Source organism: Camelus bactrianus, chromosome 10 (genome assembly GCF_048773025.1).
Source record: "Camelus bactrianus isolate YW-2024 breed Bactrian camel chromosome 10, ASM4877302v1, whole genome shotgun sequence".
In the NCBI taxonomy this organism is placed as follows: Eukaryota; Metazoa; Chordata; class Mammalia; order Artiodactyla; family Camelidae; genus Camelus; species Camelus bactrianus.
Window position 1 is genome coordinate 12882311 of NC_133548.1, and position 551816 is coordinate 13434126.

General features: G+C 36.6%; 45 protein-coding genes and 6 pseudogenes across 47 annotated transcripts; 27 read left to right on the plus strand and 24 right to left on the minus strand.

Annotated features, from left to right (window-relative positions):
* Window positions 1-1452: 1452 nt before the first annotated feature.
* LOC105081045 (olfactory receptor 5AS1) lies at window positions 1453-2391 on the minus strand. Its single transcript, XM_010970166.2, has one exon. It carries the CDS (start codon window positions 2389-2391, stop codon window positions 1453-1455), a length of 939 nt encoding a protein of 312 aa, XP_010968468.2.
* Window positions 2392-13870: 11479 nt separating this feature from the next.
* LOC105081046 (olfactory receptor 5F1) lies at window positions 13871-14815 on the plus strand. The gene has a single exon (XM_010970167.2). It carries the CDS (start codon window positions 13871-13873, stop codon window positions 14813-14815), a length of 945 nt encoding a protein of 314 aa, XP_010968469.2.
* An 11089-nt stretch (window positions 14816-25904) lies between these two features.
* LOC105081047 (olfactory receptor 10AG1-like) lies at window positions 25905-26861 on the plus strand. Its single transcript, XM_074373041.1, has one exon. It carries the CDS (start codon window positions 25905-25907, stop codon window positions 26859-26861), a length of 957 nt encoding a protein of 318 aa, XP_074229142.1.
* Window positions 26862-34430: 7569 nt separating this feature from the next.
* LOC105081048 (olfactory receptor 10AG1-like) lies at window positions 34431-35420 on the plus strand (annotated as a pseudogene).
* A 9211-nt stretch (window positions 35421-44631) lies between these two features.
* Window positions 44632-45588, plus strand: LOC105081049 (olfactory receptor 5F1-like). Its single transcript, XM_010970170.2, has one exon. The coding sequence runs from the start codon at window positions 44632-44634 to the stop codon at window positions 45586-45588; it is 957 nt and encodes a 318-aa protein (XP_010968472.2).
* A 10668-nt stretch (window positions 45589-56256) lies between these two features.
* On the plus strand, window positions 56257-57237 carry LOC105081050 (olfactory receptor 10AG1-like). The gene is given in 1 exon segment (XM_010970171.3): window positions 56257-57237. A coding segment is annotated over 1 exon segment (981 nt).
* A 2148-nt stretch (window positions 57238-59385) lies between these two features.
* LOC105081017 (olfactory receptor 5T9-like) lies at window positions 59386-60360 on the minus strand. The gene has a single exon (XM_010970138.3). It carries the CDS (start codon window positions 60358-60360, stop codon window positions 59386-59388), a length of 975 nt encoding a protein of 324 aa, XP_010968440.3.
* A 6894-nt stretch (window positions 60361-67254) lies between these two features.
* Window positions 67255-68151, minus strand: LOC105081051 (olfactory receptor 5T3-like). Its single transcript, XM_010970172.2, has one exon. It carries the CDS (start codon window positions 68149-68151, stop codon window positions 67255-67257), a length of 897 nt encoding a protein of 298 aa, XP_010968474.2.
* Window positions 68152-78597: 10446 nt separating this feature from the next.
* On the plus strand, window positions 78598-79548 carry LOC105081018 (olfactory receptor 10AG1-like). The gene has a single exon (XM_010970139.3). The coding sequence runs from the start codon at window positions 78610-78612 to the stop codon at window positions 79546-79548; it is 939 nt and encodes a 312-aa protein (XP_010968441.2). The 5' UTR covers window positions 78598-78609.
* An 8003-nt stretch (window positions 79549-87551) lies between these two features.
* LOC105081052 (olfactory receptor 10AG1-like) lies at window positions 87552-88511 on the minus strand. Its single transcript, XM_010970173.2, has one exon. The coding sequence runs from the start codon at window positions 88509-88511 to the stop codon at window positions 87552-87554; it is 960 nt and encodes a 319-aa protein (XP_010968475.2).
* Window positions 88512-97142: 8631 nt separating this feature from the next.
* LOC105081053 (olfactory receptor 10AG1-like) lies at window positions 97143-98090 on the plus strand. Its single transcript, XM_010970174.1, has one exon. It carries the CDS (start codon window positions 97143-97145, stop codon window positions 98088-98090), a length of 948 nt encoding a protein of 315 aa, XP_010968476.1.
* A 12738-nt stretch (window positions 98091-110828) lies between these two features.
* On the plus strand, window positions 110829-111773 carry OR5I1 (olfactory receptor family 5 subfamily I member 1). The gene has a single exon (XM_010970140.1). It carries the CDS (start codon window positions 110829-110831, stop codon window positions 111771-111773), a length of 945 nt encoding a protein of 314 aa, XP_010968442.1.
* A 5010-nt stretch (window positions 111774-116783) lies between these two features.
* Window positions 116784-117716, plus strand: LOC105081054 (olfactory receptor 5W2-like). Its single transcript, XM_010970176.2, has one exon. The coding sequence runs from the start codon at window positions 116784-116786 to the stop codon at window positions 117714-117716; it is 933 nt and encodes a 310-aa protein (XP_010968478.2).
* Window positions 117717-124403: 6687 nt separating this feature from the next.
* LOC141578958 (olfactory receptor 5W2-like) lies at window positions 124404-125333 on the plus strand. The gene has a single exon (XM_074373043.1). It carries the CDS (start codon window positions 124404-124406, stop codon window positions 125331-125333), a length of 930 nt encoding a protein of 309 aa, XP_074229144.1.
* Window positions 125334-134110: 8777 nt separating this feature from the next.
* LOC105081675 (olfactory receptor 5W2-like) lies at window positions 134111-135043 on the plus strand. The gene has a single exon (XM_010970952.3). The coding sequence runs from the start codon at window positions 134111-134113 to the stop codon at window positions 135041-135043; it is 933 nt and encodes a 310-aa protein (XP_010969254.3).
* Window positions 135044-149223: 14180 nt separating this feature from the next.
* On the plus strand, window positions 149224-150162 carry LOC105076721 (olfactory receptor-like protein OLF2). The gene has a single exon (XM_010964984.2). It carries the CDS (start codon window positions 149224-149226, stop codon window positions 150160-150162), a length of 939 nt encoding a protein of 312 aa, XP_010963286.2.
* Window positions 150163-153687: 3525 nt separating this feature from the next.
* Window positions 153688-154623, plus strand: LOC105076397 (olfactory receptor-like protein OLF2). Its single transcript, XM_010964496.2, has one exon. The coding sequence runs from the start codon at window positions 153688-153690 to the stop codon at window positions 154621-154623; it is 936 nt and encodes a 311-aa protein (XP_010962798.2).
* Window positions 154624-161624: 7001 nt separating this feature from the next.
* LOC105076723 (olfactory receptor 5W2-like) lies at window positions 161625-162654 on the plus strand. The gene has a single exon (XM_010964985.2). It carries the CDS (start codon window positions 161716-161718, stop codon window positions 162652-162654), a length of 939 nt encoding a protein of 312 aa, XP_010963287.2. The 5' UTR covers window positions 161625-161715.
* A 4584-nt stretch (window positions 162655-167238) lies between these two features.
* Window positions 167239-168192, minus strand: LOC105076724 (olfactory receptor 5I1-like). The gene has a single exon (XM_010964986.3). The coding sequence runs from the start codon at window positions 168169-168171 to the stop codon at window positions 167239-167241; it is 933 nt and encodes a 310-aa protein (XP_010963288.3). The 5' UTR covers window positions 168172-168192.
* A 10719-nt stretch (window positions 168193-178911) lies between these two features.
* On the minus strand, window positions 178912-179856 carry LOC105076725 (olfactory receptor 5D16). Its single transcript, XM_010964987.2, has one exon. The coding sequence runs from the start codon at window positions 179854-179856 to the stop codon at window positions 178912-178914; it is 945 nt and encodes a 314-aa protein (XP_010963289.2).
* Window positions 179857-186196: 6340 nt separating this feature from the next.
* On the minus strand, window positions 186197-187162 carry LOC105076726 (olfactory receptor 5L1-like). Its single transcript, XM_010964989.2, has one exon. It carries the CDS (start codon window positions 187130-187132, stop codon window positions 186197-186199), a length of 936 nt encoding a protein of 311 aa, XP_010963291.2. The 5' UTR covers window positions 187133-187162.
* Window positions 187163-191491: 4329 nt separating this feature from the next.
* LOC105076398 (olfactory receptor 5D18) lies at window positions 191492-192433 on the minus strand. Its single transcript, XM_010964497.2, has one exon. It carries the CDS (start codon window positions 192431-192433, stop codon window positions 191492-191494), a length of 942 nt encoding a protein of 313 aa, XP_010962799.1.
* Window positions 192434-195164: 2731 nt separating this feature from the next.
* On the minus strand, window positions 195165-199353 carry LOC105076727 (olfactory receptor 5L2-like). Of its 2 annotated transcripts, XM_074373046.1 has the most exons (2): window positions 198445-199353; window positions 195165-196961 (listed from the first exon to the last, which is right to left on the minus strand). In XM_074373046.1, the coding sequence occupies exons 1-2, from the start codon at window positions 199351-199353 to the stop codon at window positions 196890-196892; spliced, it is 981 nt and encodes a 326-aa protein (XP_074229147.1). In that variant the 3' UTR covers window positions 195165-196889. The 2 variants fall into 2 exon arrangements, with proteins under 2 accessions (XP_074229147.1, XP_010963292.2); XM_010964990.2 differs by lacking the exon at window positions 195165-196961 and having other exon boundaries at window positions 198418-199353.
* Window positions 199354-207027: 7674 nt separating this feature from the next.
* OR5D14 (olfactory receptor family 5 subfamily D member 14) lies at window positions 207028-208086 on the minus strand. The gene has a single exon (XM_010964991.2). The coding sequence runs from the start codon at window positions 208054-208056 to the stop codon at window positions 207028-207030; it is 1029 nt and encodes a 342-aa protein (XP_010963293.2). The 5' UTR covers window positions 208057-208086.
* Window positions 208087-220683: 12597 nt separating this feature from the next.
* On the minus strand, window positions 220684-222703 carry LOC105076729 (olfactory receptor 5D13-like). Its single transcript, XM_010964992.3, has 2 exons — window positions 221788-222703; window positions 220684-220748 (listed from the first exon to the last, which is right to left on the minus strand). The coding sequence occupies exons 1-2, from the start codon at window positions 222701-222703 to the stop codon at window positions 220684-220686; spliced, it is 981 nt and encodes a 326-aa protein (XP_010963294.3).
* Window positions 222704-228519: 5816 nt separating this feature from the next.
* On the minus strand, window positions 228520-229470 carry LOC105076731 (olfactory receptor 5D13-like). The gene has a single exon (XM_010964993.3). It carries the CDS (start codon window positions 229468-229470, stop codon window positions 228520-228522), a length of 951 nt encoding a protein of 316 aa, XP_010963295.3.
* Window positions 229471-236250: 6780 nt separating this feature from the next.
* On the minus strand, window positions 236251-237733 carry LOC105076399 (olfactory receptor 1165-like). Its single transcript, XM_010964498.2, is given in 2 exon segments — window positions 236251-237699; window positions 237701-237733. Coding segments are annotated over 2 exon segments (981 nt in total). The 3' UTR covers window positions 236251-236751.
* Window positions 237734-243788: 6055 nt separating this feature from the next.
* Window positions 243789-404859, minus strand: LOC105076732 (olfactory receptor 1165-like). Of its 2 annotated transcripts, XR_012509589.1 has the most exons (4): window positions 404689-404859; window positions 311627-311746; window positions 247019-247084; window positions 245977-246115 (listed from the first exon to the last, which is right to left on the minus strand). XR_012509589.1 is itself a non-coding variant. In XM_045523930.2 (3 exons), the coding sequence occupies exon 3, from the start codon at window positions 246783-246785 to the stop codon at window positions 245826-245828; it is 960 nt and encodes a 319-aa protein (XP_045379886.2). In that variant the 5' UTR covers window positions 246786-247084; window positions 311627-311746; window positions 404689-404859; the 3' UTR covers window positions 243789-245825. The 2 variants fall into 2 exon arrangements, 1 of the variants encoding a protein (XP_045379886.2); XM_045523930.2 differs by having other exon boundaries at window positions 243789-247084.
* On the minus strand, window positions 252847-254246 carry LOC105076733 (olfactory receptor 5D13-like). The gene has a single exon (XM_010964995.3). The coding sequence runs from the start codon at window positions 254195-254197 to the stop codon at window positions 253220-253222; it is 978 nt and encodes a 325-aa protein (XP_010963297.3). The 5' UTR covers window positions 254198-254246; the 3' UTR covers window positions 252847-253219.
* LOC105076734 (olfactory receptor 4P4-like) lies at window positions 254170-267618 on the plus strand. Its single transcript, XM_010964996.3, is given in 3 exon segments — window positions 254170-254261; window positions 266484-267409; window positions 267412-267618. Coding segments are annotated over 2 exon segments (987 nt in total). The 5' UTR covers window positions 254170-254261; window positions 266484-266506; the 3' UTR covers window positions 267496-267618.
* On the minus strand, window positions 316469-317415 carry LOC105076738 (olfactory receptor 4P4-like). Its single transcript, XM_010965000.3, has one exon. It carries the CDS (start codon window positions 317413-317415, stop codon window positions 316480-316482), a length of 936 nt encoding a protein of 311 aa, XP_010963302.3. The 3' UTR covers window positions 316469-316479.
* Window positions 326158-333614, minus strand: LOC105076739 (olfactory receptor 4P4). The gene is made up of 2 exons (XM_010965001.3): window positions 329113-333614; window positions 326158-326791 (listed from the first exon to the last, which is right to left on the minus strand). Exons 1-2 carry the CDS (start codon window positions 329590-329592, stop codon window positions 326768-326770), a joined length of 504 nt encoding a protein of 167 aa, XP_010963303.2. The 5' UTR covers window positions 329593-333614; the 3' UTR covers window positions 326158-326767.
* On the minus strand, window positions 351578-353904 carry LOC105076401 (olfactory receptor 4C16-like; annotated as a pseudogene).
* Window positions 362670-363643, plus strand: LOC105076741 (olfactory receptor 4C13-like). Its single transcript, XM_010965003.3, has one exon. It carries the CDS (start codon window positions 362670-362672, stop codon window positions 363618-363620), a length of 951 nt encoding a protein of 316 aa, XP_010963305.3. The 3' UTR covers window positions 363621-363643.
* Window positions 371820-372752, plus strand: LOC141578959 (olfactory receptor 4C11). The gene has a single exon (XM_074373048.1). It carries the CDS (start codon window positions 371820-371822, stop codon window positions 372750-372752), a length of 933 nt encoding a protein of 310 aa, XP_074229149.1.
* Window positions 383683-384612, plus strand: LOC105076403 (olfactory receptor 4C16-like; annotated as a pseudogene).
* On the plus strand, window positions 396083-397015 carry LOC105076405 (olfactory receptor 4C16-like). The gene has a single exon (XM_010964502.2). It carries the CDS (start codon window positions 396083-396085, stop codon window positions 397013-397015), a length of 933 nt encoding a protein of 310 aa, XP_010962804.2.
* A 6121-nt stretch (window positions 404860-410980) lies between the features above and the next one.
* LOC105076406 (olfactory receptor 4S2) lies at window positions 410981-411922 on the plus strand. Its single transcript, XM_010964503.3, has one exon. The coding sequence runs from the start codon at window positions 410987-410989 to the stop codon at window positions 411920-411922; it is 936 nt and encodes a 311-aa protein (XP_010962805.1). The 5' UTR covers window positions 410981-410986.
* A 4747-nt stretch (window positions 411923-416669) lies between these two features.
* LOC105076742 (olfactory receptor 4P4-like) lies at window positions 416670-417596 on the minus strand. Its single transcript, XM_010965004.1, has one exon. It carries the CDS (start codon window positions 417594-417596, stop codon window positions 416670-416672), a length of 927 nt encoding a protein of 308 aa, XP_010963306.1.
* A 9469-nt stretch (window positions 417597-427065) lies between these two features.
* On the minus strand, window positions 427066-427998 carry LOC141578960 (olfactory receptor 4C16-like). Its single transcript, XM_074373049.1, has one exon. The coding sequence runs from the start codon at window positions 427996-427998 to the stop codon at window positions 427066-427068; it is 933 nt and encodes a 310-aa protein (XP_074229150.1).
* Window positions 427999-446813: 18815 nt separating this feature from the next.
* LOC105076743 (olfactory receptor 4C6-like) lies at window positions 446814-447749 on the plus strand. The gene has a single exon (XM_010965005.3). The coding sequence runs from the start codon at window positions 446817-446819 to the stop codon at window positions 447747-447749; it is 933 nt and encodes a 310-aa protein (XP_010963307.2). The 5' UTR covers window positions 446814-446816.
* Window positions 447750-450622: 2873 nt separating this feature from the next.
* On the minus strand, window positions 450623-451549 carry LOC105076745 (olfactory receptor 4C3D-like). The gene has a single exon (XM_010965006.2). The coding sequence runs from the start codon at window positions 451547-451549 to the stop codon at window positions 450623-450625; it is 927 nt and encodes a 308-aa protein (XP_010963308.2).
* A 12067-nt stretch (window positions 451550-463616) lies between these two features.
* LOC141578961 (olfactory receptor 4A15-like) lies at window positions 463617-464610 on the minus strand (annotated as a pseudogene).
* Window positions 464611-475784: 11174 nt separating this feature from the next.
* On the minus strand, window positions 475785-476713 carry LOC105076746 (olfactory receptor 4A47-like; annotated as a pseudogene).
* A 5827-nt stretch (window positions 476714-482540) lies between these two features.
* Window positions 482541-483455, minus strand: LOC105076409 (olfactory receptor 4A47-like). The gene has a single exon (XM_010964506.3). The coding sequence runs from the start codon at window positions 483450-483452 to the stop codon at window positions 482541-482543; it is 912 nt and encodes a 303-aa protein (XP_010962808.2). The 5' UTR covers window positions 483453-483455.
* Window positions 483456-494487: 11032 nt separating this feature from the next.
* On the plus strand, window positions 494488-495411 carry LOC105076748 (olfactory receptor 4A15-like). Its single transcript, XM_010965008.3, has one exon. It carries the CDS (start codon window positions 494494-494496, stop codon window positions 495409-495411), a length of 918 nt encoding a protein of 305 aa, XP_010963310.1. The 5' UTR covers window positions 494488-494493.
* Window positions 495412-502516: 7105 nt separating this feature from the next.
* LOC105076749 (olfactory receptor 4C3D-like) lies at window positions 502517-503443 on the plus strand. Its single transcript, XM_010965009.2, has one exon. It carries the CDS (start codon window positions 502517-502519, stop codon window positions 503441-503443), a length of 927 nt encoding a protein of 308 aa, XP_010963311.2.
* A 15933-nt stretch (window positions 503444-519376) lies between these two features.
* On the plus strand, window positions 519377-520303 carry LOC105076410 (olfactory receptor 4C3D-like). The gene has a single exon (XM_010964507.2). The coding sequence runs from the start codon at window positions 519377-519379 to the stop codon at window positions 520301-520303; it is 927 nt and encodes a 308-aa protein (XP_010962809.2).
* A 7387-nt stretch (window positions 520304-527690) lies between these two features.
* Window positions 527691-528617, plus strand: LOC141578962 (olfactory receptor 4C3D-like). The gene has a single exon (XM_074373051.1). It carries the CDS (start codon window positions 527691-527693, stop codon window positions 528615-528617), a length of 927 nt encoding a protein of 308 aa, XP_074229152.1.
* Window positions 528618-536352: 7735 nt separating this feature from the next.
* Window positions 536353-537273, plus strand: LOC105076750 (olfactory receptor 4C3D-like). The gene has a single exon (XM_010965010.3). It carries the CDS (start codon window positions 536359-536361, stop codon window positions 537271-537273), a length of 915 nt encoding a protein of 304 aa, XP_010963312.2. The 5' UTR covers window positions 536353-536358.
* Window positions 537274-548280: 11007 nt separating this feature from the next.
* On the plus strand, window positions 548281-549210 carry LOC141578963 (olfactory receptor 4C6-like; annotated as a pseudogene).
* Window positions 549211-551816: the final 2606 nt, after the last annotated feature.

Consider the following 551816-nt stretch of genomic DNA (forward strand, 5'->3'; position numbering starts at 1 on the left):
CAAAGTTAAATGTTAGGTTCCATTTTTTTGGTCTCTGGCAGTATCTCAGAACATTTGGAATGGTTCACAGACATTTTTAAAATTCCTAATTTCTTATAGTAAACCAAACCCTAATTGTTGTCTTAAAATCAAATAGTAATATAATATTGGTAAAGTAATGAGCAATCATATGTCATTACATTGTGACAGACACAAAAAGTTTTACACATATTCTAGGAGATTTATACATATCTGATCATTTAATTCTCAAATTATGCATCTACTAGTAGCTTTACATATATTAATTCATCTACTCTTCAAAAAACAACCAATTTCAATGGGTAATTATTTTACCATTTTCATTTACAAGATTACACCCAGTATAAACGAATTCAGGAATTTATATTTTTATAATTAGTACAAAATGCACAACATTATGTATTCACCTGTATGCATCTTCACCTTTGACAAAATAAAATGAAAATCAAATTGAGACTCAAGTATCCAAAGCAACCACAGAAAATGTCTAATTTAGTCATTGCAATTGATCTCAGAGAAAGGAGTGTTCATGCTCCAATTGGTTTGCATTGTCAGTTTACAGAATAAAATAATCAGAGCAATCATTCACTTCTTCTTGACGATAGAGCCTCAAAGATTATGTCAGTAACATCTGGGCAAAAAATTAGTAATGGGCACAGCTTATAGTCTCCAGGAGCTTTGCAAATGTGTTTGCTTTTCATACATACTTGCTGTGAATGCAATAGCAGAAGATCTATTAGAACAATCAGTCCAGCCCAAAGAGAAGGAGTGTGCTATAGCCCCACTCTGCTCTAATATTAAAGAGACTATTGTTATGTACCTTCTGTCTCATTTCCTGAGAGTCAGTGAAACCACCATCACCTGTGAAAAATATGAGGAATATCAAATTTCCCTGATGGTAAATGTTCCGTAAGTGCAGAGTCTAGATTTATTTTCCCAAACACCAAAAGTTAGATTTACTCACTCATCCAGCCATCCGTCCATCTATTCTATCCATTTGTTCATTCATTCATTCATTAAGTAGACATGTAATGAGGAAATACCACATACCAGGTGACACATAGGTTTTGGAAAAATCAACCAAGATACATATTACCAGCTGCCAAGAAGTTTCTAATATGGGTGAGTTCAGACAGACCAACAGATACCTTCAATGAAACATGATAAAGAATATAATAAATCAATGTACAACATAGTTTAAGAACACTAAATAGAGAGAAATTACTATCATTTATTTTAATTCAGGATTGTTTCACAGAGCAGAATTTTGTAAGAGGACAAAAGCGTTTTAAAGTATGAAAGATGAAAACTTATCTTTATGTCTGGAAAGTGGAAAGTGGTCAACACTTAAAATAGTTGACACATGGCATAATATTGATGAGACTGAAGGGTTAGGCTAAGCCTTGAAAATTACTAAAGGATTCAAATTCTTATTCAACCGAAAGTCCGGTTTCTGTCTAACAGCTTTTTGAGGGCATTTTTTACATCCTTGTTTCTGAAGCTGTAGATTATTGGGTTAACCATGGGGAAGACAACAGTATAAAACACTGCAACTACTTTATCAGTGCCTAGGGAATAGCTGGTGGTGGGACGTAAGTACATGAACAGGAGTGTTCCATAGAATAAGGTGACGGCTATGAGATGGGAAGCACAGGTGGAGAACGTTTTGCTTCTGCCACCTGAGGACTTGATGCCCAAAACAGTGATGAGGATCCAGAAGTAAGAGAGAAATATGACCACAAAAGTGCTGGTCTGGATGAAGCCACACAAGGTAAAGAGCAGAAGCTCATTGACATGCGTGTCTGCACAGGATAAAGCCAGCAGAGGTGGGATATCACAGAAAAAATGATTGATGATATTGGAGCCACAGAATGGCATCCTGAACGTAAGGCAGACGTGTACCATCGAAGTCATACTTCCGCTGACGTAAACCAGCACAACGCAGCAGAGACAGACTCTCCGAGACATAAGTGTTGAATAGAGCAGTGGATTGCAGATGGCGGCATAGCGGTCGAAGGCCATTGCTGCCAGGAGAAGGCACTCAGCATCAGCAAAACAGCCGAAGAAAAACATCTGCAGTGCACAGCCGTAGGGGGAGATGCTTTTCTTGGATGCTAAGAAATCCACCAGCATTTTAGGCGTGATGGCTGTGGAATAGCTGAAGTCTAAGAAAGACAAGTTGCTGAGGAAATAATACATGGGGGTTTGAAGGCTCGAGTCGATGTTAACTAGAATTATTAAGCCTATGTTTCCCATGACCGTGAGTGTGTATACTATGAGAAATACCAAGAATAGTGTGACCCTGAGAGGTAGGTAATCTGTGAATCCAACAAGCAGAAATTCAATTGGCATGGTATAATTACTCTCCAACATCTTCTTGGCTTTCTTGTTTTTCTCATCCGATGTGGATGGTATCAGAACACATGAGTTGGCTTGAGTGATGGATGAACCAAGAATATCTTTATTCTTCCTTTTAAGGAAGCAAAATACAAGGATAATAAAACCACAGTTAGGGCATTTTCTGTGACGCATTTGGCTTGTTTTCTTTTTTGTCACTTCCTTTAAAATAGATAATTAAAAATCTTCACTGATTCCAGATAATGTTATTCAGTGCAGGTGTTTTAAGATGCAGTGATTCTTATGTTATTTACTTTTTTTTACAGTAAGACCTTATTGTTCATTTTACTTTATTTTATTTATACCAGAAATTGACATGTTGTTAACTGACTGTACTTCAATTAAATGTTTTTTAAAGATGCAGTGATTCTTTAAAAGATGTGCACATTAAGAGATGATACTAACTCCTTTCAGGATGAAAGGGAATAAATGTGGCTCAGCTGATAAGGCCTGGAAGAAGTCGGAGAACTAGCGAGATCCTTATTGGCAAAGCTCTATATTTCCAATCCTAAAATTACACTCTTCCACGTAAATAAACATATAGCTGAGAAAAACTCTAGGGGGGAAGTGCTCACAGGTAAACTAGGTAAATCTACAGAAGAGTATCTGTGATCTTGGGAGGTAGCTTAACATGACAGTTAAGAGCACAGCAGGTACGCGAGAGATGACTGGGTTCAAATCTTAGCTTTGTTACTTACTGCTTGCATGACCTTGATAAAGTTATTTAATCGCTCTTTGATGGTTAGAAGGATAAACAAATAGATATTTGTAAAATATTTATGTAACTCTTACATAATAAACACTAATATGAATATTTATTAAATAAAATTTATAAAACAAATGAATATATCCTCTTATTTCTTTTTAATTATTTACTCAATAGCTTGAAATACCCAGACAGTTGCCTCAAAATTCATCTTATCTTTGGCATCATGGGCACTTGCAAATGAATTGTTTGGCAGCAGTAAATTGTTTACACAGCTCTATAGTGATTGCTTTCCTTTCTCTAGGTTTTTGTCTCTTTCTTATGTCTGGGGTATGGATATGAAAATGTCTGGTGTGAGGTCACAGGGACATTGTTTTGAAGGACAACTGTATCTCTGCACTTACTAATGAACTTCTAAACTGAGGCTATATGGGAAAAATACAGAGACAGAAAAATCACCAAGGAAAAAAATTATGACAGGTGCCAATGGAAAATTAATTATAGTTGATGGAATATTCAGCAGGAAGTTAAAGATATGTACTTAAAGATATGTATCTTTGGAAGTGGCTTAAGTGTGTAACACTGTAGTGAGTAATAAGGCAAACGAATAACGGAGATCTATTCTTCCCGCCGTGCATGGGGACTTGAGAATTTCCCCTCTCCCAATAATACGACCTGCAATCTTCTAGGTGCAAGGAGAAGAGAAGTCAGTCAGACTCATAGAAACTGATGAAGTTTAGCTTACTTAATGTAGCTTAATTAGACTGTTGGATTTCTTAAAATTCCCAAATAGGCACAGTCACCTTCCCCATCATGGAAATAAGGAGCACCATGAATCAGGCAGTGACTTTTGGAAAATGGCATGAGTAAGCTAAGGTCAGATTTCTGTTCCATAAACCCCAGTCACTCCTCCAGCCGCCCCACCACCTCTCCCCACAACACAAAGGTGGAAAAACCCTACAGAGTCAGTAAAGATGCATTTTATCTAAGGCAACATTATCTTTGCTACATTCACACCAGACATTTTGTTGAGGCTTTAGGGAATCAGTCACTTACCTTAGCACCATCTAGAAGTTTGAATTGCAGAATTTATTTTGTGCAAGAAGCTGACAACGTTTCTCTCCAGGTTTCATACGTAAGTCTTACAAGAGATGAGTATTTATAGTCTGGTCCGTGGCAAGTGGGATATTATCCCAAGATACTTCCCAGCCCCAGCAGATTTTGGATTGGCAATGACCTTCTTTCCAGTGGTGTGGCTTGAATGATTTTAATGGAGAAAAATGAAGAAGGAAAATGAACATAATTGACTACTGTGTAGGCTGTTTCATCACTGCATGTGTCCCACACTGAAAGATCTAAGATGAAAAACAACAACAAAATTCCTTGTATTCTACCAGCCAATTAAAATCTGTACATTTTATGATCTCTATCAGATACTTAAAGATACTTTAAAACACTTAGTTGTATGAGGGAATTCTGAAGTGCAAGGTCAGCACTATTGAGAGGAATCCCAGGCACCCTAATTTTAGTTTATTTCTCAATTTTCTGCGGGACTAGAAGGAAATATGCCTCCAGTGATAAGATGTCTTAGTTTTCTTTTGTATATTAGTATTTACAGCAATATTTATTAATACTTTAAAAAGCAGTTCTAGATTTTAATTTTCTTCAAGTTATTGGCAATGGTGTAGAGCCTGTATCTTAAGACTCCTAAGATAGACAGCATGGAGAATGGATAAATACAGGATGCCAGGCTTACTGCAAACCATTGGCCTCTTTCCCAGTTCTGGTGGGAAAACTGAAATGAGTTTTGTTCCTGTTAGAAGACTGTCTTATTTAACAGATGAAAGATTAGTGCCTTTAGAAAGAAGGACCATCTCTCTTCAACTAAAATAGCGATGTGTGTGAAAAACTAGAAGCTGGAAAAATACAGCTTACACATTTTTGGAGTGAGGAAAGCTGTCAAAATTATTTTTCTTTCTTTCTTTTTTTTTCTTTTTCATATAATAAACCCACATGTCTGCCAAAAGGAAATAGCAAAAAGAAAAAATAGGAAAGAATAGTAATTTCTTAATTAATTTAAAAATGTAATTGCCAAATTTTTTCCTTTTTCTTCCTTTTTTTTTTTTAATAAGGAATGTGTGTGCCATTAAAACACAAAGATTATCTTTCACTTTAAGGGTTCCAATCATGTTTTACACACAGTGATATTGGCAAAGACAGCAGTAAAACAGCTTTGCTTACTTAAAGCACAAAATGAGTTTGCTTAAAGATATTGAATAACTCACAGACTGGATAGAAACCTGGAGAACTCACCAAGAAAACTAGCAGGAAGCAAAGGAAATAAGACAAGAGTGAGGAGGCCACCACAGGAAGAGTTTGCCTCACCTGTGACAATGGCCAGCCACTCGCACTGCCAGGTGTTGGGAATAATTTCTCACTTCTGCTGCCCTCAAAGTCAGGAACAAAATTTTGGACTAGCTTAGAGTAGTGTGCATGCCCAAGTTTTAGTTTCTAGGGAGGTGGAAGAAGAAATATGTTTCCTTAGCCTCAGTCTTGGGGGCTGAGAAGACCCTGGGACGTCACCCAATTCCGCGGAGCCATGATTGCTAACTTAGAAGGAAGTCTGTCCCACATATGAAAGGCTCTAAAGTGACCGAGCCAAGAGCTACAGAGGACGGATGCAACAACTTCACAAGAATGTTGTAGATGGAGCACTGAGCCTGTACCAGGAAGTCCATCTACATACCGTCTCCTTGGACTTCCCCTTCCCTGCCCAAAGTTCCTATTCCTGAAGTCTCCAAGACTAGTCCTTGACTGGCTCCTGGGGGATCTCCTCTAAAACCCTGGAATATCCTGTCTGATAAAAGCATTTCTGTATCCTGGGGTCCACATCAAACAGTTGGTGCCACTGATGTAATTAATGGTGAATGCCTGCGGGAGGGTGTAGCTCAGTGGTAGAGTGAGTACTTAGCATACATGAGGTCCTGGGTTCAATCCCTAGTATCACCGTTAAAATAAATAAATAAACCTAATTACCTCAAAAAACTTGATGACTGCTTTGTTTCTTTGCTTGTTTAGGTTTTGTTTTTGTTTTGTACACCTGGGGCTTTGGGCTACCCTGAATTGTAATCAGCTTTAACTGTGGGGTGGGGCAGCTTGAGAAAAGATGGTTTTGTGGGCTATCCATGCCTGTGAATAAACCCCTAATAAAACTCTGGACATGGAGACTTGTCTAAATTCTTCCTGTTGACAATACTTCCTAAGAGTTGTCAGACAACACTGCCGGGAGAATTCAATTGTCCCACCAACTGAGTGACTCCACCAGGAGAGGATGGTGGAAGCTCATGCCTGGTCCTCCTTCACGCTGTTCTAGCCACATTTTTCTCTTGCTGATTTCAGTCTGTACCTGTAGCTGTGGTAAACCATGACCACGTGTGCGATGGCTTTCCTGGGTTGTGCGAGGCCGTCTAGTGAGTCACCAGGCCTGACGGTCCTGGGCACCTCTGACAAAAGTGCTCAATTTGGAAAATGTTCCTCAAGCATTTTTCTTTCCTTTTTTTTTAACTTAAGGTTTTAAACTTTTAATTTTTATATGATACTAAATATGAAACTTTATTTTAAAAATAAAATATGCAAATCTGGAAACAAAATAAATGAATACATATAAACTTACCTCCTGAGTTAAATTAAAAAAAAAAAAGCTTTTTGAGTATCGCCAAAATCAGTTCTCTGTGATCACCCAGTTCTTGCTTCCTTGACAATAACAATCACAATATGATATCACCTCTTACCTGTCAGAATGGCTGTCATCAAAAAGACCAGCAAATGTTGAGGAAGTGGAAAAAAGGGAACCCTTATACACCGTTGGTGTGAATGTAAATTGGTGCAGCCTCTATGGAAAACAGTATGCAGATTCCTCAAAAAAACTAAAAAATAGAATTACCCTATGATCCAGCAATTCCACTCCTGGGTATATATCTGAAAAAAACAAAAAACACTGATTCAAAAGGATACATGCACACCAATATTCATATCAGCTCTATTTACTGTAGCCAAGATGTGGAAGCAACCCAAGTGTCCATCAGCAGACAAATGGATAGAGGAGATGTGGTATATACACAATTGAATACTGCTCAGCCATAGACAGGAATGAAGTGTTGCCATTTGCAGCAACATGGATGGACCTGCAGGGTATTATGCTTTGTGAAATAAGTCAGACAGGGAAAGACAAATACTGTATGTTATCACTTATATGTGGAACCTAAAAAATAAAACAGACAAATGAATATGACAAAATACAAACAGAATCACAGATACAGAGAACAAACTTGTGGTTACCAATGGGAAGAAGGAAGGAGGAAGGAGCAAGATAGAGGTAGGGGATTAAAAGGTAGAAACTAAATGAGCTACAAGGCTACATTGTACAGCACACGGAATACAGCCAATATTTTATATAAAACTTAAGTGGGGTATAATCTATAAAAATTTTGAGTCACTATGTTGCACACCTGAAACTAATGTAATACTGTAAACTAAATACACCTCAAAAATGATAATAAAGCATTCTTCTGTATTTTTTATGATTCCCTAGCTTTCAATTTTAAAAATAAATTCATCTATATCTTTGAAACTATATTTTACTAATTTGATTTTTATTTTTCAATATTATAAATGCAAGTTATAGTTAGTCTCCTATATTGCTTGTGTTTTTCTTCGATATTATGTTTCTAAAATTTGCCCATGTTCATAGGTATCCTTGTACTCTAAATTTTGAAATGTTGTAGCATTATTTTCCTTGATGTGTCATAATTGAATTGTGAATTTTATTTTATCAGGACCAGCGCTGATGTGAGTGTTACTTTAGACGTCACTCAGTGCACGCGTGCAAGCGTTTGTCTAGGTCCACCCCTAGATGTGACACTGAATAGATACAGGGTATACATAGGTTCAACTTTAAAATACAACAAAATGTTTTCTAAATTTCTGTTTCATATTTATATTCTCAAGAACAGCACATCATACCTTAGATTCTGTATCATTGCTAATGCTTGTTAGGCATGTAACATATTTTGCCAACATAATGGAGGTGACAAATATTTAAATCTTTAACACAGCTGGGATGATTTTTTTGTCTATTGTATTAGGGAGGGAATCTTTTCTTTTTGAATACAGATAGAACGTTTTCCCCACTGTTTTTGAAAAAATATGTTCTCCATTTATTTTCAGTGATACCCTAGAATGTATTACATTTTTATTTAAGTGTAGATGTGTTTCTGGACCGTCTAGTCTGATCAGCAGTCTGTTGCTAAGCTTTCCTTCATATAATGGCAATGAAATCTCCTAGATACTTCTATAGGAGTGGCTTGATCTTTTTGTTCTGGGTTATTCCATCAAAATTTTACAACTAGCTTGTCACTTTTAGAATATTTTTGAAATTTGGTTGGGAATTGCGTTGTATTTACAGACCAATTTTGCCAAACTTACATCTTTAAAATACTGAATCATTCTCATAAACATAGTGTCACTGTTTATACAGTTTACATAAAATCTTTTAATGATATTTTATAATTTTCTTGATAAAAGTTTTGAGTAGTTATTGTTGGAGCTATTTTTCCAGGATCTTGTATAATATAAATGTTATTCTTAAAAAAATTACATTCTCAATATTTTCTGCAGTGATGAGAAAATGCATCAGGCCAGATATTGATCTTATATTTAACAACTCACACAAACTATTTTATTAATTTTTATAATTTGTCATTTTACCCCTTTACATGAGTCTATTCCTTATACACTTAAAAATTTATTTATTTTTTGGAGGGTTCCTTCATCCGCTGGCTGCACCCACCAGTGAATTGTTACCTGGAATTGGCAACATTGGACATCATTTTATTTTACATAATTTTAAAGTGACAATCACTAAACTTCTGCTTATTAGCATTGATGATAAGATGTCAATTCAGTTGTAAGTACTAATTAAAATTATATTTGAACCTCCAAATGCAATTTAGCTAGCTTGCTGTGCATCATTACTGACATAAAAGAAGACGAGGAAAAACTCATTTGCAATGGTAAATCTTTTGGAAAGATTTCAAGCAAATAAAGTATAAACATTTAACCACTAAATTGCGAAAGAAGATATGACTTTAAAGGTAACTGTCCACTCTTTTTGAAAGCATTTTCATTTCACCACCAATTTGGAGTGCTAATGCTGCCACCTTTTGAGACAGACTAACACTAACCATGCAAAGTGAATGCCCAACGAGTCTCATTAACAATAATCTTTGGTGTATTTTTTAGCTCAAATTTCAAGAGTACACAGAGAAATTACTACTGAAGGGATAAGTACTGTAAACAATGGTTATCCTGAGAGATAATTAATAGGGATGAGGACTCCTTCCTAGCTTTTTTTTTTCACTTTAGTGTAATAAATCCCTTTGAAAATTGTGAATTACTACATTTTTGCATTGGGGAAGCTATAGGGCTCAAACTCAGAACGTTTCCTAACTATGTCATTTCTTATTGAATCTCAAGAGAAATCAGTAGATATCACAGCTATTTAATGAATCAACATATTTTCATTCTTTTCTATTAAAATAAAAACACATGCATTTTAGCAACAGAAATGAAAAAAGGCCCTGTTTGTCCTACATTCTTAAATTACAACTTATTACATATATTTATCTTATTAAATTGAATATACTTATTAGAGTAAAATATTAGCATCTTGAGATTAACCCTTAGATAAAGGACATGCATAAAAATATTCACAATCTAAGAAGTGATGAATCATTAATCTAATCATTTATAAAACTGACTTAAAGATTTTAAAAGTTACATTTTAAAATATAATCAAGCCTATTCATTAATTTATTCCTTTACCTACAAATATTTATTGAATGTCTACCATATAACAGACACTGTTCTATTAACCTGGCCAATAATTATAAAGATTTGTGCTCTAAAAAAGTTTATTAGAAAATTATGAAAGAGAAAAATATAAACGAGTAACTGAAGATGATACATTCTGTTATTAATGTGTTTTGTGAATACAGTTGTGTAGATTTTTGTGATTAAGGATTTCATTCTATTTTTGATGTCAAAATCTTTGAAATCTTTGAAAAATGTTGGATTAGAGAGGATACAACATTCTTATTTAATTAAATCAAGATATGTGGAAAGTTGAATTGACAAAAAATAGTATTATCGTTATCGGATAACTCAATGATTAACAAAGATGGTTAGTTCATTTAAAGTGAACTTTCAGACTCCTTTTTCGCAGAGTATTTTTTTGGTAATAGATGAGTTACTGACACATGATAATATAGAACTAACTCTGCATCTCATAAAATGTAACATCCTTTTGATGAGCACCTGATTTATACATCCTCAAAAGATATAATTATCAAATATGAGAGTTTATCTTTTTTGTGAATTAATATAAAATTTCTATACTGCCTCATAAGTTAATCAGAAGAAAAATAAATATGTATATAAATACACAGAATGAAGATGTGTAAACTTCTTGAGCCATTATTAAGTTAAAAAACAAACAAATCCATTAAGTTTATCAAGAAGCAAGTCAGTAATGGAACTGAAGAGAAAGCTGTCAGTAGGAAAGACACCGTACAGAATGTAAGGGGCTCAAACTTGGTTACGTCTTTATCCCAAGATGTATTTCATGGTCCCTCCCTCCGTGGAAAATAATTCTAAAAAGCTCCATAGTCATCCCTTAAAATATTAATTTTTACATAATGAGAATGAATACATTATAAAAGAAACACCAAGAGCAGCAGTTATTGTCAAGGCAAACTTCCAGCTGGATTTAAAGCCTGTGAGACCATTTAGAAATTTTCCATTACTGTAGCAGCTTCGGCTGTTTCCCATTCTTCCTGTATTTTCACAAGAGGAGTCATTGGTGGCAGGACAGTAATGTTTGCACTTGAGAACCTCATACTCTCATTAAGAAAGTGACCCCATAAGACGTTCTCCCAAGCCTGACAAAGTCATAGGAATCAACTTATGCACTTATGGTCAAACTGTGACAAAGGAGGCAAAAATATACAGTGGAGAAAAGACAGTCTTCTCAAAAAGTGGTGCTGGGAAAATTGGACAGCTACATGTAAAACAGTAAGATTTGAACATTTCCTCACAAAAATAAACTCAAAACGTATTAAAGACCTAAATGTAAGACCAGAAACCATAAAACTGCTAGAAGAGAACATAAACAGAACACACTTGGACATTTTTATAGCAATATATTTTTGGATCTGTCTCTGAAGGCAAAATAAATAAGAGCAAAAATAAATAAATGAGACCTAATTAAACTTAAAAGCTTTTGCACAGCAAACGAAACCATCAGCAAAACAAAAGACAACCTATGGAATGGGAGGAAATATTTTCAAATGATATGACTGGCAAGATGTTAATGTGCAAAATATATAAATACCTCATGCTTCTCAATATCAAAATAAACAAACAACCCAATCAAAATAAATGGGCAGAAGACCTAAACAGAGAGTTTTCCAAAGAAGACACACAGTTGGCTAACAGGCACATGAAAATTATTATAGAAATGCAAATCAAAATGACAATTAGATATCACCTCACATCTGTCTGAATGGCTGACAGTAAAAAGTCTTTAAGAAACAAAGGTTAGAGAGGACATGGAGAAAAGGGAACCTTCGTACACAGTTGGGGGAAATGTAAATTGGTGCAGCTACTATAGAAAACAGTATAAAAACTAAAAATAGACTACCGTATGGTCCAGCAATTCATCTCCTGGGAAATACCAAAATAACAAAAACACTAATTCAAAAAGATAAATTACACACCCACCAATATTCATAGCAGCACTATTGACAGCAGCTAAGATATGGAAGCAACCCAAATGCCCATCAATGGATAAAGATGTGATATACACATATGTGCACACACACGCACGCACACACACACTGAAATATTACTCAGCCATAAAAAAGAATTAAATTCTGTCATTTGCAGCAATATGAATGGACCTAGAAACTATTATGCTTAGTGAAATAAGTCAGAGCAAGAAAGAAAAATACTATATGATAGATAGCTCTTACATGTGGAATCTAAAAAATAATACAAATGAATGTATATGCAAAACATAAACAGACTCACAGACACAGGAAGCAAAGCCGTGGTTACCAAAAGGAAGAGGGAAATGGGGGGGCGTGCAGTTAGGGGTAAGTGTTTAAGAGTTACAAACTGCCATGTTTAAAAATAGATCAGCAACAAGGACATATTGTAAAGCACAGGAAATTATAGCCGTTCTCTTGTAATCATTTTTAATGGTTTATAATCTACAGAAATACTGAATCATTATTCTGTACCTTTGAAACGAATGCAATACTGTAAATCAACTATACTTCAATTTAAAAAGTTAGGTTTTCTTAATCCATTGTCTTAATTGCTGAGGTTACAGCGTTTTTTTAAACAACAGATTTAGTTAGTATCCCTTTCCCATTTATTTCACTTAAGAACAGAGTTGGAATGGAGGTTAAACTTAGCCAGATAAGGGGGGGTACACACACATGTACACACACACACACACACACACACAAAGGGGAGAATAATAATTTGGCTGTGGGCTGTGTAGTCTTTTTGGATAAGCTAAAACTTCAAATAAAGAAGCAATTACATAGCCAATTATTATCATTATTTTTTTTTACTTTGACAAAAAACTTCCAAGTAGCATGGAGGTCAGGAACCAGTTTATGATTAAAGAGCCATGTGATCATATTTTATTTCCTTTTGAGACTAGAGTTTCTGCCTTTAGAGGATTGACTCCAGCATTAAAACCTATAACCTAGTCTCCATGGTGACCTGATCCTCCTTAAGGAGAAGCCAGATAAAAGGGCAGCAATCTGTATACACTCAAAAGTTGTCTCCAAATTGTACAGGTAATTCCAATCATCACTACATTGCATGTCATTTGAAAAATGAAAATGTTTTTCTTTCTGTTTGTAAGCTTCAGGACTTACTCAGGACTCTGATAAAAAAGAAAATAATGGACCAGACAAGGAAGACACTGGGAAGGAAGCTGTAAGTGTCTGGGGCTGTCATTCACAGCCGTGGGCAGGAGCAGTGCCTACTACTGCACGGCACTGATTTGACAGTGCAGTTTGTAATGAGAACAGCGGTTTGGTTCACTTTAAAAACACCACGAAAACATTCTTAAGACTATATAGATGTCAAAATATTGGTTATTTGAAATGGGCTACTTTTACTGCTTGGAGAACAAAAGAGCAAATTCTGGGTGGCAATGCATGGATTTTAGAGTTGAAGAATACACAGAGTGGTCTTGAGGAGAAAAAAAAATGCATTTGAGTCAAACTCGTACCTGTTCAGAGAATGGGAGAGACTTCAGCCTGGGCATTTCTATACTTTGCAATTTGGATGTGGGCCAGTAGAGAAAGAATAGCGTATATATGTTGCATTTTCAGAAGCTGAAATGGATCATGTGGACTTAGTGATTTGAGACTCTTACAGCTGAGATTCATTCAATACTCTCAATTGTTTAATAAATTCCAATGTTTTCATTTGTCCGTTAAGTTTCCTTTTATGATAGTCACTCTGTTTACTATGCTCTATTATCGCAGGGGTTTTATTTTTCCCATGTGTTACTAACTTCAGTAACATTTCTATTATTTCCTGGAAACTTTGGGAGTAGGGGGGGATACTGACAGGTAATACAAGTTTAGGCACACTATATCTGTAATAATGGCCAGAAAAAATTACACTTTGCTGACTGAGTTCCTCCTGTTGGGATTAGCAGACACGCCAGGGCTACAGATTCTCCTCTTTCTGCTTTTTGCTGTGATTTACACACTTACAGTTCTGGGGAATGTTGGGATGATCTTATTAATCAGGATGGAGTCCCGACTTCACACTCCCATGTATTTCCTCCTGGCTCACCTGTCTTTTATGGACGTTTGTTATTCATCCACCATCACTCCAAAGATGCTGGCAGATTTATTGTCGGAGAAGAAAACCATCTCCTTTGCTGGCTGCTTCCTGCAGATGTACTTCTTCATAGCCTTTGCCACAACTGAATGCATCACTTTTGGGTTAATGGCCTATGACCGGTATGTGGCCATCTGCAACCCTCTGCGTTACTCCTTGATCATGTCCAGAACAGTCTGCCTAAAAATGGCAGCTGGGTCTTTCACAGCAGGGCTGTTGAACTCCATGGTTCACACAGGTTATGTAAGCAGCTTGCCATTCTGCGGGTCCAGGGTCATCCATCACTTCTTCTGTGACAACCCTCCAATTTTTAAGCTCTCGTGTTCTGACACTCACCTGTATGAAGTCATTTTGTCCACTTTTGCTGGTGTGAATATGGTCGGGACTCTGCTGGTGATCCTCGCCTCCTACGGCTGCATTCTCTTCTCCATCTTTCGGATGCATTCCGGGGAGGGCAGGCGCAAAGCCTTCTCCACGTGTGCCTCTCACCTGACAGCCATCATTCTGTTCTGTTCCACCTCCACCTACACTTACCTGAGACCTAGTTCCAGCTACTCCCTGAGTCAAGACAAAGTGGCTTCCGTGTTCTACACGGTGGTCATCCCCATGTTGAACCCTCTGATCTACAGCCTCAGGAATAAGGAAGTGAAGAAGGCTCTATGGAATGCAGTTCCTAGGACAAGGATCCCTTCATGTCTGTGATTGTTGGGTTAATGTTCTGAACCCAATAGGATATTTAATACATTTTCAAATGCTGGTACAAGCTTATGATTTTTCATCAGATTATTTTCTAAGTAATCACGTTCTATTAATACTCAAGTACATATTTCCAACTGGGTTTAAACTAACTTACCAAACTTATATAAAACTATGGAACTGTCTTCTAATCATTCTCTATTTCCATCAGGTTCTCAAAAATAGAACTTATCTGTAATGGAAACTTGGTTAAAGAAGAAAAGGATTAAGTATTTAGAGATAAAATCACAGCATCACATGGCTGGAGCCATACGAAGGATCTGTAATTGTCCATATATTTTTTCTCTATGCCTTCTTTTTCACGACTCACGATTTAAGAGATAGAGCTAGATCACCTATGTCTAGAATGTTTTAAAGTTAATATAGTTTTCCATTTTAATTTATTGACTTGTTTCCTGGGGAGATATGTGAATCACATTTCAGGAACATACTTTTAATTGCAACTGTAAACACCATACCTTTTGTTTTCTTTATCTGCCCTTCCTACCCATGTAAATTTATTAAATAATACGTGTGAATTTGTACAAACATAAGCTGTCAAGAAAACCGCTGTCTGGTTAGAATGCACCAATTACAATAGCCCTCCTTCCCCTCTCTTCTTTTCTTCTGGAAAATTCCCCATTCTTCTCTCACCTTATGTTGCCCAGACTCACACAGCCGCACAAAGCCACATGCACAGACATTCAGCTCCTGCAGAGTTGAATCAGTGCGTAGTTCCAAAGCAGATGGATCAATGTTTAATGGATGAATCTGACACATATTCTTCACAATAGACTCATGGATTTACTGCTTACAGAAATCTTATCAATTGACAATAATAATCGATTAATGTGTATCTTAATGTTAAAGCTAAGCATTAATGTGGAGGTAGATAGGGGGCTGGCTTAGTAGAACCCTGGAGGAAACTTGAGTGGGGACCAGGGCTTGCCAAAGAGACAGCGCACACTTAGTTTTTGGGAAGAACTGCCCCATGGTCCTTCCCTTGCACTTGCTGCTCAAGTTGCACATGCAAGAAGCTGTGATGTTTGGGTCATCTGTGCTGTTGCAAAGCAGAGCTTCCTTATGACCTGTCACAAGAAGTCATCTAGCCCTATCATCCATTGCCCTCAGTGTTCCATGTAGTTGACCCTGGGCAGAGGAATGGTCATGAAGTCATCCGTGTTACCTGTGTGCCCCTGGGCCATGCTCTCAGCCCACAGGTCCAGTTGGCTATCTGGCCCTGGAGGCCCTGCGGCAGACTGATCAGGCTGTTCTCAGAGATGATTTACCTGCCTTCCCCCCCACCAGCAAGCGGGCTGCTCGTTGGCTGGACTCTTTCTGCTTTCCCTGTCCTGGGTATTTAGTGGAATCAAGTACAAAACCAAGATATTTCAGTAGTAAGTATTAATATTCTATTCCTTCCATTGTGTGCTTTAACTTCTAGTAACACTTAGGAACAGAAACAATGTTTGGGAGATTAAATCCAATTATTCTGAGATTCGGGTTTTAGACAACCATTTTTTGAGCCCTGTTATCTGATCTCTAATTCTACTCTCGTACGTTTAATTACTCACATTTACAAAGCCTACAAATATTTCCAACTTTGTGAACTATATCACTTAATGAACTTGGTTAATTTCAATCCATTGTATATGTACTTATGTAATAGAGATTATTTAACCTATAATTGCTTATAAATGTATTTTTAAATAATCATATTTCCTTGTTATTTTTCAAAGTGTTTATGTAAAAACATGTTCAAAATATTCTTTATTTCCTTTAAATCAAAAAATTTAAGTTGCAAAAGCATTGAGATTTCTAGTTGTTGTACTGACTTTGATTTTATCATTCTCTTCTTTCTTTAGAATCTGACAGTATTTATTACACCCTTCCTTATGAATGTCATGTTCCTTTTGCCTCTTTGCTACCTGAATTGCTTTCTTTTTTCCTAATGTTCCTAGTCTTTTATTTCAGCTAAATGTTTAATGTTACCACCTTCCACAAATATACAGTTATCAGTCAACGCTTTGCCTAGTCAAGGTTTTTTGAACAGTTTATTTATTAAAACTAATTAAGGAAGTTTGAAATACCTGCCTTTATGCTCTGTTTTTGTCAATATCCATCAGCGATTTGGTGAGATCAGAGACTGACTTACAAAATCTGTGCATGTCAAAAAGTTGGAAAAGTAGCAAACAAGTTGGAAGAATGAAAGAGTCAATATTCAAGAATCACAAGGATCCAAATCAACTACGAAACATGGTATATTACTAATATATAGAGCTCTGCATTTAGGTCTAATGAGGAAACAGTTTTATGTTAATGTATAAACATCTTTATTTAGTTAGTTAAATAGAAACTAACATGCACAAAAATAATTCTGTCTATTAAAGTGGGAAGTTTTACATTTTGTAAACAAAGTTAGGTAAAAGGTAGCTGTGAGATTAAGTGAGCAATAATACCATTTTACTTCACACTGCTCAAATAAATCAAACTTAGTGTATTAACTCATAATGATGTCTCAGTGGACAGAGCTAAACAATATTATGTCAAGAAAGTAAAACCCAAACAGTCAGGTGTATGGGAAAAACTCAAATATAAAGTAGTTGATTAAAGAATACACAATCTGTAGAAAAGGAACATACAGAGAACAAAATATATAAATTTATTGAAACACATAGGTTTATAGAAATAATTTCAAGATAATTTTATAGAAAATGTATGAAACGTATCTCATAGAATGTATGGCTTCAGAAAGCAAAAATGTGGTCATTTGCTGCTAAACTTATATATAATTTACTGCTTTGGCTGAGAAATTGATATGAACTATCTTTTAGGATCCCTTTAAGTTTTGTGATTTTTCATCCTACTGTGAAAACTTTGCATATACCTATGTTTCATCCTTAAATCTCAGAATGGTCTTTGGAATGTTTCAGTCACTTAATAAAAATTATTACCCCTACATGTGTTACTAAAGAGGGAGGTGATGAACCTTGGCCACAGAATTCCAAGGTTTTGCAACAGGAGGTCACACTGTTGAAGATCTACATCAAACTCCAACTTTCAGAATTCGGTTCCAAGTCCTCAACCTCTTGAAATTGCATGATCATTTTAACCTTGTGCTGTAAAACAAATAAACTTATAAAATATAATTCATGAGCCATGTTTGTGTTGAGTGTGTGTCTGATTCATTAACACACTAGTAAGAGAAAACAGCATGATGAAAACAACATACATGCTTGGAGAGAGTACGGAAGCACAAAGTTTACTAAGCTGCAAAATAGAATAAGCATCACTGAAAACATGTGCAGTACAAGCTGAGGTTTTATTTTACATGTCATAGACTATGGTGCCCAAATCACATGTTACAGAGGAGGGCTTGGTGAGAGTTAGTCAAAAGGAAGAAACAAAACATTTAAAGAGCAAATGCTGAAGACATTTCTATGGCTGTGAGTAGTGACATAACTTTATCCTCCAATCGTAGAGCCCAACAGACAACTAACTTAGGCTCATAGAACAGTGCTACCAGAGTCAGAAGCAGAGTGACAAGAAGCAAGTTTTAATTTTAAATTGGTCCATTGCCAGTGATTTTTTCCCCAAAGTAAAACTACTACTGTGTTGTTTTCCTATTTCTTAATTTTAACCTTTTCCTTGAAAAATGCATACTTACTACATTTTCCCCAATGAGAAGGCCAATAACTTCAAATGAAACTCATATGAAGTAACTATTTACTGTTGTTCTGTTCAAAGAAGCATGGTAAATTTGATGTGAGGAATAAAATCAAACATGGGATTTTAAAGACACTGACCTGCAGGAGAGAGCCTTATTACTAATGTGTGAGTCACTGAGATCAGATTTTGTACCACAGATTGTTTCCTGCACACATCTCTCAGACATCTTGGGGTCTGTCCCTTCCTCAATTTCACTTTCTTTTATTTAAAGTGTAGTTTGTGATTCCCTTCTCTTCATCTTCTTTGTCAATGACAGCATTGCCCCTGTCAGGGATCTTTATGGGCTGACTAAACCCACCCCTTGTTGGATGCAGATTGAGTTTTGACGTTGCACAGATGGATCTGCAAAGAGAGAAACAGCCCACCACCAGCAAGGGTGTGCTGCATGACGCTGCTTATTTTGAGAGCTGTAACTTACAAGCTGTGCAGTAATTTACATCCAACTACATTGGGCTTAATTCTGCATTAAGCAATGTAAAACACCATTACAGCTAAGAAATTTCAAGCAAGAAGAGCAAATCTGGAGGCATCACACTTCTTGATTTTGATCTATATTGCAAAGCTACAATGATTGATACAGTATGGTACTCACATACACATCAGCATATAGACAAACGGAACTGATTCGAGAGCCCAGAAATAAACATACACACATGCCATCAACTAATATTTGACAAGGGAGCCAAGAACACTCAATGGGGAAAGGACAGCTTTTTAATAAATAGGACTGGGAAAATTGTATATCCACATACAAAAGAATGAAATCAGACACCGATCTTACAGCATACACAAAAATCAACTTAAATTAATTAAGTACACTGCCTGAAACCATTAAACACTTAGAAGTAATTATAAGGGGAGAATTTCTTGGCACTGGTCTTGGCAATGATTTATTGGAACTGAACCAAAAATACAAGCAAAAAAGCACAAGTAAACAACTGCAACTGCATCAAAGTAAAAATCTTCTGCACAACAAAGGAAAAAATCAAAAAAATTAAAAGGCTACCTATAAATGGGAAATATATATTCTCAAACCATAAATCCTATAAGTAGCTAATATCCAAAGTATGTCATAAAACTCAATAGCAAAAAAATAAATTAAAAAAGATTAAAATTTGGCAAGACTTGAATAGACATTTTTTCCAAAGAAAGCAAACTAAGTGTCCATCAACATATGAATGGATAAAAATAAATGGTAAAATATACACACATATATATAATGGAATATTATTCAGCTATAAAAGACAATGAAATTTTGCCATTTGCAATGACATAGATGGACCTGGGGCAGATATTATACTTAATGAAATAAATCAGCCAGAGAAAGAGAAACGTTATGTGTTTTGTTTTACATCTGAAATCTAAAAATTCAAACAAATGAACAAATACAACAAAACAGAAATAGACTCAGAGATACAGAGAACAAATGAGTGGTTACAAGATGGGGAAAGGGGTGTGGAGTGGGGCAAGCTAGGGGTATGGGATTAAGAGGATCAAACTAATAGTTACAAAATTTCAAAAGTGACAAAGATGTAATGTACAGCACTGGGAATGTAGTCAATATTTTATAAAAACTTTGTATGGAGTGTAATCTATAAAAGTATCAAATTATTATGTTGTATACATAAAATTAATATAAAATTATAAATCTACTACATTTAAAATTAACAAAAAAGAATATATTTGGGCACAATCTCTACTGAAATCCTGTGACCACAACCACATGCTAGCTGGTCTCCCTACTTTCAAGCTCTCTGCCTTGCATTTAAGTGTATCGTGTTCTTATTTCATACCATCTTTCAGACATTTTATTCATTATCAGCAGTAGAAGATAACGCAGTAGATAAGGCTACTGATTTGGAAAGATTCAATGACACAGGTGTAATCTCCTGAGTCCCTAAAAAGCCCCAAAGTGTTCTACATAGATGGCGCCATGCTTGGAGCCGAATATGCATAAGTAAATAAGACAAACGCACTAGAGTCAAGTAATTTATGACGAGAGAGAAAGTCAGATTACGGAATATATTGTAAAACATGACATAATGAAAGTCAAGCTAGAAGTTAAATACAAGAGCGTTATAGCAAAAAAAAAAAAAAAAAAATCCACATTGACTTTGCTGGCAGGATAATGGGTTATGGGCTCCTTCTCATAGAATGTGACTTACCAGCCCCAGCTAAGAGGTGAACAGGTGCTTGGCAGTCACGCATTGTGACCGATTCATAGGATACAAAGTTTTCTGTGCTCCCTGAAGAGCACGTCACAGCACTTGATGTGGCCAGATTTACTGAATATTTCAGTAAATAAATTGAGAAAGACTGAATGCATTAATTAATTACATAGCTCACCAAAGATTCATAGCAACAATAAAAATTTGCACTATATTCTCTAATTAGCTTTAACGCCCGGATGTCACTTTTCCATCCTGACCTACTTGATATAGAAAACTTCAAACTTAGTGTACTGTCTCGTCTTGTTCAAATTCATTTTCTTCTTATGTATGTACCTATAACTAAAGGTAAATTCTAGACATGGTGTGAACAGAGGACTTTAACTCATAAACAAGCTAGAGGAAGCAGGAACACCAGATAGATAATTTTCAAGTTACATTCTTTGAGGTTAAAGATAGTATTTTAATCATTTCAAATGCAGTAGCCATTGTTGGCATATGTAGTTATGCATCAACTTTAAGACTGTGAGTGTCGTGTGCAGCCCTTCCCAGTAAGAGAATTGCTCTGGTCTCCAGAGGTGGAGAGGATGGGGAGACTGGTGAAGAGGAGTGGCCAGGGGGCCAGCGCTCCTCAGACCATATTCCACAGAGGGAGAAACTTCAGTGCAGCACTAACCCAGCCAGGGACAGCCGGGGCTATTTTCTGAGTTCCCACTTGATAGACATTTTGTTGAGTTTAAAAGTACAGCATGTCAGGGAGAGACGATGTCTCTACAATGAATATGGGGTATTTTCTACGTAAGGTGCACTGATTCATTTAAGTTAAGTATGGGTGTCAAGGAAAAATAAGAATGACTGAATATGTCACTTGAATAATTAAAACCAGACATTTACATTATAAAATATATTATATATATTTTCTGTCAAAGAGCAGCACATAGTGATTTCTCCATAAAAGAAAAAGGTAAGCAGTTATAATTTTACCCCAGTTATTTTATTATAGTGTGTTAACTCAAAAATCAAAAGACATAAAAATGACTTTCTTCTAATATGATTCTTTTATGAGATACATCTTCTGAACTTGAAATATACAAACTATAACTATACGTAATCAGTCATTCACTTTTATAACAGTAAATAAAATATTCAATGGGCATGAAATCAACTTGCTGTTGTGAAAAGTTTTATAATACTTGGTTTTATTTCTATTATTCAGAACATTAAGTTCAAAATAATAATTCCAATTAAATGTTCTATGAAGCCCACTGAGTTTTGATTAAGAACATGGACGCTGGCATTACACTGCTGAGTCTGAAGTCACCAAAGTCACATACTACCTTCTTGACACTGGGCAGATTACTTAACCTCTCTATGCCTCTGGTTCTTTATGAAAATGTGAATGATAACAGTACCTACTTCATTCGGAATGCAATGAATGTGACCATATGGGTAAAATCATTTACACAGGTAGCACATAATATGTTTAAACATTGTTAACAATAAAAAAGCAGTTTCAAATAATCAGAACTCTTTTATTCTCCGTAGCTACGCTAGTTTCTGCTAAAAAAGAGAAATTGCAAAAGGAGAAACTTAAGTTCTCATGTTGGAACAGCGAAAGTCCCATTACTTGTTAATGGTGGAAGTAGAGCAACCAGAAACGAAAATAATCTAAAAAGGTCATCTCCGGGGAAACTGTCAGACATTAAACAGGCTTTCGTTTCGCTTGCATTTCTATCATAGAGTCTATTTGTCTTATGTGTTCAAAGTACAACTATAAGAGACTGGCACAAATGAGACAGAAAAAAAAGAAAATTGAAAACTAAAAGCCCAGTAACTTAAAGCGTTTCCCCCCTAGATTTTGCTGCTGGTTGAGACCCACCAGCATAAAGAGGTCTCCTAAATTTAACTCAGCATTCTGACCAAATGCTACCCTCTACGTTCTTCCCTCTCCTAGATTAATAAAAGGCTACTTCAGAACAGGATAAAAGACAGCAAAGTTCCAAAAGAGAAAAAAAAAAGATATCTGTTAAAACACTATCAGTAGGATAATGATCATAATGAGAACGCCTTATAGAGCTACAAGATCTGTTTTTTTTTTCTTTTTTAAATTTATTTTTTAAATTGAAGTATAGTCAGTTTACAATGTTGTGTCAATTTCTGGAATACAGCATAATGTTTCACTCATACATATACATACATATATTTGTTTTCATATTCTTTGTCATTATAGGTTACTGCAAGATACTGAATATAGTTCCTTGTGCTATATAGAAGAAACTTCTTGTTTATCTATTTTATATGTAGTAGCTAGTATCTGCAAATCTCAGACCCCAATTCATCTCTTCCCACCCCCTTCCCCCACCACCGTAACCATTTTCTATGTCTGTGAGTCTGTTTCTTTTCTGTAAATAAGTTCATGAGTGTCTTTTTTTTTTTTTTTTGATTCCACATGTGAGTGATTTCATATGGCAATTTTCTTTCTCTTTCTGGTTTTCTTCACTTAGAATGACAATCTCCAGGTCCATCCATGACGCTGTAAAATGGCGAGATTTTACTCTTACTTTATGGCTCAGTAGTGCTGACTGGATAAAGAAGTTGGGGTGTATTTATACAACCACCTATTTTAAATCAAGCAGTTAACATAGATGGTGCTACTTCTCAAAACAGCTCCCTGCGTTACATCTTGTTACTGCATATATTTTCAAATAAGCAAAATTAAGCTCTGATAATTTAAATAAGGACATATCTAGTTTTCATTTTAAGTCACTCAGTGTCAAGATTTTTGGTCAGTGAGTACTTGAATCAAGTTAAATGGAACATAATTGTTGAGATTAGTGGAAAATCTACCTTGATGAAGTGACCTGTCAGGAAATACTCATAAGCCACGCCCCCATGTAAGCACCTGGCTAGTCTTTGGTATATAAAACTGAGTAAGTATATGAGGGTATTTTTTTTTCCTAGAAAACGTTGTATTATCTTTTCTAAAAAGAAGTAAAAATAACAGAGTAATTCTGTGGTACCCTTAGATTAATTACCACTTCCTTGAGTAATTATCTGCCACTCCGATAGCACTTTATGGTTCTCTCTGCATAGACGCTGCACATTCTAGGCTACGACCTGACTCACCTGTCTGAAGTCATCACCCGTCACCACTTATCTCTGAGCTCTGTAATCATGGAAACCGACTCATTTATTTATCATTAATGTCCATAGTATTTAGTACACTTTTTATTTAACACACATGTAGTATTTATCCATCATAAACTACAAAATATATGATAGAATATACATTGATTTACTGCCTGATATGTGCATTCAAACTTCTGTCACTGAACATTGAATTCCCCTTTTCTCCAGTTGGTTTTCATAACATGTAAGTTCTGAAGAAAAATAAAGCATATACACATATATAGATATAGATATAGACATAGCATCTTAAAATTGAGAAGATATAAAATGCAAAGGTAACTACCAAAATGTGAAAAGAAGAGGAAAAAAAAGAGAGAGAGAAGAGACCAGAATACACAAGGATCTCTAGAGATCACCAGAGAAGACTTAGAGGCGCACACCACGTCTGTGTTGGAGCCACGTATTATTTGAACCCAAACGTCTCAGGTCCTTGGTCCCTTCTCTTGACATTTCTGAGCTGCAAGCGGGGGTGGGTCAGGAGGGAGTTTTTGCCTTTAGCGTGTGCTGTGAAAATTTAGACAGTGAATTAAAGAGAATTCACTGAAAGAAGAAGGGAGGAGTTTGAGATCAGTGAGAGCTAGGAAACTTAAAGTAGAAATTAAGTGTTTCAGCTGTTTCGTTTTTGTGAGAAGGAAGGGGAACTGGGGGGGCTTCAAAGAAGAGAGGGGAGTTGTATTCTGCAGGACGTGAAGGATGTGGGAAATGAAGGACAAAGTAGGACATTTATGACAATGTGGGTTTAGGAATACGTGGCAATCTGTTAAAAAGGTCATAGTTTACCGTTAATGGCTGGATGGAAATCACAGTAAGTGATGTCTAGGAACCAGTATGGTGGAAGAAAGACTAAACTTGTTTGGTCCAAAAATGCTTAATTATTGAAGGAACTGATGTGATTAAGGCTACACTGCATTTAACACTGCGCTTTCGGATAGTTATTCACATACAGATGTTTAGAATATATATATCACACATTCACAATGTATTATATATGCCTAATATAACATATACTCAGAAATTCATGTTTAAAGGTAAAAAACCTATGGAAATGTAAGTCTTACATTTTATCTGGTGTCAGTTGTGTGAACTCTGAGATCACATTCTCTTACACATTTTTATTTCCCTTTTTCTTATTTAATTACCCCGTAAAGTCTGTAAACTCATTTAAATACTCCTAAAGTCCTAAAATTTGATAAATAAGTGTATAGCTTCTTAAGATTATTGAGGGCCATGGTAGGGGTGAGAAATATTATGATAATTCTTATTCAAATTATTTCCTATTCGAAATTTCTAAATATATGACTTGCTTAGGTGTTTTATTTCTAATGTAAATTTCTATATATGCTACATGGAACATTTTTCTATGATGGAGGCAGGGAAGCCCTTTTTATTTTTCTGATCGGTGTCTAAGTCTCTTCCACACAGTGAGTGGTCCAGGTTGTCCTGAGCTTGGCCTGGCAGCTGAATCTTACTGACCACCCTGCCCTTTGGTTCCCTGAGATGCAGCTTCCAGGGGAGACGTCAAATCAAGGGTGAAAGGATCACATAGAGATGATAAATTAGAAGGTGCTAAGCAGAAAAAAATACAAATAAAAAGCAAATAGAGACTGAATTTATCAGGAATGAGAAACATTGAGAACGTCTTGTTACCCAGATTAGTTCTCATCCTCACAGTAAGCTACCTCCTGTGTTTTGCTCTTATTTTACTGTTGTTTGTTCTGCTGTGTTCATTTAAACATCCATCACCTTTAATATGAGCAGAATAAATAGAGCTTAAGATTACATTCTGCTTTTATGGTGTGGAATTTTAGAGAATTGGGTTTCAAATATATTACCAAAAATACAAAACAAAAAAATGAAAAAAATGTGGATATCTATCTTATCTCAATGGATTGGAAACCATTGATTTATTATGTCCCATTTTGCTGCTGGGCGCAGCAAGTTGAAGTGACTTCTAAATCTTTTATGCATAGATGGGATCCAGAGGACAAAGTCCCCCACAGCGGAACCACACGACACTGGTGGAGTTCACCCTGCTGGGCTTCTCTGATGTTCCCGACCTCCAAGGATTTCTTTTTGGGCTGTTTTTGATCATCTACCTGATTATTCTGATGGGAAATAGCCTCATTATCGTCATAATCAAGATTGACCCTTCCCTTCAGACCCCCATGTATTTTTTCCTTGGGAACTTCTCCTCCTTGGAAATATGCTATGTATCAGTCACTGTCCCCAGATTATTAGTAGATCTCTGTAAGCAAAATAGAAGTATATCCTTCCTGGCCTGTGCTACCCAAATGTATTTCTTTCTGGTGTTTGGAGCCACGGAGTGCTTTATTCTGACTGCGATGGCTTATGACAGGTACGTTGCCATCTGCCACCCGTTACTCTACCCCTTGGTCATGAACAGCAGGCTGTGTGTGCGACTGGCAGCTGGCTGCTGGGTGAGCGGGATCCCTGTTCACGTAGGGTTTACCTCCCAGGTCTTCTCTCTGCCCTTCTGCGCGTCTAACCAGCTGAACCACTTCTTCTGTGACATACCTCCAGTGCTCAAGCTTGCCTGTGGGGACACGTTTACGACTGAGATGCTGGTTTATGTGGTTGCCATTCTAGTGGTCACTGTTCCGTTCATGCTGATTCTTGGATCTTACGTGAACATAATCTCCACCATCCTGAGGCTGCCTTCAGCAACTGGGCGAGCCAAGGCCTTTTCTACCTGTTCTTCCCACCTCATGGTTGTGGCTTTATTCTTCGGTTCAGGCATCATTACGTACATGAGACCAAAGTCCAGTCATTCCATAGGAATGGACAAATTTCTCTCTCTCTTTTACACCATCGTCACCCCAATGTTCAACCCCATAATATATTGTCTGAGAAACAAAGAAGTTATGGTGGCACTGAGAAAACTCCTACTGAAATGGTCTGTGCTATGACTCAAAAACATAACTTCATACATTTTTTCTTCTTATTTATCAAAGACTCCACACACCAATTCCAGAGGCCATGTTTCAGCAACCCTATCACTCTTCTTCTCTGGAGTCTAAGTAAACACCGTAAGGAAAGCAACGTTTTGCTGATATTTTCAGTGCTTCACCTCAGTCCTCAAAAAACATCTACTGCATAGTAAAGTTTCAAAAATTATTTTTTAAATATATAACAACATGACTAAAACTGGATTTAGAGAGAGAAAAATGTTTATGTCAAAATAAAGGTAAAGACTTAAACCATAGTTTTCCCCTTATTTCTTGGGGGTGGTGGTTATTTTAATAGATATGCTTTAACAATTGAACAGAAAGATTCATAAATTTCATAAAATCTATGTCTTGTTATTGAAAAAGCACTTATCTTTTACACATCTTTATGTGTATAAATATGTAATATATAATATCTGACTTTATTGGTAAGAAAAAATGAAATAAGATGAAAATAATGCATGTATATGAAGTCCTATATAACGCAAGCACACAATTATTACCACTAATGGCATTAATGACAATAAGAGTTCATTTTTAATTAAACCCATCTAAAAAAATAAAGAAGGAAAACATGTAGTAGATGAAAACTTGGAAAGTATAACTGTATCCAAATGAGACAGATGAGAAATAGCCAAGCTTGTTCTAAAGAAACAGCATATGAATAATGAATCTGGGATATCAAAAGGAAATTAAGCAATATGTTCCTGAAGTAACTCCAGATTCAGGACATAGAGTGCAGCATTCCTGTCCAAAAAGAATTAATCAGTGAGTGTTGGATGCACACATAATATAATCACACATAACTAAGATCTGGAAGAACAGAGCCTAACATGATTCTCTGAATATATTTTCAATGAAAAAATTCATTAAGAAGAGAAAAAGATTTTATGTGTTGCAAATTAATTTCCTAAAAGTATCAGCACTCCAACCCTGTTTCCTGTAAAAGTCTACAACTTGATCCAAGAAGGCAATGTGAGTGAATAATAGAGAGCTCCTCACAGGTGTCTGTGTTGCTACTTCTTGTAGACCAGTAGGGAGCTCACTAGCAGTTACGTTATTTCTCCAAAATGTTAGTTCCAATGAAAAACATTACAATGCTTGTTTCCAGTTGCCATTTCTACATCAATGACAATGTTTCCTATTTATCCGATCATGGATTCATTACTTGATATTTTATCAAGATAATGGTTATCAAGTAACAACAGAAGAAAATATTTTGTAGTTTGCTTAAATTCTAGCTTAACTTCTCTATATTTTTTTTTCTGAAAAGATAAACTGATTAAAATTATCTTGTGCCATAAATCAATTCACTTAGCACAAATTCAATCTTATATTAGTACTTACCTATGGTGCTCCAGTGGGCAAAAAGAATAACATATCAAAAATCCCTGGACAAAATCACACACACACACACACACAAACACATGCACAAACACAATATTACATGACAAAGAATGTTCAGATGATAAGTGTTGTTATTTTGGACAGAGATCATCAGGCTGTTAAAATACTTGATATAGGCTTCAACAAGCAGGGGGGGGTCTGCATGGTTATACTTAAAGTGGACAGTAGGAAATATTTTAGACTTTTGTGATAATGTTACACAGGTACTTATAGACCAATGTGAATTATAATCTTTTAAAATTATAACTGCTGTAAAACAATCCATAGTTGGCTGAGGCTCCATCAAAAAAAAAAAAAAAAAAGAAAAAAGGAAAAAACACCTAGCAGGCAAACAAATGGGAAAAGCAATATGAACAGTAGTCTGTATTTTGTATCCTCAAAAAGGTAAATAGTCCACGTAGGTGAGGTAATAGAGATAACGACAAAAATGAAGTAACTAAGTAATGACTGAGAAATACATTAGCCATGTATGTATAGACATGTGAAATGGTGAAATGGACAACATTCTTCCCATGAATATGCTGGCTCTATGCCTGAGACAATGTCCTGGTCAAAGTGCAGATAACTGGAAACAAAGAAGAGCACAGATGTATCGCTGGGCTGAAGAGGCAGCGATCAGCATTCGAGACAACCAGGAGCCCAGGATCTGTCACAGGGCACGGAGGTTGAGGGACTAGATGGTGCTGGGGAAAGACAGACCTGAATCAAGTGTTCCTGGGAGGCTCTGGAAGACAATGGGATATGGATGGGCTGGAGGAGGCTACAGAAGGCTTTCAGGAAAGTGACTGCCGTGTAGTTGGGGGAGAAATGGAGATACTAGGGATAAAGCTTAGCTTAGAGACACTGGAGTTGCATCCCAGCCAGAACTTTTAACACCTGAATGTATTTCAAGCAGCATTTAAGATACAGAACTGCTAGCGCTTTGGAGTAAGACCTGTTCCCCAAAGTCAGGTCTTTAGTCATCTTAAGATTCACTGTAGAAAAGTCCAAACCTAAGTCTCAACAACACTTATACAGAAGATAGATACAGATGTAAAATTTCCCAAGTTTTTAGATCTGGGAAATGTCTTGGTCTTTTGACAACTTTCCGCTAACAAAATATAAGACCTAGACATTACAAATACAAGTGATCATCCAATAATGATAGCTTGATAGGGAAAAAAAAACTATAACAATCTTCATAGGAATTTATGAAAATCTAGATTCTCTACAGTGTATCATAGACAATTTAAAATATACAGTAAAAATTACAGGATATGAAAAACTCAGGAAAACTAAATAGACAAGACAAAATGAATCAACTGAAAATGACTGCAAAATGTCTCAGGTGATGTTTATTGGCGACTTCTAACCATCCCTTATAAACATGGCCAAGGACTCGAGAGAGGGTATGACCAAATTTGCAGAAAATTGAGTAAACTGATAATTCCCACAGATCATTAAAATTTTGAAAAGAACCCCATTAAAATTCTAGGGTGAGAGTTAAAATGAAAGGAAGTGGAATTTAAGGGAAATATAAGTGAAATGAATACTTGATGTAATTAGATTGATAGCATTTGGACATGTCCAGTGAAATACCAGTGCATTTGAATTTAAATTGTTGGAAACATTACAATCCTAAAATTATTTGTTTAATAATTTAAAAAATACCATCTCCTCAAGAACAAGTAGAGTGATATCAAATTGTCTAAAATTTGCATAACTGAAGGCCAACCGCAAGAAAATGATAATGATGGTAGAGAATTTTTCAGATTTGTTGGAAAACATCAGTATACATATCTCAGTGAACCTCATGGGAATTAATCAGAAGAAAATCCTGTATATTCATCTATATTCATTATAGTGAGTCAACTGTTTAAAGCTAAAATAATGGCATAGTAAGTTTGGGATTATAATATAGACATGAGCAAAATATGTGATATCAGTAACACAATAAAATTTGAAAAACATCAAATTATACTGTTATAAGATTATGACATTTTTGGAGTGAGATGTGAAGTGGGTGATGTGAGACATGAAGGATGAAGGGGGACATGGAAAGTGGAAGCATCTGTCGTAAAGGATGGGGATTAAAATGGAACAATTTTAACTGTATGTCATCTCTGATAAGTTAAGGATGCACATTTTAATGATTAGCCCTGAGGCAATCCCTGAAATGATAATAAAAATGTGGTGTATATATCAAAAGGCAGATCTAGACATAAAATAACTTGATTAACCGCCAAATTAGCAGAAGAAAACAGGGCAGCCAAATGAAAGAAAAAATGGAAACAAATAGAAAATGGTAGTATATCATAATTGCATTAAAGGTGCATGGACTAAGCAGTCCAAGCACAAGATAAATATGAAGAAAAAAGGCAGAAACCAACTATATGCTGCCAAATTGAGCAGTGCTTTAAATACATAGACATATATAGACAAGATGGGGTTGAAAGTAAAAGAAATGAAAGAGCTGTATGTTTTACACGTAGTAGGTTGTCAATAAATGTTTTTTTGAAGAAGAAAAAAAATGAAAGAAAAAAGACTAAGAAAAAATATATACAGTAAATTATAAGGAGCTGGTCCTGAAATTATGTGTAGAGTATAAAGCATGTATCTATCAAAAATAAAATTAGAAGCAAAGAGAACTGTGAAAGGAAACTTGAAAGCGGGAATATACATATAAGTAGCAGTAATGATACAGGAAAATAAATGTGGAGTGAGGATGACCATGTCCCAGGTCTCTGTTGAGTCCCTGGGATGTGCCCTGCCCAGTGTGGGTCCTTGACTCCGCACGGGAAAGAATTCAAGAGTGAATCACAGTTGAGTAAAGGTAGATTTATTTAGAGAGAGACATACTCAATAGAGTGTAGGCTGTTTCAGAAGGCAAGAGAAAGGCCATAACGTGTGAGGGTTGGGTGCTCAGTAGATATGCGCTCCATAGACAGAGTGCAGTCTGTCTCCCTCAGAAGGGAGAGTGCCATAAGGTTTGTTAGTTCTTATGGACTCAGTAGCTTCTTATGCTAACAAGTGGGAGGATTATTCCAATTACTTTTGGGGAAGGGGCTGGGATTCCAGGAACTGGGCCACTGCTCACTTTTAGACCTTCAATGGTTAGCCTTAGAACTGTCATGGTGCCTGTAGGCATATCATTTAGCATGCTAATATATTACAATGAGCGAATAATGAAGCTCAAGGTCTACTAGAAGTCAAATCTCTCGCCATCTTGAGCCTCAAGGCACTGGGAGTTGAATCTTCCACCATTTTGGTGTTAATTGCTGAGTCATTCCTTGAATGGCTGTGCCCTGCCCCCTTCCTTCCTGTCTCAGTATGGGACTGGAGATGTTAGACTCATGCTTGAAGTGTTCTCCCCATGAAATGCACAGAAGAGGGTTGAAACTGAGAAATGTTAAATTACTAAATGTTGCAATGAGAAAGAGGAGTTTTTAGTTAGAAAAAAGTTTTATTGATAATAGTTGTTCTTAATTCTTGTTTACAGGGTTTATTAATAAGATGAGTGAGTCTATTCAGGGATTCACATAGTGTCTGAGAAAATCATAATTTGAATAAAGTAATCTTAGTTTCTATAATACAGAATTGCCTTTGTGTTCACAAATTTTAACCAACAAATGTCTGCCTCTTAAAATTATTACCCCTTAAAGGTAAGTAAACAAGTAAAACATGGCCAGATGATGTTAACACAGCATGATTTGCTGTAAGTTCTATTCAGAGGAATTATAGAAAATAAAATAACACAAGTAAGAAATCAATTGATAAAGAATATGAACAGTTTCCTGCAGGTAATATTGAACCATTAAGAGTGCTTGTTCTTCTAGGACATCCATGTCTTCTGACAGTATTTAATAAATGGAGAGTGCATGAAATTGTATTCTGTGGAGAGCCTGCAGGGAAGTCTGGCCTACCATGAAAGATTTGTTTGCAGAGACACCAAATTAATTGCAAACAAGAGCGTTTAACTAGCAATTTAGATGTAAAGAGGGAAAAGGGGCATTCCCTGGGGGAGGAAGGGACTATTTCCTCTGTAAGGAGCCTTGCTCTTTAAAAGCAAGTTACGTTCTTGTTTAAACATCTATGGATTGTAAACAATGTAACATTTTAAAATATAGACATTTATCAATGAGAAGGAAGCAACTTCAGCAAAACTGAAAAAGGTAAATATGTTGATATGCTATTTTAATTCAAGATAATGTTACCAATTTCATGATCAAGAGTCAATAAATAATATCAAACAACTAAAATCATGAGTGTATGTGGGTAGAAATGATATTTATTATTTAGGATAGCATTATGTAAGGTAGGCTTCTGACTTTCTGAAGTTATAAGTTAAATTATGTGCGTGAAGCATTTGAAGTATACAAATTTCTAATTTGTCTCTTAACTATATAATATTGTAAAATCTATTCATTTTAAGAAATAATCTATTAAGAAAACTATAGTCAAAAAGTGATAATTTCATTCAAATTAATTAAACATATTTTGCTATACTGTTAATAAAGTAAATGTTGCCATTATAGGTAAAATAATTTCTATGACAAGGAATCACCTTGTTAGAGCAGGTAGATAGCTAGATATGAGCAGAGAAAGGGGATGCAGACCAAATTTCAGGAATTAGGCAAAAAGGGCGTGGGCCAAATACAAGAAACCATACATCATGTAAACAACAGGGGTGCCTGGGCAGACAAAGAAAAGCGGGAACCTCTGGGTTAAAAAGCAGTCACACATTTTGGGGTGACACGTGTCCTGGAGGCTGACAAAGAAAGGTGGGAAAAGGCAGGAATCTCCAGTGTCCCCATGTAACCTTTTGCTCATTATGTCCTCGTTTCAATAAAATTAGCCTTGCAGTTTAGAAGTACCCATCACGCACCAACACCATGACACTTCCAAACCAGACTAAATAAGGACAAAAATTTCTCCTTCCTGTAGGAAAGTGGAGTTGGGATGAAAATCAGGGACTACAACCACAAGTCCTTCCCTCCCCGATGAATATTCTGCCCATTCATTTTTACACTCAATGTAACCAACTTGCCAAAGAAACTAAGGCAGCTGCCCACCTGAGCCTGCCCCGCTCTCCCCTTGAGAATGTACTATCCAGCCCCTAATAAATCCTCTGTTTTCTTTCTTAACCGCCACGTCCTGTCTCTGAATTCTTCCTGCAAGGAGACAAGAACCTAATTACCTGCAACAACTTGTATTAGTGAATATTCTTCTGTTGGGGGATATATTAAGCATTTATTTTTATACAAAATACAATTTCCTGCAAAAGAATATTTGTTTCAACTTTGGGGGCCCGTGTTCTATTATTGTTTATGTTGTCTAACAGACCGCAAACAGGGAAGGAGTTGGCACAAGATCACTACATTTGCTAATGTTTTAAAATTGATTTTATTTTTCTCTAGGAACATTTTGTTTGGGTTTAAATTTTTTTAAATATCTAATATTTGGGGGATTAAAAATAGCTGAATACCAAAAACTTGTGTCTCTTAAGCAATAAGATCTATTGTAATTCAAAAAATTAGGATGAGTATTGCTGGCACATTATGATGTTTAAAATAAAAGATTTGGCATTTATATTTTTGTAGTTTTAATCATCCTTTCTCACTTCTTGGAAAATAACCAATTTAACAGTAATTTCTACTTTTAATTTAATTCAGAAGCATCTATGTAGTAACATATTAGGGCAGAGCCTTGCGCTCTGTTCTTTATAGAATGAATTATTGGATATAATAGCAAAGGTAGAAAAGACATGTAAATAGTTGGAGGAACATGTTGCTAAATGTTATAGATCAGATATTATATACAAACTGGACTGACTGGAAAAAAAATTTATGGTTGTTAGACAACTAATAATTAAGCTGAGGTTTTGACTCGAAAAAAATAGCTAATCTGCATTCTCCCTTTTCACACCATAATTAAAAAAAAAACATGTCTAAGCATAGGATTCTTATTGGTATAATTAGAATGCAGATCTACAATTATAAACCTTTTTTTTTTCCCCTACAGATGCATTTATAACTCCTGGTTTCACATCAAATCTGCCAGAATCACAGAACACAAGTGTCAGAAAGTAACTAAGAACATGTTAAGACCAAAGCCCATGTCCCAATCCAATTATAAAAGAGGAGAATGTAGCAAAGAAATGTAAATCCACAGAGAGAAAATAATTGGAAAATGACGGAAACAAATCTCACTGTAAGGATGGACTTCGTCCTCCTGGGCTTCTCTGACATTCCCAGGTTCCACTGGCTGCTTTTTGGGGTATTCTCAGTCATCTACTTGGCTATCCTGCTGGGGAACGGCATCATAGTTCTGGTAACAAGAGCAGATGTCGCTCTTCAGACGCCCATGGATTTTTTCCTCAGCAATCTTTCCTTCCTAGAGATCTGTTATGTGTCTGTCACTCTTCCTAGGATGCTCATGGACCTTTGGACCCAGAAAGGAAGTATTTCTTTTTTCAGCTGTGCCACACAAATGTGCTTCTTCCTTATGCTGGGAGCCACGGAGTGTTTCCTGCTGGCTGTGATGGCCTATGACCGCTACGTGGCCATTTGTAACCCTCTGCACTATCCCCTCGTCATGAACCACAGGGTCTGTGTCCAGCTGGTGGTGGCCTCCTGGATCAGTGGAGCTCCAGTCCAGATAGGACAAACATGGCAGATATTCTCTGTGTCCTTTTGTGGTTCTAATCAAATCAGTCACTTCTTCTGTGACATCCCCCCATTACTGAAGCTGGCCTGTGGGGACATCTTTGTGAATGAGATCGTGGTCTATCTATTTGCTGTGTTGCTTGTCACTGTTCCCTTTTTGTTGATACTTAGTTTCTATATGAGAATTATCTCCACCATCATGAAGCTGCCATCAAACACAGGGCGGACCAAAGCCTTTTCCACGTGCTCTTCCCACATCACGGTGGTAGTTTTGTTCTATGGATCAGCCACTGTCACCTATTTAAAACCTAAATCCGATCAGTATGTAGGAATAGACAAACTGCTCTCTCTTTTCTACACCGTTTTGACTCCATTGTTCAATCCTATGATATATAGTCTGCGGAACAAAGATGTCAGAAAGGCAATGAGGAAATTTCTTCCCAAATTATCAGCATTACGAGGCATTTGAAATAACATAGAAATTATTCTTTTATGGATTCAATTTGTATGTAGACTTAATTGAAATCTACCTTTCATTTTTTTTCTTTATTTTTAATAATGTAATGGTGTAATTTCCTTTTAATATACCATTCTGTTCCCAGATTTATGGTAATTATGTTCTATTTCTAACAGTGTTGTACTTTTAAAGATAGGTTTCCTTCTCACCGTGAAGTAGTAAATAGAGATGTGTAACTAAACAACGTGATGTAATATGTAGTTTGCACTATAATTAAAATTATTCTGTTCTCTTTTTTTGGGTGCCTTTCTAGACACTACTTTAACATTCTCTATTGAAGAAACAAAATATCCTTAGATGCTACAGAAACATTACTAAGTGATTCCCTCACAGAAATAAAAGCTTAAATGTATATAGATATAAGTTTAAAAGGGACTAACATAAATAATTAATATGTAATATAATGCATATTGCAGCACTATTTTTCTAAGCAAAAAAAGGAAAAATGAATGCTCATATTGAGAAATATTTTAATGAACATTGTGCATAGTTATAACAAATTTATGGAGTCATTAAAAAGCCCATGTTTCACCTAAACGGTAATGATCCCCGATAATTCATTTCTCCTTGTATACGTGCTTTTTGATCTTCCCTTCCCACCCTGACTTGATTTAGCTCTATTATTACTTCTGGCGAATGGAACATTAGTCAACATGAACAGTACTTAGACATTAAGACTTGTCCTCTCTAACAGTGTGAATCTTTTTATCACTATGTCAAAAAGCCCAGACTAGACTCCTGGACAATGAGAGAGCTCAAAGAAAGAAGCCACAGATGATACACAAATCACATAATGTGAAACCAAATTTAAACATACTTACAATATGCTAATTTAAGAGTTTGGAAACTATTATTCAATATGCTCTACTAATTCTTTAAAGCATGTGTTATTCATAGACTTTTTAAAATCTGTCAATCCCCTTCCATATTTGAATGCACTTTTCATTTGTCATTTTGGAATGCCCACACCTGGTAGGTTTGTTAATTCCTTGCATATCTAAAAATTTCTTTCACAAAGTGAAATTCTCTGTTTTGAAATAAAAGTCTGTGTTGAGTCCTGCAGATCAAAATTTAAAAGATCACTGGTAATAACCCAAAGGGAAAAGCACAAAAGTATCAGATATTGAAACTGTGGCTGAAAATGCATGGCCTAAGTGTTTTTATCTGCAATATCCCACACAATAGCATACGCATTTTTTAAAGGAATATATTCGCCAAGATAGATCAAAAGTTGTACTACTTAAAAATCAAGTCCCAGTACTTGAAGCAAATGCAGAATATATTCTGACCACAAAGGGATTAATTTTCAATTTGGTTTGTGTCTGTGTGTTACTGGAATGAAAAAAGGGAGCATGAGAAAATTCAAGGTGCGATAGATAAATCCCTTATCTTGATTGTGGATGTAGCCACAGCAAAATGTAGCAAATTATAAACTGCTGATATGGGCTTTTGGTTATGCTTCAATTAAACTTTAAAAAAGCTATTTAAATACTTTAAAAAATGATTGAAATTGAAACATGAAATTTCAGTGGAAGAAAATAAAGAGAATCTATTACTATCAGACTTGATTTACCAGAAATGCCAATCAAATCCTTTAACCAGTAGTAACATGATATCAGAGGAAAATGCAGTTCTCAGAAAGAAAGAAAAGGCACGGAACATGATAAATATACAGGCAAAGATTAAATAGTACACTTCTATTTTCATTTCATTTAAATACATCTGTGTCTTTAAAGCAAACATTTTACCATTTTCATCATATAGCACCTGATTCGTAATGGTAACTTGCTGGCTTACAGTTAAGAGTTTGGTTTCTATTAAGATCCAGTGGCAGGCAAAGAGTTCTCACCCAAAAAAATCTATCTGCAGAGGATGACAGGGCCTTGATCCAAAATCCTACAGGCTTGATCTATATATCACCTTTAGGGTTTGCCAGAGGCTTCTAACAGCATCTCTCTCTGTCACAGACACTTTGGGCACTGCTGGGTCCACTAGAATGTATGGACCAAGTGGAGGGCAGCTTCCTCAGCAGCCTGGATCTGATGCAGGGCCTTCTCTTGCTCTGGGCTCCACTCAAACCCAGAAGCTTTTGGGGTCCTTTGGTAAATGGGTCATAGGAACACACTCAGATAAGGAATCTGCTGCCTCCAAAATTCAAAAAGGCCTTTTAGGCATCATGCTTCTTTCTTTGTTGTAAGAGACACCAGATGCAGCAACTCATCCTTCACTTTAAAAACTTTTTTTTTTTAATTGAAGTATAGTCAGTTTACAATGTGTCAATTTCTGGTGTACAGCATAATCATTCCGTCACACATATACATACATATAGTTGTTTTCATTCTTCACTTTTAAAGAAATATCTTGACATTTCCCCCATCACTGGATGACTAGAAATTTCCCAGAGATAGAAAGTCCCTGAAATTTAGTCAGATTTGTGGATTTATCTCCTACTCTGTGCTAGGAAAATCTTTACTGATAAACTAGAGTAGTTGCTACTTCTTGGTCACTGGGCCAATCAGCATAATGCCGTTAGTGTAATGGACCAGCGGTACCTTTTTAGGAAGGGAAACTGATGGAGAGCTCTGCAAACTACATTACGACATAGAGCTTGGGAGTTTATACAGCCCTGAGGGGAGAGAGTGAAGGTGTGCTGCTGGTCTTGCGGAAGGAAAGGAAACTGTTTCTGGGGGACCTTATGGACAAGCATGAAGAAAAAAAAAATCAGTAGTTCCACACCAGGTTCCAGGGTATGTGGTCATCTGGTTCACCAGCTGCAGCTGACGTCGCCACTTGGTTAAGCTGACAGTAATCACTGGTGCTCTTCCACATCCTTCTGCACAAGTCAAATAGGAGAGCTGAACGGGAATGTGGTGAGTTACCACTCCGGCGTATTCTAAATTCTTGCAGGTGGCACTCACCTCTGTAACCCCTCCAGGAATGTGGTAAGGCTTATGATACACCATTTTCCTAGGGATGGTCAGTTCCCGTGGCTTCTATTTGGACTTTCCCACCATGAAACTCCTCACTGCACAGCTCAGGGAATCAATGCCAACTGATAAATAAATCTACTGCAATTTTGCATTCTGGAGCTGGGAAAATAAACACAGGATGCTTTCAAGGACTACACTGGACTCACTCTGAGATGGATCTGGGCTAAAACACTATTCATCACTTGATATCAGCAAGGCTCCACTCTGACCAGATGGCCACAGTGATGTTTTGGGTCTCAGTGTCCAGCAATTCTGGAAAATTCTGATTCTTTTCTTTTCTCCACTGTAGTTATACTGGTAAAAGTCCATAAGTCCCTTTGGGGAGGGCTGGGAGAAAGATTAAAATGACACATTTTGGGTATTATACTGACCTTCCTTAAAGGGACCCAACCTACCGCTCACTGAAAGGGTCCTGGATCTGTAAATTGGCTCAAGTCTGGGAACTGAGTCATCACTTTCTACTTTAATGATTTTAGTTAGACTTTGTTTCCCTTGATCTGAATCTTTTCTGCTTATACATATCAAGTGAAAATTTGATGAGCTTTCTTTTTCACATCTAGGAAAACCCTGATTAACTAGCCAATTCCGTACGTCTGTGTGAATCAGACTATTCTGACTCTACCGCCCATTACAGTAACTATGATCACCTTAATTTTGAAAGGTGAGTTCTGCCAGTTGGACAATTCATATTATTGCTTGTGAATTTCTGAATTCAATGTCTACAGTTCCCATGGTAAGACTTGGCCTAGAGAGAAGACCAATCCTGGATATCTTCAAGAATTTTGGACTCACTTCGTGAATGCATTTCTTGCCATGCTGGTAAAAGGTGTGTCTTTTGCACACTCCCAGTGTGAGCGAATAGATCTTAAATGACAAGTCCACTCTAGCATTCCAATCTCCCTAAGACTTTACCTCACTTTCCCTACATTAAACCAAGGCAGGTTGGCCATTACCAATTTGTTCACCATTGGCCACCATTTGCTCTATGTTTCAGCCAAGTTAACCAATCAAAATGTTAGAGTCTTTTTTTAACTCCCTGATCCTCAACATGGAATGAGAATCTCTGCTTAGTAGGCCCTCAGCAATGAGTTCAGCGTGATCTATCATCATATTCCTTCCACCATTATCCCCCACCTTTAAGATCCACACATGTTCCCCATATTACTAACTGTGTAGAGTACTCAGTTCTTTCTTTTGGAGTGTAGTCTTCCTCCACATGGGTCACACTTCATGAGCCACTCCATGTGGATCTCACCTCTAAGGGCCTGTGGCTGGGGTGGGAGCGGATAAGAGTCAGCACGGAGCTGCACAGTGCCTGCCTCAGAAGAGACCATAACACTTCCCTCAGGCAGTGCAGCATTACTTGCATCATTTGCAGCTTCTCTCCAAGGACACCAGAGTGGTAGCACTGCTTCTCTTGGCCTTGTTGTCTTCTCAGAATTTACAGGATGATGTCCCTAGCCTCATCAGGGACTTCTCAGATGGACTTCAGGATCCTTTCTTTTTCCCCATCAGTGCCCTCACTCTGACAGCAGATACCCCAACATGGCCAGGAGATGCTGGGTTGTGCTTCCAGCCATCTCACCTCTGCAGCTACAGGAGATGAAGGCAAGCGCAGAAGCTCTGAAGTCATGTATGTGGCACTTGAGTTTGGAATTTGAATCCCTGAGCTTCTCCTTTTCTTTCCTTAATTTGCCCAAAGACATTAGGAACAAGTCAACCTCCTTAGACTTGTTAGCTAGATAAAAATGTGTGAAGGCTTCATCCACATAGCCACCCAGACCCTTGCTCCTGTCAGCACTTTAGTAGAGTGTCCATGGTGCTATTTGTGTGTCTTGATTGTCGGATCACACCACAGACTATCACTGTTTTCTTTACTACTGGAAATAGTTATCAGTGTTTTAAAATGACACTAATGCTCAATCATCTCTGACCATTAATTGCAGAAATGCCAGAGCCCGTTTAGAAAATGCATCTTTACAATTCTGATTCCCTAGGGCTATTCTCAGTAGTAAAGTCCTCACTAGTCAGCTTCTCCAGAAAGACAGAACCAATAAGATATGTACATACATATGGATAGATTTATTAAAATAATTGTCCCACAGGATTACAGAGGCTGGCAAATCTGACATTTATAGGGTGAGCTTGAAGATGTGAGACCCAGGGGAGCCAATGTTCCAGTTAGGGTCTAAAGCACTTTGCTGCCAAAGTTGCAGTGGTATCTGAAGGCAGTACCCCCAGGAGTTCTCTCCAGCACAGGAGAGGCTGTTTCTTCTGTTCTATTCAGGCCTTAAGCTTATTGCAAATGGCTCACCCACATTATAGAGGGAAACCTGTTTCATACAAAGTTTCCTAATATGAATGTTATTCTCATCAAAACCATCATCCCAGAATCACACAGAATCAGGACTGACCATATCTGGGATCTCCAAGGCCCATGCAAGTTGACTTACGAAATTAACCATCACAGATAAATGCAAACATGCAACCTGCCAACCATCAAAATGACCCTAGATTCATCAGAGTCAGTGAAAGAAGACAAAACATAAGTATTAAAATATCAAGGTATTTAGGAAGTCCTATTATGTCATATCCTGAATTAAAAGCATAAATATTATAGCAGACACCAGAAGAAAAGATGTATACCAAAAGATAATGAAGAGATATATTTAAAGTAGTAAAAGATAGTGTCAAACGAAAACTTCATAGCGACAGAAATATTTGTAATATCTTTCCAGTATATAGACAAAATACAGATTTTTGTGAGGAAAATGAAAATTCAGGAATGGACACACCGTTATACTGTTGAGGAGTTACTCAACAGTAACTCCTGTTGAGTAACTGGAGTTACTGTTGAGTAACACCAGTTTAGAGAATTTTTAATATAAGTTTTCACTCTACTATTGTATTTTCTAAGGCGATTTTGCAGTTGGACTTTTCATGCAATAATAATAATAGTCGTGGGAAGAAAGGAAAATTTATACTTCTTATAGTTAACTTTGAAGGAGACCCATCTTTGCAATGCACACGAGTCTGCTGAAAGCAAGCCTATCACGTGCATGGTAGACCCTCTTCTGCACCTTGGTTCCTGGGCCTGAACATGAGGAGTGGTGTCTTCTGCAAAGTCATCACAGGGCCATAGGGTGTCAAAGTGTGACAGCCCAAGCTAAGCTGAGGCCAGGGCTGTAAAGAAACCCACAAAGATGGGCTGGGCTTAGCTGTGGGAGAGGCAGTAGTTGCTAGGCACTTGTACCTTATTCTCTGAAGCATGCTTGCCCTTGGGCATTCTTTAATTTACGTATGATCTTCATAATGCAAAAGGTTAATCTCTGTATTCTGTGAAGTAATGAAGTCATTGCTCTGGATGAAATAATATAAGCACCCTCACAAACAGCATGGCAGTGACACCAGGGATTTGAACACATCATCTGTGGACCTGAATTAATGGCTGGGATTAGTTTGCTGCCAACGCTATCAATCTAAGAAGAACAAAGTTGGAAGTATCACCATTGCCAACTTGAGAGTATACTACAAAGCTACATTAATAAAGCAGTATGGTACTAGAGTGCGTGCGCGCGCGCACACACCCACACACACACCCCAGACACACAGATCAAAGGAACAGAATAGAGAGCACAGAAATAAATCTACAGTTTTATGGGCAGTTAATCCACGATGAAGAAGGCAAAAAGGCACAATGGGGAAAAGACAGCCTCTTCAATAAGTGGTGTTGGCAAGGCTAGACAGCTACTTGCAAAAGAATCAAGCTGAGTTAATTTATCATGTGCAGAAACAAATTTCAAATGGATTAAAGGCTTATATGTAAGATATGAAGCCATAACATCTCTAGAAGAAAATGCACAGTACCCTCCTTGACATTGGTCTTGGCATCTTTCATCAGATGCAGAACTGCTCTCCCTCTTCTGACAAGTGGAAGATTGCATTTACTAGAAGAAACACACAAACACACACACACAAATATGTGTTAGTATATATATATGCACATTGATAATCTAAGTCACTAAGATAAAATGGAACTTGGCAAGAAAATTAGGCAGCTCAGTATTCTTTCAAGTATTGTTTTCAAGTTGTAATAAATCAAAAAACAGAAATCTCAATTAAATAGAGCTGGAAGACCAGAAGGGGGCCCTCATGGCCTGTGACTATAGCAGAGCCCAACAGGAAGAAGAAAGACCCGCCATTCCTGGCAAGGACTCCCCCAATGAAAAGCCACAGACCATTTACTACAGCCCTCCCAAATTCCTTTTCCTCCCTGTAAAAGAGTTCTCCTTCCCTTGCCTAGTGAGAGTTTCCACATGGCTCACCATGGTTACAGATCCTGAATTGCAATTCTCTGTAGATCCCAAATAAACTCACCTTTGCTGGAGAACTGTTTGACAGTCTCTTAATTTCAGTTCAACAAAGTCTGTTCTATCATTTCTTAACTATTTTTTTAATTGGAGACTCACTTAATAGCTTTAAGTTTTGCTTTTCTCACTTGAAAAATATGTAAAATAATAATGTCAACCTCAAAGACTGGTATGGAAGATTAACTGAGAATTTAAATGGGAAAGTATAATATACTGCTTGACGCATTATGAGTTCTCTATGCAAGTAGATTCTCTATGCATATGGACACTCCATGGGATTTATTCCACCTCGTTTACTTATGTATTTAGTTCTGCGAAATCTGTAGTTTTATCCCCTTCTAAAATCAGAATCTTAGACAATTGCAACAAGCCAATGCAATTCTGAAACCATAAAAAAAAAAGATATATATTGTCCTATTTGCTCAGGGTACAGTATTTCTTTAAACAAGGCAAGTAATCAGTGTCCCTTTCTCATTAATTACAGTCAAGAACAGACCTGGAGTGGAGATTAAAGTTACCAAGACAAGGGAGGAGTACACACGCACAAAAACACAAAGGGAAGAAGAATAATTTGGTAGTGGGCTACACGCCCACTTGAAATAAGTTAAAACTACAAACAAAGAAGCAGTTAAACAACCAATTGAAATAACTTTTTTTTTTTAAGTTGGCAAAAAGCTTTAACTAGCACAGAGAACAGGAAACACTTCATGACGCTAGTCCCATGTGATGATTAATCCCATTTTTCTGCATGGGATCATGTGTTATTTCCTTTTGAGACTGTAGTTTCTGCCTTCAGAGGATTGACTCCATAATTAAAACCGATTTTCTAGTCCCCATGGTTACCTGGTCCTCTTTAAGGAAAACAAAATGAAAGGGCAGCAACATGTACATACTCAGAAGATGTCTCACATTTTTACAAAGAGGTAATGCAAATATTCACTGCTTTTCACTACATTTTAAAAAATGAAATTTCTTTTCTTTTTAAGCCTCAACTGAACAAATAAGGGACTCCAATAAAAAAGAAAATAATGGACAAGACAATTAAGATGCTGTGATGGAAGCTATAAGTATTTGGTGCTTTCATTCACAGCCATGGACAGGTACCGTGTCTGCTCCTACAGGGCACTGATTTGACAGTGTACTTTGTAATGAGAACTGTTGTTGGTTCATTTTTAAAACATTACAGAAGCATTCTTAAGAATATCGTATTCTTCTATATATACTCTATATATGCCATACTGCTATATCATTCTGTAAGAATATTATCTTCATCCATTTATATTATAGATGTCAAAATATTGGTTATTTGAAATGGCCATTTTTGTTGCTTGAACACATGAGAGAATTTGGGTGGTGATGCATGAGTTTTGGAGTTGAACAATGCACAGACTGATCTTGATGAGGGAAAAAAGTGCATTTGAGTTAAACTCATGTACCTGTTCAGAGAATGAGAAAGACTTCTGCAAGACTGAGTTCTTGCATTTTGGATGCGGGCTAGGAGAAAAAAAATAGAACATATATGTTGCGTTTGCAGAAACTGAAGTGGAATATGTGGACCTAGACCAGTGATTTGAGAGCCCTTAAGCCCAGATTCAACACAGACAACTGCTGAATAAATTCCAGTGCTTATTCATCTGTCCAATAGTTTTCTTCTCACTTCATTCTATTTACTATGATCTATTATTCTAGGTATTTTTTTTCTGTATGTGATTAACCTCATTAACATTTTTACTATTTCCTGTCAACTTTATAAAGTGAAATATTTATACTTAAGGCAAGTTTAGGCACACTGTATCTGTAATAATGGCCAGAAAAAATTACACTTTGCTGACTGAGTTCCTCCTGTTGGGATTAGCAGACACGCCGGAGCTACAGATCCTCCTCTTTCTGCTTTTTGCTGTGATTTACACACTTACAGTTCTGGGGAATGTTGGGATGATCTTATTAATCAGGATGGAGTCCCGACTTCACACTCCCATGTATTTCCTCCTGGCTCACCTGTCTTTTATGGACGTTTGTTATTCATCCACCATCACTCCAAAGATGCTGGCAGATTTATTGTCGGAGAAGAAAACCATCTCCTTTGCTGGCTGCTTCCTGCAGATGTACTTCTTCATAGCCTTTGCCACAACTGAATGCATCACTTTTGGATTAATGGCCTATGACCGGTATGTGGCCATCTGCAACCCTCTGCGTTACTCCTTGATCATGTCCACCACAGTCTGCCTAAAAATGGCAGCTGGGTCTTTCACAGCAGGGCTGTTGAACTCCATGGTTCACACAGGTTATGTAAGCAGCTTGCCATTCTGCAGGTCCAGGGTCATCCATCACTTCTTCTGTGACAGCCCACCGCTGTTTAAGCTCTCGTGTTCTGACACTCACCTGTATGAAGTCATTTTGTCCACTTTTGCTGGTGTGAATATGGTCGGGACTCTGCTGGTGATCCTCGCCTCCTACGGCTGCATTCTCTTCTCCATCTTTCGGATGCATTCCGGGGAGGGCAGGCGCAAAGCCTTCTCCACGTGTGCCTCTCACCTGACAGCCATCATTCTGTTCTATTCCACCTCCACCTACACTTACCTGAGACCTAGTTCCAGCTACTCCCTGAGTCAAGACAAAGTGGCTTCCGTGTTCTACACGGTGGTCATCCCCATGTTGAACCCTCTGATCTACAGCCTCAGGAATAAGGAAGTGAAGAAGGCTCTATGGAATGCAGTTCCTAGGACAAGGATCCCTTCACGTCTGCGATTGTTGTGTTAATGTTCTGAACCCAATAGTATACTTACTGACTTTTCAAAGGCTAGATCAAGTTCACAGTTTTCTTTAGAATATTTTCTGTGTAATCATGATCTATGAACACTCAAGAACATCTGTCCGATTAGGTATAATTTTCCTCTGTAAGACCGTGGAAACTTCACCCAATCATTGCAATTTCCACTGGGGCCCTATAAATAGGTTTTTTTTTTTTTTTTAAAGAAATGTCGGTTAGGGAAATCAATGGGTTAAGTATTTAGAGGCAGAAGTCAGAAAAATCACATGAATCTAGCCATGTAGAATACTTGTACTTGTCAGTTTATTTTTTTCTGATGCATTTTTCATCATTTGTGGTTTGGAAGGATTGTTATGTATCACGTATGTCAAAATGCTTTAAATTTAAAATAGATTCTCAGTTTATTTTATTTGATTATTTCCTGGATCGGATGCTTATATCAAAATTCAAGAATAGAGTTTTAATTGCAGTATTAAATTCCTCAGTTTTTATTTTGTTTATCTCCCCCAAACACAGTCAGTAAAGAATAAATATGGATCTGTGTAAATGTTTACTATTTAGAAAATTGCTATCTGATCTGAATGCACCAGTCACAATAGTTCTCCTTCAATTCCCTCTTTTACTTTTCAAAAATGTCCTATTCTTTTCTCACTTCTTTATCCCAGACTGATACGTACGCTCAAAGTCACATGCACACATGTTCAGCTACTGCGGCGTTGAATCGGTGCGTAGTTCCAAACAGGTAGATTCATGCTTAATGGATAAATCTGACACATATTCTTTACAACAGACTCAAGGGTTTCCTGCTTATAGAAATAGTCTATCAATGAGCAATAAAAATCAATTAAAGTTAACCTTAAGACCAAAGCCAAGCACTAATATGGAGGTAGATGGGGAGTCGGCTTAGTAGAACCCTGGAGGAAGCTGAGTGCGGGCCAGGGCTTGCTGAGGAGACAGCCCACACTTACATTTTTGGAGAGCAGTTCTCCACAGTCCTTCCCTCGCACTTGACCCTGAAGTTGCTCTTGACAGCAGCTGTGATGTTCAGGTCATCCGGGATGTGGCAAAGCAGATGACTTGTCACAGAAGATCATCCGGTTTTACTATCCAGTGCCATCTATGGTCCAAGAGATTGGCCTTGAACGGATGGATGTTCATGAAGGCATCGTGTTGTCTGTGCACCCCTGGGCCATGCTTCCACCTCACAGGCCCAACTGGTTATCTGGCCTTGAGGCCTTGCAGCAGGCTTACTGGGCTGTTCTCAGAGAAGGTCCGCTCTGTCAATGGGTGGCTCACCTGCATTCTTCTCGATCAGCTGGCCGCATGTTGGATGAACTTCTTCTACTTTCCCTGTCCTATGTGTTTAGTGGAACCATTTATGGGACCCAGATATTTCACTAGTAAATATTAATATTCTATTCCTCCCATTAAACAGTTCAATTCCTAGTAAACCTTAGGAATAGAAACATTTTGTGTGGGATGATATCCAATTATTCTGAGATTCAGGTTTTTAGACAAAATTTGAGCCATGTTTTCTCCTCTCTAAGTTAGCTTTCTTTACTTAATTGATCTCAATTACAAAGTCTGCAAATATTTCCAACTTTGGGAGCTATTAGCTCTTAATGATACCGGCTACTTTTTACTTAATTGAATACATGCTTCTTATGTAAATTTAGATTGTTTTTAACCTGTAATGGCTTGGAAAAAGTATTTTCAAAATTATCTTAGTTTTTTGCTTATTTTTCAAAGCACTTATGTAAAACATGTTCATAACATTTTTGATTTCTTTAACTCAAAAGAAATTTAAATTACAAATCATTAAGAGACTTCTAATTGTGTGTAATTTCTTTCTTTCACAATCTGACAATATTTATTAAGCCCTCCCTTATGAACATAGTATCTTTGATTCTTTGCTGTACTATCTCCATTGCTTCCTGTTTCTCTAATTTTCCTAGTCTTTTATTTCGTTTAAATGTATGTTACCACCTTCCCCAAGTATACAGTTATCAATCCATGTTTTGCCTTATTCAATGGTTTTTGACTAATTCACTTGCTAAAATTAAAAAAGGAAGTTTGAAATGTATGCCTTAGGCTTTGTTTTGCTTGGTATAAATAATGATTAGTTCAGATAAAAGCAGACTTACTTACAAAACCTGGGAATTTCAGATTTTGGAAATGTTGGAAAAGTAAGTAAACAAGTTGGAAGGAACAAAGTAATCAATATTCAAGAAATATATGGGTCTAAATAAATAATCAAAAAGATGAGATTACTAAGAGATAGAGTCCTGCATTTATGCAAAAATATATGCAGAAATAGCTTGATATTAGTATATAAAAATAATTTTTGACTTAGTTTGTTAAACTAACAAACACAACATGATTTTCATGAGTCTATTAAAAAAATGAGAAGTTACACATTGTGTAAACAATAATTAGGTAAAGGCTAGTACTGAGATTAAGTGAAGCAATAATCTCATTTTACTTCACACTGCTCAAGTAAAATCCAAACATAGTATATTAATTCAATCACATTTCAAAGGACACAGAGATAAATAATATTATGTCCAAAGGCAAAACCCAAATGGTCAGTTGTATGGGGAAAAAAGTCAAATATAAAGTAGTTGAACTGATATAAGAATGTGTAATTTGTAGAAAGGAAATATACAAGGAACTTTATTGAAAATACATAGCTTTACTGTAATATTTAGTTATATAGAAACAATTTTAAAACAAGTAGTTTTATTGAAGCTATATGGAACATATGTCAAATAGAATGTGTGGCATCAGACAGCTGGGGTGTAGTCATTTGTTGTTAAACTTAAATATAATTTACTGCTTTAGGTGGGAAAAAGGTATGTAATATCATTAGCATTCTCTTTAAATTTTGTGATCTTAATCCTACTGTGAAAACATTGCATGTAACCATGGACCATAAGAACAGTTTTGGGGATATTTCAATCACTTAAAAATTATTATCCTTCCATTTGTTACTCAAGGGATTTCAAGGTTTTACAAATGGGAGATCAGTCTGGTAAGAGCTGTGTCAAAACCTCTGAGTTTGTGAATTAGGCTTGAAATGTTGAACTTCGTGACACCGTATGATCATTTTCACCTTGTGTGGGGAAACAATACCATTTAAGCATATAATTTATGAGCCATGTTTGTGTTGAGTGTGTGTCGGGTTCATTAACACACTGGTAAGAGAAAGCAGAAAGATGAAAAGAATGCAGAGACTTGTTCATACGTCTGCTTGATTCTCCTCTCTGTCCCTGATGTTGGAGTTCAAACTTTTCTCCAATCAATACGGAGAGAGGTACAGCCAACAACTGCCAAGTTTAAAAAATTACAACTACAGACACACAGAGAGGAAGACTTTCTCTTGGCTCTTATTCCAACAGTTGCAGGAAATGGTTCTGGTTGAACCATGTTTGGTGTAGCATGTACTGTTGAACGAATGAACTGTGACCAGGGCAGTGCAGTCATGTGGTATATATTGACCAAGAGAAATGTGGGGGATGAAACGGAAGAACACTTTTAGATAATTTATATAGGGAGTGAGTAGAAAAAAAATGCATCTCTACTAATTTGGTTAAACCAAGCTGAAGATAGGAAACTCCTAAAATTCTAAGATCTGAGGGCTCTAAAGCAGAATAATCGAGGACCAGATCCCAGGAGTAAGGTAAGTATTATCTCTACACAGTCGTTCAGGGGCAGGTGGCCTTGATATTTTCCACTGATGACTCCCATGGCTTCTGGGGCCCTTCCTTGGCTTTCCAGCCAAAATTGGGAGAAGTGGAATTCTGGGAGACCTCCTCTTAAGTAAGTCAGTCCCCACATACTGTTTTCTCTCCTATTTCTTTGCCAAAAACCGAGTCACTTGGTCACACAGGCTGCAAGGGAGACTGGAAACACATATCAGCTACTATGGAAAGAATAAAAAAATGAAGGGGAATTGAATTTGCTAGTCACATTTCAGTCCCTAGCATAATGCAGAACACAACTGTGAGGACCAAGGAGAGCCAGTGAAGGGAATTAAGGAGGAAAATGACATGATTTGACTTACTTCATGGAAAAAAATATCCATGGATTAAGACAGAGAAGACTGATGAAGGTGAGAAAGTAGTAAAAATAAAGAAAAATTTTAAGAGTATTTCAATATAAAAGGAGTACAAAGATATAAACTGAAAAAGTGCTATGAAAACAGAGGGAAATGAGTGACATTAATCAATCTTTAGAGGAGACAGTTGGCATAATTTGATGACTGACTAAATATTATGGGTAGAAGAGATGGAGAAGATTTTCAAATGTGGTTGATGCTGTGTACGGTAGAACCAGGAATCAAAACAGAAGAATAGGTTTGGAAATATAACCTGTACATAAAGCCTGCGACCACTTATCACAGTATGTACCCTATTCAAGCCCTGATCCTGGTCACTATCACTTGTTACATTTGTTGTTGCAACCACATCCTAACTGGTCTCCCTGCTTCCACTCTCTGCCCTGCACTAAAGTATATCATGTTCTTGTTTCATACCATCTCTCAGAGATTTTACTCACTATCAACAATAGAAGAGAACACTGATATGAGTACTGATTTGGAAAGATTCAATGATACAGCTGTAAATTATGGAGTCCCTAAAAAGCCCCAGAGTGTTCTATGTAGATGGCACCATACTTGGAGCTGAACATGCCTCAGTAAACAAGACAAACACCCTAGAATCAAGGAATTATGACAGGAGAGAAAGTCAAATTAGGGAATAAGCATTAAAACATAATTGAATAAAGGTCAAAGTAGAAGTTATATATGAAAGCATTACACTAGAACTATTTGACTTTGCCTGCAGGAATAATGCTTTGCTTTTCGTAGAACATGACATGCCAGCTCCACCTAAGAGATGAACAGGTGTGTGGAAGTCAGACATTGTAACTGATTTATAAAACACAAAGTCTTCTGAGCTTCCTGAAGAGCTTAAAGCAGCACTTCATGTGCCTAGATATTTATTGACTGCTTCAATACGTAAAGGCTGAATGCATGAATTGGGTATTTTACATAGCTTACCAAAGATTCATAGCAACAATAAAAATTTACACTACATTCTTTCTCCTATTAAATTTAAAGCCCCTATAATGTCATTTTCCCATTCTGACCTGTGTGATATGGAAACTTAGTGTACTATATCCTCTTGCTCAAATTCATCTTATTTTTTCTTATGTGTGTACCTCTAACTAATTCAATTCTTTGCAGTTGTTAGACTGAAGGGTTCATTTCTTGCTATATATAAGCTAGAAGCAAATATCACCTCCTAGAAGTTGTGCTCGGTTCCTTGCCACATGGGCATCAACATAAGCAGCCAACAGTATGAAAGTTTGCTTCTTTAAGCAAACATTGGCATTAAGAGCCACCTACCAAGACGGGTGTTACAGGATTATTAACGGATTCATGTACACACAAACACATGCATCCTATCACACTTGCTATGCACTTAGACTATTAGCAACTCACATGACAACCTACAGTCAATTGGATGGCACTGAACAAAGCTGTAACTATCAGGAGGCAGGGACCATGGGGCCCATTTTATAAGCCTGTACACCATAGAAGGGAAATTGACAATGTTAGTCCCCTGACCATGCTGGCTTTATGCCTGGAGACAATTTCCTGATCAAGGTACAGATAACTGGAACAAATGAAGAGCAGAGATGCCCACTGAGCTGAGGAGGCAGAGATCAGCATTTAAGACACCTAAAGAGGCTAGGATTTGTTCCAGGGCAGAGAAGATGAGGGAGCTATATAATGACTAAGGGACAGATAGACCTGAATGAAATTTTTTTGAGAGTCTCTGGAAAAATGATGGGATATACATACGCTAGAGGAGGCTATAGAATGCTTCTAAGAAAATGACTGATATGTAATTGAGGAAAGAATAAAGATACTAGGAATAAAGCACAGCTCAGAGACATTGGGGATGCATCCCAGCCAGCACTCTCCACACTGGAATAATATCTTAAGCAGCATCTGAGACACAGGAAGTGCTGGGGCTGTAGAGTAAGACTTATTTCCTAAAGTCAGGTCATTAGCTCTCTCAAGATTCACTCTAGAAAAAGTTCCAACCTAAGTCTCAGTGATATCTGTAGGGAAGATAGAATTTGGATGTTGAATTCCCCAAGTTATTTCGATGTGGGAAACACCTTGATCTCTGGACAACTTTTCACTAACAAAACATAAAACCCAGATTTTACAAGTCAAAATGGCCATCCCATAATAATGGTTTGTTAGAATAAAAATTAGCACTCTTCATAGGAAGATATGAGATTCCAAAAACTCTACTACATATCATAAGCTATTTAAAATATGAAGGAAAAAATACAGGATATGAAAAACTTAGGAAAACTAAACCATAGTCTAGAAAAAAGTAATCAGTTAAAAATGACTGCAAGATGTCTCAGATGACAGATTTAACAGAGACTTTTAATAATCTCTTAAAATTATCGCCAAACACTTGAAATAAAATGTAACTACATACAATTTGAGTAGGTTGTTCCCATAGATATATAACAACTCTCAAAAAAAAATTAATTAAAATTCTACAGTGAAGCGTACAATGAAAGGAAGTGAAATGTAAGTGAAGGGCAAGTGAAATGAAAGGCTGATGGGATTTGATGTCGTTTGGACATGTGCAAAGAAATGTCAGTGAATTTAAATTCAAATTACTATAAATAATACAACCTAGAAAGAGTATTTTTTTAAAATTATTTTAAAAAATTAGAGCCTCAATAACAGGTGGATTTATATCACATTGTCTAAAATAGGCATAACTGAAGGACAAGTGTAGGAAAATAATTACAGTAGCTGACAATTTTTCAAATTTTTTTTACAGTTTTTCAAATTGGATGGAAGACATGGGTATACATACCATAATGAGCCCCATTAGAATGAACCAAATAAACTCTGTTACATCACAGTGAGACAAGTGACTATTTAAAGCTAAAATAATGGCATTGCAAATTGGGGTTCATAATATAGATACAAGCAAAATGTATGACATCAGTAACACAGAGCACATCATCTGAGGAAAAGGAGTTATTCTAGGATTATGACATTTGTGGAGTGAGATGTGACGTGGGTGGTGTGAGACATGAAGGATGAAGGGGGACGTGGAAAAGTGGAAGCATCCGTGGTAAAGGATGAAGATTAAAATGGAACAATTTTAACCGTAGGTAAACTTTGATACATTAAAGATGCACATTTTTAATTGTTAACCCTGAAGCAATCCCTGAAATGATAATTTTAAAAAAGTGGTATATACAAAAAGACAGCGCAAATAATTTAATTAACCCTTAAATTGGCAGAAGGAAACTGAACAGCCAAAAGAAAGAAAGAAGGAAAAAATGCAAACAAATAAAAAATGGTAACGTAGTAACACTAAATACACGTGGACTAAACAGCCCAAGTGAAAGGCAGACATTAAAGCAAAAGGCAGAACCCAGCTACCACATCAAGCTACACCTTAAATACGCAGACGCGCATTGACAAAATGGGATGGAAAGTAAAAGAAATGAAGAGCTGCATATTTTACACAAGGCAGGTTGTTAATGATATTTTTGAATGTACAAAAATGGAAAGAAGAAAACATGAAATACGAAGGAATAAGAAAACTGAATACAAGAGATACTGAGGTCTTCATGAAGGTTTGTGTAGCATATAAAGCAAATACTCAGCAACAATCAAATCAGAAGCACAGGCAACTCTCAAAGGAAACTTGAAAGTAGGAATCGATGTGTAAACAGCAGCAAGTTGAGAGAAGAAAGTATCAGGCAGTTGCATGAATATGTATAGTTTATCTTGTTTCCCTGCCTCAGCCATAAACAAACATGGCTTCAGTTGATGATTAGAACATTTTCCAGCTTCAGCAAGAAGTCTTGTAAGAATTTCTCCTACTGATGGAGTGTTACGTGGAGGAAATAAAATGAAAAAAAGAAAATGAATCTTCTCATTTCTGGCTATAAGGATCTTGTGTCAACTCCTAGTCCTCAAATTCCCACTATGTGTAAACTGAGCATTTAAGGGTCCTTTCCACAGGAAGAACACGTGATTTAATTCCCAGACTTACTGGCTAAAACTCGGGTTCCTGCTGGTGCCTGCTCTGCGACAAGTGTTAGCTCTGAAACCAGTGGGGACACCAGGGGCACATTATTTAGAGTCGGAAAACACAGTCTTTATTCTTTTATGTAGAGTTTAATTCTACTTCCTTGGCAGTGGGCCTTGGGATCCAGTTGTGGTCTTGGGGTCCAGTGGACTTGGGGTCTAGCTGGTAGAGGGCAGACATTTGAAAGTGCCGAACATCTCCAAATACAAGTGCAATGAAAGATGTGACAGGGAGTATAACCTCCCGATAAAGGAAAAACGCTGAGGAACAAGTTGAAAGAAATATTCTCCCGACGTGAAGATGAACAGAAGCCCGGGGGTGGAAAATGACGCTGTTGCAGGCAGCAAAACACAGTCAAATGTGAAGCTGGGCTGGGCTGGAGATGCCAGGTCAGGCTTAATGTGGTTTTCCCCACGAAATGCATGGATGGTTGAAACTGAGAAATGCTAAATCATTAAATGTTGCAATAAGAATGAAGGATATTTAATTTTCAAACTTTTATAGATAATAATTATTCTTGATCCTTGTTTACAGGGTTTATTAATGAGCTGGGTGTGTCTATTCAGGGATTCCCACAGAGTCTGAGAGGAAATCATAATTTGCATAAAGTAATTTTAGTTTCAGTAGTACAGAATTGCCTTTGTCTTCACAAACTTAACCCACAACCACAAAAGTCTACCTCTTAAACCTAGTACCCCTTAAAAATAAGTGGAACATGTCCAGATAATGTTAACAATACATGATTTGCTGAAAAGGTCTATTCAAAGGAATTATGGAAAATAAAATAACACAGATAAGATATCATTGGATAAAGAATTTGAACATTTTTTGCTGGTAATGTGGGACTATTAAGAGTGTTTTGTTCTTCTAAGACATTCAAGCCCACCAACTGTATTTAAGAAATGGAGAATGCATGAAATTATACTCTGTAGAGAGCCTGCAGGAAACTCTGGTCCACCATGGAAAAGCTGTTTGCAAAAACACTCCAAATTAATTGCAACCAAGAGCATTAACTAGCAATTTAGACATAGAGGGAAAAGAGATATTCCCATGGGGGAGAAGTGATCACTTCCTCCGTAAAAAGCCAAGCTCTTTAAAAGCAGGTTAAGTTCTTGATCAAAAACCTTATAGATCCTTAGCAATTTAACATTTTAAAATATAAAAATTTCATCAATGAAAAAGAATCATCTTCAGAAAAATTGAGAAAGGTAAATATAAACTATCAATATGTTGATATTCTCATTCAAGTTTTTTTTAAAAAAATTCAGGATCAAGATTTAATAATTTCGAACAACTAAAATCATAAATAACTATGGGTTGAAATGATACTTATTATTTAAGATAGCATTATTTCAGCTAGATTTCTGATGTTCTGAATTAAAAAGTTAATGTGTTTGAAGCATTTGAAATATATAAATTTCTAATTTGCCCCATGTTAACAATAATAATAATAATGTTAAAACATTTTTCATTTTAAGAAATAACCTATTAAGAAATCTATGATGAAAGAATGGTTTATTACATTCAAATTAATTAAACATATTTTGCTATACTGATAATAAAGTAAATGTTGCCATTTTAAATAAAAGTATTTCTGTGAGAAGGAATCACCTTTTATTAGGGAAACTTCTTCTACTGGGGAATATGTGAAGCATTTATTTATTCCAAATTATATTTTACTGCAGAACAATATTTGGTTCAACTTTTTTGGCCCAAATGGACCACAAACAGGGAAGGATTTGGACACAGTATCTGACTACATTTGCTAAACTTTTTTTTTTTAAATTGATTTTATTTTCCCTAGGAACATTTGCTTTTGGCTTAAAATAATGAAACATGCCCAAATATTTTTAGAATTAAAAATAGTTAAATATCAAAAATGTGTGTTTTTTAAAGCAATAAGATTTATTTTAATTCAATAAATTAGAATGGGTATTGATAGAACATTATGACATTGAAAATAAAAGATTTGGCTTTTATATTCTTGTAGGTTTCATTATCTTTCTCACTTCCGTTCCACTTTTTCAAAAACATCTATGGAGTAACATACTAGGGCAGAGCCTTGTGCTCTATACTTTACAGCATGAATAATGAATCATTAAAGACAAGGGCAGAAAAGACAAGTATATAGTCAGTGGAACATTATGTGTGATGTTAGAGGTCAGATATTATATTATAGCTTGATTAGACAAAAAATTCACAGAAGTGGTCAACTAGTAGCTGAGTTGAGGTTTTGAATGGCAGAAATCGCTTATCTGCGTTCTTTTTTCTCACACCATAATTTAAACAAAATATGTAGGCATACAGATCTTACTGGTATAATTAAAAGATCTAGCATAAATCATTTAAGCATTTTATTTACTGAGTTGCTTTTTTTTTTTCCTGCAGATGAGTTTATAGCTCCTGGTTTCACAACAGATCTGCCAGAATCACAGAACACAAGTGTCAGAAAGTAACTAAGAACATGTTAAGACCAAAGCCCATGTCCCAATCCAATTATAAAAGAGGAGAATGTAGCAAAGAAATGTAAATCCACAGAGAGAAAATAATTGGAAAATGACGGAAACAAATCTCACTGTAAGGATGGACTTCGTCCTCCTGGGCTTCTCTGACATTCCCAGGTTCCACTGGCTGCTTTTTGGGGTATTCTCAGTCATCTACTTGGCTATCCTGCTGGGGAACGGCATCATAGTTCTGGTAACAAGAGCAGATGTCGCTCTTCAGACGCCCATGTATTTTTTCCTCAGCAATCTTTCCTTCCTAGAGATCTGTTATGTGTCTGTCACTCTTCCTAGGATGCTCATGGACCTTTGGACCCAGAAAGGAAGTATTTCTTTTTTCAGCTGTGCCACACAAATGTGCTTCTTCCTTATGCTGGGAGCCACGGAGTGTTTCCTGCTGGCTGTGATGGCCTATGACCGCTACGTGGCCATTTGTAACCCTCTGCACTATCCCCTCGTCATGAACCACAGGGTCTGTGTCCAGCTGGTGGTGGCCTCCTGGATCAGTGGAGCTCCAGTCCAGATAGGACAAACATGGCAGATTTTCTCTGTGTCCTTTTGTGGTTCTAATCAAATCAGTCACTTCTTCTGTGACATCCCCCCATTACTGAAGCTGGCCTGTGGGGACATCTTTGTGAATGAGATGGTGGTCTATCTATTTGCTGTGTTGCTTGTCACTGTTCCCTTTTTGTTGATACTTAGTTTCTATATGAGAATTATCTCCACCATCATGAAGCTGCCATCAAACACAGGGCAGACCAAAGCCTTTTCCACGTGCTCTTCCCACATCACGGTGGTAGTTTTGTTCTATGGATCAGCCACTGTCACCTATTTAAAACCTAAATCCGATCAGTATGTAGGAATAGACAAACTGCTCTCTCTTTTCTACACCGTTTTGACTCCATTGTTCAATCCTATGATATATAGTCTGCGGAACAAAGATGTCAGAAAGGCAATGAGGAAATTTCTTCCCAAATTATCAGCATTATGAGGCATTTGAAATAACATAGAAATTATTCTTTTATGAATTTAATTTGTATGTAGACTTAATTGAAATCTGCTTTTCTGTATTGTCCTCAATTTTTAAATAAGCTAATGATGTGATTTCCTTTTTAGCAGAGCCTCATGTCCTCACATTTATGTCAATTGTGTTCATTTATTTAGCAATGTTTTGCTTTTAAAGATCAGTTTCCACCTCACTGTAAACTAGTAAATTGAGATGTATAACTAACAAGATGATGTTTTATACAGTATGTGCTATAATTGAAATTATTCCATTTTTCTCTTTTTTTGGATGCCTTTCTAGACACTACCTGAACACCTGCTATTACAAAAACCAAAATATTCTTTGATGCTGCAGAGTCATTTTTTGATTTCTTTATAGAAATAAAAGCCTAAATGCCTAAGGAAATAAGTATAAGAAGGACAAATATAAATGACTAATGTGTAATATAATGTATATTGCAGCACTATTTTTCTAAGCAAAAAAATGAAAAAATGAATGGACATATTAAGAAATATTTTAATAAAAATTGTACATAAATACAATAGAAAATTATGGAATCATTAAAAAAAATCATGCTGCACCTATATGATAATGGCCCCCAATACACTATTTCTTCTTTTACCCATGGTTTTTTGTTATTCCTTCCCACAGGGACTCTTTTTTGAGGGGGGTAATTAGTTTAATTAATTAATCAATGGCAGTACTGGGGATTGAACCTAGGACTTTGCACATGATAAGCACGCACTCTACCACTGAGCTCTACCCTCCCTCCTTTCCACCCTGATTCTTGGCTGAGCCAACCTTTGGCCGATGGAACATGAGTGGTCCTTAGATGTAATCTTGATAAATGCTAATACTTAGGCTCTGTTTTCTGAGGCAATAAATAATGGATTTAAAGTCCATGCTCTGGATAAAATAAAAAATTGGAAGGTCCAGGAGAAATTCACCCTCTCAAATGGCATGGTAATGACGCCAGGAATTTGGACACAGATCTGTGGTCACTGAGCCAAAGACAGATTAATTTGCTGCAAATGTATTGATCCAGGGATGAAGCAGAGTTCTTTGATCTGAAGTCAGGTAACTACATGGAGTGTGGATTGAGGTTATGCAAGCTATGGTTTAGCTATGGATGAGGTGTGTTTGTTCAAGCCAGTAAAATATAATTATAATGCTACTTACAATTGTTAAGTATGGGAGCCTATCCAGTTTTAGTTATATGGGGATGAAAAATAACACTGTACATTTTAATATAAAAAGTTACATGGCTATATGCCCATGTGTTTGCGTTTAAATAAATCCAATATTTGTATATTGGAGTCCTAATCCCCTTACCTGAGAATGTAACTATTTGGAGAGAGGGTTTTTGAGGAGGTAATTAAATAAAAATTATATCTTTAAGCAACTATTAAATACTATATATAAAAATAGATTAAAAAACAAATGTCTTCTGTTTAGTATCTGGAACTATATTCAATATCTTGTAATAACCTTTACTGAAAAAATATGAAAATGAATATATGTATGTATATGCATGACTGGGACATTGTGCTGCACACCAGAGATTGACACATTGTAACTGATGGCATGTCAATTAAATTATTTTTTTTAATTTTATCTTTAGGGTGGGTCTTAATTCAATTTGGCTGTCAATCTTATAAGAAGAGGAGATTAGGATACAGATGCCCAGAGAGAAAAGATCACGGGGAAACAGAAAAAGAAGACGACCATTTGCAAGCTGAGGAGAGAGGGCCCAGAAGAAATCAAGCCGGGACACACCTTGATTTCAAATGCTTAGCATCCAGAACAGTGAAAAAAATAGATTTCTGTTGTTTAGCAATACAGTCTTATGTACTCGGTTGTGGTAATCCAGACAAAATAATATAAGCAGTATCAGCAGGCACGTAGGTGCATGTGTGTGTGTGAACTTAGTAAGAAGCGGATGGATGATTATTTTCTGCATGTGTACACACTGCATAGGTGGTGTGTTGACTATGATCTTTATTTATGAAACATCTGAGAAGAAACAAAAGGCACTAATATACCAAAAAAAATCTTGTATTATAATTTTTAATATGAAGACAATAATAACAGTCTTAATTTCTTTCAATTTAGCATTTGGTGTGAAAATATACCTTAGTGACAAACGATTTTTCCTCCAAACACTCTCTTCATCACCTCTTTGACATCTTTGTTCCTTAAACTATAAATGATGGGATTCAGCATGGGAATTACAATGGTATAAAAAGTCGATGCTATCATGTCATGGTCCAAGGAGTAGCTGGAACTCGGTCTCACGTACATGAAGAGGATGGTTCCATGGTAAATGGACACTCCAGTTAGGTGAGAGCCACACGTAGAAAAGGCTTTCCTTCTCCCTTCGGCAGAATGCATCCTCAGGATGGCCAGCAGAATGAAGCCATAGGAGATCAGGACAATCAGGATAGTGACTGTCTCAATAGAGCCCACGAAGTAGAAGAGTAGAAGCTGGTTTGAGTGAGTGTCAGAGCAAGAAAGAGCGAGGAGAGGAGGGATGTCACAAAAGACATGTTTAATTTGATTGGACTCACAGAAGGACAGGCTAAATGTGGCCACTGTGTGCACAGAAGCATGCAAGATGCCACCAACATAGGAAGCAGTGATGAGTGGCACATAGACCCTGGGTGCCATGCGCACTGAATACAGGAGGGGGTTGTAGATTGCTACGTAGCGATCATATGCCATTGCGGCCAAGAGGAAGCATTCTGTGGTCCCAAAAGTAACAAAGAGAAACATCTGGGCTGCACATCCAAGATACGAAATGGTTTTATCCTCTGACAAGAAACTGACTAACATTTTTGGGGTGACAACTGAGGAATAGCAGGCATCCAAGAACGATAACACACTCAGAAAATAGTACATAGGGTTGTGGAGCCGAGAATCCACAATAACCAACATAACCAGTCCCAAATTTCCTATCAGAGTAAAAAGATAGATTGCTAGAAATAGTAAAAATAGGAAAACCTGCAGCTCACAATCATCTGTGAAGCCCACCAGTATAAACATGGAGACTTCAGTCATATTTTTTATCGGAATCTTAAATAAATCTAAATCTGATGGCAACTCTGGCATATTAGTTTTCATTTTTAAGTTCTAAAGGCAATCTGTGGTGAAAATAGGGTCGTCACACTAACATCTCCTTAGATGTAATTCTTAGAAAGACACAGTGAAATCCTTTGCAGTGAGGGAATAGACGGTGATGAGGAAGTTTTGAGTCCACACGGATGCATTACCCTGTAAAAAAAATTAAAGAAATTATTTCATTCCATTGTTGGTTAGATTTGTCATGTTAACAATAACACTAATTTATATGGTTAAAATTCCAGTTTATTTTCTGTTAAATTTATGGCCTACTGTTTTCCTATTATATCATTTCAAAAATCACAAAGGGAAATGAATATAGGAATTTTTTAATCAGAAAATAATGGGTTAGAAATTATACATCTGAGTGCTAATCCTAGATTTTCTATAGTTTATGCCTTAATGTTCACAAATGGTAAAATGGACACAAACACACTTACATCACAAGATGGTGTTGAATTTAAATGGTAAGTGTCAGTGTGGAAATTCGTAAATTTTAAAGTACTTCCAGATGACTAAATGGGATAAGTTAGACTCACTTTTCAACTTGTCATACAAGGCAGGCTTTTCCAACCAAACCATCTGATATCCTCTCTTCTGACTATTTTCCCATCTCGTTAGTATTTCTAAAACAGTGGTGAACAGAACAGCAGTTACTTTGCAGGTAAATGCAGCTTGTTCGCCAAGAAAAACAGAATTTTGTTGTTGCGGTGGTTTTGTGGTTTGTTTTTCTGCTTCATTTCTTTGAAAGACATACCATTAAGTTTGTCCATTTTGTCTTCCACAATTCATTATACTGATCATGTTTGTCAGATTTTAACTACATGCCAATGTAAAACCTTTTTCAATGCACACAGTCTTTATCCCTGCAAAGTCCTTGGGTGTATTTTTGAGACATATTTCTGTCAAAAATAAATTATGGCCATTCATTTCATATATTAGAGTTGCATCTCGAGTCTCTATAATTACTGTAAAATAAATATCACCTGATAATATATAATACGCTTTCAGAACATATTGCTAAAAGAATTACAGCTTTATGAAGCCACACAGCGGTGTTTTATTACTGCTGTATTTCCCTACATTGTCAGAGTGCTGCTTATTCCCTGGAGTCTGAAGAAAGGAAAATGCATAACAAATACACAGCTTGTTCAAGAGTCACCAGTATCTGGACTTAAGCCCCCCTCTTTGAAACATAATTTAATATTGCACCTATCATATTTAGGGGCATAATTTCAGCCTGGTGACTCGTTTTTCCTCTGAGTGTCACAGACCAAAATGCAATAAAGGAGTGAAAACCTGCCCTGCTTAGGACAGAGTTGAATTCAGTGACCTACAAATGATTTAGATTCCTAACATGAAACTATATTTTGCTTTATTGAGGCTCCCATATATCAAGAAGAGAAGAAGCAAACAACTATTAGAGTAAAAATAAAATTGTATGTCTTTATTTTCATGGAAACATCTTTCCAGATTTACACAGAAAATTTTCCTAGCGCAATAATAATTAGCTTTATAAGTGTGGGGTTCTAATAAAAACGAACAAAGAACATGACTTAATCCTCACAGATTTCTAGAGTAAAATAACATCATTAACTTAAATAGTGATTTCTGTGTTAATTGAGACAACTCACACATTACTTACGAGAAATCACATACATGAAATTTTAGTTTAGTTTGAATGATTATGTTAATAAAATAACTTATAAAACCATCAATTAATAACATGCAAATGTGTGAATGTATAGTTTAGGTATCATGAATAATACATTTATGTTTTAAAATTTTCTTGTTTTCTCTCTTTCACCTCTGTCTATCTATCTATCTTTGTTTTTCTCTCTCTTTCTCTTTTGCTCTTTTTCAAGAATGCATGTATAGTATACAAAACTATTTACTAAAGAAAGTCAGAGGCAAAACAGGAATTAGGCAGATACCTAAAAGCACAGTGGAAAGAAAGATATTACGCAAGCACATTTTGAAAACTGCACCAATAGTTGGTCTGCAAAAATTACCCATTAAAAAATACAGTAGATCATTGACCAACACAGGTTTGAACTACATGGACACACTTATGTGTGGATTTTTTTTTAACAAATATGTTGGAAAATTTTTTGAAGATTTGGAACAATTTGAAGAAAAAAGCTTGCAGGAAAATTGTGCAGCCTAGAAATATTGAAAAATTAAGGATTAGTTAGGTATGTCATGAATGCATAAAATATACATAGATACCAGGCTATCTTTACATAGGCCTAAGGTGAGTGATCTTAACAATAAAATTAACAATGTGTTACTGTTTTATAACTTGCTTTCGAAGAATTACATTGCCTTACAGGATGCCTCTCCTTTTGTAAATGAAGATATTGCACACACCGTATCATCACAGGTGTGTTTTTTAATGTAACAATGTTTTCAATACTTTATGATAAATATGACTGTAATATTCTATGCCATAAATATTTTATCATGATTCATATCTTACTGTATAGACTAGGCTACCAGGAAGCAATCATATCGATGCCAGGAGGCTACCACAAAGCAATTGTATTGCTGGTTCTTCATTATCAATACATGAGTCATTTTGCCTGTAAATAAATATTAATTTATTTTTCACATTATCTTAAATTTTTGACGTCTAATGTTATTAATAGATATAACATCTAGTTTTGTATCATATAAGGCACTATTGATGTAGGTATTGACAAATGAGTCTTATTGTAAACAGACAATGTAAACTTACAGTATTGATAAATGCAGTACAGTTCAGTAAATGAGTTTTCTCTACCTTATGACTTTCTTAACATTTTCTTTTCTCTAGCTTACTTTATTGTAGGAATACAGTATACAATACATATAACTTATAAAAGATATGTGTTAATCCAATTTTTATGTTATCATCTGGTCAACAGTGGGCTATTAGTCATTAAGTATTGGGGGAGTCAAAAATTATATGTGGATTTTTGACTGCATGGGAGTCAGCACCTCCAACTTCAGCATTGCTTAAAGGTTGACCATACATATTAATTGACATACACAGGAAAAATTTCAGCTGGATTACACATTTAACCTTTATTTAAATTATGTGTCCAAGATCCAACAATTGTGGAAGATTAAGAACATTATAGTTGAAATCTAAAATAATATTAAAATCTCAGATTTAGTACATAGTGACAATGTGACCTTGAAAAAGTAAACTTATCCTTTCAAACTAAGACTAAATAAGATGGTGCAAATTTCCAGACATATCTTTTACAACTACATAAACATGGCATAGTCACAGAGGGCTTACTTATGAGATGTATTGAATATATTTTATTAAATCAAAGCATTAATTATGTGTGAAGAATGCATATATATGAAATATGGCTTCCAAATTTGACTTAACTACAACAGATAAACAGGGAGCCATAAAAATCAAATTTTCATCAAAGCATTGGACAAAGAATGGGCCCAAACCAGAAGCTAAGTATTACTTCTTTCAGTCACACATGTCTGCTATACAACACTTAATATATATTAAAATGCCATTTTAATGAGATTAAGCCCATAAATACCAGTATTTAGTGGTATCAGACATCTTAAAAATGCATCTATCTCAACGCATTCTGACTTTAGGCATGTCAGTAAAATATCAGTATATTTACTTAAATCTCACTGATAATTTTGCCCAAAATAACTTTCTTATAACCCTCAGTATCTCCCCATTTGAGCAATTATCAACTTCATTGCAGGGAGCTGGAGGAATGATAAACAAGATGTGTGGAGTTTATCTCCTGCATCCAAGATGCTCCATTACAGACATTTCTGTCAACTAATATTTAAGGTAATTAGAACTGATTGTGTTTTTACCTAGCTGGTACCATTCTGAGAGTTAGAGTCTACCAAAACAAAGATATGGATCCCATATTTCTAACAAAATACCATTCTGGAAAACCAAAATCAAATAAGTTTCTCCCTTCTCAAACAATCGGAAAACATACAGTCTAAACATCCATGCGAAAAGTATTGCAAACGCTAATCTTGAGAAGAGTGAAAGCTGGTGTAGCAGCTACTGTGTGTTACTAAGTGGATACTAGATGTTAGAAATGCTGGGAACTTTATCTTGCATAATCTACATAGCAACCTGCAAAATAACTAATTCAGCATCCTTTCATAGACAAGAAAACAAAGGACAGGTTAGACATGTAAGCTAATCAAGTTCACATCAAAAGTTACTAGCAGAACCAAGATGCAGATTCAAGATCTGCTGTTGCCACACATTAAGCTCTTTCCATTTGACCATATTGCAGACTCACTGGGACATGCCATAATTTGGAAATGTTATCCCCTAGAAATAAGGCCAAATAACATCTTCTAGTATTTGATATCATGGATAAAGCCACCAAGGTTAAGGACCAGGATATTAAAACCAACCAAATCAAACAAAAACCAGAATTGACTTCTAGATCAGTCAGCTTTCTAATAAAATAAATTTAAAACATATTTGTTTTCTTCTAGGAGAAAAAAAAATCATGATTCCAAAATGGCATATATCCAATGGCTGGTTGATAGTTAATTTTCTCTCCATTTAATAATTTTCCTAATTTAAATTAGACTTTTATTTCTACCACCCTCATTCTAACTATTATCTTCCATCAAGGAAAATTAAACCAATTTTCTAATTTATATCTTTATTTATCTAAATATATTGAGAGTGTCTCTTATTTGCTCTGCTATGTTCCATGGTGTTTCTGATTCAACTTTTAATTCAATTTGAGTTAACTAGAAATTTCTACTCAGATATAAATATTAAAGAATAGAATCTAGTTTGGAAAAGATTATGGTTTCTAGATTATTTTATAAGTGATGAAAAACCTTTCCTCTTACCTGTGGAAATAAACTACACACTCAGTGAAAGTGTGCTCTGAATATTAGGCATTTGGACCCTTATACTAGGTTCCTGAGATCTTCTTGAGGTCTCCAGGGATGTCTCCAGGAGAAAACACACTAAGTCTCCTCTGGGACAGAAAAGTACCGAGCTGTTTTTACTTTTTTCCCATACTAAATGAGCAAATGGCTCTGGAACAATAAACTCTTGTATCAAAATCATTACATAAATACACCAAGACCTCTGGTATAAAATAATCCTTCAGTGGAAAATGAATATGTACAGAGCTGGAAAATAAACCTGTGATAGAGGACAGGACATAATCCCGGCTCTGACCCTAAATAGCTAGGTGCCATGAAACATAACCTGTCACTTCCTGGTAATACAACCTGTTACTTCTCTCAAAATCCTTTATACATGTGCACAATGAAATTACATGAAAGCATGAGCTATGACAGAATTCATTATCATTTGATAAAGATTACTATAGTTACTTAAATTTTAAAGGGCTACATTTCTAAGTGGTTTGAGAAATAAACTGCTTAACTATGCCATCTAAATATATGAAACTGCAGTGGGAAGTTTAAAAGAAGAGACGAACATACACAAGATCTTACGGTAGCTCACAGAGAAAAGAATGTGACAATGAATGTATATATGTTCATGTATAACTGAAAAATTGTGCTCTACACAGGAATTTGACACAACATTGTAAAATGATTATAAATCAATAAAAATGTTAAAAAAATAAAAGAAGAGACGAGATATAAATGCATGACTTGGAAGTTGACAGGAGAGACTGTATGGTACACAGGTGACTTTATATTCTATGTAACAGAACACCTGACATTAGAGATTTGGTAGAGACAGATGCCAAACTTTTTGAGTTGCCCAGAACTTTATCTTTTCTTAGGGTTCCATATATACTCTATAGATTAGTACCTGGCAAAGTGCTTAAGACATTTTCAAAAGATTGTGAAAAAGGCATAGATGCCTCCAGTCTACATCCAGAGATTCTAAATTAGTAATTAGGAAATGTTGGTCATAGACTCTGAGTGTTAAAGAAAAGAAAGGATTCAAGGTGGGAAGGAAAGGAAAGGAAAGGAGAGGAGAGGAAAGGAGGGGAGAGGAAGGAGAGGAGAGAAAGAAAGGAAGAAAGAAAGAAGAAAAAAGATAAAGAAGAAAAGAAAGAAAGAAAGAAAAAAGAAAGAGAGAGAGAAAGAAAGAGAGAAAAAAGACAGAAAGAAAGACAGAAAGACAGAAAGAAAGACAGAAAGAAAGAAAGAAAGAAAGAAAGAAAGAAAGAAAAGATTTCTGTAGCCTGCCCAATTGTAAACAAAGGCTCTACTAATTAAATGCAGTCCCAAATGTAGCCCCAATTAAACGTAAACAAGCAGTTTTACGGAAACAGAAAATGTAACTATATTTCTTTTTTTTTTTTGAAAATGCAAAAGAACTAAGGAACTCAAAACAATTTTGAAAGTAAAGAATAGTATTGGAGGACTCCCATAATTGAACTTCAAGATTTAACACATAGCTAAGAAATCAAGATATTACATCATTCTAAGTGAAGTCGGGAAAAATTGTAGCTTGCGCTTTTCATACCAAAATCTGCTATTACCTCTTTAGCATTCTAGATTTGTAATGATTATTACATTTTACTTATTAATTATTCACTTATAAAGCATTTCAAAAAGATACTATGACACTGGTGAGAAGATAGACATTTAAATCAATGAAACCAAATATTTGTAGTCTTCATATATATAATCACAGATATATACACATATCCACATTATGTGGAGATAGACACACAGATAGTCACAGTTTCCTGCTTGTGTAAAAGGCACATAGGTGGTGGGTTGAATATAATCTTCATTTTAAAATATCCAAGAATGACAGAAAGGCAATAATAAACTAAAAAAGTTTAAATATAACTTTTTTGATATAACAACAATAAACATTAGGCTTAAATTCTTTCCATTTAATATTTAGTGTGAAAAATATACTTTATTAACAAGTCAATTTTTCCCAAACACTCTTTTCATGGCCTCTTTGACATCTTTGTTCCTCAGACTGCAGATGATGGGATTCAGCACGGGAATCATGATGCTGTAAAACACAGACACTATCACGTCATGGTCCAAGGTGTAGTTGGAACTCAGTCTCATGTACATGAAGAGAACTGTACTGTGAAAAATGGGCACTGCAGTTAGGTGAGAGGCACACATAGAAGAGGCTTTCCTTCTCCCTTCGGCAGAATGCATCCTCAGGATGGCCAGCAGAATGAAGCCACAGGAGATCAGGACAATCAGGATAGTGACTGTCTCAATAGAGCCCATGAAGTAGAAGAGTAGAAGCTGGTTTGAGTGAGTGTCAGAGCAAGAAAGAGCGAGGAGAGGAGGGATGTCACAAAAGACGTGTGTAATTTGATTGGACGCACAGAAGGACAGGCTAAATGTGGCCACTGTGTGCACAGAAGCATGCAAGATGCCACCAACATAGGAAGCAGTGATGAGTGGCACATAGACTCTGTGCGCCATGCTCACTGAATACAGGAAGGGATTGTAGATTGCTACGTAGCGATCATATGCCATTGCGGCCAAGAGGAAGCATTCTGTGGTCCCAAAAGTAACAAAGAGAAAATTCCGTGCTGTGCATCCAAGATATGAAATGATTTTATTCTCTGACAGGAAATTGACCAAAATTTTGGGGGTGATAACTGAAGAATAGCAGGCATCCAAGAATGATAACACACTCAGAAAACAGTACATAGGGTTGTGGAGCCGAGAATCCACAATAACCAACATAACCAGTCCCAAATTTCCTATCAGAGTAAAAAGATAGATTGCTAGAAATAGTAAAAATAGGAAAGCTTGCAGCTCACAATCATCTGTGAAGCCCACCGATATAAACATGGTGTCTTCACTCACATTTTTCAACTGAATCCTGTGAAAATCTAAATCTGACAGTGACCCTGACAGTTTAGTTGTTATTTTTAAGTTCTAAAGGCAATGGATAATGAAAATTAAGTTCCCCCCCATCATATCCTTTTAGGTATAATTCTTAGAAGAACATACTGAAATCCTTTGCAGTGAGGGAATAGGCAGTGATGAAGAAGTTGAATCCAAGTGGATGCATTACCCTGTACAGGTAAATTAAAGAATTTAATTCATTCAGTTGTTGGTTAAATTTGTCACGTTAAAAATAGTGCTGATTTCTGTGGTTTGATTTCCAGTTTATTCTCTTTTAAGTTTACTACCTCCTGTTTTCATATCACATCATCTTAACATTCATAAAGACAGGTGAATATAGGAATTTATAATCCGAAAATATTGTGGTAGAAAGTACACACTTGAGTGCTAATTCTAGATTTTTCTACAGCATGCCTGAAGTCCACAACCAGTAAAATGGAAACAAATACACTCACCTCACAAGACTGTGCTGAATTTAAATGATAAAAATCAATGTGAAAATTATTCAACTGTAAAATATCCACAGATTACTAAGAAATAGGGTAAATTAGACTTACTTTTCAACTTGTCATTTGAGGCAGCCTTTTCCAACCAACCTTTTTATGTTCTCTTTATGGTTATGACCTCATTTTTTGGTACTTCTGGGTGTGGTAAACAGATTTTATTCTGGAAATAAATGCACTTAGTTTGCAAACAAATTCATAGCATTGCTCTCTTGTTTCTTTCTTTTTTTGTATTACAGTTCTGTTTCTTGAAACACATAAAAATAAGTTATCAATGTTTGGCCACTGTAGTTTATTTCATTGTTACTGATTTTCAAATTTTAACTTAACACCATTCAAGTTTTTGCCCTATACATATACTCATTATTTCTGCAAAATCCTTCAGTATATTTTGAGACAAATTTCTGTCAAAAATATTTAATGGCTATTTATTTAATATATTATAGTTGCTTATGAAGTTACTTTAATTACTATAAAAAATAGCTGTCCCTTTGTGTGGGGGGGCATATAACCAATGGCTGGTTGATAAATTCTCCATTTAATAATTTTTCTAAAAATTTAATAAAGACATTTAGTTATACTACCCTTATTCTGATTGTTATATTCCACCAAGGTAATGAAAACAATTTCTAATTTGTAGCTCTACTGAGCTAAGTATGCAGTGAGTCTTTCCTACTTCCTCTACTATGTTCCATTAAAATTCCGCATCCAATCCTTAATTCAATTCTGAATTAACTAGAAATTTCTATCTCAGGGTTAAATGTTAAAGAATAGAATCTAGTTTGAGATTCAAGATTATACGTTCTAAAATATTTTCTAAGTAATGAAAAACCTTCCCACTTACCTGTGAAAATAATCTGCTCACTCAATTAAAGGATGCTATGAGTATTAAGCATTTGGACTCATACCAGGTCCTCTGCCTCTTCTTGAAGTCCATAGGGATGCATCAAGGACAAAACACACTAATTCTCTTATGGGATAGAAAAGTAACAAGACAATATCTTTTTCCTTTTTATTTTTCTTTTATTTGATGAGAAAATGCATGATTCTGGAGCAATGCCCTTTAGCCTCTGGTATAAAATGATCTCTCAGTGGAAGAAGAATATGCATAGGACTGGAAAAGATATCCAATTAATGATAGAAAACATAGACCCAGCTCTGATACCTACATGCCATAGGGCTGATGGTTTTATTTCTCTGAAATCCAGTTCCCCTCCTTGGGAATATAACTTGCTTACTTCTCTCAAAATTTTGTAAACATTTAAATAATGAAATAATATGAAAACATGAATTTTGACAGACTTCATTATCATTAAATAAAGATTACTGTAGATACTCAAATTTTAAAGTGCTACACTTCTAATATTCATTGAGATCTTCATAGAGGAGATACATAAACACATTAATAAGAAGTATTGACAGGAGAGATGGTACAGTATGCAAATATCTGTACTATTTTATGTAGTAAACTTTAGACTATTAGAGATCTGGCAGAGATAAAGATCAAATTTCTGTTGTGTGGGGTCTTGTGTTTTCTTGGGAATTCCACATACTAATTTATGGATCAGTACTTGGTTATGTAAGAATTCTGAAACGTACATAGACGTTGAAGTTCTTTACCCAGATAGTCTAAATTAGTAGTTAAGGAATGTTGACCTTCTAGTCTGAGTGAGGGAAGGAAGAAAGAGAGAGAGAGAGAGAAAAGGAAGGGAAGAAGGAAGGAAGGGAGGGAGAAAAAAAGAAAGAAAAAGACAAAAAAAGGAAAAGAAAAAAGATACTGGGCTGAAAATAATCCGGTGTCCAGCAGCTACTGAGCAGATTAACTGAGTACGTCCATCACCTTCACTCACTCCCCACCATGCTGTTCTATGCTGGGCTTCCCTACATGTCCTCAGTGGTTGTGGCACCAACAAGAAGCTAATTTTTCATCAGATCTCATGCTCAGCAGATAGTCTACCATCCCCAACAAATTCGCTGGTGATTAGGACTTGTTTTACTGAAAAATAAGTATATCTTATTTAATAATTGATGTCACAGTGAGTATCTTGTTTCTTTCCCTCTATACTTAGCTATTATGTACTTTTTCTTCTTTTCAAAAAGATATCAGCTAAAAAAAATCACTGTCTGGTACGCCTTTTGAGAGTCATTTCTGAATGACCTTGGCTAATATTTGTAGAAGTATTAACCATTCAACGCCCAATGATGTTACCTTTTCTGATTCAAAAACTAACATAATTAACCTAAGGGCAAATTAACAATAGAACTTTTACAAAGAGATATTGTAGATGCTTTTGGATGTGGTAATGAATAATGTAAGTGTTTCCTCCCTCCAAATTCTAAAGTAGCAGAGATGAATATGGCCCTTAGGAGGATTGGAGTCTGAAAAAGTTAGGGTTATTTTTGGGTTTTTTTTTGTTTTTTTTTGCATCTCTCTGTTCTGTTTCTCTTCCTTTCAGCCCAATTCTCTGTTTGTAGAAAAGCCTTAACTATATGGTAGAATCATACTAGTGACACCCTTATAGTTTTATATCTTATTCTTTACTATTGCAAAGCATCTGAATGCATTTTTGCTTTTTCAAAGACATAATATGATCTGGATTTAACTATTTTGCCCCAATATAGAATCAGCTCTTTTCCAAGATTTCTAGACTTAACCATTCATTCTTTTGGTGAAGAATAGAGACTAAGACCAATGTATGAGGTAAATTTGTTGCATTTTTCTGAGTCCTCCTGGTTGAGAAAGATGACATTTGAAACAAGAGAAACATTTCAGTCCTAAGCAAATAAATAGCAAGAAGTTACTGTTAAGAAAGCCAAGCTTTTTTTTTTTTTTCCTTCAGATGTTTTCCATTAAAATACTGTCAACTCATTTGGATTCATTTTCAATCAAGCTGGACTGGTAAATGATGAGTGGGGCTCTTTTTTTTTTTTAATCTATCTCTCCTTTAATATTATACTTGCAAAAAGTATTTATTTTTGACATAACCTAAGTTTATTCAGCTAGTTCTTTTTTTGTCTAGGCGGATATCAAGGCATCAGCAATATGATCTAAAAATACAAAGATACAAACACATTAATGCAATAATTTCTGAGGAAAGAATATTAAATGAGAGTGACTAATGATCAGATGGCTATACATGGTGCCCATGGAGAGGAATGACAGAAGAAAACTTACAAAGAAAGTTGGCATTGTAACAGTTATGGAAGGTCTCTGTTTCAGTTTTCTGTTGCATAAAAAATTAGCTTGGAATAATATCATTTTACTCTATCTCATAAATGTGTGGGTCAAGAATCTAGGCGCAGCATAGCTGAAGGATTATTTTGTTTCATGCGGCGTTGACTGTGGTCACTCAAGGGTATTCAGATGGTGACTGGTCTAACCTGGAACATATAAAATGACTTCACATTTCTAAATGATATGGTTACAGTGGTGTGTTAGAGACAAAACTTCAGTTTTGTGTCAAGTTTTATCTTATTGGGAAAAATATAAAAATGTATTATTAGGTAATTTAATTTAAGCTAATAAAATAAATCAAGTCCAAACATGCGAATGACATTGTATTTGCAATATTTGGGTGGTGATTAATTAGTTTGGACCGTCAGTGATTAAAGGATATTTTCCCACCATGACTGGAAATAAATGCACCTCATTTATCCCACCAATGACTCTCATCTAGAAAACAGATTTTATTTACCATTAAGTTAACAAAATAAAGAAAAAGAAAAGAACAGAAGAAAAAATTAAAAATATATATTATATAATAAATAATTGCAGATCAAGAAGCGGGGAATTAAGAGAGAGTAAAAATTTCTATACTTCCTATTATTGTCAGATGATACAATGTATTTATATATAAAGAGAAAGTGTATCACAGAATCTAAAAGTCTACTAAGTAGAATTATTTTTGTGTGCATTTTTTCAACTTTTGTTGAAAACTTCTGCATTCTGATGTTGATCCAAAGCTAGATCGTCTTTCTTTGCTTCAAAGTTATAAAAATGTGTATTCTGAACTCTTTCGTTATTTCACTTTCTGAAATATGTCAATGTGTGTATCATTAGAAGATGTTCCTATTGTAATATGAGGTGTGAATACAAATCTGTATTTCTTTCTCAGAGTTTTCCCAGCTGTCCCAATTACACGTTTTCAAAATGCCCATATTTTGCCAATTTGGTATGTACTTTCTATTATATGCTAAATTTTCAATTCTATTAGAGTTTTCTTCTCAACATTTCTCTATTCTCAGATTTCTCTATTCATGCGTGATGCTGCGCCTGTTAATTACACGGCTGCAGAACTCCTCCTCAGCGTGGCTACTTCTTGGATAAGCACCTGCTGGCCTCCCACTCCCGTGCTGTGCTCTGTCACGTCTGTGACGCCTCTCTCACCACCCACTCCTCATGCACCTCCCACGATCTCCTCCACACGGTTCCTGATGTTTTGCGATTACGTTCTCAGTCACTCTCTGTTATCACAATACTATAGGAGTTCCATTGGCTGGAAATAGTTTCTCTTTGTAATCATAAAACCTTAGAAATCATTATTTACTGAAGAACAGGAAGCGAATCCTATTTTTGCCATGAGAAACTGACACCAAGCCAAGATGCTTAAATAATCTAAACATTGGAAATAATGTTTTTCCCCCAGAGTTGAAGCACAGAAGGCACAGATGATTTTTATAGCATCTTTCCCACTATCTCAGTTGGGAAATTCAAATATTTTATTTCATCCTATATGGAATTTGGTGTTATTTCCACTTCAAAGTGTTTTCACACTGGAAATGAAATTGAGGAAGGATGACAAAATGCTGCATTAAAAAGAAGAATCTCCCCCCTATTAACATTAACAGGGGCTCCAAAGTTAAGTTTTAAACTGGATATAATAACCCAACAGCTATCTCTCGGGTTTCCCTGGTGCACATGTAGAAATCAATAAAATATAAGATTTATAGACCAAAATATTATTTGTCATCAGGGCATTTACAGCTATTACACAGACATAGTCTTGAATTTTGATTAAGGAATCAACTACAGAAGAGAATATTAAAAAAAAAGTTCAGGAAAGTGAGACACGGGCTTAGTTTAATAGAACAGAGGATCGATAAGGAGTGTTCACAACAGAGTATGAATTGGACGTGTGTCAGTTTTGGATGGACTCCCATTACACTGCTCAGCAACCTGCTCACGTCCAAGAAGTAAAATGTGCTGAGCTCTCTGTTCCATGGAGAGGCTGACGATGAAGTACTCTGGGTGGAGCGAGTGCTATCTGGGAGAGATAAAATAAGCCAAATCACAGAGAGCCAAATGATGATTTTAATTGGAGACATAATGCGTCTGGTCAAAGAGATCCCATGGGGTAGATGTAACTATTTATTAAGAAGCCCTTTATTTTTGGAAAGAACAGAATATTTTAATGGTAAGCTGGATGTCTGATTAAATAAGTAATTTCTCCTAAAGTTATATAAATGTTTAAACCTTCTACAGTGATTAAATAAATCAGCGTTATCTCAAATAAGAATGGTAAATATGAACTACTTTATACTTTTACTAGTTTTAGTTCATGATTTTTTAAAACATTTACTATTTAATGGATACAGCAAATGTGTCATATTAGAGGAGCTTCTATATATTTTTGATTCAATTAAGTATAATTTATATTTAAAACAAAAATATTAAATAATGATATTAAATTATTTTAAAATACTAAGAACTGGAATAACATATATTTTTTGTAAGCATGATAAATAATGGAGAAAAACTTGATTTTGAGCTGAGATACAGTAACAAGCATTTTTTAATTAATTTTAATCTTGATGATGTTTTAATGTGATTTAATATAAAATAATCCAGTTACTATAATTACATCTTTTGGGACTACCAGGAACATTTAGTTTAAAGAAAACAAAAATAAATGTTTTAAATGAAAAATGTATAGCATAATGAAAGAATTTTCAGTTCAATACTGCTTTTTAAATTAATTTTCAGAGTTTAACTTGCTAATTAATATTCAATGACAAATGTAAGTGAAGTAGGTAGAGTAGAGATACTGATATGACCAACATAAAAGTAACTTTTTATTGTCACATCTCCCCTTAATCATTTGGATTTTTCCAGGGAACAGAGATTGGAGTTTAAAAATAGCAGTCTTAGAACATTCAGATTTATCTTCCATGATTAATAAGGATTAAGAAACATTTACAAGATAGAGGTATAATATAGATAATTTTGTGAGGGCACACAGAATAAATATTTACTTTTTCTACTTTGCTCACTATTGAGAATAAGATATGCATATCTTACGTGTTTCAGAGTATACGTGAATAATTTAACTATCAGAAAGTCGGACTTGTACAGAAAGAAATTATGTTTCCAAGTCGGTATATGCACGTAATAAGAGAGAAATTATGTAAATTAAATCCTGTTGTTCTTAAAAGTGATAAATATGACTGGATTAATTCTCATGTATTCTCTTCTCCTTTTTAAAAGGGGTGATTTCATTTAAATAGTGCCTACTTCTTCAGTTCATTGCTGGATCGAATACTGTTTAGCTATGCTGTAATTTTAATAGACCTATACTGATCCATAGTGGAAAGCAGTCACAGCCCTTACCATGACATTATACCTGTGCTAAACTGGTGGACAATGTTCAGTCCCACCAAGATGGAGAGATAAAGACAGACTGGGGCAAACGTGAGCCAAAAGATTTGTAGGGGATCCAAGAGATGCCTTGGTGAAATAAGGAAGGGGACACTCACACTAAGATCTCTGAAAGTGCAGGGTCAGCCCTGAGCATGACTAGGGGCCTCTTAAATTTTGATGTTCTAGGAACCTCACTCCCCTCACTCTAGACCTGGCCCTGTTGAAAGGGAAGAATGGAAAAAAGTGATTACCAACAGGAGACTCAATGGTCCTTTAAATACAATTGTATTAGTTAATGTGCTTTAACACTGATGACTACAAAGAATATATTATAACCGTAATTTTACTATACAACTCTAAATAATGTATAATTAGTTTTATTTGATAGGTGATGATTTTATCAATATTACCCCATGCAATTCTCACAAAAGAGGAAGCAACATTTGGAAAGTCTATGTAACTGCTTAATGTCACATGTATAATAAATCAAAGAAATCGGGCACCTGTTGTTTCTAAAACAAGAAAAGGCACTGACTTCCCATCACAAACCTGTGCGCAATTGGTCAGATTATCCAACTTTAGCAATTTTCAGTATCCTTATCTTTAAAGAACAGTAAGGTTAGAAAAGGTTACTAGACACTAATGAACTCACCTACAAAGCAGAAACAGACTCACAGGCATAGTAAACAATCTTATGGTTTCCAGGGGAAAAGGGATGGGAAGGTATAAATTTGGGAGTTTGAAATTTACAGATGTTGATCACTTTATATAAAAATAGACAAAAAACAAATTTCTTCTGTATAGCACAGGGAACTATATTCAATATCTTGCAATAACCTTTAATGAAAAAGAATGTCAAAATGAATATATGTAAGTGTATGCAAACTGGGACATTATGCTCTGCACCAGAGATTGACACATTGCAACTGACTATACTTTAATTAAAGAAAAATGTTACTAAGGAATTGTTTTTTGAGGATCAACAAAGATAGTGGTGGTGCACAGAGCACAAAGGGTAAAACTAAAAGCTGGCATCTTTTGTCCTTCTGCACCGCCACCCCCCATACACACAGAGGAAATGAACACCCTCCAGTCTGTCCCTATTTTCCCAGGGTTGACCCAGTTTAATTTTTCTATCTTCGTTAATGTTCTCAAGTTTATTTTTCTGAATAAAACCCTCTTATGCTTTCCACTTAGTGTCCTACCAAAAGATATTTAATTCTCATGGACAATAACCTTTCTAAAAAATATTTTAACTATCTAATAGTATGAACTGAAAAATAGATACATTTGTGTTTAAGATCAACTGATGAGAGAGGAATGAGGATTGAAAAAGGAAGCTGAATATGAGTGAGAAAAGACATTTTCTGATACAGGGCTGCTGAATGGGAAATGCACAGAGAAGCACAACAGGATTGCCAAGAAGTTCACTAAATGCAAGATCATAGGGCAAAGCTCTGGGTCTTCTTCACAGCTGCCGATGACGTTCCAGTGGCTGTGCTGAGTAGAGTATACTTTGTTTATCATGAACTTTATTCAAAAAGTATGTGGGATGGCTCTAAAGGAACCTAAAATGGAGCTTTTACACTGATAATCAGTAGGGTCTAAACTGGGAAAGTGAGAAATACATAAATGGAATCATTCTTAAACTAGAAACAATTGCAGTGGTCATGAAAGCCAGTCTGGACATCTGTGATAATCCGAAGAATGAGCAATGTCGGGAAGGAACAGTGAAAAGCGCATGGTGCATTTCATCTTTCCACAGATGCAACACCAGGGAAAAGCACCAGCAGAAAATCTAACACATGGACTGAACTTCTTTTCTTGGAGTTTTGCTGACGCTCCTCATCTCCAGTGTTTTCTATTGGGGTTGTTCTTAGTCATCTGTATCATTACCCTAACAGGCAATAGCACCATAATTCTAATGACAAAGTGGGTCCTGATGGCCAGATCCCCATGGAGTCTTTCCTTGGCAGTTTTCCTTCTTTAAAATGGCTATGGATTCCATTACACTTGTCACAATGCTCGTGAATCTTAGGGGTCAAAGGGATCTTTTTTTTTTTTTTTTTTTTTTTTTTTTTAGTTTAGTCATGTAAAGCTCTGAGCCATGGTGTCTTCATCTGTGACATAAAATAAGGACATTAACAGAATTCAAGAATATGTTATTGCAAACACTTTACTAACAAAATGGTAGCTCAGTTAAAATCATTTTTCTTTTCCATTTTCCCAGATACTATTTAAAGCCATAATATGCTAGTCACCTTTTTAAAAAAAAATCCTGTATTGTCTAAGTATATCTCAATATAGGAGAAAGTTGGGTCTCTGTAGTTTTCAGTAATTAATCACCTAAAATATATTTGCTCACATACACTCTAGTTAAAATAATATATCCTCTGCTTTTGATATGTTTGACAATTGTCTATTTCCCACCTTTTAAATAAGTTATAGTTTTCAACTTTGATTTTCATGTATTTTAGCTTAGATGTAATATTAAAATGATAATTTTGAAATAAAAATGATCAATGACACATAGCAAGAGATTTGAGAATAGATTTACCAAGCAGTATTTCAGAAATGATACCATCAATGTAATTCGTTCAATTGCGTCGTTGTTAATTAAACAGCCAACAGATCAAAAGCATTTTTCAAATCTCTGCTGCATGTTTGGATAAGACAAATAAAGATCTTGCATTATGATGATTCATGGTCACGATATTTACTTTGATGGGTAAATGCAACCAGAATGGTCTCAAATAAAGTGTATGCAGAAACAGTAAGAGCTGCAGCTGCACATGGGGAAGGGAGGGCGTGCCATATTCTTATTCCTTTTCCTTGGAAAGGATCTAGTTGAAGAGTGGGAAAATCCCTAAAAAATACGATACAAAATTTGGTGGTGTCCTACCCCTGAGAAAAATGGGATGCAAATCCTTCTGTCTCAGGATTCCGTTTGTTAATACGAGGAATAAAATGGACTAATTTTGTTCCACACACAAATACATGAAACATAAGAATACATAATTCTCAAACATATCATTTTCATTTAAAATCAAACCTAGAAGTAAATATTAACTATGTGGATATATTTATATTTTAGCATAAGTTCTTTATTAGATTTCAGTTGTATACTTTGCGTCCAGAATATAAAATACTAAACATGAATGGGAAATAGAAATCTTATGTACTAATTCCCCTAAATCCCTTTAGTTTATAGAATTATAAAACAGGTTAAAAATATAAAAGACTAATTTTCTATTTTCACAGATGGAACACCTAAAAGACCCAGTGGAAGAAAATTTCACTTCAATGATGGAATTTGTTCTTTTGGGATTTTCTGATATTCCCAATCTGCAAGTATTTCTTTTTGGGATGTTTTTGCTTGTCTATGTGGTAACTCTGTTGGGAAATGGCATCATTATTCTCATAACCAAGTCTGACCAGGCTCTCCAGACTCCCATGTATTTTTTCCTCAGTAATTTTTCCTTCTTGGAAATCTGTTATGTATCAGTCACTCTTCCTAGAATGCTCCTAAACCTCTGGACTCAGAGAAGACACATTTCTTTGTTTGCCTGCGCAACACAAATGAGTTTTGTCCTTATGTTTGGAAACATAGAGTGCCTACTTCTTACCGTGATGGCCTATGACCACTACGTGGCCATTTGTAACCCCCTGCACTGTCCCCTTGTCATGAACCCCAGGGCCTGTGTCCAGCTGGTGGCGGCCTGCTGGATCACTGGGGTTCCGGTTGAGATAGGGCAGACATGCCAGATTTTCTCTCTGCCCTTTTGTGGATCCAACCAAATCAATCACTTCTTCTGTGACATCCCCCCAATACTCAGGCTGGCCTGTGGGGACACTTTTCTGAATGAGATATTGGTCTTCATAGTCGCGGTCCTGTTTGTTATGACCCCTTTCCTGTTGATACTTGGTTCCTACAGTAAAATCACCTCCACCATCCTGAGGTTGCCATCGGCAATGGGGAGAGCAAAGGCCTTCTCCACCTGCTCGTCTCATGTCACGGTTGTGACTTTATTCTTTGGATCTGCAGTCATTGCATATTTACGACCCAAATCCAGAAATTCTTCCAATACAGACAAGTTTCTCTCTCTTTTCTATACCATTGTGACCCCGATGTTTAACCCCCTGATATACACTCTGAGAAATAAGGATGTCTTGATGGCTTTGAGAAAATTGCTTCCTTAATGTTGAATGCATTAGCTGTCTGACTTGAACTCATTTTCTGGTTTCCTATTTAATTCTGCCATTTGTATAATCAGAAATTAAGGTCTAGTTTGCTTTTTCTACATTACTGTAGATTTCTTATTTTTATTCATTTCAGACCTTATTGTTTTATGCTGCACTTTCTGATATCGGGATTATATCCACAAGGTGTTTTGCTGATAAGAAAGTACGTATTTAGCCCATCTCATATTCAGTTCACAAATTTACTGGTGATTTGTGACTTTTTATGGGAAAATGTTGTATTTCATACCTAGGAGTTGATGTCATAAACCTTTTCTCCCCCAACACAATAATGAATATTTATGATACATTCCTCTCTATATTACTGTCTTTCTCTTTTTTATTTTTATAATGTTTTTAGATAATAGAGATTGTAAAACTTTAAGAACATTTGCTAAATATTTATATGCTTATAATTTTAGACATTTAAGCTTTCAGCAAATTCAATTTAATTCTTTATGATTTACAGAACACCTAAGTAAAGATTAAAAATAGGAAGTCCACATAGTGATAATTAAAAGTTTTGGATGCAGCAATCAATTTTTTACCCTGTGCTTCTCTCTGAATTCTTCTTTGTAGATATGCTTTGTCGATAGAGCTAAATCATGGTCCTTACATCTCAATAATTTTTACCTTAAAATTTATTAATGCAAAAAATGTGAATGTATATTTGCTTTTCAGAGATATAATGTGTATGAGATTGAACTGTTTTGTCCCCATATAGATTCATCCATTCCCTAAATTTTCTTCATTTATTTTTTATTCTTTTGATGGAGTATATAATTTGAATTAAAATAGAAATGCTTAAGATATACAGTGCATTATTTTCCCAAGTTTCCTAGTATTCATATTTATTTATTAATATAGTTATAATAAATATTTTAACACAGTATCTTTAAAAATTGATATCTGGTATAAAAGTAAGAGATTTTACACACAAACACACACACATCTGTGCTCCACACACCTGCACACATACATGAACACACGTATTGAAAATGATAAATACAAGTCTGATCAATGATATTATTATGGATATCCCAGAGTAAGTTTTTCTGTTATTTTTGTCTTTGTTTAACTGAAATTGTCTGTTCAGTACTATGAACCTGTGTTCTCCATGGTTCTCCCATTTATAGTGAATAAAGAACTCCTCCATTTTCAGCATCACATGCTTATCTAATAAATTCTTCTCATATGCAAGAAACGCATCTCTTAGGAACCGTCATATGTCACCAGGACTTATGGTTAAAAAAGAACACGGCAGAACAGTCACCTTTGGTAATTCATTAGATCAGAAGCAGAGGTAGCTCTGCTCACCTGCCTAAAGACACACCTTTTTCCAAGCTGGTAGGGAAGTGCATGGCCACTGTCTACCTGGAAAAGAGAGCAAGAATGTGTATTAACAACCCTGATGACAAACCTAAGTAGAAAAATCTATTCTGGTCAAGAGTACAGAAAAGAATAAATTAATCACCAAGATTTTTAGGTAATACGCCATTGGACATTTCAAAAAATTAATGGATATGATTGGATACAGGGGAAGACTAGCAGAAGGAGAAAGATACCAACAGAAATAATTGCAGGAACATTTTCTGCAGAAAATATTGAACACAGACCAGCCAATGAGTGAAATGCAGAGGAAATCACAGTGGGACAGAATCATGAGCAGATAAATTGTGAATATTTTAAGCCAGTAATTTTGAGGATGGTTTTTAAGCACAGCACTGGATGACTGATGCAGAGGCTAGCTCTGAGAAGTGGGGTGCTGTCAAAATAAAAATCTAAAACTCGTGGCCTTGTGACCTGATTGCAGGAAGAGATGAGAAGAGCTGAAGGTAAACTGTTGGAGGCTAAATAAATCACGAACAAGCTGTTAAGTGATGGTGGAAAAGTGGAGACTTTTTCTGCTAAAAGAAGCTGCGTAAATGACTAAGCATTGCTTTATAGTAGCCAAAAGCATACAGACAAACAAAACATGCACATTGATGCCTGCAGGAACCTGGAAGAGATTACATGTTCCTAATGAATTTGTGAATCTGGCTAAGAAAAATTCCAGGAGAAATTTTTAAGTGTTAATTTAATTATTTTAGAGGGCTCTGACCAGGAATGAAAACAAAATAGATAAACTAAATAGAGGACAGTTTAACTGACCAGCAGAATTTAGAGAAAATATAGAAAAGCCCAGACTTGCTGGGTTATCAATAAAAATGTTGCATATCCCCACTCTTTAGGAAAAGGATTAAATCAAGTGTGATTCTGTGCTGACTCCTCTGAAATCCTTAAGGTAGTGCTATCTCAGATTTAAAAAAAAAAAAAAAAAGGCTGTCTACCAATTTCCAATATATTGTCCTACAGCTGCCTCATATGTGCAAAGTAAAGAGAATTACATGTTGAAATGATGTATGGAAGTGGCTGTCAGATGTACTAAACCCAAATAAGAATCAGAGGAACCCACAAAGAAAGTTTAATTCATGGAAGCACCACCACGTGAACTGAAAGAGACTAAGACCATTCAAACCGAGAAGAGGTTTTTTTCAAAACCCCAAGTGTCTTCAAAACAATCTTAAAACAAAGAAAACAAAATCCATACACAAAACAGCATAATAACTGCAATGATCCATACCCATTAAAAAATGACTAGATATGCCACAAAGCAGGAAAACATGATCCACAGCAAGAAAAGAATTCAGTCAATAGAAACAAAACCACCAATAAAAAGGAATAATGGGATTAGTACCCAAGGGCATATATGAAATATTTGTAACTCTGAACAATTTCTTAAAGAGAAACATAAGCTCAATAAACAAAGAAATACAAGAAAAAAGAATTTTAATTTTTTGGCGATGATGTATCTAAAACTAAATCTCTAAGTTTATCTAATATATCTAAAATGTATCTAAAATACCTGAAATCAACATTTTACAGTGAGATTAATATTACAGTAAACACTGCAGGGGAAAGTTTTAGTACACTTGAAAATAGAAATGGAATCCATTTAAAATAAAGGGAAACATTTAATAACATAAACAGAACTCTGGAAACTTTCAGGACAGTATCATAAGAGTTGATGTACACATTATTGGTATCTCAGAAGAAAGGATATGGGGCAGGCTTGAAAAGTATTTGAATCATAACAACCAAACATTAAAAAAAATGATGAAATAAATCATTTGGGCAGCTAGAAATAAAGAAATGTGACTTACATGGAAAAGAAAAAAAAAGCTAATGAAACTATAAACCCCCAAATTCAATAAAGTCAACAATCTGCAAGAAACATAACCATGCAATAGTGTCAATAAAATATATTATAAACAAGTACTAAAAAACAGTGATAAAAAATAGAAATAGCCAGATGAAAAATATATTATGACAGTGGAATGGATTTGATTAATGCAGCTTTCAATTTAGAAACTGTTTAGGACAGAGAGAATGGATTACATCTTCAAAGAGCTGGACAAAATAACTATCAGTCTAGAATGATTTATCTAATGAGATGATTCTGCAAAACAGAAAGTGAAATTAAAAACTAGAAACTTTTTCACACAAACTGAAGGGAAAGAATATATCAGTAGCAGATTTACAAACAAGAAATATTAAAGGAGTTTTTCAAGTGGAAGAAAACACAGGTGAAAATCAACACAAAGAATGAATCAATCTCAAAATGAAAATAAGAGAGTTGACATGCACACCATTTTTCATATATTTAAATATTCTTTAAACAATAAATAGCAATCGAAAGCAAAAAGCAGTGTATCATGGTATTTATAAATGAATAACAATAAATTGTAAGGCAATAATATAAAACAAAAGATAGGATTGTAGATATAGGAGTATTTCCTTTTCAGGATGTTACATTTTTCATAATATGGTATAATTTCTTTAATGATAGTCTGTGGTGGGCAGGGCTTTATATTGTAAACTTTATACCTTCAGCTAAGAAATTAACAAGGAATATTAGATAAAAACAAATGGCAGAGGTACAGAAAATGCTAAAAACATGCAAATCATAAAAAAGGCATAATAAGAAGGAAAAACAATGAACAAAAAATGTGTGAGGAAAAAAACACAAATAACAAGGCATTAAATTTAAATCCAGCCATAGTTATAATACCACTATTGAAATATATAGCAACCCACTTAGTGTACAGCACGGTGACTATAGGTAATAATATAGTTAATAATACTGTACTGAATGTTTAAAAGCCCCTAACAGAGATCTTAAAAGTTCTCATTACAAGAAAAAATTATGTAAGTTTGGATGGTGATGGATGTTAACTAAACACCTAAAAGTAATACAATTCTCTATGTCAAATATATCTCAATTCAAAAAGACAGATATTGACAGTGTGAAAAATCGTCATTTTTTGATCTCCAATACCAAGCAACAAAAGAATATGCATCCTTTCAAAGGAAACATTTACCAAGATAGACCAACCGCTGGTCCACAGAGATCTCAGTACTTAGAAATAATATACAGGGTATGTTCTCTGGCTACAATTGAGTTAAATACCAATTTCACTTTCTGGTGTTATATGTGATGAGGATGGAAAGACAAATGTATTTCTGCGTGTGATGGACATGTTCTCAATCTTGATAGCGTGATGATTTCACTGCTGTGCAAATATGCAAAATTTACTGTAAATACATACTTTTATTATGTTTCAATACGTATCAATGAAGTTGTTTAAATCTGTATCAAATTATTGAAATTGAAATACAAAATCTTTTAGTAAATAAAACTAAGAGAATCTATTACTAGCAGACTTGCACTACAAGACATAAAAAAAATTCATTTTGAATTAACATGATATCAGAGGAAAATTCATATTTTCCACAAAGAATAAAAAGAAATGATGGTAAAAGTACCGTAAACATTAAATACTATGTTCGCCTTTCAATTTCTTTAAAATACATGTCAGTCTTTAAAGCAAGTTTTTTAGCTATGTTTTAAATTTGTAGCTATGGGTTCTTTGCTGGAAAGCAGTATGTAGGGTATAATGGTAGACAATCTTCCTTCTCCTTTTTCTTTTTTTTAAAGGTACATATATATTCACACTTATGTATGTATGTATATGCATCACATGTGTAATTGTTTCTTGGAATAGTGTTGTGCTCTATGTAACTTTTATGTTGATAAAATGTTTCTTTAGCTGTAACATTAAAACACTGAAGTTAAGCTTATTTCACTAAGTTATATAATTAGTACAGAGAACACATATGGAAATGGAATAATAGATTTAGAAGATAAAAGGAAGGTGAATGCATGGTCAAAGGATAAAGTAGAGTTGGGCAAAATATAAATTGTGAAACAAATAAACTTTTAGAATGATGATGCAGAAAGTTCAAAGAGAAGGATTGTTGCATTTTGCCTTAAGAAATCTTACACACAAAAGGTACACATACTTGTGTGTATGTCTACATTTTGTGTGTAAGGTGTTTAGGTAGACGGTAACAGGTACATAGAGTTTGTGTGCTTGTGATGACACATGAACTTTATTTCTAGATGGTTTCACTGAATTAATTATATAATTATTCACTGAACAGTTATACCTAGGAAGATTATGGTTGCCATATATGTTTATGATGTGCCTTTGAAGGTCATTTTATATATGTATATATATAAATATAACTTCACTATATATGTGTGTGTGTACATATATATGATATGCCTTTGAGGGTCATTATTCTGTGACAGCCAAGAGATTTGACAAAACAGTGAGTCAATTAATTACTAACTGCCTCATATGTTGCATTTCCATTCTGGAAGTGCACATAAACACTAGCAAACTGTTTCATATCCTAAATCAAGTAAAAAGAAATGTGCCTCGGGGAAATCTCTGTCCTGTTCTACGCGAGGTCACATTTACAATTTTAAGTAAAATCAGATGACTAACTTAATAAGCTACCTGCTTCCCTTCAGTGTGGTAAGGAATGATAGATAACAATGGAAACAATCTTAGGAAAAAAATAAAATCAGCTCACTAATTAGAAACTGTTTCTAGAGGTTAGAACATCAATTAATGAGAAACAAAAAGAGAAAAAAGATAGAAGGAAACAAGCGTTCTATGGAGATTCGGTGTAAAGCTAACCGTCCCGTGTCTGCAGTGGCAGCGGGCTCTGGAAGCCCAGGGCAGTAGCAGGTATTTATGAACGCTTATCTTGAGAAGCCAAGGCAGGGAAATAAGAACGTTGTTATAGAAACTTTCGCATTAATATTGTTTAAGTAAAAATAATTTCAATATTAAAATGAGTAGCCTTCATTCTATGAGAACCTGGATTTAGCCAAATGTCCCCCTCTCCAACATTCTTAAATTTTTCAACAAGACTCCTTGGATCCAAGATCATGATTATATGTTTCTTATATTCCTGTGTCATAATTAATGAAGGTAGGCATTATTACTACTTTATAGACAGAGAAATTGATACAAAAGAACAGCTGAGATACTCAAGAATGCACAGATTATAATAAATTAGAAGCAAAAACTAGTTATCTTAATTCCTCAACTAATTCTGTTTCATTACACTGCCATGAGCTTGCCCAAGAGTTAAGGGACAGGACAGCACTCCCACAACTATTGTATCTTCAACACTACTGTCATTGTCACCATGGGGAATGTATTTAACTCTTGATACACACAAAGTAATACAGAGGGTAGATTCATATATTTACTATGCATAAAAACAAAGATGACACAGACATCATGCTAACCAAGTGTAATGTTAAAATATAAGCCCTTGGAAATAAAAATTCAAACTCATAAACAAAATGTTACAATTCAAATGTAACCTCTTACAAAGAGACACTAATCTGAAGGGAAAAAATACCTACAAATATAGTTAAACCTATAAAGTGACATAATTGTTAGATAAATGATATTGTCCACAGGTATTAATGAAAATTTTAAGAAATAGAGGCTGAGTATCAAACCAAAACAGAATAGTGAGTGTTTAGTGCAGTGTTGATAAATCCCCCAAGACATTTTTCCTATTAGGGTATTTATGATGAATTAGTTCTTGATTTTATCCATACTATCTGGTAAATTTTCTTATAAATAAGAGAAAGACAAAATCTGCAAGATTAGTTACATTTATACTGATCTGACTACAGCTTGTAGGCAGGCAGTAGTAGGTTTTCAATGTGTATGTATTACGATTCGGGATGTCAATAACTGAGTGTGAATCTTTGCTTTAGCTTTTCTTCTTTCCCCTTCTAAATTTCCAATGCATTTCTTTAAGTGTAAAAAAAAAAGTCATAGTTTTTTTCACTGCAACTTTGTTAATTCAGGTAAGCACTAGACTCTAGGTAGGACTTGCATTTTGGGAATCGGTATGAAACACAGTAATGAACTTTATTTAAAGCAGGATGAGAGGGCTATGTCACATGTTTGATGTTCCATTTTCCTAGACTCTGGGAAGAAGTGGAAAGAAAAGATACAAAAGTTCAGCTTCCCTTGGATACACAGGGGAACATTTTCTTCATTCATACTGAGAAAGTGGGTGCAATCAAAGGTTTTCATTCTGTTTTTTAAGTTATTTTCACAATTAAACACATGATTTATAAGTTAGTCTTGGGTTCACTCCCTCAGCACATATCTAGTATAAATCTACCATTAAAAGTGAATATTTCACAAATACAAATGAAAATGCCAGTGTAATATTTGCAAATAATTTACCAGTTGTAAAGACAAACTATTTTCTTTACATTTTAAAACAAAATTCAAGCAGTTAAAATTGTCTAAAAATTTTAAAGCTGGATAAATTTGTAATGTGCTGTGAAAAGGAGGATTTTTCATAAAGAATACAAAGTTAATTTTTTTCATTAAAGATGCAGCCACAAATGACTTCAGGCAAGGAACCTAAAATCATAATAATTGTGAATAATCACAGTCTCAGTAAATATGGGTAGAGTGAAATTAAATTATATTTTGTGATAGCTTTGAGACAGATTTATTAAAAAGTGACATTTAAGATGCCCACACTGGCTTCTTAAGTAATAATTTTTTCAAAGCTGCAGTCACATCCTTGTTCCTAAGGCTGTATATCATGGGGTTCAACACTGGAGTCACAATAGTGTAGAAAACAGACAGCGTTTTGTTGCTTCCTGCAGAATGATTTGACTTGGGCCGTAAGTAGGTGATGGTCACAGAGCCAAAGAATAAAAGCACAACTATGAGATGGGAGGAGCAGGTGGAGAAGGCTTTGGACCGACCCGTGGCTGAGGGCAACTTGAGGATGGTAGAAATTATTTTGACATAAGACCCAATAATCAGTAGAAAAGGAATCATGGCAAATAATACAGCAGCTACATAGACACACATCTCATTGAGTGACGTGTCCCCACAGGCCAGCGTGATCAGCGGGGGGATGTCACAGAAAAAGTGGTTGATTTGGTTTGAACCACAGAAAGGCAGTGAGAACACCTGGCATGTCTGCCCTATCTGGACCGGAACTCCACTGAGCCAGACACCCACAGCCAACTGGACGCACATCTTGTGGTTCATGACCAGAGGATAGTGCAGAGGGCTGCAAATGGACATGTAGCGGTCATAAGCCATCACAGCCAGAAGAAATGCCTCTGTGGCCCCCAGAACAAGGAAGAAGCACATTTGGGTGGTGCAGCTCAGCAAAGAAATGCTTCTGTCTTGAGTCCAAAGGTTCACTAGAATCCTGGGAAGAGTGACAGACACATAGCAGATTTCTAGAGAGGAAAAATTGGCCAGAAAAAAATACATAGGTGTCTGGAGAACAGAGTCCACCCTCGTGATTATGATGATAAGACCATTTCCTGTTAAGATGAATATGTAGACGAGAAAGAAAAGACCAAATAGAAGCCCCTGGAGGTTTGGAAGGTTAGAAAATCCCAAGAAAACAAACACCATGACTGAAGAGAAATTGCCTTCTGCTGTTTGGTCTCTGGGCAGCATCTGTGAAAATAAAGAATTTAATATGTAAAGTCACTTTATCTGCCTGAGTTGCAGTTTGCTAAATGATGAAAAGTGTACCCTGTGCTTTTGAAAGTCGCAAAGTCACTAAGAATGAATCCTATAGAAACATCTAAACTTGATGTTAAGCTGTGTCTTAAAAAACTGTTCATTCTTTCGCTAAAAATTATCCCTCAGAAAGCATTCCTATAAGGAATTACGTCTGCTGAGAGATGGCTATGTTTTCTTGCTACTGATAATGAAATAAGTGATGTTAGGTTTTGTTATTCAGATTTGTGACAGGAATTTCAGAGTCTAACTGGAATGGTGTTAATGAAAATAAAGGGAAAATAAAAATCATGAAAATGTTAATTATAGCAATAAGTTTGACACTTTTGTTTGGAAGGACATTTTCCATCAATTATCCTTTTTATGTTATTTTAAAAAACCATTGCATTTATTCACATTTTGATTTAAGCTGTCTCAAATATTTTTTGAGGCATCATGTAATTACAATAAAAATAAGCTGGAAAAAGTGATTTTAGGGGGTGATCTTTGTGACTTTTTTGTGTTCTGATAGTTGTTATAGTGAGTTTATTTCAGTTGAAAGAAGTCATAAAGTAACTCAGTCATGAGGATAGTTATCAGATCTCAGATACTGGTTTTGCATTTGAGTGTTAATTCCTGTAATAAATAGACAAGTTTTTGATTCAAGACATAGTGTCAAAGGAAGAGAAATTGCAAAGAGTTTTGGAGTCCTCTTGATAGGATTATCCGTATGGTGCTGAATAAAGCACGTACACAAATTCCAGGATCTGAGGATTCCATTTAAACATGCAGCTTCTTGCAGGCAGCTTTATGTGGAGGAAAACAGGGAGACACTATTTGAAATCAGCTTGCAAACCATCAGTGCACGTGGTAAAAATGGGACACTGATGAGTGACTGCAGTGATTCATTGTATTAGGAGAATCCACAGACACTATTTTATTTAATCCTCAAGATGGTGCAGAAGCAATTCTGTCGCCCTTTTACTTAGACATAAACTTCAACTTAAAAATGTTACATAAATCAACGAAGATCACAGCATGTAAATGTGATTCAGATTATGTTTCGGGCTCAAAATCCAAGTTACTTTTATTCCAACGGGTAATATCAATAGACTGTAGAATGTAACATTTGCATATATTATATAAATCACTCAACAAGCATTTGATCTACGAATGGAGAGCAATTTCCATTATTAACCAGATGTATTGTCTACCCCAGTGATGACTGGCGTGCGAAATGCTATTCTCATTATTGTATTTTGTGTTCGCCTCTGTCTCTCCACTCACACCTTTAAGTCCTGCTTTAATTTTTCTCCAATAGGTGAAGATTTTGGAAAAACACAACAGAACGAAGTAAAATTTGAAAGTAATTTAAAAATAAATTAGAAATTAATAATCTACAACTGACTGAGGCACTAATTCGCTCAAACAGGATTTAAGTCAAGTTTCAAATAAGAAGTAATGATTTTTTTTAATTTCCACATGTATTGTGAATAATAAATAGTAATTGCATGGTAAAGTCTTTGAAATCTAAGAAGTGGAATCATTAAGTAATCTCTCTCCAGTTTCTATTTACCTCCTTAAATATTATAGTTGTATGAAATATTTCCTTAAAATAAAAATACTGAGAATTTTCTCTAGGAATTTGGAGTTTTTTTCATTGTACAAAGAAGTGATTCTTCCCCACTCTAAACTTGCTATTATTCACAGTCCTCTTTCTCAGAAGTCCTTCAGTGTAAACAGTAAGCAGAGACTTGATTCCCATGTCCTTTTAATGGAGGCTTGTTTTCTGCAGTTGGACGCTTTTCTCAGGGACACAGGACGGTTTCTCTCTTACTTAGCTAATGACTTCAGGGCTCTAAACCCCCTTGGCTGAGGACAAAGACAGTTAGTTATATTTGTAGTCTGATTTTGTTGTATTTCATTAGCCAGAGAAGAATAATGTCAAAGGATTTTTCAGTGCCCTAAACTTTTAGATTCCTTTTCAAGATAATGTCTCTTTAGGAATAATGATTTTATAGATGGTAGTGTGCAAACTCATTTTTTAAAATAGCTAATTACTGCTTTCTTCAGTAAATTTTCTTGTATTAAAATATTTTTCAAAACTGTCTCAATTATTTTAATAAATTTTGCTACATTATAATTAACAATACATCTTAAAATTGTTTTAATCATTTATTTCAGGGATTTTCTACAGGAAAATGTAGATGTTGCCTGAAATATAGTTTAACATACCCGGTTAATATATTTATTCCATTAATAGCCTGTAAATATTTGGACTCTTTGAACTTTGATGTTTAAAATATAATTAGCTAAGAAAACTAATCTAAAATGTAAATAATGACTAAAAAGTTCATGCTTACCTTCATGGACTGGAATGGAATGATCTCTTTCTTTGATACAGAGTCTTTTAAATGTTGTTCTTTTTTTATTCTTATTTGTTATTGAAGTATGGTTGATTTACAGTGTCAGTTTCATGTGTACAGCAAAGCGATTCAGCCATACACACACACACGTGCATGCACACACACACACATATATACACACATAATGCTGTTCTGTTGAAATTTAGTTTTAAACTAGTTGAATACCAGGAGTTGCAAATACCTTTCTAAACAATGTTCTCCTTCAAAGCAAATAGTGCTCTGTAAGTAAAAGTATATGTCTTTCTGTCTTGTGGGAATTAGTTCTCTCTGTTAATCACTTTTTAATTGGACCAAGTCATTATACTTGCCACGCAGATATTTTGGAAAGCGACCAAAATTGTCTCTGGCCATGGCATTCCTTTTCAGGGATGCCTTACTCTACCACTCACTCAGGCATTTCGTCTTTCATGTGCTTTGTTCTTTTCCCTTATAGGTGTCACCAGTAAATAATCAAACGTCTTCAGCTAGTTAGATATTCTGTAGAGCTTTTAATAATTTCTTTCACAACTAGAAATGAAGAAATGGAAATGGAAATTTTTAAGTAAGATTATTTATAACTCCAATAAAAATTAAAATTTTATTAATATATCCAACAAAACATGTTATTTTAATTTGTAGGCTGAAGACCACCTATAATGATAAAAGAATTTAAACAAGACCTAAATCATGGACATAAGTATTTTGTTCATAGACCAAAAGACTTAACACAGTAAAAATGTCAATACTCATGGAATTAGTATGTACATTTAATTCAATTTCAAATAAAGTCTTAGCAAAATTATTTATAGATACAGAAAGTCTGATTCAAAAGTGTACATATAATGACAATGTAACTAAAATAACCAAATAATGTTTTGTAATTTTGGAGGAATCACACAATTAAATTTTAAGATCATGCACAACTACAGCACCAAAGAGAGTGTGGTTTTGGTAAAGGTTGACAAATAAATTAATGTAACAGGAAGTTCCAGTAACAGACCCACACGAGTATCAATTGAATTCACTCATAGACTTATGAAGGTATAATTTACATAGCATAAAATTTACTTGTTTTTTCTGTAAAATTCAGTAACTGTTGTGTAAACATAGCAAGTTGTACACCCATCATTAAAATATAATTTAGAACATTTTCGTCACTCCAGAAGGAAGCCTAGAGTTGGCATAAAATCGATTCTCTTTTCTGTCCCCAGCACTGGGCAAGCACTAATCTCTTTCTATCTACATATTTGCATTTTGTGGACATTTCGTGTAAAGTGAATTATACCGTATTTATTGTTTTGCATCTGATTTCTTTCATTTGCATAGCATGTCTGAGGTTCCTTCATGTACAGTTAAGTGTCTGTAGTTTATTAGTTTTTTTGTTGTTGTTGTTTGTTTTTTAATTGAGGTATAGTCAGTTACAATGTATCAATTTCTGATGTACAGCATGATGTTTCAATCATACATATACATACATATATTTGTTTTCCTATTCTTTTTCATTATAGGTTACTACAAGATATTGAAATATAATTCCCTGTGCTATACAGAAGAAATTTGTTTTTTTATCTATTTTATATATAGTATTTAGTATTTGCAATTTTCAAACTCCCAGTTTATCCCTTCCCACCTCCTTTCCCGATAACCATTTTTTTTTACTATATCTGTGAGTCTGTTTCTGTTTTATAGATAAGTTCATTACTGTGTTCTTTTTTTTTTTTTTTGATTCTACATGTGAATGATATGATATTTTTCTTTCTCTTTCTGGCTTACTTCACTTAGAATGACAATCCCCAGATTCATTCCTATTGCTGCAAATGGCATTATTTTATTCTTTTTTATGGCAGAGTAGTATTCCATTGTAGTTCATTAGTTTTTACTGGTGAATGGTATTCTACAGTATGGATATAGGATATAGCAATGAATTTATTTATTTGTCACTTGAGGGACATTTGGATCATTTCCAGTTTGGGGCTATTATTAGCAATGTTTTTATGAGTTTTCATTTACAAATTTTTAGTGGATGTAGGTCCTCATTCCCATCAGTAATGCATAAGAGTTCCTATTTCTCCACAGCTTCTCAACTCTTGCTATTTTGTCTTTTTTATTATGGCCATGCTAGTGGGTGTGAAGATCATCGTGGTTTTAATTTGATTTTCCATAATGAGCTAACATTTTGATTATTTTTGTATATGCTTATGATATTTTGGTGTAATAGCTATACAAAATGCAAATAGCTATGTTTGCATATTTTGATGGGGTTATTTGTCCTTTACTATAGAGTTTAAAGGGTTCTTTACATGTGCATTCAAGACCTTTACCAAACATAATGATATGCAAATATATTCTCTGTCTGTGGCTTGTATTTCATTTTCTGAATGGTTTTGTTTAGAATGCAACAGTCTTAAGTTTTGATGAAGTCCAATTTAATGTTTATTTTATTTTATGGATTGTGCTTTTGGTGTATATCTGAAATTCTTTGCTTTAAACCATGACCAGAAAGTTTCTCTCAATGTTTTCTTTTAAAAGTTTTATAATTTTAACTATTACATTTAGGTCTGTGATTAATGTTGTATTAATTGTATTGTATTAATTTTCTGTATTTCATGAGATGTGGTTTAAAAAATTACATTTTGCATATATATTACTTATCACCCCAGCACTGCTTGCTTGTTGACAATTTTTTTCTGTGTTAAATTGCCTTGGTAACTTTGTTAAAAATAAATTCACTGATAACATTTGCATCTTTTTCAGAACATCTTCATTTTATATCTTAAATAATATATAATTATAAATTTTGGATTGTACATGCTTATATATCTTAATAATCACAAAATACAAAAAGAGATGGAGAGAATTTAGAGAAGGAGTGGTATGTCCATTGGGTTGTTGTACCAAACTCCCAGAGAGGCAGTCAGAAAGGTTAGTTCAATTAGTGACCTGGGGAAGGAGCTGATCCCGAGGGTAAGGACTGTTCCTTATTGAAGAGCACTAACTGTTATGACAATAGAACATATTTTAGAGGGCAGTTACCCTCTGTTTCAAATAAAAGTGAATTCACTGTCAAAAAAAAAAAAAATAGCCAACAACAACTTTCTCATTTTCTGTCTGTCTTTTAACTCAATCAGTAAAGGTAAGCATTATATTTAATTTCAATCCAAACAAGTAAGCATAACTTTTTTATCCAATACCAAATTTAGTTTCACATATGTCTGTATATATTTAGCACCAGCAAAAGGACACTCATTACAGAAAATTTTTAAAAGAATCCTTTGTTTTTATGATTGGTTAATTTCAAAACATGGTTCAGATAGTCTTTTTATTTTTCTGATTACTAGCATTATATTATCAAATGAGACATTTCAAAATACTTTGTAGTATAATGGACCAGTATACTAAAGATAACCAGCCTCTTCATCATCATCGTAATCATCTTAGGTGATTACTATGTGTTAAGCATATATTTGAGTAGTTTGCGTGTATTAAATCTGGGGATATCCCATAAAAATTAATTGTATGTAACTAAGGAGTAAGATAGTGAATGGACTTTATTAAAAAGGATTTGCCTTCTCCTAATATCAAAGAGATCCTTTGTTAAAATAAAGTTCTATGGTAAATGAATCAGAATATATTAAAGAGATATTGATATATTTTCATTTTCATCTTTAGAGAATTCTCCTAAGGGAAAATGGCTTCTGGACTGCATTCACCAATTTTAGATTCCTCTTTATTATCTTCAACTTGATTTTATAAACTTGCTCTAAAGAGTATTAAACACATTGTGATGTAGATGCTATACTTGATATCATATCATAATCCCCACACCAAAGAAAATCATTATTTTCATCAAAAAATTCAGAAAAATAATCACAAATTATATGAGTAAAAACAAAAGTGGCTATGTTTAGCTAAATTATTTAGTGTTCTCCTTTCTGAGTTGTATACATAGAAGCTTCTGAATGATTCCAGAAGTCAGGGAGAGCAACGGATATGTTGCAAGATTTGAGGAAATTTTTGTAGGTAAGATTGAGTTTGGAAGATAAGTACAATTTGGATAGAATTTGAAAAGCTGTATTTATTACTTTGCACATGGTTTTACACTGATAATTCCATTTAATATTCATAAAACATTTTTCCATTTGACAAACAAAAAGGGGGAAAATCAAATTTTAGTAAATGTAGAACACTGCAGTCTTGATATCAGGTTCTCTTTTCTTACTTTTTCTGGCTGTTTTTTGGCACCTTGCTTTTAGTATGACTTTCAAATGTACTTCCCCATAGTAAGGAATATATAGAAAGAATCAAAGATTGAGAGAAAACTTTACCTGAAAAGCCCACACAATAAAGAGAATGAAGGAGATGGCAGTTTCTGAAGGTAATAGATCATCAGATGTAGGTGAATCACTCATGCCAGTCTAAAAAGATTGGAGATTCACTCAACAAACAATTTTAATCAGTGCCCAAGTACTACACTCTACATTGAATTAAACAGGTGACCAAAACATAGTTAATGTGTCAGGATGAGATGTTAAAAAAATAAGAAAAGAAGACATGATTGTGTATTCTACACATGATATCATGTCTTGGTAATGTCACCTATCAGCCAGTAGTTTCTGACCATTTTAAAGACTAAGTTATAGCATTTTTACATTTCTTACGATCCCATTTTCATTGAAAAAATTATATAATAAAAGGGACAAGGTTCAAATGCCTTTAGTACCTTAATACACAGTCAGGAATGCTGTAGATGGTAAAGGAAACTATTATTTAATTTATTTTTCTTAATCACAGAGAATCCTCAGGATGTCCAGGTTTTGCATGAACTGTTGATTGTGCCCCACATGTGTCTACATTTTTGTAGCTGAAACATTGACCATTGTCCTCACTTAACACCCCTAGAATATGGTGCTAGATGTGTCTCTTCCTTGCAGGGGCTAGTCTCTATTGACTTCCAAATTAGTTAACACATAACTTGAAAGTTATGTACATCACACTGCAAACAATGAAGTAGTTTGCTACTTCCAAAAGAATGAGTGAAAAGAGTATAAATTCTACACACACAAACACACACACACAACACAAAAGGCATGCTTGATACATATGACGAAGAAGCGGGAGAGGAGATTTAAATTTTGGTAGGAACCCTCTTTTACACCTTGGGGGCTATTTCAAAGAAGCAATCAAGTTGATTCACTTGTAATTTATTCAAGAAGTTAGTAAATCCCATTTTGTGAAACAAATATATTACACAGTGCATAGAAAGATGGCTAGAGTCGCAAAAGAAGCATATAATTTATTTATAACAAAAAGTATATAGTGAAGATGGGCAATCTTACCCCAACACATTCACATGCCTGAACTCAAACACACATGTGCTAGAAAAAAGAATGAATGAATTAAATGGGTTTAGAAGAACAATAGCAATTACTGAGGATATTGGTAATTAAGAAAGCTCTCAGAGATGAGTTGCAATTGATGTGTTTCATACAATAAGTGGGTGAGGAGTGAACATGCTAGTTAGAATTGCTTTCTTGATCATAACTGCTTGATGAACATGCCTCTTACTTCTTGAGTGTTTCTGGACAGGAAGGCTACCTTAGAGTTTCTTTCTTCCTCCCCAAAAAAATCTGAGTAAAAATTCTGAGTGCAGATTTTATATGGAGAATGTCAAAGCTAAATAGGACTTTGGAAATACCACAGTTAAACCATAACTTTTAGAAATTAACTTTATCTCCCCTAAAACTACTTTAGATGGCTTACAAAATATTTGCTTGTGAAGTCAAATTAATTAGTTTTGAATTAATCATTGTAAAAAGAGAATTGAGAGGTAAGGAGAAACACTTAGCTGAAAGAATGAAATGATTGTTATAATTTAACATAGACTCAGATACTGCAGTTGGAGCGTTCAAATGAATAGCACATTACAACCACATGTCTTCAGAAACAAAGAAATACTATAATCTGTAGCAGAAGTAAAAGATTAAAGGGATTGTTTTTCTTACAGATAGATTTAATAATAATGAAAAATACACTTCACCACACTTTCAGAGGACCTGGAAGTATAGATTTGGTTTTTAGAGGGAGTTGAAAAATCAGAAGGCATCCCATCCTGTTTACAGATAGAAAAAGAAGAGCCAATGAAAGTGAAATAATGGTGCCTCTGATTAAATCATCCCCACAGATGAGGTGTGAAGAAATGGAAGCAGAAGACAACATTTCCACAGTGACACAGTTTGTACTCGTGGGATTTTCTGACCTTCCCAACCTCCAAGGGCTACTGTTTGGGGTGTTCTCCATCATTTACACCATTGTCTTAGTTGGAAATGGCCTCATCGTAGTAATAACTAGGATTGACACTGCGCTACAGAAACCCATGTATTTTTTCCTGGCAAATTTTTCCTCCTTGGAAATCTGTTACGTGTCCGTCACTCTCCCTAGGATGCTGGTGAACCTTTGGACTCAGGATAGAGGCATTTCTGTGCTGGACTGTGCCACGCAAATGTGCTTCTTCCTTATACTGGGAACCACTGAGTGTCTCCTGCTGGCCGTGATGGCCTATGACCGCTACGTGGCTGTTTGTAACCCTCTGCACTATCCCCTGGTCATGAACCAGAAGGTGTGCATCCAGCTGGCTGTTGGCTCCTGGATCAGTGGAGTCCCGGTGCAGATAGGGCAAACATGTCAGATTTTCTCTCTGCGTTTCTGTCATTCTAACCGCACTGACCACTTCTTCTGTGACATACCCCCCGTTCTGAAGCTGGCCTGCGGAGACACTTCTGCGTACGAGCTATTCCTCTGTGTAGTGGTTCTGTTGGATGCTGCCGTCCCGTTTGTGTTGATACTTGGCTCTTACGGCAAAATCATTTCCACCCTTCTGAGGTTGCCAACAGCCAGAGGTCGGGCCAAAGCCTTCTCCACGTGTTCTTCCCACCTGCTGGTTGTGCTTTTATTTTTTGGATCTGCAACCATAACCTACTTCAGGCCAAAATCAAGTCATTCTCCAGGAACTGACAAACTGCTCTCTCTCTTCTACACCATAGTGACCCCGATGTTTAATCCCATGATTTACACCCTGAGGAACAAGGATGTGATTGCAGCACTGAGAAAACTGTTCCTTAAAAAATTCTGAGATGAGTTTAATTGTATATGTTTTAGCTCCTTGCCAAAAGGTTATCAGAGAAATGTTTTCAGTCTCTACCTTCCTCCAGTAAGTTAGCCTCTTCCAGTTTATAACGTACTTGTAGACGCTTTAAAATACTAACCCACAATTTACTGTGCTTAGATACATGTTAGGTACATGAATCTCTCTTCAGTGCTCCATTTCTAAAGAATAATCTTGCTCTATAAATAAAAGAGCAATGCACATCACTTGTTTTATATAAAAACTAAAACCACAATTCAGTCTGTTGAGATTTTGGGGACTTAAAGATACTGGTAAATACGTGGCATCATTCATCTAAATAATTGCTTAAATCTTCACACTTGTATTCGTCAACATTCTTTGATTCTACAGCATAGAACCTGGCCAATAAAAGTTGAAAAATAAATGTTTGAAGGAGGGATTGAATGAGAGAATGGACAGCTGAACACTGCTGTGCCCTACATCAGACTCCTGGAAAAATCCAGACACTTCAGAGGACCTGCAAACATTGGAAGCAGATTTATTTAACCCACTGTACACTCGTGTGGAATTGCTCCAGTCGTAACACCAGAGGGAAAGCGTCCACGCATTTAGTTCTCTTCCTAAGTGCATGATAGTAGGGGGCTTTCTTATTTTTCTCAACCTGTTTTGCACACATTTCTACTTTGCACACATTTCTACATTCTACTTAGTAATTTTGGCCCCAGAATAATTTGCTTTGAATTATTTCTCCTCTTTCATCATTGCACTTCAAACAGCTAATGTTATGCCAATTTATAATTTTTAAAAAAATATGTTAACGTAAAGCATAGAAACTTGTTAAAAGCTATTTTCTGAATTTTCCGAAGTCCACACAATTGCACTCCAGTAGTGTGCCTTCCCTAATCGATTCCTCGTGTTTTTAATCCTCTTTAAGGGGTTTGAAACTGTTAAACCTTTTAACTGATGTTATCAAGGACAGTGAACGTCTGTCAATATAATCATTAATGCCTGTCCTCTCAATTTCATTCTTAAATCAGCAACTGACATGTAGAGATTATTTGGTGCATCTTTTCCTGAGAACTTCTGCCGGCATTTCTTCTGACAGTTACGCCACTCGGTAGTTTTAGTTGTAATTGTACACACGTGCATGTCGACGTTAGCTGTGTCATTTTGTCATAGGAAATGCTCCTGGTGCGTGCAAGTTTTCATACTTTTTATGAGTGTGGCATCACTGAACACTTTGGGAGTTCCCAGGGTGCTTTTCTTTGCCATGCGTGTATACAACACACCTTCATTGGATGTATGAACTCTTGTGGGTATAAACAGCTGTGAAGACAGACACCTTTCATTAGGATTGTGCAGGAATTTAATATACTCTGAGTGGCAATGACAGAGTAATAAGCAATGTCTTAGGATGACCTGTTGATATTTCAAAAAAAAGAGTTGCATATTTCTGAAGTTTTGGCTTTCAGATATTTGTCCTGCAGTCAGATATTTGAGAGCAGTTTTTGTACAAATCTATTATATTTTAAAAAAAAGCCATTTTGCTGCTCCCATGTGATTTTGACATCATAACGCACTGGTACATCTGCAGGCTCCGTAGGTTTTCTTTACAACTTGGCTCACAAAGCCTGTGATCCTGCAGCGTTGTTTGCAACAGCATCCCAAAGTGGGGAGAGCGACTTCAAGAGCTTGTGAGTAATGATACCCCTACGAGCACTGATCTGTGGTTACGTCCCAACCATCTTCCCTTGAAGATTCATGCAATTGTGATAACCAGTTCTTATAACTAAAATTTTATCGTTAAAATAAAGTCAGCTAAATATTTACAAATGGCCTCATCAGGAAGAATGAGCTGGCCCCTCGTCTTGACAGGTTTCAGTTTACTGTTTTTCAAATGTAGCCCAAGTTTAACAGTATTGTGCAAATATCATCATAACATTGGTGACATAAACTACATTTATTTTGTTTTAACATCATTTAGCATCATCGTCCACGTGTCCCTCTCTCTGATCTGTGTTAGCCACACGCATGAAAGTGTCTGTACCCAGCAAGTGACTCTGGTGGGGCCACAAAGACCCCCTGCCAATATTTAACTGAGATTATTTCCGAACATCCAGGCTGGCCTTGGAGGTAAAGTTGTCAAGGGAGCTTGGCTGGTGAATGAGGATAAAATGTATTCTTTAACCTGGGTCAGGAATAACATCACATTGATGCTTCCATTAATTGACAATACTTTAAATTTCATTGTAAGTTACATATAGTAAATTTTAAATTTACATACCAATTAAAATGCACTTTTTTTGCAGCAACATGGATGGACCTGGAGATGGTCATTCTAAGTGAAGTAAGCCAGGAAGAGAAAGAAAAATACCATATGAGATCACTTATATGTGGAATCTAAAAAATAGCAGACAAACAAACTTATTCACAAAACAGAAACAGACTCACAGACATAGAAAACAAACTTATGGTTACCAGGAGGGAAAGGGGATGGGAAGGGATAAACTGGGAGTTTGAAATTTACAGCTATAACTAATATATATGAAATAGATAAACAACAGGTTTATACTGTATGGCACAGGGAACTATGTTCAATATCTTGTAGTAACTTATGGTTAAAAAGAACATGAAAATGAATATATGTATGTTCCTATATGACTGAAGTATTGTGCTGTTTGCCAGAAATTGACACAACATTGTAAACTGACTATACTTCAATGAAAAAATTTAAAAAGATGTATCATCAAAACTACAATCAAGATACAGAACAGTTCAATCAGCCATCAAAATTCTCATTTTTTGTCTCCGTAGTTAACGAGTCCCACCAACTTTACCAGCAGAGGGCCTGCCCTCTGTCCATGTGGTTTTGCCTTTTCCAGAATGTCGTATAAATGGAATCACTTGGTAAAGGCTTCTAAGCCTGGATTTTCACTTGGGCACAAAGCATTCAGCATTTGCCGTGTTCACTCGGCACAGCACATGGCGGTAGAGTCTGTTTGTTTACATTGCTTAGTGATATCCCACTGCACCAGGTACCCCAGCTCATTTGCCCATTCCTCGGATGAAGGACATTTGAGCTGTTTCCAGAATTTCACTGTCATGAGCATAGATGCCCTGAATATTTGGTAATCAATTTTTGTGTAAATACAAGTTTTTCTGTCTCTATAAAGTAGACTTCTGGGTAAATGTGTATGTTAAGAGTGTAATTAACTTCATAATGAACTGCCAACTCATTTTCCAGAGGGGCTGCCCCTCCCAGACAGTTTGCATTCTTACCAGGAAGGCATATGTGTTCCACCTGCTCTGAGTCCTCCCCAGCACTAAGCATTATCAGGGTGGGGTTGCTTCACTGTTCTGTTTTTGTTAGCTTTGTGTGTGTGTGTGTGTGTGTGTGTGTGTGTGTATGGGGGGGGTGGTTTGCCAATTCTGAAGTATCTAGTGACTTTTCATTTTCTTTCAATTTTCCTTTTCCTAATCAAATGTGACGTGACCATCTCTTCATGGCCTTATTTGTCATCTCTATATCTTCTTCGATGAAGTATTCAAATTGCTTGTCAACTTCTTACTTGGGTTGTTGGTTTCATTATTATTGAGTTTATATGTGTATAATATATATATGTGTGTGTGTGTAAAATACACAGTGCTCTGTTAGATATGACATGTGCAAATATTCTATCCCAGGCTACGCCTTGTCTTTTGATACCTTCATGTCTTTAACAGAGAATGGAGAGAAACTCCCAGACAACAGACTCAAAGAAATAAATTATCCCCAAAAAACTTGAGTGTACATGACAGCAGGTTTGTCCCCATCAGACATTCAGATGAGACCACAGCCCCTCTGATGCTTTGATTGGTGTCTTGCAAAGCAGCCAGAATCCTAATCCATTGAAAATATAAAGAAATAAAGATGTGTTATCTTAGGTCACCGAGCTTGCTACAGGTGATTACGCAGGAATGTATCAATAACACAAATACTGTTACTTGTTAGGGAAACACTGCTGGGATAAAAACCTAAAAAGGCAGGGGTGTCTTTGTAAGTGGGATTTGGGGGAAGGCAAGTAGAATTTTGAGGAGCTGGATAGGGAAAGTCTAAATCACCTGGAATGGACAGTGAGGGCTCGAAAGAATGAGAGGAATTTGTTACTGGAAACTGGAGGGAGGGACAGTCTTGTTACACAGACGCAGCTTCATAAAATTCTCTCTTGCAGTTTTATGGAAAGCAGAACTTGTGATAAAGTTGATTATAGTGATAAGATTTCCCAGCAAAATGTTGAAAGGGTGCCTAGAATCTTCTTACTGCTTAAGGTAAAATGTAACAGGAGAAAAATTAAGGAAAGAACCAATAAACAAGGTTCCAGTGTTTGAAAAATTTGAAAATTTTCTGAAGCCATCAGAAGGTAAAAGCAAACAAAAAATCCTAAATTTTAAAAATGGCTTCTGAGCACAGGGCATGGAACTAAAGACTTGTACAATTTGTTGTTAAAACCTGAGCCATTTCAAGGGACCACAGACGTGCTCTCTCACACAATTAGCGCTTTCAGGACATTAAGGATGTGGCTCGCAGACCATCTGAGTCAGTCCACGGAGCCCCTAGGAAACGTCCGTGGGCTGCCCTTCCGTATCTCAGCAGGGACCTCAGTAGAGCAGTTCTTACTTTGAAAGAAACCTGCGAGTGTAGCTTTGTCAAAGGGAGTGAAACACTGTGACATCCACGGGCGGTCACAAAGTATTCGAGAAAGTCCTTTCAACAAAAGCGTTGCCAGCTTAGGCTGCAGAGGGCAGGGAGATTACAAAACGGAAGAGACCATCACCCCAATATTCTCCTGGGAGGAAGTACGACTGATCAGCCACCAACGTGTCCTCCCTTTTATGTACAAGAAAGTGTAATAAAATCTGTCTCTATGTTGATATTCAACTGCAGACAGCCTTTTTTGGCTCTATAACAGGATATAAGCTTTATGTATACAATATTGTATTTTGACACCTGAATGCTGTGCAGTGTGCTCACCACAAAACTTAAGCTTGCGTCTGTCACCAGAGTTCACCCGCTTGACCCACCGTCCCCTCCTGATACCTCATCTTCTCTGGTAACGACTACTCTGTTCTCGCAGCCATGTGTTTGCTTTGGTTTGTTCATTTTGATTGATTGATTGATTGATTTAATGTTGTGGGTCACAATGCAGCGGGCTGGTAACGTGGGTTGGTAAAGAATTACCAGAAACTGAGAGGAGTTTAGGAAAGTTTAATAGTTACACTGATGTGGGTGACACTGGGCCACACAGGGGAGAGGTGCCTGTGTGAGTGCCGCGGGTGGGCGTGCAGGGTCTTTTACTAGGGGGAGGGCGCTGTGCACACAAGGAGTAGGGGCTGCATGATCAGTTCGTGCACAGCTGGTTGTAAGATCTGTCAGGGACTTCTCTGAACAACAGTTTTTAGCAGTTTGATAAGGGGAGGTTGTGAGACCTGTCCGCGGGAGGGGCTGTCTCCTGGCGCGATGGGTTTTATTAGAGTAAACACACATCAAGAAGTTTTATATCCTGCAGAGATGCAGGTATGCAAAAAGCCCTGCAGTGGGGAGTGGGGTTAAGGTTTCCCTAGGCTCCAGGCACCCAGAGAGCCCAGGGGTGGGGGTTTATGACTCTACAGGGTGGCAGCTGGCTCTGCAGTTAATATTCCACATATGAGTGAAATCATAAGTATTTGTCTTTCTCTATCCAACTTATTTCACGTAACATAACATCCTCAAGGTCCATCCTCCCTGCTCCCATTCCCCCCACATCTGAACAAGCTGCTCAGAAAGCCTGGCGCTTCCTACTCTAGTGTCAGTGGGAAGTTCAAACCACATGATCCCTGACCCACACGCAGGAACCTTCAACCCACCCTGGTACCGTAACCGCCATAAAAACACCGAGCCACTCTCCTTTCCTTGTTCTCTGGAAGCATTTGTGGACCCGCTTTGGAGCTGCCCTACTGTCTCCAGAAAACCTTGTTATATGAGTAATACGGATTTTCACCGTTTCTTGGTGTGTGGGGGGTAGATTGTAACCGAGCAGGACCCTGTGGGGGACTTCCCAGGACAGCCTGCTCCCCCACATCCTCTGCTGTAGCTCATCTCTGAAGTACCCAGGTAATAGTATCTCATGTGTATTCCCTGAGTTTTTCAGATGCTAAAAACCACCACCAAAGGGAAGAAATTAACTACTTGATGGTCAAGGGCACGTGGCCCCAGACATTCTGGTACCCAGGGGTCGATAGTGTGGACCACCCTCTTACCTCTACATCAACCCATCAGAGGATTGTGCACAAGCTGATCCTGTACCCTGCAAACTCTCTCCCTTATCTGGCCTTTAAATGTGCTTTGTTGAAACTCTTTGGGTATTTGGCTTTTTATTTTTTGTTTTTTTTTTTTGATCATGAGACACTGGGTCCTATTTGCTTCTCTCTGCAATAAACCTTTCTCTGTGCCAAACTCTGACATTTCACAACAAAAAGTCAGAGGAAAGGTGGATTTCTCTCCCTTTACTTGAGCTGGGACATTCGTCTTTCCTTCCCTCAGTGACTGATGCTCCTTGGACTATCTGCTTGGCCGCCATAATCTCACAATCTGATTCCTGTAATAAATCTCTCTCCAGACAGATAGATATCCATCTTTGTATTCATCTATCTGTTTATTCTGTTTCTCTGGAGAACTGTCATATACTTCCCAAATGTCGCATCTCCACACACCATCACACTGTGGATTAGGGTTTCAACATAAGAATTTTGGAAAGACAATTCATTCCATTTCACCCACATGGTTAAAACAGTTAAAATGGCCCAAAGTAAAATAAAACAGAGATTTCAAGGGTTTAAACCCATCATGTAATACCTGTTTAGAGAAGGTGTGATGATCCCCACTGCTTCTCCATTTTGCAGCCCAATTTGTTCAGCTCTTAAGGTTGAAAATAATGAATGACACTATACTGCCACGATCTTAAGGCCATGGTTCCACCCGCAGGGTCTCCATGGGCAGTGTTACTGACATTACCCACCATTCAGTGAGCAACTGTTAAATATGTTGCAGCTATAGATTAACCTAATATGTTCTCTTCAGTGCCTATTCCAGCAGCATCTCAGAGGCAGTTTGCCTTCCCCTCTGAAGGACTATAACGCATCTTTACTTGGCTGCTCATGGGGAATCTCAATAGCCCGGCCAGTGAAGGGCTTTATATACACTTTAAAGGTCCTAGTGGGTGGGTACTGAGATCTACCTGTCTTGTGGCCGTGCAAGACAAGCCTCATATGTAAGTTATTACAAATTATTAAACCTGTCACCACCCAACCTGGAGTGATCTGCTTCTTTCTTCAGCCTGTCCTTGCCCTCCATGTATGAGGGCCACTTTTAAATTCTGCTGGGGAAATTCTCAAGTTTGCAAGCCAACTGGGTCTGATCAGGCCCCCCAAGATGGCTGTTGTCTCGCTCTCTGTACATGCCCTGCTCACCAGCCCCTGTTTCTCCTACACCTACTCACCTGGCTGACCTTCCCTCTTAATCCTAGAGCCTAATCAGTGAACGCCTACATACTAGCGCCCCAGCCCTAACTAGTGATTGTTCTAATCTTTAGCTAGTTTATCAAAGGGCAGTGAGGGGCGTGCCCCTTGCTGGTTTCCCTGGTAACCAGGGAGCCAACCTGACCTCAGTTCCGTCTCTAACTGGTGACCTCCTCTCCCCCGGTAGGGAAGGTGCTGCCATGTCCTGCCTGCCTTCTGCCATCCATAGAGGGTGTCGTTCCAGGACACCTTTGCCTGGGATGTGTAAGATCCCCTGTCCAATAAACCACTGATGTCTCTGTCAGCGTCAGTGGCTCTTTCTTCGGTCTTCAGGCTGGGCATTTACAAGCCTAGCAGGCCTGTGGGGTGCAGCCCAGTGAACAAGAACACACATGGACAAAGAAGATCATGAAAGGGGTTGGGCCGTGATCCTGACTACAGTCAGGCTCCACCGGCTCAGTTACATTCCTGAAGACTCTTTGGCAAACTCAAAGTTGTCCCATCCTTACAACTACAAGGAAACAATTATCGATCTTCTTCATACCCATAATATTAAAACGAAGATGACGTCTTACAGATATTCTGAGATCTGGAAGCAATGCATTTTGAGGGGAAGGGTAATTAGGTTTGTTTGTTTGTTTGTTTATTATTTTTATTATTTTAAATAGAGGTATGGGACCGAACCTGGGACAACTTCATGCATGCTAAGCATCCATTCGACCACTAAGCTCTACCCTTCCCCCTTAGAAGCAACGCATTCTTGATTTACAACTTTTACCTAAGCTAATCTATGCTGGTTCTCACAAATGTTCTTTCATTTAATTGGGTCTCCTAAAAGCAGCTTCTGAAATCTGTCCGAATTACAATACACTTGGCACTCCTGTTAGTGCCTCCCAGAGGAGGCCTCTTTATTCTAGAAGCTTTAGCAACCTTCCCTCCTGTGTGCTGGAGTCTTTGGATCACCTATGATGGTTGTAAGTTGCCCCAGGGCTTCTGGTGCAAGAAATTGCCCTCCTCTGCTGCGTGCTACACATGATTGGGGTGACAATCGCTGGATGCATAAAAGAATCTCCTGGAAACAGAGGCTCTCACTAACTAGATGATTACACAGTTGTCTCTGGTGCCATCTCGTGTCTGGAGGATGTAAGAACTCTAGGCAAACAGAAAGCATTCATTCATTCTCAAGCAATCCCAATGCCAAAGAGCATTTCCTTAAGGCTGCTTCACGGTGAGTGTTGTAGGTTTTTGGGGGAAAGCAGCATATATTTTCCTGATGGCCCTCTGTATCACACAGGTTAACTTTGGGGGCTGACAATTTCTGCTCTATATGATGTTTGTAATTGATCTTTTGTCTCTTAGAAGTTCTCAATTGGAGCCAAAAACTAATGTGAAATATCACAACAATCTGTCAACTAAAACAAAATCACACACGTGCGAACTGTGAGTTAAGTTTTATTTGGGTCAGAATGAGGATCCAGCCTGGGAGACAGCATCTCAGCTCTGAGGAACTGCTCTGAAGAGGGAGAGGGAACTCAATACTACATATGATTTCAGTGAAGGGGGGCACGTGCAGTCAGACATACACTTAGGCAGAAGCTTGCTGCTCGTTATGGGGAGCAGGTGTCACTGTTAATGATTTTAGTGCTTTTCTAGATATGAGGCAAGAATTTGGGCTGATAAAATCTCCTCCTGAAAATATCTATCTGAAGGCCTGTTCAGCAGTCTTCCCAGAGCACAGAGCACCTCATTCCTGACCTGGATCCTGAACTCCTTTCAGGGTGTGTTGGAGGTCAGCGGCTGCAGGGCCTCGCGATTTAATCCAAGCAGAGCCAGATGCTCTCAGGCATATTTAAAGTCCTCCCATCTTTTCAGAAGATGCTTATCTAAAGTCCTTCCATTTTCTTAAGACAGCACTTGCTGATACCAAACTCTGCAGAATCTTCCACTGGGCTTACCCCTCAAAACCACCAAGAATATCAGCTTTCAGTACTACTAATAACAGGTAACAGCTTTGAGCTTCCAAGTGGTTTTTAAAATAATTTAAATAATAATAGTTACATTTTTAAATATCTGAACTATTTACAAAGAACCTCCATAACAAAGGGGGTCTTTTGTAGAATTCCACATATCATTAAAAACAACCACAATATTAATGACCGTGAAAATTGCGCATTCAAACTAGTACTAACAGAGTTGCTATTATAATCATCAAAGTATTTTAAAAAGTAAATTACAATAGCAATAACCTGCTAATTGTTCCCTAGGAGTCCCTTGGAAAAGCGTATGTTTAGAATCCTTCAATTATTAGGTCCCTAATGACATAAGAATGTATGTAAAAGTCCTTGGTTCTATTGGTGAAATTATTCATCGGGGTAATCTGGGTAATTGGAAAACAGCGCCTTCCTTGGTAAGTAGCTTCTGTGGTTACCAGACTGGCTTTAAGGTGCAAAGATAGGCTTTTGTGGATCTGGGAGAAAGAACCACTGATTTACGTCTAAATAATTAAGAAATCACATTTATCAGTTTCATATGCACAAAGAAATCTATCTCGTGTCACTGTTTCTTACATGGCTTATGCAGGGATCAGAAACACTTTTTGTTTAAATAAGCTATTTTGCTACAGATGAGAAAACTGAAGCATGGCTGACTTCCTGATATTTGGAATTAATTTATTTTCTATTTTAACATTATTTTGGTCTATATTTGGGAAGAATTTAGTGAATCAAAGCATTTTGATGGGATCTTTTTGTTCGGTCTCTTCTAAAGCAAGAATGCAAGATTTGCTATCTTCTGTTTTTACCCTCAGGCTTCTCTTCCCACTCACATTTCTCTACATAGAATTCTCAGGCTCTCAGTGGATGCTCCGTGTACATCCCTGAGAGTCATGCTCTATGTTTTCAGTAAATATGTGAGTCATTCCTTTCTTCCTTCAGCGACTCACAGTCTCACAGTCGCCACATTATTAAGGCTCCAACCAATCTCCTATTACTGTCATGAGCTTTGACCTGAGACACACCTGAATTTGAATTACATCTGTCCACTACCAGCTGAATGACTTGGAGTGTCACTCTAAGCTTCCATGTTCTTATGCAAAATATGGAATTAACAGGAATCTAGCTTATGGTAGAGCAAATGCATCAGAAAGCTTTGGAGTCAGGAGCTTGGGTCCAATCCTGTTTTCAACACATCTTGGCTCTCAAACTCTCTGTGCCTTAGTTCCTTCATCAGTAAACAAAAAATGATAGTGACACTACCTGAATCATAATTTTGTTAGTTTGTGACCATTAAATGAATTATATGTAAAGTGTTTAGAATATTGCATTCCACATCATAATTATTATACAAATAGGAGCTGTTATTAATAAATCCTTACCATGTGGTGCTAGGCATAAGCTAAGAATAAAAGAGGAGTGGAGCAATTGAAACTGAACTTTGCTGTTTGTCAATTATGTGTCAGTCTGTCTTAAGTGTGACAGCTTGGAAGGATAGATAGATAGACAGACAGACAGCTAGATAGACAACTTCTCTAATTTGACCCATAGAGCAATTATGTGAGATATTTATTTTCATTATTATAGTACAGATTATAATACATACATATATTATATATGTTTTATATATCTTATAATACTGACATGGTATGTATGGTCCAGTATAGTATAATACTATATATTATGGTACAGGATATATATAATGTTACATATAATATGCATAATATATATGTTATATATATATATAATTGTGCAAGGTCACACAGCCCACAGGTAGCCAATGTAAGATTCTCTCCAAATTTTTATTGACTCTAAAATCAGATCTTATCTTTTTGAAATACCCTGATTGCTTTGAAAACAGATAAAATAGGAATAAATTAACTACTCTCCCAGCGTAGGGCTGCATCTCACTCGTGCTCTCTGGGGCACTAACGTAAGACGGCACACTAGCCCTTCTGATTCTCTTAGGCTTCTCTGTGCCTCTGTCAGAGGGTGGTTCTAATGACTGGATAATATGCCAACCGTGGGGTTCTCAGCACTATCACTGTCGTAATAATATTTACATAAAGGAGAGGAGGACCCCACACCATTTTACTCTGGCCCACTGGGGCAACACCAGCATGGCTCATTGGATGTTTTGCATGTTTGATTTATCTATTTTCAAGCCCATCCTTCCAGGTTAAGTGTAAAATTTCTTGTACTTCAAGTCAGATTCAAATTCCTCCTACTCTCAGGAAAATTCTGAGACCCCAGAAGCAGGAATGGACAGAATTCTTGGACCCAACACCGTGAATCATATTAACGTACAAATAACTGGCGGCTAAATATTTGTGTTTACTCACACATGTAATCAGTGAGAAGGCTATGTTGAGAATTTTTTTTTTGATTAGAAGTTAACTGGTAACTAATTTTTACCCACATTACTCAATCAACTAATATTCACTGAGTGTGTACTAGAAGCCAAGAATTATAATAACTGCCAAGGAGAAAAACAGTTAATGACTTTAATTACCTTGACTTAGTATCTTGACAGGATTTATGGAATGACCCTAAACTCTATACGCAGCTGATGCCTACTGACATTTATTTTTATTTTATTCATTTCCCTTTTATTCAGCATTTATAAAAAAAAAAGAGCTGTAGTATATTTCATTATGCCATTCCAACCACTCTGTCAAGAGTACAACACACACCACCATCTATTAAATCTTAGACCGAAGGAGCAAATTGTTCTATAGTTATCATTCCAAGGTGTATTGTATAAGTCAATTTATTTTAATTTTATAAATATATATACTCTTTTATTTTATTATATACATATATATATATATATGTATATATATATATATATATATATACTCGTCACACCATCAGTTCATTCATTAATTTATTACTTCCTTTAATCTTTTGGGCCAGCTATTGTGCCATATTTGGGGTACAAAAAGGTAAGAAAAAAATCAGATGTGACCTTTACATCTCTGTCCAATAGAAGATATAGTCATTAAACAAACAAATAAAATGAGATACAGCTACTAAATTATGAAATATAGTTCCCAAAGTCTATATTTGGAAGGAAATCTGGGCTGGGGGATTCTTTATTTGATTGCCTGTTTGTTTACTTAAATAATAAAACAACCTTATAACTACAATTGTTTTTTCTTTCCATCAATATAACATTTTAGGATGTTAGACCCCTCATAAAAAGGAAACAACAGAGAATATGGAACTTATAGATGGAAACTATACCTTGGTGACTGAGTATATTCTCTTAGGCTTTCCAGCTCTCCCTGAACTACAGATCGCGCTGTTTCTCCTGTTTCTGACTTTGTACTGCATGATTTTAATGGGGAACATTGGATTGATGACGTTAATCAGGATCGATCCGCACCTTCAAACCCCCATGTATTTTTTCCTTAGTAACCTCTCCTTTGCAGACCTTTGTTATTCCTCAGTCATTGTTCCCAAAATGCTGGTCAATTTCCTCTCCGAGAACAAATCAATTTCCTATCATGGCTGCGCACTGCAGTTTTATTTTTTCTGTGCTTTTGCGGATACAGAATCCTTTATCATGGCTGCCATGGCGTATGATCGTTACGTCGCCATCTGTAACCCTTTACTGTACATGGTTGTGATGTCTCGGGGCATCTGTATACGGCTGATTGTCTTGTCATACTTCGGAGGCAGCGTGAGTTCCCTGGTTCACACATCCTTTGCGTTTATTCTGAAATACTGTGATAAAAATGTCATTAATCATTTTTTCTGTGACCTCCCTCCCCTGCTGAAGTTATCCTGCACAGACACATCAGTTAATGAGTTGCTTCTCTCCACATATGGCAGCTCAGTGGAAATTATCTGTTTCATCATCATTGTCATCTCCTACTTTTTCATTCTTCTCTCCATCTTAAAGATCCGTTCTTCCAGTGGGAGGAAGAAAACCTTCTCCACCTGTGCCTCTCACCTGACTTCAGTGACCATTTACCAGGGGACTCTCCTCTTCATTTACTCACGACCCAGCTACCTGTATTCCCCCAACACTGATAAAATTATCTCAGTGTTCTACACTATCATCATCCCAGTGCTGAATCCCTTGATTTATAGTTTGAGAAATAAAGATGTAAAAGACGCTGCTAAAAAAGTCATCAGATCAAAGATAGATTCTTCGTGACAGAAAGTGTTCCAAGATTCACCCAAATCTCCAATTACAAACTCTAGGAACCTGCAAAACCTTGGCAGCACGTACATAACTTTTCACACAAGGCATTTTATCAAACACTTGTTTTTCACACTGCCGAATGTGTTCCATAGCCCCAAGAAAACATTTAAAAGTTTCAAGATTGTTTCAAAATAATAGTTGGACCACGGTCCAACTATTAGGAGCTTGGAGTTAATGTTAAAATTGGTTGTATTGTTTTGTCTTAAGGGATATAGTACATACCTCAGAAGTGTGTGTGTGTATGTGTGTGTGTGTGTGCGTGTGAGTGTGTGTGTGTGTTCATGTGTAAACTATGTCATTTACAAGGGTATATTACTGGATTAGGGAGGAAGCCAGATTCCTTTGGTTCATATGCTAGCCTTGTACCTAACTAGTGAGTTGTACTTTGAACAAGTTACTTAATTTTTCTCTGCCTCAATTAACTGATCTGTAAAATGGGGAGAATATAGTGTCTTCATCATGGATTTCTGCATGTTTAAATGCTAGAATAGTACCTTAACCATTTCAAGCACTTGATAGATGTTAAATATATATGTGCATATATTAAAGTGCATATAGCACAGTAAGATGGTGGGAGGCAGGGACGTTAGGAAAGCTATAATACAAAATCAAATACATTTTCTTAAGTGCAGTTTGAGAATATATTGGAAATCTCGTATACCCAATCTACTCCAAAGTAATTTGGAAGCATTTCCTAAGTAGCAGCTTGAAAAATATAGGTTAATTGCAAGGCAAAATATTTGTGTTCTTCCCTATCTTTTATTTTTAATATATTAAAATTATTGAAAGTGCAGCACATCCTTCTCTGACATCTCAGAAATATGATCAGCTACCTAATATGTAACCTGTGTCTTCAGGGACAAATCAACTCACATGACACTGGGAGGCACCACACGGAGAACGTGCATTTGAAGACTGAACTTAGAGGACATATGTCATCACAAAACATATTTCCATAGCTGATGCTTTTGCTGTATATTGTGTATTAAATTATTTAATTTCCATTTGTATATCTTTTATGGTGAGGTACCTGTTCAAGTCATTTCCCCATTTTTAGTTCCATTGTGTTTTTATTATTTATGAGAATGCTTTGTATATTCTGGCTGCAAATTCTTTGTCAGGTATATGGTTTGCAAATAGTTTCTTCAGTTTAGCTAGCTAGCTAGCATCTATCTATACTACACAATAGTACATAGTAGTAATAATGATTTTATAAAATCATATAATGGTAATAAATGATTAGGGAAAACATTTCTCTCTGATTATCTTTTATTCATACTGCTTCAGTTATCTTTTGTGATACAAACACTATCCCAAAATGTCTTGGTTTAAAATAATAAACACTGGGCTATAGTCTACCTTTCTCACGTTGACTGAGGAGGTCATGTGGTATGCAGGAGAGGCTGTGGTGTGCTGGACAGTCTCTACAATAGCACAAGCATAAAAACAACTAGAAGAGTTGGTTCAACTGGTCCCCTTTCTCTGTCCATTTAGTCTCGTGGCCGTTCACATGGTCTACCCAGAAGATTAGTTGAAATTCTTACGTGGCAGCTCATGGCTTTCAGAAACTGTCTTCATAAAAGCTAGACTCAATATACAATTTTCATACAAACTTCTGTGGTTATAGCCACTAAAGGCCAGTAAAAGTTCAAAGAAGGTATAAGTAGTCACTATCTAAGGAAAATGTGTTAAAAAAAAAAAAAAAGTACCACCATCTTTATCAGCCCAAACTATCATCAGCCTGTTGCAGAACTCTATTTTATATATCCCAGGTTTTTTAATGTATAGCTTCTTAATTAATAGTTTAGGTAAATTAATGACTGTGTGTGTGTGATCTGTTGTTTTTTGTTGTGCACGTACTTAGCAAACCCACTGAAGGAAGCAGAATTTGAACGGTGTGCATACAGTAAGGAGAGTGAAGACACACTTAGCATCCAGGTCACTAGGTCCAGGACCTTCGGAAGTACGCAAATGAGACCAGATACTAAGATAATACCAAGGTTCGAGAAGTATGGAAAATGTATTGCCACCTCTTGGGAAGGATTTGGAGAGGGTATGGAAGTAAAACTTCCAGTATTTCTCAGTTTTGCAAAGAACTAATATAGATAACAGCAAGTTAAAATTATTTTTAGGAAAAAAAAACAGCAGAACTCTGATTTTTTTAGAAAAAGTAATATCCATGCCAAAAATCATAAATGAATCATCCTTGCACATATGAGCTATCCTATTAGGGAAAAAAAAATCCCTCATTCCAGTGTATTTCCATCCTTTTCCCATCAGCCTCCATTTCTAGTAGCTTTAAATGCTTAACAATAAATATTTAGCAAGAATTATCTTTGTAAATCTTTTGTGCTAGGGACCTTGGGGAATACCAAAAATAGACATTGATACTCCTAAAGCCTTAAATGTTGTAGAGATATTCTTTTATGAATAAAATAAACATAAGTCAAGAAAAAGCGCATGAAGTGTAGAGAATGTGATAGAATCATAAAGTCAGTGACATGTCCCTGGATGGGATGTGGCTGGAGGACGGGAATAAGACAATGTTTGGTGGTGAAAATGGCATTGAAAAAAGAATAGTTACAGCATCATTATTTATCACATCCCAAAAGTGGAAACAACCCAAATGTTCATCCAATTGATGAATAGATCAAAAAAAGTTCATAAATAAAATATGTTTTCAGCCCTAAAATGAAAAAATTTTGACACATGGAACAATATGGATGAAACTTGAAAATATTATGCTGAGTCAAAGAAAGATGACACACACGAAACCACACATGCTTTATGATTTTGCATGTATGAGACGTCTGGGATAGGGAAACACATAAAGTAAGAATGTAAATTAGTGGTGACCAGGGGCTGAGAGAGGGGAGAAACAGGAGTGATTGCTAACCAGTATGGGTCCCTAACTGGAGTGATGAAAATGTTCTGGAATTGGATAGCCCTGATGGCTGTAAAACCTTGAAAACATACTAAAAAAAAAAAAAAGTATACATGTTCAAAGGATGAATTTTATAGCATATCTATTATATTAAAAAATAATAATACTGAAGGGTAATAATACTGATAAATATGGTGATGAAGGAGAATGTTTCAAAAACAGAAGGAACAAAATAAATACTATTAAAGTGCTGGAAATGACGGAGCAAGGTTCTACTGGAATTTCATTCGATTTCTGCTTTGACCAGAGAAGGAGATAACTGTGAAGCGTATTATAAAAATCATTTGCAGTTTCCCTTCCCTGTGATCATAATGGTTACCAGAGTAACCATTTAGGAAAAGCACAGCTTTTCCTAAAGATGTCTCTGTAATCCTGGGGGAATATACAGAACCCGAAATATAATTAACGACATGTTTGTATAACAACAAACCACAAAGGCAGTACCTTCAGGGACTGAAGTCCCAAAAGTAGCCGGTAAAATAAAATGCCACCCGCCCGCTGTTCAGCGACCCAGACCTCCTCATCTCAGGTAGGTTCCTGAGTCTCCAGATTTAAATACTATAGGAGGGGAAAAAAAAAGCTTACCTTTTTAGAAAAAAAAAAAAGTGAGAGATTTATAAATGAATCATTGATGCCTGCTTACTCCAGTTAACAAACACTGCAGTTGGAGAGTCACAAAGGACACCGTCTACTCAGAGCTGAAAGACTTCGATTTATTAGTATCTGCAAAATTACATTGAAATAATTATTCTCATCTAGTTTACTGTGAAGACTTTACTCCTGTTCTCACTGGGTAAGTATCAGTGCAAGTTTAAGGGGTCTTGCTGTTGTTGATTTAATTCAAAAGTTGTTGAGGTTCCACATTACAAGTAACAATGTGTGAAAATCAGACCATCATGGGAACCATAGGCCCTGTTTGTTTAAGTACAAAAATATATCTGTCACCTAATATTCCAATTCTTGTACATCCGCAGAGACATACACACGTGTAAGCATATAGCACACACATAAATACACAAAACCACAAGCGTGAGAAGCCTATCTACTTCTTTTGTTTTTTAAATTTTATTATTGGGGGTAATTAGGCTTATTTATTTATTTTAATGGAGGTACCAGAGATTGAACCCAGGATCTCCTGCACGCTAAACACATGCTGTACCACTGAGCTAGACCCTCCCGTTATTTCAGAAGCATTTACTATCCATCATCCCATTTTCATTTAATAGCATAAAAGTGCTTTTAAAATCCAAAGACATGTAAACTTATGTGCTAAACAAGGTTGTTTTCTCTTCTATTTAGCGTTTTCCTTCAACAAGTCAAGAGATTCATCTTTTGGCATCAGACAGTTCGTGCAAATAGATAATGGGTATTGTGGCAAAACAGTAATAAATGTCTAGAGAAAAGGTTGGTAATTCTTATTTAATGTTTCACCAAATGCTGAACACAACATAAACCAAAACCAGGAAAGATCATTACTTTCATTATGATTAGTCAATGATACGCACATTGTCTCTGCATCTAATACCGGCACTCAAACCAATTACATTTTTGAGAGACAAGACTATTGTGATCACTTTCTGTATGCATCTGAATATTTTCAAGCACAGAAAATGCTCAGAGCAGCGTCTTACAGCCTGATAGGTCTCATGCTGGTGTCTCTTCCCTATTGTTTTGAAGAGAAGAAGAGAAACAAATTTATCCAAACCTACTCCATGAAATAAGGAAATTAAGACTCCGAGAAGGGCTTGTAGAAAGTAACACACCTCATGAATGACATGCAGATTTAGATCTCAGTTTCCCTACTGTCTACCCGGGACAGTTTTAATTAGCATTGACTAGACAGCAATGCCTCTTTAACTCACGGGTGCAGGGCTGGGTAATTTCCTGTGTACGAAAAGACAATTACACAAAGAACTCATGTTCTGCTTCACGATATTGTGCAGATGTCTGGAAATGTTACACATACATGTATCATTTTCTTAGAATTTTCTCAAATGCTTGGACAAGAACCTTGAAGAATGGATAGAGGGAATTGCTCCTCCTTGACTGAATTCATTTTCTTGGGAGTCACTGACAACACTAAAAACAAAGTGACCCTATTCACCATGTTTCTACTTGTTTATCTCATTAGTCTCCTGGCCAATCTTGGAATGATCATCCTAATTAGACTGGATTCCCAGCTGCACACACCCATGTACTTTTTCCTCAGCCACCTCTCTTTCTGTGACCTCGGCTATTCCACAGCAATTGGCCCCAAGATGCTGGTGGACCTATTTGCCAAGAACAGATCAATCCCCTTCCTTGGCTGTGCCCTGCAGTTCTTGGTCTTCTGCATCTTTGCAGATTGTGAGTGCCTCCTGCTGGCAGTGATGGCCTATGACCGGTACAAGGCCATCAGCAACCCCCTGCTCTACACAGTCAGCATGTCCAGCAGAGTGTGCTCCCTGCTCGTGGCGGGGGTGTACCTGGTGGGGATGGCGGATGCTTTGATGCACACGACATTAGCCTTCCGCTTATGTTTCTGTGGCTCAAATGAGATTAACCATTTCTTCTGTGATTTACCTCCTCTCTTCCTCCTTTCCTGTTCAGATGCACAGGTCAATGAGTTAGTGATATTCACCGTTTTTGGCTTCATTGAACTGAGCACCATTTCAGGAGTCCTTGCCTCTTACTGTCATATTATCCTATCAGTGGTGAAGATCCACTCAGCTGAGGGGAGGCGCAAAGCTTTCTCCACCTGCACCTCCCACCTAACTGCTGTGGCCATTTTCCAGGGGACTCTGCTCTTCACGTATTTCCGGCCGAGCTCTTCCTACTCTCTGGATCAAGACAAAATTATCTCACTGTTTTACACCCTTGTGATTCCCATGTTAAACCCTCTGATTTACAGCCTACGGAACAAAGATGTGATAGAGGCCCTGAAAAAACTGAAACTTAAAAGATGGTTTTGAATATATTACACTCACAAATACACACACACAATGTAGTTTTTGTATTTGTAAAATTGCTTTGTATAATACAAGAGAAACGATCTTGTCTAAAATATTCTAACTGATAAAGTGAATATTTATTCTAAAGCCTGATCTTAAGAAATGTTGCAGTTCCCCAAATATGTCATACTTTATTATGTGTCTAGAATTTATAAATGGCACTCCCTCTTTGTAGAAAACTTTTTTGACTTTTATAATTTTGTCCAATGTTTTGTTCATTTTTTCCATTCAAACATTAATTTGTTATACTTAAATTGACTGTGTATTTACTAAGTGAAATTTGAGCATTTAAGTGCATTTTATTCCCTGGTACATCAAGTAGTTTCCTTACTAATGAATCTTACTACCTTTTTGAAGGAACTGATGTTAATTAAACAGGCACCAAATAATTCATACTAATCCCAACATCATCATGAAGTAAAAACGAGGGGCATTGAATCCAAAGACAACGTCCAAACCTAGTGTGAAAGAAAGGCTTTATTGGGTGGGGATTTTGAGTTTCAAATATAAAAAAAAGATGCATATTTGGAGAGGAAACAAGGGTAAGGAGAAGAGCTGACAATTAAAGACGTATTGAGGTGATGAAGCCCATAACTATAGAAGTAAAGAAGCTTTGGGGAAGAAAAACTTTTACTTCTGCCCTTCAGGTTTCTTCTGGATGGTCTAAAAATTAAATTGATATTAAACAGATTAACCAGAGGAAGAAATCCAAATTTAATTATATCCATAAGGAGAATCCACATAACATGAGAGATTCCAAAGACAGGTAAAATGGTGTATATATGTTATTGTAAACAAAAGAGAAAGGGCTGTGGGTCTGGAATTAAAAGGGAAGGAAAGCAGTTCACAAAAAGATAAAAAGAACAAATGTTTGGTGAACAAACGTGTCCTTGGCTGTACCGAATCAATGAGACACAGACATTGTAACAGGCTGTTTTTAGGTTCCTCCCTGTCTACAACACATAGTTCACATTACACTGTCGTTATCTGTGGTAATAGTCCGCTTCCTGAAACAGGTCCTTTCTCTAAATTTTTTTAGGCAGTTAAGGTGGGGGTAAAAACTAAGAACTTTCTGGGTCTTCTGTTTCTTCTTTTATTCTTTTTTTTTTTTACAGTTCGACTGCACATACACATTATATTGCATGTAAAAACATATATACAGTACACTGCACATTTTTTTAGTTTACAGATACGTACTTGAGTCTTCTGTTTCTTAAAAATATTCAGCCTAAAATAATCCTCATGTCAAAGAGACATTTTGGGGTGGCACATTTTGATCCTCTACAAAATCATATTCACCAAAACATGGGTGAACCTTGAGAGCATTATGCTAAGTGAAGTAAGTCAGACAGAGAAAGACAAATGCTGTATGTTCTTTATATGCAGAATCTAAAAAAGTTGAACTCAGAGAAACAGAGTAGAAAAGTAGCTACCAGGTGATGGAGGAGTGGGAAGAAGTGGATGGTGATGTTGATCAAATGATACAAACTTTCTGTTGTAACATAAATAGTTTCTGGGGATCTAATGTACAACACGGTGAATCTAGTTGACAACACCATACTGTATACTTGAAATTTGCTAAGGAAGTAGATCTGAGTCTTTTCAACACAACAGAAAAATGGTAACTATGTAAGATAACAGATCTATTTATTAACCTTATAGTGGTAATCTTTGATAAATTATACGTATACCAAAGTATGCATTGTGCACCTTAAAGAAACCCAGTGTTGCCAATTATATCTCAATAAAGATGGGGGAAAAAAAGACGAAAAAGTGTCCAGTTGGTTAGGTTATAAAGAACAATGGAAAGTGCCTTGGAAAAACATATCATTGTGCTTTAATAATCAGCAATCAACTTCTCTAAAAGGTATATAAGTTTTTGTATATAAATTTACCATCTTTCCACTAAAGTAATGTTTAAAAAAGCAAAGGAGGTATGAATAGTTGTATATAAACTAGAAGATTAATAAAATAAATGAATACACATCAATGGAAAGAAATGCAATGCCTCTGTTAAGAACATTTTTATATGTAAATGTGTTTATTGCGGTATCGTTTTATTTAAAAATCTGATAGTATATCCAAGAAAATGTTGTCATTTCTATATTGCTATATATAGGCAGTGTGATTTGAGTTGGATATCCCTATCTTTATGTAGAATCTTTAATTGTCATGAGAAGTTTAGTGGGTGTATGTGTGTTGTGAAAATGTGTGTATGTACTGTCTGTTATGGAATTAAAACAGTGTACCTACACTGGGATTAGTAAAGCATAAATAATAAATGTTGGTTGGGTGGTAATCATAGACTATTTTTAACCAGGTGTAAGACTGGGCATTGAGGAAGACAGGAACAAAAGAATAATGGGGAAAAATCTATATTTCTATCTCAATAACCCTACTTATTTGAAATATCTGATCATAAACCATATGATTAAACTTGTCACTTATTTCTGAGTACCAAATGTTGAAAAACCCAGGGACCAGACACAGACATCAATATAAATTCTAAGTAATTCTGGAGACAACATTGCCTGGGTAGATAGAACCACATCCAGGAAAAACATCACAAGTTTAGTCACAGGTACTAGTAATTTTGGGTGTGATTTTCTCATTTTTTATTTTATTTTTCCTTAGTTATTTTCTTCTTTTCATGAGCATAATAAATTTCACCTTTAGTAAACAAAATTGTATCATGTGTTGTGGAGAAAATCTTAAATAATTACACATTTTTAGCACAGAGTGTATCTGGGTAGACTTTAGAGATGTAAGCGCTAAGTGCCACTGAGCCAAAATGATACATCCTCTTCTGATTTAGAATCAAAAAGAAAGAACACTGTCTTGGTTATTTTCTATGCAAATACATTTTATCCAGTTAAAAATGGATATGTATTATTTTTTTATAATAAAGGCATAAAGTCAAAATAAGGGTTTCACAGTGTTACTATACTTAATGCATTTTTACAAAGTTTAAAAGCAATCACCATAGGTTAAATTATAATTATAAATGACATTTGATTTTAATTCAGAATTTATTTATTTGTTTGTCTATTTCCTGAAGAGTGTCCTTGTGGTATGGACAATATAGGAATAGCTATAAAAATTCCCCCTGCCAATTAAGAAAAATTTTTTTTAACTTTTTTTATTGAATTACAGTCATTTTACAATGTTGTATCAAACCTGCCAATTATTAAGCAGAATTAAAATAATACTGCAATAGTTATGTACACAAGTCACATACCAATGAATACATGCATTCAACTCAGTTTCTCCACCTCAATCCAACATATGTGTCCATGCATGTTGGAACACACATTCCAACGAATGTACATAAGATAAATGAATATATGCACTTGCATTCATATTGTTCCTGGCAAGCAAAGGACAAGGCTTACTGACATTATTTATCTCCCAATACCAAATGATAAAATTGCCAAGCTGTATACACATCCTTGTAGCAGAAGTAATTTTCTCTTCAGCCTTTCCTCAAGCTGTTAGTTTACTACTTGAATATAAGGTATCTGAGCAGCTCTTGTGGTATCACCATTAGCTATAGAGAGTTCATAAAGTAATTGTTTTTTTTTAAACATTTTTTATTGAGTTATAGTCATTTTACAATGTTGTGTCAAATTCCAGTGTAGAGCACAATTTTTCAGTTATACATGAACATACATATATTCATTGTCACATTTTTTTCCTCTGTGAGCTACCACAAAATATTGTGTATATTTCCCTGTGCTATACAGTATAATCTTATTTATCTATTCTACATATGCTTGTCAGTATCTACAAATTTTGAACTCCCAATCTGTCCCTTCCAAACCCCTCCCCCTTGGCAACCACAAGTTTGTATTCTATGTCGATGAGTATGTTTCTGTTTTGTATTTATGTTCTTTTTTTTAGATTCCACATATGAGTGATGTCATATGGCATTTTCTTTCTCTTTCTGGCTTACTTCACTTAGAATGACATTCTCCAGGAACATCCATGGTGCTGCAAATGGCATTACGTAGTCGGTTTTTATGGCTGAATAGTATTCCATTGTATAAATATACCACTTGTTCTTTATCCAGTCATCTGTCGATGGACATTTAGGCTGTTTCCATGTCTTGGCATCGTAAATAGTGCTGCTATGAACATTGGGGCACATGTGTCATTTTGAAGTAGGGTTCCTTCTGGATATATGCCCAGGAGCGGGATGACTGGGTCATATGGTAAGTCTATTCCTAGTCTTTTTGAGGACTCTCCATACTGTTTTCCGCAGTGGCTGCACCAAACTGCATTCCCACCAGCAGTGCAGGATGGTTCCCTTTTCCCCACAGCCTCTCCCGCATTTGTCATTTGTGGACTTTTGAATGATGGCCATTCTGACTGGTGTGAGGTGATACCTCATTGTAGTTTTGATTTGCATTTCTCTGATAATTAGTGATATGGAGCATTTTTTCATGTGCCTATTGGTCATTCATATGTCTTCATTGGAGACTTGCTTGTTTAGGTCTAGGAAACTTATAAGCATCATCAATTCTTATTTATAAAAATATCTTCTTTTTGCTTTGCTAAACAGAGAGAAAACTATAAGACGAATCAGCATCAGTTTCAATACACGTGAATCAAAAATTGTTCTAAAAGTGAAGATACAGTGCAGGTATAAAATCAGCACATTTTTCTCTCTAAAGATTGTTAATGGAATTGCGATACTCTCGCAAACTACATCTGTGTTCACTATTAATGCAGTTTAAGAATTGATTTTAGATACTGATTTTTGAATCTGTTGGCCTTTCATGCATTACTTTTGATGTTCCTTCACAGCCTTTTAGTTCAGGGAATATTACTAAATGACGTGGTGAAAATGAAAGTTGCAAAAATAAACAAAACGAAGAGTAAGAAAAAGACGTAAATTACTTAGTGCAGTGGCAGGAGGGGTCTTTTTGTATTTCACTGGGCTTCTGCTTTGACTAGATACCAAAGGTGTAGATTCAGTGTAACTGCACTTAAAATAAAAAATAATTTGTGATCTTCTTCCTGTTAAATCCATGTGTTAACCATAGTGAAAAAATATAGCTCAGTTTTTGCTAAAGTTGTCGCTATATTCATTGGGGAAAATACAGAACAGAAAATATAATTAATCATATGTTAGCATCCATTGAGCCAGAGGGCAGAAGCCTCAGAGATTTAAATCCCAAATGCTACCTGGTGAAATAAAATGCCATCTGCTTATTGTTTAGCCACCAGTAGCAAGGATAGAAAGAACTGCTCATCTCAGGTACGTCCCTGATAATCCAAATTTAAGAATATAGGAGAAATATTTTACATTAAAAAAAATGAGAGACTTGTAAATTAATCATATGATGTCTGCTTATTCAGTTTAATAAACTCATCAATTTAATGGTCAAAAAATAATATTTTCTTCTCAGAACTCGAAGAATCTATCCCAACTTATTTATAGCCATGAAATATTGTTTTAATTATTTTCTTTTGATGTAGATTCACAGGAGAGTCTGTACTCTTTTCTCATTGGGGAAGTATTTATATGAGTTTATACAAATTTTTTTTTCAAATATAATTTAGGTACCACTTTATAAATAACCATATGTGCAAACTTAACTGTCTCTAAACTACACGCCAGATATACTTAAATGAAAAAAAGATCATCACCTCCATTCTTATTCTTACATATCAACAGAGACACACATTCACACAAACATGACTTACGCAAATACACACACACACACACACACACACACACACAAGGAGGAGACTATATACATCAGAAGCATTTACTGTCCCTCATCCCGTTTTCGTATTTTTAACATAACAGTCCACTTAAAATCAAAGAGATGCGGCTGTGTGCATTAAATTCTGTTGTTCTCACTTCTTTTTATCACTTTTCTTTGACTACTCAAGAGATTCATTCTCTGGCCCTAGATTTTACTCCCCAAATAGGTAATGAGAATTGTGTCAAAGCAAGAATGTTTCTAGAGTAAAGGCCAATAAATCTGTTTCATCTTTCACCAAATAATGAAGATAACTTAGACCAGGACCAGTAATACATTATCCTTTATTGTTATTATTATTATTATTTATTTATTCAGTATTACTATTAGTCAGTGATATGCTCACGGTTTCTAGAACCAAGAGAAAAGCATTTTAAACCATTGTTTATGTGAGCTGTGTCTTTTGAGAAACATAACAATGCAAAACATTTTTTTTGTGTCCATGTGAATATTTTCAAACATAGAAAATGTTTAGTCCTGTACCTTACAGCCTGGTCTCTCTAACATTGGTGTTTTTACCATGGTATTTTTGAATACAGAAAAAGACATTAATTTATTGAATTATACTTACAGAGATAAAAAAGCTAAAACCCAGAAAAAAAAACTGATAGAAAATTATATACATCATGATGGCATGCAGATTTAGATTAAAAGTTTTTTTTTAATGTCAATCACAATTTTTGCTCGTTTTAATTGTCAAGCAGACAGCAATGCTCCTTCAAAGAGTGAGCACTTGGCTGGGTAATTTTCTGAGTATAAAAAGATAGTTACAGAAAGAAATTGTGTTCTACTTTACAGATATTTTGCAGATGTCCAGATACTCCTCTATCCTTTTCCTGATTATTTTGTCAAAAACTCAGACAAGAAAAAAGGAAGAATGAGAAAAGAAAATTGCTCCGTGACTGAATTCATCTTCTTGGGAATCACTCATAACACTGAGAACAAAGTGACCCTATTCTCCTTGCTTCTACTTGTTTATCTCATTAATCTTGGGGCCAATCTTGGAATGATTGTCCTAATTAGACTGGATTCCCAGCTGCACACACCCATGTACTTTTTCCTCAGCCACCTCTCTTTCTGTGACCTCGGCTATTCCACAGCAATTGGCCCCAAGATGCTGGCGGACCTATTTGCCAAGAACAAATCAATCCCCTTCCTTGGCTGTGCTCTGCAGTTCTTGGTCTCCTGTACCTTTGCAGATTCTGAGTGTCTCCTGCTGGCAGTGATGGCCTATGACCGGTACAAGGCCATCAGCAACCCCCTGCTCTACACAGTCAGCATGTCCAGCAGAGTGTGCTCCCTGCTCGTGGCGGGGGTGTACCTGGTGGGGATGGAGGATGCTTTGATACACACGACGTTAGCCTTCCGCTTATGTTTCTGTGGCTCAAATGAGATTAACCATTTCTTCTGTGATTTACCTCCTCTCTTCCTCCTTTCCTGCTCTGATATACAGGTTAATGAATTGGTATTATTCACCATTTTTGGCTTCATTGAACTGAGCACCATTTCAGGAGTCCTTGCCTCTTACTGTCATATTATCCTATCAGTGGTGAAGATCCACTCAGCTGAGGGGAGGCGCAAAGCTTTCTCCACCTGCACCTCCCACCTAACTGCTGTGGCCATTTTCCAGGGGACTCTGCTCTTCACGTATTTCCGGCCGAGCTCTTCCTACTCTTTAGATCAAGACAAAATTATCTCATTGTTTTACACCCTTGTGATTCCCATGTTAAACCCTCTGATTTACAGCCTACGGAACAAGGATGTAAGAGAGGCCTTAGAAAAATTGAAAAATAAAATATGGCTTTAAATATTCATATTAGGCATTTTTTTTACACACGTACACGCACACACACATAGTGGTTTCTGTTTCATTAAAATTATACAATATGCTAATGAGAAATATACTTTTCTCAAATTCTTAAATATAGTAGTATTTGCATTAAATTCCCATCTTAAGTATACTGCTGTTCCCCACAAATGTCCTACTTCATTATGTGTCCAGAATTTACAGATGGCACTTCTAAGTGAAAACATTTCTAAGTTTTTTATTATGCTCATTTTTTTCAGTTTTTACTCAAATGTTTTTTCAATTACACTAAGATTTATTGTGTATTTTTGAGTGACCTTTGAGCATTTAGGTCCTTTATGTACCACAATGCATCTTGTAGTTTCTATACTAATGAATAAAAGCTAGTATTAGTAATGTATTAACCAGACATTCAAGTAATTCATAACAAGCCTCAAATTCATCGTGTAATAAACAATTGAGGGCTATACATCCAAAACAAAATACCCAAAACTAGTGTAAAAGGAAGGCATATTTGGATAGAGAATTTCAATCTCAAATCTAAAAGAGATTCAAGTAGAGAGAAGAAAGGATACCAGGCAGAAGGTCTGACAACTAGACAAGACTTGAGTTGGACAAGACCATGTCTTAAAGGTAAAGATGTCCTGTTTGCCATGACAAGGAAGAACTGTGAGGGCAATATGTTAAGTGAACTAATTCATACAGAGAAAGACAAGTGCTGTATTCTCACATATTTGTAGAATCCAAAAAGGTCAAACTCACAGAAACAAAGAGTAGATTGGTGGTTGCTAGGGGCTTAACTATGGGGGAAATGGGTGATTTTGATCAAAGTGTACAAGCTTTCTCTCATTTTATGAGTAAGTTATGAGGACCTAATATACATCCGTGCCTCTAGTTAACAATGCTGTATTCTACACTTGAAATTTGCTGAGAGAGTAGATCTCAACTGTCCACACCATGCACACATTAAAAGTGCTACCTCTGTGAGGTGATGAATGTATTAACTAACCTTATTGGGGTAATCATTTCACTATATAAACATATATAACATCATCGCATTGTATACTTTATAATTTTACATGCTACTTGCCAATTATATTTGAATAAAGCTAGACAAAAAAGAAGAAGAAAAGAAGTCTAAAGGTTAGATTATACAGAACAATGAAACGAGCCTTGGTAAATTACAGCATTGTGCTGTCATCATCAACTATCAGTTCTTCTGTCATTTTCTTCAAGATAATTTTCTTCCCTTCTTCCTCATCCTCAGCCCTGGTAAAATCCTCCTCTTTGTCTCTTTGTGGCTCACAAATACTCATCTACATAAAGCACTATTTTATATCACCCTGTTTGTGAGAATTCTTTGCTAAAGGGTTGAGCTTTCCATCCTTTTATCCAAAGCATTGCATGTTGTCTGGGATACAATGGGAAGATAAACAAATGCATAATAAACTAAAAATACCAGATAATATTTTTGAGTGTTAATTTTTTTGAGTGTTAATCTTAGTAACTTAAAATTAACTGAGCATTTGGTAAGTACCTTAAGATATATATATATATGTGTGTATATATATATATATATATATATATACACACACACACACACACACATACATATATATATACACATATATATATACCACAATACATATTGCATTCACTTACACAACAGTTTCTTGGAAGGCACATAAAATTGTTATGGACACTAAGATAGTGGATCTATAAAGACATGCATATTAATTACTCTAAAAGTAAAAGCTATAAATTCTTGATATCTATTTCATCTGCCTTTGATCTTGTTCCCTGAAGGCTAAAGCATTGAATCAGTTTGCTGAGAAAGTGTGGTATGGCCATATATTTGAAATACCATTAAGGATTGAAGGATACTCTTAATTAAAAATTAAGAGCCACTGATGGTCTTAAGTGTTCTAGCTACCATTATAAGATGCCCTTATGTGAAAATATTTCAGAATGGAAGTAAACCTACAAACTTCCTCTGTTATTCAAGATGGTACTTGTGAAGCATTGTAGCATGTTAGGAAAAGTTCTCACAGTAGAGAAAAAAAAAAACTTGCAGAGAATTCTTGTTTTAGATAACAGGTTTAAAGATTTCTACTCCTATTCTATTCCTAGAATTTTTTATCAATTCACCCAGACTTTGTATTGTTGCATATGATCAGCAGAAAACAGTGGCTAAAATATATTAAAGTTAGGCAAGAGAGGGTGTCAGTGGATTGCCATGAATTAAGAGATTAATAAGCACATTGTCTAATTAATCCATTGATGTGTGTATGATAGATACTTATTTCAACATCTAAAGACTGAGTTGATAAAAATATTGGCTCATTTTATTGGATCTGGTGGATGTGCTATAACAAAAGGAAATTTAATCTCATTAAATTGAAGACCAAAAATCAAACTGACTGATTTAGTTAATTGTAGGCTTCCTCTCATAGAATGGGAGAGGTTTAATGAGAAATTATGGAATTTTTTATGGAATTCATAACTTAGAAGTTTGGGCAATGTTGCAATGTTGCATAATGACTATTCTTTCTTGACATTCTACAGAAAAGGGGAACACTACATCAAAGGACTTCAGTGTATTTTAGCCTGTCTACTTCAATCTTCTTCATTCTTTTCCCTTTTAGTCTCTTCATATCACATCCCTCTCACATATCCACCAGTAATGGATGGAAAACTTCCTTGTCCAAATACAGATTTATCAATGACAGTGTGTAGTGAGTTAACACTATAGTCAAATTCCTATATCTTGACCTCCTCCTTCATCCCTGCCACTGAGATACTTAAGCATAAATATGGCAAAACAATGTTAGATTTGGGTACATGTCCAACACAGAGGACAGACAGATATATACTGGTCATAGGCTGTGTAAGTGCATTCGTTATAGATAGAACAGTAATGGTATTCAATAACCCAGTAAATAGGAAGTTCTGTGTTAAAGCCAGCAGCAGCGTTTTTTCATCTCCCTGGACATCTGTCTCTTTAGAACCATGCTGTGAACCAGGTAGCACGGCCACTCTAAATTTAACTCAGCACTCTTCCTTTCTATCCCTCAGACCCCACTATGTGAACAGGACTCCAATTAGATAACTCTAATCTAGTTCCTTCTAGCTGATACACTCTCTCCCTATAAAATATGACAGCTGGCATGTAAATCCATCCCTAGTGTTGGACAGGATTATGACTCATCTACAGAATGGTGAAATATAAACAATTTAAATATCAACTAATGGTGAAGATGTGGAACAATTGTGGCTTTTACATTGACAGTAGAATGAAAATTGGTGAAACTCCATGGCTCAGTCTACTATAGCTGGACATATAAATGCCCTTTGATCCCAAAATACCATTCTGGCTAGAGCCGGGTTCTGACTAAACAAAATGTAACCCAAGCCCAGAGGATGTCTGCATCCCAGAAGACAGGCTGCTCCCCAAGGCCACATAGACTAACATCCCTTCAATCTACCTCCACCCAAAAGTTTGAACCTGTCGTGTATATGGATTTAAGATTTCAAATAGTTTCTTCACATATATATATTTGTGTTTCTATTTATAAACACAAATATATGTGTAAATATTTCTCTCCTGATATATTTACATGGTAGCTCATGGCTTTCAGAGACTCTCTTCTTAAAGAAAAGACTCAGAAGTGATATTTTGCCAATTTCATTTGATCAAGCAATTTAAGTACTACAAAAATTCAAAGGGAAGATGTATAGGTACTTTATTTCTAAGGAAAATATGTAAAAACCTGTATAGCCATCTTTAATCTGCCCAAACTATCATCAGTCCATTAGAAAACTCTGTAATTTCTAATTCCAGATTATTTTATTAGTAATTTTAAAATATTTTAACTAAATATATGAGTTGTGTTGTAATCTCGTTTTATTTTTGGTGTAGTTATACCTACCAAAGCAATCAAATTAAGCAGGACTTAAGCAACACACATGGGAACGGAGAGTAACAGACATTTTAATCCTTCAGGTTATTGTGAAAGTAGAGTTTGTTCTGGGACCTTGGGAAATGGGCCAATCACATCAGATGCTAAGATGGTAGACCAAAGTTCAAAGAGTGTGGAGAATTCCATTGCTATCTGTTGGGGAGGATTTAGGGAGGACATGAAATCTAATGGTACAGCCACCAAGGAAAACAGTATGGAGTTTCCTCAAAAAATTAAAAATACAACTACTATATGGTCCAGCAATTCTACTCCTTGATATATACCTGAAGCATATGAAAACAATAATTCCAAAAGATATACGCACTCCAATGCTCATAGAGCATTATTTGCAATAGCTGAAATATGGAATCAACCTATGTGTTCATAACAGATGAATAGATAAAGAAGAGGTGGTATATGTATGCAATGGAATGTTACTCAGCCCTACAAAAGATTGAAGTTTGCCATTTACAATGACATGAATGGCCCTGGAGAGTATTATGCTTAGTGAAATAAGTTACACTGAGAAAGACAAATACTTTATACTTTCACCTATATGTGGAATCTAAGAAATAACACAAATGAATAAATATAAAGGAACAAAAATAGCCTCACAGATAGAACAAACTAGTGGTTGCCAGTGATGGGGATGGTGGGGGAGAGGCAAGACTAAAGGGGACTAAGGGGTACAAAATAATAAGTATAAACTAAGTAAGATGCAAGGATGTAATACATGACACAGGGTTATAGCCAATATTTTATAGTAAGTTTATACTGAGTATAATCTCTAAAAATATAGAATCATTAATCTGTACACCTGTAACTAGTATAATACTGTAATTCAATTATACTTCAATGAAAAAAGAAGCTTCTGGTATTTCTCAATGTACAAATTTTGTGCTGATAATAGCAAACACATTATTTTAAGAAAATAAAAATCAAACTCTGCTTATTTAGAAAAATCATCAAAAATACAAAAAATTTTAAATGAAGCATCCTTGCACATATGAACAATAGCATTAGGAAAATTCCCAAACCCAGTGCATTTCTATTCTTTGTACATCATTCCCCACTTTAATAGACAGAAATACTTAGTAACTATCTAGAAAGTGATTATCTTTGCAAATTCTTCTATTAGCAATTTTAGGAAATACAAAAAAAGGTACAGAACTTTTTCCTAAAGTCTTAAATGTAGTAGACACATTCTTAGAGAAATAAAATAAACATAATGGAGAAACAGTGCACTGTGTAAAGAATGTGGTGAAGTCACAATTTCAGTGAAATGTCTTTGGCTGATACATGGACGGGGAACGAGAACAAGACAATGCTTGGTGATGAAGGCTGCCCTGGAAGGTAGCATTAACGGGAATGTTACAGCATCATTATTCACAACAGCTAGAAAGTAGAAACAACCCAGTGTTCATCCAAATGAAGAGTGGATCCACAAAATGTGCTATATCCACAAAATAAAATATTATTCAGCCATATAATGAAACAGAATTCTAACACATGCAACAACATGGATGAACCTTTAACACATTTTACTGAAGAAAAAAAGCCTGGCAGGAAAAACTCATATTGCATGGTTCTGTTTATATGAGATGTCCAGAAGAGGAAATCACACAGAATCCAGAAGCAAATTAGTGGTTGCCAGGGCTGGATGGGGGGGAGGAGGTTGGGCGTTGGAGGGAGAGCTGACAGGCAGTAAGTATGGGTTTCTTACTGGAGTGATAAAAATGTTCTGGAATTAGACAGTGGTAATGGCTGAACAACCTTGAAAATACATTAAAATCCAAAGTAATGTATACATTAAAAGGGTGAGTTTTATGGTATATGTATTGTATTTCAATAAAAAAGAAAATATGATCAAAAGGATACTAATGTTCCTAAATAAGGGAGTGAAGGAGAATGTTTCAAAGACACAATGAACAAGGGGTAGGAGTGGGAAATTGTTCCCCCAACAGGTAAAGAGCAAAGACTCCAATTCTTGTCATACCTGAAAGATAAAATTACAATCGGGTGACAATGTGTTGTGTAGCAGAAGATTTTAAAAGATTTATTTAGGAAAGAAAAAAGTGCACCTCCAAGAATGGGAGGCGGGCTGTCTCAAGGGAGGAAGAGCGGAGGGTTTTGTCTCCCCTTCCTCTTATACCCTCGGTTAGAGGTGGTCTTTTGATTGGTTGATGGCTTTTGTCCCTGGAGTGCTTAGTCATGTTTGGCCCCCTTTGCACACGTCCTTACTCATGGTGCACACAGAAGACCCCATGGTGGGGGGGATGCTAAACTGCAGTGTTAATTGAAATACACTGAGCATTGGGTCAAGTCTAGTTAAGTCCTTTCTGCTACTGCACAGTCATGGCTGTCAGATTCTAACCAATTCCTTGCTGGCACTCATTTAGAAGAAGTAAAGTCCATTTATGCTGGAGATGGGCATAATGTCATCTTCTGGACCCTCTTCCCTCTCCTCCACTTGTACACCCAGTGCCCCCACTTATCTAACTACCTAAAAAAATGATTAAAGAGGGATCTATTTGAGTTTCATTAGATTTCCTCTGACTTGGGCAGAGAGTTTCAAGGTCACTGTGAAACATACCATTAAAATAATCTGCAGTTTTCTTCCCACTGGAGATCAATTTGGTGATAATAATGAAGCCATGTAAGCTCACCCCTTCCTAAAGTTGCTTCTCAATTCACAGGGGAAGATAGAAAAGCAGAAACATAATTAATGATGTTTTGCATAACATGAATGCCTATGAGCAGTAGCAGAGATTTAAACCCCAATGTACCTGGTAAAATAAAAGACCATCCGCTATTGCTCAGCTACCCAAGACTTTCTCATCTCAGGTAGGCTTCAAGGTCCTAATTTAAAGAATATAAGTCAAATAGAATACTAACCTGTGGTTGCCAAGGGGGAGGGGGGTGGGAAGGGACAGACTGGGAGTTCAAAATTTGTAGATACTGACAGGCATATGTAGAGTAGATAAACAAGATTATACTGTAGAGCACAGGGAAATATATACAAGATCTTGTGGTAGCTTACAGTGAAAAAGAATGTGACAATGAATATATATGTATATTCAAGTAAAACCGAAAAATTGTGCTCTACACTGGAAATTGGCACAACATTGTAAACTGACTATAACTCAATTAAAAAAAAAACTGTCAAAGTCACTAAAAACAAGGAAAGTTTGAGAAACTGTCACAGTGAACAGGAGCCTAAGGAGGCATGATTCCTAAGTGTAATGTGGTGTCCTGGATGAGATCTTGGACTAAAAAAGAGAAAAGGTAAAAACTAACGAAATCTAAATTAAGTATGGGCTTTAGTTAATGATAATGAGTTAATATTAGTTCATTAATTGCAATAATATGTCATACTAATGTAAGAGGTTAATAATAGGAGACACTGGGTATGGGGTATATGTCAACCTCTGTAATATTCTTCTATATTTTTTGCAAATCTAAAACTGTTCTAATAAATAAAGTTTATTTTAAAATATCACACACACACAAAAATTATAAGTCAAAAAAACTTACCTTTTTGGGGAAAAAAGAAATTTGTAAATAAAATATTTTATGTCTGTTTATTTAGTTAAATAAGCTCTGTAATTTCATGCCCAGAAATAATATTTTCTTCTCAGAACTGGAAGAACCTGTCTGCCCTTGGTGGTATCCATGACACAACTTTTACGTTCATTTATTTTGATGTTGGTTCACAGGAAAGACTTCACTCCTTTGATCATTAGAGAAGTAGACATGCAAATTTAAGGGGTTTCCTTGTTTGGTTTTATTTAAAAGATAATGTAGGTACCACATTAAAAATTAAAATGTGCAAATTCATCTTCATGGTCACGTTTACTTGCAAAGAAAAAGTTTCTTAACCACATTCTATTCTCATGTACACCTGAAACATATTGTAAATATGCAGACACATGACACACACACGACACACACATGCACAAGGGAGAGAGACCACGTATGTCAGAAGCACTCGTTCCTCTTCATCCTGCTCCAGTTTTTTAATATAAAACTCCATTTAAAATCCAAAGAGATGCAGACACATGTATTAAATCCTGTTGTTTTCACTTCCTTTTAGTATTTTGCTCTGGCTGTTCGAGACCCCTCCTTTGGCACCAGATACTCTACAAACAGGTAATGAATAGTGTGGCAAAGCCATAATAAATTTCTAGAGAAAGGTCGATGTTACTTATTCCATGTCTCACTAAATCCTAAACAGCAGGATCGATAACATAATTGTTTTCATTGTTATTAGTGTGTGATATGCCAATAGATTCTAAGACTAATACACAAATATTTCAAATCATGTTTTTTTGAGGAACACAATAATTGGCATCATTTTTTTCTGTACCCATGGAATTTTTTCAAGCGTAGAAAATATTTGGTCCTATATCTTACGTAGCCTGGTGTCTCTAACACTGATGTTTCTTGCACACTGTTCTGAAGATGTAATGAGATGTCAATTTACCCACGTGTCTTTCTTGACACAAGAAAGGTAAAGCTCAGGTAAGTCAAAGAGCTTGTAGAAAGTAACACAGCTCATGAAGAGCATCTGGATTTAGACGGAAGTCTAAAGTCTCGCACGATCCATCCCAAATAGTTTTTATTACCTTTGTGTAGATAGCAATGCTTCTTGCAGAAGTGATTATTGACCAAGTACTTTTCTGAGTTTAAAAAGAAAATGGCAGAAGTGAACCGTGTTCTTCCTTACAGGTGCTGCATGGATGTACAGACATGTTATACGTGTGTGTGCCATTGTCTTGATCATTTCCTCAAAAGTTGAGACAGGAACACTTTAGAAGAATGGAAAGAGGAAACTGCTCCTCCTTCACTGAATTCATATTTTTGGGAATTACTGACAACCCTGGGATTAAAACGACCCTTTGTGTCACGTTCTTTGCTGTGTATCTCATTAGTCTCCTGGCCAATCTTGGAATGATCACCCTAATTAGACTGGATTCCCAGCTGCACACACCCATGTACTTTTTCCTCAGCCACCTCTCTTTCTGTGACCTCGGCTATTCCACAGCAATTGGCCCCAAGATGCTGGTAGATCTTTTAGCCAAGAACAAATCCATCCCCTTCCTTGGCTGTGCTCTGCAGTTCTTGGTCTCCTGTACCTTTGCAGATTCTGAGTGTCTCCTGCTGGCAGTGATGGCCTATGACCGGTACAAGGCCATCAGCAACCCCCTGCTCTACACAGTCAGCATGTCCAGCAGAGTGTGCTCCCTGCTCGTGGCGGGGGTGTACCTGGTGGGGATGGCGGATGCTTTGATACACACGACATTAGCCTTCCGCTTATGTTTCTGTGGGTCCAATGAGATTAACCATTTCTTCTGTGATGTTCCTCCTCTCCTATTGCTATCTTGCTCAGATACACACGTCAATGAGTTAGTGATATTCACCATTTTTGGCTTCATTGAACTGAGCACCATTTCAGGAGTCCTTGCCTCTTACTGTTATATTATCCTATCAGTGTTGAAGATCCACTCTGCTGAGGGGAGGCGCAAAGCTTTCTGCACCTGCACCTCCCACCTAACTGCTGTGGCCATTTTCCAGGGGACTCTGCTCTTCACGTATTTCCGGCCGAGCTCTTCCTACTCTCTGGATCAAGACAAAATGACCTCACTCTTTTACACCCTTGTGATTCCCATGTTAAACCCTCTGATTTACAGCCTACGGAACAAGGATGTGAAAAAGGCCCTTGAAAAATTGAAAATTAAATTGAGAAATTGAAAAATGAACGATGGTTTTTAATATTTATGTTATACATATACACATATATAACAATTTTTATAAAATTATATAATACATGAGAAACATGATTTTCTCAGTAGCAATACTAAAGCTCCGTCATAAGAAAATGTTTCAGTTTCTCAAACTTATGCTTCATTATGTGCCTTGAACTTATCTATGAAACTCCCTCTTCCTGTACAACTTCCTGACTCTTCTAATTTTGTCATATTTTATTTGTTAATGTGTTCATTCAAACATTATCATTTCACATATATTAAGGTTTGTGAGTGTTCACTTTTTTTTTTGCATTTAAGTGCTTTGCATTTCATGAAGAATCCAGTAGTTTGTGCACTAGTGAATCCTAAAGCCTAGAGGAATAAACAAACATTGATTAGGCAGACAAATAATTCCTAATAAGAAAAAAAAAACAGAAATACAAAACAGGAACAGACTCATAGACATAGAATACAAACTTGTGGTTGCCAAGGGGGCGGGAGGTGGGTAGCGACAGACTGAGATTTCAAAATGCAAAATAGAGAAACAAGATTATACTGTATAGTACAGGGAAATATATACAAGATCTTGTGGTAGCTCACAGCAAAAAAGAATGTGACAATGAATATATGCGTGTTCATGTATAACTGAAAAATTGTGCTCTTCACTGGAATTTGACACAACATTGTAAAATGACTATAACTCAATAAAAAATGTAAACAAAAAAAGTCCTAATGAGGTTCAAAACTCCCATTTAGTGAAAAAGGACTTCAGGTTAAAAATCTAGAAACAAATGTCAAAATCTAGTGTGCAGAAAAAAAGGCTTTTTTGGATAGAAGTATTTACTCTCAGATCTAAGAAGTGTTAAGATGGGGAAGTAAAGGATTCTAGGCAGATGGTCTGACAGTTACAGAGGTCTTGAGGGGAACAGTTTTATACCTTTTTAGAATTAAGAAATTCAACATGGATAGGTGATAGTAACATAAAGTGCCTTGGCAAATTACATCATTTGCTGGAATTATTAGCTATCAATGCCTCCCTCTTCTCAGCTCTGATTAAATGTCCCTGTTTTGGGCTCACATAGAACCATCTTCTTCAGTCATTCTTTTTCATGTAACCTTGTTTATTACATCATTGCCTACAATATGAGACTGTGAGCAATCTTTGCTCAAGGACTGAAAATTCCATTCCTATTATCCCAAACACTTACGTAGTCTGGGACAAAAAATGGAAAAAAAGAAAGATGAAAGGAAGGAAAGAAGGAAGGAAGGAAGGATGGAAGGAAGGAAGGAAGGAAGGAAGGAAGGAAGGAAGGAAGGAAGGAAAGAAAGAAGGAAAGAAAGAAAGAAAAAGAAAGAAGGAAAGAAAGAAAGAAAGAAAGAAAGAAAGAAAGAAAGAAAGAAAGAAAGAAAGAAAGAAAGAAAGAAAGAAAGAAAGAAAGAAAGAAAGAAAGAAAGAAAAAGAAAGAGAGAAAGAGAGAAAGAGAGAAAGGAAGGAAGGAATGAAGGAAGGAAGAGAAAGAAAGAAGGAAAGAAGGAAGGAAAGAAAGAAAAAGAGATAGAAAGAAAGAGACAGAAAGAAAAAGAAGAAAGAAAGGGAGGGAGGGAGGAAAACAGTAGACAACATTTTTGAGGTTTTTAGACATCAGTCACTAACAAAAATTAACTGAAGGTATGGTATGTGGCTTGAATATATATACTTTATAAATTTTAAGAAAGAACATAAAATTGTTGTGGCTAGTAAGATATTGATCTACAAAGACATACGTATTACTCTAGAGTAAAGAGCACTGATCTGTATACATTCTTAATATTTACCTATTTCATGTGTCTCTGCTCTGGATTCTGCTGTCTAAACCACTGGACCAGCGTGCCGAGACAACACAGATATGGCCATATATTTTAAAGACCGTGTAAAACTTGTATAATTACTCATTACAATCATAGAAGTTAAAAGCCACTACATATAGATTTTCTGGCTGTCATTGTAAAATGCCTTTGTGCAAAAACATTTCAGGATAGAATTAAAGCCCAAGAAGATTCTCTGGCTTTCAATGGGGCATTTGTGGGACACTGTGACCTCACACATAGTATCACGTTGGAAAAAGACCTATGAAGTATTTTTTTAATAAAAGGTTTTAGAGGTTTTCACTTGTGCTGTTTTCTCACTTCACACAGGGTAACGTGGTGGAAACATTGCAGAAAATATTTTTTTTTTTAAATACGTTGTCCAAGAAAAATGGGGGATCAGCAGATTGCTGCTAGTTCAGAGGATATAAACACGTAATCTGATTACATCTCTCCTCCTTTTGATCGCTATATATTATAGCATCTAAAAACTGACTTGATCTACATGTTGGCTGTGTTATGAAATCTAGTAGATGTGAACTAAAGGCAAGGAAATTTTAAACCCTATAAATAAAATTTCAAAAATAGAATTGACTGATTCAGTTTATTTTGGGCCTCCCACCCCGATTCACCAAGCACCCCCTGAAAGGAGCTGATAAACATAGACGCACCCCAGCTTTTGAGGCTGCCCTGAGGGATGTGTCCCCAGATCATCTGACTCTGATAGCCAGCGGGTCTTCCACTCAGGAACGCCACAGAAGGTTGAAAGCATGTCAAGCCCCTTTTCCAACCACAATGGAATAAACTAGAAAACAGAGGAGTAAACTGGAAAAATTCACAAATATGTGGAGGTTAAACAACATGTCCCTGATTAACCAATAGGTCAGAGAACAAATCAGAAGAGAATTCAAAAGCGATCTTGAGGCAAATAAAAGTAGAATCATGGCGTACCAAACAACAGGGGATGGAACAAAAGCAGCTCTAAGAAGGTTTACAGTGAGAAACGCTTACATAATGGGAAAAAAATCAGATAACTTTATACTTCAAGGGACTAGAAAATACTAGTCCAGCATGTAAATAATAATTATGTGGTAAAGCAGTTATATATCCCTAGAAAAAATGTGTATATATATTTACTGAAGTGTGGCCAGTCCACAATGCTGTGTCAAGTTCTGGTGTATGGCACAATGCTTCAGTCATGTAGGAACATACATATATTCATTTTCATATTTATTTTTCACTGTAAGTTACTACAAGACACTGAATATAGTTCCCCGTGCTATACAGTATAAACTTGTTGTTTATCTATCTTATGTATATTAGTTAGTATCTGCAAATCTCGAGCTCTCAATTTATCCCTAGAAAAAAATTTATTGAAATGTATCTCATGTCACAAAAAATACTAAAAAAGATGCAGACCAAGAATAGTGATATCATACTGTTCATTATTTTTAAATCTGAGAAATGTTCATTGTTTCTGAATTTAATACAGTGTCTTAAACAAATCATGATTCTTAAAGAACTCAGCAAGTGTAATCATTTTCATGCCCAACTGGGTATTTATTTTATGAGGGTAAGACTATGTACATATTCCAGCTTTGTCTTTAGGTTAAGTGTTGCTTTCATACCATATTGACCTGCAGTGATCTTTTGGTTCATGACTGATTACTGAGATAAAGCGGTGAAGGTTCACACAATCCACAGTCCTCATGGATAACATCCAAATTTAGAGCCAAGCTTACTCAAACTCCTGTTCCAGGCACTTTAACTTTTGTCAACAACGTAACAATGAAACTTGTCTGGGCTATTTTATGAGGATAAATCACACAAAAATATAATGTACTGTAATAAATGCTTTCTGATTTACAGATTATATTTTTCTGAATCTCAAGAGGTGTTAAAACTTTCACATTTTCTTGATCATTTCTGTAGCATGTTAGAAGAATGAAGAATATGTTGAGAAAATGAATCTTCTTTAAGTGAATTCCTTCTCTTGGGAATTAGTAATAACCCTGGGATCAAAGTGACGCTATTTACATTTCTAGTTGCCTGTGTCATTATTGTTAGTGAAAAATACAATGTCCAAGTAAGACATCATCAGTGTCTACATGTAATATCCACGTATAATGCAGTATTACACGTCAGTTCCTTCATCCTAGTTCTGTCCACCTGCCCAGGCAACGGCCTCCCTAAACACGAGCATAGCCAGTGGTGACACATTAGGGTATATGTGCAATTAGCCACATACAAAAAAAAAAAACTACTATTCTTCACTCTTTTAATAAGCATGTGACTCTTTCTTAAGAGGCAGCAAATATAATCTAGCTTGATATCTTCTTTAGAAACATGCTATGACCTAGAAAAACAATGACAACAATACAGTGTTGGAATGTTCCTTCAACTCACCATAACTGTGGCTTGCAACACATCATTTTTACTTTTTTGGCTTCAGTTTCCACTCTGTCCCAAGAGGGATTTGAACTGGATAATCTTTATTGTACATTGTAGCTACCACATACTGTATCTATGTTGATTTGATTTTATCAATGAATAATGCACAAACCTACATTTGGGGAGATAAAAGAGAATAACAGATGGGTGGGAATTTATTTATACCAAAGGACTGCATTACATTTCTAGGCCAATTTGACCCAAAATGGAAGTGGTAATGATGATAGAAAAAAATAGCTTAGGCTGCATGAGCCTTAATGCTATCAAGATGTATCTGTTCTGCATTTTGATTTTAAGAGACACTTCGTAAAAATGGATATCCACATTTTTCAGTCATCAGGGAAATCGTGTAATCTACACAATGGCTGAAATTAAAATGACAGACAACATGGAGCACTGGTTAGGATGTGAAATAGCCAGAACACTCACTCACTGAAAATGTGATAGTGGAAGCATGCGTTTCTATAATTCTTTGGAAAACAGTATGGTGATATTTACTAAATTTAAACTTCATACACACACGGGTGCACACACATTTGAATCCTAGTTTTATACACAAGATAAATGTCTGCATCTCTAACAAAAGACAAGTACAAGAATATTCACACTAACATTATTAGTAATACAAAAAAGGGGGGAATATCCTCAACTGCCTATCAACATTAAAGTAGATAAATAAATAATGATATATTTGTACAAAGTTTTACTATTCAACAAGAAGCATGAATGTCCTGAAATTCAAGCAACAGCAGGGATGGTTTGCACAGGTATGTTGTTGAGTGAAACGGTACATTCTATAAGCATCCACTTTTGTGTGGTTCAAAAAAATACAAAACTAATCAATCATAATAAAAGTCAAGAAAGTGTCTACTTCTTGGCGATAAGAGATCAGCAATTTAGGGAGGGACATATAGAAGGCTTTGTTGATTCTGGAAATTTTATATTTTTTGGTCTGGGTCCTGACTACAAGGCTAATTTTTTTTGAAAATGTATGTGTGTTAATTTAAGGATTCTCTGCAAGTACATTACACATCAGAAACATTTTCCAAAAGCAAATATTCACCATTAGATTACAAGTGACTTCAGAATTTTGTTAATATAAACTATTATCTTTAGATATTCTTTATACATAAAAGTGTATATTTTTAGAAAATGAACAGTGTGACTTTCATATTTAGTTAGTGAATAATGATCTCTTTTGTTATTGAAAATGCAAAAATATCTTATTTGACTCATGAGCACTCAATATTTTTTCCAGCAACACGGAGTCTTAATGAACTTGTTTGCCTTGGTACCAATTATCAGGCCCAGAACTCAGGGCCACACAATTATTTTCCAAAGGTCGGTGTTCAGAAGTAGACAGTTACCTATAAAGTGTTCCATGTAGAGGCACAGTGGCACAGGGGAAATCATACAGACACAGATTTTTTTCTCCCTTGCTTGTCTCTGATGTATTAAATTCCAACTATGTGATTCTCTCCTGTGATGTAAGAAAGCCAACTTCAAGTCAAACTAAAACCCTTTAAGAAGTTAATTATCCATTTTTTTAAAAAAAATAATAATACAGCTACTGCAGCTCATTCCCCCATAATGGAGGAAAGTCACCCTAAATGGTCTGCAGGGGCAGTCATGTTTAGGAAGCTAAATTTAGGTGCTGTCTCAGCAGAGTGAAACCCAAAGAGATTTGTCATCCCTGGAGACAGAGAAGCACCTGATGCAAAAATGAGTTTGAAAAGGAGTCAGAATAAAACTACCAAGGAAACCCCATCCTTCAAACATGCAGCCAGAGAAGCAGTTAACGGCAGGAAAGCCCTTGGGTGACACAAACATATCAGCACCTTCAGTTCAATACGTGTCAAAGTATTATAATTACTTAGTTTGAGTTAGGTCTCAACAATGTCACTTATAACAGTCAATTAAATATATTTGTAAAGAAATTGTCACTCAAATAATTACTCTAATTAGTCATCACTCTAATTAACTGCAATTAGGCAACAATTAATATATCACGAAGGTACCCTTTACCACATATCAAGAAGACTTTATTTTAATGATTTTGGCCAACAGTGTGTTCTACCTTTATAAGATCTCGAAAAAAATCTAGGTCCCTGTATAGCTCCCAGTGAGGTTTCAGAAGAAACAAATTCCCTGGAGTATTTGTAAACACACTCTAGCTTAATACTCATCCCTTCATCAATTACTTTGTGCACATTCAAAATTTCACTTTACCTCTTTTTCTGGTAAAGAAATTAATTAACTGCAGTAAGGCAGAACCCATAGTAGGAACACATTATTGTGTGTTTCATTCAGGAGTAGAAATTAACAGATACATAGAAAGTTGTGCTTCTCAGCATCCTGAAATGATTCATGTATTTTAAAGTATCACTCAGAATGTGGCCAAAAAAATAGTGTATCCCCTAAGGCTGCCATGTTGCACAACTTCAGGGGCAACATTTTACTTATTTCCTTGTCCTCCCTGGATTTGGGCGGTACAGTGTTTACTTGATACATTTATACATTGGAATTTAATTACCACCATATCTTTAGTTAACACCCACATCAGTCACATAATTATTGTCCATTTCTTGTGATGAGAACATTTAAGATCTAGTCTGTTAGCAACTTTAAGGTATATAATAACAGTATTGTAACTAATCACAACGCTGTGTGTTAGATCTCCAGAGCTAAATTCATCTTACAACTGCAAGTTTGTACACTTTAACCAATAGCTCCTCAATTCCTCCACCCCCAGCCCCTGGCAACCACCATGCTATACTCCGTTTCTATGAGATTGTCACACAGAAGTTTTTTCCGAAACAAAGGAACCTTGGCTTTTTTTTTTTTAAACCGTATCCCAACACATTTTTTATAGACCATCCTTGTACTTACCAACTATATTAGTAAAGAGCCTTCAAAGGCTATTTATTTCAATTTTTTTTTGGAACTTCTACCAGTATTATCACCAGAGATAAGGGACATCCCCTATCCAAACAACATTATCAAGTATTAATGTTAAAATACTTAATAACACTCATTTACTGAGTTGTTACTCATGGAAATCTTATGCTAAGGATGGCTGAAATGTACCAAGACACGGACAGTCATACCTTGGAGATACCGCAGGTTGAGTTCACCTGATAAAGTGAATATTCCAACAAAGAGAAGCAGGCAATTTCTGGTTTCCAAGTACATACGAAAGTTACATTTACACCATACTGCAGTCTATTCAGTATGCAATAACACTAGCTCTAAAAAAAAAAAAGGTAATAGTATAATTAAAAAAAACTTTATTGATAAAAAAAAAAGCATTTGAGCTTTCAATGAGTGGTAGTAATAACATCAAAAATCACCAATCACAGATCACCATTACAAATATATTAATGATGAAACAGTTTGGAAATTGTGACAATTAGGAAAATGTGACACATTGCCATGAAGTGAGCAAATTCTGCTGGACACGCAGTGCTAACAGACTTGCCTGACATAGGGCTGCCACAAGCCTGCAATTTGTAAAAAACCACAATTATCTGCAAAGCACGATAAAATGAGGTATGCCTGTGAATGAATGAAGTACATTGTTCAATAAAGAGTGTGCTGTGTGTGATGGATGTTTTACAGTTGAAGGAGAACAGATTACGCCCCTCCAAAATATGCCACTTTGGCTTAATAATTATTTTTAATTCACAATCTTTAAGAAACAGCTGGTGGAAAAGGGACCCCCTGACCCTCCTCCATGTCTCTGAAGGCAGGAAATCAATGTCCTGTGTGAAGTTTCCCCTCCTTGTGCCAGAAAGGTAGAAAGCATTCATAGCACCAGAAACAGGGAATTAAGGGCCAAGAAGGCTGCATAACCAAACCTTGTTACTACTTTACTGGTAGTAACCAGCGTAATCCCCTTTGTCCCATCAATTCATCACAACTTTAATGTTTTCTTGTCTAAAAGAAATAAAAGCTGCCTGCTTTGGGCACTTTGCATGTCATTCTTTTTATGAGACCCCTATATGTAGAAAATTAAACTCATTTTTCTCCTGTCACTTTGTCTTATGTCAATGTAATTATTAGGCTAGTGAGAGAACTAGAAGGAAAGAAGGGAATGTCTTCTGTACCTACATAACCAAAAAAATCATTGAAATAAGGGTGATTGACATGTACTCAGGGGAAAGACTCAGACAATGACTAATGGTCAAATCAGTATGTAAGATGATCAAATCTCGGAATGAGAACTGAAGTTTCAGAAATGGAGGAAGTTGGATGACAAATGAAAAGGAGAAGAAAGTCATTAGCACAGAATCTAGCTTCACTGGAGGAGAGATTTACGGTAGCCATGAAGCATGACATTAAACTCTGGTAAATTTCTGACATCGATTTGGTGAAAAGAATAAAGAATTAAAAGGTCAGCCTTTGCTCAAGTCACTGCAGCAGTCACAAGAGAAAATACAGAAACAGAAACCTAATTCCTCATGTTCTCATAACACAAAAACGCAAGGATGGAGGCTCTAGAGATTTAAGTCCCAACAGTCCCTAGACAGAAATAAAATGCGATCTGCCTACTGTATACGGACCGGAGAAAAAAGGACAGAAAGCCTCGCTCATTTCAGGTAGGTTTCTAAACAGCTAAATTTAAAGCATATGGGAAAGGAGGTAAAACTCACTTTTATGGAAAAGTGAGGAATCAAGTATTGGGGATGTGTAAACGAATCATTTTATACGTGCATACTCAGTTAATTAAAAACCGCAATCTAGTAACCAAATACAATGGCAACTTCTGAAATTCCTCTCCAGAAATTTGCTTATGAACCAGACACCCAGTGCCACTCTGAGTCACTGTAGCATTTAACAACTCACTCTTCCCTGCTAGACTTCAGCCCCTTCTCTGTAAAAGAAAACCTGTCTCTACGTATCTGTGATCTACTCCTGTGCAAACCTACCCCCACAATCGGAGGTATTAAACACATAAAACTTTTAAAAACACCGAAAATAGACCTGTTTCATCACCACACAAAAGAATTGCTTAGTATCTCAAGGCTGATTTGACTTGAAATGGCAATAATAATGGTATTATATGTAATAATAATCATGATAATAATGTATGTTATAATATGTAATAATACGTGATAAGAATAATTATAATAACAATAATATAATATATATGTTATTATAATAATGCTATAAATGAGGAAATGAGCTGTAGAAGACCAAATACTCTTAAACCCAACACCTTTTTTTAAAAACATTTTTTTTTATTGAGTTATAGCCATTTTACTCAACACCTTTAACTGGGCCCCAATTTGACACCCAGACTTTAGTAGACTTATCATAGAAATGTGTGTACAACTTTTTTCTGTATGCAGGTAAATAAAACTGTAAAACTCAGTCAGATTGTAGACAATGGCAGCATTTCATTCTTTTTCACTCTTTAGCAGATCCTGGTACGCAGTGTTTTTCAATACATTCTTGTAAAATTAGTAAAGCATATAATTTTCATAGATTTATGAGTTTCAAATAGCAATGAGTATGCTTTATGTTACTGAAAAGCACTGTTTTACTTATAGAACAGAGATGTTTAGCAAGCCAAGCAATGTTGTCTTGTTTTAGGCAACAGGGACCTAGTAAACCTAGGTTTTCTGGGTTCCATTATTACGCACTGAATTTATAGGATAATGGTCCATGCCTCTGGGCCAGACAACCATTTTCTGGAAGAAGGTGAGCAAAAGCAAACCTTTGCCTGCTTAGTGTTAGGTTTAGGAGCACCAATGAGACCAGAACAAAACACATAGACACAGATTTATTTCTAGTGTCTTAACTGCTACCTTATGTCTTCCCCTGAGCTATTCTCTGTTAACATACCAGCTTTGGGGAAGTAATTTATAATCTGATTTTTCAGCAATACATTACTACCCACACTCCAGATTGAATGGCGAGTGGGAGATGAACTATGTGGTTCATGAGATTGCAGCCTGCGCCCTGCTAACAAGGACAGCCTGGGGGACTTAGCGCCCCTTGGGATGCGTAAGCACCTGAGGGAAACGTGATTGTGGGAAGGCACCGGAAGGCAGTCACCAAGGATGACTCTGTCTCCTTCAAATATGCACCAGAGAAGAAGGGAATGACAGTACAGTTCTGGGCATCACAAGTCTATCATGGGGTTATGATTTCCTGATGGAAAATGACCAGCAATTTCTTAGGTAATTTCAGAGTTGCCACAACAATTTCTCCCACAGGAGGACATTAGGTATTTTACTATTGGGAACATCACTCAAAAAATAACAATGCGTTAGAAAAAGACGTTAAAACTGGTACTAGAATCATTTTTCCAAAAATTAAAAATATACTAATTTCATCAAATTTTGCCTGAAGAGTATTCTGACTTTATAGAAAGCAGAAAGAAAGTCCATAACAGCAAACAATACAAATTAGTATACAGAAGCAGCTGCAAACCTGCGTTTCTGTCTACTCAAAGCTAATCTTTGGGGGAAAAAAATGAAACTACCTGACATATTACAATACATAAACTGCATGCCCTGCACACTTTTTCTTGTGTGTTTTTTTTTTTTACACAAATTTTAAATTTACAGGTCTGTGGCAGTTAAATTAACTGCAGTAAGATTAAAGATGCTCAGCTAATGTACATGGTTATTGTACATTTCGGGGAACATTTATCCACTGTGTTCATTTAAAGAACACACAGCAACCTATGCTTGTACGTGTAGTGCAATGATTTATATATAATAAAACATTTTCAATAAATGGTCAATACAGTGATTATCCCCCTAACATCAAGGGATTCCAGCTTGTTCAGTTTCTATCTGATTCCTGAGACTTTCCAGTGAAGCCAGCCCCCCACAGCATCTTCACTTCACACTGACATTTACTGTGTTCCAGTGTCCAGGTGATATGAATAGAGCAGATCACCTCCCAACGTGAACATCTTTCCTATTTGCTCCCCTCTGCCATCAGCCAGTCAAAGCTGGGATCCCACCTTGGTTTAGAAGTGGGACTTGAATGGTCTCTCAGTTCTCTAAGAAATCTCAGAGTCTATGGGTTATTAATTTTATGAGTTTTCAAAGTCACTTTAACATAAACATACCGCAACAGTCTATGAGGCTTTTTAGGAGAGTTGTATTGTAAGACAGATTTGTTTACTGCACTGTATTCAGGAATCCGTTTTGAGTAATTTTGATGCGTCAGAGAAACAATGTCTACAGGACTACAGAAGTTTAGTTATCATCTCTGGGTTTCAGTTTCTCTATCATAGACTGAGGTTGTCAGAAACAACTCAGGACATATGTGATAACATAAAATACATGATGTATGAGGTGATAATTAAATATGAGTTGGTAAAAAGGCCCAAATTGCCTCTATTTAAAATCAAATCTCTTTGCATTTAAAAGCCATTGCTTAGAGTTATTTTAAAGAAAGACCAGATAAATTGTGTATGTATAATTTTACTCATATCAGGAGTTTTATGATATAAAAATTGTATATTAATCAGATGCTCATTAGCAAAGGACAGAATGAATAAATGCATGTACATCAGTAGAAAGACTACATCGGCTATGTTCATAATATCTATATGTATAAAATATGTTTGTTTTGATGTCAATTTTGTTTAAAATGTTAAAATGTCATAATATAGAAAATAAAACTAGTTATCCCTAAGAGCTGTATGTTTATGATTATTTTCTTGCTGTGTTTACAAAAAAATGTTTTACCTGTAAATGTGTTTAATGGGCTAGAGTTTGTGCATGTGTGTCCACGGAAGTGTGAGTGTGAGTGACCGTGGCTTTGTTTTTTAAATTATGGAATTAAAACAAAATGTCTGTATAGAGATTTTTGAGCTGAAAATAAGGACCACTCATTGACCGGACTCATTTTACTATTGTTAAATAAATATAATTGGGCAGGAAGGTAGAGAGGACAAAAGTAATATTTTCTGAGTTCTGGTTTTTTTTTTTTTCTCAGTCACCCCGCCTGTAAGAGATAACAGATGATAGACATACTATTATATTTGTCACTTATTCCCCAGAGACCAAGTGCTCGACACCAGGGAGCAGATGCAGAGGTGGTTATATACGGTCCAGCTCAGTCAGGAGAAGACGCTGGATCTTCCTGCAGAGAGAGCTGCTTGCAGCAAACAAGTCATGGGTTCTGGTTCAGTTACTATCATCTCTTTCTTGTTTTTCAGACTCAAATTTTAGTTTCCTTTACCTCTCATTCTTTTTTTTTTTTAACTGAAAGCATGTTACAAAGCCAAAGTAGGATATGAAATATTATACAAACTTTTATTTCAATTACATTTTTCAAGCTATTTAATTAAAATACATATATACACAGATAGCAGGGGCTACAAACAAGAGCGACTATGTGGTGGTCAGACATTTTATTTTCTTTTAAATGTCTTACCTGTACTTTTATACATTTTTTAAGTTTTCATTTTTAAAGGAAAACTTTTTTTTAAAATAATGTATCTACATAGATTTTTAGGGGGGGCATGGCATTTTTTTTTATGGAGTTATAGTCAGTTTACAATGTGTCAGTTTCGTACAGCACAGTTCTTCAGTCTTACATGAATATACACATATTCATTTTCATATTACTTTTCACTGTGAGCTACTATAAGATATTGAATATAGTTCCCTGTGTTGTACAGTGTAAACTTGTTTATCTATTTTATATACACCAGTCAGTATCTGCAAATCTCAAACTCCCAGTTTATCCCTTCCCACTCCCTCCCCCTCGGATGGACAGATATTTAAATGAATTTAAGCCAAGGGTTTGGAGACCCGCACTTTGAACTCTAGACCATTATTTGGATACTCATTTTCAGCTCTTCATCTGTCTTCAGCTTCACTTGAATATTCTCAAAGAACAGAGGAGGACATGAATGACATTAATAACATCATTGGTTGGGGAGAGTATAACAGTGGGGCAAAGAATTCAAGAAACACCAACTTATTTAAGCTAGGAGGAGGCAGATTTCAGCAACATTCACGAGAAATCGTGATCAAAAGAAACAATAAAACAACGTTCAGTTTCTGGGGAATGGGGATGGGGTGGGGTTCAGATGTGACTCTCTCTGAGTACTCTTACCAAGCGTCTTACACATCTGATCTGCGGGTGAATAGATCCTGTGGGTGCCGGTCCACCGTGGCAGAAGGACTCAAGCACAAACCACACTGCCTTTCCTGCCTCTGCGTCACTTGTGCATCCAGTAACCCTTACATTAGGTCCCGTTCATTCTTCAGAAATTCTCCTGAGTGACAGCCAGTGTCAGGGGGAACGTGGTCAGCCCTGGCGTATTTCTGCCCGTGCTCTCCAGAATATTGCTCATGCTTCCACCTTCTTTAGCTCTCTCCCTGCCCCAGTGGGCCCTGAATCACAGAATATCTCTATCCTTTGTTGACTGATACTGGACCTGAGTGGGTTAATGGGGAAGTGGGGGCGTGTTATATCCAGGAAATTGGCAAAGCAAAAGTCTTGTCAGAAGACATGGGTTATCTGGACCAATTAATTTAAGAACTGTTGTCTCAATGCTGAGGACATTAATTTATTGATATGAGATAGAAGTAGCAAAAATTATCATAAATGCAATGAGGTTGGTGTGTAAATAGCATGACTTAATTTAGATAGAAGTATGCCACAGATGGTACAGTGCTAGACAAATGTAAGTGACATTATTATCATTACCATTGATTGTTTTACACTAAACTGGATATAGTTTCAGGGAGCCAGTGTACCTCATGCAGCCCTAGCATTCTCTCTTTTCCTAGTTATTGAGATAGAGAAAGAACCAGCAGTTTAGCTGTGAAGATAGTAAGATGATGTTAACCCTCCACTCCCACCACCTCCGTTTCCTCTACCCCAACTAGGGGTTCCCAGATCTGAGTCATGGCTGCGGAGAACTGCTCTGTGTCTGCTGACTTCATGTTCCTGGGACTTTCTGGCAGGAGAGACGCGCAGCTGGGGCTCTTCGTGCTCTTCCTGCTGGTTTACGGCATCACTGTGATGGCCAACCTAGGGATGATCCTGCTGATCAAGGTGGACCCCAGACTCCACACGCCCATGTATTATTTCCTGAGCAACCTGTCCTTCTGTGACATCTGCTACTCCTCCACTGTCTCTCCCAGGATGCTGACTGATTTCCTATCGGAGCAAAAGAGGATTCCATACAATTTGTGTGCCATCCAGATGTTTTTCTTCGGAACCCTTGCAGATGTGGAATGTCTCATGTTGGCTGTCATGGCTTACGACCACTATGTAGCCATTTGCAACCCACTACTGTACACAGTCACCATGTCCAGGAGAATCTGTACCCAACTTGTGGCTGTCGCCTACATTGTAGGCTTGGTGGATTCAGCAATCCACACCTGTTTCACATTTCAATTGTCTTTCTGCCAGTCTAATATCATCAATCACTTTTTCTGTGATATCCCGCCCTTGCTAGCCCTCTCCTCCTCAGACACATCCACAAATGAGATAATGTTGTTCATTTCTAGTAGCTGTGTTGTGGGCTGCAGCATCATCACCGTCCTCCTTTCCTACAGCTACATCATCACCACCATCCTTAGAATGAGCTCGGCACAGGGGAGGCGCAAAGCCTTCTCTACGTGTGCCTCCCACTTGACGGCGGTGGCCGTGTTTCACGGCACCCTCCTGTTCATGTACTTCCGACCCAGCTCCAGTTACTCCATGGACACGGACAAAGCGGCCTCTGTTTTCTACACGGTTGTCATCCCCATGCTAAACCCGCTGATCTACAGCCTAAGGAACAAGGATGTGAAAGGTGCCCTGAAAAAAGCAATCAGCTCTGAATTATGTTCTGGGTGATACAATGTTTTCACCTTAAAGTATTTATTTTGAGATTCTGAGAGTGAAATGGCAGGTGTTTTGACACAGATTCTTATAGTCTCACCAATAGACTTTCTAGATACTTTCCATTACTTATTTTTGTGTGCCCAAACTGAGTAGGGGGGTCAGTGATTTTCTTTTTTAATCTTAATCTTTTCTCAAAACTAAGGAGGAGTAGCTATAGCTTCGTTTTGCTGTTTGGCACAGAAGGCCTGTGCACGTGTCCGCTCACCCTGTGCTTGTTCCATCACAACACTCAGAACTGCACAAGTAAGAAATAAATAAATCAGAATAAATTAAAAGCAAAACATCATGCCCCGAACTCCAGGTTCCATAAGTGCGAGGCCCCTGCTTATCTTGTTCACTAGTATTTCTCATTTGTTGTTTAAAATGCTTGACGTCAGTATGCCATTCAGAGATACTTAGTGAATAAATCTACAAGCCCCTTGCGAACTGATGCAAAAGGAAACATTGTCTATTTTTGAAATAAAATAATTCCCTTTATCCTATTTTATCCCAGAACATCCATCCTAGAGAAAATCCCTCTATGATTCTGTCTTTTGGCTTAGGCTGAATAAATACCAGCGGCAGGGATCGTTGGATGTAGGGAGCTTCTTGGATCCTCTGTTTCTCATCATTCTGCCCAAGTTACATCAGCAGGCAACCCCAGGATCAGCAGCTCAGCATTTAGATTGCACCTCACAGTCTTCGCATCAGCCTGTGGAAGTTCCTTTTCGCCCTCACTCCAGAGAACAGATACGGTGCTGCTGACACCAGCCCAGAAGCTGCACGAATGACAGTTGGAGGTTATGTACCTAGACCTTCTCTAAAAGCCACTAGAAATGAAGATTCCATCTTCTTTGGTGTGTTAAAAGCACTGTACTTATTAAAATTAAAAAAAAATGAAATGCACAACTGATACACTTTGAGTTGTATAGGAATAGTTATTAACAAAAATATATATTCAAAGGGAAAAAGAAGTCATATTTACATTCATATTCTGTTTGTGAATAATTGTATTCACTCTCTGTGTATCTGTCAAATAAATGGGAACTGTATTCTAAACACAATTTTAATAGTGGTCATTTCCTAGTAGCTGGATATCAAGTAACTTTCACTTTACGTAATTAACTCACGTTAATTGCTTATGCTGTTCTCACTGTAATAAATTAGTGATTAGTCCATTTCTGACAAACATAGCACTAGATCAGGTTGTCAAAACTACACTTTTTATTTTATGTTGTGCAAGAAAGGAACATGGAGGCAGTTTTTTCTGGTTCCAGGAGGACAGCAAAATGAGTTATACATGGATTTCAGTGTTGCTTCTTAATTATATATATGCCTTTAGACATAAAATGTGCTGAATATTATGTACTTCAAACATTATGAAAATGAAACAACACATTAAAACATGCAATTTTTAGCATGAGAAGAAATCCTGTCTTTCTGTTAACTCTCAGGTGATGTTTCTGAATAAACAGAAAAGTATCTGGAGTCCTCAAGAGAATAAACTGGTGACACAGGAAAATGGGACACAGAAGAATGTCCACATTCCAGGTCCCAGGAGAGTCCCTGGGATGCAGCCTAACAAGTGAGGGTCCTTGGCTTCATTCAGGAAATAATTCAGAGCAAGCCATAGTTGAGTAAAAGTAGATTATGTGGCTGGAGAAAGAAAATCACACATGCTTAATGGGAAAAAAAAAAGCATTTAGCATAGCAATTGAAAAATTGTTATATTTCTAAGTGAGAAAGGGAAGGAGATTTGTTTCAGAAACAAAAGAACAGGATAAAAATCATTAAGGATAAACAATAATTAGATACAATAATTTTTATTTAATAAATGCATTAATTTCAAAAAATTTATGGTAGAAATAATAACAGGTGAAATTATTAAGTGGAGGGGCCATCTGAGTTTCGTTCGATGTCTGATTTGAGTGGAGGAAGAGGGTGTAGACTATGGGTAACAATGAATCGTGCTTTACACAGCATTTTCCCTTCCTGATGTTAATCAATTTGGTGCAAGTGTGAAGAATTGAAAGTTCAGCCTTTGCCGGAGTTGTTACAACAGTCCCAGGGGAAAATACCAAACTAGAAATCTAATTAATCACGTTTGCGTAACACAGAAGTGTGAGATCAGAGGCTTTAGAAATTTAAGTCCCAAATGTCACTACATAAACATAAAATGTGATCTGTCTAAACCCATCTACGGGAGCCAAGAACAGAAACCCCTGATCATCACAGGTAGGTTTCTGAGCTGTCAAATGTAAAGAGTGAAAAATAAGGAATCAAATATTTAGAAAATTGCAAGTGAAGATTTTATTGACTTCCTTTGGTTAGTCATCTGCAACCTAGTGGCAAAAATTACATTTCTCATCAAAGCAGGGTAAGTCAGATTCATTCTGACTAGCAAATGAACAGTTTTGCTTACTTATATCTTAATCAAATTTAAGGAAAAAATGGGATTTTTAAAATCTCTGTGAAAGGGTATATGCAAATATAAGACTTTTTTTTTCTAATTTTTTAACCAGTAAAAATTGACGTATCACAATACAAATAAAAATTTGTGTAAATTCAAACCCATATGAACCATGTATCATATTTACTGAGGTCTAATACAAAATCAGACCATCGTTCATATTCCAATTCTTATATATTGACAGAGAGTCATGGTGCACATCCACACACACATGCGCACACACGCAGAAGCTTATATCAAAGATGTGTTCATTACTCCAGTTCCCCTCTCTGTGTTTTTAATGAACAAGTCAGGTTAAAATCCTAAAGGGCTGTAAATGCATTGGTTAAATTCTGTTGTTTCCACTTGTTTTTAGCATTTCTTTTTATCTGGTCAAGAGACATGTCCTTTGGCACCAGAGCACTCTTGAATGTAAGTAATGATCATTTGGCCATGCAGTAAAATAGTAGTAGAGAAAATTTCACTAAAATATAGCTAATGTCTCAGTAAAACATTAAAACGTAGACCAAAAACAGTAATACCATATTGTTCATTATTTTTAAACCAGAGATAAGTTCATTGTGTTTTTAATATACAGTAATAAATAAATTATGATTCTTAAGAATTGAGTAAGGATATGAATTTTTATGTTTAATTGGGGATATATATTTTTAAAATATGAGGCTGAATATTCCAGCTTTGTCTTTAATTTAGGTATTACTTTTATATTATATTTGACCTGTAATGAGCTTTCAGTTATGATTCATGGCTGAGATAAAGCAGTGACGTTTCACACAATCCACACACATCATGGATGACATTCAAATTTAGAGGCAAGCATTCTCAAAATCCTATCCCAGACACTAACTCTTTCCAGTTAAATAGCAATGAAATTTGTATGGGCAATTTTCTGAGAATAAAGTATTTAATGTACTGAGATAAATTATATCTGACTTACAGATTATATTTTGTGTCAAAAAGAGAAAAAACTTGGATCTATCATTTTCTTGATCATTTCTGGAGCATTTTTAGAAGGAAAATAAAGAAGAATGGATGGGGGAAATTGCTCTTCCTTGAATGAATTCCTTCTCTTAGGAATTAGCAATCACCCTGTGATCAAAGTGACTCTATTTACCACCTTTCTACTTGTTTATCTCATTATTCTTGTTGCAAATCTTGGGATGATCATTTTAATAAGAATGGACTCCCAGCTTCACGTGCCAATGTACTTTTTCCTCAGCCACCTCTCCTTCAGTGACCTCTGCTATTCCACAGCAATTGGACCCAAGATGCTGGTGGACCTATTTGCCAAGAACAAATCCATCCCCTTCCTTGGCTGTGCTCTGCAGTTCTTGGTCTTCTGTACCTTTGCAGATTCTGAGTGTCTCCTGCTGGCAGTGATGGCCTATGACCGGTACAAGGCCATCAGCAACCCCCTGCTCTACACAGTCAGCATGTCCAGCAGAGTGTGCTCCCTGCTCGTGGCGGGGGTGTACCTGGTGGGGATGGCGGATGCTTTGATACACACGACGTTAGCCTTCCGCTTATGTTTCTGTGGCTCAAATGAGATTAACCATTTCTTCTGTGATTTACCTCCTCTCTTCCTCCTTTCCTGTTCAGATGCACAGGTCAATGAGTTAGTGATATTCACCGTTTTTGGCTTCATTGAACTGAGCACCATTTCAGGAGTCCTTGCCTCTTACTGTCATATTATCCTATCAGTGGTGAAGATCCACTCAGCTGAGGGGAGGCGCAAAGCTTTCTCCACCTGCACCTCCCACCTAACTGCTGTGGCCATTTTCCAGGGGACTCTGCTCTTCACGTATTTCCGGCCGAGCTCCTCCTACTCTCTGGATCAAGACAAAATGACCTCACTCTTTTACACCCTTGTGATTCCCATGTTAAACCCTCTGATTTACAGCCTACGGAACAAGGATGTGAAAGAGGCTTTGAAGAAACTTAAAAATAAAAAGTGGTTCCACTGAAAATTTATATGTATATGTTTTTCCCCCAGTCTTACACTGTAATTCACGGAAATCAAAACTGCTTCCACTACCGTGGTGTGATCCAGTAACTAGGCCCTGTTCCAGCCATGTCAAAATGTGTCATTCCCGAGAGGCCATGTGCTTCATTTTATGTCTTAATTTATAGTTGATACTCATTATTTATGGAAATGTTTTGGAGTCTTGGTTTCCCAAAATTGTTTTTCTTCAATTTTCATATGTGCATTCATTAATTTTTCTGAAAGTAATTGAGTATTTTCTAAGGTCTTGTTGCACTTCTATGTGCTCTGTATTTCATGGGGAGTCCATCTGTTTTTATACTAATTAACCTTGTTATCCAACAGAAGTGACAAATATTAATTATTCTAGCGGTATAGCCTGTGGCAGACTGGAAACATCAGAGTAGGCCAGACCAAAAAAACTTACAAAACTGTCTTAGGCTGTGCACAAAACATTAAAAAAAAAAAACAAAAACACCAAAACTCAGTCTTCCTTCCCCAGCACTGACTGAGTCAATAGGACAGTGAAGACAGAGTGAGAATTCTGGCTGAACAACCACCAGCTGGACCTTTCACAGAGATTCCCGGCAGGAAATCCACCCACCCACAGAGGGGCTGAAAGAAATCTAGGCATTATGATTTGGCCATTGTCTAAAACATCAGTTTTAGATTCCACACATAAGTGATATCATGTGATATTTGTCTTTCTCTGTCTGACTTATTTCACTTGGAATGATAATCTCTAGATCCATCCATGTTGCTACAAATGCCTTTATTTCATTGCTTTTTATGGCTGAGTAATATTCCCATATATGCCACATCCTCTTTATCCAGTCATCTGTCGATGGACATTTAGGCTGCTTCTATGTGTTGGCTATTGTAAATAGTGCTGCTAAGAACATTGAGATGCATGTGTCTTTTCAAGTCAGAATTTTCTCCAGCTATATGTCCAGGGGTGGGATTGCTGGCTCATATGGTAAGTCTCATTTCAGTTTCTTAAGGACACTCTATACTATTCTCCATAGTGGCTGCACCAGTTCACACTCCAGCCACCAGCAGTGTAGGAGGGCTCCCTTCTCACCACACCCTCTCCAGAATTTAGTATTATTTGTAGGCTTTTGAATGATGGCCATTCTGACTGGTGCGAGGTGGTGCCTCATTGTGGTTTTGACTTGCATTTCTCCAATAGTTAATGATGTGGTGCATCCTTCATGTGCCTATTAGCCATCTGTGCGTCTTCTCTGGAGAAATGTCTTTTTAGACTTTCTGCCCATTTTTTGACTGAGCTGTTTGTTGTTTGTTTTTTTGTTTGTTTTGTTCTGATATTGAGCTGTCTGAGCTGTCTGTACATTTATTAGTGAACTCTATAATATAGTGGAAATAAGAAACATTAGTTAACTAATCTTACTAATAATTATAATAAACTAAATCACCAAAACAAAAAATCAGGATACTCTCAATGGACGCAAAAGGTCTCCATTTAGAGTGCAGAGAAGAAAAGATTCTTTGGAATTCAGCTTCAGATCTAAATGATGAATAGAGATGCAATGGATGGTGAGGAGAAGAAGGGGTTCTAGATAAAGAGGGTGTAAACTAGAGATCGGAGGGAAATCCCATCATAGAGGACACGAAGTCCAAGATGAGGAGAAAAGAGCAAACTGGAGGCACCTGATGAAGTACGTCTTTGTCTGAAACTCTCACTGTCACTTCCATTCTGCTCTCCTTCCCTTCTTTCTCCTTCTCAGTCCTGATTAAATGTCCCTTATTGTGAATTACACATAATACTCTCCTCACAGCATTATTTTATCTCTCACTCAGTTGATTAAACCATTGCTTCAGTGTGAGACTTGGCACATTCTTTGCTCAAGGACTGAGTGTTCATATTTCTGTCATCCCAGTACTTACGTCATGTCTGGGATGCAAATGGGAAAAAATAAGTAAATAATAAAAATCAACATACCAAATAACATTTTTGAATACACAACAGATGTCACTGAAACCATAATTAAATGAATTTATGACACGTGCCTGTATGTACATATATATACATATGTGTGTGTGTGTGTGTGTATACTTAATAGTTAATAGAAAGTACACACAAGGGTTGTAGATAGTAAGGTAATGCATCTATAAAGATATTTATGTTTATTACTCATAAAGTGAAAATTATCCATCTGCATACTTTCCTGATGTGCTCTGCTTCATCTGGCTTTGTCAGGTTTTTTCTGATGACAAAGCATGTAAACACGGACATGGACGTATAAATGAAGGACCGTGCAAGACTCAGTGACATCCTTATTACCCATTAGAATTTCACCTCTTTAGTGATTTTAAGCACCCTGTGTGAAATTGTGTCAGAATGGATGTAAAACCCAAGACACTTCTTGCTACTGATGTTGGCATTTATGGGAAACAAGTGACAATTAGGGGTAAATACAGGGTTGGGAAAAATTATGGGGAATACCTCTTTTAAAAATATGCTAAGATTTTCCATCTGCATCATCTTTCATCAGTTTACCCATAGTCTTGTTAGTATTTCTTAATAGCTCAGTATGGCAGAAAAAAGAGTTTGAAATATATTAAAGTCCAAAAAATCATACAACTTTCATGGAATATTTAATTAAGTTATTATTCCTTATGTTAGGGAAAAATGCCTAGCTTAGAGAACAGAGATGTTTTTAGCAACTCATAGGTGCTCCTTTTCTTGTTTCCTGCAACAGGAAGACACGGTAAACCTAATTTTCCTTGGCAGCATTAACGTGCACTAAACGTGTATGACAACAGCTCATGCCTCAGGGCCACACAGCCATTTTCTAGAAGAAGGCATTCCTAAGTACAGCTGCCTTGGTGGTATCATATTTACATGAACCAGTGATACCAGGAAGTCCATACACATAGAGATTTTTTTTCACTTGTTTTTCTCTAACATCTTAAAACCCACCTTATGTCTCCCTTTCATAGTTAAAGCCATTCTCATTAACACGCAAACCTTTTGGGAAGTAATTTACTATCCAATGTTCAGTAATATATTGCTCCTCATTTTCTGGATTTGATGGGGGTGGGAGTTAGACTAAATGGTCCCGAGGGGCATCCATGCTTATGAAGTTATGTTTGGATCCAAACCAAATAGTGTAGCTTGAGGAAGTTCGGCATCCCTGGAGACAGGGACACATCTGAAGGAAAAGTGAGTCAGGAAAGGAATCAGAGGATGGGGACCAAGGATATCACTGCCTCCTTCAAATATGCCGTAGAAGTAGAGAATGGAAGTAAAACTCTTAATTACAACAAATATGTAATTTTCTTATGTGTACCTGATGGATAATTACTAGCAACTTCTTAGTGGCTTGAAAATTGCCCCAACATCTCCCTCAGGAATGCATTTGATAGTTCAGTACTGGGACCATGACTCAAAGAACAGCAACACATTATGAAAAGGCAGTAACAGTTGTCACTAAAATCACTTCTCCCAAAATCATAAATATATTAATTTCATTGAGTTTTGCCTGAAGATTATTCTAGCTTTATAGAAAGCAAGAGGCAACTGCATAACAGCACACAACAAAAAGTCAACAAAAATAGCTTCAAAAATCTAAGTCCCTGTTTACTCTAGGCCAGGTTTCAGAAGAAACAGGAGACCACCCGGAGTACTGGAGTGCCTAAACCCAGCATGTCTTGTACATCTTACTTTTCTTGTTTGTTTGCACAAGTTTGGCATTTCTGTGACGACTAGGTGCATTAAGACTCAAGATGTATGGCTGATATGTGATTATTGCACATTTTTGGGGAAAACGTTTATCAACTGCAGGCATTTAAGGAACACGTGTCACCTGCACTTACAAGTTTACAGCCGTGATTCACACACGTGCTAAAATATTGCTCAATAAATGGACAGGGCAGATATTATTTCCTATACTGCCAGGTTGCACGATGACAAAGAGCCCCGATTTCCTTATTTTCTATATGATTTCTGAAACTGGGCAATGCAGCCTCCCCCTCCATACGTCATTCTTCACACCAAGGCTAACTGTGTGCAAGTGTCCAGGTGACATAAATGAAACAGATCACCTCCCGATGAGACTCCCTTCCTCTTGGCTCCCCTCTGCCATCCGTCGCGTTGGGACCCCACGCTGGCTTAGAAATGGGACTTGGGTGGCCTCTCAGTCCTCTCGGAAGTCTAGGCATCTACAGGTTCCTGATTTTGTGTGTCTTCAGTTGTTACTTTAACATAAACATAGTCCAACATCCTATAAGAACATTTAAGGGAGTTATCTTTTAAGACAAATTTGTTTCAATAAAGTCAGTAAAGCTTAATGTCTAGGAGACCCTGGAATTTTACTTATCATCTGTGGGTCTCAATTTCTATCTCAAAAACAAGATCATTAGAGACAATTCAGGACATCTATGATTATATACATATATATAACACATGATAGCATGTGGTCATAATTTGATAAACATCGTATTGTATGAAACATCATACGGTGAAAAGGCCAAAATTGCATTTGTTTAGGTAAATCTCTTTTCTTTTAAAGGTCATTTATGGAATTTATTTTAAAGATATGATAAATTATGTAAGTATAATTTTACTCACATCAGCATTTTATGATACGAAGTATTGCATATAAACCAATGGCCTTTGGCGGGTATGCTTAATACTTATTTATATGCACAAAGCATATTTATTCTGACATCATTTTGTTTAAAAATTAAAAATGCAAAAATATAGATAACAGAATATGGTTACCCATAGGCATTGTGATTCAGGACTTTTTTTTTTTTTTTTTTGCTCTATTTACAAAAATCTTTTCTTTGTGAATATGCTTAATAGGAAAGAGTTTGTATATGTGGGACTCTGTCCGTGTGTTAAAGTGAGTGGGTGTGGCTTTTTGTTGTTGTTGTAAATTATAGAATTAAAAACAAAGTGCCTATATGTAGTTTGGTGAAGGGACGTAAGGAATGCTGGTTTACTGGAGACACTTTACTATTGCTAAATACGTAGACTACTGGGCAAAAAAACAGAGAGAAACAAAATACAAGAAAAAAAAAGTAAAGGACTATTTTCATTCTCAATCACCTTACGTGCATGAGTATCAGATGATAAACCACATTATTATTTTTGTCACTTATTCCTGAGAGACAAAGTTTTCAACTCCGGGGGACCAGATGCAGAGAGGGTTATAAAACCCAGGTCAGTCCGGAGACGAGGCCAGATCCTCCTGCAGATGGAACCACGTGTAACAGACACGGTCTGGACTGGGAACTGGTATCCCTGGCTGTTTCTCTGATTTGTAATTTAGATGCCATTAGTTCTTTTATCCTTTTTTTCAGCTGAAAGCATGTTGTAAAACTAAAGAGGTTGTGAAACATTATACAAACCTTTATTTTAATTATATTCGTTAATCTATTTATTTAAATACACACCTATATAGGTAACAAGGAATATAGTGAAATGCACGTGTGGATTGTAGAGGTGGTTGGCATTTTTACTGTTTGAAATCTTTTACCTGTATTTCTATATAGTTCGTAAAATGTTTTCATTTTTACAGGAATTTTTTTCAATTATGTGTTTACAGGGACAGATATTTAAAAGAGGTTAAGCCAAGGGTGTAGAGAGCTGCACGTTGGTCACTGGACTGTTATTCAGATTTTCATTTCCAGTCCCTCAGCTACCTTCTCTTCCCACAGAGCAGAGGAGGTCACGTACGATACAATATATGATACGCTTGCTTTGGATTAAAATATAAGAGTGGGTCCCAGAATCCAAATGACCTCCCAAGAACCACCCATTCTTTTAAATTAAAAGGAGGCAGATTTCAGAGATACCAAGGCGAAATTGGGTTTAATGAAAACAGTAAACCTATTACATTACTAGGGATTGGAACAAAAGCAAAGTCAAACACAAAGCTTTCTGAGTTTGGGGGGCTGTGGGCTTAAGATTGCTTTTACATTGTGCTTTATACACCTGATCACGTGGATTCAGCAGATTAAGGCAGAGTGACTCACTCTCCCTTTTTTTCCTCTTTCTTACCAGCATCCCCACAGTTAGGTCCCAAACGGTCTTCATAATCTCCCTGAAAACAGCAAACACCAAAGCCAGCATGATGGGCTCTGGCACACGCCTGCCTGTGCACTCCAAAGTGTAGGCACTGTGGAGACCCTTCCACCTTACTATCCAACAACTGCCGCCCTCCGCACCCCAGTGGGTCCTGGATGACATATATCTCTATCCTATGCTGACTGAGGCTCTGTTGGTTCAGAGGGGCTCACAGGGAAGAGGGGAATGTTACATCCAGCAACCTGCCAGAGCTCTGTCTGCACAGTTTTAGATGATGAGGAGATAACAAAGGAATATATTCAATACTATGTCTCTTATGCACTTATGTTTTTCTATATACAAGATATAATAACATTTCTGAGAAAAACAAAACAAAACACAACTAGCATCAATCTTGTCAGAAGGCTTGGTTTATCTGGACCAACTAATAGTAAGAACTTATTTCCTTGACTCTGAGGACATCAATATCTTAATATTACACAAAAATAGGAAGAATTATCTTAAATACATTGTAGACTGGTATGGAAACAGCGGGATATTATTTAGATGAAATTGTGTTAGAAAAAACGTATGGTGTTAGACAAATGCATGTGACATTATGATCATTTTATCAATTTATTTTAAATTGGATGTATTTCCCAAAGAGCCAGCTAACCTCAGGCAGTCCTAGCATTATTTATCTCTTTTCTTTTTATTTTTAACATTTTTTATTGAGTTATAGTCATTTTACAATGTTGTATCAAATTCCAGTGTAGAGCACAATTTTTAAGTTATACATGAACATATATATATATATATAGTCACATTTTTTCTCTGTGAGCTACCATAAGATCTTGTATATATTTCCCTGTGCTGTACAGTATAATCTTGTTTAACAAGATAATAGACTTATCTCTTTTCTAATTACAGAAATGTAGAAAGGACTAGCAGTTTCACTCTGAAGATAGTAAGATGATGTTAACCCTCCACTCCACTGCCTCCGTTTCCTCTACCCCAACTAGGGGTTCCCAGATCTGAGTCATGGCTGCGGAGAACTGCTCTGTGACTGCTGACTTCATGTTCCTGGGACTTTCTGGCAGGAGAGATGTGCAGCTGGGGCTCTTCGTGCTCTTCCTGCTGGTTTACGGCATCACTGTGATGGCCAACCTAGGGATGATCCTGCTGATCAAGGTGGACCCCAGACTCCACACGCCCATGTATTATTTCCTGAGCAACCTGTCCTTCTGTGACATCTGCTACTCCTCCACTGTCTCTCCCAGGATGCTGACTGATTTCCTATCGGAGCAAAAGAGGATTCCATACAATTTGTGTGCCATCCAGATGTTTTTCTTCGGAACCCTTGCAGATGTGGAATGTCTCATGTTGGCTGTCATGGCTTATGACCGCTATGTAGCCATTTGCAACCCACTACTGTACACAGTCACCATGTCCAGGAGATTCTGCACCCAGCTAATATCCATTGTCTACGTGGAAGGCTTGGTGGATTCGGCAATCCACACCTGTTTAACATTTCAATTGTCTTTCTGCCAGTCTAATATCATCAATCACTTTTTCTGTGATATCCCGCCCTTGCTAGCCCTCTCCTCCTCAGACACATCCACAAATGAGATAATGTTGTTCATTTCTAGTAGCTGTGTTGTGGGCTGCAGCATCATCACCGTCCTCCTTTCCTACAGCTACATCATCACCACCATCCTTAGAATGAGCTCGGCACAGGGGAGGCGCAAAGCCTTCTCTACGTGTGCCTCCCACTTGACGGCGGTGGCCGTGTTTCACGGCACCCTCCTGTTCATGTACTTCCGACCCAGCTCCAGTTACTCCATGGACACGGACAAAGCGGCCTCTGTTTTCTACACGGTTGTCATCCCCATGCTAAACCCGCTGATCTACAGCCTAAGGAACAAGGATGTGAAAGGTGCCCTGAAAAAAGCAATCAGATCTAAATTATGTTCTGGGTGATACAATGTTTTCACCCAAAAGTGCTTAAAGATCCTGAGATCTGAAGTTCACGTGCTTTGATACAGATGCAGTCTCACCAGTACAACCTTCTGGATGTGCCCCATTACTTACCCTTGTGTGTAAAGCGAGTGGTGAAAGGGTTTTTACTGATCTTACTGCTCTCTCCAAGCTAATGAAGCGTAGTAACACGTTCACTGTGCTGTTTTGCAGAGAGTGTCTTTCTGTTTCTTTTTTCCCTGTTCCTGGTTAGTCCTGTGAGATGTCCTGGGCAGAACAACCCCTCCACCTGCCACTTCAACTTACTCTCCTTAAATCTCCAGGTTTAATAAACTTGTTCAGCCAGAAGGGAGGTCAGTGGGTTAAATTAGGTTTGTTTGTATCCTTTTTATGTACCTATAGCACCCCATAAATGTTCCATCATAACACTTAGAAGTACATGAGTTGTAAATAAATAAATAAGACAAATAAGAAATCCCCCCAAGACTAAATATTCCATAACATCACAGCCCTTTCTGTCTTGTTCATTATTATTCTTTGCAATTTACAAGGCTTAGCCTTAGAAGGCAATTCAAAAATATTTATTGAACTAATTAATGAGTGTAGCCTGAAAAAGTCATACAAAATGGAGCCTTTGTAAACCCACCAAAAAGAAAAAAAAAAACAACTCCAAAACAAACAAACGAAAACCCCTCCATTCTTTAATTTCATTCTAGCTTGTTCTCTTTAAGTGAAATTCATCTGCGTGCTTTCTTTTGCCCTCGGCAGAAGTGAGTATCTGGAGCAAGGATTATCTGATGTAAAGCTCTTCTCAGAGCAGTCCTCTTCATTCTGCCTCAGTTATATCAGCAACCGCCCTGTGATCTGCAGCTCCAGGTTTACATCCCACCTCGCAGTGCAGGTCAGCCTGTGGACTCCCCTTCTGGTCCTCACTGTGGAGAACAGATTCGTGTGATTGACAGCTGTACAGAAACTGCATGAATGGCAGTTGGGTGTTAGGGTCCTGGACCTTCTGCAAAGGCCACTGGAGAGGACTCAACTCCCCGATGGGTTCATGGCATTATATTCATTACAATTTAAAAATAAATAAACTGAAATGCCCCCATTGACATAGCTTAAATTGTAAAGAGGGACTTACTAACAAAAATATATCTCCTTTGGGAAAAAAAAAGAACAATTAACAAAAATATATCTCCTTTGGGGAAAAAAAGAGAAGAAAGTAGCACTTATATTAGTGTGTCATATATTGGGTCTCCATGTATCTGTGAACTAAATTAGAATTGTATTCTAAATAAAATTTTAATAATAGTCATTGCTGTTGTGCTGAATAGTTGAATTAGTTAATCCTGTAATCTTTTCCAAAAGCTTAATTAATTGCATATGTTATTTTTCCCTGTTTTCAATTAGTTATGAATCCCCAGTTGTGAAAAACATAACACAATTTCAGTTTCTCAAAAGGATTTATTTTCTCTTAGGTTGTTGCCATGGAGGGAAGGGGGAGGTACTCTTCTCGGTTCCAGGAGGAGAGATTAATGGCTTGCTTATTAAGGGTTTCTCATGTAGATCCTCTTCCTTAATTTTAAATAGTCCCTTCATTGTATAAAATGTGCTGTAGTCAAAACATCATAGGAAAGAAACAACATATTAAATATATGCAATTTTCAGCAGGTTATGTGTGTTGCATTAGTGATTAAACTGAATTTTACATAAAAATATTCCATTACTTCTTAAATATATCTCTTCAGTTTTCTTTTATAATCTTCATTTTTTTTTGGTTTATAGAATATATCACATATCAGGAACCCTCAATCAGTGTCCATGCCTCTTCCCAACCTACTGTACTTTATTAAAAACATATTAAAATATTCATATCTATGCAAATTAAACCCATTCATATTATGTAAAATTAGCTTCACTGGCCATATATGTGTAATGAAAAAATATATTTCCCCTTTCTTTTTCTTTATGGTTTTATTTCAAGATTTTGATTTAATTGTCTTTACACATAGTCAGGAAACCCAGGGTTTTTGTTTTATCTTCATTTTAAGAAATAAAAAAGATGGAAGAGAGTTTAAGATAATAACTAGACTTTGAAATGAGACAGACCTGAGTACAAATCTGTAAACTACCATTTACTTGTTAGATCTGTGACCTTGGCCAACTAACTCCCCATCAAGGACTCATCCCTTGGTGCTGGAAGAAAAGACGGTATCGTTCACGGCACCACGTCATGAGATGGAGTCTCCAGGATCCATCTTTATGCACTTTACAGCCTGCTCACCCAGTCTTGCAGATTCCAGCTCACATCCCAGCCTCCGGTCATGCTTGGAGCTCTCCGCCCAGCAACCTCAGGGCTTGTTTTCCCTGCCCCTGCTGTGTCATTCCTGGTTAGAGCTGAGCGGAGACTTCTTTGCAATGACCCATGCTGGCCACATCTTTCCCAGTCCAGACCACATGCCTGCAACCGTGCCAATGATCTAATTCCCAGACCCCGCATGGCCAAGAAGGGAGTTTAGATAATTAATCCCACAGCACCTCCTTTTCTGTTCTTCTAAATGGCACACACAGCTGCAAAGGAAACAGTCTATTGTGATGAAGCCATGCACCTCTGACATTTCCTGCTCCGCATCTAGGACACAGGGTTCGCACCACCCTCAGGCTTCCATTCCTTTCTTCCTCACTGAAAGCCTGCCCTGGCCATGCCCTACCTCACCCCTGATCTGCCTGGACAAAACCCTCCTCGTAAAGTCAGTGTCCACTGCAGTGAATGGAACTGAGGTCTGGATTTATAACCCGGCGCATGTTCTTTAGTCTCAGAAGGCTTCCTCTCTAGCCTATCCTCTCTCCACCACTCAGCTCATCTTAGAGTTTATCACTTACTTCAGACGTTCCCCCCATACGTTCTCTGCTGGCCACGCCCCAGCAGCCGACCAAACTATCCTCTCACCATCCACCAAGCCCAGTTCTCATCTCTCAGAGGGCCTCCTTCCTCAGAAATTTTAGCTGCTTACTAATCAAGGGATTTCAGACTAAATATATATATATATATATATATGATATATACACTTTACAATATTTATTATTGAAGTCTAGTCAGTTTACAATGTTGTGTCAATTTCTGGTGTACAGCATAATGTTTTGGTCACACATATACATACATATATTTATTTTCATATTCTTTTTCATTATAGGTTACTACAAGATATTGACTATAGTTCCCTGTGCTATACAAGATAAATTTGTTGTTTATCTAAGACTGAATATATTTTTGAGAAAAGATGTTATGAGCCAGACTTGAACATAGTCAATATTGGCAAGTTGTTTTTAAGAAGCCACCATACTTGATAAAATCTTAAAATAGGCACATGTGTATAATGTGCCCCTGTGAAGAGCTAACCAAATACACTGCAAGAGAAAGTTTCACCTATTACAGGCATATGATGTAAGTTAAAAAATCATCAGTAGTAAACTTATGTTCATTTTATAAAAATTTTCTCAGTATATACACTGGGGAAGATACTGTGATAGAGAGGCAAAGATTCAAGTAAATCTTAATTATTAATGAGTAAGTTTAGTAGAGGGACATAACAACTATATGATTAGATAGAAGGTGGTAGAAATCTTAGAAGCACACTTAAGATTCTAGCGAGGTTTAAAATATGAGTCAATTATATTGAAGGAGGTTTCAGATGAAAAATCATATAGGAGTTAATCTTTGAAAAAGGATTTTTTTTCCTTAAAGTATAGTCGATTTACAATGTTGTGTCCATTTCTGACAGCATGTTTCAGTCATACAGGCACATACACATATATTCCTTTTCAGATTCTCTTTCATTAGAAGTTACTACTAGGTATTGACTATAGTTCCCTGTGCTATACAGACAAAAGGCTACAATGCATGCATATTTACATGGAAATAAAATGAATTAACAAAAACTCTCAATGAACTGCATTTATTTTCTTTCACAAAATGAGGGTGGTGATATACGTCAATGGCTTATCCAATGTTGAGACTACATGTGATAATATTTAGGCTGAGGAGAGAAAAAGAGTATGAATGTGAAACATGGGATATTATATGAAGAATTAATGTACCCCTGGGATAAATATTTAAAAATTCAAACTTATTTTATTTAACCCGTCCCCAACTAATAGGCATTTAGATTGTTTTCAATATTTGCTACTACAAGCTATGATGCAAAGAACACTTTTGAAAGTAGTGAACTTTTATAGGTTCAATTCCTAGAAGTAGATGTGCTGGTTAAATGATATATGCATATTTAATGCCAGGTGAATTATAGCCCATAATGAACGTTAGCAAGTTATCTTCCATAAACAACACTAATTTACACTTCCACCAACAATGAATGAGTGTGATAAAAATTTTGACTTCAAAATGATAAAGAATTAGACATAAGTGATGTAAGAGGGCTTGGTTCTAATGTTGGGCTCTGGCCCTGTTTTGTGGTCGGGGCCTCATTGCCTATAGAATCAGGGAACATCCATATTAAACTGACTTTCCCATCAGTTAGAACCAAAGGTCAAGAAACGGTGTAGGAAGGTTGTCAGGCCCAGTTTCATCCTTCCTTAAGAAAGCAATTTTCTGCCAATCATTTTCCTAAAGGCATTTTTTACATCTTTGTTCCTTAGACTGTAAATTAGGGGGTTCAGCATAGGTATGATCAATGTATAAAACACAGAGGTCACTTTGTCAATACTCAGTGAATGACCAGTACTGGGGCGCAAGTAAATGAAGATCAGGGTACCGTGGTAGATCATGACCACAGTCAGATGCGAAGCACAGGTGGAGAACCCTTTTTTCCTTCCCCCGGCAGAACCTGTTTTAAGAATAGCTGCCATGATGCACACATACGAGAGAAGAACTGTTAGAAGGCAGAGAGCTTCCACCAGACTAGCGAAGACCACCAGGACAATGTCATGGACGTAAGTGTCAGTGCAGGCCAGAGAGAAGAGCAGGGAGATGTCACAAAAGAAATGGTTAATTTCCTTGGAGCAGAAAGACAGATGAAAGGTATTAGTGGTGTGAATAATGGAGCTCACGGTACCCCCCAAAAAAGCCCCAAATGCAAGCCGGCAGCAAACCCTCTTGGACATAACAACAGTATAGAGCAGCGGGTTGCATATCGCTATGTACCGGTCATAAGCCATGGCGGCCAAGAGGAAAGATTCCGTGTCAACCAAACAGCAGAAAAAATATAACTGTGCCGCACAGCCATTGTAAGAAATTGTCTTCTTGTTGGAAACCAAGTCCACCAGTAACCTGGGGGCAATGACCGAGGAGTAGCATGCATCTATGAAAGACAATATGCGGAGAAAAAAGTACATAGGGGTGTGCAAGTGGGGACTGGTTGTGATGAGAAGAATCAGCCCAAGGTTCCCCATCAGGGTAGCAGAGTAGACGGAAAAAAACATGGCAAAAAGAGCACTCTGAAGCTCTGGACGGTCACTAAATCCCAGGAGAAGGAACTCCGTCCTCACAGTGCTATTCTCTGGCTCCATTCTCTGCAGAGCTCCTGGGCTTCTGAGGTCACGACAGAGTGATGACGCCAGTATGGACAATAACCTCAACATTAACATGGTTAAGATAATTAGAAGAGTAATTCTCAGTCCACTGGGGCATCCTGATAGCACCTAGGCACATCTAAAGTATAATATAATACGTAGAATTTCAATTTTTTTGAATAAAATTGATAATTACTTACTTCTATTCCTTGAAGCTATTTTCTGCATTGACTGATGCACCATCAAACCAGCAGGTGAACTCCAATGCTGGGCTTCACTCTTACTGACTTTGACCCTCTCCACATTCACCAATGTCAGGTGATGGCGGTTCGCCACATTGGTGTATAGCGAACTCTGAGCAACTAGTCTCTGTTCCCCTTTGTGGTTTTTGTTTTGTTTTTGTTTTTAAGTTTACTAATAAAAGCATGGCCATTCCAGGTGAAGCCTTGTATAGATAGAGCTACGGATATTCTATATTTCTCACCTTGAGATGTGGCTTTGCCTCAGAGGATAAAAGGAACTTCTTAGAGTTGCTTGAAATCCACTGATAGAAAGAGGAAAGACTCGGAGTTAGTTCTTTAAGGAGCTGCCTCTTAGCCGTGCCACTCAGTAGTCATGAAAGCTTGGGCCAGCCACATGGTCACTGAGTTCAGTTTCATCATCTATCATATGGGAATGGCTGTGCCTTTCTCATCAAATTACGTGTCAAATGAGTGTCTTCCCACAGCTCACTAGCTTCACCATCTTGTTCATTCACTGTTCTAACACTGGCAACACAGTCATTCTGAGTCAATCCATCCATTATTTTATCTGGAATCCAGGCTATAGGACACAACTAGAGAAATCCTGCTGCTTACATATTTATCAAATTCATCCAGGCAATACAACAATAGTATCCAGGGGGATGTTTCCATGCCCTTTGTAATGAAAAAGAGTAAAAGATGTTTTAAAAGGGTCAACTGCCTACCTCTCTAAGTTATCTCTGACTTTCTTTGTCATTGCTCCAGCCTACAGCCCTGTAAGTTGTAGATAACCTATCGCAATGCAAGAGATACTCGTCTGTAGACAGCCACATTGTGTGCAGCGTAGAGACAGTTTCCTTCTCCCCAGGTGGAAAAAGCCAGTTTTGTATCAATTTGTAAGTTTATTTGTGAGTTTCTATTTAGACGATTGTGATTCTTTGAATGATCTTTTGTAATATTTATAACATCCTAATCAATAAAATAAGTAAAATCTTTTACACATGTACACTTTATATGTATATGAAAGTCATAATTAAGTTATACATGTATGTGTATATATGTTATGTATACATATATGTCATTTTTCAAAAAATTAATTACACCCAGCTCCAACAGGTTCAGCATTTAAATACATTCAGATTTGAATATATTTTCATTTCATCTCATATTCTCCATCTCAGAACATGATCTAACAGCATGACCAAAATCTTAACCTCCTACCTTTTCCTCAATTCTTTCCAGGTTCTTAATACAATTAGATGTTTTTATTAAATGTTTTATACATTCAGTATTAATAAGCATAATGCAGCTGTATGAGAAGTCTAGGATTAAGGTAAGAACACTTACCAGATCACTATCTTTTTCATTTACCTTCTTACAATGCTGTCATCAGCATCCGTTCATTTTCCACTGGAAAAATCAGTTTTGACACTTTAAAAAATTGATTCATTGCAAGATGTTTTATAATCCATTTGAGCATGCCTTCTATGTTTATAGAAGAAATTTGTGCCTCCCTTAGGAAAGCTGTAGTTCCTGAACATAATGCAAGGCGTTTTATATTTTGCTTTGAGGCTTTTGAGATTAGCTTTCTGATCTCACATCGGATCCCAGGAACACACTCTCTGATATCCAAATCCCAGTGGGAAAATTTACATGAGTAATTGCAGTTCTACCTACGTGTTGGTTAAGCACCAAAGGAAATAATTTAATGTGTTTTTCTGCATCTTAAGAATAGCTCAAGGAAAAATACATTGTGGATCTCAAAATAGTGGATTATTATATATAAAATTGGATTGTAATATTTGCTATCTAATTTGATTTATCCTGCTCAAAGCAAATTATCAAACAATTAATAGAATGTTCTACATGATAAGATAGTGGAATAAACTGGAAAGAAGCAAAAATGTATCTGTCTAGGTGTTGAGAATTAGATCTTTAAGTCAACATGTAGGTGGAAAATCAATTACAAATGAAGTTAATGACTCAAATATGTGCTATAGGTGCATTATATTCAAATGGAATTTTGGCCATCCATGGCCAGAATCTGAGAGTCTTAATTCAATAAGAATGTTTCCTCTATGAACGTGAGCCAGGCAGTGCTCTAGGTGCAAAACAGAGAAAAGGAGGATAAGTTGAACTTGGCATGAAGAATTTTGTCAAATACAGAATAATGACTGAGAGATGATAGAGGGGAAAAAAAAAATAAGGAATCGAATAGAGTTTGGAAAGTCCATGGCATGATTAGAGACTTGAAATAGATTTAGAGAGATGTTGCCTAATGAAAAAAAAAAAATATACATATATGGGAAAAAAACATGTATATCTTGACAAAGAGAGCTCTGAGCAGTTTTGACCTTCTTTCTGCCCAGAGGATTAACCTTAGCAGAAAGAAACTCTTCTTTTCCAATAATTCCAGCAAAACCCCACTTAAGTCACTAGCTCACCTGTGTCCCACTCAGAAGCCAATCCCTGGATCTTTTGGTGACTGGCCACGAACACTTCCCCAAATGCCATTGGGTACAAACACAGGGAACCACTAACAATAGGGGAGGCTGAGTCCCCACCAGAAAATCAAGACACTATTGGTAAGAGAATGAGAAATACTTATTAACCCCTATAATTTGCAAGTAAGGGAGTGGCCAGATTATACATGTAAAGCAAAGCCTCTTAAAGAAATACAAGACACCTTTCTGTGTTTTTTTTTTTTTTTCAGATATGTTTGAGGAGAACTCAGTGTTCTCCTCCATTGTTCTCAGACACCTGGGGTGTTACCTGTGAGATAACGTGGGAAGGGAAAGAGAACCTGATATTTAAAGGTTTTTATTTTTGTTTGTTTGTTTTGTGAAGCTGAAGACTAAATTGACTTCCTTTTTGCTAAAATAAAGCAATGAGTCTTTCCATACAAAAAGTATGCCTGTGTCTAGCAGGACATAGGGGTCAATACTTACGCACGCTGAAGTAATTCTGTGTCCTTGAAGTCCCAGAGCCCGCAGTCTCTGAAGGGACAGTGCGGATTCTGGAGAGAGATCAAACTGGTAACTGGAAAAACTACGAGCCCGGGTAGCTGAGAAGTCTCTCAGTTACAGGGAAGCGCGGCACTGAAGGCTTTTCCGAGGAGACTAGAGCTCTGGTGTGTTGATGCTGTCTAGTCTAGTGGTTTCTGGCTGCGGTGACTTTGCCTTCCAGGGCAGATGTGACAATGTCCGGAGACATTTTTGCTTGTCACAGATGTGTTTGGCAATGGTGCTGTCATCTAATGCGCAGAGGCCAAGGTTGCTGCTAAACATTCTATAATGTGCAGAACGGACTCTCACAGCACAGAATTTTCTAGCCCAAAATGCCACTAGTGCTAAGGTCAAGAGACCCTGTTCTTGTGGGAGGCCCACAGGTGAAAGATGCTTCTCTTAACTTCATCTTAAAATACAAAGTCTCCTGGATAATATGGGAAATTCACTCTATTTAAAACATTTGAAACTTATGGATAAAGCCACCTGGCTCCCTAAGGTTGACTTTGATAGTTTGTGAGATTTATTTAGCTGATTTGGTCCAGTTCTCTGCCGGGCCATGGGTGAGGTCAGCTCTTCAGGTTGGTCTAATCCTGCTCATCAGATGAATTTAGACAGGGAGTTGGAGGAAAGGGAGGACCCAGTGCCTTTGACTTCTGGTTTTATTTATATGGAAAATATTGGACAGAAAAGCCAGGATTGGTGGAGAAGTAATAAAGAGCCTAGCACCGGGCAAGTTACATGATTGATGTGACTGATAAATATTTAGCTAGAGGTATAAACTAGTCAGGAGAATGTGAAAGTTTGGAACTCAGAGGATGGATCTCAGGATGTAATAAAAATTCGGGAATCCACAATATGTAGATGGTATTTAAGGCATGAGAATAGATGATTTATTTAGGGAGGAAGTATAGAATTGGAATAACTTGGGGCAGATCATTCACTTTGCCAGTAGCCCCACCTCCACTAGACTGGCTTCACTCCTTCAAATTATCCACTTGGCTCCCAAAGACACTTGAGTTTGTCAGCCTTAATGACAGAAGATTAAACAAATGGCAAATATAATTATTGCTTTGATTACTCCGTGGAGTTTGTTATATGATGGTATAAACTTAATTTGCACAATGTTTGTTTGAAAATATGCTCTTAGGATCGGGACTTCATATTCTGATGTGGAGAGCCCATTAGTAACCTGAGTAAGCAGGCTGCTATAGTTTGTGGTAGCTATTTAGTTTTTAATCCCTTATGGTCTTTTTCAAAACAGAAATTTGGGATCTTATTCTACATATAGAAATTTTAAATTATTTTCTCTCCCTTGTCTATGATTCTTTCATTGTCAAAATTGTAGTTTTATACTTTGGGTTTTCCTTTGTTCTCCCATGTTGACTCTGTTTTACCTCTTAATTCTAATATCTCTCTTTGGAATCTCTCACAAAACTGTCTTGCAGTTAATTAGCCAATAATGGAAAGTGGCAAGAAATGATATAAAGAATCTGCAGAAATTTTATAAATTTGGAGAGGGGCTTAATTGATCACTGTATATTCTAGGTAAGTGGGATCAACCCTTTAGACATCTCCTTAAGGAAAAAGCAAATGGAAACTGAGGAACTTTATCCTCTGCTCTCCTTCCTGGTCAGCAGGAGGATTATGTGTGCCTTCATATACACAGCAATGAAATTGAGTCAGGAGATTCTGTACTTGAAACGTTACCTGGTATGTGCTCCATATGTTTAATTTTAAAGAATTGGAAACACATCACTCTCCGGAAGTCACATTCTTTCTCATTGCCTTACCAAAAAATAAAGCAAAACAAAACGAAGACAAAGACAAAGAACAATAAAAACAACAAAACTTGAGTTATTTGCCTATCTCAGAGTTAAAACAGAAAAAGCAACTTGGAAAAACCCCTTCCTTAAGTCCTAGACTGATAGTAAGAAACTAGTTTATAGTAAATCCATAATTTCAACATTTTATGGTTTCTTTATGCTTACTAATCTTTCTTGCTCTAAAGTCTACTTTGTTTTATATTAATATATCCATGCATGTGATATTTTGTATCCTTTTATGTTTATCTCAATATGTCTTTATAATTTAAGAAGATTTCTTTACAAAGCACAGAATATTGTTTTATGTCCAAAGTGATGATCTCCATCTTTAAGTTGCTGTGTCTATGTTACTGAGTCCAAGCTGGTACTTACTGCTTTCCCTGTGACAGGCTATTAAACCAAGAGATGACTTGCTGGGGCAAGGAATAGCGACTTTATTCAGAAAGTCAGCAGAACAAGTAGATGGTGACCTAGTGTCCCAAAGAACCATCTTGTCCTGGTTAGGATGCTAGTTTCTTTTATAGAACAAAGATGGGGAGATATGGGCGTTAAGTAAAAAAGGCAATAAATTGCTGCAAATATTTCCTGGTTCTGGCCAGACTCCAGAGGGCATGTGTTAACTTCTTCTTTCCTGCAGCCATTCACAGGTGGGCCTGGTCAGGATGTTTCCTGTGCGCTAAACAAAGGTATTTTAGCTTAATGCCCACGCACGGAAAACAGGGTTCCCAGAGAAGGACAATTATGTATTCTGTAGGCTACAGGCAACATCCCTTAGTGATTAACTTGTAGCCAAAGCAGCAGAATACAAAGTTTAAAGTAAAAGAAATGGATCCAATGTGGAGTCAGATTTGTTCTCCCTAGTACATCTATACTATTTATAGTCAATGTAATTATTTATACCATTGAATATAATCTACTGTCTTGATATATTATCTCTATTTGTTTAATCTACCCTTTCTTTCTTTCATTTCTTTTTTTTCTGTCTTATTTTGAAATATTTTTGTGATTCTATTTATTTTGCCTCATCTATTGATGTATCATTTTTACTACTTTGAAAAATTGTAATGGCTTTCCGGGAGTTTACAATAAACTTATCTCATAAATTAAAGGTCTTCTGTGGGCCATAAATTGTCAGCTTCTAAGTCCTCGCTTATTCATCTTGCTTTTATTATCTGTTCTACTTTTACAGGCTCTATAAAAGCTATTTCATTGCTAATGTTATTCTTTTTTTTTTTTTGGCCTTCAGTCTGCTGTGTTTTAGGAAAATTAAAAATTTTAAAAATGAACAGATTTACTCATTATTCAATTACTCGTTTATCTCTTCATGAAACCTTCAATTTTCTCTTCAGTAGTATTTCCCTTCTCTCCGAGTAATTTATTTTAAGATTTCTGGTCGTGCACGCCTGCAGGTAATAAATTCTCTTGGTTTTTATTTCAATCTCAAAAAGGTTGTTTAGTCTTTCATTTTGAAAGATATTTTTATTTGTATACAATTCTGGGGTGACTGGTTTGTTTAAGATTTCAATTTTCTATCCATTTTTTCTGACTTGCATGTTTTCTGCTGAGTGGTTACCTTTTTCCCTTGAGATCAGTTGTTCTGAAGTAGAGATGGTTTTGTACCCAGTTCCACCTCCTTCAATACACACACACAAACACACACACCTATACACACAACCAGGACTTTAGGCAATGCGTGGAATATTTTTGATTATCACAACTGCAAGGGAGGGCTGCTGGCAGCATCCAGTGTGTAGACACTACGGATGCTGCTAAACAGCCCACAAGTATAGCATCATGTCCTACAACAAATATTACCCAGTGCAAAATGCCAGTAGTGCTGTGGTTGGAAAGCCCTACTCAGCGTGTAATGGTTTTGCATTCAGTATTTTCTCTTTTACTTTATTTTCTTCTGAGGTGTGTGTATGTTGTGTGTGTGTGTCTATTTGTGGTGTGTGTGTCTGTGTGTGTGTCCATTCTACTTGGTGTCCTCTGAGCTTCTTGGATCTGGGTTTGCTGGCTTTTAGTTTCAGAATAATTCTCAGCCATTATCTTAGCACATTTTTCCTCTGCCCTGATCTCCTTTCTCTTTTACTTCTAGGTCTGAAATTATAGTTGTCTTTACTATAATATTGTTACCCAGGTTTTAAGTGTTTTCATTTTTCCCTCCACTCTTAACACTTAAGAATTGATATTATTTGCAAGACAACAGAGATTGCAATAAATGTAATTTCACCTGGAAATTAACCCAATCTGCTTGACATCAAGTATGGAAGCTGAGCTGGGCTTCAGTTTGCTGATGCAGTGGCTTTCTCCGTGAACCACAAGCTACCAATTCTTCTAGTGCTACCTTATTTTTAGAACAGGAGGTTGGTATACCAGATATTCTCAATGTCTCATCCACCATGAGTTTCAGTCTTCCCTTCACACGTGTGCCCCAGAGAGAGCCTTTCTCTTGCCTCTCCCCCGTCCTCTAGTGATGAGATGCAATGCCATTACTGGTCAGTAGGCTTGTGTTAATTGGTTTCCCAGTGACCTCAGCTACAGTGGGTTCTAGAAAAGTTTCAAGTTTGCAGAATATCTAGCTTTTTTGTGCTGTAATATTGGGAGCTAATATTTTTCTAGTCTCCTACTTCCTACATGTAGCCAGAAGAAATGATGGTGTTGGTTTAAAGAGATTTGCCTGAGTGATATCACAATACATTTTTAAACTTGCCAATTAAAGCTTTTTTTAATAAGCTTCTCAGAAACTAAGAAAGTGAATTCTTCCGAAGACTGCATAATAATTTCACTTGAGAATAAGATTACCAGATGTAATTTAAACAACAAACAGAATGAATGTAATTATATTTTTTAAATTATTATAATAATTATTGATGATAAAGGCTGATGAGATTTTTGACTTAATGTGTGTGATGTTAAAAAATATTGAGTGACAATTGTTTTTTTTTTTTACAAAAAGTCACAATTGTTTTCCCACGCTTTTCTAAAAATAATGTGATCAAATTGAACTATTGCTATAATCATAGCAATAAAAATATTAATCCATGGATAATTTTACTAATTGAAATGAAGAAAAAATAAAATTTAACCCAACCAATTTCATTAAGAGATGAATTTTCAATGGCATTTTATAGTTTACCTTTAAAAATTTTATAAAAATGTGTAATATATTAAATTATTGAACAACAGTAGGGCAATAATTGTTATGATGCTATTTCAGTCTAGACAAAAATTACATGGAGCTCTATTAAAACAGAAAAGAAAAGGCCAATTTACATATATTTTTGTTCCAAAGTGATACGCTATTATGATTAGTAAAGAATACAATTCTGGAGAGTAAGTAAACTTAAATATGAGTTCAGGAGTAAAAGAAATGATATGAAATCTGTTAACTTATATATTTCAAATTAATCATTATGGACATAAGACATCCATGGTATGCACTAGATATTAGATTTTTCCATTTCAATTAAATTTATGGTAAGTTATTTTAGAAGTCAATTGAAAATTTTAACAGATATATAGATTTTTAAAATTCATTCATTTTAGAGGCACATGAGTAAAAAAAATGAATATCATGCTTTATAGCAAATATAGAAGTTACCAAAGATACTCTGAAATCTAAAGGTAAATAGTGGAAGCATATAAATTTTTACACCAGTATTTATTGACGAGTGTTAGTTCTTGCTAACATTGAAGTAACAGATTATTCTCTTGATTATGTAATCCATTAATCTTTAAACAGTGGTCAGAGGGCTTAAGCAATATGTATTTCCGTTTTGTCAGAATAAAAAGTAAAAGGAGGGGAAGGCATAGCTCAAATGGTAGACTGCACGCTTAGCATGCATGAGGTCTTGGGTTCAATCCCCAGTACCTCCTCTAAAAATGAATACGTAAACCTAATTACCTACCCCCCCACACACACACACACAAAAGTAAAGGGATTCTGTCTCTCACTTCACAAAAATTTAATCATCCTTTGCTAAGATAGAAAAGAAACATGTAAATTTATTCTCTGAAAATGGATTACTCGTCACTGATTCCAATCAAGATCAATATAACTTTCCTGCTGCTTATCCACTGTTGTTCTAGTTCAGTTAAATACCAAGTAAGTGACAATCTGTAGGAGAAGACAGTTTATTTGTGACTATGTAAAACAATGTTGGTTATCACCACTTTTCTAAACGTTAACCAGAAAAAAGGGTTATATTAATTCATCATCGTAAGTTTGAAACCGTATAACCATTTCAAATTACTTCAGTGAAGTAATATAAAATTGTTCTCCAGTTTTCATTTTACCTTCACAAAACAGCAATAATTTCTTCTCTTGATATTTTTCTCACAATATTTGGAATTTCATTCAGACACAGAGCATAGAACAGAAAACAGGTGTTATAAGTAATTTAAGCAAAACTGATGATAGGAGAGCTGAAAGAACAGATAAATATAATGTAATAAAATTTTCAAATTAGATTCTTGTATCAATGAGGCTGTCATAATAAATATAACAGTGATTAGAGGAAAATTTAATCCTCCCTACTATACACAACAAACTAGGTTTAATTATTTGTATGTATAGATTATACTTAAAAATTAGAGTTAGTTTAAAGCAACATTCAAGTCCAAGGAAAGCAGTTAACTCTGAATTTTTATAACAAACCTACTCAATTATTTTATACGGAATTCTAGGGGGTCCTGATACAGACAACTGAGATTAAAAACCTGGGTCGAGCTGCCATATGAATTTATTATATTTAGGCTGATTGGTAGGTGAGAAACAGGAAGCAGAAACATATAAAATGAACGAATTACCTTTTTGTTCTCAGCCCTCACACAAGCCAGCCTCTTGTAAATCCTTTCATCCTTGACACTGAAACTCTTTTCCAGAATAATTCAGAATAGTAGCTACAACTCATGCAAAGTTTCATTCCTTCAATCACCTAACAAGATATTTCGTACACACATGACATAAATAGTAGCTCAGAATATTTGTAGAATCACTGATCCTTGAACATTCATGTTCTTTACTCTGAGGTAAGATCTGTGTCTTTCTCTTCTTTTTCTATTAAAAGCTTCCCTATCCTTCAAGGCCAAAGACAAGATGCATGGAGTTATCAGGCAAGACCTCTAATGTCCACAAATGGCTCTGAGCAACGTCTCCTTGCCAGCTCTGTTGGGATACTTACTAACATCACTGGCTTATGAGGATCTTGAAAGTGAGAATGTATCTTTTTCTCTCATCTAATTTACTAAATTTGAAATATAAAATAGTGTATTTAACATTTACCACCTATTAGTTATCAGGGAAGAAAGGACAACAGAACTAGAATTTACTACAAATATACAATGAGCCTGGTGTGTTGCTTACTTTTTTTTTTTTTTTTTTTTTTTTTTTTTTTTGCTCTACAAACCATTGTATGGACTAAATCATTTTATATTACTTTTGTAGATAAAGACCAAGTCAGAACAATCAGTCTTCTCTGGTTTATTCAGTCAGAGCCAGATACAGTCTCCTGATCTAAAACTCATATCTTTTCCATTGCAAATGGGCTCTGTTTTTCAAAATCTAAAGTGATTTTTAAGATGAACTCTGGATACATGTTTCATTCAAAATCAGAAAAGTGTTCTGGAATAACTGAAATAACTATTTACCGGTACCTGCCTTCAATATGGAAACAATTTCATTTTCATTATTTTGCTGACTGTATCTTTGACATCCTTATTCCTCAGACTGTAGATCAGGGGATTCAACATGGGGATGACCACAGTGTAAAACACTGACGCCACTTTGACTGTGTGCCTGGAGTTTTTGGAGTTGGGCACACAGTAGAGGAAGAGGATGGTGCCGTGGAAGATGGTGATAGCCGTCAGGTGGGAGGCACAGGTGGAGAAGACTTTGTGGTGCCCACCAGCTGAATGCATCTTCAGGGTGGTGGCAACAATGAACACATAAGACGTGAGAATGATGAGCAGTGTAATCACCTCGTTAAAGGTGGCAACAGTGAAAAGAAGCAACTGGCTGAGATACGGATCAGAACAAGAGAGGGAGAGCAGGGAGGAGAGCTCACAGAAGAAGTGATTGATTGTGTTGAAACCTCGAAAAGATAATCTGATAGCAGAACATGTGAGTGTCAAGGAGCAGGCCACTCCCCAGGCATATGATACCGCCACCAGCATGGCGCAGAGCTTCTGGGACATGGCGACCGTGTAGAGCAGAGGGTTGCAAATGGCCACGAAGCGGTCATAGGCCATCACAGCAAATAGAATTAATTCAGTCACCACAAAGGTGCAAAAGAAAAAGAATTGCCCCATACATCCTGAAAATGAAATGGTTCTGTCTTCTGCAAGTAGGTTCACCAGCATCTTGGGAGCAATGATGGAGGAATAGCAGAAATCCACAAAAGAGAGGTGGCTGAGAAAAAAGTACATGGGGGTGTGCAGTTTGGGGTTAATTTTGATGATCACAATCATGCCGAGATTCCCTACCACACTGAAGCTGTAGATGGCCAGAAATACCAAGAAGAGGGGGACCTGCAGTTCTGGGTAATCTGAGAAACCCAAGAGGGTGAACGTGGTCCCAGCAGTTACATTTCTTTTGGCCAGAAACATGTTTCCTGATGGTAGGACCTGAAAATCAGTCTTGGAAATAATATATTATGGAGAGTGACTGACACACGAAGCATGCTTACCTATGCTCCGTTTAGAAGGGATATAAAGTGAGATAAAATAAACCCATGTTATAATCCTTGTAGGTGTTCAGCGTCGAAGGCTGGAATATCTAAAGTTTCAGGAAAGAATTGCTAGTTAATTTTACTTTCTCAGCGTTATACAAATGCTGCTCCTGTGCTGAAATACAATGTTAAAGGCATACAAATGTAATAATTATGAGCTTGAGCAATTTAAATGGCAACCTGTAATCAAACCCTCATGTAAGACATTCTCATCTCACTGAACCTCATGAATTCTGCAAAATGAAATTACTTTCAGTAAGTCCTAAGTTACTAATGTAAAGTGGAAGCATCTGAAATAACTTCTATAATCATAACTAACTTCTATATAAAATATGTGCATATTAGTGACATAAAGAAAGAGTAATCTGTACACTTACTTCTACCCGTATTTTATCAGTTTAGCACTTTAACTGTCATACTTCTTTTTGGTTGAATAGGCCAGGTAGCAAAGTAAATATTGGTTTATATATTTAAATAAATAATCTCTATTGAACTGCTTTTTTCTACAGATGAGCAAAGAGAAATCTGAAGAAGCCATGACTTGCCCAATAACGTAGATACTGGGTGATCAGCCGACAACTAGAACCGAGATTCCTTCATTCCCAGTCATGTACCCTTCTCTCCACACCAGGCTCCGATCCACAGTACAGATTGAGACATTAGCATTTTTACTTTGTAAAGATCACATTTTCAGCCTTCGTTTTGCTAATTCTTTCGGCCACTTTAAAGACACACTTTATACTATGAAACTATGAAAATTACTCCATCGAATGCGTTGAGGGGCACAGAGATGTTCTGAAGGTCTGTGTCAAGATGAAGCATAGAGAATGGATGTTAGAAAAACACCCCTGTTGAGGAATAAGTTTGGTTAAAACCCTTAAACACTGACACTTGCTTTTTCTAGGCCCTTCTCTTTTCTTTCCTTAAGACACCCAGAATACTCAATCTGTGCCTCTATTACCTGTCAAAAGAATGAATGGAATTAAGATTCTCCACACTCTGAAGACATTTATGATACAGGAGTTCTTACTACAGAGAGAATGGTGGGACTTTTCAAACTGGTGCCTAGACAGGAAGCACAGGAACATCTGACTGTCACACAGATAATGAATTTTTGCTATAAGTATATCCCAAATATTATACGGAGACACTGATACCAAAAAAAATTATTCATTGCTTATCAGGAGTTCAAATTAAACTTAAAATTCTGTATTTTTGTTTGCTCAATCTGGCAACTCTATATCTGGAAGAATTCAGAATGTTACAGTGAACAACATACCCCACTTGGAACTTTCCGTTAGTCCTGTAAGTCACACATTCAAGGAAATCTTTCAGTCATAAAACCTTCCTTTATAATGAAGACTTCTTTCTCAGGCTGATATTTCTGGTAATGTCCTCTCTGTTTCTACAACCCTAGAACCAGACAGTTTTGACCATTCCATCTCTAAAAGGTGATGGTCCTATACAACACTGAGCATCCTTGATGGCCCTATGTGTTCAGATACCCAAGAATTTAAGGATCAATCAGAAGGCAGTACTTCCTAGTCAGCTCTCAATATTATAAAAATCTTTATCAGTGATATTTTTCAGAGTCTCTCAACCTCAATACCTTGTGCTGGAATATACTTTTTATGGGGAACTAACCACTCAGGGCATCTTACCATGTATAGCAGCATCTCTGGCCTCTGTCCACTAGATGGCAGTACCACCCTCACCCCTCGTCCCTCCATTGTGACAATCAAGAGTCTCAGGAAATTGTCAAATGTCCCTGTGGGGGAGGCAGGTCAATAAATGCATGTAGTTGAGAGCTACGGTCTTATTTACTTGATTCTGGAAGGTTTTAAAGTTTCTTCTGTCTGACTTAAAACTGCTTCTTATTTCCCAAACGATGCTATTAAATGAACTAAACAATTTGCATTATCCTTGAATCTGGGAAACATGGTGTCTAAAAAGCTTCTAATAATCTCTTCCCTTTTATTCTTTTCGCTCTTGTGAGCCCATATTTTTCCCCATGCTTTGAAATCTTATTTAGAGCTCATCCTGTTAATTCTATTTCTCCAGAAGGTTCGTTTTATTCCTTTTAACTCAATTTTATTTAAATACCTGCCTATTGTCCAAAATTTTCCAGATGCAGAAAGACATACACCTGAGAACTCTCAGGGTCCTTCTGCCCCCACCCCCACCCCCAGGAAACACTTGTTGAGGACACAGCCATGAAGGAGCTTAGCTAAGTCAGGCCCTTTCTACAAAACTGTAGAAAGTGTGGGCTTCCTCTTCTAAAGACTTAATGTTTGCAGTGGCTCAAAATTTGCCCAAAGTGATTTTTCTCATGACACAATGACTGAGCCCAAGGTATCTTCTAGATAGCTTACACGATAAAGAACATGTATATTTTTTCAGACAAAAAAAAAAACAAACCTGCTGGTGGAAAAGGTAGCCCCTCTCTGGCCTCTGGAGGGCTCGCTGGTTTGAGGGAGAGGCTGAATTCGTATTTATGTCTATTTCCACTCCCACTGGCTTCAGGACCCTAGAGAAAATTGCCTGCCTTCTTCAAAGGCCTCAAAACAAGCAATTAAAATTAATAATTGTTCTCTGATGTAATCCAGTTTTCTTGGAAAATCTGAATGAAAGCAAATAGCAACCTTAGAAACATTTTATATGAACATTAATAAAAGTTCAAACGCCTCCTTCTCTCCATGCTCCGTGATCATTGCCATAGACACCAACATTTTTTGTATAATGCAAGTCAGGGCAGAAATTATCTTTATTACACAGCTGAATTTTTTGGTATATTGTTTATTCTGTCTGAATTGCTTTTTAGATTTATTGAGCATAATTGACAAATAAAAATTATATGTATTTAAGGTGTACAATTTGATGTTCTGATATACATATACATTGTGACATAATCACCACAATCAAGCTACTTAACATCCATCACTTCACATGTTACCTTTTTCTTTTCATTTGTTTTTGTTTTCTGTTGAGGACACTTAAGTTCTACCCTCTTAGCAAGTTTCACGAACCCAATACAGTGTTGTTATAGTGACACTGTTGTACATTGATGTTCAGAATTTATTCATTCTGTGTAACTGAAACTTTCTACCCCTTGACCAATGTCTCTCCATTCCCCCTCCTCCCAGCCCTGACAATCACCATTCTGCTTTCTGTTTCTAAGAGTCTGACAGTTTTAGATTGCACATGCTAGTGAGATCATGCAGAATTTCTTTTTTAACAACTATTTCTTAAGTTTCTACTATGCTCTTGACCTCTGTAAGGCATAACTGCTCCTGGTTACACTAACCATACTGAAGAGTGGGAAGATCCTGCCCTCAGGACCTCAGCCACTTTGTCATGGTCCCACCACGGGTGTTACTGGCAAAGCATCTCATCATGTATGTCGATGATAGGACCACAAAGGCGAATTTGGTCCCCAGAAGCAGCTACATCTGGCTAGAACTGGTATATTAGAGTTTCTAAAATTATTGCAAACATTCTGGATACCTGATAAGCAAATACATTGTATAATGTTCATAACATGAGCTCATCTTTACATCCACTTTATTGTAAAGCTTTCATCCAGGGCTCTGTAGCCCCTAAAACATCACATTTCCACAAAACTATTCATTCTGTCTTCTCTATCATCACTGACATTTCTTTAGATCATATTTTTTTGTTATTTTACACTTGCACTGTTCTGTAAGCTCCAAAATGGCCTTTAAGTCTATAGATTCACTCTCTTATATCTGCTACACTGTCACTAAAATAACTCTTTACATGGTAAATCAGCCTTCCTTTAGATACATGCTTGAATATGTATAAAATACGTCTAGAAGTATATATGTATTAGGTATTTTTCACAGGGCAGAGGGAAGAGAAGTAGATCATGGGAATATATCCCCCATTACAAAAATAAATACGTTAAATAAGTATAAGCTAAATTAAAATAAATACATGAAAGCTACAATGACCAGGTCAGTCTCCAGATTGTAAATGCGAACAACTCACAGACACTGACAGGTGCATTACCCACTTTCTAAAAGTATCCTCCAAGGCTTTCTCTGCTAGACTTATCTATCTCCACTCTCTGTACAAATTTCACCCTCTAAATATCACTGTTTCCATATGTATATCTGTATTTACATCTCTTTCTATTAATGGAGATATGCTACCTCACAGATCTGCACACTGATGCAAGATCTCATCAGCCTTGTTTCCTCTGCTCACAGAACACTGCTGAGGCATGAGCCCTTCCATTAGAATTTTTCTGCCTCCTCCAGATCAAAGTCATTCTTCTTTGAAAGTCATAATTTCTATGAATCATCTTTTTTTTAAATTACTGCTTGAGCCACAGTGGGATGTGGTTATCACTTTTTCTTGCTGATTTGTGTGCTTGGAAAATATCATTTTATTTGATCAAGATGGAAAGCACAGAAAGGGTTTAACACTTTATCTGCGTCTCCGTGGCAGTAACATACGCCTCTCCCTCACCCACTTGGGAAATTCTGAGTTACCTTTTCCATTCTGTCTCATCACCAAAGTCACCAACTGCAAAGATAATTCATTTTTGATGCCAAACATTCCTTTTGGAACAAGCTTCCCAGAAAAGTATCATCTTAGTTATGGAAACAAACTTGAGTCTGATTGCCCACGTGCAGAGAAGCCAACCTACTGAGAGGGTTGCGGTGAGGGAAGGTGCAGCATTTATTGCATTTTAAGATCCCTGCACAAGGAGAAAGGGTGACTCATGCTCTAAAACCCTGAACTCCCCAAAGGGTTTCAGAAAAGCATTTTTAAAAGCCGGGGGAGAGAGCCAGTGTCCCAAGCCATGAGATCAGCTTGTGCATGATTCTCTGATTGGTTGATGGTGAGGTTAACAGGGCTGTGTCATAGGGGTTAATATTATCAACCTGTAGGCTCCAAGGGGCCTGGGAGCCATGTGCTTATGAAGTAGTTAACATCCTTCATTTGGTGGGGGGTTTTCACATGTGTAAAATGACTCAGGAAATGTGCATCTGACACTATTATCCTGGAGTTCCAGAGAGGACATAAAGCAGAGAGTATGAAGGAGGGGTCTCCCCTGGGAAGGCCCCACAGGGTCCTGATCAGTTACAATCTTAGTTACTAAGACTGAAAGCAGCCAAGGAAAATATAAGAATTATTATTTCAGAAATTGAAGAGAAATGATTAGATCCATTTACATGAATTCCATGGAATTTTACTTAGGTAGATCTTAAAGGGTGACCACCACAGTCTGTTGCATTTGGTTTACAAACGTCACAAAGTTTGAATTGTGTCTGTTACCAGGGAGACTAGGTTCCTGTGCCATGGCAGAAAGAATTCAGAGAAGAGACATGGAGGTCAAGAAAACAGGATATGCCTGTATGCACACACATGCACACAGACACACATACATACACACATACACACACACATACACACACACACACACACACACATACACAGACAGAGGACTAATGTACCAGGATTATTCCAAGCTACTTGCACATGACCTGTTATTTAATTTTCCTAAAATTTCTGTGAAAGAATTATTATTAATGTCTCTATTTTTCAGATGTGATAATATATGAAGTTCTAAAAACACTGGACACTGCAATGATGACAAAAAATAATAAAGGTGGTGTGGGTACAGGTCAGCAGTAGAGGGCATGCATGAGGTCCCGGGTTCGATCCCCAGCACCTTCACTAAGTAATGATATAAATGAATAAAATTTGGAAAATAGACAATAAAGGAACCAAGAAATAAACAATAAAGAGGATCTATATATATATGAAATCTCATTCTGTGTATAAACTGGTAAAGATGTGTTTTTCATTGTAAAATAACAAATATTCAGCTTTGAAATGAGTCACCGTCCCCACAATGGATACTAAAATAAAATGTGATTCTTGCAAATTCTTCATTAAGCTCATGAAGGTTTTACAGCAAGTTAAACAGGTGTGCTTTCATAATACACTAACCAGTTCTACTTAAAACATTTTAGATTGAATAAAAGGAAAGTATTAGGCTGCACATTTTGAGATATATTCAATCCTAAACTTGTAAATTGAGGAAGCAAAGATAAGTGAGTCAAAAAAACCTCACTCGTAACTATTAACTTCTTGACTGTTCTCCCCTTTCCAACAGTGCAGCCCATCAGTTCAACCTTCCACCAGCCTCCACTTTGGGGCTCTGAGTCCTGCTAGAAGACTGTTCTCTAGGAAAGTATTGTGGAGTTCACCACTTTTCTGAGGGCTTCCTTCACGTCCTTGTTCCTCAGACTATAGATCAGGGGGTTCAGCATGGGAATCACCACAGTGTAGAACACCGTGGCCACTTTGTCAGCATCCCTACTGCTGCCAGAACCAGGGCGGCAATAAATGAAAAGGATTGTCCCATGAAAGACAATGATGGCTGCGAGGTGGGAGGCACAGGTGGAAAAGGCTTTAGACCTGCCCTCTGCAGAGGGCATCCTCAGGATGGTGATGAGAATAAACAAGTAGGAGGTGAGGATGATCACGCTGGTGATGATCTCATTGAAAGTGGCCACAACGTATAGCAGCAATCGATTCACAGTGACGTCAGAGCAGGCAAGAGATAAAAGCGGGGGAAGATCACAGAAGAAGTGGTTAATCACATTTGATCTGTAGGATGGGATCTTAAGAGCTAAACCCAAGTGAATCAGAGAACACACAGTCCCACAGAGGTAGCAGCAAGACACCAGCTCCACACAGAGGCTTCGGGACATGGTCACCATGTACAGCAGAGGGTCACAGACGGCCACAAAGCGGTCATAGGCCATCACAGCCAGCAGGATGACCTCGGTTACCACACACGTGCAGAACAAGTAGAATTGCACAGCACATCCCAGGAAGGAAATGGTTTTGTCGTCCCTGAAGATACTGTCTAGCATCTTTGGCACAATGACGGTGGAGTAACAGAAATCCACAAAGGACAAGTGGCTGAGGAAAAAGTACATGGGGGTGTGGAGCCGAGGGCTGACCTGAATCAGTGCGATCATGCCCAGGTTGCCCCAAACCGTGACTCCGTAGATGACGAGAAACACCAGGAAGAGGAAGACTCTCAAGTCAGGGGCATCTGAGAACCCGAGGAGAATGAACTCGGTCACGGTGGTGCAGTTTTCCTTCCCCATGTCTGCACTTTATTGGGGCTGGAAAAAATACATGTTATTCTCCATTATATCATCCCAAATCCAGTTGTGACTCTCTCCTAAAGAAGACATGAGAATAAGTGGAATAGTTAATTTCTTTTTTCAGCAAAGAAATAAGATGTTGCTGGCACACAAATTCATAGACCTTACAGTTTAATTCTCAGGTCCTACAAAAGCATTCACTCTCATTAGAGCCCATGTGATTCCTTAAACTAGTTTTACATAATTTAGAGCTTGGAATTGAATCAGTAGAAAGACATCAAATATTATTTAATTAGCCATAGTTTTTAAAATTAATTATAAATTCCTTTTTAAAATTAATTTTAAATTCCTTTTTACTGGCAGACTCTAATCACTTACAGAAATTTTGGAGTCCCAGGAAATAATTGTTTAAAAAACTACATAAGAAATTTATTTTTTTCTCTGCTGAATTGAAGTGAATTTTTATGCTTATTTACAATTGTTAACCTGTAAGTGTTCATTTTTATCAGTATACTTTAGATAGAGAAGGTTGGTTTTATGCTCTATATTAGCATTTTTTCTATAAAATTAGTATAATGATTTTGTTAATTATGCTATACAATGTTGGTCATTGTTCAGGGAACTGTTACTCAGATATAAACTTTCTGTGACTCTGAAGCCTTATAAAGATCTATTTGACAAATTAATTCATTCTTTTAAATCTATTTGAGGAACTAATCAAAATTGTGAATATGAAATTAAAAGGAATGCTTGCTGCTACATTGCAGCCTTATTTATGACAGCAAAACTTAAAAATAAAGTGTCAAACCACAGGGAAATAAAGTTATGGCATATACATATAATAAAAAACTTCTCATGTATGTTGATAAAATAATAAAAGTATTAATTTCACATGTAAAAAAACAAATTATGCAGCATTTTGAAGAACTTTTAATGACCTGTAAAATGACTATGATAAAATGGCAAGTTAAAAAAAAACAGAAATCCAGATTGCTAAGATACAATATTGGATATTTACACATAAGTTGTAGTGTATGTTTAATTCTCACAACATCCATGAAACATAAATATTTTACACCAATAACTTAAAAAAAGCAATGTGGAAACTTGCCTCAATTCTCACAAAACATAAGTGTTATGGGGTGGTGTGATTTTTTTTTCTTTAAATAAAGGAGGGATACGTGCAAAGCCTTAGACATGTAGAAAATGCCTACAGAAGGTAAAAACATGCTCATTTATTCTCTCTCCTAACCCTTGGTAACTATAAAATGATTAAGAGACACAAGTTGGTTATTTCTGGAGGAAAGAAAATCTGGACTAAAACCCAGCACAACCAGATATTTGCCTCATTCTTCAAATAAATTCAAAGAGGTGAAGGATATGTGAATTAAGAAATTCCAGCTTAAAAACAAATAATTATTCCGATGATGTGTTTCTATTCCCTTCAAAGGCCAGTAAAAGTCAGTTGTCTTTTTCTGAGTACAAAGTAATATGTAATTTTGAAAGCCTTCTCCTGTTTTTAAGTCTAAAGATGAAAAATCAGGCTGCTGATCACTTACAGAGAAGTGGTTTTTAACCAAGAGTAACTGTGATCCCCACGGGACATGTGGCAATGTCTGGAGGCGCTGCTGGTTCTGCCAATACAGAGGGATGCAATTGACATCCGGTGCATAGAGACGAGGGATGCTGCTGCTAAGCCCTGTACAAGGCACGTCACAGAGTCACCCCCTCCCCACCCGCCACCTCAACTCTGCACACGTACTCACAACAACGCAAATACCAAAATGTGATCTGGCCCAAAATGTCAATAGTGCCAAGATTGAGAAATCCGCCATGGAGGGACATCACAAAGTCCCTTTGGCACAAAGTCAAAGTAAGTCCTGTCCGTTCTGCTTCAGGGGTGGTTCACGTGTCTGTGAGGACCCCTCACTACCACGCAGCATCAGAGTGACTGTCAGGAGAAGCTCCATCCTGTCTTGACCAGGTTCCACGGATGGAGTCCATGTGAGAGGGGAGGAGGAGGGGAGGGAAGAGAAGTTAGGCTTTTTTTTCTGATTTGTTACACTCTTTCCCCTCCTACATTACTAGCTGTTACAAGATACTTGTTTCTGCAGATGAAATTGCTTGGTTTCTCATTGAGATATTTTCTCAATACACAAAGGGAAACTGCTTTTACAAAACGTGTTTGGTGCCCCAAACACGGCATTTCTTAAAAAACTCTCTAAGAGGTGGCTAAAAACAGACTTTTAAAAATTTATCTAATACTACTGTCTTCCTTTACAGTTCCTCCTTCTCTTCTACGTGGCTATAATAACTACTCCCATGAGAAACAAACAAACCAGCTTCTACATCCCAGGAAATATTCAGTCCAATCTCCCCAAACCAGAGTGTAGTCCAGCCAACCGACCTGTGGGGTAGACATTGCTTCCTCTGTTCCTGAAGATGCTATGATGGAAAACGTGATGGGCTTCATGATTTTATGTGTGCATCCTTGGCGCTCATATTCCTTGCTTCCAAAACCAATCAATAACCCCTTTGGGATATCAACAAGATACAAACAAAACAACGTCATCTGGGGACTCAGTGAATGACTTTTGTGTGATATAAACAGGGGAAAAAACTATTCTGACTTGGTACATGTTATAAGTCCTTCCAGAGTTCATGATGAATTGCAGAGCATTGCACCTGCATCCAAACACTGTTTTGTGAACCAGAGATCACATTTCTGTTATGAAATATATGAATATGTCTTATAAACTTTGCCTGACTTATCCTCAAAACTCCTCCCCGGAGGTCGTAGGATCTGAAGTCCCACCAGACTTCTGCCAAAGCAATCTGACACATTGGGTAACAAATTCTTTTAAAAGACTCAATCTTCAAAACTTTGGCCTTCAATAAAATTGGAAGGCTTTTCCTTAATGCCTGACTTACAAAAATAATGAAAGATTATTGTGAGAAACTGGCTTAAAGATCTGTGTGTCATTACAATTACAGCACAATTTCTGACAGTTTCTATTCCCCTTTACTTTTATTATGATGAAAAGTTCTCAGTATTTTCATCTATTAAAAAGTAGAAATGGGAGGAATTTATCAAGATATATTGACTAGAGAGGAGGTGAAGAATGTATAAGTTATTTGAGCAAAAGTGAGTTATTAATATTGGAGAGAGCTGGTATTTCTAATTTGCCAGATTAAATAGGTGCTGATGCTAATGACTACCTAGATTTCACTTTTTTTTGAATATGGTCGCATAGGCAATCAGCGTTCAACACTTAGGGCAACTTTTTTTTAAAGGTAGATGTGTAGTTGAGAAGGATTCAGACATTATGGTCAGAAAAACATCATAAAGGGTTGATGGTAAAAGGCAGAAAAATAGCATGGAATGCAGGCTGGGCCAGCACTCATCACACTTCATCTTGGCAGGTGGGATTTTCTGAGATCCAAGCTACCATTTTGAAGCCACTGGTGGAACCTGTCATAGCTTGTCGCACTGTGACACTGGAGCTCCTTTGAAAACACGTTCGGAATATAGATCGTGTCTATCAACTCTCCATTGATGTCAAGTAACCTGTACACACAATACCACACACACAAACACTCAAACATACACACATACACATATATACATATACATACACTCTAGGCAGTACTCACACAATGAAAAAAAAATTGTTGGATGGAATCAGTATTACATTTTGACCTCCTTGTTTGTTATGTTTTAGTCTCCTGAATAAAATTCCTCCCTTATTGAAATGTGTCTCCTAAAAGTCTGTCCACTCCTTTATCCAGGGACAGGTATACACAATACCTATGTGATGAAGGCATCTCTCCTAAGTCCCTAAGTGGATTTGAACTTTTCTTTCTCTCAAGCTCTCTGAGATACTTACCATTTTCTACCTAATACAACACTACCTTGGTCCTACTGTCAACATAAATTTTTCATTCCTTGAAGGATGGAGACTATGTCTTCTCTTAACTACTATTTGTACTTTTATAAGAGAAATGCATGTATTTATGGACAACCTAGCCTACTTCAGGTAAAAAAGAAGAATGAAATTAATATTTCTCTAGATTATAAATGTATTTCACATGACATCTATGTTGTGTTTTAATCTTTAAAATCAGATTAGCTTAGAAGTCTCAATTTTGTAGATGAAAAATTAAAGATTTGAGGGATTGATGAGGTTTTTCTCCAGTAAATAAAAGACGGAGTCAAGTTTAGTCTCCTTGAGCCAAAATCCATGTTCTTTCCATTTCACAACATTAACTCTTATTAATTTTAAAGCTATCTTTAAAAAACCAACATTTACAGACATGCTTTATTTACATACCAAGGACAAAGTCTACTAGATAATGTATTCAGTAAGAAAAGACTTTAGAGTCCATGATCTTGCTGACTGTATCCTTGACATCCTTATTTCTCAGACTGTAGATCAGGGGATTCAACATGGGGATGACCACAGTGTAAAACACTGACGCCACTTTGACTGTGTGCCTGGAGTTTTTGGAGTTGGGCACACAGTAGAGGAAGAGGATGGTGCCGTGGAAGATGGTGATAGCCGTCAGGTGGGAGGCACAGGTGGAGAAGGCTTTGCGGCGACCACTGGCCGAACGCATCTTGAGGATGGTGACGACAATAAAAACATAAGACGTGAGAATGATGAATAGTGTGCTGACTTCATTGAAGGTGGCAAAAATGAAAAGCAGCAACTGGTTGAGATACGTGTCAGAGCAAGAAAGGGAGAGCAGTGAGGAGAACTCACAGAAGAAGTGATTGAGAGTGTTGAAACCCCAAAACGATAATTTGGTAACAGAACAGGTGAGTATCAAGGAGCAGGCCACTCCCCAGGCGTATGATACCACCACCAGCGTGGTGCAGAGCTTCTGGGACATGGCGACCGTGTAGAGCAGAGGGTTGCAAATGGCCACGAAGCGGTCATAGGCCATCACAGCTAACAGAAAAGATTCAGTCACCACAAAGGTGCAAAAGAAAAAGAACTGTGTCATACAGCCTACAAATGAAATGGTTCTGTCTTCGACCACTAGGTTCACCATGGTCTTGGGAGCAACTATGGAGGAATAGCAGAAATCCACAAAGGACAGGTGGCTGAGGAAAAAGTACATAGGAGTGTGCAGTTTAGGGTTAATTTTGATTATCACTATCATCCCAATGTTCCCGACCGCAGTGACACTGTAGGTGGCCAGAAATACCACGAAGAGGGGGACCTGCAGTTCTGGGTAATCTGAGAAGCCCAGGAGAGTGAACGTGGCCCCACTTTTATTTCTCTCTGCCCGTATCATGCTTTCTGTTTGTCAGAATCTCAATCAGTCCTGGAACAAAAATATTAAGGAAAGTGATAATATGAGACACTCCATTAATGACTTCTTACCAAGACTGAAAGGTGAAATAAAATATCTCTTTCGGAATTTCTCTGTGTATTTTTTATGCAAGATGTGCTAAATGCCTAATATCTTTTTAAAACGTGATAATCCTTCTAAAAATTTTCTTTAAGTAAAACAATACAATTTTGAATTAATTTTTAGTAGTTCTCAATTGTAATTTTAATATTTACACATGAAAATATGAGATCAAGGGATTGGGGTTATTTTAAATGAAATCCTCCCATAATACTTTCAATTGTCCTTGAACATTGTAAGCTCATTAAAAGTATAACCCAGCATAGTACAATAACTGATTATGTCAGTCCTACAATTAGTAGGAAAATGAGAAATTCCTAAACAAATTAATTTTTGCATATGTTCACAACGTGACAGGACGAATGACACCCTTGACACTTTACATTTATGCCTTTATTGTTCATTGCAAATTGTACCTTAATACTCGTTTGTGTTTCTGTCTCAGTAAATCTGTTGTGTGCGTCCCAACTCGGGGAGTCCAGCTGGTCAATTCCCCCTCATTGCATGAGGAATAATAAAATTGAGACAAATAATAAAGATAATCTAGTCTACTTCCTTATTCTAGAAATGACAAAACAGAAGCTGGAGAACCTTGACTTTCCCTGTACCATGCAAATTGGGACCAGTCTCTACATGCATGGCTAGAACCCTGATTCCACGACTCCCAGCAATTATCCATTGCTCTGCAATAGACTGATCCGTGTTCAAGGTCCAGATACTAAGACATTTGCTTTATTAATGATCATACTCTTAAATGACAAACCAGAAACTATAAATCTAAGGGAAATTGCCCAATGAACATATAAATATCACAGATCTCTATGGTAAAGCAGCATCAAACAGGATGAACTGAGAAAAAGATTTAGCAAAATCTTCTCTCCCAGGAAGAATAACTGTAGCAAAGATTCTGACTTAAAAACTTCCCTTTCGTCAGCCTCCCTTTCTCTCCTTCTCTCGCTTGCTCTCTCTTGCTCGCTCTCTCTCTCCCTCCCTCCCTCTCTCCTCCCTTTAAGACATAACGGGAAATGTACTCTGTCCCTTGATTACCTGTGAAGGAAGAAGATTAAATACTTCAGGTAGCACTATACTATGAAGACATTTCATGATAAAACAGTAATACAAAAGAATCGTTTTTCTCTAACTGGTCACCAGCCCCTCTCAGATCCTACCAGACTGGGAACCTCTTTCTCTGTCACTTCTGGTGAGGTTCTCTCTGGTCCCACAACCCAAGAAATAGATTTCAGATGGCTCATCAGTGAAGATGTCAGATCATGAGCAAACCTGAGACACTCGAGTCCCCTGTCTCTTCCTGCACTCACAAATCTGAGCATTAAAGACAACCTCGAAAGACCATCTATCACAAAGCCAGACATTCTAACTAGTTAACTTACCTAAGGCACTTCAGGGTCCATTTTAAACCAATGTTATATTTCATGTAATAATCCTTGTGACCCAAATGCTATTTTTAAATTGCTGCTAAGTGTCTTTCAGTTCAGGAAATATGGCAGCTAAAATCTTCCCTGTATTTTTTCTCCATTTTGTAGTAATTTTTGCTCCCAGGGCTGCTTTATAGCCTTAATTACAGATGCCCCCCCCCCTTTTTTTTTAAACTAGGATGTTTGTTTGATCTCTGTTTAGTTTTTTTTAATTTAAATACTTGTCTATTTCCCCTTGACTGTACCTTCCAAAATTTGTAGAAGCAAGACAGTGCACATTCCCCAAATTCCCAGAGCGCTTCTAACCCCCATTCCAGGCACTTGTTGTTTATGGGGCTGTTATTCAGGAACCAGTGTGCTTCCTCTTCCTTGGAATTTGAGATATATAACTTTTGCAATGACTAAATATTTATCAAGAATTGTCTGGGTCTACATGATAAGATACCCCTCACACGTTTATTTTTTCTAGATACCCTACATTGAAATTTCTATCAATCTGCCTTTAGAATCTTAAAGCATACCTGCTAATGGCAAAGGTAGGACCTCTCCTGGTTGGAAGTGATGCATGTATTCTTATATCTAGAGCCACAACCTTTGGGACTTAAACCCTAGAGGCTCTCTGTTGCCTCATTCTCTTAAAGGCATGAGATAAACAATTAAAATTAATCACTGCTTATGATGTAATAAGTGTGTACTAGAAAACCTGGAACTTCGGTCAAGTTCGGGGACCCTTGTCCAACGCTACCTGAAGCAAAAGATAAAGGTGACCATCACCAGTGCTGTGATGTGAATATCATTTACCCCATGATATACGGTGATGAGAAAAACCCCTCTCTGGTATTCTTCCCCCAAACCCGTAATCCCAGGTTAGTGTGAGAACACTCATTAGGCAAACCCACACTTGGAAGCCCTCAGCAGGACACCTCGCCAGTGCTCCTTAGAAATGTCAAAGAAAAGAAAAACAGGAAAAGAGTGAAAAACTGTCACAGAAGAGGTTGGGGAGATATGACAGCTAAAAGCAATGTGGTACCCTGGATTGGATCCCTGAAAAGAAAGAGGGTGTTAATTAAAAAGAAAAAAAAACTTATGGAATCCAAATAAAATTTAGATTTTAGGGATGATCATAACATACCAATATTTATTTTTTTTAAGCATTTTATTTTATTGTGGTAAGAACACTTAACATGAGACCTGCCCTCTTAAGAGATTTTAAGTGTACAACACAGTATTGTCGACTACAGATATGGCTTTTATACAGTAACTTCTAGAACTTATTCAAGCTCAACTGAAACTTTATGTCAATTGATTTGCACCTTCCCATTTCCCCCTCCACTAGCCCCTGACAGACGTCTATCATTCCACCCTGATTCTAAGAATTTGATTACATTAGGTACATTAGGTACATTATATGAGTGGAGTCATTTTCTTTGACTGGCTCACTTCACTAAACACAATGTCTTCAATGTCCATCCACGTGGTTATATATTGCAGAATTTCCATCCTTTTTTTTTAAGGCTGAATTGTATTCCATTGTATGTATCTACCACATATTCTTCACCTACTTATTTGTCCATAAACATTTAAGATGCTTCCACATCTTGGCTATTGTGCTTACTTCTGCAATGAACACAGGAATGCTAATATTTCTTTGAAATCATGATTTCAATTCTTTTGGATAAATACCCAGAGGCAGGATTACCAGATCATATATTTATTTAATTATCTTATTGTGAAAAACTTCCCTCCTATTTTCCACAGCAGCTGCACCATTTTGCATCTCTACCAGCAGTCTCCAAAGGATCCAATTTTTCCACATCCCTGCCAGCACTCAGCTAAGTCAGGACCTCTTTTCAAAGCTCTCTGAAAAGTATGTACTTTGTGGTCCAGATACTTAATGTTTGCAGTGGCTCAAAATTTCCCCAAACTGATCTTTTTCATGAAGAAATGACTGAACCTAAGGTATCTATTAGATACTGTACGTGGTAAAGAGTGTACATATTTTCTCAGAACTGCAAATGAACTTACTAGTGGAAAAGGCAGCCCCCCTCCAGCCTCTGGAGAGCTTGCTGGTTTGGGGGAGAGGCTAAGACTCTTATACGTACTTTCACGCCTTCTGCCATGGGTGCCAGTGATTAGGTTCTTGTCTCATCATAGAAAGATTTCAAAGATGAGACACAGAGGTCAAGAAAGAAGTGAAGATTCATTAAGGGTAGTGCACTCTCGAGGGGAGGGCGGGCAGGCTCAGGTGAGCAGCTGCCCTGAGTTTCTTTGGCAAGTTGGTTACATGTGCATAAAAATCAACGGGCAGAATACCCTTTGGGGAGGGAAGGGTTTGAGTTCCCTGATTTCCATCCCAGCTGCAGCTTCCTGAGGAGAGGATAGATGTTTGTGCTTATTTAGTCTGGATAGGAAGTGTCATAGCATTGGTGCGTGGTGGGTGCTTCTAATCTGCAAGGCTAGTTTTATTGCAATGAGACCATAATGAGCAAAAGGTTACATCAGATGCCAGAGATTCCTGCTTTATTCCATCTTCCTTTGTCCACCTCCAGGACACTTGTCACCCCAAAGTGTGTGGTTTCTTATCACTCCCCGGGTTCCTGTTTCTCCTTGTTGGCCCAGGGACCCTTGCTGTTTGTGTGATGCATGGTTTCCTGCATTTGGTCCTGTTCTCCTCTTTTTTTCCCCAATTCCTGCCATTTGGTCTACGTCCCCCTTTCTCTGCTCATGTCTACCTATCTTCCTTCTCTAACACAATTAGGACCCTAGAGAAAATTGCTTTCCTTATTCTTCAGAGGCCTCAAAACAAGCAATTAAAATTAATTATTGTTTTCTGATGTAATTCAATTTTCTTGGGAAACTTGAATAAAAACAAGCAGAAGCTTTAGAAACATTTTATACGAAAGTTAATCAAAACTTGAAATGTCTTCTCTCCATGCCCCATGATCATTCTCCAAACAAGTCGTAACAGAAGTTATCTTTATTACTCAGCAGACATTCCTCTTTTTTAGTATATTGTTTTATTCTTTTTTTAACTTATTGAGATATAATTGATCAACAAACCCTGTATGTATTCAAGATGTAAAATTTGATGGTATGATCTACATACACATTGTGTAAAAAATCACCACAATCAAGCTAATTAACATACTCATGACTTTACATGTTACCATTTTCTTTTTTTTTTATGAGAGCACTTGAGTCTGACACTCTTAGCAAGTTTCAAGTATACAATACAGTATTGTTAATTCTAGTTGTTAGAGTAGGCAGGTAGCTAGATATGAGCAGAGAAGGGGGGTCATGGGACAAATGGCAGAAAACCATACATCTTGTGAACAACAGTCCCACCAGGGGTATTTAGGACAGAGCATCTCATTATATATATCAACGATAGGACCGCAAAGAGGAATTTGGTTTCTCAGTGTCCCCAGGAGAAGCTATATCTGGCTAGAATCAGTATTTTAGTTTCTAAAGTTGTTGCAAACATCCTGGATACCTGATAAATAATTATATTGTGTATGTTCACAGCATAATCTCATCTTTACTTCCAATTTATTATAGACTGGTCATCTCTTCAGCAACTTAAAATACCACATTTATGCAAAATTATTGATTTTTGTTTTTTCTATTACCTCTGACATTTCTTTAGATCATATGTTTATTGTTTTATACTCATACTGTTCTATAACCTCCAAATTGGCCTTTAAACCTATAGACTCTTCCTCTCATATTTGTCAGCTATACTGTCACAAAAATAACTCTTCACAAAGTAAATTAACTTACATTTAGGTATTTGTTTTAATACACATAAAATATGTCGGGGAGCATGTATCAGGTGTTTCCCACATGGCGGGGGCTGGGGATGGACCATGGGAATATACCAAACATTACAAAAATAAATACATTAAATAAGTGTAAACTAAAGTAAAATGAATAAGTGAAAGCTATAATGAGCTAGTGGTTCTACAGATGGTAAATCTGAGTGACTCACTGACACATAGGGACATTACCCACTTTCTAAAGATATCCTCCAAGGCTTTCTCCACTAGACTTACCCTTCTCTGCTTTCTGAACAAATTTCAGTCTCTGTAAATGTCAATATTTATACATGTATATTTATGTTGATACTTGTGAGTTCATCATTAAGCTCATGAAGGTTTTACAGCAAATTAAATGGATGTGCTTTAACATCCACTGACTAGTCCCATTTAAAACATTTTAAATTGAATAAAAGAAAAGCAATAGGTGGCAGATTCTGAAATATGCTTAATCATGAACTAGTAAATTGATAAGACACAAGATAAGTGAATCAAAGGACTGACTCATAACTACACACTCCTTGATTGTTCCCTTAACTCCAGCAGTGCAGCCCGTCAGTTCAACCTTCCACCAGCCTCCACTTTGGGGCTCTGAGTCCTGCTAGAAGACTGTTCTCTAGGAAAGTATTGTGGAGTTCACCACTTTTCTGAGGGCTTCCTTCACGTCCTTGTTCCTCAGACTATAGATCAGGGGGTTCAGCATGGGAATCACCACAGTGTAGAACACCGTGGCCACTTTGTCAGCATCCCTACTGCTGCCAGAACCAGGGCGGCAATAAATGAAAAGGATTGTTCCCTGCAAGACAATGATGGCTGCGAGGTGGGAGGCACAGGTGGAAAAGGCTTTAGACCTGCCCTCTGCAGAGGGCATCCTCAGGATGGTGATGAGAATAAACAAGTAGGAGGTGAGGATGATCACGCTGGTGATGATCTCATTGAAAGTGGCCACAACGTATAGCAGCAATCGATTCACAGTGACGTCAGAGCAGGCAAGAGATAAAAGCGGGGGAAGATCACAGAAGAAGTGGTTAATCACATTTGATCTGTAGGATGGGATCTTAAGAGCTAAACCCAAGTGAATCAGAGAACACACAGTCCCACAGAGGTAGCAGCAAGACACCAGCTCCACACAGAGGCTTCGGGACATGGTCACCATGTACAGCAGAGGGTCACAGATGGCCACAAAGCGGTCATAGGCCATCACAGCCAGCAGGATGACCTCGGTTACCCCACACGTGCAAAACAAGTAGAATTGCACAGCACATCCCAGGAAGGAAATGGTTTTGTCGTCCCTGAAGATACTGTCTAGCATCTTTGGCACAATGACAGTGGAGTAACAGAAATCCACAAAGGACAAGTGGCTGAGGAAAAAGTACATGGGGGTGTGGAGCCGAGGGCTGACCTGAATCAGTGCGATCATGCCCAGGTTGCCCCAAACCGTGACTCCGTAGATGACGAGAAACACCAGGAAGAGGAAGACTCTCAAGTCAGGGGCATCTGAGAACCCGAGGAGAATGAACTTGGTCACGGTGGTGCAGTTTTCCTTCCCCATGTCTGCACTTTATTGGGGCTGGAAAAAATACATGTTATTCTCCATTATATCATCCCAAATCCAGTTGTGACTCTCTCCTAAAGAAGACATGAGAATAAGAGGGATAGTTAATTTGTTTCAGCAAAGAAATTGGATACTGTTTTTGTGAAACTTAGGAAAGGCTCAGACACTGCAGCACACAAATGCATAGAGCTCACAGTTTAATTTATAAATCACACAAAAGCATTTGCTTCTGTAAGAGCCTATATGATTCCCTAAACTAGTCGTACACAATTTACAGCTTGGAAACTGAATCATTGAAAGACATCATTGAATTAGCCATACTGTTTTATGAAATTCAAATCTCTTTTTAGGGAAAATTTTTTACTTAGTGTCAAATATATTGGGATCCTGAGAAATAATTTTTTTTTAATTACCACATAATAACCTTGCTTATTCCCACTGAAATGGTGAGAAGTATGCTTCTTTAAGATTGTTAACCCTTGTGGGTATTTATTTCTTATAAATATGGTCCAGATGGACAAAGTAGGTTTTATGATCTATATTAGCATTTCTTCTATAAAATCAGCATAGTGATTTTGTTAACGACGCTATACAATTCAGTCATTATTCAGGGCTTTCGCAGTCAGATCCAAACTTCCTGTAACTGTGATTCTCAACCCTTAGAAAAACCTATCTGACAAATAAATTCACTACTTTAAATCTGTTGAAAGAACTAAACAAAGATGTGAAGATAAAATTAACAGAAATGCTTGGTGCTATGCATTGCACCTTTATTTATAACAGCAAAACTTAGAAATAAAATGTAAAACATCAGGGAAATGGTCAAAGTTATCTCACACACACACACACACACACACACACAAATTATGGAAAACTATGCAGCTTTCCAAGAACTTTTAATGACCTGGAAATGACTATGAAAAATGGCAAGTGAGAAAACAGAAAGCCAGAGAGCCCAGATAAAATATTATATATCTGTACATAAGTTACATAGGGTATTTAATCCTCACAACACCAGTGGAACATAAATATTTTATTTCAACTACTTAAAAAATTGATGTAGACACTTCCTTGATTTCTCACAAAATGTAAGTGTTATGGCTGTGTTGCAAAGAAAGGTGGGATTGTTTTTTTTTAAATAAAGGGCAGATACATTCAAGGTCCCTCCCAAATAGAAAATGCCAACAGAGCGTAAGAGCAGGCCCATTTCCTCTCTCTCCGGAACCCTGGTACTTATACGTGCTTTAGAGGCACTAGTTGGTTTTTCCTGGAGTAAAAGGAATCTAGACTAAAACCCAAAATGTCACTGGAACCATGATGAGAAACCTGCTATGGAGAGACGTCGCAAAGTCCCTTTGGGGCAGGGCCAATGCAGTTCCTCCCCTTCCTGCTTCAGAGGTGGGTCACATGTCTGTGTCCCTCCGTGAGCAGTCCTGAGGACCCCTCAATAGAACTCAGCGTCAGCATGACTGTCAGGAGAAACTCCATCCTGTCTTGACCACATTCCACAGGTGGAGTCCAGGTGAGAGAGAGGAGAAGTGAAGGAGAGAGAAGTCAAGCTTTCTTCCCGATTTGTTTACACTCTTCCCCTCAATGCAAATAGTTGTTACAAGGTATTTGGCCCTGCAGATTAAATTGTGACAATTTCCCCTTGAGACTGTTCCTCAAAAAGGGAAAATACTTTTATATAGGAATGCCCAAAGCATGTCCTTTCTTAAAACACTCTAATTAAGTGAATGGTAAATATAGATTCTTAAAAACACATCAATACTACTAACCTTCCACTTCCTGAAAAGTCAGAGTGTAGTCTTTCCAACCAACTTGTGGGATAAACCTTGCTTCGTCTGTTTCTGAAGATACTATGAAGGGAAATGTGATGGGCTTTATGTTTTTAATGTTGTGTGCATCCCTGGGGCCCACATTCCTTAGGTTTCCACAGTTAGTCACTGATCTCTGTGGACATCGACAAGATATGAAGACAGCAGCATCACCTTGGGACTCAAATAATTAATGACTTATCTGAAATATAAACAGGGGGAAAACTGTCCCAACTTGGGACACGTTATAATCCAACAGGATTCCTCACAGAGCTCATGACGCACTGCAGAGCACTGTACCCTCATCCGAACATGGTTTTGTGAACCAGAGGTCACGCTGCCCTTGTGAAGTACACTAATACGCCTGAGGGACTCCTCCCAGGTCTGCTTCTCTTCTGAGAGTACAGCATCTCCCTAAACCAACACCATTCAAAAGATGGCCTGTGGTTTGTGCTCCTGGATACACCAAATATTTCAAGAATTCCTTGAATGTAATTAGTTACAGGTATTGAGTTTCCAGATTCTCAATAACCTATACTTATTTCCCTAAAATTGATCCATCTGATAATTGCCTGACTTTGAGGAGTGTTTCAGCATCGCTTTTCCACCCAGCACTCTCACTATTCCCTTTCTTTCATTCTTCAAAAGCAAGGATTCCACTTATTCATTCAAAAATTACTCTGGGAATTACCCCAACGAGAACAGCAAAAGCAAACCTCCAAAACCTAAGGCATAAATACACTGTCCACCATGAGTGTGTTTGCTCTGTAAGTCTGCTTATGTTTTGTAAATAAGTTCATTTGGATCAGTTCTTAGATTCTACATGTAAGTGATACCATATGCTAGTCAACTAGACTTCAATAAAAAAATTGAAAAAAAAGAACACTATGAAATTTTGCTTTCCATGAAGTCTAAACGTTGCTTTTATCAAGACTTTTCAAACCTGTGGTATGACTTCTTATTTCTTTCTGGCATATATTTTTCAGGGAAAAATGATGGCATTAGACATGTTTTAGTCGATATAGTGATGTTTTGAAATCAGATGTTAGTAGAGTGAAGATGATGTTTGTTTAGCATCTGTTTTGTTCTCATTGCTGTTGTTTTTAGTACACCTTGAACCTGCTGTCATAAAATGCATCCCTCTGAAGGAGGGAAACTCATGACAGAAAAACTAAGGAAACGTCTATAAAGGTCATCATTGACAGTGACCCTTTCTATCATCTGGGAGACACCCTCACAGGAAAGCTGCTGTGTTTATCTGTTTACCTTAGGCTTAAAGACATGGCAGGGGTTTTTATAATTGATTTAAATATAAAAATTGTATTGAAATTGATGTTGTGGTCTTTATCTATAAATTGAATACTGTCAATATGAAGTTGTAAGTTTTTTACATACTGTGTTTACACCACATAAAATAATACCATTTTAGAATAATACTGTTTTGGAAAGGTAATGAAATTAACAATATGTTAAATTTTTTTAACTCTTAAATTTCATTGTTTTAATCGAGGTTCCTCTAAGCGGAAGAATTATTAAGAATTATTAAGAAGAATTATGAATATTCATACAGCTTAATTGCTATATGATAAGCAATACAGAAACTGAGTACAGAATGAGGATATATAATTACTCATTCATTTTTTTTTCTTTTATTTATTTATTATAGGCTTATCCTGAGCTAGTTAATAGCTTGGGTACTGTGGGAAAAAGAATGTCCCTGTGTCAACAATTTATATTGAATGGGGAATATAAAACACAAATGTATATGTTGTCATTTTCCAGTGCTTATAAATGCTGAAATAAATATAATTAAAGGTGTCATTTAAAATAGGGAGGTCAGACCAGTCTACTACGAGGTGCTTTTTGAGCATTTATGAAGTGAGGGAGCAAGTATATGGGGAAAAGAACATGTGAGCAAAGGGAACTTTTGAGCAAATACAACTTATTTTTAGACAGTCAGCTTTTTAAATGCATCTCAACAGTTCTGCGGTTTATGATATTGTTCTAGGCTTTCTAAATCCCCTATGGAAAAAATGTATAAAATGAATTTTTCATAGTGACATTATTTATGACAAGGAAAAACAGAATAAAACTTATCTGAGTGTATCTACAGGTGTCCTTTAAAGATGTATTTATGCCAGTAGGTTGGTTTTCCTTAGACCAATAACACAATAAGTGACAACACAAGTACTTTCCCAGTACAGTTTCATTAATAAATTTTTGTTAAATAATTTCAGCTCTGTGGAAATAATTTGGATGATAAAACAAAAAAAAAATGGTCAATGTAATTTAAAAATTTTAAGCCTTCTGAAGATTTTCAAAGAAATAAAAAGTACTTAAACCAACACTATAAGCCTCAAAACATGTTACTGTAAGAACTGCTTGTTACGCTGACTTTTTTCCTGTCCCAAATGTATTTTTTGGCCAAACATTCCTGTGTGAAGCTTGAAATATGAGACTATGTAGATCGTTCTTTGTCCTGAAGAGTCAGGGCATTCCCAGAAGAGTGAGCCCCTGGCTTCCGCTTCTATAAACTGGAGTCATTTAAAACAGTATCATATTTGTAGGATATTATATTTCTCTATTAACCCACTTCTAAGACAACTAAGTCATTAATAGTGATTTGTAAAAAGAATAACCATCAGCAAAGTAGACATTTAATTAAACACCTGTACCAAAATTGTGCCTAACAAAAATAATACTGTAGTCTTAATATAAATTCAGACCAAATCTCTTTAAACTTCCACAAGTGTCTTCAAGATATATTTTTAAAGTTAATTTGAATCAAGATTCAAACAAATTTGGTGGTTGTAATTAGGTTTCCTTTAGTATGTAACAGTTCCAGTGTTATATAACATGGTCCATATATTGTGTAATAGTTCCTTTTGTGTGTTTGTGTGTGTGTACATATATGTGTGTTTAGGTAATTTTTTGGAGAAATTGGATCATTTGTAGAATGGTTCATAGTCTGCATTTGGCTTTTTGCTTTATTTGGTGTCATTTGACTTGTTCCTACATCAGTTCTTTAAACTGATGCTCACATCAAGAAGTTTATAGTTCGGATTCACTCCCTTAGTTTCCTCTAGGCAAGGAGTCTTCCTACGTGGTCCTCATGACCGCCAGCCGCACCAGGTGTAGGGTGTGTGCTCCCTGGTGTCCGGCTTTCTGTGATGCTCAGTCTGATCTGTGGATTCAGGCACTGTCAGCGGGATTACTTCATTTTAGCATTTCCCACCAACTTTCACTTAATGTTTTTAATACCTTCTGATTTTACTTCTGAATTTCTCCTGAACTGTTGGGTAACCCTGAAATACAATTCACTGAGGAAAGACAGAATAACTATTTATCTCATTTATTTACCAATATTCCACATAATGATTTGATATCCCCAGCAACATTTAATAGTAACCAATGATTTATTTATTTATTTTTTTTTAGTATTTAGACATATTTGACTTAAACATATTTGATGACTTTAAATTAATTTCAGTCAATACTCATTTTTATGTTCATCATAAGCTAGTGGGTAGCCATTTCAAGTTGCCTTCTACGTCTCTTAGAAATGATCAAACTGCTAACACTGGTCTTGCCTTCTGGAAAATTAAGCCACTCAAGGCTCATTAGATTTTCTACCTCAGACTTCAAACCCCCTATTTATTCAAAAAGTTCTGGTTCTGTCTATAGGGTAGAGATTTCCTTCAGAGGAAGTTTTGGGACTAGCAGTGTTTACTGCAACTGAGTTACCTTCATTAGTGGTATTTGATTTAAAAGGAAAAATGTTTCAAATTGAATTTTGAATTAAAATTGAACATTTTTATTTGCTCCTGTTAGAGCTGCAATTCTTCTCCATGTTGTTAACTTTAGTTTCAATAAAATTTCAATAATTATTTATTTTATACTAAAGTAGCATTGCAATATGTGGTACACTCAAAATGCTGTGTTTCAAGTCCTTTATAGAAAATGTTTCACTCTTTTCGACCATGTTTCCAACATTATGAATGGATTCATTTCTTTTTATGTGTTTTTAATTTTGTGGGTATCTTTGATACACTTTCTGATATAAAGTTAGGTCATTTAAACTGTGTAAAATATTACATTTCCCCCAAAGCAATGCTGTATTACAAAGTTCATTTCTAAAAGTTTTCTTTCCTCTCTTTTTTTATGAGTTTTTGTTTTATCTTCTCTTATTTCACACAGTTTATTACATTATAAAATCTCTTCTATATCTTGTCTTTCTTCCTGTAAGATTATGTTCTAGAACTCTCTCCATAGCAATATAGAGAAAGCTTCCCCTTTCTGTTTTTACGACTGCATACTTGACAGGTCTATGAATGTTTAAAAAGGATAAGGGCACATGAATTGTTGCTAGTAATTCAAATCACAGGTAACATGTTACCTTCCTGCCTCCAATGTATCAAAATGTCTGTTTCCCTGCATCTTCACTTGCAGGGATTTTACTGTTCTGGTAGGTGAGGAATGAGAGCTCAAGGCAGTTTCCATTTGTATTTCTATTATTATAAGTCAGGTTGAACAATTCTTCAAACGTTTAAGGGCTGTTTGTTTTTCTTTTATAAGGGCTGTTAATTATGTCAGCTTTTTCTAGAGGATTGTCATTTTCTCCTCTTCTATATGTGATAAACGTGGTAACTTTGTTCTGAGCTTTTTATTGGAAATATTATTTCATTTTCTGTTATTTTGCCAAGAAGTTTTATAGAATCATCCAATGTTAGTTTTAAACTGGTATTTAGAACTCTCTTTTGGTGTGGGAAATAAAGTGAGATCAAAGTTTTTCATTTTCTAATATGGTGACCTATTTGTCCAAATATGACAGTGCTTTTAATAATAAGGTCTTTAAATTTACTTTAAATTATATAGGGCTAGTCTTCCTACTACAATTTGCTTTAATTTTTAGGATGTTTGTTACTGGATATTTGTTCTTGTTTAGTCATTCACACAAACATTAGAACAGAAAATTTGAAATATGATTCCTCAATATTTGCAAATAAAATGTGTATTATATTCATACTAGTTCTAATACATAGGAACTAGATTAGATAATGCCTGTAGAGATTTCCAGACCTGGTAATACTGGGAATGCAGCCTTTTGAGTGATAATACCCAAACATGTCTAGGCATATTGAAATGACCACAGTGAGTGTCCTTTCTGAAGGACAAAACAAATTTCTGTGACCTAGAGGTACTATCATGAAAAGGCACTAGGCTTAGAGTCAACAGGATTGAGTTTTTGCCTCATTTCAGTCATTTCTAGACTAGTTTCTTTAATCTCCACATCATCTACACAATTGGTATAAATGTCCTTGTTTTTCGTACATCTCCACATAATTTGATTGTTTAAAGTAGATGACTGTTCATTTATAGAATTCACAGAACCCAAGGGATGAAGGTGTCAGAAAAAAATCACCCCTCATTTTTGATAGCCATCTGTATTTCCCAGCAATGACACAATGCTTCAGTGACATACAGCATGAGTAACTTTAAAGGCAAGTCACACACTGCCATCTGCGGCAACAAACCAGAAAGGCTTTCTCCCTGCTGAGTTACCATCATTCTCTCAACAAATACATTCCCCACATTGGAAACTTCTGTTGTGCTCTGTAGTATTTCATGTGTTTGTTTTTAGAGCATTTGAAGAAATAGATGATTTGTGGATAAAGTCCCGTGGAATTCATCCCAGAATGAACTTTTTTTTCATCTTCAAAGGATTTGAGCTTACCAATTCACAACAGATTAACATCACCGTTATCTGTAAAAACCTCATGAAAATGTTCGTTACCGTTTTAGAAGTCTCTGATCCCATTGTTCATTGAGATTGGAGACATCTTTTGACATTGGTTCAGTGAAGTGAGACTTTTGTGTCTATTAATTTCCAGAAGGCATCCTTCACATCTTTGTTCCTGAGGCTGTAGATCAGAGGGTTCAGCATGGGGTTGACCACTGTGTAAAAGACAGAGGCCACCTTGACAGTCTGCTGAGAATTTTTGGAGTTGGGGACGCAGTAGAGGGAAAGGATGGTCCCGTGGAAGATGGTGATGGCGGTCAGGTGGGAGGCACAGGTGGAGAAGGCTTTGTGACGCCCACTGGCAGAATGGATGTTCAGCACCGTGACAAAAATAAAGATGTAGGAAGTGAGGATGATCAGGAGTGTGCTCACCTCATTGAAGGTGGCGAAGCCAAAGAGCAGCAGGTGGGGGATGTGGATATCGGAACTCGAGACAGCGATGAGAGCCGTGTATTCACAGAAAAAGTGGTTGATTACATTATGTCCAGAAAAGTTTAGTTGGAGAGCATAGCAAAGGAGTACCAGGGGGCCAAACATACCCCAGAGATATGACCCCGCTACCAGCAGGGCACAGAGCCTCGGTGACATGGCCACTGTGTAGAGCAGAGGGTTACAGATAGCCACAAAGCGGTCATAGGCCATCACCGCCAGCATGAAGGACTCAGTCACCACGGCCGAGCAGGACAGGAAGTACTGCAACATGCAGCTGGAGTAGGAGATGCTCTTATCGGCCACGACCAAGTTCTCAAGCAGCTTGGGAGTCACAATGGAGGAGTAGCAAAAATCCACCAACGAAAGGTGACTAAGGAAAAAGTACATGGGGGTGTGAAATCTGGGGTGAATTTTGATGATTAATATCATCCCGAGGTTCCCTACCACCGTGATCACGTACATGATCAGAAACACAAGGAAGAGAGGAACTTGAAGCTCTGGGTAATCTGTGAAACCCAAGAGGGCAAAGGTCGTCTTCACACTCAGATTTCTTGCAGCCATCACCACAGTGCCTTCGAAGAGAGGGGCTGGGAGAAGGGACTTGTTCTTTACAAAAAGAAGATTTTGGACAATGAGTGACAGGCACCGCATGACCTTCTATGGTGGACAAAAGAAAATCAGAAGAGTTATTGGTCCTGACTTCTTCCACAGAGAACATGCCTCATACAGAGGACAGATGTGGATGTGCCCCACCAAGCTGAGTCTCTGAAACGTCTTTGCATTTCCATCGCCATTCGCATTTCCAAACGAGACACTTGTAGTGTGTACATCCACTCATTAGCGAGTGGTGTAATACGCACAGAACTGTTAGAAAACGCTTGCACGTAAGTGCATAAACTACTGAAAGAGTCTAAAAAGTATGGAAAACGTTTGCTGCAAAGAACAACATATATTGCTACTGTATTTTTTGTCTGTGAACAGAAGTCAAGTAAAGTCTTTACGAGAATATATGTCTCTTTCAAGAATAAAGTAAATCACTACAGAAATCTGAGAACAGATCATAGCAACCCCATTTTAACACCTTTTGTTCAGTAAAGGCTGCTTCCCTCATGGACTTGTTTAGCTGCCGAGGAAGACAATGGCTCGCTTTGAGTTCTGAATGGAGTGTACACTTTATCAGGATTTTTAGCCTGCGGGTTAGCTTTTAATGCAGTCTTAGGCATTGTATTGCTACCTCGTAAGGGTCTCAGGATTTATCAGGTAAGAGTTCCCTCGGAATTAACTAGTTCTCACTCTTGTGATAGTTTATATACCAATTTAAGGTGCATATAAAGAAATATGTGTAAATATCCATTTCCAGGTAGTAAATTTACTCCACTCTTTGTAAGATAGTTGTCAATGGTCTTGAAGCCAACTCTTTGCATGATTGTTAACTTCTTTCTTTAATATAATTAAACTCAGACTTGGATAGCATTTACAGTGAGTTATAAAAAGAAAAGTAAATGAATACCCCAGTTACCATTTCAAGAAAACAATATTTTTACCATTTCATAAACACCCTGAAAGTCTTACCTGCTACAGAGAAACAGGTCACCACCCCACCTTGCTTCTCTGCAAGTTGAGTGTTACTGGGACGCCAAGGTTCTTACATCTCTCTTGGTAACCCTGGGGACTCGAACTCTGGGGAATCACTAGCATCTCACTCCTCACAAACAACAAAACAGGCAATTAAGGCAAATGGCAAGTCTCTTGTAGCATTTTTAATGACTGGAATTTTCTTGAAATTACACAGAAAAATTGGGGCTTGTAACTGACTAACAGGATTTACTTGCACATAATTAAAAAGCCCTCTCAAATTAATGAAACTAAAATAAAACTAAGGGAGGCAGCATTTTAAAATCCTGTCTCATTTACAGAAAATTTTAGAGGGCTTTGTTTGTTTGTTTTTTGTTTTTTTGTAAAATAGTTTACTGATAATAAAAGGCAAAGATAACCCAGAAAAGTATGCTAACCGGAACACTTAGTCTCTGTTTTTTGGGTTTTTTTGAGGGGGGAGGGATGCATTTCAAAGTCTATTACAATTTTACCTAAGTGAAAGAATATTTTTTGCTAATTATGGAAATATGCAAAGAAAGGATATTCTGCTAATGCAGTTTCCTAAAATACGCTACCTGTGTACTTTCTTAGCCCACTGTTATAAATAAAAGTAGTCCCTATCTCTGGAATCATAGAGGAAGTTTTGTCTTTGTGTTAGGAAACCAGCACTCTGAGAGGTAAGAGAGAATCTTACCTAAAATTGACTGAAGAACCCAAAATTTAAAGTGAAGTACTCACAAAAAACATTGCTGAGTTAATAGTATATTTTTAAACAATAGGAATATTTTAAAACTTTCTTTTACTTGGCTTTTTAACTGAGGTTATTTTATTAACAACATTTTTTAACTCAAGAGTGTTTTGAAATTTATTCGAAAGGCCCAAAATGCTTTTCTCTGCCCTGGAGCAATTTTTGCCTTCCTTTTTTATTTTATTTTTTTAATTCTCATTTTTTACTGAAGTGCAGTTGAGTTGCAATGTTAGTTTCAGGTGTACAACAAAGCGATTCAGCTATATATATATACACATGTATATATATGTATATACATGTGTATATATATATTTCAAATTCTTTTCCATTACAGCTCATTACAAGAAATTGAATATAGTTCCCTGTGCTATACAGTAGGTCCTTGTGGTTTATCTATTCTGTATATGGTAATGTGTATCTATTCATCCCAAACTCCTACTCTGTCCCTCCTCTTCTTTCCCTTCAGTAACCACAGTTTGTTTTCTATGTCTGTGAGTCTATTTCTGGTTTGTAAAAATAATTTGAATTTGTATCTTTTCTTTCCTTTTTTTTAGATTCCACTTATAAGCAACAACATATGATATTAATCTTTTTCTGTCTGACTTACTTCAATTAATGATAATCTTTAGGTCCATCCATGTTGCTGCAAACAGGATTATTTTTTATGGCTGAGTAATATTCTATTATATATATACACACACACACACACATATACACATATCTTCTTTATCCATTCATTTGTCAATGGACATTTAGGTTGTTTCCATATTTGGCTATTGTCACACTGGGGCTACTGAAACACTGGGGTGCATGTGTCTTTTTTGAATTATAGTTTTCTCCAGATATATGTCCAGGAGTGGGATTGCTGGATCATATGGAAGTCTATTTTTAGTTTTATTAAATAACATCTGTACTGTCCTCCATAGTGGCTGCACCAATTTCAATTCCCACCAATAGTGTAGGATGGATCCTTTTTCTCTACACCCTCTCCAGCATTTATTTGTAGACTTTTTAATGATGGCCATTCTGACTGGTATGAGGTGATACCTCATTGTATTTTTGACTTGTATTGCTAATAATAATTAGCAATATTGAGTATCTTCTCACATTCCCGTTGTCCATCTGGATGTCTTCTTTGCAGAATTGGCTTCACAGGTGAATTCTACCAAACATTTTGAGAAGAGTTAACATCTATCTTTCTGAAACTATTCCAAAAATATTAAAGAGGAAGTAATACTTGCAAACTCATTTTATGAGGCCACCATCACTCTGATACCAAAACCTGACAAAAATATCACAAAAAAGAAAATTACAGCCAATATCTCTTATGAATACAATACAAAAATCCTCAACAAAATACTAGCAAATTGACTTCTCTAACTTCCCATAAGTGAAACCGTGAGGCCAAGGAGTTAGAAGAACGATGCTTCCACTGGAGAACACGGGGATGAGCCCATTAAGACGGGACTGTGACTCGTCTGATCAGGAAAACATGGTGGGATGATGTTAATTGGTTAGGGAGTAGGGGCACCAAGGTGTCTTACAGTTTCTACTTTCAGTCTCTTCAAACACTGCTCTGAGGTCCCCAGGTAAGGAATCCACTGTAGCCTCCCAGTGGGTGAGAGATTCCACAGGAAAACGCTGAGACACCCCACCCAACAGTCAGGACCAGATCTCCTAACAGAGGGGTGACATCGTTTCAGAAGTTTCAGCCCCACCAGAGCTCCCAATGGATTGCGGTCAGAAGATGAGCCCAAGGGAGACTGGCAGAAGGCTCACGCAGTCAGCCCACGGAATGGTGAGAAATGATTGAAACTGGAGAGAAAAATTTAGACTTACCTCTGTTGGTTTTCTAAAACAGCGTAAAGACTCTCCTCTAGTAAACGATAACCTCTTTCCTGTCCTACGATGAAGGTAGAGCTCCAGAGGCATCCACACGATAACCACTTTCCATTTCCCCATGATTTTCCTACAGAGGTCAGACTAAGTAAGGGAGAGCTGCTTTGAAAGTCCTTATGCCACGGCCTGAACAGGAGAAGACACTTCTCTTGTTGCTTTATGCAAATTTTCTGATTTTCTTATGATAGTCTTGTCCCCTCTCTTTGGACAAGAGATTAGTCAATTTATTAAGTTGCAGTCATATTTATTTAGTCTCTGATTCTGCACCTTTAAAAGTTTTAATATTTGGAAAGATTATTGTATCAGTTTCCTACTGCTACTGCCATAAATTACATTAAAAAAAAAACTTAGTGGTTTGAAACAATACATATTTGTTACTGTAGTTCTGCGGGGCAGAAGTCCAAAATGAGGGATAGGGCTTAAATCAAGGCAGAGCTGGTTCCTTCTGAAGGCTCCAGGGGACATCCGTCTTTTGCTTCCTCCCGCCTCTGGAGGGCGCTCACAGTCCTTGGCTGTGACAGAACCACTCCAGTCTCTGCTTCCATTGTCACATCGCTGTCTCTTCTGTAACAAATCTCCCCCTCCCTCCCTCTTATAAAGACACTTTAATTATGTTTAGCACTCAGACAATCCAGGCCAATCGTCCCATCTCAAAATCCTTAATCACAACTGTGAAGTCCTTTTTGGGTAGAAGGTAACACTGACATTCATTCAAGATTCCAGGGTTTAGGGCCTGTGTATCTCTGGGGGCTTTTGTTTACTTTATCACAGTAATCCTCTACTTCTGTCCAGTGGAGACTTTTTATGTATCTGTGGATGGATGGATGGATGGATAGATTCATGCATGTATATGTTCATATAGTCACATATTTATTTGTTTAACTTCTTCCATTAAGCACCACAAAGTTCTGGACAATGATACTTAGTCAGAGGAAAAATTTTCCCCCACAGGACTTCCTTGTTTCTAGTCCTCTGCTATTCCTACTCTTATTTGAACTTTTTGTCTTCTCTATCATCTATTCCATTTAACATAGAGAAGAGACAAGCTACTTCTTTCTTTTTTCCAGTTTTATACAATTCTTTATCCCCTCACTCATCACTGGACACTGATACAGTTTCCATGTCCAGGCTCTTGTGAGTAATTTTGTAATAAATAAGGAGGTGAGGACATCTCTTCAAGAGAAAGTGATTTCATTCCCTTTGGACAAATACTCAGAAGGGAATCATACAGTACTTCTGTTTTCATTTTTATTTACATTTTTAAAGAATTTCCATTCTGTTTTCCATAGCGCTGTCCACAGTGGTTATACAAATTTATGCAAATTTACATTCTCACCAACAGTGCAGCAGAATTCTGTTTTCTCCTTGCTAGTAACAAATTCTTGCTGACATTTGTTCTCTCTTTTTTTGTTTGTTTTTGTCTTGTTTTTGTTTTTGGATAATAGGCATTCTAACAGGTATGAGGTGACATCTCATTTTGGGTTTGATTTACATTTCCCTAATAATTGGTGATGTTCAGCATGTTTTCATGTATGTATTGGCCACGTGTATGTCCTCTTTGGAAATAAACTACTTTTTGGGGAAAAAAAAGAACTTTTATAATTATGTTGTGAATCAAGATGACTCTCAAAAAAAAAAAAGATGACTCTCTTCTTTTAGCTGGGACTTTATAATTTTTTTTGATGAGTTAAAATATTCAGAATACTGAGAAGTAAGGTCATTTAAAGAGCTTTTTTATATTGTAAGTTTCTAGAGTTTCCTTTATTCTCTATCAACATATCATTAAATATGAACTATTTGCAACACTTCTAAACCTTCTACATGTGAAATTTCTTGTCTGTGGAAGTCTAAATGGTTCTGGATTTACACCAGAGATCTATGTCACACTGCTTGTAAACAAGGAAACCAAGTATGAAGACAGATTGTTTTATCTACTCTGAGCTCCCCGAGCATCAAAAGATAATTGCTTCCTAGAAAAATATATTTTGATACTTTTAATGATCTCCTTTGGGACAGAAATAAAGAACACTGAAATATTCAATTATGGCTTCTCTTTCCCATTTAAAGCACTGAAGCTGACTGGAAAAAATTAATATTTTCTTACTTTTTTAGAACTCTACAAAGACCCTTACAGATCAAAGACCCTTTTACAACCTTCTGCCGTTTAATTCCCCCTTTTCTTCTCAGCAATAAACTTTATAATTTGGTGCTTTTCATTCCCATGATATTATTTATCTTGTACCTATGTGAATATTCATACACCATCTACATACATGTATATATAGTACTCATTGCAGTTTTTAACTATTTAGATGATACTGAATAATATTTATACTTACTGGTGTATTTTTTCTAATACAATAATTTTAATTTGTGCAGTGTTCAATAGTATGACCAAAAGCATGTTTAATGTCTATTTAAGCTGTTTTCATTTTTGTTAACACAAGGTACATGCAACTGTACATTTTTGTACATCTCTTTTTGTGCATGTGTGTTTGAGTTTCTCCAGAGCAGTGATTTGCCACAATTTTTCATGCCATGATATATACAGAAAATAATACTTGGAGGCTACACAGGAAATACTAAAGATTATTTATTGCGTATATGTTCCTAGTTTTAACACCCCTTTATTTACTGTCTTCTGATTACTTTGTCATAAATATTTCTATGCTGTAGACATTACTCTTTAGTCTGTTAAATATGTTTCAAAATTTTACTTTCATTCTGCAGTTTCTCTGCATGTTTCCATGTGTTTCAACTGAATACACTTTAATCTTAATGTAGTAACATTTATTTTGCTTTTTGAATGTTTACCTACTCTGAAATCATAAAGAAATTCTCTTGATTGTCTTAGGAGAGGCCAATTTTTATAAGAATTCTTAATGAAAACATTTACATCTCAAGTTAGTATACATCGCTTATGGAGAGGTTTCCATAGATATTTAGAAGGGTACTTCCATATTTCTGACACTTTTTCTTGTGAATCATGCATAATTATTTATGAAACTTAAATATTTTTTAGGTTTTACACCTCAGGAATACTGGTATTGACACACTATTTCAGTCTTTCCAATAAGCCAAATTATCACTTGTCCAAGCCCAAAAGCAATTTCACCAGAAATATATGGAATGATCCAGAAGTATGCAGGCCTGTAACCTAAGCTATAAACAACTTTCTCCCATCATTGCGAACCAGGGTCAGTTTAATCCAAGGATATCATTTATGAATTATATCTACAACCCTACAGGTTTCAATTTGTAAGTAATTCAGATGGACCAATATTGCTTGCAATGTTAACTATGTTAATGAATAAACTTCTCAATTTTTTCTGAAATTTGTTTTAAGCTCTGAAAGGAAAGGATCTCTAAATTGAACATGACAAGTATTTTGTTTGTTTGTTTGTTCACTTTTTTGTTTGTTTTGATGGGGGTATGGGGTATCGAATCCAGGACTCTGTGCATGCTAAACATGAGCTCTACCATTGAGCTATACCTCCCTCCTTGAACATGACCCATTTCTTAAAACCACTCTCAAGTCTCATTATGAGAGACTCTGATGATGACGGATGCATCATTTTTTGGTTCTGACAACTGCAAGATAGTTAAGTGGTTATAAATATTCAGCTACAACTAAATAGTTAAAATCATATAAAGAAATAACTTCCACAGTAAAACAATTGGCAGAAGCATTGATATAAATAAGCATGATTGTCTTTGATGGTATTATTTCTGTTCTTTCAGCTTTTTGAATCTCAAGTGGCAGCTGTATTCATTGAGGAGACATCACCTAAACACTTACCTAGGTAAACAGAACATAATGCTAAATATTATCAATTCATCTAAAATTTATATTTCCTTTCTTTATTCACCCCATAAGTCTTCATCAAAGACCACATGTGTTTTCTAAACACTTTTCTGGGCATTAGAGATAGAAGATACAGTAATAACACAAGAAATGTCTGCCCTCTCGCAGTTTATATTCTACTGGGAGAAAAAAGGAAGAGCCAAATAAACTACTGCATGTATTAAACTTTCATCTATTTCCATGAAAAAAATTGTAAATAGGGTTAAGGGGATACGGAGTGACTATCCCATTACATTAGGTCTTCAGGGAAGAATTTTCTGGGAAGGTGACATTTGAATAGGCACATAAATAATTTCATAGGAATGTATTACTTAATACTAGACTGAGCACTAAAGTACTTTGGAGCCTCTTAACATCTTCACAAGATCTTTCACATTTTTGTATTTCAAGCTACGTTAGTGAGTTTAGCATGGGAATTAGCACAGTGTAAGATAAGACCCTATTTGAGCACTTACCTGTGAGCTTTCGGAGTTGGGCTCACTGTAGAGAGAGGGTGGTGGTGTCGTAGAAGGCACAGGTGGGGAGGACTCTGTGATGCTCACAGGTAGAAAGTGTCTTTAGGACAGTGGCAGAAAGAACAGCTAGGAAGGAATGACCAGCACTGCTAACACTGTTTTTTTAGGAATTGTGTTTAGTTTAGGTGGAAAGAAAGAGAAGCAAAATTCATCATCTTTTCTAATTACATAAACCTCTAAACAAGCTTCCAATTTTTACCTTTTTTCTTCTCCTACAATTTATTCTCAACATCAAGCATAGTGTTTCTTTTAAAATTTAGGTCAGGTCATATCACTCTTCTAAACCCTGCAGTGTCTCCTCATTTTACTCAAAGTAAAAGCCAACGTTCTTCAAATACACCACAAAGCCCTGCTTGACCACATTTCTTGCTTTTCTGACATCCTGACCCTCAGCCCTGCACTGGCTCACTCACACAGAAACGTCCTCTGCAAAGACTTAAACATTTCTGAGAAATTAAAAAGGGAGTATACTCGGACCATGAGGATTATGAACGTTTTATTCCCTGATGTAAACGTTTCATAGTAAAGAAACACATTTGTTATAAAGTTTGTGAAATTACCAAAATTTCATAATTAAAATGATGTTATTATAATCATAATTAAAACTAGTTTAATACTTATTCATGTTGTTGCCAATGAAAGAGAAGAGAAATGAGGGATTTACTTTCAGGGGCCTCTGATGACTTCACACAAAATTAGGCATGAGTCTACACCTGCTGAATTTTATCCAAAAAAACAAAAGTTTGTTTAGATTCTTGCTACCCAGAGTCTCTTCCAATGGCCAGTAACACCAGCACCCCTTGCAAGACTGTCAGAAATGCAGAATCTTGGGCCCCATCCCAGGCACTTTGCCAATATCTGCATTTTACAGCACCCCCAGATGATTTGCATGAATAATAAAATTTGAAAATCACTGACTTTAATTATTTATGGTCTGATGGAAATTTTGGTGAATTGGCAAAATAAAAATAAATGAACATACTCAGGCATTTTTTTTTCTGCCTTTTCCTATGTTGTCATGTATTGCCTTCTTTCCTCTTTTATTCACATATTCAAGTCCAGAGAGGATTCATTGTTTCTCCAAATATAAATCAATGTACCACAAAATAATTAATAACGTAATTCATTCTGAAGGGTAATGACTGATAATATTCACTTTGTCATAAGTGTGTTGGAAGGTGGAGTGTATATATATTTTGCATCCCAATAACACAATACCCCCCAGCACACGCACACACACATGAAATATACAATCCTCTCTGGTGGAACTAAAACTGAAATTTTTCATTTTAATGCCCAGAGTAAAAAACAGTCCTTGAGAAGCATTATTTGGAAAATGCACAATACAGTGTATTAGTAACTGGTCATAATATTATGGTTGTCATGTGGGACCCCTGCTTTATAACTAAGAAAAATTAAAAGTAGAATATCTGTTTATTTTATGTTTATACTTGCTTCCCTACTCACACACGTGACAAGTATTGGTGGCATGTCTTACAGTATAAGGTAAAGTTAAATGTTATACTTGAGACCAACACACTTACTCTAGAGATGTGATTGTTATTTAACCACTAAGGGGATGTGGGGTGACAATACTGCACATCTTCACAGCACCCATCCTGGGGAATCTTGAGTGATACAAACCATGATCGACAAGAGATAAACAGAGATAACATTTTGAATTTTTTCTAACTCAGTCGCTCACTGGGTAAAGACCAAGAAATGAATAATCACTCTGTTAGGCAGTTAGATAAGTGAGGGCACCTGGCAGATAGGTGGGGGAGAGGGAGGATGGTCTGGAAGATGGCATTATGCCCGCCTCCAGCGTAAAGGGACTTTACTTCTTCTAAATGAGTGTCAGCAAGAAGCCAGCTAGAATCTGGAAGTCCCAACTGCTCAGTAGTGAGAAGGACTTATCCAGACAAGGCCCAGTGCTCATTGTATTATAATTAACATTGCAGTTTTGGCAACCCCAAAGGGTCTTTCTGTGTACAACGTGGGTAAGGACATGCGCAAAAGGGCCAAACATAACTAAGCACTCCAGGGGCAAAAGCCGCCAATCAATCAAAAGACCACCTCTAAGTGAGGGTGGAAGAGGAAAGGCAGAACCTAATTAAACTTACAAGCTTTTGCACAGCAAAGGAAACCATAAGTAAAACAAAATGACAACCTAAGGAATGCGAGAAAATGTTGTGCAAAAGATGAAACTGACAAAGGCTTGATCTCCAGAATATATAAACAGCTCATACAGCTTAATAGGAAAAAAACAAACAACCCAATCTAAAAGTGGGCAGAAGACCTAAATAAGCAATCCTCTGATGAAGACATACGAATGACCAATAGGCACATGAAAAAATGCTCAGTATCACTAATTATCAGAGAAATGCAAATCAAAACTACAATGAGGTGTCACCTCACACCGGTCAGAATGGCCCTCAGTCAAAAGTCTACAAATGATAAATGCTGGAGAGAGTGTGGAGAAAAGGGAACCCTCCTACCCTGTTGGTGGGAATGCAATTTGGTTCAGTGCAGTCCTGTGGAAAAAAATATGGAGATTCCTCAAAAGGCTAAAAATAGACTTACCATATGATCCAGCAATCCCACTCCTAGGCATATATTCAGAAGGAAACCTACTTCAAAAAGACATTTGCACCCCAATGTTCATAGCAGCACTATTTACAATATTTACTCTATTTATAATAGCCAAGACATGGAAACAACCTAAATGTCCATCAACAGACGACTGGATAAATAAGTCATGGTGTATTTATACAATGGAATACTATTCAGCCATAAAAATGACAACATAATGCCATTTGCAGCAACATGGATGTCCCTGGAGAATGTCATTCTAAGTAAAGCAACCCAGAAAGAGAAAGAAAAATACTATATGATATCACTTATCTGTGGAAACTAAAAAAAAAAGCCAAATGAACTTATATATAAAACAGAAACAGACTCACAGACATAGAATACAGACTTGTGACTGCCAGGGGGAGTGGGGTGGGAAGGGACAAACTGGGAGTTCAAGATTTGTAGACACTGACAGGTATATATAGAATAGATAAACAAGTTTATACTTTTTAGCCCAGAGAAATATATACAAGATCTTGTAGTAGCTCACGGTAAAAAAGAATATGAAAATGAATATATGTATATTCATGTATGACTGAAAAATTGTGCTGTGCACCAGAAACTGACACAACGTTGTAAACTGACTCTAACTCAGTTGAAAAACAAAAAATAGGGAAAGGGCAGACAAAGACTGAGACAGGAAGGGGGCAGGGCACAGCCATTCAAGGACCGCTACAGCAATTAACATAAAAATGGCGGAAGATTCAACCCCCAGCAGGCCTTGAGGCTGAAAATGCTGGGAGGTCTGACTTCCAGCAGATCTTGAGCTTCATTTTACGCTCACTGTAACGTATTAGCATGGTGAGTAACATGCCCACAGGCGCCATGACAGTCCCAAGGCTAGCCAGAAAAGGTCACAGAGTGGCAAATGGCCAACTTCCTGGGAATCCTAGCCCCTTCCCCAGGCTAGTTAGACTGGTCCTTCCACTTATTTGCATATGAAGCCACTAAGCCCATAAAAACTGGCAACATGGTGCCTCATGGCCATGCCCCCCCACCTTCAGAGAAGGCATGCACTCTGTCTATGGAGTGTGTACCTACATTAAATCTGAGCACCCAACTCCCACACCTCATGGCCTTTCTCTTGCCTTTCAATGTATCTCTCTGAATAAATTTGCCTTTACTCAACTGTGGCTCGCTCTTGAGTACTTTCCTCCGTGAAGCCGAGGACCCACACTTGGCGGGGCTCATCCCAGGGGCTCGACCGAAGCCTGGGACACGGCCCTCCCCATGCCCCGCATCCGTTTTTCCTGCATCAGGACCACTGCAGTTCCCCCTTGGATCAGCCTGCCTCCCATTTTTAGAGGTGTACTTTTCTTTCCCTAAATAATCCTTTAAAATCGTTCCCTACACAACACACTGTCTCCCAGCTGCAAACCTGCCTCTCAGGTAAGACAAGGACCGAGGTCTTTTCCTTTTTTCTTTTGGGGAAACAACTTTAGGACACATTTCAGTTGACGCACTCGCAGCAATGCCCTATTTGTCTGGTAGATGAATCTATGCCACACAGAGCAGATGTGTAATGAACACATTTGAAATGTATTTTGAAATTTGAAATTAACACACGTGAAATTAGCACATGTGAAATGCATTGTGCTAACCACTGCATTAGTGAGTAGAATTTAGAATATCAAAGTGGACACGTCAGACTGTGAGATAAGTGAGATTAGTAACAGTTTTTATTTTTGTCACTGTTGGTTTGGTCCCCTTGTTGATCCTTCCAGGTATAAGGTCAACATTTTTACTTGATAGTCAGAGTCATCATGTTTAATATCACTTCCTATATTATAATAAAATTACAGGAGGCCCTTAGGGAGAAAGGAGCTGTCGACGGGGAAAAAAAAAGCACAACCTAAAAGTTAAGAATTCTGTTTTGTTTGGAAGACATTCTGAGGACTTCAGAGCCTGGAGGCAGCCTCAGCCAGAACATCAAAAGATGACTCTTCATTAAAGAAAACCAGACGTTTCAAGTTAAGGGATGTAGTGCTTTCCTCTGCATGGGAAGGTCTTCGCTGTGCACCTCAGCCATCGAGTGCCAGTGTCCTGAGCTTTCCCTCCTGAGTCGTCTCAGTGTGCACCCTGGGGCGTGGCTGTGGAGGCAAGGGCTTGGCAGTGGGCAGCCTGCCCGTCTCCATCCTGAGATCCCTCGGGGCTCACCCTCCAGGCGGCTGTAGTGGCTTGAAGGCTGCAACATCCTTTGTTTGCTGATAAGGCAGGCAAAGGGTTTTTCATTCAGAGCAAAGAAAGTGGCCTGACTTTAGAGATAATGCCTCCAGCCTTTCATGGCCAATTCTTCCATATTCACACTTCTAGTCAGCTCCAGCTTTTCAGAATTCCTCTATAACCCCCGATATTCCAGTTGCTTCAATGGAATGGGATGATGATTTAAAAGATAATTTAGATAATTTCCCGTGCCAATCGAGGTATCAGTCAATATTCTATGGTCTGGTTTTTAACTGTTAAATAAAACTCCTAGTGTTACCACAGTAAATTACCACGGACTTGGTTTAAAACAACGGAAATTTATTTCCTCACAATTCTCAAAACCGGAAGCCTGAAATCAAAGTGCAGGCAGAGCCAGGCGCCCTCAGAAGACGTTAGGGGAGAATCCTTCCTCACGTCCTCGATTCTGGGAGCTCATGTCGCCCCCTGGTGGGCAGCAGCAAAATGGCACTCTCTGTCTCCGCATTTACACACCCTGCTTCCCTGTGTGTCTCTGTATGTCCTTTTTTTTTTTTTTTCGGTCCTGTATAAAAACGCATTCTTTGAACTTAGGGCTTACTTTAATCTCATCATGATTTTTACCTTAATTACATCTGCAAAGATCCTGTTGACCAATAAGTTCACATTCTGAGCTTCCGGGTGAACATAGATATTTGGGGAGACGCGACTCATCCACAGTACTTAACGTTATTTCACGTATGGTTTGCCTCTATTTCATTAAACATTGAAGTGCATAGAAATCAAATGATCAAATAACTGGTTTATGACTAGATTTTAAAATCTAGTGAATTGACTACAAAATTTGAATCATCACCTCTACTAGAAGCACTGAACATGGCTTTATCTGATAGATCAAATTTCTTGTGGAAATACAAGTCTTCAACAAAATGGTATCAAGTGATTCATTAATTTCCTGACACTCTCTTTCACATCTTTGTTCCTGAGGCTGTAGATCAGAGGGTTCAGCATGGGAATCACCACCGTATAAAAGGCAGAACCTACTTTGACTATGAACCATGAGTTTCTGGAGCTGGGCACGCAATAAAGGAACAGGACCATCCCATGGAAAATGGTGATGGCGGTCAGATGAGAGGCACAAGTGGAGAAGGCTTTTTGGCGCCCACCAGCAGAAGGCATCTTTATGATAGTGACAAAAATGGAAATATAAGTAGTGAGGATAATTGCCAGGCTGCTCACCTCATTGAATATGACGATGACAAAACAAAGCATCTGGCTGATGTGGGGGTCAGAGCAGGAGACAGAGACAATGGCCAAGTGCTCACAGACAAAATTATTGATGATGTTAGACCCACAGAAGGATAATGCCAGGAGAAAATAGGTGAGTGTCAGGGAAGAGACTACCCTCCATGTATAGGGTCCGGCCACTAGTAATGCGCAGAGCTTTGGGGACATGACTACTGTGTACAGTAGAGGCTTACAAATGGCCACAAATCGGTCATAGGCCATCACTGCCAACATGAAGATTTCAGCCGCTGCAAATATACAAGCAAAGAAGAATTGCAGGATGCATCCTAGGAAAGAGATGGTTCTGTCTTCCACAACCAAGTTCTCCAAGAGCTTGGGTGTGACTGTGGTGGAATAACAGAAATCAGCAAAGGACAACTGACTAAGAAAGAAGTACATGGGGGTGTGGAGTTTGGGACTGACCCTGATGATGGTGACCATGCCCAGGTTCCCCAGCACAGTGACCGTGTAGATGACGAGGAACACCAGGAACAAGGGGACCTGGAGGTCAGGATATTCCGAGAAGCCCAAGAGGGTGAACGTGGCTGTGGCACTCTGATTTCCAGCTAGCATGACTGCTGTTGGAGAAAATCTGCTATAGTGATAATAAAAATAGTAACCATGACGATGACAATAGTGCACCTATATCACATTCACTGCGTTGCACACATTGTGCTCAAACTCTAAGATACGTGCATTTTGGTCTCTAAATAACACTCCGAATTGCAAAGCAAGTAGCCTTGTGTTCTGAAAAAAAGAACCTGAGGCATATATAAGTTAAGGCACTTGCCTGAGGGGACACTGCTTACTAGTGATGAGTTAGCTTTTGAAGTTGATCAGGAGTGACAGATCTTGAATTAAGTTTGGGGTTAAATAGAAAACTTTTCCACAGTGTTGTAGGAAATGTGTTTTTCACAGTTCTGTCATTCTGAAGAGCTGTGATTCTTAATAGGATTAATACAAAAATGCATGTAAATTGAGAACTAAAGTCTATTTTAAAAGAACCAGGATGTTGTAAAGGCAGGAATATTTCGATTGTCAAGTTGTTCAAACTGGAGATCATAGGAAAGGCAGAGTTTCTGAGTCACCGCAAGAATTTTCAAGTTTTGAACTGACATATGGATGCTGAAGGAAATATAGTTCTGTATATCCTCAAGCTTTTTACTGATTCCAGTTTGATGCTGAAATAATTGCCTTCACGTTCTAAAAACACTGCAGCAAACTGGTAAAATAATGAAGCTGTATTTATGAAAACACTTTACCCCAGTGTTTTCTTTCCTTTGTGTTTGTCGATTTTCTCAGTTTCACTAGTGCTCTGAACATAGCCTTCGAAATTCCTTGATCATTATCTTTTAACTTACTATTTTTAATCTGATAAATTTACTAGGAATGTTATAGCATTAAATACACACAGAATATCTGAATTGGAGAGTAACTTAAATCATGTTTTGCTCAAGTCTTCCACATTCTGTAAGATTTCTCTATGGAACTAGAGAACATGGTAGTAAACACCAACCAACTGTACATTGTCACCCTCAAAATTTCTGGTGACAGGACCATTGATTCTGATTAAAGCTACATGTGATCTTGTTTTGAGTCATGCAATCTTTGTTACATTTGCTTACACTATTTTGAGAAAGCAAAATCATCTTGTCTTCACAAGTAGTTCATAATCCCAGAAATGTATTTAATCATTTAACAATAATTTAAAAAACAAGTTAGCAGATAACAAGCACATGTCTTAAATGTTCAGGTCAATAACAGACTATCAGTACGACTCGCGTAAACCATTCGGTGCCATTTCAGTTTGGTTTGACCTGGTTGAGATAGGAACTATTTTCTCCTTCATAGCCTTATGGCATTTTTGACACTCAAAAAATGTATTTTCTAAGGCAATGGGCAGGAAAGTGCAAAGAACTAATGACAGACCACATGATGAAAGAAATGTGGGCTTGGAAACATGGATTTGATTCAGTTCCAGGCTTTGTCATTTACTGTGTGATTGCTGGTGAATTACTGGAATTTCCTGAGCCTCAATTTCTTTATCCATAGTAATGACACGATAATACATATTTCATAGGTGTGTAAGGAGGAAATTCGGAAACGATGTTAATATACTTACTGCAGAGTCTGACAACTGTGGAGTCCAGAAAGTGTAGGCTTTCCCGCTCTCATTTCTTCCAATTCTTGGTGCTGTGACTAATTGGTACTATTTTTAAACCCTTAGATTATTTTTAAAAATCTAAGGAAGAGATCATGGTTCAAAATGGACAGCAACACACATGCGGGTACAATTCAGGACACAAAAGGGCAGCTCAGCCATTTTCCCTGCCCTTCCTTTTGGCCCTGTTGGTGTTAACTCACCAGGGACTGTCTTTCGATACGTTGTCTGTTTCCCCTTTGCTCTCTCCTTATCACCTGACTCCTGGTGCTCTTTTCTGTGTAACCTCACGGTACCCAAGGCTCAGACAACTTCCCTGCAGGGCCTCTAGCCAGCACTGTGAGCGTGCCAATCTCTCCTTTCCTTGATGGCACTGTGGCTACTGTGACAGTCGTTTGACTCTGAAAACTTTGACTTCTCCCCATTAACTAATTTATCAAATCTAAAGTTCTCTGCTCAGTTTTATCTAAACCCTCACCCTAGCTATATTTCCCAATTTTCAAACTTTTAAAAATTATGCCAATGTTCTCAGCTTATAATGTATAATGCATGCCCACTTATTCTTCGGCTGATTTGATTTTTCTTCTCTTTCCCCTGGAATGGCCTCTTTTTCTTGAGTATTGATGCAGCAGTTGCAATATATAAGGCATTCCGTGAAAACTACCATCACTAACAGGAACTGTCCCTTTCACTCCAGCAGCATTTTCCACACTCTTGGTATACCTGCAGATATCACCATCAGAAAAATTGAAAGTATATGATACATAGTGTCCACTATTACTTTATGCATGTTATTTTTATTTCTACACAATTTGGAGATGTTGAGGACATTCTCAGACATTATAATATCATTTAAAAAAATTCATTTTGGCTGTACTATGCTAGGCACATGGTGGATATTCTCAACGCAAAAGTCAGGACGACACCCCAGGGGAGGGAGAAGAGACTGAAGCTCAGCCAGCCACGTGAGCTTCAGGAAGAGGGACCCAGGAGACATCACTAAGGCTGACCAAGAGTGATCCTTGCCTTAGCGGCTGGAGGATCTTAATGCTTCCCATATGAGTAAGGCTAATGTGAGATAGGTCACCCAGCCTGGAACCAGCTCACCTGAAAATTCTGTTAACAGTCTCCAGGGAAGTGACCACTCAGAATTCAAACATCATGTAAAGCATTAAGAAGTTGGTCAACACAGCAGAAATCCACAAATAATGAAAATTAATGTGACTGGAATATATTTCTTTCTTGATATCCAGGAAAAACTCAGAGAAAAGGAGAAAGAGAGAGACAAAGAATTGGAAGCTGAATCTGACTCCTGTGAATACAGTGCAGGGCTTATATGTGACTCCGCGAGCTTGGGGATTTAGACCCCAGAGAATATTTCCTGAACGATTGCTCTTCACATCACAAACTCAGAAATAAGATGGAACACTCTTCCATGTAGAAATTAACAAGGATGTAGTTTCTTCTAAGTCCCTGGAGATAGTGCCTCATCTAGCTTAGCTCATGAATTCCTTTAAGAAAATGAATTATAGAAAAATACACACATTGAATTAGAAAACATGGTGACTACAGCAAAACCCAAGAGGAAAGTTAAGTCAGCTAACACCAGCAACCGTTCAGAGATGATTATTATTACATCTGCTACGTGATTTCTCCGTACTTTTCTGAGCATAATGGGCATGTGTTTTGAGATGTGTAAACAACACAACTTGGGTTCTGGCTTTTTTGCTTAACATAAATAATTACTGTTGTCTTTGGAAACAGTGATCTACTTTATTGAAACTAAATGGTGTCTTCTAAATATGGGCAATCCACACTTTCAAGCTTATGTTAGCACAATTAAATAATATAATGTCTTAAAAATAGCAAATGCATTTTGGAAACATATTTAACTCACTAAAACCACTAGGTGTCAACCAATCCACTATTTCCACTACCCCCAAATGCCACCATCTATACTTTCCCCAGGCCTCTTGCCTGACTCTACCAGGAAGCCCTAACACAATGGAGGCTGTTTATCACCAGGCGTAGAGTTATGTATTGAACACAGCACAGCCTTGGTCCTGAATCCCACAGGGCTGCCTGGTTACCCTTTTGCTGGAATAGGCTTGAGTTCCACAGTGCGTCTTCCCCCATCCCCGGCACCTCTGCATCCTGGACCAGCCCCAGAGCCCACTTCTGCACTCAAAGCTAGCTTCTATTATGTTAGCTTTCTGTGCTGCGTAACAAATTACCACCAGCTTACAGGCTTAAATTAATACACTTTTTTTTTTTTCGGTTCGGTCCAGCTTTATTTATGTAACAAAACATTTCTGAACACATACTGTGTGCCAGGCCCTAGGTGAAGAGCTGGAGAAACCCAAGGATCTGTTGCTCTGGGTTCTTGTATGTTCAGTGCCAGGTCTCAGTTCTCTCCACTGGGGCTTTTCCTCTCACCCGACTCCCTGAGAAGTGTGCTTCTCCTCTTGGCTGCTTTCTTTTTTTTTTTTTTTTAATTGAAGTGTAATTCTTTACAATGTTGTGATAATTTCTGATGTACAGCATAGTGATTCAGTTATATATACAGTATGTTATACACATACATATATACATTCTTTTCCATTAAATGCTATTACAAGATATTAAATAGAGTTCCCTGTGCTGTACAGTAGGATTTTGTTGTTCATCTATTGTAGGTATAGCAGTGTCTGCAAATCCTGAACTCCCGCTTTCTCGCTCCACCCCCCACCTTTCACCACCAGTAACCATAAGTTTGTTTTCTAAGTCTGTGAGTCCATTTCTGCTTGAATACACATTCTTATATCAGAGTTTCTGTAGCATAGTAGGCGGCACATTGCTGAGTTGTATGGGAAGAAGTTGTTGAGTGGTTTGGGAAGTATTTGCAACCTTATAAGACACTGCTAAACTGTTTTCAAAGTCTTTCAACCCTTTTACTTGCAGCTGAAATGCACGAGCATTCTGCTTGCCCAATAGGTCCACCGCTGATATTTGAAACTCTTACTCATTTGAGCCCTTCTGATCGACTGCAGAAGTATCTCACTCTGGTTTTAGTTCTAGTTTTAATAAGAGTTTCACTGATGACTAAGGATGCTTAGAATCTTTTCATGTGATTATAGATGACTTAGATATTTTGTTTTGTCAAATGTCTGCTCTAATATCTCACCAACTCATTAACTAGATCATTTTTCTTCTTGTTTTGCATATAGAATTCCTTATGTTCTACATACAAATCCTTTATCAAACATATATATTATAAACACGTACACAGTCTGTGGTTTAGATTTTCATTTTATTAATGGTGTCATTTATTCTTAAGAAACTTTCATCACAAGTTTTTAATGGTAATAAAGTTTCTTTTTTCATTTTTTAATGATCCATCCTTTTTCTTTAATTGAAGTATAGTCGGTTTACAATGTCATGTTAATTTCTGGTGTCCAGCGTAGTGAAGTAAAACATAAAAAGGATAGATCATTATGAAGTAAAGGTAAAGGCTCATTTATCCATGTGGATATCCAGTAATCTCAGCATTGGTTGTTGAAAATGATAATTTCTCTATTGAACTATCATGGCATGTTTTTTGGAAATTAAATGACCAGATATGCTTGATTCCATTCTGGGACCCTATTATTGTAATATTTCACTGCCTTGATTACTCAAAAAAATTTAGAATAAAATGAATATATGAATTTAAGTAAGGTAAAACAATATTTAATTTTGTTTGCTACTCAGCAGGCTATAAGTTTAATGAATAAACATGATCTTCTACCATCTATTATACAATGAGTAACAAATGATTCATTACAAGCCACAGGAAGATGAAACATTTGTCAAAACCATCTCTGGAGTATGAGTTTCCTGATCACAATTCTGGGGGATCATCTCAGTCCAGCATATATCTGATGAGCTGGGAATCAGTTTTGCTTTGGAAACACCCACATACAATTACACTATATATGGTAAAGCATTTTAAAATAATTTACAAATATTTCAAAAGACAGTCAAATAATTTTGTTTCCAGTTTGTTTGACATGTGCTTTACAACTATTCCACTGAAAATTGATGTATGCTACAATCAATAATCAATAATTGATAAAATGTTGTGCTGTCATAGATAAACTAAAAGCCTCTTGATTAAAAGATTTGAATTATCTGTCCCACTATGAGAGTTGAACAATCTGTAGCATAGTAAATCACTTTTTTCAGAAGTAAAATAATGAATCTAACAATATTATCTTGAGTGACAAAGCAATTTTGTGAAAACTAATTTTCTAAAAGTGTTTTTTACGTCTTTGTTCCTAAGGCTGTAGATCAAGGGGTTCAGCATGGGGATCACCACTGTGTAAAACACAGAAGCCACTTTAACTGTGAGCCAAGAAGATTTAGGATTAGGGATACAGTAAAGAAAAAGGATGGTCCCATGGAAGATGGCGATGGCTGTCAGGTGGGAGGCACAGGTGGAGAAGGCTTTCTGGCGTCCACTTGCAGAAGGCATCCTCATAACAGTGATAAAAATGAGTATATAGGACGTCAGAATAATCATCAGACTGCTTGCCTCATTGAATACGGCAATAATAAAACATAGCATCTGACTGATATAGGGGTCTGAGCAGGAGACAGAAGCAATCACAGAGTGGTCACAGATAAAGTTATTTATGATACTAGACTCACAATAGGATAATGCAAGAAGAAAATACATAAGTGTCAGGGAACACACTATGCCCCATGAGTAAGACCCAGCCACCAGCAGAGCACAAAGACTCCGAGACATAGCCGTGGTGTAGAGCAACGGGCTACAGACTGCCACAAAACGGTCATAGGCCATCGCTGCTAACATGAAAGTTTCTGTTACTCCAAATATGCAAGCAAAACAAAATTGCATAATGCAGGCAGAGACAGAGATGGTTCTGTCTTCCACAATCAAGTTCTCCAACAATTTAGGTGTTACTACGGTGGAGTAACAGAAATCTTCAAAGGACAAGTGACTGAGGAAAAAGTACATGATCGTGTGGAGATTGGAGCTGATCTTGATGATTAGAATCATGCCCAGGTTCCCCACCACGGTGACTGTGTAGACAGACAAGAAAACCAGGAAGAGCGGAACCCGGAGTTCCGGATATTCTGAAAAACCCAGGAGAATAAACGTGGGTATGATACTCTGATTTCCTTCTGATAACATCATGATTCCTGTTCAATAAAGAACCAAAAAGTATTCCTTAAAAACTAGAACTAAACAGACAGGAGAAACAGAGAAGAAAGAAGCTTCCTATGTTGTTGTGAAGTTGGTGGAGAACAGTGATTCTGCACGCACGGTCCTCAACCAGCCGCAGCAGAAGCATCTGAACGTTTGTGAGGAATGCAAACTCTCTAGCCCCATCACTGACCTCTGGAATCAGAAACTCTGGAACGGAGTCCACAATTTGTGATTTACCAGCCCCCAGGTGACTTTGATGCATGCTAACTATGAGAACCACTATTTAAAATTCAGTCCTTGTTATATTTTTAAATAGAGCTGAAATATAAATTTAGAGCACAAAAGAAACTGTAAAACACAAAGTAAGAAAGGTAAAACAGAAGCAGAGAGCACCTTGTTACGGTTCGAATAATTGTACTAAGGGTCAGGGAGATTGCTTGGCTTTGCAAATGGTGCCACACAAGTCTTGGTACTAATTGTTTTTATGTTTTTGATGTTTTGTAGGAATAAAGAAACATCCATAGACTGTGTAAGTTGGAATACATCTTAAATTGTATCTAGTCTATGCCTTCCATCTAATGCCTGAGAATTCATTACAGAATCTTATCCATGAAATAATAATGTAGCTTCCATCAAAACCTTCTTTTATGGTACCCTGCCTCCTGGGATAATTTTGTAGGTCTTTTATTCACATTTTGTTTAACATCTATCATTTTATTACTTACATGTAATTAATTAAAGTACATTAATTATTCATGTGGTTTCTGGTCATCCATTCTGACATGTATTTTTAAATTATAAATATATAAATATATCATATAAATTATAGATACATACATATGTTGAGAAACAGAACAGATGCATATTATATTCACCAACAATAATTTCATGTATGTTCTAAGATACAATGAGAATTACACATTTTCCTGACCAATAAGAAGTTAACCTTCTGTTGTTATGAGGCAGAGGGGAAGTGAGAACAGTAAGCCCATGAAATGAGTGACCCCAAGGCACACACACAGAGCTGCAGCAAAGGTAGATGGATGCACTGCTTCGTCTTCTGAGCTTCGTCTGGATCACGTGTCAGACTCCAGACTCAGCTCCATGAACGCCCTCTTAACACGCAGCGCAAACAACCCCCGACCTAAAGCCTGTGTCATCAGCCTAGTCTTTCCAGTAGTAGGTGGGCCTGGGCAGATACACTGCAAATCTCCATCACCGCTCAGGCTGCTTTAATAAAGGAGTCCCCTCCAACATTTGAAAATATTATCAAAACCTCGGTATATCAGGGAGATTGGTACTACTCTTCTGGTTTACTGGCACAATTTTTACAATAACAAAAGATACTCAGATAACGACGTGGAATTCAACCCTAGCAAGGTCAAATGCTTTTGGTGACAATCAGTGAATTAGGATTTGACTTGTACTCAACTTGGCCTATGGGATTCAAAATCAACAGATATCCTATAAATCTTTTGCAACTTCTCTGTTGCTCACGGCTGCCAGTTTCTATAATACAAAATTTAATTATCAAAGACAGTTGATGCCCATTTAGTGAAAATTAAAATGTCTCTGAGCATAAGAAAGGGGCCATCTGTAATTTTTCAGATAATCTGTATGAGCTGGAGCTCCATCGTTTCCTTCTAAATTGAAAGATACCAAAAGAAATGTGAACTGACCTGGAACCAAGAGTTCTTGGTTACTTTACCGAGGATTTCTTTTTATGATTAATAAACCTCAGGTACTTTTCTTCTCCGTAGTCACATATTCTTTAAGATAGCCACAGGTTTGGGGCTTGTAATAAAAATAGCAGTAAATTTCAGTGAGTATGCCGGTAAACTGGCATTCTATTTCCAGGACATGAATGTCAAGGAATACAAAGAAAATACTGAAATTGACTTCACAGTCTAAACTGCCAAACTTTGAGCTTTATATTTGTCTCCATGACTATAAAGACATAAACTACAGAGAATTGTAATTGGAATATTACTCAGTGGACCGCAAACCATATAATTAGTTGAAACACTGTCTCTTGTGTCATTTGGTAGACGCATTTTCTTCTAAATCATTAGAGATAACTACACCATCACATCTACTCCATTGATTACCTTAAGATCTTGAATTATTGAAATAATACATATTCATTGATGTAAACGTGAACTATAGAATTTGAAATAAGGAAAAAAGATCCATCTAAAAATAATTGTTAATTACTCAACTGTATTACAAATCCCACACTCCAGTTTATAGAGTAGAGAAACTTGGACAACACTGCCTTAAGCAAAAGATAAAGGTGACCATCACCAGTGCTGCAATGTGGATATCATTTACCTTGATATGATCTGATGAGGAAAATTCACCTCTGTGGTATTACTACCCCAAAACCCATAATCCTGGGTTAATATCAAAAAATCACTAGGCAAACCCATACTTGGAAGCACTCTGCAGGACACCTCACCAGTGCTCCTTCAAATTGTCAATGTCAAGAAAAACAAGAAGAGAGTAAACAAGTGTTACAGACCTGAGGATATTGGGGAGACATGATATGGTACCCTGGCTTGGATCCCAGAGGAGAAAGACGACACTAGTGGGAAAAAAAATGATGGAATCCAAATGAAATGTACATTTTAGTGATCATAATGGATCATTATTTTTAATTTTATTTGACTGTGGTAAGAACACTTAACATGAGATTTACTCTCAAGATATGTTTTAAGTGCACAGTATTTGTCCTTCTCTGACTGGCCTATTTCACTAAGCATAATGTCTTCAAGTCTCATCCATGTGGCCACACATTGCAGAATTTCCACATTTTTTGAGACTAAATTGTACTCCATTGTTTATATGTGCTACATTTTCTTCATCCACGTATCTCTCCATAGACATTTAGGTTGTTTCCACATCTATTGTGAACAGTTCTGCAGGGAACGTGAGTATGCCAACATTTCCTTGAAATCTTCATTTCAATTCTTGTGGATAATGATCCAGAAGCAGGATTACTGGTCGCATATAATTCAATTTTTAATTTTGCCGAGAATCTCCATACTGTTTTCCACGGCAGCTGAACCATTCTGCATTCCTACCAACAGGATACAAGAATTCCACTTTCTCCATAGCCATATTCTTGCCAACACTTGCTTTTTGTATTTTTTGGTAATAGCTACCCTGATAGATGTGACATGAGATCTCAGTATAGTTTGGATTTGCATTTCCCTGATGATTAGTGACATTGAACATTTTTTTGACATATACCGATTGGCTATTTGTATATCTTCTTAGACAAAATGTCTAAATCAGCTCCTTAGCTAAACATTTAATTGGGCTTTTAATCTTGTTTTTACTATTGAGTTACATGAGTTCTTTATTTATGTATTGGAGATTAATTCTTTATTGAATATATGGTGTGCAAATATTTTCTCCCATTTTGTTGTCTTTTCATCCTGTTATTGTTTCCTCAGCTGTGTCGATGCTTTTGATGAATGAATGATGGTAATTGTGTGAGATGTTAATGTGGATAATTGAGTGAGGTGTGATGGAAACTCTCTGAAACATCTTTGCAACTTATTTTCTAAGATAAAATTATTACAAATGTTACAATTATGTTTAAATGCCATCATTCACATGAACAGTCCCATTTTGTTGTGTCTCCACCCCACAGCCAGCTCTGCTCATGCCGGCGCACCGTGGTCTCTGGACTGAAATAGTGCAAATGGAGTAAGTAGCCTCTCAACAGCCACGTCTGACCCCGCTTTGAATCATTCTGCTGCTCCACCTGCCAGGCTTTTCTTTTCAGTGTCTCTGGCTGGGAGTGTGCTGGGACTGGGGTTGAGGGGGTGGTTGGGAGTGGTAACCCACATTTTTTAACTCATTACTAACTAGGTAAGAACTCATCTAGCGAACTCACACTTACATACTGTTTCCTAATAATACACAGGTTTCACAAAGAAGTAAACAAGACACAAAAATCTAATTCCCTAGGCCAGAAAATTGTTATGTAGAAAAGTCAGGCTTCAAAGACTCAGGAAGAATTTGAGATCATAATTTTTAGCCTCTGACTTAATTTGTGAGGAAAAAAAAGAAAAAGAAAAGCCACTCTCAAAAACTTTTCTTGTACAGAAAATAAATTTTCAATTGAAAAATTTCATGTGCAACTGAAAATTTTCTTATTTTTCAGTGAATTTGAATACTAAGCAAAAATTTTCCCTGAATTGAATAGTAGGACACTCTTACCATTTTGTTTTAAAAGTCAAGTATAATTTCAATGACAAAAATTAACAAGGGCAGTACAATAAATTATTGCAGAACGATTTTTCTTATTAACAGAATTTTAGGTTATAAATAAAATGTGGCATATTAAACTAATAAATTAATAGAAAGGATACTCTATTATATAACATTGATGGTAGTTTTCTCAGGAAAAACCCACTTTGCTTAATATTAGAAAATTTTTAAATGTAAGTTGTCATATTAAAATATTAAAGGACCTAAAATGAAGAAACCATAGCTTGATGAATTTCAACATCCAGTGACCAAAAAGCAGAACAAAATAAAAACACACAAAAAAAAGAAAATACATGAGGGAACTTTGCTAATTTGGAAACAAATAATCGACAAAAATCCTACTGCAAAAAACACTTAAAATGTGAAAGACTAAATACTTTCCTAGTGAGATTAGCAAGTCAGGGATGCTCACTTTTACCCCAAATTATACTGACATCTCTAGCTTGTTTACCAAAGCAAGGAAAAAAATTATAAGGAGCAATATTGGAAACAACAAGTTGAGAACATATTTAAACAGAGATTATAGGATATAAGTTGAAATCCCAACTGATCTACAAATAAATTATAAAACTATTGAGAGATTTTGGTAGAGTTGCCAGAATGCACTGCATTGTGATCTAAAAACAGCACACATTTTCCAAATGACATTTAAAATAGCATGAAAAATATCACACATTGAGATTAATTTAACAAAATATACACCAGAACTTTACAGAAAAATTGTGATATAGTTTCATTTCAAAAATTAAAGTATATCCAAATAAGCAGAAAAATAGTACACTCATGATTTGGAAGACTTGAGGCTGCAAACTTGTAATTTCTTTCCAAATGGATCTCTGGTTCTACTATAATTCTACCCTAAATCCAAACAAGAATGATTCAAAAATTTGCTTTGAAAGGTAAAGATCAAAGACTAAATCAATCAATTTTTAAGAAAAAAAAAATTTTCAGGACTTCTTCTATTGTAATAGATCTGACTATAAATAAACAGAAGCATGTAGATAGTCTGTAAACAGACCCATACATATATGGACATCTACTTTATGAAAAATCTGGCACTGTAGAGCAGTGTATAATGGAGTGAATTTTCAATAAATATTGCTGGGACAAATATCCACGCATAAGTTAAAATATAAAATCAATGTATTCTCATGTCATGCCAAAATTTACTTCCAGTCTGATCAGAGAAATAAATTTAAAAATCAATCAAAAAGAAAAAATGCAATCCCATATATAAAATAAGAAGAAATAGAATATAAAACACATAATACTGTATGAATATGGTGACAATTTAGCACATAAGATACGAGAATTTATTCATTATTTTAGGGAAAAAAAATGGAGGAAAAAACCTGAAAAGGCATTTTGCAAAGAAGAAGGAAAAGTCAAAAGACCGATAACTGAATCAAAAGAAATTACATCAGATTAATAATAAAAGGAATTTGAATTATAACCAGAATCAGCAAGTGCTACTCACCCATCAAACTGAAAATATTAAAATGTCTAGTGGGACAATATTAAATGTTGGCAATAATTAAAGGGAAATAATTAGAAAACACATACAATCCAGGGGGAATGTAAATTAGGATATCTACTTTGGAAAATTGTTTGATTAGTATCTAGGAAAAGAAAAGAAACCAGCTCTGTGTGATCCAGAACAGGCATGCACAGAGAAAATTTCACAGAACGAGGACGAGCGGGCCATGCAGCAGATACTAGGGCAGGAATGTTCACAGTAGCGTTTCCATTAAAGACAAAAGGAGTGGGATTGCAGGATCATATGAGGTTCTATTTTTAGTTTTGGGGGGAACCTCCATACAGTATGTAATCGGCTGCACAATTTACATTCCCACCACAGTGCATAAGTGTCCCCCTTTCTTCACATCCTCTCCAACATTTGTTATTTGCAGATTTTGCAAAGAGAAGAGGGAGGGGCAATTGAGGGGTATCAGATTAAGAGATACAAAATGCAATGTATGAAATAGATAAGCAACAAGGATGTATTGAATAGTCCAGGAAATGATAGCCATTACCTTTTAGTAACTTTTAGTGAACTATAATCTGTAAAAATTACCTAAAAATATTATAATAGTGTAAATCAACTATACTTCAATAAAGAAGAGGAAATAACCAAAGCCCATTAGCAATAGTATAAATTAACAAATTAAGGTATATTTATTTTATGAACTACTCTTCACAGTAAAAAATGAACTACTGTTACAGCTAGTCATGTAAATATTCTTTTAAAATAAAATGCTGAACCAAAGAAGCCAGACATTAGGGAAGATATATTCCAATTTTTTATTTATGTGCATTTCAAGAAGAAACAAAGTTAACTTTTCTCATTTTGTAACCTGTTCTCATGAGTTGTAGCTGAAAATGAAAGTTTATGAGTAACACAAACTCCACAAGGGCGTTGGGTCCTCATGGGATCAGAGAGGAGCAGGGACCAGGAAAGTGCTCATGGAGATGCTGCAAAGGGCTGACAGTGCTGTGCCTGCAATTTCTCAGAGAGACTAACGTACAGGATTATTATTCAGAATGACTTGTCTACCTGCTTGTCATATTCATGATTTGAGAGAGAGGAAGAGAAGGGAAGAGAACAGAAAGGAGGGGAAGCAACCATGGAAGGGTAGCAATTTCCAGGTTCTGGGGATTAGGATGTGGACATCTTTAGAGGACCACTGGTTAGCCAGTTACACTCTGAGGGTGAGGCATGAACAGAATTTTCTTTCTTGCCTTTTTTTTTTTTTAAACTTTAGCCTGCAGGTGATTTTTTACAGAACAGTATGATTAAATAAACACAGATGTATACACATGATCTAAATTTCTGAATACATTTTATCCCATTATCGAAGAAAATTTAATAATCCAATGTATAAAGCACATTTAAAAAATAACTTTCTCTATTCATATAAGGCTACATATGTGTGTGTATATATATATATATATATATATACACACACATATATATATATAAAATCAAAATTACATTGCATGAGAAAACAGTTTGGTGTTAATTAACCTTCTGGCTGCCTCCTTCACATCATTATTTCTAAGGCTGTAGATAAGGGGGTTCAGCATGGGGATGACAATTGTGTAAAACACAGTGGCTACTTTGATGAGGAGCCATGAGCTTATGGAGGTGGGCAGACAGTAGAGAAGAAGGATGGTCCCGTGGAAAATAGTGATGGCAGTCAGGTGGGAGGCACAGGTAGAGAAAGCTTTTTGGCGTTCACCAGTGGAAGGCATCTTGACAATTGTGACAACTATGAAAACATAGGAGGAGAGGATAATCAGGAGACTACATGCCTCATTGAATGTAGAAATGATGAAACACATCATCTGACTGAAGTAGGGGTCAGAACAGGCTAGAGAGAGGATGGCAGAATACCCACAACCAAAGTGATTTATGGTGTTGGAACCACAGAAGAACAGTCCCAGAAGAGAATATGTGATTGTTAAGGAACACATCCCACCCCACGTGTAGGATGCAGCTACCAGGAGGGCACAGAGCTTACGAGACATAGCCACTGTGTAGAGCAGGGGGTTACAAACAGCCACAAGTCGGTCATAGGCCATCACCGCTAACATGAACATTTCTGTAATCACAAGTGAGCAACCAAAGAAAAATTGCATCATGCAACCCATATAAGAGATAGTCTTTGTGTCCACAACCAAGATCTCTAAGAGTTTGGGTGTAAGTGCCGAAGAGTAACAGAAATCAAGAAAGGAGAGATTGCTGAGAAAAAAGTACATGGGTGTGTGGAGTGTGGGACTGACTCTGATGATCACTATCATGCCCAGGTTCCCCAGCACAGTGACTGTATAGATGGCCGAGAAGACCAAGAAGAGGGGCGCCTGCAGGGGTGGGTGTTCCGAGAAGCCCAAGTGGACGAAGGTGATGCCAGCGCTCTGATTCCCCTCATCCGTCATTATGGTTCCTGCCGGAGAAAATCAGAGAATTCATCCTCAGCAATCAAGTGTGACAGAAAGAGTGGGAGTTTGTTTCTTTTCCAGGCTGGATTCTGGGCTGGAAGGGAGACTCATCCAGGGGGGTGGGGTCTGGGGTTTCCTAGGAAGGCCAGCAGGGTACAGTTGGAGATGGGAGGGTTCACTGAGCGTCTTCAGGTGTGGGGTAACAAGTATGGGTCCTGATGGATGGACTGGGATGAACTGAGTGCCATAGATGGCTCAGAGAATGGCCCTGTTTATAGTTGTTTATAAGACATAACTTGGGTATAGGGTTAAGATTAGAGTTTGGCTTAGTTCTTTTAAAACATTGAAGATAATTCCACATGTAGTAAAAGTCCCCTCTCCACCACCATTTACTTCCAAGACATTATCTGACATACATCTCAAAAATGTTCTCCTAGAAGAAATAAAAGCAAGAATAAACAAATGGGACCTAATTAAACTTACAAGCTTCTGCACAGCAAAGGAAACCATAAGTAAAACAAAAAGACAACCTACGGAATGGGAGAAAATTTTTGCAAATGAAACCGACAAAGGCTTGATCTCCAGAATATATAAGAAGCTCATATGACTCAATAAGAAAAAAACAAACAACCCAATCCAAAAATGGGCAGAAGACCTAAACAAGCAATTCTCCAAGGAAGACATACAAATGATCAATAGGCACATGAAAAAATGCTCAATATCACTAATTATCAGAGAAATGCAAATCAAAACTGCAATGAGGTATCACCTCACACCAGTCAGAATGGCCATCATTCAAAAATCCACAAGTGACAAATGCTGGAGAGGCTGTGGAGAAAAGGGAACCCTCCTTCACTGCTGGTGGGAATGCAGTTCAGTGCAGCCACTGTGGAAAACAGTATGGAGATTCCTCATATTTCTAATGCTGTTTTTAATGAATTTACTTTGAATCTGAAAGACATGAGTGCAAAATATCCTAGAATGTAGCATCAGCTACAATTTTAGGAAGTAGGAAGTGGTGCAAATAGGGAATGGGAAGTCGAAAAAGGCTGCAGACACAGAGCAGAAATAGCTTTCTTTCCTGATTTCTCTGTAATGTTTCCTCCTGTCTTAGGTATACATTTCCACTCACTTAGGGCAGAATGAAACTATTCTTCCAAACATGCTTCCATCATTATTCCTACACTACCATCCATCTGCTCAGCTGGGGAACAATGATCTTTATTTAGGCTGCCTACACCCACCCTTCAGGACTAACTTTCATCAAATTTCATTTTAAAATCGTGCTCCAATGCTTATACATTTTCAAAATCACCTTCTTACAAATTACCTGAAATCTTGAATTTTACTTTCAAATTTACCTGTCTGAGTTTCTGTCATCTCTAATGTCACTACACTTTCCAGACTGTTTAATTTCTATTCCTTTCATATCAATCACACCAACAATTTCTATCTTTTGTGCACAAAATACATTCTTGTGTAACATAGTATCTTTATCACATTAACTCTTCCAACTAACATGCCCTCTGCCACCATCAGATTTTAAGCACGACCACATTTTAATATCCAATGCCAGGCTATGCTCTTCCAGATAACTTTGGTGATTCATCCAGACCCCAAAGTTTCTTTACAGCTCTGACTTGCTTCCATCTACGTGGTTTTAAACTCAAAAATTTTATGCAAAATCTGGCATATTTATCTACAGTTTTATACATTTCTTTTAATATTTACCTAAAATATGTTTCAAATTGAGAAAAAATAACATTACTTGAAGGTCTACCAACTTGACTAGAACATTATTAAACTACATAAGCAAGAATCAAAGACAAATGCACACCAAATATCTTAAAGATGTAAGAAATAGAGTTAGTAAACTCTATTATTCTCAGTGGAATTAGATGGATCCCACTGAACTGCAACTACGATTGCATAGATGTTTCTCTGGCAAACATACTTCTGATTTCAGAGTTTCCCACGGCAGAACTAAAATACGTCATTTAGTTTAAGAACTCACCAGAAGTCAGATACTCTGTATAGACTGATTTCCTGAGGTCTTCTTTGATTTAATAAGATTCTTGAAAATTATTTCACAAAAAATAAAACTTTTCATAAAAATTGTTGTAGCCTGTAATTAGGATATGGGAACATCTTCCAAAATATATTCCAGGAAAGGCATCAAGAAAATTAGATTTTTCTCATTAAAAAAAAAAAAAAAAGAATCAGGGACAACACAGACAACCTCTCAAGGGTGAGCCAGACTAATAAGCTGAATTGAGGGATGGTGTTGTGTGTTTACATCCACCCGAGAGACCTTGGGAATCATGCCCCAGAGAGTTTTGATTGGGATATTTGCCATGAGCCAAACGCAAGACAATTTAAAAACACCTGTATTCCTAGCTTAGAATAGAATTTATTTTAAATCATTAAATCATATGGGAAGGTTGGACACGTTTGTCTTCTGACCTTAGAAACATAACAGTAACAATCAGCCGATCATTTGAGTTATTATGTATTCGTTATGGAAAACATGCCTTCCAAAGTGCACAGTGAGAAAAGCACAATCTCTGTCCTGTAAATCAGACGTGCTACAGCTGGTGTTTCACGTTTCATGTCAGGCTTTCCTCTGAGTGTTTTTTTTAATTTGACCTTTTTTTTTTTTTTTTTTTTTGTAAATAACACATTTCAGTATCACTTTGAATATAGATCTGATATGATGGCCTTTGAAGTTAACATTTGCATCCCAAATGTTTCCCTTTTTTACTAAAATTCATGTTGAATAGAATATGTGTTTTTCAAGGGGGCAATTGATAGGTTTCCTGAATACTGTGGTGCATTAACGTTCTGTTTCATCATAAGAAACTGCTCCAGATTCAATGACTTAGACAACATCCACGTGTTAGTTCACACATCTGTGTGTCTGAAGTCAGGCCCAGCACAGCCGGTCCATCTGTGTGAGTTATCAAAAGGCTGAAACCAAGGTGTCATCAGCGTTTTCATCTCGAGTTTGGTTCTCTTCCCAGTTCTTTCATGTTGCTGGCAGAATTCAGTTTCTTGAAGTTGTAGGAGTAGAATCTTGCTTCCTGATATCTATCTTGGGATTATTCTTCCCTAGACGCCACTCTTAGGTCTCAGCTATGTTTTCTCCTCTCAGATCCCTCTCACACTTCAAATCCCTCCTTCAAGTTTCTCTTAAACTTCACATGTCTCTTCCAAGAAGGACCCAGCACTTTTCAACAAGTCACCTGATTATGCCAGACCCACCAATGAAGATAATTTTCCTTTCTTAAGGTCAACTGATTTAAAACCTAATTATATTTGCAAAATTCCTTCACCCAAGCACCCAGGTATATATTTAATTGAAAGGCTAGCTGAAGATATCTGTGCACCAGATGGTGAGGGCTCTTGAGAGCTGGCTGAGGGTTGTACTCATCACTTGTAAGATCAACATTTTTGTCCTCTCTGTATTTATACCTCAGCTTCCTTGAAAGAGCACCTACTCACAAAAATGTTATATTTCAGAGAAGAAACTTGATGATCTAAGATACTATCTTAAGAAGCTAAAAAAGCAAACACAGTTTCACCTCTAACTTGGAGGAAGATAAGAGTGATAATCAAAATAATAGAAAATGGACAGTGAAATAGACATAATGAACTGAGTAAATCCAAATGTTAGATCTTTAAAATGATACATGAAATTGATTACCACCTAGATAACCTGATTAAAATAAGGGATCAAAACACAATTGCTTCTATCAAGTGAAAATAGGAAACTTCATTACAGATGCTCTCAATATAAAAAGATAATTAGTATTATAAACAATATTATTCCAATAAATTTGACAAGTTAAATGAAATAGAAAAATTCCTTGAACTATACAAATATGGACCTTACAGAAGCTGACATATAAAATACAAATAGCCCCTAACTTCTTATGAATTTGAATTTTTAATTAAAAATTTTCCCACAGAGAGAACCCCTGGACCATATGGTTTAAATGGTAAATTCTGTCAAACATTTAAGTAATAAATAACACAAAGAGTTACAAAAACATTTGAATAAACAGAGCAATAAGGAATATCCACAGCATCTTTTTCCTGAGCTTATTATAATATCAAATTCTACAACTGGAAAAAGATGTTATAAGAAAAAATATAGATCAAGATGTCTAATGTACTTAGTCACAGCAATATTAGTGAAATACTAGAAAATAAAATACTACAATATATAGATAGTAAAATGTATCATGACTCAGGGGGAGAAAAAAGATAATCTTCATATAAGCAAACAAGAAATAGAAGAAAGTTCCTTGAACTTGATAAGGGTCATCCACAAAATAACTTAGCTAACATAATGTTAAAAAGCCCACAAAAATGCTAAATAAAATAAAATAATTTTGGATTATTTTCACCTAAATCTGAGAATTACAACCATCAAAACAAAACAAAATGAAACAAAACAAAAAGAAAAGAAGAAGAAAGAATTCTGCTCTTATCACTTTTATACAATATTATATTTTAGATCTTAGTCGAATAAAGAAAGAAAAGTCAAATTATCGAAAAGCAAAAAGTAAAACTATTTGTCTACAGCATGATTCTGCATATAGAAAATTCTAGGGAATCTCCAACAAAAATACCATGTGAAATAATAACTAAATATAGTAATGTTGCATGAATGAGTGTATACACGAATATCAGTTATATCATCATAGTCTAATAATGAAGCTATGAGTAACTTTTTTTTGCGTTAAGATGATAAATTTTATGTTATGTGTTTTTTTTAACCACAATTAAAACAAACTATAAGAAGAAACCAAATGTAACAAATTAAATAAAAACAAGATCACCAGATAAATTCAAATAAAAACATTAGTTTAAAAGTGGTAACATTTTGCTGAAACTAAGTAACCAATGTTGGATTTAGTTACAATTTAAACATGTAATTATAAAAGCATAATAAGATGCTTTTATGCATTTTATGTTGCAGTTGTTGACCTAAATATTTGATTTTGAGCGTGATGGACAGTCCTTTGATTCACAATCATTATCATTACTATAATTTTTCCTCTCATCAGGTTTCTCATTTGAAACCATCAGTTGATTATTTTAATTGGTCTAACTCATTTAAAAATGGTTTTCTCCAAAATATAACACTGATAATTATTTTTTTCAAAATCTCCTAACAAAAGTTCTTCACGGAGAATATCTGCAGGCTGGTATGTCACACAAATGCCCACAACACACACAAATACATCTGCCAATAATCTGAATAAGGGCACTGCTTCGCCGAGCTGCTTTTGAGTCCAGCCTGTGATACCAAGAGCCCTGTAATGACCCAACTGTCTCTCCCCTTTCCTCTACTTGAACTACCATAAGCTTCATTTATACTGGCGCCATGATTCATTCAGCCTTCACTTTGCATGAACGCATCATCTGTGTAGTAAGTCATCCAGCCTGATTCTTTCCTTTTTAAACACCTTTAACTGTACATTTGAAACGTGTGTAGTTTACTGTGCAGGAACCATAAGTAATTTTTTAAAAGTGACATTTGCTAGCTTTGTTCATGCAAGTGTAAGTATTGTCTACAAACTATTGGCAGCTGAGTCACAATCCCTGAATACCTTAACTAAGATCTCCCTGATATCATTAAAGAGAGAGAAAGAGTGGGTATTTTAACTATGTCAAAATCAATACGTAATATCCCTTTGTTGCCTCTCCTTCCTTCAGAAACGCAATCAATAACAGTGGTGATAATGAGAAATAAATCAAATAACAAAGTCACATGGATAAAGCAGTGGTAAACTAAAAACCAGCCAACATGAAGTTACCATAATTTCAGAAACGTGTAAAGAGTATGAGGAGTGTAGACAAATGAAGCAGAGAAGGCATAGCTTCAGCCAAGAATGCTCTAAAGCCCAGATCTAAAGAAGTGACATGAATCTGAGGGCACTTGAAAGTGTCAGGACTCAGAGGCATGCGGTAAATGAACAAAATAAATCCCAAAGTTGGTATGAAAATGAAAAGGGCCAAGAATAACCAGGATCCACTCACAGGGAAGAAAAAGACGACAGAAGTTGCTATGATGGATATCATGGTTTATTTCAAAGCTGTAATAAGTAAGAATATATGGGAATGGCAAATACTTCAAAGGGAATGTATAATAAAGACTTAAGGAACTCAGTGAGGGTGATCAATGATTGAGTCCAGTCATTTACCGTGTCCTTGCATTCATAAGGTTTTTCATATTTCATTACTGATGCAGCGCATTTCTTCACCTCTGGATTGCGAGTCCAACCCTGACGTGTTCAATGGTTTGTCAGCAGAAAAGAAAGATGCAGCATTTCTTAGCTTTGGCTTTAAGTGAACTTGAATGTTTTCTCTTGGTCTATTGTTTTTCTGGCATTTCCATAAGATAGAGAGCCAACTAGTCTAACGATGATGACAGACACTTGGAGCACTCTGGTGTGAAGCCAAACATTTTTAGTGTCATAGAAACACAGCCACCTCAGGTGACCTCCAGATCTTTGAAAATAAAAACTAATTATACTCTTAAGCCATTGATTGTTGGATTTTTTTTCAAGAGCCACTGTGCAGTAGCTCACTTTATACTGATAAACTCACATGTGGACCCTCTATGACAAGACTGACATTGCAGAGTAACATGGAGACAATGCACTGTTTCCAGTAAACAGCATGTGACGGTGATATACTCAAACGGGTAAGAATGAAGCAGCAACGTGGGCGTTGGTGACTGCAGCTCAGATGTGCTATCCTGGTGAGGTATGGAGCTCAGGTTCCCACGTGCTCTCATTTCTCAGGCTGAAGGAACACACACTATTTGTGGTGTGCCTTTCTAGGAGTTGCATAAACTCAAGGAGAAAAGATTCAAATCTTGAAGGGCACTGAGAGCGCCTTCTAGGATGTAACTTACAGCACATTCACTCATTTTTCATTGTCCCAAGAAATTCGTATGAGAATTATTCTCTCTCTGCCTACAGAGAAGCACGGCAGATATGAAGAGAGACCAAATAATGTTGAACAAATAAAACAACTTACTGTAGACCCAAACCACACCCTCTACAATAGTGAACTTTAGGGTGACCCATAGACACAATATAAAAAGCAACAAACAGTCTTGAATATAACATAGACAAATGTACTGCAGACCTTAAAGGTAGATAAATATAATCTTAAACATTAGATAAATTACACATTTGACTAAATTAAAATTCAAACTTGCTCTTTATAAAAGGACATTAAGTGGGTGAAAAGCAAATCCAAATTGCAAAAAAATATTTCCAAGGTACAAAATTGATAAAGAGATTATGTTCATAATATAAACAAAATTTTTAAATAAATAAAAATAAAGACAAATAATTTTAAAGAATATTGCTAAAATGTCATACAAAGTCTTTTTAAAGACGAAAAAAATTCCACAGGTGTATTAAAATGTGTCCAACCTCAATGGTCACACTTATTACAATTAAAAGTACAAATTAAACATTCTATATCAAGTAAATGAGCAAAAATCATATAGTCTGATAATACTGAAAACTGCTGAAGAAATGGGTCATAACTTTAGAATTTTCAAACATTGCACTTAGGGAGCCTACATTGATACAATCACTTTGACAAATTGAGAACTAAATAAATGTATAATATTTCTAGGTATAAATTCATTCTAATGAGTATGTATGTGCAGCTTAGTAGATGTGAATGGCATTGACTGACATGGAGAAAACCGGTAAGTTGAAAAAGTTTACTGAGAATGGATGATTAAAAATTACATTTTATATTAATCTTGGTCTTTGTATCACTGAGTAATTGATGTGTCTCCTTAGAAATAAATTTAACTTCTTCTTCGTATTCAGTATTATTGTCAACACCTATTACTGAACTATATTACACTGATACTCAAACAATGAGATGCATGTAGAAACTAGCTAACACTTTCATCATCCCACCCACAGATAATTATAAGGCATCCTGACCACTGAAAAACACGGGAAGTGCAATCTTTAATTTATTTAAAACATAATAATATATTTACCTAAAATAAAGGTGAACTAGTGTCACAAATACATATGATAAATTTTTGGACATAATCTGAATGTAAGCAAATATATTTATTTGAATTCTATTGAGTGAGAGAGCAGTTTGATATTTCTGAAGCTCCTGACTGTGTCTTTCACATCTTTGTTCCTAAGACTATAGATAAGTGGGTTCAGCATGGGGATCAAGACAGTAAAAAACACAGTGGCCACTCTGACCAGGAGCCATGAGCTTGTGGAGTTGGGCACACAGTAGAGAAGAAGGATGGTCCCGTGGAAAATGGTGATGGCAGTCAGGTGGGAGGCACAGGTGGAGAAGGCTTTTCGGCATCCACCAGTGGAAGGCATCTTGATGATTGTGACAACTATGAAAACATAGGAGGAGAGGATAATCAGGAGACTACATGCCTCATTGAATGTAGAAATGATGAAACACATCATCTGACTGAAGTAGGGGTCAGAACAGGCTAGAGAGAGGATGGCAGAATACTCACAACCAAAGTGATTTATGGTGTTGGAACCACAGAAGGACAGTCCCAGAAGAGAATATGTGATTGTCAAGGAACACATCCCACCCCACGTGTAGGATGCAGCTACCAGGAGGGCACAGAGCTTATGAGACATAGTGACTGTGTAGAGCAGGGGGTTACAAACAGCCACAAGTCGGTCATAGGCCATCACCGCTAACATGAACATTTCTGTAATCACAAATGCACAAACAAAGAAAAACTGTGCCATGCATGCTTTGAAAGAGATAGCTCTGTCGTCCACAACCAAGATCTCTAGGAGTTTGGGTGTGAATACACTGGAATAACAAATATCCAAAATGGACAAATGGCTGAGGAAAAAGTACATGGGTGTGTGGAGGTTGGGATTGATCCTTATGACCACAATTATGCCCAGGTTCCCCAGCAGAGTGACCGTGTAGATGGTCAAGAATGCTAGGAAGAGGGGCACCTGGAGGGGTGGGTATTCTGAGAAGCCCAAGAGGATGAAGGTGGTCACAGAGCTCTGATTTCCCTCATTCAGCACCATGGCTCTGGATTTTTTAAGTAAGTAAGTAAGTAAGTAAGTAAGTAAGTAAGTAAGTAAGTAAGTAAATGAATAGATGAATAAATGAATAAATGAATGAAAGGGATTGATATTGAGCAGCAGAACATGAGAAGGTGGAGGAAGAGGAACTCAGGACAGCTCAACCTAAACTAATGAAGGCAACATGGTCATCGTGAACCCACAAGGGTTCTGAAAGCTTCCATTTAAAGTCTTACATGACAACTTAACTGAATTTGATTATGGGCAATTCACTTTATCCCTCAGAACTTTCGTTTCCTCATCTGGAAAAGAAGAAGAAAATAGTAATTATGAATAGCATTATTTTATATAAATGATTTCTAAATGTAGGTGATACTTAGAGCATTGAATAGCCCCATGATAAAACAAAGGAGACACAGTGAAATCAAGAAAAAAAAAAAATTGAGCTCCATGATCATGGCAGAAGTGACCTTAGGAAGAGTCAACACTTTTAATACATAAGGAAGAACATGTTTAGTAAATTTCTTTGGAGAAAGAAGTATTCTCCATTCACAAGTCTGTATTGGTAGATTGAATGTTTAGCTGTTCTAAGTATATCCCATTATTAAGGACTCATAGAACATCTACTTAACAGGATCTACAAGTGGTCTCCTCAAAAACTCCACTAGTAACTAAGTTCTCTCTCCCACCAAATGGTCATTTATAAGGCTCAAAATTAGGAAGCATATTCCTAAATTAAATTAATTTAATTAATGCTCATTCAGCCTTGGTCCCTTATTACATATGTAGCTTTAGCAAACTGTTAATTTTATGAACCTCAATTTTATCATCTATGAAATGCTAACAACAGGACTATCCTTGGTCATTTAATGCTTAGTGCAGAAGTCTCAAATCAGGTGTGCCTTTAAATTATTTGAGAACATGTCCTACACTTAGTTAAAGCTCCCTTCCACCTGAATTTTCTAATGTTGTTTTTTCCAAGAAAATGCCATCAGTTCCAAGTGTTTAAAATGTCTTTCCATGCACATTTGCCATGTGATTTTAAGAAGGGTTTTATATCCTGGATTCCTTTTAAATTTAGATTTTCCCTCAATCTGAGAGTCACGGTTGTCTGCATTTCTAATTTACCTACATGTAGTCTTCATTTTCCCCTGGTTTTCCAAACTCCATCTTGTTCTGTCTGACTTTTTTTGTCATTTCATATCTTTGACTGTGGGAAAGGCAATCAGAGAAAAATTCAAAAGGAGAAATTTTCAAAGTGTATCTCCTTCTTTATTTACATTGTTATTAGCTATCTAATCATCCAGACATAAGGTTTCCAACTATCCTATCAACCACAGTCCAACCTATAAGATTAACTTTAATGACTTTCTTAACCTGGTATGTAATAGTATAAGTACTTTTGAAGGCATTTTAGGCTAAATGAATCAAATTAAAATGTTTCAGCTTAGATTTCTGTAATACTTCTAGGAACTACCTAACCACATCCTGTTGTCAATACAAAACTACTTACCTCATAGAAGTATTATTTTGGGGGGTTGGGTAATTAGGTTTAGTTATTTACTTAATACTTTTTTTTTAATGGAGGTACTGGGGATTGAACCTGGGACCTCCTGCATGCTAAGCATGCGCTCCACTACTGAGTATACCCTCCCCACCCTATTTTAAACCTTTATTGTACAAAACCAAGTCATTCACATCTTCCAATCTTCAACCATTTATCCCACTGAGATCCCACTTTTCCCCCCATTGTGTCACCATTTCACAAATTACTACCTAACTCTTCCAAGAAAACTTTGCTGTTTAAATGTTTCTCTTACTGCACTTTCTTTTCACATATAACATCATTATGTTTACACAATGCTTAGCATATTTTGCTATTTATTATGTGTGTATGTGTTTCTGTGTGTATGCATGCACATTTGAATGTGCATTAGCTTTTTCTCTGAATAATATCACTTTTTTAGGATAAGACTTACACTTACCGTTTCTTCTATTAGCCCCTAATGGGCTTAACATAGCGATCAGAGACATATTTTCAGTTTTAGGACAATGGTCCTCAGATAATAAAAGTAGAAATTAGCCTACTGAACATAAGCCATGAACTAAGTAAATATTGCTGTGACTCGGCTCACACACATTTCCCCTGCCAAGAATTTGCTGGATTCCAAAATCCCTGAGATCAGAATGAAAGATGATCCCAAGCTGAATCAACTCACCAAATGCCATCTTTTCCTGATGTATGTTTATTGATGGCTTCCTTGCTGGGATGAATAAGCTGCATACATACTCTGTCTCAAAATTGAAAATTTTGTTTAAATATTTCCAGTCTTTTAATCAGAAAGTTGATGATTCTTACAAAATGTAATTAGTAAAGATACCAAAAAATGTCGTTTTTCCAACTATCAGGAAATTGTGAAAGGAGCAGGGAGATACCCTTGAGGAATAGACAGACCTAGAAATTATACTCTATGATTGTGTTATTTGTTTTATATCTAACTGCCTAACCTTGGGGACATAGACCTTGGAGAATTCTGACAGAGTTTACTGTCATGAGGTACAAAGAAAATAATTAACGCAAACTTCCTCTTCTTCAACTTAGAGTGTAACTGACTCATTGACATGTTGCCTATGCCTTAAAAATATTGATCACTATATAGAGATGATACTTCTTAAAATCATAAAAAAATTTACAATATATTTTCTAATGACCTTAACATAATTGTGGCTGATAGGATGTGTTTATTTAGTCTTATGTCTGGACGTGTATTTATATAGATTCGCAATGTTTTTTGTTCCATCCGGAATGCGCATGCTTTCAGCTGGGGGTTGATAGAGTTGGGGGTTGGGAGGGTGGGGGTATTTTAGGCATCCTGGTCATGGTCGTGGGTCCAGCTGTCTCCCTTCAGGACAGCCACAGAGGCTAAATATTGACCCAATGCAATTACACCACACACTTTCCTGATTAGGAAGTCCTGAGATACGTGCATATGTAGGGGCGTCGGAAAACAAAGGTTACACGTATTGTTTAAAGGGGTTGATAATTCTTCTGCAGCTAATACTGAAAGGTTAAACCAAAGTGGTAGTCCACAACTCAGCACCTAATTGAGGTTCACATTTGCAAGTGTAAGCTATTTTTAATATGGAGTGGCTAAGAAAAAAGACAGTATCTGCTTACCTGCTTGAGCATCTCTTGGTTGGCCTACGTGAAAGCAGTTGATCTTTCAACTAAAAGCTTGTCAGGGATTAAATCATCAAAAGTGCTTTTAAATCCAACCAAAGGATTATTTTTAAAAAGATCACTTGAAACAGAGACTTTTTTTTCTATTTACAGATTTTTTTTTTCTTTTACAAATTTCTCTATCTGCATTAGAGAGCAAAACCGAAAGAGTAAGATAGCTGAAGTCCATGTGGGCAGAAAAAAAAAATTAGTGCAACAAGTCCTACTTTTAATACTATTGATTCTATATATTGTCATGCTATAATTCTAAATTTTTACCCTCCAAATTTTGTTCAGAATTGCATGCAGGTTTTAGTTAAAGAAAGAACTGTGTGTGTGTGGTACTAACTTGTTTTCATCCTCCAATGCGTGGTTTTGTTAAAGCTTCAAGACCTTAATTTCATAAGTTCTGATGGTGTTTTTAGATTCAGAAACCCAGACTATGGCTGTCCCAAGAGAGGGTTTGGAGATTCCATTATCTAAATAAATAAAAAAAATGGATGTCTTAATTATGTGTAATATGCTATCTTTGTGTGTTAAAAATATAGAAATATTTCAATAAAGTACTGCAAAATTCAAAAGTTAAAGATTTGTTGAGCCAGTGGGTGCCAAATATTCTTGATCAAGTGATAAATGAGAGAATGCATTTATTTATAAAATTTGTCTTTTTTTCCTTACTGCAGCAATAGGCTGCAGAGAGAGAAAACAAAGGAGAAATTAAAAGAGGGGAAAATTAAGCTGTAGGACATTACTTTTCAGGAGACATGTTGAGGTTCAAAGCTAGAGAGATATTAGAAAAAGTATATGAACCCAGTCAAATTGCTAAAAAAAAAAATGTTTTCAAAAGGGAGAAATCTATCATTTGCCTGGGATAGAAAAATTGACTATAACCAAAAGACTTTGACAGACAATAAAGGGAAATAGCAAAGTAGACTGGAATGCCAGGGGTACCCCAGATCTCTGCAGACCACATCATCAATAAAATTATTAGCACATGTTGAGAAGTATATAATTTCTGACACATAATTTTATCACAATGAAATTTAGGAAATTTTCTCAGTGGCTTAGAAAAAGGAAGATTCTTTGGGGCTATCAAAAATATTTCACGTTCTCTTATGGTTAATTCTGCCAAAGTTTTGATGCCCAGAATTTTGGATTTTTTTTTTTTTTTCTGTAAGTTCTCTAGGGCAATCAGAAGAAGCCAGAATCCATACCCCTCTCCTTCCCATTTCTTGTGGCCACCATGTCTTCCATGACAAGAATTCTGCATCAGCTACGTGATTTTTTCAAGATACTTCATTCAGGGACCACTATATCACAATCATTCAAAAGGCTAATTTAATAAACCATGCTGTTACTACAGACTATGGGTTACTGGAATTCCATTTTTATTTGCATGGTGCTTAGTACTGCCTTCAAGGCCAAGGATATGTCCAAATACTCATCTTTGAAGGTTTATTTCAAAAAATTACCACTACTAATCTGGGCTTATTTGGGAAAATATAAACCTCACCAGGAGGTTATGAAAGGAAATTATTTAAGCATGTGTTGAAAAGTTGATTTAAAAAAGAAAAAAGAAAGAAACCTGATATGACACAGTGATGATTAGTGCAGGAAAGAGCTAACTTCCCTAGAATTGGGGATGTTCGAATTAACAGAATATAGAAAGATGGAGACAGGTGTCCTAGATCAAGAAACTAATAGAACCACAACACATGCATCTCTTCTTACTCTTTTCTTGTAAATCTTTATCATGATTGGTAACACACAATTAGAAAAGGCAAGTTATTATATTTAATTTCAACCAATTATTTGCTTAAAGCAATCCAATGATCTATCATTTATTTTAAAACTTTGGTAAAACCTATCATAGTCATGGATTATCTGTTATCTGCATTGAGTTATCTGACATTATCAAGGAAGGATGTTTTTGATGAGGTAAATGCTTTCATCAATCTTTCGCAGATTTTGAGCTGAATTCTTCAGGTCGCCCTATACTCCTGGCCCATAACATTTCAGCTCTACCAGAAGCAGATAACTATGTTGCAGCTTAATTTTGGGCTTAGCCACATGGTTTTCTTTGACTCATAAAACATCAACAGGTGAGACTCCAAACAGGAACTTGAAATATTATTTTGTTGTCTGAGATAATTTAATGTGACTCAGCTTTCAACATAGGCCATTAGCCAAATGGCCCAAGGAAGATGACGTGCACACAGGTGTACAGAGTGAAGACTGGCTGATGCAGTCAGCTCGGCCTCGATGCACAAGGGGCTCAGCCAGTCTCAGCGGAGCCACCTCAGCGCAGCCAGGGATTCAGAAGGATTCCTACTGCTGCCTCCTACTGGAGCTCACAATTGTTTTCTTTCTATCAATAAGTAACGTGCTCAGTTAGATCTGTGTAATGTATCTTGATCAATATCATGGTTACCACATTATACTATCATGGGGAAAACGGTAAAAGATATTGGGATCTCTCTATATTATTTTTTTACAACTTCAAGTGAATCTAAAAGTATCTCAATCAAATTTCCAATAAAGAAGTAAATAAAGTAAAACCACATTGACTTAAGTGGAAAAACCAGATTGATGGGCATATAGCTCCAAAATGCGCATCATTTTCTTGCACTAGCACATAGTGGCACTGTGGTTATGGTTGCCAGTTATAATTTAACTGTACCGTATCTGGATGTTTTATGTGAGATATATTTCCGATTTATTTATTTATTTTTTTTGCCTGGGAATCTTCCACTACCAAAATTATTCTTGTGGAATTAAATACACATTCCTTAAAAGATATTACTACACATCAATACAAATAAATGAATAACAAAAAAGATATTTAGTGTTTATGTCAAACTGCTCGTAATTACTACATTCATATTGAGAAGTAAGCTTCCTCATTATAAGCTCTAACGCTTCAGATCATCTGAAAAATCCTACACTTCACATGACTTAATTGAATGAAAATTGGTCCAGGACAATCACATGGTCATGTGTATTAACATAGAAACCTTTATGGTTCATAATCTGAAACAAAAATTTACTTTGAGAAGTCTTTTATTCCTACGATTGTCATTTTAAAGTGATTTCATTACACATAAGAGTGAACATATCTTGGACTTTCAGTTGCAAGGTTAGCAAGATTTGTGTATTGATTTGCTACTGAAAAACCCTGACAGTACTCTCAAAAAGAAATAATGAATATTTTCTAGCTTTACACTTTTTCACAGAACAATTTAATATTGATTAATTTCTTCACTGACTCCTTCACATCTTTGTTCCTGAGGCTGTAGATCAGAGGGTTCAGCATGGGGATGACCACGGTGTAAAAGACAGAGGCCACCTTGACCATGAGCCATGAACTTTTGGAGTTAGGGACACAGTAGAGAAAGAGGATGGTCCCGTGGAAGATGGTGACGGCGGTCAGGTGGGAGGCACAGGTGGAGAAGGCTTTGTGGCGCCCCCCAGTGGAAGGCATCTTCATGACAGTGATAAAAATGAAAACATAGGAAGTGAGAATGATCATCAGGCTGCTTACTTCATTGAATGTGGCAGAGACTAAAAGGACCTTCTGGCTAATGTAGGGGTCAGAGCAGGAAACAGCAACAATGGCGGAGTATTCACACACAAAGTTATTTATGATGTTAGACCCACAAAAGGATAAGGTCAACAAAAAGTATGTGCACGTTAGGGAACAAGCCACACTCCAAGAGTATGACGCAGCCACCAACAAGGAACAGCGCTTCTGAGACATCACAGCTGCGTAGAGAAGAGGGCTACAAACGGCCACAAATCGGTCATAGGCCATCGCTGCCAACGTGTAAGTCTCTGTCACAACAAACATGCAGGCAAAGAAGAACTGCAGGATGCATCCTGTGAAGGAGACAGTTCTGTCTTCTACAACCAAGTTTTCCAGCAGTTTGGGTGTAACCACTGTAGAGTAACAGAAGTCAGCAAAGGACAAGTGGCTGAGGAAGAAGTACATGGGGGTGTGGAGTCTGGGACTGAGCTTGATAGTCAGGACCACGCCCAGGTTGCCCAGCACCGTGACCGTGTAGACGGTCAGGAACACCAGGAGGAGGGGCAGCTGGAGTTCCGGGTACTCTGAGAAGCCCGAGAGAATGAAAGTGACCTCAGCACTCTGATTCTCTTGGTTCCTGTGGACAAAATATGAAAGTTGGTTCAGTGACATGAGGAGCAAAATTTGGACATGGATGGCTAAAATGAGGAAATGTCAAGAGACTTGGTGAATATCTGTAAGTAGTGTTGTGGAAAATACTTGATTTCAATTCTTAAACTTATTTTAAAAGCTAGAATTTACTAATGTCACCATTATAGGGTGAGTATAAAATTTGTGCAAATGGAAAAATAAGTTGAGAAAAGTGGAACAATGGAGTTGACCTGTTATATTTCAAATGATCAGATCCAGTCCCCTCAGAGGCAGCTGGTTTCATGAGACAGATCAGTGTAGCTTTTTGCATGAATATGAGACAGCTAAAGTCCTGCTCTTGAAAGAAATGTGTATCATACATTTTTACAATTTCTTCCTTGCCTAACTTATTTAACTGTGAGAAATTAGAACTCAAAAGAGAATTATTGACCCAGCACAATGGTCAAGTTACTTTATTTTGCTTTTTTTTAACTACGGTTGGTGTAGCTATTACTGAATTTACCTTTCCAGTTAACTACTTAACACTCAGTCACATTTCTCTCCTCATATTTTAGAAATTTCCTGCAGAAGAATAATGTACTTCATCAGCTACATTTATCTAATTATCAAAATTGTAAAATCTGTTACTGTTACATCTTGTTCTATCAAGTAGTTAAAGAGACTCGTGGTAGAAATAAACTTAATTATATTCTCTTCACACTATTTTTCTTATGCCAGAGAACTTCCTACAACATCATTATTAAATGGTCAACTTACTCTAACTCAAAACTCCCAAAGATGGGGCACTGCTTTCTGATGTATGATTAGACCGTGGTTTTCTACTGAGTTAAAGATTTTCTTGCTCTGAGTAGGTTTCCACAGACATAAAGGTAACTCTTTCAGTGCCCTATACTGTTATCTTCATGATCTTATCCAATAATTTTCTCTCTACTTGACCGATGGCCATGGTCCTACTCCGTCAACTATTGTCAGCCCTCAAAAATTACAACTTCAGCCACATCTGTAACCTAGTAGACATTGTACTTATTTTCTGTCATTTACCATTTTATCATTGTCTGTTCCACAGCAAAATCAAATTCATGCAAACAAAGATGGAAGAAAGTAGGCACTCAATAATATGTATTGAATAAATAAATATATGAGTATGTGAGTGACTAAAGTCTAGGTATATAATAAGCATATTGGGGTAAAAACTCTCATAATACTCTAATTGTAATAATATTATAATAATATTAAAGAAGTTAGACTTGCCTACTAAGGCAGCAGCATGCTGTGAACTCACAGTGCACTGAGACACACCTGGAGTCCTAGGAAACAGCAGCCACTGTGCAAACTTCCTGGGCCCTGAGCTTCCTGAATTAGCATAAAATAAAGATACGTATGGAGATAAAAGGACGCACTGAATTCTTTTTTTTAAAAAGGCCTGTGTTCCTCCAAAACGCTTCAACTGTTTTTTTTTTCTTTTTACAGTAATTTTTTGCTATAATTCATTCTTCTCAAAGCCACTTCCAAATCTTTCTGAAACCTAAAATGGCACTTTGCATAAAGGGATGTTCATTCCACACAGAATTCTGTAAAAATCCTGTCTTATCAGGAGCTGAAATCAAACACTGTTTTGTTTTCCAGTTATTACACCTTTACCCTCTCTATGCACACTTGAGGTTTTCCTGTACATACAGAAGGACATCATTCACATAGCCCTGCTTTTTCTTCTTCAATTGTTCCTTTACTGTCCTTTGATTTGACACTTGTGATTTAATCCCTCATCACATTTATGATTTCCTGAAAGTATATTTCAGTTTAATGTAAAACTCTTTTTAAAAAGACTGAGTTTTAAGTTAAATACTCAAACACAGAATGCAGATTCTGTAACTGAAGAGACTTTTTCCCAAATCTGTGTTCATCCCCTGTGGTGCTTGTAAACAAAGTCTGAGTAGCCAGGACTGAGAAGGAAATCACCGCCATCAAAGATAAAGACATTTCGCCATGCGTATTCAGTTCCTCCTCATGCACACATCTTCCCCACACCTGCGGCTCTGCGTTTCACCTCCTGCACTCTGTGTTTATTGGTGGCCAACGTTCACAATCTTGCATTTAGCCCCAGGAAGTGTCGATCGTGTTCAGCTGAGAACACGAATGTCCTGTCCACTGTTTCTCTCCCTTCCGGTGTTATCTCTCCTGGAACGATTTTCACATCGTAGACCCACTATGCACTCAGTACTATAACAGGCTTTTCAGAAACTATACAATTATAAAACACGAGCCTCATTCTCAGTTTTTTTCCTTACGAGAAACATTCCAGGGAATAATGCATATAAGCACAAAAGACACATTGAAACACACATTTCTTATTTGTTATTTAAGTTTGTGTGGATAAAGTAAAGGATAAGAACATTGCAACTGAGAAAAACTGAAACATTTCTCAGTGATGTAGGCTGGTGAATCGTAAGAGATAAATGTGGTGAAAGATAAGGAACTGAATACTTCTAGTGAGCTGCACTAAATAGGTCACCTGGCCGTTAGTTTTACACATGTGCTATTTTCCTTTTAAAATGAAATAGGGATTGAATCAACTCACCGGAGTGCAGAATTTGACTTATTCATTTAATGGAGTTTGTTTGCTAATATTAATGGATTCCAGAAAAATTCCTGCTGAGAATTCTACTATTTTTAGTATAGTAATAAACCTGAAAAAAAAATAGGAACAGAAATCTACAGTATACTGCAATGAATATTTCAGGAATAATGACTTTTTCCTCTAATCTATTAAAAAATAAACTCAGAGATGACAAAGAGAAAAGGAGACAAAAAGCTGACCCCTAACACCAGACTGCTACGTTTATATGCCATCAAAACCTTAGGGAGCTTAACCCTGGAGAATATTGTTGACTCTCGCCTTGGGGATGAGAAATAGAGCAATTAGATGAAGCAATTCCCTGTGTGATGTTTTGGTCATATTTGATTTCTTCTGAAGATTGGGGAATAATTTCATCATAAACTCTAATCAATTGTCTTTTTAAAATGTTGAACAAGATATCTTTTGTCTTTAATTTTTCTTTTTAATAAAGGTGCTGGGGATTGCACCCCAGACCTCAAGCGTGCTGACCATGCACTCTACCACTGAGCTAAATCCACTCCCCTATTTTGTCTTTAAACACTGGAAAAATACAGAAATGTACAAAAGAAAAATCAGCTATTGGGCGACAATCCAAAGATTCTTACTCATTGTTGACTTCCGGGTTTTCCTTTGCTACATGAATATGTATTCATCAGTGTGTATCTGGAAATAAAACTTATACAATACATGCCATATTATAGTTATAGTGTTCATTATCCTTTCTTTAATTTAACATTGTGTTGTGAGCTTCATTTTCTATGAAAACCACTGATTTTGAGATAATAAGGTTTGTATTACTCTCCAAACATGAACACAGTTCTATTCAATTCTTAGATTTATTTTTGAAATTGAAAAAAGAGCTGGCACTCTGTTTTTTAAATTTGTAATCTAAGTTTATGGGAAGGAGAATGCATTTATTTTTTTGAGGAACTACCATATTTTAACAGATAAACATCTCAATTCCAGTGACTTGATTTAATAGAACAGGTACAGCAAACTTTTCCTGGAAAAAGCCAGACAGTGTATATTTTAGGTTTTGTGGGCCATGTAGTCTTAATTTCAACATGTTGATTCTTCATCCTGAGGCACGGATGCAGTCACAGACAATACATGAACCGATAGGCCTGGCTTATGGGTTGTAGTTTGTCAACCCGTGCAATAGAATTTACTTCTTGATTATTCAGGGTGCAACCATTGTTTCCAGAGCAACAGGCTGATGCCCTCTGAGTAGGGATGTAGGCACCTAGGCGTCTTCCAAATCGTGGGTCGCAGCAATGTGGTTATTATAACCCGATTATAACACCCTGGGAGAAGCAAGAATTTGCTTTTAAAAATCCTATGCCTTTCTGCATTGCGAGCACATCGAGGGTGCTCTTCACATGTTGAGATGCTTGAGTAATGTCCAGGGTATTTCCTGATTGGCAAAATCATGATAGGATTTTGAACTTTGGGTTGAACTATAAGGTTAACATAGAATTGCAGGGTTAAGAAAGAAAAACAAAAGGCTTTTTAATCAGAAAAGATAGTCTGAGCCAAGATAGGAATTTGAATGTTCATGTTTCTATCAATCACTTAGAAATTGACTTTATGCAGTTAGCAGTACTAGAAAGAGTGGAGAACCAGGGGGTACCAGTTGCAGAAAGAATGTAACTGGGATCAGTGCCAGGAGTGGAACCTTGTGGCAGGGCTCCCCGCCAACAAGACAAGTGTGTAGTAATGAAGCGGTGGTGGTTGTAAACAGGTGTAGCCGTTGTGAAAGAAACTCATTCAGTTCTATTATTATAATCATGACATTCAATTTGGTTGCATTACAGTAGTTTACGGAGACAGAAAGACGTAGTAACCATTTTCATTGTAGTTCAGAAGGGTGCATTGTGTTCTTGACAGCATCTCACTGCAATTAAGTCAGTGGCTCCCGGTAACCATGAATAATTGTATACTCCCTTGCAATATGAAGTAATTAGAGGTGAGATGTGTGTGTGTGTGTGTATATATATATACACACATATATATATATAGTAATTATAGATGTATGTGTATATATATATGGGAGATAGAAGATCTTACAAACCATCAAGGGCCTGAAGGTGTCTGAAATACAGAAGAAAAACAAAAGGGGACTCCAACCAGTGTATTCAAATATTTTCAAGGCTAAATTGTTTGAGAAACCCTGGTCTCTTTCCTGTGTCTTCAAGGCAGAAAATTAATTAATTTAAAAAACCCCACAAGAACATGATTTCAGAACAACAACGACAGAAGAGCTTCCTCCCCATAGCACCCAAACAGAATAACATGGATGACCCCGCGCCTCTGGGCTGCTCAGTACCACTAAAAGGGTATAACAAGGGGCGCTAGAGATGTCAACTTTAACGTAAATAAAAGGCAGGGGCGGCCTTTCAGGAAGAACGCAGCCAGAAGTAAAACTCCACAACAGCTCTCTGCATGTCCCATCTTCCGTGACTAATCCTTATACTGGTCTAGAGATCTCACTAAGATCACCTCACCTTTGGTATTCTCAAAGTGCTCTGTTGTTTTTAAATTATCTATGATTCTCAAAACCCAGAAGTTGTACATATCTAACAGGTTGTTTTAACCGCCCACCCAAAAAAATAACTGTTTCAGTAATTAAACAGTTACTCTAATCTTCCTAACAAGGAAGGATTTGGTTCAAAGCAAGCTTTTTAAATCCTTGCCTGAAAACGAGAAGATCATTTCTGCAAGCTTACATGAGTATAACACAATCTAAAAATAAGGAATGCAATTCAAAATAGCCTCCCAAGTCCAGGATTACCTATAAAGGCGTAGTTACAGAGAGATGGAGGCCTACGGATACGCAAACCTCTGAGAACGGAAGGTACACAGTGCAGCCCGGGAGGACTGCTCTGGTCTCCAGGATAACTCGACGAGATTACAGGCGATTTTCTTGATCTTTTTGATCTGCTCTAGGTCTCCAGCCTGACACATATTTCAGAAAACATGGACGAGCCCAGGTAACTGTGATAACGGAGCTCTTCAATCCCAGTTCACCGTTAGTTCTCACCACGTAAGAGGCGGCGCGTTTCTTTTTAAGTTTATCCTACTTTGACGTAAGGAGAAAGCAGTGTTGGTTTTACTTTTTCCCAACACTCCCAATTTGATTCTCCATTTGTGGTCTCATTCTCAACCAAAATACATGGTAATTGGTAGAACATTTTTCAAAGGGTCTAATAATAATAATAATAAAAATTTCCCTGAAAATTAGTAGCAATGCGTATGAACTTCTTTCTCTTAGAAGCGATACAAACGGAGCATCCACTAGGTGGCGGGGTGACACCATAATTTACGTCAGGACCCATCTCTCAGTGTATTAATGCCTTAGGGAGGATTACAGACAGAAAACAAGACATTCATGATTTGAATATAACCTTGAAAATTGTTCATTCCATCTCCTTTTCTTTCAAGAAAAAGGAAACTCATGTTCAAAATGGTAAGTTATTTGATCACATTTAAGCATCAACCCACCTTTGATTTTTATCTTTGCTTTTCCAATTTTTAATTTTGAGCTAGGAATGATGTACTGGTTCTTGATCACTTACACAGTCACACAGTTTGGGTAATAAAGAGTGTAATCAGTTCATTTCAATTTACTTATAATAAATAATACACAAATAAAAATGTGATTAATAAGATACACAGATATTCGTATAAATATTAAAATTCTTACAAAAATATAAATATTCCTAAAAGCAAAGAGCAAACAAAACAAACAAAATGCTAAAAAGCCACTTATCTATTAATATACACATACGTGAGTGTCATATATCCATATACGTATGTATGCATGTACATGATGTAAAAATATCATGTATGTGACAAAATATTAAAGAACTATACTAGAACATAATGATTATATTAATAGAGTTAATGACAAAGTTAAACCTGACACTATTCTATATACATGAGAAATTCATAAATAAAGAAATTCAGTAAAATGTATTCATTTATTATTCTATTATTTTATTTTGGTGGGGGGATTAAGTTTATTTAGTTTCAAAGGAGGTACTGGGGATTGAATCCAGGACCTCGTGCGTGCAAAGCACACACTCTCCCGCTGAAGCTATATCGTCCCCCAGAAATTCAGTAAAATTAAAATTACAGAATGAGCTAGTTATTCCTAAACTGGTTTCATTTTTGTGAACAGAAACTATTCTGAATGATTTGAGTCCTTTGAAATTTGCTGTGGCCTGCTTTATGATTCATCAAATAATTGATTGTGGTGAATTTTATATAGGCACTGAAAAACATCTGCCTGCTGTTTTTGTTGGGAGTCATTCTATAAACATTAACTAGGTTAAATATGTTAATTATGTTATTTAAAACTTCCACAACCTTAGACATTGTACTGCTTGTTTATTCACCAATAGAAAAAATATGTTAAAGTCTTCCATGATGATAAATGACTTATCTATTTCTTTTGTATCCCCAGAATTTTTCTTTACCTATTCTGAAGGTCTGTTACGTGCACTGACACTTGGATTGTAACCTCTTCATAGAAGGTGGCCATGTGTTTCATTATGAAATTATCTTTAGTAATTTTATTGCATTTAAAACCTACTATGTCTTATACTGTTATAGATGCATGAGATTTCTTTAGAAAGACTTTACTTTGTATATATTTTTACAATGCCTAAAGTAGATGAACACATGCATAACTTACTACTCATAAATTTTACCCAGGTCTATATCACACGGAAGTATTTGTTTATGTTCACCAAAATATAACAAGATTCTTTGAAATACTACTATTCATAATTTTTACTGAAAAGTTAAAAAACAAGAACAAAAGAAACAGAAAATCATGAGCATTTTATGTATACAATTTGGGGTATATTCATAAAGTGAATACTATAGCAAAGAGAATAAAGAAATTTGCAAGCGACAAGAATAAATCTTATAAATACAATGATGATCAAAAGAAGCCAGTTACCCTGTGGAGAAAGGGGAACCCTCCTACACTGCTGGTGGGATGCAGTTTGGTGCAGCCACTGTGGAAAACAGTGTGGAGATCCCTCAAAAGACTAGGAATAGACTTGCCATATGACCCAGGAATTCCGCTCCTGGGCATATATCCAGAAGGAACCCTACTTCAGGATGACACCTGCACCCCAATGTTTATAGCAGCACTATTTACAATACCCAAGACATGGAAACAGCCTAAATTTCCATCAACAGTTGACTGGATAAAGAAGATGTGGTATATTTATACAATGGAATACTATTCAGCCATAAAAACCAACAACATAACACCATTTGCAGCAACATGGATGTTCCTGGATAATGTCATTCTAAGTGAAGTAAGCCAGAAAAGAAAAATACCGCATGAGATCTCTCATATTTGGAATCTAAAAAAAAAAAAAAAAAAGAACATAAATACAAAACAGACACACTCATAGACATAGAATACGAACTTGTGGTTGCCAAGGGGGAGAAGGGTGGGAAGGGACAGACTGGGAGTTCAAAATTTGTAGATACTGACAGCCATATGTAGAATAGATAAACAAGATTATACTGTATAGCACAGGGGAATATATACAAAATCTTGTGGTAGCTCACAGCAAAAAAAAAGTGACAATGAATATATGTATGTTCACGTAAAACTGAAAAACTGTGCTCTACACTGGAATTTGACACAACATTGCAAAATGACTAAACTCAATTAAAAAAAGTAAAAAAAAAAAAAAAGAAGCCAATTACCAAAAAAGTGTAATATATAATTTTATATATATAAAGTTACAAAAATAACTTTAAAATGATACCAGAGTTTTGTAGAATTTTTCCTGGCTTTTGCCCTCCCCTCTCTGGTGTGATGGTGGTGGTTTTGAAATTGTAGCCTGCATTCTTCATATGGGATTCTAGATCCTAGTTCTGGATGGTGTAGCATCAACCATATTTGCAAAATATTGTGTATGTCTATTGCATTCTTTCTGGAGTCTACAGATAGAACTGTCGCTAAGTGCAAATTCTGTTTCACTTAACATAGACATATCAGGCCAGAAAACATTGGGCATTGCTTGAAAACACTGCAAGATAAATAACAAGTCACTGATGCCTAAGGCTTAGAACAAAAATCAGGGGAGAGTTTATTTGGGAAATTAGGACAGTCACAAGCACTTCTGTATATAGAAGAATTAAGCAGCTATGAGCATGCTCAACATAGATTAGAGGACAGAAGGGAGGGGGGACTGGGAGTTAATGGGCACACAGTTTCTGTTTGGGATGATGAAAATGTTTTGGACATATACAGTGGTGATGATTGCACAACATTGTAATTACGCACTTAAAGTTGTTAAGGTCCCTTTTTTTATATATAAACACCTTTGAGGAATGTGGTCTGTGGAGCTTGGAAAAATGCTGTTAGAGAAAACACTGCCTCAGAATGTTACTGAGAAATAAGCTAAACATAAGTCATAACAAAACGACTTGGTAACATCCTCTGTCACAGGGATGATGTTTATAAGGGATTGATTGGATGAATTATTGACAGAAAAATCAACAGCCAAGGACATTGAGAAAGAAAGGACAACAGATTGTGGTGACTTTTTAAAGAGTTTTTATTAGACGACAGGAGATGCATGCTGGACCATCCAGCATCCTCCACAAACTGTAAACTGAAGCAACATTAATGTTTTCCCTTTACCTGCAACCCAGTGTTCTTCTCTTTTTACTTCTCTTTTTTTCTGAGGTGTGAGTATTACAAACTTTCTTTCCAGGTCATTAGAGTTTTCTGGTAACTGTCTCCATATTAAAATGGAAGCTGCCCTGCACTTAGTTTCCATATACACATAGGAAAACATGACTTGATTGATACAGTTATTTTTAGTTCTTTGAATAATGGTAAAAAAAAAAAAAGTTCAGCTTCACTTCAGTCAAATTATCCTGATGGGAATTTGCAAACTCACAGAGATACTGCAATAAATGTCTACAAGTTAAATATCTCACAGGTAAAGCTGTTTGGAGATCAGACAGGAACCGTGTATTGCTTTTGTTTGCATTTTTCACCAGAGAATGTGATAAATGTGCTATTTGAAAAGAAATAAATAACTTTTGCCAACATAAATGTAGAAGTTACCATTCTCTTCTCTTAAATATTTAAATAAAACTGGGAAGCCTCTTGAAATTTGTTTTAGAAAAAAACTGGACACCTTACCTTAGAGAGCTGGTAAGTTCTTTTTGCAGGATGCTTCAGAATAATTTGCATTGTGAGACTTATTAATGTATATACATTTACTGAATTCATTGATCATTTCTGAGTGTGGTGTATGGCACTGTGAAGCATTACACGTACCTAGATATCAGCCAAATATCTGGTGAGTTGGACACATGATAATTTTCACTTAATCAACCCACAATTAATCACTGTCCTTAGGTCAATAAGAAATGTATTTTTAAAACTTATTATTAAAATATCAATTTAACAATTATTGGTACCTTGACTAATGTTTTTTAGAAAACTTTAGCCACAGTTTACATATAATCAACTTTTGAAATTGTTGCTCTATGTATTTAGTAATATAAAGCATCTCTTGTGGCTGCCTATTTTTTATGTAATTCATACATAACTTACACTCTGTGCCAATTGCATAAAATAATTAAAAACATGACAGTGATAAATATTCTTTCACAACTTGGGGAATGTTAAGAGGTAGTAAATAAAACTGATAGTTGGTGACCGATACTTCAGTAAAGGATATAGAAAATCTGAAAAGGAAATACTCAAGAAGGACAGACAGGGTGTGTCCAGTGACTCTGTTCCTATTTCCTCTGAATGAGTCATATTTGTAGTTTGAGTTTCTCTGCCTATTCTATTACGTTCAGCCAAACCTGAGCTATTTGTTAAAATACGAAATTAATGAAGATGATGCAAACAGCCCTTCAGAATGAGTGAAAGGGTGAGGAGTGAAAGGGTGAGGAGTAAAGGACGGGCAAGTTTAGTTCTGTACATAGTGGAGACCACCAAGGCTGGAGACCACCAGGGTTTCAGGGAAACTGACCCGAGTTTTAACATAAAACAATAGACTAAGAAACGAGGGAAGGTTACAGGGATGGGTTTATGTGACCTCCAAGTGATTTTTGCTAACAGGATACCAGTAAAAATCAGAAGACTCTTTCTCAGTGGCTCTCTCTGTGTCTCTCCAGCTTTCTGAAGTAAATTTGATTATAAACATTCTGTAGTTTTGTATCTCTTCAATACATGACAAAACAATTATAATGATAGTGATATATAATTAAAATGAACTTCCATTTCATTCTATCAAACACTGAAGGTAAATTTATTCATTAACTTGGCAAATACATATTGAATACTTAAAATGATCAAAGTGTAGAGTGCAGATACTAATAATAAAGAATAGAATTAATAATTTAATTCATGGTCATTGATCTTAACTCTCACACACTAGGTAGATTTGTATTTTGTCTCTTCAAAACCCTGCTTTATGTACACACATTTAAATGGTAATTCCACTGAAAGGGAAAAAGAAGGTGGGAAGTGTTACAGTTTTGAAAATAAATTGTAAATATATTGGTGCTGAGGTTATGAGTAGATGCATTAAAATATTTTAAATACTAAGGTTCAGTGTTTTATCCAGTTGAAGTAGAGAATTTACTACAGTGTGATTCAGTGGAATGGCTGCTTCTCAGTGGCTCCCCCTTGGCCTGTCTATGGTTCTGGAAGTTCCACCAGCAAACAGGTGTTCATTTGTCCTGAGGTATTTACTAGAGTTGATCTCACATTACATGATGGCAGGAACTAGGACGAGGAGGAAATAAAAATACTGGCGATGAAAGAGAGAAGAGTCAGCCTGAGAGACCAAGACTGATGACGTGGAAACTGAACAGAGCAGGCATTTTCAGGGTGGCTGATCAGGGAGAGCTGAACAATTTGTGTGTGTCAATTAAAAATAAGCCAGTTTATGCAAATGAGTAAGGCACTGTGTGAGATTAAATTTCAAGCTATATGTACTATTACTATCCTCAGATGTCCTGCTGAATGTCAAAAACAAACATTTTTGAAGTCTGAGATAAAAAATAGAGATAATTATATTTTTCTTGTTATCCTTTTCATTTACTATAAACTATAATATTTCATCTATAAATTAAGCATGTTTGTAAATTACTTATATTTGCAAATTACTTATATTTGTAAATTAAGTATGATCGTGATTCCAAATTAAAATTTTTTTTTCTGTTTATCATCTTTCCACCTAAGAGAGATGGCAGGAAATTTCTCACATATAACATTATCTACATATTATACTTCATATATTTGCACTTTTTGCATTTTCACTCAATGCTCCACTTCTGTGTGCATTTTCTCCATAATAAATAGTGAGAATAGCAAAGAGATATCTAATTTTTTTTCTACAGAAACATTTCTTGAATTTTATTAGGGCATAAGATCCAATTGTATTTGATAATACATGTTAATTGAATGCATATGGAAATAGACTGTACTCTCCATTACCAGTAAGTAATGTTTTCAAGAAAGGGCCAAAAAGACCTCAAGGAAAGCCTGCCTAAATGAAAATCAAATTTCTATTTCTGCAATGTTTAACCCTTTCCATTATAATCTGCCCCATGACAAGAAATACTATGTATCACCATGTTTAATCCATATTTATATCATAAGAATTGATAATTGTCTAATTTCAGGTGGCTACAAACTTCTCTGAGTCATGGAAAACAGGAATAACGTTACGGAATTTATTCTCTTAGGACTTTCTGAGAAAAAAGAAATTGAAGCTCTCTGCTTTTTGCTATTCCTACTTTGTTACATTGCAATTTTGATGGGAAACCTGCTTGTCATGATGTCTATCACCTGCAGTCAACTTATCAAGCAGCCTATGTATTTCTTCCTGAGTTACCTCTCGCTCTCTGACCTCTGCTACACCTCCACGGTGACCCCCAAGTTGATCATTGACTTGCTGGCAGTAAAGAAGATTATTTCCTACAATGGCTGCATGACACAGCTCTTCACCATGCACTTCTTTGGGGGGATCGAGGTCTTCATCCTCACAGGGATGGCCTACGACCGCTACGTGGCCATCTGCAAGCCACTGCACTACACGGTCATCATGAGCAGGCAGAGGTGCGGTGCCATGATGGCTGCTTCCTGTGCTGGGGGCTTCCTGCACTCCTTTGGTCAGTTTGTCCTGGCCATCTTTCTGCCCTACTGTGGCCCCAATGAAATAGATCATTACTTCTGCGATGTGTATCCTTTGCTGAAACTGGCCTGCACGGACACAAGCAGAATCGGTCTCCTGGTCATCGCCAATTCGGGCCTGATGGGCCTGGTGACGTTCGTGGTGCTGTTGATATCCTACGCTGTGATCTTATATACCATCAGGTCCTACCCCGCGGATGAGGGCCGCAAAGCTCTCTCCACCTGCAGTTCCCACATCACTGTGGTGGTCCTTTTTTTCGCTCCTTTACTCTTTGTTTATATCCGACCAGCAACTACTTTACCAGAAGACAAAGTGTTCGCTCTGTTCTACACCATCATTGCCCCCATGCTCAACCCTCTGATCTACACACTAAGAAACACGGAGATGAAGAATGCCATGAAGAAGCTATGGTGCCGTATCATGGGAAGGAAGGAAGTAAACTGAAAAACATCCCTGATTTTCATAAGGAGCTTGTTAAATACATGATTTCTCTACTCTGAAACCTTTACAATGCATAGTGCTTGCCTATTTTTCTTGTACCTAGCAACTCAAGTATGAGCAAAAGTTTACAGTTCCCTGGATTTATGCAGACTCTCTGCTATGCTCTGATTTTCTTACTTATCTCTCCTCTGCCCCACGATCCTTGGGCTGTGTAACTAATTTAGCTACTTAGCAGCCGCCTATGGAAGGCAGCGTGCAACACAGATCAACACCGAGAGCCCATGTAGCTAATTCTTGTGCCTCACCATGCTCAATGAAGCTAATTCCAGCCGCCAACTAATGAATTAAAAAATAATTCCAATCTTTTACTTGTTTTGCTTAGAGAATATTCTAAAAGATCTAATTTAAGACCCACAAGATTTCTTTAAAAATTCACTTTTTTTTTCTAATAATTTTGTGGTCAGCTGCATTCTGGAGCTTCTCACATGCCCAAGCCTCTCCTAAGCCCCACATCGAACTTTTTCCTTCTGTTCTCGTGCACTTTCACTTCCAGCCCTGTTCATGTATAAATCAGCTGCCACTCTCTGGCTAATTCTAGTACCTTATAAAATACAGGTTAAAGGCATGAGTTCTGGACCCAGCATTGATTACTAACTATGAGGACTGGGACATATTCCCAACAAATCATCTATTACATGGTAATATTATTATGTTAGTTATATGTGTATAATTATGTATATAGCACTATACATTACTATGTATAATAATGTATAACATATATTTTCAGAAAGGACTTTGCTGTACAGAGATAAATTGGGAAGCTATCTGCTCATGGCAAGAGAACCCATGGGAGCATATGGGCTTCCTGAAAGCACTGTTGAAAGAATAGCAGTCTTTTTCCAAGCATCATCTAGAAATTCCAATGCCTTAGCAAGCCTTTTTTTTTCCCCTGGGGAAACTTAAATCTTAAACCCTCAGCCTACGTGCTGTACTTCTAATCCAGGCTATAGGCTTCTCATGTGTTCCCCACTGCAGCTCACCTCAGCCTCCCTTAGATACCTGATTCCGCTCTGTCCTGACATACAAGCATCACACACAAGATTTCCTCATGGTCCCCGTGTCTCATGTTTAATCTCAGTGTTTTGGATCCTGATGCATTAGGGAAATGTAATTAGGAACTTTGGCATAACTATTTATTAGGGAGAAATTGAAGCTGTGGTTTATATCTTTGGCAAAGTATACTGATGGGAAATTTCTAAGGCCTCAGAGATATTGAGACAAATCTTATATTCCCATTTTCTCAGAATTTGCCTTAAATGCCAATTAAATATCAAAAAGAACATATAAAGTTATCTATATTTATATATGTAAATATACATAAATTTTCTCTAAAGACAAAGGTAAATAAACATCAGAGAGACACTTCTTTCTTTTCTAGAAATGGAAAAATAGTGCACTAAAAAAGTCTCAAATTTAGTTCAGTTTACCAAGTGTATCTCTATTGACGGAATTCATAAGAATTCTCCCATAAGACTTCATGCAATCTGAGATGTATTATTGCATAGCAATGCTGATTTTTTTCAATTCTGATTTTTCTTGGGTGTGAAGCCTCAAGCTTAGAAGAAATCTGCCTGATGAGTTTAGCAGCTGGTAAATTCAATCCAGCTCATAAATGTATGAGTGACTTTCCTTAAAAAGAGTATTTAAGTCATGCAGATTGTATTTATAATCTAACCCCTCAAATAAACCTTTTGCTGGAAAAATCTAGAATCATTATAAATGCTACTTCTACTATGTGAGGAAAGCTGCTTTCAACTATGATGAATTGAGTTTTGTGCATCAGCTCTTTGAGTTATCAGTACCATATCTCTCAGCCACCAAAATATTATTTGATTTACTCATTTAATCATATCATTAGCTCTTTGTGCTCCATGATGAAAAAAAGCTGAATATGAAAAAGATGCACTGGCCCAGCAGATCAGTGGACAGAATTTCAGTGAAAGGACTGAATACAAAATGATTAAAAATCAGAATACCAGTATGCTTCTAAGACAATGCAGAAGCAAAAATATATGGCAAAATTTTCAATCAATCTACTTGAATGCATAATATCTACGTGGTAGGTTTCTTTTTCCTAAGTTTAGAGCATTATATTTTTGAGATGAAGAAAAATTATCAAAGGGGAATATGAGCATCTAATTTGGGTAGGGCTAATAATCCAAAGGAGAGAAAACAAAAACATTAAATGGCTGAAATAAATAAAGTTTATCTTCAGGTTTGTAGGGAAGTCCAGACCAGGAGGGAAAGATTTTGCTTAATGATAGAGTGTTTCCCCAATGTGAGGAACCCCAGCCTTCAGGTAAGAAAGAACAGATTGTTCATGACCGAGAAACTATGCTTTTTCTTATGTACCTTTCTTTATCCCACGTTAAAATAGTATGTATTTTTAATGAGCTGTTCAAAATTTGTAGTAAGAATAATACAATAGTATACTATTCTTAATTCACATATACTCATTGATACAAACATGTATAATGTTAATGAGAAATATTTCCTAAATGTTTAATCTTAATATATATCAGTTTTTGTCCTAAGCTGTTACATAAATGAACTCATCAAATCCTTACAACAGACCTCAAAGTTAATTGCCATATTACTCATTTTATAGATGAAGAAATTGATGTTACATATTTTGTCCATGATTATGCTCCAAGTGAACTCTGGAGTCAGTATCCTGTCTCATTTTATGTAGACTCAGAACTCATCATCTTAATTGCTAGAATCTACTACCACTTGGATAGCTTGAGGACCTCCTAAGTTTATAACCGTATAGGGGTTCTGAAGAGGAAGGGGGTAACGAAGATGTTTTGAGCATTGAGTTTCCTATGTATAAATGTGTTCACATTTCACAGGAATCCTGTAAATTAAGCACTGTGATGCTCACTTTAAGGAAGAAGGGGAAAAAATGTTCGAGGTGTAGACTCTTGCATTTAAGAATCAGAGCTGAGTTCTGAAATGAGCTGTCTCCACGTTTCTGATATTCCCTGTGGTGCACAGCAGACAGTACAAGACATGATTCCTGAGCTGATGTACTTATATTTTCCCCACTTTTGGGCTTAGTAATCCTAGAGGGTGGCTAATATTTACTGAATGTATAATACTTTCTAGGCACTGTTCTAAGACATTTCATAAATAGTAATTTTTAATTCAAAAAAATCACTATATACAGAGGTATTATCTTTATTTCAATTTTACAGATAGGTAAACTGAGGCACAGAAATGAAACTGTCACTTGCCGATATTGTAATTCTCATAGTCCCAGTGTACCACGTGGAGCGGGGAAGGCAGGAGGGAGGCAGACAGGTGTTTTCCCCAAATTGATGGAGACTCGCAATCGGAATCTGGGGAGATCTTCAGAGATGATCTAACCCAGCTCCTTTATTTTATGAATGGAAGCCTGAAATCCCAGGGAGCAAACAATTAAACAACAACATGGGAGAAAAAACTAGGTATCACTGTCCACGGATACAGTGTATTTGCTAGATGATTACCTGGAATGGAAGTATATCTAAGTGTATCTGCTTCTATTTGAAAGAACTGAAGTGATTAAATTCTTTTCATGCTTGTGTGGGTGGATTCTCTAAAAAAGTAACAAGAGGAAATGATTGAGAAAAGCAGGCTACATCATTTTTATTGTGTTGTGTTTGTGAGAACTATTTTGGAATTAGCGGAGCCCACTCCTCTGTATACTATTTCCAACCTAGGCAACCATAATTGATTGCCTGATAAGATGCAATTCAGGTAACTTTTTCTGAAAATTAACTTATTTTGAAAGAGTAGATAGGCAGAAATAAATGAGAAATTAAAGAAATACATTTATATTGCTGCTCATATTCTCTACTGCACACCCAGGGTCAGTATTGTGGCAACAATATTCAAAGTTATGTAATGCTTTGGAATTTTCTGAGTCCTGGTTGGTTTGTTTTCCATTGCCAGACCTTTGGTATTTTTAAAATTAAAATATTCTTATTTGTTTAGCACATTTGAACAGAGCATGCAGGTCTTACCAACCATTCAACTGCAAGAAACCTGAAATAATCAATGCACTTTTGTTTCTCAGTAAATTTTCACTTAGGTTTATATATTTATAATTATGAACTCCTGGTCTTAGCTTCCTATAACAATCTAAGTGGGCTTCCAGACTCTAATAGGCTAGGCCCTATTCTTAAATATTTAATCTTCATTCAAAGGATAAATGGATAATCATATTTATAAAGATACTTTCAAGTTAATTTAAATCACTATCATTAGTAATGTAAAATACATTTTTATTTATAAAATATTCCTTTCTTCTAAAAATAAATACCAGTATGAACTTCCAGTAAAATTTTTGGAAAATAAAAAGGAACATAAGTTGGAAAATTAAAATTCCCAAGTTTAACCATCATAAAAAAGCCATTTTTAAAAGTTTATTTAAATATTTAAATGAATTTCTCTTGGATATAACATGATAGTTAAACAAAATAATTTTTGAACTTTGGATATTTCCTATAAGGAAGGAACACTGACTATAATGTAATTCTAAAATTTAAAAAAGTAAATTTTTTTCAACTTGATGTCTCTTAATGAGCATTAAGTTTAATTTTGCTTATAGTAGCAATGCCCAATTTAATATAAAAAGCAAAAGGTATCAATGATTCATAAACATGTTTTAATTCATTTAAAATTTATTGAATCAAAAAAATCAAAAAGGAAAAAAAAAAACCGATTGAATCCAAGAAAGAAGTTTTAAAACTAAAACTGACTTTACTATAGCTCTGTAAGAGAAATACAGGCAAATAGAAAAAGCAGAATTGTAGACAAATTATCCAATACATGCTGCAAATAACTGTAAAGAAACGTAAAAGTCTCATGGAGTAATTTACATAGCTATTTCCTCTTCCAAGTTGAAAAAAAATGAGTCAGTTTATAACTTCGTTCCTCACTTCCATCACGAATTACTGACTAATGGATGATGGTCATTTCTAACATTGCACTATCCCTTCAGAATCATAGCACATTGTCTACTTTGCATTTTTTTATTTAATTAATATTTATTTGACATTGACTATATGCCAAGCACTGTAAAAACCACCTGTATGCCCTACACTGATTCTGTGATCTCATTAGGTGCTATTTAATCAGGTAAGTTCTGTGGTTACCTCCCTGGTACATCCTAAAATGGATTATGTGTTCACCCTACTCAACACTATGAAAAATTATCTCAGTCTCTTTATTCTTGACAAAGATAATTTCCGGCTTCCTCACAAAATAATTTACATTACACACAGCCTGGAACTTGGTCACTGTGCTCGTAGCCATTGGAAGAGTCTTGGCACTGGATGTTCAAAAGAGCTTTGTAATGTGAATGAGTGATTCCAGTGGAGCTCGAAATGACATAGATCTTAAAAAACGCATTCGTGCCATTTCAATTAGATGTTAGCTTTCCATTTTCTCATCAACGATTTGCTTCATCACTCTGTCATTCCAGATAACTTTCTTGAACATCACAGCATGGGAAACAGAAATAATGTTACTGAATTTATTCTCTTGGGACTTTCTAAGAACAAGGAAGCCCAGATCCTCTGTTTTTTGTTTTTCTTACTCTGCTACCTCGCTCTTTGGTTGGGAAATTTGCTCATCATGGGTTCTATCACACGCAGTCAGCTGATCAACCAGCCCATGTATTTCTTCCTTAATTACCTTGCACTCTCAGACCTCCTCTATACCTCTACCGTGACGCCCAAGCTTATGACTGACTTACTGACAGAGAGGAAGGTCGTTTCCTATAAAAACTGCATGACACAGCTTTTCCCCACACACTTCTTTGGGGGCATCGAGGTCTTCATCCTCACAGGGATGGCTTATGACCGCTACGTGGCCGTCTGCCAGCCCCTGCACTATGCCGTCATCATGAGCAGGCAGAGGTGTAAACTCCCTTCTCATGGCACCAGCTGCAGGGGGGTTTCTGCATTCCCTTGGCCTGTTTCTCCTGACGATCTTTCTACCCTTCTGTGGCCCCAATGAAATCGATCACTATTTCTGTGATGTGTATCCTTTGTTGAAACTGGCCTGCACTGATACGCACAAAATTGGCTTTTTAGTCATAGCCAATTCCGGCCTGATGGGACTGGTGATCTTCGTGGCTTTGATGGCCTACTACTTTACGATACTGTATAATGTGCGCACATATTCTGCCGAAAGCCGCCACAAAGCCCTTTTCACCTGCAGTTCCCACATCACGGTTGTGATCCTCCTTTTCGCACCGGTCATCTTTGTTTACATTAGACCTGCCACGACTTTACCAGAAGATAAAGTGTTTACACTCTTCTACACAATTACTGTCCCCATGCTCAACCCTCTTGTCTACACACTGAGGAACAGGGAGATGAAAAATGCCATAAGGAGAGTTTGGTGCAATGAAAAGCTTTGGGAAAGGAAGTCAGTGATTTGAAGGCCGTTCATCTTTTGATGCCAACAGCTGACTCCTCATCACACCCACTGTCCTTGATTCCGTCCTGCCGACGGGGAACTCAGTCAGGACGAGGGGAAAGCCATGCCTTCATCAACAGCCTGCCTTCAGCGATGTCCCTCTTTCACACGTCTTTTTTCTTGATGTGTTTCTCTCCCTCTCTCTCTTTTTTTTAGTTGAAGCATAGTCAGTTTCCAATGTTGTGTCAGTTTCTGGTGTACAGCACAATAGTGCAGTCACACATAAACATGCACATATTTGTTTCCATATCCTTTTCACTATAGGTTACTCCACGATACTGATGTAGTTCCCCGTGCTGTACAGTAGAAACTTGTTGCTGTTCTTCCCTTGATTCCATATTTCACTGCATTTTAAGTTCCATGAAAGTAGGGATCGCGTTATATTTATCCCACTGGTCATTTCCTGGTAGCAGGCCAAGTGCACGGCACAAGTTAGGAGCTCAATATGTATACGTATTGAATGAATCTGTGAATATCTTGTCCCATAGCTCTGCTTTTCATCCCTTTTAGGAGTCACCTTCATGGTTTAATTACCAGCTTGGACACTAAATGCCACCCTTTTGCTGATAAGTGTTCCTCTTTACCTATTTCTCTACTTCAATATGTTTTCACTTCATACAGACATGACTGAGGACAAGAAAGGATTCCACACTGGATCCAATCAGCCAGATGAGACACCAGAGACCAGGAAATATAGTAGAGGACTGGGTTCATTCTTTCAGATTTATTCATACAGTCTCGTTTCAGTTTTCCAACAAAGTTTGAATATATGATAAGTTTGTTATTCATAAAGTCCTTTCTTACAAGAAAAATAGCCAGTTTATATGAAAATAGTCAAATCACAGACACAGAAGTACACACAGACAGACACATACACAATCTCCAAATTAAGACTGCTAACTGAATTTCTTTTTTTTTCCCATTGGTGCTGAAAAAAAGCTGTATGACAAAAGACAGTCTATGTGCCTTTATAGTTTAAAATTTTTATTTTAAAACATTCTATCTCAACCAACCTTATATTTTTTCTATAATGCAAATCACTACATAACTTTATATGAAACAATGGTAGCTTAAAATATTGAATAGTCAGTAATAGGATTCAATTCTTCCAAATTATAGACCAGTGATTTGTTTCTTTAACCTTAGACTTCTCTCTATAACCACTTGCCCTAGAAATAGATCACCATTTAATAACTATATCTACTTTTTATTTGGCATAATTTTTGCAATATAGATATGTGGTTATAAGAACGTCATTTTTCGGGCAGATATTGTCTTCTTTATTTCACATTAAAGCTAATTAGAACATGTTATTTTAGATAAGTAGCCAGAATAGTCAGCTAATACAACTTACCCTGACGTGTCTCACACATCCAGTCCCAGGCCATGCTAGACCCTCCCCAGATGCCCTAAGGAAGGGCAGGGGCAGGAACTGTCTCTTGAGGGGACCACAGAGCAGAGGGCAGAACAGCACCCAGGCTCTGCGGGCCAGCACATCCAGAAGAGAGAGGAGAGCCCACAGCCACAGACACTCTGTTTCTTCTTCTAAACTCATCACTCAGGGATTTCCTCCTCCTACCCTGGGAAGGAGAAATAGAGGGCTTGCAAGAGAAAATAGTTATTTGATTCTAGCTGAAGACTCTGACACAGAAAAACATACTCAGGAAAACAGTTTCTCTCCATTCCCTCTTTCCACCCACTCCCACCCCACAAAAATATCTAGCACCTTTCAGTGGAGAATTCTTCCCTTTCTCCTGTTGTGTAATGCCATCGTTATCACCATCACATTACATATTCTGTGGACTGTTTCTGGCCTGTCTCTTCTCCTCCACGAAACTACAGTAGCAGTAGAACGAAAGTGGTAACACTATTGTGATACACTGTTGTGTTTCACTTTCTGGGAAAACGAATCCTTGCCTGCACCCCCCTTTTTAGTTCTTGTTGTTGTTGTTGTTTTTCTCAAATTGTTGTAGTTACTATTAATTGTTTGTCCTCCAGATGCCCTTTAGGGCAATTGTGTCAAATTCCAAAAATAACGATTGGGATTTGATAGTTATAACTATCCATTGATTTGGGAGAAATTGACATCTGATTGTCTTCATCCATCCAAGAACATACTATGCATATGTTTATTGAAGTCTTATATCCAGTGGTAAAAATTGTCACTTATTCAAATAAATCCTGTGTACTTATAATTAAGTTATTCTTAAGTATTTCATCTCTTTTGTTGCTACTGGGGAAGCAACATTTTTTTCCCATTATGTTTCCTCATTGGTTATAATCATTATCTAAAAAGTAGTCATTTTGAGATATTTAGCTTTATACATATGTGTGTATCTTTCATATGTTGATTTATTCTTGGCATTAATAGAAGAATATAAAGTCACATCGCATATGCATTGGGCTCCAAAGTCAATGTACGAAATGAGCTTCGAGTGTGGTCAAAATGATCCAACATCAGTCACTCAGCTAGTAAGTGGTCAAGACTCAAACACCCAGCTAGGCAAGATGCATGTGCCCTCAGGTGTGCCTAAGAGCTGAAACCCACCTGAGAAAGAGCAGAAGACCATTCCACATTGCACGCACATGCCGGCATGTCGGGTGGAACGTTGGGCGGGGCAGAACCTCCCATACTATTCAAATTATTTTCCCCGTTACCTTGTTTGCCTACTATCATTCCCAAAAAATCTATATTTGTGTCCTCACATGTTCAATATGCCTCTGAGATGACTCCACTGTCCTGCTTGGTAAGTCATGGAGGCTGGATTCAGGCTAGTTTAACAGGTTTGACATTAACTATATATATATGATTAAGGACTAAACTGCAAGTGGCTTTTCTACAAAGAGGAAGAAAATAAAATCATCAAAATAAATGATTTTCCTCAAAGTAAAAGATTTTTTTCTTACTTTTCAAATAATCCTGAAATAGTATTTGACAGAAAATAGAGTAGATTTAGTGATGGAGTTTTTTGAATTACACCTTCTCATAGAGAGGAAATTGAGATTTAGTTATTGAAAAATTTTTTTTACAAAGGGAATGATTATAATCACATATTTATGAATTTTTCTCAACACCAGTGTTAAATTTTATTCTTAAATTCTAAATTTATCACTTTTTTGGCCAATGCAATTACTTTTTTTTGCAGTCTATATTTTCCAGTAGCTGAATCTTATGTTTTTAGGGATTTCTCACTTAGAAATATTAAGTTCTTCTTGGAAATCTTTCTTCCACCCTTGCTACTGGCTTTAATGAGTAGCTTGCTTCATTATTACAGTAGTTTTACCTTCTCATAACGTTGATCTCTTCTCTCGTTCTCTATTATAACTAGTTTATTCCTTTGCCAGCCACTTCTCTATTTCATTTCCGAGTATAGGAAACCCCTTCTCCTCAACCTTTGCTCTTTGTGCTAGTTTTATTATGTTACTTTTTCATTCAGGATTCCTGGAGAATCTCTGAATTTGCCAGTAAAGAAGCTGAAGTTTCTTTATTACCCTCACAATGTATAAGAGAATGTACCTTTGTGTCAAGCTATGGGAATCAGTCCCTAGAACTGAGAGCTAGTGTTCCACAGCGTGCCCACTGTCAGCCAGTGAGACCCCAAAACTCAAACTTTGCACCCCTTCCTTGTAAGGCTCACCAGCAGTAAGCCTGGAGTTTGGGGGTTCCTCTCACCACTTCTAAGCATGGATAAACATGAAGCTGTGGAATGTGAAGTCATCAATCTGAGGGCCCTTGAAAGAAATAAATGATGCAATTCAGAATCCATGAGTGAAGGTGAACACTGAGCAAGGAGAACCAAGGGGTGGGATCGACCCAGGCAGACAAACTCCCTGTCATTCTCTTGCTTCCATGGCTAGTTTCCCTGTGCGGTAGTCCTTGCCTGCCCTCTGAGCCCTGATTAGAAAGTTGTGTGTGATGTAACGTTGTATTTAGCTCTGTAACACCTTCTGAGTATGGGTTCTCCTCTCACCCCGACATCACTTCCAGTTTCCCTCAAACCTCGTTCCCTGAAATGACGTTTCTGAATAAACTGTTAGCACATACATTTTGTCTCAGGTTTTGTTCTCTAGGGAATCCAAGCCAATTAAGAATACTTAGTCGGGGAGGGGGGTTAAGAATATTCTTGTCATTATGAGAATTAGGAGGCGTATTTTACAATGGGTTAAGCTTTCACAAAATCACAACAGCTCTTCGATAATAAGAGACTTTGGGTTAAACTGTCCATTTTAACTACAATACGGCTGTGAACAATGAAATCATATCTGAAGGTGGTCACACCAGTGGTTGAATCTATCTTGATTCTGTGGGCAGTATGAGCCCTCTTAGTTTGGGTGGCAGAACAGTTATTTGCACAGAGGTGCAACAGCGGTTGGTCATCCTTCTGCCAGCACAAAATTGGATAAACCAGGCCTTTATTTTTGACTATGTCAGAACTACTTCATTTAAAGGCACATTTCATTTAGTTAGGTAGGATAAGCCCCTCACTGAAAGGTAAAGTCTGTACTTCACGTGTGAAAAGAGGGCCCACAAACCCTCCTGGGACACTCAGAGCTCGCGGAGTGCCAGCTTTAGAGTCAGTAACAGATTTTGCTTGTTCAAGGGCAGGCCCTGAACTTTAAGATCTTCCCCCAAGATCTGGAGGATGAGCAGCCCCGTCAGCACTGAAGCTGAACAGGGGAGGCAGCCCTCGTTATGAGAGATAGTGATACGGGTAAAAACATTTACAGCAAAATAGAAACAAGCACATACACAGACTCCTTTCAGAAACTATATACCTGGCCTTATGTCCTACAGCCCTAGATTTTTTTTTTTTTACCAAATAAACCAGAGTTGTGTGTGTGTATATGTTTGTAAACCACTGTTACTGTACCTAAGTGAGGAGAACACACAGATCCAAGCAGAACATCACAGTGTGAAGCCCAGTCCCATCGTCTACACAGCACGTGGCTGTGAAAAGCAAGTCACGTGGGATCTGCTTGTGAAACGCCGTCCCTGACACACACGCATATTGGAATGTATAACTCACGCTATCTTAACTGGTTCCACATTGTCTATAGGACCAAGGAGTGAACAAACCACAACCGGCTTTACTACAAGAAAGAAGGAAATATAAATCTTTCAAAATAAGTGATTTTTTCAAAGTAAAAGATTTTCACCTACTATCTAAATCCAAGCTTAAAATAATCCTAAAATGACATGTGACATAACACAGCTCTGATTCAGGGACTGGGGATATATAGTTATGCGAGAAAGTGAGAGAAAATGGAATTTTTGAGCAATTTTCTGATGAAATTTGATGGAATTAAGAGTATTTTTGGAGAAATTGGAGTCATTCACCCAATGTGTTTTGCTTAAAAATTAAACCAGATATTCCTCAGTTTTATCTAAAAATTGCATCCAATTCTATCTTCTGCTTTTTTTCCTGTACATGCCACTACTGAGAATGAAATCTTTGATCTGGCCTTTATGCAGACTTCCCACTTGCTGGCAAGCTTGAAATACAACTTTGATGGTTGCCATCAAATTTTATGAGATTTTAAAAATTCCCTTAGCTGACTGCTTAACTTTCTCTATACTTTGCAGTTTGATGCTTAGAAAAATTTTAATCTGCTGAGTTTCAGCTTACCCATCTGTAAAATAAAGCAGATAACTAGGTCATTATTTCAAAGGTAGAGTTCATAGAGCTTTTTAAGACAAAAACTTATCACAAATATCTTGTGTTGATTGAAATGCTATTTTATTATAATGTTGCTTAAACATGAGTGAACATAAGCCACAAAAATCGTCTGCTTATAGTTCTAATGTAATGAAAACATTATTGTACAAAATGAATGTTTGTGTTAAAATTCTTAAATGTTTCACAAAAGTTAATTTACAGATATTAAAATAATAAGAACAATAGCAAAATGATTTTGAGCAGTTTCTGTTCTAAGAAAAATACTGCTCATTTTTTTTTCAGCATCATAATTACCTTATAAGATACTTACTACTAGCTGTAAATTACAGAGGAACAAAAAGAGGAGGAAAACACAGTTGCTTTTCCAGGGCCCCTGAGCTCAGAGGATGTTATTCATCAGCTGTCACCAGCTTCACATTTTTTATTTTCAGAGTGATGCATCATTTGAATCGTCATTGCCATCTCTGCCATTAGTTTAACTTTCTAGTAACTCAATAATTTATAATAACCATCATTTTACAGGACAATAAATTTCAGTTTAACTCAAAATGAAGTATTAAAAATAAGACCTTTGTTAACAATTTCCTCATTGCTTCGAGTTACCTTTAATGAAATAATGCAAACTGGCGTGCATCATGGTGTAGACGGAATAATAATTTCACTAAAGATTCCGTTAGGTTATCAACTGCTCTAATAACAATTCCTACGCAAACATGCCCCTTAAAAGGACAAGTCTCCAATCATATTTCTCCATCTGAACTTCTCTAAAATGTTTTATCACACACTGTGCTAGGACATTATTTTATATTTTCGTATGTGTATTCATTTATATATTCAGTTTGTTTGTACTTTTTCTCCTTCACATGTGCAACATAATACATCATTCCACCCCATCATGTTATTTTCATGATGTCCAGTGAATCCCATTTTATGAAAGAATTAATAAAAAGAGTTATCTAATTCAATTATTTGTAAAAACTTCTCAGTTCTATAGATATCTGTGGATATCCAGATGTGTAGAAGTTCTATAGACACTGGAAATTTGTAGCCTTCATTTTGATGGTAATGGAAAACAAAATTAAGCATACACTAAACTAAGTAGTTTCAGTACCAGCGTTTACGTTTGTTTTTACAATCCCATTAGCTTCAACTAAGATTACATGCAGATTCCACAGTGTCCCCGCCACTAACCTTTTCACTACTGTCCACACTTCTCGTTGAAAAGTAGGCAGACATCCTACTTTCCTCAAAAATCCCATTTTATGTCTATTATTTCAGCATAATTCTTAGTAGGACCCCCCTTTTTACATCCAAATTGTCTCAATTTGGACAATAAATTATATGGCTACCCTATTTATTCCTAAAATACTTTTTCATTACTATATGAAGGAATTTTTAATAGTAAAATTTTATATAATTATTAATATTTTGTAGTTTTAAAATGATTTCACTGAAATCACTTTAGAAAAATCTTCCCTTTTCATATAGTGATTATTTCTTACATAAATCATGTTTTACTGTTTAGATCCTACATAACTAACTTTTACTTTTTAAGTAGCTGCAGTGAATGTGGGAAATCATGGGCTGAGTAGAAAATATGACATTAAATTTCTGATGCTCTTTTTTGATGAGAGATCAGGGGGAATAACCAGGTCACCTGGACCCTTTTGGTCTGGGATGCGCAATACGAGTGTAGCTTACGTATATTTGGAGATTCATTCATGGAACTAAAATAGGGAGTCTGGAAAGGTGACTTTCAGTTCGCAACTTACGGAAAAAACCCAAAGGGAAAAAAATATCAAAATAAAATGTAACAGAGTTTCAACAAGGAAATGATGACTCAGATTACTTAGGTAAGATGTAAATAAGAAACAGGGATGGATAGAAAAAGAAAACAGTGCTTCAATGTAAATTGTAATATTAATGAACCGACGCTAGTGTCTATGTCTGTTTTCCCTACGGCAAAGTTCATTGTTTAATAAACTTAAGTAAGCAAATATCACGTGAATAAAGCATGTAATGAGGAGGGAAAGTGCCTTTCAGATGATATGCCTTCCAAGCAAAAATGGTTTCTGGCACCACACTTTCCTCAAGGCATTTTTCATCTCCGTGTTTCTGAGGGTGTAGATCAGAGGGTTGAACATGGGGGCAATGATGGTGTAGAAAAGAGCAAACACTTTGTCTTCTGGCAGAGTGGTGGCCGGTCTGATGTAAATGAAGACAACAGGCACGAAGAACAGAACCACAACTGATGTGGGAGCTGCACGTGGAAAGCGCTTTGCCACGGCTCTCTGCGGGGTAAGCCTTGACGGTGTATAATATCAAAAGGTATGACAGCATCAAGACCACAAAGGTCACCAAACCCATCGTGCCTGAATTGGCAACCACTAAGATCCCAACTCTGTAGGTGTCCGTGCAGGCCAGTTTCAGCAAAGGATACACATCACAGAAATAGTGATCTATTTCATTGGGGCCACAGAAAGGTAAGTTAATGGTGAGGAGACACTGGACAAAGGAATGCCGAAATGCCCCAGCACAACAAGCAGTGACCACGGCATAACACCGCTGCCTGCTCATGACGACGGCATAGTGGAGGGGTTGGCAGATGGCCACGTAGCGGTTGTAGGCCATCCCTGTGAGGATTAACACCTCAATCCCCCCAAAGAAGTGCATGGCAAAAAGTTGTGTCATGCAGCCAGTATAAGAAATCACGTTACTTTCAGCCAGCAAGTCAGTGACTAACTTGGGCGTCACTGTTGAGGTGTAGCACAGATCTGATAGAGCAAGGGAATTAAGGAAGAAATACATGGGTTGGTCATTTAGCTGACTACACGTGATAGAAACCATGATAAGGAAGTTTCCCATCCAAATAGCTATGTAACAAAGTAAGAAAAGCAGAAAGCACACGTTTTTAATTTTCTTATTCTGGGAAAGTCCCAGCAGAATAAATTCAGTGACATTGTTTTCCATGGACTAATGCAGGGAAAACTCAGCAGGTTTTCCTGAAAATAAAAGTTAATAGGTCATCATAAGGAATCTTGACCAAGCATGATGTGAATCAGAGTAAGTGCTGTAGAAATGAATTCACTTATGGAATCAGATACCTATACTCTAGTTTAAAATAATTGATTCTGAACTTTGTTGGGATAGGCTTACCATATAAATTACCAGGTTAATTTCTAGAGTGAAAGGGAATAATCAGGTTAATTTCTAGAGTGAAAGGGAATAATATTAATAGGGGCACTTGCTCAAGGCATAAACAAAGCCATATATTTATCTTCTATATAGATGCAGAGTGAGCCAAGGGAAGATACATTTATTTTCCTGGAGTAGCTCGCTTGATTGACAGGGTAAAACGTCTGGGCTCAAAGTGAAACAAGTGAGATGAGTCGTAAAACTTCAATCTTTTGTTTTTAAACTGTGAAAATACTGTACTTCAATATTATTTGTATGTTTATTTTTGCTACAGCTATACAGCAAAAAACAACATTTATTATAATAAATACTTATTAAAATAAAATATTATTTTGTATTTTTCAAATATTTCACTTAAATATTATCTTGATCATTGAATTGTTTGCACACAAAGCAAGTACTTCATTTACCTCCGCTTAGTCCTGATGCTGGAAACATCACTGTATGTTTAACAGTATTACAGAGAGCAATAAAAAAATATGGTATCAGGTGAAGCTTAAGTCCTTAAGTCTTTAAGTCAAAAGAAATGAAAACATAATAATAATTAAATACATAAAATTGAGATAATAGTTGCCTCCAATACTAAGCCAGAACAATACATACAGATGTGAGTGGCACTTATGTGACACAGATTGGACCTCAATCATTGTTTATAATGAGCGAAGGATTGCACGAATTGGTAAAATATGATTTCACTCTTTTCTCTTGTTATTTTTAGAAGTGACTTGATGATTTCTTTTAGAAATAATGATCATTTTATACACAGTACATCCCAAGGAATATTTTTAGAATATCACATATATACTTCATAATTCTGTAGTCAGAAATAATACATAAAAGTTATTTTTAAAAGGAGCTTTAGTTTTGGTCGAGGATAATTTCAATTCCAATTACTTTGCCAATGTGCTTCTATAGTTATAAGACACCTTAAGTGCTTTCCAAGGATCTAAAATCACTTTAATACTTAACTCACACAGCCCTTGAAGAAAAGCATATTTTTATAGGGGAAAATACAAGTAGAAAAATTCCATTAATTCATAGGCAGGGAAGTTTGAAACTCTGTTTCTCTAGCCTTCTCTTTCAGGTTGACTAGATATCCTAGAAGCAGTTTTAAACATTTCACATGTATTGAATCATCAGTCCTAACACGGGTCCAGTGATCTTGTTATCATCTCACTTTAATGAAAATGAAACCAAGTACCCTTTACAATTTCGATAAACACTGATTGATACTAAAGGCTATTTTAATGCATCTTTTAATTATTTTCTCACTATCTCACAGTATACTTATTACACACAGTAGCAGAGGAGGCAGGGGAAGAGTAATGAATCTCCACTCTGGTTCATTCCTTTCATTTATTTTAATTTGTACCTATTTTTCTTTATTATTCTTCTTTTCTGCCTAAAATGTAGGACACACATTTGATTCAGCTATCAATACTTTTTACTTTTCTCTCACATACCCCATATGTGACATGAATGCTATAACTTCTTCAAGAATTCTACAAAATCATACCCCACCAAAAAATCTACGTCATTTTGACATCTACCGAGGCATTGGACACCAATTATTCATTACATGTACTTAAGTAGTAGAAAGTTACAATATAAAATGCTTGTACAACTTGAAGAAAAAGGGGAATGAACATACAAAATCAGCATATTTATAGGTAAGTGTTTAATTTATCATGTATATACAAACTTTTAATTTTTTGTATGGAAGTAATTATTATTTACTCTAGGTCAATTGGGTTGTTACTTACCAGACAATTATGTCATTAGATAAATTCCTTTATCTCTGAGTAAAAGGTGGCATTCAGTATTTTGGATACAGTCAGAACCTTAACTTCATTGCTAAAGATTAATGAATTTCAGCATGAAATCAGCTCGTCTGAATCCTGGTTCTAGGACTTTCCTGTTTTCCTAATGGAAACTAGCATTCTCTCCTGATTTGTGAAACTAAAATGAAATAAAATCATCACTGGCATTTATGCTGAATAATGCTTCTGTTCTCTACCCAATAGTTGTGATTCTGTGGCTGAAAATGTACATATAAGCTTTCTGTTTAATTTCCAAGTGGCATTTAAAGTAGATTGCCTGGGAGATTATAACCTCAAACCTCCCTGTCACTTTTTCTAAGGGATGAAACAGCTCCCAAAAGAAAAGCTGATCAATTTACAGCTGAAAATGATTTACTTGCTCTCATGTCCTTAAAAAGCATTTATGCCACAGTTAATAATCCCTTATCCACTGAGGAGTCTGAGCACAAACCAAGCACCTGCATTCAATGTTCAGAAGCCATCAATCCTTTTTATGGAGACAAAATCTGAAAAAAACACTGGGGAACAAGGTTGAACAGAGGTAAAATTAGAAAATACCAAAGAGAGCAAAGGTCACTGAAATCAGAACCAAGTTTTGAAGTTTGGTTTACTACTGAATGAATTGTTTGATAAGTGAATTGAAATCTTCCTGTGTGTAACCTCAAATCTGAATTGCCCTGCTACCCCCCTAGTACCCACTAGTTGCTTTAATACCTACTTTTAAATTTTTATTTGTTTAAAATATCTAATTACCTTACTGCTGTAGATATTTAATTCAATTGCATTATCGTCAGAAGAGGTGGTCAAAGTAATGTGAATTTGGAGAAAATTAATTTATAGCATAACATGTGATGTTTAAAAATTAATCTCTGTGTGCGTAAACGGAATGGACACTCTGGCATCTCTGGTTTAGGTGAGTTATACCTGTCCGTGAGATCTCATCAAATCAATAAATTCTATTTACGCACAAGCTTAGAATTTTTATGGATTTCTAGTTCATTGAAATGTAATCAACATTATTGACATATTTTTGTTCATTTTTTTCTGACCCGAATACAAACACTGTCTCTCTTTTGATTAGTACTTGTCTGATCATTTTTTATCCTTCCTTTTAACCATTCTACACCTTTACTGTTTAGGTATGTCTCTTTACAATATATTGCTGAATTTTAAAATCTAGTCTGACAGTCATTGACTTTTAATTCAATAATTTATATCAATTGATAAATTGTGATTACTTATATATATATATTAATTTATTTCTATGGTTCTGTATCTGTTTTCCATTTGTTAACATGTTTTTTAAAATGTTATTTATTTATTCAATCTGGATTTTCTGATAATTTCTTTTTTAATTTTATTTTTAATTGAAGTGTAGTGATTCAATATGTTTTTGTTTTTAATCTGTCCTCTTTTCTTTTTTTTTAAGTAACATTTTATTTTTTCTCATTTTGTTTTTCTCCTAAAATCTTGGAAATTTTTATTTTTGTCATTGCTATAAAGATTTGTTATATGTATAATCCAATTTATTATTGAAAAACAGGAGAATATTTTTACTTTCTCTAGCTTCTGTGGCAATCCATACAATTTAGGGCATAACCTCCATTGATATTGCCACCAGTTTAGGGCTTGGTGATGGTAGCGGACATTGTAACAAGAGGTTTAAAGAATGAAGTAAACAAGGATTCCATGTGAACAGCAACTGATGACAGGTCAGTCAGTCCTAAGAAGTGGACTCCTTTATTTCAGTAAAAATGATGGGATCCTGAAGTGGTTGACCTCAATTGACCTCAAGTCTTTGCTAGAGACAAGGTGGTCCAAGCCCATCTTATAGTGGTCCCAGTGGGAACATAGACCCACTCTGTGTTTATGTCTGGAGCTCCAAAGTGCGTAACAGAAATAGACATTCTTGGTGACAGAATCCTTGCATTGGTTTTCTGCTTCTTTCTATCTCCAAGTATAAACCCACGGAATATAATTTCCCTATCAGTATACTGTAGCCAAACTAACAGTGCATCTCTGATGGTCATGCATGGATTAAGGTTACCATAAAAACTTGGACGATACAGAAATGTTCATTTCTATTACATGTTCTACTCAATTTACTTGTTTTGCCTGAAGGTAGATGTATCCTGGACACTGACAATGACGTTTATAAATTGTTTAGGTGATGACTTCAACTGTACCTCCTGTTTCAGATTCAGTAAAGTGACTGAGAAAAAAATTATATCAGTGTCTGAGAATCCAGGCTCTGAAACATAACAGTATCGGCCCTCCCAAGTGAAGGACAAGATGGTAAATCTACCACTACTAAGAAACTCAGTGCTTGAAAGGACTTTTGAATTCTGGAGGCAACACTTAGCAACATTTAAGTTAACTGCTCAGACATGTTAACTGAGTCAACCAAAAGGCTGCCAGTTTTGAGAGGGATTCAGTGTGAAAGATTCCCATGTTCAGATTGCTGTGAAAATCACTTTGCTATATTTGTGCTTTCAAGCCCAGAAGACCACACAGAGATGCTAAGTGGAGCGTCAGTAAAGCCCAGGTAGGAGGATTACAGCCAAGATACCCACAGTTTTGTAGCAAATTATTACACTGTTTTTGTAGGCAATTATTCACCTTTTTGAGAAATTGATCCTGACTAGATATTAAGGCCTAGTAGAAATCAAAAACCTGAACCTAGGGCATCAAACAAGCATATTATGTGAATTGATCATCATAATACAGGTTTTATCTTATCCACCAAGTTTGGAAGTGATTAGCAGCAACATACTATCAAGTCAAAATGAAACCAAACAGGTTGGGTTTGAACAGGGCTGGTGGCTCAAGAAATGTTCATGAAACTCCTACCAAATTGTTTTTTTTTTCCCCTCAGTCAACACTGTGGCCATATGGGGTTGTTGGCTGAGGAGGAAAAATATAATTGCATCTGTCTGCATTTAGTTCTACAAGAAAATTTGGCATTTTTTGTTACATGAAATGTTACAACATTAAAGCCTTAGACACGAATGTCCCCAAAAGATGGAGGTTAAGAAAATCTTCTCAAGTATCAAAAAACCTCAGCCAATGCATTTTATTGTCTACTTTGTATAGACCAAGAGATATGCAGATGCATGGATCTATTCCAGTCCATGGCATTTGCCAGTGCTTTCACTGGATGTTTAAGGATTTAGACAGCATAGGGCAGAAGGTGTGAAAAAGAGATATAAAGATAAACTTGATTGACAAAATGAGAAAATATCTGATTCATACAAATCCTCATCAAATGGTGTGCAGTTCAGGGGAAATTCTCCATGATGGTAGACAAGATTATATGTTTTGTGAATTTGAGTCATCCTCTTTTCCAGGTACCCACTTTCTTACTCATTGATCTAGTTATAAAGTGACCATGGTGGTAAGAATAAAGGCTATTGGAAGGTCTGAATAGTATGAAATTTCTCACACAAGGGTTCATCTGGCTTCTGCTACTACTGAGTGCCAAATACATGTAGTCAGTATGGCTGTGTAACAAACAACCCCAAGCTTAGTGATGTAACAAACCAACTTACTATGCACATAGACTCTGTGGATCAGGAATTTAGACATAATGAATACAGCTTGTCTATGCTCCATGATGTCTGGGGTCTCAGCTGGGAAACTCAGAGGTTGAAGGTGCAGGCAGCTGCAATCATCTTAGGCCATATAGAATTACATGTCTGGCAGCTGGTTCTGGCTGTATGCCGGGACTCAGCTGAGCTCTTGGTCATAAAATTCTGTATCTGGCCTGTATGCACAGTCTTTCCATGTGGACGAGTTTGGGTTTCTGTACAATATGGAAGCTGGGTTTCAAGAGTGAAGACCCCAAGAGAACAAAGTGAAAGGGCATGTTTATAATAACCACCCTCGGAAGTCACACAAGTTTACTTCTGCTGTGTTGTATCGGTTGGAGGCTTCACCCACGTTTAAGGAGAGGACTCAGAGACCCCACCAACTTACGGATATAGTGTCAAGGCCACATTGTAAGAAGAACACATGGGATGGGAGATACTGCCTTGGCCACTTTTGGAAGCAACTATCTGTCACACCAGCAGTGGGAGCCTAATATGTACCATTGCTCAGGGAGACTACTCAGTCCCGTGGTGGCAAGTTGACTACACTAAAAGCCTTCCATCAAGGAGGGGGCAGAATTTGTCCTCACAGAAACACATACTTATTCTGGATATGGATTTGCCTTTCCTGTTCATGATGCTTATACCATCAACACAATCCGTAGATTTATGGAATGTCTTATTCATCATCATGTTGGCTAGTATAGCATTGATTCTGATCATGTAACTTGTTTCACAGTAAAAGAACAGTAGTGAAAACTACATGAGGAATTCATGGATCCTGTGATGTACCCTGTTATGAACTGAATTATGTCCCTGAAATTCATGTGTTGAAGTCTTAACTCCAAGTTCTTCAGAAGTGACTGTGTTTGGAAATGGGGCCTTTCAAGAGGTATTTAAGTAAAAATGAGGCTATTAGGGTGGTCCCTAATTCAATCTAATTGGTGCCTTTATAAGAAGAAAAAATTTGTACCCCCAGAGAAGCCCAGGGATGTGGTGCATAGAGGAAAAACCATGTGAGGACACAGTCGGGAGGCAGCCATCTGCAGGTCAATGAGAGAGACCTCTGGAATCACTAAACCTGCAGACACCTAGATCTTGGACTTCCAGACTGCAGAACTTACAAGATATAAATTTCTGTGGTTTAAGCCACCCATTCTGTGGTATTGTGTTATGGTAATCCTAGAGAACTAATACATAGATTTGATACAGTGGAAGAATGATGTAATAAACTTTCAAAGTGGCAAATTCAGAGACAACACTCTGAAAATTTGGAGTTGTATCTTTAAGAATGTTTTGACCAATGTAAAATGTTTCCTCTGCAGTTAATAAATAGCCGTAATAAAAAGTTATGGAAATCAAAGGATGCAATGGCAAGTACCTCCTTTCATGATTACACTAAAATCTATTTAGAGAAATTTTGCTCAGGTGGTTTACAGGTCTTAGTTATGGAGACAGTGCTTACATCAGGGAACTTGGCAATTATTTTATTGAACTGGAAATTGAAATGATCACCTGGACATTTTGATAGAAAAAAAAAAAAGGTGGCTGGAGTGATTGGTACTGATGACTAGGGTAAATTTGGTTGTTGTGCCACAGTGAGGAATGGGTGACCAATATCTGGAACCTGAGGGATTCTAAAAGGCATCTCTTAAAATTTCCATAACTAATAAAAAATTAATAAAAAATTAAAGCATCAAAAATGACAAAATCTTTAAGGTGTCAGACTTTAAGAGATGAACATTTGATTCACACTATTAGATAATGGAACCCAATCGGCTGAAGGGTAGGCTGAGGTCAAAGCAAAGGTGGAGAAAAATTACAGGAGATAAAGTTATAGCCAGCCCTCCATATCTGTGGGTTCTGCATTTGCCAATTCCACCAACCACTGATCAAAAATATTCGGAGAAAACAATTTCCAGAAGGTTCCAAAAAGCAAAACTTAAATTTGCTGGGCACCAGCAACCATTTACCTAGCATTTATATTGTATTAGGTGTTCTAAGGAATATCTCAGAGATTTTTGCTGGTTCAATTCCAGACCACCACAATGAAGCGACTGTCACAACAAAGGAGTCACACAAATGTAAAAAGTACTTTACACAACACTGTAGTCTTTTAAGTGTGCAGTTAGCATTGCATTATGTCTAAACAAAAATCAATGTACGTATCTTAATTTAAAAATACTTCATTGCTAAAAAATGTTAACCATCATCGAGCCTTCAGGGAATTGTAATCTTTTTACCATAGTAACTTCAAAGATCACCAATCACAGATCACCATAACAAGTATAATAAAATGAAAATGTCTGAAATATTGCAAGAATTACCAAATGTGACAGAGACCACACAGTGAGCAAAATGCTGTTGGAACAATCGTGCCAATAGACTTGCTTAATGCAGGGTTGCAACAAACCTTTGGTTTGTAAAAAAGTGCGACATCTGTGAAGGGCAATAAAATGAGGTGTGCCTGCATACATAATCTAGAGGGGGTTCAAAGCATATGGGAAGATGTGCACAGGTGATAAGCAAATACTGCACCATTTTATGTAAGGATTTGAGTATCTACAGATCTTGGTATCCTCAGAGGGTCCCAGAACCCATCTCCCACAGAGAGTGAGGGATGACTTACTTTATAGATATTCACTAAAATTTTAACAAGGACCATTGTAGTAATGTATACTGTTCATATATTTAATTGCATACTAATTTCAAAGTTCTTGTTTCTTATGTTATACTAAGAGGGTTTTGAGTATTAATTTTACAGTCAATTCTTAGTGTTAAAGATTATTCAAGGATTGTAATCTGAACTAGAAGAGAAACTAACATTGAAATGAACATTTTGCAGAATGTTTAGGATGTTGTATTTCCTTTTTGGGAGGAAAAGAGTGAGACCACCTTTGTAGAAGTGTCTTGTTCAGTGAAAGCATATGGATATTATTGTTTTTTATATGGAGGTTCAAATATATATAGGCGAGTATTAGTAAGTACTGATTGGCCAAAGGAGTTAAATAAATATGCCACTCATTCGCCTATTATCCTCAGCTTAAAAATCCACCTTTAAATGCTCTCCTCTGAGATGCTGGGAGTGAAATCTAACTACATTTTTCCTCTAATAGATGTTTTTCTATGAGCTTCTGTTAATAAGAGCACACCAGAATGAGACTGGTAATCAAAAAGAGGGAATTAGAGAATTAGCTATATGGTATTGAAGACTTTATATTTCAATAATTAAGGATGCTTATTCCGTGTTAAATTTTGGCCTAATATTTTAAGGATAGACAAAATTATTTTACCCAAATCTAGTAAGTCTGAATAAATTTTTTTGACTTCTTTTTTTTTGCTCTTTGTATTTTTTTATTGAAATATAGTAAGTTTACAATGTTGTGTCAATTTCTGGTGTACAGCACAATGCTTCAGTCATACATGAATATACATATATTCATTTTCATATTCTTTTTCACCATAAGCTACTACAGGGTATCAAATACAGTTCCCTGTGCTATACAGTATAAACTTGTTTATCTATTTTATATATACCAGTCAGTATCTGCAAATAAAATTTATACCCACTTCTCACCATTCTCCACCTACCCATTTCCTGTAAAATTCAGCATTTCAGAAAAAAAGACTTTTTGGGGGGATGGCCTGTTAATAATGGACCACTAGATCTTTTTCAGATTCCTAAAGCATATCATTAGAATTCCAATGTTCCATAAATTGTATATTTCAAAAAGGGAAGAAAGAAAAGACTTCACTACACATTCAAAATAAAATATCAGATTAAGGAGGACTTAAAACAGGTATGCAAAGAGAGTAGAGGAAAAATGAACATGAAAAGATAAATTAAAATTGTCCAATCAGGAGAGGTCTGAGAAAATTCTAAAGATTCTGAGTTCCAACCCATTACTGGCTTTTCCAATCACTGCATATTCTTTGTATGTCATTCCATATTATTTCTAGGGCTTTTAATATTTCTAGCTCTAAAGTGAAATTCTGAAGTGTTTTTCATGTAAGTTACTTCCTTTCTGAAAGCAACTGATGCTACAACATTTTCCTCACAGCATTCTTCATCTCCAAGTTTCTCAGCGTGTAGATCAGAGGGTTGAACATGGGGGCAATGATGGTGTAGAAAAGAGCAAATGCTTTGTCTTCTGGAAAAGTTTCAGCTGGCCTCATGTAAATGAGGAGGACTGGCCCAAAGAACAGGCCCACGACTGTCACGTGGGAACTACAAGTTGAAAGAGCTTTGGCACGGCTCTCCGCAGGGCAACCCCTGATGGTGTGCAACATCAGAAAACAGGACCCCATCAAAATCACAAAAGTGACCAGAGCAACCAGACCTGAATCAACAATTGCCAGGAGACCGATTCTGTATGTATCAGCGCAGGCCAATTTCAGCAAAGGATACACGTCGCAGAAGTAGTGATCGATCTCATGGGGGCCACAGAACGGTAAAAAGATGGTGAGAAGAAACTGACTGGCAGAGTGCATAAACCCCCCAGTACAACAGGCTGTGATGATTGCATTACACCTTTGTCTGCTCATGGTGACGGTGTAGTGCAGGGGTCTGCAGACGGCCGCGTAGCGGTCATAGGCCACCCTGGTGAGGACAAAGATCTCAATGCCTCCAAGGAATTGAAGGATAAAAAGCTGTGTCATGCAGCTACTATAGGAAATGGTCTTCCTTTCTGCCAATAAATCAGTTATGAGTTTGGGCACCACTGTTGATGTGTAGCAAAGGTCTGAGAGTGAGAGGTAATTAAGGAAGAAATACATGGGTTGGTTAATGAGTGGACTGCATGTGATAGAAATCATTATGAACAAATTTCCCATCCAAACAGCAATGTAGCAAAATAAAAATAATACAAAGCAGAGGATTTCAATGTTCTTGTTTTGAGATAAGCCCAAGAGAATAAACACAGTGACATTGTTCCTATTTCCCATGGTCCAGTGCAATAAAAATGCATAGCAGTCCCCTGAAAAGACATGATGCGTAAGTTGATGTCAGAAACGTTCATGGAGAAAACTGGTGCTAACACTGATCTTATGAAGCTATGTTTAATGGACATGATCCCTGTGTTTCACAAAATGAAAATGTGGCATTTAATACATGTTTGGTTTCTGATTAGTCTCATGGTGATTTTCACACGTCAGTCTTTCAGGACATCAGGTTCAATCTTAACATTAATAAAAAATAAATGCATTTATCTGATCAGTAAAAAAAAATTTAAAAATATTTATTAGTTTCAAAATACTTTCCATTTCTAAACAAATGTACAGCTAAGTTCTTGAAAAGAACATTGCTCCATATCTCTACAAACTCAAATTTGTTAAGGATGCAGGTATACGCCATACAAAGTTTTCCTTTAATAATATGGAAGCCAATATAAGGCTTAACAATGGTCACTAGTGGAATGTCTGCTGCCTCACAATAAGTTTAGAATGAGGGAGAATACAAAATTAAATATTTATTTATATAATGATACATAGATATTTACTAAGTAGAAGCTAAAACTCTCTGCAAGAGGCCAATGAGATGGGTTTGAATAATTTTTGACTGCTTATCTTTTTTTAGTGATTTGGAAGAGCAAAATTCAGACATTTTATGACCGAAATATAATTCAGACATTTTATTTCTGGCACATCAATAAAAATCAAATACTGAATGAACCACAGGATAAAGCAAAAATTAAAACTAAAAAAAGAGAAGCAGAAGGCAGATTTGCCTTCATGACTTTGCTCTTAACTCAGGGTATCGTATTTCACAAGTCAGTTTTTTTTCCATAGTGCTTTGAATTAGAGTATGAATTTCTGTTCTATATTTGCCCAGTTTAAGACTTTTGTCAGAACCCGTATAAAATGTTAACACTGTATAGCTCAAAGAAAAAAGTTTATGGGAGATTTTGGGGAAAAGGTTTTTATGGGAAGACACACAGTTGGGACCTAGGCTCCATTATGAATTACACTATAATGTGTGAATTTGGGTCCTAATCACTTTGTTTCTCTGAATTTCAGTTATCTCGCTTATAAAATGGTGAAGCCTACTTAGACTTTGTCACATAGTCAGGGTACTTAAACAAATCAATAAATAGTTATCACTTTATTAACCATAGAATTATTAATTGATGATTTTCTTATCTTAATTCTTGTTACTAAATCAGTAAAGTTCTCAATAATAAGTTCACTAAGTATGACTCCCATAGAGAAAATAAAATTTTAAAGTCATTAAATTATTTTGTACTGGAAGAAAACTTTGCAATCTACTAACCCAATTCCCTACTTCTAAATAGAAGGGATTTGAATTAAATGCTTATAGAAAATAGATAGAATGAGTAAGAGTAGTTTGAAACACCTCATAAGCAATTATATTAAATCAACAGGATTTGAGATATGAAAATATAGGCAAGTCATTGGGGTTGACCATAGCATCGGCTAACTTAGTTTGTATCTCATTGCTAATGAAAAATTAACATAGAACTGGTAACATATGGTCCAGTTATTTTTTACTATAAATTTTGATCCCACAATGCATTATGAATTTTTAAAATCTTTACGTAAAATGTGTTAACCTGTAGCTACATTTTTCAACAATTAGTTTGTAAATTCTCTGCTCATCATTCTCTTTAATAGACTATGTTAACTATGTCACCTTCCAAATAAAAATTTCCTTTACAATGGAACTTTAAATTATTTGTATGGTGAATATGAAGATTTAGAATTAGCTTATTAGCCACTGAAGAGTAAGGTTTCATACCTCCAATCGTATCGTGTAAATTTTTCCTGACCTATAAATAAATCAAAACTGATTTTAAAATAATATTTAAAATATTGGTTTGGCCAACTTTTAAAGTAACCACTTGTTCATTTGACTAGACATAAACAAAATCATTATTTTAATTATGGACATGGAAATAAACAATAATCTGAATTTTTTTCCTCCCCAAAATTATAAACAAGAAAATTTTGGCTTACACATAAAGAATTCTGAAGAATTTAAGGTTGTTGCAATCCTTAGACAAAGCCAACTGTTCTGTCTCCATTTCATATACGATTAATTTCCTTGCTAATTATATGTGGTCTGACCTTCTAATAAAACATTTTTGCTAATTATGTGTTTAAATTGCCAATCTTCTCCATTCTCAAGGCCACAGATAATTCTTGATTTTCCTTCCTGGCAATATTCTCTTTTCATTAACTTCCTCATATACTTATAGTTCATCATGTATAAACTACACTTGTATTTCTGGCTTTTTAACTTTAGAGTGGGAGAAGATTTCTAGGTTCCATCCTTGAATCAGTCATCAATTTTAAGTGTGAACCCTTAACTTCATTTCCTTCAACACTTTTCTGTATCTAAAATGTAGAGAAATAGTTTCTCCCCTAAATAAATCAGAGAGTTATGAGATTCAAATTTAAAAAGAGATGAAGAACTTTGAAAAAAGTAAAACACTATGCAAATGAAAGCAGTTTTAAGTTCAGTTTGATGTACGTACTAGAGTAATAACACCCTACAGTTAGTTGAGGCTTTCCAGATAAAGTGTACGTAGACACCTACCTAGTATTTAGCAAGCCAGAGCTTGAAACCAGAGTTATCTGAGTCTAGAGCCTGAGTTCATACATAAAAACTGTAGATTCAAAGCAACAGCATAAATTTAATGTTAAAACCCTACCTTTCCCCCAATTACCTATTATTTCATGTAAAACCAGGTAACCTCCAAAGTTACTGTCCTTGAACATTTCAGCTATTCTAATTTTGATATGCAGATTAACAAAATGAGATGAGAAATCAAGCCAACTTCTCTGTCTGTAAAAATATAGGTACTACTCAGACAAGACCACCAACTCAGTCTCTTCCTCTTACATATGGATGGAACCCATTTATAAAAAGAATGTTGTGTGGACGCCCATGGACAAAACGCACTGAATCTCCTCACACTCTCAGACATGAGCCACGCTACCACAGCCACTAGCAGTACCTCTGAAAGAGCATGGTGAGAAGACAAGAGTGTAATTTGCTCTTAGCACAGCCCTTCGTTCATTTTAGGAACTTGTATTCTCTTACCCTGTGGTCCCTATCTTTAAAATAATGAATTCAGTCTTTATGATTTTTAAGATATGCTTCAGTTAAGATTTTGCATAAACCTTGGGCTCTCCACTATGATGAAAGATAAAGTTGGGGAAAACATTAAACCTAATGAAGTGGACTTGCCTGGGTTTATATTCTGGTTTTGCTAAGAATGAGCATGTGACCTCAATGTGTTATTTAACTCCTCTCACAATGGGTCTGATAGTTCTTACGTTAGCTTACAATGGGGGCGTTCTCATGTGCCTGACGTTCTTCTAAACATCACGTAAACATAAACTTTTTAATCTTCTCAGTAACTCTAATAAATAAGAAATTAGTAGTAAATCTATTTTATACAAGGGGAAATTGAGTTTTAGAGGAATTAAGCAATTAGCCCAAGACCATAGACTCAATAAGGGGCAGAGTCAAGATCTAAAACGTGCATGTCAGTTAGCAATACACTTAGCAAAACGTTACACACTGTCACAGTTCTTGATACATACTGCAGACTCAATAAATATGATACTATTATTACTTGAAACAGAGGGTTTTGCTGACCCCAATATTTAAATTTTTATCCTATGCCAAAGTGCACTCTGTACATCTTTAATTTGCATAACCCTAAATTTCTCAAGGACAGAAAGGCATCTTGCATTCTGCTTTGAATTATTAAGAAGCGTTTGTTACACATTCCCTAATTTTGAATTCCAGTCACTCCTCCATGATCTGCGTGATTTCTGGCATGTGCTGTGTTTTTTGTTTTTTTTTTTTGGATTATCACACTGCCAATGGGTGAGTTCATTTAATTAGATAAAATATATGAGTCATTCAATGCAATAAATATTTCCAATTATTTTCTTTGTTGTGTCCCTGGTCAAATATGAGATACCATTTATTTAACCAATAATCAGTAGATGTTTATTGAATGATTAAAATAAATAGCCTCAATGTTTTAGATGGTAAACAAATAAAGTATTCAATCATTGAAATCTTCACCATCACAATTATTACAGGCAACAAGTCCAAGCAACAAACTAAACTGAGATAAAGCAAACAGAGACCCAGATTTTAAGGAATCTCCATTTGGTTTTTAGTGACTGCCAAGGGTCTTTGCTTAACTTAATTCTTGGGATAGTGGTTACTGCAGGGTTTTTTTGGTTTTTTTTTTTTTTTTTTTGGATTTGTTTTGTCTCACTTTCTCGGTAGACTCTAAATTTCTTATTTTCTTAATCAATCCTTTGCCAACTTTCTGCCAAATTTCTAATAATATTTTTTCTTATTTGAAACTTGCTATTCAGCAAAGCATCAATTCCCTGTCACTGCCTGACCATTCCTTTAGAACATCATGTCACTCTCAACAGGCAACTCTTTGAATTTATTACTGCCTTAACCTCAAAACAAATTAGTCTGTACATTTCAGAGAAAATGCCTATATTTAACTTTAGCAGGCAGTCAATCTGTTGTCCATACAGTGAAGGGAAGAATATATTCAGCTCTCACCCAGGCAGGCAGGATAATCGGAAGGAGGTGAAATAATTCACCACACATGTTCTTCCACTTTAATTGTGAATCCATTCACATCCCTTCCTGTCGGAGTTGTCATTCTTTCCTCATTGAGATTCTGGTCATTCACCTCCTGTTCAGAGTATTTCATTTCACTCAGCACTGTTCATTAGACATTCATAGGGAAAAAAAAAGTGTGTCATTTTAGAGAAACTGACACCTGTCACTCAAGCAAAGAATAAGAGTTCATGGATTCAGAAAAACTGTTTCAGGCAAGTGGAACACCATGAATATCCAAATGAGTCAAATCACAGACTATATTTTCAATCCTAAAATTATTCCTAGAGATTTTCTGGTTTACATAATTAAATATTTAATAACTCTATGTTCTAAAACTGCATCTGTTTCATTCCAGAACCTTGACTATTCCTTACAAGTTGTTTGGATTTACATTCCCAGGTCATAAGCTCACCAGGTGGATTTCCTTTAGATCCAAGTTATCAGATCCATGGAAGTTAGGATTGAATCTGGATTATAAATACTATGAGAGCCATAATTAACATCTGTGTGTGATTTAGGAATCCCAGTCATTAGACGCTCCTCTTGGGCCCCAGTGACTGAATTCCCCTGCACTTTACTCAAAGAGTTTTGTGATTAAAAAACATATGTGGGGCTTTTGCCTTGAGGGCCTTATCCTTTCCATAATTCTGTAATCTGACTGCGAAATAAAGGACAGCTCTGGACCTTAGGATCACTAATGGTCTTCACCTCTTCTCAAAAAGTCTTTATCGTATTCTCTGAGAGCATTAGAATGAGTTTTAGTTTATTTCCAAGTATTAGTTTCCTGGAAGATTATAAACTAACTAATCTATTAAGGAACTATTAACTCCTAAGGAAACTTATTTTTTTTAAACTTTATTAATGGATAATTGATGAATATCATTGTATATATTTAAAGTATACAACGTGATGATTTTATGTACATATACATTGTGGATTTATTACCAAGATTAAGGGAATTAACACATTCATCACCTCACACAGTTAACTACTTCTTCTGTATGTGGTGAGTCTGGGTAAGATCTACTCTCAGCAACTTTTAGGTATACAAAACCATCGATTAATGATAGGCACCATGCTGTGCATTAGATCCTCAGAACTTACTCTTCTTATGACTGAAGACACATACCCTTTGACCTAGATCACCGCATGGAAAGCTGTTTGAAGACGTATTCTTCTGAGATGCCTCCTACGGTCAAGGTCATGTTTTCACTATTATTCCTGTTACTAATTTGGAAGAACTTCCATGAGATCCCCTCTGGCTTCCCCTTCTCTGTTCTTGCAGACATCCTCAAGGCTCTGCTTTGTGTCCCCTGCGCCTGGATCTTTCTAGCCTTACTTCCTCCCCAGGAAGAACAGTTTATTCCTGTGGCTCTTCTATGCTCCAAAGTGAAAATACCCAAATATGTCTTGCTATATGGGCTTTTAAACTGTGAATTTTGAAAAGGTACATAAAGGATATTATCTCCATAGCTACATATAAACACTGTTAATATACATATTATGTATATGCATGGATATAACACAGTTGACACTCACTGTGGATACATTTTTTCCAAACTACCTTTTCAGCCATCATAGTGTCACTAACTCTCGAAAAAGACATAAAAGCAAACAAAAAAATACAATTGCTCTCCTTCTGTTTCCAGAGATACTTACATTCAACACCTTAGAATATTTTACGTTGATTGTCAATCTTTCTTTTTTTGCATATGTAAACTCATATGTGTTTTATAACTTCTTATCATGGATCATTTTTCCTCAGTTTTATTAATTGATGTTGTAATATTATCCCTTGTGCATTAAATTATTTATGGAAAATATCTTGCCCAAGAAAATTTCGGTTACTTTGGTAACACAATACACAAATTTAATAAAAATGATTTGTGAATAGTGTACTTATTTTGATGGTACATTGATGGTTAAAAAGGGCACTGCATTGAAAGAGAGAAGAATCAGAAGGTTTCCTGACCAGTGACTCAGACAAAACTAGATTAATTCTCTTCAAATATCATCAGGATTGCTTTTCTGGAAGAAATCCTATTGTTTTGCAAGGGAGATCAAGAGTGAGATAACCCTGCATCCATCTTGAATTTACAGAAAAATATAGATTCATTCCACAGGGATATGTCTGGTCTTTTGGCTGTGGATATAATTTAGTTTCACCTGATCTGAGTCAAGAGCAAACATATTTATATACCTGCTAAAGGAATGCGCACACAGACTCCCTAGGAGTCATCAGTTTTATACCTATGCCTGGAGGAAATTTTCTCTGAAAGAGCTAAATATAAACTGAAGGAGATCATAAGAATTTATGCCTTTAAAGCTAGAAGACATTGTTTGTCCAAAAGCATTTATAATAAAGAACTTTGCCATAATCACCATCCAGTCATCCATGGTTATGTTCCTCAGTCCTCCTCGGAATTTTCAGGCTGTAAATGCACTTTTCACTTGTGCATTCGCTGGCTCTGGGCACTGCGTCGCTAGAGGGCAGTATTCTTATTCAGACCCAAGAAAGCTCAGAAAATTCTGCTGGCTCTAGCTAATTGTCTTTTTTTGAAAAGCAGGAGGGAAACATGCAGCCCTAAGGAAGGACAGGGTTTCCTTTGGAGAAAGTCTCTGTTTCTCAGGAGGGGAAAAACAACAGAATCACGATGAAAGATGCAGAGTGCCAGTAAAGGCACTTTGTGAACAAAGCAATACAGTTCTAGATGTATGAGTCACTTAACAATAAAGTTACTAATCAGCTGGTGCCATGCTCCCCGAGGTTCCAGGGTGTCTACCTCCACATTTGTTTCCATTTCTCAAATGGGAGCTGGGGTTTTGCAAGGAAAAGGAAAAAAAGAATAATCAGACCAATTCAGCTTTTCTTTTCTTCTCCTTTTAGCAAAATGGAAAAATCCACACAACTGTGAAACATCTATTAGGACTCAATATTACAGATAATTACAAGATACTAGGTACAATTAATTGCCTTTGGTATACAGCAAATTCTTGTTGCTTATCTATTTACATACAATAGTTTGTATCTGGTAACCCCATACCCCTAATGTGTCCCACCCTTCTCCCTCTCTCCTTTGGGAACCGTAAGTTTGTTTTCTATGTCTGTGAGTCTATTTCTGGTTTGTTGATAAGTTCATTTGTATCATTTTTTTAGATTCCACATATGTGATGCCATATAATATTTGTCATTCTCTGGCTTATTTCACTAAGCATAATAGTCTGTAGGACCATCTATGTTGCTGCAAATGGCAATATTTTATTCTTTTTTCATTTGTTCAGTAATTATCTCTTTAAATATTTTTTCTCATTGTTACCCAAACCCTGGAGTCTGATAGATGATGCCAAATAGGTGCTATATATGTATTTTTTATTTTTAGAATATCACTGGTTATTTTGTGTCATAGGAACAGGTTCTTAATGACTGTCAGATGGACGAGAATAGGAATAAGAACAGCGCTCAATTTGTTGATGAAGCACTAGTGTAGAAACCCAAAAACACAGAGAGAATATGCGTCCTGTTTGCCCACTTTTCTCTCTCAGCAGTGAGTCCAGCAGGTGATGAGAAGGGGTCTCTTTCACAGTCATGGTCTCACGGAACCATGGAATGAAAAGCTTTCCTTCTGGGAGCATATGATGACACCATATTTTCCTCAAGGCATCCTTCATCTCCACGTTTCTCAGCATGAAGATCAGAGGGTTGAACATGGGGGCAATGATGGTGTAGAAAAGAGCAAACATTTTATCTTCTGGGAAAGTTGTGGCTGGTCTAATGTAAATGAATAATGCAGGTGCGAAAAACAGGACTACAACTGTGATATGAGAACTGCAAGTGGAAAGAGCTTTGCTGCGGCTCTCCATGGAATATGCCCTGTTGCTGTGCAGTATAAAAAAGTAAGACATCAACAAGACAACAAAGGTCACCAAAGCAATTAGGCCTGAATTAGCAACGACTAAGAGACCTACGATGTATATATTAGAACAGGCCAATTTCAGCAAAGGATACACGTTGCAGAAGTAGCGATCAACCTCATTGGGGCCACAGAACGGTAAAAAGATGGTGAGAAGAAACTGACTGGCAGAGTGCATAAACCCCCCAGTACAACAGGCTAGGATGATTGCATTACACCTTTGTCTGCTCATGGTGACAGTGTAGTGCAGGGGTCTGCAGACGGCCGCGTAGCGGTCATAGGCCATCCCGGTGAGGACAAAGATCTCAATGCCTCCAAGGAAGTGAAGGATAAAAGGCTGTGTCATGCAGCTACTATAGGAAATGGTCTTCCTTTCTGCCAATAAATCAGTTATGAGTTTGGGTGTCACAGTGGATGTGTAGCAAAGGTCAGAGAGAGAGAGGTAATTAAGGAAAAAATACATGGGCTGTTCAACTAGCCGACTGCATGTGATAGCAGTCATTATGAGCAAGTTTCCTACCCAAATAGCAAGGTAGCAAAATAAAAATAAGACAAAGCAAAGGATTTCAATGTTCTTATCTTTGGAAAGTCCCAAGACAATAAACACAGTGACGTTATTGCTTTTTTCCATGGTCCAGTGTAAACAGAACACGTAAATCACCTGAAACGACATAGTTCATGAACCTGTATTTGGAAATGTTTATTGAGAAGAGGAATGATTATATTCTTCTCAAGGCACGAACTGGGTTTAATATGCCTCATTCAAGTGTCTCAGAGAATAGAAACCAGGTATTCAATTAAGTGCTCTCTACTAAGGCTCTGTGTGAACATATACTAGCTGATTTCCATTAAATCTCCCAGCAAATTGTGATCAGTGTCTGCCTTAGTCAACATGAATTCCCTTGATCAATCCATAAGAGTCCTGAATGGTGCTGGAAAGATGTCAGTGATTGACTAACAATGTGTTCCAACAAATGCTTTTATAATTTTAAATAAAAAAATTTAAGATCAATTCTTACTAGATGTCTTCATGATGTCTGCACTTTTGTAGTGTATATTTTTCAGCCCCAACTTCATACCTACCAGACTTCTCAATAAATTCTTACATAAATGTCCTCTTCAGCTCTTCCTATTACTAAGTTACAATTGTTATCCATACAATGAATAATCATATGTAACAGAGAGAGAATTTTAAAAGAAAGATACTTGTTTCCAAAGAAGAATTTTAAATACTTCTATTAATTTTAGAATTAAAGTAATTTTAAGAATTTGCTTAAAGACAAAATTATCGAGAAGTAGCTTCTGATGAGTCTCAAAGTCAGCTATAGTAATATCAGCCAATACAAGAGAAATACTGTTTAATTTAAATAAAATAACAATGTTAAATATACGACTAGCTTGGATTATTCACTACATATATCTGAAATATGTTCTTTATCCTCCCCTAAAACATATTAAGGCTTTTACATAATTTAAGTCTCTAAATCAATAAGTCTGGGGATGACCTCAAGCAAAGTCAGTTCATCAGTCTGTCTGTATTTATTAGGAATTTACGAAAATATTACTTGAGTCTTAGTTGTCTGGGTTCAGAAGGCTACAGCTATGCTTAATTCCCTACCTGTCAGTACCCCTTAATTCAACTTCCTCACAGATGTAGGATTACCATGATTAACTAGCGCATATTGCAATGTCTTTAAAAATTATGAGTACAATTTAATCATCCATCATAGTTTTGGGGCAATTCCTGGTTACATGTCTTAACTCACCCACCAACTTCAGATAGAACTTTGGAATCAGTTAATTTCTTGTAAAATTCTTTTTTTCTTCAATTTAAACCTATGAAACATACCCTGCTCTATGAAATTCAGAATGCTCCTGGGACAACTTTGATCACATATAAGAAAGTATTTTTTTAAGGAATAAATTAGTGCACACATGACAGTATTATTGCATACAAAGAGAAATAAATTATGTGTAGAGGTTAAGAAATTTGTATATGATAACACAATTAGTATATAGCAAACTAGGGTTTATAACTTGAGTTTCCTGACTCCACTGCTTGTGTTTATAATCTTTCAAAAAGGGACACATCAGAGCAGCAGGTTAGATTTAACATTAACCCTGCCTCACTGAACTCTTAAGTTAGAATACAGTTCTTAATCTTCCAGATAAAACCAAGAAACCTCCTGAATCAATCATTATTCCATTTTAGTCACACACACTTAAATAAAAAATATATAAATTGGGAGTTGGAGATTTGCAGATACTAAGTACTATATATAAAATAGATAACAAGTTCATACTGTATAGCACAGGGAACTATATTCAATATCTTGTGGTAGCTTATGGTTAAAAAGAATATGAAAATGAATATATGTATTTTCCTGTATGAATGAAGTATTGTGCTCTACACCAGAAATTGACACACCATTGTAAACTGACTATACTTCAATAAAAATATATTTAAAAAAGAAAAAAAAGAACAAACTTCTGTGAAGCACAGGGAAATATATTCAATATCTTATAATAACCTTTAACGAAAGAAAATATGAAAATGAACGTATGTATGTATATGCATGACTGGGACATTGTGCTGTACACCAGAAACTGACACACTGTAACTGACTGCACTTCAATTTAAAAAAAGAAAAAAAAAATAGAAACATAGAACATAGTTAAGCTAAAGTCTGAAAAACCATAAACCAAGTCAGTTCAGTATACTGTCATAAATCAGCTCTAAAATCTAACAAATGTTCAGCTCACTTACTTCTGCAAGAAGCAACTTCTTACTCTCTCAAGCGTGAGTACTAACACTGCATCCTCAGCTCCCTGGCCGTGTGAAAAACAGGTATGAGACACTGACACTGCCCTGACACTGCCACTCCTTACATCTGTGCCCTTGTGTGCTCTTGGCTCATAAGTTCTTTATCTGTGAAATGAGGGAACTAACTTCATTCTTCTAAGAACCTTTTCCACCATCATGTCTTTTTCAGCATTAAAATTATTATATTCTTGGTCAATGTTTTACTGACCATCTCCTTAGAGTTATAAGTGTCCCCTTTTTTTGTGTAGTCATCTAGTAAAATAGGCAGTGTTATTCCATGATTTTCATCTGATTTTTCTAGAAAATGTCACCCCACCTTCAGTAGATAACCAGATCCTCCTTGAATTTACTGCTCCCTTAATCCAAAAATGTCTTAGACTATAGAAATCATAATAAAGTCTATTCTAAAAATCAGTTGCTAATTAGTATTTTCTTAACCCAGTAGTTAAAAGTGTATTTTCAACAAATGTCACATATTTATGGAGGGTGATGGCAAGGGAGAAAGGAATAAAGTACTCACATATTTTCCTCTGCACTTACTTTGAAACGTTTCTTCTTTTATAGTTTTTTTCTGTTCTCTTTTCATTGAAATTGCAGACATTCTTTAACTACTTAAATAATTTCCTTTCCTTTCTGACTTGAGTGCTACTGAGGAGTTTCACTTTCTAATTTCCCCCAGTCTATACCTGAAAACTACAAAATTCACATAATCTTAGTAACTACTGTGACCTATCACACAATCAAATCAAATAAATGATGGGAGGTGACCTTACAGAAAGAAAGCCTGAAGGCAGGGAGTCCTTTGTTTCCCAAAGTAGTCAAATTCACTTCTTACGGACTCTGTACATCACCACGTCATTCCTGAGGGTTTTAGGTGCAAATCTAAGTAAAATTTTAGGGAAGGTTTCTATCCTAAAGATGCATTTGTTTCCTCCTAAGACATTGCTTATTTAGTTCAAGTTAATTTTTATATGCTCCCAAGTCATCAACCCACCAGTTAGTGTCCTTTAAATCCCAATTACCAGAGCACCTCTACAACTGGACAATGAATGCCCTGCAAGATGAGGGAACTCTGTGGCATGCGGTTAGAATCTCATCCATCCAGGAGCCCTTGATGACAGAGAGCTACTGTTTATACAGTTGGAGTTTCTTTTCTCTGCTGTGATTCAAGGAAGGCTATCGCTCTGGTCCTTAGGTGAAGAAAGGATCTCCATCCATCCCTATGCGGTATTTATCACGGGGTCTAAGGTCAAAGAACATGTGTGTTCATTCCTTAATGTCTTTCCAGTTAAGGTGAATTCCCCTGGAAAATTACAGATACATAGAACATTCTTTCATGTATTTTTTAGGTTTACAAAGGGCTTACTAAAATAATTTGTTGACAATGGAGTTGAACATTCTGTGATTTTGCTCTAGTCTTGTATCATTTTCAGTAGCCTTTCCTCTTTATCCATCTACATTCAAAACGAACGCTTGCTTCTGCTCTGCTCTGTGAAATCCACTAACAATAGCAAACATCTAGTAAACATGTGCTGCCCATTAGGTATGAGCCAATTGTTGGGGTTTAGCTTGTTTATCTTCACAACAACCCTATGGGAGAGATACACTGATGTAGAAAGTGGGGCACAGAACAGATTCTCAAGAGACAGAGGTTACATTAACGAGGAGAAGGAATGACTGCCTGTAAAAGGATGGAGATTTTTACTTATTTATTTTTTATCCTAAATAAGCTATATGGGAACTGACTTTATGATTCATTATTCTATACATTATTGCATCTTTGGCCATCTTATCTTATTTAGTGACTAAAGGTTAAAATGATAAAAGTATAAATACAGCCTAAGGGCATAGTCCAAGGTACTGAAAGTTAATACAAGCTGTAAGTCTGTTTTACTTCTAAAGCACAAATTACCAAAGGACTCTGGGAGAACTCCTTATCATCTGTCTACTTCACATAATCCAATTAAATTTTTTTTTACACTTTCTCTTTGCCAGTTACATGTCTTCCCCAGTCCTGACTTAGTCGTGTTGTCACCTCCTCAGATCTCAGAATTTCCCCCACGGGATCCCCTGTGCTCCTCTTCTCTTCCATCCTTCTATCCTCACTCTCCCGTTCTTTCTACTGATACTTGTTCCCTCAAAAAACTCTATTCTCTATGAGTTCTCTTCCCCCTGAACAAAAAGCACCTAAGTATTTCTTCCTGGATTCTTTAAAAACATCTTAAAGATATTTTTTATAAATATGATGGCTTTTGAGTGACTTTTTGTGTAAACTTCAAGCCATGGGTCAAAGTTCATTTTCTGCAATTTGGCCAGTTGTTCTAGCCATTTGTTAAAAAAGACTATCCTTTCTCCATCAAATTACCTCTCCCTTTGTGTCAAAAATCAGTGGACATCTGAATGACTCTATTTATAGGCTCTATTCTATTCCATGGATATTTGTGTATAGATTTTCACAAACACCATGCTGTCTTCATTACTGAAACTTTATAGTAAATCTTGAAATTATGTAATGTGTGTTCTCCAACACTGCTTTTCATTTTTTGGGACTTATTTCAACTATTCTATCGGCATTGCCTTTTCATATGAATGTGAGAATCAGCTTAATATTTGAAAAAAAAGCTTACTGGAATTTTGATAAGATTGCATTGAATCTAAAAAACAAGTTGGAGAAATAGAAATCTTAACAATATAGAGTATTCTAATCAAAAAACAGTGTATATCTCTCCATTTGTTTAGATCTTCTTTGATTTATTTTATTATTGTTCTGTAATTTTCTGCATACAGGTCCTACACATACTTCATTACATTTATAAGCAGATACGTTATAACTTTTTCATCTTATATTTCATTTTTTCCATTGCTGGTATATAGGAATGCAATCAATTTTGTATGTGGACAATGTATTCTATGAACTTGTAAATTCACTTATTAGTTCCAAGAGCATTTTATAGATTCTTTGAGATTTTAACATACACAGTTGTGTTGCCTAAAATTAAGGACAGTTTTATTTCTTCTAATTTGCATGACTTTCATTTATTTTTCTTGTTTATTATACTAGCTAGGACTTTCCACATTGGTTGAACACTAAGCAGTGGAAAAAGGACCTCCTTGCCTTGTTCCAGACCAATGGAGGGAAGCAGTCCCTCACCGTTAACTGTAACATTAAGCTAGTGTTCCATCATAGATATTTACATTAGGCTATGGGAGTTGATTTTGTTCTTAGATTATTGAGGGTTTTAATGAGGAAACTAGGTTGAATTTTGTTAAAAACTTTTTTTTTTTTGCATCTATGGATAGGATCATACGGTGGTCCTTATTCAGTCTGTTAATATGGTAAATCACAATGATTATTTTTTCAATTATTGAACAAGCCTCCCATTGTTTGTATGGACCCCATTTGGTTGTGATGTGTTGTTTTTAATTGCTGGCTCTGGTTTATTAACGTTTTCTTAAAGATTTTTATGTCTATGGTTATGGAAAAAAATCTCCTTTGTTTTCAGTTCTTGCACTGTGCTTTTTTCATAAATAGCAAGCCCTACTTTTATCCAAAGGATCTAGTATATATTATGTTTGTATTTTTTAGTGAAAAAGTTGAATGCTGAGGGATATTTGATGTTAACCTGCTACCTCATGGCAGGATGGCGCTGGGAGGAGCAGAGGTGAACAGGATAGTCAGGCACACCTCAGTCCAAAGTCCAGGTCTGCTGCAGACCGGCTGTGGGTGAACTTGTGGAAATCACCTCCCCTCTTCAGACCCCAGCTTTCAACTCTGTATAGTGGAGATCATCCTCTCTGCCTTATAAAATTGCCATGAGGATATGACAAGACCAGAGGTCTCACGTACACGACACACAGCACGGCACAGGAGAAACAGGCACCCAACCAACACTCTTCCCTTCATTTATAAAAGAAGTAACATCTAATTTAGCACTTTGTCAGAGCAAACGTGGTTCTTTTAAAATTCTCACTCAGTGGTTAGAGGGGGGAGCATCACAGGTAAAAGTTCCAGCAAACCAAGGATGAGACCCGAGTGAATCTCAGCTCCACTGCGCACTGCTGGTTGACGCAGACTGAATTTCTTAACCTCCCAAACGCAGGCTCCTTATCTTTAAAATACAGGTGAGTCATTCATGTCTTTGCTTAACAAAGCACTTGATACGCATTACCAATTATTATTACTTACCAAGACATGCATATGAATTTTTTCCTACCTTAAGTCCTTTAGGTATAAGTCAGCTGAATCTCCATCAGTTTATACAAAAGCAATATCATGATACAAGCACCTAGAGACACTGCTTTCTGCCTCCTGCAACCAAGCACTGCAGCCAAATGAGCTAGGTTTGCTGTGGGAGCCCAAGATTGGGTTAATAAATTGTAACAGACCCCAGCTGCTTGTGACCTTTAAGGAGAACAAATGTGCTTTGCTAGCAGGTGCCTGTGCACTTGCGAGATTGCTTTTACTTGCATTGGCAGATCTGTACCCCCAACACCAGTAGTGACTGATTGGCCTAAAGATTTTTCGCATTGAGGCCACTCGTGCTGCACGGGAGCAAACATCTGCCCCCGTATCTAATAATCTATGACTAGTTATGCCGTTTAGATTTGCTGGTAAAAGAGGCTGTTGGGACCCAATCCTTTTTGTCCAGTAGAGAGCTGTCGTGGCCAAGGGATGACAGGTTTTAGAGCTGGCAAAGGTCCCTTTAAGCGGAAGGAGCAGAAGTTTGCAAGCCGAGTTCCCGGAGAGATGACACAAACTCCGGAGGATTGTAAAAGCACATTCACATCACCAGTAAAATTAGAATCAAGTAATTTAGGCAAAACCAGAACGTCCTGCTATGATACGTCTGAGCAGCCTATGATTAGACCCTGGGTCCCTTCAGGGAAAGGGCCAGAGATTCCAGTGAGGTGGAGTATATACAATCCTGTCCCTTAAGAATTAATTCTGAGGTAGAACACAAGTCCACTGCGGAGGCACAGCTGAAGGGGTTTCCACAGGACCAGACCGAGGAGGCTGGGTCAGAAAGACCTGTGTTTGAGCTGACCGGGCAAGATCGCTCCACTTGAGGTTTGGGGCACAGGAGCTGGCACCCCATTTCCCATTTCCCAAAACCAGATTGCCATCCTTATCAAATTTAGAGTGACATTGGTTTGCCCAATGTCCTCCTCTGCCACACCTAAGGCAGTCTTTGTTAGGTAATTTCTGCCCTCCCTTAGTGAACTGGTGACATTCCCTTTGAACACGGCCAGGTTTACCACACTTAAAGCAGGTCACAGCAGAAGGGGATCTCATTAAAGCCACAAGGACCCGAGCACGATGGGTTTCAGTCCCCACATTCTGGCAAGCCTTTATATAACTGGCTACATTTTTGTTTTGAGCTTGAATATTGGCAAGAGCTGCCTGGCAATCTGCATTAGCATTTCCATAAGTCAGCTGTTGTAAGAACATTTTCATGGCTTCCTGATTATCTACTTGGCGAGAGATAGTCTGTTTTAAGTGATTAATAAAATCAACATAGGTTTCTGTGGCACCTTGTTGAATGGTAGCAAAGGAGCCAGTAGCAGCTCTGGCACTGGAAACCTTACACCATGCCGCGAGGGCAGTATCAGTACATTGCCTAAAAGTCAGCCTACCCATATGGATCTGTCGCTGAATATCAGCATAGTGACCTGTTCCTTCGAGCATTTCTATAGATACATCAGCACCAGCATCAGCATCATGAGCAGCTTGTAAGAGACAACCGTCATGATGTTCAGAAAACCAAACAGCAAACTGAGCAGAAGTTAACAGTTTTCACAAGAGCTCTCCAATTCCAAGGAACCATAACATATAAATTTCCAATCGTATCAAGAATACCTTTAGTAAACGAACTCTGAGTCCCATTTTCCATAACACTAGTTCTTAGTTCTTTTGTTACGGAAACGACAGGCCAGTCAAGAAACAAGCACCACTCGGAGGGTTGAGTACTCAGATGTATTACGCCGGCGGGCTCAGAGGGGCTTCTGCTCCGAAGCTCTGAACACCTTCAAGATGTGCACATGAGGTTTTATAGGGTAAAGTACAAGCATGGGGTATTCGGCCAATAGGCATGGAACAACTTTAGCAGCATTATCATCACAAAAGTGGAGGCGGGGAGGCAGCAAACCAACATTCCAAAGCCAGATATGTATCTTTGAAAATCCAGCTGGCTAGCAAAAACACATAAACAGCAAACCAACACTAATTAACCTAGATTTACAAGTTAGTCCAGCAGAACTCAGATCAGTATTCCAATACTTAGACTTGTTAGCCCAGCCCAGCCTCTCCTTCACATTCCTAGACTTATGAGTTATCTTGTCAGACCAGCCCGGTTTTTCCTTCACACTTTGAATACCAAGAAAGGAACCACCTAATACTTAACACCTTGCCCATGCCCTGCAAACACCGGGTAACCATGCAGCTCTCCCAAATGTAAGCCTCCTTTAAAACATTTTTCCATAGCAGTTCACTACAAACATACACCTCAGGAGAGGGAGGAGGAGGCGGTAGCAGCGGCAGATTGATCTCCTGTGAAAAAGGGACAGATGGTGCAGAAGGGACTGGGGGTGAAGTAGGAGGAGAGGAAGGGAGGGAATGGGGTTCAGGTTCAGCATAATCATTCTGCGAGAAATAATACAAGGGACATAAAGCAGTACGTACCAAACTCCAAGTAGTTACAATGGAAGTGGGGATTTTCTCCCCTTGCTGGTGCCTACATTTTAAATTCTTGCCAACCATTCCCAGAGCTTCAAATCAATTGTTCCATGGTCTGGAAATCAGGAACAAATCTCTCGTACCATTTGTAACAATGTAATAAGTTGCTCATCCGACATGGGGCAGTGAGCTGCTTTCAGCAGCTGCTGCGACATGCCGAGGTAGCTCATTTGTTCCTCAGTTAGTTGTTGACCCACAGTAAGAAAACGAGAGAAAAACAAGGCTCTCACTGAATTCTAGGCACGGTGGCAACTATCCCCAGCGGGCGTTGCTGTTCCCTTACCGGGATGAAGTCTACAGGGACCCGGATGCGGTTTCTCTCTCCAGCTGAAGCGTGCCATTCTGGCACTATGCAGTCGATCACCTCAGGGTCACCAGTTGTGGGTTTTGTCCAGCAGAAGTCCTATCAAGACAGAATGAATTACTCAAGACTCTGTGGAAAGTCAGGAGAGCGAGAGGCAGTCAGAGACCAACTCCTGGAGTCTCTTAAACACTCCCATATTTATTGCGCACAGTCAAAGAAAAGATCACAAATAATTGTGTCATGGAATGCAGGAGCTTAAGGAAAAACAGGATCAGCTAGAGATCATGAATTCCACAGTGGGTACAAAGGCTTAATTTATCCTCAGGGCAGTCATGGGGGGAGGGGAACAAGGTACAGTCTTCAGATATAAGAAGTTGATTACAAAACAGACCACCAGACCAGCCAGTTTCTCGTCTTGGGGGTTACAGACTATCTAAACAGCAGAAAGTGATGCAGGAAAAACAGACGTGGGGCTTGAGGAGGGCTGTGTCCCAGGTCTCGGTTGAGCCCCTGAGATGTGCCCCGCCAAGTGTGGGTCCTTGGCTTCACGCAGGAAAGAATTCAAGAGTGAGCCACAGTTGAGTAAAGGTTGATTTATTCAGAGAGATACATTGAAAGGCAAGAGAAAAGCCACAAGGTGTGGGGGTTGGGTGCTCTGATTAAAAGTAGGTACACACTCCATAGACAGAGTGCTGGCCACCTCAGAAGAGGGAGAGAGAGGGGCCGTGGCTAGGAGTCAACTGTTGCCAGTTTTTATGGGCTTAGTGACTTCAAACGCTAATAAGTGGAAGGAGCAGTCTAACCAGTCTGGGGAAGGGGCTGGGATTCCCTGGAAGCTGGCCATTTCCCACTCTGTGACCTGCTGTGGCTAGCCTTGGGACTGCCATGGTGCCTGTGGGCATGTTATTCTCCATGTTAATAGATTGCAATAGGCATATAATGAAGCTCAGGTCTGTTAGAAGTTAAACCTCCCACCATCTTGAGCCTCAAGGCCTGCTGGGGGTTGACTCTTCCACCATTTTGATGTTAATTGCTGTAGCATTCCTTGAATGGCTGTGTCCTGCCCCCTTCCTGTCTCAAAGCCAAGCCCAGCATTTATAGCTGAGGGCATGGGTCATCACTCTGTGAGGAGTAGGGTAAACCCTGAACAATGGACCTATGCTGAACAGAAGCCCTGAGGTGGAAGCAGCCCTAAGCTAAAACCTCAATTATGCAAGCAAGGTATTGCCTCTGCTTTTTACAGCAAGGAGACAGGAGTGCAGATGCACAGGCGCCCGCTGGCAAAGCACATTTGTTCTCCTTAAAGGTCACAAGCAGCTCGGGTCTGCTACAATTTATTAACCCAATCTTGGGCTCCCACAGTTTGCCTGTTATTTTAATTATAGTTAAAACTGTAACAAGAATGAGCTTGAAGAACTAATTATAGATTACATGCAGTAAGTCAGGCTGAGACTCTGAAAGTGCAAAATGCACAAGTCATGCCTGAGCTAGCAGCTCTCCGCACTGGGCACAGCCTGCTGTCAGCCCTCCTAGGGAAGGTGTCAGAGTCCAGTCTGTCCCCAGTAAGAATCCCCATATGACAGAAGTGCGGAAATAAGCACCATTTAGAAATTCTCTTTTGCATCAAATCAGCATTTTGCATGCATTGGCAACCCACTAAAACACATTTTGATGAGCCATGTAAGTAAGTTCATAGGGAAGCTGGGCCAGACAGAAAGAATGGGTTAGAATCAATATTCTTTCAGGGGAGGGACCCAACTTTTGTTACTTTTCTGAAAGACAAGCTAGTTCCTTTTTAGGTAACAGTTATGATTCACAGATTAAAGCATGAGAGTGGAAATAAAAACGATGGGGGCATAAAAAGGGCTTGATGATCGATCTACACAAATACGAGGTCAAAAGGCTGAAGCAGCCATGGGAGAAGAGGGCTCATTCAGAAGAATTGGGGTCTTCATTCCTTTGCTAGGTAAACAGGATGCTTATTTTATCTTGTCCGCCCTGAGTTATCAGCTCTTGTCCTGACTCTGTGCAAGACATGTTTAGATTCTGAAATGGAATGTGTAAGATGTGGATAGAGAGTTAAGGAAAAAAAAAAGAATTTCTCATCAAAGGGCAGGAAGTGTGAGGGCTCCCGTGTCCTTTATCCATTATTTGCTCTTCCTTTTCCCTCTACAGTGAATCCTCTTACCGCCTCTCTCATTATCCTCTGTACTTGACCTCCAACTCAAGAGAGAGGCCAAGTCCAGAAAGAGCATAGAAGAGTCAGGCACAAATGCCTCCTTATCTCCCCTGGTCTCCCAGCTGCCTCAAGTCTCTCTCCACTCCATTCCTTCAGGCACATGCTCTAACCTTCCAACGGCCATGACTGTCACTTCTCTGCTCAAACACCCCTACCGCCCTCGTAACACCAGGCACAGTGCATCCTTGGTACCAGGTACCACAAAGGTACCTGGTGCCTTTTCCTTCATTAACCCCAGTACTTACAACGATCTTAGGAGGAAGCTGTTATTCTATTATTATTATCATCCCCAATATTATTAAACTCCATAATTGTGTGCAGCTGTATATTCAGCCTTTTTTTCCACCATTATTCCTTGAACCCCCATGAAACTGAACGTCTCACTGTTTCCTGTTCAAGCCATGTCATTCCTTTCCTTAGGTTCTTGCTGGTGGCTTTCCTCCAATAGGAATGCTCTCTTATTTAACATTTATGTCCTTTTCAAAGCTGATCTCAAATACACCCCTGCCATGGGGATTTCTCTTACCTCTGAGCCAAAAATAGTATTTTCTCTCAATTCTTACACATATTTTTGTACCACCTTTATGGAACTTCTGTTTGATTTTGTGTGTCTTTCTCTCCCCTACTACACTGCTCCTTTTTCAAGACAATTTTATTTGATTTTTTTGCTCAGCTAAGTAATTAAACACCATAGAACACAACTTAAAAAATAAATCTGATGGTTTTTATGTTACTTTATTAGGAACTGTTGAGATGATCATTTTTCCAATTCCTCTCTGCTCTAACAGTGCTACTTAATTTTACCTCCCTCCTCGTGTTTTCTGCTCCTTATATGTCTTTGTACAGTGTCTGTAATATGAGTGTAACTTTTGCATCACATCTGTGTATTCTAAGACTCTTCCAGTACTTTAATTATCTTCCTTTCCATGAAAACCTGTTAGGCAGTGTATTCTCTCTAATGGCATGTGCTTGTTTCTTAAGAGAACTTTTATTTAAATCCCATTAAGCATGCAAAAAAGGCCTTTCATAAATTTCCCTCAGTTTATCTAGATAATCGTTCTCAGCAAGCGCCTCTGCATTCCAGTTACAAGATGATTTTATATAGCTATTGTGCCACAATGTATACTTTTAATGAATAAACTTTATTTTTTAAAGCAGTTTTGGGTTCACAGCAAAATTGAAGGAAAATTACCAAGAGTTCTCGTGTACCCCCCACCTCCATACGAGGACACCTTCTCCCACCAGAATGAGATATTTGTTAGAATCAAAGGAACCTACATTGACACAACTTTATCATCCAAAGCTTATATTAGGGTTCACTCTAAGTGCTGTACATCTGATGGGTCGTGACATGTACCATGACATCCATAATTGTAGTAACATACAGAAAACTTCCCAGCACTGAAAATCACTTTTCTCTACCTATTCATCATTCCCTCCTGCACAACCCTTGGAATCCACTGATCTTTTTTGATTTCCCATGGTTTTGCCTTTTCTAGAATGTCATATATTTGAAATCATACCATAGGCAGCCTTTTTAGATCAACTTCTTTCACTTAGTAATAGGCATTTAAGTTTCCTGCATATTTTCATGGCTTGATAGCTCATTTCTTTTCAGCGCTGAATAATGTTCCATTGTCTGGGTGTATCACCATTTATCTACTCACCTGCAGGACATATTAGTTGTTTACAAGGTTTGGCAATTATAAATAAAGTTGCTATAGACATCCATGTGCAGCCAAAATGCTGTGGCTTGTTTCTTTGATTTAGATCATGTATTATTTGTCTTTTGCTAGTTTTCTGTTCCCTTTGTTGTAGCAGGAAAGATCTTTAATTCTCAATCCAGTAACTGACTAGCCACTTACTTATCATTTCAGGCAGGTAAGGGTTTGTCAGCACTTACATTTTACTATTCAGTTCTGTAAGTTTTATGGAAAATATTTCGTATTCTGATCAATAGGTGGAAAAACAGTTAATTATGTTTTAACCATCCTGTATTGATTTTCATTCTGTTTTTACTAGTTATTATTTTTTTTAATGTGAAATCAGGAGAATTGACCATCAGAAAACAAGTTAAAACAGATTCTACCACACTGATTTCTTTGTTGCACAATTGATTTCTGAATGTCACTGGAGAATATATATGTAAATGTTCTACCACAAATCTAAGGGAATTATTTTATCTTATATTTCAACTTCTCTACTACATAACATGTGTCACTATATGGACTGGCCCATAAGCCTAGAATTTTGAATAGAATTATCATTAAAATACTTTTCTTTACTATCCAAGATCAATACAGCATTGCCTTATTTGCTTTGACCCAGATATTTTGTTTTGTTTTGTTTTTCCTGCAGGTAACCCTACATACACCACCATAATATTCCACAAAATTAACCAAGTTTTCAATTATGTTGGTATGCAAAAATAAGTGTGGGTTCAGTTACTTCTTTAAATTTCTAACTTCTATTTTTCTCAATCATTCCATTCATATAGTGACAGAATATAAAATCTATGAGATAATTTTGGCTTCTAAAATTCCTATCAAGCCTTTTTCTTTTATAACATTGCTTGTACATATGCTTCTTCAAATTAATTTTGTAGTTCCTTTGAAACTAATCTTTGACACCAAACTTTTCTTATGGCTTTTTTCATCTCTGTATTTCTCAGCGTATAGATTAAGGGATTGAACATAGGAGCGATGGTGGTATAAAATAGTGCAAATATTTTATCCTCAGGGTAAGTAGTAGGAGGTCTAAGGTAGATAAAGATTGAAGGTCCAAAAAATAAGATGACCACAGTGATGTGAGACCCACAGGTAGAGAGGGCTTTGCGTCTTCCCTCACCTGAGTGATTTCTTAGAGTGAATAATATAATGACATAAGAAATAAATAAGACGACAAAGATAACTAAGAGGATAAGTCCTGAATTGGCAACCACAAGGATACCAGTGACGTAGGTATCAGTACAGGCAATTTTAAGCAAAGGGAAGATATCACAAAAATAGTGATCGATTTCATTAGGACCACAAAAAGGCAACCGGACTGTCATAGACAATTGAGGAAAGGAATGGAGGACCCCACCAGCCCAGCCAGCTAAGACTAGGAGATTGCATCTTGTCCTATTCATGATAGTCGTGTAATGGAGAGGTTTGCAGATGGCAACATAGCGATCAAAGGCCATGGCAGTGAGAATAAAGATCTCAATACTGCCAAAGAAGTGCATGGCAAAGGCCTGTAACATGCAGTTATCATAAGAAATGGTTTTTGTTCCCTCTAGCAAGTCACCAATTAATTTGGGTGTAACACTAGAGGTATAGCAGATGTCCATGGAGGATAAGTGGCTGAGGAAATAGTACATTGGTTGGTTAAAAAGAGGGCTGCATTGAATGGATATAAGGATCAGAAGTTTTCCTACCAACAGGGCAACATAACAGAATAAAAAGAGCACAAAGCAAAATATTTGTATGTTCTGTTCATAAGAAAGTCCCAAAAGAATGAATTCTGAGATGTTTCTCTGATTTTCCATATATTTGAGCTGGGTGTATCATATACACAAATGAATGATGTATCTGAAAGAAATAAAACATAAATTTTATGAAAGCTAACAGTACAAACATAATAATATAAAATTTACTAAAAATAGATTGACATGAATGTAATATTAATATTCACAACTTCTTGAATTAAGCTTCTTTAGTTTTTAATTGCTTCTTATTTTATAAATCTATTGTGGGATAGTTGTGTAATGGGAATAATTATATGCTTTACCCCACTTTAAAAGTAATAATTTTAAATATTTAAGTAATATTTTGAAAATTTAAAACTAATTTTGACCCTTAGTTATATTATTTAGCTAACAAAGATTTTAAAAAATTGACCTAAGTCAGAAAATGCTTTTCTGCATATATTTTAAATGTGTATGTCTAATACATAAGGTTAACTTTCCTTTACTGACCATCAATGGCCAAATTCAGTGGATTATCTAGGAGTGAATTCTCAGGAAATGTAAATGTGTATAAACATCCCAGCCTGAACTGCTCAACTTTGATTCTTACAGAGCACACTTTTTGTTGCTATGTTATCGAACATTGCCAATGGATCACATTAAACCAATGTAATTACTGTTATATTAAAAAGCAAAGAATGTTTAAGAACTATACCACAGAAGAAAGAGTATCATTTAATGACTAAAATTGTAAAAAAAAAAAAAAATAGCAATTTTAAAATTTATCTTATTTACATTTCATGTGGAAAGATAATTTAAAAAATATACAGTGTCATTGATGTTTGTGACGGCAATCATTAAAAGATAGGTGAAATAATGAAATTGCCCAAGTATTTTTGAATTTTGCATATGCCATGGCTTTTGCTAGAAATTAATGTGTTTTATTTATGACCTAAGAAACTAATGTCAATCCAAAGAGATGATAGAGAAGGTGGCTTTAGACAAACTTCAGGGTTAGGTAGCACACAGTGGTGTACGTGGCAATAAGGAATACATGAAAAATTGACAGTTATGCATCTTACATAACTAGTGCATAACCTTAAGATATTATGTAATCAGAGCAAAATGAGTGAAGGATAGAGACAATGCTCATCGATGAGGAATTATGTGCCTTAATTGGGTTTGCAAAAGCTAGCATACCTCCTATCTTAGTCTGGGTCTGAGGTAACAGTCAGATCTGTGCCCCCAGATGTTTATTTAAAAAATGCTTTTGTAGCAAGTCTATCTTGAAATCATCAAGTCTATCCTGAAATCATCAAGTCTAGTAATTCTCAAAATCAGTATCTATGTGTTTTATAGTCTTCAAGACTAGTAAGAGGTGTCATAGAGTTAACAGGTGGCATTTAAAAAATGCTCTGTACTGTGGAACATCAACTCTATTTTAAATTGAATTCAAAAGTCTAAATTCGCTAAGGGATGATTTTCAATTTGTTCCTATGTTAAGAATAGCCGCCAGTCACAGAGTGTTGCTCTTCGGTTAACCTTAACTAATGTGAGCCCTGAAAAGGTTTAGAGGGGCTGAGGCTCCACTTGTCTTCTACTTACTGCAACTGAAACTGATGTTTTGTGAATCAGATAAAAATAATGTTAATTTTTAAGATAATTTGTCTACCTAAAACAATTTGGTGTAAAGATTGTAAAGTAGACTGTGAACAATTTACAAGTAGAAACCACCTGACTAATCTGAATCTCTGATTTTAAGAAGAGGAGACTCTTATCAAGAGAATCTAAGCCATTTCTCGGGGCTGGAAGATAACACACTGTGAATACGAGACAACACGTCTGATTCCCCCTCACTCGGGGCTACATTTCATATCTGACTGCTGGAAGGGACGTCGGAAGGGTGTCGTGGAGGGCAGCAATGGAAACATGATTTTGAATTCCCATCTGAGTAGAAGAAGGCGGCAGGATGTTGGGTTATCAGACACTCAGTTTGTCTTCTGAATATTTAGGTATGTAAAGAGATACAAAGTATTTCATAGAAATATGCATTCGAGAACTCACTGATTCTAAAGCACTTTGAGTTAATTTTCTTTCAGTTTTAGCTAAATGCAAATTTCTTATGTCAAGATTCTTGTTTGGTTTCTAGATCATCATTGGCATTTTATCTACAAAAGCTCTTAAATCTCCCATCCTGTAATCTGAGGGAACTTGCTATATCATCAGAGTTAGCAGAGGGAAAAGGGAGAGGAGAATTACTGTCATATAAACTACATTTTGATCACAGAGATACTAAGGAAAACTATGTAAAAATTAAAGTCAAAACTAAAGGTATCACTGAAAGCATGGCTAGCACAGTGGCAACAGAGAAAGTCGTGGAAACACTAAGGAATGCTAAGGAAACTGGCCAGTGTCATCCTTGAATTAAATACTTAATCTCTTCAAGCTTCATTTTACTCATTTTACAATTATGGCATCATAACATAATCCACATTTCTAATGAGGACTACATGAGGTAATGTGAAATACCGCAGTGACGATGTGGTACACAACGCACACTTTTCTGTTACATACAATCTCTTCTCTTTAGTGATTAGTGCAGAAATTGTCTTGCACATATATACAATTAACATAAAAGGAAAAATAAAGAAAAAAGTCCAAAAATTCCCAACACGGTTTTAATAACTGACCACATAAACTTTAATTTCAACTTTCTATTAGTGTAAACCTTTAAGCTGGTTTGATGGGATTGTTCCTCTTAAGGAATGTTTAATCTTACTCACTAGCTAGATTTTTTTGCATTAGAAAAACATAGTCAAGCATTTACTTTACTTTTTGGTAGTAATAAACTTAATAAAATTTGAGTCCCTTTTGGTTTAGGCTATTAGCATAATAGTAGAAGCTCTTATATTTAAATTAAAATTTCCACTGCATATCAAACTTCTTTTTAATGTATCAGAATGTAGCATGCTATAAACTTACCTTAGTTAATTCCAATGAAACTAGTCTATTTCAGGATGACAGATGTTTTGAAATATAGGAAATTCTTTATATTTGTAGATATTCAAGTGTAAACTGGATTTTTCTTAATAGTAATATAAAGAAATGCATATAAACACAAGATTGGGAGACAATAAAATTCACTGTCAATTAGAAAATGTTTTAACTTTAACTCTATTGCTGTTATCAAGAACTTTGCTTATATATAAGGCACAATTAAAACTACAATATGGTAAAACATTTTTATAGTTATCAAATTATCATACGCTGTAAAATTGTAACCTTTAAATAAAATTATATAGAGTAAATATAAAGATAATATAATTAGCTTAGCACATGGTTGGTGGGGCCCTTCCCAAACCAAGGTGACATGGATAATTTACTACCATCAGATCTGAGTGGTTATCAGGCCAGTATTAGGATGCACTAGAAAGAATTCTACCCCAGATATTCACTCTGCCAATTTATCTTCAGTATAAAAATCTGCAATAAAATGTACAGAATTACAAACCAGTATCAAACACAGCCAGATTCATTCTCTGAAAATATTCTGGAAATCTCAACACATCTTAAAACTTCTTCAGGTTTGCAAGGGAAGTGGACTACAAATATGCATTAAAATTATCAGCCATGCCAGAAGAAGTAGGTCTTTATGCCCCAGGAAAGCAGGCTATGAACTTTGAATGCCCATTTAATGACTCAATACTAACTTACTAAAAAATAAACAGAAAATGTTTTAAAATTCCTACAAAAGCCAATACAGGTATTCAGGCCCTAGGAATCATCTGTTTTATGCCTATGCCTAAAGCAAATTTGGTTGGGAAGAACAGAATAGAAACCTAAGTGACAACGCAGAAATTAATAGGTCTTTGAAAGCTCTAAGTCATTGTATTCCCAAAGGCGTTTCTCAACAGACCCAGGACGAATGTTGCTAAGCCCCTGTCCATGGTGATGTCCCTGCTTCCCCTGGGTGTTTACTTTCCACCTTTACCTTATCTTGTCTCAGGCAGCATTGCCCTGGAGGCCCAAAAAGGCTACAGTCGGAGCAGTTCAGAAACTGACTGCTCTGTGCTTGTCCAGCTTTCCGAAGAACAGGAGGGAAACTGATTTAGCCTGTAATCATTTTAGGTTAGCTTTTAGAAAAATCTGAGATGAGGTAGGACAAAGACAACCAAATAAGGGCATTTACATTCCAAGTATGGACCATTTTCAAGATCCTAGGTGTGCAGGATAGATAGGTCAGTAAAATCCATGACTTTATTGTTGTAATTGGTGCAAATGTACTTGTTTCTTGAGTCTAATGTTGCTGGGATAGATGGTTGGGGAACAGAAAACAACGTAAAGAAAAGATTAAAAAAGATTCTCTTAATCGTAACCTTGGCATGATTAAGTGAAAAAGAGATGGGAAAACCAGACGAAGAGAGCACTCAAAGTACAGCAAAGCCTTCACCCTGTTCACCATTCTTTTCTTTTCCTTGTCACTGAATATTTACAGATTGTTTAGACCTGGCTTCATCTGCACACACGGAAGTTCATTGAGTCTCCCTCTCTGCCCCATATGCATAAGTATACATTATTTTTCATGCATTTAAAACTTAAGAAAATCAAAATTTGTATATCAAATCTGGTTGAATCAAACTATGCATAAGGATGCATATGTTGACATAAGAATTACTACTTCTAGTATGCATACAAAAATACAGTTGTTTTTGAAGTTTAAATAACAAACTCAAATAGCCAGTAAGCAACAGAATCAAGAAAATGGGTATTTTTCTAAGTTCAGTGCTTGCTTCCAGGCTTTGAAAACTTAGTATCCCTGAGTAAATGAAGTATTTTATCATTACAAGCAAGTATTTTTGTTAATCAATGATGCATAAGGGCACTTGGAATCAAGCTTCAGGGAAGAAAATCCAATACATCCAAACTATATGGAAATAAGGATATAAGAAATGAAGAAATGAATGATGTAACTAACAATCCTAAATAGGGAATAGAAAAGCAAATCTAATGTTCATTCTTGAAAGAGTAAATCAAACTCAGAAAACTTCGTTAAGATCACTCAAGAGAAAAAAGAAAAAAAACACATATTATCAATGGAGAAATGAAACATTTCTGCTAGTAGTGAAAAATTGTACAAAAATGTTGAAATAGAGTTGGGAAATGTCTACCCAAGCTCCATGTGCTATTTTCCAACAATTCTACTTCTAGGCATTTATTTATGATACTATACAACTGCATGACTAGCCCCAAGTGACATTAATGAGATACAGATACATAGTCATAAGACAAGGAATCTACCTGTGATTAGAGACATAATATGTTGCCCAAGCATGTGGTTCACACTTAGAGCACCCTTGTTGTAAGAAGTTTCAGAGAAGATCAGAAAATTAAGCTCAAATAGGGAAAAATCATTTATCTTTGGACTTAAAGTGAGATTATATAATCATTTCAGGGTCATAAATCCAAAATTCTAGAGCCGGTTTTATTACAGCATGTACCTGTGTGAATGAGGCACACAGGGTAAGAATCCTAGCACCCTGGACAGGTCAGGATTGAGGAGAGTAAATGTGCCAGAAACCCACTTCCAAGGGCCTAAAGACTGTCATGTGAAAACTCTCAGCCACCTACACGACCCACCAAGAACTAAAATGGGACTTCATGTGGACCATGTGAAAGTCAAGCGGCCAGACCACCATAAACGGTTCTCTCTCACCGGAGAACTTAGACTCCTGGCCAACGTGGTGCCTCTGGCACATCCCAGCCCTCACAATCACCTGATTGTGAGTATGTATTTGAATTCTCTGGTTCTGATAAAGGAACTGGACTGACACGTGGAGACTCAATTTCTAAGAAAGACCCCCTGATACAGTAGCTGCTAGTCCAGTCTTCCTTGTGGTGCACCCAATTCAGGTTTAGCAAAAGTTTTAGAACATGAATAAAATAAGACTATTTTTGCACAATCAGATGAAGCAGCCAGTCTGATATATACATCAGTGTGTTCTGGGAAAGTTCATAATGTAGGTACAGAGAAAAGGACAAACTATTTGGGGCAGGGGGAAGATTGTGTTGAAATACCCAGAACACATGACACCACAATTCTAAGCCTCACTCAGGTGCTGAAGAGGATGCTGGAATAGCCCAGATGTGTATAAATTAGCCCTCTCAGCAGATACCTAGAGACAGGAATAAAGCTGGGGAAAAGGGAGCGGGCTGGGAAGACTCTGAGGCAGGGAGTAACATAAAACCCCATCACTCACAGTTTTCACCTCCAATACTTCCCTTAGGTCCCATCCAAGACTTCTAAACTTCTCCCAGCCTGGAAGCTGACAGTCTTGAAGCTTAAATGATGGCTCTCTGTATTATGATTGTTCCTAAGCACATCATGGTATTCTTTTAAATAAAACTAAGTAATGATGGATTTTTAAATTACCAACATCTATGGTTGTAAATGTGTAATTTAAGAAAATATCTATGTAAATGAATAGATTTTTAAAAATCGTAATTAACAACCATAAATATTTTTTAAGTATTCTATGTTTACAATCACATACTAACAAAACAGTTTATCAAGTTCTTCTATACATTTACTTAGCATATATTTTGAGGATATTAGGCTTCGTGCTACAGGCTGGATAGTGGATCCTACAAAGAACACCTAGCATGTATATAACTAGTCATAGTTTGTATGTGGGCTTATATTATATATTCAGTATAGTTTTGACAGTTTGCAAACCTTGAGGAAAGGAAAAATAGAACTTGATAATAAAAGGCTACTTGGCTTTGTTGCACAGCCTTCTTTGTGATGGGATGGGAATTTCCCATAATCCTAGCGCAATATCCCAAAGACCTCCCCCCATACCACACACACAGACAAAATCATCACACACACACAGCACATGTATACACATCACATGTTTATACTTTAAAAAAATCCAAATGTTTCAGAAAATATTACATGAAACCTGATGAAACTGAACTATGAAAAGCTTGTCAAAACTGATTTCCTATAGAATGAACAGAATGTTCTCTCCTCATATTCCAGAAGTTTAATGGCTCCAGGAAATAAAAATAAAAAGAAAGAAAATTTATTAGCTAGGTATGTGAAAGGTTTGGTTGACCTGAAACAAATAGACCACCAGATATTTTTCGAGAAAGGATGAGTTTATTCAGGATCAACAGAGAATTGCAATTTGGGGTCTGCAACTATGACTAGTCATGTGCAAATCCCCCCAAAATAATGGGAAGGAGAACATTTTAGAGAAAGGAAAAGGAAGTTAGGAAGGCTATAGGAAATAAAGAGTTCACAGCTTTTCATTGGCTGAGTCCCTTCTAGAAAAGAAGAGTCTTTCCTGATTTTTTCTCTTCCTGTTGGGCTCTGTTGTCACAGGGTGTGAGAGCTCCCTGCTTCTGACTTCCCAACTCTATTTAGTTGAGGTTTCTGTTTATTAACTTCTTACAGTTATAACAGTGGAAACATTAAAAGAAGGGTGCCTAGCACTGAAGATAAACATTACATACAGTCTCTGTTTTTTTCCCTGGATTTTGTCTTGGTTGTAGTGCAGGAGCAATTCAGTCAAGAAAAATGTGTGGAAGCAATGCAGTCATTTGACTGAGGAAAAAAGTGCCTGGGCAGAGAGAAATGTCTAGTCATACAGGAACCAAAGCAAGAGGCTGAGACTGGGTTATGTGATTCAATGGGCAGGAGGGTAAACTATACTCAGAATAGTAGTGTCACCTCCGTTCTGAGTGAAGTGAGCCAGAAAGAGAAAGGAAAATACAATATGATGTCACTCCTATGTGGAATCTAAATAGAAAGAAAGAAAGAAAGAGAGAGAGAAAGAGAGAGAAAGAAAGAACAAAGGACACTATGAACTCTTCTACAAAACAGAGACAGACTCACAGACATTAAACAATCTTGTGGTTAACAGGGAAACGGGGATGGGAAGGGATAAATTTGGGAGTTTGAGATTTGCAAATGTTAGCCATTATGTATAAAAACAGATGAAAAAGTTTCTTCTGTATAGCACAGGAAACTATGTTCAATATTTTGTAATAACCTTTAATGAAAAGGAATATTAAAATGAATATATGTATGTATATGCATGACTGGGACATTGTGTTGCACACCAGAAAGGGACAGATTGTAACTGACTATACTTCAATAAAAAAATAAATAAACAAATGAATTGAAACGCTAAAATTGGGTTAAAAAAATAGTAGTGCCTCTTTAATGCATTAAATAAGTAAAGACATAGGGGGGTTGAGAGCCTGCTGAATTCCGTTCATTCCATGAATGGAACATGAGAATATTTTACATTTTTAGCCATTCTGACATTCCTTTTTATTATTATTAATGCATGACTGTTAATGACATAAGGAAGAGTTCTAGATATGTGAGAACAAGGTATGCAGTCAAAGAAAGAGAAAAAATAGAATCTTTGTATTTAATTCAGTATCTTAACTTGTGCCAAATTTACTGCTAGAAAAATAAGAGAGAAAAAGAAAATAAAGACATGGCACATAATCGTCTGTCACAATCATATTAGAAAAAAACTCAGTTCATAAGAAGTTATGAAGGCACCAGGTTATTTGAAGTAGATTAAATGCACAGCTGAATGGCAAAGAAGGAACAAGGAAGGAGTCAGACATATTTCTACTCTGCTGATGGATCTGCAACATCTTCCTGAACAAGATAATCCCTGAATTATATGTAAGATGTGGACCCTACAGCAAGCAGGGTGGGGGATCCTAAGCAGAGACAAAAGAAAAAACACTCACTGAGGTGAAAGATTTTAGAATATATTTAGAGAATGTCGGGGGTCCAGTGTAGCTGGACAAAAGCATCTAGCAAAGGCAAGTAAAGGGAAAGAGACAGGGAAAGAGGAAAAGCACCTAATGAGAAATGCTGGTGGCCACACGCCGTGCTAAAAATTCACACATATTAGCCGAAGTAGTATTGCATCTTCATAAACTATAACATTAAACCATTTCATGGATATTTTTTAAGTGGAGACCTGTAAGTAAAGCAAATTGCCAAAACCAGGAGATAAATCTTGCAGAGGTAGCTGTCACCCAGGTCTCCCTGACCCCAAAGCCTATCACTGTAACTCCATACTGTCTTCCCATGTAGTGACTTCTGACGTTAGTAAATTAGACTTGGACCAATATTTTGGATAAACAAGAAGATTGGATTTTATTACAAGGTAAACAGTATTCCATACAAATTTATTGGCGGGGGTGGGGGAAGTGACATATCAGCAGTGTGCTTGAGGAGAGCGTTTCTTACATTTCTTGAATCCAAGAGATCACACCTGGAACTAGTCGGACACGACAGTGCAGGCGGCAATCTGAATCACAGTAACTTGCTTCTTTGGCTCATACGACGTCCGAAGTTATTTGGTCCAACTCCCCAGAGAAAGCGTATATGCTTCCTCTAACACCTCAAATGATAAATGCCCTGGCGACACAGGATCGAAAGTACAAAAATATCACTTTATTTACTTAAATTCTGAATGTGCCATTTAATTTTCTTGAACTGTTGTTCATTCAGTTTTATTGGCATAATTATCACATAGCATCCTGTAAGCGTAGGGTGTGTATGTGTGCTACAAATTGAGAGAACTCTGCGTCCTCCTATAGAGGACTGTGTTCTAAGATTGTATTATATGAGTTTAAGAAACTTCTAGGACAAGAATAATGACAACCGTCACCATCCCTAGAATTAGCAATCACTAACATATTAACAACATAAATATCTTTGCACGTAGGTTCAAAAAAGGCTTCATACCTCATAAGTAGTGAACTATCTAATTAGGACCATAGAAAGTTAACCTGAGCAAATTGGGTAAAAATAAAACATTAGATAAAGGGTAAAGATGGAACTCCTAGTTACTCTGAAACACATGGCTCTTTTTCTTTGATGATGGAAGCATAAAGCATCAATCCCTTTTAACACCAACTGGCCCCATCTTGATTCCGTTACTTTGATTCATCTCTTCATTTTTTTTTTTTTTTTTTTAGGAAAGACATATGGGTTCTTCAATCCATGTGCCCATTTAAATCGGAAGGTTTTATTTTTCTTTCTTAAATGATGAAAAACAACTTGGTAATAAAACTTGACATTTTCAAAATCAACCATTTAAACTTTACCAAATGCCCTGTGATGTTTTCTTCAGAAGAGAATTTACAATCTGGTAATATTTTTTGTTTCATGAGTAGCTTGCCAAAATAGCAACTTGTCCAATTATTCTCTGCTATGAAAATTCTATTTAATTAGATCTCCCTCATTAATTTTCCGCTCCTTATCCTCCGTGTAAATTATTTTTTAACGGTTGTAATTTGTGTATTGCATTTACATAGCTAGAAGTGTTTGTGTATTTCACTTACCCTGTTCATATAATCCCATTACTCATTCTCTTTTGTCTTATGGTGTTTGCTCTGTTTTCTAATAGATCATTTTTATTTTGCATCCTACTGTAGATTCAACTAAATACATTTTATAAAACAATTTTCAGGTTTCTCAGATGTCTCCTCTCCATGACAGTCACATAGATAATTCACTATTGCCACTCATTTTCAAGAATTGTGTCACAGTATTTTTTTATTGTAGTTTGTTTGATCCCTTATTTCTTTTTTGTCTATGTTTTTCTCATATGACAGGAAAGGTTCTGAATCCAGTAACTTGTGATTTTCTTACTAATTTATTGCATTTTATGGTTCAGTTCCTTTACTAATTAAAAAATAGTTCTGACCACTGGGCAGAAGGGAAGTGAATATGTTTTCAATCTTTGAGTAACTGATTTCATTCTATATTTTCATTTTTCCCTCTGATAGGAAGTCAAGGGAGTTAACACCAAAGAATTAATTTAAATCAAATTCTATTATACCAATTTTTTGTCATGTAACTTATTTCTTGAGGTAATTTAGGTGAAGATCCTATCATAAATTAAAACTCGGTATTAAAATTGTGGATATACTCCTTTGTAATACAGAAAGTTTCATCATGTAAAACATCCTGTAGTCTTGTCATTAAACCTGATTTTTGAATAAATTATTATTAAATTTTTCTCTTTTACATCAAAATTCATTGCTTCTTTAGCATTGCTTTAAATGCTGTAACTCAGATGCTTTTATGCATGTGTCACTCCTCACACTATCTCAAAACCCCACAGATTTAACTAAATGTCAAGCTTATTCTATGTATGGTTCAATAAGTATTTCATTCATAGTTACTAAGTCCTTATGTCTGTCATTTATGGAATGATAACAAGGGAACAATTAATCTGTGAGATACAGTCTAGCTCTTTGATTCCACATTTAGCTGCCCCCATCCTTTCTTTTTTATAAAGATGTTTGAAACCAGACTTTTCTCATGGCATTTTTCATTTCTGAATTCCTCAGTGTGTAGATTAAGGGATTGAACATAGGTGCAATGATGGTGTAAAACAGTGCGAGTACTTTATCCTCAGGGAAAGTGGTGGGAGGCCTAAGGTAGGCAAATATTGAAGGAGCAAAAAATAAAATGATCACAGTGACATGAGACCCACAGGTAGAGAGGGCTTTGCGCCTTCCTTCAGCTGAGTGATTTCTTAAAGTGAATAATATAATGACATAAGAACAAAATAAAACTGCAAATGTCACTAAGGCCACCATTCCTGAACTGACAAGCATAATGACACCAGGGATGGAGGTATCAGTACAAGCAATTTTTAGCAAAGGAAAAATATCACAAAAATAGTGGTCTATTTCATTAGCACCACAGAAGGGCAGCTGGATTACCATAGAAAATAGAGGAAAGGAGTGAACAGCTCCACCAGCCCAAGCAGCTGAGGCTAGAAGATTGCACCTCATCCTGTTCATGATGATCATGTAGTGGAGAGGCCTGCAGATGGCAACGCAGCGATCAAAGGCCATGACTGTAAGAATTAAGACTTCAATTATTCCAAAGAAGTGCATGCAAAAGACCTGTAACATGCAGTTACCATAGGAAATGGTTTTCCTTCCCACCAGCAAATCAGCAATTAACTTGGGCGTAACGCTGGAGGTATAGCAGATGTCCATGGAGGATAAGTGGCTGAGGAAATAGTACATTGGTTGGTGAAAAAGAGGACTGCATCGAATGGAGATGAGAATCAGAAGGTTTCCTACCAACAGGGCAACATAACAGAGTAAGAAGAGCACAAAGCAAAATGTTTGTACGTTCTGGTCACTAGAGAGTCCCAGAAGAATGAATTCTGAGACATTGCTCTGGCTCTCCATCTAGTTCATACTGGCCCTTATTATAAACAGATGGCGTAAATATCTGAAAAGAAAAAAATCATGAATCTGTATTTAAAAATAGCAGCAGGATAATAATATCAAGTTTATCAAAAATTATATGACATTCATTGAATAGTAATATTCACTATTCCTTATGCATAGATTCAAGTTTTTTTCCCCTCTTATTTTACAAATCTATGGTTTAATAATTCTGTCATGGGAAAAATGAAGTAATTTTCAACATTATTGTCAATGATTATAGAATATTTAAATGTTAGTTTGATTTTTTAAAAAATTATCATTGCTAATTATATTATTTAGAGGACAATAAAAGTATAATATATGTAATTTCAAAATTTGCACATTTTTAAATGCATGTGCCTTATCCATAAAGTCAAGCGCACTTCTTCCAGGATGATCTTGACAAGTTCTCTATTTTATTTGGGAGTATATCCTCAGGAATGCAAATGTATTAAAAATACATCAGCTTCAATTGTTTCATTTGTTTAAAGGATCATCTTCCTTACCATGTGAACAAACAATACAAATTGGACATTTGAAACTAAAATAGTTTCAGGGACATTAAAAACAGAGAAGGATTGAAAATGATGTACCAAAATATAGAATTTCAACAAAGTGAATTTGTGAAATATAATCAGCAACTTCATTCATTTCTTCTATCTAAATTTTACAGCTAAAGAAAAACTTGCGTGTAGAATCAATGTAAATTTCTGATGGCAAATGATACATGCAAGATAAAAATAAATTGCCCAATCGTATTTGAATTGTCCATATTTCATAACTTTTCCTAGGATTTTATGTGTTTTATACACAAGCTAAGCAATAAAAATCAATAAAAGAAGATGATACCGAATTTAGCTCTAAGGCAGACTTATTGTCAGCACTCAGTGACTGTTGCAGTAATGAATGGATGAAGGATTCAAGTTTTTCATCTTTAGTACAATCTTGATACATTACTTATACAGAAGGAAATAGCCTGTAAAATATAGAGTGCTTTCCGAAAACTATTCTATAAAGTGTTGAGGGATTCAAAGACACCGAGTGGGGATGTAAACCCTACAGTACCCTCTCAACCTCAATCTGACCAGATGTAGGCACCACACCTAGGCACTCAAAACGACTATAAAATACAGAATGCCTTTGTAGTGAAGGTACTTGGAAGCCATCATTTATAGCAATTCACAAATTCAAAACTTGTTTCTTTAAGATCATTTTAGATGGTAAATAGGAAATTGGTACAGCATTTAAAATGCTCAGTACTATGAGAAACCAACTCTATTTTAAGTTATTATTCAACTCTAATTTCACCAGGAAGAAAAAAATAAAAGCTCAATTTGTTCCCATTATGAATTCAGCATTGTTACAATGCTTCCTAATGTCTAATTTTCTTTTTGTTTTTAACAAAGCAACAATCACGATCAGGCTAACAGTGTCCAGCAGTTAGCAGGATCTAAATAGAGTTAAGTAGATTTTTGTTTCACTGATCAGTTACTTCCTTACCTTGTTACAGTTAATGCTGATTCTTCATTTAGGAGAGAGCATACTATTTACCTTACTGATAGATTAATTTACCTAAAACAAATCGATTTAAAGACAACCATTCGATAAGTAGGATGGTAAACAACTTAACCTGGGTATCACTTAATACATCCAAACCACCAATTTCCTATAGAAGAGATTCAGGTCAAGATAATCTAAGTAATTCCCTAGCATGAAAAAATAACACACTGTGAATATTGGAGGACAGATGTTCTGATTTCCACTCAGTCTGGGGCTGCTTTCCATGCTGGAGAGCAGAGCAAGATGGGGTGTCATGGGGTGTCATAATATGAATAATTATGGGGCTGTATCTTGAAGTTAGTATAAATATGTGGTCCAGGATTCTGTATTCTAAACCATTTTGATGTTTTCCATCAGTTTTAGCAAAATGTGCATTCCTTAAGGTAAGATCCTGGCACTTTCTCTAGGAAATCATAGATGTTCAATCCATGATAGGTCTTAAAAATCCCATCCCAAATTCTGAGGGAAAATACTCTTATAACCCAAGCTATTAGCAGAAGTGAAAAGAACATGTATTACAATCAGATGAAAGAATTACTGCCATTAAAACAATAATATATTCTTGATCATGTTTTCTCAGTTATCTCAATTTGTCAAATAATTGAAATCACAAAGGAAGAAATATTATGCATCTGCTTTATAAGTGACAGGAAGAGTGGCAGCAGAGAAAGAGGTAGAAACAGGGATAATAAACAAGTATAATAAATTGAATGGTAAACTGTTCTGATTCAAATTGTGTTTCTGTAGCATTAACCATCCGAATATATTAAGAAAAACAGTTACTTAGATATTTCTAATAGTCAAAGGTTTGACATTAAGTGAAATGTGCCCTGATTTTTGTCTTATTTCACTTTAATTGTAGTTCCACAGAATGAAGGTGTAGAATTTCAAATCTAAGCAATTATGCGAATGTTCTATTAGAAATCAGTCACCTCGTTCAAGCACAGACACTATCCAAACATTTTTTCATCATTTTCATTAAATGTGTTCTTGTTCTATACATCAAATATTTTTAACAATAAGCTCAGGAAACAGGGCTAACTTCCTCCCCTTCCATACTATTTGTGAACATTGAGCTTGTTGCTAACCTCTTAAAGCCTCGTTGTCCACATTTATAGGTTTGATCTACTACTATGTAATTTAGAAATATAATGAGTAAGACAAGAAATAATTTGAAATACCAAGTGTCATAACACAGCTCTAAATTGCACATATTAGTCTACTTTTCCTTTGTGCATTTTTTGAATGAGTAGTTTCTGAAATGGTCATGCACATGTATATAACCAAGTCCAATGAAGAAATAAAGAAAATAAAACAAAAATATCACAACATAGATTTACAAGGAGGATCAGAAAGTGTCAATTTTGACAACATGTTAGTAAAACAAAATAAAATACTCCATGAGGTCGTTTGTCTAGAGTATTACTCAATACTGATTATTATTAAGTTGAATTTTTTTTTGCCCTACAAAAATATATTTAAATTATTACTTTTACTTTTTGGTAGTGTTGCACAAAAATTCTGCATTTTATTTTGGTTGTGCTAGCAAAATAATAAGAATAATTTTTCTCAAAGTAGTATTTTTGTGATAAGTTCAAATTTTCTCCTAGGAGTATCAGAGTATGCTCTGCTGTAAACTTACCTTAATTGAATCAGATAAATCTAGTTTATTTTAGGATGGTAAGGGTTTTGAAAGTCAGGAAATCACTTGTCATTGGATATATGCAAGCATAAATGGGCCATTTCTTAAAAAGAATATGGAGGAAAATATAGAAGCACCAAAACAGAACTCAATGTAATTCACTGCAACTTGAAGATTTTATAATTTTAATAGAACTGTTCTTGTTCTCAACTGGAATTCTGCTTGTGAATAATATATGATTAAAACTAAAGGTAACTAAATAATTTTATAGTAATCAAATGATCTTAGGCTGCAGGAGAAAATATACTTAATAATTAAACCAAACAGAATAAATTTAAGTGATGTTCAACCACCCTAAAGTACAGAAAAATATTCTCCAAAACAAGTGACATGGTTACTTTACTAATTCATTGACCAACAGATCCTAGTGGCTTCAAGATTAATTTTAGGCTGAATTAGGAAGAACTCCCACCTGAGATACTTACTTTGCTGACCCTTCCTCAGTACTTAAATCTGAAATAAAATGCAGATTTACAAACCAGTTATTCAAACATATTTAGGTCAATTGTATAAATTATTTTGAAAATCTCAACATGTCTTAGAAAATCGTATACATCTGCATGGGGACTGGAACATAAATCATGGGTTTGAACCCGTGGGTCTTCAGACTATAAAATAAATAAATTTAAAAGAAAAAGGTTTTGAAATTCTCACAAAAGCAAACATACATTTTTCATTCCTGGGAGCCATTACTTTATGCCTATGCCTAAGAAGAAATTTGGCTCAGAAGAGCAGAGAATGTCTTATATGATAACGCAAGAATTAATAGGTCTTTGGATATTCTAAGAAATTATATTCCCAGTGGCACTTCTGAGCAGAGCTTCACCAAAAGCCTCTGAGCTGCTGTCCAAGGTCACATCCCTGGAACTGTGGGCATGGTCTGCCTATAACTTTACTTCTCGTTCTGTGTTCTCCTGGCTCAGGCACTGTTTCTCTGGGGGCCCAACGATGCGCTAGTCAGACAGAGTTCAGGAAAGTCTGCCTGCCCGACCATCAGCTTGCTTTCACAGGAAAGGAGGAAAAATAAAGTAGCATGGAACAATGTAAGTTAGTGTTTGAGAAAACCTGAGATGAGGAAAGACAAAGAGAACCAAAGGCAAGCAGCTACAGCCCAAATATGGGTCCTTATCTAGAGTGGCCTTCTGGGGTAGATGGCATCTGTCTGTGTGTAGACTGAGCAATGGAATCAGTGACCTTCAATATTAAGACAGGAATAGGTTCATTTTCGGCAGGGACTAACCTTCCTGGAATTGATGGTTGAGGAAATGGAGGAAGGAGAAAAGGTAAAATGACAGACATTCTGTTCTTCATACACATTTCAAAGCAGAAATGATTTATCATTGAGAATATAATAAAAATACCAGAGAAAATCATCAAATAATGTATAACATAACTTTTTTTTACCATTTTGTTTTTCTCCTATGCCACTTCATTTCTGCAGGTCATATACACTCAGCCCAAAATGCACACCCTTAAGTTCAGGTCATCAATTCCTTCTCTCAGACTCAAATCCATATATTAAAAGATTCCATCAAACATGTAAGACTTCAGGAAATCAATTTTTATGTTATCTTATATGGCACAAAATAATTGTAATAACAACTATTTATTGAGAAATTGCATAGTGCTTCAAATTTATTACACAATTTCATCCCACAATAATGCATATTTTGACAGAAGTGGAATTTCCTCTATTGTGCTGATAAGAACATGAGCCTCTAGAAGTTAAATGACTAGCTCAGACAGCTACTAAGCAGAATAATAATTGTGTGCCTTTTGTGAATGAAACAGATTTTTTTAAATCAGTTTAGAATTACTTCCATGCTTTGAAAGTTAAGCAAACTTGAGGAGATGAGAGATTCTATCTCTTAAGAATGAAGGATATCAGAACCCAGTGTTTTGCTGGTGGTTCATTTCAACATGATTTAGCCTGATGGTGATCTTACTTCACTTGAGCTCACATGTGTCAATACACAGAAGGACCTCGCTGGTCCTATCTCTACCCATCACTCACACACACACAAACACACACACACACACCAGGACACTTGTTAGAGATGTATGCTAGCACCCCATTTACAACCCCAATTCATGAGTTTGTCACAGGTCATCTGGAATTGTTCTGCTGAGAATTGATTTTGTTCTATTTACCCCCTTTTTTTAGACTCCCTTTCTAATACTTTTTATGTCATGGATTATATGAATTTATTTACAGGATTGGCTTCTAATCATTTCTATGTCTCTGAGTCTATTTCTGATTTGTAAATAAGTTCACTTGTATCATTTCTTTTAGATTCCACATACAAGTGACATCATATGACATTTGTCTTTGTCTGACTTATTTCACTTACTATAATCATCTCTAGGTCCATCCATATTGCTGCAAATGGCATTATTTCTTTCTTTTTTATGGCTGAGTAGTTTTTTTTATTTATTTATTTATTTATTTATTTATTTATTTATTTATTTATGCCACAACTTCTTTATCCAGTCATTTGTTGATGGACATTTAGGTTGTTTCCACATCTTGTTTATTGTAAATGGTCCTGCTATGAACATTGGAGTGCATGTATCTTTGCAAATTAGTTTTCCTTCTGGATATATGTCCAGATGTGAGATTGCCAGATCATATGGTAACTCTATTTTTAAGGAACCTTCATACTCTTCTATTTAAAATAGCCAGGATATGGAAACAACCTAAGTGTCCTTCAGTGGATGAATGGACATAGATGTGGTATAAATGCACAGTGGAATAATAGTCAGCCAATTCATTCCCAAAGAAGGAATCCATGCCATTTATGACAACGTGGGTGGACCTTGAGGACATTACACTAAGTGAAATGTCAGGCAGAGAAAAGCAACCACTACATGGAATCATTTATGTGTGGAGTCTAAAAAAATAATTTTAAAAGTTCAAACTCATAGAAAGTAGAAAAGAGGTTTCAGGCAATGAGGATGTAGGAAGTCAGGGAAAGTTGGTAAAAGATTGTAAACTTTCAGCTTTAAGATGAACACTGTCTGAGGATCTAAGGTTCAACATGGTGACTATAGGATATAACACCGTATAGTATAACTGGAGTTCGCTAGGAGAGTAGAACTTAAATATTCCTACCAAAAAGAAAAAAAAGTATTAATGAATGATTGATAATAAGGATAAGTTTTAGATATGTGATAACAATATATATTGTCAAATACAAAAGAGAATATAGCATCTTTTAATTTACTTTTGTAACTGTTTAATTGCATCTTAATTTGTGCCAGACATATTGCTAGAAAACAGAGAGATACAAACAAAGATGTGACATACAATCTTTGCCTCAGTCAAACAGGTAAAACACAGTTCACAAGAAGAAACACTAGCACAGAGCATAGGGTTATGTGATGTACAGTTAAGTGCACAGCTGAAAAGCAATAACGAGAACAGGGAAAGAATCGAAAATACTTCTGGCCTGTTGCTGGATCTGCAAAATAATCCTGAATAAGATCACCTCTGAAGTTTGAATTACACGTAAGACATGGACCCTAAAGCATAGGGGTGGGGGCATCCTAGTCAGAGGCGACAGAAGAAAATACTCAGAGAGCTGACAGATTTTAGGGTATGTTTAGAGGATGTAGGGGAGTCCAATGTAGCTGGATGAAAGCATCCAATCAAAGGGAATCAAGGGAAGAAAGGTAAAGAAAGAAGAAAAGAACCTAACATGAGTATCTGGTAGCCGTGCCCCTTGCAAAACACTCACAAGTGTTAGCCCACTCAATATTACATTTTATGATGTATATTATCTTATTTCATAGATGTTTTTAAAATGGAAACTAATGTAGTTAAAGCTAATTGCCAAGACAATGACATAAAAACTTACAAAGTCAGCAGTCACCCAGGTGTCCTTGATTCCATAGCTTATCATTGTAACACCATACTTTCTTTCAATGTGGTGACTTCTGAGATGAGCTAATTATAACTCGAACTAGTTTCAGAAAATTCTGATGGACAAGTGAGAAGGTTGGATTTTTTTTCCTGAAGAGAACAGTGTTCCATAGCAATTTTTGGAGAGATCTATAATATGATCAGATATATGCTTTAGAAGGATATATTTTTTGCATTCCTCAAATCCAAGTGCTCACATCTAGAACTAGCTGGACCTTTTAGAGCGCAGATTACCATCTGAGACACAGTAATTTGCTTCTTTGGCTCACATAATGTCAGAGGTCATTTAGTCCCACTCCTCAAAGAAAGCTTACATGCTTTCTGTAACATCTCAAATGATAAGTGTCCTAAGGACATGGACTGAAAAATCACTTTATTTGCTTCAAATCTGAATGTGCCACTTGAGACCATACCTTCCGCATGGCGACGTTCATCTCCATGTTTCGGAGGGTGCAGATGAGAGGATTCAGCATGGGGGCGATCACAGTGTAAAACACAGAGACCCCCTTATCCCTGTTCTCAGCGCCCGCACGAAGAACATGGGTATAGATGCAGGGAACGAAGAATAAAGCCACCACCATGATGTGAGAACTACAGGTTGAGAGGGCTTTCCGTCGCCCTGCGGAGGAGCGGGTTCTGAGATTACATAATATGAGTATGTAAGAAACCACCAGCACGAGAAAAATGACAACCACCACCATCCCCGAATTTGCTATCACTAAGATACTCACGACGTGAATGTCTTTGCACACCAGTTTCAAAAGAGGCTTCACATCACATAGGTAGTGGTCTATCTGATTAGGACCACAGAAGGGTAAACTGAGTACCATGAGAAGAAGAGCAACAGAATGCCAAAACCCCACAGCCCAGGCCAGGACCACCAGCATGTTACACCTCTGCCGGCTCATGATGGCCACGTAGTGCAGGGGCTTGACGATGGCCACGTAGCGGTCAAAGGCCATGGACACCAAGATGCAGATTTCCACACCTGCCAGCAAGTGGGCGGTGAAGAGCTGGGTCATACAGTTGTTATAGGAAATGTTTTTTCTCGCTGCAGCTAAGTCCCTGATTAGCCTGGGGACCACGGCGGAGGTGTAGCAGAGGTCCATGAGGGAAAGATGGCAGAGGAAGTAGTACATTGGTTGTCGGATTAGATGGCTGCAGGTGATGGTGAGGAAGATGATGGAATTCCCCATTAAGATGGCCAGGTAACAGAGCAGGAACAAGAAAAAGAACAGTAGCTCTATTTTCTTATTTTCCCACAGCCCCACGAAAACAAATTCCGTGACATTGTTCTGATTTTCCATGAGGTTGAGGTGAGTTCAGAGTACACAACAGACACTCAGTTCATCTGAAATGATACTGAACATAATACATCTTTAATGGAAGTTTTTTAAGATTTGGAGAGATTTATACATTGAAAATAATGTAGGTCATAGAAGATTTATTACAGAGTTAACCTATGTTTTAAGATTAAGGGCATCATATTTCAAATGATATTTAATGAAAGCATATTTTATGTTGGGAACATTTGTAAACATTTTGCAGGCATTAACTCATAACAACCCAGTAGCTCCTATTCTGATACTCATTTTACATACTGGAAAATGAGAAATAGGAGGGTTCAGTTAATTACACTAAATCATTAAGATATTAAATACCAATCTAAGATGAACCTGACCAATAACAGATTTCATGCTCTTCAGAATTATGCAACATCATTCACTGAAGAAATGATATTCCAGCTCTTGTCCATCTCTATAAAAGATATGTCACTCTCCATCCCTGCCTCTAGCTACCTGTGTAACACTAAGCAAGTCTCTCCCTTCTCCACGGGGGTATAATTCATGTGTAAGTCCCAATCACACATGAACATTCCATACATTCAGTGGAACTAAATATTTATTCTTGAAATTTAAAAAATGCTTTAATCATAGCAAAGTATACCTGAATTAGTTGAAAGTAGTTTCTGTGACTCTCCTTCTTGGCATGTGTGGTCAAGATTCAGAACATGAAGGGACCGGAAACAGAGAACTTAAGCACAACACTGGGCATCTGAATACAGGAAGACAGATTATTTTATATAAAAACTTCACTTTTTCCCCCAATTACTCTAAAGACATCTTTTAGAGGGTCCTGTTGATATGTTACAAACATGTTAGAGAGTTAGTAGGTTTCCGTTGACTGTTGACGAAATCCATGTGATTAAAGAATGACCTACTTATGTAAACACTCGGTTAAAACAGTGCTGCCATTTTGATGTAGTGTACCTAGGAGCAGAGAGTGAATATGTTGAGAGCATCACCTTTTACCCATGACCAAATACCCTCCACAGCAAAATCACAGCTTGCCTAAAAGATGGTAAATTTCAATGAATTTTTTTTAATAGTACCACTAAGGAACAATATGGTGTATTGGACAGATCCCTCATCTAATGACCAGGAAGATGAGCATCCAGTCTCACCAGTCCTTTTGGCTTTTTGTTGTGAGCACTGAGCAGAGCATCCTCTCTGAGCTACCTTCTTCAACTGGCAAGTGAAATTAATAATGATGGGTCTATTTGCTTTATATCAAGAGCAAAAATAATGAAATTCATGCAAAGAATATCCAGTATAAGGAATTTATGATTCTAACTTGTCAACTACACAGAATGGTACTCCAACAAATATTTCTGAAGAAAAACCAACTGTTTTATAAGAAAATAGACACCAACATGTTCCTGAGTTATTGATTTTTACCTTTAAATTTTGTGTTCTGCCACACGGACACTGGTTGAAGAACTCATATCAGACTTACATAAGTTTAAGGAAGAAATATGGGAATTGGTATGTTTGTTCTATGTACCAAACAGAGCAAAGCAACGTGCTTCTTTATATATAAATTAAGAATATCCAAACCTAGTCTATGTTTATATGGAAGACTCTGAGCAAATGATGTAAACAAATTTAAAGATAGCTTTTCATTATGATGATAATACAAAACAGTAGAAAAACTAAAGAATCAAAACTGTAGAATATGTAATTCCTGGTTTAGAATGTTTCTTAAACATTGGCACAAGCCTCAGCATCTCTGACCATCTGGACCAGTACTGCACTAGTTACAATGACTGAAAATCACTTTGGAAAATACCTTCTCATGGAAAAAGATGCCTTCAAAGCAAGTCCTTTTTTTTCTGATCTTCTTTTAATCCATAAAAACTCCTTGTGACTTCTTTCTTTCTTTCTCCCTCCCTGTATCTTTCTCTCTCTCTCTGTCTTTCTCTTTCTCTCCACACATAAACACACACACACACACTCCCCCGTATCTGTGTTTAGATACACAGGGTTTTTGGAGTGAAGGAAAGATATTGAGTCCACCTTTTCACATACCTTTTAGTTAAAGAGTTTCTTCCAAAATTCCCTCCTTCAAACTTTAAATTACTTAAGAAAAATCTCTACAAGGCTTTGTTTGCAAAAGTATGTCAACTACAGTTTGAAAGGAAAAAGCGATTAAAAAAGCATATTAGAAAAAGTGATTTATAACTAAGGTCATGACAGTACATGGATAGTGTAAGAACCCATCAAGGGTGATTTTTTAGGTTTTCCTTTTTCTTTAAATATTTATAAGAAAGGAAACATTGTAAAATTAAAATTTGTGGCATTATTTTTCATATTTTGAGTTAAATGTTGAGATACTATGTACTAATTATATGTTCTATGCACAATACTAAAAAAATTTCATTTACCAATGATTTCATCTTTACCATGACCTGATAAGGTATGTATTATTATATTATCATCCCCATTTTACAAATAAGGAAGCTAGAATTCAAGTTTATACAAGTACTAAGGGGAATTATACATCTAAACAATTTATGTATGATTTGGAATCTCATAGTATTTTCATTTGCTGAAATGTCTTCTCACAAATACAGAAAAAAAAAAGACTTAAAACCCTCAGTGTGCCCTCAAATTATCATATGGATTTCTCTGAATTTCCTCTTTTGAAAATAACCACCAAGAAAATTAATCTAGAAGAACTTGAATTTAAAAATTTCAACTAAGATCAAAAATTATGTAAAAGTGTTCAAAACTCTAAATTCTTTTATACTGATTTAAATATATATATACATGCGTACATACATATAACTGATCATAGTGCCCACTTCTGCAAGGTTTTACATTTCTTTGAAACATCAAGAGATCCTTCAGGGTGTTTCCTTTTGTTTTCCTGAGACTGTGCTTTGAAGCAGCAAATAGATGTGGAATACTTCTGACTCTCCCATGAATTGTTCATCCAAAAGAACCTTTTAGGAAAGCATTGCTGGGGATAACTTGAATTAAAAGCACAACAGGAGTATGAGGGGAAAAAAAAACCCACAGGCATTCTACAGCAGCCTGTGTGTGTGGTTATAATTATAGGAATAAAGCCAGTAATGTTAAAGAGATCTATAAGACAGGTTTGAGGCTTATTCCTCTAATTTAATCTCTTGAGGGTTATCACAGGAATGATTCAATACTTTTGTAAAGTTATAGCACTGATGAAATATCATGGATGTTTGTTTTTCTCTTTCTCCCCCAAGACTGAAGTTGCTGATGTTTATTTACCATGGTACATAATACATATTTAGTAAATTTGAAATCTTTATTATCCAGCTATATAAATATGGTAAGAGGGAATCAGAAGAACATTCATATTTTCCTTATAAACATCACATCATTACCATTAGGATAGAAGTTTGAAAATTATGTCTCAGTATTTAATTACACGCACTTGAAACTTAGATGCCATGTACACCAATTTGTGTCACTAGGTATTATCTAGTTTTGTCCCTTTTCACACCTTGGATGAGAGAGGAAGAGGAGTGTTAGCAGAGTCTAAGGGAACAGACTGAATAAATTGTAGTCCCTAGTTCCTATTTCATATCAGATGATCTTCATGGGTCCATGTAGTGTCTCTCTTAAGTTTTCTTTATTTTATAATAATTTTTCCTCTAATAATGGCTCATTTCCACTCTAGACACCCACTGTACTCTAAAATATTCAGCTCTCACTAGTTCTAGTGCATTGCACAAGTTGTGGTTTTCCTACAGAAGTCTACATCTAGAAATAGTCTCTTACTATGCTCTCCTTATAGTGTTTGACTATGTCTTCTTGCCACATGACTCTGGGAAGCAATAAAAGTCTTTAATGGAAATTTAGATATATATAAATATAGTCTAAAATGAAACAATGTCTAAAAATCAATTATCAAATGTTTTGATTTATCAACCTAGGAAAAAAAGAAAATTAAGTATAAAATAACCAAAACACAGGAATTAAGGATGAGAAAAAAAATCAATAAAATAGAAAAAGAAAAAAAAATTTAAAAGATGAAACAGAAAGCTGATTTTTGGAGAGATCAATAAAACTATTATCTCAGAATAATAAGGAGGGGAAGAAGGAGAAAGTAAAGAAGATGAGAACAAGACAGAAAAATAGAGACAAATTGCTTAAATCAAGAATGAAGTAATATACAGAAATACAGATTCTACAGATATCAACAGGACAGGAGAAAGTATTATGATCAAATTAAAGCCAATAAATTTAACAACTTAAAAAACAATTTTTTATAAAAATATTATAAAATCTGACAGAAGAAAAATAGAAAATCACAATTATCCTACGTCAGTTAAAGAAATGAAATTTGGAGTTAAAATTTCTGTCAAAAATAACTGCAGGCCCAATGAATCTAATAAGAATTTATCATGACCAAGTGGAGTTCATCTCAGGAATAAAAGATTCATTTAACATTCAAAATCTAATCAATATAATTCACTATATTAACAAAATACAGAGAAGAATCACAGAATCATTCCAATAAATGCATAAAATTAGCTACTTTTAATTTAGATACATAATACTTTAAAAATATTTCAGCAAATGAAGAATATAAAGGAAATTACTCAACCTGATATACAGCATCTGTGTAAAACCTACAGCTATTATTCTTAAAAGGGAATACTCTCTAGGTTTAGAACCAGTAAAGACTGTCCACTCCCATTTCTGCATTGTACCCTAGGTTCTAACCATTGCAATAAAGTAAGAAAAAGAAACAAAATCCATACAGATTAGAAAGGAGGAAGCAAAATTGCAAAAATATATTTATGTGCAGTAGCATGATTGTATAGGTAGAAAATCTTAAGTGCTCTACAAAAAATCTAATAGACCTACCTATGCAGTTAATTTAGCAAGTTCACAGGATATAATTTTAATACAAGAAGTAATTTCATTTTTGTAATAGAAATCTCTAAAGTTGAAATTAGAAACAACATGCTATGTAAAATATTGCCTAAAAACAAAATTTCAGAGGTAAATTTAAATATATATATTTAAAACTATAGATTTGTAAAGCATTTAAACTGTATATCAAAACCAGAAAACATTTCAGAGAAAAATTTAATACATAAATAAATGGAGAGAAATACCATACTGATGGGTTAAAATATTCAATTTTTTTGCAATGTTTACTTTTTAATTTCAATGTAAGTCCAATAAAAATTAAATAGGATGATTGATAAAATTTATAATCCCATTCTAAAATTTATACAGAAATACAAAAATTTAAAGAAACCTGGAATAGCAAATTTCTCTAAAAAGAAAAAAACAATTTGAGTACTTTATCTAAATTCAAAACTTACTATAAAGCTCTACTATAAAGCTCTCATCAATTCTGTGTTGTTGACATAAGGATAAACCTATAGATCATTAAAAATAATAGACAAAGCAGAAATAAACATAAATATATAAATTTTTTAAAAAGATGTCAAGATACTTAATTGGGTAAATAGACTTTTTAACAACTTATGCTACATCAATTGGATATGCATAAGAGAAAAAATATGAACCTCAACCATTACCACATGCTATTAAAAAAATTAACTCAAAATGAGTCAGAGACCTCTATGATAAAACTATGACAATTCTAGAATAATTTTTTTGAATTGGAGGTAGATCAGTATTTATTAGATATGACACAATTAGTAAGAACTTTAAGAAAAAAATTAAAAATTGGATCTTGTCAAAATGTTATATCTTCTCATTGGATTTCACCATTTTAAAATTGAAAAGACAATCCAAAAACTAGGTGAAATTTTTATCTATTTATATATAAAAGTTTATATACACACAGTGTTGTATATTTTACATATAATTTTTTACAAATATAAAGTTTATACACTAATATATAATTATTTATATCTATTTGTATATTTATTATATATAAAGCATACATATGGCAAAACAACTGTATCTAAAATATGTAGAGACTAGCTTAGTAATAAGAAACCCAGAACCCCTATTTTTAGATTGTGTGAAGGACCCGAACAGAAAAAGAAGGCATACAACGACCAATGACATCATAAAAATTTAAATATGTTCAACATTATTAGTCATCAGGGAATGCATATTAAAACCACAATAATTTACCAGTACATAGCTCCTAAAATAACTAAAAGGAAAATAACCAATACCAAGAGACTAAAACACGGAACAACTGGATCTGTCCTTGTGTTTGTTTATATTTCTACACCTTTTTAATGCTGCCTAGCATTCCATACAAACCAGACCTAGAGTCCCAGAGATAAGTAATTGGAAGCTTATCTAGAGCTTTTGTCTGCTTCTATGGCCCTCTGACAGATAGTTTTGGAGTTAAATACTTTAAAATGGGTATCATTAATTGTATGCCCTCACTGCTCTGATTCTTATGCAATCAATAGCCATTTTCCAGAAAAGTTTTAATACTGATAAGAAAATAGAAGCTCTTTCTCTGGCATGAGTCAACAGGGAAACAGTGTCACATGCCCCTCCCTGGAATGGAATTATACCACCTTGCTATTCACGTGACATTCAGGTTTCTTTGAAACACAGGTTCAGCTAGAAAAAGGGGGCTCTCACATTTTTAGGTTCCAAGTGTAGGGAATAAAATTCCTCATTCAAAAAGTGGATATTTCTCAGACGTATCTCTCCAGAATACCGGCTTCTAACACAAAGCCTTTCCATCAGAGTTGATAATCAATTCCTGAGAGAGAAAGTAGCCACTACAAGGCAAGGTCTTAGAACCTTGTGGAAACTTCTTTAACTATTCATGTAATGCAAGGTGTAAATGGTTTTTGGTGTTTACATCCCCAGGGCAAGATTCATCATGTTTGGAATGACCTGCTTGAGTGTGTTTCCACCACACTTCCTGTCTTCTGCCTACAGGACCAGAGCTGTCTATAGAAAATCATTCATCCATACTAGTCCAAATGAATTCACTCTAAACTCAAATCCCAAGTTTTGAATAAAAATATTTGAGGCTTTAGGCTAAAAATAAATAATTATATTTATAACAACACTTGCTTATATGACTGTTTATTTGATATTGAATTATCTGAATAGTCTCTTAAAAATAATAAAGAGCCCTGAAACAGACTCACATGAATATATTCAATTTTGACAAAAGAGCAAGGGTGCAAAGACAGTGCTTTCAACAAATGGTGCTGAAACAGGTCAAAATCCACTTGCAAAAAAAGAATATTAATAGACATTGCACCCTTCATATAACCTAACTCAAAAATGGATCATAGACCTAAATGCAAAACTCAAAACTTAACTCCTAGAATATAATGGAAGAGAAAGTAGGGATGACATTGCGTACAGCAACGCCTCTTTAGTACCCCAAATGCACAATGCATAAAATAAAAATAATAAACTGGACCTCAGTAAAGTTAAATCTGCTCTGTGAAAGACAATGTCAAGAGAATGAGAATAAAAGGCAGACTGGGAGAAAAATGTTTGCCAAAGATATACGTGATAAAAGATTATTATCAAAAATATACAAATCTAAAAAAAAAAAAAGACAAACTAACTTACTTACAAAACAGAAACAGACTCACAGACATAGAAAACAAACTTATGGTTACTAGGGGTGGAAAGGGATAAACTGGGAGTTTGAGATTTACAGGTACTAACTAATATATGTAAGATAGATAAACAAGTTCATACTGTATAGCATAGGGAAATACATACAAGATCTTGTGGTAGCTCACAGCGAAAAAGAACACGACAATGAATATATGTATGTTTGTGTATAACTGAAAAATTGTGCTCTACACTGGAATTTGACACAACATTGTAAACTGACTATAACTCAATAAAAAAAAAGTAAAAAAAATTAGAGTACTGAAATGCCCTACTGTTGTTGTATTGTTCCGTTTCTCCCATCAGTTGTATTAATGTCTTAAATGTATATAGATGCTCTGATGTTGGGTGCGTATGTATTTATAATTGTTATGTCTTTTTGATGAATTGATTATTTTATATCTGTGTATGTTATCTTTCTTTGTCTCTTCTAATCATTTTTGGTTTAGAGACTATTTTGTCTGGTGAAGTATAGCCGTACTTGATCGCTATAATTTGCTGTTTGGACGGAAGAACCTTTTCTGTGTTTTCACTTTCAGAGTGATTATGTCCCTAAATCTAAACTTAGTCTTTTGTAGACAGCATGTAGTAGAGTTCTGGTTTTTTTGTTCTGTTTTGTTTTAATCCATTCAGCTACTCTGAAGCTTTGGATTGGGGATTTTAATCCACACACATTTAAAGTATAATCTATAGGTATTTATGTGTATGTGTGTGTGTGTGATCACCATAAAGCTTACATAAATCCTTTTATTGGTACAATAATGTGTTTAAGTTAACATCTTAACATCAATCACATCTACACTTTTATTTCCGTACTTGCACACTTTATAATATAGATGTTACAATTTACATTTGTTTATATTATGTCTCAATTAAAATTTTTATTCTTATAGCTTTCTTAAAACTTTTGTCTTTTAACGTTTACACTAGAATTAAGACATACTTGCATACCACCATTACAGTACTAAAGTATTATATCTTTGTCTTTAATCTAACCATATAAAATAAGTTTAATACTCTCATACGTACTCACGTTGTTGTTTAGTGTCTTTTACTTTCAATTTGAAGAAGATTCTTTAGCACTTGTTGTAAAGTATTTCTGGTGATGATAATCTCCCTCAGCGTTTTTGTGTGTGGAAATGTTTGTATGTTCTGTTAATTTTAAAAACCGAATTTTTGTGGGTATTGATTTCTTGATTGGCAATATTTTTCATTGAACACCTTCTGCTCTGCAGGGTTTAGATTGAGAAACATAGTAGGGATGATTTAGGGCTCTGGTTAGAAGCAGAGTTGTTTCTGGGTGATCCACTTTCTCTTTCACAAATGACACTCTTTTTTAAAAAAAATTGTTTCTGTTTTTACTACCCTCTCCCCAATTTATTTGTTTTATTCTTTTTCCTTGATGACATTGGTTGGCCTGAAGTACCCAGCATCTCTGAATTCTTGTTTGTGTAGTTAGTGAGCATGAGGAGGATTAATGTGCTATTCTTAAATATCAAACCAAAATTTCAGTTTATTACGGTTCTGACTAGCAAAGTAAGGAAAACGTTAGATGATAATACTCATAACTTATATTATTATTTCTTAAAATATTCCCTTTGAAATGTACACAAGAACATTTTTGCCCAGTGTTCTGTGATAAGGTTGCTATCAAATAGGAAGGTCAGGACTGACACTAATTCAGAGTCTTCTCACAGGCAAGCAACAGATTATCCCCATCTTTTTACTCAAAGAGGCATCATTAAAAATAAACCAATGTGATAGTCTAACATATTTTAATATTTATTGACTGTACTGATTCCATAGCCTCTAAAAAAGGAACAGAAAAAATAACAACCCCAAGGTGTTTTGAATTACTGTTAAAAAGAAAATATAATGAAACATAAGTGTTGGGAAACATCTTTTGAAATCAAATAAATATTCTATGAAAACCAGGTATATGACAAGCTATCGTTGTTTAGGGACAGAATGCATTCCATTTGTTACAGTTTATTACAGTTTCAGAGATGGCAGAGTGTAAAAAATTTCACAAATGATTTGGATATAAGGTAGCTTGATGGGACAAGTCCTCACTAAGAGGTATGAGTACTAGAAAGTAGGAAAAACTAAGCCTGCTTAGAAATGAAAGATTAATGGAGATAATAACCTTCACATGCCTTATGTATAATGTCAGTGTTTTTACCTCTCCAAGTGACAAATTTTATTATAATTTTTATATCTTAATATGTAATTATTACTTCTCATATGTTTAAAAATGATATAAAAATATTATTTGCAATTGGCACTCTTCAGATGTTTAATTTGACAAGTTGAATAATTGCTTCTCAGAGAAAATTCAGGGGAAACATGACAATGAGGAGGCTAAAAACTACAGAATGGATGTGAAAGATAATATGCCATGTATGTGGGAGAGGAGTTGAAATATTTTGGGTAAAAATCTCCCCTTTTCATCAATAGCTGATCCTTTTTAATCTTTTTCTCTATGCCTTGTCATCTTTCTGTGTTCCTTCACAAGATTCTGCTCTCTAGTAAGATTTGGAAAGAAGAATAAGTGTATATTAATTTCATGACATTTGAGGCAACCAGATGGAGGAAACATAAGCAGTGGGTATTGAGTTTTATTGTGTGAATTTCCAGGCAGCAGGTCACACACCACAAGTTCTCAGGTGAAGCTGCTTTCCAGGACATTTTTGGACAGGCAAGTATAAATAATTGGCTTTAGTTGCACAGAGTGAGACATTCAAGGAGGGTAGATTATATTTGGACCTTTGAGGGATAAAGAACCTCGAGACAACCTATTGACCTTCCCATAAAGAATGGCACACTTTGCTCAAAGTGAGTGTAGGGATTCTCCCAAAGATAGAAGTCTAGTGTAAGTGAACTATGGAGGGCTAGTTTGAGAGAGAGTATTTGAGCAAAGACATGCTTTCCCTGTACAGTTGGCAATAAAACATAGAAACACAGACGGATCCAATTAGCATTCTGTTCTCCCTCATTTATGTCTATTCCCTACCTTTCCTATCTTCTTTTCAATTAGGACTCCTATGTCACCATCCCCACACCAAAACATTGTTTGTGTATTATTGTTGTTTTGCAAGTTTAGTCATTCTAAAGTTGGCCAGTCTTGTTTGAATAGTTGAGGTGAGAACAGTAGCTATTGGAAAATGTGTTCTTTTGTCTCCAGATTATCGTAACCCATTTTTTTCTTTCCAGCTGTACTTGACATGTCTTTGCAGACAATTCCTCCAGAGATATTCTTAAAGAATCTGGATAGCCTGGATAGAGGTTTATCAGTTTTATTGTTCTTTTCAGAAAATTACCTTTTACTTTTGTTGATTTTTTTATTATTACTTTTCAGTTTACTTGATTTCTCTTCTAGTTTTTTTTTCTTCCCTCACTCACCTTGATTTGGGCTATATTTGCTCTTTTTACTCTAACTTCCTAATATGGGAATGTAAATTATTGATTTTATATTTTTAATGCACATCTCCAGTATTTACATTTCCTAGAAACACTGTTTTAACTGAATCTCACTAATTTTAATATGATATATTTTATTTAATTTTTAAACATTTTCTACAAGCTTCTTGATCTATGGATTATTCATAAATGTATTTTTAATTCCTAAATATAATGACTTTCTTTATATCTCCCTCTTACTGATTTGCAGTTTAATCCTAGTTCATCCCAAAAAAGTGCACTGTATTATTTCTATTATTTTGAATTTGTTAAGTAAGGTTTGTTTTATGACCCAGAATGTGGTACATCTTGTAGAATGTTTCATGTACACTTAAGAAAAATATATACTCTGTGGTTTTTGGATGAAATGTTTTTATGGATGCCAATTAGGTCAAATTGCTTAATAGTGCTGTTTTCAAGGAATCTTCAGACTTAGTGATTTTCTGCCGACTTTCCAACAGTGCTGAGGGAAGGGTGGTGAAGTCTCCAACTATACTTATTGATTACTCTATTTCTCTATAAGATCTAACAATTTTGAAAATCTCTTTTTAGTAAAAAATGTCAATTCAGCAAAATATATTTGCAATTCTTCAATGATGTTCTGTGAATCGGTAGATCCTTCCTTTTTATTGCTGAGGAAGATTTAATTGTATGTATATATCACAATTACCCATCTTTTTATTAATGCACAATTGGGTTATTTCAGGATTTTGGCTGTTATTTTCACAGCTGCTGTGAACATTATAGCACAAAGCTTTTGAGAACACATTTCTTCTGGATAGATGGCTAAGAATGAAATTGTTGGAATTTATGTTAAGTGTATGTTTAATTTATGCTAACCATCTAGAACATTATTCAAAGTGGATGTACCATTTTAACATTTCTATCAACAATTAAAATTGTATCCATAAGCAGACTTTTTCTAACCATACACTACTACTCACCTGCTTCAAACTACCATAATCTCTTTTCTAGATTATTACAGTTTACGTTTAATATTTCAGAATACACTCTAATTGCTCAAAAAGATATTCAGAGTTATTCTGTTAAACAGTGCCACAAATACAGAAGTATTTTCTCATTTCACTCCAGACAAAATATCATAACTCCTGTAAAATGATCCTTCCTATTTTATTTCTAGTATTCTCTTATTTTCTTTCTTTATCCACTGGGCCATTTGATTTCCTTTGTATACACTCAGCACATCCTATTTGTCCTCGCTGTTTCATCTACCCAGAACTTTCTCCCTGCAGATAGATTCAAACATTGTTCATATTGATCAGAGTTTGCCAACCCTGGCACTACTGACATTTTCTTTAAGACAGATCATTGTTATACGGACTTGTCTCTGGTGTTAAAGACAGCCCAACAGCAATTTTGATCTCTACACATCAGACGTTAGTAGAAATGCCCATCTCCCATTCTCATGGTTTTGACAAACAATAATGTGTCTAGACTGCCAACTGTACTCCATGGGGCAAAATGTTCCCTTGTTGAGACCCACAAATCTTGGTCTTAGTTGACAAAAGGCAGGTAATCACATGAGCTTGCCTTGACCACCCTATTCTGAATATATACATCTTTACCCTGGCATTATCACCATCACGCTCTTCAATTACCTTGCTAAATTTATGTCAGTTCAAGGCACTTTTTAAATCCCTGGAATGTTAAATAATCATCTATTTTTTACTGTCTATCTGTACTACATCATACAGTAAAGTCCACAGTACACAAAGTATTGTTTTCTCTTTACTGTCATATTTTTCACTTCAGAATAATGCATAGCAATAAAAAGGTGGTAGAATTTTCCTATTTCATTTTCGTTTGGTATACATTTTTTTCTGGAAAATTTAAAATTTAATTTTAGATGATAAATTTTCTCAGCTACTTTTGGCATGTCAAAATCTTGCCTGAGCCTTTGAACATATAAGTTTTTCATTTACCTCTTTTAAGGATCTAATATAAATTTAGATAGAATGTATTTGTGGTAAAAATCCACTCTTGCTGTTATTGTTGAAGACTTAAGCTACTTAAGTATATATATGTATATCTTTTTCTGAAAATGTCCATGAAGGCAGTCTGCAAAAAAGTATTGTAATAAAAGAATAGACAAAAACTTTTAAAACATATAAATATAAAGCATTAAAAACTATCCTGAGGTGTATAGATAAAGCCGTTCAAAGCAAATTCTTCCTGATATGTAACATCATTCAATTTAATACATGCCAGTTAAGAATAATACTTTTCAATTTTTTAAAAATAATTTTGCCCACAGAAAATACAGTATTATGTATTCATTAATGATATTTGTATAGCTTGCTAGGAATAATTGTAGAGGATTTGAGGGCATTAATATGGAGCTTAATAAAATATATATTTGTAATAATGTACTTATAATAATGAATTGAATAAAATTTCAAATAAAACATTTTAAACATAATAAAGAAGAGTTGAGCTTTCTCTTGAATATTTAAATTTTAATAGATTTTATTTTTTTAGACAAGATTTAAATTTAGAAAAAATTGTGCAAAAAGTACAGAGATTTCCCATATCCTTACTCTGTCCCCCTCACAATTTCTCAGTTTCAGATATCTTGCCTTAATGTGGTTTGTTACAATAAATGACCAGTACTGATAATTTTTAAATAAACAGCATAGTTTTCATCAGAGTTTAGTATCGTGTTGTATAGTTTTGAGTTTAGACATACTGCATTATGTCATTTATCCACCATTAGAAAATTAAACAGAATTGTTTTCCTTTCATAAAATTGCTCTGTGCTCTACCTACTCATATAATTACTCCTCCTTCTGAATCACTGGCCACCACTTTTTTTTTTTTTTTTTTTTTTACTGTTTCCACAGTTTTTCCTTTTCAAGAAAGGAAATTCATACTTCATATCTATGATACAAATAATTATCTTGGGCCTAAATAATCAGTGGATCACCTCATTCATTGCTGAAACCTATTAATAGTTTGAAATTGAACAAAATCAACTGCTTATACTCTACTTCCAGCCCATGTAAACACATCTCATTTCATATGGAACAGCTATGTTATACTCTTAATAACCCAGTGTTGTTTTTAAAATATCATAATTGGTATGATTCAAGAGAAACCTTAATACTGCCCCCCCAAATTTGAAGAAATCAAATTAGAAGCACAAAGTAGATTTTATTAAAGATACTATACAGAAACCTAACAGCGAAAACCTTCCTATGATCAAAGAACAACCACAGAAGGGTGAGTTTCCATCTGAGAAGAAAGGAGCTGGGTAAACATGTGGTAAGAATCTGGAATAAACAACCCAGGATTAGAAGGGAAATTACTAGATTATACATTGTCTCTTATTACATGAAGTTTGTACAGTTATTTGAATCTGGAACTAAACAGGAAGAAAAATTAAGTTACAGGTCCATGAACAGATAGAATGAAACAGAAGTGTTTAATAAATAAAAATGTTGGAAAGACATACAAGTTACTAGGTTGTATGTATAAGCATACAGAGTAAGGGTATCTAGGAGCAAAACCCAGAAAAAGGCACATGAAGAAGGGCAGGGGACACACTAGATGAAACTGTACTGACACGAGGCAGGCAAAAGAGAGAGACACACCCTCTTTATACCCAGGGTTGTCATAAAATTGACTGAGTGCTAACCAGTACACATGTGCACATTACTTACAATCCTGAAGGCATAAGCAGTCCTACCTTAAAACAGAATTATATTCCTTTCACAGTAAAAAGATAAAGGGTTTTTCTAGGTCAATCCAGACTACAAAGAAAAACTGGAAAATTCCATTCATTTTTTGTCATCTGAAATCAACTTCTTCCTCCATAACATCCTCATGGCATTTTTCACTTCTGCATTCCTCAGTGTATAAATAAGAGGGTTGAACAATGGTGTTCCAATTGTATAAAACACAGCTATCATCTTATCCATGGGGAAGGTGGTTGCAGGCCGTGTGTATATAAATATACAAGGACCAAAGAACAGGATGACCACGATGATGTGGGAGATGCAGGTGGAGAGGGCTTTTCTCCTCCCTTCAGCACTGTGGTTTCTCAGAGAATGCAGGATGATAACATAAGAGAACATCAGCACAACAAAGCTCACTGTGCATATGGCCCCACTGTTGGACACCAGGAGTAGGTTGGTCACATAGGTGTCTGTACAGGCAAGTTTTAACAAAGGCTGCAGGTCACAAAAATAATGATCAATCACATTGGGACCACAGAAAGGTAAACTTAAGGCCAGAGAAATCTGAGCTGAAGAATGCACACAGGCCCCCACCCAGGCCAGGGCCATCAGCCCACCACAGACTCAATGGCTCATGATGGTCATGTAGTGCAGGGGCTTACAGATGGCCACATAGCGGTCAACAGCCATGAGGATAAGGATGAAGATCTCCAGGCAGCTAAAAAAGTGGAAAGTAAAGACTTGAATCATGCATTCACTGAAAGAGATAGCAGTCTTCTTCAAAAGAGCATCCACAATCATTCTAGGGGCTATGGAAGTAGAGAAGCAGGTATCAGAAAAGGACAAGTAGAAAAGGAAGTAGTACATTGGACTCCCAAGTGCCCGGCTGGTCTTGATGGTAGCAATAATCAGCAAGTTACCCAACAATGTCCCCAAATAGAAAATCAAGAAAATGGCAAACACAATTTTCTTCCTAACAGGATCCTGGGTCAACCCAAGCAGAATGAACTCAGTCACATTATTGTTCAGCAGCATGATTTCATGAATGAAGAGAAGGGATGAGTGTGAAATGATTATCTGTAAAAAATAAGGAATTAATTCAGTGTGTTACATGATGTTATGGGTTATTCCTCTCAGGGGACATTCTACCTGTGATTTCTTAATAACTCTTGTTAACATGTTGTTCTTTAGTTTTTAATAATCACTGCAAAGAGTTACTATGAGTTTCAAATAAGCTTCTGAAGGTAATGATTTCCTATTGAAATTTTCAAATAAAAATCTTTATTAGCTTTGATATGATTCTTATTTAACTTTGCCAATTTATTGAATGTAATTAAGAGATATGACTGTTCTTTCTTTAATTCATTTTTCTTATTCAAAAATTTTATGGCACATGTATTCCATCTTCTATCACTTGGGATGTAGGGTATATATGGCTGCCTTTGGAGGTTTATGATATGAGGTCACATCCCACCTTTAACCCAATTAAAATGCCATACATAAACACTTATCTACCACATATTATATATATATAATATATATTTAATATGTTCCCACCTCTTCCTTGCACTCATGCTCCAGTTATCAAAGCCTGAGAAATGAAATAAGAAACACTTACAGTCTTTAGGCAATCTGCTGTTATCATCATGATTGTGATATTTTGTAATAGACAAATACTAAGGAACAGAAATACATGCTATTTCATATTTGACTATTGCAAACACCCGTTTCTATTTTTCTTTGTATGAAAAGCACCCTCTAGAGCACTGAGAATCCTTGAAGTTACATTTCTAAATGAGAGAGGGTGGGCTGTTACTCAAAGACTTGTATTTTTCTCTTAAGCATCTTAGATCTGGGGTGATTTTGAGGGTGGTTGTTTGTCCCCTGGTGGTTGGTGTAGGACCCGACCATGATTGTATCCCCGTAGAGTTTATATTATTCAGGGACCTGAAAAACCCAAGTCCTTGGAACAGTGCCAAGAAGAAGACAGAAGATGTGCTTTTAAAATGAGGCAGAACAGATTGTCAGTAGATTCTTCCTTCCCCTCTACTCTTCAAGTGGATAAGCCACACATTTAAAATGGCTAGATTTGAAAAAATAAAACAAACAGATCTTCTTTCGATGTGGGGATAGCAGACAAGAGCTGAAGAAAGGCAGACAAGCAAAGGTGGAAAATAGATGAGGGTGGAGTACAGAGCACTGGGTGGATCCTTCTATGCTTAAAACGTGCTTTACTGCAGAGGCCACAGTAAGAAGCATTGTTTACTTTGAAGTGTCTCTATCTAACCACCTCTCCTTGACTCAGTTCCCTAGATATTCATCTTTAGAAAAAAATGTACACTCACTTTATTTTTTTATAGAGTTTACCATTCTTTGCGGGAAGCTTAATAGGTTGTCCCATGATTATTTACTGATCAACAGCCCAAGTAAAAGAGTATATAATTTACCTTCCTTGAGCTCCTCACTTTGTGTAACCGAATCCCATGACTCGGCTTCTCTGGTCCACAGATACTCTAGAAAAAAGCCTGACCTGAGAATCAAAAGGTCACCATAAAACTCATCACCATGAAACTCACGCTTTCTAAACCTCGTTGCTGATCTATATTAACAATTAATATTTATTGTTTTTCCTTCCAAATCTTATTAGATACAGCACAGACACCTGGTGGAGGAACAAGGATAAATAAGACCAAACATGGAAGAAAATTTTCAGGGACAAATATTGATGAAGAGAAAAGATTTCTATCTAATGTTTTTGGAAACTTTTATCCCACATATATCACATATTATCTTTCACCTTAATTATAGTTTTTAGCCTCCTCATTACCATGTTTCCTCTGAACATACTCTGAGAAGTAGATATTAACATTTTCAGATTAAACCTCTGAAGTGTGCCAAGTAAAAATTATAAATAAACCTGTGATATTATTGTGGAGGAATACAGGATGTAATAATTCTACACTTTGAGAGAATATACGGTATTCTTCCCAAAGTGGACACATGAAGATGGAAAATTTGCCATTCGCCAAAAGCTGTGTGAGGGTTATTACCTTCATTAACCTTTTGTTGGATTTCTAACCACATACAATCTCTTCTAACTTCCTAGTATCCAGAACTCAAGTGAGGACGTATCTTGCCACATTACCCCACATCAAAATTATCTGTGAACTTTCCTACACTCGGCCATCTCTAGAATTTGTAATATACCATAATATGTGAAATATATTCCTCTATTTCTCCACAGCAGTGATGGCTTTTAACATATCCGGTGCTCATAAAAAGATTCAATGAGTTCAAAAGCTCATTTTTCTCAACATTTGTGTTCTTTCTATTTATTTCCTATATTAACAGTAAACTTCAAATAATAAACTTATTCTTTTCTATTTATTTCTCAGAGCTATATGGGAACAGTGCATTCAAAGATATGAAAAGACTAGAAAATTATGTTGGGTTATTTTGTAATGATGCCTCTCTGAGTGAAAGATGGAGATTCGTTGTCACTTACCTGTGAAATAGTGCCAATTCTGACCATCCTTTTTGATAGCAACCTCCTGACATAACACTGAAAGAAATGTTCTTGTCTGTATTCCAGGGGGACTATTTTAATAAATGATGATGTAAGTCATTAGCATCAAAGAGAGAATTATTCCCTATAGTTTCCCTTACTGTGCTAGTCAAAAACACCTCATACGTAATAAACTTAACATCAGTTTGTCTAATTAGTGTACAGGAATAGCAAGTTAATTTTCATCAAGCTCATTAACCACATACAAAGATCTGGAGTTATTAGGTGCTTCACACTGACCAACAGCACCAGGGAAAAAGGAATAAAACAAATGAATGGTAGAAAGAGGGGGTAAAGAACAGAAATAATAAAAACATCATCATTCATAAAAGAGGAAGTGGGTCACCCAGAAACAACTCCACTCTCAACCAGAGCCCCAAATTGCCCCTTCCTGTGTTCCTCAATAGAAACATAGCAGAACAGAAAAGTGGTATAATACACCCAAAGTTTTGAATGAAAAATATGCCAAGCAAAAACCTAATACACACAGGGAAAAAGTGTCTTTTTTAAATGAAGAGAATCTAATTTCCATTTATCTGATATTAACAATGTTGAGCATCTTCACATGTGCCTCTTGGCCATCTGTATATCTACTATATAATCCAGAAATTCTATTGCTGAGTATATATATCCAGAGAGAGCAAAAAGAAAACTAATTTGGAATAATACATGCACCCCAAAGTTTATAGCACCATTATTTATTAGCTGATTAAACTACTACTCAAACAGCCAGCAAGCACCAGTAGTAAGAAAATGTGTATTTCTCAGTTTAACGCTTGCTTCCAGTTTAGTAATAGAGGAAATAAAGGATCTAGCACTTCAGTATTGAGAGTAACAAAACCCAGTATTTTACTGGTTGTCCACCTTAACACTGCCCAATGTGGACCAAACTTTACTTAAGCTACCCTGTTTCAACCCATTTAGGAGATAGCTGGTCATGTCTCCAATTTCCAACACCTACAAACACAGTCTGGACACTCCTTAGAAATTAGCATCCTCCAATCTTCAATTCATCTCTAGTTATATAACTTGTTCTGTGACAAAGCTTTAATTTTGGTGAAGTACAATATTACTTTTTTTTAATACCACAGTTTTAGTACCATATGTAAATATGATTTTACTGACACAGGTAATGAAAATCATCACCTACATCTCACTCTAAATTCTGCATAATAATGTCCTAAAACCAATTTTAAATTTCATTTTTACACAGAGTAATGTTTAGATAAAATACATTGTTGTTGGTACATACAAATTCCTAAAACTATTTCTGTGTTTTGTTGCAAACTTAGAAAACTGAGACTTCATTGTAATAAATTTCAGAGTTGATGAGCGATTCTGCCAATGTAGAGAAAAAATAAACTATTTTTGGACTTAAAGTGAGATTTTATAACCATTTTAGGGTCAGAAACCAAAGCCACTACGGTCAGGCTTTTACAACATTTACCCACTTCAGTGAGGCACATGGGGCAGGACTGTAAGCACACTGGACCGGTCAGAATTTAGGAGAGTATAAGGTGCCAGAAGCCCACATGCAGTGGGCCTAAAGATTCCAAAGTGAATCCCTTCAAGACAAAATCAGACTTGAATTCCATTATAGCAAGGTTGTTTGGAAGAATTAAAGGGAGAGTCTGAGGAAAGCATATTTCCATGGAGAATAAGAAGCAGCTTGAAAAAGAACTAATGATAAAGAAGGAAAGAGCCTTTAAGAAAGTTTGAATACAAAGCAAAATTTTTGCAGTTGGAAGAAAAGAAATAACTTTAAGTAAAACATATGATGTCTTGCTCATTGTCAAGATTTAGACATGACTGTGATCTATACTCAAATTTGTACATGCTATTTCACAAATTTATCATAGAAGATATAATTTTAGGGTTCAGAAATACGCAAAATTATTGAAATAAAATGTCAAAGATAGTTAAAGAATTTTTGATGCATAAAATGGTAACAGTGTTTGGGAATCCAATCAGAAAGAACTTGTGCATGTGAAGAAAGGGAGATCTTTGGCAGATCTTGAGGATATTCAGTGACTGGAGCCAAGACATGGGCAGGGAAAACAGGGCCTTAAAGGTTCTTTCTTCCTTCTAAGAAAAATGTGAAGTCAGAGCCAGGTTTGTTCCCAAGGAAAGAGTTCCAGGCAAACCTACATTTACCTTCAGAGAGAAAATAACCAACATCTCCATCTCCATCTCCATTTCCCCATCAATAGGTGTCCTTTACACTGAAAACTATTAAAGATTACTTTAAGGAAATTAAAGAAGATCTATAAACAGAAACACACCCCACATTCATGGATTAAACAGTTAATATCATTAAGATAGTGATACTCCCCCAAGGTGACCTGTGGAGGTATTGCAATTCTTATCAATATACTAATAGTGGGTTTTTTGGGTTTTTTTTTTTTGTCAAAAAGAGAAAAATCAATCCTAAAATTTATATGGCACTGCATGAAACCCCAAAGAGTCAAACAGTTCTGAGAAATTAAGAACAAGTTTGGAGGACTCCCTCTTCTCTCTCAACTTACTAAAAGCTACAGGAATTAAAAACAGTGTACTAGCATAAGGAGACACACAGAGATCAAAGGGATAGAATTGAAAATCCAGAAATAAACCCAAACATTTATTGTAAATTGTGTTTCATAAGGAGCCCACTACCGTCTAAAAAGAACTGAATACTCTCTGCAACAAGTGGTGCTGAGAAACTGGTATCAAAACCCAAACAATAAATTTGGATCACTGCCTCACACCATACATGAAAATTAACTCAAAATAGGTCAAGAACCAAATGTACAATTAAAATATAAAATTCTTAGTAGAAAACAGGGAGAAATCTTCATGGCCTTGGATTCTTAAATATGGCAACAAAAACACCAGCAGCAAAAGGGAAATAGAAGAATTGGAATCCCATCAAAATTACTCTTGTGCTTTGATGGACACTATCAAGAAAGTGAAAGCTGGAGAACACTGCTGATGGAAATCTGTAATAGTGATATGTTGTGGGTATACAGTTAGTATTCCACAAACATTTAATATAGAATTGCCACATGACCCAGCAATCCCTCTCCTGGATAAACACCTAAAATAATTGCAAACAGCTGTTCAAACCAGTGTGTACAAATGTTAACAGCAAAACAACTCAAATTTTAATAACTGATGAATGAATAATGAAATAGTGATATATCCATACAATAGACTATTATTCAACCATAAATAGATGCATACAAATGGATACATTTCAATTCATATTTAGGAATGCAAATATATTTCAGCAAATGAAGAAAATAAAGGAATTTACTCTACCTGATAAAGGGCATCTGTATAAAACCCACAGCTACTATCATACTTAATGGTGAATTCCCTCTATGACTGGAAATAAGACAAGTCTGCACCCTCCAATTTCTGTTTTGCCTTCTACCATAGAGTCTAGCCATCGAAAAAAGATAAGAAAAAGAAAAGACATACAGATGAGAAAACAAGAGGTAAGATTATAAACATGTATTTATGGACAGATGGCATCATTATATAGGTAGAAAATGTTAAGCAATCTACAAAAAAATCTAATAGACCTAATCAGTTATTTAACAAGGTCACAAGATACAATGTCATGACAAATATTAAATGTATTTCTAAAAAACAGCTAACACAAATTAGAAACAAAATGATATGTAAAATACTATTAAAAACATGAAATTTGAAGAATACATTTTAAAAATACATTCAAGATTTATAGTGGAAAACCAGAAAATATTTCTGAGAGAGTAAAGGGATCGATAACCAAGTTGATAAGTTAACAGACTCAATATGTACACCATATCAATTTTCACAATTTCAGTGCAGCTACAAAAAGCAGTGTACAGGATATTTGAAGGAACTGACATTCCTATTTTAAAATTTACATAGAAAATATAATCTTACAGGAACATGAAATAGAAAATTACTCTCAAAAAAAGAACACAGTTGGAGAACTTATCCTACCTAAAAAAAAAGACATATAAAGTTTTCATAAATCATGCTATGGACTATTGAAATAATAATAAAATGTTCATAAATAAATATAAATATATGAAGTTTTTACAAAGTTATCAAGTTAATTCAATGCAGAAAGAATAGATTTCTTGACAAATGATGACAAATAGGATATCCATATGCAAAAATATAAACAAACTCAACCACTACATCACATTACACACAAAAATTAATGCAAAATGTGTCAGAGTCTAGATGTTAAATGTAAACCTACTAAAGTTCTAAGAACATTTTTGATCTTGATGTAGATGATGTAAATCAATATTTATTATATATGACATTGTGCATGAAACATTATATAAAAAACCTAAAAATGTGCAACCTGTCAAGCTCTCTTGCAGATCAGATATTATTTTTAAAAAACAAAAAGGAAATCCACAAAGAGAAAACTATAATATAAATACACATATTTATATTATATATGTAAATTTATGCATAAAACTTTATATAAATATATCTTACAATTACTTAAATGTGTAAAATATATATGACAAAATACCTATATCTAGAATATACAAAAACAAAATACATCTAAGTAAAGAGAAACCCAGAACTCTTATTTTTAAACTGTGAAGAAATTGAAAGGAAATTTCCCCATGAACTTATACCTACAACAGTATTTTTTTCAATGCTCAATATCATTAGTCATCAGGGACAGCAAACTAAGCCTCAGTAATTTATCACTGCATACCTACCAGAATGACTAAAAGATAAATCATAAAAACTGACGAGAACGTGGAACAATACTCATATTTGAATTTACAACTACATTTTTGTGCTTTAGATATCTCTCCACATGTTTAATGTTGCCTAGAGTTCCACGCTGACCATCACATGGGTCCCAAAGATAAATTATCTGGATCCTTTTAGAAGGTCTGTTTACTTTCACTGTCCTCTGGTTTTTCTTTTTTTTTCTTTCTTTTAATTATTTTGTTGGGGGAGGTAATTAGGTTTTTTTTTCATTTATCTTTGATGGAGGTACTGGGGATTGAACCCAGGACCTTATGCATGTTAGGCATGCACTGTACCACTGAGCCACACCCTCCTCCCTCATAGCCCTCTGATTAATGTGAAAAACAGGTTTTGAATTCAAGTACTTTTAAATGATTGCATTAATTTGATGCCCTCACTGTTCTAACTCTCAAGCAATGAATAAGAGGTTTCCTGAAAAGATTTAATACTTTTAAGATGACAGAAGTTCTCTCTCTGACACGAGCCACAGGTTAACTTTATCAGAGGTCTCTCACTGGAATTATGCCGTCTTTGATCTTCGCATGACATTCAGCTTTCCTAGGAACCAATATTCAGATAGAGAGAGGAGGCTCACGTGTCTTGATTGCAAGTGCAGGGAACACAATTCCCTACTCAAGAATGCGTGTTTTTCAGACATGTCTCTCCAGAATACCTGCTTCTAAGACAAAGCCTTCCCATCAAAGGAGATAATTATTCCCAAGAGAGCAGCTACAAGACAAGGTCCCTGAACCTTTGTAGAAACCTCTTTAAATATCGATGCATGGCAGGTGAAAGTGTCTTTCTTGTTTATGTCTACAGAGCAAAACTCATCAAAGGTGGAATGAAACATTTGAATGTGTCTCCACCACACACTCTGCCTCCTGCCTGGGACCAGAGCTGTCTATAGAAGACCATGTGTTCATAGTGTTTCAAACTATTGCATTCTAAATTCAAGTCCAGAATTTTCTGTGAAAACTTTTTGAGGCTTTAGGCTAATAGAAAAGATTCAGATTTATAAAAAGAATTACTTATCTACTGTGGATGTGATATGAATTGTCTGGATAGTATCTGAGTGTGTCATATATTTCATACTGAAAATTACTTATCCCAAAAGGAGTTCAATTTGAAGATGGGATTATTTCTGGACACCCTCAAATATTGTTAATATTATCTAAGACCAGAAGGTAAGTTTTCAATAGTGCTGATGCTTATTAAAGATTGTTATTTTCTACAGATAATAACCATTTTGTTTCAACACTTTTCAAATACTGGAGCAGAGCATTTCATTTTCACCCCATTCTGCAAAAGATGGTTCGTAAATATCATTAAGCTAATTTGACAGATGAAACATTTCAGGTTCATAGAGACTCTGAAATTTGTAGGATCCAACTCTCTAACACAGATTTTCGATATTCAAGCAGTTAAATGATTTCAAGTTTCACCTAATAAAAAGTGACTTCTTTTTTCAGGTAATGTCATGAATCATCACTTGAGATACACGGAGAATAGAAACAACGTGACAGAGTTTGTTCTGCTGGGGCTCACACAGAATCCAAAGATGCAGACAATCATATTTGTTGTGTTTTTGGTCATCTACATTGTCTCTATGGTAGGAAATGTGCTCACCATGGTCACCATCTCTGCTAGCCCATTACTGGAGTCCCCCATGTACTTTTTCCTGGCTCATCTCTCTTTTATTGATGCCTGCTACTCCTGTATCAGTACCCCTAAGCTGATCATAGATTCACTCCATGAAAAGAAAACCAGCCCTTTCAATGAATGCATGATGCAAATCTTTGGGGAACATCTCTTTGCAGGTATAGATGTCATCCTGCTCACTGTAATGGCCTATGACCGCTACGTGGCCATCTGCAAGCCCCTGCACTACACAGCCATCATGAACTGGCGACTGTGTTGGCTGCTAACTGGGGTGGCATGGGCGGGAGGCTTTCTTCACTCAACCATACAGATCCTCTTCATCGCCCATTTACCGTTCTGTGGCCCTAATGTCATAGATCACTTTATGTGTGATCTGAACCCCTTACTTGATCTTGCCTGCACTGATACCCACAGCCTAGGGCTCTTTGTGCCTTTCAACACAGGTTTCATCTGTCTATTAATCTTCCTCCTCTTGATTGGCTCCTATGTGGTCATTCTGCACTCCCTGAGGACACACAGCTTAGAGGCGAGGCGCAAGGCCCTCTCCACCTGTGTCTCTCACATCACAGCTGTCGTCCTATTCCTTGTGCCCTGCTTATTTGTGTACCTGAGACCTGCAACTACTCTACCTAGTGATAAAGCAGTTACTGTGTTCTACACTGTAATAACTCCCATGTTAAATCCCTTCATCTATACATTGAGAAATGACCAGTTGAAAAATGCCATTAGGAATTTGTGTAGCAGGAAAGTTATTTCAGGTGATCAATAAAAGGTTCATGGAGTTGGCATTGATTCTAAAGACACAAAGATCAAAAGGATATTGCTGGTGTTCTCAGCCAAGAATATCTATGAGATAAGTGACAATAAATTAACCACTATAAAGCATAGATTCTGCAAGTAGGGAGAAGATATGGGTGCAAGAACAGGGAGGAAAATCTTAGCCTGACATTACTTTTGCATATTTGGAAAATTCTACCAAATCAAGTCTTAGTTTTTCTAGCTTCATCAATGTATACGAATTATTACACTTAGTCTAATAACACAAACTAAAAATATACTGATAATGAGCAATTATTTTTATAGTAATACAAATGGGTAGGTGCTGTTATTATTCCCATTTTACAGGTAAATAAACGAATAGAAAGGAGAAAGTTTCAAAACAGAAATATGGAAGAACTGGTCACTGGTATCTAAGTGATACCTCAATAATATATTTAACTGCTGTTTTTTACTGTTGGTCATGATGATAGGAAGGTAGGGTAATTATACTCATTACCACTTATTGCGACAGGGACTGTATGTATGTGTGTGAGTGTGTGTGTATATATATATATATTTCTTATATATTATACATGTGTATTTACTATGTTACATATAATTAGATATATTATTTATATACATAGTTATATATATTAGCATACACTGTTATATATACTATTATTTTATTAGTTCATTACATATTACTCAATTCTAATAATTGTCATTAATACCTCTGCCCATTTTGACATGTCATGGTTGATGGCAATACACTGGCTGTGACACTGTGCTGTGTAACTACTTTTGGAGTGTGAAAGCAACGGGCCATTTCATCGCCAAAGGGCATGTGAAGGATATTACACCACGTTTTCCAATTTCCTTGTTGCATTCAGAATCATTTTGCATTGTTCATGTCACCATCTTATGCTGATAATCCATCAGAAAAAAAGTGATGATTCAAATAAAACATTTTAATGTCAGATATGAACTTAAATTCATTAAATTAATTAAAAGGCATACTCCATGAAGTACTTCGTTACTTGCTAATAATAGTTCCTACAAGTAGCACCATGTCTGCTTTATGATAAATACTGAATAAATGCATGTAAGTATAATGGAAGATGAATAATTTCAGTAAAATATAGAGCAGGAATGTAGTACTGGAGACCAGCATTTTTACCACCTTTATCTGTTTCACACTAAAAAGTACTCTAGGCATATCTCTTTCAGAAACTACAATTTCTTTTTACTCTGCTTAAACTAGGAATAAGAAAAAAATATTAAAAGTGCATATATTCTCATATGAAGACATAGTATACCTTGATATTATCGTGGCAGATAGGGATGTCGGAGACATTGACCGGCCTCCGTATGGTGAACTGTAGTGCAGGCACTCAGAATTTGGGTGCAAAGTTGGCCATATTTTTCAGATAATTACTCTCTTTTTATGAAATTGCCCTTGGCCTGTTACAGGGCCACAGTAGTATCTGAATGCCTCACCATGCTGCACCAATTTACTGTGAAACCTGAATTGCCCATCATGAACTTGTTGCTTTCTAACACAGAGAAGTTATAAAGCTGCGCGCACACAACAGCACTCCAGCATCAGATGGAAGACTACATCCATCATCTGGTCCAATAGCACCTTAAGGCAGTTATATGGATAAATGGCAAAAACGCTCATTGTTCCCACTCCCGCTGCACCTCCTTCTCTCTCCAAGTCTGCACCTGCACATTCGTAGGGAGGTGACTGTGATCGGTTGATGGAGGAAGAGACGACTTGGGGCTGGTTTACAGATATTTCTGCTAAGTGAATAAGCTGCAGGAACACAGTCCCATCCTGAAAAATCCCTGAAGGTCAGTAGTGAAGGGAAGTCCTCCCAATGGGTAAAACTTCAAGGACTGAACCTTTACTTGGAAGGAGAAATGTCTAGATGCACAGTATATACTAATTGGTAATTTTGACCAGTGATTTGGCTGGATGGTCTGGAACTTGGAAGGAACATGGTTGGAAGGATGGTGACAAGAAAATTTGAGGAAGAGTTCCATTTGCATACTTCTCTGAATGGGCCAACGACATGAAAATATTTGTGTCCCATGTCACAAAGGGAAAAATGGGGGTGGTACTATTCACTACTACCTTTAGCAATCTATTAGGAAAGCGAGTGTTTCCTGTCCCAACAACTTATGCTTTGCTTGCTTAGAGGTCTTATGTCTAAAGGGAGAACTAACTCCACCAGGCACTGGAATTCCACCTGACACAGGAAGATTCTGTTGAGCTGACAGTTAAGACATTTGCCTGACCACTCTGAGCTGCTCACGCCCCTCAATCAACAGGCAAATACTTAAGTTACGGTGATGGCTGAGGGTTGCTCCTGACTACAAAGGGGGAACTGGACAACTACTTCTCAATGAGACAAGGACATGTAAGTCTGGAAAACAGTGGCTCCCATTGGGCCTTTCTTAGTACCACCACGTCTGATGACTAAGATCAATACAAAACTACAGCAATCCAATCCAGTCAGAAGTACGAGCGGCCCAGACTTCTCAGCAATGCAGGTCTGTGCCACCCCACCAGGTAAAGGTCTCTGGACGGCTTCTGCTCCCTGAAGGCACAGAGAACACAAAGTGAGTGACACAAGAAACTCACTATAAAGACCAGCTAAAACCATGCAGCCACTCACAGAATTGAAAAGGGTAATAATTGCTGTATGTCCTTTCTATTTATGAACTTGTTGTTGTGTTTGTATATATTATATATACAGTATCTTTGTTTTCTTCCTTCTATTATTACTTTATTGTGTAACATAAGATACGTTGACTTTCTACCATAGCATTTCAGTTACAGAACACCAAGACTTCACCTCCCAAAGATTCTCCTCCCCTTTTGGGAAGAACTTAGTACAATTCTATTTGTACACAGGGGAGTTGTGTCATTTTAGGTAGAATTATGACCTGAACACAGTCCTTATTTGGAGACTAAGTATAGTTTAAGGAGAAGCATCTTGTTCTGGGCTGTGTCTACCAGGCTTTTCTGGATGGCATTCACATTTAAATTGGTAGAGTGAGTAAAAAGCCAGATGCCTTCTTCACTGTGAGAGGTCCTCATTTTACCCATCCATTTAATCAAACCTTAAAAAAAAAACCTTAAAAAAAGAACCTTAAAAAGGCTGAAATTCCCAGAATATGAGGGGTTTTTTCAGCCTCTAAGCCTTCATATTGAAACACCAGCCTTTCCTGTCTGAAGGCCTGCATGCTGGCACATTAGCTCTTCCTGACTCTGCAGTAGCTCTCTGCCTGTGGTCCTGACGAGGACTGAGCCTCACTAGTTTACAGCAATTTCAGTTCTTGAGGTTCAAAGTGGAAATTGTCTCTGCAGATGTTGCATTTGCCAAATTTCATAATCACAAGATCCAAATTTTTATAGTAAACGTCTTCATATATATGCTATTGATACTGAAAGATAACACACTCTCACGGACTGAAAAACTTAATTGTGTTAAGAAATCAATAATACCTAAGAAAATACAGATCCAGTCCAGTCCCTGTCAAACCCCCAATAACACTTTTCGCACATATGGAAAACATATTTAAAACATCCATATGGGATCACAACAGACCCCACAGCCAATATAATCTTGGAAAGTTAAACAAAGTTAGCAGTATTATACATTCTAGATTTAAAATGTACTGTAGAGCTACACTAATCAAAACTGTTGGCACAGGCCTCTAGAGCAATGAAATAGATTAGAAAGTCCAGAAGAAAAATCACCCGAATGGTAAAAAGACTTTGTGCAAGGTTGCCAAGACCATCCAATAAGGAGAGGACAGTTTTTTTTTTTAATAAATGGAATTGGCAAACCTGGACGTCCACATGTAAAAGAATGAAAGTGGACCTTCAACTTATACCATGTACACAGTACACTCAAATGTATCAAAGACCTTAACAGAAGAGCTAAAACATTACATGCTTAGAAAAATTAAAGAAGAAAATACTCAAGACATTAAATTGGGCAATAAGTTTTTTGAATAACATAAAAAAAGGCAAAAGAAGAAAAAGCAGGTAAATTGGACCATATCAAAATTTAAAACTTTTATACATTAAATGACACTATCAACAGAGAGAAAAGGTAATCCACAGAATGAGAGATAAGAAATACATAATTGGTAAGCTATTAATATCTACAATATACTAAGAATTTCTACAACTCAATAGCAAATAATAACCCAATTAATAAATGGAAAAATAACTAGAATAGACATTTTTCCAAAGAAGATATACAAATGGCCAATAAGTATATGAAAAGATGTAAAGATGCCCAACATTACTAATTACACTTGTGCACTGTTTGTGGGCATGTGAAATGGTGCAGCTGCTCTGAAAGACAATATGACACTCCTCAAAAAGTTAAAAATATAATTACCATATGATCTAGCTTTTCCTCTTTGGGGCATGTACTTAAGAGAATTGAAAGCAGAAACAAAAAAACATATTTGGACTATGTTCATAGCATTATTATTCAGAAGAGCCAAAATATTTAAGCAATCTACTTACTCATCAGCACATGAATAGATAAACAAGATGCGGTATACATTCAATATAATATTATTCAACATTATAAAGGAACGTGTTTCTGACTGATGCTGCAACAGATAAATTGTGAGGACATGTTAGGTAAGATAAGCCATATATGTTTCATCAAATTTATATTTTATAACAAGTTTATATTTATAGGTTAGTTGTAAAGGTAATTCAAGGTTTCCATATACTCTACATTCAGATTCCCCCATTTTCATCCTATATGAGTAGGGTACTTTTATTACAACTAACTAACCACCACTATTACATTAATTTTAACGAAGATCCATACATTAACCAGACTCACTTGTTTTTACTGATGCCATATTTCTCCTCAAAAATCTGATTCAGGAAACCACTTTACATTCAGTTGTCAAGTTTCCTTCAGCTCCTCCAGACAGTGACAGTTTCTCTGCTATTTCTTGTTTTGAATGACCTTGATAGTATTGAGAAAGACTATTCAGAAATTTGATATAAGAGCCTTCCATTGGGTTTGTCTGATATTTTACTCAGGGTTAGACCAAGGTTATGGGTTATTTCATGAAAGATCACAGAGATAAAGTGCCATTTTCATCACATCCTATCACTGGATAGATTCGTTCAATGTGACTTACCAATCTTTAAGTTAACTTTGAACACCTGACTCGGGTAGTGTCATATTGCTTCCCCGTAAATTTACTCTTTCCCCTCATCCCACAGTGTTCTCTTTGGAAGGAAGTACCTTAAGTGTGTGCACAGCTCACACTTTGGTGTCGGAGAGTTTGAGGACAGAGTATGTATATAAATCATTTGGAATTATGTCTATTCTCCCCTATGCATCTAGTAATTTATTCAATTATTTATATCATTATAACTCATGGATACTTATTTTGTAATTTGAGTTATATTTCAATTCTATGTTATTTCCTATGTTGCTGAATTATTGTCCAGTGTTGGGCACTGGGGGCTCTTTCGGTTGGGTCATCTGTCCCTTTGGCATATCCTCGTCAATGTGTGAATGTGTGTGTGTGTGTGTGTGAGTGCATGTGTGTGAGTGTTTTGGCACTTCCTTACTTTCTAGCACTACAAGATGCTGTACTTCATTTTTACCTTCTCTGCCCCAGACTTAGAATTAGCCATTCTTTCAAGAAGCTCTGATCCATTGTTTGGAGAATGATAGTAATCAAGACTTGGATACTAGAAGACCATCTTTGTCTTCATTATAGCCAAAGATGTCATTTATGATCCATATAAACATTTTTAACTGCAACTAGGTCATGTAAAATTAAGTTCTTTATCATATGTGGCTCATGTCTCTTAATTGGAAGCCAAGGGACACATTAGGGAATGATCTTCTCCAGAATTCGGTATTTTGTATCATTCATGTGTAAATAGTCCTCCAGGGAAGGCAAAAGAGTTGAACTTCCCCAGTCAAAAGCTTGTGTGAGTGGATTTCAGAAAGTGTGGGATGAATCTGGGATCCACTTAGTCTGTCTTCAGGCATGAAGGTGGGAGCCTACACACCCTTGTGAGATAAAGAAATCCTGGTTCCAGATAAACAGAATGTTAGGATATTTCTGTTGCTGTTCTCATTTGAGTAACGAGTGTTCAAATTGCCTTGGGAAGAAAAGAGGGCAAGTGAACATTTGAATCTCTACATGAACGTCTACAAAGCTGGTAAGACTTGTATTGGAGATTAACTCAGTCTTACGTAACACTCGGAGAAAGTGATTGTGACCAGTGTCGCTGTGGGTGTCCAACACATGCAGCTCACCTGTGGAAGGACTGAAAGTTTAGGACATTTCAGGTGCCTTCTACATTCCAGAGTGACATGATGGATATACAGGACATGCACAGTAGCTTCTGATGACAATGAGCCTTGCTAGAAGAGAGGTGTCAGAATCCAGGATGTGAGAGGTAAGCAAATAGAAATAATATCTGCTGAAGAGTTTCAGGATGTGCTCCAGGGACATGATGATTTGGTTTGGATATAGTTTCCCTTTTTCTGAGTGTAGCATAGTGCAAAACATTATTAGATTTAGTCTACAGGATATGTTCTTAATCCTTTCATTCCTTCAACAAATATTTGTTAAGTACCTACTATTGTCTAGATGCTCCAATTCACTGGTTTATGGACAAAAAATCGGATCCTTTTGCTGCTTCATTTTAATATATCATTTGCATATATGTAATTCTAAAATGTGCTTATCTCTATATCTACATAGGTATATAGATACAAATATGTTATGTGAATTATACATATTGCCTATATACCTATCTCTATAAATATATATAGAGATAAGGAGACATCTATATAATATTCTTAACAGATATATACTGTAAACAATTTTCTAGTGTTTGCTGAAGAGCTTTGACCAGGGTATATTTGGAAAAATATCCTGAAAGCCACAAAATCTTTTATTAAAGCTAATGTGCAGCTGTACAATGTGATGAAACAGCCCAAGTTTCATAACTTACCCTATAGTTGACAAAACATCTTACCTGTGCACCTGACTCTTACCAGTCACCAAAAAATATCACTGTCCTTCCTGCATATGTCAGAACACAGCTGCTATGGCTCAGGGATAAGACAGGATAAATAACAGTCCAGCACCAAGGACAGAGTTTCAAAAAGCTTTCATATTTTAACACAACACATGATAGTGGTCTTTCAAATTTTATCAAAGAACGTATCTTAAAAATTTGGTATGGCTTGTATCTCTGATACCAAGAGTGCAGCTTTTTCACACAGAGTGCAATACATGTTTTTGTTGGCATTTGTACAAATACAATTTATTTATATATGAATGCATATGTGTGTGATGACATGTATTATCCAGATTTTAAGTAACACTTAACCATCCTGGCATACAATGCTGTCTTCTTTCTTCAGCTTAAAATATACTTTAGAGACCACTGCATATCTTCCTTGTTTTAATCAGTAGCTTAACCAATCTGTGGTATCAATATAGTTACCATCCTTTATTTATTCAGCTGTCTTCACACGTATTTTAAATCTGTTCTCATCTTTTGCTACCAGAGAAAGGGTTTGATGATAGTCTTTCTTCTGCAGGAAATGAAATCACTAGACCCATGTATATGTGCAGTTGTAATATTACACATGTTGAAAATTACCCCTTAAGAGCTTTCACCCACTTAGATACCCACAAAAATGAATGAGATTGACTATTATCCACAAGTCATCAGAACTTTAGTTCAACAGACTTGCATCATAAATATTACTGTATTAAAATAAGATGAAAAGGTTCTCTAATTGAACATTTGCATAGATTTAACTGTGAATGAAATTCAACATCTTTTCATATGCTTAATTATATTTAATAAGGAGTAGAGTTGCTTTAAAATTCCTTATTCAGCCCATTATTTATTTTACTGTATTTTTCTAAGATTAACAAGTAGAATCCATCTAAACTTAAAAATTATGCTTTTGTCTGGCGTGTGAGTTGGAAATATACTTTACCAGGTGGCACTTATAAATTGTTATTAACTATGCTACTATATGAAGAATACATAAAACAGTTTGTCCAATATTTGGCATTTAGCTAGATATGAATAAATATTGTCATTTTATTTTTTTCTTTTCTCCTTGGCAGATTTTTACTAACCAGTGCTTTCCCCTAATCAAGTGAAAAAATGCAGCAAAACAGCACTGCAACTGAGTTCATACTGTTAGGATTGACACAGGATCCTGAGAGGCAGAAAATGGTGTTTGTAATCGTCTTTATTTTCTATGTGGGAACCTTGGTGGGGAATTTGCTTATTATTGTGACCATTAAGTCCAGCTGGACACTTGGGAGCCCCATGTACTTCTTCCTATTTTATTTGTCCTTGGCTGATAGCTGCTTTTCAACTTCCACAGCCCCCAGACTAATTGTGGATGCCCTGTCTGCCAAAAAAATCATATCTTACAGTGAGTGCATGACCCAAGTCTTTGCACTGCATTTCTTTGGCTGCATGGAGGTCTTTGTTCTCATCCTCATGGCCGTTGACCGTTATGTGGCCATCTGCAAACCCTTGCATTACCCAACTATTATGAGCCGCCAGGTCTGCATTATCCTGATCACTCTTGCATGGATAGGGTCTTTTATGCATTCCATGGCTCAGATTATCCCGGCCTTGAGACTGCCCTTCTGTGGACCCAATCTGATTGATCGCTATTGCTGTGACTTGCAGCCTTTGTTGAAACTTGCCTGCATGGACACCTACGCGATCAATCTGCTGTGGGTGACTAACAGTGGGGCCATTTGCTCCAGCAGTTTTGTAATTCTGATGACCTCATACATTCTTATTCTGCATTCCCTGCAAAACCACAGTGCAGAAGCGAGGAAGAAAGCTCTCTCCACTTGCACTTCCCACGTCATCGTAGTTGTCTTAACTTTTGGTCCATGCGTATTTATATACACACGCCCCCCAACCACTTTCCCCATGGACAAGATGGTGGCAGTATTTTATACTATCGGAACACCCTTTCTCAATCCAATCATCTACACACTGAGGAATGCAGAAGTGAAAAATGCCATGAGAAAGTTATGGCATGTCAAAATTACATCAGAAAACAAAAGATGAATGAGGGCTTTGTTTGATTAGTTATTGAGTCATAGTTTGGTTGAATCTGTAAAGATAACAAACATAATAGTGTATCTCATCACTCCTCCATACAATCTATTACACTGCACCAGATTTTCTTCTTTTTGTACCTCTGCCCTCAGATTAGTAGCTTCCCTCACATTTTCACCCTGATTCTTGCATTACCTGAGAGTTCTGGCATGACTGTAAAATACAACTCATAACACGGTCTACACTATGTTTGATAAGAAAAAATACATTTATATAATCACAACCTTGAAAACACATGATCATCCACAAAGAAAATGTAGCTAGTACTCTATAATTTGCAATCCCCACTATCATACATTTCAAGTTAGGTATCTTGTTTTCTCTTGAATGTTTCCAGAGCAAGAAAATTAACTTTATGTATCAATCAATTTCATTGACATCATTTTATTTTTGAAATATTTAATATTATTGAATCAAACGCTATTTTATATATGACATTTTAAAATAATTTTCTTATTGTTTCCTTTGGTTACTAAGATAACTGAGACATTTTATATATACATATAAACATAGTGTTACAAACACCTTGAGATCTTTATAAATTGTGTGACTGATGTGACACAAATTATAGAACGTTAGCCACACTTTATTTGTGATCATACATCTGAAAATAAGCTGTAATAATAGAAGTTTATAACTCAATGAGGCTAAAAAGTAAAATAATTTATGTCATCAAGACTAAAAAACTTTAAAATATAGGAATGATACAATGTATTTTCTGAGACTGAAGTACAGAAAGGTAGAACATGGTATGAAGAAAAAAATGTATTACATTATTTTATTTAAAGTTGGATTACAGCAGTTAAATGTAAGAAAGTACACCAGGCATTCTGGAAATACTCACTGTGCTTGTCCCTAGTTAGTGGACTTAGAAAAGACCCATTTCTGCAGCAAGAAGCTGCTTTCTTTCTCTATTTGTGCTTTCCTCATAAAGACGTAGTATAGATTTGTAAGTTAGAATTGCCATTAGAATTGGTGCCCAGAGTGGGCAGATCAGATTAACACCTGCACCTTGGATTTGCATGTCAGGGGTTATATCATGAAATTTTAATGCTGAACTATTTCAGTATATTAAGGTTTACCACATTCTTTGTAACAATTACCAGATCCCATTTCATTTTCAGTACTGTATCTCATTATTTAATTGGAAAATTTTACCAATATCAACATTATCCTCCTGAAAAAAATTATTTTAAAATAAACCTATTAAAATAACAGTGTTCTCCTTTCATTTTGCTTTCTCTATTATTTCAAAAATCAGTGTCTGCATTGGTGTCCCAAAGTTGTCACGTCATTCATGAAGAGTGTCAAATAACACAGAATGGAACTGTCACGTTCCACCATAAACTTACCTAACGGACTCCACAAAAACACCAGCACACATAAACATAAACACACACACACACACACACACACACACATATGCACACACAATATATGTGTTCATGGTGATTTCTATTTCAGATGAATAATTAAAGGTAAGAGGTAGAGGAGAAAAGAAATATCCTAAAATGTAAATGGAAGAAAAATCAAGGCTGTAAGTAGAAGCAGTTACATAGGAGAAAAATTGGAAGGGTTCATGTGGTTAAAAAGTATTTTCAGTCAAATTAAAACTGGGAAAACAGAGTAAAATTTTTTAATTTCTGGAATAAAATATTCATTCAATGTAAAATACTGAAGTGACCATTTACCCTCAAAAGTGATTCATCTAAAGGAGAAACTATGAATCTTGTTATCCTTTCATTTTCAGGAACAAATAGTGTCTGTGTCCAAGGCTTTTTTGTTGTTATCTTTATGTCTCAAAATTAGTACAAAGTTACATATTTCTATTAAAATATACAGATGTGAAATATAAAGGTCAAAAATTAACAAATTCTTTGAGGCTGTTTTGCCAAGAAGTACCAGAAGCAAAGTTTTAATCTAGTTCTGTATGTTTCCCAAGACAGTAAAAAACCTCTATTCTACATTATTAGTATTTCAAACATCTTTGCAAATGGCCAAACACACAGATGATATTAAGAAGCTGATGCAGTGAACATAAACTGCACTTATTTTAGTTTCAAGGTAGGTGGTAGGACATCATAAACAGGAGTGTGAACTCTGGAGTCAGGCTGCATGAATCCAAATATTGGCTTTATCACTTTTTTTAACAGCTTTATTGAGGTATTTTTGACATACAAAAATTGGATATATTTAATGTGTACAGCTTGATGTTTTGATATATGTGCAATGTGAAAAGATCACCACAATTAAACTAATGGGCATATCCATCAATCCATCCTCTCTACATAGTTACCATTGTGTTTTTGTGTGTGTGCACACACGTGTGTGTGATGTCAAGATTTAATTTAAGATCTACTTTGCAATTTCAAGGATACAATATGGTATTGTTAACTATAGTCATCATGCTATATATTAGACCTCTTGAATTTCTTCTCTATGTAACAGAAACCTGTACCCTTTGACCAACATCTCCATTTCCCACAACCCCAGGCTCCTGATAACCACCATTCAACTCTGCTTCTGTGAACTGGACTGTATTATTTGCACATGTAAGTGAGTTCATGCAGTATTTCTCTTCTGTGTCTCACATATTTAACTTAGCATTATGCCCTCCAGCTCCATCCATGTTGTTACAAATGGCAGGGTTTTCCACTTTTTTAGGTCTGAATAATATTCAATTGTGTGTATGTGTGTGTGTGTGTAAACCACATTTTTAATATCCATCATCAGTCATGGATAGTGAGCTTGTACCCATGCCTTGGCTATTGTTAATAATGTTGCAGTGGAGAGAGGAGTGCAGATATCCCTTAATGATCATGATTTCAAATCCTGAGGACATATATGCAGCAACAGGAATGATGAATGGCAATGCTATTTTCAGTTTTTGAGACACCTCCATACTCTTTTCCACAATGACTACTAGTTTACATTCTCACCAGTAGTGCAGGTGGTTCCCTCTGCTTTACATCCTTACCATTCTTACCAAGACTTGTTACCTTGAGTCTTTTTAATAATAGTCATCCTGACAGGTGTGAGATGCTATTTCATTTTTTTCCAGCTTTACTGAGGTATAAGTGACATATAACATTGTGAAAATTTAAGGTGTACCACCTGTTGATTTGGTGCACATATATTTTGCAAAACAACTACCAGCATAGGGTTAGCTAACACCTCCATCATGTCACATAATTACCTTTTTTTTTTTTTATGGTGAAAGCATTAAGATCTGCTCTCTAAGCAACTTTCAAATATACAATACAGTAATATTACCTGTTTTTCAAGTATATTATTACACTATAATCACCATGCTATAATTAGATCATAGAGCTTGTTTGTCTTAAACCTCAAAGTTTGTACCCTTCATCAGAAGCTCCCCCATTTCCCTCACCTCCATTTCACTCTCTGTTTCTGTGAGTTCAGTTATTTTCAATTCCATATATAAGTGACATCATGCACTGTGCACTTTCCTCCTTCTGACTTATTCCACTTGACCATAATGACCTCAAGTTTCATCCATGTTGTCACAAATGGCTGTATTTCATTCCTTCTTATGGTTGAATAACATTTCATTATACAAACATATGAAAATGCCATATTTTCTTTACATATTCATCCTTTGACATGACTAGGTCGTTTCCATATCTTGGTCATTTTCTGCGCCAATTTACACCCCTATCAATAAAGCACATGGGTTCCCTTTTCTACACATTCTCACCAATACTTCTTATCTCTAGTCTTTTTAGTGATAGCCACTCTAACAGCTATAAGGTGGTATCTAATTATGGTTGTGATTTGCATTTCCCTGAGGATTAGTGATGTTGAGCACTTTTTTATATACCTATTGGCCATACGTATGTCTTCTTTGGAGAAATATCTATTTCATTTCTTTGCTGTTCAAGGAAATAATGGCTGAAAACCCCTCAAATAGAGAAATAGACATCCAGATGCAAGAAAACCAGAGAATTTCCACACTGTGACATACTATAATCAGTCAGTCAAAATAAATTAACAAAAATAAAAAGAAATTGAAATCAGTAAGAAAAAAGATTTTTCATATAAAAGGGAGCTATGATAAAGCTATGAATTTATTGCTCAGCATAAATTTGCAGGCCAAAACAGCATACATAGATGATTCCCAACTTGAAATTGTTTTTGGACACACTCTTAAGACTCTGACCAGTATTAATGCAGGACATTTTCTTTTTTCTGAAATATCCGTCACAAAACAAAAATTAAGATAGGGCAATTAATGTAATTTATGTATTGAAACTTTATTTTAGGAATGCTTTCTTTGAAATACTAAATATTTTAACATTATCTTTCAAAATTTGAAAGGATTTTCATTTGACATTATCATGTTAATGTTCCCTTCTTTTAATGTTTTCTATTATCAATTATCTATATCAAATGGAGATTATTTTATATGTATTTTAAATACGTGAACTTTTCAAAATAAAAATACTCTTAACTAATTAGAAATAAATTACCTCAATATATTAAACACCATCTATAAAAACACACCGTTAATATCATCTTCAATAGTGAAAAATGGAAAGCTTTTCCTCTAAGATCTGAAACAAGGCAAAAATGCTTGTTCTACCTACTTATTTCAACACGGAATTGGAAACCCATGCCAGAGCAATTAGACTATAAAAAGAAATAAGAGGCATCCAAATCAGAAAGGAAGATGTAAAATTACTTGCTTGCAGATGACATAATCTTGTATGAAGAAAATCTGAAAACCATAAAAACCTGTAAAAACTAATATGTGAATACAGTAAAGCTGCAGATTGTTAAATTGACAAACAAAACTCAGTTGTGTTTCTATATACTAACAACAAATTCTTTGAAAATAAAATTAAGAAAATATTGCCATTTAAAATAGCATCCAAAAGAATAAGTTGCAATAAACAACAAAGGAGGTAAAATATCACATCAAACATTACTATAATCATTGATGAAAGACATTAAAGAAGACACAATAAATGAAAAGACACCCTGGATTGGAAGAATTAATATTGGGAAAAACTCCACTATTCAAGTGATCTCAGATTTAATGAAATCCCTAAAATACAAGTGGTATTTTTTTATTTCAAAAATTTCTAAAATTCATAGGGATCCACAAAAGTTCTTAAAAAATGAAAGCAGTCTTTAGAAATAAAAATGAGTTGGAGGCATCACACTCCCTGCTTTCAAAAAATAATCAAAGGCTATAGTGAACAAAACAATATGATATGAGCATAAAAACAAGCCAATAGTACAGAGTGGAAAGACCAAACACCATGTACACACTGTAAACAGGTCTTTGATAAGGATGTTAAGAATACCCAACATAGAAAGGAGACTCTTCAATAAATATTTTGGGAAACTGTACATCCAAATCAAAGAATAAAATTGGACTCTCATCTGAACTTCATACACAAAATCAACTCAGAATGGATTAAAGATTTAAGCCTAAGACCTTGAACCATAAAACTTCTTGAACAAAACATAGGCGAAAGCTTCATGGTGTTTTTAGCCGTCTTTACAAAGCAACTGCAAATCTGTTTAGATATTGTGCAGCAAAACAGCAGCTGTCTTCCAGAGACTGAACGCATCCTCTTTACTGATACTACAGTCCGTACTACATCATGAGAATTATGTACTTGGTTATGGGGACAATCTGTCATTTTCCATGTTCCATGTGATGATGCCTCCTGGTGTTGTTGATCCTAAATAGTTGATCTAAGTACTTAGAACCTAAGTTGGTCTAGGTCACATCAAAGAAAGATATTCCCAGAGGACTTACCTGTGTTACAAGACCTGAGCTTTATCTGCTGCCCTTCCAAGTGAATGGTCTTAAATGTAGTTGAAAAATAATTCATTGCACTTATTTCATTTACCATTGCGTAAGTAATTTTGGAAAAGGTAATCCCAAAGCATTATTCAATTTCTGTTTTCAATTTAATTTCATTTGCTTTATTCATTTATTCACTTACTAAACAATTGATTAGAAATTATTGGAAACAACCTAAATGTCCATCAAAAGATGATTGGATAAAGAAGCTGTGGAATACATATATAAATGGAATACTATTCAGCCATAAAAATAATAAAATAATGCCATTTGCAGAAACATAGGTGGACCTGGAGATCATCATTCTAAATGAAGCAAGCCAGAAAGAGAAAGAAAAATACCATATGATATCACTTATATATGGTTATCTAAGAAAAAGACACAAATGAACTTATTAACAAAACAGAAACAGACTCACAGACATAGAAAACAAACTTATGGTTACCAGTGGGGAAAGGGGTGGGAAGGGATAAATTGGGTGTTTGAGATTTGCAGATACTAAGTACTGTATATAAAATAGATACACAGCATGTTCATACTGTATAGCACAGGGGACTATATTCAACATCTTATAGTAACCTATAATGAGAAAGAATATGAAAAGGAATATATGTATGTAAATCTATGACTGAACTATTACGCTGTACACCAGAAATTGACACAACACTGTAAACTGACTATACTTCAATTAAAAAAAAAAGAAATTGCACACCCTGAGTGACACAGTATATACCACTAACTAACTGGCTCAAACATGTAAGACAATATGAATAAATGACAATTAAAATGTCTAACCCTAATTTTAGTCATTATTGTGTTGTCCCCTTTCTCAATGGGGACTTTCACGATGAGTGTGGTTGACCAACTGACCAAACTGGCTGCTTTTAGCACACTCCTTTTAACCCACTTTCTCCCTTTTTTCCCCAGTACTTGTTCTCCACAGCCCTGATCCCACTCAGGAGATGACCCGTTTCTCTGAAAAGATCAGGGTCACCTGATGCAGACTTCCACACTCCGTAATATCCCTGTATTGTCAATCTTTCACATCTTTCTGAGCAATAACTTATTATTATTATCAGAATAACTAATAATTTCCTTAGCCATGCTGAGACCTCTTCCTGGGCCAGTGGCCCAGCTTCTCTCACCTCATCCCTGTCTTCATCCTCCTTAGTCTCTTACATCTCTTTCTCCCTTTCCACCAAATCCTTCCCTCTGCCCGCAGACATATGCACGTATCCTAATCCTTTGCTAAAAGCACCTTTCTTGGCACTGATGCCTCTTCAAGCTAACTTCATATCTCTTGGCCTTCCTAAAGAAAAGATAAGGAAAAAAGAAGGGAAGGGAAGGAAAAAAGAAGGTGAAGGGGAAGGGAAGAAAGAAATTGCATACTATAAATGGTTTTGACTAAAAACTTTGCATGATAAAGATATGATGGAGAACATAATTGTCATGGTCTCTGCCCTCAGTGGCTCTTAGTTTAAAGGATTTAAGAGTCTGAAGAATGAAAATAAAATGCCTGGTTTCTAGCTCTTATGCAAAAATTTCCTACTTTAAATTCTTCTACTCTTTGGTCACATCAATCAGGATTTACAGGTGTCTGAGATTTAGCCACTGGTGCTAATGCGGTCTTCTTACGCAGAACACTCACTCACCTCCTTTGGGTGCCATATCACCAATTTTCATGATTTTACTTATGACTTTTGAACAAGCTTCTTGGAGCCACTCTGGGATTCTTTATGTTTGTATAATCCTACATATTGTAGTTGGTTCAATTCTCCATTCTCTGTTTTCTCGAGTGATTCCCTCCCCAACCTCCAAATAATTTAAACTATCATTTACAAATCTAATTCTAGAGCATAAATTTCAAACTTTTAAAAGAATCTAGTTATCTATTGAACATTTTCAGTCACATTTCCTATGGCTTCCTGAATTTTAACCTGTCCTCATTATCTTCTAATTAATTCTGAGGTCCTCAACCAGAGGTATCTTTACTCAGGCATCAGAAATATCATTTTTTAGCATCAATTCTTAGTACTCCCTGGCTTTCAATTTAGAAAAGTACAAAGTAAAGTAGGAAGAGAATAAATCATGAAATGAAATAGTCATTAATACAATTCTCAGTCCTAAATTTCCAAAATATTAATCCGGCAAGCTTTTTTAATTCTGTGAGTTTCACTTTTCTCTCATATGAAATGTCACTGTTAATTCCTATCTGGTGGAATATTTATGTGAAATAAAATATATAACTTTTATAAGGTAGCAAACATGCAGCCTATTGTAAAAATGTATTCAATAGGTATATGATAAAACTATTTCAGTAAAATACATTCCTTAGGAAGTGTATATTCACTAACGTAAGTTAGGTAAACAATTAGATTCCAGTTTGAAAAAAAATATGAGATATCAATTCAGTTTGCAAAAATAGCTAGATATTTATGTTAATCAACAAACCATTCTCGATTAGTCTGTAGTTCTGTGGTTGGGGACGTGTGTAACCCACAACATAGAAACCAGTTTCAGGCACCACATTATACTCCCTGAATTGTACTTGCAGATAAATTACAAGAGCTATAGAAGTCTGTCTCCTAGCGCATGGAAGGGCACTTTAGAGCCCTGGGTAGGAGTGATCTACTTCCTCTTTTACCAATGACATTATTTTTTTCTTCTTCCTATTCTCCACTATCTGCCATCATCCATTTGTATTTCTTCCTCTATGTGTCTGGTACCTTTGGTCACAAGTTACAAGTCTAAATCCATTTTTCTATCTGATTACTGAGTATCAAGAGGATTAAGTTGCTATATTTATACATTAAATAGCCAAATGAAAAGCTGACTTTATTATATTTGAATAATTTTGGCTAGCAAAGGAAAAAACTTTAGAGAATAATATTCTCTAGGATGCTAATAACTTACATCATCATGTCTTAAAATATTCCCCCTGGAATTCAGAGGAGAACATGTTTTTTTCAGTGCTCTGTGAGAGGGTTGCAATAAAAAAAAAAATGGATGGGCAGACTTGACACTAATTCAGCCTTCTAATAAGTAAGTGACATATTACTTCAATCTCTAGCTCGGAGAGGTATCATTACAATACAATCTGACATCATTTTCAATATAGTTCCATGCATCTTATATCTATACTTTTCCTCTCAGTATGATAAAGGACCAGGGAAAAATTAACCATCTAACTTTTTTTTTCAAAATTTACCATTAATATAGGAAATTATTGGAATAAAACATAAGCATCAGGGGGGATGATCTGAACTCAACAAATATTTTATGAACACCAGGTACGTAAAAGACCATCACTGTTGTGTGGGAATAGAAGGATTTAGTCCAACAGTTAAGCTTTAGTACATTTTCTTGAGATGGCAGAGTGTAGAAATATTTACAAGTACTTTTTACTTAAGGTAGCCTAGCAAAATAAGTTTTGATAAGAACTATTGGTACCAAAATATTAGGAGAGATTATTCCTAGTTCAAAAATTATAGAAAAGATTAATAGATCTAGAGACTTTCACACAGCTTCTACAAAATGCCAGTTTTTCCAGCTCCAAGTTAAAACTTTGAACAGAGTATTGTATGTCACAGTATAGAACTGTTGCACTTTGTATTCTTCCCAGTGTAATTATAAGAATGTAATTTGCAGTTGGCACACTTCAGAGATTTAATTTGATGGATAAATGACTACGTCTCAGAGAAAGTTCAGAGGAAACACGACAGTGAAGAGGCTTACAGCTATAATCAAGGTGAAAAATAACTTGCTTCATACGTGGAAGAGGAGTTCTGGAAAATATTTTGAGTAAGATTCTTCTTTTCATCAATATTTGTCCCTGTCTGATGTCTCTCCATATATGATCTTATCTACCCTTCACACAGCTCCTTCTGTCTATCTAATAAGATTCTGAATGAGGAATAAGTAGACATTAATTTAATAATAGAGGGCAATCAGATATGGGAAGCATAAGTACTGAGTCTTAAATTTTATGGTGACATTTTGATTCTCAGATCAAGCTGTTTTCTTGGGCATCTCTGGAACAGATAATCAGGAATCATGGGGTTTAGTTACATACAGCGAGGAGCTCAAGGAGGGTAGATTATATATTTAACTCTGACTTTTAATGGAGAAAGTATCTTGGGACAACTTGTTAACTTTTCCATAAAGAATGGTACATTCTGCAGAAAAAAAAAGTGAGTGTAGAGTCTCTCCCAAAGACCCACATTTAGTGTGACTGACCTGGGCAGGGGTGCATAGTCAGAGAGAGAATCCTTAAAGAAAGCAGTGCTTCTCCCTGCGGTCTGGTCTGCAGGGCAGTATGGACTTTCAGCATAGAAGGGCCCACTTGACACTCTATGTTCCTCCCTCGACTATGTTCCCTCTTTGTCTGCCTGCTTTTCTATCAGCTCTTCTCTGTTCCTCCAACACCAAAAGCAGTCTGTTAGTTATGTTTGACAATCTTAGCCTTGTTGAAGTTGGCTAATCTTTTTTGAAGAGGTGAGGTTAAGACTGTAGTTATCAGAAGATGTGCCTTGCAGGACATTTGGTTCTGTCCAAAACATCCTTAAAGATATTCAGTCCACACCAAAAAAGTCCTTGACATTTGAACCAAGGGCAGTCAAATGTGTCCTAAATGCAGAGTGATACACCATGCAAAACATAAGAAGCAGATCTTATTGAATATGAAAAAAATTAAATAAATTACAAAACAGAGATATAACTTTAAACATGCATTTATAAAATTGACAAAATTATCATAATTATGCCCAAGCTAATAAGAGGTTTTATTTGAAGAATGCTGTTGATAAGTGTCACATTTATAAGTTTATTAAGACTCGTAATAACCTACAAAGTAGTCATCAGAAATTGAAGAGCAAAGTGGTAAAGAAAATTATGAAACCACAGCTAGAATGTCCCTGATAAAGTATAATTATTTTTTTCTAAAATATTCCATAGCATTACATATCACACCAAAAATTAATACCTTTATTTTTTTACAGATAATCCGTTTCACACTCATCCCTCCTCCTCTTTCATGAAATCATGCTGAATAATAACGTGACTGAGTTCATTCTGCTTGGGTTGACCCAAGATCCTGTCAGGAAGAAAACAGTGTTTGTCACTTTCTTGTTTCTCTATTTGGGAACATTACTGGGGAACCTCCTGATTATTGCTACCATCAAGACCAGCCGGGCACTTGGGAGTACAATGTACTTCTTCCTTTTCCACTTATTTCTATCTGATACCTGCTTCTCTACTTCCATAGCTCCTAGAGTGATTGCAGATGCCCTTTTGAAGAACATCACAATCTCTTTCAGTGAGTGCATAGTCCAGGTTTTCTCTTTCCACTCCTTTGGCTGCCTGGAGATCTTCATCCTTATCCTTATGGCCATCGACCACTATGTGGCCATCTGTAAGCCTCTGCACTATATGACCATTATGAGTCAATGAGTCTGTGGTGGGTTGGTGGCTGTGGCCTGGGTAGGGTCCTGTGTGCACTCTTCAACTCAGATTTCTCTGACCTTGAGTTTACCTTTCTGTGGCCCCAATGTGATTGATCACTATTTATGTGACTTGCAGCCTCTGTTGAAACTTGCCTGTGCAGATACCTATGTGACCAACCTACTCCTGGTGTCCAACAGTGGGGCCATATGCACAGTGAGCTTTGTTGTGCTGATGGTCTCCTATGTTGTCATCCTGCATCATCTGAGAAACCACAGTGCTGAAGGGAGGAGAAAAGCCCTCTCTACCTGCATCTCCCACATCATTGTGGTCATCCTGTTCTTTGGTCCTTATATATTTATATATACACGGCCTGCTACCACTTTCCCCATGGATAAGATGATAACTGTGTTTTATACAATTGGAACACCTTTGATCAACCCTCTGATTTATACACTGAGGAATGCAGAAGTGAAAAATGCCATGAGGATGTTATGGAGGAAGAATGTGATCTCAGATGACAAAAGATGAATGGCACTTTCCAGTTTTTCTGAATAGCTTAGACTGACCTAGTAGTCTCTAGAGAATATAATCTCTTCTTGCGGCGTTAGTATAATCCTGTCATGGGGCATAGTTCCCTTTAGGAAAATAAGCACTGCAAACACAAACACTGTTTAGTGTTCAGTCAACTTTATGTAGAGGAAAGAAGCACCAGGTATAAACAGGTGTGTAAGGTTCACTGGCTCAGATGTTTTTCACTGCTGTGTCTCTGCTGGTCTTGCCTGCCTAATGTCACTGGGGCTTTGATCCAGCATTTTTTTCCGCCCTTTTCTGTGATGACTTCTGGTGTTCTCTGTCTAGAGACTGATCTATATGCTTATATACAAATGTTGGCAGGCCACCTCTTTCAATTCCTTCGTTAGACTCTTTGTCTCTTCATGTCTGACCAGGGGCCTTTAACTGAGTAGTGCTTTCTGGTCAAGAGACAGCATCAGATTCAAATAATTATAGAAACATCGTGTTGTAAGGAGCGATACATAATCTAGGTTATCTTCCTCACTTTCTTGAGCTTTACTCCAAATTCTTACTATGTGTTGACCTAGATTCTTCTAAAACAGTGATAAAACAATGAGAAAATTCGACCTTCTGAGATAGGTCTTTGAACTTAAAAGGCCTGGTGTTTTGGTTTATAGTCATAATAGTATTCTTTTTGTAAAATCGACTTTGTGTTACTAATTAGTTTCCTTCTAATTAGGGGGCTGGTGTTAAACATTCTTGAATTGTGCCAATTGTCGTTATACATTCATAATATTGGGTTATTATGATTGTAGCATAGATGGGGCAAATTAAGGAATAAATATTTATGTGAGCTAGAATGGAGAGGAGACAGTGGATGTTAGCGTATTTTAAAATATTAATGGTATAAAACAATAAATGAGACAATACAAAGGAGAATTTTTAAATTTTGAAACAGCAATATTTACATGGATTATGAATTTACTCTCTGGAAAAGACAAAACTGGAAACAGTAAAAATAATCAGTGGTCATGAGGGTTTTAAGCGGCTGAGTAACAGGATGCACAGGTTGTGCATGGGGCATTTTTAAGGAGGGAAAACTATTCTGTTTGATACTCTAATGGCAGATACATGACTTACAGGGTATGTCAAAACTGATAATACTGCTTTACAACACAAGGAGCAAATCTACTATAAACAATGGGCTTTAGTAAAAATTGATTAATATTGGTTTATCAGTTGTAGCAAATATATCATACTAATGTAAGATGTCAGTGAACAGTAAAACTGTGAAGGGAACAGAGGGTTTATATGGGAGCTTCCTGTACTTTTTGCATAATTTTTTGTAAACCTAAAACTATTGTAAAAAATAGGCTATCAAAAAGTTATATCTACAAGAGGGAGCTCAATTTCTCATTACCACCTTTAAAAATGTTTTATTTGAATTTTATATAAATTCATGATATAAGTATATATTTTATTAAACCACATATTTATATACTCAAATATTCTACAGTTTACTGTAGTATGTTATACAAATACCATTAATGAATATGCATATTACATTACCTTTGTGCAAATAGTTTTTAAAAAGAAATCTGAATTATTACTATAACATTGTGAAGATTAATTATATTGTTAATTATTAATTAATTTTATATTATGAAAAATTTGCATTAAAACGTTTCAGCTTTATTCCACATGACAGTCTTCACTACTTTTGTATTTACATACTGAAAAAGTGCGTTTCTCTTATTACTTCCTCTTTACTTTCTCTCGTTTTAATCATACCATCTTCATGGACCTTTTAATGTTTATAACCACAGAAGAGGATATAATTTTTGTAGTAGGAATTTAAGTAGTCTAAGTCTTCTAATAATAATAAAAGAAGTTTGGGTTTTACTATCAATATATCTTATATAGATTTACCTCAGGTTCTGAAAGAAAGTAAATGTAAAATATGCACTTTCAAAGCCCCAGGATGGATTTTCTGTGCTAAAAAATGGCTGAGAAAGCTAGTGTCAAAAGTTAAACATACCAGAAAAAAAGTATACAAAACACAGATGAACTGGATAATATTACCCACCCTCTCTTTACTATGCCCCTAATTCTCAGAGTTGAAAATATGGTAGTGAAGTACATAAACAATATCTATGGTCCTACAGAGTTTACAATGTTGTGAAGATGCATAACAAAAGCTGGACAAATGGCGACTATCCCAATGGTTTAAAAAATGATGTGAGCTAACACAGAGGAAGACTGTGATGGTGGCAAACCTAAGGGGATGGAAGTGCACACTATTTCAAACAGAATGGTCAGGGAAAGCCCATATGACTTTTCAACTAAGACCAAAATTAGTGGTTCTCACCATGGGAAATTTCACACCAGAGGAGACAGTGGCAAAGTCTAGATACACTGTTGGTTGTCATAGACACAGGGTATAGTGGGCACTGCTATTGGCATCTGGTGGGTAGAGGTCTGGGCTGCTGCGAAACAACTTATAATGCACAAGGCAGGACATCACCAAGAATAACTGTCTACCTGACTCAAAATTTAAGTAGTGCTGAGATAAGGAGTTCTGACCAATATGAAAATATCTTGAATATATTTAGGCAGAAAAACCATTCTAGGTAGATGGACCAGCAAGTGCAAATAGAATATATTTATTTAATAGAAAAAAAATCAAGAAGCCCGGTGTGGTCAAAGGAGGAAATAAGAGTGAATAATTGAAAATGAGACCTGAAATATACGAGAATCTCAGTAAAAAGTACTAATGGGATTTTTCTGGGAAAAAATGGGAAAGTATTTGAGGTATATCTGACATGATTTGACTTATGGTTTAACAGGATTACTTTGACTGCTTTTTTGAACATCAAGAGTAGAAATGGGGATATTCATTATGAAGATACTATAAAAACTAGAAACAAGATTATGGTAACCTGGACCAGGTGTGCATGGTGAGAAAAATTCTGCTTGTGGATACAGTTTTTACTATTTTTACTGTTGATGGGAATATAAATTGATCCATCCACATGGGATAAATTTCCGACTATTTTAAAATTAAACATATACTTAAGCATATATCCATTCTTAGCTATTTATCCAGGAGCTTGAAATAACCCAAGTGTATATGAATAAAAAGAAGGATAAACTGTGGTTTATAAATGCAATTAAACCTTCCTTATCAATAAAAAGAATGAACTACTAATATATACATCAGCAATGATAATTCCAAAAATATTTTCTTCTGGGTGAAAAAAGCTTTCATAAAAGAATAACTTTTTTTTTAAGGTTTCATATATCTTAAGGTCTGCAATGAGCAAACATAGTAAGTGATGGAAAATAAATCAAAGCAGTGGTTCATATAGGAGCGAGGTAGTGGGGATTATCTAGGAGTCAGCATGAGAAAGATATCTAGGGTCATGGAAATTTCTATATCTTGATAGTAAGAGGTTGAACACCTAATTTTTTGTAAATTTTGTTGAATATTTGATAATTTTCATAATAAAATGTGAAAAATAAATTTCTTGAGCATTCTATGGCACCTATCACCTTTTTTTTTTTTTCAGTTTAGTCTAATTTTGTTTTGTTTCTGGCAGAAAAAAGTGGCCTTTTTATTGTGTTTTCTTACAGGATTTTTTGTATATTTTCCTGAAAAACAATTTTCTACTCTGTTTCTTTTTTAAAATATCAATATACGCATTTTCCAAAATTATTATATACTCTATGGAACATTATTTTAATAGACATATAACATTACACTTTACAGATCATAGCAATATTTTAGTCATTTCTTTACCATCTGAATTTAAAGTTGTGTTTATTTTTCACTTCAGTGAACATCCTTGTGAAAAAGGATTCTGTTCCACGTTTATGATCTTTTGGATGGCAATACTCCAATCAACTCTATTCAGCAGAGCCTGAGGCTCATAGATATTAACAATGATTCTTTTCATAGTCTTTGTTTTAGACTCAATAACTCTCTGATATGTTACACTGAATGGCCAACATATGCCTTGCCCTTTCACCCAGACTGAAACTTGGGATACTAAGATGGCAAGGTTGACCTGTACAGATGTGAAACAATTGGAAAAGTCAAGTTCCAAGTAAGAAGCCAGGTCTGCCCTTACTAATTATGGACTGTCACTAAGGGAACTTGTTGCCTAGGTGCCAAAGGTAACTAGAAAGGTAGAGTTAGACCAAATTGTGAATCCCAAGGGAGAAGAGAAAAAGAATTAAAGAGAAAGTTTTGTTCAAGAGAGCAAGTAAGAAAGCAAATGTGGATTCAAGAGGTAAAAGTCTCAAAAAACAAAATTATCAGGTGTTTGAAAATGAACCAGTGGCACAGAAAATATTGGTAATGATGCTGAGATAGTTTGAACATTCTGTACTTAAGGTTTTGGGGTTTTTTTTTAGTATTTTCCCATCTCCTTTAAGTTTATTTCTTCAAGTTTCAATTCTGATATCATTACTTACAGCAGCTAGTACATTTTAGTTTCCTTCCTTCTCATTAGACTCAGCACAACAATGTAAATCATACCCAGGGGGGCTGTCCCCATCACTGAAATAAAATAATTCAAGCCTAAATTATCCTTAATATCAACAATTGCATTACATGCAATATTATCCAATATTTACAATAAATGTAACTGTAAATGTAGGCATTCTAAATAAAGATGGATATTGTCAGAATGGATTAAAAACATGATAAACTCTACCTACAAGAAATTCACTTGAAATATAACTGATTATGTTAATATAAAGTAGGAGGATAGAAAATATATCATGGAAACATTAACAAAAAGAAAGTAGGAATGGCCTTATTATTAACAGTAATTATCAGGAAAAAAAAAAACAGAAACAGAGAGAAATACTACATAATGACAAGAGTTTGTCCATCCAGAAGACATAGCAATCATAACTGCTTGCACCAAAAAATACACTGAAAAATTTGAAAACCAAAAAATTAGGGAATTGAAAACATAGACAAATCAAAATCCCTTTCTTAAAAAAAAATGGAAAAGACAAAAATCAGCAAGGTTATAGAAGAAATCAACATCAACATCTACCAATTGAGACTTAGAGAACACTCTGTATAATAATAGCAATATACCTTTTTATCAAGTGCCTTCATGTATATGTATGATCAACCATATGGCCAACCACAAAATTTGTTGATTGAGTTAAATGAATCAAAATAACACAGAGTGAGCTTTCCAAACACAATGTCATAAAATGATATATAAACATCAATGAAACTGAGAGTTGATTCTTTGAAAAGACAGACGAATCAACAGATCCTTAAAGAGATTAACAAATTTAAAAAGAAGAATCAAATCAGATGAAAAATTAAAGGAAGAGGAGACATTACAGCCAATGCTACAGAAATTAAAAAAAAAAAGATCATGAGGCTATTGTGAACAACTAGTCACCAACAAATAAATAATTTCAAGAAATGAATAAATCTCTCAACTATGCAACTACCAAGACTAACTAAAGAAGAAATAAGAAGACTGACAAAACAGTTAACAAACAGGAAATTGAATTTGTGAATCAACTGAATTTGTGAATTAGTGAATCAAAACCCTTTTAACAGAGAGATGCCCAGGACTAGACAGATTCACAGGTGAATTCTACCAAGCATTTAAAGAAGAATTAATACAAATCCTTCTTTAACTCTTCCAAAAATAGAGTAAACAATTGCAAACTTTTCTTTATGAAGCCAGTATCACCCTGTTTCCAAAAGCAGACAAAGGCATCATAAGAAAGGAAAATTATAGACCAATATCCTTGGTGAAAATAGGTACAAAATCCTAAACAAGATACTAGCAAGCTGAAAGACACAGCACAGTGAGAAAATCATGCACCATGACCGAGTGGAACTAATCCCTGGAATGTAAGATTGGCTTATCACAGGCAAATTAATTAGTGTGATACAGCACGTTAACAGAATAGAAGTTAAAGACCTCATTATCGTCTAAACAGATACAGCAAAAATAATTGATACAATTCAACATTAATTTTATGATAACAATTCTTAACAAAATAGGAATAGTAAGAACTGAACCTGCTACAGTGCAGGTCATAAATGAAAAGCCCATAGTTCACAACATACTCAATGGTGAAAAACTGAAAGCTTTTTTTCCAAGATCAGGAATAAGGCCAAGGTTCCCATGTTCACTCCTTCCACTCAATGTAATACTAGAAGTCCAAACCAGAGCAATCAGGCAAGAAATAAAAGGCTTCCAAACCACCAAAGTAGAAAACATTACACCTGTTTACAGATGGCATGTTCTCATACCTAGAAAACCCAAAACACTCTACAAGAAACAATTATTGGAACTAGTAAAGAATACAGTAATTTGTATATTCAAAATCAATATAAAAATTAACTGCTTTGCTATGCACTGACAACAAATTTTCTGAAAATGAGGTTCAGAAAACAATCCCATTACAATAGCATGGAAATAATACTTAACAAATAAACCTGTCAAACAAGGTAAAATGTTATTACACTGAAAACAACAAATCATTAATGAAATAAAGAAGACAAAATCAATAGGCATATTGTGTTCATACGTTGGAAGTCTCAATATTTTTAAAATGCCAGTACTATCCAAATTGATCTGCAGAGTTAATGCACTTCCTATCAACATTCCAATGACATTATTCATAGAAATAAAAACAACCCTAAAAATCTTATGAAACCACAAATGTCCCCAATTGGCCAAAGCTGTGTTGAGGAAAAAAATAAAGATGGAGGTATCATGTTTCCTGATTTCAAAACATATCTAAAAGCTACAATAATTAAAGCAGTATGACAGAGACATAAAAACAAGTGTACAAACCAATGGCACAGAATAGGGACCCAGAAAACCCAAGTATACACCATGAACAGCTCTTTGACAAGTAAGCTAAGAATACACAGTGGAGAAAGGAGAATCTCTTTAACAAATACACTGAGAAACTGGATAAGGAAATCATATGAAAGAAATTGTACCCTTATGTTACACCATATACAAAATCAATTCAAAATGGATTAAAGACTCCAATGTAGGAACTGGAACCATAAAACTCCTTGAGGAAAACAGAGGTGAAAACCTTCATGACATGAGGCTTGTCAGTAACTTCTGGAAAAGACCCAAAAGCAAAAGCAACTAAGTCAAATTTAGGCAAGTGAGGCATTACTAACCATCGTAAAGAAAACCATAAGCATGGTGGAAAATCAACCTACAGAATGGTAGACACTATTTATAAATCACATACAAAATAACAGATTAAAATTGAAAATATACCAAAAAAATCCTACAACTCAACAGCAAAGAATTAACAAATGCATTAATAAATGAACAGAGAACTTGAGTAGACTATTCTCCAAAGAAGACATAAAAAACTGCCAACTGGTATATGAATACATGGTCAACATAATTAATTGTCAGGGAAATGCAATCCAAACTGCAATGAAATATCACCTCACTTGGAGTAACATGGATGTATCAAAAAAACAAAGATCAAGTGTTGGCACACATGTCAAAAAAACAGAACTCTCGTCCACTGCTGATGGCAATGTAAAATAATACAACATTAAGAAAAACAGTATGGTGGTTCCTCAAAAAGTTGAAAAATAGTATTAGCATATGATTCAACTTTCCATTTCTGGGTCTATATACACAAATGCACTGATATCAGGAGTGCAAAGAGTTAGCTATACTCTTATCTTTATTGTAGCATTATTCACAATAGTCAGCATATGAAAACAATACAAGGCTTATTTTACGAAAGCTAGTCAATAAATATTTGATGAAAAAAATTATTTCAATAAGTTATTTCCTTTAATATGTCTTTTTACTAACATAAATTAACAAACAAAAATAAATTTGAAAAATATAAGATATATATTCAGTTTGCAAAAATAGTTTGATATACATATTAATCATCAGACCAGTTGCTATTCATCTATGGTTCCTTGGTGGGGGAAGTCTCTGCTTTTAGGCACCATAGTGCTATCTCTGGATTGTACCTGCACAAAAAAATTGGAACTAGGAAAAAAAATAAATAAAGGCTAGAAAAGTTTGTTTCCTAATGCAGGGGTGCGTAACTTAGGGCCCTGGGTGGGAGCATAATAGTTTCTTGGTGATCTACTTTCTCCTCTACCGGTGATGTAATTTCTTCTTCTTCCTATTCACCTCTCTCACTTTTTCCTTTTTCCCTGATACTTTTTTTTTTCAGACAGAGGAAAATAGTAACTATTGTAATAGTAATTACAAACAATATCTTTGTATCTGGTTCCTGAGTATGAGGTGGATTAACTTGCTGTTCTTACAGGCTAACTAGACAAACAGAAGTTGAGTTGATTACATCTGGGATGAACCTGACTAAGGAGAAACTTTGGGGAATCAACTCTCTAGGATACTAGTATCTTACATCATTAAGTCTTAAAATATTCCCTTTGGAATGCAAAAAAGGAATCTATTTTTTCCCCAGTGTTCTGTATGAAAGCTGGTAACAAAAAAGGATAGGCAGACTTGATGCTAATTCAGAGAGTCTTCTAACAGTAAGTAATAGATTATTTTCATCTTTATAATTTTTTTCTTTATTTTGGCTATATGAAATTGGGGCATGTTTGTCTATTTACCATGCACTATAGATAGGAGATCCCAGTAAATTAATGATACTAATGTGGATTATAGTCAGCATAATGCTAAAACAATAAGGTAAATACTACCTTTTATGGGGTTATAGAAAATATTCAATTTAAAAGATTTTACTGAGCATCTACACTGTACAAGGCATTGGGTTGGAACTGTGGAGAATAACATCTGAATAGCACATAGTTTTCTGACATACTTATTCCAAAAAAGTAGCTAAAATAAGCATACACATTCTTATTATAAGCAACAATACAGACTACTATAAGAAAAGTTACAGAGAAAAGACTTTAGAAAGCAGGGATGTGAATTTAATTTCTTGTAGGCAATCACTGAAAGCCGTCCTGAGGACATTTCTCAGAAGTGTGGTTCTCAATTTCCCGGAAGGTTGAATCAACTAGATATGGAAAGGCATTTCAGGAAGAAAGAAGAGGGCAAGGTGAGTTTGGATACTCTGCACCTATTTATTTTTAATCCCTGGTTACTACATTACCTCCACCATGGAGACCCCACCTAATACACCTGCTAATCTTTACCTGCTCACATGGCATCATGAACACACCCTGGTTACACAAAGACTTCAGTATGGTTCACTTGAGAACTACAGTCTTCCTTTTCTAGATTGTGAAGTACTGCAAATTACAAAATAGTTTAATAACCCCTCTTTCAAGATACAATGTGCATCCCTGAAATGTACTTGAGGGCACAAAAAATGTTAAAAATGTTTTCAAATAAATTACTAAATACATGACTAAAGTAGTCTGAATTGTCTGGAACATCAATACATAAAAAGGGGCTTTATGGCTGCAGATTTGGGTGGAGACATTTAATGTATTTCTGAACCTACTGATTAAATATTTGATAAGGACACACAATTATTAATGAGTCAATATGACCATATGTATTTATAATTCTTAATTTATCTTAAATATGAAAGTCCAAAAGTAAAAAAAAAAAAAAAAAAAAAAAAGTTTGTCCTAGAAAATGATAGGAAAATAGACTTGATAGCATACAAACCAAAACTGTACACTCAATGCAGTGGCCAACATCATGAAATACTGAAGTGACACAGACTTTTACATCAAATTGCTTGCAATGCCTAGCATATTTTCAAGTGTCAATACTTTATAATATATCACTCTTTAAATTAATAAATGAAAGGAGCTCACTGTAATGATTAATAAGGCTCAGTTTCCTTATAGATTAGGATTATACACAAATCTAGAGATTTTTTTTTCTAACACTTGGAAACCCAAACTGAAAACTTCATTAGATGTTTGCCCAAGAGTTTTTGTTTGTTTGCAGAAATGAAGGATATTTCATCTCTTTTAAAGAGAAGACAATTCACCACAAGAGAAGAAAACATATTTAAGGGAAACCATGTGGTCGATCATAATCTGTGCTCTGGCTGCTCACAACTTTCAAGACAATGTATTGAAGACTAAATGGCATTTAGGAGAAATACAATGGAATAAGTAAGTCTTTCAGCTTATATTTAAATGCATTACATTTCAGTTTATATTTTCACTTGTATATAGCACCACTGCCAGCATCATTCTCACAAGAAAGAACTAAAGAAAAAGTTTGTTGAAATAACCCCATGATAATATTTCTTTCCAAATGTGAGAGGGAAAAAAAAACCTTCATTGAAAGAAATCATCATTATTTCAAGTTGAATAATTATTTGCCAGGACAAAAACAAATTAAATGAAGAAGTCAGTTACTATCTTCTATGACTCTTTTTGAAACCTACATTGCCCTCCCTTTTCTGGCTTTCTGCTCTGTTCTGTGTATGTGGGGTTTTCAAATACTTGAATATTACAAACTCTCCTGGGAATATAACCATGATCAGGTCCTATAGCAACTGCTGAGTGACATCCTTCCCCCCCAAAAAAACCACCCCAGATTTAACATGCTTAAGTAAAACCTTTAATTTAGAAAACATGAACTATTTATTAATAAATAAGCAAACTTCCTTTCATTTAGAAATGTAACTTAAAGAAATCTGAGTACTCTAAAATGTGCTTTTCACATTGGAGAATGAAAAAATAGTAATGGGCACTTTTGAAACATTAAATAACTTAGAACATTCATTCTGTTCATCACATATGTCAAGGACTAAATATAAACATGCCTGAAGTTTACAACAGATTATTTAAAGGCAACATTTTTTTCAAACTGGAGTATCTTGGAGAAAGTTTGTGCTAAACATATGAAAAAAAAAATATATATGAATTTATATGTATTTATACTTTTTATATTTATAAAATACTTTTTATAAATATGTGTAACAAATATGAGAAATAGAAATGTATGGGCAAATATGATATTCTTTAAGATGTTAAGTGTGCTGTATGACTTTATATTTATATCATAAACCACCAAGGGCAGTCAAATATATCCTTAATTATGAGTAATACACAATGCCAAACATGTGAATCAAAACCATATTAAATATGGCCAAAAATAACAAAGGAACTAACAAAACGGAGCCTATATATTAACTATATATTCATAAATTTAGTCAGAATCACATCAACTCTAACAAGGTATTATATTTAAAGAATTTTATAGGAAAGTTTAACATTCACAAGCTTATATGAGACTCATAATGATCCTATGAAGTCATCATTGCAAACTGAAGAACAAAATGTTATTACTAAGAAACTAATATATAATATACATTATTAGGAAACTCCAGCTGGAATATCCCTGATAAGCAGTACTTATTTTTACTTAAAATATTCCACAATATCAAATAACACACCATGTATTAATTTCTTTATTTTTTCAGATAATCCATTTTACACTCATCCCGTCTCCTCATTCATGGTATCATGAAGCTGAACAATAATGTGACTGAGTTCATTCTGCTTGGGTTGACCCAGGATCCCGTTAGGAAGAAAATAGTATTTGTCACTTTCTTGCTTTTATATCTGGGGACATTGTTGGGTAACTTTCTGATTATTACTACCATCAAGACCAGCCGGGCACTTGGGAGTCCAATGTACTTCTTCCTTTTCCACTTATCTTTATCTGATACCTTCCTCTCTACTTCCATAGCCCCTAGAGTGATTGTGGACGCCCTCTTGAAGAAGACCACTATCTCTTTCAGTGAGTGCATGATTCAAGTCTTTTCTTCCCATTTCTTTGGCTGCCTGGAGATCTTCATCCTTATCCTCATGGCTGTTGACTGCTATGTGGCCATCTGTAAGCCCCTGCACTACATGACCATCATGAGCCATCGAGTCTGTGGTGGGCTGATGGCCCTAGCCTGGGTGGGGGCCTGTGTGCATTCTTCAGCTCAGATTTCTCTGGCCTTAAGTTTACCTTTCTGTGGTCCCAATGTGATTGATCATTATTTTTGTGACCTGCAGCCTTTGTTAAAACTTGCCTGTACAGACACCTATGTGACCAACCTACTCCTAGTGTCCAACAGTGGGGCCATATGCACAGTGAGCTTTGTTGTGCTGATGTTCTCCTATGTTATCATCCTGCATTCTCTGAGAAACCACAGTGCTGAAGGGAGGAGAAAAGCCCTCTCCACCTGCATCTCCCACATCATCGTGGTCATCCTGTTCTTTGGTCCTTGTATATTTATATACACACGGCCTGCAACCACCTTCCCCATGGATAAGATGATAGCTGTGTTTTATACAATTGGGGCACCTTTTCTTAACCCTCTGATTTATACACTGAGGAATGCAGAAGTGAAAAATGCCATGAGGATGTTATGGAGAAAGAAGCTGATCTCAGATGACAAAAGGTAAGTGGAAATTTCATAGTTTTCTTCATAGTTTAGATTGACCTAGAAGTCCCTAGAGAATATTATCTCTTACTGTGGCATTAATATAATCCTGTCATAGGGCATTAGCATTAGTTTAATTCAGGAAAATAAGCACAGTAAACACACACACTGATTAGTGTTCAGTCAGTTTTATGTACAAGATGAGACAGCACCAGATGTAAACATGTATACAAAGTTCATTGCCACAGATGGTTTTCACTGCTTTGTTTCTGCTTCTGTTGCCTGCCTGATATTACAGTGCTTTTGATTTAATGTTTTCCATGCCCTCCTTCATGCTAACATCTGGTCTCCTCTGTGTATAGTTAAACTTTTAAATGCTCACATCCACAGCCTGGCAGGTTTTCCCTCTTTTAAATGGTTTTATTAAATATTTTAGTCACATCTGCCTTATCATAGACCTTCAACTTGGTGGTTCTTCCTGACTAAGCAGAAAACACTAGATTCAAATAATACAGAATTGTAATGTTGTAAAGAATAGTATAAAATCTAGATAATTTTCCTTCAATTTCTTGGTGTTATACTTTGAATTCCTCCCATGTGTTTACTGAGATCCTTCTAACAGCTACAGAATATGGAGATAAAAGTCCACCTTTGAAGAACTTCTTTGACCGTAGGAAGGCTTTGACTACTGGGTTTATACTTATAATGATATTCCTTTGGAAAAATGTATGTTTCTAATTTGAGTCCTTCTGAATTTAGGAGGTATATATTTTCTCTTGAATTATACAAATGTTAGTATTTTGTTTCAATGTTGACTTATTGTAACTGTAAAATTGATGGCCCAAATTAAGGGTGATATATTGATATGGTCCAGAAGTAGAGACTGTAAGCAGTTGATGTTGGTGAATATTAACATATTGATAGATTAAAACAAATAATGAAATAGAGGAGGATCTTATGCTTTGAACAGTGATATTTATATGATGACTATGAATTATAAACTCCATTCAGCAGTCACACTTCTTGGTATTTACCAAAAGAAGTTGAAATCTTATGTCCACACAAAAATCTGCACTCATGTTTATAACAGCTTTAATCTTAATTGCTGAAACCTAGAAATAATCAAGATATCCTTTAGTGGTTGAATAGATAAACTGGTATATCCAGATGAATATTATTCAGTGCTAAAAAGAAATGAGTTATCAAGCCATGAAAAGACATGATGAAAACTTAGACGCATGTTATTAAGTCAAAGAAGCCAATCTGAAAAGGTTACATACTGTATGATTGCAATTATGTAACATTCTGCAAATGACAAAACTATGGAGACAGCAGAAAGTTCAGTGTTTGCCAAGGGTTAAAGTGGAAGGAAGAATCAATGGGTGGAGAACAAAGGACTTCTAGAACTATGAAACTACTCTGTGTGGTACTGCAATGGTGGATGCATGCCATTATACATTTGTCTGTATCTGTATGACATATGGCTCCAAGAGTGAAATCTAATGTAAACTCTGGACTTTCAGTGATAATGATGTGCCGGGGTAGCTTTATCAATTGAACAAATATACCACTCTTGTGGGACATTAACAATGGAGAAGGCAATGCATGAGTGGGACAGGGGTACATGGGATACCTCTATATCTTCTGTTAAATTTTGCTGTGAACCTAAAACTGCTCTAAAATATAAAGTTTTCAAAAATGTCAATAGAGAAGATAAAATTTAATACTGAACAAAAATCATCTACTCAGCTTAAAAGAACACAGGAAAGAAAGAAAATAAGTCATAAAGGGGACAAAGAAAATGTAAACTGCAATAAGATAAATTTAAATCCAAAAATTTTAACAATTGCATTAAATGAACATACACGACATTTAAAAGACAGAAGTTGTCAGACTAGATATAATAGGAAAATCTTCAGCAAAGAAAAGTAATGGACTAATGATAACACATCAACATGATGAATCTCAGAAACAGACTATACAAATTAGTAAGTGCTGTGATTCAATTTATCTGCAGTTCTAGAACAGGCAAACTGAAAGAGTGATACACATCAGAGATGTGGTCGCATCTGGGGGGACTGACGGAATAGCGGGATGGCAGAACTTTTGGGTTAGTGAAAGTGTTCCAGATCTTGAATTTGTTGATGGTTACATGAATATATACATTTATCAACACTCATCAACCATAAGCTTAAAATCTCTGTATTACATCATATATAAAATCTCTCTCAGAGAAAGTAATACAAAATAAAATTAATATCTCTAAGTCCCAATAAAAATGTTTATCAAATCTAGTGACCATTTCTTTAGAAGAAAGCAGAACAGCAACTGTCATTAAGAATTTCATTCCCATGAATAAAAGATGTATAGCTGTTACTTTAAATTGGTACATGATAACAACTTTTAATAGTTACATTGGACTTCATCAAAATGAAGAATTTTGTGCTGAAATTTATGCTATCAACAAAGTAAAAAGTCATCCCACAGTTTGGGAGAAAATAACTGCAAATCATATACCTAATAAGGAACTTGTCTCCAGACTACATAAAGAATTCCAACCACTTAATAATAAAAACCTGATCAAAAATTTGGCAAAATATATGAATAAACATATGTCCACAGAATAAATACAAATGGCCAAAATTACACTAAAAGATGTCAACACCTTTACTCATTAAGAAATGTAAATCTAAGCCATAATGAGATAGTACTTCATACCCACTGGGATGTCTAGAATAAAAAAATTCAGACAATAATAAGTGTTGGTGAAGATGTAAAGAAAGTGGAGTTCTTATATATTGCTGGGGGTAATGTAAAATGGTGCAATCACTTTGGAAAACAGTTTGGCAGCTCCTCAAAAGGATAAAAATATAATGATCAATGATCCTGCAAGTCCACTTTTAGATATTTATCCAAGAGAAGGGAAATTATATATTCACAAAAATACCTGCACATCGATGTTCATAGCAACGTTATTCATAATAGCCAAATGGGGAAACAATCCACACATCAATCAACCGATGAATGGATAAATGATATATCCATACAATGAAATCTTACTTGTAATAAAAAGGAAAGAAATACTGATTCTTAACACAACAGGGATGAAACTTTAGGAACATTATGCTAAGTGGAAAAAGCAGGTGATTCCTTTTACATGAAACGTCCAGAAAAGAAAATCTATATAGACTGTTTGGTTAGGATTGCTGGTGATGGTGGTGCAAAGGAATGAGTGACTGCTGATGGGTAGGGGCTTTCTTTTGGGGGTGACAATAATGTTGCAAAATTAAATAATGTTGATGTATACTAAAACACCATTAAATTTTACACTTTAAATGAGTGAATTATATAGTATATAAATTATATACCAATAAAGCTGTTAAAAATAGATAAATGCTAAATCTAGTGATCATTTCTACAAAATAACAGATCATACAGAAGCTACCATAAAAATTTCCTTCCCCCAAATTGATTCTATTAAAATCAATACATAATAGTGACTTTTAATCCCTAATTATCATGATTAAGATTTCAAATAATCAACATTATGTTATATAATTTAATTTATATAATTCATACAGAAAGACTCAGAAATTTTATTACTGGGAAACAAATAGCATGTAGCACGAGAAAAGGCCACCTGTTTCTAATCTGCAAAATAGTGGCCTGTGAGCAACACCATGGACATTCACTTCAGCAGCCAAGTGCAGAGCACAGTGGTCCTCAACAGGAACAAAGGTCCTACGTGCTGCTCGAGTCCCATGTGACTGAGGTGCCTCAGGGTGTAAAAACCTGAGATCTTGAACCTTCCACTTCTCTGAACCTTTGGGCTGACAGAGTCATTCCCTTACCCATGCTCCAAAATAATAGTGTCCCTTTGACTGGAGAATACACAAGAAATTCACCTGAAACAGGATTCTCAAAAGATTGATGTTTGCCTTTTGAAATCAGATGACACAACCTTCATTATCTCCAGACCAATAAATCGACTCAAAGATCAGCATAATGCAAAGGAAGCTCTGAATGTGAAAGGAAATAACCTACACCCCAAAGGTATTTGCAGGACTTCACAAATACGAACTTGTGTGAGCTGGGAGAACACTTTGGAGGAATGGACCTTGAAAGTGTTAGATCTGAGTGCTGGGAAGAACTTAATTCTGGTAAGGATATTCTGAATTTTGAATGGGAATTTAGGGTTCGGCATTTTGGCAATAGCCATTGGCAGCCATATCCTTGGAGTCTGGATAAGCTTATATATTATAGCAAATTCCATGGAGGTATATGAGTTTCCTGGGAGAGAGGAGAGACTGACAAGGAATTAATTTGCCTGCGGAACAATGTGTTGGGAAAAGAGGAATACTCAGACTTTTTGAGAATTATTGGATAAAATACCAGATCCATCACTGTTACAAGAAGACCTAAAATACTCTTATAATCTTCCAATTAGCGTAAAGGCTTATAAAGGCCACATTATAAATTAAGTTTTGGTGCAAGCCTGCCTCAGAGAAGGTTTGATGTGTCAGTGACTATATCCTATAATTATTTCCCTATTATTCAAATATATCATTGGAATATGTGTATACTTAGCACCTGGAAAAACCTCATGTCGACTACTTTCCAATAAGTGCCCCTACATCACAGACAAAATAGAAAATCAGAAGCAAATCATATTTTAAAAGGAATTTCAAAGATAAAAGCAACCATAAAAGATATGAAGGACTCAAATTTCCCATAATAATGTTATTTAATTAACTGGTCTGATCCATGCAAAAAAAAAAAAAAAAAAAAAAAACAGATGGATTGTAGCATATAACTATGGACTACTATAATCTCACTTAGGAAGGATCCCCAATGGAAACTTCAATGCAAGATACGTTAACTTTACTATATTAAGTTTCAGAGTCTCTAGCAATTGGTCTGTAGCCCTTCTTCAAGCCCACACTGGCTGCTGCCCTCTAATGTCAACAGGTTGGCACAGGAATCTGGACTAACCACCCATGGAGACTCTCAACTCCAGACCCCACTGAAGGCTAGTAAGGCAAGAAAACCAGGACCCAATCAGTGTGCCATATGTAAACAAGAGGGACAGTGAGAAGATGCCCTTAGTGCCCCCAAAAGGGGACAGAAATGGCAGATCTCATCCACTAACCTTGAAGGCAGAAAGTCCAAACAGATAAAAGAACAATAGAGCCAGGGAACTCCTGAATGGCACTCCAGCTGCCCCCTCAGGGGCACCGGCTGACATTGTACACAAGGGAAGCCTTGTCAAATTTAATTGACATCAGTGCCACTTAGCCGGTTCTGAGCACCAGATCCGGCAAACTCAGTCACAAGAGTTGTATCATCATAGGGGTATTAGGGAAGGCCCAGGGGTATTAGGAACAGGCATTCATGGAGCCATTAGAATGTAAGTTGGATGAACACATGCCCACCCACCCATTCCTTCCTGCACGCCCCAGAATGCCCTATATCCCCGCTAGGAAGAGATATCTTATATAAACTGGGGGCTACTATCCACCTAATAAGAAACAAACTGGAGACTGGCATCCCCTTAAATGAAGGACACAAGATGATAACGTTAATGGTTGAGGAAAAACTTCCTTGGAGTAAATCTCAAGGTTTGGGCCCAGGGATAGGTGGACTGAGCTGTGGGAGCCAGTTCAGTGATAGTATGCCTAAAACTGGACATACATGGCCCAATAGAAAACAGAACCTTCTCCATTGGGAAGCCTTTGGGGGCATTGTCCCTCTGATACAGGACCTAATCAGCCAGGGCCTTAGTAGACCACGACAATCAGCCTGTAATAGCACCACTGCCCCCATAAAGAAACCCAACAGGGAATACCGACTGGGACAAGACCTCAGGACAGTCACTGAAGCCACCGAGTATATTCATCCAGTAGTCCCTAATCCCTATACCCTGCTGGCCTCTCTACAGTCCACATGGACCTGTATTCTGTATTAGATTTAAAAGACGCCTCCTTCTATATTCTGTTAGCCTCAGAGTCACAAGAAATGTTTGCTTTAGAGTGTCAGAACCCAAACATGCACAAAAATAACACTGCTGGCCAGTTCTACCCCAAGGGTGCAAAAATACCCCCACAATTTTAGGGGAAACTTTAGCTAAAGACCTAAAATATCTACATGTGGAGTAGGGAACCCCTCTCCAGTATGTAGATGACATTCTGATCCCAAGTCTAATATAATTGGTTAGTTGAGATCATGGTAAACCTTGGCATGAAAAGCATAATCAGTCAGATAATTGAGGCATGCCCTACCTGCACAATACACAACCCCAGCACCAGACCCCCAAGAGTCCTCCCCAGATAAGGCCCGTTCAGACCAGGGGGGGACATCATGGAGAAGAGTGGCAGGTTGACTTCACTGTCATGTGAGTACTGAGCAATGTCAGGTATCTCTTGGTGTCTTGGTGCTAATAGACTCATTTTCTGGATGGATAGAAGCATCCCCCTCCCCCAAAAATAAAATAAAATAACTGAAATGGCAGCTAAAGTCGCTCAGGTGTTACTAAAAGACATAATCCTCAGGCTTGGGCTTCCGGGATCCATACAAAGTGACAGCGGTCCAGCATGTGTGCCTCACATGATGAAAGGATACCAAGTGCCCTGGGCATAAACTAGACCTTGCTCTCAGTCTAGAGACGCCACTTACCCTGGAAAATAGAGAGATCCAATCAGGCCTTGAAACTAGCCTTAGCCAAGCTATGTCAGCAAAACCAAGGAAATTGGATGGTGTCTTCCAATTGCCTGACTGTGCATGTGGTTAGACCCAAGGAATAAGTTAAAATTAAAGGCATTTGAAATCATATATAGTAGACCCATTCCCCAAGCCTGGAAAGAAGAGACACCTTAACCCCCTTGAAATGAAACAACTCAAGTTTGCTCTCCAAGCAGGAGAAACCAGAAAAGCCCTCACAGAATATGATGAGCCAGTGCTGCGCAAATAACCTGGCCCTGCACCCCCTCCAGCCGGGAGACTGGGGACACCTAAACAGCTGGAAAACAAGCCTGCAAAATCAGCTCGCTCTTAAGTGGAACAAACTCCACTAGGGCATCCTAGCCACCCATTCTGCCCGAAGCTGCAAGGGGTCACTCCATGAGGACGTCACACTGGAGTGAGGACGGCCCCTGAGCACCAACCTCCAGAGAGACAACCTGGGGCAATGGACCCCCGTGACTGTGCGTGTGACCCTCTCTCTGACAGGAAGCTTCTCTTCTAAAAAACAACGAAAGTGTGACCAGGGAGAGTCAGGCCCCAGCAACGAGCCGCAACGTCAGGGCACACTCGCCGACAGGCAAAAGGCCTAGACGCTTTCATTTCCCTGCATATCTGAAAGTGCCTGGTGTCCTTTGCCTCCTGAAGGTTAGACAAACACGGGTCACCCAGTTAAAAATGAGCAATTAGGCTGAGGTCTGGTGACAACCAACTGCATCCAGAGGCAGCTGGGGGGAAGTTCCACTCCACCGCCTGCGGTCATGATGATGCCCAAAATCACCAGGAAGCAGTCACAGGAGATGAACCTGTGCCCCACCCCGACCCTAACACCCCTCAAGAATGAGGAGCAGGACAAAGGAGGGATTTGTCACTGGCAAAGCCCATTAGCGGCCCATTAACGGCCCATTAATGATTCCCGGGAAGCAAAAATAGAATCTGGGTAATAAAATAAAGCCTAACCTTTTTCTTCTCCTTTGTGCCGGTCTGGTTTCACTTGCTCCTGTGGTGCTGCATGCAGAGGCCTCCACCCGGCACCTCAGAGCAGGGCTCCTGGTGTGAAACTGCCCCGGCTCCTCAGCCCGGCGGGCAGCGCGCGGGAACGCCGAGCATGACGCTGCAATTCAAGATGGCGGCTGCGGGCCGTGTGCAGAGGCGCTGCGCCGGGCACTGCGGTCTGGAGCCCCGAACTGCGCAGCTGCAGAGGCCCTGTGAGGGCTCCGCCCCCTCCCCGCCCCGCCCTGCCGATGAGAACCCCGCCCTCAGCCTGTCTGTCCTGCAGAGCTTATGCACTAGAATACAGGCTCACTCCTCTGTTCTTTGAGCAAAGACTGAAGCTTTCCTTTGCTTCTTAACTGCAGTTGGTCTCAGTGTATTATTGCCTTGAACAACAGGGGCGGGAGGACACTCAGAGCCTGATTCAAAGGTTCAGTAGCAGTATCATATATAACCTTTTAACCACATGAGTAGAATGTGGTAAAAGTGATGTGCAAATCCTGAAGCTTGCCTTGAGAGGCCTGGAAGACTTAGCTTTTGTAAAACAACCACTGCCCGAAAACAACCCTGGGCTGCTGGAGCTCAATACATGCTGCCGGAGAACGAGAGAGAACTCAGGTACCTAAGCCAATTGGCAGGTATGTGAATGAGGCTGTCTTGGAGGCATCTGCTCCATCCAAACTAGATGGCCAGGTAAAACCAACAGAACCACCCAGCTGAATCCAACCCAAACTGCAGAATCATAATCGAATAAAGAGTTTTTACTTTAAGCCTTTAAGTTTTGGTTTTGTAATTTGAAATTACTAATTTTTGGATTAAATTCTGTGGTCTTAGCCACTAATGTTTAGGCTTAGTGATGTTTGCCAACACATAGCAATAGATACCTTACACAAGCAAGGCAGAAAGTGGAAGATAAACACTAAAGTTTCATGGGACATACATAGAGTTCTGAGGAGACCTGTGGCCTGAGAAATACAGAGTCTTCCTCCATAAAAAAGAAATGTGTTCCATTGTAACTGACTGTTCTTCAATAAATAAAAATTTAATTTAATTTAATTTTAATTTAAATAAATGTATTCTATCCAATCTCTTACCCCTAGGAAAGAGACACAGATTTTCATGGGCATTTAAATTTGGAGATAACAGAGCCTGTATGTGGGGGTGCTACTCTATATCATGGAGTATTGATGTATGGGGACTGGATACAGTTTTCAGCAGGATCCGCTGGCATGGACCAAGCAAGAGAGAGTTGAGTCACTTTTGGATGAAGGAAATTGTCACTTGCAAAGTTAAGAAGCAGAGAGCTAATAGCTGAGTGTGAGAGAGATCAAGCTGGAGTGGTTGGAGGGGTACGATGATGACTATCAGTTCCAGCTCTGAGAACAGCTGCCACAGTGGGAAACACGGCTTGATTTTCTCACCCCAAGTAGGTCCCCAAACTAGAAATGAACACCTTACTTTTCTGTTTTCTTTTTTTTTTAATTGAGTTATAATCGGTTTACAATGCTGTGTCAATTTCTGGTGCACAGCATAATTTTTCAGTCATACATGAATATACATATATTCATTTTCATATTCTTTTTCCCTGTGAGCTATCACAAGATCTTGTATATATTTCCCTGTGCTATACAGTATAAACTTGTTTATCTATTCTACATATACCTGTCAGTGTCTACCAATCTTGAACTCCCAGTCTTTCTCTTCCCACCTCCCCCCTGGCAACTACAAGTTTATATTCTATGTCTGTGAGTCTGTTTCTGTTTGACCACTTTCTTGAAGAAGTTTGTCTTGTACTTCTGATCTCTCTCCTTTCATAGAAAAAGGTGATGTATTTTACTCTCCCACAAGATCCTGTATCATTAGAAAATATAAATAGATATACATGGTACAAGGGTGAATGGTACTGGACTTCATTTGTGCATCACCCATTTTCCTGGACTTGCCTTGCTTGTAGCCAGAGATGCCCTAGCAGTGGCCTTCACTTCACCAGGACATTGAGAGACCACAGATGAAAAGACCTATGGAAACTATCCTCCATCTTCAGGTCTCTCTTGGGCATGACCCGACAGGACCTGGGCTCACACCCATGTGGACACTTCTGGAGTCCTCCCCAGAGATTCCTTGTTGGTGCTGAGGTGGTAGCTACTGCGTGACATGATTGGAGCTTAAATATGCTCAGTGTTTTCCCATCAAACTCCCTCCTGTTCTGAATTCCCCTGGTGCTGTTTGGACTCTGTCCTTTCCTACAACTGCAGGAAATGTCTAGTGACATGGCCAGAGATTGCAGAGAAATTGCCCCACTGTGAGGTGAACTTTGGCCAGTGGGAAAGGGGAGTCAATGAATATTTTGTTCCCTTTCCTAGCTATTTACAAATTGTTTGGAAAATAAACATACGGCCTCTATTAAAAGGCCCAGTGAGATCAAGAAATCAACTGCAGTGGGCAGCTCATAAGTGCCCTTGGAAAGTATGAAATAGTAAGATTATTTTGCTTTTTGGATATTGTACTAAAAAGAAAGAAGGAGGTGGGATGAAAGTAGGAAGGAGAAAGAAAGTAAAGCAAGAATGAGGGGAAAGGAAAGGGTAGAAATAGGAAAGGAGTAAGAGAAAAATATTAATGGTCAAGAGTCGACCTTAATGGTTTGCAATCAAAAAGTAAAAGAATGAAATTCTGCACTGTGATCCATTCCAGGTACAGGCTGAAAGTGAACTTTTTCCCATCAGTTTCTCCAGAAATCTGCAGAGATTCAATTAAAAATAAAAACAGTGAACCCCGATAGTACTGTTGAATCCACTACTTTCCAATCGAAAGGAATTTCAAAAGAGTAGGACAATTCAAAATCAAAAAATACCTTCAAAAATATTTTTAATTTATGTTATATTAAATATCAAGTAAATTATATTAAATACATGTAAATATATATGCACATTATTCCAATAAACAAGAGAAACAATCATAAGACAAATGCATATCTCTGTTTGCTGCAATGCTTTGAATTAGTGCTGTGGTTCTAAATGCAAAGATTAATTGGTTTTTAAATATAGCAAGTTAAAGTTTTTTATGTTTTTTTTTTAACAAATTGAAAAGACATCTAGAAATTAAAGCTCATTTTTAATTCTCTGAAGTGGCCCTGATTATGGAGGGAGACTTTGGGGGAAAGGCTTTCCCCAGGGTCCTTAACATTTTGTAGCATTCTCTTTAAAATGACCTCATAAGAAGAAGAGAAAACATTATTGCCAACGGCACTGTGAAATGGCAGAATTCACTTGGTGAGAGACAGACCAGGAACAAAATATGACTTCTACTAACTTTTGAGTTTTTAGGGGCAATGACTCTCTGAAATTAATTATTTACAAAGAAATTCTTAAGGCATCACTCTTAACTTTATTTTGGACAGTTGCACCCAGATTATCTCAGGAGAGGTAGGAAAAGAAAGCAAAACTAGTGTCGTGGACAATACTGGTGAGTTTTTTTTTCTTCTAAAACTAGTATTAAAGTTTTGTGGAAAAGGGTAATTTAATCAAATTTATATATTTTGAATGCTTGTTATATAATTGCAAGACACTAAGAAATGAGAGAATAAAATGTTTAAGTTGATGAAGTGCATTCATACAAGACGATGAGATAGGACACTTAGGATTATCTGTAAGAAAATGCCAATAATTTTAAAAGAAAGTGAAACGTTACCATGTTTGAAATGCTCAGGAAATGGAGGAAGGAATTCTTTGAGATAGGTCTTAATTCAGGAAGAAAGAAGAGTTCCTCTTCAATCTTATGGTATGGACATTGGAGGTGCAATTGCCAGGCTTGTGTTTAAATGCTCAGTTTCTCCTGGATGAGAACCTGGTAACATAATTCACAGTTGTCAAAAACTGCTGTGTTGAGCACTCTTAAATTGAAGAGCTCTCTCAGTGGAGAATAGTTTTGTGTTTTGTTTTTTGTTTTTGATCCAAACGCAAAGGAGGATGAGCATGTAAAAGCAGGGAGATGTATTTGAGTGTGAATTTGAATTATTATTATTATTGTCACTGCTATTAGCACCATTATTATTATTATTATTGTTAGAACAGGCAGATAGCTAGATATGAGCAGAGAAAGGGGAACACAGACCAAAAGGCAGAAATTGGGCAGAAAGAAGGGCCACAAGCCAAATGCAGGAAACCACACATCATGTAAGCACCAGGGGTCCCTGGGCAGAGAAGGAAAAGCAGGAACCTCTGGGCTGATAAGTGATCACACCTTTGAGGGTGATAAGTGGCCCGGAGGCCAATGAAGAGAGGTAGGAAAAGGCAGGAATCTTCAGTGTCTGAATGTGACCTTTTGCTCATTATGCCCTCATTTCAATAAAATTAGCCTTGCAGATTAGAAGTATCATCAGGCACCGATGCCATGACACTTCCACTCCAGACTAAATAAGGACAAAACTCCCCTCTCCCTTCAGTAAAGTGGAGTTGGGATGAAAATCAGGGAATATGACCTCAGGCCCTTTCCTCCCTAATGAAGGGGGCATATTCTGCCCATTCGTTTTTACATTCTGTGTAACCAGCTTGCCAAAGAAACTCAGGGCAGCCACTCACCTGAGCCTGCCCGCTCTCCCCTTGAAAAATTCTCTCTTCCCTTAACAAATTCTCACTGTGCTTTTTTACTACATCTTGTCTCAGAATTCTTTCTTAGGACAAGAACCTGGAACACCGGTTACATCCACCGGCAGCATTATCACTATTTCGCGCTGTGTAAGAGAAGGCACACCTGTAATGATCACTCCAACAGGTCTAATATGCAGATCTAGTTTCCCAAAAGCTGGAAATGCCAGGCACCACATTGCTACAAAGGGCGGCTGAGAGCACAAAGCTCATTAGGAACTGCAAGCGCTGAATGTGAGAGATCGCTGGGGGATGTGTCCTCAGGTGGGCAAAATTCCGGATGAATACTGAAGACACCGTGTCATCCTATGCAACCCTAGAACTAAAGGAATCATTCACATCTTTGGCTTGATTTGAAGAATGACGTGTGAGCCCCTTTAATCAAAACTATTCCCAGTCCCCTCCCCACACATTCATTTCAGTGACCTCACTAGAGTGTCTGAAATTCCTCCGCTAAAGAGTCACCCATTAAAATTGAGTATGAAGGGGTGGTGAGATTAAGGGCAGAGTCATTTTTTCCTTTGTCTTTTTATTTATTCATTTATGTTAGCTAACAGACAAGTATTTAAAACACCAAGACAGAGCAATTCCTGGGGAATCCTCAAACACTGAGTTTGAAGGTGAGATCTCCCTTCCCTTCCTTTCAAATCAAACAGGTTTTGATGTATCTCCAGCAGTTTCTTCTATCGCTTTATCTTCTTGTGCCCCTGCCTCCTTTTTAGGGTTTCATGGCTATTCCAAGCTGAGAGAGTTGATTTAATTTCATAATAGAAATGACTGTCAATATTACAGATGAGAGTGAAATTAAAACTTTCTCATTTTGCAAATGGGATAACAGAAGCCCCACGAAACTAAATGATTTATCTTAGAGTTACAGCACCAATATCTCAGAATCAGATTTGTATCATCTTGGTTCTCTTTTTACTGCTACACACCACTCTTTTTTTTAACATTTTTTTTATTAGTAGTCATTTTACAATGTTGTGTCAAATTACAACACACCACTCTTGAATATGAGAGATTGACATTAAATAGGGGGCCAAAAATTCATGTACACAAATATCAGAGTTTAATAAGAAGGAAGACCTGCCAGGTCACCCAGTCTTAACTACCTAAATGCTCATGGCAGTATTCAGAAGGGAAAATATGGGCACGTGTTTTCATTTCTGTGTCAAAAATAAGATGAACATTTTCAAAATATAAATGTTACCATATACCCAGATTCAAAAGGTGTTTCAAATTTAGGCTACTTGCCTTAGACAGATTAGAAGAAAGCAATTTGTTAGAAACATGAAAGAACCTTCATGGAAGATGAGGGAAGTGAGACCCTTGGTTAGATGCGTGACTTAGAGGATTTGTTTTGTTTCTCTGGACTTTTGCTTCCTCATCTGAAGTAAATGAATGGACTATCATATTGAAATAAGATGATCAGAATATGTGCACTTCAATTTCTTTAGGTATACATGCCAATTAGTAGTAAGTACCCATTTCTCTATTTTTAACTATTCCAATTATTCATTTGTTTTGAGTTAGAAATAAATATTGTTGGTCCTTCTTATGTTTTCTTTTTTTTCCAGGTAATTTAAGTGCCTTTTGGGAACTTTGCCTGCCAGACTAATTCCATGGGAAAAGTGAACAATGTAACTGAATTTGTTTTCTGGGGTCTTTCTCAGAACCTAGAGGTTGAAGAAGTTTGTTTCGTGGTGTTTTCTTTCTTCTACACAGTCATTCTTCTGGGAAACCTCCTCATCATATTGACAGTTTATGTGGGACATCTTTTCAAGTCTCCTATGTATTTCTTTCTCAACTACTTGTCTTTTGTGGACATTTGTTATTCTTCAGTCACGGCTCCTAAGATGATCGTTGACCTATTAGCCAAGAGCAAAACTATCTCCTACGTGGGGTGCATGTTGCAACTCTTTGGGGTACACTTCTTTGGTTGCACTGAGATCTTCATCCTTACTGTGATGGCCTATGATCGTTACGTGGCTATCTGCAAACCCTTACACTATATGACCATCATGGACCGGGACAGATGCAATAAAATGTTGCTGGGGACCTGGATAGGTGGGTTCACACACTCCATTATCCAAGTGGCTCTGGTAGTTCAACTGCCCTTTTGTGGACCCAATGAGATCGATCACTACTTTTGTGATGTTCACCCTGTGCTGAAACTTGCCTGCACAGACACATACGTGGTTGGTGTTGTTGTGACAGCCAATAGTGGTACCATCGCTCTGGGGAGCTTTGTTATCTTGTTAATCTCCTATACTGTCATCCTGGTGTCCCTGAGAAAGCAGTCAGCTGAAGGCAGGCGCAAAGCTCTCTCCACCTGTGGCTCCCACATCTCCGTGGTCATCATCTTTTTTGGTCCCTGTACTTTCATGTATATGCGCCCTGATACTACCTTTTCAGAGGATAAGATGGTGTCTGTGTTTTACACCATCATCACCCCCATGTTAAATCCTCTGATTTATACACTGAGAAATGCAGAAGTAAAAAATGCAATGAAAAAACTGTGGAGCAGGAGGGTTTTATGGGATGCCAATGGTAAATAGTTAGAAGTAGAAATTCAAGGTGGATGATGTTAAATTTTCCCATCTACACAGTGAAGACAATAACAACCTCAGGGGTTTTTTTGAGGAACAAATGAGAGTATAAAACATTCTATAGATGTAAGTTATGATTTATCATTATTATTATGGTTGTTCTAATACTTCATAATCAGATGATTTTCTGAAATATCTAGGACAAGGAAATCTTATTAAACTCAGATTTCAGCAGGATCGTACTCAGCACCACAATTTTGTCCTTGCGCTTTTTCCCTTTTGTCATTTTCTTTAAAGAATGAGAGTCTACTGTGAAGTGCCTAAAGCTGTTTTATGGTGTTTAGAACTGCGAGCAATCAATACAAGTAGTTTGTATGAATGAAAGGATACAGGAACAGTGGCAAAGATCTGAGCTAAGGCATCCTGATGTAAGTTCTCCAAAACACAGTGAAAACAGCCTCATCTGGATGGAATGGGGAGACGGGGGAGGTGTGCGCAGAATCTCAAAGAGATGAAACACAGGCTTAGAAAACAAAAGGTCTGTTCTCATTCTCTGGGCTTGGGGAAAAGTTCTTGCTTTTTCTAGGACTCATTTTCTTTACCAAAACAATAAGTAAATTGGAAAAAACAAATGCCTCTAAGATCCCCATTTTAACTGTAGCATCCCATTAATATGCTTCTGCTGACCGACTCTCACCTTTAGTTGCCATCTGTAGCTAGCACTCTTTATTTATGTAAAGCAACTAACAAGAAAAGCTAGAGAAACTCAGTAAAAAACAAAGACATCTGTGATGAATACACGATTGTGTCTCAATCAACAGGGTCAATGCAATTTGCTGAAATTTCCTCCGTATTTCCTCCAATGTTTGAACCAAACGGCTTTACTGAAAATAGCCATTTATCAGCTGTGGATCCACAGACATTTACTCTGGACGTCTTTCTTAAGTAAACTTATAACAGAGAAGAACAAACCTGATTTCATATTGAATCTACTCCTTTAGCTCTAACTTTTGTGCTCAGTTGCCTGTGCTTCGTCATGCTGGCTCCACGCCTTTTGTAAAAGACTGTTGCCTAGATCCTGAAATATAGAGGCTAGCCCATTCTCAAGGCTCTGATCTTTAAAAGTATAATATTTTTGCATTCATATAGAAATAAGTTGCAAGCCGACAATAGCATTTGTCTTATTGGAGGTTCATAGGAAGATTGTGACTGGACCTACCTGGACAGCTGGAAGAACAAAGGATTCCAGCACCAAGAAGTCTGCAACAACAAGCCACACCCACCCCTCCTTTAATACAAAAGAAGCCTGAATTCCAAATTGGATAAGGTGATTCTTTGGGATATTAGTCCACTATCTTCTCAGTCTGCTGAATTTCCAAATAAAGCCATTATTCCATGATCCAACAACTCATCTCTCAATCTATTGGCTTGCCATGCACCAAGTAATATGGGCTTGAATTCAGTAACAAACTGAAACTTGCCCTGATGACACAATCCTCCTTCACTTCACCCAACCTGAGCTTTATTTTTCCACAGCAGTAAACACATCACTGACTATCTCTCTGCTATTGTTTCATTCATTGTTTTCACAAGTATGATTATTCAAGTTATTGCCCATACCTGGGTATGTGTTTACAGTTGTGGGGTGTGTGTGTGTGCACACACAAACATATTATGTCAAGGACAATGCATAGTTAGTGCTTTAAAAAGTAATCTCTGATGTTGGAGCATTCACAGAATAGAAGGTAAGAAAGATCAAAGGCATCAAGACATCTGGACTAGAAGATATAGTTAAGACATCCTTGCCCTGGACCACAGGGATCCATGTGTATAGTCCCCAACTTGGACATGTACTCACTGGATCTCTATGAACTTCTCTTTGCTCAACTTAAAGAGATGATTAGCCTCTCAAATTTATCTGATCATGGAAATCATCATGAGAGGTTTTTGAACCAATAACGGTATCTATTCGAAGAGTTTCTGATTCAGTTGGCCAGTGTTAAAGTGTATAAAAACATCGGTATCTTTAACAAGCTCCTCTGGAAATTTTTAAACAGGCAGTGATACATCTAAGATCTTAGATTTGGAAACACTGGGACTAGGTGATTCTTGATGTTCTTCGAGCATAAGGGGTCTATGAACAATGACACCCTAAGAGACCTAACTTCAGATGTATATTCCCATCTGTTCTGCTATAACTTGAACTGAACGTAAAAAACTGTGGAATAAATAAATGTTATTCATTTGATAAGTTTTGTCCACAATACTCTTTCCTTTATGTCTCTCCATTAAAGCCTTAACTATCAAGGAATAGTAGTAATATTGATGGTCTGACATCCCTAGAAAGGTAAAAGGTGACAGATTCAATACTCTCAAAGACCAAGAAACAGACCATATAAAATAGTATTCAAGTTTCTACCAGTGGCTTTATAAACTTATTCCTGTTCAGAAAACTTCCTCAGAGTCAATTCTAATCAGAAGAGCTCAGAGAGTCTACTCTTGGTTCCTTGGAAAGAGGTGGCCAAGAATCATGGCAACTCAGACTCTCCCCAGTTTCAGTGGGGGTGACTTTTGTCAATGACAAGATCACCAAGATTTGATCTGTGGATAGCACAATCAAGCTGTAGAAGTGGGGGTCCTGATGCACCTTCTTGACAATTTGGTGAATCCAACCTCCAGGTCTCAGGTGACCCTAGATAGCATCAGAAGTCTCTCCCAATCTATAAGGCTTGAGGATTTTTGTATAAATTAAAGAAACACCTCAATGTACCAAAAATGATTTTAGTTTATGCTTTCCAGTTGGTTATATCTGTGTCTTAGTCTAATCTCCCTTATTTCTCCCTAGTACAAGGTCCTGCCTGAGTGGGAATGAGACAGATCTGCATAGTATGCATGATGGAAGAAAGCATCAAAATATACTATTAGCATGAGGAACAGTGAGGACTAACAAAAGGCACCCCCAAAACACCCATCTCTTTAGCTATGTGCCTTCTCAAATTCATGGCCTTTCACAGACTGGGAGATTTTCCAAATTGCACATTTACAAAGACAGTCAGTTTGCTTACTCATGAAGACTTTTAAAAAGAGATGATAAATATGGTCATAGAATTACATTTATGGGGTTGAAAAAATGTTCATTATCCAGTTTGAAACTTCTAATTACCACTAATAAAGTACTAAGTATTAATTAGGACAACTTCTGGAAGTATAGTGTGAGTAGTATTTGTTGGGAGACACTTGGTGGGGCCGGTGATGTGAGTTGGTGAGAAGAATTTACCAGAAAGGGAGATGTTTAAGAGCAAAGGAAAGGTTTAATAGTTATGTTCCTACAGGCAGCAGCGGGTCACACAGGCAAGTGGTGCCTGCGTGTCCACCAGTAGGAACGTGCAGGTTCTTTTATTGGGGAAGAGGTTGTGAACACAAAGAAGTAGTGGAGCAGCCTTCTGATTGGCTGTAAGTGAGGGACTGTGGTACATGGGAGGATAGTAGATTCACAACTCCAGTAAGATGGAGACACAGGCTGACACATGAAAGTAGTGGAATTTATGATTCTGATAAGGGGGAGACATGAGCTGTGATAGGTCAGCCTGAGCTACGGTGAGGCTAGTCACTTCCCACTTCCCAGCTGTTAACTTTGCTAAACAGCAGTCAGGAGTTTACCTCCCAAAGAGGAGCAGGCCGATGCCTAAGGGCTGGAAGTTGGTGGGGATGGGGTGGAGTCTCAGGGCCTCAGCTGCACCATTTGGCATCTCAGTCTTATTACATTCTATTGCGTTATTTTAGAAGAAGGGTGATTTGTTAATGTAAAAAAATTAAAGTATAAAACACTTGCAAAATTTTTGGCATTTTAAAAAATTATTGCAGTGGAAACCTAAAAAATATGGAAGTTTTTAGGGCCACTCTGTGAGAGATGTCACAGTCAGGCTATCTCTTTCCTAGAGGAGATCACAACTGCCAAACCATGCTGTCTTTACAATTTGCCCTGACAAATTGCTCGATGCCTATCTGTCAGGGTTATGAAGGGCAGAATGTTCCAGAATGTCAGTCACAAGTTCCAGAGTGTCAGAGCTGGAAGGGATCTGGAGATCATCAGATCTACTCCCCTTGTACACAGTCTCAGAAAAGTAAAGTGACAGAAAGGTATAACCAAGCAGGACCCTGTGGGGCCTTCCTGAGACAGGGCCCTCCCCCATATCTTCTGCTGTAGCTCATCTATGAAGTACCCAGATAATAGTATCTCCTGTCTATTTCCTGAGTTTTTCAGATGCTAAAAACCACCACCAAAGGGAAGAAATTAACTACTTGATGATCATGAGCACGTCGTTCCAGACCTTCTGGCACCTGGGAATTGATAGTGTTGACTGCCTTGTTCTCTCAGCATCAACCAGAGAATCGTGCATGAGCTGATCATGTACCCTATGATCCCCCTCCCTTACCTGGCCTTTAACCATGCTTTGCTGAAATCTTTAGGTAGTTCAAGGTTTTCTTGGGCATAAGCCACCTCATTCTCCTTGCTTGGCCCTGCAATAAACCTCTCTCTGCTCCAAACTCCAATGTTTCAGTTTCTTTGGTCTCATGGTGCATCAGGCACATGAACTTACTTGCGTTCAGTAACAACGGGCCGAGGGGCCATCTGTCTGCAAGGCTTGCAGCTTTTGATGACAGCACACCACCTTTCTGTATCTGAAATGTTTGTCACCATTACAGATTGTGTGGTTAGAGCTGGGTCCAGCAAAGGGTGCAAATACCAGGGGCTTCATCTCCCTCTAGAGAGCTTATCCCGGCACCACACTTTCCTCATGGCATTCTTCATGTCTGTGTTTCTCAGGGTGTAGATGAGAGGGTTGAACATAGGGGCAATCATGGTGTAAAACAGCGCAAAAATCTTGTCGTTACTGACAGAAGCAGCCATGGGGACATAGGTGAAGATGAGGGGCAAGAAGAACATGAACACGACAGTGATGTGTGAGCCACAGGTGGAGAGGGCTTTGCGGCGGCCCTCGGAGGAGCGGGTCCGCAGGGTGGACAGGATGATGATGTAGGAGATTACCAAGGCAGCGAAGGTCAAAATGGACAGCACCCCTGTGGTGGTGATGATTGCAATTACCAACAGCCTAGTGTCGGTGCAGGCCAGCTTCAGCAAGGGGAATATGTCACAGAAATAGTGGTCTATCTGCCTGGGGCCACAGAAGGGAAGCTGGATAATAATCAATACTTGCATGATGGAGTGGATAAAGGCGCCGACAGCAGACGCCATTACGAGGCCATAGCACACCTGTCTGTTCATGATTACCGTGTACTGAAGAGGTCTGCAGATGGCTGCATAGCGGTCATAGGCCATGGCCACCAAGATGAAGATCTCAGTGGCGCCAAAGAAGTGGGCATAAAACATTTGGGCCACGCAGCTGTTGTAGGAGATGGTCTTCTCCTGGGCCAGTAAGTCGGTGATCAGCTTGGGGGCCACGGTGGAGGTAAAGCAGACATCCATGAAGGACAAGTAGCTGAGGAAAAAGTACATGGGCTGTTCTCCGAGGCGGCTGCCTCTGATGGTGAGAAGAATGAGAAGATTTCCTGAGAGAATCGCAATATAGCAAAGTGAGAACAGCACAAAGCAGGTGACCTTCGCGTTGTCATCACTGCAAAGTCCCAGGAGGATGAATTCTGTGATATTTTCATGTCCCATTGCTTCTGTGGGTGTGAGCATTTAGGAGGGGAAGTTAGTACACCTGAAACATGTAACTTTTTGAAATGATTTATTTTAAAAGTCATTCATTTTTTCAATAAATACATATTGATTGTTTCATATGAAACAATCACTATAATTAAGACTGAGGGTACAACAGTGTACAAAATACACACAAACTCTACCCATAAGTAAAGATCATTAGAGCAGACATGCAGAGACGGCAACAGCACAAATAATTAGCTCACTGCAGGTATGATAAATTCTAAAGCCTCACACTTACCAAGAACAGCAGGATGAGTATTTAAAAGATGAAACACTCAAAGTTTTGGGAGTCAATTTGGGGATGCAATTTCAGTATTGTCCCTTAAGAGTGACATTTGAATCTCTGGTATATATGAAACAGCACTGACGTGATCTGTTCTTCAAGGGCAAGAAGGGCCCTATAAGTCTTAGTCCTTCCCAGTGACTAAATCTGTGCTAAATCCTGAAAGTTCAGTCATGTCATTAGACTTCGTGAGGTCATAATTTTAAATATTGAATCTCTGGATGACAATTTCAGATAATGCATTAAGAAACTTTTCCTTGAACATTTAAAAAATGGAGGGAGAGAAAAAGTAACAATCACAATTTTGGGGAAAAAGTTTGCCCCTTTTTATCAGCTTCTGGTACATTTATGGCTTCCTGAAATCAACCGTATTTCCCAGGTCACTTTCCAGTCTAACCCAGGAGATCTCATCATTCCTGCCCTTCCAGCACACTTTCTGGCACATTCTTTTACTACAGCACCCTTGGAGGGGCAGATTGCATGTGAAGATTCTTTTTCACTCAGTCTCTTTCCATCACCTTGTATCTCTTTGAATTGAGTCACTTTTCTTAACAGGCTCATTATACTTCATAGGAACAAATCCTTGGATATTTTAGTTAAAAAGGAAATATTCTTTGGTGCAAAATATAACAAAAATCCCTTACTTCCTTTCTGCAAACTGATCTAAAATGTATCAAAAAACTACTAAATTCAAGACTCAATTTTTTAAAAAGATAAACCCTACACATTGAGAACATTTGTCAGTCTGTTTATGAGGGGTTATAATAGTAACTGAACACTAAACTTTACTCCAACTAACTAAAAAAAGGTCTATTTTTCTTAAATTAATCAATATATTCAACAATTAAAACAAAAGTTCTAAGAAAAATTTTCATGAAATTTGGGAATCTGATTCCAAAATTCAGAAACAGTTCATATCCAAAGTAGTTAATCTAACTTATTAAAAGAAAGAACAAAAAGTATCTGCAAATACCAAATTCCCAGTTTATCCTTCCCCATCCACCGTTTCCTCCCTGGCCACCATGAGTCTGTTTCTAGTTTGTAAATAAGTTAATTTGTGTCATTTTTTTTAGATTCCTCATAAAAGTGATATCATATAGTACTTTTCTTTCTCTTTTTGGCTTAATTCACTCAGGAGTAAACTGAGAGTTCAAGATTGGCCGATACTAACTACTATATATAAAATAAACAACAAGATCCTACTGTAGAGCACAGGGAACTATATTCAATATCTTCTAATAGTCTATGATGAAAAGAATATGAAAAAGAATATATATACATATATATGTATAACTGAATCACTCTGCTGTACACCAGAAATTAATACATTATGAATCAACTATACTTCAATTCAAAATAAAAGATATAAAAAATAATATATTTTAAAAAATGAATATACATACCTTTCAGGACTGAAGTATATTATAAAGCAATGGCAATTAAATTGTTGTTGGGAAAGACAGATTGCTAGACTTAAACATGGTCAATAAATAAACACATATCTATATATTGGAATTTATTCTATGTTTAATTTGAACTTTTAAATTGATGTGAAATAATGGACTTTTTAGTAACTAATGTTAGGACTTTGAATTTCCCTCTATAAGAAAAAAATATATCACAGGCTCAAAAAATTATGTTCCAGATGGCTGAAAGATACAAATGTATCAAACAAAACTAGAAAAAATATTTGAGAAATAATTAGAATGATTTATATTTTAGGATAGGGAAATTTTTTAAGCAAAGCACTAAAGCAAATTCATGAAGAAAAATATAATACATTTACATTTTCTGTATGACAATATCCCATATGGACAAAGTATTTCAAAAAGTAACAAAATGAGAGCAAATATAAATCCTACAAATCAATAACATAAAGATGAGTAACTCAAGTTTCTAAAATAACAAGACCTTTTTTTCTAGGCAACATAGAGAGAGGAAGGTACCACTCGTCAATAGGATATAGATAAAAGTAGTTAATCTCATAAAAATTGAAGAAATTCATACTAAGCAATGAGATACTATCCTCAATCATCAATTCTGTAAAAATAAAATTAAAAAGCCTCTCCATATAACATTTTGATAAGTGACCCAGTGCAATCTTCCCACAAAGCACACAGAAGGCTATTTATTGCAGAATTGTTCCAATTTAGAAAATGGAAATAATCTAACTCCCTCCAAATAGAATGAAAATAAGGTGAGGCATGTTCTTATGAAAAACCAGGCAGAAATTTTAATGTTTGATCCATGTGGCACATCTACTATGATATGAATCACTAAGATATGTTTTTAAATGGAAAACATAATAAAATGCAAAAGATAACCACAGTGTGAGAATTTGCATGTTAAAAAAAATCGCACCCACTGAATACCGTGTAGTGTCTATGAGAACCTCTGTGTTTATAAATCAATAGGAAAACATGTGGACGGAAAGAGTCATTCTCAGAAATAAAATGATAGCCAAAGGGGATTTTAGCGGTATGCAGTATTTTGATTTCTTTACTAAAGAGAGTATATTTCAGTTATTACTTCCATAATTAAAGTTAATTTAATTTCCCCCCCAAGGGAACTGTTTTCAATACCTCATAATAGCCTATAATGAAAAAGACTATGAAAAGGAATATGTTTATATGTATGAACAACTGAATCATTATGATATAACCCAAAACTGTGAATCAACTATACCTCAATAAAAGAGTTAATTTTAAAGCTCATTATTTTCTAACAGGGTTTAAGAATACAATACATAATAAATGGAATTAAAATAATATATAAACCACAGTCCTTTACTGGGATTCAGTAAACACATATAATTTATTTCTCATTAGGTTCATTATTTCCTCAATTACTTTAGTAAATACAGACACAGATGTTTTTCCGCGAGCATTGTATGCCGTCAAGTGTCATTAAAAAATGTAAACAGACTAATGAATTTCTGTCACCCTCACTGTGCTCCACAAGGAGAGAGCTGGCATAAAGAAACAGGAAATGCATTTGTATATGCATCTATATTTATACTAATATCTGCATCTCTTTTTACACATATCTGGATTTGGTTTTCATATCAGCATTATAAAGTCTAGTTATACTTTGATAAGTCTAATAGGATTTAAATAATTTCCAAGATCATTTGTTAAGTCTAATAGCTATTATTTCTGAAGACTCAAATTTGTGATTTACTCTTTCTCATGGCTCCTTGTTTTGCTGAACTAATACTGATTCTTATTACAAGTTTTAATGGAAGGAAACTGTATTTGTAGCAGAAGAATTAGAGTGTGCTGCATGAAAGGTATCTGATATGTGATGGGCTCAATTGAAAAGACATCATAGTTAAAGCTGCTAATTAACTGAAAACATCAGCTCTACTACAAGTTCATTTGCAAAATCTAGGCTGGAGAGCATCCTAAAAGAGACAGTTAAGAGACTAATGTCCATCCTGCCTTACTATAATCTCTAAAAAGGAATTTTTAAAAAATGGAAAAAAAAAAAAACTAAACTAAACCTCTGATTTTCAGGGTCTTCTTGGTTTCCTTAGTCTCACAGAAATGTTTCTTAGGAAACAAGACTAACTAATCTTTAATTCCTAAAATAAATTGGCAACTGTCTCCACAAGGGAGACAGGTTATTATGGTAAGTGAGGGTACTTGAGTTAGACTAAATGAATTCTAATGTATTATGGCCCACTTCTTAACAGTTGAATAATCTTAGACAAATTGCCTATTCTCTGAGTCTTGTTTTTGTTTGTTTGTTTGTTTGTTTGTTTTAATATGGAAACAGTAATAATACTAGCACCTACCACATGGGATTCTTGTGAGAAACCAATCGCAATATCCATGTAAAATATTTTGATATGGATACATGCATCTAACACATTGCAAGAATTAACTGAATTCTGACTCATTATTCTTTCTAAAAGGACTAATACTCTATAAGTGTTTCACCATTTATGAGACAAGGGGAGCTCAGGGAATACGTTTTCTTCAATGAATTTAACATGCCACTGAACATAGATTTCTAATGAAGTTATAAAGTACTTTGACCACTGGCCACTACTGAAAGTCCCAACTACCAGGACAAGGGTTCGGTAACAGGATTTCCCACTTCACAGATGGAAGAACTAAAATCAAGGTAAAATTTTCTTCATGAAGACCAGCAGAATCCTACAAAAGATAATCTGTCTTGTACAATTAGGAAAAATTGAATCCAACACTTCAAGAAGTTAATAATTTTATCCATATGTTTTACTTAGGTCATTTTATAGTTTTCTTAATTTCTTTCAATTTTCATAATATAGGCATGATGTACCTTTGTTAAAGAAATAGCCATTAATTATATAATTTGCACTTCTCCAGCTGCGGCCTCATAAATTTCCCTCTAAACTACCTCTATTCATTTCAAATGTCAGGGATTATTGCAAAATATTACAGAGCTATGACAGAGGAAGTCAGGAAATGGAATTTCAGGTCCTGATCTGCCACTCCCTGATTGTGTGATTTAGGAAAATGTCCCTTACATTTGATGAGTATCTATTTTCTGTTAAGAAAATGAGGAATCATAATTTTCATGCATTATTTTTCAGCTGCAAAGAGCTATTTTTTTAAAATCAAGTGATTTACTAAATCATTTATCAATTCATTTTCATCAGTTTTATCATCTTTATTTCTTATCTTGTTTAATTTTTTAATAGTTTACAAATGTATATGGTTTTTTATCATTGATTTTTCAATCCAAAATAGACTGCAACACATTTCAAAATCCTCTAAACCTCCTGTCCTAGTGTCTAACAGTCCTAAGTTTGATACCAGGATTTCAGGATAGCATTCTTGCCATCTATCTGCTGTTAATAGCAAACTTTAAGTTGTTTTGTGAACTAATGTCAAATTGTGACATGACACAATGTATATGCTTAGAAGCCTATAAGGGTTGTAAAATAAATAGTTACCAAGCAGGTATATATTTTTAGAAATACATATTTATAGAAAAATACTTTCCTAGGAAAAAAAGCAGATAAGGATAGGTAATTCTACAGCTAGTCAAAGAGATGACTCTCTGTAGACGTTCACCTGCAAAAGTAAAAATGGAAGAAAGAAAGAAAAGATGGAAAAAGGAAAAGAAAAAATGAAAACTCACATATATAGTATCAGCCAATTCCAATCAGTATTTGAAGGGAGATCCTTGTCTTCTTGAACTCATGACAACAAATAGAAAAAGGTTTATATATATATATTCTAAATCAAAATAATAGATAGATCTCTTAGGGGAGAAAAAGCAATGTGCTTTGTATCTAGCTTTCAAATTATATTTAAAATAACAATATTTTTAAAACCACTTTTATGAATATTCAGAATAGGAATGAGGCTTACATCACAAAACTGCAGGGAAATGTCAAATGCACATGGGGCTTTCTCTCTCTTCTTTTTCCCCTTCAGTACAATAAGTGCAGCAAGGTCTGGCTCCCTAAATGCACAGGGTCTGCGGGCTCCTGGAGAATCTGCACTGAAAGAGGCAGGAAGCTATTAAAAGACACTGGAGGGACCTGCGAGCAATCCCAACGGCAAGCCCTATGTTAATTCTTGGATACTGAAAATAAAAAGAAACCCTGGTGATTTTAATTTGCTACTGCTTTGGCTTTTCAAGTGTCCTTTTAAGAATATATTATGTTAGATTGCTTCAAATGTATACTGTTAAGTATCAATTATGGGTTTTTATACTCAGTAACCAAAAAGTTTTAAAATTAGCCTTAATAATTTCTACACAGGGAATAAACCCTAATACATTCATTATATTTATTAAGAGTCTTCCTCTGTGTCCATTACCAAAGGCTAATTATTTATTAATGTTGAAGATACTGAGATGTTTTGTTAACAGTTATTGGAATAAGGTAGAGACAGTAGAATTAATAGCTTTATTTTAACAATGGGCCTGGAGCTGTGAGTAGCAACCAGTCAGTCGGGTTAGTTGACTGTGTTAAGGGCAAGCATAAGAATAAGCAATCTGTTAGCCTAAGTGCGGCCATTTATTAATCCTCCTTCACAAGACCCTCTTTCTAAATAAGGTCACATTCTGAGGTACTACGGATTAGCACATTATTTTCTTGGGGGAATCAATTCAGCCCATAATGACATCCAATTTCAAGTCAAGGGTGAGTGCTTTGTGTCAAAAAACTCTTCACTCACCAGACTTAACATTTTAAGTGTAAAAGTTTCTTTAAAAAAAAAATTATGTGTAATATTAGGCAACATTGTTTAAAGTTAATTAATTTTTATTTAAGGAATTTCCCACGTTGTGATTTTTTTTTTCCACTGCCCATCAAGTTCCTCCAAAGTCTGAGTCAAAATTTATCTTCAAGATAACACTTTAAAAAGAACCTAGACTTTTCTTTTATTTGAATATATTAGACATATAACATTGTGTAAATTTAAGATGTCCAACATCTTAATTTGATCCAGTTAGATACTGTAATATGATTGCTATTTGAAAAAAATAAGAACTTACAAGCTGTATTGAGAACAATTTATATCAGTGAATGGAAGTTATTCTGCAACTCGTGCGGAGAAGGGTTTTCAGAACACCTGTAATAAAGATGTTTCTGAGAACATTAAAGTAAGTAAATAAATAACTCAGTTGTCATATCCGTCAGCCCACAGTTCTCTTTGCTGGGCTTCTTTTATCTCCCCGAAAATAGATACAACTGATGACATACTTCGAAAGTTTCTCTCACCCTAAAAACACTGAGATGTAATTTCTTCAAGCAATTTACTTTAGGGACCTCTAACTATGAATTAAGTTCAAATCATATTCACGCCTAAGCTATCATACCTAAGAATAGTACAGATTTTTAAGATATTGACCTATGGTCAAAATAATTAATCATAATTTAGCACCTCTGTCTTGTAGGTCTTGTAGTTTTTCTCCCACAGATCTAACGCTTAGTTTTGTGAGTGAAGCTAACCACATCGTTACTCTATGAGGCATTTCCCGTGATGTGAGTCTACAGGAAAAAAAAATACTTTCTTTTTTTGGAGTTTTCTCCCACTTATCCCTGGTTAACTGTTTGGAAGCAATAAAGAATGATGGAGGAAATTTATGCAGAGAATAAATATCATCGCATGACAATTCTTTTTAAATGAGGTGATAGCATGGCATCTAGGCTAAGGGAGACTGTTCTCGTCTTTCAAAAAAGAGGAAGCTACTTACAACAACGCGAGACAACTTTTGAGTTTATGATTCTCATTCTTCTTCACACAAATGTGTATTTTAGATCTCAGAGTCCCACTCTTTTTCCATCAGAACACAGACTTAAAAAAAAAATCCTGGTGAAGTTGTACACTCAGTCATCTTTGAGCTTCTATAATCTTTATTATAAAATCCTGGATAGGAATTTGATCATAATCTCTGTCTACAAGAGATGTGGTGACAGTGACCATGGGAGCTCTATAGTCAAAGCATGTCCAGAAGGTGTATTAAATTTTCATATTTTCCTTGTCTTTTCAAAAATTGTTTATTTGGTGGGAGAAGCAATTAGGTTACGTATGTACATATGTATATATGTATTAATGGAGGTACTGGGGATTGAACCCAGGACCTTATGCATGCTAGGTACACACTCTACTACTGAGCTATCCCCTCCCCACTTCCTTGTCTTGATAGAAGACTTCAACTAAAATTTCACCAATGGGAATATACTGCTATATAAACTTTGCAAGGCCAGAATCAAACTGTAGCATCTGTGATCAGTGATAAACAGTTTGAGATGGATTAGCCTTGAAATTTACAGAATCTGAAAAAAACAAATGATGCATATGTTTCCCTAGATTCATTCCATTCCCACATGGAGAAATAGATAATCTTTTTCTCAAGCTAAAAAACTTCTAAAGTTTTTGGTACAATAAAATTAATACAAATTTAGTCATCTTAATACAATTTAATTATTTATAAACAGAAATAGAAGTTACAAATAAACAAAAAATACTCATATTGAATTTTCTACATGCATAAAAATACAATTAAGAAAATAAACTGAAGTAAGAAAGATTCTTAGGGATCATATAATTAGAGACTTCAGTGTTGATGGATGATGACAAAAAGCGATACCCATTCCCTTGCATAAATTTTCATCCCAGTATCTGTCTTTCTTAACTTATTCTTTTTTTTCTGGATTGTATTAAAAGACAATAATTTATATCTGTGATGTAACTATCTTCCAAAGTCTAAAAACCTTCCTCTGAGTTATAACATTCTTTCTTTAATTTATGTTCAAATTCCCTACCATCAATTACATGTACTCTTTACTTCTGGCTCACATAAATACACCTACCTTAATTTGGGACATCTATGATATAATCATAATAATCTAATACTACAAACAAATTATTATAATGGGTGTGATTCAAGAGAAAAATTAATACTTCCTACAAATCTGAAGGGGTTATTTTAGGAGCAAGATCTAGTTTTTACAAAAATAATGTTAATATAAAGTCAACCCCAACAGTCAGAACCTTCCTACGAAAAAAAGACGACTCCTACAAAAGGGTGAATTTTCTCATCATATCCTGTAACTGTTCTAGAAGGATCTAGGTAAACAGGATATGAATTTGAAGTATAACCCCCACCAAAGAAGGGGTATTACCAAGATTATACATATCGTCCCTTAAAACGTGAAGATTTTACAATTATTTGAACCTAGTGCTGCCTGCTGAGTTAAGACAACTAAGTTGAAGGTCCATGATCAGGCATGAGACCACAAGGTCCAGTAAATAAGCTGTTAGGGAGAAAACCTGTCAGGCTGTGGCTGTGAGCTCATAGAAGTATAACTCTAAACAGAGAACACCGGAAATCAATACAAAGAAGCACAGGGAAAACTGATCAAAACTGCCGTGCTATTAGGCAGGTCAGAGAGGCAGAGAATAGAAGTGAATATCTAAGGCAGTGTGTCTTACATGAATTTTCCTCCCAGTGTTGTGTCTTCTACATAAAACTGACTCAACACTAACCAGCATATGAGTTCACATTGCCTTTTTCCTAAAGAAACTAATTCTCATGCCTCTAGTTAGGATTATAGTAACTCTACAATAAGAAGATATTCTCTAAGGCTTTCTTTTAGAGCAATCAAAACTATGAAGAAAAGTTTGAAACTTCTATTCATCTTTTGTCGTCTGAGATCACCTTTTTGCTCCACAATTTCCTCATGGCATTTTTCACTTCTGCATTTCTCAGCGTATATATTAGAGGGTTGATCAAAGGTGTTCCAAGTGTATAAAACACAGCTATCATCTTATCCATGGGGAAGGTGGTTGCAGGCCGTGTGTATATAAATATACAAGGACCAAAGAACAGGATGACCACAATGATGTGGGAGATGCAGGTAGAGAGGGCTTTTCTCCTCCCTTCAGCACTGTGGTTTCTCAGAGAATGCAGGATGACAACGTAGGAGACCATCAGCACAGCAAAGCTCACTGTGCATATGGCCCCACTGTTGGACACCAGGAGTAGGTTGGTCACATAGGTATCTGCACAGGCAAGTTTCAACAAAGGCTGCAAGTCACATAAATAGTGGTCAATCACATTGGGGCCACAGAAAGGTAAACTCAAGGCTAGAAAAATCTGAGCTAAAGAATGCACACAGGACCCCACCCAGGCCACAGCCACCAACACACAACAGACCCTGTGGCTCATGATGGTCGTGTAGTGCAGGGGCTTACAGATGGCCACATAGCGGTCAACAGCCATGAGGATAAGGATGAAGATCTCCAAGCAGCCAAAGAAGTGGAATGAAAAGACTTGGACTATACACTCATTGAAAGAGATAGCGGTCTTCTTCAAAAGTGCATCCATAATCATTCTAGGGGCTATGGATGTAGAGAAGCAGGTATCAGATAAGGATAAGTGGAAAAGGAAGAAGTACATTGGACTCCCAAGTGCCCGGCTGGTCTTGATGGTAGTAATAATCAGAAAGTTACCCAACAATGTCCCCAGATATAAAAGCAAGAAAGTGACAAATACTATTTTCTTCCTAACGGGATCCTGGGTCAACCCAAGCAGAATGAACTCAGTCACATTATTGTTCAGCTTCATGATTTCATGAGCGAGGAGACAGGATGACTGTGAAATGGATTATCTGCACACAAAAAAAATAATAATAATTAATTCATGATGTGATACATGGTTTTACAGAATATTTTAAGGAAAATAAGTATTTCTCATCATGGACAATTAATTGTAGTTTCTTAATAATTCACTTCAATCCTTTGCTCCTTAATTTGTAATGACCACTTCATAGGATCTTTATGAGTCTCAAGTAAGCATGTGAGTGGTACACTTCCCACGGCACTTTTCAAATACAACTCTTTGTGGCTTTTACATGATTCTGGTTAATGTTGCTATTCAATGAATGTAAAGTTAAGAGATATGGCTCCATTTTATTAACTTCATTACTTTTCCACATTCAGTAAATCTAGGGGCCATATTTGGATGTTGTATCAGTTGGCATTTTGGATCTATGTGGCTGCCTTTGGAAGTTCATAATATAAATGTAAAATCACTGCCCACTCCCATGCCATAAAAATGTCTCCTTTATACAGATATTTACATCATGTATTTGATATATTTATTTATAGAAATGTGTATTTTTATAAATATATATATGTCCCACTTCATTGTACACTCCTTTCCAGATATGACAGCTTAAAAGAGGAAGCACTAAAAATCTCTAAATAAAACACAAGTTACTTTTAAACACCCTTATGATATTTTTTAATATTTGACATACACTTATCTAGGGAAGTGAATGTTTTTCAATAGTTGATAATATCTCAAATATCCCCATTTTTATTTTTCTTTATCCAATTTCTGAAAAGCATCCTCTAAAAGATGCAAAGTTTTACAGGTTACATATAAATGAAAGGCAGGCATTAGCACTTGAAAGTTCATACATTCACAATTCAAGTGTTTAAGCATTTTAGATCTGAAGTTGTTAGGGCAGATGTCACCAGGCAGTTTGTGTAGGACCAGATCATGGTCATAATGCCCTGCAGTGTTTGTTTTATCCAGGTACCCGAAATCTCCACATACTTGTAACAGAGCAGAGTCAGAGAGGGAGTGAGAGATAGTTTTAGGTAAGAAGGATAGTAGATGGTCAGTAACTGACAATTCAATTTGTTTTCTGTCCTGGCAAAATCAATTACTATGACTATCCAACTTTAAAACTTCATTTCATTGAATGAAGATTTTTATTTATTTATTTATTTATTTATTTTTGAGATTTGGAAAGGGATATTATCATTGGCTTCACTTCTAAGAACAAAATATTTCCCCTAGGTATTTCTTGTCAAGATGATGTTGAAAAGAATTCAAATAAAAATATAAATGGAATGTGACCAATTTAAATATAATTTGGAAGACTTACCCCATAGTGTTTCACCTCAATCCCATCCATACCTTCATTGCATTGTCTTGAAAGTTGTGAGTGGGCAAAGCACAGACTATGATAGACCAAACAGACACAAAATATCCCTTATTTTTTTCTCTCCCTTGCTAAGTTTTCTTCCCTTCAGCAAAGTTGAAATATACCTTAAGATCCTCCAGATAAATAATTGCTCCCAGGAAAGTGTCTGAAGACGCTTTTTACTTTGTAATTCCCAATTTAAAAAAAAAAAAATCTCTTTGGACCCTTTGGTAAAGATCTTAAACTTCGAGGGAACTTAGTATCTAACTCAGTGCAATAAGCTCATTCTGTCCTTAGTCATTTGAAAGAATTATCCATCATGTAGTAATTGTACTTGTGAAAATATGGCCTGCGTTTGTGGTCAACCCTTTGTATGGCTTTTGGTTTGTATGTTATCAATCTCTTTAGGCTGTCCATTTCTAGACTAACCCTATTTATAGATTAGGACATATATTTTTAAGATAAGTTAAGAATCATAAATACATACAGTTTCACTAACTTGTTAGTAATTGTGAGTTTTCATCAAATATTCAATCAATGGCTTAATTAGTAGTTTCCATTGTTACTGCAATGTTGTTTTATTCCTAGGTACTTTAAACCGTCTCAAGACTTCAGAATCCAATGGCTAAGAAATCTCTTCTGACAGTCTCCAGTGATTGCTTTATGATAAAGGAAATTCTCTTTTCTGTTCTTCAGTGGTTTCTTTCATAGCATTTCTTGTATTGTTACATACTATGCCTAAATTCAATTGTGTGGGCTTTCCTTGGCTTCTTTCTTAGAAGGAAAATCTTTGAAAACTACCTAGTCTCAGGATAGTATCCTCTATAGTTCCAAACCTGATGGCTTGTGCAATGTAAGTGCTTTGTGTTTTTAAATTAAACTTTCTTAATTACTTCTTATAATAATTATCTGCTTGTTTTAGCACTATTCTGAATATAAAACGCATTCACATTATTAATCTACTTTGATCATCCACATATTATGTATGGTGAACAGACAAGCATGCCCCCAATTTATAAATCCAGAAAAAAAATTGTGATAAATTTTAAACAACTTAGCAAATCAGCTCTACAACCTGGAGTAAAAGATGCTGTACTTTGAATCGCACCACGTAGTGATGAAGATTTGGGACTCTGACACCTGTAAGAATGCTTATATTGAATATTTAACATTTTTTAACATGAATCCTAGAACCTTGAAGAATACAAGAAGTGCCCTGGCATTTTTTCCCATCCTCTTAATATTTTTACATGTTTTTGTGCATGCCTCTGTGTACGATCATATATCCATTTTTTTCACTTTTTCCAGAGGTATAGTAACAATTTTCACCAGGTCCTTGAAGGAATCTGACAGAAAAAACTGTGTTGCAGTGATCTGGAAATAAAATTGCCCTGGTAAAACAGCACATCTTCTAATAACTACTATACTTATCTCAACTTTTTGAACAAGTGTAGCCAACTTTAGAACAGCTAAGTTTGTCAAGACAATAATGAAGAGATAAGACGTTGAGTTAGGAGCCAACAGAGAAGAGCTGAAAGAAAACCACACAGAAAAGCTGGTGGGTAGATGAGGGTGGACTACAGACTATTAGGTGGGTCCCTCTACCCTAAAAATCTGTCTTATTACAAAAGCCACAGTGAGAAGCATTGCTGTCCTTAGGACTCTCTTAAACTATCCAACCCTCCCTGATTGGATCAATCCACATTTCTAAATTTGGAAGAATACCTACACTCATTTTATTTCTATGAAAAAAAATGTCCCTTTCTCTATGGGAAGGTTAACAGATTGTCCCAAGGTTCTTTATCCCTCAAAAGTCCACATTAAAGAATGATAAAACTCCCCTCCCACGTTCATCACACACCACCTCTCAGCTACATTATTCAGTTCTTAGCCTCCACATTGTCAAGTTTCCTCTGAACTTTCCATCAGGAGTAGCTATTCAGCTTTTCAAACTAAAACTCAGATGTGTGTCAGCTGTAAATCATATTTTAAAATAGCATTTTAGAAACATGCAGTGAGTAACAATTGAAATCTGTGATGTACAGCAGTTTATTTAAAGCTGTCTCTTGTATACGGAAAAGCTGGCGTTCTCCAGAAGTGAAGTCACAGTCTACTTTTTTCTGGGTTTTTTTTTTCCTTAAAGAAAGTAGGAGCAATATAAGCACAACACAAACAGAAATGCATGTTAAAATGATCTTAGATTATTCTGTAACGACACCTCTTTCAGCACAAAGAGGTAAGTATTCTGTCACTCACCTGCTAGAACACTCTACATTAGTGTCAAATCTATCCCTTTTTGAAAGCAGTTTTCCCATAGAATACTGGAAAAAACCCATCCTGTTCTGCATTCTAAAGGGAATATTTTAAGACAAAATGACGTAAGACATTAGCATCCTAGAGAGTAGTATTCCCTGAAGCTTCCCTACCTTTGCTAATCAGAAACATCCCAGATGTTGAAATACATTTAACTTTTGGTTTGTCCACTCAGCCTGTAGAAAAGCAAGTTAACCATCCTTGCATTCAGAAACCAAATACAATCTTTGGAGGTGTCAGGTCCCTCAGGCTGACCAAAGATATCACAGAAAAAGAGGAAAATACCAGTGGAAGGCAGAGAGGATGACAGAGAACAGGAAGAAGGTAAAACACTCTCTCTGGGGAAAGGAGAAGTGGATCACCAGGAAGCCGCTCTGCTCCCACCTGGTGCCCCTGATGCCCCTCTGTGCTTTACAAGACAAACCTCACCAGCTGTTGTAACTTAACTGCAAGCACGTTCCAGGGGCGGCATCATGGTGCCTGAGACCAGATGTTCTATTCTGTGTGCTGTAACCATCCCTCACCAAGAACCCGCAGATCTGTAATAAGTGGTCTGAGGAGTAAAATGTCTGCTGAGCATTGAGTAGCTAGCTCATATTTTTTCTAATATTTTTCATTTGTTTTGTTAACTAATGTTAGTAAAAATTACCTTTATTAAAGTATACACCTTACTGATGTAGTTTTACTCCACTGAGTATTAACTGAATGCCATTTCATATGAAAGAAATCTATAACTCACTACACTAAGTCTACTGATTTAGGACAGCAGATAGAAGCGAGGTCAGGCCTTGGGATACAACACGTACTCCTCCAGGAGTCCTTTTCACTGATGTGCCTCAGAAGCACTTAGAATCAACAGAAGTAGGACATTGAATCCCACCGAGCATCAGATGGGACTTTGAAAATGTCATGCTGTTCCCATAATAGGGTATGACATTTTTCATGATGTAGTGTGGAATGTAGCATCAATAAGGAAGATGCATTCAATCCTTGGAGGACATTTGCTATTTTGCTGAAAAATATCTAAATACTTCTGCAGATATATCCCGCCTGCCTCATAAGAATATTAAAGATAAATTGTAAAAACTGTCTTAGTGGGCTCTGGTTGTTTTTTTGCCTGACAGAAGTCCAGTTTTCCTTCTTTGAGTTACTGGACCCTGATTTTCCTCTGAAAATCTATAAACTCTCCATTTTCAGTGTATACAAGTAGGAGTAGTGAGTGCTTCTCCCAAGGGTGGGAGTATGACCGCTGCTTGGTTGATCAGAAGGTGTTTCCTCAGACTGTAACGATGGATCAGGAACATATTAACAAATGAGATGCAAACTAAATACTTGGACTATTGAGAAAAATTTTTTTTAATTTCCTAATAATTTCTCAAAGTATAGACTCAGAACTCCTGCCTAATCTTACTACACATAGACAGAAGCTGATTGAAAATGGAGTCAACAAAAAAGTAAGTAGAGCCAACACACAGAAGAAACCCATTCTGATAGTAAATTTTCAACTTGAGAATTCAACCATTTCCAAACTATTTTACCATCTTTTATTTTACTCATTTTATGTTATTGCTTTTTTACATTTATATAAATAATAAAGTGAATCCCAGGAAACCTGCTAACATCTCAAGAATGAAAATATTACTAACAATTAAATCTATTTTAATCCCTTTCCTCTCTACCCCCACCTCATCCTAAAAGTAACTGATATCTTGATTTTATCCTAAAAATTTATATATATATTGTATATATATATCCCCCCCTCCCCAGCTTTGAATTTTAAAGAACTTAGCATCTTATATGCAAACTTCTAGGAATGGCTTTTATTTTTTCATTCAACACTACATTACTAAGTTTTTTATTGGTTATTGAATATAGTTGTAGGTTCCTTTTCACTGCTATATTATACTCCATTGTATGATTATTTCAAAATGTGTTTATCTGTTATCCAGCCAGTGAATATTTGACTACTATGAACAGTAAGTATGAGCATTTTTAAACATGTCTTTAATGAGTGTAACTCATAGGTTGCAGGATGTGTTGCAGGTTGCAGTATTAAGCTTTACAAAATAATATCATACATTTCAGCAAGGGGCCCAGGAGATACAATTAACTATGTGACAAAGAAGAAAAGAACTGGAATATTTGTGAGCAGATCTAATAACCTTCACAGGATTAGCAAAGGATTAAGTGGAAGAATGTTCTAATTTGTTGTCATTTTAATTAAGACCATGGATAAAATTATAATATGCAAAACAACCTGAGTTCATATTTTTTTAATGTCAGTTTAAAAATGTCACTTTAACCTTGTCACATTTGTAACACAAGTTTCTGAACCCTAAAAATAGGCCAGTGTCCTGTGTAGGGAAGAGAGTTTCTTTGCGGCAGAATGACTTCCTCTTATTTATTAAATATTACTAAAAATACGTGGTCTGTAAATTTAGATTTGAGGTATATGGTGATGCTTCAGTTAGTGAGGAGCATATTTACAAAAACATTTCCATTGACTCCTACTTACCTACATTGATTAAAGATGACTTGCAGAGTTTGGGGGAGGCATCACAATGAAAGATCTTAGTGAACTGCATGATATAAATTTCTTTGACCTCTAGAGTGTGGCCAGGACTCAAAAGCCTAGCCAAGAAGAGTAAGATCTTCCATTGGAAGAATGATGATGAGATGTATCATCTTTACCCTCTCGTTTATTTGTAAAAGAGCTCTATTTAATAGATAAAGTTCCAGGACCTTGGGTCTTAAGTGGACCTGGTAACTTCTAATGGAAGGCCCTGTCTACAAGTACTAAAATCTATAAGAAATTCTTAATATTGGTTGAAGAACTCAAAAAGGTGGCCTAATTAAAGATAGGTTTACCTTTATCCTATTTCATAATTTAAAAATGCAATATGAAGCGATGCTCGGGAGATGGGTAAGTGGAGCACAGAGGATTTTAAGAGCAGTGAAAACACTCCATATGATACTATAATGGTGAATGTACATCATTAACATTTGTCTAAACTCATGGAAGGTATAACAACAAGAGAGAATCCTAAGGTAAACTATGGACTTCGGGAAATTATTGTGTATACATGTAAGTTTATGAATTGGAACAAACATGCCACTCTGGTGGGGGATGTTGATAATGGGTAAGGCTAAGCATATGTGGGGGCAGAGGCATATGGGATATGTCTGTACCTTCCTCTCAATTTTACTATGAACATAAAGCTTCTCTAAAAAATAAAATATTTAAGAAAAATTAATCCAATATGATTTATTTGCTGATGCAGAGACTTCTATATGCAAATGCCAAGTGTTTGTCTAGGGTGTAATTTCTTGGGGTCATGAGTTACACTGGGGCAATGACTATGATATATTCTTTCAGTCAATCTTACTTAAAGATGCCTTGAAACTCCAGCCCCTGCCTTTGGCTAATAAAGCTGGGAAGGAAAAAGTGAATTCCCTGAGGTATGTGGCAAACTGTGGTCACTCTCTCCTTCCCACCTGGTCTCTTGGTCTCCAAGGCTGATGCAACATTTTAATTATTCAGAATGCTTGGTGCCAAAACCACTTCCACACTAACAGGCTCTTTTGTTTATGAACTCCCCAGTGATAACTTATTTTAGCAACCAGTGGTTTCTTGGCAAGAAGCTTCAGAGATGAACACTACTATTGAGCTACTCAAAATGGCTCCAACTAGCAAGCCCCAATTCCCCCAACATAATGAAAGATTCTCTCGACATTACATCAGCCACCTTGAATGGTGTCTCTGTCTCCCATGCCCTGACCAGTCAAGAACTGCGACTGAGGACTCTTTCCTTTTTCCCCATCTGTGAGTTCATGCCAACTCTCTGCTTTTACACAGAGCATCTTCCTAAAATCACTCTTCACCCTCCTCCTGTCACTCAGAGCATGGGCACAGTACCACCTTCACATCCAAGACTGGGTGCCCCTTTGAACTCTCCATCATTTATATACATAACACGTAAGGGTACCTTTTTAATGTGTAGACAATTGTTTTTCAAATTTAAGTATCTTGCAGAAAACTTTTAAGTAGGGATGCTCTGAAGTTCAGCTTCAACCTTGGTCTTCAGCCAACATTATTTATCAGCTTGGACTCCAGCATTTGAAAGGCTGAAATCTAAATGGCTACATCAGAGACATCTCTGCCCTTCAGGGATATGACCACATAGATTACTGCCATGTCCAATCTGCATAATGGCACAATCACAGATTACTCACAGCATTCAGATTTATTATTAATCTATAAATATTTACTCTCAAATATTGGTGAACATTCTAGGTGTGATTTGGAGAGAATATCTTATTTGTTTCATTTTTTTCCACTTTGGTTTTCTTTGGATGTGAAACATTAAACAAATTGACATTCTTGTAATACCAGTGATTATAATATTAACCTCATCTCCAAAACATGAACACAGACATGACAGCCACAGCTACAACTGACAGTTCATCACGTGAAAGACAAGCACAAAAAAGATCACAAAGCAAAAACTAAATTGCACAACTTTTTACTTTCTTCATTTTTTTTCAAACCTAACACCTCATTGACAAAGAATGGAATCTTATTATTTTTCTTGCCACAAACTAAGTAGTAAAATTATCTGATAAGTCTTCCACAGTTCTGTAAATTTGGTGTGTGTGTGCATGTACACACCTACAAAATCCCTTAAAGTGTATGAAATTTCTCTTTAAAAATTTTTACTTATTGTTCACTTTGAACATTTTTATAGAATGATGACCATTGGAGGGGTCTTGGTGGATTCCTTTAATGAGACATTGAATAGTTAGTAGAATAGGACAGGAAGGGGAAAAGAAGAAAGAAATAGGATGGTTCAGGTTAAAAATGCACTCTTTAGAGGAAAGGAAAATGAGCTTTTCATGGAATCACCCAGGGATGCTGGATGCTTTAGCTTCCATTTTAGTGCCCATAAATATTTACAAAATGATCCTCCTGCATTCAGCAGGAACTGACCTAGAGTTCTCAATACTGGAATATGAGTGAAGAACTAACAATTGCCAAAATTTCTATTCTTGCTTTGTGATATCAGAGAAGGCTGCTGGTACACCGGAGTCGGTAGAGAAGTCACTGTAATATCAGTGGTGCATGGTAAAGAGAACTCATTAGTGGTGTATGGTAAACATGTATAGTAAACTTAACTCATCATGGGTGATCATCTGGAATCAGTTCTATGGGGAACATTTTATGGGGACCCAGTCCTCTGGGAACATAGGATCAGGGCCTCCTTCAACACCCCATAATTAGATAGTAAGAATCCATAATGAAATGTGTTCTTAGATTGGAGTTGATTTTGATTAGGTTTGGAATCTTCATTATTTTACTCTTGGTTATTTTGCAAACTCTAACCTCGGGGCCCACAGGTTCTTGGAAACAAAGCAAATGCCATTCAATATATATTTGGGCACTTCTGCTCCCAACCCAGTTGTCAAAGCCTGGACAAAAACCATGCCCATAGTTTGCATATTTACTTTCCAATATGAACAAATTGGCCTGGTTAAGAAGTGTCTTATTACTTATTTTACTGGGGGACTGGTTAACGTGCAGGTGAATTTGTGGAGAGCTGAGATGGTCGGGATGTTGGGGATCTTCAGGATGACAGGCAAGATTAGTGATGTGAGGAAATAATTCCAGGAACTCACACAGGACCTGGACTAGTTTGGGCTTCCTACCCATCAGAATAGAAAACTTCACAATTGAAAATACAGCAATAGAAACTATCCAAAATGAAAAACAAAGGAAAAAGAGACTTAAAAACAAGGACAGAAAATATCAGTTAGCTGTGAAAAATTTTCAAACGGCCTAGCATATGAGTAATTGAAATCCTAAAAAAACAGAACAAGAAAAGCAACAGAAAAATATTTTTAAAAATAATAGCCACATTTTTTCCAAATTTAATGAAAATTATGTAAGTCCACAGATCCAATAATCCAATAAACCTGAGCACAAAAAATCATGGAGAAAGTTACCAAAAAAAATGTGTTATAATGCATTGGTCAAAAGCAGTGATAGAGAGAAAATGTTAATAGCAACCAAAGAGGAAAAAAATAAAAAAGAACTTTATGTACAGTTTATGCCCAGAGGAATAAAGGCAAAACTTACAGTAGACTTCTCACCAGAAATAACATAAACCAGAAGACAGTGGAGTAACAGCTTTGAAGTATTCAAACAAAACTTGTCCACCTAAAATTCAATACTTATCAAAAATATTTTTCAAAACAAAGGTGAAGTAAAGACTTTCAGATACTCAGAAGCCAGGGAGTTCATCAACACCCGACTGCAATACAGGAAAGGTTAAGGAAGTCCTCCAGTCAGAAGATGATACCAAATGGAAATCCAGATCTGCTAAAAGGAATGAAACCCCCAAAGTGGTAACCATGTGTGTAAATACAAATAATAAGATTTCTATGTGAGAAAACGTCAACACTAACTCATTTTTCCTTCCTGTAAAATGTAATTTTTGTCTCAAATAAATTTCCATCTTAATGCTATCCTATCCATGTGCCCAATATTGAAACCCTGTATTTAAATACCCACTCGATACAGCCACGATTACCCTCCTAAATCCCCTGAAAGTTAAGTGTGCTGGTCCCTATAAAACAGCCCCAAACCAGGCTAAAGGTTGAGTGTATGGTAATTTTTAAAGCCTCATGGACTATGAGAAATGTATCCAAAATACCCTCATCTTTAAAGAACGGGGAATTTCTACACTGAAATAATCCCACTTTGTCAGTTATCTATCACTCTATAACTGTCTAGCCCTCTGAGGTTTGAAATGTCATCAAGAAGCAGAAGCTAAATGAACCAGCCCTGCGCTTCTGGAATTGTAACATGCTCTAGGTGGAAAATGAAACTGTGAGAGGAAGTGACTTTAACCATCTATCCCATGAAAACTATTCTGAACCACGTTTGCACTTACAGGTACCACAAAGTAGAAGAAACTGATTATTATAGGAACAGTTAGCAACAAATATTTGGGATAAAATCAGGAATAGATGATGCTTTGGAGACTGTTTCCAGGGCAGTCAGAGAAGCTTTCTGCCAGATTTAAGATGTTTTGAAATCTGTTTGGAGAAGATGCCAAATACACCATTTACAGAATTCTTAACTGAAGCACAACACTGTTAAGACCTTTCAGAGAAAAACAGAGACAAAGACTCTTAACCTGGAGGGAAAAGGAAAAGCTTGTTACTGAAGAGAGTTGACAATACGTTTTTTTTAAGTGGGGAATTTGTCACATCTGTGGACAAACAAGCTAAGCTGATGCAATGATAAATATAAAGTCTTTTATCAAATAAAGATCAGTTCCCAGGAAGAACTCTAAACAGGCAAGGGAACATGCCACACAACCCTATCTTTGCACAGATTAAGGACAACCCCATTCATGATAATTTCTGTAGCTCCAACACCCCTTTGGTCAACTTGGCCCTTATGCTACCTTCCCACAAGGTGGCGCCCAAGTCAAATAGTAGACTAAGTCCAGTTCCTTCAAAGTTCACTTAGAAATTTTGTAGATTTGTCTTCAGAAAATGCTAATGGACTGTGTGCATTTTCAACCTAGAATTGTATTTCATCCTGTGGTCCCATTACTTTGGGGCCACACTAACCAATCCCCCTTAAAATCATAACCTAGCTCTCAAGTGAGACTTTGACGCTACTAGACCATCACACTCCATTTACACCATCCATTTACTCCCTCATTGTTCTACAGTGAATACAGGGCTGTTAGGACTGTTAGTGATACAGGACCATACCTGCTAGAGGAGTACTTCCACCTTTTTCTCTTTCTCTAAAATCCCAGTACTTTATTCTCTTTCCTCTGGCCCAAACCAATGACGTCACTGTCTACTTCAGAGAAACCTTGAAGCAGTTAGCCTTTAAATATAGCCCTGTGTGAAAAGCTGGTATTTTTTCCCTGTGAACAGCTGTAGTCTGCATTTTAAACTTGTATTTAGCAGTTTGTACTGGTCCTCTCGAGCTCCATTCCACCTACCTTCACTTTGGAAGGCATTGGAATGCTAAAAGCCATGCTACTGGCATGCCCTAGAGCTTGGTCTCTGGATGGAAATTAGATTCCTCCCATTGTATGCGCACCTAAGGGATTTGGAAGGTGATAACTGCAAAGGCTGTGTTCTTTCAGCTTTTGGCAACAGACCCATGAACGAGACCTGGAGAAAATTCGTAATATACTATGCCCAGTGTTTCACAGCTGCTAAGTAGCAGTTAAAGCATTTCAATTCATATCTTTTAACTTCATTTAGTTCAATGCCCTGTAGACTAAAATAGAGCTTTTTTTTTTTGGTGTGTAAATTTCTGTAGGTATTTTGTTAACACAACTTCAGTGATATCTTCAGTATTAAAAATAATCTGACCAGGGAGTTACAAAATTATGACAAGATTGTAGCACTTCATCATCTGTAACTTTTGGTAATTGTGTTTCTCCACAACAATGCAATATTCTTGGCTTCTTTTCATCATCTGCTAGTCATCTCCTACCTGGGAGATGGAAATACAACCAAGGGCAAATCAAGGGTCAGCAGTGGAGAAGTATTAAAAAAAACTACCACTTAATCCAGAGCATAAGCAAGTATTTGAATAATATCAAACTGATAAATGGGAGTCTGATGGAAAATCATCAAGATCTCAGTGGGGGAGGTATTAAAATAATCATGAATGAGACACCAATGTAAAAAACTGGCAACAGCAAGTCAGGAGGTAATAGGACTCTAGGATGTAACAGAAGTCAGTTTGACTACCTCAGGGTAGAGAATCTTGATAGGTTAGGAATTCTTTCAAGGAACCAAGTCTCCCTTTCTACTTCTGTCATGCAATTGCTCAAGGATAACAATAGCTATCCAATAACTACTGTAGCTTTAGAAAGCAATTTTCCAAAGCTTGAGAAAGAACAATGCATGTTAAGAAGCATATGGCGCCGTTGGATGAGACCATGTGTGGCCATTCTGTAAATAAAATACAGATCACGGTGCAGGAACAATGATAAAGTGGCTAATTCTGTGATCTAGATTTCTGCTTGTGGAGCAGCATGTTGATCTGGTCTCAGTGATCAGTGATGTTCTTTCTCCTGGGAGCACCCTATTAAAGTAGGAGGGTGGAAATTCACTGGATCAAGGATTAGCACCTCCGTCAGTGGAATATCAACCACACGGGGGCCGATTAGAATGATGCCAGCCTGTGCCCTGTCACAGCTGCTGGAACCGTCACTCTGACCTCTTACAGCCCAGATTCATCACACAACGGAGAACGTTACATTTATAATAAAGCTTCTAAGAAGCTGAAAGAAAACTACTTCTATTTGATCTAAGAATACACTCAATTAGGATTCAAGAAGGGACCCTAATGATTTTGGTAAGCACTGTATTTGGATGCCTTTTAGCAATTATCCTTAATTGGAGAAAGTGGAAATCCTTTGATAAATCAGAAAGCTTACTTCTTCATTAAGCTTATAAATACTTAAGACTTCTGTTTTCAGTCTCTCTTTGAAAGCAATGAAAATCCTATCTCTACAAATTTGACCAAAAAGTAATAATTGGATAACCTTTACTTCATTTGTTTTCGATATATCATTATATCAGGCAGCTTGACACCCTCATTAAAAAACCCAAGCTGGAACAGTTTTTCCTGGCTCTTGGACTCTCTGATGTTACTTTACATGAATGAATCTTGAGTTTGGTAAGATCTTAGGTTAGACATGAGATGATTTTGGAATCTTTGTTTGTACAACTTGTCATTTTTGACCAACTGATAAAACTAAGCTCTAAGAATCATTTTATTATTTGGTTAAGTATTTAATTACCTGATGACTTTTATCCCAATTTCTCTCTCTCTCTCTCTCTCTACCTGTCTATCTATCTCAAGCTCTGTTTCTCTCTTTCCCTTTCTCTTTCTCTCCACCTGTCTATCTATCTCAAGCTCTGTTTCTCTCTTTCCCTTACTCTTTCTCTCCCTCTCTCCCTCCCTCCTCTGCCCTCAGTCTATGTCTCCACTTTCTCCCTGTGAGTTTGCATCTGTCTCTCACTCTCTATTTGTTCTTTCTTTTTCTTCTTTTTCCTACATCCCAAGACTTTTCTCTTTTCTTTCCTACTATTGGTCTTTAATCTCTGCTTAAGAAAATAAAACAAAACAAAACAGAAAAACTAAAGTACTACTTTTTCTACAATGTGTTATGTTTAGTCAGTAATAGTGTTAGATTGATGGCTTTAAGGATGGGTAGAAATTTTATATTTCTCTATATGTCAAAACACAAGTACTAAATTTAGTAGTAAGTAGATCTACCCATAGAAATGATGGTAGTGACAGCGACAATGATGGTGATGGTGGCAGTGGTGATGCCAGTGATGATAATGTTGGTTTCATGACATTAACCAGGGAGGTAACTTAGGAGCATCCTGGGCAAACAGTAATAAGTTACTGCAGACCTTAATTTTTTTTAATTACAAAATTATTGCCATTTTCATTCTGCAAAATTCTATTTGAGTTAGTTGCACTCTATTAACTAGTCCTTAGTTTTATGAAAAAAAGTACTGGGAAGATATTTGTATGAAGGAGTTGTTTTGAAGCCTTTCAGTGATAAATCCAGTTAGTGAGTTAGAATGCTCACAGAGTTCTATAGGATACAGGTCCACCAATTACACATAAAATTGACAGTCCAGATGCAAGCACCGGGACCACCCAGCTGCTCAAGCGGTCACTGGAGAAATTTTACACATATTTATATATACAGTATGTGTGTATATATATACATGTATATATATATAGTACATGTGTGTGTGTATGTATCTATCTATATCCATATCTATGTATCTATATCTATCTATATGAATATAAATATAAATATAAATATAAATATAAATATCTATCTATCTATCTCAAACAGAAATGAGAAAGCCAAGCCACAGAGTTCAATTTCAGAGTCCCTGGAATCCAAATCCAAGTTATACCACTCACTAACTCTGTGACCTCAAGGAGGTGACACTTTCTACGATTAGCTAGTTACCACAGTTGTTATTTTGAAATGGGTATACTGATGAATCTAAAAAAAAATTAATTGCCACTCTCTTTTATCTATGAAACTAATTTAAATGTTTGTTGAAAAATTTTTCTGAATTATTTTTGACTATACAAAGCATTCTTGTAAGATTATAAAGATAAAAGAAAAATACTACAAAATAGAACTACAATTAAAAATAAGAAATGCTATACTTCAACTAAAAAGATACGTAACTCTGAAATTTTAAAAAGAAATAATAAAGAGCAAAAAAATAAGAAGTGGATATAAAAAAGAAAGATAGTAAGTTATAGAAAGAACAAACTCTCTGATACAATATTGGTGGGGAAAAACATTTTTAAAGGAGAATTTACCCATACTTACTCAGGGTAAAGTGTTCATAGTCTCTGATTCTGCAATTCCATTGTAAAAAATTACCTTACGGAAACATATACATATAGATAGACACACTACCATGAAATGATTGTCACTGCAGCATTGTTAAAATAGCAGAAATTGAAATAAAATAAATCTTCATATACTGACATGGAGTGGTGTCCATGGTAACTTTTTTTGTTAAAATGTACAGTGTATATGTGTACCTGTTGTATAATTGTATTATTAAATTGCATACATAAATATACAAGTTCAGTATTTCTAAATACAAATATACAGCTGAAAGAATAAATTACAGAGGCAAAATAATCACATAGCTAGAAAGTGGTCCAGAATCAAAACTAGAGCCAGTGCATGTGAGCCAAGGCCCTTACTCTCTGGCCTTCACTGCGCAGTGTCTCCCAGCCTCACCACTGGGCCTTTGCTCGTGTCCTCTCTGCTGGGAATAGCCCTAGTTCTCCTTTCTCCTAGCCATGGTCTAGCTTTAAGACACAGTTTCCTTAATAATTTCTTGATTTATTTATTTACTTTACAATGATTCCTATTGTAATTATTTGAAATTTACCAGCCCTGCCCTTATTTAAGGAAATGGATTACCTCTGAAAAACTTCCAAAATATTTGTTGTCTACTCAAGTAATGAGGGCAAAGTGAAGGAAGCAGACTATCCAATAAAAGAAAAGCATCCATCATAACTGCTCCTGTCTTTACTTGAACAGCCTTTGAAAAAGTAACTCCTTACTGACCAGTGTGAAAGGACTTACCAGGAGTGCAGCTGATGCTGAGATTCAACACCGGACTGAAGCTCAAGGTACTGTTTAATTCTTGGTTTTGGCCAAAGCAGAGATTATCCAGAAACAGCCAGTAAATGGCATCATTGTGCCCGGTTGACAGAGAAACAGCAACTAGACTATGGTAGCAGATCTGTTTTCAAACCTGGAGAAGAGCTGGCACCAGCGTTACCAGTGCCCTTCGGCTCCTTGCTGTTTCCTTCCAGTCAATAAGGTGTCTTGGATTGTATTGGTTCCACTGCATCCTTACTAATGTATTAAGGACTCTGAGAAACGTGAAAGGAGTGGCAATCCTTAAACATGTCTCTGTGGAAATAAGCGAAACATGAAATCAACGTGAAGTAGTCATATACAGAAAAGAAATGTTCCATGAGTAAGTGGAACAAATATTCAGGCTGGTGAGGGTGCAGGCAGGCACCGGGGGAAAGGCAGCAACTGGGAAGCCTGGTGTTGGATTGGTTGGTAGAAAGGAGTTGACAGAGGCAGTAAGAAAGCCTAGAACTTACAGACATAAGGATATGGTCAGGAAAAATGTGTGTAGGCTGCTTTCCAGAGTTTTCTCATATACATTACGTCCTTTGAACTTCACAGCAGCTCCGTGAGGCAGGAGGTGGGTACTGGGGGGCCTGAAAGCACAGTAGTTAGTGCTGTATGCTTTGGAATTAATCACATGCCTGCCAAGAAACTGTGGGGGTGTCATACAACTTCTCTATGGCTCAGTAGCTGCTTCAGAAAATCCACACAATAATAATACTTACATAATTTGGCTGTTTGTGGCGATTAAATGAGGGGGGAAAAAGAATCCCTGTGCAGATTCATCTCAAATAATAAGCAATGCATACATGGTATCTATGGTTTCTCTTTGAATAATTGCACTGCTGCAGGAATTGAGGCTTGGGGAGGCTGAGATTATGTACTAAGCCTGCCAGTGGCCTGGCTGTGACTTAGGGGTAAGTTTGCTGTATCTGGATCCAGTGATGTTCCCTGGACACAGAAAGGCAGATGTGAAAAAAAGTGATGAGTCTGGCAGGAAGTGGGTGGGATGACAATGCAATAAAGTGAGGAAAACAGAGGAATAAAGTTGAATAATTAAGAGACAGGGTTCTGGAGACAAATGTTGAATGTCAGGTAGGAATCACTGTAAGTCCCAAGCCACAAGGACAGATGGGGCATGAGTTAGTACTTAAAACACTGGCTTCCTTTTTTTTTTTTTTTAAGCATGAAATGAATCACATCTCTAAGGAAATCTTACCCAGAGGCATAAACAATGAATGCAATTGAGATTTGAATGTTTGTGTATGAAGAGGACAGAGTTCCTTCTGTGGCTTCTCAGCTAGTGAGCCATCCTTACATGCAAGAGAGGAAACTAACAGACTCGGTTAGTGATGTGACTTGGGATAAGACCCACTTCTCCCTTCCTGACTCCTGAGCCAGTGTTCCTTATGATGAACAAAGGTTCTTCTACGAAAAAATCTCAGTTCTTGGGCTGGGAGGGAGAGGAGGAGGTTAAGTAACATGAATAAAATGTTTCTCTCGTAGTCTCCTGTGGACCCTCTGCATTTGTGTAAGGAATGGAGGTGGTGGTGGGGTTGTTGAATAGCACGGCTGACCTCTCATCACTCGCAGAGTGTTACAGTCCAAATACAGTTTGAAGCTACGCTATATGCAAAATTCCTGAGAGGAGGCAGCCTGCCTCTGCTTAGAAATCCCACAAATAGAAAGCATGTTTTCATTGTTAACTTTTTTCCAGGCTGCCATAGTAACTCTCCTGAAACCCCGCATAATCTTTTCTCTCTTCCGGAGCAGAACATAGCAGTTAAGCATTTGAGCTTTGTGATCAAAATGCCAGCTCCGTAGCGCACTAGTTGTATAATCTTATGCAAGAGAGTTAACGTGCAAAGACCTCAATTTCTCTTCTTTAAAATGGGTATAGGACCAGTGCCCGCTTCATATGGTACCATGAAGTCTAAATGAGGTAGTATCTGCATTGTACTTGACACTGCCTGGCAACACAGTTAGTGAACCTGGTTATTGAATTGTTGTCACTGCTGTGTTCCAGAATCCTTTGCTCCGTGTAGGAAACAGAGGAACTGAAAGGAATGACTTGGACTGATTCAGATTTGAGTCAATTACATTGTGACCTGGGTCTTTGCTGAATCATCACACTTTGTAATCTCCATCAACGGACACTGTATTAGTCAGAGATGATATTATCACTAGTTTTCGATGTATTTTGATCATTTCATAGTTAGGAGTATAACACAAAATTATGAAAAAAGTGTCACATTGCTTGAAAAATAACCCAGAAGAATAATCCACTTCATGTTTATTGAAGATACAACAGGATAATATATTGTAACATACTTAGCACGGAGATTGGTAAATGATAAACTCACAGTGTAATTGCTAGAGAAGCAATACTGATGTTTGAAAGCACTGATTCTGGAGTCAGAAAATGTGGTTTGCTTTCCAGCCCCACTACCCACTCGCTGTGCAGCCCTAGTTAAGTTTCCTGAACTCTCTGAGAAGCAGTTGCCTCATCTGTAAAAGAGTCAGTCATAGGGTTATTCTAATGCCTGGAGCAAGGTAGGTACTTTCAAATGTTGGCTATAAATGATAACAACAAAAGGAGGAAAAATGTATTTCACATGGAAGGACCATTTAAAGAGAGAGAAGAAAAGCCTGGGGAGATCCTAGCTTTAATGAACTTGCTCTCTTTTAAGCTCTTTATTTAGCATGTTATTAAAGGCCAAATGCTTAGATGGTGAATAAATGAAAAAAAAAAAAAAAAAAAGGAACATAAGTTCCCTGAGATCCTGGAAATACATGAAGCCAAACAATCACTAATTATAAATGGTATGCTGCTTTTTTCAGGTTTATAACTCTCAGCTGGGGCTTATATCATCATCTAATACATGGGAAATCAAAACAATGTGACTGAATTCATCCTTTTGGGCATTACGAAGAATCCAGAGTTGAGGAGAATACTCTCTGCTGTGTTTCTAATCATGTATGTGTCCACCGTCTTGGGAAACCTCCTCATTGTGGTAACCATGGTCACAGATCAGAGTCTGAGATCACCCATGTATTTTTTCCTTACTTCCTTGTCCATTTTGGATGTCACCTTCTCTTCTGTCATTGCCCCCAAGATGATTGTGGACTCCCTCTCTGAGAGCACTACCATCTCCTTCAAAGGCTGCATGGCCCAGCTCTTTGCAGAGCACTTCTTTGGTGGAGTGGGGATCATCCTTCTCTTTGTCATGGCCTATGACCGCTACGTGGCCATCTGTAAGCCCCTGCACTACATGACCATCATGAGACCTCGGGTGTGCTGCCTGTTGTTGGGAGGGGCCTGGCTGGGGGGACTTTTCCATGCAGTTATACAGCTTCTCTTCATGTATCAAATACCCTTCTGTGGCCCCAATATCATAGACCACTTTATGTGTGACTTGTTTCCATTGTTGAAACTGGCCTGCATGGACACCCACATCCTGGGCCTCTTGGTCATCCTCAACAGTGGGGTGATGTGTGTGGCCATCTTCCTTATCCTCATCACCTCCTACATGGTCATCCTCTGCTCCCTGAAGTTCTGCAGCTCTGAAGGGCGGCGTAAAGCTCTCTCCACCTGTGGTTCCCACCTCACGGTGGTCGTCATGTTCTTTGTGCCGTGCATTTTCTTGTACGTGAGGCCTGTGGCCACCTACCCCATAGACAAGGCTATGACTGTGTCTGAGTCAGTCATCACACCCATGTTAAATCCCTTGATCTACACCCTGAGGAATGCAGAGGTGAAAAATTCCATGAGAAAACTGTGGATGAAACAAGGAAATCCTTCAGTTGGCAAGTGATAGAATGCTGAGCACATCACATGTTTCCTGTAAGGAGAAGTCATTCTTTTAGAAAGGTGTAAAAAGTAACTGTCTATTCTCCACCAACAGCCAGAGGGATCTCTTAAAAATATAAATCTGACTTATGATTTAGGGTGTTTACAACTGAAGGATTATGGTGCTCTACTGCTTCACATCCTTCCTTGGCCTCCCATTGCCTTTAGAACCTCCTTGCCTTATCCTAGAATCTCCTGGTTAATCTCTCTGCTACCTCTAATTTTCCAACCACATATTGAGTGCCTCCCTGCCCCTCACCATGAACCAGACGTGTTAGGTTTTTCCCATCTGCCCTTAGAGCTGATAAAGCCTTTTCTCACCTCAGTGCTGTTGCTTCTCTCTCTCTGAAAACAAGCTCTCATCTACTCAAGTGGTTGTTTGTCTATAGCTTCTGGTCCTAGATTAAGAGATTGGCATTCCCTCAGAGAGCCTCCTCCCATGAATCAAGTCAATGATTCTTCTACTCTTACCATTATTCTCTATGTCTACATCCTCTTTATCTTCTTAGTAACAATGACCAAGAGTTATTTGTGTATAATTATCATTGGATTTTTTTACTTTCCATCTCTCTCTAGATTGGACAACTACAAAAGAGGAAATTTTATTTATGCATGGCATTTGTTAGGTTTACAATAAATACCTGTTGAATGATTATAGAATACAAGAGCCAAATAACCAAATTCAAGTAGCCAAATTCAAATGGTTATGGGGGAAAAAGAAGGCAATCAATAAAATGAAAAATAAACAAAGGAAAACCAAAAGGCAGAAAGTGGCCGTAAGTACAGAGTTTGTGGAAATGGAGGGCTGTGACTATTTCATGGAACCTACTTCATATTGGATAGTCAGAGAAGAATTCTATTAGAAGGTAACATTTCAGCTGACTTTGAATTCTGTTGAGGAAAAGTTATGAAATATTAATAAGCTTAACACTGATGAGCACCAATAATTGACAAAACATATCAAAATGAAACAGCCATATGAGGATCAGTGGGATGAAGACTCTAGAGAGAGAAGACTAATGCAAGAGATACCGTGGTACTTCCAAGGAAATATAAAATACCAGAATGGATGGGACACAATGATCTGGGCATAGAGTGGCAAGGAGCAAGATCAGAAATGTACACAGGGCTTAGAGCTTGTAATGTTAGTATTTCTAGTCCTCCCCGAGCCCCCAGAGAGCATGAATGTAGTTGTGTCTTAAAAATGACCCAAAGCCAGAAATGTTTTAGGAACACAGAGTAACTCTAACTTTTGTGCTATAGAGGAGACGGGGAACATGGTGTGAAAAGCTTTTGTAGTTAGCTTCTAGTTGCCCTTTAATTTTCAATCATAGAAGAAACTTCACAATGCCATTTAAAAATACTGCAAAGTAAAGATTAATTTTAGCCCTAAATTTCTTTATTTCTTTTCCACCTATAACTAAAGACTAAATCCGTATCAGTGTAATGACTTGAGTCTTTAGGAAACTCTTAGGATGACCTTCACTTTATTATAATTACATAGTGAAAATATGAGGAAGAACCTTGGAGTGAGGTTCTTGACTTTATATTTGTTTAATATGTGAAGTAATAGGTTGATAAAGTTTGATGAATGAAATAGACTGATGCCAGCAGAGTACTATATTTTTATTTTATTGCATACAATTTTCTTATCTGTAGACCTAAATATACCACAGACAATTGTGTTTCACTTGAAAGAAAGTAAGACTGAGTTTTTAAGACCTGGATTGCAAGTTTGTAGTTGAAACTTTTGAAAAGAAGGTGCATTTCATCGTAATAGTCCCTGACACACTATATGGGGTAAGCGTGTGTAAGTAAACTAGTAAAGGCAAGTAAGTTACTGAAACCTCTCTGGCTTCAACTTGCTTCAGTGTAAAATGGTCATATTAATCATGGAATGACAGGCTTAGTATGTGGATGAAACAACTGAGGTGGATATGACTGATATATAATCAGGTGTTCATTTAGTGTAAAAATGTGCATCAGACCTACAGAGCAATAGCTTTGGAACCTAACTGTATGCATTTTTTGTTGAAATTGGATGAAAAAAAAGTTTACCCTTCTTCTTCCAAATGGCTTCACAAGTATTTACACTGAAAAAAATTCTTTATATTCATGACAAATTGTGAGCCATAAGGATAGTTAAGAAAGAGTATGAAAACAATTACATTTATGGATATGTATGACTGAAACATTATACTCGACACCAGAAACTGAACCACTGTAAGCTAACTATACTTCAATTAAAAAAAAGAGTAACTTCAAAATTTCGGGCTTATTTTGTGCCAAAAAAAGAATTTGAGATGGATTTTGAATTATTCTTTCCTCTTTTTATGGATGTCTCTCTTATTGGTTTTGTAAATTCATAGAGAAGGGATAAAATTTCAGCTGTGATTCCTTCAAGCAACTGTCCCTTCCCTGTGTGTCTGTCTAAGAATTTTTATCCCTTATTGGCTTTGCCAAAGGCTAAGCAAAAACAAGAGTTCTTAGGTGAAGGGCCTATGGAAAAGCCAATTTCATCCAAGTAACACATACTAAGAGTTTGGTAAAGTAACAGGAAGATTCTGGAGAAAAAAATCATACACTACAATCATTACTAAGGGTTGATGATTGTTCTCTCCATGGGCTATTAAGAAGCTATGACATGGATATTGAAGCCTTGGTAAAATACAAGTTATCAGAATAAATGCCTACCCATTACTAAGTAGTCAACAAATGCTAGTTCCTAGGCCTTTTTTCTCAGTGATCTGCAAACTTCCTTAATTTTTCTTTTGCACAAATTTCAACAGGTATAATCCTTCCTATGTAAATCATTACTTCTTCGGCATCATGAACAGCCTAAGTTACTCTCCTCTTCAACAAACTCCTCATGGCATTTTTCACCTCAGTGTTTCTCACTGTGTAAATGATAGGATTTAACATGGGAGTGAGGACTGAATAGAACACACTCACCAACTTGTCTACAGGGTACGTGCCCACAGGACGCATGTAGGTGAAGATAGAAGGGACAAAATAGAGCACCACTACTGTAAAGAGTGAGCCACATGTAGAGAGGGCCTTGTGAGGGCCCGCAGAGCCATGGGACTTCAGGGAGCGCAGGACGACTATGTAGGAGATGAGTAGCATGAAAAAAATGAGTAAGCACATGGCCCCACTGTTGGCTGCCACCACCACTCCAAGCCTGTAGGTGTCGCTGCAGGCAAGTTTCAACAGTGAGAAGAAGTCACACATGAAGTGGTCAATGACATTGGGACCACAGAAGGTCAAGTCATCTGCAGAAAGAATCTGCAGAGTAGCATGCACAATGCCCCCAGTCCAGACCACCACCACCAGGAACTGGCAGAGCCCCTGTCGCATAATGGTTGTGTAGTGCAGAGGCTTACAGATGGCCACGTAGCGGTCATAGGCCATGACAACCAGTATGATGGCCTCTGAGCCTCCCAGAAAGTGTTCCAAAAAGAGCTGAGTCATGCAGCCACCCCTGGAGATGGTTTTCCTCTGCTGCAGCATGTCAATGAGCATTTTGGGGGTGGTGACAGAGGTGAGTGATACATCTAAGACAGACAAATAACTGAGAAAGTAGTACATGGGAGTTGAAAGTGTGGGGCTGAGGGAGATGGTAATGACAATGAGCAGATTGGCCAGTAGGGTAAATAGGAAAGTAAACAGGAAGACAATGAAGAGTACTTTCTGCAAGTGTGGATCCTGCATGAGTCCCAAGAGAACAAATTCAGTCACATTGTTGGGAGGCGTGAGGAGGTCCATTCAGCAAATAACATCTTCCTGGGGTCTGAACTACCTAGAACAGGAAAAAGGAAAGATATTCATTAATCATGAAAAGATCATGGTCTGAATTTCTTGGTATAAAAACTAGAGCAGCCACTGTACCTGTGGAGAGTGTCCTTAACACTCCTGCCTCAGTGCTTGATTCAGTTCTCTCTTACTTCCTCCATGATATTTCCATCTCTTCAAACAAACAGTTGATGGGAAATTTACTCAGAAAACCATAGGCTGTCCTCGTGAGATCTGGATTCTCATTCTGGTTCCAACTCCATGTGACTCTGGTACATCAGCTCTGTGTCCCATGATTCCGAGCCTTCCTCTGTGTCTGTGAGGTTACAAACTGTAAATCTCAGATGGGTCTTGTGAGCTGAGAGGTGCTGCACACAGGTAAGATGTATTCCATCTTCCATGAGAATTTACATTTGAACCCTCAGCTCTAACTGGAAAGAAAGACAATGGTGATGATAATCTACCATAAGCAGACCATTTAGGAAAATATATATGTTGTTGTTCACATGCCCTCCCTGGTACCTCCTATAATACAGATGCTATTCATGTGAGCCTTGTCACTGAGCCTGCCGCACTGCCTGGCCCAATGCCTGCAGTTTCTGAAACCTATTAGGTGATTAGTAAATGCTTAGAGAATCGCCATTCTCCGTGGGTAAGAACGCAACTGCTTCCCAGACCACAAACCTACCAGGAATTAAAGTGTGTTTGTCCCCCTGCTCTGTTTATCATTATTTATCTGCTTCTCTATGAGAAACATAAATAAAAATCTGAAAAGAAGCTGTATTCCAGTTTAATAGTTTCTAACACATTTGTAGGGTAAATATGAAAATATGAATCACCTCTAGTTAAGAGTAAGTTAAGTGATCATTTTACTCTCAAGATAATTATAGTGTTTTTTAATCGATAATTCTTATTCTTCAAAATTCTATTCCACACACAATTTAATATTGACATATTGAGTGAATTTACAGACTTTGTAGACTTGGGGAAAAAAACAAACTCTTGCATAGGTGTTCAGTACACAAGGATCTGTCACACAAAGGGAATCCCAATTTTCAAAATTCTAAAAATAATAAAAAATGAAAGAGTCTGCTAGATACAACAGAGAGATAGATAATATACATATATGTGTATAAACACGCACAACACAGACACATGTAAAATCTATTACTTACTATAAATACCTACTACAAGTTCACTCATTCAACACATATTCCCTGGACATATATTAATGTATGTTTGTTCACACAGTCGTGAAAAGTATTGCTCTTAAATGCCTGTGATGCCTGAAATTTCATTACCAGACAGCAGCAACTCATCCCTCCATGATGTGAGTGACCTTCCCACCCCTTTATGTTTCTGCTACAGGCGTTCTCGTGCCTCCTTCTCCCTTCTTCCCACAGCATCCATCATCCATCATTCCTGGTTACAAGACACAGCATTACTAATACAATGAGGAAATTTGGGGACAAAAATTTCCCAAAGAAGAGGGAAAACATGAACATAATGAAATGTATTCGACCAAAAATGTCTTTTCCTTTGAATGATACATGTTTAAAGCTTTATTTTTTTAATTATCCAAAACAAAAGCTTTACACATATGAGGAAACAGAGTGCAGCAGCTGCAGTACACCCCCTTGTTGTGAGGTGGGAGCCCTCAACAGAGAGGAAACAAGAAGAGTGCACATAGAGTAAGCATTAGACATAATTAATAAAAGTGATTTAGAAATACCTAGGAAGAAATGGAAATTACTTTTTCCTTTTCCTTTGGCTCCACAGTATTCTTTCTAGGAATAAACCCTAAAGGAAAATATTTTTTGGAAGAGAAATGTCATTATTTATAGATGTGATCAACACTATTTTTAAGAGCTGTGAAAAATTTAGAAACTACATGGAATGTTCAATATTGGAGAGATGGATGACTAAAATATAGTGCATCTCCTTGATTCATGTGCATTTTTTACCAGAGGTGTTTAAAAAGGTTGTGCCATATCATAGGAAAATTCTTACATTGTTTTCTTAACTAAGGAAAATTTGGGATGTGAATTTGAATTATGTAATAATTCTAACTAATTTAATTCTAATTATATTATTATCATAACTTAAATATCTCTCACTGAGAAAAAAATATTTTATTTCTAAATTAATGTTATTGTAGTTGAGTCTCTCTTGATGTTTTCATGCTAAAGAGGGATTGAAGTCATAGATTGGTGAGGATGAGGGGTGATCATATAATTTGTAAGATCCATTTAATCTTGAAAGTCTGTGATTATATGATATCCTGGGGAAAAAAGTAAACCTTACCTATGAAGTTGTCTGACATAGCTCTATGGCCAGGGCCCCAGGCAGCTGCTAGTTCTCCAAGAAACAAGTAAAGTCGTAAGATTAAAAATGCCACCTAGCTCAGCTATAATAAGTGTCTTTGCTGATTTATAAGCAGTACCTTTGGATAAGGCATTTTTCTTGAAACTTCAAAGTGCTACCACATTTCCTGTTTATAGCCCAATTCTGTGAAGTTTTTATCTGTGACTAATTGGACTCAGGGGTACTTCACCACCATTAATAGATCTTGCGAACAACCTAATTATTGCATATAACTGAATTTCAGAGGAGAACTCTTAGAGCACTCATGTTGTTTTTGAACTCCTCCTTAAACCTGCAGGAAGGCAAATGCTATGACAAGAGAAAAACATCATCAGTTTGACCACTTCTGAATTTAGGTATTTGATAACAAATGAGCATAATATGGAGTCCAAATATTGACTATTGTATAAACTAATCATTTAGGTAGGTAACTATCTGACTTTAAAATTTTTCAGGGTAGTATTTTATTTTCGTTGATCTACCATTCATTCTAATCATAATTTTTAAATATTGTTTTCAGATGTACAAGTGGTAATTATGAACCCTATTATAATTATGGCACTTTGGACCTGGTATAGTTTACAGTAGGTTTTTAAAGTGGTCATATTTTGTGTTAATGCTGGAATTAGATTAACATGATAATGATGAAAATAATTCAATTTTTCAATTATATTTGGAGATGGTAAAATGCAATTTTGTCACTTAATCTAACAGTAGACCTATGGAAAATGAAAAATGGGCAATAATATTCACAATTTATAACAAGAAAATATAAGACATTGAATAAGAACACCATTTGGCAAGAGGAAATAAGAAACCAGACCAGTAAACCCTGGGCCAGGATTCTTATCTTTAAATGATTGCTTTACATTGAAAGTGTCCTGATGTTGTTAAACTGCCACCAACTGTAAGACTTATTGCAATTATCTACTAAAATAAATAAATTTGAATATTTGACATTATTTAGTAAATAAATTTAACCAATTCAAATCAACTCAGGAATATTCCTGTATAGAACTACACTCACTCAACATGTTAAAATATGCTTTCTTTAATAAGAAGAAAAATAAATTGTGCATAACTCTGGATTGGATCTAGAGGATGTGGTCACTGTCAGCAGGATGTGTCATGTAGGAAAAGAGTTTAAGAAAACTGAAACCACATGACTTAACCTAGTTTGACTAGACACTTTAATAGTATAATACTGTAATACTATGTGTGATGATAGATGCCAAAGACTGAATGAGGATGTGAAACTACCTGAAGAACTATAAGGAGTATGGATTTTGTGGAAGTGTCAGTGTGAAAATGGTTTTCAACTTGAACTTGTCTTTTAATTCTGTAATGAAAACTAGAATCAGATCAGAGAATTGGCATGTACAGACAGAGTCATCATTCCCAACCTCATAAAAGCTTGACATCCATTCACAGTGGCCGATTAAGTGGCCTTGCAGCCTCTACTTAAATATCTACAGTTTGGGGCAGAGAGATTGCTTTAGAACCCCAACCATTGCCTAGTCTAGCTCTCCAAGCCCTAGAGAAGCATGACATGGAAGGAGAGCAGAGTTAGGTGTAAATCAATGAGGACTGTCCAGGAAAATCTTTTCAAAAGAGGAGTTGCTGGAGCTATACCAGGAAAGTCCATATACAGAATACAAATCCAAGGCCAGAGTCATTTAAAACCCTGGAGAGTCACAGGTTCTCAAACATGAAGGGTAATTCAGAAAAAAAGCAGAAGAAATTATATAAAGATCTTATCACAGTTGACCAGAAACTAGGTGAGGTATGGTTTGATAGGTTCAGGGAATAATTTCACAAAAACCAAATAAATACCTGGCAAAGTATTCTGACAGCAGCTTAATGCATTTCACTAGGTAGAAAAAAACATGTTCTCAAAAATAAGAAAGCACTTAAGAGCAGAGCTCATGTTGTCTTAGTCCAATCCAGAGACAACTGTACCCAAAAGGACAACTGCAAGATTGTTCACCACAAAGAGAAAAGCTTTGGGAAGTAGACTGTGGTGTCATAACTCTTCCAAATTTACTTCTAATTGAAGTAGAAGCAAATATGACAACACTTATGGCAATAAATATAGTGGCTTGGGCAGATCACAGAACTTGGAAACACCTTCCAATTTACCTAAGTTAACTACTTCTAGAAATAGGGGAAGCTGTTCCAGATTATGGGAGAAGATAACGGCTTAGTGTGAAATAAAACTAGCGTCTGCTGATCCTGAAGCTAGTGCTCCTACGATCCATCACGTTTTTATTCATAATATACTTGCTAAATATTGTTACATCAAAGAGTCCATTGATTTTTTCAGTAAAACATATGGTATCCGTGAAGTGGAAGGCTGGATCTTTTTGTCAAGAGAGAAAACTATAAACACATCTCTGTGGCATATACACACACGCATATTTTGGTAGCAAACTTCATTTTTGAAAAGAGACAAACTAATTCACAATAGAGTCTAATAACTTAGGTAAGGTATCTGAGAAGTACTTTTTTGATCAACTGTGGATTAAATATTCCTGTTTTTTCATATCTATCATAAACATTCTCCTAAAGCAGTTTTCAACAATGATTTTAGATTCAAAGAAACAAATGTAAAGCCAACTTTCTAACAGTAAAATTATTTTACAAATATATTTTACTGTCTGCTTTTGAAAAACATCTGCATTTAATTGCTACTAATAATTTTTGCTAATATAATATAGTGTTACTTCCTATGGTATATAATCAAAAATATTTTTATATACCAAAACATAATCAAATACTAGCCCTCCCAAAATTAAAAGACCACAGGATGTGGAGTAAGGGTATTTGGGCTCAAAGCTGGCTTTTCATGTTCTATGATCTAGTAATTTAACTTTTCTGATCTTCCTTTATTTTTTTGTAAAATAAGAACACCAAATTTTCATTTTATAATGCTGTTGTGACAATTTGATTACACTTTAAATTTTTCATATCAGTCTTAATACAGTAAAATTAATTTTTATAATCACTGACAACTTTTACCAAACAGAATAAGAAATCCAATATATTTTTAAATATTAGGTATGTCAGGTGTGTGCCAAGAGAGCATTGGCAAGTATCTTCTTTCTGTAATATATTCCACATCATCCTTGATACCAACAAGCCACACAGCTTAGTAACAACTGCTTATATACACAGGCACGTTATACAATTCAATAATTAGAAAAGGAAAGTTTTCAGTTACTGTAAAACAAGAGAGGTTCTAATAAAATGCTGTGTTATTTCTGTTACATATGATTGGAAAAATAAGAAATTGAGACAAGGAGAAGTTAACCCTTGTATCCCAGGACATACAGTTAATAAGGAGCAAACCTGAAGATATAATTCAAGACAGTCTGACCTCCAGTCTTTATCTTGATCTTGGCCCCACATTACCTCCCACATAAAAACTTACCAAATAATTAGCCAGATTTTTTTTAAACATTTATCCTTCAACAAAGGCTTTCAGAAGACTATTTCTGATCTTAATTTGGTGAGGCATTGAAATATGGTTTCAAAATACACTTGGGAATTTGTAAGATGACATCTTCTTCCTCTGAGAATTTCTCATCTCCTCTCTCAGGAGAATTAAGAATTGCACAGTTATTTTATTTACTTTGTTAAGTCAGTTAATAACATTTAACTTTGTCCATTTCTAATGTTCCCTAAATTTGCTATTTAAAGAAGTATTATGTGAATATGGAGTGGATGTAGAGAACAGGGAACACTCCTACACTGTTGGTGGGAATGTAGTTTGATGCAGCCATTATGGAAAACAGTATGGAGATTCCTATAAAACTAAAAATAGACAACCATATGATCCAACAATCCCACTCCTAAGCATATATCTGGAGGAAACTCTAATTTGAAAAGATACATGCACCCCAATGTTCATAGTAGCACTATTTACAATAGCCAAGACATGGCAACAATCTAAGTGTCCATCAACAGATGACTGGATAAAGAAATTATGATATATTTATATAATAGAATACTATTTAGCCATAAAAAATACCATTTGCAGTGAAATGGATGGACCAGGAGATCATCTTTCTAAGTGAAGTAAGACTGAAAGAGAAAGAAAAATACTGTATGATATCACTTATATGTGGAATCTTAAAAAAAAGACACAAATGGACTTATTTACAAAACAGAAACAGACTCACAGACATGAAAAACAAACTTAGGGTTACCAGGGTGACAGGGGGTGGTAAGGGGTATTGGGAGTTCAAGATTTGTAGATACTATTATATATAAAATATGTAAAAAACAAGTCTATACTGCATAGTTCATGGAAATACATTCAATATCTTGTAGTAACCTATAATGAAAAAGAATATGTGTTTGTATATGTACGTCTGAAACATTATGCTGTGCACAGAAAACTGATGCAATATTGTAAACTGACTATACTTCAATAATTTTCAAAATTAAAACGAAAATTATAAAAATCATGTGACAAGCACTTCTTGACTTTTCTTTCATATTTAATCTGAAGGTAACCCTAGGAAATGAATATATTATTCCAAATTCATAGATATGAAAGCAAAGGGTCAGAAAAATTTATTTCACCTGTCTAGGCTGGTGTAACCAGTAAGTAGTAGAAATAAAAGCCTGTTTCTGCTGTTTTAGTTCCTAGCTGTTAGCTGTCTAATTTAAGAGCTGAAATCTCTGGAAAGTGTTGGATATGGTTCACCATAATCAGAATAATATTCCTGGATTTCATACTATATTATAAATGAACTCTCTAAGAATTTGAGTACATGGAGGTCAGAATTTGATCTACAAATAAACAAACATGTAATAAAATCATAGGCATTGAGAATTGAAAGGGTTATAAGGGAGTATCTAATTCATTATTTTTATTTTGCAGTAAAAAACCTGAGACCCAGGGAAGGAAAGGAACATATCTAAAATTTCACATTCTGATGCTGGCAGGTTAAAAATAAAATTCAGGTTTCCTAAATTCCAACCTGTTTTATCTTTTCTCTACATGGAATAGCTGATATTCTTACTTGTTACAGAGTAATTCAAACAAAAGGCATTGTTGCATTTGCCTAATTGGTCTCTGTAATTACTTCAGTAAGCCTCATTGTTTCCCAAGCGAGATGTGCCTGGGGAAATGAAGATGTTGAGAGGTCATAAACAAATACATCTTTGATTCTATCCTATAGGATTTTCTCATATAAAGGAAAATCACACAAAGAAAAGATATTTTTAAATGAGATTTTTCTTTAAAAAAGAACAGAATTTTTTTTAAGCTCCAATTTTCCATATCAATTTAGTATGTCTCTCCATTTTATCCTTAAACCAAACAAATAAATTATGTTGGAACATGATAAGATGCTATTTCCTGTATATATCAAATCTCTTTGTCAGCATAAGAATATGGTGCTGCTTTTTCTTTACTATTTGGAAAGGGAGATTAGTTCCAAATACTTCTACCCAGTCCTTTATATTGAAATAAATTTACTCATGCATCAGGGACCCAATATGGAAATTTATGCCTTCTGTAGAATACCCATAGTCCACTAGATATGCAGAACTGGCCTGTTGAGAGAGCTTTGGGCCAATATTCTCACCTTGTAAAGCAGTTAATAAATAGAAATTCAATTACATAGAGTTGGGAGACCATGAGGGGGAACTCTTCTGTTCTGCAACATAGCAGAAACCAACAAAAGAAGAAAGACTCTTCTTTCCCGACAAGGGCTCAGCCAATGAAAAGTCATGGGCCCTTTAGTTACAATAGCCCTCCCAAATCCCTTTACCCCTTTATGAAAGCATTCTCCTTTCCTTGCCATGGAGGGAGTTGCCTGTGGTTCAACATGGTTACAGGTCTCAAATTGCAATTCTTGCTGATGCCAAACAAGCCCATTTTTTTGGAAAAAAAAAATCTGGTAATCTGTGTGTTTCAAATCAACAGACATCAGTTGGCTTTCTGACCAGTGGACCACAGTGGCATTCTGCCACCCAGGAGTGAGTGTTAGCTTAGAATCTGCCTCAAGTAATCTCCAGAAAGATTTGAGTATTTCTGTTTGCCCAGAGCACAATTACCCCAGTAAATGGCCTCTGCTCCCTCAGAGAAAGATTAGGTTGAAGATCCACATCACCTATTTGTGGTGCTATCACAGAGTTCTCATTCAAAATTACCTGAAGTAGCCTTCATTAAAAAAAAAAAAAAATTCTGGTTTAGAAATTATCCACACCTGGTGATTGGATGAGGAGCCATGATTTTTCCAAATTAAATCTGTTGACTCAATTCAGACCACTGTTCACCAACTCTAGATTATATTTGATCACCATCATCATCATCATGTTAGTTGGCTTGGGTTTTCACAATAAAATACTTCAAATTGGGTATCTTAAACAACAGACATTTATTTTCTTACTGTTGTGGAACCTGGACATCCAAGATCAAGGTACCTGCAGGGCTGGTTTATGGTGAGAACTTTCTTCACAGTTTGAAGATGGCACCGTCTCTGTCCCCTACCTCACATTGGAGGAGAATTAATAAAATGGCTGCACTTAGGCTAACAGATTGCTTATTCTTATACTTGCCCTTAACACGGTCAACTAACCGGACTGACTGGTTGCTACTCACAGCTCAAGGCCCATTGTTAAAGTAAAGCTATTAATTTTGCAGTTTCTACTTTATTCCAGTAATCAAAAGTAACAATCATGCTTGGTCTCTGAGTCATTCACCGGAGAAGGTCACGGGACTGTAACCTTACAAAATAGCCTGAATTACTAAGAAGACCACACCTTGGGTGCTTATAAAATAAAGAGATGGAAAGAGTGACAACCACTAGACTCTATAGAATTGGTCACCTGGAGACACCATGATGCCACTCCGATTCTTATGAGAAGAAGATAATTCTGTTGATTGTTATCAATGCTTTATTGTTTAAGCTATGGCTGTATAATCACCCTGCCCCATCCCCAAGATGGGTTCACAGTTTTGAAGGCACTAGCCTGCTGTGAACTCCCTTTGCCTGGCAAAGAAATAAAGCTGTCTCTTTTTTTCTAAGCTCCAAGACTGAGACGGGAAGGGGGCAGGGCACAGCCATTCAAGGAATGCTACAGCAATTAACATCAAAATGGTGAAAGATTCAACCCCCAGTAGGCCCTGAGGCTCAAGATGGTGGGTGGTTTGACTTCTAGCAGACCTTGAGCTTCATTATATGCTCACTGTAACATATTAACATGGTGAGTAACATGCCCACAGGCGCCATGACAGTCCCAAGGCTAGCCAGAAAAGGTCACAGAGTGGCAAATGGCCAACTTCCAGGGAACCCCAGCCCCTTCCCCAGGCTAGTTAGACTGGTCCTTCCACTTATTTGCATATGAAGCCACTGAGCCCATAAAAACTGGCAACAGTTGACTCCACCTCCTCTCTCCCCTCTCTCTCTCTGTTCGGAGACAGCCCACACTCGGTCTATGGAATGTGTACCTACTTTTAATTTGAGCACCCAACACCCACACCTTGTGGCCTTTCTCTTGCTTTTCAGTGTATCTCTCTGAATAAATCTACCTTTACTCAACTGTGGCTCACTCTTGAATTCTTTCCTGTGCAAAGCCAATGACCCACACTTGGTGGGGCACATCCCAGGGGCTCAACCAAAGCCTGGGACATGGCCCTCCTCATGCCCCACATCCATCTTTCCTGCATCAAGACCACATCTTTGAGTTTCAGTTAGGCTCATCAGGGGTGGGGGCCAATTTTTCTGCAACAACATGGCCTTTCCTCTAAGCAAACATCAGAGAGCAAGCTCTAGTGTACTTTTCATTTCTTATCAGAACGCCAGTTCCATTGGATTAGAACCTCACTCTTACTATCTCAAAGAGTACCAGCTATTCCAGTCCCTGCTGCTCAAGGCTTTCCAGCCTGCATGACAGGTATGAGTGAAGAAACTTTTTAGATGAATTCTGCCTCAGCCAGTTTCTAACCGCAAACTTATCAGAGTAGCTAAGCCTTGAAATCCCAAATGAACTGATCAAATTCCTGACCCACTGAAACCATCTGAAATAAAGTGAATGTTGATGTTTTAAATCACTAAATTTTGAGGTGATTTTTTTATATGGCAATGGTATCTGTAACACTGCTGTAATTTAGATGTTGTAGTACTGGCTCATGGTAAATACACTAAATGAACAAAATAGAAAGCTAAGAAATAGAATAATAGATACATAGATCTTTATATATGAAACAAGTAGTGGCATTGTAGGCTAATTGGAAACAAAATTGTTACTCAATAAATGTACTGGGGAAAGCTATTTATCCTTAGAAGAAAGTAACATATACACCCATCTCATACCATACCTAAAAATGTATATACTATGTGGTTGAAAGATGTAAATATAAAAAAAAAGACTTTAAAATATTTAAAGAAAATTATTTTTATACTCAGAACAGGGAAGGAATTTGAGAAGTGCATGCAGAGATATTTTACCCTGAGTCCAGCTTCCTCATCCCTACATACAGCACAGGTGGTGAATCCTTGATACCAGCCATGCTCCCTCTAATGAGCATCTTCAGATCCAGCTGCCAGCTCCTTTAAATCTGACAGTTTTTGAAGTATTAGATTTCTTTCTAATTAAAAGACCTAGAGTGCTTTTTATTTCCTTCACTGTAGAATAAATAAAACTTTATTATTGGCATCAATTCAATACATCTCAAACATATGGAGGCATTATTATTGCTAAGCACACTGAGTGATTTCAGTTATAAATTGAGAAAAAAATGAAGGCATATTTTGGACCCAAGTGTCTAAGTTGTGGGTTGCATTTTGACGGGAAGCTTGTAATGCCAGAGCCTTAAAAATGCTCTTTGTAATACAGTATTTGATCCCCAAAACCACCATAGAGGTATTGTAAACAGAGAAGATACTTTGATTCATCACTTAAGTCAAGAACACATAGTTTATGGAGAATCAGAAAGACATTCATTATGTAAATCAAAATAATCTGTATCCCTAATGGTAAATATTTATTGCATTAAACAAAAAACTCTAAACCCAGGTAGTTTAATTTAATGAAGGCAGACTCTGAAGATATAGGTGATTTGAATGACTTAAATATATATTCAACTACTGGGGAGGCCACCTGAGCTAGATGCACAGCAAGGGGCTGAAAAATTTAATTCTTAGACAAAAACTTGATCACCAAAGAAAATCAACCACACTCTACCATTACAGCATAAATTTCACAAAGTTCATGTCTTGTGGATTTATCCTCTGCTATGAACATGTGCTGTGAAATTTTAAATTAATTAATTTGACTGAGAAATTTATTTTTATTGTTAGATTAACATTTTTAAAACAATCTAAATTTTTAATTTCAAATTTCACTCTCTCAGACTAAAAGGGGAACAAGTTCTATTAGGTCTTGTTTCTCTATACCAAGATGGTACCATACACCACAAACAAGAACTTGAAATAAAACCAAAAAATTGTTGTCAGTAAAGAATCTTAATACACTATGAATGTGTATATAAGAAATTAAACCTATGCAATTCTCTTGGTCTTAAGAACTATGAAATATTCCACTTACAAAAAGATTAATTTGTATAGCTATTTCAGAAAAATAGGCTAAATAATCCAAAGGAAATGATGTTTTAAATGCAATCACGTATAGTTTAAAGTATTGCATGATTCTGTAAATATCATGTCCTACATGAGGGATACAGCCCTTTTCCACCTAAGGTCAGATTTTTACTCCAAAGTTTCTTCATGGCATTTTTCATTTCTGCATTTCTTAGGGTGTAGATTAAGGGGTTCAACATGGGAGCTATTAAAGTTACAACTACCATCATGGATTTGTCAATGGGAAAGTTGACATTAGGCCTTGCATACGGAAAGATACAGGGAACAAAGAATAAAATGACCACTGTCATGTGTGATGCACAGGTGTAGAAGGCTTTGTGATTTCCTCCCACACCACGCACCTTAAGGGAGTGTAATATGACCCCGTAGGAAACTAAGAGAATGAAGAAGACAACAGTGCAGGTTGCCCCTCCATTAGCCATCATGGAGAGTCCGATGAGGTGGGTGTTGGTGCAAGCAAGTTTCAATAAGGGGTACATGTCACACAGGAGGTTGTCAATGACATTGGGGCCACAGAAGGGGAGCTGATGAATGAAGAGAAATTGAACCAGTGAGTGCAGGAAGCCTCCATCCAGGCCACCAGCAGCATGAGAACACATACCCGCCGACTCATGATGGCCAAATAATGAAGAGGCTTACAGATGGCTACGTGTCAGTCATAGGCCATCACCACTAGAAGAATGACTTCAACACCAGTGAACAGATGATCTATAAAGACTTGAGTCATACAAGCCTGGAAGGAAATAGTCTTTTTCTGATGAAGCAAGTCAGTGATCATTTTGGGAGCAATGGCAGTAGAATAGACAGTATCTATAAATGATAAATAAGCCAGAAAAAAGTACATGGGGGAACCCAGGGACCGGCTGGCCACGATGGTCACCATGATAAGCAGGTTGCCTGCTATGGTCACGAGGTAGATGAGTAAGAACGGGACAAATAGAACTTTTTGCATCTCAGGGTTCTGTGTGAGCCCCAGCAGGACAAACTCAGTCACATTGTTCCTGTTTTCCATGGTGATCTGAAGGTGTTGATCAGGTGTCAGAGTCTGCAAACAAAAGGGCCGATAATGACTTGGAGAGGATTGCAAACTTTCTGTCAAAAACTGTGATGTCTTACTGCACAGTGTTTGCTCCATGAGGGCTCACACAATGAGAGTTTGGAATCTCCTCCCATAAGCACTCTATCCAATATCACAAATTCCTTGCTTCAACTACAGCGACGAGATGTCCGTATTCTAACTGGGAGGCATACGTGAGACATGATCTGCCACACAATAAGAAAGCTGCTTTTTCCAGAATCTCTCTCACAAAGATGGCTGTTTTGACTTAACATACCATTTCTACTTTTCCTGAACACATTTTGGCTTCTGAGGTCCACCATGAAAACAATCTCATCTCTAATAACTTGATTTATATATTTACATAAAGCAATACTTAGTCATGGAACATAAAACCATAGGCTTACATTTAGATAACTATCTCTCTAAATTACTGCGAGCTCCAAAAATCAATAATTCAGTCACCCACAGTGTGAAAGATCCAGGCACACCCTGAGTATTCATTAAATGCTTATTAAACTCTGTTTAAATAAACTGAACTTCAAAACTCATCAGAGAACAACTGAACAGAGATAATGTATAAAATTCTTCCCAACCAATAAAGTACAATGAAAGTAATGTTTTGCTTGAAAATGCACCCACACACACACACAAACTAAAATGACACTTATTACAATGTTACTAGGGAAAAAATGGACAATATAAACCAAAGTGATTGATACTACACTGACATTTTTCCTACTTTCCAAAATTGTTTAGAATCAATTGTTGCTAAGTATAGCTTAATTAAGAATGCCAAATAAAAGCTGAGGCAGAATTGTGCTGTAGGAGAAAGAATTCTATACCAAAATCTAGAAATATATTATTTGATTTGGCTCAGTCATCTTGGGAAAATCACGTCCCAATTCATTCTTATTGAAAAGGTGATTACCTTCCCAGATGTGTTTCTGAATTCTTTTCATAGAAACCTTTATCTTAAATTGCATTCTAACACTTCTACTGGTAGACTCTCTTTATATTAATCAGGGTAAAGAAGTGTGCATTAAAGGTTATTTGATTATTAGAGTAATGAGTAAATTAGATTATTTTGTTCATATTGTAAGTTCTTGGTTATCTGAGTCTGTGTGGAATTTAGGACACTCATTCTCACTTGAGGATAATCAATCCTCTGTTGGGCCTTTCTGATATGATCCTGGGCCAATTTTACATGTAATGTGGATAATTTCATTTTGGCAGAAATATCTCAAATGTGCTCCATTTCAGTGTCTACATTTATAGACTGTCGTTTGTGAAGGGCAGGGGGTTTTTCTATTCTTTGTGCCTCTCATGAACCAATGTGTACTCAGACATCAGCGGGGGAATAAAAGTATAGAGGAGAGAAAATAAGAGATGACGAAAAAAGGCAGATAGAAAATGTCAAAGACTGTCAGCTGAATAAAATATGCTTTGAAATTTGTACGTGGTTTGGTTTAGAGGCATTGAATGAGTTAGTTAGAAGTAGAGGGATTTTGAATTTCCTGAGCTGTCAGTCTGGAGGTGGACTGGATTGTTAACTCAGCATCAGCACCAGGACTTGCCTCTCAGAATCTTTAGACTTCCAGAGTAAAGGAAAATGAGAAAATCAAACCCTGAACTTTCAGATGTATGAGTAGACAAAACCAGCTGCCTAAAGGAATTCCATCTTCTGAACTCTGGCATTTCATTGCATAATACATAATTCAGTGTCCCCACTCACAATGAGGATGCTACATCCACATTTGTAATGGAAAATAAATACACTTCATAGAGTTGTCTGAGGATTCAAGAGGTAACTTCTAATAGGAGAGTCTAACTCCTTGACCTATTGAGCACTTACAACACATAGTTTCTAACTGCTTTTCCACTGTCACCTGTAGGGTCTATTGGGACAATAACCATACCTTACCAATAATTGTATCTCTATAATCCATGAGTGTGCCTTATGCAGTTTAAGTGATCGATAAATATTTGGCTATTAAAATGTTCTTATGAACATGATTACTATTCTAAACTGTTCAAAACTATTAATTTGACTTAGAGTAAGAAAAATTTCTATACTTTATCAATATTATACATTATTAAGAATAAATAGACCTGTCTCAAATATTTGTGAGATTCTTCAAATTTCGTAACATATTCAATGGGAACAAATAAAATCTTTGAAGAATGCTCAAAAATCTAATTCTATGATAATTTTCCCACCATGATAAATAAAATAAGGTAAACTAAGTAGATTTACATTGTGCCAAATTCAGCAACATAAGATGGGAAACAAATGGTATGTAAGATATAAAATACTGGGAAAAAAACTTTCAATTAGAAGGGCATTGAAAATTATAGACCCTGAAGTGTTGTTTCAGTCTAGATCCATTTGAAACATATGATCACAATTCATGCCTAAACATGTTTCTATTTAACTGTCTATATAGTTATTTCCCATGGAACCAATAGCTTTTTCTTAATGATTGATCAGTGGCTAAAAAATGATGCAGCAAAAATTTTGAGGTCCTAATAAACACCTAACCAGCTCATCATATTTTTTAAAAAGGAAATTTTTAAAAAATTTTTCCATGTTTTCCAAATCAATTTCTTCATAATAAAGGAAAAAGATGCTATTTCTAAACCCTGAATATGGCTGAAGAGACTTTGGGGACAAATAGAGAATAACAATTATCAGAGACAGTGCACTGCCTGTCTCATACATAGTCTTTGTCGGTTTGGTTTTGTTTGGTTTTATAATTTTGCAGAGGTGGCCCTGGATGACTGCAGTGTGCTTTATGAGAACTTGGCCTCTAAAATATGGCTTGGAATTTGAGCATCAGAATCCGTACTCACTACCTGTGAGAGCCGGATAAAGTGCTCAACATCATCTGTATAATGAGACTTAAAAAAAAGGGTTCAGTAAGATAACACAAATAAAACTCTCCAAAAATTATCGGACAAATAATAAATGTTAAGTAAATTAAAAGATGACTTACTACTCTTTGTTTCCCCACGTAACTTAAGCGTCCCATCTCTACAATTACTTCTATGGAAGTTTTCCCCCATATCCATTCTTTTGTCTAGTTATCCAAAGGATCATTCCCTGAGTAATTGATGGATTGACTATATCATTACCATGCACAATTCTGGAAACTGTCCTCTTTTCAACATTTACATTAATATGTGGAAATTGCCCTGTCTGTCTTTCTCCAAATCACATTCTTTTCTTTGAAATGTATCATTAAAACTAAACTTAACCTGAGGGATCTTCTTTCCATAAATTAAGAAGCCAACTGAGTGCATAATGTGATGTGTTCTGTTTAATTTACAGTATTTTTAAGGCCCTAAAAATGAGAAAATAACCATGTCATAAACCCACAGTCAGAAATAGATATTGGCATTTTATCTGAGTCTGTAAATCTCATATCTAACAAAATTCATGAATTCTGTTTCCACAGATACTAAAATTCACTTTCCAGTAAGGCATAAGTATAGGTCAATGAATCTAAAAAGTAACTAAATGTCTCTGAACTCAAGTTTTCACATTGTAAGTTTTGAGTTTCCCTTTGTGATGAGGCTATTAGTCTACAATTTAAAAATGTTATTGAGAGTTTATACACAAAAGACTAGGAAGTAGAGACTCTAACAGATATTTTTATAGCAATGTTCACAGCAGAATTATTCACAATAGCCAAAAGGTGGAAACAACCCAAATGTCCAACAACTAATGAATGTATAAACAAGTTGTGGTAGATACAGACTGTGGAATATTAGTCAGCCTTAAATAGGAAGGAAATTCTGAGATATGCTACAACATGGATGAACTTTGAAGAGATTATGATAAGTGCAGTAAGCCAGACACAAAAAACAAATATTTTATGATCTCCCTTTTCTGAGGTACCTAGAAGAGTCATGTTCTAAGAGACAGAAAGTACAACAGTGGTTACTCGGGACTGGTGGGATGAGGAGATGGACAGTTACTGTTTAATGGGTTCAGAGTTTCAGTTTTAGATGATGGTAAAGTTCTGGAGATGGAGAGAGGTGATGGGTACACAATAATGTGCTATGTATAGTTTACCACATTAAAAATCATCAATAAATAAAATCTCTACAGAGAACCAGAACATTTAAAGATACCACACACAAGGTAACAATTTATAAAGAGCTATATTGTTTCCATTATTTTAAATATATTAAAATATAAAATAGTTGTTGAAGTCTCTAAACTGTATAATGAAATCTAAAAAAAAGTTATTGTGAAGACTATATAAATGGCAGATTATGTTGTATTTTGCTTTGTGCTTTCTGAAATGCATAGCGCAGTGTGCATGTAAAGAATTCTCATATAGAACATTGGAGAAAATTATTGTCATTGTACTTATTCCAATAATATTTTACGAAATGGTGAAAATGCATGCATTATATTATTCCTGGAGTTTCTGGTATAAAATGTTTGAAGTCATATGATAAAACCTGCTTCTTAAGAAACATACATCATTAATTTCAAGTAAGCCTATTTTCCCTATTCTTATAACAGGAAAGAGTTTTTGTAAACATGTTACCTGGGTTTTCTATTTCCTGTTTGTTCCCTTGTTCCACATACAGACTTCCCCACTTCTGTCTTTGGTCCTTGAAGATGAAGGTTTTGTTCTATGAAGATAAGTCAGAATTTCCACCACATCAACCCTGGTGTGGCTGCAGAGAGATCAGGATACACTTAATCATTTTGTCACATAAGTATACATCTCTTGACCATGACCATGTTCCTTGACTTTGATAAATATTTTGCAGTTTAGATTATAGAATTATTCAGAGTTGGCTTCAGGAACATGCAATTGATATGGATGATAAGTCATTGAATTTGAAAGCTGTCACTGAAAATATATTTCCAGATCAAATTTAAAACTTTATTATGATATTTAACCACCAAATTAATTGAACAAAGCTTTGAAAATAGTTTTAGTCAATAATACAGAAAGCTGGATAAATGTTTTAAATGAGCTCTATTTTGGGTTTTTCAAAAGCATTTATATGACTATTTTAATATGGTTCTCATCCACTAAGGTAATGGCTTGTATCTCTTACATCTTGACAGTGACATTAATACCTAAGGAGAAATCTTCCCCCAGGTAAGTGAAGATATGGCTGGGCACTTAATCAACAATGAACAATAAATTACTTCAGAGTTGTCAAAACAGTTTGTCTCCAAGGCTGCTCATTCAATATTAAACTCACCAAGGAATCATGCTCTAGAGAACTGAGATCTTCCATAAGATCCTTCCAATGCATTGTATATTTTCAGAGTCTTCTGCCAATCACATTAGGGGAATTAAGTGGAAAAATAGCATTCTAATACCAAAGAATGAGTCACTTATTAATAGCAAAGACATAAGCTTACTTGAACAAGAATCCCTTATTTTCAGTTACTCAGTGAAAGCCTCAAATCCAAGGTGGTCCTGGAGTGAATTAAAAAGAATGTCTCTGTGTATGGCAGACGTACTTGGTGAGATTATCCCTAAGTGATTTACTAAATGTTTCAATTTAACTCAGATAACATCCACATACAAAATACCAACTCAGAACTTCTGTCCAAGAGAAAAGAATCTCTCTTAAAAAGAAATGCAAAAAAATAGATAATAAAGACTTATAATTTGAAAGAGACAACTATAAATTAATATAAGAAGGAAAACATAGAAACTAAATCCAGAGGTCTTTAACATAGCTATGGCAGGTCCTTAAATCTGAATCTCTGTACACATAGTCTAATACAACATACAATACAATAGAACAGGCACATAAAATCGCACATAACTCACACATGCAGCATAACCAAGACGCTGAGAATACACAAGATTCAAAATAACCCTAAATAAACAAGCATTAAATTCCATCAGAGAGATTTCTGGAGCTTATGATCCAAGCCTGAGAGGAGATTGAAGGAAACTGAAAAAAACTATAGAGAAAAGAGGGAAGTAACAATCCCAAGGAAGATAGAGTACAGCCATAATCACATGAAAAAGAGTAAATCACACTAATTTTATTTTATTTTATTTTATTTTTATTTTTATTGAAGTATAGACAGTTTATAATATTGTGTAAATTTCTGGTGTACAGCCTAATGTCTCAGTCATACATATACATACACATAGTTGTTTTCACATTTTTTCTCATTATAGGTTACTATAAGATATTGGGTATAGTTCCCTGTGCTATACAGAAGGAACCTGTTGTTTATCTATTCTATAGTCAGTAGTTAGTTTCTGAAAACCCTCAATTTATTCCTTCCCATCCTCATTTACCCTTTGTAACCATTAGTTTGTTTTCTATGTCTGAGATTCTATATCTCGTTTGTAAATAAGTTCATTTGTGTCTTTTTTTTTAAGATAACACATATGAGTGATATGTTATTTTTCTTTCTCTTTCGGGCTTACTTCACGTAGAATGACAATCACCAGTTCCATCCATGTTGCTGCAAAATGGCATTATTTTACTTTTTTTTTTAATCACTGAGTACTATTCCATTGTACAAATGCACCAGAACTTCTTTATCCAGTTTCCTGTTGATAGACATTTAGCTTGTTTCCATTATTGGCTATTGTAAATACTGCTGCTATGAATATTGGGGTGCATGTATCTTTTTTAATTAGAGTTCCCTCTGGATCTATGCTCAGGATTGGGATTGATAGATCATATGGCTGGTTTTTATTTTTTTTTTTTTTTTTGAGCAGACTCCATACTGTTTTCCATAATGGTTGCACCAAACTACACTCCCAACAGCAGTATAGAAGGGATCCCTTTTCCCCACACCCTCTCCAGCATGTATTATTTGTGGACTCTTTAATGATGACCATTCTGACTGATGTGAGGTGATAACTCATTGTTGTTTTGATTTGCATTTCTCTGATAATTAGCGATATTTAGCATTTTTTATATGCCTATTGGCCATTTATGTGTCTTCACTGGAGAATTGCTTGTTTAGATCTTCTGCCCATTGTAGGATAGGCTTGTTTGTTTGTTTGTATTTTGTCATTAAGTCATATTAATTGCATATATATTCTGGAAATTAAACCTTTGTCAGTTGCATCATTGTAAATATTTTCTCCCATTCCATAGGTTGTTATTTTGTTTTGCTTATGGTTTCCCTTGCTCTGCAAAAGATTTTGAGTTTAATTAATTAGGTCTCATTTGTTTACTTTTGCTGGTCCTGGGCTTTTATTTGCAGGGAGGTTTTTTTTTGCTGATTCTATTTCACTTTAAGTGATCAGTCTGTTCAAATGATCTATTTCTTCTTGATTCAGTTTTGGTGGACTGTATGTTTCTAGAAACTTGTCCATTTCATCTAGGTTTTCCAACTTGTTTCCATATAGTTTTTCATAATATTCTCTTATTTTTTTTTATTTTTTGTATTTCTGTGGTGTTGCTTGTGATTTTCCATTTTCACTTCTTATTTTGTTTCTTTGCATCCTCTCTCTTTTCTTCTTGGTGAGACTGGCAAGAGGTTTGTTTATTTTGTTTGCACTTTCAAAAAACCAGTTCTTGATTTGATTGATTTTTTTCTTTTTTTATTCTCTATTTTATTTATTTCCTCCCTGATTTTTATTATTTCTTTCCTTCTGCTGACTTTAGGTTTTGTTTGTTCTTCTTTCTTTATTCTTTTAGGTGGTAGGTTAGGTTATTCTTTTGAAATTGTTCCTGTTTTTTGAGAAAGGCCTCTAGCTCTGTGAACTTCCTTCTTGGAAGTGCTTTTGTTGCATCCCATAGATTCTGTGTGATTGTGTTTTCATTGTCATTTGTCCTAAGGCATTTTTAAATTTATTCTTTGATTTGACCATTGACTCATTGGTTTTGTAGTAGCATGTTGTTTAGTCTCCATGCAGCCATTTTTTTCTTATTTTTCTTTCTGTGGTTGGTTTCTAATTTCATGCCATTGAAGTCATCATAAAAAGGGAATGTTGATGAAGATGTAGAAAATTTAGAATGCTTGTACATTTGTTAACAGGACTATAAACTGATGCTACTATTATGGAAAATAATACAGACATCCCTAACATAAATTAAAAAAAGAACTAACATATGATCCATCAATCTCCCTTCTGGGTATATGTAGAAAGGAAATGGTATCAATATCTTGAAGAAATACTTACACTCCCACATGAAGCATTTTTTACAATAGCCAAGTTATGAAAACAACCTAATTGTCTTTCAACAACTAAGTGGACAAAGAAATGGGATATATGTACAAATGGAATATTATTCAGTCAAAAAAAGAAAGAAATTCTGCTTTTAGAAATATGGATGAACATGGAGGACATTAAGTGAAATAAACCAGATACAGAAAGATGAAAATTGTATTACCTCACTTACTTGTGCAATCTAAAATAGTCAAGCTCATGGAATCAGATAGTAAGCAGAATGTGGATTCCCAGGGGCTGGAGGGTGGGATAAATGGGGATAAATTGCTCAAAACATACCAACTTCCAGTTATAAGGTAAATAAGTTCTGGGGAATCTAATATACAGCAAGGTGGTTACAGTTAATAATATAGTATTGCATACTTGAAATCTACTAAGAGAGTAGATTTTAAGGGGTCTAACCAAAAGAAAAACTAACCCAAATATCAAAATGATAATTGCATGAGGTGATGGATGTGTTCTTTAGGTTGATTGTGATTATCATTTCATGATCTATATGTATATCAAATCATCACACTGTACATCATAAATATATACAGTTTTATTTTGTCACCTATACATCAATAAAGCTGGTATAAAGAAAGAATACATACTATGTGATTCAATTTGTATGACCATCTGGAAAAGACAAAGCTATAGGAATAGGAATGGATTAGTGTTTGCCAGGACCTGGAGGTGAAGGGAGGAGGTGATTACAAAGGGACATGAGGAAATATTTTTACGAGGAAATATTCTGCATGATGATTGTGACAGTGGTACACAACCATCTGCATTTTGTCAAAACTTATAAAACAGACTAAAAAGGAAGAATGCTGTACGATAAAGATGAAATATCGTGTAAAAATGGAAAGCAAAAATACTTCCTACATTGAAACAGACAGTTGTAAAGTATAAGACAAGATTCTATTTATAATAGCAGCAAAAAAAAATCAAAATGACTAAAATTACAAAGAAACATACTAGATATATGTGAACATAAAAGAAGACTTGTTAAGTGGAAAGATCTACCTAGTTTGTGAATAAAAATTCTCAATTCTCTAAAGACATAAACTCTTTCTAAATAAAAACTTATTGCAAATACCAGCTAAACTTATTTTTTTACCAGACTAACTTATTTTGAAATATAATCATGCAGGAATAGACATAGTTCTGATAAGTAATTGTAATGAAGAAGTCCTTGGCTTATGAGGTATCAAAGTGTATTTTAAACCAAACACAATTGCATCTTGTGTTGAATGACACATGAATATAGAGATCAGTGGAAGATAATAGAGATCTGAATTGGATCCAATCACATGTTATTTTTACAATGAATAGTTGGAATATCAAAATTATGGGGAAAGTATGCATCTATTAAAATGGCCATTTTGAAGAATAATTGAAATATGATCCCTAATGAACTCCCTACATCAAGATAATGTGTAGATTGTATAAAAATTTAAACATAAAATATGAAACAACAAAAAGACCTAAAAATTTAAATGTTGGAAAATGTGGAAAAATAATTTGGTAATATTGAAATAGGAAAATTTTAAGTAAGCTATAAAATACAAAGAGAATGTTGATAGATTTAATTATGTAAAGGTAAAATTATTTCTATGTGGACAAAAATATTCTGCACAGTACAAAAACCTCTGAGGCAAATCGCAAGCTGGACAAGTAATAATTTCATATGCATGGGAATGGGATAATTTCCTCTGCATGTGATTAAATCATAAAATCAGTATGAAAAGTATCAGCAATCAAAAAAGTGTAAAATTAATTAATATGCAATTCATGAGAAAGTAATACAAATCACTTTAAACATGGGAATGGATATCCAAATTCAATTATAATTATTTATAATTAAAGTATACAAGTGAAACAATATTTCTTCATTTAGGTTTTCAAATACCACAAATGTTTACCAAACATTGGTTGTTTGATAATGCCACAAAACAGGTATTTTCCAGAAATAAGGGAGTAGTGAGTTTGGTACAAGCTTATGCATGGCATTTTGGCCATCAACATTATAAATCATGTAACAACTGACTCAACAATTTTACCTTTCTATCAACATTATAACTACATATACCAGTTGACTCAATGATTTCTCCTCTAGGAGCTCATACTTACACAATTTCAAAAATATTTCATTGCAGAACTATTTAACATCAAAAAAGACTGGGAAAAACATGGAAAAGAATAGATATATCGACTTCTGTGTATCCTTTATAAAATAAAGAATTTTGAAGGAATGGAGAATGATTTAAGTCTATATAAACTGGTATGTAAAGACTTTCAGAAGGCAGAGTTGTAAGATGCAAAATTTGTACAATTGGAACATAAACATACACATACATGGAAAAGTACAAGAATAATTACTTGAAGAACCTTAAAAACAGAATATAGTGAGTATATCTGAAAAGACTAGGAGACACTGGCATGGGATGGGTAGGAGGTTTATTCTACAATGGATTATTTTGCATAAATTTTATTTCTAATACTTATTATTCTGCATCATACTTATGAACTTATTTTAAATATTAAAATAATGCACTAAAAATACTTAAGGAAAATTAAATTGAATAAATAAGATAATCTATACAACATTAAATACTTTGACTAGTACCAAAAAAAGATTTAAAAAAATCAGACTGAAAATAAAAATAAGAATGAGAAACTACTAAAAGAAAATGCAGAAATTAAGTAAAAATTACTGTAACTCCATAAAAATTTTGACTAATAAATTATGTATTACTTATTGATTCCCTACTAGAAATGCATTCCAACATTTCAGGCAAAGTGACAAACCAGTCATCATATAGTTTATATTCTAGCAAGGAATTTTTATTAATAACACAAAAAAATGGTTCATTTTTGATTATAATTACCATTAATCCTTCAGAGAGAAAGTTTGATGCAGATTTATGAAGACTTTTACATTCTGGGAGATTGGTGCTAATGCTAAATTACTTTCTTTATGATGAATAAAGCACTTATTTAATACTCAATCTGCCTTTTTTTCCCCAGAGTTTCTTCATAGCATTAGTCGTCTCTGAATTTCTTAGACTATAGATTAGCGGGTTCAGCATGGGGGTTATGACTGTATAAAACACACTCAATGATTTGTCAAAGGGGAAGGTCTTAGCAGGTCTTGCATACATGAAGATACAGGGAACAAAAAAGCAGACCACCACAGTGATGTGGGAACCACAGGTCTGGAGGGCTTTCCACCTCCCTTCCTGACTAACATTCTTTAGAGAGTGCAAGATGACTCCATACGAGATGAGTAAGAGTAGAAACACAGTAGCAGAGCTCAGTCCTCCATTGGCCACCACTAAGATGCCAATGACATAGGTGTCAGTGCAGATGAGTTTCAATAAGGGGTACATGTCACATGTAAAGTGATCAATGACATTGGGGCCACAGAACTGGAGCCCATAAATAGTGCTAATTTGAATAACTGAGTGCAGAAAACCTCCAGCACAAGACACCACCACCAGCACAACACACACCCTCTGCCTCATGATAACCAAATAATGCAAGGGCTTACAGATGGCCACATAGCGGTCATAGGCCATCACCAGCAGAAGGAAGACCTCTGACCCACCAAAATGTGCTCAGTAAAGAGCTGGGCCAGACAAAACTGGAAGGATATAGTATTTTCCCCAAAGAACAAGTCTGAAATCAATCTGGGGGAAATAGAAGAGGAATAAATTAGATCTATAAATGATAAGCTGGCAAGAAAAAAGTACATTGGTGAGTTGAGGGTCTTACTGACAGTTATAGTTACAACAGTGAGCAGATTGCCCACAATGGTCAAAATGTAGAAGAGCAAGAACATAACAAAAAGGACCTTCTGCTCCTTTCGATTCTGTGTGAGGCCCAAGAGGATAAAATAAGTTACATTGTTCCTTGATTCCATCCAGTCTGCACAGGAGATGACTTCACCTATTAGTAAGAGTAAAATAATTAAACAATTCAAGTAAAACAATGTGTTTGAAATATCTATGTGTGTCTAGCATGTCAGAGACATTGTGAGTACTAGTACCAAGATGGATAAGGCATAGTTCCTTACCCTCAGTGGTATGATGCATAATGAGGGATCAAACAATTCCAGATTCATAATAAGTGTCATTACAAGAAATTTACACAAAGCTTAGAGTCACACTACAGGAATACATCTATCAAACTAGAATAAGAGAAGGCATTCTATAAGAAGCAATGGTTTAGCTGAGCTTTAAAGGAAAAGTAAAAGAACAAGAAAAATGGAAGGGGAATTCTAAAAAAAAAGTACACCATTTATAAATTCACAAATCTATAATACTTCAACTAATTTGCATATTCCGTGTGATTAGATCAAGCTATGAATAGAAGTTTACTGCCCTGGATTGTCTCAGAACAAACTGAGACTTTGTTCTTAGGGTCTTTAGTTGGATATTCCTCCTTTTCCAGACCAATAAATAATGAAGTAGTCAAACTTCATGTCTCCAGACCATATCTATACCCTTATTTTCAAAAGTGTGTATGCAGTGTCTCCAATTTTGGATTTCTCCAGTTGGATATCAATTTAGCATATATAAAACAAAATTTAAATTTTTCTCAGTAAAAAAAGTGTTTCCTATCTTATTAAAGGGTATCAGTTTCAACACAATTGCTCAGATAAAAAAAAACCTTACAGTGTTTTTCACTCCCTTATTACTCATATTACCCTCATATTACTTACTCATACTTTTAGCAAATCTTGTTGTCACTACTCTGAATATCAAACATTTCATCGTTCCCTTTCCCCTGCTTCCTTCCTGACTCACTGCCAGGTCACTCCACTTTTATTCTGGCCACCAACAATTTGTTCTCCTGAAGCAGCCTGAAAGATTCTCTTTAAATCTTGCTTTGATCGTATCATGCCAAATACTGAACACTCCCACAGTGAATTCTAATCATGCAATTATAATTTATGTATTATATTTAATAGGTACAGTAGCAAGAATGGTAACCTCCATTTTTATTTGAAATAACTGAGACTCGGAGCATCTCATTAACTTTCCCAAAGTCACACATATATTTAAGCGATAAAACTAGAATTGGCATCCAAGTTTGAATTATTTCAAAATGATTCAGTTCATTACGTAATAAAGTCACACAATCCTGAAGCCTGGTTTTCGTTATTTGCTGTTATTCTCACCTTGTGGAGGCTTGTTCACCATCTGGAGGATGTGACTCTCCCAGTCACTCATGGTGACTTGGAATTCCTCTTTCATCCAATCTGAAAGCCAAGGGCGACAGGCTGCGTTATTACTCGAGGATGTATTTGGTTTCATGTGACTGTGCGTTCATTTCTTCCATGGACTCCTGATTATTCAGAAGAAAGTTTTCATTTGCTCTGTAGATTATTTAAAGTAATTCCGCAGTGCCCACCAAAAAAAAAATAAAAGTTTACTACGTTAAGATAATTTATCCAAAATATCTGCAAATCCTATGTTTACATTAGAAGAGAGCAACCAGCCATTTCCCAGGGAAATGCATCTCAAGTAACTTCTTTTCCTGCTAACTTTAAAATAGAAAAATACCATTCACATGTTCAGTCCTTTTTTTCCTCTCTTGTTGATATGACCAGGCTAGTTGGTTTGTGATTCTGAGATTCATTCTTGCACTGGTTTTCTTTCTTCTTTTTAATGCATTGCTTTAAACCTAACAATAAGCCTGAAATTTTTATATCAGTACTTAAAAGGATATCATCATTTGTCTCACTAGGGGCAAAGATCACTAGACATTTTATCCCTTCTAACCTCATTTATCTTTAAGTCTTAGAATTGGAAAGTGTCCAAGACTGATTCTTGCTTAATTAAATTCACTGGGATTTTTCACTACATTTAAAAAGTACATCAGTATATAAAGAGGTTATTAATCTTCAACACAGAATTAGGGTCAAAAAGATGTAACATGGGGGAAAAAACAGCTTTGTACCTGCTTTCAGACTATTGTGAACCAAGTACAAAGTATCAGCCAAATCTTTTTGTCCCAGTGAAGATTAATTCCTCAGATATTTCCCCACATGCCACAGCAAGCTTATCTTTCTTTTTATTTAATATTCAAATTGTCCATTATTGACATTTAATAAATTTACAAAAATATTATCACCAATTAAGATTTAATATCTCATTTAATATACAATAATTATTTATTTAATAATGTAATGAACCTACTTTATACCTGGAACTGTGCTATCATTGAGGACACAGCAATTAATAAAACAAAGAAAAAAATAACACACAGCAATTAATAAAGCAAATGAATAATGACATGAAATTTCTTTCCCACATGAATTCTGTATTCTTACAATAGAGTCAGACAATAAAGAAGGAAAGAATTTAATTAAGTGGTTGTACTCCTGTGCAGTGTTTATATGACAACAAATAGAATACTGTGACATAAATAAGATGGTAAATTTTACTGTGGAAAATATAATCAGGGAAGTGGTTTATAAAAGGTGATGTTTAAGCTGAGATCCAAAGAATAGGAATGGCTACCATTGGAAGCAGTGTTACAGACAGGGAAATTAAGTAAACTTTAATTAAGTTATCTCACTGCAGAGATGACATGATCTATACCTAGAAAAAATTCTAAAAGTTTAACAGGAACTTTTACTGCAGGATCATGTTGCAAAGATGTGGTGTGAGTGTATACTCACTCTTACAACCAGCTATGCCAGGACCTGGCCCCACCCACCAGCAGACAGTAGTCACTGCAGAATTCAAGGCCTGTCAATCAGTGGGACCAGGGGCCAGCCACATCTACCAGCATGTCCCCAGTAGTCAGCCCACAACAGGAGAGGATCCACGCAGCCCACATAATGGGAGTCACTAGAGCACATAGCGCTGGTGATCAGAAGAGAGTGTACTAATGGGATATTTTCTACGTAAAACCGCTTCTTCAAGATTTAGGAACATAACCAAACCACCAAATACATGGAAATAAAACACAGAAAATCAGGCAAAATGAGGCAATAGAGGAATATGTTCCAAGTAAAGGAACACAATAAAAACCCCAGAAGAAGAACTAAATGAAGTGGAGATAAGAAAGCTACCCAATAAAGGATTCGATGTAATGATTATAAAGATGCTCAAAGAACTCAGGAGAAGATTGTAACTCAGAAGATTGTAACTCAGGAGAAGATTGTTCTGACTACCTGGTCTTTGTTGTAAAAACTCCTCTATATCCTGGTTCCTGCCTTACCTCTTCTGAGCAGTCCCTCAGAGCAATCTGAGAGGCTGTCATCCCGGGCTTGGAGGGGTTCAAGTCCTCAGAAATGTCCACCAAATAAAACTTAACTCATAACTTTTACATTGTGCATTTATTTCAGTCTACATGATTCAGTGTTTTCAGATGAGAACCTTCACATATACCAAATGGACCTCAAATTCTCCATTTCAATTCATCATCTTTAATGAAATGTCAGCAGTTTCAGAAGCATTCCAGTTATCAAGTGCCCCTGTTTTTTCAAGAGCAATTACTCCTAAGGAGATAAAGTAGAGATGATGGTAATTCATCCAGTAAATATTTATTAAGCATTTATTCTAGGCCAAGTTTTCTCCCAGTTTCAGGGTATGCGATAATGAACAAAACACATACCCTATACCACTTCTGAGCAAATAACTTTCTCTATTTTGAGTTCCTATATTTCTAGACATGTACTGCTTGCATGCTATATTGTACACATGTTCATAGCAAAATAATGTTAGGACCCCTCAGACAGGTGTTTTCAGGAAACTCAGACTCACAGATGTGTCCCCTCAAGTTTAGGAAAGTACAGGGCCAATATGAAGTAGGGAACAAGAAAAAGAGATTCAAATATGGCCAAGGAAATAGGGGACCCTTCCAGCACCAGGAATGCTTACAAGGCCAGTCAGCTTTCAGAGTATTCTTATAGGTAGGCATAGAGAATTATATATAATCCTTCCTAAAGCTAATTGATATATTATTTATAATTACATTTACTTAGAAAAATAACATGTATATTATTAGCTTAACACTCTATGCCAAGTACTGAGTTCTATTATAATGTAAGACTCAAATAATAAAGATTTATGAGCATTGAATTGTCTAAAAGCTTATACAGATTGTTTCATTTGATCTTGAAAACATCTCCACACTTCCCCATTTCACAAAACTTAAGAACCTGTTAAACAAAAACTTGTTTTGCTAAAGTTTACATTATAAGTGGCAAAGCTGAGATTTGATCTCAGAAGAATCTTCCTCAAAAAGACTATGCTCTTTACCATTAAAGTATTCTTAAACTGGTCACCAGATCCTCAAAAATGTATGTGAAATTTGTAATAATGGAAAATCACACCAACAAAGCAAAATGGTAAAACTGAGTTTCTTAAAGTGAATGACTAGTTAAGATTCTAATAAAAATGAGTTTTTATTACTGAGTCTAAATTTGTACTGCTCACCACATAACAGGCCAATAAACTGAGACACAAGCTGTTAGGGCGAGGAATAGTGACTTTATCTGGGGAGCCAGCAGACCAAAGATAAGGTGGACTAGTGTCCCAAAGAGCCATCTTGCCTGGGTTTGGATGCTAGTTTCCTTACAGAACAGAAAGCAGAAGTGAGGCAGTAAAGTATAAAAGGTGAAAGGTGTTGCAAATATTTCCTGGTTCTGGCCAGACTCCAGAGGGCATGTGTGAATGTCCTGCGGTCAGTCACAGGCGGGCCTGGTCGGGATGTTTCCTTGAGCTCAACAAAGGTATTTTAGGTTAATGCTCAGGCACAGGAGGCCGGTCCCCAGAGAGGCGTCATCCATTATGTATACTTTAAGCTATAGGCGACCCCCCTTTAGTGATTAACTTATAGCAAAAGCAATAGAGCGCAAAGGTGAAAGTAAGAGAAGCAGACCCACTGTGAAGTCAGAGCTGTTCTTCCCGATCACTGGTGTGTCCGGTTTAGCATCTCTGTGTAACAAAGTGACAGTATGAGGAAACTGAGAATTAATTACTTCTGTGTAGACTGGTATGTAATAGCCTTCAGAAGGCTAAGCAGCTCAATGTAAAATTTAAACACAGGCATAAACACATGCATCTATGAAAATATGCTGCTATTTGCAAAAGTAATGAGTCAAATCTCAGAGCAGAGCGACTGCATCTGGAAGAACTGAGAGACAATGGTCTGGGATGTGGAGGAGGTTTAATTAAACATGGATTCTATTTTTAATATTTACTATCCATCATACTTACAATTTTTATTTAAAAATTAAAATATTAAATGAAAAATTTCATAGGTATAGCAAATGAAGCTGAATAAAGAGGATGGTGTATACACATTAAATTTTGTAACTAGCATAATAAATGGAATAATGATATAAGACAAGAATCTGACAAAAATGAAACTAAGAATGAGAAAGTAATAAAAGTAAATGCAGAAATTCATTAAAATTAGGGTAACTCTATAAAAATTTCATTGACTAATTCATTAGATATTATTTATTGACTCCCTGCTTAATGCATTCTGCCCTTCTCCACCCCACTAGGTGCAGTAATCAACCAGACATTACAGGATGTACACATTGACAGGGGAATTGTCATTGGTTATGAACATACAGTTCAACTTTTACTTCAATTATCATAAATCCTTTAGAGAAAAGGAAAGTTTGCATCAGATTTATGAAGACTTTTGCATTCCAAAGAGATTGGCCCTAATGCTAAATTAGTTTCTTCATGATGAATAAAGCACTTATTTATTACTTAATCTCACTTTTTTCTCCAGAGCTTCTTCATAGCATTAGTCATCTCAGAATTTCTTAGACTGTAGATTAAAGGGTTCAGCATAGGAGTGATGACTGTAAAAAATACACTTAATGATTTATCAATGGGGAAAGTCTTAGCGGGTCTCACATATATGAAAATACAGGGAACAAAAAAGCAGACAACCACAGTGATGTGGGAACCACAGGTCTGGAGAGCTTTCCGCCTCCCTTCCTGACTCAGGTTCTTTAGAGAGCGCAAGATGACTACATAAGAGATGAGTAAGAGCAGAAACACAATAGTGCAGATCAGTCCTCCATTGGCCACTACAATGAGGCCAATGACATAAGTGTCAGTGCAGACGAGTTTCAATAAGGGGTACACATCACAGATAAAGTGATCAATGACATTGGGGCCACAGAATGGGAGCCCATAAATAGTGCTAACTTGAATAACTGAGTGCAGAAAACCTCCAGCACAAGACACCACCACCAGCACAACACACACCCTTTGCTTCATGATAATCAAATAATGCAAGGGTTTACAGATGGCCACGTAGCGGTCATAGGCCATCACCAGCAGAAGGAAGACCTCTGATCCACCAAAAATGTGCTCTGTAAACAGCTGAGTCATGCAAGATTCAAAGGATATGGTGTTTTCCCCAAAGAATAAGTCTGAAATCAATCTGGGGGTAAAAGAAGATGAATAAGTGGCATCCATAAATGATAAGCTAGCAAGAAAAAAGTACATTGGTGACTTCAGGGTCTTACTGACAGTTATTGTCACAATAATGAGCAGGTTGCCCACCATGGTCAAAATGTAGAAGAGCAAGAACATAACAAAAAGGACTTTCTGCTCCTTTGGATTCTGTGTGAGGCCCAGGAGGATGAAATAAGTTACATTGTTCCTTGGTTCCATCTAATCTGTACAAGAGGTGATTTCACATATCAGAAGCATTTTACCTACAAAACAAGGCAGAAAACTTTTAAATGCATTCATTACAGTTTTATATTTTAATTATCCATTCCATTAAAACAATGTGTATGAAGCATTTATTTGTGCCCAATGCATCAGAGATAGTGTGATTACCAAGTTGGATAAGGCATAGTTCCCTCTCTGTGATATGATATATTATGAGGAATCAAACAGTTTCAGATCCACATAATGAATAACAGTATTAGACATTTACAGAAAGCTAAGAGTCACAGAGTAGGAATGTATCAGTCAAACTAAAGTCAGAGAAGGCTTCTCTAAGAATGTAATTCCTTAGCTAAGCTTCTAAGAGAAAGTGAAAGAACAAGAAAAGATGGGAAGGAAATTCCATGAAGGTATACCATTTGTAAGTTCTGAAAATGTAATACTTGACACCCACATAAGCTAATTTACACATCCCAGTGTAGGTAGATCAAAATATGAATAGATGGCCAGTGCCCTGAACTGTCTCAGAACTCCCCAAACTTCTCTCTTACTGTCTTAGGTGGATATTCCCCCTTTTCCTGATGATTCATTGCTGAAGCCGTCCAGTTTTGTACCTCCAGCCTCTGCCTCTACGTGTATAAGCAGCATGTACCATTTTGGTCATCTCCAGTTGGGTATCAATTTAATATTTATAAAACATCATTTAAAATGTCCACAATAATAAATGTGTTTCCCATCTCATGAAATGGTACTGCCTTCAAAGTAATTGTTCAGATAAAAAGTTCTCACAGTATCGTTCGATTCTTTATTTCTTTCATATTAGTTGTTAATACTTTGAATATTTCCTGTTGTCTCTACTTTCAAAATACATCACAAATTGGGTCATTTCCTACCTCCCCCCACTTCTGTTTTTGCCCATTGTAATCACCTCCTGCCAAGTCTCTCCACTTTTATTCTGGCCTCCATGAATCTGTTCTCCTTAGGTAGTCCAAAGTTTGCTCCTTAAATTTTGTTCTGATTATATCACCCAACTGCTCTAAACACTTCTAGTGGATTCCAGTTATGTACTCAGAATATGTGTCACAGTTAACATTTAGAGTGATAGGAACTATTTTCACCTTTTTATAGCTGAAAAAAAAATGAGGCTCAGACCATCTCATTAATTTCCCCAAGGTCACACATTTTTACATGATAAAACTAGAATTGGAATCTAGGTTCAATTTATCTCAAAATGATTTATTTCTTACATAGTAAAGTCACACAATTGTGAATCCTGGTTCCCACTATGTACTGTTATTCTCACCTTGTGGAGGCTTGTTCCATAATCTGAAGGATGAGTTTTTAAATTACTCATAACCTGGAATTCTCTTTTTATCCGATTTGACAACAGAGGGCAAAAGACTGCATTATTACTTGAGGATATATTCTATTTCATTTCGCTATGTTTATTTTTTCTATGGAGTCTCCTGAATATTCAGAAGACATTTTATTTGCACTATAGATTCTTTAAGAGAAATATCATGGTGACTACAAAAAACAAAGGTTTATCATGTTTGGATAATTTATCAAAAAGATCAGCAAATCCTATGTTCACATAGGAAGATTGTAACCAGCCATTTTCTGAGGGAAATGTATCTCAAGTAACTTCATTTCCTCAACTTCAAAATAGAAAAATATCATTTAATTGTTTAATCCTTCTCCTCTATCTTGTTGGTGTGGCCAGACTAGTTGATTTGAGAGTTTGAGATACATTCTGTTTCTTTTTTTGTTATGATTTGCTTGAAGCCTAAAAAAGGATCTCCTGAAAAATTATATCCATTCTTAAATGATAATATCTCTGTTCCCACTCGGGGCAAGATCACTGGACATTTTATTCCTTCTAACCTCATTTGTTGTTCAGTCTTAGAATTGGAAAGTGTCCAAAACCAATTCTCACTTAATTAAATTCACTGGGATTTTCCACTACATTTTAAAAATTCATCAGTATGTAAAGAGGCTACCAAACCTCATCACAGAATTAGGGTAAAAAAGATGTCACATGAAAAAAAAAAAAAAAAGAAAAACAGCTTTATAACTGCTTTCAAACTATTGCAAACCAAAAATAAAATAGCAGCCAAATATTTTGTGTCAGTGACAATTAATTCCTCAAGTGTTTCCCCACTTGCCATAGCAAGCTTATCATTCTTTTTGTTTAATATTTGACCTATCCTGTCTTGACATTTTTTAAATTCATGAAAATGTTATCACCATTTCAGATATAATATCTAATATTGTATCTGATTATTATTTATTTTAATACTTAAGACAACTATGTTATACAAGGAACTGTGTTATAGTTGAGGTGACAGCAATCAATAAAACAAGGGAAAAAAATCACATGAAAGTTTCTTTCAAGATGGATCTTATATTCTTACAATAGAGTCAGACAAAAAAAAGGAGACAATTTAATAAATTAGGAGGTTAGGGGGCCATTCCAGCAACAAGAATGCTTACAAGGTCAGTCAGCTTTCAGCATGTTCCTTTCTGAAGGCCCAGATAAATTATGCATGAGGCTTTCTAGAGATAGATTAATTAATTATTATGTAATTAATATATTTATTTACATATATACTTATAAAACTAACATGTTTATTAACTTAATACTCTATGCGAAGTAAGGAGTTCTATTACAATTTAAAAGACTCTAATAATAAAGTGTTCACAATAACTAACATTTCTGAGCACTTAGTTATCTAAGAGTTTATACAGATTCTTTTATTTGATTTTGAAAATATCTCCACCATTTCCCATTTAACAAAACTTGAGGAAGTCTTGTTTTGCCAAAGTTTACATTAAAATGGGAAACTTAAGATTTGATCTCAGAAGAATCTTCCTCAAAAAGACTATGCTCTTTAACATTACAGCATATTTAAACTGGCCACCCAATGCTCAAAAATGTACGTGAAATTTGTAATAATGTAAAATCCCCACCAATAAAGCAAAACTATGAAAATGAGTTCCTTAAAGTGAATGACTAGTTAAGATAATAAAAAAAATGACTTTATTACTGAGTCTAAGTTTATACTGCTCACCACACAACAGGCCAATAAACTGAGACACAAGCTGTTAGGGCAAGGAATAGTGACTTTATCTGGGGAGCCAGCAGACCAAAGATAAGGTGGACTAGTGTCCCAAAGAGCCATCTTGCCTGGGTTTGGATGCTAGTTTCCTTACAGAACAGAAAGCAGAAGTGAGGCAGTAAAGTATAAAAGGTGAAAGGTGTTGCAAATATTTCCTGGTTCTGGCCAGACTCCAGAGGGCATGTGTGAATGTCCTGCGGTCAGTCACAGGCGGGCCTGGTCGGGATGTTTCCTTGAGCTCAACAAAGGTATCTTAGATTAATGCTCAGGCACGGGAGGCCGGTTCCCAGAGAGGCGCCATCCATTATGTATACTTTAAGCTATAGGCGACCCCCCTCTTTGGTGATTAACTTATAGCAAAAGCAATAGAGCACAAAGGTGAAAGTAAGAGAAGCAGACCCACTGTGAAGTCAGAGCTGTTCTTCCTGATCACTGGTGCGTCCAATTTAGTGTCTCTGTGTAACAAAGTGCAAGTGTGAGGAAACTCAGAATTAATCACTTCTACATAGACTGGTATGTAATAGCCTTCAGAAGGCTAAGTGGTGCAATGCAAAATTTAAACACAGACATAAACACATGCATGTGTGACAATATGCTGGTATTTGCAAATGTTATGAGTCAAATCTCAGAACAGAGTGACTGCGTCTCAAAGACTGAGAGACAATGGTCTGGGATGCAGAGGAGGTTTTATTCTACACTCTTTCATTTCCATAGATTCTATTTTTAATGTTTATTACTATCTATCATCCAAATTATATATTAAAACTAAAATATTACATTAAAATTTCACAAGTAAGGCAAATGAAGTAAAGATAATAGTCCATACAGCATTAAGTATTTTAACTAAGATAACAAATAGAATGATGATTAAACACAAGAATCTGACAAAAATGAAATTAAGAATGAGAAAGTAATAAAAGTAAATGCAGAAATTCACTAAAATTAGTGTAACTGTATAAAAATTTCATTGACTAATTCATTAGATATTATTTATTGACTCCCTGCTTAATGCATTCTACCCCTCTCCACCCCGCTAGGTGCAGTAATCAACCAGACATTATAGGATGCACATTCTAACGTGGAAACTGTCATTGTTTTTAAACATATAATTCAATCTTTGATTTAATTATCATAAACCCTTTAGAGAAAAAGAAAATTTGCATTAGATCTATGAAGACCTTTACATTCCAAGGAGATTGGCCCTAATGCTAAATTAGTTTCTTTGTGATGGATAATTCCCTTATTCAATGCTTGCTCTGCCTTGTTTTCCTCCAGAGCTTCTTCATAGCATTAGTCATCTCAGAATTTCATAGACTATTGATTAAATGATTCAGCATAGGGGTGATGACTGTAAAAAAACATGCTTAATGATTTATCAATGGGGAAAGTCTTAGCAGGTCTCGCATACATGAAAATACAGGGCACAAAGAAGCAGACAACCACAGTGTTGTGGAACCACAGGTCTGGAGGGCTTCCCATCTCCCTTCCTGACTCAGGTTCTTTAAAGAGTGCAAGATGACTCCATATGAGATGAGTGAGAGCAGAAACACAATAGCAGAGCTCAGTCCTCCATTGGCCACCACTAAGATGACAATGACATAGGTGTCAGTGCAGATGAGTTTCAATAAGGGGTACATGTCACATGTAAAGTGATCAATGACATTGGGGCCACAGAACTGGAGCCCATAAATAGTGCCAAGTTCAATTACTGAGTGCAGAAATCCTCCACGTAAGACACCACCAGCAGCACAACACACATCCTTTGCCTCATGATAACCTAATAATGCAAGGGCCTACAGATGGCCACACAGTGAACATAAGCCATTACCAATAGAATAACAATCTCTGATCCACCAAAAATATGCTCTTTAAACAGCTGAGTCATGCAATATTCAAAGGATATAGTGTTTTCCCCAAAGAACAAGTCTGAAATCAATCTGGAGGAAATTGAAGAGGAATAAGCCATGTTCAAAAATAAGCTCACAAGAAAAATGTACATTGGTGAGTTCAGGGTCTTACTGACAGTTATTGTCACGACAATGAGCAGGTTGCCCAACAAGGTCAAAATGCAGAAGAGCAAGAACATAACAAAAAGGACCTTCTGCTCCTTGAGACTGTGTGTGAGGCACAAGAGGATGAAATAAGTTACATTGTTCCTTGCTTCCATCTAGTCTGTACAGGAGCTGACTTCACGTATTAGAAGCATTTTACCTACAAATCAAGGCAGAAAACTTTTAAATGCATTACAAGTTTTATCCTTCATTTATCCATTCAATCAAAACAATGTGTATGAAGTATCTATTTGTGCCCAATGTGTTATAGTGCAGAGCTCTACAGATGGTCACATAGGGTCATAGGCCATGACCACAAAGAGGATGATCTCTGAAGCTCCCATGAAATGTTGAGTAAAAAGCCACTGAGAAGGAGACAGCTTTTGAAACAGAAAGCAAATTAGCTAATGTTTTAGGGATTGTGGAAGAGGAATAGCATATATTTATCAAAGACGAGAAAGTCAGGATGAAATACATGGGAGGGTCCAAAGTTGGGCACAGATTATAGCAACCTCAGTGAGCAGGTTGCCTGTGACAATGACAATTAGGTGATAAGTATCACCAAAAAAAGAATTTTCTGCATCTGAGGATTCTGCTTAAATCCCATTAAAATGAATTCAGTCATATTCATCCTGTCTTCTTTCACTTCAATGCTGATGATGAATGCAGAATTGGGGCATTAACATGTAAAGACAATATTTTCAGTAGCAAGGTGACAAAAACAATATATTCGATTTTCAAATAATCCAAAGCATTTTGATAATATAAGCTATTTTTTCCATAGTGTGCTAGAGGATAAGCGACATGACAAAAAAGAGTGAACAACTGAGGCTGTTTAATTCAGCTTCTTACAAAGATGCTCAAATCCCTCTTCAATGCCTTCTGACAGCTTGTCCCTGGGCCTTTGCTGGAGGACCTCTAGTCACAGGGAGCTCACAGTATAATAAATCTGCTTCTCAGCCAATAAGAAATGCTAAAGACTCTTCTTTAACTATTAAAATATTTGTACAACTGTTGATTCTGGTTCTGCACACTGTTGATACACAGACTGAGTCTAATTCACCCACCCCTTCCATTTAAAAGCCACTTAAATAAGTCTAAGGAATACAGGCCTGTCTCCCCAGCACTTGGTTCAGTGTCTGACTCACACTGCTGTTCAATAAAATTAGGTGAATAAACAAGTTGGAAGATGTTCAATTCCCTCTGTTTTTTTTTCTTTCTTTCTTTTTTTCAAGCAAACTCTAAAACATAGCATTTACTCTCTTACCTCCCCAAAAAACAACAAAGAAACAAAACAACTGAATAAACAGTTGGAATGTTAAAAATGATCTTTCTTTCACCCACTGAGATCTCTCACTCTCTCCATCATGAGCAGCTCTCTTTCCTAATCTACTTTAACCAGTCCCCTTTCCTTCTGGCCAAGGGGTAGTGTGAGCTGAATATTTCAGGGAAGGTGAGAAGAAAAGAGGAATGTCATAGTGTTTATTGTCCTGGTTCCCTGTGGTGGTTTGTCCATGGCTGGGCACTTTTCACTGAGGATGGGCTCCCTTGGATGGAACTTTTGGGCTCCTGTGATCTCTCTCTGAAGCCCTACTGTGTTCATGTCTTCCTACTGTTACTAACCCTGGGGTCTTTATCATCCCCTGTTAGTTTCTCTCAACTCAACCCATACCTTGACAAGTAAATATATTCAAATCATTTAATCTCCCATTTTGAGTATGCTATTTCTTGTTAAAACTCCAGAGGATGCAGAAATTTTGTGGTTATTCCTTTGTAAAAATGTAAACGTGAAAATCATTTTCTCTTTATGCATACTTATTTTGTTCATGAGGCATCTGTAATTCCTTTGATGTATAGCTGCTAAATAAATGAAATTTTGTTTGGAAAAATATTGTGAAAGACAGAAATGCAACACACTCACAGAAAAAATCTATGTGTTATCTATAGCATTCCTTTGGAGTCATGAGTCTATGGGATTTATACCTTTTACTGAGTTTAAGCTGCTTTACAACTCTTGAAGTTGTAGAAAACTGACAATAATGTAGGTAGTTTTTGTCCATAGAAATAGAGTGAGAGACACACACACTGACAGAGAGACGTCTGGAGAACTAAAGAGGATCCCTCTCAGCTAAGTGTCAGACTACTGATCAGTGCATGCATTTCAGGAAACTCCCTGAGGCTGGGGAAAGTTTTAACCAGATGGACTACTGAGAAGGGTGCTTGGACTTCACACCGGACCCAGAATAATGCACATTCTCACAAGCTGGAAAAGCTCTTAGCTCCCAAGGCCAGGGCAGTGAGTTGAATATTTAGGAAGATTTAGCGTCAGTCATGGGACATAATTACCCCTAGACTGAGCGCATCTCAAGGCCGCCTCAAAAACCACACCAGAAAGAAAAAAAAAAAAAAATCCAATAGAATCAAACTAAATACTAAATACTGTGTTCAGAGTTTTGTGTCTTTGTTAATGTGAAGTATTAATCTAATTATTTTCTTTGCCATACTTTGTTCATTTTGTTATAAGGGTTTTGCTGGGTGCATAAAATGCATTAGGAATTGTACTAATTCCTCCCGTCTGTGAAAGTATTTATGTATACTGGTGCTATTTCTTTATTAGTGGGTCTGTAGAATTCATTGATTGAAACTATGTGGAAATGAAATTTTGTTTTGGGAATGATAGGATTCTAAAGAATTCATTTATTTAGGTATTAAGTTTTTCCAGCTTTTAATTATTTTTCCTTGTGTGTTTAGAAACTTGTATGTTTATAGCAGTGGTCCATTTTCCCTTAGTTGGTGAGTACACCATCATAAATTTGCTCATCGTATCATTTTATTCTTTTTAAGATCTGCAGTATCTGCAGTGATGACCCTCCCTTCACTGTTAATTCTGATAATTTGTTCTTTTTTCTTATTTTTTTCTTAATCTGTTTTCTAGGATCTTATCAATTATATTAAGCTTTCAAAGAACAAATTCCTGGTTTTAAATATTTTCTCTATTTTCATTTAATTTCTATTTATGATTTCTGTCTTCTATTTGCTATTTCCTTTCTACAGTGTCCTCTGGGTTTAATTTTTATTATCTTTTTCTAGCTTCTTGAGACAGAAGCTCAGTTCATTCCGTGTAACATTTCTTGACTTCCAACACTTGCATTTAAGGTATACATTCCTCTCTAAGCACTCCTTTAGCTACGTCCAGTGGATTTATATAGAATAATATATCACATATAGCCTTTTATACGTATACATATACTTCATAAGTACCTTTCATATATCTTTTATAGAAATTTATATCATTATCCTTGTGTTGAAAATATACCTTTCAGAATGTTCACAGTTAATTTAGATTTCTAATGCTTACTTTGTAATTAATTGGAAAATGATACATTTTAGTTATCAGTCTCCAGTTGAATTACATTATTGTAAAATATATATGTGTATATATATACTATATGATTTAAGTCCTTTGTAAGGTATTTTGATTGTGTCACGGCCTAGTCAATAGTCTACTTTGGTGAATGCCCCATGAGCACTTGGAGATGAACAGAATAGCCCTACAAATTTTTTCTTCCCCCATTTCCACACTAACATAGATTCTATCAACTTGCCTGTCTGAAAATATGTCACCAATTATGTGATAAAATGTATCTGTATTTGAAATGAGTTTTAAGTGTCTTGTTCTGAAATTAGCATTCATAATATTTTGGAAATGAGTTCAGATGTCATCTTCAAAGACAAAGTTTAAACACATATTCCTATTCTGAAGGTTGTGATTTAAACACATTTTTACATATTTCACTTCTGCCTAGACTGGACTTTTCCTTTCTGGTGACATGACTTCAAGTTTGTTTTTTGTTTGTTTGTTTATCTTTTTAGGCTTTTCCTTGGGGAGCATTGTCCTGTAAGTCCTGTTCTATGTGGTGATTATCCTGGTGGCATCCCTGGAGAATAAAGAGTCTACCATCGAAATTATGATTAAGGTCCCAACGAATTTAATTAGACAAGAATCACCCTTGGAGATGCACCAGTTGAATGACTCCATTACATGATCAGGAGTTCAAATGTAGATAAAGGGTTTACTGACCTTTGTTCTTTCCTTACAGGAAAGACACTCATGAACTGAAATGATGGACTCCAAACTTAAGAAAGTATGTATATGTAATCATTCTCCATCTTTCAGGAAACCCAAAGTTCAACAATGCTGTATCAAGGCAGGACAGTATAACTTACTGAGACTCAAAAGACTGCAAAAGCTATTTCACTATCTCAGATTTATTGGTATAAGTCACCAATAAAATCATTTCTATGCAAACAATTCATAACACAATTTACAGTTTTCTCTCCAATCAAAATGTTGAATTAACATTAGTCGGTGATTCAGACAAATCCTGCCAACAATGACTATTTTAGTTCTCTGTTCAGACTCAAGATTCAGAGTTCTTTAGTAACGGGCCATTGATACTCATTTTGAAAATCCCAGTTATCTGAAAAGGAATATTTTTCTGAATGACTGAGATGAGTTAGGTTTCCTGCCAGCATGGAATGAGTTGGTCACACGGAAGCAGTTCAAGGTCCAGTGATGGTGTATGTATCTTGCTCTCTGTGTTCTGAGAGATGACATCAGTGGGTGAAGGACAGAAGAAAAGGCAGAGAATCCAGAATGTGGATTGAATGGCTGTCTCCTTGTGCAGGTAACCCGGGAGGGTGTTTATTCACAAGATTCTGAACTAAGCTTTACATTTTGCCAGAGTACAATGGTGGCATGAGAGTTCAGTCTTTTAAAGGTTCTCCTTTGTGATTTTCATAATCAGCCATGTTAGCAATCCTTTATGATCACTAAAGTGTATGGAGATTGATTTTATTCTATAATACTCTTCCTGAATATTTTTGTATTACCATCTCTAACAGAAAGAGACCTTCTTTAACATAAAGCAGTCTTAGAAACTAATTTCAAGTGTAACTAATTTGGGATATTACCATGAGATATTTATAAATCTGATGATAGTCTCAATCAATATGTTTTCTAAACATTGTTTGTTAATCTGTCAAAAATTAAAAGATGATGTAGCATCTGTAGACCTTGAGTGGCTTTTAAGGACACAAAGTAATACTGTAGTAAGTAAGCCATTACCTCAGTTCCCACTTTTCTGTTCCCAGCTTCAGTGTACTAACATGCTTGTTGGCCATATAGATGTATTCTTCCTTTAATTGTTTGTTTGTATGTTTATTTATTTTATATTTCATTTTTATTTTATGCATAAGTTATTTTGACACTTTTGTCTATTTTAGACATTAACTCTGTGTAGATCCTGTAAAATGTAAATCTTTCTCCAAACTGCCTTTGCCTATTTACACTGTGGTATCTTTTCCTAAGACCTTAAAAACTTTTTTGAAACGGTTAAATATATCTCTTTGAGACTTAAATGATTGCTTAAGAAGTTTCTTCCAACCCTAGATTGGAGAAGGTCACTTCCTTAATGCTGGAAATTAAAATAAAGTAAATCTTTCTTTCTCTTTTTATTAGAACTTTAATCAAATTTTATTTTTGTATGAGGTATTACCTATATATACAATTTAATTAGCTTTCAGATGGAAAGCTAATTGTGGCAACTCATTTACTTAATAATATTTTCTTGTCCCACATATGTCTTAATTTCTTGCCACTCCATTAGACTGAAAGCTTTTTGAGGTTAGGGACAATGTTTTAATCAGCCTTGTACTATAATCACTGAAAGTACTGGAACACAATAAATCATACTGCCTATTCCTTGATTGAATAAACTAATTATCTAAAACTTCAGGAAGCCCCTAGGAACAATTATATTAACAGAACTTTTTGTCCTGAACACTGAAATAAGACATACAGAAGACTCTATGGAACAAAGGAGGAATGTGACTGAGTTTGTCCTCTTGGGGCTCACTCAGAGCCCCCAGGGTCAGAAAATATTATTTGTTGTGTTCTTGCTCATCTACATTGTGACAATGGTGGGCAACCTACTCATTGTCATGACTGTGGTGGTCAGTCCAACCCTGGATTCCCCTATGTACTTCTTTCTTGGTTACTTGTCATTTATGGATTCTGTTTATTCTACTACAGTCACTCCAAATATGATTGTAGATTTACTCTGTGAGAAGAAAGCCATTTCATTCCAAGCCTGCATGACCCAGCTTTTTATAGGGCACTTATTTGGTGGTGCTGAGATTTGCCTCCTGGTGGCCATGGCTTATGACCGCTACGTGGCCATCTGCAAACCTTTACATTATTCAGCAATCATGAATAAGCGAGTGTGTGTTTTGCTGCTGCTGATGGCCTGTGTTGGTGGGTTTTTACATGCAGTAGCTCATCCCCTTTTTGTTTATAACCTTCCCTTCTGTGGCCCCAATGTCATTGACCACTTCATCTGTGACATGTACCCCTTGTTAAAACTTGCTTGCACTGACACCTACGTTATTGGCCTCACTGTGGTTGCCAATGATGGGGCAATGTGTGTGGTCATCTTTATGCTCTTACTCATCTCCTATGGGGTCATCCTGAACTCCCTGAAGAATCTTAGCCCAGAAGGGAGGCGCAAAGCCTTGTCCACCTGTGGCTCCCACATTACTGTGGTTGTCCTCTTCTTTGTCCCCTGCATCTTTATGTATGTGAGACCTCCTTCTACCTTACCCATTGATAAGTCCTTGACTGTGTTTTACACCATTATCACCCCTATGTTGAACCCTCTAATCTATACTCTGAGAAATGGAGAGATGAAACATGCCATGAAAAAGCTCTGGACCAGAAAAAGGAAATGAGGCAGCAGGGAAACATTATCACGTATTTTCAATGAAAAATTACTATTTTCAGGAAAGCCATGTGTGACTGTTTACCTGTAGTAAGTGTCTCCTCAGGTTTAATAACTTGGGCATGATAAAAAAAACATTTATTATATGAAAACTTTCAATGATCTAAATATACTTTTAAGATTTTCATAATTTTCTAGTTCAAATATATATATATATGTGTGTGTGTGTATACATATGTAAATACATTTTTAAGATTTTCACCATTTCTTAGGGAAATATGTACAATTATTGGATGTAATGTGTCTCTCTTGTGAATATAGATTTATATTCTGTATGATGAGTTAAGCTACAGTTTATATCACAAATTAGTTTAGTTAGGGGAAGATTTTCTCCTGTTTCTTTGTTAACTGATGTAATCTTTCTCAGAATTAATGATGCATTACAGTTTTAAAAAAATAATAGAAGAGATATGACATAAACATTTCATTCACTCCTCCCTACGCAAAGACAGCCCATATTAATATTTAAAGTATGTATCTGCAAGATACTTTAAATAAATTAATTAGCTTGTATTGCTTAGAATATTAACATCAAAGAATATAGTTTCAGTGTTGTAATAGAAATCAAAAGGAAGCTAAGTTTATAAAAATAATGTGAATTCACAAGATGTATACGCAAAAAAAAAAAACAAATCTTACTTCTTTTCCTAATTGGGTAATCATATTATCTCCTCAAGTGGAGCAGCTTTGTTTGGAGTTATATTTTCATAGATATGATCCATTCATTTTCCCAAATAGTTTAAAATATCTGATCATACCTCTGTTATTTTTCAATATCACCATCTCCTTTTTTGCTTATATGTTTCATAAACTCTATAGAGACCCAGGTTCTTCCTTTTTGTGTAGATTTAGCATTCACCATAATCCATGAGCTTAAAACATGCATTTTAGAACTTGACGCCAGACATTTTGGGTGATATCATTGTTAAGAAAGATGGTGACAATATATGCCCTTCTTATCTCTCACGTTAATGAAATACAGTTTCCTAGGTAATAAAGAGGCCAGATATATATTGTTTTCTTTGATAGGCATCATTCATAAAATCCTCTCCCTCTGTGAATGAAGCTTAAAACAAAGTATTATCTGCCTCTAAATCATCAGAAGAATGTGGTCAACATGTTGTTACCCAGTCCAAACTCATTCTGCTTGCCACATGACAGGCCAGTAAATTGGGAGGCCTGGTGTTGGTGCCAGGATAACAACTCTTTTTGGAAATCCAGCAGGCTGAGAAGTTGAAGGACTAAAGTCTTAGAGAATCAACTTCCCCAAGTCACAATTCAGGCTCCTTTTATACTAAGCAGGGGATAAAGGGGAGAGGGTGTGGCTGAATGTTACAGACTTCTTGGTGTTGAAATAGTTTGTTCTTGAAGCTGTCCAGGTAGGTCAGTTATGACGTCTCTGTAAACCTCCATCAAGACAAATGTTATTCTCTGTTCTGCAACTGTTTATCTATATGTGAATGGAAAAGTGTTCTATGCTTAAAGGTCAGAGTCTTGAGAATAGACTACCTTGTATATTTCAAGCTATAGGCAACATTCATCTCCAAAACACACAGAACCAGCGTGACTAGGCACAGGACACAGAGCACAGGTTTAAAGCTAAAGGAACAAATTTAGCATAGAGTCAGATTTGTTCTTCCCTATTACAAAAAAACTCTATTATTCTGCCTCCATTATTTAATCTGGAGGGATTCATGAGGCGCTAAGTCTTTAGAGCAATGGGTGTGTTTCACCAGTAAATGACACTGTATGAAAAACCTCATATTCTGATATTTATCCCTACTACAGAGAAAGTTCTTATATTATCTCAAAGTCTTCACAAATACAATTCATCAAATACTACCAAGCATTTGAGTTTATCAGGTCTTATATAATGTATTCCTCCACTTTTGGATGCTGCTATAGACTGAGGATTTGTGTCCCTCTTCAAAATCATAAATTAAATCCTTTATAATGTGGTGGTATTTGGAGGAGGGCCCTTTGAGAAATGATTAGATCCTGGAGGTGGGGTCCTCATGAATGGGATTAATGCCTTTATAAAGAGACCCCAAGAGCTCACATGACCCTTCTGCCATGTAATGACTCAGCAAATAAATGGCTGCCTATGAACTAGGGAGGGGACCTTCCAGTTATGGAATCTGCCGGCACCTTAAACTTCGACTTCTGTGCCTACAAACCTGTGAAAAATAAGTGTTTATTGCTTAAGATCCCCCCAGTGTATGATATTCTGTATTAGCAGCTCAAATGGAGCAAGACAGAAATTTAGTTAATTTTCAAATTTGTGTAGTCATTTCAAGTGATGAGATAAAAGTCTTTGTTAATTTTCTCTGTTCATTGGTCTAAATCTCCCAGAAGTCAAGGAAAGTTACTTACCTTTGTGTTCTCTGTTTCTTGCACAATATATGGGACATGGAATTTACTCTATACTTTGTCCGTAACTTCAATTCTTGACCTATTGGAGTGTGATTTTTTTCTGATAAATTTTGATGAAATATTTCTATGTTAAATTGTAAATATATGTATATGTGTGTATATATAAATATGTTTATATATGTATATGTATGCTACAAATATTCACTCTTCCTTGAAATTTCCTAAAAATATTTTTATGTTATAACTATGAGTGTTAACATATACATATGTTATTTAATATTCTTTTACTTTTGATTTTTTCTATCACTTGGAAAATCCATATACTTCCAAATGTTTAATTAATTTTAATCTTTTTTTAAATGTCAACTTTTCAAATTTTTTTTTTTTTTTACCCACCTGAAATGTATTTTTGTTTATGATGGGGAAACATCTAAGCCCAAACAGGGAAAATAATCTGCCGACATAATTATTGATTTTGGTAATAATTTGAAAATTTTCTATTTAGTACATCAGATTTTACACCATCAAGAAGATTCAAATTTGGGGCACTTTCTCCTTTTTCTCTTCTTTTTTCCCCTCCTCACCTAAACTTCAGGGTAATATTGCAATGTTTGAAATCTTCTCATAAAAATATATTTAGAATGTCAGGACTCTATATATTAATTTTGGGGAAAATGACATGCTGTAATATTTTATTTTCCCATTCCAAATAAGATGTATATTGCTAAAGATTTATTGATGTCTCAATAAAAATTTGTAATCTTCACTGTAGAGTGTAAATAAATCTTACCTTATGATTCTTTATATAAAAAGAGGAGTCTCTTATTTATATTTGATTCACATTGTCAATGAGCTGATCAGAAGGGACTTAATGTTTTTTCCTGTCCTGAACTACAGGACAATTCTCAAAGCCAAGGACATTATTGTTAGTGGATAGAAAGGCCCTCAAGTTGGAAAGCCCACCAGATGTGTGGGTCATTGCCCACAGGTTAAGAAAGAATTCTCAGCAGAGGCAGAGGGACATAGTGAAAAGCTGCTTCATTGCTCAGAGAGAAAAGGGAGGGAAAAAAAAAGCAACAATCAAGTCTGAAGCAGTCATCCAGATAGACTGTTGAGACAACTTCAGCCCCTAAAAGGGTCACAGGGCCTTTTTTTGAAAGGCTTTGCCATCATTACCTTCATTTTGGTGGTGCCAATCCACTTCTATTATAGACTCTTTCCTCCCATGGAGCTCAGCCCTGAAGCAGAAACTTCAGTGGAAAAAGAGAACAAAGAAAGAGATACCGGGGTGTGTCCTTGGGATTGACGCTGCCGTTGTGGAACATAAATGTCTTCTTGTATGGCTGTGTCCTTGAGACCAAGGAGTCAGCTGTGGGATAAGAGAAAAAGTCCTGTTTTTCAACAATCTGGCATTTTCTTCCCCTTGTTGATGATCAGCTAGTGTCAGTAAGCCTGTATGATTACCTCTTTCAAAATGTCTATATTCAAACATTAATAGGCCTGTATCCAAAAATACACAAATACGTATCCCACCACACACTCAGATCTGACCCAACCTCATGTGAATCTCTATGACCACGTGTATGTGTACATTCAATGAACTGTAGGTCTACATCCAACTGCACGTATGTGCCTCTATGTGAACACACTAGGTCGGTATATGATGGCACATGGATCAATATTTGATTAGCAACATGAACGCATTTGTATATGTACATGCCTATGTATTTGATGTGATCACACACAGGACTTCATCTGTCCACACGCAGGGCTATCTTGCCATTTGCTGGTCTGTATCTGACTGCAGATGAATTTGGTTAGGATTTGGTTGAACAATTCTTTTGCTCCTTGTGACATGCACTTAGGTCGCACTCTGGTATTCATCTTCTGCCTGACACTTAAGGAGGGTCCAAGATTATTTCAGTTGTATGAATGGTGCCTTGGCAGGGATGACTACAAGACTAGACTGTTTTGAGTCTCTTTCTTATACATGTAGATGTAGGGTAATGTAGACAATGTCTGTCCAGTGAGGTAGTCAGACTTGTAAAATGGCAGCTTAGGGCTCCCAAAGAGAGGAGGTAAAATCAATCAGACCAGTTAAGTCCAGGATATCAAGTTTTAAATTCAGATTAATCTTCATGTTCAAGGAAATAATGAAGGAATGAAGAGGTAACTTACAGAAGGAGAGAAAATCATGTCTCACAATGAGTTAATGTCTAAAATATGTAAGGAACTTCTACAACAAAATTGCAACAACAACAGAATGATTTAAAATTGGGCAAAGCACCTGAATAGATATTTTTCAAAACAAGACATACAAATGGCCAATAAGAATATGAAAAGCTGCTCAACATCACTAATCAACAGGGAAATGCAATTCAGAGCCACAGTGATGTGTTACCTCACACCTGTTAGGATGGCTCTATTAGATATGGAGCAGACATTTTGGTGAGGATGTACAGAGAATGGAACCCTACTGTACTTTGGAGGGAATATAAATTTGTTCAGACACCATGAAGAACATTATGGAGATTTTTCAAAATATTAACTAAAAAACTAGTGTATGATTCAGCAATCCTATGTGTATGTGCATATCCTGTGTGTATTTCTTATCCAGGATATGAAACCAGGGGTTTGAAGAGATATCTATACTCTCATTTTCACTGCAACATTAATTATAAAATGAAACCATGACAGAAATAAATGTATTCTACCACCTCTGAATATAATTAAAGAGTGAAATTATTTTCATCATTATCTTGTTAATCTGATTCCAGAATTGAAACAAGATACAACCACTTTGAAAAAGTACCATAAACTTTACATGATGGGAAGTGTTAATATTACAATAGGGTTCATAATTATCATTTAATGTACATCTGAAAACAATAATTAAAAATTATGATGTGCATAAAAGGTAGGTTGATAATGAAATCATACAATAAAAAACTTTAAATCAGATTGTTACCCACCTAAATGAGTAATTTATATAATAGCAAATATTATACACATAATAACATAATATAATACATAATACATACTATAAACATACTATTAAGCTCATTTGTCTCAAATACCTAAATTCATAAATGGTCAATCTATTATTTTTCTCTTGTCATAATATTTTGTCTTCATGTAGATTTAAGAGGAGTTCAAAATAAAAATGAATGCTATGATTTCCCCTCTGAAGTTCAGTTCAGTTACATGAAATAATTGGGTTGTTGGAAGATCTCCTAATGGTGGCGAAATACCCCTGAGGTTCAATTAGCCACAGCTAACAAACATCTTCAAATTGACCTACAAGCAGGAAACATGGTAGCACGTCTAAAATGAAAGAGAAAGACCTTATCCAAAAGTACTATTTATAAGTCAGCAAAGACAATTATTATAGCTGAGCTAGTTGGCAACTTTAATCTTACAACTTCAGTGCTTTCTTGGAGAACTAACATCTGCCTTTTGCCCTGGCCATGGAGCTGTGTCAGACAAGGTCATAGGTAAGATTCCCCACCTCCCCCAGGAAATCACATCATCATAGACTGTCAGGGTTAAAAGGCCCTTACAAACTGAAGAGTCAGCCCTCATCCTCCCCAGTCTGAGATTCCAGTCCCTCTTCAGCAGGGGAAACATCAAGAAAGACCGACTCAACTACACCACCATCAACTTAGAAGTAAAATTATTTGGGGCCTTTTTTCTTACTGACATATATTTCAACTAGAAGAATAAGATAATTAGTTAGAATCAAATGAGATCAACTACATAACTCAAATTTTCATACAAAATTTTCCCCACTTAATAATAATCAGGCTTTTGTAATGATACTGCACCATTTTTAAAAACACTCTGTTAAAAACCACGCGTGAATCAAAGTGATGCACTATGTTTTAATGATCAATTTCCCCAATGGTGAATATCCCATGTAGTTTCTAAATTTTCCACAGCTCTTAATAATTGTGTTGAATATATTTGTAAATAAAGACTTTCAGCTTTTAAAAATATATTTTTTAGAATTTAACCCTAGAATGAGTACTGTGGAGCTAATGAAAAAAGAAAAAGTAATTTTTATATCTTCATAGTTATTTCTAAACCACTTTTTAAATATAATTCTTACTTTATGTACAACCTTCTCTTTTCTGGTCTGTTGGGAGTCAATCTTAGAACAGAGGAATGCAATGAAGCTGCCACACTTTGTTTTCACATACGTGAAATTTTTCATACGGGATGATTAAAAAACAATGTTTTTTATTCACTTATCTTTGAAAGGAAAAGACTTTTTTTCACAATACATTGTATTATATTTATGTTTTTTTTAACACAGAGTAGGGCTCAGAACCATGGGACAGAGAGATGACTTAGAAGAGTCAAATGGACTTAGATCAGAAGGAGAATTCAGATCTCACATAGGTGGTCCAGTGTTCTCTCAGTAAATTAACCTTTAAATGTTACCCTATAGATGTTTTACAGGTACTAAGTGTCCGAAAAGAAGGAAATATCATGGAGGGAGTAAAGAAGAATTGAAACAAGCACTGAGGTAGGGGTGTCAAGGACACTCTCCACAGGTACAGTGGCTGCTTTTTTTGTTTGTTTGTTTAGAGAAATTCAGACCATGATAGTTTCATGATTAATGGGTAACATTTCATAACTTTTGTAGGTAATTCAGGCCCCAGGAAGGTGTTACTTGCTGAATGGACCTCCTCACGCCTCCCAACAATGTGACTGAATTTGTTCTCTTGGGACTCACACAGAATCCACACTTGCAGAAAATACTCTTCGTTGTCTTTTTGCTCGTTTTCCTATTTACGATGCTGGCCAACCTGCTCATGGTCATCACCATCTCCCTCAGCCCTGCACTTTCAGCTCCCATGTACTTCTTCCTCACCTATTTATCCTTTATTGATGCCCTCTTCAGTTCTGTCACAACTCCTAAAATGCTCATTGACCTGCTGCACCAGAAGAAAACCATCTCCTGGGGTGGCTGCATGACTCAGCTCTTTGTGGAACATTTCCTGGGAGGATCAGACGTCATAGTCCTCACTGTCATGGCTTATGACCGCTATGTGGCCATCTGCAAGCCTCTGCACTACACGACCGTCATGCGACAGGGGCTCTGTCAGCTCCTGGTGGTGGTGGCCTGGCTTGGGGGGATCCTACATGCCACTGTGCAGATGGTTTTTGCATTTGACTTGACCTTCTGTGGTCCCAATGTCATTGACCACTTCATGTGTGACTTCTTCTCACTGTTGAAACTTGCCTGCAGCAACACCTACAGGCCTGGAGTGGTGGTGGCAGCCAACAGTGGGGGCATGTGCTTACTCATTTTTTCCATGCTACTCATCTCCTACATAGGCATCCTGCGCTCCCTGAAATCCCATGGCTCTGCGGGCCCTCACAAGGCCCTCTCTACCTGCGGCTCCCACTTTATAGTTATGATACTCTTTTTTGTCCCTTGTATATTCACCTACACACATCCTGTGGCCACTTATCCTGTGGACAAGTTTTTGGCTGTGTTCTTTGGAATCCTCACTCCCATGTTAAATCCTATAATTTACACAGTGAGAAACACAGAGGTGAAGAATGCCATGAGGAGTCTGTTGAAGAGGAGAGAAACTTAGGCTGTTCATGATGCCAAGTAAGTGATGATTTATATGTATGGAGGATCATACCTATAGTAATTTGTGCCAGAAAAACAGTTCCTTGAGAGCTGAATATTCCTTACTGTTTTCATATATAATGCATAGATATGCATAAATCACATATATAGGTAGTATATTTGAGGCATTACTATTTTGGAGGGGGAGATGATACAGGGAGCAGAATGTCTGAAAAAGCAACTTTCTCAGACAATAGGGAAGAAAAGAGTTAGGAATACTGTCCCAATTCATGTCTAAATGACTAGATAAGAGCATGGGGTAACTTTAGAATGTTAGTAAAGACTATCCAAGCACAGAGATTGGCCCATCACCTGTGAGAATCATATTCAGTGAAATTGAGAGACTCTTGCTTCTCATGAGACTTCTCAGAGTGTGTGGTCAATGATGATAATGAACCAGTTTTAATCTGGGAAGCATGCTGTAAATTGATATTTTCAACTATTGAATGTGGAAGAAGAATGAAGGCTATAACCCCAAACATTTCCAAATTAAAAGCATGCCATTTGAGATGTACTAATTTTTATGCAGTGAGGAAGAATTTACTTTTTTTTTTTTTCTGGCTGAAGAACATTTACAAATTCTTTTTAATGGCAACAGTCCTGCAGTTGAGTGTGATAAAATGTTAATAATAGTCTTAAAAGATGTAGAGAACACCAGATGAGGTGATAGAAAAACTCAGTTCTGGTACTAGCTAGGTAGCCAAGAACAAGTCCTATTGACTTTCTTCATCTATATTATCAAGCAGAAAATTGTGTGGCCATTCTTCTATTGAAGAAGAGAGCTTAGTTGCTGAACATATAATTGAACTGTTATTACTGTGGTCTGATTTTGTACTGGTGGAGCATCATCTTGTGTGTCTCCAGTGAAGTTCTGCTTCTGGGAAAAGTAGGTCACTGCATGAATGGATGGAGATTCACTGGTATGGTGATTAGTGCCTCAGTCTGTGGGGTCACAGCCTCAGAGGGATGCAGTTGAAATGATGCAAGTCTGTCCACATTGAAATTTATTGCCATTTGAATATGGCACTGTGCCCTCTTTTAGCCCAGGTCTATTACCTAAATGAAGATATGTATTAATCATGTTTCTTCTAAGATGTAGATTGGAAACTGTTTAAAAATTAAATTCCAATAAAGCTAAATGACATGCACAGTTCCACAATTTTGTAAACACCTTATCTGGCTACTTTTTTGGTAACTATTTATGTTACGGAAACGACAGGCCAGTCAAGAAACAAGCACCACTCGGAGGGTTGGAGTACTCAGATGTATTACGCCGGCGGGCTCAGAAGGGCTTCTGCTCCGAAGCTCTGAGCACCTACAAGACGTGCACATGAGGTCTTATAGGGTAAAGTACAAGCTTGGGGTATTCGGCCAATAGGCATGGGACAGCTTTAGCAGCATCGTTATCACAAAAGTGGAGGTAGGGAGGCAGCAAACCAACATTCCAAAGCCAGATATGTATCTTTGAAAATCCAGCTGGCTAGCAAAAAAACATAAACAGCAAGCCAACACTAATTAACTTAGATTTACAAGTTAGTCCAGCAGAACTCAGATCAGTATTCCAATACTTAGACTTGTGAGTTATCTTGTTAGCCCAGCCCAGCCTCTCCTTCACATTCCTAGACCTGTGAGTTCTCTTATTAGACCAGCCCAGCTTTTCCTTCACATTTATTTGAAACTTGAATTTGTTTGTCATCCACAAAGTTTCATTTCTGTATAAATCCTTGGACATTTAGAGCATCTGTTTTAAATCTTGCTTCAAAATTGTTAGAAACTCTGATCCTCTTGATGCAGGAAAACAGATGTGGGGCATGAGAAAGGCTGTGTCCCAGATCTCGGTTGAGCCCCTGGGACATGCCCCACCAAGTGCGGGTCCTTGGCTTCATGCAGGAAAGAATTCAAGTGTGAGCCGCAGTTGAGTGAAGGTAGATTTATTCAAAGAGAGATATTGAAAGGCAAGAGAAGGGCCACGAGGTGTGGGGGTTGGGTGCTCAGGTTAAGAGTAGGTACACACTCCATAGACAGAGTGTGGGCGTCTCCAAAGAGGGAGAGAGAGAGGCGGCCATGAGGCACTGTGTCGCTGGTTTTCATTGGCTTGGTGGCTTCATATGCTAGTAAGTAGAAGGACTAGTCTAAGGGCAAGGGGCTGGGATTCCCAGGAATTTGGCCATTTCCCACTCTGTGACCTTTTGTGGCTAGCCTTGGGACTGCCATGGTGCCTGTGGGCATGTTACTCACCATGTTAATAAATTACAATGTACATATAATGAAGCTCAAGATCTGCTAGAAGTTAAGTCTCTTCATCCAGAGCCTCAGGGCCTACTGGGGGTTGAATCTTTCACCGTTGTGATGTTAATTGCTGTGGCATTCCTTGAATGGCTGTGCCCTGCCCCCTTCCATCCTGTCTCATTCCCCTCTCAGAGATTTTACTCCCATAAACTTATGGGTGTGCAGAGGGGCTAAAGTCCATCTTCTGAAACTGCTTCCAGGCTGAGTAGGGGTGTTGACCCTGCCTATCAGGGAGTTAAAAATCTCTGAATGCCTAATCTAGGAGCCCCAAGGGCAGGATAGCCTTTTGTATTTGCAACCAAGGGCTGAGGGCATAGCCATCGTCTGATGTGCGGCTGCTGTAACCCACTGTTTCCATTGACTTCTGATGAATTTTCTTAAAGATGAAGCACCTTTGTAACAGCAGTTTGACCATCTGTAACAACAAAAAGACTTAAAAGGCATGGTTAAATATTTGTATCACTGCTACATGATATTATTATTATTTTTTAAACAGGTACCTGAGGTTTGTATTGAGTTGCAAGTGTAGGTCTCTCCTGGCTCCTGTTGGGGCTTATAAATTACAGGTTTTATTCTGGACAGATGTACCCAACTAGCAATTCCTTGTAGCTTAATGTCAGTTGGGGTGCTCAGTAGTACCTGATATGGTCCCTTCCATTTTGGCTGCAGCTGGTCTTCAGGGGACCCCTCCTTCCAAGTTTTTAGTAAGACAAAATCTCCTGATTGGACAGGGACTTCAGCCTTTTCCTCTGTGGGAAAGGGCAACACTTTGTTTCCATATCCTTGGAGAGCCTTTTGAACTTGACTTAAGCTAACAATGTGGGAAACTAATCTATGAGTTTCCTCATCAGACAGGAAATCTGAAGTTAAAATGAGCCTTTCATACATCATTTCAAATGCGCTAAGATTTAAAATTCCCTCAGAGGTCGTCCTTATTCTTAGAAGGGCTATAGGCCGGAGGGGAATCCGGGTTTCTGACGTCTCCTGACATAGCTTAGCAAGTGTTCTCTTTAGAGCATGATTTGCTTTTTCCACCTTGCCTGAGGATTGGGGCCTCCAGGAAGAGTGGAGGTGATAGCTAATACCCAGAGTGGAGGAAGCCTGTTGAGTCACCTTGGCAGTGAAGGAGGGTCCATTATCACTCAGTAAGCTTTTTGGTAGCCCAAATCTTGGGATTATTTCTTTGAGCAGAAATTTTGACACTCCTATTGCTTTTTCCGTTCTGGTGGGGAAAGCTTCTACCCATCCTGTAAAGGTGTCTATGAATCCCAACAGGTATTTCCATCCCTTACAAGAGGGCATCTGGGTAAAGTCCATTTGCCAATCTTCCCCTGGATAAGTTCTCCGATGTTGTGTGGGCCAGAGTAGGGGTGGGGGTATAGCGTGACTCCCCGGGTCATTGTGGGCACAGAGGTCACAGGCCCTAGTGACTTCATTAACAGTTTGGGATAGTCCCTTGCCCAGGAGCACTTGAGAAATTAGTCTGAGCATGGAGTCCCGCCCTAGGTGGGTGGATTTGTGGAGATGCTTAATTATTTTCCATTGTTTGTCCCCAGGAATGAGAAGCTTATTATCTTTTGTCAGCCACCCTGAGAGATTCTTCTCTAGCCCCCTGTGTTTAGCCCGTTCGACTTCTTCAGGTGTGTAGGATGGCGCCGTTGGGAGAGGCTGGCCCTCAGGTGGGAGAACTGCAGCTTGTGAGACCGGCTGTTCTCTGGCTGCAGCTTCGGCGCCTTGTCTGCGAGGGCGTTTCCCTTTATAAGATATGAATCGCCCTTTTGGCGTCCCCTGCAGTGTGTGACTGCAACCTCTTTAGGAAGTGGGACTGCTTCTAGGAGTTTTAGAATTTCTGTTTGGTGTTTGATAGGGGACCCCTTGGCTGTCAGCAGTCCCCTCTCTTTCCATATGGCAGCATGGGCATGTCACACTAGGAATCCATATTTAGAGTCAGTATAGATGTTGATTCTTAAACCTTTTCCTAACTGGAGTGCTCTTACTAAAGCGATTCGTTCAGCCTTTTGCGCAGAAGTCCGGGAGGGCAGAGCTCCATACTCAACGACTGTCTGTAGCTTTACTATAGCGTAGCCAGCTCGCCCTGTTCCATTATGTATATAGCTGCTTCCATCAGTAAACCGTTCTGCATCCGGATTGGACAGGGGCTCACCCCTGAGATCTGGCCAGCTGGAGTAAACTTGTTCAATAGTCTCCACACAGGAGTGAACGAGGGATTCCTGGGATGAGGGATCTGGCATTAGAGTGGCCGGATTTAAAACACGGCAATCTTTAAAAGTTCTGTCTGGGGAATCAAGTAGGAGGCCTTGCTGTTTAAGTAGTCACCCACCTGTCAGCCAGGGGTGTCCTTCAGTCTCTAAGACTCCTTGTACCTGGTGGGGGGTTAGAACTTCCAGTGGCTGTCCCAGGGTAAGCTTATTGGCCTCTTCTACTCACAGAGCAGTGGCAGCTGCTGTCCTAAGACATCCTGGCCACCCTGCGGTCCCCTGATCAAGTTGTTTTGAGAAATAAGCTGTTGGTCTAGGCAGACCCCTGAGCTTCTGGGTGAGGATGCCCAAAGCTCTTCCTTGCCTCGCAGCTATATAGAGGGTAACAGGGTTTTTTGAGTTTGGGAGACCCAGTGCAGGCGCAGTTCCTAGTTTCCATTTTAAAGGTAGACATGCCTGTTGACAATTTTTGTCCCAGTTTAGGGGTCCGTGGTCACCCCCTTTTTAGGGCCTCATAAGGAGGCTTTGTGATAAGCCCAAATCCAGGAATCCAGGTCCCACCATCTCCAGAAAGGCCCTCAGTTGCCTCTTAGTCTGGGGGGGGTTGAAGGGTCCTAATAGCTTCCTTTTGGTCTGGGGCCAGAGCTCTGGTCCCAGGGCAGAGCGTGTATCCCAGGTACTTAACCTGCTGTGTGGAAACCTGGGCCATGTGGGGAGAGACTCAATTTCCTCCTTCTCCTAGGAAGCTGAGAACTTGAGTAGTGTTTTTATCTGAATCCCCTCTAGTGGGGCTACAAATCAGGAGATCGTCCACGTGTTGTAAGAGAGAGCCGTTGGTCAATTCTAATTATCTCAACTCTTCTGCTGATGCACTTCCAAACAAGTGAGGGCTGTCCCTGAAGCCTTGGGGCAGCACAGTTCAGGTTAGCTGGGAAACACTGCGAGTGTCTGGATCTGTGCCCTCAAAGGCAAAGAGATATTGGGAGTCTGGATGCAGAGGAATGCAAAAGAAAGCATCCTTTAGATCTAGCACTGTGAACCAAGTTGCATTTTCTGGGACCTGGGTCAATAAAGTGTGTGGATTAGGGACTATTGGGTGAATTGGAACCACTGCCTCATTAACTGCCCTCGGGTCTTGAACAAACCGGTATTCTCCATTTTGCTTTTTTATGGGCAGGATAGGAGTATTACATGGAGATTGGCAGAGTCATAACTGCCCGTATTTTAAGAACTTGGTTATCAAAAGCTGGATACCTCGTTGGGTCTCAGGCCTCAAGGGACACTATCTCCTCCATGGGTAATTAGTATTTGGCTTTAACGAGATCTGAACTGCGGGCACTTTAGTAGCCTTGCCAGGGACCTCTGTGTCCCTGACAGCAGGGTTTACTTGAGAAACAATAAGAGGTGGAAGGGGGATCTCCCCTGATTTAGCATTGAAGTGGATTCCCAAGGCCAAGAGCAGTCATTTTTCTTGGCGGGTGCCTTCTTCATGAGGGTCTCCAAACCGCAGTACTGTCTGGAATTCAGTGAGCAAATCCCTTCCCAACAAGGGGACGGGGCACTTAGGCATGAGCGGAAACTGATGTGCAAAGGTAAAATTTTCTAGCAGGCAGCTAAGGGGGGCTGTAAATTGCTTGGTTTGGGGCTTTCTGTCAATCCCCGTTACTACACAGGGTTGGGAGGACAAGGGTCCAGGGAAATCAGTCAGCACAGAGTAGGCGGCTCCAGTATCTAATAAGAAAACAACTTTTCTACCTGCCACATCAAGGGTTACCCATGGCTCCTCTGGAGAAATAACCAGGTGTCCTGTGGGAGCCAGGGAGGGTCCCAGGCCCTGTTGGTCTTCAGCCATCTCAGCCTTCATTGGTTTGGGGGCCCCAAGCCCTCTTCAGGACTGGGGGCAGTCCTGCTTCCAGTGGCCTTTTTGTTTGCATATCAAGCAGGGTCCCCATGGACCTTTTTCAAATATAGGTTATTTGTTCTTCCAGTGGCCCTCCTGGCTGCATTTAAAACAGGTCACTTTTCGGCAAGACAGTGGCTCAGATCCAGGCATCCTGGATCCTGTCCTGGGTCTTCTTGGAGGGTAACCCTGAGGTGGCACAGGGGTTAGGGCAGCTGCTAGGAATTGTGCCTTTTGCTGTTGTCCCTGGACCCTTCTTGCCTCCCCAACCCTGTCTCTATTGTTAAATACTCCAAAAGCCAGCTCCACGAGATGATTCCTGGGGGTCTGGGGTCCCAGAGCTGCCTTCTGTAATTGTCCCCTGATGTCTGGGGCCAACTGAGTGATAAAATGGGTATTTACCAGGACTTCCCCCTCAGGGGTTTCAGGGTTAATATTAGTGTACTTTTTAAGGGCCTCCACTAAGTGGCACTGGAAGAGGGCTGGATTCTCATCTTTTCCCTGTGTTACATCCCTGACTTCGTCATAGTTGACAGGCTTAACAATACACTTTTTCATCCCCTCTATGAGGCAAGTTACCATACGGTTTCTGCGTTCAAGCCCTCTACCTCCCTGGTGGTAGTTCCAGTGGGGGTCTTGGTCAGGGATTGCATCCCCCCAGTAAGGGAGATTATACGTCCCTGGTTGTGGGCAGCCAGTTCATCAGCATATGCCCGGGCTGCACCGAGGATCTGGCTTTTTTCCTCGAAAGTGCAGCAGGTTGAAAGGAGGACCTGTAGGTCCCCCCAGGTAAGCTCATAGGCCATTGTCAGCCTGGCAAGTTCCTCCATGAACCTACTGGGGTCCTTGGAGAAACATTCAAATTTCTTCTTGCAAATAGCCAAATCAGCCATAGGAAAGGGGCCGTGAACTCTGTTCCCCCATCACTGGCTGGCACTTCCCTTAAGGGGCAGAGTTTGGTAGTAGGAGGTTGGCAGGTGGCCCCACTTGGAGTAGTACTGGCAAGACTTTCCTCTGGTGAGGGAGATGCTGGGGAAGACTGTTCACGCTCAGAGTTGGGGGAAGTAGGAACTTCTGGCTGTGGACCTTGGGCAGCTGGACTCATAAGATGGTCATCTAGAATATCGAGCTCCTGTGGGAGGAGATACTTAGAGGGGATGCAGGCCAGGAATATCCAGCAGGGGTTCCTTAGACCTGGGTTTTGGGATAGGGTCAGGAACATTTGGACATATGGGATTTCCCCGCATTTACCGCCACTTTTACAAAAGAGGCCTAGCTGCAAGGTGGCATTGTAAGTTAGTGACCCAGTCTTTGGCCAGACCTCTTGGTCCCCTAGTTTGTTTTGTGGTCATACAGTATTACAAGGGAAAATTAATTTCTTTTTCTTTAAACTATCCTTTTTAAACTTTTTCCAATTAATTAATATGCATCCTAACGGTGAGTCCTTTGGGGTACATGTAGTTGTCCCCATTTTGGTTAGGATGTCCTACCTGTGAGCCTGGGTGGCTCCCTTGGATTAGTTAAGGGAAGGAGCAAGGGCCAGAGGGAGAAAAGGTGACTAGAGTCCCAGAGTCTAAATCCTTTAGAGGGAAGGAGGAGACCTAGGTCCTGAGTCAACTAAGCAAATTACTTTTTGTGAAAGAGAAACAAATAGCGTTGAAAGGTGGAAATCTAGAACAGAAAAGGAATGCTATAGCCCCAATACCTCTTAGACCAGAGACCCATAGGCCCACTGAGGGAGCGTCCGCCTGCGGCTCCCACTCAGGGGCACTGTAACCTGTCACTTGTGGAGAGTACTTGCTGGCAACTCTCGCTCAGAGGTGCTTAAGCCTGTGACCCAACCAAGGGGTGCTAAAACCTGTGATCCGCAGAGGGACTGCCCACCCACAACTCCCATCTACAGATGCAATGGGGTTGTATGCCCCAAGGGCACTTGGGGAAGGCCGGGCCACAAATTTTTAAAGGGGAACTCCCAGAGTCCCCCAATTTGGGCCCCCCTTTTGCAGTTCCAGTGTCCCAGAACCAGACCAACACCATGCAGAGAGGTGGAATTGGGCTCAAAGAGCCATGGAGGGGAAGCTCACCCAATCAGGCTGCCAGTTACTTGCCACGTGGTCTTAATTTGGATGTCTGAGTGGTCGCCTTGGTGGATCTTCTCGAGTCCAAAGAGACAGAGCGATAGAGGAGAGAAAGTAAAGATCCAGAGGAGAAGAGCCCTGGGCTCGGTGGGCTCCTTCACAGCTAGAGAGCTGGTCTCTGCCAGATCCTGCAGGCAGTGTCAGCTGCCACCTAAGGGCTACTTGAATCTGCATGGCACAGGAGAAACCCCCTGCCACCCTCCGAAGAGAGGGGAGCTGTAGCCCAATAGGTGGATTGATGTTATGCCCTTTGAGCCTGTTTCTTTATGTAAATGCCCCACATTGGACGCCAGAGATATGATGCAGGAAAACAGATGTGGGGCATGAGAAGGGCTGTGTCCCAGATCTCGGTTGAGCCCCTGGGATGTGCCCCGCCAGGCGTGGGTCCTTGGCTTCGTGCAGGAAAGGATTCAAGAGCGAGCCACAGTTGAGTGAAGGTAGATTTATTCAGAGAGAGATATTGAAAGGCAAGAGAAAGGCCACGAGGTGTGGGGGTTGGGTCCCCAGGTTAAAAGTAGGTACACATTCCATAGACAGAATGTGGGCCATCTCTGAAGAGGGAGAGAGAGGGGCGGCCGTGAGGTGCCGTGTTGCTGATTTTTATGGGCTTGGTGGCTTCATGTGCTAGTAAGTAGAAGGACTAGTCTAAGGGGAAGGGGCTGGGATTCCCAGGAATTTGGCCATTTCCCACTCTGTGACCTTTTGTGGCTAGCCTTGGGACTGCCGTGGTGCCTGTGGGCATGTTATTCACTATGTTAATATTGCAATGTGTGTATAATGAAGCTCAAGGTCTACTAGAAGTTAAATCTCCCACCATCTTGAGCCTCAAGGCCTGCTGGGGGTTGAATCTTTCACCGTTGTGATGTTAATTGCTGTGGCATTCCTTGAATGGCTGTGACCATCCTTGAATGGCTGTGCCCTGCCCGCTTCCATCCAGTCTCAGGTCCAACCAGTGTTCCAGGTTCTTGTGCCATCCCAGAAGGAATTTAGAGACAAGACTTAGAGGTTAAAAAAAGTAAAGTGAGGATTTATTAAAGGATGGATAGTACATTCTCAAGGTGGGAGTGGGCAGGCTCAGGTGAGAGACAGCCCTGAGTCTCTTTGGAAAGTTACTTACATAGGGAATAAAAAATGAATGGGCAGAATATTCATTGAGAAGGGAAGGCCTTGGAGTCATAGTTCCTGATTATCATCTCAACTCCACCTTCCCTAAGGGAGGAGAGAATTTTCTCCATATTTAGTCTGGATCAGAAGTGTCATGGCTTCAGTGCATGATGGGTACTTCTGATCTGCAAGGCTAATTTTATTGAAATAAGGTTATATTCAGACACTGGAAATTCCTACCTTTTCTAACCTTTCTTTGTTGGTGTCCAGGCCCAAAGGTGAGGCCCCTTATCAGCCCAAAGATTCCTGCTTTTCTTTCTCTGCCCAGGGACCCCTGGTGCTTACATGGTGTATGTTTTCCTGCATTTGGCCTGTGCCTCACCTTTCTGCCCAATTCCTGCCATTTGGCCTGTGTCCCCCTTTCTCTGCTCGTATCTAGCTATCTGCCTGCTCTAACAACTTGACCCTTCTGCCATGTGAGGACACAGCAAAAGATCACTGTCTGTCAACTAGAGAGTGGACCGTACCAGATATGGAATCTGCTAGCACCTCAATCTTGGACTTCTGAGCCTCCCATCCTGTGAAAAATAAATATTTATAGTTTAAGCCACCTAGTTTATGGCATTCTGTAATGGTAGCCCAAATGGATCAATCCAAAATTTAGTTAATTTTCAAATTTGTGTAGTCATTTCAAGCAAGGAAATGAAAATCTTTGTTAACTGTCTATGTTAATTGATCTGTAATTTCCCTGAAGTCAGGGGAAGTTACTTGTTTTTGTGTTCTCTGTTTCTTGCACAATGTGTAGAACATAGAACACACTCTGTAGACTTTGTCCATTATTTGAATTCTTGATCTATTGGTATGTGAATTTTTTCTGATAAATTTTGATGAACTCTATTTTAAATATATAAATATATATTACTTTATACTTGCTATAAATATTTACTCTTATTTGATATTTGCTACAAACATTTTCTGTATTATGTTATTTATATTATGTGTGATTCTATATATATATATATATGTTATCTTAATATACTTTTACTTTTTGATTTGTTCTATCAATTGGAAAATCCATACTCTGATGATTTTATAAATTTTACTCTTTTTTTAAAAAATAACTTTTCAAACACTTTATTTATTTATTTATTTTTTACTCACCTAAAATTTGTTTTTGTTTATGATGGGGAAACATCTAAACACAAACAGGTAAAATAATTTGACAACATAATTATTAATTTTGATAATAATTTTAAAACTTTTTACCTAGTACATCAGGTTTTACACCATCAAGAAGATTCAGTTGGGGTTCACTCTCTCTTTCTCCTCCCCCCCTCATCTCCTCCCCTAAACTTTAGTGTCATTTTGCAAAGTTTGAAAACTTTTCATAAAAATATACCTAGAATGTCATGATTCTACCTATTTGTTTTGAGGAAATTGACATTTTAATATCTTGCTTCCCCATTCAGAATAAGACATATATTGTGATTTACTAATGTCACAATAAAAATTTGTAATCATCTCTGTAGAGTGTAAATAAATTATGCCTTATGATTTCTTATTTCAAAAGAAGACTCTCTTATTTACATTTGATTCACATTTTCAATGAACTGGTCAGAAAGGGCTTAATGTCTTTTTCTGGCATGAATTACAGCACAATCCTCAAAGCCACAGACATATTGCTAGCCGATAGAGAGACCCCCAATTTAGCAAGCCCAGAAAACCTGTGGTTCCTTGTCCACCCATTGAGAAAGGATTCTCAGCAGGGGCAGAGGGACAAATTGAGAAGCTACTTTATTGATAAGGAAAAGAAGGGGGAAAAAAACACCTAAGTGGGGAGCCATCAGTCCAGTAGCCTCTTGAACCAGCTCCAAGTATCATTCAGGACATGAGGTTTTTTATTGAAAGGCTCTGTCATCATTATCAAAGGGAAAGCTGTCAGATCAGTTAAATCTCATCCCATGTTGACATAAGATTGAAGTCCAGAACATCAAGTTTTAAATTAAGACTACTCTTTATATAATGAAACAATAAAATAGTGAAAAGGTAACTTACGGATTGGGAAAAAATATTTGCAAATCATTTATCTCATAATGAGTAAATATCTAAAATATATAAGGAACTTCTACAACTGAATTGAAAAAAAAAAAAAAGAGAGATTTAAAATTGAGCAAAGTACCTGAATATTTTTCTAAAGAAGACATACAAATGGCCAATAAGAATATGAGAATGTGCTCAACATCGCCATTTAAAAGGAAAATACAAGTCAGAACCACAGTGACATGTTACCTCACAATTGTTAGGATGGCTATCTGAGATATACAGCAGACAACACATTTGGTGATGATGCACAGAGAATGGAGCCCTACTGTGCATTAGTGGGAATATAAATTTGTTCAGCTGCCATGAAGAATATTGTGGAGATTTCTCAAAATATTAAAAAGAAAACTACTGTATAATTCAGCAATCCTATGTGTGTAGGGACCCAAGAATATGAAACCAGGAATTGGAGAGTTATCTGTACTCTCATTTTCATTGCAACATTAATCACAAACCAAACCATGACTGAAATGAGTGCATTCTACCATCTCTGAAATATAATTGAAGAATGAAATTTTTTTCATCATTATCATGTTAATCTAACTCCGCTACTGACAGGATACCACCACTTTGAAAAAGTACCATAAACTTTACCTGAAGTGAAGTGTCAACATTATCATAGGGTTCATAATTAGTATTTAATGTACATCTGAAAATAATATTTAAAATTATTATTTGCATGAATGGTAGACTAAAAAACAATACAGTATAAAACATCTTTTGAATCAGACAGTTACCCATCCAACTAGTTTATACAATAACATATATTCAGACAATATTAAGCTCATTTGTTTCAAATTCCTAAATTCACAAATGGTCAAGTTTTTTTTTTTTTTCCTCTTGTCATAGTATTTTGTCTTCAGGCAGACATAACGAAGTATTCAAAATTAAAGATGAAGGCTCTAAGAGTTCTCCTCTGAAGTTCAGTTAAGTTACGTGAAATAATTGGGTTGTTGGCAAGGGCTTCTAATGGTGGTGAATTACCCCTGAGGTCCAATTAGCCACAGCTAAGAACCTTCCCCAAACTGACCTACAGACAGGACATATGGTAGCACTTTTCAGTTTCAAGAGAAAGGTCTTACCTAAAAATGCTACTTATAAGTGAGCAAAGACACTTATTGTAGCTGAGCTAGTTGGCATTTTTTAAACTTACAACTTTACTGCTTTCTTGGTGAACTAGCAGCTGTCTTGGGTACTGGCCATGGAGTTAAGCCAGACAAATTCATAGGTAAGATTTTGTTTTCCCCAGGAAATCATATCATTATAGACTCTCAGATGGAAATAGTTCTTACAAATGGTATAATCATCCCACATCCTCACCAATCTGATATTTAATCCCTCTTCAGCATGCAAAACCTCGAGACAGACTCAACTACAATACTAGCAACTTAGAAGTAAAAATATTTAGAATCTTTTTTCTTATTGATATATATTTAAATTAGAAGAATAATATAATTAGAATTAAATAAGAATAACTATATAACTCAAATTTTTATCTAAAAGTTTTCAAACTTCATAATACAACATCATAATTTTCATTTGCAGCACCATGGATGGACTTGGAGATTGTCATTCTAAGTGAAGTAAGCCAGAAAGAGAAAGAAAAATACCATATGATATCACTCATGTGGAATCTAAAAAAAAAAAGACAAATGAACTTATTTACAAACAGAAACAGACTCACAGTCATAGAAAACAAATTTAGGTTATCTGGGGAGGAAGGTAGTGGGAAGGGATAAATTGGGAGTTCGAGGTTGGCAGATAATAATTAGTATATATAAAATAGATAAAGGACAAGTTCATACTGTACAGCACAGAAAACTGTATTCAATACCTTGTAGTAATACATAATGAAAAAAGAATATGAAAATGAATATATGTATATATATGTATGACTGAACTATTATTGCTGTACACCAGAAATCAACACAACATGGTAAACTGACTATACTTCAATTAAAAATAAGTAAATAAAATAAAATAAAATAGTCAATTCATAGAAGGAGAAAGTAGAATGGTGGCTGCCAAGGCCTGGGGGAAGGGAGAGAAAAAATAAATTAAACAAAATAAATAAATAAAAACACCTCGGTTAAAAACTACACATGAATCAAAGAGACATTCTCCATTTTAATTATCTATTTTGCCAATGTTGAACATCTTGTGTAGTTCTAAATTTTCCACAGCTCTTAATTGTTTGAACGTATTTGTAAATAAAGACTTTTATCTTTTAAAAATATTTTTGTTTAGAGTTTAGTCCTGGAAAGAGTACTCTGGAGCCAATTAAAAAAAAGAAAAAGTAATTTTTATTTCTTCATAGTTATTTCTATACACATTTATTAATGATGTCTGATTCTTACTTTATGTATACTATACTCTTTTCTAATCGGCTGGGGGAATTAACCACAGAATGAGGGAATACAATGAAGCTGCTGCAGTTTGTTTCCACAAATGTGTAAATACTTCAAATTGGGTAACTAAAAAACGAAGCTCTTTATCCATTTAACTTTGAAAGGAAACAATATTTTTTTTTGCAGAATATATTGTAATACATTTATATTTTCTCCCAATCTTCTATGAGAAATTTATATCCTCCAATTGCTATGCTATTAATAATGCAGTATCATCCTGTAACCAGGAATGACAGATGATGGATGCTGTGGGAAGATGGGAGAAGGCAAGAGAATGCTTGTAGCAGAAACATAAAGGGGTGGGAAGGTCACTCACATCATGGAGGGATGAGTTCTGCTGTCTGCTAATGAAATTTCAAGGAAGGGATTACTAAAGACACTTCACAGGGATCCTTTTTATAACTTTATGTTTATGCACATATATTAATATACACAGTCAGTATCCATAAATATGCATGGAATGACTGAACATGTAATAGGTAATTACAGTAAGTAATAGATGTTTGTGTTTGTGTTGTGTGCTTATATATGTTTGTGTGTATAGTACATCACCTCCCTATCTTATCTAGTAAATGATTTCTTTTTATTCTCCATGTTAGATTTTTACTTTCAGAACTTTGAAAAAAAGATTTTCCATTGCTTCATAGATCCTCATGTACTGAACACTTATACAGGTCTTTTTGTTTTTTTTTTTCAATCCAACTCTAATGAAGCTGTAAGTGTATTGAATATGACTCTGATAAATTGCCTGTAGTACAGAATTTTGAAGAATAAAAAATAGTAATTAACAAACACTACATTTTGAAAGTAAAATGACACAATAAAATACTCATTCTTAGAGGCAATTAGTATTTTCATATTACTCCATAAAGTGTGCCAGAAAGATTAACATGGAATGCAACTTCATATCGATATTTATTTATGTTTCTGATAAAGTAGAGAGCAATGATAAACAGAGCAGGAGGGTGAGAACACTTGAATTCCTGGTACGTCTATGGTCTGGGGAAGCAGGCGTACTCTCCCCCATGGAGAACGGCAATTCACCAAGCACTTTCTCATCAGCTAACAGGTTCCAGGCAGGGAGGACATTATGCCAGGCACTGTGGTAGGTGCAGTGAGGAAACACACCTGAATAGCTTATGTGTTCTGGTAGGTACCAGGGAGAGCGTGTTGCCAACTACTTACATACATTTACCTAAACTGCTTGCTTATGGGAGATATATGTTCATGGTGTCTTTCTTCCCACACTTAGAGCTTAGGGTTCAAGTGTGAATTCTCATGGAAGAGGGAATAATTCTTACCTGTGTGCAGCACCTCTGAGCTTACAAGATCCATCTGAGAATAATAGTCTATAACTTCACAGACACAGAGGAGGGCTCAGAACCACGGGACACAGAGGTGATGTAGCAGAGTCACATGGAGCTGGAGCCAGAGTGAGAATCCAGATCTTATGTAGATAGCCCAGGGTTCTCTCAGTAAATTACTCACCAAATGTTGCCCTATAGATGTTTTACGGGTGACAGGTGCTAGGTGTCTGAAGAGATGGAAACATCATGGAGGAAGTAAGAGAGAACTGAAACAAGCACTGAGGCAGGAGTGTCAAGGACACGCTCACAGGTACAGTGACTGCTCTGTTTTTATACAAAGATATTCGGGCCATGATACTTTCATGATTAATGGGTATCACTCCTTACCCTATGTAGGTAATTCAGGCCCCAGGAAGGTGTTACTTGCTGAATGGACCTCCTCACGCCTCCCAACAATGTGACTGAATTTGTTCTCTTGGGACTCACACAAGATCCACACTTGCAGAAAATACTCTTCATTGTCTTTTTGCTCATTTTCCTATTTACGATGCTGGCCAACCTGCTCATGGTCATCACCATCTCCCTCAGCCCTGCACTTTCAGCTCCCATGTACTTCTTCCTCACCTATTTATCCTTTATTGATGCCCTCTTCAGTTCTGTCACAACTCCTAAAATGCTCATTGACCTGCTGCACCAGAAGAAAACCATCTCCTGGGGTGGCTGCATGACTCAGCTCTTTGTGGAACATTTCCTGGGAGGATCAGACGTCATAGTCCTCACTGTCATGGCTTATGACCGCTATGTGGCCATCTGCAAGCCTCTGCACTACACGACCATCATGCGACAGGGGCTCTGTCAGCTCCTGGTGGTGGTGGCCTGGCTTGGGGGGATCCTACATGCCACTGTGCAGATGGTTTTTGCATTTGACTTGACCTTCTGTGGTCCCAATGTCATTGACCACTTCATGTGTGACTTCTTCTCACTGTTGAAACTTGCCTGCAGCGACACCTACAGGCCTGGAGTGGTGGTGGCAGCCAACAGTGGGGGCATGTGCTTACTCATTTTTTCCATGCTACTCATCTCCTACATAGTCGTCCTGCGCTCCCTGAAGTCCCACGGCTCTGAAGGACGGCGCAAGGCCCTCTCTACCTGCGGCTCCCACTTTACAGTAGTGGTGCTCTATTTTGCCCCTTGTATTTTCACCTACACGCGTCCTGTGGCCACTTATCCTGTGGACAAGTTTTTGGCTGTGTTCTTTGGAATCCTCATTCCCATGTTAAACCCTATCATTTACACAGTGAGAAACACAGAGGTGAAAAATGCCATAAGGAGTTTGTTGAAGAGGAGAGTAACTTAGGCTGTCATGATGCCAAGAAAATGATGATTTATATATATATATGGAGGATCATACCTGTAGTAATTTGTGCCAGAATAGTTCCTTGAGAACTGAATATTTCTTACTGTTTTCATATATAATGCATAGATATGCATAAACCACATATATAGGTAGTATATTTGTGGTATTAATATTTTAGAGAGGGAGGTGAGAAAGGGAATGGAATGTCTAAAAAAGCAAATTTCTGGGACAATCAAAAAAGAAAGATTTAGGAATACTGTCCTAAATTCATGTCTAAATGATTAGATAAGAGAATAAATTAACTATAGAATGTTAGCAAATGTCATCCAAGCACAGGGGTTGGCCCATCACCTGTGAGGATCATATTCAGTTTAATTAGGAGGCTCTTCTTAGGAGGCATACCAGAGTGTATGGCAAACAAAGTGAAGCATGTCATAAATTGATATTTTAACTATTGAAAGTGAAAAAATAATGAAGACTATAACCCCAAACATTTCTAAATCAAAAGCATGTCATTTGAGAATATTAGTTTTTATACGGTGATAAAAATAATTTAACTCTTATTTTTTCTGGCTGGGGAACATTTACAAATCCTTTATAATGTCAACTGTCCGTCTGTTAGATTTGACAAAGTGTTAATAAGTCTTAAAAGATGTAGAGAGCCCCAGATGAGGTGATAGAAAAACTCAGTTCTGGTACTAGCTAGGTGGCCAAGAACAAGTCCTATTGACTTTTCTTCATCTATACTATCAAGCATAAAATTGTGTGGCCATTCTTCTATCGAAGAACAGAGCTTAGTTGTTGAACAAATAATTCAAGTGTTCATACTGTGATCTGGTTTTGTGCTGGTGGATCACCAAAATGGATCATCGCAAGGATGGATGGAGATTTATTTAGTCTGGATTCATGAGAGGCTAAGTCTTTGGGGCATGAGTGCTTTAAAAAACCTCATATTCTGATTTTTATCCCCATTACATGGAAAGTTCTTATATTATCTCAAAGTCTTTGCAAATACAATACTATTCACCAAATAATACCAAGAATTTGAGTTTATCAGATCTTATATAATTTATTCCTCCACTTTTGGATGCTGCTATATACTGAGGATTTGTGTCCCTCTTCAAAATCATAAATTAGATCCTTTATAATGTGCTGGTATTTGGAGGAGAGCCCTTTGAGAAATGATTAGGTCATGAAGGTGTAGTCCTCATGAATGGGCCTAATGCCTTTATAAAGAGACCCCATGAGGTCACTTGACCTCTCTGCCATGTGAGGACCCGGCAAATAAGTGGCTGCCTGTGAACTAGGGAGGAGACCTTACCAAATATGGAATCTGCTGGCACATTAATCTTGAACTTCTGAGCCTCCAGACCTATGAAATATAAATGTTTATATTTTAAGCCACCCAGTGTATGGCTTTCTGTATTAGTAGCCCATATGGATCAAGACAGAAATTTAATTTTCAAATTTGTGTAGTTATTTAAAGTCTTTGTTAGTTGTCAATGTTGATTGGTCTGTAATCTACCTGAAGTCAGGGGAAGTTACTTGCCTTTGTGTTCTCTGTTTCTTGCACACTATATGGGACATAGAATCCACTGTATAGACATTGTCCATTATTTGAATTCTTGATCTAATGTAGCGTGAATTTTTTCTGTTAAATTTTGATGAACTCTTTCTACTTTAAATATATAAATATACATATACATACATACATACATACATATATATACACATATATACACATATATTTATATAGTAAAAATATTTACTCTGGTATTTGCTACAAATATTTTCTTTATTATGTTATTTATTTCATAATTATGAGTGGTTTTATATAAATATGTTATTTTAATATTCTTTTACTTTTTGATGTGTTTTATTACTTGGAAAATCCATAATCCCATGATATATTAATTTTAATCATTTTTTAAAAAGTAACTTTACAAACATTTTATTTTTATTTAACCCACTTGAAGTTTACTTTTGTTTATGATGGGGAAACATCTAAGTGCAAACAGATAAAGTATCTACCAACATAATTATTGATTTGGTAACAATTTGAAAATTTTCTACTTAGTATGTCAGGTTTTATACCATCAAGAAAATTCAAGTTTGGGAAACTTTCTCCTCCTCCTTCCCATCCTTCCTCTCTTCCCCTAAACTTTAGGGTCATTTTGTAAAGTTTCATAAAACTACATGTGGAATGCCATGACTCTACATATTTATTTTGAGGAGAACGACATGTTTTAATATCTTGTTTTCCCATTCTAAATAAGACATATATTGTGAAAGATTTATTGATGTCTCAATAAAAATTTATAATCATCTCTGTGGAGTGTAAATAAAACTTGCCTTATGATTTCTTATTTAAAAAGAGGAATCTGTTATTTACATTTGATTCACATTTTCATTGAGCTGGTCAGAAAGGGCTTAATGTCTTTTTCTGGCATGAGTTACAGCACAATCCTCAAAGCCATGGACATATTGTTAGCGAATAGAGATACATCCAAATTGGAAAGCCCAGAAAACCTATGATTTGTTGTCCACCAGTTGAGAAAGAATTCTCAGCAGAGGTGGAGGGACAAACTGAAAAGTTACTTTATTGCTAGGAAAAAGAAGGAGAAAAAATAAAAGCTGTCAAGTGGGGAGCAGTCAGCCAGGTAGCCTGTTAAGACAGCTCCAGCCCAAAAATAGGTCACAGGGTCTTTTCTTGAAAGGCTCTGTCATCATTATCTTCAGTTTGCTGGTACCAGTCATCTTCTATTATCAGCTCTTTCCTCCCATGGAGCTCAGCCTTAAAACAGAAACTTCAGTGGAAAAAGAGAACAAAGAAAGAGATACCAGGGTGTGTCCTTGGCATTGACGCAGCAGTTGTGGAACATAAATGTCTTGTTGTGTGGCTGTGTCCTTGAGATCAAGGATTCAGCTGTGGGATAAGAGAAGATGTCTTGTTTTTCAATAGCCTGGCACTTTCTTCCCCTTGTTGATAAGCAGCTAGTGTCAGTAAGCCTGTCTGATTACATCTCTCTTAATAAAAGTATCCAAAAATACACAAGCATGTATCCCACCACACACTCAGGTCTGGATCCAACCTCATGTGAATCTCTATGACCACGTGTATGTGTACATTCAATGAAATGTAGGTCTATACCCAATAGCATGTATGTGTCTGAATGTGAACACACTGGTTCAGTATATGATGACACATGGATCAATATTTGATGAGCAACATGAACGCATTTGTATATGTACATGCCTATGTATTTGATGTGATCACACACAGCATGCAACTGTCTACACACAGGGCTGTATATTGCCATTTGCTTGTCTGTATCTGACCATACATGAATTTAGTCAGGACTTGTCTGAATAATTCTTCTGTTTCTTATGGCGTGCACTGAGGCCATGCCCTGGCATTCATCTGATTCCTGGACTTTAAGGAGAGTCCAAGATGCACTTATATGCATGGTGCCTTGACAGGGATAACTACAAGACTGGACTTTTCTTGGTCTCTTTCTTATACATGTAGATGTAGGGTAATGTAGACAATGTCTGCCTATTGAGGTTGTCAGACTTGCAAAATGGCAGCTCAGGGCTCCCAGGTAGAGGAGGCAAAGCTCTCAGACCAGTTAAGTCTCATCTCATCCTGACATAAGATTGAAGTCCAGGATATCAAGTTTTAAATTCAGACTAATTTTATATCAAAGAATACAATCAAAGAATGAAAAGGTAACTTATGGATTGGGATAAAATATTTGTAAATCACATATTTCATAATGAATTAATATCTAAAATATATAAAGAACTTCTACAACTAAATTAAAATAAAAAACTTGATTTAAAATTGGGCAAAGCACCCGAACAGATATTTTTCCCAAAGAAGACATGCAAGTGTCCAATAGGAACATGAGAATTTGCACAACATTACTAATCAACAGGGAAAAGCAAGTGAAAACCACAATGACATGTCACCTCACACTTGTTAGAATGGTTATATGAATTATGTAGCAGACAACACATTTTAATGATGACATGGAGAGAATGGAACCCTACTATACTTTGGTGGGAATATAAATTTGTTCAGCCATTATGGAGATTTCTCAAGATATTAAAAATAAAACTGCTCTATGATTCAGCAATCCTATGTGTGTGTGCATATCCAAAATATGAAATCAGGTATCTGAAGAGATATCTGTACCCTCACTTTCATTGCAACATTAATTACAAAATGAAACCATGACAGAAATAAATGTATTCTACCATCTCTGAATATAATTGAAGAATGGAATTACTTTCAATACCATGCTAGTCTAATTCTAGAATTGACGCAAGATATAACTACTATGAAAAAGTACTGTAGACTTTACCTGATGTGAAATGTCAATATTATAACATGATTCATAATTGTCATTTATGTGCATCTGGAAATAATATTTAAAATTATGATTTGCATGAATGGTAGATTGATTAAAAAGCAAAGTATTATAATAAAACATTTAAACAGATAGTCACCCACTTCAATGATTAATTTAGGTAATAGCAAATATTCAGAATTAATATAAAGCTCATTGGTTTCAATTGCTTAAATTCATAAATGGCCAACCAATATTTTTTTCTGTCATAGTATTTTTTCTTGATGTAGACTTAAGGAAGAGTTCAAAATTGAAGATGAATGCTGTAAGTTCTCTGAAGTGCAGTTAAGTTACATGAAATAATTGGATTGTTGGCAAGATCTCCTAGTGGAGGTGAAATGCCCCTGAGGTCCAATCAACCACAGCTACTAAGCTTCACTGAACTGGCCTAGAAACAGGAGATGTGGTAGCACTTTTAAGACTCAAGAGAAAGGCCTTATCCAAAGGTACTACTTATAAATCAGCAAAGTCACACTGTAGATGAGCTAGTTGGCATCTTTAATCTTATATCTTTACTGCTTTCTTGGTGAACAAACAGCTGCCTCAGGCCCTGGCCATGGAGCTGTGTCAGACAAGTTCATAGGTAAGATTTTTTTTTCCCCAGGAAATCATAATTTCATAGACTCTCAAGATTAAATGGCCCTTACAAATTATAGCATCACCCCTCATCACCCCCAATCTGAGATTTCAATCCCTCTTCAGCAGGCAAGACATTAAGAAAAAATGACTCAACTACAATACTACCAACTTAGAAGTAAAAATATTTGGGGTATTTTTTTCTAAATGTTATATATTTAAATTAGAAGAATAATATAATTAGTTAGAATTAAATTAGAATAACTATATAACTCAAATTTCCATCCACAATTTTCCCCACTTTATAAAATACATCAAATTTTCCTATGACATTGCACCACTTTCAAAAACATCTCTTTTAGAAACTATGCATGTGTCAAAGAGATGCACTGGACTTTAATTATCCATTTCTGCAATGAGGAACATCCCATGTCATTTCTAAATTTTCCACACCTCTTAATAATTATGTTGAACATATTTGTAAATGAAGACTTTTAGCTTCTATAATATTTTCATTTAGAATTTAACCCTATAAAGAACACTGTGATGCCAAAGAAAAAAGGAAAAATAATATTTATTTCTTCATAGTTATTTCTAAATCACATTTACTAATTATGTATAATTCTTACTTTATGTAAAATCTTCTCTTTTCTGATCTGCTGGGGAGTCAGCCACAGAGTAAAGGAATATAATGAAGCTGCTGCACTTTGTTTCCACATACGTATAAATTTTTCATACTGTTTAATTAAAAAATAAAGCTCTTTATTCATTTATCTTTGAAAGGAAAATACACATTTTTTGTACAACACATTGTATTATACTTATGTTTTTTCTTTGGGAAATTTACGTCCCCAAATTCCCTCATTCCATTACTAATACAGTATCTTGTAACCAGGAATGATGGACGATGGATGCTATGGGAAGATGGAAGAAGAAGGCATGAGAATGCCTGTGGCAGAAGCTTAAAGGAGTGGGAAGTTCATTCACATCATGGAGGGATGAGTTGCTGCTGTTCGGTAATTAAATTGCAGGGAAGGGATTACCAAAGGCACTTCCAGGGACACTTTTTATAACTTTATGGGAACACACATACATTAATATACACAATCAGTGTACAATAAAGATTTGTTGAATGAGTGAACTTGTAATAGGTCCTTATAGTAACAGACTTCATGTGTGTTTGTGTTGTGTTTCTATATATGTTTATGTGTATAGTCCATACCTACCTCTCTATCTTATTTAGCAAACTATTACTTTTTGTTGTCTATATTAAATTTTACTTTTAGAACTTTGAAAATAAGGATTTCTTTGCTTAGCAGATACTCACAAACTGAACATTTATGCAATACGTTTTTATCCAAGTCTACCGAAGCTGTAAGTTTATTGAATATGACTGTTAACATATATGTGGAACAGAATTTGAAAAATAAAAATATGGATTAAAAAGCCCTATGATTATCTTGAAAATAAAATTGCCTAATAACATATTCATTCTTACAGGCAATTAATATTTTCATATTGTCCCATAAAGTATGCCAAAAAATATTAACCTGATATGCAGCTTCCTTTCAAGCATTTGCTTAGGATTCTTATAAAGTGGACAGTAATGATAAACAGAGCAGAAGGACGAGAACACTTGAATTACTGGTAGGTTTATGCCCTCTAGGGGAGCAGGCATATTCTCACCCATGGAGAACGGCAATTTACCAAGCACTTACTCATCACCTAACAGGTTTCAGGCAGTGCAGACATTATGCCAGGCACTTTGGTAGGTGCACTGAGGAAACACACTTGAATAGCTGGTGTGTTCCAGTAGGTACCAGGGAGAGCGTGTTGCCAACTACTTACATATATTTCCCTAAACTGCCTGCTTATGGGAGATATGCATTCATGGTGTCTTTCCTCCCAAAGTTAGAGCTGAGGGTTCAAATGTGAATTTTCACTGAAGAGGAAATACCTCTTACTTGTGTGCTGCACCTCTCAGCTTACAAGATCCATCTGAGAATTACAGTTTGTAACCTCATAAACACAGAGAAAGGCTCGGAACCATAGGACACAGAGGTGATGTAGCAGAGTCACATGGAGCTGGAGCCAGCGTGAGAATCCAGATCTTATGTAGATAGCCCAGGATTTTCTCAGTAAATTACTCATCAAATGTTGCCCTATAGATGTTTTACAGGTGACAGGTACTAGGTGTCTGAAGAGATGGAAACATCACGGAGGACGTAAGAGAACTGAAACAAGCACTGAGGCAGGGGTGTCAAGGACACGCTCCACAGGTACAGTGGCTGCTCTAGTTTTGTATCAAGATACTCAGACCACAATCCTTCCATGATTAATGGGAATCAGTTCTTATTCTTTGTAGGTAATTCAGGCCCTAAGAAGGTGTTACTTGATGAATGGATCTCCTCATGCCTCCGAAGAATGTGACTGAATTTGTTCTCCTGGGACTCACGCAGAATCCACACCTGCAGAAAATACTGTTCATTGTCTTTTTGCTCATTTTCCTATTTACGATGCTGGCCAACCTGCTCATGGTCATCACCATCTCCCTCAGCCCTGCACTTTCAGCTCCCATGTACTTCTTCCTCACCTATTTATCCTTTATTGATGCCCTCTTCAGTTCTGTCACAACTCCTAAAATGCTCATTGACCTACTGTACCAGAGGGGAACCATCTCCTGGGGTGGCTGCATTACTCAGCTCTTTGTGGAACATTTCATGGCAGCATCAGAGGTCATAGTCCTCACTGTCATGGCTTATGACCGCTATGTGGCCATCTGCAAGCCTCTGCACTACACGACCGTCATGCGACAGGGGCTCTGTCAGCTCCTGGTGGTGGTGGCCTGGCTTGGGGGGATCCTACATGCCACTGTGCAGATGGTTTTTGCATTTGACTTGACCTTCTGTGGTCCCAATGTCATTGACCACTTCATGTGTGATTTCTTCTCACTGTTGAAACTTGCCTGCAGTGACACCTACAGGCCTGGAGTGGTGGTGGCAGCCAACAGTGGGGGCATGTGCTTACTCATTTTTTCCATGCTACTCATCTCCTACATAGTCGTCCTGCGCTCCCTGAAGTCCCACGGCTCTGAAGGGCGACGCAAGGCCCTCTCTACCTGCGGCTCCCACTTTACAGTAGTGGTGCTCTATTTTGCCCCTTGTATTTTTACCTACACGCGTCCTGTGGACACTTACCCTGTGGACAAGTTTATGAGTATGTTCTATGCAATATTCACTCCCATGTTAAACCCTATCATTTACACAGTGAGAAACACAGAGGTGAAGAATGCCATGAGGAGTTTGTTGAAGAGGAGAGTAACTTAGGCTGTTCATGATGACAAGAAACTGATGATTTATATACACGTGAGGATTATACATGTTGTAAATTGTGCAGGAAAGCAAAGAAATTTTGCAGATCATTGACAGATAAAAAAGGTCCATAAACTAGTGTTTGTCAATCATTTAATATTGGCTAGTCATTTTTTAGATGTTTTGATAATTTGTAATATACTTTACCAAGGCTTCAATGTTCAGAATTAAAGCTTCAGAATAGTCAATGAAGAGAACAACCATAAACCCCTAGTATGATGAATATAGTTGAATATGTGTTTTTCTCTAGATTCTTTGTTCTACTTTACAAAATTCTTCAGGTATATTATTTGGATGGAGTTCACCTTTCCTTAGGAATTTAATATCAGAAGTTTTTCTAGTTTTGCTTAGCCTGTGGTGATCAATTAAGGGATAGAAGTTCTTATTCTCGTTCTTAGATACTTGATTAAAGGACATTTGCATGAAGGAATCACTGCTTATTTTGTATGTATGTGTATGCTATGAATTTACCAAAAGTAAAAAGGGAGATACCTGCAAAAGAAGGAAAAGATAATTCACTATCTATCGCCAATTCTTTTTTGGCAAAAAAACAAGTCTGAAATTTTGAGATTACTTTTAGTTTGCTCCTTTTTCTTAAATATCCTATGGCTCCCAGTTTTCATGAATATAAAGGAAATGTTTTAATTTTACATAGCAAGACTGGAGGAGCCAATTGAAACAGAGATAATCATTCTTTTACCAAAATTCAACAGAATAGCCTATGGTTAGGTTCCAAAAGTAATGACCTATGAGTCTGATACACTTGTTTGCATTACATTAACACTTTATTATCTATCAGGCAGAGTCACTTCAGTTGATTCATCCACGGACTCAACTGGTTATTCCATGATCATTATCTCCAACTTACAGGGAAGTAAATTGAACCCAGGAGAGGTTTACTAATTTACTTGCCTCACATCATGCATGGCTACCCTATCTAGTGTGTCAGGGACTGTCACACTGAAATGCACCTTCCTTTCACAAATTTCAACTATCAAATTCCAACACAGGTCTTTAAAACTCAGTCTTACTCTCTTTCAATTGGAACACAATTGTTTGTGGTACGTTTAGGTCTATAGATTAAAAAATTATACGGAATCTTAATTTAAAAACTTTGTCCTTCAAGAAGATGGTGTCAGATTTGCTGTAGCCTTGCCTCACATGTAGCTGTCCATTTCAGCACTACGCATTTTTTTCCTCTCTTTGAAAGTTTGAGTTATGCCATTTCACTTTCACAAAAGACCAATATTAGTATGACGTCATATGTCTTCTTTTAAAGAAGAATCACCTTCAGACTTCTTTCAGTTATTGAAAATAAGTACTAAAGTACTAATATTGGTCTTCATTAAAAAAAAGTGGCTAAAGTGAACTTTCAGAAAGTGGGGTAACCGCACTGCTCCTCTATGTGCGTGGAGAATACCAGGTCATTCTACTTTGTTACATAACTCTTTATAAAACAAAGCTTCTCTGCTACACCACTCTTGCACATGTAGTTCTCACAGATACTCCTTTCTCAAACTCAATGATCAAATGGAGCTATTTCTTCCATAATTTGACCATGCAGTAAAGCCAGAGCATGGTACTGGGGTGACTGTGTTTACTAAGGTGGGTATGGCTGTCTCCAATTCATAAGAGACAGAACCTTTTCCCAGCACCTCATCTATTTATATGGTCATATTTGCAATTGCTGGTGAGAATTAAACACTTCAGCATAATCTAAACTAAACGATGTGTGGTTCACTTTGTTGTATGATTATTAGATAGAAGATGAGAGTAAATCAGGGCTAAGGATAGAAAAAGTGTTGGTTAAACGTTATTTCCATTCTAAGGCCAAATGGAGAATTTGAAGAGGGAAACTGAAGCCAGTGATTGTGTCTTAGGGGCTATCCCAAGGGCTCAGTGGAGGGGTGAGAGGATTAATTAGGCACAAATTATAAACTGTCAGTAGCAAACTTGGAAGGTGCAAGAACTGAAGGAGGAAATACAAGGCAGTCTGGTGGTCTTAGTGGATAAAGTCTCACTGGTTGGTGAGTAAGGTTAAAGCTTGTTAAGATGTTCCCTTCAATTCATCATCAATAGTCTCTCCTGAGGACAGAGTATCACCTGATTATTTCTGATACTTAAAATAACAAATAAAGGATAGATTATGTTTCTTCTAAAAATTAATGACATAAATAAAGTTTGGCTCTAGTGTGTTAAAAATATGTTGGTTTAATCTGGATTTTCAATTCAGTGAAATTATTAAGAATTTAGCAAGGGAAATGAGCTAACTGTTGTTAAAGGCCAGCCATGAAGCATAGATTTTGAGAAGTTCTTTATATACTTTAACTTTCTTAATGTAGCAACGTGTATTATTAGAGAGGATTTTACTCCATTTCATAAAAGAAGAAAATGAGACTCAGTGGACTTAAGCCATGATATGTTGTCTTTAGACTCTGCCTATCTATTCTCCCCACTCCACTCCTTGTTTTATTGATGTGAAAACACCAAAACACAGATCTGAACATTGGCCACATTGTGGAGACTGTCATTGAGGCATTCTTATTTTTGGGGTGATGTAGTGACTTCTCTTTAGGTCTTTGCTGATCGTCATTTCCTAAGTTATTTATTTAGCAAGCATATTATGGTTATGAAAACATAATGGAGAGTAAGAACACCATCTTCAGCATCAAGAGATGGGTTTTATTTCAGATTGTACCATCATTTTTTTTTCCATAACCTTAAACACCCTCCCCTATTTCTACAAGTAGTTTATTTGGGTAAGTTGGAAGGTGTTTCCACGTTCTGTGATTTTGCCTGAGCCAATATGTTTGTTGCCATAAATATAGTTATTTTTTTTTTCTGCTTCAATTGGAGGTAAAACTGGAAGAGTTATGAGACCACAGTCCACCTCCCAAAACTTTTCTGTTTCTGGTAAACAACTTCAGAGATGTTCTTCTGTGATAAAATTGTCTCTGGATTAGACTAACACAGCATGAACTCTGCTCTTGTGTGCTTTGTTATATTGAGAACATGTTCCTCTACTTAGGGAAATGTCATCAAAACACTTTGGCAGATATCTTGTTTTTGTGAAATTAGTCCCTGAACATATCATGGTTAATCCATTCCTCACCTAATTTCTGATCAACTGTGGTAAAATCTGTATAAAATTTCTTCTGTTTCTTTCTGATTTACTCTTCAAGTTTGAGAATCTGTATTGTTCTCTCTTCAGGGTTTACAACACTCTGGCCTTGGATTTGTATTCTGGGTACAGACTTTCCTGGTATAGCTCCAGGAACTCCTTTTTTGAAAAATTATTTTCCTGGACGGTCCTCACTGCTTTATACCTATCTCTGTTCTCCTTCCAAGTCTTGCCTCTCTAGGGCTTGGGGAGCTAGACTAGGCAGAGGTTGGGTTTCTAAAGCAATCTCTCTGCCCAAAACTGTAGCTATTCAAGTAGAGGCTGGAAGACCACTTAATGGGCCATTGTGAAGGGATGTCAAGCTTTTATGAGGTTGGAATGATGACTGTCTGTACATGTTAATTCTCTGATCTGACTCTGGCTTTCGTTACAGAGTTGACAGACAAATTCAAGTTGAAAGACATTTTCATGATGACACTTCAGGAAAATCCATATTCCCCATAGTTCTATAGATAGTTTCAGGCCCTCATTCATACAATCTTTGGCATCTAACATCACAAGTGTTATTTTGACACTATAATAATAAAGTGTCTAGTCAAACCAGGTTTACTCATGTGGTTTCAGTTTTCTTAAACTCTTTCCCTTCATGACACGTGCTGCTCACAGTCACCACATTCTTTGGAGCCAATCCAGAGTTATGTACAATTTTTTTCTTATTATTAATTCAAGCATATTGGAACATGGTGATTTAGTGTGGTTCTGTATAGGAATATTCATAAGTTGAATTGGACTGAATCTATTTTTTAAATAATTTCAAATATCAATTGTGTTTATTTTAGTAGGTAATTGTAATAGGTCTTACAATAGGTGGCAGCATGAGTATCATGACACTTGAGTCACAAAACTATAAATGAAACATAAGAATCCTGGCCCAGAATTTAGCGGCCTGGCTTCTTATTTCCCCACCACAAATGGTGTTCATATTTTCCTGCCGTAATGTAAACTTGCTGTAAATTGTGAATATTGATGCTTATTTTTTTCTATTCCATAGGAATATTATGAGATTTAATTTAAATAGTTGAAAGAAATGCATTCTACCATCTCTGAATGTAACTGAAGGATGAAATTATTTTCATCATTGTCATTACCATGTCATCTCAATTCCAGAACGAGACAAGATCCAACTACTTTGAAAATTGCTGTGAACTTTATTAGGCATAAAGTGCTAATATTATAATAAGGTTCATAATTGTCACTTAATGTACGTCTGAAAACAATATTTAAAGCTGTGATTAGCGTTAATTGTAGATCAATTGAAATATAGAATACATTCATGAAAATGTTTAAATCAGATAGTTACCCACCCAAATTATTAATTCATATAATAGTTAATATTGAGCCTCCGTATTATACACATTTGTTATCAATACATAAACTCAGAAGTGGTAAAATTATTTTTTTTCTTTAATCATGGTGTTTTGTCTTCATGTAGACTTAATGAGGAGTTCAAAATTAAAGACGAGTGCTATAGGAGTTCTATTGTGAAGTTCTCGTGTTGCTGGCAAGATCTCCTAATGATGGTGAAATGCCCCTGAGGTCCAATCAGCCACAGCTGAGAAACTTCACCAAACTGGCCTGCAAGCAGGAAGTGTGGTAGCACTTTTAAGGCTCAAGAGAAATACTTTATCCAAAGGTAAATCAGCAAAGACACTGATTGTAGCTGAGCTAGTTGGCATTTTTCGTCTTACAACTTTCTTTCTTTCTTGGTGAACTAACGCTGCCTGGGGCCCTGGCCATGGAGCTACGTCAGACAACTTCATAGGTAAGGTTTCCTTTTCCCCTGAAATCACATAATCATAGATTTCCAAGTTTAAATGAATCTTACAAGTTATATAATCACCTGTCATCCTCACCAATCTGAGATCTCAATCCCTCTTCAACATGCAAAACATCAAGAAAGATCGACTCAACTGCAATACCACCAACTTCAAACAAAAAATGTTTGGATTTATTTTCTCAGTGATATGTATTTAACTTAGCTATAGGAATAATATAGTTAGAATTAAATTAGTTATAATAATTATATAGTGCAAATTTGCATCATTTTTTCCTACTTAATAATACAATGTAAGAATCTCCTATGATATTATACAATTTTTAAAACACTTCTGTTAAAAACTACACATCAATCAAAGAGATGCACCATATTTTAATTATCCATTTCTCCAATGTTGAACGGTCCATGTAGTTTCTAAATTTTCCACAGGTCTTAATAGTTGTGTTGAATACATTTATAAATAATTATTTTTATGTTTTAAGAATGTTTTTCTTTAGGGTTTATTTCTAGAAAGAGTATTGTGGAGCCAAAGATAAAAGAAAAAAGAAATTTTTATTTCTTCAATTATTTCTAAACTGATTTTATTAATTATGTCTAATTCTTACTATATGTATAATATACTCTTTTCTGACCTGTAGGGTAAGTCAGCCAGAGAATAATGGAATGCAATGAAGCTGATGCACTTTGTTTTCACATATGGATACATTTTCCAGCTTGGGAAATTAAAAAATAAAGCTCTTTTTAAAAGGCAAATGAATTTATATATAAGACAGAAACAGATTCACATAGAATACAGACTTGTGGTTGCTGGGGGAGGGGTGGGAGGGAATGAACAGGGAGTTTGAGATTCACAGATACTGACTGGCATATATAAAATAGATAAACAAATTCATACTGTATAGTGCAGGGAAATATATTCAATATCTTGTAGTAGGTCATGGTGAAAAAGAATATGAAAATGAATATATGTTTATTCATGTATGACTGAAGAATTGTGCTATACACCAGAAATTGACATAACATTATAAACTGGCTATAACTCAATTAGAACATTTTTGAAATTAAAAATTAAATAAAAATAAAGCTCTTTATCCATTTATCTTTGAAATGAAAAGACATACTTTTGGCAGAATACATCTTGTTTTGTTTATGTTTTCTCTATTCTTTGGGAAATTTATGTCCCCAGATTTCCTCATTCTATTAGTAGTGCAGTGTCCTGTAACTGGGAACGATGGACGATGGATGCTATGGGAAGATGGGAGAAGAAGGCATGAGAACGTCTGTCGCAGAAACATAAAGGAATGGGAAGGTCATTCACATCATGGAGGGATGAGTTGCTGCTGTTTGGTAATGAAACTTCAGTCACTAAGGACATTTAACAAGGACACTTATCATGATTGTGTAAACAAACATACATTAATATACATAGTAAGTATCCAATAAATATTTGTTGGGTGAATGAATTTGACATAGGCATTTATAGTAATAGATTTTGCATGTGTCGGGGTTATGTGTGTATATATGTAGATATATAGTACATTACCTACCTCTCTACGTTACCTAGTGGACTATTTCTTTTTGTTCTCCACATTAAATTTTTATTTTTAGAATTTTGAAAATAGGGATTTTTTTTCCTTGATAGATCCTTGTGTATTGAACACCTATGCAAGAGGTTTTTTTTTTTAACTCAAATCTATGAAAGCTGTAAATTTACTGAATATGACTTTGTTAAATTGTATGTGGAACAACTTTTGAAGACTAAAAACTATAGATTTGCAAACACTATAATCATCTAGAAAGTAAAATGACCCACTAATATATTCTTTCTTAGAGGTAATTAATATTTCATATTTACCCTATAAGTGTATTTGAAAATGTTAAACTGGATTATAGTTTATGTTCAAATGTTTATTTATGTTTCTCATAAAGTAGAGAGTGTGATAAACAGAGCAGGAGGATGAGAATACTTGAATTCATTGTAGGTTTTTGGTCTGGGGAAGCAGGTGTATTGTTACCCATGGAGAATGGCAATTCACCAAGTGCTCACTCATTACCTAGTGGGTTTCAGGCAGTGCAGACATTATGCCAGGCACTGTGGTAGGTGCAGTGAGGAAACACACCTGGATACCTTATGAGTTCTGGTAGGTACCAAGGAGAGTGAGTTGCCAATGACATATACATTTCCCTAAAGTACCTGCTTATGGTAGATATTTATTGATGATGTCTTTCTTTCCATGGTTAAAGTGAGGATTCAGGTATAAATTTTCATGGGAGAAGAAATACCTCTTACCTGTGTGCAGCAGCTCTCAGCTTACAAAATACAACTGAGAATTACAATTTGTAAGCCCACAGACACAAAGGAGGAATCAAAACCGGGGGACACAGAGATGACTGAGCAGAGTCATACGGAGCTGGAAGAAGAAAGAGAATCCAGATATCGTGTAGAAAGCCCAGAACTTTCACAGTAAATTACCCTTCAAATGCTGCCCTATAGATGTTTCACAGGTGACAGCTCCGAGGTGTCTGAAGAGATGGAAACATCATGGAGGACGTAAGAGAGAACTGAAACAAGCACTGAGGCAGGAGTGTCAAGGACACGCTCCACAGGTAGCGTGACTGCTCTGTTTTTGTACCACAATATTCAGATCACAATTCTTTCAGGATTAATGGGTATCATTCTTTATTCTTATAGATAATTTAGGCCCCAGGAAGGTGTCACTTGCTGACTGGACTGCCTCATGCCTCCGAAGAATGTGACTGAATTTGTTCTCCTGGGACTCACGCAGAATCCACACCTGCAGAAAATACTCTTCATTGCCTTTTTGCTCATTTTCCTATTTACGATGCTGGCCAACCTGCTCATGGTCATCACCATCTCCCTCAGCCCTGCACTTTCAGCTCCCATGTACTTCTTCCTCACCTATTTATCCTTTATTGATGCCCTCTTCAGTTCTGTCACAACTCCTAAAATGCTCATTGACATACTGTACCAGAGGGGAACCATCTCCTGGGGTGGCTGCATGACTCAGATCTTTGTGGAACATTTCCTGGGAGGATCAGAGATCATCATCCTGGTTGTTATGGCCTATGACCGCTATGTGGCCATCTGCAAGCCTCTGCACTACTCGACTATCATGCGACAGAGGCTCTGTCAGCTCCTAGTGGTGGTGGCCTGGATTGGGGGAGTCCTACATGCCACTGTGCAGATGGTTTTTGCATTTGACTTGACCTTCTGTGGTCCCAATGTCATTGACCACTTCAGGTGTGATTTCTTCTCACTGTTGAAACTTGCCTGCAGTGACACCTACAGGCTTGGAGTGGTGGTGGCAGCCAACAGTGGGGGCATGTGCTTACTCATTTTTTCCATGCTACTCATCTCCTACATAGTCGTCCTGCGCTCCCTGAAGTCCCACGGCTCTGAAGGACGGCGCAAGGCCCTCTCTACCTGCGGCTCCCACTTTATAGTTATGATACTCTTTTTTGTCCCTTGTATATTCACCTACACACGTCCTGTGGCCACCTACCCTGTAGACAAGTTGGTGACTATGTTCTTTGCAATATTCATTCCTATGTTAAATCCTATCATTTACACAGTGAGAAACACAGAGGTGAAAAATGCCATGAGGAGTTTGTTGAGGAGGAGAGTAACTTAGGCTGTTCATGATGCCAAGAAACTGATGATTTATATACATGGGAGGGTTATACATTTTGTAAATTGTGAAAAAAAAAATTAAGAAATTTTGCAGATCACTGAGAGAAATAAATGGCTCAGAGACTAACATTTGTTGAGTGTTTAATATTGACTAGGCATTTATTAGGCATGTTGATGATTTGTAATGCACTTTACCAAAGATTTAATGTTCATGTTTATAGCTTTAGAATAGCCAATGGGGAAAACAGCTATAAACCCCTAGTTTGATTGTAGAGTGTTTTACTCCAGAGTCTTACTGCTACTTTACCAAATTTTTCATACATGTTTGTTGGATGAAATTGGATTTTCCATAGCACTTCATCCCAGAACTCTTGATTTTGCTTCTTCTTGGCAAAGCCAATAAGGGATAGAAATTCTTAGATATGTACATGGGGAGGAAACAGTTGTTTGAAAGAATCACTGCTGATTTTTACCCCCCTGCACTATGCATTTACCAAAAGCAAAAAGAGAGACCCCACAAAAGGAGGAAAGAATAATTCAAAATCTTTCTCTCCTTTCTATATTTTCATACAACAACAAATAAACCAGAAATTACAGGTTACTGTTAATTTGGTTTTAAATAAACATCCCTATGGCTCACAATTTTTCTTGAATATAAAGAAAATGTTTACTTTTTTGATACCAAGACTTGAAGAGCCATTTGAAACAAAAAGTGTAAACTTACTTTCATCCAATTAAACAAAAAGGTATATATTTATGTTCCAAAGCTATTACTCTATTGGTCTGATACATATTTTTACACTAAATGAACACCTTACTATCTATCAAGCATATTCAGTTTCAGTTGATTCATCCATGCACTATACTGGTAATTCCATTATTAGGTTCCCCATTTTACAGAGAAGCAAATTGAAGCCAAGAGAAATTTAATAATTACTTGCCTCATATCACACATGCTTACCCCAGAAAGTGTGTCAGGAACTATTACACTGAAATGCACCTTCTTTTCAAAGGTTCCAGCTACAAACTTCCAATCTAGGTCTTTAAAACTCAGTCTTAATGAATCACAATTGTCTCTGGTATGTTTCTGTTTATAGATAAGAAAAGTTACATGCAGTCTTAATGATTCACTTTAACCTTCCAGAAGATGTTGTCAAACTTGTTGTAGCCTTGCCTCATTTCAGGTAATCATTTCAGCACTACAAGTTTTTCCTCTTTTTGAAATTTTGAGTTATGTCACTTCACTTTTACAAAAGACCAACATTAATATGGCAACAAAAAATTTATAAACAACATCCCCTGCTGATTTCTTTCAGTTAGTGAAAACAAGTCCTAACGTTGGCCTTCATAAAAGCAAAGTGGCTCAAGTGAACTTTTGCAAAGTGAGGGATAACTGCGAGTCTCCTCTATACACGTGGAGGACATTAGGTCATTCTATATTATTACATAACTCTTTATAAATTAAAGCTTCTCTGATTACAGCACTCTAACTCATGTTATTTCTCACACATATTTCTTCACAAACTTGCTGGTCAAATGGAGCTACTTCTTTCCATAATTTGACAATACATTAATGCCAGAGCATGGTACCGGGGCAACTGTGTTTACTAAGCTGTGCATGGTTGTCCCAAATTCATAAGAAACAGAACATGTTCTCCAAAATCTAAGCCTGGAAGATGATATAATCAGCACTGAATCTATAAAATGATCAAGTTTGCAATTGCTGGTGAGAACTAAACATTTCATCAGAATCTAGACTAAATGACATGCAGTTCATCTTGTCGTATGACTCTTAGATAGGAGATGAGAGTAATCCAGGTGTAAGGACAGGTAAAGTATTCAGTAACTGTCATTTTTATTCTAGGACCAAACAGAGGATTTGAAGAGGGAAACTAAGGCAAATGATTGTGTCTTAGGGGCTACAACAAGGGCTCACTGACAAGGAGCCAGGGGGTTGAAAAGATGACTGATGCAAAATTATAAGTTGTCAAAAGCAAACTTGGAAGGTGTAAGAACTGAAGGACAAAATGAAAGATCTTCTGGAGTTCTCAGCAGTTAAAGTCTTGCTAATTTGTGAGTAAGTTTAAGTCCTGTTAAGATGTTTCTTTATACTCACCATCAAAAATCTCTCCTGAGGACAAACTGCTATCTGATTATTTCTGATTCTTTAAAAACAAGACAAACAAACAAAAAAATATAAGGGAGTAAGTATGTTTCCTCTGAAATTAATGAGATGAATATTGTTTGGATATGTTGCATCAGGATACTTTGGTTTAATCTGGACTTTTAACTTAGTGAAAATATTAGGCATTAGTTGAGGGGAATGAGGTAATTATTGCTGAAAGCCAACCATGAGGCATACATTTTGATAGATTCTTTACATACTTTAATTTTCTTGATATAGCAAAGGTTATCATTAGCGAGGTTTTTACTTCATTTCATACAAGAAGAAAATCAGACTCAATGAAGTTAAGTAACAATATCATCTTTCAGACTTTGTTTCCTGTACTCTTCCTACTTCACACTATTCCTTGATACTGAAGTGGGAGGAAAGGGTGCAGAACACAACCACTGAAGGAATGACACAGCAACTGAGCATGGGACAAACTGGTTAGAATGAAGATGGTGGAAGATTCGACTTCCAGTAGACCTTGAGCCTCTTGGCATGCCCACAGGCACCAAGACAATTTTTAGGCTGACCATAGAAGGTCAAAAAGTGGGTGGGGGGTGTGTCCTGGAAATCCTCACCCCTTCCCCAAAGTAGTTGGAATAATCCTCCTATTTATTAGCATATGAAAATACCGAGTCCATAAAACCTAACAACTCTGCAAGTCGTGGTCGCTGTCTCTCTTGCCTTCTGAGACAGCCCACACTCTGTCTATGGACTGTGTACCTACTTTCACTTTAAACTAAACACCCCACACCCTTCATCTTCTCTCCCTCTCACCTTTCTGAGATGGCCCACATTCTGCCTATAGAGTGTGTATCTCCTAAGCTGTTTTCCCTTCAGAATGAGACAGACCCCACTCTCTGTGGAGTGTGTATCTCTCTAAATAAACTTGCTTTCACTTTGCCATGCCTTGCTCTTGAATGCTTTCCCGTGCAAGGCAAGAACGTGTTCGCCCACAACAATATCATGATGTAAAAACACCAAAGCATGGATCTGATCATTGGCCACGTTGTGAAGATTGCTGTTGGCTGTTCTTCCCTTATTTATTTATTTATGTTTATGGGGGCTGGCTGAGGGGGTTTCTTCTCTTTGTCTATATGTTGACTTCCATTTAACAGGCTACTTGCACTCTCTTGATTTCTCCCATGTCGGCGAAAAGCCATGGAATGATCTCATTTGTGCAGATATACTACCCTTCATGGGCATCATGAAAAGTGGGATGTAACAGGTTCAAGAAATGAAATTCACATGATTTAATTTCAAAGGAAGTGACACTTGGGTGAAAGAGATACTTGGAGGAAAGGTGAGCCACTCAATCATCGAGGAGACTGATCCTCTATTTGGGACTGAGGGTAGCACCTTCAAGAGCTAAACAGGTGCTACTTCCCTTGGGCTTTTCCCCTTGCTATCCCATTCTGTTAACATTTATTACTGGGAAAATGGCTCCATGGTCAATTCAGCTTAGGAAATTTTGACTTATTTAACCAAAAAATACTGTTCAGTGCCTACAATGGAAGAGAATTGTAGGAGCTGGGTATACAAGGTGAAATTATACAAACAGCATTGTATTTTGTGTGGAAAGTAAATTCCAGTAGGGAATAGATGGGTAATAAGCAGGTAAACAAAAAAAGAAAAAAACAAAAATGTAATTTTGCTAGTAATCGTTTTGATAAATGAGAAACCTTGGGTATAGATTTGTGTAGTTCAAGCACCACAGAATTTCAGTTTGGTCAAAATTTAAATAAGCACATTAAACCCCTTCTATTTTTTAAAATGTTTGTTATTTAAAACATGCATTTGATGGCAGTACTATCTCTCTCAAGTAGGTAAAAATGGTTTGGGGGGGTATGAACATTTTTTACTGTATATATATTTATATATAATACACAGATATAAATAAATCATAAAAATAAGTTTTACATTTGTGGTATTATTTTTTAGAGGGTGAAGTGACTAAGGGTCTAAATGCCAAAAAAGCACCTTTGTGGGGCAATAGTGAAAAAACAATTGAGGAATATTGCCTTGAACCGTGTCTAAATAATTAGGTTAGCATGTGGGGTAACTTTAGAATGTTAGTAAGGGCAATCTAAACAAAGAGGTTGGCCGATCACCTGTGAGGATCATATTCAGTAAAACTGGAAGAGTCTTCCTTCTCAAGGGACTTCCCAGAGTGTACGGTCAAATATATCAATGGCCCAGTTGCAATCTATGAAGGGTATTATTAAGTGTAGGGCATTGGTATTTTTTACTTTTAAAGGTAGAAATTGAATGAAGGCTATAACCCCAAATATTTCTAAATTGAAAACAAACCATTTGATAATAATAATCCTTATGCAGTGAGAAAAGATTTAGTTATTTTTCTCGCTAAGAAACATTTTAAAATCCTTTATCATGGCAACTATCCTGCAGTTAGATGTCACACAATTTTACTAATAGCCTTGAGAGATGTAGAGAGCACCAGATTGGGTGACAGAAAAATTCAGTTCTGGTACCAGCTAGGTGGCCAAAAACAAGTCCTACTGACTTTTTCATTTGTTCATACAGGGAGATGGATCATTGTGTGGCCATTCTTCTGCTGAAAAAGAGAGTTTAGTTGTGGAAAAAGTAAGTGAACTGTTAATACCATGATCTGGCTTTGAGCTGGTAGAGCATCAGGTTGGCATGGCTCCAGCCAAGCTCTGCCCCTGGGAGAAGTGGATCATCGCAGGGACAGTTGGAAATTCACTGGTATGATGATTAGTGCCTCGGTCAGTAGAGACACAGCCTCAGAGGGATGCAGTTGAAATGATGCAAGTCTGCACATGTTGAAATCCTGTGTCATTTGAAAATTCGTCAAAAATAGTAGAAATCCTGGTTCTGTCAAAATAACTTCCCACTAAGTATTTGGATGATTTGCTTCCCGTGTAAGTCCTAATTTACTCACCTCCATGCTTGGAATTGCTAAGTTGAAACGTTAATGTATCATGAGTCCCACCTTTTTGTACATAAAAGTTTGTGTGAGTACATCCTTGATGAGGTGAGGCCTTTGGTTACCCTGACTTGATTCTAGAAAATTTACTTGTACAATCTCTGCCTCCTACTTACAGGGACCATCAGATGGCTGGTTTTAGAGGTCACAGAGACCACATCAGACTGACTTGTGGAGGTGCTTTTAGAAATGTTTTGAGTATTAAACATGATATTATTAATTTGAAGTACTATTTTGAAATCATTGAAATAATTGAATCACTTGTATGCATGCACAATTATATTTTAAATGTGTTAGTAGATCACCTTTTTTTTCTGTATAAACAAATTTTAGCCTCAAGATGGAGAGCTTTGAGCTATCAACAGTCTGTAGCTTAATTCACATTCCTCTTGGTTGGCATTATGGAAATTTAAGTGTTTACCTTTAGGACTCTATCCAGATTATGAGATTAGTAAATGACAGGGTTTGTTTATGTTTCAGAGATGATGTGTTAGGAAAAGGAGGAACAGGAGTAGCTGGAATGTATAAGACACTTCAAGACAGATTTTATGTTTCCCATTTTTTGAGCAATTTTCTCTGTGTATGTATTATATAAGTAAGATATATAATAATAATATATATTGTATATATTTCTGTGTTCCTCTGGTACTAACTTCCTTTAACTTTATTCTTTCCCTAATCAGTTTTGGAAAGACTTTATGTAGTATTTTTCTTTCTGTTTTGGTCAGTATATATTTATTATAATTATTTAATGAAACTAATACACTGAACTAAATATATATGTGCATGTATATATGTATATACATGTAAGTCAGTGCTATGGGTGATGCATTAGGTTGTTCAGGAATTAAGCCTGTTCCCTTTGGAAGCATTCCAAGACAGAATTAATTTTTATATCTACAAATGCATATTAATTTTTGTCCAGGGAAAGTTCTACTGTAGATAATTCCATGTCCACTCATCTTTCAAGGAAAGCACAGTGAGTTAGAAAGACTAACTGACAGAAATAAGCCAAAAAGCCCTGCACCAGAGACAGTCTTGGTGATGCACGTGCTCGGGGCACAGGTCTTGTGAGGAGCACAGGGCACTACTGCTCCTTAAAAACGACAACACAGGGACACTCCCTAAAGACACTGCCCTCCCCCTCCTGCTATCCAGGATTTTACTGAATAAATCATTTAGCTCTATAAGAAATTCAGACACAAGAAACACAATCAACTCTAAAGTTGTCTCCTTGGATTCAAATCCAGTATTTATTACTTGCTAATTGTATATTCTTAAGTACATTAATTATTTTGCTTTATCTCAGCCATACTGTATGTCTCATCATAGCTAATTGTGAAGATTAAATGAGAAAACATGTATAAAATATTAAGCAAATTTTCTAGTACATAAGATATACTAAATAATATATTATTGTTGTTCGTTTGAGTTAGATATTTAGATACGTGTATAGATTATATATCTCTATATAGATATTGCATTGCATTTAATTTAGCTTCATCTGGAGGCCAAAATTCATTGTTTATGTCACAGTGAAATTCAATGAATGAATGATTAAGTGAATGTAAATTAAAATGATTTAAATTTTTACCTCATTTTTTAAAAAATATATACAATGTTGATAGTATTTAGTGTCTGTAAGGCTGTGGGGAAAATTACTCTTTAATACACAATTTATGGGAATGAAAGATGCTTCAGGATTTTGAGAGCAGTGTTACAGGATCTACCAAATTTAAATCTATGCATATTTGTTTTGTTTGGTGATGACACAGATTTCTCCAACAGCAATATTCAAACAAGCAAGTAGTGATTTCTGTAAGTCATGTTCATTGTAACCCTGTGTATAAGGTGAACTATTAGAATAAATTTTGAGCAAACATGGACTTGTTAAAGGAATTATGTGGTAACCATAAAATGGAATGGTATGTAGCAATTAAAATGAAGGAAAAGTCATAAGTAATGACAAATAGTGCCCATACAAAGTGCAACTAGAATTTCAAATGTATTAGTATATATTTATGTACTTTTACATAGAGTAGAACACATGCATGACTGTGTATATACCTACATACAAACGCGCCTCTAAAGAGCATTCACTAAGTTGTTAATAGAGGGTTGAATGAGAATGAGCACTTATGGTTGGGAGAGGTTCTTGGACTTTAAATTTCTGTCGCTCTATCTACCTATATAAACTATGTTCCTTTGGTCCATTTTAAATTTACTTTAACTTTTTATAAAAATACATTATTTTTATTTGAACTATTCTACTTTTTGTTAAAATTGTGTTTTAGAAAACAAGTTTGGAAGAATTTTCTTTTAAAGTCAGTTCAAAAACCTATGTGTTGCCAAGTGTGGAGGAGTCATTGGACTGATACCCTGCTGGCCATGGAGTATTTAATGCAAACACATGTAAACACATGGTCCAAAGGCAAGGGACCTGTTTTAAAATAGTTTGTGGTCTGTAGCATTCTCCTCATGCTGGGAAAAAACATAAGGAAGCTGATCTAAGCCTTTTATGTTTATAAAATCATTTAATCTTTACAACAAAATTGCACAATAGGTGTCATTTTTTTTTTTTTCATTTCACAGAGAATGAAAGTGAGGGACAGAGTGGTTGTCTGACTTATTATAGGTACTCGGAACAAAGAAGTAACTCTAATGTGAAAATTCAAGAACTTACATAGGTTTCTTTAGTATTATAACTCTTACTACCCATCCCTAACTGAACTCCAGTCTGGCTGAGTGCATCTACTCAAGACCCTTCATACCTGGGATTAATAGGGGGGAATGGGACTAAGTTTTATGAGACACACAAAATGTGCCAGGCCACTATACTACTTAATAAACACTTAAACTAATATAAGTTCACATTCTTGTTACATTTTAATGTTTATAAGTTTGAACATTAAAATTTAAGCTATAATTCTAGGAACTGAATGTTTAATACCACAACTCTGAAAAGCAACTGAGATTTAGAGGAATAAATAACTTCTGGTTAATTATATCCCTGGAAGGTCCATAATGAAACCCAGGTTTTCTGATGTCAAAAGGCCCTGAATTTTCACTCTGCTCCATGTTTCCCCTTCTTTCTTCATGCCTTGCTCATACTGTTGTCCTTCTTGTTCAATTTCTAAATTTACAAATTTCTAATTTTCTCAATGCTCATGTCAAGGATTAGTTAGCTCATTTCATCTTTTTTGAAGTTTGTAGATCATACTGATATTTTCCCTTCTGGAACTTATTTTGTACATGCATTGTTTCAGGAGTGCTCATGCAGTCTTGTCTCCCTCTTTATGGAGAAGGCATTGCCTTGAAACTTTTGCATTAATAGACATGCTATGAAACAGAAATATATACAGTCTAGGTAATAATTAGACAATTGATGAAATGTAATTCCTCACTTCTTTATATGAGCAGTCTTTTGAGCAATGGCATTTCACAGGAACACTGGAAAGAAACAGACAACATCACAAAGAGGATCTGAAGGCAGTGATTCAACACACAACTGGGAGTCCAGTTATGGTCCAGCTCTTGGTTTTGGCTAAAACATGTCTAGGGATAAAAATGGTAAAGATGGAAGATGCGAAATGGGATTCTGAGCCTCACTGTCAGACGAATGGCAGCCAGGCTCTGAGAACGGCACTCAGTTCTGGAGACAAGCAGGCACCACTCTGCTTGGGTGCCATGGCTCAGTGAAATTTTCTGTAGATGAATTCAATTTCATGGATTTATATAAATTTAATTAAATAATTGGTATGCACATAGCACACCATTCAAAATTTTGTGGAAAGATAATCAATTAGCTATCCCTAAGCATCCACTTAAGGAGTTAAAACTGATATGAAAATTGTCCTTGAAAATACCCTGATTTTTCAAGAATATGTCCTTGAAGGGCTATTAACATTTTTTTTTTTTAATTTCTTGGGCTAGATATGGGAGAGGCTGGAGTTAATCTAAACTGCAGATTTGCAAAGTGTCCTGGAAAATATATCCTTTGTTTAATAAGAAAAAATGAGTCTAAGAATGGGTCTTTGAGTGTTTAGAAGTCTCTTAGAGAACCTGTAGTTTACATCCCCATTTAAAGCAATGATCTCAACTACATTCTCGTCAAGGGACAGACAGCCTCTGCTTAAGTATCCCAAGCAAAGAGAACTTTGCCACTGAACCAGTTCTTTTACCACATCATTTGACTTTAATAACACTTGTCTTTAGCCAGTTGAGGCCATTGTTCACTATTCATTGGTATAGTGTAACACTTAGAATCTGTGATTCAAAATGAGATTACCTGGATTTGTAATCTCCACACATTCCAGAAGAGAAGCATTATGTGTCTGAGATTTAGTGTCCTCATCCTCAAGGTAAGGTTTGTGATAGTACCCATCCCATGTGTGATAAAAAGATGTAATAATGCAAATAGCAGACCAAGCAACTTGCTGGTACATAGGGAGTACAAGATAAATGAGTCATGTTTTATTGCTTTTTTCACTATTATTTAGAATCCTTTGTTTCATCTGGGTGTGGCTCTACACAAGGAAAAAATGGAATAAATGATTGACACTGATTCAAGCTTATCTGCAGGGATGGTGTTGGACAAGTTGGATCTGGGTCTTCCTGGAGCAGAGAAAGAGATTTAAGGTATTTTCTTCAATTCTGCATATCTGGAAAATAATCAGAATCTTGGAAACTTAGTTAAAGGTTATAACTTGTAGTTTCAGGGTTGGATTCTATTTATAAATAAAACATGTTCTTTACTGCAGAATTATCATTGGATTTCTCATTGAATTTTATTATATAATTATTGAATGAAATAAGCACAGGAAGCATATATTTACCTCAGTGGGATGTTGTGATATTGAAGTTATTAAATGATCAATATCTATTCCACACTAAGCCTCATCATAAAAGGAGCAATATCACTTGTTATTTATTGGTGTTGATTTTGAGTCAGGAAAAGCTGGACTTGAACTTGGCTTCAATATTTACTAGCTGTGGGAATGTGGTTTCATTTTTTTTCATGACTTTTTGACTCAGTGTCATCTCTAAAATGAAGAAACTGTCTCATAGACTATTCCAGTGCTTGGTAAAGAGTAGGGATTGATTGAATATTCACAGTAATAATAATATTCCAATTTGAGGGGGAGAAATGTAGATGGAAAGAGTATAGTACTTAATAAGTGAAGAGTCCTTGGAATATGACCTATCTGTCTTGTAAGATCTTCAATTAGCATATTTTTGGTGATTGATAATTATATGAAATAAATAAATGAAATGAGATGAATTGTTTCAAGCTCTTGGTTATTAGGTGTGTCTAGTGATAAATGAAGGTCAGACTCTTAGCTTGGGGCTCCTGAAAGACAGTGGCTGAGAGAAGGGATTGAGTGAAGGTGGTTCATTTTGGAAAACAAAAGGGAGGTAGTGAATGGGGGAGAGTGAAACAGGGAAGGAAAGATAGTGAATCTAAGATTGCAGTAAGTTGCTTACCATTTATCCACTGGCTCCTGTCTACTAAAGATCTAGGATTTCCTTGAGATGTGCTAATTATTCATATTGCCAGGTATGTGCTTGCACCAGAGTGATGAAGAAGGGTCTTCTAAGTGTCTTAAGCAACAAGTGTCAGGAAGGAAAGCTAGGTATACACTGGAGATAGAAGATATTGGATGGATTAGTAGAATCAAGCTGTTCTCAGGATATAATTGTTATCAACTGGTTGCTGAGTTGATGTCCAGGTAAAAAGATAGGACAAGAGGGTATGAGACAGAGTGAAAAAGAAAGAAAAAGTCCAACACTTTCAGCTATACCTAATTAAAAGTAACGTTCTTTGTAGATTTTCCAGCTCAGACCGATAAGTTTACATCAGCCCACAGTAAATGAAGAATCCCAACAATGTGACTGAATTCATCCTTTTGGGCATTACAAAGAATCCAGAGCTGAGGAGAATACTCTCTGCTGTGTTTCTAATCATGTATGTGTCCACCGTCTTGGGAAACCTCCTCATTGTGGTAACCATGGTCACAGATCAGAGTCTGAGATCACCTATGTATTTTTTCCTTACCTCCTTGTCCCTCATGGATACAACCTTCTCTTCTGTCATCGCTCCCAAGATGATTGTGGACTCCCTCTCTGAGAGCATTACCATCTCCCTCAAAGGCTGCACAGCCCAGCTCTTTGCAGATCATTTGTTTGGTGGAGTGGGGATCATCCTTCTCTTTGTCATGGCCTATGACCTCTACGTGGCCATCTGTAAGCCCCTGCACTACATGACCATCATGAGGCCTCGGGTGTGCTGCCTGTTGCTGGGAGGGGCCTGGCTGGGGGGACTTTTCCACGCAGTTATACAGCTTCTATTTATATATCAGATACCCTTCTGTGGCCCCAATGTCATTGATCACTTTATGTGTGATTTGTTTCCATTGTTGAAACTGGCCTGCATGGACACCCACATCCTGGGCCTCTTGGTCATCCTCAACAGTGGGGTGATGTGTCTGGCCATCTTCCTTATCCTCATCACCTCCTACATGGTCATCCTCTGCTCCCTGAAGTCCTGCAGCTCTGAAGGATGGCATAAAGCTCTCTCCACCTGTGGCTCCCACCTCATGGTGGTCATCTTGTTCTTTGTGTAGTGCATTTTCTTGTATGTGAGGCCTGTGATCACTTACCCCGTAGAAAAAGCAATGGCTGTGTCCTTTACCATTGTTGCACCCATGTTAAATCCCTTGATCTACACCTTGAGGAACACGGAGGTGAAAAATGCCATGAGGAAGCTGTGGATGAAGCAAGGGACCTTGTGTGGTCATTAACTTATATGCTAGAACAAATCTTTCCTGAAGGACAGTGAGATTTTGTTCTCCCCATTCCAATTTATTCCAATCCTTTGAGGACACAGCAGCCAATGGCAGCTTTTAGTCATGTGAGTCAGGTTAAGATCATGTTACTGCCCACATCTCCAGTACATTTCTCTGTCTCTGTCTCTCCTTTTTTAACCTGCTTTTTGAATAATTCAAGTATGTCTCAGTTCTGGGCTTTGTGTTCCTTATGCAGCTCACTGCTGGCCTGCTTTTTTCCAGAGTTTTCCCTTGCCTGTCCAAATCTCACTATTTCCACTTTCAGTTGAACCTCCACCTTCTTAGATGAATCTTTCCTGATGACTTTCTCTAGCTCCCCTCAGTTATTCTCTTCATCTGGTTACATCCTGAATATCAACAGTCACAAACTAACCTAAGTTTTTTGCTGACTTTTATTTCCTCTGTTTTCCCCACAAGGTGGCAATCCCTGTGAGGTCAGGAGTTATGTTTATTTGCTCATGCTAGGGTAGAGCATCGTTGGTCACCTAGTAGGTGCTTAAGAAACAATATTGAATGGATATAAATTTAAAAGTAGCTTAGCTTAGGGGGGGTAGACAAGATCGCAGAGCAGAAGGATGCTCTTAGCTCACCCTCTCCCGTGAACACACCGAGAGAGACATCCAGGGACCCACCCGTCCACTCGGAACACCTGCTGAACTTTGACAGAACATCGCCTTCTTCAAAAGACAAAATTTGTCACAAGTCTGGCAGGATAAAAAAAGAAGAAGAACCAGGAAATTAGTGCACAACCTGTCCCACGGGGAGGAAGCAGCAAAGGAGAAATAGCTCTCTTATGCTGGGACTCCCCCTCTCCAATGGAGAGGTCAGCAGGGACACAGGGGTAACCTCTGAGGCTTGGATCTGTGCACAGCAGCCCTTGGCCAACAGAACCAAGTAAAACCAGCACAAAGGGTCCCTGGGACCCTCAGCCCTAGACACCAGCTGGCAGGGGTGGGCCGGGACTGGCTGCCTGAGCCAGGGGGAGGAGTGGGGCTGACTGCACAGAGGCAGCCTCATGTGCTGTGGCCTGGAGGGTATACAGAACAGAATAGCATGTGTCCCCCATTAAAAATAAAAGAAGAAAGAAAGAAAGCAACACTACTGGTGCACATTGTGGGGAGAAGTAGGGTGCGATGCAGCTGTGTCATAGCTTTGTCCCCACAGACCCACGGCAGCATCACTGGCATGTTCTTGGGAGAAGAGAGGCAGGGCTTATCCATGGCCACCATATTCACTGGTCGCGGGTCCCAGGCCGAGGTGGGATTGAAACCTGAATCTGTACCCAGGGGCTCCTCAGCTTCATAGACAGGACTGAGATTTGTTTACAACCCCAGGCAGAGAGGACTCCTTTGCTCCACAGGTGCCTTTGTGGACCCATGCCTCTAAGACAAATGAGCAAAAAGTGGAGTTCTGGCACACGTGGGGAAAAGGCTGGTGTGGCCATTTACTGTGAGCCCACCTACATGTGCAGATGTGGCACTGGGGACAGCATTGACCTGGTGGCTCATCCTGTGGGTCTCTGGAATGAGAAAGCAGGGATTGCACAATGGGGTGAGAACAGGGGTGGTGTTTGGTGCTGGGGACGGCACTGACACAGCGGCACCAACACGCAGTCACTGAGGGCTGGGGCCCTGCCAGTGCAGGCCTCTAAGTCTAGCAAGCAGAGATCAAGCAGCAGGGCAAGTGCAGGATGAGTGTTTGGTGCTGGGGATGGTGCTGACCTGACAGTGCGCCACGATCCAGGTGTGCACGCAGAAGTTGGCAAAACTGTGCTTGTAGCACTGAGAGCAGAGAACCTGGAGGACGCCAGAGCAGAGCACTGACATTCCTGCAGACAAAGCAGGGACAAGGGCAGAGTCAACAAAGAGTACTTAAAGGACTCCAACACTGCCAGCTACACAGCACAGCTCAGAGACAGGTCTGGAAGCCTCCATTCCACCAAAAGGGGGAAAGATCTGGCCCCTGTCAGAGCCATGAGAGCCACAGAACAAAAAGGAGTCCCCACTCAATAATCAGGGAATGTTCTGGCCAGAACACTTCCCACACCCACAATCAAAGGAATAACAGCCAACACATATGGAAGAAAGACATGGCAACATCCATACTAAAAAAAAACCTCATTACACAATTATTAGGTGTGCAGTTTACACAAGAATGCATCGCCTTAAAAATAAAAAACATCCTTTCATACACAAATCAATCAATGTGAGACACTATATCCAAAAAAGAAAGGACAAAATCCTCATGATCATCTCAATAGATGCAAAAAAAAAGCATTTGATAAAATTCAACACCCATTTATGATTAAAAAAACACTTAACCAAAGTGGGTATAGAGGGAACATATGTCAACATAATAAAAGCTATTTATAACAAACCTACAGCCAGCATAATACTTAATGGTGAAAAACTTAAAGGCTTCTCACTAAAATCTGAAACAAGAAAAGGATGCCCACTCTCACCACTTCTATTCAACATAGTACTGGAAGTCCTAGTCACAGAAATCAGGCAAGAAAAAGAAATAAAAGGAATTCAAATTGGAAGAGAAGAGATAACATTGTC

Excerpts from the sequence above, each read along its gene's own strand:
- LOC105081045 (XM_010970166.2), bottom strand. The coding sequence starts at position 2,391 with ATGTTGGAGAGTAATTATACCATGCCAATTGAATTTCTGCTTGTTGGA.
- LOC105081046 (XM_010970167.2), top strand. The coding sequence starts at position 13,871 with ATGGCCAGAAAAAATTACACTTTGCTGACTGAGTTCCTCCTGTTGGGA.
- LOC105081047 (XM_074373041.1), top strand. The coding sequence starts at position 25,905 with ATGGGATCCAGAGGACAAAGTCCCCCACAGCGGAACCACACGACACTG.
- LOC105081049 (XM_010970170.2), top strand. The coding sequence starts at position 44,632 with ATGGCCAGAAAAAATTACACTTTGCTGACTGAGTTCCTCCTGTTGGGA.
- LOC105081017 (XM_010970138.3), bottom strand. The coding sequence starts at position 60,360 with ATGCCAGAGTTGCCATCAGATTTAGATTTATTTAAGATTCCGATAAAA.
- LOC105081051 (XM_010970172.2), bottom strand. The coding sequence starts at position 68,151 with ATGTTTATATCGGTGGGCTTCACAGATGATTGTGAGCTGCAAGCTTTC.
- LOC105081018 (XM_010970139.3), top strand. The coding sequence starts at position 78,610 with ATGGAACACCTAAAAGACCCAGTGGAAGAAAATTTCACTTCAATGATG.
- LOC105081052 (XM_010970173.2), bottom strand. The coding sequence starts at position 88,511 with ATGCTGCCCAGAGACCAAACAGCAGAAGGCAATTTCTCTTCAGTCATG.
- LOC105081053 (XM_010970174.1), top strand. The coding sequence starts at position 97,143 with ATGAGGTGTGAAGAAATGGAAGCAGAAGACAACATTTCCACAGTGACA.
- OR5I1 (XM_010970140.1), top strand. The coding sequence starts at position 110,829 with ATGGAACTTATAGATGGAAACTATACCTTGGTGACTGAGTATATTCTC.
- LOC105081054 (XM_010970176.2), top strand. The coding sequence starts at position 116,784 with ATGGATAGAGGGAATTGCTCCTCCTTGACTGAATTCATTTTCTTGGGA.
- LOC141578958 (XM_074373043.1), top strand. The coding sequence starts at position 124,404 with ATGAGAAAAGAAAATTGCTCCGTGACTGAATTCATCTTCTTGGGAATC.
- LOC105081675 (XM_010970952.3), top strand. The coding sequence starts at position 134,111 with ATGGAAAGAGGAAACTGCTCCTCCTTCACTGAATTCATATTTTTGGGA.
- LOC105076721 (XM_010964984.2), top strand. The coding sequence starts at position 149,224 with ATGGCTGCGGAGAACTGCTCTGTGTCTGCTGACTTCATGTTCCTGGGA.
- LOC105076397 (XM_010964496.2), top strand. The coding sequence starts at position 153,688 with ATGGATGGGGGAAATTGCTCTTCCTTGAATGAATTCCTTCTCTTAGGA.
- LOC105076723 (XM_010964985.2), top strand. The coding sequence starts at position 161,716 with ATGGCTGCGGAGAACTGCTCTGTGACTGCTGACTTCATGTTCCTGGGA.
- LOC105076724 (XM_010964986.3), bottom strand. The coding sequence starts at position 168,171 with ATGGAGCCAGAGAATAGCACTGTGAGGACGGAGTTCCTTCTCCTGGGA.
- LOC105076725 (XM_010964987.2), bottom strand. The coding sequence starts at position 179,856 with ATGTTTCTGGCCAAAAGAAATGTAACTGCTGGGACCACGTTCACCCTC.
- LOC105076726 (XM_010964989.2), bottom strand. The coding sequence starts at position 187,132 with ATGGGGAAGGAAAACTGCACCACCGTGACCGAGTTCATTCTCCTCGGG.
- LOC105076398 (XM_010964497.2), bottom strand. The coding sequence starts at position 192,433 with ATGATACGGGCAGAGAGAAATAAAAGTGGGGCCACGTTCACTCTCCTG.
- LOC105076727 (XM_074373046.1), bottom strand. The coding sequence starts at position 199,353 with ATGGGGAAGGAAAACTGCACCACCGTGACCAAGTTCATTCTCCTCGGG. Across the intron at positions 196,962-198,444 it reads TGAAGGAAGCCCTCAGAAAA|ATAACTTCTGTTACGACTTG; the intron begins GTGGTGAACTCC and ends TGAGTAATAAAG.
- OR5D14 (XM_010964991.2), bottom strand. The coding sequence starts at position 208,056 with ATGCGGTGCCTGTCACTCATTGTCCAAAATCTTCTTTTTGTAAAGAAC.
- LOC105076729 (XM_010964992.3), bottom strand. The coding sequence starts at position 222,703 with ATGCTAGCTGGAAATCAGAGTGCCACAGCCACGTTCACCCTCTTGGGC. Across the intron at positions 220,749-221,787 it reads GAGTGTCAGGAAATTAATGA|GCCCCAGGGTGCACACTGAG; the intron begins ATCACTTGATAC and ends CTCCACAGCCAC.
- LOC105076731 (XM_010964993.3), bottom strand. The coding sequence starts at position 229,470 with ATGATGTTATCAGAAGGAAATCAGAGTATCATACCCACGTTTATTCTC.
- LOC105076732 (XM_045523930.2), bottom strand. The coding sequence starts at position 246,785 with ATGGTGCTGAATGAGGGAAATCAGAGCTCTGTGACCACCTTCATCCTC.
- LOC105076733 (XM_010964995.3), bottom strand. The coding sequence starts at position 254,197 with ATGTCACTGAACCAACTTTCATATTTTGTCCACAGGAACCAAGAGAAT.
- LOC105076738 (XM_010965000.3), bottom strand. The coding sequence starts at position 317,415 with ATGGAAAATCAGAGAAACATCTCAGAATTCATTCTTTTGGGACTTTCT.
- LOC105076739 (XM_010965001.3), bottom strand. The coding sequence starts at position 329,592 with ATGGAGAGCCAGAGCAATGTCTCAGAATTCATTCTTCTGGGACTCTCT. Across the intron at positions 326,792-329,112 it reads CCTTTCCTCTATTTTCTATG|GGCATTTATCATTTGAGGTG; the intron begins GTAATCCAGCTG and ends CTGTGTCGCCAG.
- LOC105076741 (XM_010965003.3), top strand. The coding sequence starts at position 362,670 with ATGAATCATCACTTGAGATACACGGAGAATAGAAACAACGTGACAGAG.
- LOC141578959 (XM_074373048.1), top strand. The coding sequence starts at position 371,820 with ATGCAGCAAAACAGCACTGCAACTGAGTTCATACTGTTAGGATTGACA.
- LOC105076405 (XM_010964502.2), top strand. The coding sequence starts at position 396,083 with ATGAAGCTGAACAATAATGTGACTGAGTTCATTCTGCTTGGGTTGACC.
- LOC105076406 (XM_010964503.3), top strand. The coding sequence starts at position 410,987 with ATGGGAAAAGTGAACAATGTAACTGAATTTGTTTTCTGGGGTCTTTCT.
- LOC105076742 (XM_010965004.1), bottom strand. The coding sequence starts at position 417,596 with ATGGGACATGAAAATATCACAGAATTCATCCTCCTGGGACTTTGCAGT.
- LOC141578960 (XM_074373049.1), bottom strand. The coding sequence starts at position 427,998 with ATGAAGCTGAACAATAATGTGACTGAGTTCATTCTGCTTGGGTTGACC.
- LOC105076743 (XM_010965005.3), top strand. The coding sequence starts at position 446,817 with ATGGGAAATCAAAACAATGTGACTGAATTCATCCTTTTGGGCATTACG.
- LOC105076745 (XM_010965006.2), bottom strand. The coding sequence starts at position 451,549 with ATGGACCTCCTCACGCCTCCCAACAATGTGACTGAATTTGTTCTCTTG.
- LOC105076409 (XM_010964506.3), bottom strand. The coding sequence starts at position 483,452 with ATGGAACCAAGGAACAATGTAACTTATTTCATCCTCCTGGGCCTCACA.
- LOC105076748 (XM_010965008.3), top strand. The coding sequence starts at position 494,494 with ATGGAACAAAGGAGGAATGTGACTGAGTTTGTCCTCTTGGGGCTCACT.
- LOC105076749 (XM_010965009.2), top strand. The coding sequence starts at position 502,517 with ATGGACCTCCTCACGCCTCCCAACAATGTGACTGAATTTGTTCTCTTG.
- LOC105076410 (XM_010964507.2), top strand. The coding sequence starts at position 519,377 with ATGGACCTCCTCACGCCTCCCAACAATGTGACTGAATTTGTTCTCTTG.
- LOC141578962 (XM_074373051.1), top strand. The coding sequence starts at position 527,691 with ATGGATCTCCTCATGCCTCCGAAGAATGTGACTGAATTTGTTCTCCTG.
- LOC105076750 (XM_010965010.3), top strand. The coding sequence starts at position 536,359 with ATGCCTCCGAAGAATGTGACTGAATTTGTTCTCCTGGGACTCACGCAG.